Source organism: Misgurnus anguillicaudatus, chromosome 10 (assembly GCF_027580225.2).
Source record: "Misgurnus anguillicaudatus chromosome 10, ASM2758022v2, whole genome shotgun sequence".
NCBI lineage: Eukaryota > Metazoa > Chordata > Actinopteri > Cypriniformes > Cobitidae > Misgurnus > Misgurnus anguillicaudatus.
The window spans coordinates 1,579,000-2,048,062 of record NC_073346.2 but is presented as its reverse complement, the minus strand read 5'-3'; the positions used below and the strand labels follow the sequence as shown (position 1 = coordinate 2,048,062).

General features: G+C 38.5%; 6 protein-coding genes, 3 long non-coding RNA genes and 1 pseudogene across 17 annotated transcripts; 2 read left to right on the top strand and 8 right to left on the bottom strand.

Annotated features, from left to right (window-relative positions):
• Positions 1–833: 833 nt before the first annotated feature.
• Positions 834–11,530, bottom strand: cyth2 (cytohesin 2). Its single transcript, XM_055211842.2, has 12 exons — positions 11,326–11,530; positions 10,211–10,361; positions 8,475–8,541; positions 8,178–8,296; positions 7,795–7,875; positions 7,556–7,668; positions 7,304–7,452; positions 7,074–7,185; positions 5,249–5,325; positions 4,688–4,759; positions 4,456–4,610; positions 834–2,463 (listed from the first exon to the last, which is right to left on the bottom strand). The coding sequence occupies exons 1-12, from the start codon at positions 11,390–11,392 to the stop codon at positions 2,376–2,378; spliced, it is 1,251 nt and encodes a 416-aa protein (XP_055067817.1). The 5' UTR covers positions 11,393–11,530; the 3' UTR covers positions 834–2,375.
• Positions 11,531–11,639: 109 nt separating this feature from the next.
• On the top strand, positions 11,640–81,607 carry LOC129449082 (uncharacterized). 2 transcript variants are annotated; one of them, XR_012371389.1, is made up of 4 exons: positions 11,640–11,936; positions 13,126–13,301; positions 80,996–81,101; positions 81,254–81,607. It is a non-coding gene; the product is annotated as an uncharacterized lncRNA (long non-coding RNA). The 2 variants fall into 2 exon arrangements; XR_008645969.2 differs by lacking the exons at positions 80,996–81,101; positions 81,254–81,607 and adding an exon at positions 13,527–13,664.
• On the bottom strand, positions 12,383–14,742 carry slc52a3-2b (solute carrier family 52 member 3-2b). Its single transcript, XM_055211841.2, has 3 exons — positions 13,712–14,742; positions 13,509–13,632; positions 12,383–13,330 (listed from the first exon to the last, which is right to left on the bottom strand). The coding sequence occupies exons 1-3, from the start codon at positions 14,740–14,742 to the stop codon at positions 13,118–13,120; spliced, it is 1,368 nt and encodes a 455-aa protein (XP_055067816.2). The 3' UTR covers positions 12,383–13,117.
• Positions 50,083–109,652, bottom strand: macf1b (microtubule actin crosslinking factor 1b). Of its 4 annotated transcripts, XM_055211830.2 has the most exons (41): positions 109,504–109,652; positions 109,292–109,323; positions 100,304–100,415; positions 81,239–81,283; positions 80,981–81,151; positions 79,198–79,364; positions 78,756–78,915; positions 71,398–71,482; positions 71,034–71,275; positions 70,538–70,657; positions 70,337–70,447; positions 69,548–69,766; positions 65,476–65,679; positions 64,245–64,476; positions 63,864–64,090; positions 63,409–63,531; positions 63,222–63,323; positions 62,319–62,420; positions 62,047–62,211; positions 61,816–61,971; positions 61,427–61,624; positions 60,791–60,919; positions 60,167–60,337; positions 59,833–59,988; positions 58,792–58,998; positions 58,565–58,684; positions 58,137–58,306; positions 57,883–58,042; positions 57,576–57,770; positions 57,347–57,472; positions 57,122–57,265; positions 56,784–56,972; positions 55,847–55,961; positions 55,559–55,725; positions 54,927–55,089; positions 54,686–54,840; positions 54,517–54,591; positions 54,241–54,358; positions 52,924–53,090; positions 52,644–52,761; positions 50,083–52,141 (listed from the first exon to the last, which is right to left on the bottom strand). In XM_055211830.2, exons 1-41 carry the CDS (start codon positions 109,537–109,539, stop codon positions 52,116–52,118), a joined length of 5,880 nt encoding a protein of 1,959 aa, XP_055067805.2. In that variant the 5' UTR covers positions 109,540–109,652; the 3' UTR covers positions 50,083–52,115. The 4 variants fall into 4 exon arrangements, with proteins under 4 accessions (XP_055067805.2, XP_055067804.2, XP_055067802.2 ...); XM_055211829.2 differs by lacking the exons at positions 109,292–109,323; positions 109,504–109,652 and adding an exon at positions 81,434–82,077 and having other exon boundaries at positions 100,304–100,416; XM_055211827.2 differs by lacking the exons at positions 100,304–100,415; positions 109,292–109,323; positions 109,504–109,652 and adding exons at positions 81,434–82,077; positions 85,295–87,088.
• A 1,986-nt stretch (positions 109,653–111,638) lies between these two features.
• plecb (plectin b) lies at positions 111,639–260,303 on the bottom strand. The gene is given in 35 exon segments (XM_073871771.1): positions 111,639–112,408; positions 112,573–112,674; positions 112,868–119,854; positions 122,433–125,786; positions 128,123–128,221; positions 128,493–128,597; positions 128,705–128,788; positions 128,946–129,302; positions 133,820–133,958; positions 134,608–134,786; positions 134,872–135,029; positions 136,097–136,280; positions 136,553–136,679; positions 137,478–137,632; positions 137,715–137,867; positions 137,983–138,108; positions 138,210–138,305; positions 138,392–138,496; positions 138,842–139,003; positions 139,087–139,164; positions 139,280–139,550; positions 139,687–139,849; positions 140,016–140,101; positions 142,868–142,995; positions 143,125–143,220; positions 144,975–145,094; positions 146,405–146,511; positions 146,839–146,954; positions 148,844–149,010; positions 150,950–151,042; positions 151,117–151,194; positions 153,051–153,140; positions 156,467–156,528; positions 255,192–255,381; positions 260,106–260,303. Coding segments are annotated over 32 exon segments (13,557 nt in total). The 5' UTR covers positions 255,379–255,381; positions 260,106–260,303; the 3' UTR covers positions 111,639–112,408; positions 112,573–112,674; positions 112,868–113,722.
• A 13,923-nt stretch (positions 260,304–274,226) lies between these two features.
• On the bottom strand, positions 274,227–315,976 carry znf407 (zinc finger protein 407). 2 transcript variants are annotated; one of them, XM_073871769.1, is made up of 9 exons: positions 315,860–315,976; positions 296,532–299,404; positions 292,090–292,204; positions 287,963–288,037; positions 284,872–285,038; positions 277,241–277,324; positions 277,031–277,151; positions 276,707–276,880; positions 274,227–275,700 (listed from the first exon to the last, which is right to left on the bottom strand). In XM_073871769.1, the coding sequence occupies exons 2-9, from the start codon at positions 299,347–299,349 to the stop codon at positions 274,860–274,862; spliced, it is 4,395 nt and encodes a 1,464-aa protein (XP_073727870.1). In that variant the 5' UTR covers positions 299,350–299,404; positions 315,860–315,976; the 3' UTR covers positions 274,227–274,859. The 2 variants fall into 2 exon arrangements, with proteins under 2 accessions (XP_073727870.1, XP_073727871.1); XM_073871770.1 differs by lacking the exon at positions 315,860–315,976 and adding an exon at positions 303,570–304,042.
• Positions 315,977–319,816: 3,840 nt separating this feature from the next.
• Positions 319,817–323,267, bottom strand: LOC129451407 (uncharacterized). 4 transcript variants are annotated; one of them, XR_012371388.1, is made up of 6 exons: positions 322,210–323,267; positions 321,308–321,398; positions 321,030–321,190; positions 320,492–320,635; positions 320,254–320,342; positions 319,817–320,158 (listed from the first exon to the last, which is right to left on the bottom strand). It is a non-coding gene; the product is annotated as an uncharacterized lncRNA (long non-coding RNA). The 4 variants fall into 4 exon arrangements; XR_012371385.1 differs by having other exon boundaries at positions 321,308–323,267; XR_012371386.1 differs by having other exon boundaries at positions 321,005–321,152; positions 321,308–323,267.
• A 30,221-nt stretch (positions 323,268–353,488) lies between these two features.
• On the top strand, positions 353,489–356,360 carry LOC141367180 (uncharacterized). The gene is made up of 3 exons (XR_012371384.1): positions 353,489–353,532; positions 353,627–353,776; positions 356,286–356,360. It is a non-coding gene; the product is annotated as an uncharacterized lncRNA (long non-coding RNA).
• Positions 356,361–358,667: 2,307 nt separating this feature from the next.
• On the bottom strand, positions 358,668–362,628 carry LOC141367325 (uncharacterized protein C14orf93 homolog). The gene is made up of 6 exons (XM_073872678.1): positions 362,578–362,628; positions 362,136–362,404; positions 361,992–362,045; positions 359,459–359,553; positions 359,248–359,366; positions 358,668–359,164 (listed from the first exon to the last, which is right to left on the bottom strand). Exons 1-6 carry the CDS (start codon positions 362,626–362,628, stop codon positions 358,856–358,858), a joined length of 897 nt encoding a protein of 298 aa, XP_073728779.1. The 3' UTR covers positions 358,668–358,855.
• A 63,839-nt stretch (positions 362,629–426,467) lies between these two features.
• Positions 426,468–431,357, bottom strand: LOC129448166 (uncharacterized; annotated as a pseudogene).
• Positions 431,358–469,063: the final 37,706 nt, after the last annotated feature.

The window sequence follows — 469,063 nt, the reverse complement described above, 5'->3', positions numbered from 1 at the left end:
TATCTTTAGTTCAAACACTAGCAAAAACATTCATAAACAGGCCTGTGGGGACTTTTAAGGCTATTTAAGGACTCACATTTGGCAAACTATGCATTTGACAAACTTACTGCAACAGTTCACAGGAAGTGATGTCATCAGCTTTTCTTTTTTTAATACTGGGAAACATTATTTTGGTCCCGCCCCACGGCCAAACATAACAGTATTAGTCTAAAATGATATCTAACGTTTCATTGATATACCCCAGAAGTGAACTAACCACATGCTTCAAAAGGTAAAAAATGATGGGCCTAATTCACCCTCATCCAATTCTTAAAGGAATAGTCTACTCATTTTCAACATCAAACTATATCACTACCTTAACCAAGAAGACCTGATACATCCCTCCATCATCCGTGCGCGCGCACGCAAGCGCCGGAGCGCGCTACGACACCCCGACAGCACCCAGCACAGCCCCATTCATTCAACGGCACCACCCAGAGACAAAGTCAGAAGTGACCAAACACATCAACGTTTTTCCTATTTAAGACGAGTAGTTATACGAGCAAGTTTGGTGGTACAAAATAAAACGTAGCGCTTTCCTAAGCGGATTTAAAAGAGGAACTATATTTTATGGCGTAATAGCACTTTTGTGAGTACTTCGACTCGGCGCAGTAACACCCTCCCTCTCCCATTATGAGAGTGAGAAGGGGAGCGGACTTTTCAGGCGAGTCGAAGTACTCCCAAAAGTGCTATTACGCCATACAATATAGTTCCTCTTTTAAATCCGCTCAGGAAAGTTGCACGTTTCACTTTGCACCACCAAACTTGCTCGCACAACCACTCGTCCCAAACAGGAAAAACGTTGATGTGCTTGGCCACCTCCAACTTCATCTCCAAATGGCACCATTGAATGAATGGGGCCAAGCCAAACGCCATCGAAGTGTCGCAGCGCGCCCCAGCGCCCACGCCCACGCACACAGATGACAGAGAGATGCATCAACAATTCCCAGCCAAGGCAATAACATATTTCAACATTGAAAATGAGTAGACTATTCCTTTAATTTGATTTGTGTGTATAGCAATGGCCTTCATTAAATCTTCATTTATAACATAAACTCAAGTTAATAAGAGATAAATAGTTTCAGTTCAAACAGGCAGAATAGACTCAGTAAATAGCATTCAGACTAACCAAAGCCTTCAACGGGAGCAAAACTTCTTCTTTCAATATCAGTAACACAATCTACAAAACAAGAGAAGCTGAGCTGTGGTGAAGGCTATGTTAGATCTGTCCCTGATGATGATGGTGATGATGAAGAATACACCAGGCTGTTTGGTTGTCTACCCTGTAATGTGTAAGAACTTCACAGTACGATGCTGTCAATAGCAAGATCGCTGGTCAGAAGCCATCAAACGTGAGAGCGGCGGTAAGGAGAGAGGAAACTAAAACCAAACTGACCGCTCAAACTAATGATGAAGTGGAAGTGTGCAAGTAAAATGCAGAGAACTAAGTAATGTGCGATGAAGGCTAATGTCCTGCAGATGGGTTAAAGTAATAGTTCACCCGCAAAATGAAAATCTGATCACCCTGAATCTGTTCCAAAACCCATATGACTTGTATCCATCCCTGGTAAGGCTGAAAGTCAGTAACAGCGGGGAAGGGATTAAAGTCAAGCATCAAAAATGAGCTAAAATTAAAGTTAACATAACAGGTTTGGGGAAGAAAGCTGTTAACTCGACTGATACCAAATCATTGATAACGGTCCAATTCAAAAACAAGTGATTGGTAAATGCACTTAGGAGAGTTAGGGCGCATTTCAACATTTTGACACAAAAAAGAATATTTTTATTCCTCGGTTTAAGGGAATAAATTTAAATAGTGCTTTATCATCCTTTGTTTATTATCAAAGCCTCCAGTCCTTTCACTGTTACTGCATTGAAAACCTGATACCCAGACAGAAAGTTATACGGATTAAGGAACAATGATAGGGTGAGGAAATCATGACAGAATTGTCACTTTTATTTGAATGCGATCGGCGCAGTTGTCCAAATATTTCGAATGTCAGCATAAAAGAGTTTAAAGGCTTGTACAGGCTGGTGTGATGACTAGTAAATAACACTGTAGTGTAGAAGTGTAGTAGAAGTATGTAGAGAAGAGAAGTATGAATAAACGAGTATTGGACAGGTCACACCTGCACAATCCAACTAAAGATGGTTCAGTGTTCAGGTTTGACAAAAATATCAACGTGTCCATAAAACCAGCGTAATGGCAGGACAAGAGCTACCTCGATGTGTCAGGGAAGTATTGTTTGTTTCTCAGTGAATGGAAGAAGGTTTTCTGCTGCTGGAGTAAGATGACTGTAAGATTATGGAAGGATCATGGGAAGAAATTGAGGATTTTATGGTTGCTCTTCCTTTTTCTTTAGTGAAATGCGTTTCTTCCTGGCTGCAAGCATCTCGTAGAAAGGGTCCACGCTCACAGCAGATCTGAAGCGATAAAGGACATGAAATCATTTTATGTTCTGTACTCGTGAATTTGTTAGGAGTGGAGTTTCTTTTCATGTGTTTGTATATATTTTGTGTTAAAACAGGAAGTTGGGATAGTAAATATCAAGAAGCTTATGTCTATAACTGAAACATTTTCATTATACCCATAAATCTGTTACATGATATTGAGAATAAAAAGCTTATGTTAAAGGCGGAGTGCACAATGTTTGAAAAACGCTTTGGAAAAGGAGACGGGCCCACTACCAAAACACACTTATAGCCAATCAGCAGTAAGGAGCGTGTCTACTAACCGACATCCTTGCCGGGTTGAGTATGTGTGGGGCGAGTCTTTTAAAAGAAGGTCCAGATTCTATTGGGGTAGGGGCGTGTTTGTTTAGGTGATTTCAAATATCAACATTGGCTTTCAAACATTGTGCACTCCGCCTTTAATAGGGATTCATTAAAACATTTGATTAGACAAAAAGTAATCAACACTTTTAGCTGATTTTCCAGACAATGTCTAAATGCTAGAAGAAACTTTGTCAACACTTTAATGGAGTCTATTTACACTGGATATAAACACAGCGTGTTAAAGGGATTTTCACCAGAAAATGAAAATTCTGTCATCATTTCCTTGCTCTTGAACATGAATAAAGATATTTTGAAAAATGTTAATACAGGGTTCCCAAACCTTAGTTAACTTCAAATTCAATGACCTTTCAAGGACTTTCCAGGTCCAATACCCTCAAATTCAAGAACTAAATGTGGGGACACATTTCAAGTGAGAGCAACGTTACATCGTGTTACCTTTTAAGATACATTGTTACAGTTCCCTTTCGAGGGAATTCGTGCTGCATCACTGCGGTGACACTTTGGGGACGCCTACAGGGGTAAGTGTGTCTGAATATTTATATCAAATTCAACCAATGGTGAGACTTAACGACAAAGACAGGGTGACGCGGGAGTCAGGAAGTATATCGCTATCTGAAATATTGTCAAAGATGCATTACAGGGACACAGGCAATATGACAAGGAAGACGCAGCGTCTCGTTCCCTTCTCAGGGAACAAGTGTTACATATGTAACCCGAGACATTTTCATTTGTCAAACAAAACTATGCAAAAAAGCATTTTGGTATGAGTCAACATTCGCATACAAAAGATTAAATATTTAAAACTTTAAAAGTTTTAAAAAGAATTTTTATTATCCTACACTACACAGGGAATAATATGGATTTTTTTTCCAGAAAACTTCTTGCATAAAATAGATTCAAGCACTTTCAATGACCTGTATCTATGTATGTATATTTTCAAAAACTCCCCAGGGCCTTGAATTTTCCGCCAGATTCACAAAATTTCAAGGACCCGTAGAAACCCTGTTAATAACATAAATCAGCTTGGTTACAAACATATCTTCATTTGTAGTCGGCAGAACAAAGACATTTATACAAGTTTAAAACAAATTGAGAGTGTCAGTAAATTATAGAATTTTCATTTTTCAGTGAACAATCCCTTTAACCAATACCTAAAGTCGATGCTAAGCCGTAAATAGATGTCGGCCAATACAAGCGCGATTGCCGCAAACAGGCAATATTTGCCTCAGTCGCATCTTACAAATTTGAAAGTGCAAAATTCCCATAGGGAAGAACTCATTGACAAGTCCTGATTGTATCAGAAAATGATAGACAGCAATGATTACATTTGTGCGAGTGACCCAAAAACAAGTAATCCAACGAACAATATAGAGCGAGTAATGCGATGCACATTCACTTAGCCTTTGGTGTGCACACATCATGAGGTTTATGCTACCCAAACACTATTCCTTCACGGTCTGCCAAACATTGTTAGTTCCTTCAGAAAATGCAAATACAGTTTGATTATGCAAACACAGGCTGAGGAGAATTTGCACTTGATGTGAACAGCACTTTTTCAAGTCACTTTTTGTCTTCTAAGATCTCATCTACCTTCATAACTCACTTGCTCGGATCACTTACTTGATGCTGTGGATCCATTCGTCTTTTTCTTCTGGGGTGGGGGCAGAGATTCGGTACACCATGTGATTTCCCTCCACCACTCTGCCATCAGCTTCAGTCTTACACGCTTTAATCAGCTGACCGCGGTTATTGGGGATATACAGCTCGAAACAGTTCTTTAGGGAAAACATCATAATCTTACATCAGTTTCTGGTAAAAGTCTATTAATGAAATAAACATGTAACACACTTACTGGCTTCCTGGGATCTTCAACCTCACGTATACTCAGATTTTCTAAAGGAATGATGCCTCTGGGCTCTTTATCCTACACACAGAAATAAACAGGGAGTACCATCAATGAATAGGACAATTTGGTAATGATAACACATCTGTAAGGGATCATGTACAGTCACTTCGGTCATTATCAGAAATGATGACATGGCTCTTTATAATACTCAATTCTGACATGTCAATGACAAAACTATAATTGGCCATTGTCTTAAGAAATTTTCCATAAAGCTCTGCTAGTTCTAGGTTTTCATTTTCATTCATCTAACAAAGAGCAACTTTACACACCTCCACTGTCTCCATTTCATCTGAACCGTTGAGACTAATATATTGCAGTGGCTGACATTTCAGACAATATTATTAGACTATTTTGTCTGTATACCCACAAGCTGCTTTGCATAAATGCTTCTGATAAATGATAACATTTTAAAGTAATGTTTTCAATTTAAATGAATATTGCCTCTTCATGTTTTAAATGACTGATTTGACTGTACATTGTCTTGCTTGTGGTGTGAATGTGACTTACTGTTGTGTACTCAAAGTAATAAAGACAGTTATCTGTCAGAATGAACCACCGTCTCTTCCATGTTTTCACACGACCTCCTGAGAAAGAAGATTACGCTGGATTAGAGGTGTAAAACAGGACCTTAGTATCAACACTTTCCTTTGTGTCAGTCCGCTGGTAAACCACATAGACAGATACAAGATAAAAATCCATCAACTTGCCAACTGAATAAACAAGACTGTTGAGATTCTGAGGAAAATATAAGTAGTGCTTACCTGAGTAAACCTCACAGCCACAATGCTAAAGTCATGCTAAGTGTTTGTCAGTGCACTATTTGTTAGTTAATTCTTTCCTAAAGAACATTTTCTATGTCTTCAACCCTTTGGTCACACTTGTAAACATTGTTTTGTTATGCTTTGTTTGCTTATTGACAAAAATGCAAGTCTGTTATGTATATGGGGCCTTTTTACAAATAAGAAATTGAGATTCCTTCGATGCATGGTTTAATAGAATAGGACAATATTGCAAATATTCCAAGAGAAAACGAATTGTAAATCTGGAACAAAATATTTTTAAAAACGCATTTAAAGATCAAAGTCCAAACGCAGTCGGTATACAGCAATGCATATTACTAACAAAAATGGTTTGTTTTTGCTCTCTACTGGCTTACCAAAGTAATAACCTTGTTTTACCTAAAGGGGGAAATTGTAAGCTTTCACATAATCAAATCTGAATTTCCTTGGGAAATCCTCAAGGAAGGGTGGATGGTAAGGCGAAGTTTGAAGGCGAGTTTCACTTTTAATCGAGATTTAGCTGCACCCACTCACAAAAATAAAGTGTTGATATATTTACGGTAGGAAGTTTACTTAATATCTTCATGGAACATAATATTTACATAATATACTAATGATTTTTGATCAAATAAAACGATCATTTATAATGAGCTTTTTCTACAAATATACCTGTGCCTCTTCTGACTGGTTTTGTGGCGTATGCGTAAAAACGTAATTTGCTTGTTAAAGTATATTATAGGGATGCAACAAATGTCTGGCAACAGAAACTATTTAGCCAAAAAAGTAAAAAAATAAGCAAAATTTAAGCATTTTCTGGGATCTGCAGAAAACAAATCTATTTTACGAAACAAAGTTTTTAATGACGCAATAAAATAACCAGCGTAAAGTGAAAGGCGTGCATGGTTTATAAATGCAGCAAACACGTCAACACTGTGAAAGCATTTGAAAGTGTCTGAGACTTTTGCTATTTTCAGCCAAACAGTTTTGTTCGCTGAACATTCGGTGCATCCCGCTCTATGTGACTGTATGATGCATGAAAGCATGTAGTACCAATTTAAAACAATAATACCAGTTCTGATTTGCTATGCAAACACCACTAAGACCATTCAGTACTGGTCTCACACTGTGCTAAGACGACCCTTTCACTAAAGTGCTCTAGTTAGGGACGAGAGACTGTAAGTACCTCCTGCAGGGTGAACATCACCAGCAGCAGAAAAATCACAGGTCAAGCAGAGCAGGAGCCAGAAGAGGAGATCAGGAAGAAGGGAATGAGGGGAGTGGGGTCACGGGATAAAGAAAGAGAGAATAAGACACAAGGACGGGGGAGAAATAGATTTAAAAGCGTTTAGTGCTTGGGAGATCTTGCCATGCAAAAAAGAAGGTAAACCTTTCGACAACATTAGACGTTTGTTGGATTTTAAGGAAAAACAGTGCAAAGCGATCAGCAATGAAATAACAGGAAACCATGCAACGGCAAAAAGAGACCCTGCCAAACGTGTTACATTGATTCATAGAGAAGAAAGAAACCCTCTTGGTCTGCACAAGAGACTCACCCAGTTTGAGGAGCCAGCCCTCTCGATCAGGGTTGAAGAAAGTGTGTGTCAGATCATTCCCATCATCCTCTGGGATCTTAAACGGCTCATTCTTGATGCTGTCATACAGGTTCTAAAGAAAACATTTATTAGCAGATTGGTATCATCACTGTTTTTTAGGAACCAATGACCTTTAATACAACAAGTATTAAATTACGATTTGCTCATCACAGAAACACATCGTCTCTTACTCTGAGAAGTTCTTCTGGTAAGTCTCCACCATCATTGATGCCTCTGTTCATGCTGATGAAGCGCTCCACCGTTGGCTTGTCCCGAACATTCGGGTTATGCAGACTGGTGTTCAACATGATGATGGCAAACGACAGCACGTAACAGGTGTCTGTGGGCAGAGCGTGTTTGAGAGGACTGTGAGAGCTGTACAAGTATGATGATTTCTCTAAAACAGCCCAGATATGAGTTTGGATCAGTCGACAGTGTTTCACCTGTGCTCTGGAAGACTCCAGGATTGCAGTGACAGTATCTCTGAGCGAAGGCCTCCATCATCCTGTCGATCTTCTGAGCTTCACCTGGCAACCGGAAGCTCCACAGAAACTGCCTGCAGTAAACACAAGCACATCAGCTCTTCAAATACATGATGAAATAATGCATAATTACTGTGTATATATAGTAATAAAAAACAAGACTATTATAAGGTGCCAAAGATAAAAATGACATGGTTTACCTAAGGGCTTGTACCAAGTTGAGATCTGTGAATTCGTGAAGATCCACAAACGCCTGTAATACTTTAATATTGAAGTCATCTCTGATAAAAGAGAGAAAAAGACTTTGGGGAAGGGTTATTTTAAGTGTCTGCTTTAATATATTTGTTCTTTCTTTCCAAAAACATGAAGCGCTGTTTGAAATCAACTAATTCCTCAGGCAACCTACTAATAGTTGAAAATAGGTAGTTTTGCACATCGCTAATATACAAGCTGTCACACAAAAAATTCTTCTACTTCTCGCATAAATCAGACATCGTCATGTCCTCTCTTCAGAAAAATGAGTCACACACTCATCACTGAATCACTGATCATCAATTTAATACAGCAAAAGTGCACATAGCACCTTTCACCCAGATAGTCTCCTATTGCAGTTTTATTAAGTCCTTCTCCTTTATACAGAAACTGGGCAATGTCCTCTGGAGTGTGTCTGAGAAGCTCATTTTCCACTAGAAACACAATTCCCTGAGAGACAGAGAGAGAGAGAGAGAGAGAGAGAGAGAGAGAGAGAGAGAGAGAGAGAGAGAGAGAGAGAGAGAGAGAGAGAGACAAAAGTTTTAAACGTTAATATAAATTTAATAATTGTTTTAAATCTTATATTTAAGAAAAATAATTCAAGCAGCAAAAATGAATTTTTCTGTACCTTTTTCGGATCCATGTTGAATTTTTTCCTCCCCATAGCCACATGTCGACTCTTCTGTAAAGTTTTACTATAAAAAAGGTGGGAAGATTATTACAATTTGCGTTATGAAATGATGAAAGATATCTCACTTTGGCTACATCCACACAGTCAGTGTTTGTGATTGACAATAGTATTTACTAACAGGTAAACTCTTTCGAATTGTCCTATTAATACAATGGCTTACAGAAGCAGCTTGAATGTTGTCTGTATGAATGATGTAGGTCACACACAGACCACAAAACTAATAAGAGAACCTCAAACCAAATAAAAGACAACTGTATTTAAAACCTTCAGATAACACAAAGCTCATCTCTCTTTGCGAGTTGCCAAAGCCTTGTGATAAAAAACACAAGCATATGTGCAGTTTTCAGTACATATGACAACTGGCTATCCAGCATCCAATGCAATTCTGTTTACACAGCACATGTAAGCCTATATGAAAATAAGAGTATGACTATTGTTCATTTTTACCAAGCTGTGTGAATGTAGCTGTATTTACCACCTTGTGTACAACTACTGAACATTCATGTAAATGTCTCTAGTGTTTACACAAGTATTGTGTGTGTGTGTGTGTGTGTGTGTGTGTGTGTGTGTGTGTACCTGGTAATTATCACGTTGTGGGGAACAATTGTCTCCACAAAGATAGGAATACCAGTGTTTTTGTGACCTTGTGGGGACATTTTGATGTCCCCATGGGGAAACAAGCTTATAAATCAAACAAAATGATGTTTCTTAAAAATGTGAACTAGGAGAAAGGTTTCTGTGATGGTTGGGGTTTGGGAATTGGGCAGGTAAGGGGAATAGAATATACAGTTTGAATAGTATAAAACGCATTACGCCTATGAAATGTCCACACAAAACATGGAAACCAGAATGTGTGTGTGTGTGTGTGTGTTTGCTTTTCTGGCTCATTGGAGACCACCTGGAAAAAAGGCAAATACAAATACAGGAGGAATTCAATTAAACACACAGGCCAATATGCATGCCAGGATAGACAAACCTGTTCCCAGCAATATTATAAACATGTAGTGAAGTGATGTCAGTACAGTCATTTTGGTACTAAATTAATACTACAATTAACCCCGTAATGCATACATGCTTCCCCAATTATTATAACAAATTTGTGTCTTTAGCCAACCGGATTTAAAACTAGTTTAAATCTGTCCTAACACTTACAAAAACAAAATGATAAAATTAAGCATATGTTATGCTTTGATGATACTTTATTTTTCATTAAACAGATGCCAAAAAAAATTAAGATTATACACAAATGACATTCCGGGTATCTACTGACTCAAGATAGCATTAAAGGGTTAACAAACACAACACAAGCCTTTCTAATGTATCGACAGTACCAAGTACTAAATCTAGTCTGGTATACCCACACCTGCTAACTAATCACCAGATGGCTGATTTCTGTGTGATCTTCACATAGCATCACAGTAATGTGCATGTGCCAAAATCAAGATGAGGTATATAAACTTGATAAAAAAAACCTGCTTATCTTTTTGTCCTACTTTACAATTTATAATTTTGTAATCAGTTTTTTTGTTTTAATTTTATAACTGAGAGCTCACTTGTCTTGAACAGTTTTAACTGTTTTGTTTCCTCTGTGGTTTAAAAAAAAAGACAAAATTTTACATCGAGCATCAATGTTATGATAAGTTAGCTACATTTTAGCGTGTAAACAGACTAACCTGCCCTCTGTGCTGGTCTCCAGACCCTCCACCTCTATAATGGCTTCTCTCAGCTCATCTTTCAGTCTCTGGATCTCCAGAAGCAGAGCTCCCTTCCTGCGCCGGATCTCCTCGAGTTCGGAGCGTTCCTCTGGGCTCAGGTCCGCTGGGACTGCAGGGAAAGGGGGGCTGAATTAGGACACAGGGTCCAGTACAGCTTCATTTCTACATATTTTACAGCCCCTTTAATAGTCCTTGTTTTCCCTACACGCTCCTGACATTCCTTAACTGCAAACTTGCATCTTTTCTTATTTACTGTATGATGCGAGACATAAAAACACTGAACATAGACAGAAATTATGTTTACATAAATCCTCACTGGGTTGAGTAAAGTCTACATTAAGTTTATCTGATGGAGTCTCTCTTACAACACCAGCTGGTGTTTGTGTGTTTTGAGGGAGCAAGCCACGACAGAACAGAGCCAAACCCACAGCACATCAGAAAGCAATGCCTGCAGGTACCAACAAACACTTCGGAAATCCGTCATATCTCACAGCTCATTTCAAGATCGAAAGCAGATTAATACAGTTGGCATCTAACGTTATTATCTGAACAACAACATCAGTCATACAGGTAGTAAAATGCTTAACTGTGTAATCAGCCTGCACATCTTTGCCATGTGTCTACATTAAGTTTATATTTTTGTCAAAGTGAAGTGCGAGATAGGAAAAAGCTTTCATCTGCATAAATAAACCATTGTAAAGAATAAGTTAACAAATCCAATAATATCAACCAAATTAGGCTAATGAACAAGTTAGCACCACATAATTTTCTTATAAGATTAAGTAAACACACAGTATTGACGTTATTCAGTGTACGATTAAAAAAAATAAATGCAAGAGAGATGTAGAGGCCACACTTGAATGAATCCACTGCAATGACTGGTGACTGACAGCTGAATTACGCCCGAAGCCGCAAAAATGACAAATATGACAACGGTCCGATGAAATTACGTTTCAAAGCTTTAAAATATAATTAAATCATCCTGCACGATGCCTTTTAGATGCTCATATTTATATGGAAACCGACAGTGCGTGATGCAGTAACCAGCAAAACACAAAACTCGCTTTACTTACTGTAGTCCAGATCATCCATTTTGGGGGCTTTGCTTTTAGGCATATATGTGTCAGAATCAAATGTCATTCAATAACCGAGATATGTGGATATATATTAAAATATACCCCACGAATGAAAAGGAAATAAATAAATAACTAGGCGGAGGACCGAAAGAGGACCCAGACAAAGGAGGAGTTGAGACCGGAAGTTGCGCCTGTCAGTCCGTGCAAAAGGATCCTGGAGCGGCGGCCATCTTGGTAGGGTCCATAGACGCGAATGTGTCAGATGCAATATACCCCTATTATCAATAGGGGGTGTCAAGAGAATAATCACACACACAGACACAGGATAGCAAATTTGATAAAAGTGGAAATTCAGTAAAAAACAAAGTATATGGTTATATGGTTGCGCAGGATTTGGGAAATTACATACAGTTCCAGGGGAAATTGCATAATACGAAAATATGTTTAGCATGCGTGACAATTGGTAAATTAATTCAAACAAATGAAATGCGGTCTATATTAACGAAATTAATTTCACAAACGCGAGTGCGAATCGGCGCTGCCACGTGCATTATTGCAGGAACAGGGCCGTTTCCACAACAGATGGCTCGACTGTAAGACGAAACCAAGTAAGTTAATTAAGTTATTTAATAACTAATTAAGTTGCATTGGCTGTTGTTTATCAAAGTACTATATTTACCGCGGTAAAAAGACAAAACCGCAATTTCACACTCTCATTGGCCGTTTTAATTAAGGCATAAAATGTTTAAGTTAATGGCCTGTTTAGATAGTGTTCCGAATGTGTCGGTTTTTTCAGCTTGAGTAACTTATAAAAGTAAAATGTCAGTAACTTCAAAACAGACAGGAATTCATTCATACAAAACAATTTATAAAGTCAAACACAAAGAACTGAATGGAAGTACAGCAGAATTTGCAAAGCTTTATATATGAAGCATTCTAAAAATTGTTAACAATATTTTGTTAATAAAATGTTAACACATATTTATCAGAGCAACAGTTCAATATAAAAGCATTGCATTTCAAGTATAGGTTAAAAACTATAACAACATTGTCATAATTTATAGCAGTTACACTGTAACTGTAGGGGTCATTAATGCCAACTGTAACAGTTTACTGTAACTGTAATGTAAATAAACAAGCAACATGACAAAAGGCAAAATCATTTTCTTGTCTTTTATAACAATTCAGTAACTGTGATTGGAGCTGTATAAAATAAATAACAGCATGTTTAAAGCCAGAGTATGTAATTTCAACAGCAACACTAGCAGCACCAATTTTGAGAAATGTTGCTGAGAATTAAAATCTTTCAATTAATGTTATGAGTGGTTGTCAGTCAGTGGGCAGATATGATATTTGGGGTAGTATAAAATGTTTGATTCCTCTAATAGCACAGAAATGACCCACTTCACTTTTAATGGAAATGATCATCCATCTGTGTAACAGTCTAATGTGTTTTTTTATTATACTAACATATTTCTTGTGTATTACTGTTTTACCCTGAAACAATTGTGTCGTGGGAGCAGGCTTCACTCAATTTCTTATATATATATTATAAGAGTGCTTGACCAGACGTATAAGTAATTTCAAAGAAGAAGAAAAGGGATGCACTTTGCATATAAAACGTATATTTGTTGCACAGACGCGCTTTAGCCTTGCGCCTTCCTCCTCTTCCTCCAGAAGCACACTGAGGAACCGAAACGCGTATGTGCAACAAATATACGTTTTATATGCAAAGTGCGGCCCCCTTCCTCTTTGTTTTACCCTGAATCCATCAAAATAATGATTGCCTTTATTTAGGGCATTTGGTGTTACATGGATCTCCCGACTTAAAAAGCCCATAAACACTGACCAAAGGAAACATTGACAGAGCCCCTAACATAGAGCCAAGCTGCACTACAGCTCCACACCACACAAGGGCGCTGTGGCCTTCATCTCGCAGGATCACCCCAATAATGACCTTCACGTAGGACAAGGTAAGAACAAATGCCACCCAGGTTATGACCTAAAGATGAGGAGTGAAATAGAAAACAGATTATATGATTTGACTTAATATGGCATTGGGTTAATGTTACTATCACATGTTGTGTTGTTCTATGCCTCCATTGAATTTTTCACATTTTCTGAACATTTGAAGTTTTGTGTATTGCCAATAAATATGACAAAATTTGGGGAAAACTTACAATGAGTGCTGCTCCCAGGTCATGATGGATCAGTAGAGGGCAAGGGCTAAGTGCTGCCACAGCCATTATATATGCCCCAAATCCTGTGCCAGTCACTGTTAAAACCCCCATGAGCACCAGAGACCTTAAACATCAGAAGAAAGATCAGTCAAACTATATTTGGAACAGTTTTATTTGTCTAAAAAAAGACAATTTACTCTCACCTGACTGGTACAAACATGGCAATGAAGCAGGCCACTGGATTGGCTACTGCGGACAAGGTGGCCGCAAGGTGATAGGCCTGATTTCCATAGGGCAAACAAGAGTAAGACTGAACTGAGGGTAAGACAGCATTGGTCAGCGCATTGACCCAGGCCAAAACCACAAAAATGAAGACCAGCTCTATTCTGCTGTACGTCCTTTTCCCAACTTTGCTGTGCTGGTTTTTCACGTGGCTTTCAGAGGAATCCAGCATAGGCCTCTGTTCTGGAGTTTCGTCCTTCAAGGATTGGCTCATATCAATCTTCTCTGCCTTTTGAGAATCATCGATGTAATCTTTGCCCTTGTGTTCCCGTGGTACAGCTGGATGGTGGTTGAGTAAAAGGAAAGCACCCAGGGACACCATCATCATAGCACTGAGGAACAGGAAAAAAACCTGTGCAGAAAAGTTGGCAGGCTGATATTGTGCCTGTAATTGTCCATCAGCACCCCAGGATGAGTTCCCAATACTAGAAGTGGCATTAGTAGTAGCATTCTTACAGTGGACCACCCCCACACCTTGGGAAAGAGCCACTAGCGCTGGGACAAGACCACTGAGACCTTCTCCGATAAAGTAAGTGGTGAGGTATTTAGGTTGTAAACGCATCATGAATGGCAAAAAGGTGACTGATGAGGTGCAGTCCACGACAGACAACAGAAAGCTGAGACACAGTAAGGCAGCACTGTGCTCACCATTCCCAAAAGTAAGCGTGTGCTTCCAGAGGAAAGCCATTAGGAAGGTGGCCACCACACCGACCGACACAATGGTGTAGATAACGGGCCGCTCGTCTAGCACACCAGGCCTGAAGCCATGCATGAGTGTAATGAAGAGAGGGCCAATGTTGGCCATCTGGATAATTATAGTGAGGTAAGAGGGCAGGTTCCAGCGCTCAGGAATCTCATGCACTATTAAAGGAAGCTCTACCCACATCCCATTAATGGCCACCCAGGAGCCAATGCCAAACAGGCAGGACAACACGTGTGTGAGCCACGACATGATGAAGAGAATGATGTTGACTGTTGTCAAAAAGCCAGCTTGTTTCAAATGTTATCTGAAAGATAAAAACAGTCCTCAGTTTGTTAGTTGTACAGTGGATTTACCTAGTCCTAGATCTTTAAGCAGTATTGTCTATAATAAATCAAGAAAATACTTCAAATTAAGCAATTTAGATCACATAAATGTTGTACTGTGCACAATGGAAAAACAAAAGGTGAAGCTTTGAACCTCTAAGTCTGTCTCAGTTAGCATATACAGTACCTGTAGCAAACAATATATGTTTCTAGCAGTTTTTAAAGATAATGTAAGTTGTGTTGGCTAGTGCAGGTCTTCATTATTGTGCCACAAGGAGTCTACAGTCATTTCCACCACATAGTTGAAGTATGTGATGTGGTTGTATGGTGGTTACTTACTGACTAAGATCAAATGAGGTGCCACAAGAAATTCTGGGGCCTCATTTATCAACATTGCGTAGAAAATGTTCTATTTTTGTACCTACGAATGAAATTTAGAATGTGCCTAAGTACAAAAAAATCGGGATTTATCAAACGTGCGGACGGGGTTCGTACGCACATCAGTAAGTAATCCTTGATGATAAATCCCACTTGTTCTTAAGCACCATGCTCGTGCACGTTCATAGTCATTTGCATTCCGAAACGCCTCCAATGAGCCATATATGGTGACAACACCTTCCGTTATATGTCACGTGGTTTTGCTTTTTCCCCTCATCGCAATAATGACAAAGAGAGCGAAAAAGAGGAATTTTACAGACACAGAAATTGAGTTACTGGTGGATAAATCCTAATAACACACCCTGTTTGCTTTACTTAGTGCGGGAGGAATGACTAACAAAAGAAAACAAATCTGCATGGGAACATGTTACCAGTGAGTTTAATTCCGTTGAATATGAGGAGAGAACACTTCCAGAAATAAAAAAGTGGTTTGACATTAAATTATCAGCAAAAAAACGCGTCACAGCACACCGACATGAAACGAGTGCAACTGGAGGAGGACAGACAACTTTCCACCTTGGACAGCAGCATATAACCAGCATCATTGGCGCGATTTTTTAAAACGCGCTACCGGCGGAATGGATTATTTGCCAAGTCTTCCAATAACGCAAGATAAGCCATTGCACTGTGTCAAGCATTTGTCGGAGACTTCATTTATACAAGTCACATGTAGAGCTTTCACAGTTACAGATACATATCACAAATAAATCATTATAATTATTTGCTGTTACCATACTGACATTAATCATTTTTAACACCTGCTTGTGGATAAAAAATAGACACTTCTTTACTCACTGGAACAGGGTCCTATATGTAGTATCGCTATTCTACCACTAGATGCTCTGCGTACGCATACTCAGAGGTGTGCGTATATTTACACACATTTCTACGTATAAGTGCAATTTGATAAATTCCACACTTTGCGTAAAACTGTTCCTACGCACACTTTACGCACACTTCTGTGCGTACGCACGTTTGATAAATGAGGCCCCTGGTCTCTAGAAATCGTTACTTTAAACTTTAGTCTTTTTAAGATGTCACCCGTCACTCCGCTGCCATGTTTGCAACTCCTACCAAGACCTGACAGAACCCTTTTACACCTGGTTACTTCATGCGTTTTCTCAGCTTGCGCCAGCGCAAATCATGATTTTGGCATTAAATAATGACTGTTGAGATTTACTAAAGGCCGCAGTGGATAATAGCGCTGAAAAGATGTGGTCTAGTTATTTTTTATTGCATATGCATTTCTAGGAGTTTCCCATTCAGATGCAAAATTATTCTAGGAGATTATTTAAATGATTCCTGCAACCTGATTTACTAATGTGTTACTGGTATTTGCGTTATTATTTAACGCAGTCTTAAATAATTTTGCGCTTGAAATGGCTGCAATTGTTGCTAAAAGAAGAGGCATCACAGAGATAAGAGAACGCGTGATACAATGCAGAGGATTGTTTTAACATGTAACATTTTATTTGAGGAACATATTATTCAAAAATATTGTTTGCCAAGCCATGTTATTTATTTTTTGCTGAAGTAAATAAAAGAGGAGTCACTAGGAGAAGTCACACAATACCAGATGTTTCAAAACTTCTTGTAAACCTAAATTTATTGGTCCTCCAGTTCTTTTCAGTGTACTAACAAGTAATTTGCGCTGCTCTTGCTTTGGTCATTAAGGAAATCAGCTTTTGCACCTGTGTTATTTAATTTGCTCTTTTTTAGTAAATAACCTACATATATTAGTATTACCACTCCCATTTGCGCTTTTTTGGAATTGCCCTCTAACGCTAATTTGCTCTGTTTAGTAAATATGGCCCCAAGTGCAATCCCCCCCCCCACTCTCTCTGTGGTTTGTATGTTACAGTACGGTATGCATAGTGTGAGTTTGCCCCAAGAGAAAAGTTTGACAATGTAGAATAACACTAGCATAGCTCTTCTTACACAGCTACATGATTTTATATATCAATCATGTCTAAACATTGGGATAAGATGTATAGTTTTACTATAATACTTATTGTTAGAGTTTGTTCCTTGACACATAAACAATGTTAATAATGATGCTTGCCTTTGAAGACAGCAGAAATTTTATTGAACAAACAATCAAGTGTTTTAAATATTTAAGTTTTTTATTTATTTAGGTTTTTATCACATCATTTCCTCAAAGATGTCACGTTATACTTTTTCATTCAACTTTACCGAGCAGCAAAACAGGTTAATGTATTTACCACACATAATATTACAACAATTCCCATAAACACATACTAAATGACTTCCTCATTCTATTATCGTATGTATTTCCTTCTCATTGAATGATTGAATCACCATTCACCACAATCTTCCAGTGGCGAATGACAAATTCAATGTCCTTGAATCTCCCTTTGTCTTAAACAACTCCACTTTAAACATACTCATATAAACACACATACACATCCCACCTTATGTCGGAGCAGCCACCTGACCTCTGCTGATCCTCCACAATATTACTTCATTTTGAATGTGACTTCTGTGGTTTCATCAGCCTTTAGCAAGTGAGACTGAGCTCTCTCTTTATTTTCCAGCTCTTTACCGCTCTCCCTGTGATATTCATCTGATGGAAATAAGATCATGCAGACGCAAACATTCATTGTGTAAAATCCAGATCCTTTATCCTAGTGGGCTATCATCCAAAGCCATGTGCTCAACTGTCTACCGGGGGGTGAACAGGAAAACGTTTCAGCATGACGCAACTAAACCCTCCCCCTCATTCTCCTCCTACCAACCTTGACGTGAACCAAAACAGGAAGTGTAGCTATTACGTGATAGCTCCTCCCTCTGATATTCAAATAATCTTGTCTCTGCTTTCATGCAGGTATTTTAACACATTATTAATTGTTTTCAGTCACGTGATCCGTGTGGTGCCCTGGTGGGCAAAAGGGTGGGAAAAATGGCTAATTACATTGGAATCTCTATAGGAGCGCTGCACAAGCTGGTCATTTCTCTTAATATTGTAAATATCTGTGTTCATTTAGATCACATGCCAGCAGAAGAAAAACAAAGATAGTAACGTAAGCTGCAAGTTTTGGGTACTTAAGATTTTACACAGTACGCTATTATATATTTTATAGTCACTAAAAAACGTCAGATTAATGTCAGACCTCCACTTTGACTATGTTTACTTGTATTTCATGGAAAATTACCAGGATTATATTACTATTAGATTATCATACTGCATTGTATTAATGTCAATCGATTAAAAAAATGTATATGTATTAATTCCATGATTGTCTATTGTAGTCATTATCTGTAGTGTAAATAATCTATTAAAACTAATAAATTTAGCACACACAGAATCAAAAACAATATCAATATATGTTAACCTTTTTTCATTTATTGTTTGATTGACATTGAGACAGACAGCTTTAAGATCTACCGTAATGAAGATCTAATGTAATGTTACACATCAATGTTATGTTACTGTGACGAGACTGACAGGTTAGGTTCCATTTGCAACTCTTTATTGATGTTATCAAATAGCAAACAACAGTAAACAATGGGCACATCCAAGTAATCATAAACGTATAACAGACCAGGTTCGGGGCAGGCGGCAATCAATCATAAACGTAAATCAGTCCAAGATCGGGGCAGGCAGAAAGCAGTCGTAGTCGTAAGCCAGTCCAAGTTCAAGGCAGGCGGCAAGAATCAAATAACCAAGAGACAGTCCAAAATAACACCAGGAAATCAAACACGGGTACACACAGGGAAAACGCTCAGAAATGCTGCTAGGGCAAACAAGACTTCGCAAAGTTCAGGTGGCAGAGTCCCAGGTTAAATAGGCCCGCTGATAAGCTGCAGCTGGTGTGTAATCAGCGGGTCACAGTGCATGATGGGAAATGTAGTCAATATTCGGGTGAATGGGATGTACCGGGAGCGTTGGCGCTGACATCCGTCACAGTTACACTGTAAAAAATGGTGTGTTAAATTTTTACACATTGTGTGTGTCATGCCCTTTAACGTGTTATTTCATGTTAAAATAAAGGAAAGGGACAACACAGGATGTGTTAAAAACAGTGATTGGAGTAATGTGTTACAAAGTAATTCCATTACTGTAATTCCACTACTTGTAGGGGTAACGAGCATGTAACGCAGTTACAATTACTGAAATTTAAATGCGTTTGTTACTCGCGTTACACACCTTCTGTGTTATTATTCATTGTGCCACCCACCACGGTCCTGCGACATTAGATCAGAAATGTCTTGTCTGCAAGTGTTCATTTTTCACAAAATAGAGTAACGCGAGTAACGCGTTGTGTTAAAAAAACACATTTAGACAGCACCGGTTAGGGCTGGACGAAATGGCAAAAATGTGATCTCGGAAAAAAAAATCCTTATAGACCGATAACGATATTCGATTCCGATATAAGATGCTAATGCTTCCAGCTTTAAAAGAGTATGCCAACAATGACTTAAGCCACAAAAATTAGAGGGTTCATTCAACAAAATTTCAGTCTGAACCTCGTTTGTTTTTTTAGATAGCCAAACCACTTCCATATAACAAAATTTGTGCTACCTTTTTTGTCCACAATTTCATCATCTTTGGATAATTATGTATTACATATAGGCCGATGTATTTTGGCTGTCACTACAACAATGCTACTGACAAGCAACCAAATCTTAAATTTTTTCCACTTAATCATAAGACTATATATTCATCTTGTTTTACTTTTCAGGCATCTGTATTAAATGTAAATATATTAGTTATGAAATTGTCTGTCAACATGATTTAATAAATGTGCCGCTGCGAAATTTATTCAGTTAATACTAATAGTAGTGAGGAGTTTTATGTGTGTAATGGACATTTCTGACACAGAAAGCAGCAGGCTACTGTCACTTTAAGACCCAAGACAGCTTTAAGACTGCACTGTTTTAATATAGGCTATTGATAAACATACAGCTGTTTATATTCACTTAAACTAGAAAGAAAACATAGTTTAGTGATCACCCATGTGTTGACTGCTCTCGTGAGCCCTCGTATCAGAGGAGGAACATACAGTATATGAGCTATACACTTTGGTAAACGTGTCACAGTGTGGAAACGCATTGTCACACACAGACGGTAGGAGACAGGATTAACTTGTTTCAAAATTTTAAAAGGACCAACATACCTGGGACTCAACTTTTTGCAGGGGAGACGAAGTTTCAGGTCTCTGGACGAGAGCCAAACCAACTGACCAGGTTCGTAGTGGGGTTCTGGGGTTCTATGGCGATCTGCTTTTTCCTTGACCTTCCTGATGGCTCGGGACAGATGGACATGAGCTTCTTGCCAAGTTTCCTGACTTCGGGTGAACCAAGCGTCAATGGCCGGGATGTCTGCGAGTTCTTCATCCCAAGGAAAGATAGGCGGTTGGTATCCCAGGACGCATTGAAATGGAGTGAGACCCGTGGAAGTTTTCTTAAGGGAATTCTGTGCATATTCCGCCCAAGGTAGGAAGCGACACCAGTCATGCTGATTCTTGTGACAGTAAACTCTGAGAAACTTAGTTAATTCTTGATTAAGACGTTCAACTTGACCATTGGATTGTGGGTGATAACCGGATGTAAGACTGATGTTGATGTTTAGAGCTTTGAAGAATGCTTTCCATACCTTGGACGTGAATTGCGGTCCCCGGTCAGATACAATGTCCTCAGGAAGTCCGTAATACCGGAACACACAATGCAGCAGCTGTTCAGCGGTTTCCATGGCGGATGGCAGCTTGGGCAGAGGGATAAAACGACATGCTTTAGAGAAACGATCAATGACAGAAAGTACCACTGTGTTACCATCAGACCTGGGCAGATCCGTCACAAAATCCACTGCTATGTGAGACCATGGTCTCTGTGGGATCACAAGGGGTTGGAGGAGACCAGCTGGATTCTGATGTGGAGTTTTACTGGCTGCGCAAGCCGTACAAGCATTCACCACCGCGCTGACATCAGGTAACATGGACTGCCACCAGAACTTGTTCTTCAGCATCACCAAAGTAGAGTTAATGCCCGGGTGCCCAGAAGAGAGAGATGTGTGTACCCATTGGATGACCTGCTTCCTGTGAGATGGAGGAACGTAAGTACGGTCTGCAGGGCATTCCGCTGGTGGTGGGTTAGCATTGTTGAGTTGATTTATCTCTTGCATTACATTCCAATGAACAGGAGCTACAATGAGGGAGGGTGGGATGATGGGCTCGGAACAAACAGGCTGGGGTGAAGAATCAAAGATACGTGACAATGCATCTGCTTTGGTGTTTTTGGATCCAGGTCGGTATGTGATAGTAAATTGAAATCTAGTGAAGAACAGAGCCCACCTTGCCTGCCGGGTATTGAGACGTTTGGCAGATTGTAAATATTCCAGGTTGCGATGGTCTGTGAGAATCAGGAAAGGGAGTTTGGCGCCCTCTAGCCAATGCCGCCATTCTTCCAAGGCCGCCTTCATAGCCAAAAGCTCCCGGTTACCCACATCATAATTTCTCTCAGCAGGATTTAGTTTTCTAGAATAGAAAGCACAGGGGTAAACTTTTCCTGGGTTACCTTGTCTTTGTGATAACACAGCTCCCACTCCAGAATTCGAGGCATCCACCTCGACTATGAAAGGCTTCTCAGGATCTGGATGATGCAGAATGGGGGCTGAAGTAAAGCGGGTCTTGAGGTCACTGAAGGCAGCTTCGGCTTCCGGGTTCCATGAAAGCTTGTGATTGGACTTGTGCACCAGTGAAGTTAAAGGAGCAGCAACAATACTGAAATTCTTGATAAATCTTCTATAAAAGTTAGCGAATCCCAGAAATCTTTGAAGCTCCTTTACCGTAGTAGGTTTGGGCCACTGTAGAACTGACTCCACCTTCTTTTCATCCATAGCCACTCCGTCTGGACTTATGATATACCCCAGGAAGGACGTAGAGGACTGGTGAAACTCACATTTTTCTGCTTTAACGTAGAGCTGATGTTCAATGAGGCGTTGGAGGACAGTTCTGACATGTACCACATGTTGTTCTAGAGAATCAGAATAAATTAATATGTCATCTATGTAAACAATCACAAATCGGTTAAGCATGTCCCGGAGAACATCATTAATAAAGGACTGGAACACGGACGGACTGTTAGATAGACCGAAGGGCATCACCAAGTATTCATAGTGACCATCACTTGTGGAGAATGCTGTTTTCCATTCATCCCCTTCACGAATACGAATCAGGTTGTAAGCACTACGAAGGTCCAACTTACTGTAGATCTTGGCACTGCGTAGTTGTTCCAAAGCAGCTGGTACTAGGGGTAATGGATAGCGGAATTTCACTGTGATGTCATTCAGGCCCCGATAATCAATACATGGTCTAAGACTGCCATCTTTCTTGCCCATGAAGAAAAACCCTGCAGAGGCTGGTGACGTAGAATGACGTATGAAGCCCTTCTCAAGTTCTTCTGCGATGTATTTCTTCATGGCTTGTTGTTCTGGTTCTGATAGAGGAAAGATGCGTCCTCTAGGTGGCACAGCATCGGGTAACAGTTCAATAGCACAATCACTGGTTCGATGAGGTGGTAACTGTGTGGCTTTGATCTTGCTGAATGCAATGGCCAGATCTGAATACTCGTGGGGAACATTATCAGGTAAACTGGGTACTGGATTAATTTGTGACGTGCATACAGAAAGATCAGGTGACTCACTCAAACAGGATTTCATACACTTATCACTCCACTTCAGAATGCTCTTTTCCTTCCAGGAAACGAGTGGATTGTGTAAATGCAACCAGGGGAATCCCAGAATGACTGGATTGTGAGGAGATGATATGACGTAAAAGACAATCTCTTCTGTGTGGTCGTGTTCGGAAACAAGTGTGATGCTTTGAGTGATGTGCGTGACGTGACCGGTGCCCAATGGTCGTCCGTCTAACGCTGCGATAGAGAGAGGGGGTACACAAGGGGTTACTGAGATTCCATGGGACTTCACTAATCCCGCATCAATAAAGTTTCCCGCAGCCCCGGAATCAAGTAATGCTTTGGTATAAAATTTACTTTGTTGCCATGTCAACGAGACAGAAACTTCCATACATTCAAATGTAGTAGATGGAATAGATGCACTCACCCGACCTAAGCGTGTCTGAGCTGGTCGTGAGGGACAGACAGCCAGGACATGGCCAGCTTCACCACAATACAGGCATAAACGTTGACGAAAGCGGCGTTCTCTCTCATCCGCCGTGAGTCGTGCTCTGCCCACTTGCATGGGTTCACTCGTGTCAGGTGAAGGTACTGAGTGAGTTGTGTAAGTCTCAAATACACGGACTGGTCTGCGACTACGTACTAAATTATCCACTCGTATAGCCAACTTGACGAATTCATCAAAACTCCTCCCTTCGTCACGGCAGGCTAACTCAGACTGTAATTCTTGACTTAAACCTTGGCGAAACAATGTCTTCAATGTATCTTCAACCCAGTTGGTCTGTGCAGCGAGTGTGCGGAAGGTCAGAGCGAATTCGGCCGCTGAGCGGCGCCCCTGTCTAAGGGAAAGTAGTTGTTCGCCTGGGTCTCGCCCTCCTGCTGGGTGTTCAAACACGGCTCGCATGGTGCTCTTAAACTCATCAAAGGTACTTTGGTTAAAGTTGCCAGCTGCCCATAATGGCGTAGCCCACTCCAATGCTTTCCCAGTAAGCAAAGAACAAATCAACGAGATTTTACTAACCTCCGTGTTGTAAATATGGAGTTGTTGAGCGATGAAAAGCTCACACTGCATGATGAAGCCTTTACATCGATCTGGGGTGCCATCAAACTTTTCAGGGAATGCCAGACGGGGTGTAACTGAAGCCAGGGGCGTGGCTATGGGTTGAGGTGGAGGAGGCGTGGGAACTGGAGTAGCGGCGGTGTTAGCCGATGTAGCTAAGCTCTGCACAGAGCGAACTAATTCCTCCGTGAGAGATGTCAATCGAACTAACTGATGTTGATGAGCCGCCAGGATGTTTGCTTGTGTGGACAGCTCGCCTGTAAGCTGTGCCACGGTTGCTGGAGCCTGTGGTGGCGAAGTCTTCTGTGACGAGACTGACAGGTTAGGTTCCATTTGCAACTCTTTATTGATGTTATCAAATAGCAAACAACAGTAAACAATGGGCACATCCAAGTAATCATAAACGTATAACAGACCAGGTTCGGGGCAGGCGGCAATCAATCATAAACGTAAATCAGTCCAAGATCGGGGCAGGCAGAAAGCAGTCGTAGTCGTAAGCCAGTCCAAGTTCAAGGCAGGCGGCAAGAATCAAATAACCAAGAGACAGTCCAAAATAACACCAGGAAATCAAACACGGGTACACACAGGGAAAACGCTCAGAAATGCTGCTAGGGCAAACAAGACTTCGCAAAGTTCAGGTGGCAGAGTCCCAGGTTAAATAGGCCCGCTGATACGCTGCAGCTGGTGTGTAATCAGCGGGTCACAGTGCATGATGGGGAATGTAGTCAATATTCGGGTGAATGGGATGTACCGGGAGCGTTGGCGCTGACATCCGTCACAGTTACACTGTAAAAAATGGTGTGTTAAATTTTTACACATTGTGTGTGTCATGCCCTTTAACGTGTTATTTCATGTTAAAATAAAGGAAAGGGACAACACAGGATGTGTTAAAAACAGTGATTGGAGTAATGTGTTACAAAGTAATTCCATTACTGTAATTCCACTACTTGTAGGGGTAACGAGCATGTAACGCAGTTACAATTACTGAAATTTAAATGCGTTTGTTACTCGCGTTACACACCTTCTGTGTTATTATTCATTGTGCCACCCACCACGGTCCTGCGACATTAGATCAGAAATGTCTTGTCTGCAAGTGTTCATTTTTCACAAAATAGAGTAACGCGAGTAACGCGTTGTGTTAAAAAAACACATTTAGACAGCACCGGTTAGGGCTGGACGAAATGGCAAAAATGTGATCTCGGAAAAAAAAATCCTTATAGACCGATAACGATATTCGATTCCGATATAAGATGCTAATGCTTCCAGCTTTAAAAGAGTATGCCAACAATGACTTAAGCCACAAAAATTAGAGGGTTCATTCAACAAAATTTCAGTCTGAACCTCGTTTGTTTTTTTAGATAGCCAAACCACTTCCATATAACAAAATTTGTGCTACCTTTTTTGTCCACAATTTCATCATCTTTGGATAATTATGTATTACATATAGGCCGATGTATTTTGGCTGTCACTACAACAATGCTACTGACAAGCAACCAAATCTTAAATTTTTTCCACTTAATCATAAGACTATATATTCATCTTGTTTTACTTTTCAGGCATCTGTATTAAATGTAAATATATTAGTTATGAAATTGTCTGTCAACATGATTTAATAAATGTGCCGCTGCGAAATTTATTCAGTTAATACTAATAGTAGTGAGGAGTTTTATGTGTGTAATGGACATTTCTGACACAGAAAGCAGCAGGCTACTGTCACTTTAAGACCCAAGACAGCTTTAAGACTGCACTGTTTTAATATAGGCTATTGATAAACATACAGCTGTTTATATTCACTTAAACTAGAAAGAAAACATAGTTTAGTGATCACCCATGTGTTGACTGCTCTCGTGAGCCCTCGTATCAGAGGAGGAACATACAGTATATGAGCTATACACTTTGGTAAACGTGTCACAGTGTGGAAACGCATTGTCACACACTCGCGTGCACACCAAAGCTTTTACGCCCGTGGCCGGCACATGTTTTCAGCTAATTCCAATGGAAACTCTGTGTTTTTCAAATAAGCAAGCAGCTAGCGTTTTTTCCGCGCTGAAAACCGGCGCTCAGGTTCTTTCAGCGCTGAGCGCCAAGAGTTCAAAAATATTCAACTTTGAGTGAAAAACTCCGCTCGTCAATGTCAGTTCTCACACGGCCGTCCAAATACAGTGGAGAAGGGGCGGGATATTACCACAACAACCAGCCGGCTCACAGCTGAAGTATCAGCGCTACCAAAGTGCTTGGTTAAAAAACAGCTGACATTCGGCGTCCTCAAGGCGTTTCAGCCGCGGTTAAAAGTTTTGGTGTGTCCAGCCTCATAATGCAACCTGCTTGTGCTTTAATAAGGCGCTTGTCATTGTTTGCGATCCATGACAAGAAACGCATTACACAAAAGTACTGATCAATCCATATTGTGTAAAAATGTCCAGAGCTTATAATCGTTATCGTTTTAAATTTTATCGCGATACAATGTGATATCGTTTATCGGCATAGCCCTAGCACGGGTCACGTTTACTGTCTTAAGCTGCATTCAGACTACCAGAGACTTTCTTGCTGTGTGTCGCCCGTCTCTTTCAATGAGGTCATTAGGGGGTGTTTCCAAATGTAGTTGTCATAAACAAATGAGTAACGTCCACTCCAGTAACTAACGAGAGACAGATGACATGATCTTCACTGCTTCACTCTCATTGGTAGTCGCTCCAGAAAGTCACTCATCGTTTGCATAAAGATAAACTTTTCTTAACTTTGTTGCGCGACTGGACACGCCCCATCTGGTCGCCAAAGGTCGCTTGTGTCAGCTGATGTCGCCGAGCTTACATTTAAATAAATGAGATTGTGTCGCTCTGCTACTGCTAGTCGCTGTTAAAAATACAGTGATTAATATGCAGTGTTTACTTGAGGTAACCTTTGAATTTGATGAAGTGGTCACTGTAAATTCGAGTGTATATGGATAGCTGCCTGCCATTGTTTTCCCTCACTGGGGACAGAGGTATACGTTTATGACACAAAATTTACAAATTCCTCCTTAAGGGACGATCACACCAAATCCATTTTAAACGCCTGTAAACTGCCTTTTTTGGTCACTTTAAAAAAGAGCAGTGAGGCGTGGTTTTTATATAGCTAGGCAATCAATGAGGCAGCTGTCACTTCCATGGATATGTATAAAGGCTAGATGTCTCACCCGTGCTGCTGGCCAATTGAGTGGAACGTCTTCATTTGGCGGCCATCTTACCACAGGGCACTCGCTCACTTGTAGCATTGTGTTTTAATGGTGCATGTACTTTTAAATGACCATAACTGGCTTAATCATTAAAACTGCCAGGTGGCCGCCAGGTGATGACGTTAGAGACTCCGCCGTAACACATCCAGCCTTTATACATATCTATGGTCATATCAATCAAATATTGAAGCTTGAGCACTCTTTTGCAATTAACTGTCATATTAGCAGAAACTTTAAAAAGAGGACACTTGCTCTGAACTTGATCAAGGGTGAGAGGTGCACAAACACACAGGAGACATTGCAGTCTCTGGTTGTTCCAAGTAACTGTAACTGTCACCAAAAAGAAAGGCCCATCACTGCCCTCATTTGATTGGACAATGGAAAAACGCAAATGACGTTGTGCGCTGTTCTGCTCAGAGAGCTCCTGCAAAAACTCATGATCCTTCTTTCTGTATATTTAGTTTGTACTGTAACAGTGTATATTTAGTTTGTACTGTAACCAGTGGCGGCTGGTGACGACTTTTTCTGAGGGCGCACGATGCGAAGTTCGTCACAACATGTATGTAGCCCGTCATGTGTGTGGTACGTAATTTCAAAATATGTGTTCTGCGCTTTGAGAGATCGTGTGTGCATCACGTGTCATGCCAAAATAAGTGCCTGCTGCAGACGCGTCAAGGGGTTTATGATAAAAGAGACGATCATGTTTGCCAGATACTCGCATAATCTCATGCCTAATCAGAGTTTAATGTTAAGAGAGTGCCTTTTGGAACATGAGCGTCTCTTTTGTCATAAACGGTTTTGGCGCTGGTGCAGCGGGCACTTGTTTTGACAGAGCACATGATGCACACATGATCTCTCCACACCCATGACACATATTTTGGAAAAGGAACCACACACATGATACTCCGAACACTTATTTTGAATTCGCGCCCCTCGGATGAGAAGTCACGAGCCGCCACTGACTGTAACACACTTGAAGGAAATAACAAGCGTGTGGTTTGGTTGGGTACTTTTATGCAGCCAGCATCATTTGCTACAGCTCCGTATCACACAGTACAACACAACATAACACTGCTTGTCTCGTTAAAACTCTTACTCTTCGGGTTTTTCCCCCAGGGGTTTTCTCTGGCTTCCTGCCCCACACTGGACAACCATCACATTGCTGCATACTATAAAAATACATGTATGTGCTGAAGAATTAACTAACCAATTTTTTATCAAATAACTATAAAAGAGAAATGACAAAACTATTATGGGGGGGTCAAACTTTTAACTACCAATTATATTTTATAGTTTTCCCCACATTCTCCCCCACAAAACAGAATGTAGTCCCGACATTCTCAGAATACGTTACTGGTTTTCCAGCCTTAAATCATTTCTGTGGTAGGAGTCAGTGATACAATAGTGTCAGTACTCGTGCTATACAGTCACTCGACACACAACATATATCTCCTTTTCATGCAGTGTGTTTGTAGCGGACATCATTGTGCACCATGATTTTCTACCACGGTTAATCAACAGGAATCTGTACTGTCACTGAAGGAATTTAACCTTGCACCATAGAAGCAATTTACTTCGTATTTCCTACCAGAATGTTATGGTTACTTTCCTCTTTAAAAGAAAACATAAAAAATATAAACTTAATCTTATTCAGATCTCAATTTAACTTTGTTAGCAGTTGAACTAGAACTCCTAATTTAACTTTTTTAGTATTTTAACTAGAACTCATTACTGTGATTTAATTCAGCAATTTACCCTTCTACAATACTAGGCTGACATAGAGTATGGTAAGTAAACACTTTCTTTTGTTTTCTATTTCTCAAAGGATATACTCTCTTGTAGACAGGTTGTGAAGGAGTTTCCCCATCACTTTCTCCAGCATCATCTGTTTCTTCAGCTTTTCCTCCAGATGATGACACATCATCTTCTACCTGTTCTGCTCCTTGTTCATGTTCCACCTCTGGTTCTGCATCGTTCAGCATCATTGTGTCTTCTGAATGAGGTTCTGGACGTTTTGGCTGTAGACGATTTCGGACGCCCCGACTCGCCTTGTTGACTGGCACTCCAACCAGGCATTTCTAATCATTCTCAATCTCTGAACTGTCATAGAATGTTTGCTTTTTCTGTGTCAAAGTTTTTCCAGTTTTTTCTCTTGTGTTGTTTTCTTTTTCAGGTCTTCCAGGTAAGTATTCTTTCTCTACAGGTAAGAAGACACACGGTAACAATAGGTTCCTGTATAACATTCTTGTTTTTCCTTTTCCATGTACAGGTCGAACTTTATATACTGTGGACTATCCTGGTACTTCCTCTTGGTAACGACATGAACTTGTTCTTCCCAAAAGGACCGAAGCTTTCCAGGTCCACCTTTTTCCTTGAAATTACGAACAAGTACTCTGTTCCCAGGGATTAGTTCAGCTCTGTGTACTTTCTTATCATACAGAGCTTTACCTCTTTCCTTCTCTTTGTGTGACACTTCTGAGGCTAACTTGTAAGCTTCTGTCATTATCTTCCTTCAGTTCTCAGCATAATCATGGTAAGAGGAACCCTGGTCCTTTGCTGGTACACCGAACATGATATCAATAGGCAGTCTGGGAGTACGGCCGAACAGGAGATAATAGGGCGCAAACCCCATCGCCTCACTTTTCATACAGTATGCATTCACAACTTTTGCAAGTGACGTTTTCCAGTCGGCTTTGGCGGCTTCTGGTAAGGTTAGGTTAGCATTGCTAACAACGTTCGATTAAACCGCTCGACTTGACCATTCCCCTGTGGGTGATACGGTGTTGTGTGGGAGCCCTTCTCCGCTGCTGTCTTGGCACTCTTGTTTCTGCATGCATACGCCTGCGCGAAGTGCATAAAGTGGTCCATCACAACTAAGATGTATTCATAACCTCCCTTACACCTCTCTAAATTCAGGAAGTCAATAGAGACCACCTCAAAGGGGTAAGTGGTGGTGATGTTTATCAAAGGAGCTCAGGTCACTTTGTTTGGACGCTTGCTTCTCAAGCAACTACAGACGTGTGACAAAGTGTTCCACTTCCTTTTGCATCTGGGGCCAATAAAACCTATCTCTGATCAAGTTTAGCACCCTTTTGGTTCCCAGGTGCCCCATGTCTTGATGCAACCAGCTGATGATGAGTTGCTGTTTCCCAAAACAGGAGACCATGCTCATCCAGGTATAGTTTTTAGGCATGCTAAAGCTTCTCTGATTTCAGGGTCTTCTTCCTGGGCTTTTCTTAGTGCATCCTTGGGGATCTCTACAACTGAAGTGGACAGTTCCTCCTCCTGTTCTCCCGACAAAGCGGTTTCAATTGTAAGTGGACACAACCATGGCCCTCTCTCCTGACTCTGTACCACTGCTGACTGGGATATGCTGACGATGGTTCCAGGGTGCACTTCTTCTGAACAGGTGTCCATGTACTGTTCCATGTGCAGCGGCATACGCGACAAGCCATCCGTGTCCCTATTTGACTTTCTTGGACGGTATTTAATGGTGAATCAAAAATCAGCTAGTTCCGGCACCCATCTGTACATTTTGGCATTTAACTTAGCTGTTGACATCACATATGTGAGAGAGTTATTATCCGAATACACGGTGAATGATGGTGCATGGAAGACATAGTCCCTAAACCGCTCACATATAACCCACTTCATAGCCAGAAACTCCAACTTTCCTGAGTGAAGATGATAATTTTTCTCTGGAGGGGTCAGGGTTCTTGACGCGTACACTATTACCACTAACTTGCCTCTTTGCCTTTGATAGAGCACCGCACCAAGGCCTTCCTGTGAAGCATCGCAATGAAGTACAAAGGGTTCATCCAGTTCTGGATATCAAAGCACCGGTGGATTAGATAAGCAGTCAGCTATCTCAGAGTACGTTTTGATGTTCATCTGTCCATGTGACTGGATGTGACGACTGTCCTTTACTCTTTTTCCCCTTTCCTTTTCGAATCATCTGTCCTTTCTCTTTTGGTGTCTTCTTTTCAGCGAGCAGCAGATAAAGGGGTGCGGCCTTGCGGGAAAAGTTCTCGATGTATGACCGGTAGTAGGAGAGAAATCCTAATAACTTTCTCACATCACCAACTGTTTTTAGGGTCCTTTCCTTTAATGCTTGGACAGGTGCGATGTCAGCCGGATCCATCGTGTAGCCATCTTTTGTCACCAACCTCTCTAGGAATCGTACCTGATTTCGGAACACTTTACATTTAGCTTGACACCATGATTCTGATAACACTGCAGCACTTTTCTAATATCTTGAAGATGATCCTCAAATGTTTTTTAATGAACTAAGTTATCGTCTAAATATGGTTGACATACCTCATCACGCAGTTCCCTCAGGCACTCCTCCATGCTCCTTTAAAATTCGGCGTGTGCATTTGATAATCCGAAGGGGACCCTCACCTATTCATATAGCCCCCACGGTGTTATGAGCGCAGTGAGAGGCTGGCTGGATTCCTTTACAAACCCCTGGTGATAGGCTTTCCCTTGATTAAGAACTGAGAACCAGATGTTGCCTGCCAAGCTGTCGAGCATGTCCTGTATGTGGGGAATATGGTGTCTATCTGGAATGGATTTCTTATTCAACTCCCGATAGTCACAGCAGAGGCAGAGAGTTCCGTCTTTCTTACAGACCACCGGTGAAGAATGCGGTGATTTGGATTTAGTAATCCACCCCTTGTTCAACAGATCCTCCAGGAATTCTTTAACCTCTCGGAGCAGTGGCTTAGGGAAAGACATGTATGTGTGCTTCACAAATGTGGTGTCATTGAGTCGAATTTTTAGCTGGAGAGATGGAATAAATCCCACATCGCTATCATCACGAGAAAAAGCGCTACTCTCCTCTCTTAGAAGCTGCTTCTACGTGAACACGTCCCTCTCTGGAGGCGGACAATGTTTTCCTCCACCCTCAATCCATCTGGCCACTTCGCACACTCATCCGGTACAAAAAGAGCATCTTGATCAGATAACAAAGGGGCCGTTTTAATGCAACATTTGACTGCTCTGACCTGTTTGGCTGGAATTTTCGTTACTGACCATCCTACTTTCGCTATTCCATCGCTGAACCCTTCGTTTTGGCTTCTCACTAAGTTCAGCAAAACCTCTGCTTTCTTGCAATCATAGGACAGTGCAGTACTTATCGCTTTGGTCTTTTACATTAGTAGGTGGCTCCACACCACTGTTCAGCAAGTACTCAATGACATTGTATCCAATGATGGGCTCCTCAGCCACCTCATCATCACCACATGCCAATAACGGTACCTACAATTCCAATGGTGTGGCTTTATCTGTTCCCAGCTTGAACGTCTCTTCAACCCAGCTTTCGAACAGGATCACTGTTTGATTCACAGCTCGACCAGTAAGTGTTCCAGGACCTAGGATATCTTCGAGACTGCATAGTGTTGTGTGTGGGAGGTGTTCTTTTCTCCACTTCTCATTTGTTACACCATCAAAGAAACAGTTCACCATACATTTCTCTCCGATCAAATTCAATAACTGTGCATTGTGCTTGGTGATCAACAGATTTGTAGTTGTGGATCTGATATGCTGCAGGGGGCTCTCCTTTCGCTTTGCTGCTTCCTGAGCTTCCAGCTGCTTAATGCTGTCAAACAGGATTTCACGTTGATGTTCTGACCCTGGTAATGATGTTGTGTGAGTTGTTACTGCCAAACTGCTCGCTGAGTGTCCTCTTTCTGTTCTTCCTGGAGGTGGTCCCCTACACCCTCTGGAGAGATGTCGGCTTTGCCCACATTTGAAACAATGATCACATTGGTCACCTCTGCCCTGTTCTTGACACCCACGGCATCAACACTTTCTTTCTCAAGGCTGCACGGGACGGTAAGTACTCATCACTCTCCTCATTTCTCCGATCTCCTCCCTCAGTTGTTTGACGACCTCATAGAGCTCAGAGTCTTTCTTCTCCATGGTCTGTGGGGTTTTCAAAGCTTTTACTTGTGTGTGTGTTGATTGTTCTTTTCCCCCAACAGCATGACCTGTTCTTTCTTGACTTTGATGTAGTGCTGCTGGAACTTCAGTGACTTTTGTTTCTTTAATGTTGGCATTTTTCTTGATCTTTTGCTGTCGTTCCCACTCAAGACTTGCAGCTTCGTTCATAGCTGTGATGAGAACCTCATCTGTGGTTGTAGGATCATCAAGGCAGGTTTTAAGCTGATACTTAATGTGGTAATTTAATAATCCTGTTCCTAGTGCGCGCAGGAATCTTCTCTGTATGAGATAGGGGCTGTGCGGTTCTTCTCCATCCGGTTCTCGAACAGCGGCTAAAAGTCTTTCCTTCAACTCAATGGCATGAAATAGAAAGTTTTGTGGTGACTCGCGGCCCTCTTGAGTGATGTTTATCAGTCGATGATACAGATCTGTGGATCTTTCTTCTTTATAATGGCCTTTTAGAATTGTGCGTAGCTGAGAAAGGGTAAAATCCGTCTTGATCTCCAGCATATCACGCAGGCTCATACCTGGACTGATCGCTTTTATCACAGCATCAATTATCTCCGACTCTCTGTGTCCCTTGTTTACTCCAGCTTCAATTTGGTACATCAAGTTGTTGTATGACAGTTTATCCTTCTGACCTCTCTCTCCAATTTGGCCGTTAATCTTAAAATCACGCTGGATGGTGACTTCAGGAACTGCATGATAATGTTGGGAAAACACAGGGGGACTTGACACATCAGGAACTTTCAAACTCAGGCGTTGGATTTAGTTTTTTAGCACATTTGTTGACAATTCAATCTGATGCTGCAATTGTGTGTACTGTCTCTTTAAATGCGCAAGCTCAGCCGAATTTCCATCAGCGTCGCCATCTTGTGCTGCGCAGTCACTACGTTGTGCTATTCCGTTAGAAAACTCTAACAAATCCTCCAAATATTTACAAGCTACATCATCATCTTCTGTCTCTATAACACTTTCTACTGATTCACTTATTAATCTGATCAGCGAGTGCTGTTTGGCTTGTCCCTCCACAGATAGTTTTGCATACACACACACACCTCGTGCAGCTGATCGAGCCGCAACTGGAACAACGCGGCACCCAGCTGATCTTGCAGTTGCTCCGTGTCCATCCTCAGCGTCTTCGTAGACAACTTACTCAAAACTGCAACGCTGATCCCATCCTCGTCGCCAGTATTTTGCAACACACTTGAAGGAAATAACAAGCGTGTGATTTGGTTAGGTTCTTTTATTCAGCCAGCATCATTTGCTACAGCTCTGTTTCACACAGTACAACACATAGGGTTGTTGCGATGACAGAATTTTCCCACCGGTTAATCAGTGCGTGACAAACCCGATGATACCAGTTTCACCGGGTGGGAGGGGCTTATAAATGCACATACAGACATGCACATTTTACTTTCACATTTGAATTAGATGCAACTGTTGCGTACGCTGCGTTAAATCGCGTATGAATTTGTGTGCAAATGAGAGTGCAACAGCTGGTTTGAGTGCTTGAGTCAATGTGCGCAGGTACTTCTGACAGAAACCCGCCAGTCCCAAGCAGAGCAACTGGCTATTCCTCCATAAAGCGCTGCTTGAATGATGGGTTTATTATTATTCTTAATGAAAAACACAACAACAAAACGAATTCGCCTATATTAAACATCATATATGTATATTAGGCATAACATTTTTTTTGTCTGGTTCCGGTTTCCGACCGACCCTGCCAATTTATGTGCGACCCAAATGTATTTTATGAGCTTGAGGAAGAAATAATACACATTAAATAAATACACAAATAAAAAAATTTGAGGCGAACTATAATTTACCTTTTAGTACAGCACCGTTTTTGTAAAGCATGCGATGCAACGTCCTCCAGCGATGCTACAAACAAGGCAGCTATACGGTCGTTAACACAATCGTTCACACATCGTTGTCGTCACAAAGCACTGGTAACTTTTGGTGTGCATTCGAGATGCTGTTTCGTGCACAGCAACGTAATCTTTTGCCCCCGCCGAAAGTTGTAACTTACACACCAAAAAAGACGAGCTGAACAATGATATGCAAGTGGGCTTTTCTCTTCCAGAGAGCACAAACCAAGGCTCATTTTTGCGGTCAGAAAGTGAATTATAATATTTGAATTTATGGTATTATAACCAGGGCTTGACATGAACACCCGCCAAATGCGGGTAGATTTCTGCCGTGACGGGTAAGACAGCCAATCCCACTAGCCACTTTGCCAGGTTGAATATAATTTTTTTATTGTAGTTTTATTAAAAGTTATGCGAAATGATAAACAATACGCAATGCGACACTGGGAAACTACAACTCCCATGAGCACTCTGCACCCAGCGCAACGCACAGAGACCGTTTGTCAGCGGGGCGTTGCGGACCAAAGCGTCACCTTCCAGAGAGCGTGCGAGAGCTGATGGATTTGCGAATGCACAAGAGGACGCAGTCTGAGCGCATAAACACTTCGGGAAAGATAAAACAATTGCATGGAAGTGAATGAAGAGATATAAATTGCGTGCACACTCTCAGGGCAAGAGCAGAGAGAAATTCAGCGCATACCTGGATGCACACGAAATCAAAGGAAACCCGCCAGCTGAGAGGTTCGCACATCATTTTAATGTTACAATAATGCCCTCTCGACATTTGTCATTAAAAGTCTTAAATCACTTTTAACAGAAACCATGATCATGCTTATAAAATACATCTGCATAAACTAGCTGGCAGTAAAATTAATGTACATTTCTTGACAGTATTTACTGCTGTTGTTAATACATATTTAAAGTGGTTGTCGATGGGTTTTGTGTTTATCTTTTCAGTTTAGAATTAGTGTTTCTTCTACACCCCTGTTCTACTTTTAATATATTCATTCAAAGTTAATCTATTTATGCCTTACTTACTAGCCTGTTTTTCATGCACCTAAATATATGATATGATCTATACTGATATACCAGCTATATACCAGCTAATAAATGTTGTCTTAATTTGGGTAGTCAGACAGCATTTGAAATTCAGTCTGCATCTAATTTAGCAAGTAAATTTGCTCGAATTAAAGTCATTTTAGGATGCCAAAGTCAAGTTTAATTATATAAAATGTAATTTACCAGCAACAAAAATTTGGCCACTGAAAATGCTGAGTGGCTAGTAACTAGCAACTAGCCACTTTGGCTGGTGTGCAAAAAAGTTAATGTCAAGCCCTGATTATGACATTTGTTAAAGAGTTCCACCTTTATATTTTAGCCACAGGCTCACGTAAGATATTTTTCATATCATACAGTGTTTCCCACACAAAAGTTAGACTAATTCTAGTTAGACAGATTCAACACCGGCCTCCACATATTGCGTTTCGTTATTTATTTATTTTTTACTTTAAAACATGCAGTGTATTCGTTCAGCTGCATTTACTGTTCCTGCTCTCTCTCTCTCACTCTCTCTCTCTCTCACTCTCTCTCTCTCTCTCTCTCTCTCTCTCTCTCTAGACAAACACGCAATATAGCCAAAGTCACCTCAAATATATCTGCTATTCAATTTAAATATTTAACAATTTCCTACCTATCCCTTGCTGCCACTGGAAAAAATAAATAAAAAATAAAATAAAATAAAATCCCTACCGACCCATGACCTAAACTGACAACCAACCAGAACCAAACCAAGGTTATTATAGTTTTGCTTTTTAAATTAGTTTTTATTTTAGTATCGTTTTCAGTTTTGCTTTAAATTTAAGTTTAGTTTTAGTTAGTTTCATGAATGGTTTTGTTAGTTTTAGTTTAGTTTTTATTTTGCAAACACATTTCTATTTAGTTTTTATTTTATTTGTTTCAGTTATAGTTTTAGTAATTATAGATTAGCAGCTAACAGCAGCTAGACTGTCTGACATATTTATCAGTTAACTGAGGTTGCTGTCAGCCTCAGCTAACCTCACATGCATAAAGCACCATCTACAAGTAAAGACTCCTTAAAAGTTTGTAAACATTGCAACGTCTCTGGGTGGGCGGGGATTAGTTGGAGCCAAAAAGAGGCGCGGACGCAATGCTGAAAAGCGTAAGCTAGGACGTTTTAGGAGGGATTTATTAAACATAGATGCAGAAGAAGGTTCGGAACTGTCCGAATATGTAAAGTTACTGACTCTGTGTGACAGCTATTTTTGTAAATTAACTCTGTTACAGTTAGTTCTTGTATCTTGTTCTCATTGGAAACATTTTATCCAGGTGTTGGATATTTCCTACATATGAAGTATTTTCGGCTGGTTTGGGGAATTTTGTCAAGGCTTATTGTCTAATGTAACCTATCGCTGGGCTAACTATGATTAAGCAATGGGGATTATTTTAAGAGATCATTCAAAGGATGGCACACACATCTATTGCTGTATGTTTGTTTAACATTTTAGCTAGCTAGTGCACTGACGGTTGACTTATCATCACCTATAAAACAGAAACTTGCTGATTTGTACTAGATAAGACCAACACACCAATACATATGCATAGATTATTTTACCTGATATGAAGTGTGCACTGCAAACACGAGCATTATTTGCGATCGTCTCCATCCATTTGACCACAATTTTCTTATTTATTTCTCTGAAGGAATGTCTGCCGGGATCCGGTAAAACTTTAGTTTTTATTGAACCAAAAGTGCTGTTACTTATATTTTGGCAGCCAAAAACACAAGACGACGACATTTTAAAGTCAAAACCTCAAACTTTTAGTGAGCCTGCTGATTTGTTATGTTTTGCCTCCAGCTAGAGTGGTGACGTCACAGTGACATAGGCGATAAAGGGGTCTATTATAAAGCCTGTTCAGATTTTCCGCCACGGGATGAGAGCTTATTAATTATGAAAACGAATACTTATTTTTGATCATTATTATTTTATTTCAGTTAGTTTTACAATAACTGTTGGTCGTTTCATTTAGTTTTAGTTTTTCATTTATTATGAATTTTTAATTTTATTTCAGTTAACGAAAATGTTTTTTAGCTGATAGTTTTAGTCTTAGTTTCAGTTTTCGTTTACGAAAATTACCTTGAACCAAACTTATTTTTTTATGCCTTATAACAAAAACGAGTAAGCATGCGGCTTTTGCCATCGTCTGGTCAGTCAGCTCAACGCAGTCTGACAGGAATAAATGAAATCTGACACCTGCAGCTGCTGCTCTGTGATGTGACGCGCGTTCAGCTCCGCTGAATTCAGGCAGCAGACACATTTAGTTGTTAGTGTGTTTGCTCTCTCTAACGAAACTAAATTATTTAAAGCTCATGTAACACACGCTGTTTCTGCACTTCTGATGTTAATCTGGAGTACATAGAGTAGGATGACATCCTTTATATCTCCGAAGAGTCTTTAGTTTAATCAGATTTATAAAAGAAAGATTAGCTTTACCGGATCTTTCCGATAACGTACGAATAAATGAAGAAGGAGGAGTTACTACCGCGGGAGGAGCGAGTACGAGTCATGCAACACTATACAACACTTATAACTTATGATTCACTACATGTTCGTGTCATTTATATAATATACACGTGACTATTTCCAACATAAGACAGAAGTCTTACTTACCGCGCACAACTCGTCATGAGCCGGTTGGGAAAATCCACCGCATCAAACACACACGCAAAACTCCGCTGCTACCCCGGATAATAAGCTATATCCATTGTTTTCATAAGGATGTCTTCTCCTTACATCCAAAAACACACTTCTTCATTCGTGCCATTGTTGAGTTTTGAAATTAAACAAAGCTGAGTGGCGTGATAAGCTGTTTGCAAGCTCTAGCGTCTCCCTGAAACGTCAGTTATACCTGTAATCAAAAAAAACTTTCCGAAGCTTGTACGAACCCTGGCGAAGTGCATTCGGCACAGAAATACTCTGTAACACGTCCAACTGCTTTTTTTGACACTTCGCCTAAGTTTAGCATGAGGAAACAACTCTATAACTGTGTTAATAAGTCAGAATGCTTGAAATACCATTAAGCCCCCCCTTTAATTACAAGAAAATATCAAAACGACGGTGAAAGACGGTGTCGCGGTGGGCAAGTGATCTAACCGGTGAGAAGCTGAAGCACCGGTTATCACCGTTTCACCGACTATCGCAACAAGCTTACAACACAACATAACACTGCTAGTCTCGTTAAAACTCTAACTCTTCGGTTTTTCCCCTGGGGGTTTTCTATGGCTTACTGCCCCACACTGGACAACCATCGTATTGCTTCATACTACAAATATACATGTATGTGCTGAATAATTAACTAACCAATTTTTAATCAAATAACTATAAAAGAGAAATGACAAACTATTATGGGGGGGTCGAACTTTTAACTGCCAATTATATTTAAAGGTGCAGTGTGTAAATTTTTGCGCCATCTAGTGGTGAGGTTGCGCATTGCAACCAACGGCTTATTCCACTGCTCACCCCTCACTTTTGAAACGCATAGAGAAGCTACTGTAGCCGCCACGGGACCAATATGTCATCATCGGCGACAACTTAGTAAACAAAGTTTGTCCATTTAAGAGCTTTTGTAGAAACATGGCTGCACATAATGGCGACTTCCATGTAAGGGGACCCTTTGTGTATGTAGATAAAACGTCTCATTCTAAGGTAATAAAAACATAACGGTTCATTATAAAAGGTCTTTATACACCCCTGATAATATAGTTTTGTATATTATTTAGCATTTCTGTCAAGAGATCCTTCTAAAAATGACACACTGCACCTTTAATAGTTTTCCCCACATTATAGTCCATTCAAAATCTAAGAGGTTTGTTAGTTTCTTTGCAATAAATCTATTGTGATATCTCTCAGCAGCATTTGACACAATAGACCACAAAGTTTTGCTCTCCTGCTTTGAAAATTGTGTAGGGATCCGGGGAACTGCTTTGAAGTGGATTAAGTCCTACCTTCAAAATAGAACTTTCTCTGTGCAGATGGGAGAATGTATGTCCTCATCAGCGCCCTTACTCTGTGGTATTCCTCAAGGTTGCATTGTAGCTCTGGTTTTATTTTCATTGTATATGCTCCTGCTAGGTCAGATTATGAGGAAATATGGTATCTCTTTCCATTGCTATGCCGATGATACCCAGTTGTACCTACCGTTGAAGCCCACTGCTGGTCACGCTGTTGATAATTGAAAGCTTTGTGCAGATTAAGGCGTGGATGTCCGCTAATTTTCTATGTTTAAATAAATCTAAAACAGAATTGATTTTATTTGGCACTTCTGATGCGGTGGATAGATCAAAAATTGAGTTGGGTCTTCTATCTTCGTACCGCAAAAATCAAGTAAAGAACCTGGGTATAGTTTGGGACAATGTATTAAGTAAGGGATAATGTAGAGGCAGCCGGTAGTTATAGGGAAATAAGCCCCGACAGTGTGATCAGGACCCGACGCGAAGCGGAGGGTCTTGTATCACACTGAAGGGGCTTATTTCCCGATAACTACCGGCTGCCTCTACATTATCCCGCTTATTACACGGCTACTTGTCACATAAGAAAAAAAACGGACATGACTATGAATTTGAAACATTTTATTGGCATATTTGTTTTAAATTAACATTTTTATCCTTCCGCGAAACTTTGCACAGATGCATGAAATGATCGTAATACCTTATTAAGATCCTCTTCTTCATACTTGTCTGTCTCCATTTTTTTCTCTTTTAGCCAGTCTTTGAGAAGTTCTAATGACCATTCTATATTTTTTTGTGTGGTGGCTCCGTAGCTGTCATGCTCTGTTTTGTCAAGTTCAGTCTCAGTAAGCTGTCTGTGTCTTGTCGTGGTCTTCCAGTGTTTGTCACAAGATGGCGCCAAACAGTAATCTTTATTGATCTTTATTGGCGCGGAGCGATTTCACTCGTACAAGTAGTACCGGCTATGCGTTATTACTTTGGAGCGGTTATTATTTGAAAAGAACGAACCTGCAAATGTCTCAACTGACCAATCAGAATCAAGCATTCCAGAGAGCCGTGTAATAAAACCTGATAAACAGATAAATGAAGTCGTAAAAGCGAGTTTTTTTTTCAGTTGAGATGGATATCTAAAATTAAGCCTTTTATATCATGGAAGGATATGGAAAAGATGGTACATGAGTTTATTTCATCAAGGGTAGATTATGGAAATTCCCTTTATTATGGAATTAGACACAAAAACCTAGTGAGATTACAATTAGTTCAAAATGCGGCCGCTAGACTTCTAACAGGCACGCAGAAATATGATCATATTACACCAGTTCTAAGAGAATTACATTGGTTGCTGGTCTCTTTTAAAATTGAGTTTAAGATTTGATTATTTGTTTTTAAAGCACTACACGGTACTGCTCCAAATTACCTAGTGGACCTAATTCAGGTGCAAAAGTCATCAAATCTGCTAATAATTCCGCGGACCCACAGGAAGTTGCGGGGGGGACCGCTTGTTTGCCGTTGCCGCCCCTAGGTTGTGGAATAATCTTCCACAGTATGTTCGTGAGTGTTCCTCTTTTAATGAATTCAAGCGTTAATTGAAATCTTATTTATTTACTGTGGCATTTGATTGTGATTGGTGGTGGTAATGGATAGCTTTATCTATGGCCAGTGTAATTAGAGATATGGGTTTTATAACTATTCCTTCACATTGAAGGTTTTAGTGTTTTATTATGTATTTCTGATGTTGGGCCTGACGTACTTTATCATTGACCAAATGAGGGGTAGCAATTGTGTATTCTTATTGTCTTTTAAGCTTTCATTGTGTAACAACGTTTGTTTTTATAATTGTATTATTATAATTTTTTATGTACAGCACTTTGGTCAACTTTGGTTGTATTAATTATGTGCTTTATAAATAATTTGAACATTGAACATATATTTGGCAGTCTAAACGGCCTGTTACAAAACCACCCTGTTACTAAAGTCATGTGTCAGGCAAGGCTTTTTAAAGTCGTATTTTGTAAACTGATTAATGTCTTCTAAATACAGTGGAATTATTGTGTGAAGCTGGCTGTATGTCAAGGGCTATTATTAAGAATTTCTGAGAAATTCTGAACCTTGCATTTGAAAAAGGCATAAAAGTTATTTGTGCCCACAGATTTACTGCGAGAGCCAGTTTTACAGTAGCAGTGCTTGCCTCACTGACTCCGTGAACATAACTGTATACCGATTTAAATAGCAATAAACAGGCATGTAACACTTCTAAGGTGTACCAGGTAACTTACCTTTTTAAGTTGAACAAACAAACCTTTCTAGAAAGTGTATTTCGCACTACCCGATATGCGTTTATGCGTCGGTCACACACATTAAAGGCCTTCTGAAGTGCCTTGGAATGCCCAGCATTATTTGATGTTGTGACATCATTTTAGCTAAAACAGGAAATCTTTTTAAGACTGACATCATTCAATGCTTCCGGGTCCAACTGATCTCAAATGCCATAGAGAAATAACAATAAATTGAGCTAATGGACACTTAGTTGTATCATTATGAAAAACTACCAAAAACTACCACTAATTTTTATCTCCATAACAAAATCCAAGATGACCAGACCATGGATTCATGGACATGGATTTTTTGAGAATTATTAATATATTCCTGTCAGTAATTCCATGAGCCTGTAGACTGCAGTGTACACTGTGAGTTTATAAATGTTCCTCTTAAATGTGTAATATGAATAAATACTGCTCATAAATGGCTGTTTAAAAAATGTCCTTTATTGATATGAGTGGAGGCTTGGACCCAGAAACAGTATTCCTTACGTCACGAACAAGCGGATAGAGTTTTGTTTATGCCACAGTCCAGGAAAGCTGCATTTGACAGCTGGTGAGCACCACAGTTGTATTAAAATAAAGTTGAATAAAGTCCCAATTTAGATTTAATATGAAACTGTTATTACAGCATAAAAACAATGATAACCGTGACATGGATATTATTTTCGTGTATGGCAGTGGTGTTAGTCTCCTCTTCTACTTGTCAGTGGTGTTTATAATGTCTGTCATTCTGTGTATAATCATTCTGTGTAGAATCTAAATGGGTCTGATACATTTTGTTTTCACTGCAGATTCGTGCATATGATTCGCTCTGTGTTATCGTGCTGGAGCACACTGTATGTGCACTAAAGCAGCTCGTGTGACACTGATGCCTCAATGAAAAACATATTTATACAGCCTTAATTATTTCTTATCCACTGCATGGTGCACTATGTGCCATATAAGGACTAGTAAATGCATTAATACAAGTTTCATGGGTGAAGAATGCAAAGAACGTAACAGCAAGAACGTGACGATAGCGTATACAACTGTTGCAGAGGCATTGTAATATTTTAGTGTTATTCATCATGGCACCGAATAAAAAGGCCATAGCAACGTGTTTTGCATTTTAAGTAAATATAATAAAACCGCGGCCATTAACACACCAATACAATATGTGAGTTCATTATTTGTGCTGTGCATTGGAGTATGTGAATGATAATCACAATTCTTTGCGAATAATAAGAGTAACAACAAATGCACGCAAACAGGAGTTTTGCAAAAAGTTTGCTGGAGTCATGTAAACATCTTACTGCGATAAACTCCTTACTCTGATTATTGGAAGTAATCACATTATTGGTGCACATAAACAGTCATTAACCTTCATATTCAAGAATGAAAAGAAATTAAAGGAACAGTATGTAGGATTGTGGCCAAAACTGATATTGCAATTACAAAACTTGTGACTAAAACTGGTACTGCAATCACACAACTGGTGGCCAGTACACAACATGACAACATAAACATCAGTTCCACTCCACTTTTTAAATGACACTATCCTGGCCAGACCACTGTTGTCAGTGATATAAGTATTCGAAATGAAAATTATTTCTTAAAGGCAGGAATTATCTAAAAACCTTTTTTGCAAATTTGTTTAAACTGTCTTTATATACCAATACATATTTAAAATGTAAGTACTCTGAAAAAGAGTGTATAAAACTCAAGTGTCTGTAGACCTCTCACGGCTGTTTTAAACACAGCTAATTATTTCCATTCGGGACGAAACAAATGATTCTCTCTCGCGACCATGGCTACCACTTCTGTTGTGTCAGGATCTGCCCACACATGCGCGCACACCCGATTGATTTGAACGTGCACGAGGCACGAAATCTAGGAATACAGTACCTGCATATGCAGTCAGCGAAGGCAAACAATGCTTTCATCACGGAAACTCTTACATGCCAAACACCGTATATTTTATGAATCTTCCACGAAATTCACCTTCATCACGGTGTAACTGATGGTAATGAAAAAACGTGTATCAATGCAACCTGTTTTTAGCTTTGTCTTATAAATATAACTAGCCCGTTTGTTACCGAATCAAACAAAATATATTTTAAACTTTACCAGTATCCATATACTAGCTTAATAGTGAGTACTAAAAGCCATCCTATTTGTTTATATTCATAGTGATAAAGTTAGGTGTATTATTACATGTGATTGTGACATGATGTTACTACAATGTAAAACCTAACAGTCAACTAAACTCAAGCCATTTAAAGGTGCAGTGTGTAAATGTTAGCAGCATCTAGTGGTGAGGTTGCGAATTGCAACCAACGGCTCAATCCACTGCTCACCCCTCGCTTTTAAAAACGCATAGAGAAGCTACAGTAGCCGCCACCGGACAAATATGTCATCGTCAGAGACAACTTAGTAAACAAAGCTTGTCTGTTAAGGGCTTCTGTAGAAACATGGCGGCACAAAATGGCGACCTCCACGTAAGGGGACCCTCTTTGTATGTAGATAAAAACGTCTCATTCTAAGGTAATAAAAACATAACGATTCATTATAAAAAGGTCTTTATACACCGCTGATAATATAGTTTTGCATATTATTTTACATTTCTGTCAGGAGATCCTTTCTTAAAATTACACACTGCACCTTTAACCCTTAAACAGGCAATGTGCACCACGGGATACGCTCTCTTCAGTGTCTTGTTTGGGGCATAAAAAAGATTTTTCAACCAAATCCTTCTATCAGTTATCAAACCTTGGTCTGTCTTGAATATGTGGGTAACATTATTTGCTTCAAGTTTTTTTTTATTGATTGGTCAGCCCGACCCAAATCCAACATGGCCACCGGTTTTGCAGGAAAGTCAGATTTTGGGGTAAGAAAATTAATATTAATCTTACTTTTCTTCTTAAAAAAAAATATTAATACTGCTAATATTAATTGTGAGCATTGTCTTAAGGTGCTGAAGAAGAAAATTTGGTTATATGTTGTTTATATTGTTATTTAGCACATTTTGAAATATACGTATCCCCTGAGATACATTGCCTGATTAGGGTATAAAAAAGGGATTAACCACAATATGGCCTATCTTTGTATTTTGAGTTGAAAAAATGTAATAAATGATCAAATTTGCAGGTTAAACTGATATTCGTATATTTAGGTGACTGCATCTTAGCATTTTAACTGGATATTTTCTTTCGCGGCTTCACAACAGCTAATTTTATGGTATAAGGAATGATAGGGAATATTAGTTATAGAGCCATTACCAATGAATTCTTCAGATTTTGAGAAAAGTGATGAAGATGAAATTTTTTGTGACAGTGCAGTGGTGTATTAGAACCAAGAAATGTAGGTAATTTTCTTCATGCTAGGCATGCATTACTCTAAATTGCAGCCAATAAGAGGCCTCTGCATGAAACACATATAGACACATATAGTTTACATTGAGGGGTAGTTCAGGTAGTATGCAAAATTAATCAATTTTTAAATAATTTACCAAACTAGTATTATCTAAAAAATATATATATATTGCAGGTGGAGCAGAAAAAGCACCAACGTAGCCAATGAAGACATTTAAAAACTGTTCATTCTTAGTTAGGCCTACCTACATTTAGTTGTGTTATTTACATGCAATGTTACTAGTAAACCTGTTGTTTACACAGTTTAAAATGGATGAAAAAATATATATGGCATGTTTTAGAGCAAGAGAGGAAGTCAGAATCACACAATTTTTGCTGCAAATAAAAAATAAATTTTGATGACTTAATCCTTTTTTTATACCTTAATAGGGCAATGTATCCCGGGAGATACAACTCATAAAATCCTGAATATATCAAATATTTTAAAAATTCCAATGAATATCTATTACATAAGTCCAGATGATACAAAAAATGTCATGAAATTATTTTTTGCTCATCGTTTTCCACTCTTGCCTGTTTAAGGGTTAAGGAAACCGGTTGCCTTAAACCATTTAAGTTTTAAAACACATACATTTGAGTACTGTGAACTTGAGTCATGTGCAATTATGCACTTACATGTGTGTAACTGCACATGACTCAAATGTATGTGTTTTAAAACTTAAATGGTTTGAGTTGAGTTAAATTTTAGGTTTTACAGTGTACATGCAAATCTTCCTCTCCGCTTGTCTCAGGTAAATGCTTCTCTCAGCAGAGCCGGTCAGCGCCGCGCGTTCATGTGTTTTGGGGGCCTGGCTTTAAAGAAACCCAGAAGGGAGGGGTTGGAATGAATGGAAATAATTAGCTGTGTTTAAAACAGTCGTGAGAGGTCTACAGACACTCGAGTTTTATACTCTCTTTTTCAGAGTAGTTCTATTTTACTTATGAATTGGTATACAAAGACAGTTTTAACAAATTTGCAAAAAAGTTTTTTAGACTTTTTTAGACTTAAACCTGCCTATAGGGGTGTGACAATTATAGACATTAAAAGCCCATGGCACAAATCTGTTTCTCTGAAGATTATTAAGATAATGATAGATAGAGGATTCATTTATGCTGGGCAGAGAGTAATGACATATCAGGGCCATTTTATGATTAATTGATCGCAACATCTAAGCAATATTTGGAGACTCTGAAACTACATATCTTTATTTTATTAAAATATGCCTGTATCCTACAGTTTTTACAAACATAATTTGTCATATAAATATTTAAATCATTCTAAATTCTTTAATTTTACAAAAAAACAATTCAGTTAAACACTAACAACAGCCCAAATAAATTTCACATTTGTGAAAGGAATGTCAAAATTAAGTGCTATTATATTTAGACAATATTCAGTGTTCCTTTAAAAAGTTATTTTACAATTTCCATTTCCAAAACTTTACATTCTGCATGGCTTGGAAATGAGTGTCCCACCAGCTGCCCCAAAGTTATGGAACTCTTTGCCTTCTGAGATCAGAAACGCAGGAGGTTGCAAAAAGAATTGAATAAAAGGGTATGATTAATTGTGAGCAGTGTGTATTAGAGAAAAAATATTTCTCTCATAATGAGATTTTCCCCCATTTACAATTATTATTCTCCAATGAAAGGTTGGATTTTGTAGATTTTAAAATAAAAGATCAAAAGTGTTAACGATGCAGATTTATTTTCACAGCCTTCTTTGGTCATATTTACAAAAGAGTATGAATCATTTTGAGCACTGGCAGTATGGCAGAAGAGTAACATCATCACTCCTCCTCTAACTGAGTTTGAATGAGAGGGGGGAGTTCACAGGGGTGATGTTTATAAGGGGATATGGATTTTTTTTTTTTTAAAGTGTTTTATAATAAACATTGCAATATTAATAAAAAATAAGAATCATCAGTTTTAATTTCGTTGGGACTTGAAAATATGACTTAATCATTTTATTTTAAAGTGTTTATTATGCAGTATTTCATCAAGCAGGTTTCAGTAACTTATTTTTTACCACAAATGTTCCTTGACTTTGTCCTAGCTGTGAATTTTTTTGTGTTCACCTCTGCCAGAAGCTCAGCCTAATGGTCGCTTGTTAAAATGGGATTTTCCAAAGTCTCACAGCAAGTGTTGAATCAAACCAATAGGAATTTAGTTGTTCCCACAGTGTTTAGACTATATAAGCACACAAAGAATGTTGAGGCTAGAGAGTTTTTTTTTTTTAAGTTGCAGTCCTTACAGGTCAGTACACTCTACACTTTACAGTAAAAGTGCTACAAACGTTTTTTTAATGCAGCAATGCCATAGAAAAATGTATCTAGTTTAGTTATCAATGGATCAATACTCTTCCTTCTGTTTTTCTTATTAATTGAAACATGCAAAGCCATGTGGTTGTGCAATTTAAAATAAAACACACTATGCACTTTTTAAACCCCTTCATACACAACCTGATTTAAAAAAATATTTTTTACAAGAGATTTCTGATTTCAAAGAAACTGGAGAATTAGTCACATTCCTCTACTACACTGAAAGAAATGGAGGACTGAACAAAAATTGTAGGCAACCTTCCTTTACATTTTCAGTAACTTGCAGCAAAAAAGCAATAATGCTGCTGAAAATAATGTTGATCAGAGATTTACAGTACATATTTTTGAAAACATAAATCAACAGTTACAGCATGTGAACAACATAAGTGATCACAAACAGGTAAGGAAACAACTGCATACAGTATCTGCTCATCTGAAATAGATTGGAGTGTCAAATGGATTTTGCATAGATATTGACATTATTAGATCTTTGTACACAGCAATGACCCAATATCTTACAGTCCTACTGATTACAAACATTATACATTCTAAAAAAAACTCTAGACTTTTCTTTGCAACTACATATTTTGGCCATAAATGATTCTTATTTAGGTTTCGGTATTAATGAAATATATAACAAAAGTTCAAATTCTGTCATTATTAACATTATTAATATCATTTCATAGGCTGCTATTCTGTTTTCATTAATAACAAATAGAAACGTTTAAAAGAGAATTTTTATTGTAATGAAAGTGAGCATGCTCATCAACCTCAAAAAGAAGTAAGCGTAATAAAATCACATGAAATTGTGAATGATGATAAACAACCTAACAAAATTGCTACTTTTATTTGATATTATTTTTTATCAAAACATATTGACGTTTAGTCAGCACGCTATCCCTGTCACTTTTTTTAACGGACAGGGTACCCCTCTGGCTTAGCTTTTGACATGCAGAGCACTTCATTGGAGAAACCATTGGCCCCAATAGGCTACGTGATATGGGAATTTTACAATCATTATGAAATTATATCATCTATAAATTTATTGTTATCAATATGACACATGTTGGGGCATGGTTTTTTATTTACTTTTAGAACAGCCAGCATAACTGGCTTTCATTGTGAAATAGCATTGAGATGTGCCCTGTGCGTTAAAAAGTAATGGCAAGGGGCACTGACCAATCGTCAATAGGTGACTACCTGTTGTCAACAGTGCCACCTGCAGGCCAGAACAGATACTGTACTGTTTAACAATTCATCACATATGAAGAGCTTCACTACGCTTTTAACAGAATAAACCATGCATACAATAAGAGCTGATCTACCGCAAACTGACAGAGTTTGTGTACTAGCAAAACTAATTAGGCGTAATAATAAAATTGATTAAATTTTTGTACTAAAACGTTCTCAAAAAGATCAGGGGCTTTTGACAAAACATAAGGTGCTTAAGCGCCCCTTCATGGAGCTGCAACAGAAGAGAATTTCAGTAAATGACAACTTAATGTGAAGTTAGGATTCAGAAAACTTGGAATTCAAAGCACAAGTCTTTAATTTTATAATACTTGTATGTTTTTCCAATTCTGAGCTTGAGTTGTCAGTATGAACTGTCATCTTACAGCAGACAAGTGTGGAAATGACATGAAGGTGTGTAAATAATGACAGAATATACATTTTGGGTTGAAATATTCCTTTAATATACACATAAATCTCAGATAGGACAATACCTGAGGTGTACCTGCTGCTACTGATGGAAATGCTGTAACCTCAAACCCTCAAAATCCATTTCAACTCTCCAAAATTAAGAGAACCAAACTGCATATGCATAAAAGCAAACGACACACATATTTGATATGTAATCTTAATCAAATGCTACAGCCATAACACTTGAACAATGAGACATGTATTCAACCTATAAGACGAATAAAGTGGGGGGAAAATGAATACAGCAGACTCTGTCCTGAGGAGGACATGATAAAAAGGAAGATGATTTCAGTGTGAACACATTTGGTTTACTGGCAATGATAAAGTGGGGTATTACTTCGAGCTAATCTCATTGAGACCTACACTTTAATATCCTCAAAGGAACTGGTGATATGACTGTTCAAAATCAAATGAGTACTCAAGGAAAACGCATAAACAGAAAATAGCATTAACATGCATATGAACTGGAAATGACACTAATATACATGAATATAACTAGAACGGAGACAGGTAAACATACCCTGGTCTATCTTTTTGCCAACATTTTTAAACAGTCAGAGCTCACAATGGAGCTGCTATTGCTAGCCATAGTCAAGTGGTATTTGGGGTAGAGACATTATTATTATTAATTATTAGCCTGGGTGCCAGCCGATCTTAGCCCCGCCCACAAGAATGTGAAGACGGGAAGATCGGTCTGGCGTTTCTCCGTTGAGGAGCTACTATGCTCAGACAAATGCTGTTCGAACCAATCAAATTGTCAGGGCGGGCTTTATACGATGATGGACAGATAATCAACAGTAACGTAATGAACCACGTCACCAAAGAGCGCGTGTGTTGAATGGCTGCCGCTGTAGAGTTCAGATGTGTGGATTCTGACATTGAGTCTGTTCTAAAAGATATCGACAGAGCATTGATTTTAAAAGAGGAACAGAGAAACGCGAGCAGGGCATTTGTTGATGTTTTTGCCGTCCTTCCTATTCGGCAAAAGTTGGTCGCAACTGAAATGGCTAACGTTATCACGGCGATGCAACTCTGCGTGCACGACGAGATGGATATAATTAGCGGTCGTTGCCAGCTTCTTTTCGGAAGCCCGGAATCGTGGTTGCTGAATAATTGGAGGGACATGCTAGGCTCCAATATTTTCAAGCCAACGTAATGGGTATTGTCGTGGATGAAGTTCACCTAACGTACAAATGGTAAGAGATAGTCTTACTCTATGACTTAGTAAATACTTCATGTTGTGATAAACGAAATGTTGTAAACATAATAGGTGTTGATGTTCATTCGCTAACTCAGTATAATCACAATGTTAGTGTCATTGTAGCGAAGTAACTAGCAGTTCGGTCAGGCTGTAAAAGACGTAACGTACGTCACACACTCCGTTGATTGGTCGTAGGTCTATCCAATTGAGTGCAGAGGCATTTTTCGGTTGAGACACGCCTCATAATTATAGCTCAATGGAGCGGTATCAGACTCAAATTCTGACTAGAATTGAGTATGACAACGTCAGGCTAATTAATTATTAATCTTAGGAGCATTTTATTGCATGGAAATTTGGATGCACCCTGTTTTCCCAAAATAAGAAAGGGCTGCAGATCAACTTTTAGAAGTACACTAACATACATTTGGCTAACATACATTGACTACAAGCCAGAAAACTCCAAAACTGATTAATGAGGGCCTTTAGCTTTATACTCTGAAAAAGTCTTGCACATCAAACCTGAGCATATATCAGCCACATTTACAAAGAACAATAACATGGACCCAAAACCAGTGCTTATCATAAAGCCAAAACCTTGACGTTTATAAACACACATATTTGCAGGCTGACATGGAATTAGATATTCTTCATTTTATGTTATATCAATAAAAAGGCAGTGGCTTTACTCTGCATTGTGAGGATCAAAGAAAACATTCACCCTTACAACTGACAACTCAGGAGAATAAAGACTTCTGTGCATACATCTTGATTATAGCACTAGATGAACTAAAGTACATGGGAGACTACGGGCTTCGTGCTGTTTAACCCATGCAAAACATTCCAGTGGTTCTCTTCTTATATACAAAATACAATATCAAGTCCTTTTTGTTGAAACAAAGTCTGTGGAGCTTACAAAGCAGTGTAAAGTTGTGATAGTAAACAAAGCTCACATAAATTTCCTGCTTCAGACACTTCAGGGCACTGGGGAAGTGGCGCTCACTTGTAGAGTATAAAGTCCAACCACTTATCAGCATCAAAAGATCTGTCTTAATGAAAGTCCAACATGTGGCCACTGATCTGAGGTCTGCTGGATTGGCAGTCCTGTCGATCTTCTATTTCAGTCCAGTAAGGAACTCTAGTATGGTTGTGAAGGACAGGATGTGGTCATGTGGGCAGCCTCTCAGACTCTTCTGGAGTGATTCAAAAGAATGACAAATTCACTTCACTTTCATAATGTAAGATTCAGAAAGAACTTATCTACAATTAAAGGAATAGTCTACTCTTTTGCCATATTAAACCATGTTACCACCTCAACCCAGACAAATCAATACATATCTATCTTTCCTCCAATACGTGCACTGTACAGCGCACCGTGAAAGTGCCAGCATTCAGCCCTGCCCCATTCATTCCTATGGTACCAAAAAAAAGTTTTATTTTGTGGCACCATACTTACTGCTATAACTCCTCATGTAACAGTCTTTAAATAGGGAAAACACAGAAGTGTTTGGTGGCTTCCCTGTTTGGTACCATAGGAATGAATGGGTCTAGGCCAAATGCTAACACACTCACAATGCACTGTACAGTGCACACATTTAAAAAAGATAGATATGTATTAATTCGTCTAAGTTGAGGTAATAACATAGATTAATATGGCAAAAGGGTAGACTATTCCTTTAAGCCTGACTTACTAACCTGAAGGTGAAGGCGAATCGTCGTCCCCTACTGCACAGAAATGCTCTGTTCCCAATGCTGCAATAGAGCTCCTGGGACGTATACATCTCTCACCAGAGAAGCTTCTGCGCAGCAATGCCTGTGACGGTATGAAACAGAGTTACTTTATGAAAGTCACTAGCAGAAAAACACATAAAAAGTCAGTCATAGCAAAAGAAAAGGACTGCAAATGACAATCTTCAGATAAACTCTGCAATATTTTGGTATTGTTACAATGATTGCTGTTAGGTGGTATCTGTACCTTGCGCGTGAGTGGGCTGCTGGGAGCTGATGCACTGCTGTATAAACTCAAGCTGGAGTTGGATCTGCTGACTGTGAGCCCTTTAGCACTCCCTCTGCGACCCGATGCCGCAAAAACATCTGGAGAGAAATATTTCTCCTTTATCTTCAGGTTGGTGCGTCCTTTCACTGCAAATGAAGAGAAAGAAAATTACACATTTGCATTTCATTCTAAAGCTTAGAATTATAGGGTTGCATCGATATATCGGCCTGTAATCGGTATCAACAGATAAAAAAATCCCCACTATTGAACATTGGTTGATTGTTTAAAAACAACATGATCAGGGCAGAAATTATTACTTTTAACTAGGGATGCACCAATATATCGGCTTTTAATCGGTATCAGCAGATAGTTTTTTTTTTAACTGTAATTGGGATAAGCAGATCAATTTTCGGCCTGTAATCCGTATCAGCAGATAAAAACATTCCCCCCACTATCGGACATCGGTCGATTTGTTTAAAAACAACCGATGATCAGGGCAGATATTATCACTTTTAACTAGGGATACACAGATATATTGGCCTGTAATCGATATCAGCAGATAAAAGCATTTTTTCCAACTATCGGAAATCGGTCAATTGTTTAAAAACAGCAGATGATCAGGGCAGATCCTGGAATCAAAAGGGGCAGAAAAACGCATCAGAATTAATGATTTAAATTGGGTAACAAGGACAATGAAATTGCAGTTTGTACGCTCTTATAGGATTTCATGACATTATAATTTGAAACAAGGAGTAAGAGGCAAAACCAATAGATGTAATTCTGAATATAGTGGTATCGCCACAGAAATTTTGTATCAGTGCATCCCTACTTTTAAAGGGGTAGTTCACAAAAAAAGGAAAATTCTGTCGTCATTTACTTTAGAGTAACATGTGGGTGTGATTTTATTTTGATGAACACAAAAGAAGATATTTTGATAAATGATTGTAAGCAAACAGCTGATTGTATCCATTGACTTCCATAGTAGGAAAAACATTTAGAATGTATTGTGATTAATGATGATGAAGATATTTTGATAAATGATGGTAAGCACACAGTTGATGGTACCCATTGACTTCCATTGTATTTGTTTTTCCTACTATGTAAGTCAATGGTTACAATCAGCTGTGTGTTTACCACTATTTCTCAAAATATCTTCTTTTGTGTTCATCAGCAAAAAAGAAATTCATACAGATTTAAAACAACATGAGGATGAGTAAATGATGACAGAGTTTTCATTCCCTTTGCTGTAAATGAGCAATATATCTACAGATAAACATAAAGGTTTAGTTTCTTCACCTCTACAGGGATCATTCTTCACAAGAAACTCGTCTAACGCCGTCCAACCACCACCAACTCGTACCATCAAAGTGCTTCTGAGAATTCGAACCATTCGCAACTGCTGAGAGTCTCCGAACTTAAGAAAATGACACATTAAATTGCCAGTGAGTAATAAATCAAAAATTGAGAAAGCATGTAGGTGTGAACGTTAGACTTTATAAGGTATATATGTTACTATCAGGTGTTCATTCCTTGTAGGGATATTAATATTAAGCTTAATGCATTTTCACTTACCCTGTAGCGGTTTGCGCTAATCTGCTCTACTTGAAATCTTTTTGGACAGTTGCACTGAGATACCTGCCGACTCACCTGCAGGATGTTTGCTTTTGTTAGTCGTCTTACTGATATACTTAATGTTAAGTATAAATGCATTGCTACAGTGGTTAAAAGAAGCTACAAGTACCTCCTCATTGATTTGGTCTGCATCTATTGTCCTTCTGTAAGGGTCTCGGCTTGGATGGAGAGCACTTACAAATTCATAGTAGTCAATGAAGCCATCCCCATTAACGTCAAATATGTTAGCAACAGCAGTCATTTCTAATGAGTTGGTGGGAAATTCTAAAAAAACAACAAAGGAAAATTAGGTGACAAAAGCATCACGTTATATCACACAATTCAAACCAAAGTGTTGTAGCTGTGCTCACTAGAGGCCAGAACGTTGTCGATGAACTCTTTGTGGGTTATTCGGCCATCCTGATCTCGATCAATGCTACGAAAAACATCCAAAATCCGAGACTTGAGGTGACTTATCCACTGCATGTACCTTTTCCTCCAGATGTTGAAATCAAAGTTAGCAAATTCTTCCAGCTGCAAAAAACAATATAGATTCAAATGCATTTTCATATATTACAAAATTTTGTTTTTTTGTTACATCTAGTTAGCATTAACATTTGATACCATTGACATTTTTTTGGTGAAACACTGAATACAATGTTAATCCACATATTTAAAGCTCAGGTCCATTACATTCCACATATCTATACTGTAACGCCACATGGGACAGTACGTATAAGAAGCAATGCGGTTTAGCTAGATAACACCATTGTTGTTTATTATTTATGAATGCAGACGCAAAAATTAGAATATTGTGTATGCATCATATGGACTATCTGCATGATGATCTGCTCTTTTTAGGACAAGACAAAAGTGCTTATATGAATAAAATGAGTTGCAGGAACATCAAATTTTAACTTTTTTTATGAGGTTCAGTAAAAATGGAAATAATTGTCATTTTTAGACACCAAACTTCAATAAATTGATTTATAGTTCTGATCACCTCTTTGAGCCTCTGCAGATGTTCCTCTAGCTTGCTCTGTCTGCTGTGGGCCGCAAGCCAGAGTTTTTGCCAGTGACTGACCAGCTGACACATTAGAGGGGTTTGAGGGTCCAAGTTCTCCAGAGGGATAGGCACTGATGGTCGGGGCTTTGATGTACCTCTCCTTTCTGTGTATACAACACAATTCAAAATGGAGGTTAACAGTTGGCACTGGCATAACAGAACACACAAGCACCATAATCCGATCAGTGAACCGTACTGATTCAGACACAGTGATTCTTTACTCACTTGTTGGTGTCTTGCGACTGGGTGAAAGCAGTTGCTTAGGGACACGCTTGTGTTTACAGGATTTTGTGGCATTTTCAACTTCTGGAAGCTTCCCTTTCATCTCATCCATAAAGTCCTGAAAGGAAGAAGAGTGTTTTGCATTAGTGATTCATTAAAGTTCAATAAGAGTGCATGCAGTACCTTGAATTGAAGTCATTTCAAATGGACTAAACCAATTCATCTGGTAATGAAGTTTTAGAAAACCATAGACAGGTCTGTAAAAAGATACCGAATTTTTGCAAATTTGCCTTTAGTCAGCATTTATACATGTATAGCAACCATTCAATTCCAGTGTATGTCTGTTTAAGAAAAGCAATCATTAGGAGCGACAGCCACCCAAAAGCAGAAATGAAGACATGCCAAGCATGCCAAGATGCATGAAAGCTGTAAAAATCTGGGTTATCCCATCAACTATTTATCTTTGAACTCTTCTTAAATACATGTAAAAACATTAGTATTGTGGTGCTTTGAAATGATTATGAACTTGTTAAACGTTTTTGAATAAAAGCATCTGCCAAGTGTGGAAATGTGAATGTACCAACATTTTCCAAAACATCAGCTCAATTCAACAACCATATGCAAAATGGTAGTGAAAGTAGCAAACATGTAACGCATACTCGAAATGTAACCTCTGAATTTAATGCCATCCCGGTGAGTAGTGAACATACACAATGCAAGTCATGAACACATACCCAGAAAAGTGGGCAGCTATCCCAGCACCCACAGAGCCTTTCTCAAAGGCACCACATTTGTACCCCACCGGCCGTGACACTTGAACAAGCAACTCTCAGGTTTCAAGCCCAACTCTCTAACCACTAGGCTACAACTGCCCCTAAGAAGCAAGTTGTTTGCAGAAGTGTTTACAAGTATAAGTATAGGAATAATGTTGTGTATGTACCGTGTGTTGAGTAATGAGCTCTGCAGTCAACTCTAAGTCTTCAGGCAGTGGTTCCTGTTCTTTCACATTGAGAGACTCTGCAGCAGAGGAGATCCAGTCCAATAATCGCTGTACCTCATCTCTCTCTGTCTCTAAAGCAGACAGCATGCTCTGGATCCTCTCGGCCTGCTGCTTCGCCCAGGTCTGCACCTGAAGCACCAAATAACATACTGTATCACTGTATATACATGCGTATATGGATTCTGAGTTAATTTGTTTGCATTTTATTTATTTGTTTGCACTTGATTGCAACAAATTGAAAATAATGTCTTCATTATAGAAGTAAACATCCATCTCACCTCTTCGTAGCGAGTCTTGGTGATACTGATCCATGATTTGATGGTGATGACAGAGTCAGGGTGACAGGTGGACAAAATCTCTTCGCCCATTTTGCGAATGTTCTCCAGCGCCGTCTGCTGAGCGTTCAAGGAACTCATCGACTCCTATGCAAATCACAAATATGAAACTTGTGAATGCGGTTAAATGTAATAAAGGTATGATGGGAGAGCCCATATCCATCATACCTGATGATGTGTACGAAACGTCAGAAGAGCCTCCTCCTCCTCGGGTATTACTCCGTACTTCAGAACTCTCTCAACTTCTGCAAGATGATCCAGGAAAGAGTGAACCATTCCGTCAAATTCCTCCGCCTGAAGATGACAAAGGTAGGTAGTACATTTTTAGTTTCACTAAACAACTTTTCATTTTCTCTGGAGCAAAAATGTCATACAACATAGTGGAGAGCTGCAGTACCTGTTGAAGTGCTGCCTCTAGCCGAGCCTGTCTGGACACAGAGAGTTTACACACAGCCTCCCAGCGGCTTTCCAGCTCCTCCATCTGCTCTTGCAACCAGTGGGCATCAGCTGAGCTGCTCCGTGTCAGATCCCTGACCGACCGCTTCAGTGTACGGATACAGCTGGCACGCTTCCCGAGCTCACGCTGAAATACCTACAACCACAGAGAAGGTTTAACTACATCTAGCTGTATCCAAGCAGAACAAATAATTGAACGCTAAAACTACAGAAGAACCTAAAAATTAAGAAAATATCCTTGGAGGTACCTTGTGCTTGTCAATCAAATTGTTGACCAGGTCTTTTTCCCCACACACAGGAACATCTTCAGCTAGCTGTGGCTCTGCCCTGTACAGCCAATCATTAAGGGCCTGTAGGGCATCTGTGAATCTTCCTGAAAACAGCAGTGCTTCTTCCAGTTTGTGTTGCCTTGAACAAATAACAGCACAGATCAGAGATTTGATTTGACATCCTATTTAGATAACTAAGTAACAGAGTATGTCACAGCAAATACTGGACTTACCTCTCGCTGGATTTGCCATTGATGGTGTCCCACGAGTCTCTGAGTTCAGATACCATGTTCTCCAGGTGCTGTGTGTCTTCAGGGCTCGGAGCTTTCTCCAGGAGAGAGCGGCCACTCTTCAGGCAGGCCTCATACATTGGCCTTTTTGTGCGGAGAAGCTTTTGGAAATCCTGACAGAATACAAGTGTCAAGATATTATTATATTGCCACTAACTGCTTCTGTAAACTAAACATGTTACAAGACACTGAATATAAAATAATGTTATTACAAAATGCAACCTGCCCTTGAAAACCCAGTCATTTTGGGGTTTTAATGTTTGCATTTACATTTTGTGAAATTTACTCAAATTGTTATGCTGTGTGGTCTAAGACCTGTTGACCCCACTGCATGTTTATGTGTTGTCTGTACTGGGTCAGAAGTGATGTACCTTTAGTTCACCAAGCTGTTGTTTGATCTCTTCCTGTGTGGCAGCAATCTCTTTATGCGTATCCAATGTCTGTTCTACCTCTGTCATCCAGTCCATCAGTAGATGCCACGATTCATTGAACTGCTTGAAGGATTAATACACCAAGCTCACAAACTTGTGGTACTTCAAAATGCTTCAACAGTGATTGCCCCCAACATAAGACTTTGCTTCACATGAGACCTGAATACCTGCTTGGCATGTCGTTTGACGTCCTCTAGAGTTTTACCCTTCTCTGTTGTGTGTTGAAGGAGTTTCCTGTATCTGTCTCGAACAGTCATAATGAGGTTCTGCACTACATCACAATCTTCCTTCCTGCTGAGTTCTGACAGCCGTATAGCAGCATTTTCCACATTTGTTTTCCTTTCTCCATAAGATTGGACCTCACTCACCAGCATCTACATATAGAGAAAATACAAAAATGAAAATCAGAAATAGATTCCATAGATTGATAGGTCAAGATGACATTTGGGATTTTTCAGATGCTATATTGAAGGAACCTCTAGGTTCTCTGAAGAACTTCTGTGTACTGTTGTAAAAATGTAGATAAATAACTTTTTCAACTGTCTTTCCTGGAAAAACAAATGGGAGCACCATCTGTGGGAACTCAGAGCACCACTGAAAGGTTGCTGATGTTCTCCAGAGGATTCTTACTTTATTTATTCTTTACGCCAGCATCTATGGCTATATTCTTGGCAAGAACCGGTTATTCCATACACTTTGATCCACACAAGTTAATCCATGCACAGGTTGGGGGATGGGGCAATTTGGTATCTCCAATTTACCTAACTTGCATGTTTTTAGCATGTAGGAGGAAACTGGAGTATGACACAGGGAGAACATGCAAACCACCTGACCTAGCCGGGCCTCAAACCAGGTACCTTCTTGCTGTGAGGCAACAGTCATATTCACTGAGCCACTGTGCCATCCTCTCCAGAGGATTCCAAGTATATATCGCTGCAGCCCGGAGACTGCAGGTGGGAGGACCTTATGCCGCAAGTGGGAGGAGCTTATGCCGCAAGTAGGAGGGATTGCAGAAATGTGCAAGTAGGAGGAGTTAACGCTTCAAATGGGACGGTGGTGAATCCTCTGGAAGTTTGTACAGCCCACTTGCGGCTAAAGCGCCCCGTTCGATGATTCCACCAGTGTGGTATCTGAGTAACACCTAATGATCCCATTCTTGGAAAATCACATTCATACACAAATCCAAGTACAATCACATGTATGCCCACCTTGTGGTCCTGGATTTGTGAACAGATGGTGTCCAGGATGAAGCTGGGTGCAGGCAGAGTGTTTATGGTATCTTCACACTTGGACATTTTGGTCAGAAGGTCTTGGACATTACTGTTAAATTCCTTTGCAAGACCAAGTCCCTCTGTCAACTTTGCCTAAATAGAAAATTATATAAATGTCAATATAGTCTAAAACTTTTCCCTTTGCAATTAATCGTAATCTTTGCGATTGATAATATAACAGGCAATGTCAACAGATCATACAGGTAACCACAGTTTGAGTAAATCAATTTAATTTAATTAGGCTACAAAACAACGTATGTTCTGTTTTTACCTTTCGTTCTTGCATTTTAGCATAGACAGAGCTCCATTTCTGCTCCAGTATGCATAAACTGTGTTCAGTGTTTGATCCCCGAGCCACATCAGTACCCTCCAGCATCCTGTGGATGGCGTTGCGTACATTTGTGTAGGCGTGCATTTTTGAGTCCATCTCATTACATAAATCCTGCAGTGCAAAAAAATCCATGTTCATTATATCATTCTGTTTTATTCTTAAAGGGATAGTTCACGCAAAAATTAAAATCCTGTTATTATTTACTCATCATCATGTTGTTCTAAATCTGTATGAGTTTCTTTATGCTGTTGAACACAAAAGAAGATATGGTGATAAATGATGGTAAGCACACAGCTACCGTAACCATTGACTTCCATAGTAGGAATAACAAATATTATGGAAGTCAATGGGCACAGTATACTGTGTGCTGCTTACCATCATTTATCAAAATATCTTCTTTTGTGTTTTACAGAATAAAGAAACTCATACAGGTTTAGAAAAACATGATGATAAATCAAAATAAAGTAAATCAAATATTTTTTTTGGGGGGGAGGGTAAACTATCCCTTTAAATCTTTATGATCATCAGTGTTACTGCTGCAGAAACCATAAGCAGGTCTCTTACCAAATGAGTGTTGAGTCTCTCATTGGCAGAGTCTGGCATGCCCCATACAGTCTTACTGGATGACAGTCTCAGGTCTGTGTGTTCCAGCCACTGCATGAGATCTTGAATCTCCATGGTTACATCTTGAACCTAAAATGCAATTATAAATGCTCAATTTAAAACATTCACCCCTGAATTATCTAGAAGTATTGCACAAAGTTGTTATTTATATATATATATATATAAACTAACTATAAACTACTAGTCACTAGTTCGACACCTTTGGTTGAATTTATGTTTCTCATGATCTTACATGTTTTGATCTAAAGGCTTATGCTTCAACATGGGAGAGTGGGACACAAACAAACGTGGGGTTAATTGTAACATAGCTCTTTTACATAGTCACACAGAGCCAAGCAATATGTGCTGTTTGTCTTTTTCTCTCTCAATGTTAGAAGACGATCTCCTTTAAATTCGTTAAGATACATGACAAAGGTTGTGCTTTTTACTGTGTGTGTAAGTTCATGTAGAAACAGCCTATACTCCGGGCTTAAGTCACCTAATCCAACCTTTTACTTAAAAACATTTTTATAAACATTTTTATTTTTGGTAACCATTTCAGAAATTCAAATATTGGCTTAGGGTGTTTGTGGTCACCTGACTGAGATTATTTTCCAGCTCTAGCTGTCTGCGCTCTGTTTCGCAGCGCACAAATTCCCAGCGTTCATTCAGCTGTTCCAGACGAGTCTGCAGGACATGTGAGCTGTCTCCTGCACCAGACTCTAGGAGGCTCCGGCCGGCCTGGTTCAGCGAGTCCACCGTGTGCACGTGTGACATCACATCGTTCCTCAGAACCTGACAGCACAAATATTATGAACCAGATATTATAATGCCAAACAAATAAGTACCATTTGCATAGGGTATAAAGAGAGCACACTGCCTTTATTCCACACAAAACCAACAGATGCCACAAAAAAGTTGGCACCCAGTGTTTTTTTTAAACAACTGAATCTCACAGAGCTTTAAAGTTTGTGTTGAGTTCATACCTTGTGTTTGGCAAGCTCTATCTCACAGGTCTGCAGGTCAATGCTGATTGGCTGAGCGGCCTGTAGTAGTTCAGCCGTGTGAGAAATCCAGGCATGCAACTCATCCAGGGTGTTTTGGAACTGACCCAAACCCAGCAGCGCACACTCCAGTTGGTGCTGCTCAGAAACACATTGAAGTGTTATTGAATACACTTACATTAAAACACTTCATTTAATTAGGTAAGATCTTACCTGTCTGCTGACGGTCTCTGACTCCAGGCTGTCCCATCTCTGACGAAAGTCACACAGTGGAGAGACGGATCCAGGACGCTCAGTGCCCGGTGAAAGACGACACACAAAGCGATGATTTAGACTCTCGATTTCAATCTTCTTCTGGTAGAGCTCTCGCTTAAATTCCTGACAAGAGAGATGATGGCAATGTTTGGACAAAACTTCTAATGAACTTCCTGGATCTTGAAAATAGGTTTTAGTTTTCTTAAATCGTTTGTTCAGCAAAGTCTCACCTTCAGGTCACATAGCTGCTCTTTGACTGATCCCAGGTCAGAGCTAACTGAGAACTCCTTAGTAGATTTCATCTCTGCAGACTTCAGCCATTCAAAGAGACCCTTTAAGACAATGTTTTCAAACTTTTAACCTTACCGTAAAAAACATTATTTTCTCCTGACTCCTCTAGATTTATAAATGTCTGGTTTAAGGCACACAACACTGGAAACGCTTAAGATGTTTTAAAGAAAATATCTGTTTTAATTTGAAAGGATTTCTGAGAGACGTGTTTGTCACATTCATTAATAGTCCGTATGGAAACAAAGTTGAACTGTGACTGGTTACTTTACATGTCAGTCACACAGTCTCTTAGGCAGATCTTGGCCAATGAAAACCACCCTCTGTCTGAAGGTCAGGCTATCTGCTTGAACAGCAACCGTGTTCCCGTCAGCTTGGTCACCTCATACTGTATAGTATGACCCGCTGGTTTATTGCTGGTCCAGCATGATCTTTGGACTTGCTAATGACCAGCTTAGACCTCTAGAAATCCTGTTTTAAACCACAGCCAAATCTGAATTTTCTACACTGTATTCTCTAGTGGGGCTTCTTGTAATAGACCATTTTACTGCTTTTAGACATTCAACACAACATACAAGAATCAACACTTTAAAATACTATGACTCTAATCCAGATTCTCATAGGGTCATCCAAAGGTCCTGCAAATTGGCATGAAACTACCCATTCTGTCAGAGACTCATCGCTGTAACCACAGGGTGGCATGAATACTATGACTTTAAAGACTCAAGAATGATGCTTTTCGAATAATCCCAGCTGATAAACGTAACATTCATGTGATTCAATGTTCTACATACACTATTCATTATGAATGTCAAAATGTTAATACTTTATCATGGCTAATTTACCTGCATGTTGTCCTGATATTGGAGAGCCATTCGTAGACATTCCTCTAACTTAATGTTGCACTCTGTCCAGATCTTACTGAGATTGTTCCAAGTGCAGTAAAGCTGTGGAGAGAGATTGCTCGATAGTAAAGTGTGAACATGGTGTAATATCTGTATTTTTTAGGTGTTTAGTATTTCAAATACAAACCTCATCTAAAGTTTTGGTGACCTCTGGTTTGTCTGTCTCACCACAAGCTGACATAAGTTCCATTCCTAGAATTCCTAGAGTGTCCAGATCACCCTGTAGTAAATCAATGTCCTCCCTGAGTGTCTGAGGAGAAAGGACAAAAAGGTTTGGAAGATATAATACAGAGAGCTGATTTAAAAGGTCAGTAATTTTCAGTACTTCATGATTATTAAGGAATTGAGCACACATCCAAGCGTACGTATCTTCTTCCCTTCAATAGCCATGCTGAAAGGACCAACATACCACCATATAAGCATATGTTTTGTAAGGGATGCTGGAGTACTTTGGTGCCCTCAACCATTAGCTTAACCAGGACTGCTAACTTCAAACCAGCAAAGACAAGCCTGGACCATCATGATCAAATAATCATGTTTTCAGCAATGATACAACTGTTCTTTGTTATTATTGCACCTTACCTGCATGGTCTCCAGGCTCTGTCGGATGGTTTCCGAATCTGATCGACTTGAGTTGAGGTCCAGGACAGCCTGCTGTGCATCATTCAGTCCTGCTGTCATGTCACTGACATCATTCCAAAATCTGACTGCCAAATCTAGAACGTTGAGAAGCCACTTTTCTCTCTCCTGAGCTTTTCTTTGCGCCTCCTCCCAGTGGCCTGTTAGACTGCACATTCGCTCTTGAATGTCTGAAAATTGAAGATGTTATTACTATATTATCTTTCTGGTCACCAGCCCTGAACTTTACCCCATACCACATACGTTTCTCAAAAACTCTGCATGGGGCAGGGTACATCTCCATATGATACTGCCAGTATAAAATACATGAAATTTTGGAAGTACCTGTACCAATGGAACTGTCCCCAACAGCTTGCGTGTTAGTGAGTAGCTCATGAGCCTGTGTCCTCACACTGCTAAGGTCCAGATCCAGTTTGGAGAGCTCAGTCAGTGTGTGCTTGTTGTCCTGTAGCTGCTCCTGAATTCTTGGGGTCAAGCCCTGTAGAGCTACTGAGGCCTGCAGGTGACTGCACAGACGTTCCAGTCTCTCTCTGATCAGTGTCATTCTCTCATTCAGCTGATGAGGATGTACAGAGTGTAAACAGTGAGCTAAAGTTCATGATGCTAGACATGATGCTCTGACCAGCCTAACAAAGATCTACTAAGCTAAAACCATATCTTCTAGCAGCATCATATCTCCATCTGGGGTTCTCAACCTGTTGTGGTCTGTGAACTATTTTTATGAAAGCACTACTTTTTTATGAAATTACATAAGCAATAAGGTACGAGAGGCTGTGCTGTATCGTGAATAAGTAACGGCTGAAGTGGTTGTAGGTTATTGCTTTTATGAAACAGTTACCACACAATATTAAAGTAAAAAAAATTATTAGTGCAACTTTCATGAAGTTAAACCAATAAAAGCATTCCTTCCGCTAGAAAAAAATAGTCCCTGACCATGAACAATAACATTCCAATGTATAATATGCATGAAAGCTCAAATAAAAACAACAAACTGCTCTCAAACTGATACGTGAGGGTGTTGCTAAGGGTGCAGTGATGAACAGAATCGTTGGGAGAAGCAGTCATAGCCGTGTTTTATTGTGAATAAAGCACAGCTATTGACCAATCACAATCAAGGATTGGAACTAACTGTTTTATAATATTTATTATACCACGGAGCTGTTGAATGCTTTATTCTGATTGGTTGAGAAGTGTTCCATGGGTGTTGATTATTTTTCTGTAAAACGCTCACCTAACCTGTCAAAGTAATGTCTTAAAATAACCAGTGGTTAGCAATGAGTGTGGTAACTGTGGTATAAGCAGAATAATTCACTCCGGTCCTTTGAATTATTTGAAAATAATGCACACCCAAGGTGGTAATGCGGCACGACACAAAGCGGAGTTCCCTAGGTAAATTCCTTTGGTAAATTAGGTAAAATTCCAAATTCCTTAGGTAAATGTGATTATTATTGATCTCTGCATTAGTGGCGGCCCTTGTGGGATTTTAATTTCAAGGTTGAAAACCTTTGATCACCAACATTCCCCACATGCAGCCTCAGGTTGAAGTATGTGTTACCTGTGTGTAGCGGGGTAGAGACTCTTCCAGTACTCCCGCAGCCTCTCGGACCTTGTCTCTGATAGCCAGGTGCTGCTCTTCGAGATCCATGGCTTTCTGGCAGAACTCCTGTCCCTGAGCTGGATTTAGGTCTGATAGACGCTTGGCCAGCATGCTCAGGCGTGCTATCAGTGGCTTATGCTCTGCTATGGACTCCCTGATGCCCTGTCAAACATGACAAAAACCATTGAAATTAACAAACATACTTCATGGTGGGTACTAGCCTGTTGCTTTTTTAATTTGGGCAATCACTAAAAATCTAAACTGTTAATCCTTATGCCTGGCTCACACTACAGGATAATCGGGCCAAATTTACTCAGATTTTCCCCTCCCGAGAATCCTAGAGAAAATCGGGCCATGGATATCGATCGCCTCCAAAGTTCGGCCCAGATTATCCTGTAACGTGAGACGTTTAAAAATCTAAATTTATACCTTCCAATATGCTCTCAAGCGGCGGGGCCGCCCCCATCTTATCAAACATGTTTGATATTTTGGATTTTAAATCCAAATAATTACGTCAGTACTTTCACAATAATCAATGAAAGACGGAGATGATTGAAAGCTTTTATAAAGGGGACCGCGTAACAAGCTGCTGTACGGGTCTAGATAGCGCAGCTGGAGAAACAGTTTGTGGAAGTCAAGTGTTTCATTCTACTTTCATTCCGTCACAACTGTAGCTCGTTGGGGCAGACAGACTATTTAAAATAGCGAAAGAATTCCTTGCTTGATTCACGTTGTTCCCCCTTTTTATAAATACATTATCTAAAATATCTTAAAAACAACAGAACATGATGATGGTTACAATAATTTAACATCATCATGCGTGCATTGTATGTACTAACATTACGTTATCATACCATTAGTTGTATGATCCGCTGGACCTCACTCAAGTGCAGCGCTGATTGCTCATGTGAGAATCTGAGGCGCCTCATATCGACACTTACAATGTTTCACATTAAATTACATATTTGTCCAAAACCATTGGTAATGTAATTTGCAAAAAATAGCAACAAATTATTATATATATTATTAAATAAATGTATTTAAATTTAAATAAATCTTGCATGATGATTAGACTTGAGTTGGTGCTAGATTGTGCCACATCTACAGAATGCACTGCCCGCAAAACACATCCTTAAAACGTATCATGATCATTGCCTCATAAACAAGAGCTGAGGAGTAGAAATTGCCTAGGTTTTAAATACACCGGGTAAGTGTAGAAAGCTGCTACCAAATGTAAATATTTAAAAATAATCATAATAAATGTGTCATAATCTTAATTCTTTTATATCCTCTTCTCCTGAGGTGACGTGAAGTGCTTGCTGTGTGTGATGCACCAGGATTTTTAAATCCTGTAGTGTAAGCATGTTTAAGATTTGAGAGAAGAATATCTGACAAGATTCTCCATATGTGTGTGCTGCATCCAGATTTCATAATCTGCCAGGATTTTAAAAATCTTGTAGTGTAAGCCAGGCATTATAGTGTGTACTGTCTACTACTAGAGATGCAACAATACAGTTAGTACATAGTTCAGTACATAGATCTGTTTTTAAACCATGTTTTTTGTTCAGTTCTGATGACATAGCCCATTAAAGGGTTTTTACATTTTTCTATGCTTAGGTGACAGGAATAGTGAGTTTTGAAGAAAAAATGGCTTTAACTGCAATTTGCTTTACATAAATGCAAAATTTACTTTTGATACATTTAAAAAATAAATATACATTAAAACATAAATTGGCCATTTTAAATAAAAACCTATACTTAATTCAATTAAACTGAACAGTATACTGCAATACAGTAGTTTTCTTTTAGAATGTAAAGTGCATCATCACTTTATGCTATGTACACCATACACTCACCTAAAGGATTATTAGGAACACCATACTAATGCTGTGTTTGACCCCCTTTCGCCTTCCGAACTGCCTTAATTGTACGTGACATTGATTCAACAAGGTGCTGAAAGCATTCTTTAGAAATGTTGGCCCATATTGATAGGATGCAGTTGATGGAGATTTGTGGGATGCACATCCAGGGCATGAAGCTTCCGTTCCACCACATCCCAAAGATGCTCTATTGGGTTGAGATCTGGTGACTGTGGGGGCCATTTTAGTACAGTGAACTCATTGTCATGTTCAAGAAACCAATTTGAGCTTTGTGTGCATTATCCTGCTGGAAGTAGCCATCAGAGGATGGGTACATGGTGGTCATAAAGGGATGGACATGGTCAGAAACGATGCCCATTCAAACGATGCCCAGTTGGCACTAAGGGGCCTAAAGTGTGCCAAGAAAACATCCCCCACACCATTACACCACCACCAGCCTGCACAGTGGTAACAAGGCATGATGGATCCATGTTCACATTCTGTTTACGCCAAATTCTGACTCTACCATCTGAATGACTCAACAGAAATTGAGACTCATCAGACCAGGCAACATTTTTCCAGTATTCAACTGTCCAATTTTGGTGAGCTTGTGCAAATTGTAGCCTCTTTTTCCTATTTGTTGTGGAGATGAGTGGTACCCGGTGGGGTCTTCTGCTGTTTTAGCCCATCCGCCTCAAGGTTGTGCGTGTTGTGGCTTCACAAATGCTTTGCTGCATACCTAGGTTGTAACGAGTGTTTATTTCAGTCAAAGTTGCTCTTCTATCAACTTGAATCAGTCGGTTCATTCTCCTCTGACCTCTAGCATCAACAAGGCATTTTTGCCCACAAGACTGCCGCATACTGGATGTTTTTTTTTCTTTTCACACCATTCTTTGTAAACCCTAGAAATGGTTGTGCGTGAAAATCCCAGTAACTGAGCAGATTGTGAAATACTCAGACTGGCCCGTCTGGCACCAACAACCAAGCCACGCTCAAAATAGCTTAAATCACCTTTCTTTCCCATTCTGACATTCAGTTTGGAGTTCAGGAGATTGTCTTGACCAGGACCACACCCCTAAATGCATTGAAGCAACTGCCATGTGATTGGTTGATTAGATAATTGCATTAAGGAGAAATTTAACAGATTTTCCTAAAAATCCTTTAGGTAAGTGTATATTCATATTATGTTCCTTGTTTTAGATAACTAGCAAGATTAAACTTTGCGTCATGCGAATTCTACGCTTACACAGATGACATGTTTGTGGCAAATTGTGTGCGAATTCACATCTATTCCTGTTTTCATTGACTTTGTATGTAACCTACTTGTGTAAATAATTATTCCACACTACAGATTTGAAAGAGCCATGCTGCCTCGCATTGGTGTCTCGCTTTTCTGCCTGCCATGGTAGCATGTGTTTGAAATTTGACAGCAGCGTCACAAGCATAGTTAAACACCTATAGCTTTAGCCCATAGTGTTTTGAATATTTTCTTGCTGGCAGCCGCATGTCTTTGGAGACACAAACAGATGCGCAGGGAATAATAAAACTGATTTGGGCACATAAACCGAAAAAGCTTAATTCACATGTGTATTGGACTGTGGAGGTCCTACCGAATAGTTCAATATTATATTGAGAATTGTGGCATCTCCACTGCTTACAGTATAAGAAATAGATAGGGCGTAGAGCAAAAATGTCATTTGAGGGTAAAAACTATGCACCTTGAAATTTTAGGCCTAATTATACATATTTTAAAGATAATTACAGTCCCCTGTGCTTACATATGAATTTTGAAGCCAGAATTAGCAGCTATGTGTCTGAAACTGACAAATAAGCATCTATGTACATATATCTATGGTCCGAGCTGGTGCATTTAAGTGGAGGCGAGGACTAATTCGCATATTTTTATGATTCCGCACATACTAAATGAGGAAAGGGTGTACAGTTACAGTAAAACTATTTTAAAACTAAGAAGTTACTGTCACAGGAAATACTTAATATATTTGTCCTGTTTTTAATTTGAGTTTTATGTGATAAAATTATAGACTACAGGGGGATTTTAATTGGTTAAATTGAAAAATTTAAGATTAATAATGAAAAAAATATCCTTTTATAAAAGTAAACTTCTAACTCTAAAGGACACTGCACAATGAAAAGTATATTTTTACAAGTACCTGTAAGAGGTCCTGCTGTTCTCGAAAAGCCTCGTAGCTAATTGTGTTCAGGGTGAACTGGCCAATAAGAACTTTGGTTTCCTGTAACCATGGCAACACCTCAGTATAACCCTCTGAGAACTGAGACAAGAGTGACTGAGCATGCTCCAGTCGAAGCACCACATGGGAATTGGTGGCTGTAGTGACCTGACACTGGTCCTGTAAGGTGTCTAGACATGACTTTGGAGACATGACAAGAAAATAGGCATTAATAAGTTGATTTAGTATTTTGTTGGTACAAAAAGCTGTGAGTAAATATGATATGCAAGGGACAATGTACAGACTATTTGCCACATTGATAAAATAAACAGTAACACAAAGTAATAAATTGCCACTGAACATTATATTAGTTATTATTTAATTATATGAAACATTTTGTGAGCAGTAGTAGGAACCCAGAAAAGCGGTTTGATATCACTTTATCCCTGGTTTGAAATGTTAATTAAGGGAATATCAAAGCCTAATATATATTCAGAGTTCACTGTCAGAAAAATGGTCCAAAGCTATAATTGGGACAGTACCCTTTTTTAAAAGGTCCTAAAATGTACCATTTAGGTGCAGGTATGTATACATTTGGTACGGAAATGTACCTTTAAGGTACAAATATGAACTCTTTAGGTGTATTTTTTGAAAGGGTACTGCACTTTACTAAAAGGGTACTGTTTTAGCAGACAGTGAATACTAGACAACAATGCAAGACGTTTAAAATGAATTGCAGAAGTGCATATAAATATAAATGACTAAATGTACCTGCACTCTTGATGTCTCCTCCTCCTCCTCACTGTATGTCTGCAGGAGTTCTAAAATCTTCACCATTTTCTCGATGTTAAACTTGTGCTGCAGAATTTCAACAGCAAGTATCTGCAACAGACAATCAAAATGTTTATTAATCCATGTTATAATACGGATAATATGAAGAGAGGGAACACTTGTGAATATGAAACAACTCACTTTCTGCTCATTTAACTGGGCTGTGATGATCTCTGGGGTTAGATGAATGGCTCTAAACTCCTCCAGCACCTGTGAGGTTTCTTTAAACCAAGCCGATTCTTTTTCTACAGCCTGATCCAACTGAAAACAAACAAACAAATGCATCGATAAGATAACAGTTTAGCAGCTGCTTTTATTGAAAGTTTCCTTGTTACTGTACATTCATTGCATTTGTAACTCATTGACTGCTTCTTTTGGCATTTAGGATCTCTTAGGTTCCCCGGCCTTTAAACCACCACACTACACTGACATGAACTAAGAATCACAATCTGTAATCTGCTTCTGTATTCTCTTTTAACAATTTGCTTGTTTAACTGCCTAGTCTTTATCATTTATTTACAGTTTGGTTAAGCAGTATTCTTCTGGTCTAGTTGCACGGAAACAAAATGACACATTACGACATAAACATGTCCTCATATTGTAAAGCAAAGGACAAAGCAGTAGTTATTTATCTTACCCTCTGCCTCTCGGCATGACATAGTACAGCGTCCCCAGTCTGTGCTTGGGTACCAGTGGCCAGCAGTTCTCTCTCAATGCGACCCAGCCACAGGTGCAGGTCCTCCTGGCTGGAGGTGCATCGACTTGATGCTTCCATAGCTTGCTCCAGCCTCTGTAGAACATCAGCACTGCCCAAACTCAGCACAGAGTATCGGATACGCAGACTGTCTACACGCTCCTGCACCAGCTGGGTTTCCTCCTCTACAGAACCGAATAAAAAAATCGAAACAGAACCAGGTATTGAAATGTGGTTTTGTTAGTATTATTTAAAACAAGTTATTCATTTAAGCAAAGGTAAAATTATACACGGCCAGAAACATCACCTGAGATTGCTTCCATGAGCTCATGAGCATATTGCTGGAGTTTGCCCAAATCAACACTCTTAACTTTAATCTCTTCCATGACTGCCTGAAAGATAATGAAGTATAGGTGAGCGGGGCACAAATGAAAGGGCCGTTCACATTATAATGATAACTATAAAAAAATAGTTTTAAAAATCGTTTTATATTAAAGAGAATAGCTGAGTTCACACAACAACTGTAACGATAAAGATACAATGAACGATATCATTGGGATCACTTTCTGAGCCCCCACCCCCCACCTGATGAACGATAAAACCAAGCCAATCAAATCTATTTGAAGTACTGTTTAGAGTTACGCGAAAGCGCGTTGAAGACATCTGCTGGACACCCGCTGTGTAAATGCATTAAGAACAGCATATTTACACATTCAGTGACATGTAAACAATTGCAAAAGAAATATGCAATATTAGTTAATGCCGTACACGTGAGCGAATTGGCATACATTTATCGTTATCGTTAGTGTAACGTAGTGTTTTGGAGGCATGAAAGTAAATTTCTTCATCTTATGTTTTTTTTCCCCGATTTCTGAGTTGGGTGTGTAAATCACCAAATCTAACCTTTATATTATTTTAATCTCTGTCTTGTTACCTAAAACATAACACCATTTTGAAACATGTCAGCAACTCCTAGTAACTGATAGTTTGGATTAAAAACATTTTTACACAGTGGGGTTAGTTGTCTATACAATGATAATGAAATGAAAACAAATGTAAATACTATTCATCAAAATGATAACTGTTAATACAATATCAGGGGAAATAACTATGTTTTTTGTCTTCATTTTGCAGCCCCTTACAGCGCATTCCAAATTGTTATGCACATGCCATTTTTGTTTATTTTCATTATATGACAGTGTGGATGTTATTCTATTTAAAGGGGCAGTGAATCAAAAAATGAATTTTAACTTAAAGTGACACCATGTAATTTTTCAACCTTCATAATACATTTTCAAGACCCTTGTGATAGCACATCGACTTTAAATAGGTTGAATGACATGTCTACCATAGCCTGACGGGGTCTGTATCACTTTTACTCGTATTTTAAAACTTAGGGTTTGTGGTAGTAACCAGAGCACAAAAAAAACTACAAAATTCGACTGCTTTACGGCATACGTCACTTCCTCAACACAATTTGTTTTTAACGTGAATTCTGATGGAGGCTACTTAAGGAGTGTAGAGAGCAGCTTACCGTATGTGACTCCGTGGCACAGTTTTAGTGTCACGGACCTATAACACGGGCGACCCGGGTTCGATTCCCCTTAAAGGCAATTTTTTATATAAACTGTTGATTCATACATAAATGCGATGTTCTTTATAAATTACGGCGATTATATTGCATATAGTTCCCTGTATTCAGATGCTGTGTTCACGTATTTACCTTTCTTTTTACTGTGTCTATGATATTTACATTACAATCCAGGATGCTATAGCACTCAAACTTGCTCACAGTGTAAAACCAAACCCTATTCATTCACCAATCAGATCCGAGCGTTTCTCTCTTCTCTTTTCCTCATTTGCTGCGTTCCGCTGTCACTCGCGTGACGTATTACAAAGCGGCAGACCTAAACGCATCGGTTTACTTGGATTTGGAGCGATTTTCACACAAAAAAGAGGAATAACGAGCGCCATTGCGGAAAATCCTGGTGGCGAGGGAGAGAGAGAGGATGCAACAATATTTGTTTGGAAAAAGGCAAGGAAATACGTCTGGTTGTTTCTGAATTGGAAGGCTGCAGCCTCCGGAGGTCAAATATGCAGGCTGCACACGTCATCAAGCCTGGGTTATTAAGGTAAACTGAGCATTACATTCGCAAGTCATAAGCATACTGCAACAATTTACGATTAACCAAGTATAATAGTCAACTTTGTAATTGTTAATATTGTGAAATAAGACAGTCTTGATGACGTATTAGAAATACGACATCCGGAGGCTGCAACCTTCAGATTGAGAAATGGCTTCTGCCACGACGAGTTCCTCATCAGAAAGTTGTAACATGACTGCGTTTCTCCCTGTTGTCTCAAAATGTTGATCGTTTAGCATTTTAAATGTTTAGTTTTTAGTTTAGTTTTAAGGTTGGCCAGTTCCTTTCCTTTGCGACAGTGCTGCGGCGCTTGTGGGCTCTAGGGGCGCTAGAAGTGAAAAATACGTCTAGCACCCCCTAGTGGCCAAAAGTTTCATGGTGTCCCTTTAATATTTTGTTATATAAGAGGTCATCATACTTAAATAAACATCCTGCAAGCTTGAGAACTGAAAACGTCCTCTTTATTGAAATATAACAGTTTTTGGCACCAAGCCATTAAAACAGTCGATTCAGGAATGTGCTGAAATATGAAAAATATTTTTTTTGCCTTGTTTGCCTTCGCTGAATGCATATGCAGGTACTGTGAGTTCTGAATGCTCTTTCTCTGCCGTACGTTTGCTCTTCCTAGATTTCGTGCCTTGTGCACTCTCAAATCAATCGGGTGTGCACATGTGTGGGCAGATCCTGTAGCAACAGGGGTGGTAGCCATGGATACTCGAGTTTTATACCCTCTTTTTCAGAGTACTTACATTTTACTTATGTATTGGTATATAAAGACAGTTCAAACAAATTTGGAAAAATGTTTTTTAGACAATTCCTGCCTACACTTCAAAAAATTTCTTACTTAGTATTTGTGTCTTGTTTTCAGTCGAAATATCTAAAAATTCTTAAATCAAGATGTATTTTCTTGATGAGCAAAATGACCTAAGAAAATAATACTAGTTTTTAGACAAAAAATATACAATTTAAGTGAATTTGTGCTTAAAACAAGCAAAAATAACTGCCAATGGGGTGAGAAAATTTTACTTGAATTAAGTGTTTAAGAAAAAAGAAATCTTATTTCACAATTTTTTTTCTCACCCCATTGGCAGATAATTTTGCTTGTTTTAAGGACAATTTCACTTAAATTTTATATTATTTGTCTTAAAACTAGACTTATTTACTTAGTTCATTTTGCTTATCAAGAAAAAGCATCTACATTTAAGAATTTTTAGATATTTCTACTGAAAACAAGACAAAAAATACTAAGTGAGAAAGTTATTTTTTGCAGTGTATCCTGCTTTAAGGATCATGCATGGATGAATGTGTGGATATCTATCTATTATAGGCAGATATATAAACAATATCCACCTTTAGTATATAGACAGAATTTTATTGAATTGTTTGTGTTTAAACTAAATTTTCTAGCACGTGTTACAACAAACCCACTGTTTGTGACAATTAACCCCATCTATGGGGTAACTTGTAAAGTTTGCACTCCTGTCACTTTCAGTGTAATTGTTTGATAATTGTAGGTCCCACAAACAAACTTTAAGTGTTCATTTTTAGCAAAGATGTGTGTGTTGATTGTGTTAAAAAAGATTAACCTAATTAAAACATTTTTGCTGTCATGATGAAAAAGTTATTGCTTGAATACAGTGTAAAATTGCACTATATACACTCTATAAAATATCCGTAAAAAAACGGACAAAGTACTGTGTAAATATAAAGGAATTTTCCGTATTTATGGTTTACATGTGTTTTTCCTGTTTTTTTTTTAAATAACATGTTGCATTATGGGTGCAATAACCCCTGCTGCAATCTTTCACTTTTGCCTCTCTATCACCATCTCTGTTTGAAACCTAAAATTACAACTTGCTTGCATAGTTCTTTTCTAAACATGGATGATGTTTAACTTCTAAACAACTGCTGTCAGAACAAGATACAAGTGTTAAACTATTCCAGCATCGACACATGTGACTTAGTAGACAAATCTTCTTTCTTATGTGACGTGTAAGTCAAATGTATATTTACCACAAAATGTATCACATTAAATCTCCAGTTTGCATTTGTTTTAGATTCGTTTGAAGTCACCATTATTGTGATTAGTGTTTCCTGTGTAGTTAGGCTTTTGTCCCTTGACCTTCACTGAACTAACTCTGCTCTTTTAGCAAATACAACAGTGTTTTTTGCTTTTAGCAATTGCAACTTGTTCATTGCTTTAAGGATGAGAAAAATCTATCATGTCATCTAAGCTTGATTTTTTTAATGTTATGCTGCCTAACATTTAAATATGAATTGATGAAATAAGAATAAAGAACTTAAATGTATAAAAGTTACACTCAATGCTGATCTAAAAAGACACTGTATTGAATAAGATTGCATTAGTTGTGGTTTTATGCTTCAGAGAGACATCAACACTTTGGATACAAATCTCAAAAATGGTGAGAGTAAATGGTAAGAAAGAGTTTTCTACAATCCTGTTATCCAGCATGCATTGCAGCATTTTGTTGTTGATTGTCACCATTGTTGCATTTCATAGGCAGATTGAAGTGTACCTAAAGGCTACGGACAATGTTCTGTAAATCTACAAAATTTTCAGTTTTTGAATAAACAGAAATGTCTGTTAACATAACGGAGAAAGTACCTGTAATTTTCTGCCAGGACATTATCCGTTTTTTTACGGATACATTTTTTACAGTGTAGTGCATTAGTGATGTGCGGGTCGTCTCGTAACCCGTGGGTCGGGTCATTAAAACCACAATAAAAACATGTATGTTGCGTCTAATTCCCTATAGCCTTATATTTGGGAATATATATTTTCATGTTTTATTAGGTTCTTTAATAAGGTTAAATTACGTAGGCCTATGTAACAACGTAACTTGCACAACTTAACTTGATATCCCCAAACCTTTGGCGTCACATCAGGGAAGCATCAAGTATCTCTCGCTACCAGCCACAACAACAAAACAAACAGAGAAATAAAAAATGAAAGACGATCTGTGGGTAAATGTTGAAAATGTTTATCATTATCCTATCTCTACATTAATATAACCATGCTTTCTATGGTTTGCGTGTGTTGTTGCCAGTTTACACGGTGATGTAATCTAATAGCTGTTTCCAAGCACTTTTAGGCTAAAATAAAGCCTCTTTTCATTAACATTACAAATGCCTAGTTGTCATGATTCTTGTCCTTGTTCTACTCTAGTTTTCAGGCAGGATCATGACAGACCCATGTTTTGTGTGCTAGCACATGGCCTTTTGTTTAGGCCCCACCCCCTGACCCCGCCCCCCCTCGTCTCTTCGTTAATCACCTTGTTATTGTTTGATTCATGTCACCTGTTCCCCTCTTGATTTGCTCCCTTATTTAATGCCCTTGTGTTTGCTGTCTTGTGCCGGTTCGTTTTGTGAGTATTCATGTCAAAGTTTTGGTTAACCTGGAGTCAGTTAAAAGTTTGGTCTAGTTAGTCCTGTTCAGTCTCTTATTGTCTTTGTTTGCCTGTTTTACCCCCTCGTGGGTTTTTGTTTTCTTATTAAATAAAGTATTTTCTGTTTACCTGCTGCCTGCGACTGGGTTCTGTCCACAAATCACGACACCTAGTATGCCTATTTTAATGACACAATGGTGCGGGACGGGTGGTTGTGGGCCAGATTATTTCATAAAAGCAGGCCCAGCGGATTGAAAAAAGCGCTGACCTGCGCATCACTATAGTGCATTATATAGAAAGCAAAAGAGCTTTTGTAACTTTAGCATGATCGACACACAGTGTGTTTGCTGCTATGTCCTGTGTACCGGTATTGGTTTACCACTAGCGCATGATGGTGACGTTGCGCTAACGTGTGTCGCAGCCTCATCGTACAGTCTACAGCAGTGGTTACCAATCCTGGTCTCTGCAGAGTTTAGCTTGAACCCTAATCAAACACACCTGAAGCACCTTAATTAGCTGCTTCAGGCGTGTTTTATTAGGGCAAGAGCTAAACTCTGCAGAGACACCGGCCCTCCAGGACCAGGATTGGTGACCACTGGTCTACATGCTTGTCAAACCCAAGTTTCAATGATTCATGTCACACAGGGATTGCAGAAATCTTACAAGGTGGCTAATTTGTATGAATTTGTAGGACCACAATCATACATTTTCGTACGATTTGCTTTTGCACCGTGAAATTAGGGTCATGGGTGGGGTTTTGTGTTGTTGTTTTTGTTATAATGTGATGTTTTTGTTTCGAAACTTTGACATATTGTTAAGATCTCTTCTGAAACTGTAGAGAGAACACATGGGATTTTAAGAAGCTTTTGAGAAGTAGGAGACGTAAGCATTGCATTTCTATTTGTAGGGCCCTATAATTTCCGCGATCACGGTATCGCGGACAGAATCGCGGAATTTGCTAATTAACACGGAATCTAGTATTAACGCGGAATTTTGCGGAATTTTACATATTTTGAATAAAATTATGTTTTTGTGTGGGAGACGAACGTATGTCTGGGGGAAATGCAGACCGGAGGAAGTAAATCTGGGCGACACGCCCCCTCCCGTCGTTTCAGACCCCCTCCAACCCACTGAAACCATGGCGAAGCGGCTCTCCACGACTCTGCTTTCGACAACTAAAAAATTAAGAAATTCGACACTAAGCACTTAGTTCCGAGCAGGTCTCACATGACTTTTATGTGACCACTGAACTGTTATTTTGTAAGTTTTGTCAACACTCTGTTCACGGTGAGTGCAAAGATACATGCACTCTCTCATCCACGTCTGTCTCACTGTACCTCTCTCACGTGCACGCGCTAACGCATCTGTCCGAAGTGCGAACACAAATCCTCATGTATTTGTTCAGTTTTATGCATTTCAAGCGAGCTGAGGCAAACTAACTATCCCTCGCATTTAAAATATAATCATCTGCATCATGGCGCCGCTCTCTGTCTCTCTTTCGCTCGCACGTGCAAAGAGTTGCGTGCTCATGCTGTCCTAAGTCAGATCACTATCCTGTGTATGTTTGTAAAGTTATATGCATTTCAAGCGATTGTGTATAAAATATGGATCGCGTTCCGCTGGATTGATGTGTTTAAGGCACTTCTGAAGGCACCACTGCTTTGACACCTTGTTGTAGCCTCCTGCAACAACACTAAACAATGCATTGAATTGAGTTGTGTGCGCGCGCGCGTGTGCGTGTGTAAATGCATCTTTTATAGTCATTAAGTAATCCTGTTATCCAGTTTTTCCCCAAATCATTTACATTTTAATCATTAAACATTAAAGGCACACTCTTTTTATGACTAAAATAAAAGTAAAGGGTAAAAATATAATTGCCAAAAATTAAAACGGATAAAACGGAATTTGCAAAAATTAAAACGGAGAAAACGGAATTTGGGAAAAAATTAAACGGAATTTGGGAAAAAATAAAACGGATTTTATAGGGCCCTATATTTGCTCCAGTTGTTGTCTAGGTGAAACTATTGAGATATTAAAAAGTTAATTTATGATTATATCATGTGCATGATTCATGCAAACCAGCAAGTATAAAAAAACAATTTGTGTGTGCTAACCTTGGCTTGGTCTGTGGCTTCCTGTAGATGAAGCATTCCTCTTTCTGCAGAGCGAAGTTCAGCCAAGTCTTGATCCACAGATATGAGCCACTGTTGAAGACCGTCTATTCTCTCCTGGAATATTTGAGCTCTTGGCAGAATGACCTCCAAAATCTTGTATCTGTCAGAATAATCCACATTTTATCAACTGCTTTTTGTATATGACTTTATTAAACCATTCCGCATTACTTGGGGTGTTAATTTAAGACCCAGATAGCATATAAACGATTTAGAGCAAAGGTAGTATTAACATCAGATAACCTGCCCATTCAAAGGCATTCTGGTCCACAAAACAATTACTATACACAAAAAGGCAGGATTTTCTAATAAACAGCAACTTCCAATCTTGAGTCAATTCAGACAATTTACAGACTTTATGCAGTAGTCACAAGGTCTGTTTTACCTGCTGTTGGCAGCCTGAACGAGAGCCTCCCACTTGAGTTTGAGCTGTGCAAGCTGTAGTTTGGCCTTTTCACTGTCATCTCCTTGTAGCTCTGTAGCCAGGCGTGGACCCTCCTGCATCATTGTCTCCATACTGGGTCTCCTGTCCTCTAAGAGGCGCTGTAAGAGCTGCCACACAAGAATAATGTGAATGTGATAATAATACATGTTGGAGGGAATAAATGTTTTTCTCCCACATCTTGCAAGAATTATTCTTGGAACACTTGATTAGGACAAGACTGTACATTTTAAAACTGCAAGGTGTTTCATTTGTAGTGGTGAAACGGATCAAAAAACTCACAGTTCGGATCAGATTATGGTTTTTGAGGCACAGATCAGATAATTTTTTACATATCAGCAAAAAAAGGGGATGGAAAAATATAATATGAACAAGTAAAGAAATTATATAAATTATAGAAATGTTATATTGTTTGATTAACATAAACCTCATTCACACAAGCACTCAGAAAACACTAGTCCCAGAAAATACCCGTAAAATTGGAAAACAGGGTTCTGTGTGAACCCAAACACGTCCCATAAATGTTTTGGGATCGCTCCCGGAAAGAGGACCTTGTAACATTCCCATAACATTTCCAGAAAGCCCTCTGTGTGAACAAGACGCAGAAACAAAGCTGTAAGGGGCGTGCCGTAGTGAGGATGCGCATGTCATTGCAACGATGAAGTTATGGTTCAGCTCTTTAAAATGATTTACATGCAGATTAACATTCACAACGAGAAATGTCTGCAAACTGGAATAAAGCAGAGATTATGGAGCTTGTCACTATCCGCGCTCAAACGGGGATCATTCAGCAGTAAAAAAAGAATAACGCGTCAACTTCCTGGTTAGTGCCATAATTACTAAACTAGAACACACTAAACAAGTGTGAAGTGTGATATTACTCAGGAATATAACATGCCAGGAGTTTAAAAAGACAACCCAGGGTTAAGTGTTGTGTGAAAATGCTTTCTTTAACACTTCCCAGTAGAATGTCTATGCCAATGGTTTTGTCGTCAGTGTTTTGTATGAGGAAGCAAACACACATTTACAATGTGCCTTGTATTCTCTTTGTGGCACATACTTGTAAGCCAACCACTCGTATCAGGTGTTAGTGGAACATTGTGAACATTCAGGCATGTTTCACTTCACACTCCAACAACAAAAACTACACCCATTTTAAACTGAGAGGTGAATAACTATTTTTTTCCTTTTTTACTTTACTGTATGCAAAGGCAATTAGAGGTTCATTATTAGTGTGAACCTTTCCAATCTTTATACAGATTACATACTGTATAAGGAGCGTTCTAAAACACTTTTATGGTTTAACACGGACATATTTAAATGACATAACATGCTTTAAAATTCTGTGTTGAGGAAGTTTTTTTTAAGTCTCATCAAAGGTGATTTAAGTAAAGATATTATTTGTTAATCTATTGCAGCCCTATGAATAAACCTTATTACCATCAAAAAAAAAACTTTTCTCACAAAATTATTTTAAAAGTCAGAAGCAAGTTGCAAGATGCTAGCATATTCAATATAAGCAAGTACAACAGTGCTTACCATGGGAAACAATTATGTTAAAACAGTGATAAACAACATACTGTATTAAAACTAAACATTGTACTATTGTGTAAAGAAGCTGAGCTACTGTAATGCTACTGAATATTTGAATAAAAGTTATTCAGTTATTACAAGTTACGTCCAAACAATAATCTTTACATATTGCATATTCTTTTTTTATACATACTTTTTGTTCTTGCAGTTGGGCTTTCACCACTTTGAACTCTGATGACGGTGGTTTTTGATTGGCTGTCAGCTCTTCGATCTCACAAACCCATGTCATCAGTGCTTCCAGATTTTGCTGGAAGGTCAGTGGATCCCTAAATTCTTCTTCCAGAGCCAATGCACTTTTGGCACCCTTAACATAAGACCAGATAATGTATAACACAAATTACCATAATCATGCAAATAATACAATTGAATCCGAATTAGTTATAATGTTTACCTTCCATTGAACTAGGCTTGATTCCTGGTCTGAACTTGACTGCAGCTGTGAAGAAAAACAAGTAATTTAACAGGAAAATTTGCAGCTGGTAATACACTGACTCCAAAATAATACTCCAAACAGCTGTAAAAAAGTAATGGTTAGGTCACTGGTGACGTTGATGTTTTTTTTATACATTTTTATATATGTAATAACCTCAGCAAGTTCCTCAGCGGCTCCAGTAAGGACTCTAACAGTTCTGGTGATGATAGGATCACCTCCCTTACCCCCAGGAGGGTACTCCGTCACCTCCACAATCTCTGTTACAATAGTTTCAGTCACCTCTGTGACTTCGGTAACCTCTCGAGTGCTCAAAGGCTTCCAGGACCAGGGACTTCCAGAATCCCTTCTCTGTAGACTGGCTCTCCTATCCACCGACCCATACTGACTCAAGGGGGATCTTCGATACTCCGGAACATTAGATCTTCTGGGCAAAGACCCATTTCGTGGTGTTTTAACCGGAGATGGTGTGCTTCGCCAGGCATTGTCCAAAGTGCTCGTAGTGGTGACAGTAGGGGCTGGGGAACTCCTCTGCTTGTCTGGTGTCGGAGTTTGTCGAAGAACCTCCTCCACTTCTTCTTTCCTCACCTTTTCTTTAGGAGCTTCTGGGAGCTTCCATTCGGTGGGTTGCTGGTAGCGTTCTTTTAAGGTGTTCTCATCTGACTTAACGTGTTTGGACTTTTGACCCAAACAACTAGGTCTGCTAATGAGGTTACCCATGATTCTTCCACGAATGGGTTAATCGGGTATGAGGTTAAAGATGGTTCCTTTGCCATACATAGAGGAGTCACTTGAGCTGCCTACAACACAAGGAAGTTCAAAGTGAGAAGATTCTCTTCTAACACAGCAAAAATCTCTCCAACCCTTCAAGAGAACAGCATTAGTCTGACAAAGACCACAAATCTCAATTAGATTCATTGGTCCTCCACAAAGAAGCATCTTTAACTGCTTTCACACTAACCAAACAGAACCGTCTTCATCACTATACGGTAGAGAGGGTAACACTTGACTAAGACTCTCTTCTTAGCAAGAGGAGCCAGATTACTGCTGAAGAACTACATTGTGAACACAGAATTGCAAGTATGAGCCATACAAATGCAAGTGACAAGCCTGTTTATAAGGGCACTCTCCTCCAGGATACCCACGGTTCATCCTGGCAATCAGATATACTGATCTCCGCCAAGACTGCCCCCAGGATGGCCCTGGGAAACCATTTAGGTCCTGATCAAATATGACAGGCATAGAAATTCTGCTTCATTTCCTTGCCAAAAAGGAATGAGCTGTGTTTCTAGTGCACATGTTCATGGTTTAGTGGCAAACAGAGACCACATGCCTGAGAGCAGCAGCGGAACATTCACAACAACACATTCTAGTCTATATTGTACATCTCTGTTCAGAGATGTAAGGTTGAATATGCTGAAAACTCTTTTTTCAACTAAATACAAACCTAAGACAAGTAAATCTGAACAATGCCTAGTAGACCGTTCTTGTGTTTTCTCCCCATTCCTGCTTCCACTCATAGCTTGCCACTATGGGGCTATAGTAATAAGAACTGAGTTGTGCTACTACTGTATAGGGGTTTCATGACTTTTAAAGACTGCAATGACATTTTGACCCATTGAACAGGACAAGGGACAATATGTTTGGCAGTTGTGTTTGTGAAAAGGCTAGTGTAGATAAACAGGGCTCTGCTGAGAGGAGATTAGAGTGTATGTTAATTGGCACAGGTGATCTGGGGTCACTCCAGGTCATTCTGGATCACTGCATGTTAATGATGGGTGCTGAGGGATTTGGCTCCAGACTCCAGACATGGATTTCTAGATCACTGGAGCAGAAGACTTCATATCAGACCACATTCTAGCAGGGTGGATAAGACCACATGCTAAGTTGACATCAGCATGAGACAAGAAATATTGCCAATACTGTACTAAGTCTTGACCGAGTCTCGTCATAGAAACAAACAGATCAACCACAAAGTCATTAAGATCTTTTTAGAATTCATTTAAGAGACTCACAGAGCTTGGAATTTTTTTTCTAAAATGCTTTATGGACTGGTTTATAATTTACATTCTTGTGATACAGATGTATTGGGAAGTAAACTGTCTTTGAACAATAAGGCTTACATATTCAGGTCTTTAGTGACACGGATGTTTATCTAACACGATTGGATCTCTAAACTGCCCAAATAGTACAAAACTAATGATTCCTTGGGTACAGACTCAAAGTATGCATTTAAGAGTTAATCAAATAAGCTCAAAACTAAAATGGGTATATAAAGGTAATCAATATCAAACAATATCATCATTGACAAAAGCTCTTCAAATCAGTTTTAATTATATTAACCCACCCCATGCCTGCCCTACCGCTCTGATAAATTGTATGTTAGAGGAGCAAAAAAAGACTGTTGGGTGACCAAAATCAGAAAAGCCACATGAATCCATATGTTTACACATTTGAGGATGTGGCATCTAACTCAGGTGTGGTATAACCATCTGCTACAAATGGACTTCTAAACAAGCTAAGTCAACTACTGAATAGACCAGACTGATTTATGTTGGTTTCTGCTATGCTTGTCTAGCTAGTGGACCACAACAACCATGGTGTTCACTACCAAAACTTATGAACTTATGTTAAGCTGGTCGACCTGCATGCTGTTTGATTAATACAGTCTTGCTGGTTAAGTTAAACATGAAGCCTTGTTTGAGCACCACTACCGGCCTCCAAAACACAATATGGGTGCCTATGTGCGCAAGACCTGTTAGAGTATCTTATTTATTAGATACATATCAATCTATTTAATTAATTTACAAAAATAATTTGGCCCCTTTAAAACCCCAAGTGATTAGAGTGGTTAAGTGCTGTATAATTTATAAAGATAGAAAAAAATAAAAAATTAAGATAAAAGCAATATTTAATCCAAACCTGATGGTATTTACAAAGTAGCAAAGGCATTCTCAAACATATATGATGATATGGTCATATGATTAATTATACAGATAGATCCACCATTGGATTATCAGGTCTTATCTGATCCTGCCTTCCACTTTACTCTGATGTGGTCTCAGATTTAAGACCACCCTTGATATTGATTTATGAAGAATGTCACAGACGGGCCACTGAGCCCTGGTGAACTAGATAAACCACTTTGACAGACAGCTTTGTGCATCAACAATCCATATATCATGAATAATACATCACTTAAGCTTACAACAACTGAATCAAACTAAATTATTTTATCATATTCGAAATAAAGTTAAAATATGTTAAAAGTACAAAAAAAATCAGTGGCCAGATATGGGTAGTATCATAGATCACAATGATAATACCGTTCTCCAGTCTGACCTCAATATGGCAGACAGACGGTGTTTGATGGTGTCAAGCCACATTGTGCTGGTGGATTAACTGGTAAATAAAAGCAGTGAGAGTGGCAGGTCTCTTGAGACATGTGTCTTGTTATGGATTTCCTAATAATCATAAATCATCTGTCAGGTAATCATGATAGTGGTCTCTCTAATTAACAAAGAGAGCCATATTAAGGCATTGTTAACATTAATGTGTCCTACATCTAAATGATGTAAATATAAAAATGCATTATATGCATATATCACATAAAAATGTACTTTTCACATTTGTACTTAAATCAAAATTATGTTTTACTTTGGTATATGTTGATAATTTAAAAGTTAAATCAAAATGGTTTTTAATTTGGCAAAATTTAAAATATTTTAGATTTTGTTTGATGGTTTATGGTTATGCATAGCAGAAGGCAGCAAATGAATATAAGAATTAAAGAACTGATACTCACAGCACAGTAGAGGCAATCACAAACACCAGCAAATTAAGCAATTACAACCAAATCCTTGCAAGCTGTGTCAGTCAAAGCTGAGTGGTTTAGACAACACTAACTCGCTGCACACAATCCAGTTGGCGGTTTCACTGAGAAAGTTTGAATGAGCCCACCGTGTGCTAAATGAAGTGGCAGTTGTGGCGGTTGAGGTCTCGGCATTGCATACTTACCCCTGTGACGAACAGCTAACCGAACAATTCCACTAGTTCCTCTGTCATCATTCAAACAGGAGAACAAAAAAACTGTCTTGCCTCAGCATCCTTTAAGGGGCCTTCTTTTCCAGCGGGAAATACGTACACAAACATACACAAACCTTCACATTTACTTGCTCAACCAGGACCTCGCTTGCTCACAAATCCCGTTTTCAACACACACACACACACACACACTTTAGGCAAGATGACCCATGCTTTTCCGTCGCCCGCAGTCACAAGCAAACAATGTCCCGCTCTCCCTCCGGCTGCCCCCTCCCATAAGCGGTATTCTTTCTCTCTCTATTGCCTTTGTTGTCCACACTCGGATAGAGGAATTCCTCAGTGAGGCAACTGATGGGAGATGAAGCTGACACAGAAGTCCAACAGTTTCAGAAGTCCGCATTTCCAGGTCAGAGAGACTATATATTCCTATCCGGTGGTTTTGGTGGAGTTAAGGTAGGTCCATAAGTCGTCAGCCTGGTGTACCAACTCCTGTGTTTCTCTTGTATCAGACATTTAGACAGGGAAGCACCCCGTCCTAGTGTTAGCCCCTCCCCCAGCTCCTCTTTTGGCTCACAAACTCTGCTTCTAATGAAAAAGAGGAGGATAAAAAAGCTTTCTAAAGACCCCAGGCTGCTCCCGAACATTCACATGTTAAGTGACAGCTGCCTCCAGCCCCTTGTGCACCCTCTCGTTTTTCCCTCCCTTTCCGCAGCAAGTGCAGGGCAGACCGAGGCGTATCACAAAAGGAGGTTCAGGCATCCCCACATACACAACTCCCCCATCGCTATTCACAGCTCTTGCCACCGCCACAAAGAAGACTAATTACTGTAAGACATCTCTGATTACTTTTAAGTCACTTCTAAACCCAAACTTTCCAAACAAACAAAGAACAACAAAGAAATCAGCACGGAAGACAGACTCCAAGGTGTCTGTATAAGTTTCTTGGGAGTTTTCAATTATTTTCAGAATTATTGCTAGCTAAAAAAAAACGAAAGTCCTATCATTGCTATGTCTAAGTGTTGGATCTGATTGGTTCCCATGAGTAAAGAATGGGAGATTGTAGACAAGTAAAAAGCAGGTGCATTCAGGCCTGAGGAAAGGCTCAGGTGTGTAGCACACACCCCTCCCCCTATTCTTTTTCAAACAAAAAGGCTCCTCTTCCCAATGCCTGCACTGTTACTTGGGTTTGTCCTTTATCCCACACAAGAAAAGACTTCCAGTTCTTCAATAGAACAGGATATGGGGGGAAAGAACTGAAGTCCTTTAGGTGCCATTAAATCAGTTTACATACAGTGGTTAGAATTTTGACACTCTAGTATATGTGGCACACCTAGAAAAGTGTATGAATGTCAGCGCAAACTCAGTGCATGTTGTTTAAAGTTAATGCCGTGTTACCATGAGAACAATTGACTTTACCTATCCATTCAGTATCACCTTGGCACCAGTTGAATATTATTGTAAAAACATGTTTTAAAAGCATTTTCGAATGTGTCTTTTTATCGTCCTTTTAAGTATAGCGTAAAAGAATAGTTCACTAAACTAGACGTAGAATTTTTTCGCACTTTTTTATGCATTTTTTTGCCAAATCCATAGCAACACATAGATCTGCTTTGTAGGTCAAAATACGATGGCACAATGATAACATTAAAGATATACTTCACCACAAAATGATAATTTTATCATAAATCACCACTCTGTTGTTCAATAATAATGTTATGATCGACGAGAACACTTTTGTGCGCATATAAAACAAAACTGACAATTTTATTCAACATTTTGTTCTCATTCTTGGTTGTTCACTGAGCGTTTATGAGCGGACTACGGTGGATGTTGCTAGCGTCACCTGCTGACGTAGTTGCAGGCGTACAGACACACAATACGCTGGCAAGTAATTTGTGCATTTAAACAGGCTTTTTAAGTATTGATTACATTGTTTGCATAATGGCTTGAATAAAAATGTGGTAAAAAACAAAAACATTGGCAACTATGTCAGCGGGTGACGTCAGCAGCATGCACCCTACACTGTCAGAAGTAAAGGCACAAAACTGTACTTTTCTGTCACTGGGGCTGTAAGTTTCCGTTTGGTACCTTTACAGGAATACAAAACAGAATACAATTTTGGGTAGATTATCGTACCTTAAGGACCTACATTGTTAAAGTGGGGCAGCACCCTTTAGAAAGGTAATTGTATGGACCATTAGGTACAGATATGTAAACATTTAGTACCAATATGTACCTTTGAGATACTAATATGTATTTTTGAGGTACTAATAAGCTCTCTTTGGTCCCAGTATGTACATCTGAGGTACTAAAATGAAATCATTAGGTGCAAAGCTGTACTTTTTGAAAGGGTACAGCCCCAGTGACAGTTTTGTACCTTTATTTCTGAGAGTGTAGTCTGCTCGTGAACGAACAAATTGTTGAATAAAATTGTTTGTTTTGCGTTCGAAAAAAGTTCTTGTCGCTTCATGATATTAGTATTGAACTACTGATGGAACATGGACCTTTTTTGCGAAGTCTTTCATTCTTTTCTGGGGAAAAGAATTATGAAAATAACTGAAGTCAATGGGACAGACAGAAGCCTACCAGTTTTAATAAAAAATATTTACAAATGTGTTTTGAAGACAATCGGAGCACTTGATGGTTAAGAATGACATAGGAGTAAGTGATTTAAGATAAAATTATATTTTTGTGGTGAACTATAACTTTAAATCCCACTGGTTTTCAAGACTCGTTATTTTATGTGTATTTAATCATATGACATGCAAGAACCAAACCGATTCAACATTATAAACTCGCCACCATATTGAAAATTACTTTTTCTTGTTATGGATACTCTATGCATCACAAAGATATTAGCTGTGTCCCAATTTGAAGGCTGGGACATCCGAAGACGGCATTCCAAGACCAACTGGGTCACAGAAGCTCAACTGAAGGCTAGTAAGGCCGTCCCAATTCAAAGGATACCTAAAATGCAGCCTTAAAATGCGTCTTTATTTCCTCGAGCTGCGAAAGATACGCATGGTTCCTTCAGTCTAGGCTTTCCTTAGATGTATTGCACGTCTGTAACGCCTGAATATAATTTATATATATTTTAAAATACACATTTGAAACCTTTGTTAAATAAAAGTGTGCAGAAAAATGGTCCTTTTCACGGTTTTAGTATAAGTTATGTTTTGTGTTAACATTATTTCTGCAATACTGTTTATGTTGTGTTTTACTTTTGCATATTTCTAAGGTTGTTTAATTTGATATACTGTTGGTTAGTTTAATCTACATTTTCTTCAGGTTCCATGTTTACTCAAAAAGTCAGTTACATCTCTGCTGACCCAGTGACAGATGCGGTGAGAGGACACAGCAGCTAGACCGTCTCATTTCAGTTCTCTTTGTGGACTTCTGCATCCTTGAAAGACCGAGACCTTTAAAGGATCCAGCCTTCGAATTGGAACACAGCTATAGAATATAACAAGATTGAGCACTTTTTTTACTATGAGTATGTAACGCTCAATAAAGTCACCTTCCAGTTAAAAGAACCAATCATCAATCGATAAAGACTGACAATTCCCTGGGGGAGGGGCTCTATAAAGAGTCGCGATACTCTTGCCAACCTGTGCGTATACACAGTAGCTGAAACACCCATGAAATGTATCTATTTTTTTGAGTATGAGTTTAAGAAATAAAAGCTATTGTATATTTGATGGCAGTTTTTGTGTTAAGTTTTTAAATAAATTTAAATAGTGATTTTAGCACGGGATATCTGTCTTTTCCAATTCAAGTAGATAGGACTTTAGTCTTACATGACTGATATAACTGCACGGAGACATTGTAAAAATGGCCGCCTAGTGGTGTGATTTCCCTAAAGGGACTTCGGTATCGATCGCTAAATATGCTGAAACTATGTATCATTTTCTCTCACAAACGTATTGTATTGTTCCTTGCGGTGTAAACAATATAAACAGTATGATTCAGATAAAATACCCAGCATATTAAAAAAAATACCCATCAGTGTAAATGATCATAGAGCACAGAACGTGTGAGAATGTGAGAGAGGCATTGAAATCCTTGACCTTGAGCGTAATGAGCTGGAGCAGCATGAGGCATCAAAGTGGAAACCACCCACGATAACAGGAAGGCCACGCCCACCAGACCCGAAGGGTAGCGCTGTGAAAGGGAGGCTTCCCAAAAAAACAGGGATGGGGATGAGTAGGGCAAGCAAATGAAAGTGCACAGAAGAGAGTGCACACATCCATTTGTGTCCTTCTGATTCAAAAAAGGACCTACAGAAGAGGGGATGACAGGTCCACTACACTAACCACAGCACTTAAATTATTAACCCCAGCCCATCCCCCCATTGAAACAGGCAGGAAAATAAAACAGACAAAAGGAGGAGATGAAGTAAAAAAGAAACAACACAATGCCTGTCACCCTGACTGTCCTGGGAAAGTTGTGTGATCCCACGAGGTCAAGTTATTTAACCTGACCAGGCTCTTAAACAGAGATGGACCATCAATGTCTGCTTGAGTTATGCTTCTAATAGAGACTTGATATCCAATGTAGTGAAGCATCAGTATGAGACTGTCAATGTTTGATCTATTTACATACACATGATATATTTTATACGGTAGTTTGAAACCTTGCAAATGTGATTTTAAATCAGCTACATGTTTTTTTTCGTCTTGGATAATGATTTTATCTGCATATCAAGATGTTGATGATTAGTTTATTATCAACCGTATAGCTTTAATTTGTATCAAAGATAAAAATCAAATCTCTCTTATGTCCATGTTTTGTCCTGATGGTGCTCTTGTCATAAGATTCCCATTTTAACAGAGACACATGGTCCTCACATGTGCTCACCACATTAATGTCCATATATTTAACTGTGAGACATCTCTTATACCTCCTATCGTACATTGTAAAACAATTCTGTAGAAATGACAGTATTACCGGCAGCTGTTTGCCAATAACTTACTGTAGATTTAAATGTATGTTATTTTTTGTCAACATTTTAAGTTAAATGAACATTTAACATTAACAAGTCTTTACAGAATAAAACTAAAACGGACTCATGCAAAGCATTCTGGGAACCAAAAAACTGAAAAAGGTTGATGAGGATTTCTTCCAGAATGCTTTGCATGATGCTATTCTTTTATAGTTTTATTCTGTAAAGAAAAATACTTTTTAATGTTCATTTAATTTTGAACAAACTGTTGCCAGTAAAAACATATATTTAAATCTGCAGTAAATTTAATGGCAAACAGCTGCATAACTACAGCAAATTTTTTACAATGTAACATTTACACCTAAAACTGTACAATTTTTTTTCCCTGATAGGCTGCTTCATATGTTGGATGAATGTGGTTTGTATGTTCAGAGAGTACCAGATGAATCAGCGTAATGCCAAATGGGTTGCACATGTGGCCAAATTTGATCACTGCTCCCCTGTGTCTAAATACCCAGAGAGCACATAAGTGGATTAATCCTACAGGCTCGTTGTCCTCCCCCACCATCTCTGTCCTTTCAAATCAAATAACACTCCAATGGCTCCTGCAGTATATAATTAGCACCTCAGTGGACACTCTGTTGGTGAGGATCATCCGTGAGCTCTGCCTTATGATTTATGAACATTTACATCAAGAAATATCAAAGTGCCTTTCGCCAAACACATCCATGTGTCATCATAGCAGTCACTTCCCAGAAGAGACCCAGGTCACAGAAAGTGAAGGGCTTCCCTGCTGGCCTTTACTGGGATACTGGAAATTGGACCACCATCGCATGATAATTCATCATGATGAAATAAGAAACTTACCACATGGGTCTTGATCATTTTACTTTTTAAAAGCAGTTTATTTTATTTCACATAAACAATTTAATATCTACAGATAAAAGTTTCAATTTTATTTTCCATGGTTAAGATTTGTTTTGGAACATATACAAATATATTAATGATCAAAATTATATACACTTTCATGCCATTTTAGTGTATATGCATATAGCTATACTTATATGTGAGGTATTTATTGATCTGGTGAGATTGTTTTTCATGGCTGCATATGTATAAAATACCAATGTAAAGCTTTCAATTTACATCAGAAACGTTTGGCATTACTCAAAAAACAAGCATATCTTATTTTGGCATAGTTCACGGGAAGCCGTAATTGACCCAGGTGTAGAGGTTCTGCCCAAATTAATGGGTTGTCTCCATTAATTGCTTGATTCAGAAATCTGCCAGATGAGCTTCGAGCTTCACTCCAACCCTTTTATGTTCAAAGTCAGCCGTTGTGCTACTAAAAGTAGAAACTTTACTAACCTAAATACATGTTTAAAAACTACATCTTAGAAAATGTGTTTTTCATAGCTTTGGCAAGCAAGCTGCTGTTTTTGTATAGTGGTGCAGCACGACAACACACTACATCACTTATTGTACAAACATCTCAAATGTTGTTAAATCTATATTGTGTGAATTAGTTATATAGCATGTTTATGTATTTTATTGTAATTAATGTACGTTTACTGTTCTGTTCTGTCACGCTAATAGAGTTATATCAAAAACTCCCGACTGTAATTGACACAGGTGTGGAGGTTGTGTCCAAACAACATCTTGTCACCATTAATTTTCAGACATCTGTTTGCCAAATGAGCTCAGAGGCCTGTTTTAGCGGTGTTCATCACCATGGTAACTTAATCTTACACAGCTAACCTGCTCTGGAGGATTTGTGAGATTGCAAACTGATATTGGACTAATTTGATGTGAGCAAAATGACATGCCCCTAAGGCAACAAGTCACATGCCCTGCATCTCTCACTTTAAATGTGTGCTTAATTGAAATCCAAATAAAACTGTTTAATGTGTCACAGTGCATGTCCACTGTGAGAGACATAATCTAAAAAAAATCCAGAAATCACAATGTATGATTTTAACTATTTCTTTGTATGAAACAGCTGCAAATACGTATTTGAACACCTGAGAAAGTCAATTTGGTACAGTAGCCTTTGTTTGCAATTACAGAGGTCAAACGTTTCCTGTAGTTTTTCACCAGGTTTGCACACACTGCAGGAGGGATTTTGGCCCACTCCTCCACACAGATCTTCTCTAGATCAGTCACGTTTCTGGCCTGTCGCTGAGAAACACGGAGTTTGAGCTCCCTCCAAAGATTCTCTATTAAGTTTAGGTCTGGAGACTGGCTAGGCCACGCCAGAACCCTGATATGTTCTTACAGAGCCACTTCTTGGTTATCCTGGCTGTGTGCTTCGGGTCATTGTAGTGTTGGAAGACCCAGCCTCAACCCATCAATGCTCTAACTGAGGGAAGGAGGTTGTTCCCCAAAATCTCGCAATACATGGCCCCAGTCATCCTCTCGTTAATACAGTGCAGTCACCCTGTCCCATGTGCAGAAAAACACACCCAAAGCATGATGCTAGCACCCCCATGCTTCACAGTAGGGATGGTGTTCTTGGGATGGTACTCATCATTCTTCTTCCTCCAAACACTTTTAAAGGAATTATGACCAAAAGTTATATTTTGGTCTCATCTGACCACATGACTTTCTCCCATGACTCCTCTGGATCATCCAAATGGTCATTGGGAAACCTAAGACCGGCCTGGACATGTGCTGGTTTAAGCAGGGGAACCTTCGGTGCCATGCATGATTTCAAACCATGACGTCTTAGTGTATTATCAACAGTAAACTTAGAAACGGTGGCCCCAGCTCTTTTCAGGTCATTGACCAGCTCCTCCCGTGTAGTTCTGGCCTGATTTCTCACCTTTCTTAGGATCATTGAGACCCCACAAGGTGAGATCTTGCATGGAGCCCCAGTCCGAGGGAGATTGCCAATCATGTTTAGCTTCTTTCATTTTCTAATGATTGCTCCAACAATGGACCTTTTTTCACCAAGCTGCTTGGCAATTTCCCTGTAGCCCTTTCCAGCCTTGTGGAGGTGTACAATTTTGTCTCTAGTGTCTTTGGACAGCTCTTTGGTCTTGGCCATGTTAGAAGTTGGATTCTTACTGATTGTATGGGGTAGACAGGTGTCTTTATGCAGCTAACAACCTCAAACAGATGCATCTAATGTAGGATAATAAATAGAGCGGAGGTGGACATTTTAAAGGCAGACTAACAGGTCTTTGAGGGACCAAATACTTATTTGCAACTGTATCATACAAATAAAAAGTTAAAAAATCATACATTGTCATTTCTGGATTTTTTTTAGATTATGTCTCTCACAGTGAACATTCACCCACGATGACAATTTCAGACCCCTCCATGATTTCTAAGTGGGAGAACTTGCAAAATAGCAGGGTGTTCAAATACTTATTTTCCTCACTGTAACTTTTAAAAGGATCTCTTGACAGAAATGACAGAAATGTATAAAGACCTTTCATAATGAACTGTGTAGTTTTTATTACCTTAGAATGAGCTGTTTTTATCTACATACACGCGGGTCCACTTACATGGAAGTCGTCATTTCACGCCATGTTTCTACAGTACTAATCGGAAAAATTGTTCTACAGAGTGTGTTTTATTGTTATTATAGCTTCTCCAACACTGCTGCACATTTAGGGGTGGTTTCCTGGACAGGGTTTATCTTAAGCCAGGACTAGGCCTTAATTAGGAAATATAACTAGTTTTAACAAACATCCCTTTCTAAAAACAGCTCTTACATGTATTTTAGTCTAGGACTAGTCTGATCCCTGTCCGGGAAACCGCCCCTTAAAGTTTGGGAGTCTGTTTCTGTGAGCAGCACTGAACTAGTGGGGGGAAGCTGATGTTTGCCCCCGTCATAAAAGACTTTACACAGAAAAGTGGCGAGCACGCTGTGCTGTAACCCCTAACCCTTCTACATCATCGCTCTGTTTGCAGGTTGTGTGTGCAAGGCTCATTTGAGATGCAGACTCAGGATAAAGAAGCACAGTCACACAAAGACTTTCCCAACAGTTTACCGTTAGCAGGAAGTAATGGATGAGACACTATGGGAAACAGGCAGACTTAATCGCTGAAGTTAAGATGGACCCATAAACAATACAATAGATTATTTGTAGAAGGATTATTTTATAATTAATATTGATTATAATAATTGGAAAATTGTTGTATTACAGTATTCAGCTCTTTGGCATTGATACCACATTGCCAGCAGATAAGCATCGTTTACATTTCCTCTAAAAATGTAAAAATCTCATTGCTAATAATAATTTAGAGACAATAAGTCTAATCCTACACCATAAAGAACAGCAGTGGATGACTCAATTACTGTTGAATAGAGTTGGACGTGATGAGATAACACAGAAGAAGAGTCAAAACCTTTTTTATTGTGGATAGATAAGAACACCCACTGTAAGATCTTGGTCTTTTTCTTGCTATTCCCCTCCAATCTGAGTCTAATGTGCTTTCAGAAAGCTCTCTCATGTGTGTACAGGGCCCCAACACAAACCTGCACCCCGCTCTGCTCAACCACTCTTAACACAAAAGATCTCTGCTCGCTCTCATAGGCCAGGCCTCCAGGGCTTTGGGGTTTATGGCTTTAACTCCAGCATATTCTTTGAGCATATTTGATAGGGATGCTTACCAAGCACCATGGGGACAGTGTGCAACAGGCCTCAAATCTCTGGCTTTGATCTGCTTTTTCCTCTCATTACAGAGGTTTTCTTTCATCAAAACAGGCCTCTGCCCAACACTGAATAGCACTGAACAAAGAGATTTAGGAGATTCTGAATGTGTGGTGATGTTTTAACATCATTTAACCCTTTAATATATATACATTTTTAATTTAAAATTCCAAAGTTAGAAAAACTTCAGAAAAATCCAAGATAATTTACTCACCCCCATATAATTCAAGATGTTTATGTCTTTCTTTGTTTAGTGGAGAAGAAATTAAGAATTTTTTTGGAGAAAGAGGACCATTTCGACTTTGTTGTATGGGGAATGATACTAATTGATGTCATTATGTCAGATTATTGTTTAAATTAAAATGGTCCGCAAGTGTATGTTTCACATATGCAACACGTGACCTTATAACGTAACGCAATGGTGCTACGGCCATGCCCTTATGCCTCAGTTTGGATCGTTTAGAGCCCTTTTTAGCTGCATTGAAACTGTAAACTGTTGAGGTCCAATAAATTCCATTATATGGAGAAAATTCCTAGAATGTTTTCCTCTAAAAACTTATTTTTTTCTCGACTGAAGAAAGAAAGACAAACATCTTGGATGATATAGGGGTGAGTAAATTATAAGTTTTTTATGAAAGTGGAATATTCCTTTAAAGATCAATTTTTGTTTATCTCATATATTCACACTCACTTCAAATACTGTGTGTAAAGGACGTGGGCAATATTGCAAATCTTTACCAGTAAAGAGAGTGTATGTGTGAAAGCAGTTATAATCTGTTTACAGTATGATGTCATAAGACTTGAAATATCATACTTCATCCTCACGGGATTAATGCATGAAACTGGGTGGAGACACATTTAAAACAGGATGAATAATAGCACATCATTTCATATGTTATATGAAAAAGGTTGAACATATTCAGTGTTTTAAAAAAACTATTTTATAATTTGTAACAGAAGACAAAAAATAATAAATATGAAATGGAAGTCATATATAAAATAGGCACATTGAATACCTGGGAGGTATCCCTCATTTTAGGAAATAAACAGAAAATAAGCAGAAAGGGAAGTAATAATGTAGACTGATAAAAATAAGGGGCACATTACAGTATGCTGTATAAAAGGTCCCTTGGTTTATCCATGCCAGGGAGTGATAAACTGTAACAAGTATTATAAAAGAAACTTTCAACAAAAAGTTTCATTCAAATTGTTATGTTAATATATTTGTTTGTACAGAATTTCTTTTTGAAGCTGCAGTCTGTAGTTTTGACCTCTCTATCTCCCTCTCTGTTTAAACTATAAAATTGCAGTTATCTGCGGAGTACGATGTGTGTGTTGGGTTTGCCCCACTACTCTTTTGGATAAATCTGATTTATACATTGGAATAACAGTTAGAAGTACATCCTAAAACTCATATTTTTTCTTGCCACTGTATTACTTGTTCAGATGACAATTTTCAGATATATGAACCTTTTGGATATTCATGGTTTTTGAATAAATCTTTCATAAAATGTGATCAGATCTTCATATAAGTCAAGGGTATTTACAAACATTATGGGCCCTATTTTAACGATCTAAGCGCATTGTCTAAAGCGCACAGCGCAATGTCTAAATGGGCGTGTCCGAACCCACTTTTGCTAATTAAACGAGGGGAAAAATGGTTTGTGCGCCGAGCGCATGGTCAAAAAGGGTTGGTACAATTTTTTTTATGAGAAATGGGGGTATTTCGGGCGTAACGTGCAATAAGCCACTTTAAAAGCCTGTTGCGCTGGCGCTATGTCTAATCCCTATTTAGATGACAGACTTTGTAAACTGAAAAACTAAGCGGAGGAAGAAGACCCCCAGTTTAAGATTAATGTTAAATGATTGTGTTGTTTTCACTTGTATTGAAATTGTTATTTTTTTGGATTAAAACCTTTAAAACCCGTTTTCTTTTAGTCATGGAAGTAAAGAAGCAGGCTTAAAGTTGCTTTAAATGTATGGCTATCCAATATCATCAAAACATAATTTACAAGTATCTAAGAAAAGGTTTGTACTCTAAAAATACTTTATTTGTAACAAACAGGAGATAAAGAATTTACAAACGTCTCTCCGCACGTTTCAGCACTTGGACAGCATCACGAGATTTTTTAAGCATTAAAAATGTTTCTCATCTCACCATATCCGCAGGTACAGAGTCATCATATATAATAAATCTATGAGGTAGCATTTAAAAAACATTTAAAAACAGATGCATTTGTTTAAAGCAAAGCATTTATTTACTTACCAGGCTGCAGGTGAAGCAGCTCTTTGCGCCTTCTAACGTCTCATAATTAGTCCTCATTTATGTTCAAGAGACTCAATAATAATCTTTTACATTCAATCCTTTAATCTTTCATATTTAAAAGCGTTTTTGTAGTGCTGCGCATTCATGTATGTGTTAAGCAAACCCGCGTTGTCCTCCCGTTTAGGCACATATTACTAATGCGCTTTTTAAATAACAAAAAAATATATATATTGCGCCATTGAGTTTAGACTTTAGACCAGGTTTTTGTTGGTCAATGGCGTAGTCTATTTTAGTTGCCTCAAAATAGCAACTCGCCAACAATGCACCTGAACACACCTCGTTTTCAGACGAGAATGCCCATGGGCGCAAAAGGGGGGCGCAAATGCATTTGCTATTTAAACAATGCGGCGCTAAACATGAAAATTATAATTGCGCAGGGTGGAAAATAGCAAATGACACTTGCGTCGCGCATTGCGCTGCATTGAGCCGGGTGTAAGAAAGAGCCCAATGTGTCTAACAATAATTCAAAATAATTCTGATCTTTCATGTCTTTATTAAAGGGATAGTTCGGCCAAAAACGATATTAAACCCATGATTTACTCACCCCCAAGCTGTCCGAGTTGCATATGTCCATCGTTTTTCAGACAAACACATTTTCGGATATTTTAGAAAATATTTTAGATATTTCTGTTCATTAAATGTTATGTTACGGGGTCCAGCAATAGTCCACGACCTTCAAGTCCAAAAAAGTGCGTCCATCCTTCACAAATTAAATCCAAACGGCCCCAGGATGATAAACAAAGGTCTTCTGTGGGTAATCCGTGCGGTGTTTTTGTAGAAATATCCATATTTAAAATGTTATTAACTTTATAAACTAGCTTCCGGTAGCGCCGCCATCTTAGACTCAGGAGAGAGGATTAGCGTAGTGTACGCACTTTTCTTAGTGACGTATGACAAATTCGGAGGGCGGGGGCACCGAGCAGCAGCAGAGAAACTCTGTACGCTGCGTAAGCTCTCATCCTGAATGCGCATCACTCCAAAATGGCGGCGCTACCGGAAGCTAGTTTATAAAGTTAATAACATTTTAAATATGGATATTTCTACAAAAACACCGCACGGATTACCCACAGAAGACCTTTGTTTATCATCCTGGAGCCGTTTGGATTTAATTTGTGAAGGATGGACGCACTTTTTTGGACTTGAAGGTCGTGGACTATTGCTGGACCCCGTAACATAACATTTAATGAACAGAAATATCTAAAATATTTTCTAAAATATCCGAAAATGTGTTTGTCTGAAAAACGATGGACATATGCAACTCGGACAGCTTGGGGGTGAGTAAATCATGGGTTTAATATCGTTTTTGGCCGAACTATCCCTTTAAAAACACTCATTCAACATTCTGGTTGATCAACCTTGGCAGCAATAACCTCAACCAGGCGCTTCCTGTAGATGTGGATCAGATCTGCACATCTTGAGGAGGAAGTTTTGCCCATTCTTCCCTGCTGACCTGCTTTAGCTCTGTCATATTCATGTATCGCCCTCTTCAAGTCAATCCATAGCATCTTTATTGGGTTGAGGTCTGGGCTCTGATTTCTAAAAGGCGGATTTTGTTTTTCCCATTCTGTTGTTGTCTTGCTCCGGTGTTTTGGGTCGTTGTCCTGTTGCATCACTCACCTTCTACACAGTTTTAACTGACATACAGACATTTTCACATTATCCTGAAGAATTCAGATCATGATGTTTCCTCCACCATACCTTACAGTTGGGATGATGTTTTCATGATGATATGCCCTTTCTATGCCAGATGATATGCCCTTTCTTTTGTGGTTTCATCAGTCCACAAAACATTTAGCCAATAACACTGTGGAGTGTCAATGTGCTCTTTTGCAAACTTCAGGCATGCAGCAATCTTCTTTTCAGTAAGCAGTGGCTTCCTTCGTGTTGTCCTGCCGTGGATACCCTGCTAGTGTTTTATGTATTGTAGACTCATGAACAAAGATGTTTGCAAGTTCCAATGATGCCTTCAAATCTTTGGCTGTCATTCAGGGTTGTTTCTTTACCTCATTGATGAGTCTTTGTTGTCCTCCTGGTGTCATTTTGACACCAGGTCGCCCACGTCTTGGTACAGTAGCAACAGTCCCAAAGCGTCTCCATTTGTAGATTGTTTGTCTAAATTCTTTGAAATAACTTTGTATCCCTTTCCAGCTTCATATAAAGCAAAAATTCTCGATCATTGCTCCGCTGAAAGCTCTTTTTGGTGAGGCGTGGCTCACATAAGTGTGTTCTTCTTGTGCAGAGCAAACTCCAAAAGTTTGTGGGGTTTTTATCAGTCAAAGTAGCTTTAGTCCACACCTCCAAACGTATTATCTTAACCAGACTCCAGGTGTGCTAAAACCTGACTCTTAATAGGGTTCACATACTTTTTTCACATTGAGGTTGTTCTCAATAAAGACATCAAAGATCTGAATTTTCTTCTGTAATTATGTTTGTCAATCCCCTTGATTTAGATGAAGATCAGATCACATTTTATGACAAATGTATTCAGAAAACCATGAAATTCCAAAAGGTTCACATACTTTATCTTGCCACTATATATTTGTCAGGTTTGTTCTGACTAAATGACAGTGTAAATGTTTTAACAGATGTCTTAACTGTTCCGAGGAAATTGCTATCTCTGGTCCAGTATGTATTTCCTTTAGATGTTTAAAAGCCTTGCTTATATTAACTATTGTTTAGCACAAGCTCTGTCACATTCTCTATTTAACTGGAGGCTCTACGCACTTTTATTGTTTTAACAACAGATGATTCCCCAGATGTACACTGTAAGAACATTATAAATTGACATGACGTTCCCTAGATGATCATTGCTTAAACCCTTACAGCTCAAATGCAGACAGGTAGAATTTTAAATCTAAGACACTGTTAATGGACATGACGTTATCAAAAAAGATGAATGACCTAATCTAACTTTCTTCCGTGAAAACAGACACGGCCACTTATTTGGGATAAGGTACAGTAAGGAGATTTTTCCTACTTACCTAATAACTGAAAAAAAACTGAAGCAAACATTTTCTTAGACATTTGAATGGTACAGTATGTGAAGAACTCACATCAGGATCGAGTGGAGGAAGTCTCATCTCCATGGCCTTCAGCCAGTGTCGTAAAGCTCTGATCTGCCCTCTGAATTCACTTTGCCACTGACTCCACTCCTCTGCCTCCATTCTGAAGAGGGAAAAAGAGAACAACTTTTATTAGAGCAATGAGCTCTTTAACACGTGTTTGTGCATGGTCAGTGTGCATGAATGCCATGTTCATGCATTTATGGCCGTGTATAGTGTGGACGGAAATCTTTTCTAAAACAGGATCAGGATTGTTTTCCATATGTCTTAGACACTGGTTAGCTCATGAAAGATTTTCTAAACTAAAGACAAAAAGTTTCAAAACAGTTTAACGATGTTACATAAAAAATGCAGTTACAAAAATGTATATAACGTCACTTCATGCATAGCTTAATTATAATGCAAGTCAATATTTTGATCACAATATTTTAGTTTGGATGGTTTCATAGAATTTTCAGTATGAGTTAAAAAATGTTTACAGTTTACCTGTAAAAGAAAACCTGCATAAAAATAATGCACACCTGAATATATAATATATCACTTATAAATTATACTGTATACAAAATTAAAGGGAGTTACTAATATTGATGTGGTATGAAATCAGTGAATGTGCTTGAAAAAATGTGATCAAAATATTGATTTCCATAACAATTATACTCGCAGTGTATAAGAACAGTGGAGATGTAGCCTATATTTTAACTTTACAGCAGCTATTTACCTGTCTATCACTTCACAATTTCATGTTCACAGCATTTCTGTCTCAATGTCAAATTTGTTATTGGGACCTGGTTGAGTTATTAGTTATTTAGCTATTATAGTTATTGACAATTTCAGTAAGATTTTGTTAAAACCTTTTTCCTTGGTGCCCAAGGTACTCAAATTTTGCCAAACTGGTGCAACCTGAAAAGTGATTTAAACAAAATCTGAGATTAAGAAACAAAATTTTGTGACCCAAGCAATTTACACGTGTTTTATATTTGAAGATATGTTCTTGTATGACCAAAATAGCTGCCCATAAGCATTTACAAATACGGCCACAGAGTGAAGTTAAAGCACCTGCAATGAATGCAACATTCCATATATACTGTACACAAGTATAGACGGTTTCATCAATAACATCATAAACAAACAGCTTTGGTGGAACAAACATAATTTCCGGTAAACTCTGCAAAGAATCAATAACAACAACGTTCTTTTAGAGTAGTTTATTTCTGATAACAAGCATAAATAAAGCTGCAAGCGGCGATGTAAGGCCACCACCACCCAATAGCCTTAGAAAATGCAGTTAACGGTAGGGATATGCATTTAGGTGGGTAATTATAGGAGGAATATGGTAGGTATATTGATGGTATTCTTATATGATACAACTTTGACACATAATGCCTTCAGTACAGGGGCCTCATTTATAATGCGTGCATATGCACAGATTTGATCGTAAAGTGTGCGTACGCAAGAATCCACAGCAAAGTCCATATAACTTCAGGAATTACGAGACGTAGTGGCGCAGTTAAGAGTGGACAATTTACAGTTGCGACAAGAACAGGCCCTGGTAAGTTTACCAGCAATTAGTGATAATTCTTCCAGTATACCTGGGCCCTCGCAAGTTCCACCTCAACCTGTGGATGCCGGTGTTGGACTGGCCGAGCGACTTGTTTTTATTCCTAGGGATCGAAAATGTCCGAAATTTAATGGCAGGTCCGGTATTGGAATTAATGAGTGGGTTGAGGAAGTGCAGGATTGCATGCGGGCTCGACATCTCTCAGTGGCAGATCAAGCTTTTTTTGTGTTTGGTCACTTAGAGGGGGAGGCACGGGAAGAGATTAGGTATCGACCGGCTCAGTAGCGAGAAGATCCAAATAAGGTCTTCACCGCCTTGCAGGAATTGTATGGCTGTTCTCAGTCATACATTGCGTTGCAGGAGGCTTTCTTTTCCCGAAGGCAACAAGAGGGGGAGACTTTGTTAGAATTTTCTCTGGCCCTCATGAAACAGCAGTCACCGAGCGTAATACCTAATTGCGAAGTACTTTTGCGAGATCAATTTGTCGAATATGTGCTTGATGCCACCCTTCGTCGTGAATTAAAACAATTGGTGCGTCGTTAACCCAATATTACTTTATTGGACGTTCGTAGTGAGGCCATTAGGTGGGAGCGTGAAGGTGTGCCGGGGGGGCAAGAAGTCATAGCTATTCGGTCCCACTAGCGCAAGGTTTTCAGTATGGAGTGCAGGGTGGGGCGTCTTCACCAGGTATTCAGCAGTCGGAGATGGCTGAGCTTAGGGAGATGTTAAAATCACAGCAAGAGCAGTTAACTCAGCTTGCTAAGAATGTTGCATTGTTATGCGAACCATCGCGTAATGCTCGTCCTGTTCGAAATGATTCTATTGTGTGTAGGCGATGTCAGAAACGCAGCCATTTTGCCAGTGAGTGTGATGGAGAGTGCGTTCCTTCTCGTTCTCTTCTACCTGACCGAGCAGACACCAGGGTATCAGAACATAGGCAGTCACGTTCACATTCTATGTCAGAAAACTAGTTTCCACTGAGTTGTTGAGTCGCAGCTCACGTGGGGACAATATAGGCTCTGATATGTTGCAAAAGGATGGGCATGTGTTAAATTTGATGTCATCCTGTCCACATTTGGTAGTTGTTATGGGTGGTGTATCTGTACCGTCCTTGGTTGACACTGGCTCGATGGTGTCTACCATCACAGAAAGTTGTTTTCGTGAAAATTTTGAGCCATGGGACTAAGAGCGTCTTAAGACCTGTCAGTGGTTGCAGCTCAGGGCGGCCAATGGGTTGTCTATTCCTTATATAGGTTATATAGAGTTGGATGTAGAACTCTGTGATAAACTAATTCCAAGGTGTGGTGTATTGGTTGTCCGGGAGCCGCCTGGTGGCATCTGTGCCCAGGCCCCTGGTGTGTTGGGTATGAATGTTCTGGGCCGGTGCTACCAGGAGCTCTTTGGGGAGTACGGGACTTCCCTTTTCGAGACTCCCTCAGTGTCTGGTGCTTCAACGGTGGTGTTTCAGGCTTTGCAGCACTGCCATCAGGTAAGCTTGCAACCTCTTCCCGAGATGAGGGGTAATGTGAAGGTGCGTGGTCCTCAAGCAGGTCGTATACCTGGCGGGATGATTAAGTTGGTAGCCGCCACTTGTTCTGAAAAGATTTCTAGTGGTGTAGCACTTTTTGAGCCTTTGGATTCAGGACTTCCAGTGGGTTTATTGGCTTCTCCTGCACTTGTACGCGTGACCAGAGGTATAGTTTATATCCCAATTGTCAATGTAGGGACATTGATGTCATTGATGTCCTTCTATTTCCTCACCGAATGCTTGGCACACTAACTAGTGTGCAGGTTATTAGTCAGCCCCCAGGAGTCACAGAGATTGGGTCTTTATCTGGGACCATGTGTTCTATTGGCACTCAGGCAGGCGTTTCAACCATGCAAGAACTGATAAATGCTGTGAATTTGCCATTGTTATCAGAGGAAGACCATAATAAAGTCCGAGCCCTCCTCTTGAAGTACGAGGCAGTCTTTTCCACTGGTGAAGGGGATTTGGGTTGTACTGATGTTATTTCACACAATATTCCCCTTCTTGATGAGACCCCCGTTTGACAGCGGTATCGGCGCATACCTCCTTCCGATTATGAATTGGTGCGGGCGCACATTAACCAGCTACTGGATGCGCAGGTAATTCGTGAGAGCTGCAGCCCTTATGCTTCTCCAATAGTCCTGGTTAAAAAGAAGGATGGTAGTCTACATATGTGCGTGGACTACCGGCAGTTAAATGCTAAAACCAGGAAGGACGCATTTCCATTACCTCGTATAGAGGAGTCACTGGACATGTTAACTGGTGCCCGCTGGTTCTCCACTATGGATTTGGCCAGCGGGTACAATCAGGTTTCAGTTGATGAGGTGGATAAGCATAAGACTGCTTTTTGCACGCCCTTCTGACTATTTGAATGAATAGGATGCCGTTTGGGTTGTGCAATGCCCCCACTACGTTCCAGCGGTTAATGGAGCGCTTGTTTGGTGATCAGCAGTGTCATTCACTGCTTTTGTATTTGGATGATATTATTGTGTTCTCTTCTTCTGTAGAACAGCATCTAGAGCGGTTGGAGGTTGTGCTGGGACGGTTGGAACATGAGGGACTTAAGGTAAAGCTGGAAAAGTGTGCATTTTTACAACCAAAGGTAAGTTATCTGGGTCATGTGATCTCCTCAGAGGGGGTGGCAACTGACCCTGGCAAAATTGAGGCTGTGGCCCAGTGGCATCAGCCATCTAATGCCACAGAGTTGCGCTCATTTCTAGGCTTCGCGAGCTACTATCGCCGTTTTGTGGAGGGGTTTGCTAAAATCGCAACCCCTCTGCATAAGCTGGTAGCGGAGTTCTCTGTTGGTAAGGGGAAACTTAGGAAACATTCTGGCAAGGTGTTTGTTGATGTTTGGGGTGCACCGTGTGAGAAGAGTTTTGAGGAGTTAAAGGCACGACTCACCTCGGCCCCTGTACTCGCATATGCTGATTTCCCGAAGCCGTTTATTTTGGAGGTGGACGCTAGCCATGGGGGATTGGGGCAGTCCTCTCTCAAGAGCAAGCAGGTGCGCCCTATCGCGTATGCTAGTCGTAGCCTGAGGCCCACTGAGCGAAATATGACAAACTACAGCTCCATGAAGTTGGAGTTTGTAGCACTCAAGTGGGCCATGGCAGAGAAATTTAGAGAGTACTTATTGGGCAGTCGGTGCATGGTGTATACAGATAACAATCCTCTTAGTCACCTGTCCACTGCGAAATTGGGGGCTACTGAACAGCGGTGGGCAGCTCAGCTCGCTGCCTTTGATTTCGAGATACACTATCGATCAGCTAGAAGTAATCGGAATGCAGACGCCCTGTCCCGCCAGCATCCTCCTGATGGGGGGACTAATACTGGGGACTGCTATACCAACATCTTTGCAGCAGGCCCTGGAGATTGAACCTTCAGTGGAGGTACTTCAGTCTATGGTCACTACCGTGCCTGGTTATTCTGTGGTAGACCTAGGTTTATTGCTGGCTGCTGACCCAGTAATTTCTGAGGTTTTGCCATTTTGGAGGCGGAAAGCCCTGGAAAAGAGGACCGCCAGCAGATGTCTCAGTTGGCTTTGACTTTGCTCTGTCAATGGGAACGCTTCGTGGAGAAGGACGGAGTACTCTATCGGCGGGTTTACTCTCCAAATGGTGGAGAGGAAGTCTTGCAGTTATTACTCCCTACTGCCTTGCAGCTGGAGGTGTTTACCTTGTTACATCAGCAACATGGTCATCAGGGGATAGAGAGGACTGCAGAATTGATTTGAAGGTGGTGCTTCTGGCCAGGCCTTGACTCAGATGTTGCTCATTGGTGTCAGGAATGTGACCGGTGTCAGTCTGCCAAGGACACTCAGCCTTTAGCCCAGAGTTATATGGGTCATCTGTTGGCTTCACGGCCAAATTAAATTTTTGCCATCGATTTTACAGTGTTGGAGCCATCAAGTTCAGGTGTTGAAAATGTCCTTGTCATGACTGATGTGTTTAGTAAATATACCCAGGCTGTTCCTACCCGGGACCAATGGGCTGAGACTGTGGCACACGTCTTGGTTACAGAATGGTTTTACAAGTTTGGTATCCCAGGTGGTTTGCACTCAGACCAGGGCCGTAATTTTGAATCTTCGTTGATTCGCCAGCTGTGCGACACGTATGGGGTGAAGAAGTCTCGCACCATGCCATATCATCCAGCTGGAAATGGCCAGTGCGAACGCTTTAATCGGACGCTACACAATTTATTACGTACCCTGCCATCCTCTAGGAAAAGAGACTGGGTTGCGTGTTTTCCCCACGTTCTGTTCTGCTACAATACCACCCCGCACCAAGCCACGGGTGAGTCGCCACATTTTTTTATATTTGGGCAGGAACCACGGTTACCAGTGGCTTTCTTGCTTGGTAGGGTGCAGGAACCAATGGTAGGCAGTGTGCACGATTTGGTGCAGGAACATCAAACCAGGTTACAGGTGGCATTTGAGGGTGCTCAAGAACGGTTGCAGACTGCCGCGAATAAACGTAAGATGAAGTATGATCAGTGTGTTCGCGATGCACAGCTTCAGGAAGGGCAGTTGGTATATCTGCATCATTGTGGCCATAAAGGCCGACATAAGATCCAGGACATTTGGAGTCCGGTAGTGTATCAGGTAGTGCGAGCACCGACGGGGGGTGGCGCGGTGTATTCTATCACACCAGTGGAAGATCTGAGTAAGGTGACCACTGTACATCGATCATTGCCCAAGGGTAGAGTGCAGAAAGATCCTCCTGGCCGAATACCCGTGGAGGAGACTGCAGAATCTCGGGAAGTGTCGTGGTGTGAAGAGGATGAGATGGATTTGCGAGATCAGAATGGGCATAGGGAGATTGAGGATTTGGTTTTACCACAGCAAACTCTTCCCCCGTTGGTGCGTGAGTCTTCGGACTCCGTTGTATCAGAGGCGGATGCATCTGAGGTACGCCCTTTAGTTATGTCTGTTCCTTCACCTGTACAATCTGTAGTTGTACCACGACGAATTGGTCAGGTAACAGCAGGTCACCATTCCAACCTTCATCATCTTCCTCGTATGGTAGGAGCCTCTACATCCCCTCAAGTGGTGTCTAATGCTGTAACAGCCATTTTTAGACCTTGGGATTGAGGGGTTTTTTTTGTTCGCCGGGTCGGCGGCACAAAAATGGGGGATAGATTGTGGTGAGACGCAGTTGTGTGTGTAATGCCGAGGTTCACGCCCATTATTGATGAGCCCGTGAGTGAACGTGTATATAAAGGCGTTGCTAAGGACACGGGATGCTGCGTCATTTCTCAGCTGACTGAGGGTTCCGCTTTCCGGTGTGTCGCTGCTTTGTGGTAGAGGTATGTGTTTGGCGTTTGCGTCTGGTTGATGTAGTTTTGTTTTTAACTGTATTGTTTGTTCTGGAAGGCTGTCTGTCTGTTCGGTGCTCTCCTGGGTCGCATAGTGCTACTGTTTCCCGTTTTATGGGGTGGTATCTCAGCGTGTCTTTGTTTATGCATAACGCTGAGTGCGCGAGTGACTGTGCGAGTGACTGCTGTCCTACTGCTGGGTAAATAAATTATATTGATTTACTAACGCAAAATATCGAGACGTTCTCTAATTAGGTTTATTTGGGGAAATAGTGTTAGGCTGTGAGCTGCCGGATGGGAGATGTAGTTCCTGCATTCTGGTAGGAAAACCCACTTGTTCCTATAATCGGTTTACAGGTATGTTTATTTATTGTATGTGTTTGCTTTGGCTTTAGATGTAAACTAGGCAACTAATGCTCTTTCCAGTGCTGCTTCTTGCTGAGCTCTGTCGCTGCATGGCTTGATGCTTCAACGCTGCTGTTTTGCTTCGCTTGTTTTTTGTTTTATTTTCCTTTTGTTTTGTTTGTGCCAGCTGGTGGTCGGGGGGTGCTACTACATCTTATCTGTTACTAGCATTCGCTTGGCTACCTGCTATTTGCTTTGCTTTCTGGGACTGTGGCTTTAATAACAGCCTTGTTGTGCTATTAGTGCTGAATTTTGTTTCTGTAGCACACTCCAGCGTTCCTTCTTTTTGAGTCTAGGGGCTTATCGCCTGATTTGGGTTGGAATTGCTTCTCCCAAAGCTAAGTGTGTCCATTTTGTATTTCTTTATTTTTCTTGTTATATTTGTGTGTATTTGAACTTAAGTTTTCTTTTCATAATTTGACTTTGTGCTTTTGCTGTTGCCTATTATTCCTTTGTTTCATTTTGAATAATTGTATTGTCTTTTCTCCTCGGGAGCCGTGGGTTCCAGGGTGTGCAGGTTGTTATCGGGTGCTGTACCTCTCGTACTGATTGTGTAGTTTTCTTTCTTTTTGCTGTGACGTTCACTAGTGTGAGTGATTTTTGGTGCACATTTATATTATTTTGCTGTGGGTCTCTTGGAGGTCCAGCACCCGGCCTGGCCTATTGCTGGGGAGCCCCAGCTCCTTGAGTTTGTTGGTGTCCTTATTTTGTGGGCAAACTCAGTGCATGTTTTGCAATTTCTAACTGCCGTTTAATTGGCATTTTATTATTACTTGGCCAATTTTTAAGCTTATGAATGTTTAATAAAATATATATTTCTCAATAAAAATTGTGTATTGCCATATCCACGTCTCATTGTCCATTTTTCAGGTCAGGAGAACTGTGAACTTGTGTGTCCTGTATTAATAGGTCCCCAGATATTAATACTGGGGTGGCGTAGTCGTGTTTTTGTTAAGATTGGTGATAAGTCTTTTATTTAGTGTTATCACTAAATAAAAGACTTATCACCAATGCCTGCTCACATTGACAGCAGGTGGTGTTATGACTGTAATTGAATATTGCCATGTTGGTGTGTGCAGGTCAGGATCATTATCAAACCTGTGACATTTGGGGTTGGTCTTACCTGCTCTCTTGAATTTTTGTAGGTGGCACTATTGAGCCATTTCTACATTCTAATTCTAAAGCCTATACCACATCTAAATTTTCCCTACATCTCATGCATGTGCAACGTTTCATGGCTTTTCAAGCATGTTTAGGCCCTCAAAAATGTGATTCATTTGACCATATTTTGCCTTAACGAAAACTCAAAATCCTCACGAATTATTATCACAAAAAGTTTGTTAAAATCAGCAAAAGCATATCAAAAACTACACTGTACAATTTGTACTATATGATGTATACAATGTTAACTACAGATCGGCTGCCAAACGTCCCTTCACATAGCGGTGATCCATGATCACCATCTACCCTCGTCTTTAGGAAACTGAAACGTTTGTTATTTTCGACGAGATATTTGTTCCAGAGTTCAGTTTGACCAAACCATTAAACAAACAAAGACTGAAAGTTAAATTCCGTAACAGTGATGTGCGTCCGATGAAACCGTCTATACACAAGTACACAGGTATGAGGGGGTTTATTAGAAAATAAAAATATTTTTTTATGCTTAATTTACCCATATTGGCTTCCCTTCTGTACAGCTGCTTCCTGAAACAGAAGACCACCAAAGAGACACAAGATTTATCACACACTATTAGATTTATCAATAAATTTAAATATTCTTATGAAATAGTTTATGTTATTCTAGTATTAATTTACAGTAATAATTTCATCTAAGTTTTGCTTTTCCCCCAAAATACTATTCTATTACTCTGTTGATCTGAATACCTTAGAGCTGCCATAGTGTGAAGAAAGGTCCGACATTGGCACAGGGAGTCCAGAAAGATTGTCTGGATCATAATGGCAGCAAGGCTGTCCATCTATGAATGTGATCCCCTCTGGATTTTGTCTCTCAGCCTACATATAACACACATTAACGTAATGTCACATCTCCAACTCTTTACCTCTAAAAGGCACCATCCCTTAATATTGACTATGTACAATGGTTCATATAATATGCATAAAAGTTCATGTTTGTAAATGTCTAAATGGTCTGTGGCATGTTGCACAAAGCTGGTTTCAGTTGCTTCCCATTTAAGTTTGTTTGTTTGTAACCAAATTCAGTTTCTAATCTCAGAAAGGTGGATTGGTTAATTCCGTGTTTATTGCCATGGTAACTTATGCTACACATCTAACCTGCAGGTTTAATTTCATGTAAAAAATTGCAAATGCAAACTGGACCTATAAGCTGTGAGCAGAGTGACATAATGCATCCAGGACCTCGATCAGTTCCGATGTTTGGCTCAGATTATCATGTAACATGTGATGTTAACAGATCAAATCCTAGACCTCTCAATGTGCTCACAGGTTGGCAAACTGGGGCTGTCCTGATCATGTTTGATATTTAGGATTTTTATTCAGGATGATTAAATCAGTACTTTCACAATAGCCAATGAGAGATAGGGGTAAATAACAGACCTTCTGAAATAACAACCGTGAAACAAGTTGCTTTATGGGTCCGGTACACAGCAGAGAAGGAGAAAGGGCTTAGGGAAGTCTGAACACAACAAAAACTGCCTGAATAATGCGTCCATGAAAACATGTCATGATCGTTCTGTTTAAAACAAGAGCTGAGGTAAAAATGTCTTGGTTTTAAACAGACCTAGTGGGTATAGAAAACCGTTAGCGTACTAGTAAGCAAATGAGAACATTAAAAATAATAATAAATGTGTCACAATCTTTGTAAACATTTACATTGCTTTGCCATGAGGTAACGTGAAGCACTCCTTCTGGTAGGCGTGAAATTAAAACTTATCTGTGAGCTTTTTTATTTTAAACAAATGTATGTGCCCTCAAAATCTTTAATAAAAAACACTAATCTAATCCTATCCTCAAAACAAGCTCTCTTTTTACATCTGGTTATGACGAATGAAAAAAATAATCAAGTCCCACCCTACCTTTTGTCTCAATTCAGAATCCATTTCATTTGGATGTACATCACGAGGTGGAAAATAAGACAATTGCTATTTTCATATAATGCTGACTTTAATAATATATTGTAGTGTTTGATGCATCACGATTTTCAAATCCTGTAGTGTGAGCATGTTTAATCTGTCAAGATTCTCCTTGTGTGTGCAGATTTTATAATCGGCCCTGGATTTGAAAAATCCTTTAGTGCGAGGCCGGCACAAAGGGGAATAAACACCACATTAAAACTACTCATTTTAAATCATGAATTTATTTCATATGATACCATCTTTGACTTTTCATTATCCTTGACTCGTCATTGTTCCTGTACTGTATTGTTCTTGTATTATTTTAAAAATCTATAAAGGAAATATTTTGGAGTTATACGTTTTCAATCATTTTATCGTCATCGTGAGACTACAAAAATGGTACTGTAAAAGCATAATCATCTTAATATAAAGCAAATGTAATGCTTTTTATTTCCTTATATTAAAGCATAATATTTTCTTCAAATTTGCACACCTACTTTACCTCATATTAAATGCCATTGGCTGTTCAATTAAAATGTCAGCCTTTCACGTGAATGATTAATATTGAACGTTGCATTTTAACTTAAGGTTAGAAATACAGCCAGCATAATGAGACCAATTAACCCAAAATTACCAAGGTTAAATCTGTGTTCAACTCGCTTTGTGCAACAGGCCACTGGACATTGTGTCTTGTAGCGTCTATCCTATTTATTGTACTGTATATGCACATGTGTTTCTGTATGTTTGTGTACAGAACATTTAAGGCATATGTCTTTAGATCAAAAGGTTTTAATAATCATGATAAACACATTAGCAAATGATCAGCTTCTTACCAGTATATATTTTTATATACTGTATAATTTATTTAGTTGGATGTCATTGTTTTTGATTATGAAATGATCATCTTATATCAGAAAGGCAACAAACTGTTTCCAAAATAAATTTATTTACACTTGAATATAGTGTTATTCTTAAAAACTCATTTTCTATTACCAATATTAGGACTCTGTTGAAAAGATTTAAAACCGTTCATCCACCAGTTAGTATTTCATACATCTTTACTCATATAATCTTCCTTATATAACAGTAATATTTCCAAAATCTACTCTTCAACTTTTAAAACACTTTATAGCAAGTTGGTAAAACATGCAAACAAATATTTTACATATACATCAAAAAAGGAAAGAAAAAGTCAAGTACTTTCAAAAAACAGAAGAGTACACTAAATAAAAAACAAGCAAAGAAACACAGACAGGCCAACAAATGACAAAAACAAACAAAACAAAAAAACTTTTTGGCACTGGAAATTTATAAACGAAAAATGATTTTGCCGTACACCAAATAAACCTAAATAAGTTTAGTTAATGATGCAATTTTATTTATCAGTGTTAAGAAAAAATATGTATCTTTCTGAGCAACATAATACAAAGGGTATGCACATCTATTGCATAATATCTTATTTGAAATCTTATTCAAAAATAAACACCATGATTTCGGGGCTGCAAAACTATGGACATGTAAAGTCCCAAGTCAATCTCCCAGTTGATGTGAATGTCAAAATACTGTAGGAGCAGTTCACCAAAGTGGCCGTTCCTGGTATGTTATCCAGTGCAAACTTCAAGGTACAGTAGCCCTAGCTTCTAGTGTCTTCATGCAAATGGCGGATGCAATGGAAGGAAGTAAGTCTCAGTGAGGATCTATAAACAACATAAAAAATACTATGAAGCAACAAAATAACGAAAATAAAGCCAACAAAACAGTGAATGAAGAAAAAGAAAACCTTTTCTGTATCAAACATACATGCATACACTACTTAATTAAAATATCAAAGAGACATACATATTTCAGCAAACAATATTACCTGAATGTCTAAGGATGTGAGCTGCTGATGGGCATCATTAATCTCGTGATCCAAGACCAAATCTGCAGCATCATCAAGTTGACATCTATTAATTGATGACCTCTGTCAAAAACATGATACAACAGGCGAAACTATTTTATGGGTCAAGAATACATACTATTCAAATCACTACAAAATTGAATAAACTACTCTTAGATGTTCTAGAAGGCAAACGAGTTAAAACAGTTTAAGATAAATAAGCATCAGTGTTGTCAACAGAAAAAGCTGCAATTTATTTGAATGTTGTTCCACTTACAAGTACTAAAATTCATCCAGATCTGTCCAGATGTTATATATGGGGAATGGATCAGACACCTGAGACTTCTTAAATCTTCACTGGATAACACACCACTGGAGGACTGACAGTGAATCTGGGCCTTGCCAGGTCAGGAGCAATTGATGCTTGTTTTGCAGATGACTTGGGAGATGTATTGGATTCAGTAAATGGCATGGACTTTTCTTACAGACAATCCGTATGATAAAGATCTGTTCTCTTCTCCTTTAGTGTTTCATTTTAAATGTAGTGATATTTTCAGATTCTATGAAACCAGCAGCAACTTTAATACAGTATAAAAGTTGGCTGACAGTCTACAGTTTGTCAAGTCTTTACAAATATGTAAAACAAGTAATAATAAACATGTCTTTTCAAGATGGGTGTATTTTCTGGTACATTAACCTGAAAGAACCCCAACCCTTCTAAAATAATAATTATAATATGAAGAAATGTATGCTTTAAGAAATATTAATACAATCCCATCAGTGTTGGATAAAAAAAGATCGGCAAAATTTAGAATGTACTCAGCAGTGCTCCTGAAATCTAATGTTGTACTTAAGTATAAAAAAAATACAAAATCACTTTCAAAAATGATCTATATGTACTGAAATAAATCTCAATTAGAAACTATGGTTAAAGCTAAGCAAGTAATTTAAAGTTAAGCATCCCAACTACATAAAAATAGGAACCTAACAGTCCCCAGATAAAGATACTGGTAGTTTTTGGAATGCATTATCAAACATGCAAGGCAAAGTAAAGGCATTCTCTTTATGTCAAATTAATGTGTTTGCATTTTGTAACTGTAGTGTGTAGAATCAAGGCTGATATTAGAGCCCCTTATTTAAATGTTGCAGGACCACGTGTGACGGGTCCATTGTAGGGTCCAGCTTAAAATCTGCGGTTGTAACTAGTGGAAGTGTATGAGGATGATGAAAAGTTCATGGTTAATCCAGATCCGGTGGCATCAAAGCTTCCTCTTCTTGAGCCTGTTCTGGACCCAGATCGAGAGCCAGATGCAGATGCAGCACCACTGACATTGTAGGGACTGTAGAGACCTTTACTGGATGTTGATGATGCTTCTAGAAGCCTAAGGCCAGATCCCTCCTCAACCATGCTTCTGTCCATTGCATCTTTGTAGGAAATCTTTAGTTTGGTTTTAGGACACGTAATGTATTTGCTGTAAGAACTCACATCTCTTAGTTTTTGGGCTGTACGGACATCAATAGAACCTTTCCTGATTGCCTCCTCTAGAGACATTCGTCCTGTGCCATCTGGCTCAATAAGGCCACCGGTAAGATACTGCACCTCGAGAAAACGCTGCCCTGCCTCATAATAAAGCCAACCTTTCTTCAGGGCCTGCGCTGCAGACATTTTGACCTTGGTTCGAGGATCCTCAAATCCATTAAAGGCTTTCTGGGCTAGGTTGAGTCTATCAACCATTATCTTATCCACAAGCCCTTTCTCAGTTGCTTCGGTAACTGTAAATTTCTCTCCAGTAGATGGGTCAATTAAGCCACCAGTGCAGGCCTGTGCCTCTAACAGTCTCTGGCCAGTTATGGAATCCACTAAATTCCTATGCATGGCTTCGGTGATTGAAACTTTTTCTAAGCTGTCTGTATCAAGGATTCCAGCGACAGGACCAGTCTCCTCAGTTGGATCATTCCATATAGCTGTTGGAGTTTTGATTGAAGGTACAGGACTCATTGGATAAGAGGAGGTGGACCCAAATGAGGAGGATCGGGAGCGCAAACCGCCAATGTTTCCAGATAACATATCAGCAAATTCTGTGATTGATAGAGTGCCAGAGCGATATTGGTCAATTGCAGTATGATCAATAAGACCCCTTGCAATAGCATCCTCAATGTCATACTGTCGACCTGATCTTCTGTCAATCAATATGGATTTCTCTACCCCATCTGATGACGTCATTGTGATTTCTTCCCATTCACACTCTTGTTCTGAAAGTTCCAGATATGTCTGATGGTCAATTAGCCCTTTGCGATAGGCTTCATACACTGACATCTCTTTGCCTGAATCAGGATCTACAATGACAACTCTACGTTTGCGAACTGAGGATTTGGAAGAAGTCTTTCCCTCACGTTTCTTTTCCTTTAGTAGCAGAAGCACAAGACCTGTATCTGGTTCAACAATACACCTCTCCATCAGTTGCAGGTAAGTGAGATTTTCCTCTGTGTTTGGATCAAAGAAGCCCTTTGTGTCATCTGAAGGGTCACTGAGGATGTCATTCATCTCCTCATCGAAGAAACCTCGGTTATAGGCCACTTCAACTGGCAAGCGGTGACTCTGCTCAGGGTCAATGATTCCTCCAGTGGCAATCTGAGCCTCAAGAAGACGAATGCCATGGTCTCTCAAAATAAGGCCCTTTTTCATAGCTTGGAACAGTGAGATTGTTTTGCCTGTATAAGGATCCCTATAGCCAGTCACAGCCCTCTCAGCTGACAGGAGCTTGTCTTTGAACTCTGGGCCCACAATTCCCATCTTAATGGATTCGTTTACAGTTAACTTAAGGTTCTTAATAGGGTCAATGATATAACCGGTTGCAGCTTGAGCTTCTAACAGTTCAAAAGCCGTACCTGGCCTGATCATATTCTTTTTCATGGCTTGGTAGACGGATAGACGGTCTTTAGTAGACTCAACAAACACACCAGCAATAGAGCTTGAACCCTCAAGATAATTCCGCAATTTACTGCTCAACTCCTCCACTGTTAATAATCCCTCATTAAGTTGAGTGACTGTTTCTTCAGTAATGACTCTTGAGAGGAGCAACTCCTCTATTGTAATGTCTTTTCTGATTCCTTTGAACAACAACCTTCTCTCTGATAGTGACAATAGATACAGCCCAATCTTGTCAACCTTGCATCTTTTAATCAGCTGAGCATATGAGATCTTCTCTTCAGTTAGTGGGTCAACATATCCTTTAAACTCCTCCGATAACTTTTCAGTGGTCTCTTTGTTGATGTATCCACGTTGTGTGGCAATATCTGTTGGCAGATGGAAGTTCAATTCTGGGTCAATAATACCTCCTGTGGCTGCTTGAGCTTCGAGTAGCCTTAGGGCATAGTCCTCTGGGACAAGTCCCTTTTTCATTGCCTGGAAAAGGGAGATAACCTTTCCACTATACGGATCCTTATAGCCAGTGACTGCTCTCTCTGCAGATAGAAGCTTGTCATGAATTTCTGGGCCAACCAAACCCTTGCGCACTGCTTCATCAACTGTAAGCATATCATTCCTGATGGGATCAATGATGAATCCAGTGGATGCTTGTGCCTCTAAGAGACTGAGTGCAATGTCTGGCTTAATTAATCCTCTCTTCATTGCTTCATAAATGCTGATCTTGGTATTTAGGTCTATCACCACCCCAGCAACACTGCCAGTTCCATACAAATATTTTTTAACGCTTTGTATCTCCATAACATCACGCATAGTCTTTCTCTCTATCTTCAACAAGTTGTAGGTCTCAAGGTCAATGATCCGGGCATTATAGAGATCTTCAATGGTGATTTGACGTCTTCTTGTGCTGTATGTCTGGATGCCTCCACCTTTTACAATTTCCGTCTGCTCTAGAATTTCAATTATAATGATTATCATCCGTTCTTTTGTTATATTGCCAGAACGATAATCCTCTAGAAGCTGATTCCTCTGCTCCTCAGGCAGCAGATTTGAATTCATGACATCCCAAAGCGACATAGACCCCTGGCCTTCAACGGGTATATCAATTTGAGTAGTGGAAAGATCACTCTGTGTTTGTTCTTCACTGTAAAGGTACGTTTTCTCCACAACTGTTGGGGCTTGTGGTTTGGAGAGTTTTATCAGATTTAATCCTGTGTCAGGGTCTGTCATACACTTGTCTTTCAGCACTTTATATGATATGTTCTCATCAGTTGCAGGATCAGAGAAATACCTGCTTTCTGTAATGCTGCTGGCAAGCTGTTTGCTGAAGTATCCCTTTTGGATTGCAACATCAACTGGAACACGATGACTGTTTACTGGATCGATAATTCCACCCGTTGACAGCTGTGCCTCCAAGAGTGGCATGGCATGCTCTTTCAGGATAAGGTCTTTCTCCATGGCTTGGTGTAGGGAGATCTTATTACCTGTGAATGGGTCTTTATATCCAGTGACAGCTTTCTCAGCAGAGAGAAGTTTCTCATGAAGCTCAGGACCAACAAGGCCTGCTTTAACAGCATCATCAACTGTGAGAAACTCATTTCTTGAGGGATCCACCATGAAACCTGTGGCAGCTTGAGCTTCAAGCAAGGCAATACCCGTGTTCTGTCTGAGGAATTTCTTTCTCATTGCTTGGTAGATGCTAACTTTTTCCTTTGTAGGTTCAAGGTAAACTCCAGCAATGCTTTCAGAGCCTTGGAGGTATTTGTTGACCGAATTGTTTTTACTGACCTCATTTGGAGTTGTTTTACCTTGTTCCAGCAAATCATATGTGGATTTGTCAATAATTTTGGAGTCAAACAATGACTTTGATGGAACTGGAGCCCTGAGCCCTTTAAAGCACTCGTTTTCTTGGTTCTTGTTCTCCTTCACATTGATAATTTCAATAAAAATCCTTGTAATCTTCTCAATTGTTATTTTCCCAGATCTGTATTGCCTCATTAGGTCAAGCCTCTGCTCCTCAGTAAGATAGTTAGAGTTGATGAGCTCCCATATGGTGACCCTTCTCCCTTTGAAAGGTCCACTCTGAACTTCAACAGTTGACTGAGTCATTGCATCTTTGGTCTGAGCCTCAGTGTACTTCAGCTCCTCCTTGGCATTGATGGCTTGCTCAGACAAAGGCAAAAGTTGAAGGCCAGTCTTTTTATCAGTAACACATCTTTTATAAAGCTGCAGATAAGTCACATATTCCTGTGTGTTTGGATCAAAGTAACCTTTAACATCATCAGTTAGACTTGTCAAAGACTTGTGGGTTTCATCATCAAAACACCCCCTTATGCAGGCAATGTCTTGTGGAATACGGTGACTTTGAACTGGATCAATAATGCCTCCTGTTGCCAGCTGGGCATCAAGAAGTCGGATTCCCCGGTCTTTCATGATCAGATATTTCTTCATTGCTTCAAACAGAGAAATTGTTTTTCCAGTATACGGATCTTTGTAGCCTGTTACAGCTCTTTCCGCAGATAACAGTTTCTCATGAAGCTCTGGACCAACAACACCTGCTTTAACAGCTTCATCTACTGTAAGGTTTTGGTTTTTAATAGGATTTACAATATATCCTGTGGCAGCTTGTGCTTCTAAAAGATTAAGAGCGGGCTCAGGTCTCATCATGTCCATTTTCATGGCATCATAAAAAGACATTACTTGTTTGGTGGAATCAATAATCACTCCCGCAATGCAGTTGGTGCCCTTCAAGGCTTTGTGCACATTCTCCATCTCAGACACTTCCTTAACAGACAGTTGTCCTCTTTGCAATTTGTTATATATGTCTTTGTCAATAATCTTGGATTCAAGTAGTTTTGTGGCAGGAACAGGTGCTCTCAGGCCATCAAAGGTAAGTTCATTCTTTTTCTCTTTTTCTTCTGCCACAGTTAGCACAATTTTGATTATTTTTTCAACTGTAATCTTTCCAGTTTTGTACTGACGGATAAGATCTTTTTTCTGGTCCTCTGTAAAGTACTCAGAATTAATTATCTCCCAGATGGTCACAGTCTTTCCTTTAAACCTGCCAAACGGTATGGACACAGTTGTCTTGTCAAATACATCTTTTGTTTCCTCATCAGTGAATGTTCTGGCATTTAGAGCCGCCTCCTCTGAGATTGGCAGAAGAAGAAGTCCTGTTTCTGGATCTGTGACACATCTTTCCATTAGCTTTTGGTATGTAGTATTTTCTTGGGTATTTGGATCATAGAATCCCTTTAAATCATCTGAAGGGTTCTGTAGGATGTTATTGGTAGCTGCATCTAACTGGCCCTGCTTATAGGCTATTTCAATTGGCACACGATGACTGTTGACTGGATCGATAATGCCACCTGATGCTATCTGAGCCTCAAGCAATCTAATAGCATGTTCTTCCCCGATGAGACCTTTCTTCATGGCTTCAAAAAGGGAGATTTTTGCTTCTGTGTATGGATCCTTGTAACCAGTTACAGCTCTCTCAGCTGACAACATTTTGTTATGAAGTTCAGGCCCAATGAGACCCTCTTTAACTGCTTCATTAACAGACAGTTTCTTGTTTCTAAGTGGGTCAATTATGTATCCAGAGGCTGCCTGTGCCTCCAGTAGCACTAGGCCTGTGCCAGGAGCAATCTTCTTTTCCTTGATGGCTTGATATATAGACATCTTTTGATTTGGATGAACAAGTAGGCCACTAATGCAGTCCTTCCCTTTTAGAATTGTTTTAAGTTTGTCTGTCTTGCTGAGTTCTTGGACTGTGGTTTCACCTTTCTGGAGCTTATCATAATCTGTTTTGCTAATAAGTCCTATTTCGAAAAGTCGGCTTGCAGGCACCTTTTCACGAATGCCATCAAAAGATAACGCAGGGAAACTGTCAACTTCCTCACAAATACTTTGACCATTAGGTACTGTTCTTTCTGTCTCCTGAGTGACCTTCTGGACAACCTCGAGCTGCAGAAGTTTCTCACGCAGTTGCTGGTTTTCCTCAGCAAGCATCCTCTCTTGTTGAAGCTTTATCCTCTCAAGTTCCTGCATTTCTTTTTGCTTTCTAAGCATCTCTTGTTCAGCCTCTTTTTGTTTCTTCAAAGCAGCATCCATAGTGGCCTTAAGTTTCATTTTTTCATCCTCCATCTGTTTTCTTTGACGTTCCTGCTCGTCTTTTAAGGCTTTAGATTTTTTGACCTCCTCTTCAAATTGGTTCTCTAACTTCTTCTTCTCATCCTCAATTTGTTTTTCCTTTTTCAACAGCATCTCCTTCTCTGACATGAATGTCTGCTGTAGAATTGTTTTCTCCTGTTTAATTTGCTCTTGCTGAGCATTTGCCATCTATAAAAGAGAAAGAAACAATAAACAGTTAAAACAACAGTAAAATAAATTGAGTAAACATCCATTTTAGTAGTTATGTAGTTAGATATTATAGATTCATTAAGAGACATGGTTAAAAGTTAAATGTTTGAAACTAAAAAAGAAACTTATAAAGGAATAGTTGACGTCATTAAGAAAATTCACTCATTATTTCGCCTTTATGCCATCCTAGATTTCCTGACCAGATTATGGACAAAGTTTGAAAAAGTTATTTGTCTTTCCATGATTGCACCAGAAAGAAGAGGACCCTGCTAATTTATTACAGTACATGTATGTGCTCCGGATGGTGATTGGGAATAAGTTTGTAGCTTGTTTATGCAACAGATTCTTAGAGTTTAACTTGTTATATAGATGGTGTCGTTTGATCTGTAAAGTTTTAAACTATGATTATCTTGCATTGTCATGTCAATATGTAAATTTATTATGTTCTTACATCTATGTAATCATCTGTTATTAAAGCAATAAATAATAATACATTTTTGAACAGTTAAGGCATCTATGATGAAAAATGTATGTTGAAACATTTACATTTCATTTATTCAGTCAGAACAAGACGGTACCAATCCCATTTCTTTCCCTTAACTCTACACTTTCCCCTACCCCTCCGTTTAGTGCGTTCACGTGAAGGGCTAGGGATGTCTCAATTCTCTTTTAGTTAGAAGGATAGGGGAAGGACCAAAAAGCCCTTTAAACTAAAATTCTTTGGGACCTCACTTCAAACAAAGGGGTAAGAAATTGGCTGCTCATCGGATTATTATTTATTATAATAAATCGTTACATTTATACATTCAAATAGCATTCAAAGCGCTTTACATATGAATGGGGGATTCTCCTCAACCAACACCAATGTGCAGCATCAACCTGGATGATGCGACGGCAGCCATATTGCACGAGAACGCCCACCACACACCAGCTTATTAGTGGAGAGGAGTGATATAGCCAATGATTTGTATATATGTGGATGATTAGTAGGCCAATGGACAAGTTTGGCCAGGATGCCAGGGCACACCCCTACTCTTTATCGAATGACATCCTGGGATTTTTAATGACCACAGAGTGTCAGGACCTCGGTTTAACGTCTCATCTGAAAGAAGCTGCTTTTTGACAGTATAGTGTCCCCATCACTATACTGGGGTGTTAGGACCCAGACAGACCACAGGGTGAGCACCCCCTGCTGGTCTCACTAACACCTTTGCCAGAGCAACCTGGTTTTCCCCGGAGGTCTCCCATCCAATTACTGACCAGGCTCAACCCTACTTAGCTTTAGTGGGCAAGCTGTCTTGGGCTACAGGGTGATATGGCTGCTGGTACAGTTTTTTCGTTTTAAAGTATTATTTTTTGCATTAAAAAGTTTTAATTACAAATAATCATTTGTTTTGTGTTACATTAAATGTTGTATTCATATTTGTGGTCATGTAATTTAAATAAACGTTTGCAAAAAAATGCTAGTTTGCTAACATACTGCGTTAAATGTAGCTGTAAGTGAACTGACCATTTGAAGCACTGAGAGTTTTTCTAAGTGTGCCACTTCCGGAATGCAACCCATCTTTCCACGCTGTTTTAACTCTTTCCCCGCCATTGACGAGATATCTCGTCAATCAAGAGAAAACGCTTCCCCGCCAATGACGAGTATTTCCGTCTTTCCGCAATACCGCTATTATCCACTAGTAAACTTTTCCGCAACGGAAGTATTGCCCTATGGCAAGCTGCTGCATGTCCGTGTCTGTTTTAAAGATCGCTCTGAATGGGATTTCTATGAAAAGTCTGTCACAAAAATGGAATTATCTCTGCTTTTTGCTCAAAATGTGGTGTTTTTGCAGAAACCTACCCATATTCAAAAGCTGATTACAAACGAACTACTAAAGGTAGGATGAAACAGTTTTTATTGTTTGAAAGCAGAGGGTCGTTCTTTCATTTGGTATATTGTATGTTTATATATTTGAAGAAGAACATTTTCTGGAAGGCTGGCGCTGGCTGACAACTTTTTTAAAAAACGCTGGCGGTGAAAGAGTTAATTGGCAAGGGTAAGGGCTGAGTGGTAGGCATAGCGTTATAAAATAGAATTGAGATTGGGCCCAAATGCGGCAGATATACTACTTGTTCAGAGGACTTTTTTCGGATTTACGACTTTTTAGATGTACTTCTTACTATCATGTTGATGTATAATGGCAGATCCTCTCCAATGAAGTGATCACAGACATCATATTCATCCACACAGAGAAGCGGGACAAAGCACAATGCATTTACAGAAAATTACTCCGCAAAAACCTGCAGTTTTATAGTTCAAACTGAAATGGCAATAGAGAGGCTGACTTTGACTGTGTTCGGCTGAATAAAGGAAATCATGTATAGCTGAGATGGCATGATAGCAAGTAAATTATGAGCATATTTTCATTATGGGGGTAAACTATTCCTTTAAATGAAAACTATATTTCAGGTCATCTTTAAGCGACAAGTATGATTTGATAATTATTGTTAGTTTTCAGAAGAGGGTTAAAATGACATAATCAACAAATTTGAGACATCTTTAACACAATACCTCTTTTGACCTTTTCTGTAACTCCTCAGCCTCTTTTTTCAATTTTTCTCTTTCATTCTCAAGATCAGCAATGGCTTTGCGTAAATCATCTGCTTCTCTGTCACTGCTCAACCTCGCTACTTCCAATTGTCCGACAACTGTCATTTTCTCTCTGGTGGCAAGCTCTGTCTCATGAAGCCGGGCACTAATCTCATTTGCCTGCTTCTTGAATTTCCTGGCTTCATCCTCAGCTCTGGACTGGGCATCACTGAGTTGGGACACCTGAAGTTTAAGTTTCTCTGCCTCAGCCAAAATCTCCAACTGTCTCTTGCGCTCAGCCTCTAAGGATTTTTGGAAGCCCTCGGTTTCCTCTTCAAGTTTTTGCTGCATCAGTTGTTTGTCTTCAAGCAGCTTTTGAGCTTGCTCTTGAGCAAGATCCTTTTGTCTCTGTAGCATTTCTGCCTCTGCTCTAAGCTTAGAAGCCTCCTGAATAGCTTGCATCTTTTCTTTTAGCATCTTTTCAGCAAGTGCTCTTTGTTCAGCAAGATCAGTTTCTGCAATATGTCTCATTCGAGCAGCTTCCTGAGACTCAACGCTGAGTCTGGCAGCTTCTTCAGCAAGCTTTTTCATGTTTTCAGCCTCCTCGGCCAAGAATTTTTGAGTATTATCTTTGTCTTTCTGAATGAGACGTTGGTTCTCTTCTTCAATTCTGAGCTTGAGTTTAATGAGCTCCTCCATTTGAATTTTGACTTTGAACAGTTCGTCCTCTACCTGTGCCTTCTGTTTAACAGCATCACTGACCTCGTCCTTAAGGCGATGAAGCTCATCATCTAGGAGAGTCTTCTGTTTATCTGTCTCATCCAACCTGAGTTTCACTTTAGCCAGTTCTTGTTCTACCTGAGATTTCTGCTTGAGTGTCTGCTCCGCAAGTTTCTTGTGCCTAGCCATCTCTTCATCTGCCAGTTGTTTTTGCCTTAGTGCTGCTGCCTCAGCCTGGGCTCTCTTTTCTGCCTCTAGCTCTGCCTCTTTTCTGAGCCTCTCAGTTTCCTCCTGAGCATTGGCTTGATGCGCTGCCTCAACCTCTGCAGCCTGCCGCTGAAGCTCTGCATCTTCTGCTTTTTGACGGAGTAAAGCAGCCTCTCTCTCTGCCTTTTCTTTGGCCTTTTCGGCTTCTTGGGCAAGCTTTTTGGCTTTCTCAAACTCCTCCTTGAGCTTTTTCTGCACAAGACTATCTTCTTTCTGTTGATAAAGTACACTTTGGACTTGCTGCTCAGCTGAAATTGCTTTCTCAGCAGCCTCTTTAGCAGCAAATATTTGCCTCTCAGCCTCTTTATCAGCGTCTTCTTTCTGCTTTCGGGCCTCTTCTGCTTTCTTTTTAAGACGCTCCACTTCTTCTTGAGCAGCCTGACGTTGTCGAGCTGCTTCTTGTTCTGCAGCAGTAATTTTCTTAAGTTTTTCTTCTGCCTCCCTTCTCCTGTTCTCTTCCACAAGGGCAAGCTTGCGGAGCTTCTCAGCTTCTTCCTCAGCTCGAAGTTTGCTTACTTGTGTTTCTTCTGCGATATTCTTTAGCTTATTCAGCTCCAGCTCCAAATCAAGCTTTCCAGATGAAGCCTTCTCAAAGTTAAGTTTCAAGATACGAATCTCCTCTTCAACTATTCTTTTTTGTTTTAGAGTTTCATCCACAATGGTTTTCTGTCTGTCTAATTCAGCTTCAGAAGACTTTTTGAGCTGGTCTATCTTCTGCTCAATGTCTTGCTTGTGCTGGCCTGCCTGATCTTCAAGAGCCTTTCTCTGGTAAGCCTCTTCTTCTGCATTCCTTCGAAGGCGTTCGTTTTCTGCCTCTTTTTCCTTAAGTGCTATCTCTGCTTCAGTTTTTAAGCGAGTGGCCTCATTAATAGTTGCAAGTTTCTCTTTGAGAATTCTCTCTGCTTCTGCTCTCTGTCTGTTGGCTTCTTCCTCAGCCACCTGCCTCTGCCTCTTTGCCTCTTCAGCAATGGCACGGAGCTTGGATGCTTCATCTGCAAGATCTCTCAGTTTGGCAGCTTCTGCTTCCAAGAGTTGTTTACTCTTTTCCGTAGTTGACATGCTCTCCTTTTCAGCCTTCGCTTTCAACTCCAAAAGAATCTCCATTTCACTTTTAGTTTTGGAAAGCTCATCCACAAGCTGCTTTCGTTGTTGCTCTGCAGCAACAACCTCATTCTTGAGACGGTATAATTCATCATCAAGCAGGGTTCTCTGCTTCTCTGCATGTTCAAAATCAGCCCTCAAGCGGATCAGTTCGTGTTCTGCTGAAAGCTTTTGTTGTGCTGTGCTCTCTGCCAGCTTCCTCTGCCGCTCTAGCTCTTGTTCAGCCATCTCTTTCTGTTTCAAGGCAGACTCCTCAGCTTTGGCCCGCTTCTTGGCTTCACGCTCAGCGTCTTCTTTCTGTTTTTCAGCATCTTCTTGTGCCAGAGACTTTTTGTGGGCCTCTTCTTCTGCTTGGAGCCTAAGGCGAAGGGCTTCATTGGCCTTTTGCCTCCATTTTTCAAGTTCTTTCTCAGCTTCCTCCCTTGCCTTGTCTGCCTCTTCCTGTTGTTTTCTGAGACGTTCTGCCTCCTCTTGCAGTTGAACAACAGTCCCGTGCTTCTCTCGGAGTGACTCCTCAAGTTTTGATGTCTTCTCAACAAAGGACATGCGTTTGCTATCCAGCTCAGCGGCAGCAGTTTTCTGAGCTGCTTCTTGAGCAATTTTCATTTGCCTGTCTTTTTCAATCTCTGCCTGCTTCATGTTTCTCATCGCCTCCTCTGCTTGCATCTTAAGCTTCTCAAGGTCATCCAGGGCTTTCTGCTTCTGCCTAGCAGCCTCCTTCTCCGCGTCAAGCTTCTGTTTTAATTCTTCCTCCGCCAGGCGCTTCTTTTGGGTCTCTTCAGTAACTTGCTTGCGAAGTTTTTCAGCCTCCTCCTGAGCTGCTTTACGAAGTCTCTCTGCCTCTGCAGCCTTCTCTCTAAGCTGTTTCAGCTCATCTTCTGCTGTGGACTTCTGTTTTACTGTGGTTTCCAACTGAAGTCTTATAATGCGGATTTCTTCCTCTATTTTGGTCCGGCTTGACAGAGCGTCTTCCACTTGCTGACTTTTTGATTTGATCTGCTGTTCAGAGAGGTTTTTGAGCTCATGAAGTTCCTGTTGAATGTTGTGCTTTTGCCTTTCGGCATCCACTGCAACGATTTCTCGTCTGCTAACCTCTTGTTGCATCATAAGCTTGAGCTCATTTGCCTCTTGCTCCGCTTTGGCAATGGCCTTGGCATGAGCCTCAGCTAGCTGTTTCTGTTTCTCTAACTCTGCCTGCATCTCAGCCATTTTTTTTCTCTCTTCCTCTTTAAGTTTCTCAGCAGCTTTCTGTATTAGTGGAATCAAATGGTAAAGAAAAGTATGATTAGGGTAAAGCAAGAAGGTTGTTAAAGGGATAGTTTGGCCGGAAATTATATTAAACCCATGATTTACTCACCCCGAAGCCGTCCGAGATGCATATGTCCATTATTTTTCAGACTAACACATTTTCAGTTATTTTAGAAAATGTTTTAGATATTTCAGTTTATCAAATGTTAAGTTACGGGGTCCACGTCCCTCAAGTCCAAAAAATGCCCATCCACCCCTCACAAAATAAATTCAAACGGCTCCACGATGACAAACAAAGGCCCTCCAAGGGCAATCCGTGCGGCGGTGCTGTAGAAATATCCATACTCAAAACTATAAATGAAAACAACCAGCTTCCCATAACACCGCCATCCTAGTCGCGTCCGCGTTCAAGATGAGAGCGTACGCAGTTTACGGAGAGGTCTCTGCTTCTGCTCTTTGCCCCCGCCCTCCGAATTTGTCATACGCCACTAAGAAAAGTGCGTACACTACGCTGATACTCTCTCCTGAATACAGAGGAGGCCAAGATGGCGGCGCCACCGGAAGCCAGTTATCTTCGTCCATGAAGCTTCAAATATGGATATTTCTAAAACAACACCACCACGATCACCCTCAGAATGCCCCTGTCCATCATCGCGGAGCCCCCTGGATTTCTTCAGGGAAGGATAAATTCACACCCACTGGACTTGAAGGACGTGGACCCCGCAACCCTACACCTGACCAACCGAAAGATCCAAAACACTTTCCAAAATAAATGAAAATGCGTTCGTCTGAAAAACAATGGACACATGCATCTCGGACAGCTTGGGGGTGAGTAAATCATGGGGGCAATATAACCTTTGGCCGAACTATCCCTTTAAGTGTTAAGGTTATTGTTTAGCTCAAAGAAAAACAGGTTTAGATGCAAACATGAAATGTGATGTTAAAGTAAATTAATAGTCAAAACTGAAGCAAATAATTAGATAAAAATAAGCAATTATGTGGGTTATGACCTCATGATATAATTAATGTATGGGGATACAAGACATTCCTTTAAAACACTCCACTCCACAGTCTAATTACATGCATGGAAGCAGTTCCTAAAAAAGTAGCTTCCAGTAAATAGTTTGCTGCATTTCGGTTGGATAAAGCAACATATGGTGCTCTGATAGGAAGATATAAATATTGTTAAAGCCTAAAAGCTTTCATCCTTAAATTCAGTCTGATGAAAGTCTAGCAAAGTCTAATTAAAAACACTGCTTTGCAAGGATATTCCAGGATGAGAAGAGAGAAACTAAACAGCGAGTCTATGGAAAGTAAGCTGTAGATCTTATAAACAATGATTCAGTCAGACTGGGCTTTAGAGACCCAGGTCCACAGTTAAAGAGATGCAGCAAAGGTGGGGAAAATGTAGGAGTCTGATTCTCAGCCATAATGAATTTGTCTTTTAAATATAGCTTAATATTGATTTATTGTGGACATGATGTTATCCTAATCTTACATGATAGTATATGGGGAAATAATCAACAATTTTTTATAATGGTAGTACTCTTATACAATAGTAAAACTGCTTTTCATGTTCTTTAATATGGAGGCATTTTAGGTTTAGCAGTCAAAAAAGTAAATAAATTAAATCTGTGTTCATGAGCTATGAGAATCAGAAAACTACTGAACAATAGAAAAGTAAAGTACAATCACATTTAGGAAGAAATAGCAAAACATAAGTACGATGAAAAGAAACAGAATATACATGGAAAGGGATACTCTGATGTGGAATTTCTAGAGCATAGTGAAAAGTTTTACCTCATTAGAGCCCAAAAAAGATCAAGCAATCATCAAGACAAAGCACTGGCAAGCAGTTAAGAGAAGCACAGAATTCAAGGGTTAGGGTTTGAAAGACAGTGAAAGAAAGGTAGGAATATAAGAAAAGTGGTCTTTCTCCAACATCAGACACTGCCTGATGTACAATATATAACATGTTCTTCTGCTCTGTTAAATTATTTTAAAATACTTTATAATGCGATGTGGTTTAATATGCATGCTAACATATTAAAACCGGCAAAATTTTACAATTGTAAAAAAGTCATTTTAGAATTAGAAAATAATGTTGGTAAATTTTGATTTTAAATATCAATTAGCAGCCATTACAGGACACAAACTCCTTCAACCAGCTTTTTCTACTTTGCTTGAAACCATTTCTTTCAAAACGATATAAAAAGGTCTAGTCACCCATACATTAAGTATATTTAAGTTAATGTTTCTCTGATGGGTTGGGTTGGTTGATGTTAGTGTGTAGGGTTAGTCTGATAAGATTAGTGTCGTCTGATGTTGTCACGCACCTCATCATCTTCTAGGCGACGCTGCGAGTCTGTGATGAACTTGATGTATTGACTGGTCAACGTCATTAGTTCACTATAGCGAGTCCTTAGAGTTACATACTAAAATAAAAAAAGACAAACATTTTAATTGAAAGATGACATCTGTTGGTACAGTGTGAGGCAGGATTTACTAGTTTACATTAAAGTACATTTAAAATAAATAAAAAAATTAGACAACCCTTATGAAAACGAACCATGTTTTTTTGTGGTGAAAGTATAGTAACCATGTTTTTTAATTACTATTAGCAAAACCATGGTTCATTTTCATAAGGGGACAGATGAATAGAGGAGATCAAAAACATGTATAAATGATAATTAACTGTTAACCAACCTCTTGAATGATGTTATCTGAGGCTGATTCCATCTTAGTTTTCTTCACAGGAGACAGTATGGGTTCAACTTGAGCTTTATAGGCAACCAACTGTAGTTCGTAATCCTGGTAAGAAAATAAATAAAGACTTGAGTTTCAGTACTCAACCACGTAGAAAGTAAAAACACTAAAAACAAACACAACATACAGTATCTCTGTTTTGCTCTTCTTACCTTAATGGTGTCAATGTAAGCTTTGGCATATTTCTGACACTCGTCCACCTTCTCTTTATTTTTCTCGATCTCCTCTAGAAGTTTCTGTGGATAAAGTCACGTTACAATTATTCTTCTGCTAAAAATCCAAAACATTTCATCTATCTAACATGCTTTGCTGCCATTTTGGCATAGCCTTATTTGCTAGGAATATCAGGCTGTAAACTAAACAAAGTATATTTTGTTTCCAGTCAGTTCGTACCTTCTCATTTGCCAGTTGTTCTTTCAGTGTTTTGCTGTCAAAGATAGGCACCGCTTGGATCTTCTCCTGTCGCTGTTTGGCGTCTGCGATCCAGCGGATTAGCCAGTCATAGCTTTCCCTGTAGTAGCCCTGCTGACGACCCAACAGTTCCAGCTCACGCTGACGCAGGTCGATCTGAGCGAAGATGGCCCGCCAGCGTTCCTGCAGGCTGCCCTGGAGCTGCCTGTAGTGGTCTAACTCAGTATCTCGTTCGCTGTGAACCTGTACCATACGATGACTGACCGCTTTGGCTTTGGACAGCTCGCCCTCCATACCATCAAGCACTGGCTGCTGAGCTTCTGCATCCATGCGCATTTTCTGTTATAAAGAAGTTAAAGAAAACGTTTACTCTCTATTTCTAAAATAAATCGCATAAATGTTACCTTTAAAAATGTTTATCAATTGTATGCAATCACTATTTCTGAAATGCTCTTGCTTTACAGTCCAAATTTTACAATATACGGCAACATTGATGATGTATTTTTGGTTTGACTGGTTCCTTCGTCAAAAAGCCCTTTTATTTTTCCCATAGACTTTTGGATTATCGCATAAAATTTGCACTGTGTTTAACAAACATTTATGACACTTACACGATTTTTCCAGCAAGATCATCTTCACAGATGAACACAACTTTTAGGCATTTTGAAGTCTTAATGTGTTTACTAGACATAAAAAGCTAACATTAGGCTACAAGCGAACTACAGCATGGTCTCTCAACGTCATCATCATCAAGCTTCTGATAGCTTTTTATTATTAAACGCATAAAACATGTTCCAGGATAAGGAAATTCTCTGTGGATGAATCTTTTTTGGGAATTGTGCCCATGTCGCACTGTTTTGACATCTTCATGCGTGGTGACGTTTAAAGTCTCTGACCATGTTTATAGTCCCATGTACTTGTTACCATCCGCCCTTTTTAAGGGTGTATTCACACCTGCCTTGTTTGGTTCGATTGAATCGAACTCAAGTTCGTTTCCCCTCTTGGTGCGGACCTTTTGGGCAGGTGTGAATACAGCAATCGAACTCTGGTGCGGACCAAACAACCGCACCGAGACCCAGCTGAAGAGGTGGTCTCGGTCCGGTTCCAAACGAACTCTAGTACGGTTCGTTTAAGGTGTGAACATGTACCGACCTCGATTCGCACCAAATGTATTATATTATTGTTATTCTGCTAGTGTGAGACGCGCTATCAAGCAGTTTATGTCGTGCATGCTGTACGGCAATGATTTTGAATACCTTTATTGTAATAATAAACTTTTTATTTCTTTGCTAAAATTAGGTGAGTTTGTCCATGTTTATATTGTTGTTGTTTTATATTCATTAAGAATGCAAGCCAATAATTTGTTTAAAAAAAATCTAAGGATCTTAAGATTTTTTTATGTTATAAGGCGGGTACAATGTTTTCTGTCTATTCGTTTTGTTAAATAAGCGAGTAATTTTACTAATTAATTGTGGTTCTGTTTTAATAAAAATAAGAATAAACGAATGGGTTGAAATAAACACATATAAAGCATTCATAGTAATGGAAAATTATGAGACGCGCTATCAAGCAGTTTATGTCGTGCATACTGTGCGGCAATGATTGTAAATACCTTTGTTGTAATAGCAGAATATTATGCATACAAACAGCGCATCTAAATCCGCGTAATTTAACTTTTCCGCGATTGCGGAACAAAACGCAAAATCAAAAGAAATGTCTTGCCAACCTGCATTATTTATTTCATGGCAAAATAATAGCAGTAATTTAAAATGTCTTATTATATTTTTTATCAAATTATCTAATATTCTTTGATACAGAGTTAGACAACTTGGTAAACATTTATGGCTTTATTTTACTTCAATGTTTCTCCAGCACCCTGCACCCCATCACCAGCAACACCGCGCCCCACAAACAACAGTCAATCAAAATCTCCTGTGCACATATTACTACATTTTTATTTTATTTTAAAGTTTTTAATTGTTATCTAGTATAATGAATTATTTTCATACATACGTGAAAGGTCGTGTGCACCTGCTGTCTCACATAAATGACAAAAACTGGGTGAAGCAATAATGCATTTCAATTTACTGTTTTTTAGTCCTTATATTAAGTTGTTGGAAACTTGGGACACAAAAGAAAGGCATCTGTCCACTACCATCTCATCTCAGCGTTAGCAAACTTGTGCATGCTGTCAGCGCGTGAGGACCGATCTTTTTCCTTTTAGGCTTTGAACTTGAACGGTCCGGTCACAACTTTTTAAAAAGCAACCGTAAAAAACCAAGATTACGCAACGCACCTCTCTCAGTGTTGACGATAAGGATTGATTCATATGTTCTCATTAATATCAAACATTTATCAAATATTTATGCGGCTGAAGTGGTTAATTATTTTAATATCATTTTCCTTAAATCATCTTGGCAAACCACTGTATGACAGCTGTCTAGTTTAATCAAAAAACAAACGGTGTATCTGAGGTTTTATTTATTTTTCATATTTTCATTTTGTTTCTCTGTTCTTATTATATCACTGACTGTTTACTTAATTATTTAATTACTTGAGAACTTCTAATTTAATATTATACAAGCATTGGTATCCTAATTAGAGAGAAAAAAAATATATTTTTGCGCAAATTTCTGGAAATTATTGCTACAAAATTACCTTCATTTTGATTGCAAAAATCACAAAAATAAATCGCGAAATAATGGAGGGACTGTTTGAATAATCTGAATAGCTAGATTTGTATAAATAGCCTAATGAAAGCCCTATACTGCGCATCTCTCTATCCGTGCGGCTCAAAAGCCTGATAACTTTTTACCTGATACATCTTCTGCACAGCGCAACTGTCAGAACATGCTGTCTATGATGTCTTTGCAAAATATATATAATATATAATAACGTTTAGATGACATTAAATTGTGTGCTTCTCAATATAGTGTCGGCATTTTGGTTTACCTGCTGATAATGCCAAATCAGTAACAGAACAAATATTGCATTATGAATTATCTCCATTATTTTGCTCTTCCTGCTTTCCCCCACCTGATAATTTCTGTCCAATGAATGAATGACCTTAATGCACATGTGGTTATGTTTACAAATTTTGGTTCACTTGCAAAAAGGGCAGTGTGAATGCGAACCGCACCAAAAAATAAAAAAATAAAAAACATTTGGTCCGGACCAAAGCAAGTGAACTAGCGGACTTTCCTGGTATGAATACAGACACTTTAAAAATCATTAGTGGGGGTATTACTGGTGTGTTTTAGGTCATAGAATAAAACAAGTAATATCTTGGACTTATGTTAACCCAAGATCTTATTTAAAGAATTTAACCAAAAGCCATTTAAAACTTCGGGACCATGGAACCGAAAGTGCTAAACTTGCTTCCGGGTTTTACCTAAAATAAATATCCCTGCTGTATTCTATAGGCATCAGTGTCAAAAATATTTTGCAGCACCAAAGTAAACATTGTTTTGAAATAAATTACTATACATACATTTGTTCTGTACAAACCATGCCTTGACTAGTTGCATGTGCTTTTTATGTAATCTGGGTCATCATGTTTACAGAAAACTACTAGTAAATTATTTTCAAGTGAATTATTTTTAATGCCGAATCTATATTCTTACATGAAATAATGATTTTAAAAAAAATAAAGTTTAGTTGAAGCACGGTAGAGCATTCCCAGGTGAAAAAGTAGTACACTTCCATAGTGTATTTAAAGTGCTTTATTTTCGCACAGTAATTTTGTACTTAATATACTAAAAATTAATCTTTAGTACTTCTTAAGATGTTCTTAAGATCATCTAAGTGAACTTCACTGTGCTATTTTGAGACACCATGAATATGAACTAAAATGCATTTTTAACATACTATCTTTGTATTAAAAAAATGTATTTAGTTAACACTTGTATTAAACTTGAACTCAACTTTCATACAAAGATGGGTTCAAGTTTACTACAAGTGGTATCTAAATACATTTTTTAAATACATTTTTAACACATTTTAGTTTATATTTATGGTGTCTCAAAATAGCACAGTGAAGTACACTTAGATGATCTTAAGAACATCTTAAGAAGTACTAAAGATTAATTTTTAGTATATTAAGTAGAAAATTAGTGTGCGAAAATAAAGCACTTTAAGGCTGCAGTCACACCAAAAGCGTTTATGGCAGTTGCAGGCGCCTTTTTTGTAATGATATTCTATGGGCAGGGCGCGTTTGCGCGCTGTTTATGCGCGCCGAGCGCCTTGCGGTTTTTTGTCGCCTGCCGCGCACGCGTTTTTGAAGGAGCGCTGAGAGCGGAGAAGCGCCTGACGTCATTCGCGTCTTCCATTGTCCAATCGAATCAGGGGAGAGGCGGGCCTTACGTTGTGGTGAGGGAAGTTTACAGTTGCTTTGAAGAACCGGACTCCACTCGCTCACCCTCTCCTTCGTGTTTGTGCACCTCTCATCCTCAAACAAGGTCAGAGCAAGCGCTCTCTTTTTAAAGTTTCTGCTAATATGACAGTTAACAGCAAAAGAGCGTTCACGCGTCAATATTTGATTGACAAGACAGCTGACTCGGTGGTTGCTTAGCAATATGAAAAGCCACGTCGCACTGCTCTTTTTTTTATAAAGGCAGTGCGTCGCGCCTTGCGTTTGCAAGCGTTTAAAGCGCTTTTGGTGTGACTGGCCCCTAAGTACACTATGGAAGTGTACTACTTTTTCACCTGGGTTGTGTTAGCTGTGCAAAGGCTTATAAAGTTGATTTCTGCAAAACACACATAATAAATGTAAACCTTGAATGCACTGTAAGTTGCTTTGGTTAAAATGTACAGTAACAGTGCTGTAAATGTAAGGTTTACACAGTTGTACAGGTTACCTTTAGCTCAGTACAGTAGTTATCCACTTCCTGGATGTTTGTAGGGACAGTGTGAACATCACGTAGGCGATTCTCATATTTCTTCACAACATCTTCGGCCCCTTGTGTGTTCTGGATCACAAGCTCAATTGTCTTAAGCCTACAGAGGAGGGAATTATCTTGATCTTATCTTATGCTTAAATAACGTTGAAGAGTATGACAAAACAACATACCGTATTTTTCGGTCTATAAGCCGTGTTTTTTTCATAACTCGGCTAGTGCTGTGTCTTATAGTCAGTATGAATTAATTTTGACATTTATGAGGCAAGAGACATCATTACCGTCTACAGCCGCGAGAGTCTGCTACATGCTGCTCGCATGTAATTCAATGGATTCTGTAACATGGAATGACGAGTCTGCGAACTTCACGCTAGTTGGCTTGTCGTGTTAGACTATTCAACCTTCCAGGTAAGTTGTGTATGCTATGGTTTATCGTTTAAATAACTGATAATATTACTTTAACGTACAGACATCTATTCAGCCTGCTGTTCTGTCTGCTATTGTTTAGTTGAATAACGTGCCTTTCCAGATTAAATGTCTGTTCTTCATCTTGGATTTTGTAAAATAGTTTTCAAAATAAATGTGACACAAGTCACTCTAGACTATACATGTTATGACGCATTTTTGAATGATGCGGGTTATACTCCAGTGCGGCTTATAGTCCGGAAAGTACGGTATTTGATATTTGCATAGTAACCAGCAAATGCTACAGTACAGTCACAAAGTCAGCATGAGATCAATGTTCTTACTTCTCCAGGTACACAGAGGACAGGCTGTAGGTTTGGTCCATCTTCTGCAGTGTAATGTCCAGCTCTGAGCGCAGCACTGGAGTACTGGACTGCTCTGGAGATATCAGGACCTCCTCAGCTTTCTTAGCCACATTATTTAGGTTCTTCTTAATACCCTCCAGCTCTGCATGTACTTTCGTCTGTTCAGGTCAGAAACAGACAATGTTATGTGTTTGGATAAAACAAGACAATAGAGTAGGTTGAGAGAGGGATTTTTAGTCATACCGTCTGTTCAGCAGTCTTCTGGATGCAGTCTCTGAGCGGATCTTTATCCAAAGGCTGTCGTATACGAGCCACGGTGCGAGAATCGCAATCCTCAATCTGCATCCGCAGGCTTCTGATCTGGTTGATGTAAGTCTTACATACAGACTCATCCTGTTCACCTGTGAGATAAAGAGACTTAAATTAAAATAACATCAATTGTTTTTCATCTGTTCATGGCACCAACATTCTTGGAATTCGGCTTGGTCACACACACATTTCATCATCGGGTTAGCAGGTAAATCTCATAAAACCATGTACGGGTCACACAACTAATTATGTCTTTTCATTTTGGACAGAAGTATGAGATGAAAATTAAACTTTAAAAGGTTAAAAGTAACACAAAATGTGTTGTTTCAATAACATTTAGTGTGTTGTCCCGGAATCAACACTAATGTGTTGTTTTTAACACATCCATTATTAAACACATAAAACATGTTCCAGGATAAGGAAATACTCTGTGGATGAATCTTTGTTGGGAATTATATAGAAGTATGAGATGTACATGAAACTTTAAAAGGTTTTCGTGAGATTCAACCTAGTATAAAATGACATCTAACAAACACAAATATGTATTCGGTCAAAAATGCACAGGATATGTTTTTCTGCAGCTACATAATAGACTCTCAGATACAAATGTACAAAAGTTGTCACTGGGGTGGTACCTTTTTAAAAAGTACAATTAGTACCTTAGAGGTACAAACTGATAACTCAAAGGTATATATCTGTACTCACATAGTACATATTAGGATTTTTAAAAGGTACCATCCCAGTGACAAAAGGTACAACTTTTGTACCTTTATTTCTGAGAGTGTACTAGAAATGAAAATAAAACCATAATAACAATAACATACACTATATACACATCAATAAAATAAAGAAAAACATGCACATTCTGTAAAGATGCATAGTTAGTTGAAGCGCAGGAAACATCGACAACAACAGACTATACAGTAAAAGCTGACACAACTTTTTTTTTTCAGTTTTAAGCTCATACATGGCAATCAGACTTTACTGTCTGAAAGAGCTTCACGGTTTATTAACTCACCACGTGATCTGATACCAGCTCCTGAAACGTGAATTTAAAAGTCACCCAAAATCCATATGAAAAGCTAGCCCTTTAAACTACTATATCAGTACTGAACATTGGGATTTGTCATGTTGTAGTAGTGCGTTTCAGGGTCTGTACCTTTCTCCAGGGTGCGAAGCAGGTGGTCAAAATGTTGTGCAGAGTCCTTGTAGTCCCTTTCGATTTGCATTTGCTCGCTTGAATCGAATATATTTGAGTCTTTGCTTTCCTTTAGGAAGTCCTGATAGTGAAGCTGAAGGTTCCTCAAGATTAACTGATACTCGTCCGGCTTCATCGTCTTGAACTGAAACATAATTGTATTTAATGCAATTCATTAGTGACTTGTAAAAAGAAATCAGCCCTCATGTCTGCATTTTTCTTAGAATCAACAATTGCTCCTGGCCAATCATTGCATGGCCATGAATTGTTCATTTTAGGTCAATTAAATTATAAATGTAAAATGACCATGTTGATAGTGAAGAAACTTGCAAAAACAAGTTCTCTCTGAATTTATTTACAACTAAATCATCATTTATTGATTATATCACAAATCTATATGAAATAGAGAGAACAAACCATTGTGATGTTCCAGGAGCGAATGAGCTGAATGTCTTTGATCAGGTATTGCCAGGACAGTAGAGTTCTCATGTCAACGTGTAGTTTTTGCCACATAATCAGTATCTGCTGGTGACCAGTCTCCAAACTGACACAAATATGAACACAAGAGTAAGTCACTGTGCTTTATATCATATTGCCAAAAATGTACTTTAAAGTGTGTGCACCTTAACTAAAGCAAACGCTGTTCCAAAAACTATGAACTTACAGAATTTATACACTCTTCAATTATCTAAGGTAGCATTGCATGTACAGTATCATTCATTTTACAATCCCAGAATGGATTGCAAGAAGGTTAGTGAGATAGATGATGAAATAATAATGTCATTTATGGAGTCAAGTGAGGTATCATTTTTAAAGTCAAATTTCTTTTGTAGATTTCGAAAGTTTAATTAGTTCAGCTTGTTTAAATCCATAAGTGCTTATCTATGAGCATCAGTAATAACTTTAGCACAAATGAGCATTAATAGAGTCACTGCCCATGTTGAGCAATGTTGAGGAAGGCTGTAAGACAGCTCACTAGGGTTTGAACCAAAGCTCTTATCGGTGTTTAAAGTCACAATGAAATTGAAATAAAAAACTTTTATTTTATTGGAATAATGTTGTAAATGACTTATCTGTGAGCTTCATTATTTTTAATTCATGTGCCCTTATAATCTTTAATCAAAAACGCAAATCTCCTCCCATCCTCAAAATGATCTCTCATTACTTCCGGTCACAAGCTATGGAACGAAGGTGTGGAACGATCCAATCAGTTCTCCATGGACGAATTCAAGTCCCGATCTACCTTTTTGTGTCATTTCACAAGCCGTTTCCACACTTTCGTTTCATTGTGACTTTAAAGCGCTGTAGTCTTTAGAGTGAAATTCCTATCTCTGTCATTTACCGGGACACACTCTCCACCGCCTCCTTATTGACGGGTGGCACCAAGAAGCAAACAGATGGTACGATGGCCTCATCACCCGAACGGTTCAGAACCTTCCACTTGGAGGGCTGTGAGTTATTGATGAGAGCGCACTCGTCCCCCTTGTGTATCGTGATCTATTACAGGATAAAAAGAATATCAGCATGAAGCACAGGACGGCGGTGTATGAAAAAAAACAGTGAGCGTGACTACATTTACCTCCATCTGTTTGAAGTCACACACTGACTGGATGGGAAGTTTGCCTTTGAATGGGGTCGTGGGGTCTCGTGGCTTAAGCTGGACGATGGTTTTGGCTCTCTTGTTGAGGTTAGCAATGTTGTTCTTGAATTCGTTCAGCTGTTCTCTTTCCTCCTGTGATAACATCTGGTTAGTTTAAAGCTACTCATCACTTTACAATTTGATGGCGTTACTGTGTAAACCAAAGAAAATTATTTTTGCTGTACAAAAAATCTGCGGTGTCACTCACGACAGCATCCTGGAGTAAGTCCTCCAGACGAGTGGCAGTTGTGATGCGGTCACACAGGTACTTCTTCTTCATGGTCTCTTGCATCTTCTTCATCTTCTCTTCTGACTCTTTCACATCAGCAAAGAACTGGAACAGTGCAAAGAAAGAAATGAATACAAGTTATATTTTAATGAGTGATGAATAGTTGTAGTTGGTTACATCACTGCAGAGGGACGCTGCTGCTGTACCTGGAAGTATGCAGTGTTTTCTCTGAGATGAGTTTCAATACAACAGCACAGCTGAAGGATCCAGCTCCACTGGGTCTGCAGAGCTGCTGTGAACGCCTGAGGAACAACAACACAACAAAACATACGTCATGTCAATGAAATCTGAAAAGAGTAATGCAAGGAGTGTAGTTCACGCTATATACCTCAATTGTCTTCTTGCCTGGATGGCCATCCCTTATAAATCTCTCTCCAGTGGCCTGGATGTCACTGATTTTCTTCTCTCTAAGCTCAAGTTCTCGCATGAGGCCCTGAAATTGGACATACAGTATCATGAAGAACATTACAAGCTCTTTAAAACTGTAAAATATTCTACATTAAGACATGAATTGAACTCAGATCGCCGGAAGCACACTGGCGCTATATGTTGGTGCACTAACCACTATCGGCGCCAATGGCTATTAAATGTATTATCTGTTTAAACATTCTAACCAGCCCAGAATAGCAATATTTCCTCAACCAGTGGTGCAAATTTGGGCTGGGGCAATCTTTCTTTATCACTAGTGGCAAATAGGTGTGGTTAAGGAGGAAAACCTTTCAAAACTACAAAATGCTTTATGTCTTATGAGAATGAACAATAATGATGCTAGACTTACGGAGTAGTTCTCTTTCTTTGCAGTCATGTTAGTGTTGCGGTCACTCCAGTCGTAATTGACCTCCTCTTCCTCTTTGTCATTAAGCCACATCAGTTCCTTTGTGGCAGCACTGACAAAGGTGTACAGCTGATCCAGATTTCTCAAACGGAACTTGGAGGAGTTCTGAAGGGAGATGAAATATCAGCTGACCCTGTACAGTGCCACAAACTCTATGATTGTTCAATGTTAAAGGCACAATAACTCACCAGCAGCTTGTTGTACTGCAGATCCAGTTTGCCCAGATATTCTCTGTATGTGTCTTTACTAGCAGGTGACAGCTGGTTCTGTAAGATAAACAGACGTAGTTGCATCACAAAATGTCTTCAAGTATCAGTGAATGAAAAAATATCTTTGGACAAGAGGGTGCATGCCATAATAAATGAGCATGGTTGTTTATACCTCATCTGTTCGCGCACGCTCAATCTTAGCCCTGAAGTCCTCAACAGTTTGGTGAAGACCACGATGGCTGCCCAGCTGAGACTCCACAGAAGGCAGATCAATGCCCCATTCAGCCGTTTCGATCCTGCGCTGGTTCTCCTCGACCCAGGCCAACAGGTCCTGTGCGTAGCGTAGGGTGACCTCATCCACCTCAGGTCGCACACGTTGCGTCTTGAACCTCAGATTGTAATCACTACGCATGTTCACCAAGCGCTCGTGCAAACGGTAGACCCTGAAAAACGAAAATCAGGAGGCGTTCTGTTGGCTTTGATGAAACATAATATCTTTGGTTCTAGTAAGCATTACAGATTCTGACAAAATCTGATAACTTCAAAATGGATAAACCCCTGAATCAGAGGGGATTTTACCTGCGATACACCTGCTCCGCCTGCAGGTGGCGCCCATCTTTGAGAAGCTGAACGTCATTGAAGAGGAGGCGGATCATTCCGTCGGCTTTGTCCAGATCCCTCTCCATCTCGGCTGTGCTCTTGGCTGGTTTTCCTGCGTTAAGGAGCCGGATATCTGTCTGCAACAAATATTTATGTTTTTGTTATGCATTATGCAGTGCCAGTCACCCCTAGGAGAACCAACTTTATACAGTAACTTTAAAGTTTGTGGTCACGTGATCTACAGTAATATTAACTGTATATATGAGTTCATGAGAATTATGCAGCTGTGGGCAGTCTTACTGTCTGCATTAGAGACTCCATCTGGTTAAGTTGTTCTTCACACACGCCCGACTCCATCTGCACTTTAGTAACAATCTGTTGAAGACGTTCTAACCTGAAAGACAGACCCACACCAAAACATTAAAACATCATTGGTAACACTTCAGTATGGGGAACACTTATTAATTATTAATTATGACTTTTGCCTCAGTAAACTCCCAAGTTACTGCTAACTAATAGCTAATAAGGTAGTTGTTGTAGCCGTTAGGTTTAGGTATTGGATTGGGTTAAGGGATGTACAATATGGTCATGCAGAACAAGGCGTTAATATGTCCTTTATATGCACTAATAAACAACCAATATGCTATTCCATCGATGTTGAGTGAGAGTTAATAAAAAGCTGTGTAAAAATTAAACTGAAGAATTTTTACTTTAAACTGATATTGCTTCTTTGTTAATAAATGTAATGTAAATGTAATAGAAATATAAACAAAAACATACTCATTTTAGCATTTACCTTTCTCTAAAATAACTGTGTTATTACATTAGCAAGGTGCGAAGTGTGACCAATGTGAGAAATATAAAACCCAGATCACAAAAATGTGTAAAAAAAAATACCACAAGCAAATATTTAGCATGGCACTCACAGTTTTCCAGAACGAAGCAAATACTCTAAACCACATGGGCTTGTTACAAAAGCCATTCTTTAGAGTCCAACAGCAGTCATTACAAAAAATGCATAAAAAACCACTTCGTCCTGTAATATTCCTGTCACACAACCCCAACTTTGGACAGACCAAACCACAGCCAGGAAAAAGTTGTTGTGCAGCTTACTCGGCTATTCCACAGACCAATCCATGGGAATTGTGTGATGCATTAGTCCTATCCAGAATGAAGTAACATTGTCGTGTGATAGGGGATGTGCCCTGTCCTTACCAATACACCATCTTCATCTACATAAACTGTTTCCTCTAGAACATATTCCATCATTCCCTTACATCTTTATGTTGAAATATATGATATAGCTTGAGTTTACTGATACTGGGGGAACTGTCCGAACAGTGAATTTAGTTTTCAGAAAAGGTTTCCAGATGCAACTTTGATAGTTATTTTTTATTTATTTCAGTAATACAGATTTAAATGTACAAATACTATTGCAGCCCTTCTGTACTAATTCTATGGCCATTGGGTCCCACAATATCTTATATGTGCCACCCTCTCTCCTGCAGATTTTGTTCCCATGCCTTTCCATTCAGATAAAAATTGCCTGCCTGTTCCAGATGAGCACAGATTTGTTATTCTCTTAAATTGTATTAGTGCAGAATGTACTTGTACGAAGTCTTCATTGTGTGTTATGAGACTAAGCGTTGAATGTCCGGTGTGCTCTCTTCCAGTCAGTCTCTGTTATTACATTACATCTGTATACTATCCTTAACATCACACTGGCCAAAATCCAGACAAGACACAATAATACAACGGCAACTGATGGTCTTCTGATAAAAGCTCCCCTCTCTGTGTTTGGGTTTTATTTAGTCCAATGAAATTCATATACCAGTAGAACATTATGTTGATGCAGGAATAATATTCACTAATGTCACTCTTAGGCAATCGGTTTAAATGTTCAATCTGAATGAAAATGCTCCATGTAAACACCTCAATCGGAATAAAAAGGCAAACTGATTAAAAATCTAATCGGTTTAAGATGGGTGGTTTGTACCTTTTGTAATCCACTCAAAAGGACATGTAAAGACTTCATAACTGAAACTGGGACACTCTGGGCATGTGCAATCTCCTTTTCTTTTTTAATGGTGGTTGGCAAACCCACTTAAAGGTGCATTTCCACCACCTTCACTGTCAAAAATAAAGGTGCAAAGCTGTCACTGGCACAGTACAAAGGTCCTAATATGTACCATTTAGGTACAAATGTGTATCTTTGAACTGCCAATGTGTACCTATGAAGTACTAATATGCGCCCTTTGGGTACAAAGGTGTACCTTTTTGAAAGGGCACTGTCCCAGTGACAAGTTTGTAGCTTTATTTCTGAGAGTGTACTAGACTGGAGTGTGGAGCATATGCGCATGTGGAATGACGTAGAATTGGCGTAATGATGCAAAAAACGTGAGCTTGTGTTGTTGTTGTCTTGTCATTCTTTAATTTTCCTAACCTCCTTTCAATTCCCTGTAAAGTGATACGAGACAGCATTGTCTGGTTAGTCCATAATTTGAAGAATTTCGTTGCAAAACGAGATAACCACCGTTTTTTTAATTGTTCAGAAATCTCGTTTTTTGGTTGTGCATTCCAATTAATTTCTATGCAACTGCAGTTGGTTTGTTTGTTTAAACCTTCATAACTTAAAAAATACAGCTAAGTAGCACCATAAAACAAAATAATAACATGATAACATAATAATAAACATGTTTTGACAAAAATGTTAAAAAATTGAATTTATCTCGTTTTGCAACGAAACTCTTCATTTATACTCTGATTCACAAACGAGTGTGCAGCACCGCATGAAGTCAAACACCAGTGTCGGCCGGTGACTTCTTTTCTCAAGGGCGCTCGATGCAAAGTTCGTCACAACATGTATGTAGCCCGTCATGTGTGTGGTTCCTTTTTTCAAAATATGTGTTCTCTGCGCTTTGAGAGATACTGTGTGCATCACGTCAAATTATCAAATCTGATTTGAAGCTTGTGCAATATGAACATCAATCCCGTATATAAGTGTTCATGTAAACCCCATGATAGGATTTATCAATCAGAAAGATTTCATTCCAATTGAGGCAAAAGGTGTCCATGTAAACGTAGCTAGTGTCACTTACCAAAAATCACTGTTTTATAAACAATTTGATCTTATATTTTGTAATATATTGTAATATCGCACCTCTCAAACTCAATTCTGAGAAGTCTCTCTCTTTCTAGAATGGCGACGTGGAGTCGCCCCCATTCCTTTTCAACATCGATGGGGTGGTAACCTGGAGGCACTTTAATCTGACCAGCGTGAACCGCACTCTGTGGAGAAATGAAGTGCTAGAAATTTAATCAAGGTGTATTAAGATACAAATGTAATTTAATAGAGTAAAATAATGATCAGATTTAAGCACTGTAAATTTGACATTATAGTACATGTGAAGTACAAACCTCAAAGGACTGGTAGAGTAGTTTGGAGCGGATCTTATCTGACTCTTTGCCAGGCAACTCGGTTTCTTTGAACTTCAGAAATTGACGCCACAGAATCTCAATATAAAAATGATTCAATGAAGATAGTAATAAACACGCACATAGACATATAACACGGTGAGTGAGATAAAGTCAACAAGAGCTGAAGAGAAACACAGGTCGATTTTACATTTAGTAAAAACATTTTACAAGTCATTCAATTCTGTATTGTGTTGAGGGCAACCTTCCAATCTTTCTTCTGAAGCCAATATGGAAGTTATTTAAACTGCAATTCATCAGCTGGCCGCTAGAGACTGACTCCAAAATGCAATCAATTCTCATAGACCCCCCATGTTAAAATCCCCAACTTTACAGCAGAAAATAATATGTTTACAGCCTGGTATAAAAAAGTGTTTTTGGGTCTATTTTTGCCCTTCATGACAACTGTGAGGGGGTGAATTTTTTGTACCTCATCCGTTTAAATTATATTAAGCCTTAAAGTTTAGCATAATTAAAGGCGTGGCAACTTGAATGACAGGTGAACAGCCACTGCTGTCACTACAGTCGTCGCGCTAGACAGGCGTGGTTTCAGCAACGAGCCACCTCAACTTCACACACGGCCCGCCTCTTTACCCATTTTCAGTTATCCTTGAGTGATGCGCGGTGATGAGCTGCCAAGATGTCAACGGCAGGCGCCGCCTACTATTATACTAGCTCTTTACAAACCTATGGGTGATGTCATATTTTTTTACAGTCTATGGTCAGAATACAACTCATATCATTGTATTTCATTCTCATCACAGCCACAAGGGGCACTATAATTAACATTGCATCAACTGTCTACTTCTTCATCTAAGTTTACTCTTCCAGGTTATTTACGATCATGTTAGTGCAACAGTTTGAGGATAATCTTGCTTAGATATGGTACAGTAGTTTGCTGAAGTTAGTTAAACAGCCTCTAAACAAATTTGAGGTTCAACTCAAAGAGTTTATTACTTTCTTTTCTTTTTTGTTCAACCCTATCCATAAATGCACAATCCTATAAACTTTCTCTTTTCCTCCAAAAACAGGAACTTCAACTGTTTGGATATCTTCGTTTTGAAAGCGCACCTTTATTAGTCATCTATCCTGGAGTTATAAAACTGAGGATTCTTTGAAGTTAAGATAAATAGCATGCCCTCAGACCAAGATAATATACCTGTGACATATCTGCCCCACCCTAACTGGACGGATCCATTCAAATTCAAACAAAGATGTTCCTGCTTGTATTGTGTGGTGTCTTATGACATGAGTCATGCGCTTTTTAAAAAAATATTTACAGGTAAGAATCAAATGACAAAGATATAAATCTGATTTCTTTGAGTCACTAGGGTTTACAGACGACCTTGAACAGATACATCCAAACTGCCAGTTAATTACAAACAGGAGCACCCTAATTTATATAACCAAGTTAGAGACTAAGCCATTAGCAGCATCATTGTCAGGCTAAAGGCTATTTAGTTATAGCAATGTTGCTACTCAACACTGAAGAGCAGCTGTGATGTTCATCCAATGCAAAAACCTACTGTAGCTGGTAAAGTTGGTCAATCAGCATTGTCATTTTGGTGAAACTGGTTCGCCAGAGAAATCCTACTGATTAAATGAGTTAAGATGTCTTATGTTGACATCAGTATTTGAAATCCAACATATGACAATGACCAGCAGACACTAACAGATAACAGATTGTGTGGATCTCACAATCAGCACACAATGAAGACTGTATTGCTGCCTAATATACGTTAAGGTTTCTAGTAGCAACCCACAACACAACAGCAGACTTTAGCGTTCCTCACCTCAATCTCTTCATAGCTGGCGGGGAACTTCCTCTCCTCAAAGATGACAACATGATGTCTGATCCACTGGAGTATAATGGTGACCAGCTCATAGTATTCCTGCCAGCGCAGTTCCAGTTCCTGCGGCCAAAAGAGGAACAAACATCTCAGAGAGGAACGGGAGAGCTCTTTACCTCCTGTGCTAACTCGCCACTAAGTCACTTATCACACTACTTCAATTAAGTTTTGACAAAGCCAACCACAGATCCAAGTGCAAAAATAGTGAATACAGGGATGGACATTTTGATAGATAATGACTTCGTTTTTATCGAATAGAAAAGATACAGCTGACAGCAATTGGTTCAAGTATTATGGTTATGTAAGGTTTGCCGAGATCACGCAAAATTTATTACTTAATAAAGATAAAAAGATTTATTTCTATTCACATGCTTTTATGACTTTCTGTCTTCAGCCAAACCCAAACAAAGATATTTTATTAAAAGTAGCATTTGTTTAAATTTAATCCATAATCAAGAGTGGGTTCACTGATAAGGTTGATCCATTAAGCTAGATTTTTTGTAGCTTCAATATTTGTTAATAAAGGCACTTCTTGGAGAGTGTATTAGGAAGCGATCTAGCAGTACTGCCAGTTTGGTGAACCCCTCTCAGAAGGGCTTCTCACACTTGAAATAGTTAACCCTTGGTTATTCTAAATCCCAGGTTAACTGAATCCTGGGTTATCAGTTTCACACTGTTCATATTTACCTTTCACACTGTGCATTCCTAAACCCTAGGTTAATGTTTTCTTTTGCACATTTGTTGTGTCAACAGTCATGATTGGATGAAAAGTGATGTCAAACTGACTGAATTAAAATAGCGTGCTGTCGCGTTAAATAACTGCTTGTCTCGCGGTTTCACATCAGTGACGAACAGGTGGCAACATAAATCTCTCTTGGCTGTTTTAAGCCTTCTGGGATGTAATTTTTACTCCAATTCAGGTGTTTTCAGTATACAGCTCATGATATGAGGTGCACTTCAGTTGCTGATTGGCTGTCCGTTGCTTTGCATTGAGTCACTTCATTCTAACCTCACTTTGTTTCACACTGCATGCGTTTGCAGCAGGGTTTCATAACCCTAGGTTAATTTCAGTGATAACCCGTTTCTAAATTACAAGTGTTTAACCTAGGGTTTAGAACGAAGATAACCCAAGGCACAGTGTGAAAAGCCCTAAGAAAATAATGTACAACCCCTTTAAATACCATATAATGATAAAGATGAATATTGCGGAATATCTGTCAGTTTTCTTATTAGGGGATTGTCAGAGTGACAGATGCTCATTATTATTTATCCATGAAGTGGGATTGGCAAAAATCAAGTAGAACATTTTTAAGAATCCATGAAAATATAATAATTACTAGATTCGTTTTAAAATGATAAGAGGAAATACTCACATTGGTCTTGCCACCATCACGGACATCAGGAACACGTGGCATAGCATCATAAAGGGAGGACACATATGTGATGATTGACTTCTCATCAGGATGGGGCACATCCACATCTAAAATCAATCAAACATGAGCGTTTATTAATAACTGTTTTTATGTATTTCATAACTCTTTAGAGCTTTACATTTTAACATTTTCCATCTTATGTTTTTCAGTGGCATATTGCTATCTCTGTGGATAAAGTTAATAAAATTGTTATTTGGTAATTTTTATATATTTCACTGTTATGCTTTACCTAAACCTGTTGGATCTGGATCAATACAGCTGTTAATTGAACAGTTAAATAAGACCTTTCTCTTTAACAAAACATTTAGGGTTTCTATTTTAACTAGTATCTAGTGAACAAAATCAGTGTACAGAGCTATTGTATTTGATCTCACCCTCTGGGTCAAGAAGTCGGGTGACCCCAAGTTTTTGCTCGGCCACAGAAAAGGCCTGCTCCAGGTTCTCCAGGTTGGTCTGGCGATAAACCTTCGTCATGTCGATAAGCCTGGGCCTGAGGAATCGAAATTAAACATTTAAAAATATGCTTAAAGCAACTTTTGCATCGTGTCCAAAGTTCATGTGTCTGAGACTTAACCCCATGATGTTTTGTTGCTAACACCATGCTGTACCAGTTAAGCTATAGACTGCACTGAGCTAAAAATGCTAATGCTAAAAATTCATAGAAAACATACAATAAAGCAGATATATGGTTTATATAGTCAAATGCTACAATGGGATTCAAAACGAGTTCAGAGAACCAGGTTATCTGTCCACCTGTCCCATAAATTCACATTATCATCTGTATCCTAAGGGATGGAGCCATACCTGACAAGCTATAAGATGGGCGGGGCTGAAAGCAATACAAAGCAAACAAAATCTAAATCTACATTTGATTTCTACACATTCATACAGTATTGGTCATTATAATATCAAAACTACACATCTATAGAAGGTTAGAAATAGAGCACACCCAGATTGCTCGTGGAAATGTACTGTGGAAGGCACAGAAAAGAAATGTCTAGTTTGACACGAAGAGTCTTCCACCATGGCCAGATCTTCCCGTCCGTGCCCTCCATAGGAATGTTGCAGGTCCCTCTCTCGTATATTGTGAGCCGAATCCCATCCGTGTCCATCTCCCGTCTGAGAGTCCCCACTGGAATGAGCCCCTGAACTTTGGGAGCCCCGGCCAGAATCCAGTGAACATTCGGAGGGAATCTCCTCACACAGCATGATCACACGGTCCTCCATATCGTTCATAGAAGCCACGGTACTGTTCGAGTTGGTACGTCGCCGCTTCTGGGACAAACGCCTCTTTATGTTTCGCATCATTGTGTCTTCTTGATTTCAAGGATTTAGGGTCCAGAATTGCTTTCCAGAAATGCGCGGTATGAGTATCACTTCTCCGTGAAAGGGTGAACCCTCCAAGTACGAGTGATTCTTCTGCTTCTTGAATTCATTTTGTCGTGCAGAGCTCCAAAAACTTCGTTGCAAACTAACGTATTCTGTGCAGTACTGCAACTCATATGGGTGTTCCTGACTGACAAAAGCATCAAACTCTCTCTCTTTCTCTCTCTCTCTCTCCGCTCAACAGTGTCTGTAGGGCGTATCCAAGCTTTGCAGGTACATGCCTACTCTATGTTTCAGGAAAGGTTCCCTACGGCGAGGCCTGTCTCCCAACTAATAATGACTCTCCAGCATGCACCACACCTTACAGTATTTATCTTTTATACTTTCAATGTTAAATCACATTCAGTGTACACTTCTTTATAAAACTTCTTTCTTATCCAATGTTTTCCTGCAGTCTATTGTGTTTGCCGGACATGGGACACACCCTTCTTACCATCAAACTGCTTTCATTTAGTATAGATATTCTATTATCAAACACATATGTCATTTGTTTATTGGGATGTATTAATGATCGATATTCATATAGGAAATAGTTCACACAAAGGTTACACTTTTCGCTCCATAAAGTGTTTTGTAACTTCAAAGCCTGATTAACTTAAGAAAACTGTGAATGGCACCATAAACTGTCTGTTTGCACAACGCTGATTTGATATGAGTGCTTAGGGCTATTATCACTACAAAAATATGAATTCCTGAATTCAGTTAAGAACATGTTTGTATTTGATAAAGAGTGAAACTTAAAGTTGAGCCAAATTAGTTACTTAATAATACTATTCTATAGCCTAATACATTTGACATAAAGCTGTCATTTCGAAGGAATGCAAGATTGTAAGAGTGATGATATATATTTTAGGAAAATACCAGGTAAAAAATAATGAATGATGTGACATTGCTATTCATCTCCCACTTAAGCACTTAAGAGCAATTTACTAACCATATAATCCAACCAAATGTGAGAATGACAGTATTAGACATGGCTAAAGAGAAACTTACTCGTGTTTGTGTATAACAGCGTTGAAAAGTTTTCCGTCCCTCCAGCTGGTGGTAAAATTTTGGCAGTGAATGCCCTGATATCCATCAGACATACGCTGAGACCACAGCAGCAGTTTCTCCTTGGCTGACATATCATCTGATTGACCATTCACCTGGATATCTGAAATCTACCAGCCCAAAAATATGAGTTTTATGGGTTTAGTTACGTGTAACAAATTTAGGCATGCCATGAATTTGTCACGACCCACTGAATACCATTGACCTCCTGGTTCTGAGACCCTTTAAAATACTCAGGATGCTGTGTAAGGGTTCTAACCCAACTTTTACTTTTATATGTAAATATATAAACAAACTAACTAACTACATTACAGCTTTTTGTGCTTTTTTACATGCGATTTGATGTAATCTAATTTATAAAATCAGAATTTTACCATTTTTGTTGTATTCAATCTGTATATTTATTCATTAAATCCAACATGACAAAAACGGCAGTGTAAGATTTGTAAAGCTAAACTTCTACAAGTATATTTAAAACATCTGCCTGTAGTTACTGTTGTAGAGGAATAGTTCACCCAAATATGAAATTCTCAGTTCATATACCCTCAAGCCATCACAGATGTATAGGACTTTTTTTTCAGTTAAACACAAACCCGCAGGGATTTGGATTACTTTAATGATGGATGGATGTGCATTTTTCTCACTGGAATTACATACCTCTGCCAACATTTCTGCTTAATCTGAAATACGTTTCTTCTGGTATATATCGTTGCATCTTTTGGTTGTTGTGTCCACTAGAGGCGCTTGTTTTTGATGCAGGTTCATTCAAGTTTCACAAAGCACACAATACTGAACATTATTGGCGTATATTCTTCAGTACAGGCTTGCATTACTGTCAGGATTGATCGTGTTGGACTGAGATATGTCAAGAACTTTTTGTTCACAGAAAGCATAGTGGCGAAGGGGACGGTAACGCTCAAAAAACATCTGTACAGTATGTGTTAGTTAGCTGTGTTTTCTTCAAATTAAACCGCAAGGACAGCTTAAGTTGCTTAGGCATGCCACGCGTTTGTGCTAATATGACTATAAATAAATATCAAATGGCACAAATCTATTTAACATAGACGAAAAAGGTTTTAATTGTATAAGTCTGTTTCGAAACTTCTCCTGCATCAAAACAGAGAAAAACACCTCTAGTGGACATTCAATCGAGTGATTTTTACCTGTAGAAATTATTTTGGTTATTTGTCTTTTTTGGAGAATGACAGCATTTTAATATAACATTGTTTGTGTTCAACTGATGTAAGGAAGTCATATACTATACATCTGTGAGACATGAGGGTGACTAAATTATGAGATAATTTTTTCCCTTTAAGTTTGCTATTTTAAATAACCAAACAAAAATGTTTAAAGATGGATGTTGAAGAAATATAATACACTGAATCCAGACAGCAGACTCTGACACAAGTCTTCTTGACTCACCAGGTGCTCTGGCATGTTAATTCATCCAAAGAAACTGGATTTAAGACTTAGAAAAGAGTACAGAGAATAATTGGGTGGATTTCATGAGTCAAGACTGTGGCAGCTGTACAACTGCATTGTGCACAAAGCATCTAAGCTTTTATTTGTATTTATTGTCATGCTGTAAGCTTAGGTGGACTAAATGTGGGTGTGGTTTAACTTGAACTTTGAACTTCAAATACGTCTAGTCTGTAATGTATATTAGATTATGAAATCAGATTTAATCAGAGATTTCCTTATGGCGCCCGAATCAAATTTTAGAATCAAACGAGTTGTTTGCCTCATTTTCACATAATAAGACCATTGTGGTGGTTAGAATCATAATGGATCTTCATGACAGAAGCAGACTGTAAAACTAATAGAGAAATGTATCTGATTGCATGAGGCAGACACTGGTTTGAAGAAAGTAAAGCAAATTCATTAACCTCATTAATGTTTGATATAACCAATTATTATGTCCCAAGAAACCCAAAGTATGGAGTGAACCAGTAATTGACCCAGACTGAAGTGATTCACCAAACCGATTCTGAGCCCAGGAGACAGAGGAGGTAAATGGTATTGAAACTTAATACTGACAGAATGGGACACCTGGAAGTGGAGAATGATGGTCCATATAAGACCCAGCGTCAGCTTTGGGTTTCCATCTGCGATATCGTCATTCCTGATATTCACCAGCTTGACCTGTGCAAAGAGGAGTTCAGTTTACCTTTCAACTAAAGAACCCATCATTGAAAAGAACTTAAAATATCTCTCACCTGTCTGTGTTTGAGGAAATCCAGTGCTATCTGTACATTCTGAAGTTTGTGGAATCGCATACGTCCTCTCTCGCGAGGCTGTGGGGAAATAATAAAACATTTAGACTTATAATGTGTTAGGTACAGAGAGGTGGAGGTGTGTCCTGGACTTCTCAGAGAAGATCGTAATGAAGAATAAAAAAACATTCAAAATAACAGTGTAATGGACCTACAATTCAAGATCACAAACAAACCAAACAAGAGACAGAACGACAGAAGTGATGGTGTTGTGGTCTCAGCTGGTGGTATGTGGTGTAATTGTGGAGGAATACTATAATAAATCATTGATTTTCAACTGGTTCTAGTTCAGATGTTTAACCCAACTCACCAAAATTAGGTCAATTAAAACATTTTAAAGTATTAACTTTACATTGAACTGTTCTGCATCCTCCATATAATATGCAAAATAATTAAAGCATTTGGAATAGATTTACTGTACATAAAAAAATTATGTAATGGGTCTATTTTGGGTCACAGTTTGCCAGTTGAAAACCACTTTGGTAAAAAATTCTGACTGTCTGTATTATGGATGATAAACTTTATAACTCCATACTGCTTCAAAGTAACATTGGACAGTGAGTAATCATTTTTATAATAAAATATTGGTCTCACATCCAAAATATGAGGTTCAGATAAATGATGTCATAAAGAGCACCAGCATACATCATGCGCAAGCTGAACTGATTATTCCTAAAAATGCTAAATTAAAAGTCCCCCAATTTAGCAAAAAGCATGCACATATTACTTCAACTCAAAGCAGACAGCCATATAGAAATAATATTACTAAATAATAAAAGTAAATAATAAATCTAACCCAAATCGCATAAATAAATAATAAATCCTAAAAAATCAGTTTAAAGTCACAATGAAACAAAATTGTCATGACGTATATGTGAAACGACTTTTGAAATGAGATAGGGCGTTACTTGAATTCGTCCATCAAGAATTTATTAGATTATTGGAAGTTGGGACATGTTCGTATTTGCTAATCGCTGGATCCCTGGGACCCGCCCTCCCGCCATTCCTTGTGACCGGAAGTAAATAGAGGTCGTTTCGAGGAGGGGGGAGATTAGCGTTTTTGATTAAAGATTATGAGGGCACATGCTTTTTAAAATTAATAAAGCTTACAGATAAGTCACTTCTAAAAAAAACCACAATATTCCACAAAATGTAAGTGAAATGATTTTCATTGTGACTTTAAAAACATTTAGCCCCAATTTTACTAGCCTACAGAGTTCATGAGATCATCAGTGTGACTTAAGAAATCTGCAAGAGTAAAAAACGAGAGCAATATTGTGATGAAACTGGAGTGACATCATGCACAGCGAGTGCCACATGCCATCGAAGCATGTACAGTACATGACAAGCCCACTCACCAAGCGTACGCTCCGCACAACGTCTCTCTCCCTCGGCTTCCCCAACAAGAGAAGTGCACAAAGACCAGACAGAAGTCAAAGGGGTTTAGGTCAGCAAAGAGATGGGGGTCAATGTCAAAGGAAGGTGAAAGTATAGGCAGAGAGAGAGAGAAAGAAAAGCCAAACAGTGATGTTAATGTCTTAGCTAAAGCTGAGAAGTGAAGCAGTATAATGGGATGATTTCTGGATAGAGTTTGCCTTGAATATCTGAACCCGTGTTTTGGTTGTGATTCAACTTTACTGTATATGACTTTGGGAGTACTTCAAGGCATTAGCCCTGTGTTTGGCTTGTGTACGGTGTGTTACGGATCAAGATTATGGATCTGAGGGAGCGAGGTGTGGATCTGTAGGCCTGAGGGAAGGGTGAAGTTGAAAAGCTTGGGATCTGAGCGCTTTTATTAATGGGTCTTCTGTTGGTTAGTTTAGCTGGTGGAGACAGATCTGCAGAGATTTTAATGTCAGAGGATCGCTGATACTCACCAGTGTCTCTCCAGAGAGGACCTCAAGCAGGGAGATCAGGTTATGTCCATCTCTGAGATCTTCATAAAGATCATTCACATGGCGCTGGGTCTGAGAAATCAATAGAGAACATGGATCAATTTATGATAATGATTATCAACATAGACCACCTAAGATGGTGATCAATATAAATATATAGGAGTTTTATGCTATAGTTTCAGAGTAGCTGGTTGGCAACTTTTTTGGTCAAGTCGGTCTACCTGCGACAATAAACATCTTAATCAACTTAAGGCAATGCACTTTTAAAGTGATTTGAGATGGGATACTACTTTTACACAACATTTATGTCTTCTTTATGTAGGAAAAACAACACTTCAAAACACTTAAAATTTTCTGCACTGATCAGCAAGAACAGGACGAGGCAATGCTTCGCTCCAGGCAGAAGAACGGCTCAGCTGCCACACGTCAATAACTTCACTGATTTACAGGGTTTACACCGAGTTGAAATATAATTCTGAAGCTTTGTACCTCTGAAATCTCAGTGTCTTTATCTTTTACTATCTTGATCGCTTACTGTCAAATACTGTATAAAGTGCATTGGATCATACTGTATATATGCTTGGAAAATGAAAGGTTACTGTGGATTAAGTTTGCGTCCTAGAGTGTCAATACTAGAGGATTGTATCAATACAATAATTCATTCATAACTATTATTACATATGATCTCATATTATTGTGCTTTCAGAAATCATCATTCATATTGCAGGACTATTAAAAAAATAACAAGATGAATGCAAAAAGTGAATAAAATGGTGAAACACGTGAATGAAATGGTGACTTGTTCAACATGCACTTTACAAATTTATGAAAATCTATCTTTCGATTGCTTAACATTCTGAAGGTATTTGTTCTATGTTACCCAACTATTACTTTATTTTACAAATGAGCAATAGCAAGTAATTAAGTGCATACAGAAGTGACACAATCACAAGATCAGACAGTGAGCGCTCTGAATTTCTTTTGCTGTATTGAATGACTTAATCTATTGGTAACAATCTACCATTTTCATAGCTGAAATTGTGAGTCATTTTACATTCCTCATGTGACAGCAGAAGAAACTATCAGGGTCAAATGCCTTGAGGATAACATATTTACATGCATGTGAAAGACCTGCAGAAACACGCTGGCAGATGGCACCTACCTCAGACTTCCAGTGCTGGAATGAATGAATGAATGAATGAATGAAGGATGACAGGAAAGGTAAGAGAGATTACAAAGATGGAAGGAAAAGAGGAAAAATTAATGGAGTTAGATATGTAGAAATAAGGATAGAGATGTGAGAAATTAAGGTTTACCAAAGTAGGACAACATTTAGATAAATGTTAAGATCAAATCTGGTTTGTGTTACTCTGAAAACATGAATGTACATTATTCCTTATACCAAGACATTATGTGGCTTTAGACAACTTTTTCATGCCTCTTTATTTCCTATTTACTGTTGTATGGAAAAAGCTGAATAAAACCATTAGGTATAGGATAGGCCTTGATTATCTCATGCTATAACAGTAAATTAAAATGTTGTTTCTTTTTTGGGATCACCAGTTATATAAAGTGAACAAGAACAAAGTAATTGTTATGAAATAACTGCTGTTTAAAAGACCAATAAAACTTAAAAATGACAAAAGCTAAAAAGCTTTACTCTCAAAGTTCAGCACAATGAAATGAAACAATTGTTATGAAACAAATGAAACCTCCAGCATCCTTTCTTTGATCCTGTCTATAAGCTCCTTTAAATTCAATTAGAATTTAGATGACAGAGAGAGAGAGAGAGAGAGAGAGAGAGAGAGAGAGAGAGATAAAGGTGATAAAGGTAGTGATAAAATTTAGCCACTAGAGGTCCTTGATGCATTACACATTTACCTAGCTACCTTAAAAATGCCCTATTAGCAACAATTTACAAAAACATTTGTTTAGTTTAGTAATTTTAATGAACTTAATCACCATCAATGAATATTACACAGTAGATTATATCAGTCCTGTATATTAACACCAATTACCTTTTCAGGGAAGATTTTTTTGTCTGTCAGTCCTTTCTTATTCTCACATAATCATCTCTATCAGCACAAAGCAATAGCATTATTCTGATTACAACTGATGACAGATAAAAAACACAAACAGCGCTCGCAGTTTGTGTTTATGTTATCGTCTGCTTGTCTGCTGTGTGAGTGCTGGTCAAGGTTAAAGTCGGGTTCAGCAAATTATGTTTATAATACAGAGTAGAAAATGGTCAGGATTTAATAGACCAAAGGTGTAAAAACCAAAATGATCTCACGGAAAGTCGTGTTATAGTCACAAAAAAAAATTATTAATTTAATCATGTCTATAAAAACAAAATTCTGCTTTTTTCATGCCTTGAGCATGAATGTATTTTTCGTGTCACTCGCACGAATTTCTATAAATAGTTTTTCGTGTACGTGGCACGACTTTCTTTTTCGTGTCATTTTATGTATTGTTTTCGCATTTTGTTTTCTTATTTTTAAATCATTGTCGCAAGAGACTTCACATTTGTTTTACATTTAAATATTTGCAGCTTTGTAAACTAATAAAATTAGGGAAGTCGAGCTGGTTTGCCAAGTGTCTGTGGCATGCCATGGGTTTATAACCCAGACTAAAGTACCCTGTTTCAGAGCTGTGTTCATCACATACATACAGGTTTGTCTTTTATCAGGTCTATTGTTTCGGAGCAGTCTTGATTGATTTGTAAGTGTGCAGAAGCTACAACATCCAGTCTGTTTAACTGTGTTTTCATTTTCGTAATGAGAATGTCTTCAGTGAATTGTTCGCCTTTCAACGCCCCCCTTTTACCCAAATAACCTTTTTTAGGTTAGGTAATGATATATTGTTGATGTCACTGCTAATGTATATGAGAAGAGATGGGTTTTAAACTACTTGTTGACAATACTACAATAGCGTATGTTTAGGGGAACATATAGTCTGTTTGCAACTCAATAACTCAAGTCATTGGTAGCTCTGCAACATTATAACACTGCACTGGGGTTTTATCCTTGTTGTTATTTACACTTTCAGAAAAACAAAATTGTCCAAAAATGTTCCTTAGTGGTCACTGTGGCGGTACCCTTTCAAAAAGTATGCATTCGCATTTTGGTACCAATACGAGTACATATTAGTACATCAATGCTACATATTGGTATCAAATGTACACATTTTAGTACATATTAGGAGAGTTTAGGTATAAGTTTAATAACACAAACATGAATGTATTAGGAAATGGGTTCAGATAGTTTGATGGGTAGAGAATGATGCTACTGTACAAACACTAGGGTTAACTCACCACCGAACTGATACAATGTTTTCTGCTGGTTAAAAGCATACAAATAATTGAAGTAAATATAAAGAGAAATAAAAAATAAATGTACCTTTATCAGATGTTTGTTCACCCATTTTGTAAAAGTCTTTTTCTGCACTCTGTCCCGTTCATCTGCAAAACGGCAAGAAAAGAGAAAGTGAGTACATGTCAGAAATGATCAGGATTATTGTTTGGATTTTTTCTGGTGTAATATGCAGAGACTACTGTGAGAAAAACACCCGTAGGTTTATTCTCATATAAAGTGTAAACACTGTGGTGTTATCAGTACATTGCTTTCTTTGTTCGAGCATCCAGACCCGCTTGGCATACAGTAGCAACATTGGCTTAACCAATAGTGTGTTTTTATGCCAGCCAATTGCAATTGCTCAAGTGTAGGTGCCTTGCTTCAACAAGAATTACCATTTAGACATGTGTAAGTTAAGAGATGTTAAGCGTTCCTACAAACAGACCCACCCTGAGACACTCCCATCTCTCTGTAAAGCTGGAGAATCATGACTGCAGGAGGTGTTTAGGCAACTCCATTGTCAAGTACAGACAAAGCACAAGTTTGGAGAGAAGACAACGCTATGCATTGTAAGCCCTCAGGCAGGTAAAAACAAACCATGATGCCAGAGTATTGTACTTTCATCTTGTGCATACTGTTTCAAGAAAGCACGCCGGCTTGATTACCCCAAACACAAGAGAGAAAACGAGACACACCCACAGTCTGCAAAGTCCATTCACCAAACTCAACACAGGAAACAACTCATACTGCTGTCTCATACAGTACAGTACATACATACATACAGTGTGACTGTGATCATATCACATAAAGTTGAATCACAAGGTTAGGTGTAATCTTTAAAGCACTCTATGAAGTCAAGGATAAATATGTATCTTTATGAAGACAGTTACTGTGTAATAAATCTGCCCAATATTACATCGTATGGGTCTGGAACAACATGAGGGCAAATAAATGAGTGCTGATTTTCATTTTTAATGTACTATTTTTTATATGCAAAATCAACTGTAAATATAAAGTGTAAATATTGTAGCTCTGTGGTGGTTTCAAAAACATTGCTTGGTTTGATTTAGTATCTCGACCAGGCACAGAAACACTGCTTAAACCAGCAGCATGGTTTCTGTTTGTTGTGTCAATGACAGACGGTTTGAGTGTCCTCTGTTTGATGCTTAAAATTTAAAGCCAAAACAGGTGGAGCAATATCCATTGAAAACTAAGAAAAGTCGCATTACTAAGCATTTTATCATCAAACAGGAAGATGACTCAAAACATACAACTAAAGTTATATGAGATAATGTCCAGGTGTGGCCGGGCAATGACCAACACCCCAATCTAATTTCCTGTGTATAAATGACGTGTTTTCTAATGGCTCCCATTCAAATTCATTGTACATCAGTTAAGTACAAAGTGCACAATACTGCACACAAATTTGTTTTTGCTGGGAGGATTAAAGTGAGAATTTTGAGGAATAATGTTACCACGGTAACTGTTCATGGGTGGGGACCCTAAACCTTGACCTCCATCTACCAACGTAATGCATGGCTTCCTTTAACAGTAAGTGGTTACAGAGTGTTACTGTGACGAATGATGCAGCGTATAGTGTCGGCTCCTATATAAACCCTGGTGGTTATTTTATCACCTAGGTTAACTATAAACCTGATATAGTCAAGCTATGAGTTGGTTACATGTCATTTTTGATGTATACTGAGATGTATAATCAAGTAAGCAAAGTCAACAATGATTAAAAGATGCTTCTTTTATTTATATATTTATATTTGCGGTATATTTAGACGTCTATTAAATGTTCACTGACAGCCCAAATTTTGCATTGTTTTAGCCTAGACCTCTGGGCTGTGTTTGGATGGCTATTAGACCTGCTTTAAATGTGAAATTGCTTGCTGGGTATCAGATTCCTCTCACAGGTTTGATGTTACCAAAAATGTTAAACCCTCCTTGAACAACTTTGTTAGATCCGCCTCTCCACATTCGACTGGTTACTTTCCTAACCAGAAACCCAGGGGGAGTGCTCTGGGTTCGGGCCAAATACAGAGCTCGAAGCCCTCTCTCCTCGGACAGTGCACCAAATACGCATACCGTTCATTCTATCTGACTTATTTGTAAATGTAAATTTGTTAAGTAAACATTAAAAAGCAAGCGATAAACCTGACAACATTGTCTTTTTGTTTACTAAAAATGCAAATCCATGAAGGATCATTATATTCAATATTACACCAAGCTCTAACCAGACCCTGCACATTGTTGACCAATAGTATTTTACTGTGGGCGGTGCTAAGACATCAGAACTGTAAACCTGCTGCCCCACAAATTGTCCTTTCACTTTTTGGTCACAGCTGGCTAAGAGGAAAACTTCTTGCTTCACAAGAGATAGCTTTTAAAGTCAGTTTAAGACATTAAGATATTGAGTTGTTTTGCACAATGGTTTCTTTCAAAACCGGTCAAACATTCATTTGCGGCATTGCTTTCAAACACAATGACAGTAGAAGGGACAAAAACCCTCATGTTGGATGTCAGCAATGCAAGAATAATGAAATGAAGACATTGAGCTTACAAAGGACTATGACTTTTATTTCTAAAACCCGGATGCTGTGAAGATCTCAAACAACAAATAAGAAGAGAAAGTAGAAGGTAATTAGAGAGCTGTCTTAAGTACCTTTCCTATCATCCATGGCTTTCAGCATTCCATGATAGTTAAAGTCATCTGACAGGATCCTGTCTCTTCCACTGCCATCAGTGGAGAATTCCCTCCGTCTCTGTCTCTCTTGCGTAGTCATTTCCTTTTAGTCGTGCACGGTTGCAACAAAATACTAAATTCAGTTCTGTCTCAATTCTTTTTGTCTCCAACCAATGGCAACTGACGCGTTCCTTTATTCACGTTTGTACTCCTCAGTTTTCCAAGAAGAAAAGTTGCAGCAGTGTGACCTAGCACCTACAGTTATATTCCTCTTTTGCCTTCTCCTGCTTATTCTTTTCCTTTATACTCAACCTCTCTCCTCTTAATGTAAATGATGCCTGCAGGTACTTGGTCTGCTCTGGTGCTGATCTGACGGCTCTGAGACATTGAGGTCGGAGGACATCGCAGGTTACGCTTGGCCACGCCTCCCCGAGATGTCACGTTAGTAGAGCGGGGACGGGTACAAAAGGGTGGAATTAGGGAAAGTGAGTGGGAAGGTGTGTCCGCCAGCATGCCTCATCTAGAATCCCACACCCTCGCTCAGCGCTCATGCACAACATGATCATCTCAAAAGAAGAAGGAAACGGAGAGTGACAGAGTTGCACAACTTTACGAGAACACTGGACATTATGGTAACGTTGTACAATCACACTGTAAAAGTGCCAACAAACACTCAAAACTCTTTAATGATTAACCACTCGTAACATACCTGAGTATTTGAACAGTACAGTATGACTAAACGAATGACTGTGCTGCCAATAAGACCGGGTGGGGTTTAAGGATGGGCTGCTCATGTCTACACAAGCTAACATGACTGAATCTATACCAACCCCAGTAAAATCCGTGACCGGAGGCTGCAAAAATTACAAAGCCAATAAATTCCCTTTTTTAAAGAACCATTTGTTTGCATTTGCTTATGTGTTTTGTATGAGCATTTACATAATGCCCAGTATGATGATATATTTGGTTTTTAGAAATATTGTGCAATGACAGTTCTGCCCATGCAGGAGATCTCATATTGTACAGTGTGTGTGTGTTGATGGGGATGGGATGAAGACGATGGGTTGATCCTCAAGTGTTGTGTCTCATCATCTGACCAGCCCAGTACCACACACTTCAGCAATCTGCTCATTTGACAACCTGTTCAGGCTCGCCAGTGAGTGAAATATCCTGATTGAGCTTGAGAGTGCCTCTGTGTGTGCATGCTTCAGTGTTTATGACCTATCATTTTCCTTTGCAGATATGGATGGTTACGCCCAATTACTTTTTGATATAAGGACATACACTGTATGTGTGTTTATACAGGTAAAGTATGAGGGTGTGCCATACAACTGAACAATCTTCTACAGTGGCCTCCAAAGTCTGAGGAAACATGAAAACCTGAAAGTTTGAAGACGATCCTGCACTATTTCTAGGTCACTAGTCAAATGTAAGCAAATGTGACACTGGTCCTGTTCACTTTTTTTGCACAAAATTCAGATTTTCTTACTTTCGTTAAAGTGGACAAGATACTATAGGACTTTCTCAGAACAGGCAGGAATGACATGGATCATCATGAGGCCTGCTTGAGGACATTATTCAGTTAAGTTAGAAAGAGGCAAAAAGTAATCCCCCACAGAAATATTTTTTCAACATTGCCATTTTTATCATAATGTTAGATAATAAAGAAAAGTTACACCACTTCATATTAGCTTTGGGTGATGTTTAGTTCACCTGTTTAGTTATTAACTTATCTTTTAATATTTGTTTATTAGGGGTTCGGTTCGTATCACGGTTTTATGGTCACGGTTCTCGGTTCAGTACGGTTCTTGATGTTATTTTTTCTTTTAATTTTTAACATTTCAGAAATGTATTATCTTATTAATGTATTCATTATCCATAATTTAGGATACAGTATTAAAAAAGTCATATCATGTAATCATGCACAATCCGAATTTGACTTTAAGCACATTATTGGGACCATCTCTGAGGAAAGCCAGGTGAGATTTTGATACAGCAAGAGGGAAGACATTGATGATTTCAACATGCTTTTCATTTATTTGGCAAAAAAGAGAATGTGTATTGCCATCTACATGAACTTTATGTGCATTTTTAGCACACAAAGATAACTTGCATTTATCAAAATGCCAACTTCAGTGAAGCTCTAAGATTTATCACTGAGATGCTGCTTAGATACTGCAGAGAGTATATGTGGAGGAGAGAGAAACATAACGTTTACACCTGTAATATTTAAATCCGTCTCTTTTGTCCACTTTTGACTATTTCTGTCCTGATTAATTTGAGGGGCAATTTATGAAATAAGATCGCGCAACTTTCACACGCTAGCAAAATGAAACGTTTTATCAATGAAAGGCTAAAAATAGCGCTGAATACGAAAAGACGTAAAATGTGTTCAGTACCTCAGATTAGATAAATGGGCGGAGAGACGGCGGTCTCCTGTGGCTGTTTTGAACACATTCAACCCATAGACTGCAGTTCTATCTGTCGTTTAATTTCTGCTGTCATCATAGTTAACACCAAATAAAAAATGTTTCCACACACCAAACTTATACGACGCTGGTGCATCCTCCAACTCCGGGCAGACTTTCTTTTCTCTCGCACTTGCCATTTCTACACGTAACATGACCTGCAGTACTCACTCTTCACACCAGTCACCTCTTTTTTCGCGCAAAAGGGAAACATGCTATCTGAGGTCACATACATGGCATGAGGCTACATTGCGCATGTCATGAACCGTGCGACGCACACGCGCTCCGAACCGAGACAAGCGAACCGAACGGTTCAGATTTTTTTCATGAACCGTGCCACCCCTAATATTTATTGATTCTTTGTGCACTCTTAAAAATAAAGGTGTTTCATGATGCCATCAAAGAACCTTTTCTGTCTAAATGGTTCTATAAAGCACCTTTAACATCTGAAGAGGTTCTTTGAGGTGAAAAAAGGTTCTTCAGATTATAAAAATGTATCGTATAAAGAAATGGTTCTTTAAAGAACCTGTCACTAAATGGTTCTTTGAGGAACCAAATAAAGGTTCTTCTATGGCTTTGCTGTGAAGAACCTTTTAAGCATTTCTATATTTCAAAATGTGTGTCAGGGGCACTAACATTCAAAGCATCTACCTTATGTCTCAAAATACAGTAGAGTAACATTGCTGATGGTATAGCAAGTTTACCAAACTGGCATAAGCAACAAGCTTTCTGGGACACCAAGACCCTACAGTATTAAAGAGTTTCCAGATGGTACAACATCAGCCACAGCTGTTGGATAGAAATCTACTAGTGTCATCTTAAAGACGACATGCCCACCGCCCATTCATAGCCTGTATGATACACACCATAACTGGCAAAGCAGACTGACATTGATACTTTCTGATTGGCTGGCTGTTAGACCTAAATATTCTCATTCATATCAGATTTAAACATCATTCCCTCCATTGAGATTTCCTTCCTGAATGGCACACAAAACCACATTCAGCTTTTGGCTAAAACTGAAATGTGGAACAGACAGTTTTTCTTAAACTCCACACAAGACTAAATCATCACAAATCTTTCAGAGTAGCGGAGCAAAACATAACACACTGATTGAATCATTATCAATCATTCAGCTTTACAAGTCCACAGCAGAAAACATTTTCTGGTGCCATGACCCGGATCATGGATCTCAACCGTTATCGGATCGCTAATCTTTGTAAATGTTTTCCTTTGCTCTGCTCAGAATATGTGGTGTAAAGGTCAGATCTTTAATGAGACAGATAGCAGGTCATCTGTTAAGTGAGATATGAGGCATCCAGTTAGTGCATAACCTCATACTGGGGCTGAGCAGTAAGATTTACATTAGTATTGGTATTAACCAATAGGAAGTAACAAGATTGTTACCGGCTGTTTTAAAACTGATGCTAGTCTTAAATTTGATAGGTAATAAAGGGTTTAAATGATCGGATAATTAAAAAAAAATACACTTTTACAACCAAATCATCTCATGTCATAAAACCACCTAAGGTAAGATGAATAACATGAATTCAAACATCTCACAATGAAGTACACTAACAATTTGACCAACATTAACAAATACAAAATTGCTTAAATAACACAAACAATTAGAGATCAAAACAGCCAGAGATAAAACTAAAGGCTGTTTTATTTTTATTAATTAAAGGCTGTTTTATTAATTTTCAACAAAAATTAGATGAGCATGGTATTCCTCACATTCCTGGGCAGGGCGTGGAAAACCACAAACCACATTAAAAGTGAAAGTGTCTTCTAAAATCATCTACAACTCTTTATCCTTCTCTCTCTCTCTCTCTCTCTCGATCTGTCTTTCTCCCTTTTGCATGTGAAAGCATGTAGAGAGATGTCTGTCACACCCTAAGAGAGAGGAATGCAAAATCTTTAATTCTGCTTTGATCACACTTGAATTTTGGACACACCCTGTCCTTCCCAACATTAATAACACAGACACCTTATTCTGTGTATTCTAGTACTTTCTTTATGTTTTCTTTCCTTCTCAATTAATCCCCATTCATTATTTTGTATAATTTGCATAGGCCATAATTACGAGTCTTTCCATTCTCTCATGACTCTGAGAGTCAGGAAACGCCCCACCATCAGGACGTCCATCATTCATGTTTGTTTAAATCCTTGAATCAATTTGTAATGTGATGGTCAAATCTCACTTGAGCTCCCGATTCACAACAGCACACTAACAGCAGCTGAGATCTAAAATAACCTACAATATAAGACTTTCACTAACAGCCAACATGGAAAACACATCATTCTGCCAACTCCAACGTCCTTCTGGAAAATAAAGACGTGAAGGAAAATTGTAATATAAGACTAATGCTGATCTAGCTTCTTTCATTTGTGAAACTAAAGTATTTGTTAAACTGATGTCAAAGTGTCGGAGCCGATGGTGTGGTGGGCGGTGCTCCGACGCATGTTGCGGACGTGCTTCTGGCAACCCGGGTTCAGGTCCCGGCTCAGGGTCATTTGCAAGTCCCGTGCCCCTCTCTTCACCCTTTACTATCCTGTCATCTCCTTAATTACTGTCTATCTAATAAAGGCAAAAATACCCCCAAAAAAGAACTTAAAAAAAACTGATGTCAAAGTGTCACTTTGAAGCAATGCTACAAGCTACTAACAAAAAGGATCTGGGGCACCACTGACTTCCATACTAGGAAAACATTATATGGAAGTCAATGGTACCCCAGATCTGCTACAAATATATATATTTTAAATATTTTCATTTGTGTAAAACAGATCAAAAAAATGTGAAACTTGAAGGTGAGTAAATGATGACATCTTTTTAACTACTTAAAAGGGGTGACATATTTTGAGTATGTAATCTGATTTGTCTCATAATTTTCTGCCTGAATATGATTTTACTTCATAAAGATGACAACATAAATTAATTAAATAGTGTGGCAAAACATATAACTTGAAAACTGCAGAAAGGACTTATGCATGGTGTTTGCTAAATGTATTTATTTTGTTTTTTTGCATTTCCATTTTAAGATAAGCCAGTCACAGTGAACTGAGGGCAGGATAGGAGAGGATTGAATTTTGGCTCAACTTTAAAATTGTGTCAACTGCAAAACAGCCAATCTACTGTCACACTACCAAAGAAATGTAGTTTAATTTAAGGTTAATCACTCCACAACAAACAAACAAACAAACACATAAATAAATTAATAAATAAATGTCTCCCTCTTCTGGACAATAACTAAGAAAGATGAAGGCAAAACACTTGGCAGCTTCTTGAAAGAGTTAGTGCTTTGAAATATGATCAGGCTAAAGAAGTTATTTACATGACAAACATAAAGCACACAGTTAGTTCACTAGGAATGACAGATTATCTGTGGTATGATCTTTATGAGGTCAGCAGAAACTATATGACACCATTTCATCTTTTGACCACATTGCCTAGGTGACATAACAACATGATCACATGAAACGCTGGTGGTGCTGAGGCCTTTAAAACGTTGTAAATCTGAGATCTGTTGTCTAAACACAAAGTGATCATGGCAACTGAAGAACACACACTTACTCTGTCTATATTTATACCTCAAACGTAACATCCCCATCCACAGGGAGGAAGCTACTTCACAAAAACCTAAATATATCTATACCACAGATGGTGAGATTAGCACATACTGCAAGGTTAACATAACCAGGGGCTTTGGTTATGAGCAAATCAAGAAAACTGCAACCAGTATTTCACTTTATGTATTCATCAATTGTGGTAAGCGTATCAATAAGTTGATTCTCTAAATACTCAATTTTGGGTAATTATTGTCAAGGTAAGACCCCGTCATTTTTACACTAGATGGCAGCAAAACACAATATTTGCATAACTTGGAAGGTAAGGTGTTTGAGCATCCTTACCACAGACATGTCGGCTCAACCAATGGCATGAGTTCAGGGTTGCCATACCTGTTTAAACAATCAGCAGCTAATGAAGGGTGAGATCAGTAAACATGTTTTCGAAAGTCATTAGCTTTGCTATTTATGCGGATTTGGTGAGAAGAATAATCAAATTTAGTGGCAATTTTTTTGTTAAATTAGCAGGTACTAATTAATTAAAAAAATACTAGACCCTGCCTGTGAAACCCAGCTAAAGTCGTTTTTGTCATTCACTCTTTCTTCATCATGTAAAGAAAATTCTGTGAAAATTTAATCTTGATATATTTAATATTGGCTGATGTCAAAGATTAAAATGAAAGTGAAATCAATGAGTGAAATCAAACTTTGATGATCCTATGATGTGACTATGAGGCTACATAGCCATAAACTTTGTCGTAAAAGCACAAAAGCATAACAATGTGTAGACCCTAGAGCAATAAACTCTTTATGCAAAATATTTTTAATATTGAATTTTTGCAGTTTACTTAGTATATTCTGTATGATTAAAACTTGTATCTTTAAAATATACCGTGTATAATTGATATAATCTCACAAAAACACAATTATGCTAGACACTAAGGTAGAAGAAGTAAAAGGACTTGTCTACTGTTCTGTGTATATTAAGATGCTGTGGGCACTGAAAGCACATTCATGTTACATAATTAAGAAACTGGCGCCATACTGTGATTTATCTCTCTGCCAGGACTGAAGGTAATGAAACCGGCCAGCAATTTTGCAACAATTAATTATGTGAATAAAAACATAAAACACTGATCTGAACACTGATCTAGTCAATGCACTGAACAGAGTACATGTACATGTTCACGCCTGCCGGCAAACAAACTCCTCCCTGTCACCAAATACAACAAACTTCACTTACCAACACAGCACATTTTGCTGTACAAGAACCGAAGTCTTTCTCCATAGCATCTTTGGTCAATAGTTTTGTCAGTACAATGGCCAGATAGCTCAAAACAACCCAAGGAACTGCTGGGGACTTCTGATGTCATTTTAAAGAGCAAGTAAATGGCTTCTAACCCTCACCTTGACCTTAGCCACAGCTTATAAAGAAACTATAAGGAAGTCACCTTTATCCAATAGCAAACCTGCCTGAATCATTAATCTGCCACTGATGAATGACCATTCAAATAACAATAGCAAAATACCAGAGCGCTTTGCTGAACAATATCACAAACAGAGCTATTCAGTTTTCTACAATTCAAATTTTTTAAGTTTCAATAGGTTTTTGTTACACTTTATACTGTAGCTGTCATCGATAACATATATCATTTGAATTTAGTAATATAATGTCATGAAATGTTAAGTTATACATTTTCCAATGCAATCTCATGGAAATTTGTATGTATTTTACGAAGTTGTACTGTATTAATTAAACTTTTGTATGATTTGCCTTCGCCCATGGGGTTAGGGTGGTGTCTCACAATTGTTTTATCTAATAATCATATGTTGTTATACAATTCATTTTATATACAAATCGGGTGTGCCCATTTAAGTCTTGAAAAGTGAAGCCGCTGGCTCTTTGATCGGCCCCTGGTGGCTGGCTGCGGTAGAAGTCATAAACCCCGCCTTCTTCATTCAAACGAATGGGACAATAAAAAAAATATTTACACTTCCAATAAAAGTTTCCGAAAGATAGATTTGGTCCTTTCAGGTAGTTGTTATCGCGCTGATATATGTTCAATTGTTCTTTTTGTGATACGTTTTATTTTAGCTAGTAATTTGATGCTATAGTAACGGGGCATGTCTTTATGATTGGCGTGCTCGATTTGGGCATGCGAGCGTTTGGGTGGAAGTTTGATACCGCGGCTCTGGCTCCTCGGAAGATACCTTCTGCACATGCCTTGGTTCCAAACTGACGTTTTTACGTAACTTGGCGGCGACCATGGTTGGACATTTTTGGCTTCAATTCATTACAATGGAGGGAGGCAATGTAGCGTCGTCCATCTTTTTTTACATTCTATGATACAAATAAAATATGTAGAAATTCCTATGAGATTACACTCTAAAATGCTGTTTTTTTAATCCAGCGTTAGCTCAAAAAGGGACGAGCCCAGCTTGTTAAATTGTAATTTAACTTATGCTGGGTTGTTTCATTCCAAAATGCTGGGTTGTTTTAACCCATTGTAGGGTAAAATATAAACAATTTCTGGGTTAATTTAACCTAACAGCTGGGCTCGTCCCAAAAAAAGTTAAAAGTCACCCAACAGTACAGGCTGGATTTTACAATATATTCAATTGTATTACAAACTGTTGATTGAGGCAATAAGAAACAAGGCCAATAGTTTAAGGAACATGATGTAGGATTGTGGCTAAAACTGGTACTGCAGTAACACAACTGATGGCCAATACACAACATGACAACATAAACATCAGTTGAGGGCTGCAACTAAGTATTTGAAATGAAAATGATTTCTTAATGTCTAGTGACATATCAGGGCCATTTTTTGATTATATGAATGTCTTACATACTGTTCCTTTAACAGTGACTTTATCATATACTGTAGTTACGGAGAAAGCAAATGCATCCCTTTGGTCCTGTGACAAAACTGCTTTGACTAGTCTTACAAGTTAGTCATCTAAGCTGTTCTGAGATCATAAATCAAGTGCCCTTTATAAGTCCTTCACAGTATGAGTTGCTCTTCATCCAACAGTATCAAACACCACACATCTCATTTTCAGCCCTGCAGAGAGCCCTCCAGCATATTTGTTTACATCACAAGCCTAAAGCTGTACAGAGTGATGAGTGAAAATATACATTCAGAAGAGACTGTTTACATTGGAAGGTAACACGAGATTACAGACAATATGGTGGGATTGAAAATATCATTAGGAAATGTAAAGAACTCTTTTTTTTCAATGTGCAAGCGGAAAAACTGAGACTGGACTTTCATTTGTTATTCAAAGTTTGATTTCATTTGCAATTCAAAGTTGTTAAATACAGCACACTGCGGCAGTCATTTAAAGCCCACACCCATCTCTTACCTCTTTAAATGATTTTGACCTATTAGATCAAAGGATTTAAGGTGCACCCACCACAATTATATAACAGGGCGGTGTTTGGTTCTGACCTCTCATTGTGTGCATTAAAACACAACATCTGTGAGTCGTGTAGTTGTTATTCACCCTCCCCATACAGTAGAAAACTCATCATTATTAAGGTTAAATACTTTCTCTCCTTTCTATTTACAAAATAGCATTAAAGAAACACTGGGTAATATGATCGCTTGTATCTTGTGTATATGAGCTTTATAATCAAACAAACAAGTGCTTGAAGGAGAAGGCGACAAGTCATCACGGACCAGCGAGGTGTCGGTGAAAGAGACCATCTGCCAACCGCTCACAGAGGTCGATGTCACAAGATCACAACAGATCATTCCAGAAAACCGCTCCTTGTTTACAGCCACTGTGAGACGAAACTGAAACACGCCACTCGTCTGGAAGGAAGGGTTTCTCGCTTCGGAAACCCCTTTAAAATGCCCCCCGACTCCGTTTTGCCACGTACTGTATGCAAATAAGTTGTGTCTTTAAAGAAGTGTACAGCATCTTAAGTGTAGCCAAAGATATTTAATATAACAAGAGCACTTATATTACTATGAATAAGAGACAATGCAGAGTTCAATGCAGGGCCTCTCTGGCAATGAAAGTCCCGCCTTCCAGGTAAAAGAACCAATCATCAGTCGATACAAAACTTACAACGCACTATGGGAGGAGTCACATGACAAGCAGTGGCAATATGCAGTAGCTGAAACGACCTTAAAAAAGGTGTTTTTAGCGCACTTTGAGCAAAAATAAACACATTTATGGTATAATTCATGTGAAGTTTAATTGTTGGTCAGAAATAAGTTATTTAATTGTGATTTTAGCACATGATTTTAGAGATATCTGTCTTTCACCATTTAAGACAGGACTATTAAATACTGTAACTACCGTAGCCCTGATCACATGTTTTGTAGGCAAGTGCTGTACTGTATTTAGGTGCGAATTAAATTTTGCTTGCATGTGACCTTACTGAATCCTTCACAAGTCAGAGACATTAACATATGAGAGGTTGCAGACCACCACACTGAGCAACAACATCACATCTGATTGCCACACATATGCAGGATATCATGAGATTCAAGACGGTTAAAACTGTTTACACGTCAGTGACTATAAACCTGCTCTCTGACACCTACAGAGGAAATGTACTGAGATGTTAGAAAAGATATTTCAATATTAGCAATCACTGCTGCATAAAGACCTGATCTTGAATTTCACAAAATGAAGTGTTGTGCAGTGTATTTGGTAAAATCAATTGTTATTCTTGTTCAAACCCAAGTAAAAACAAAATGACTGTCCATCTTATCAGATTTTTGCTACTTGACAACAAAAATATAAATCCAATCTACACAGACGTTTCTCATGATGACAAGATCAAATGTTATTCTGATTCAGAAATAAAAATGTAATGAATGCATTTTCCAATCATAAACTGTGAACAACCTGTCCAACAATGAATCTGATAACCACTCCCCCTTGCTCATTATCAGACATAATCTAAAATGATCCAGTAGAAGCTTCTACAGACCAGAAGAGAGGATGATCTAAGTCAGGGGCGGTTCTAGACCCTTTTAAAGGGGGGCTTTAGCTATCCTGTTGCTATTCCATTTATATTTCAAAATTGCTTGCGCACACTTGGCAAACTAAAGCTATGAGGATTTTAGTTGCCCATCAAAAACGACACCTTTTTTAATACAATGTCTAAATATTTGTCTTTATTTAGCAAAACTGGCTAACAAGAACATGAATGTTTTCATTTGTGCCATTTTAAAAATGTAAAATTTGGCAGTTTCATTCATAATACCCAAGTTTAACCCACATTTTAAATGAAATGTCTGTCCACAGCTCACTGCTCAGCCTCACAAACACAAATTAGATAGACTCCACATGACATATTTGCTTCTTAATAGATGGATATACAACCCTTTTAAATGCTAGCAAACAGCTGGAAACAGAGGCTAATAATATATAATAATAATGATAATAACATATTTAATATATAAAAATTAATACTGGCCTAGATTTTGCTTCACATCCTCACTAAGGACTATGCCAAAGCCACCCACCCCCCAAAAATCTTAGGACCACCTCTGACTTGTGGCAGAGACTTCAAGCCGAGACCTTTTGAAATGCCCCTGACAGTAAATCTCTTAACTTCACCACTTGTTGCCTCAAATGCCAGTCTGCAATTAGGGTAGCAATGTGCCCCAAAACCAGCAGGGTGGGGAGAGCCGAATCTGATGGGCTCAGTGGCATTAGGGCTGAATTAAGCCGGGATGAGTCAGACAGGAGCAGGTGGGAGGGAATTTAGAGACATGTGGAAATCGGGTTTGTCCCAGTGAGTTGGGTGATAGGACATTAAAAAACAAATAAAGATGCAGGAGGCAGCATCTGTCAACTGGACATTGGGAAGGAAAATAAGCTCATCACTTTTTGATCTGGAAAGAAGGAAGTTTCTTATACTGCTTTATCTTTTTAAAATTCACTGTCACAGCCCTGCTTCGGCAGTATATTTAACCTCAATTAGATTTCCTTCATACTTCACCATTTCAAATTAATTGTCTTTAATACCCCACCAGCCCAAAAAAGTCCAAAAAGGTTGCCTTTATTAGCATTAGTTAACTACTTCAGTTATGATGACCTAACAATGAACAATACCTCTTAACCTCGTTCCTAAAATACATTAAAATATAAAGTATTTGTAAAGTTAAAAAGATTGATAGATGCTGTATTGCTCATTGTTAAACCCTATCGTAAAGTGATACCAAAGTTTCAATACAAAATGGAATTAAATGAGTTCATGAACTGTAAAAAATATAAAAATATACTTCAATTGGTAACACATAAAACATAAATAAAATGTTCACTTAAAGTGACAAATTCTAAGTTAATAAAAACTAATTTTTTGAAGTAGATCCAACTTTTAATTTAACACTGGTTTACCTGAGAACCTAATCAAACGCCTGATACCTTATCGTTCATTATAAATGAAAAGACACACCTAGTTTCACAAGAACAACTAACTGACATATGGACATAATTAGCACTTTACCACAAATCTCATTTTGCTGTGTGTACCTGTACGATGTGCTGAACTGAATATTCCAGGTTCTTAATGTGCTTACGTTAATGATTCACTGCATTATTACAAAGAAAAAAAATGCTCTCCTTTTTGGGTGATGTCAAATTTTCCATCAATTTCCCTCAAGTCGCTTGACTATATTGTGGTATCTACTATAAAACAGATACAGTAGTAATGTTGACTCATATTGTAATGTTTGAAATTTTGCTTTAAATGTAAAATTATTACAGAACATGTAATTTATTAATTTAATTTTAACAAATCAAAATAACTTATACAAATCAAGTAGCCTACATGTTTTATATAACTGGCTGCTCATAATAAACCCAAAGAAATGAAGAAATAATGATTAATAACAATTTATTATCTTTAATTACACTGTTAAAATTTGCTGTAATTATGCAGCTGGTTGCCAGTAACTTACTGTAGAAGATAAGGACTGAAAATGTTTCATGTTCATTTAACTTTGAACAAACAGTTGCCAGAAAATAACATAAATGTAAAATCTATAATAAGTTACTGGCAGCTAGTTGCCAGTAATACCCATCAATACTGTAATTTCTACAGAATTTTTTTACAGTGTAATTAACATTACCATTCCGGAGTTGAACAAAATAAGGTTGAGTCTACCGTATACTGATATTACAGTGGCCAGTCTTAACAGTGTTTGATATTCAGCTCGTCTTGATTTAATTCTTTTATTTCACCGCATGTAAAAACATCCATATCTGAATGAATGGGACTCAGGAAGTACAATATACGTGTGTTAGTAAGACCTAATGACAGATCACGTTGGCCAAAACACGACAAGAACCGCGTTTTCGAAAGATGTTGCGAGAAAACACAGACATTTGCATCCGGACGGAATTAAATTTCTCAGAGGACCTCTGAGTTTGGCAAAAAACAGTAGATAAATTGCTCTGGAATTTTTTGGGAGGTCGTCAGAGAAAAACACAGACACGGCCGATTCGTACGGGATTGTACATGAGTTATTTAATTGACAGAAAGCTGTTTTGAAACCAAACCCACTCCGAGTTACAGGCCATTTCTTGCTATGTACCTGCAACCGTTTAACTGGCAGATGCTTTCTATTATTACAGCGCAGAAGAGGTCTTCTTCAAACCCCAAACAGGTGGTTGCATTTTTACAGCTCTCACACATAGCTCAGATACGGGATAAAGAATTTATTTTGGAAACTCTCACCCTATTTTCCTTCCCGCCTACTGACCTCTGTCACAATATAACCAGACCCCCTGAACAAATACAGTATCAGCTCCAGAAAGCTGTGGGTTGAGATCCTATGAGATGTCAGACAGCAAATAAAGTAATAATCTACTATAACCAACACGTACAGTATCAAATGTAATTCAAGTGTGAACGGGTTCAAATATGGAACAGAATTCGAGTTGAAGCATCTGTGTTATGTCAACACGAAGCATTTCCCCTCCTACTTCGACCACAACAACATTTCACATGACAAACAAACTCATAGATAAAGTCAAAATGTAGCCTAGCTGACCTACCAGGTATGATCTTCATGAAGTTTGGATGTCTGAAACAGAAGGGATGACCAACAAGAGCAAGAATAAAGATAAAGAATGAGCCTCCGTTTGTTTGGTCAGCGCTGTGCCCTTCTTATTTTTGACGACCCATGCCTGCTGTTGGGATATGTCAGCTCTGCTTCCCCTGGTGGCTTTGCTATTAGGTGGGTGGAGGCAGAGGGGGGCACTGGAGGGTTGGGGTGAGGGGCGTGAGCCACAGTATGAGAGGGGATATAAGACCTTGTGCCGATATAAATATATCAAGCAGGGTGAGCTGCTCATATAGGCACACTTAGAAAATGATGAAACCGTTGTGGCCTTTCTTTGGCTTGAGAGGACCTGATAGAGATCAGTTTGTTATGGGTTGATGGTGGAGTTATTCTATGACACCGCATCATAAAGCTCTTGGTTGCTCTTGGCACCAGAATGCCATTTTCATTGACGTTTATATGGAATAATTGGCATGAATAAGGCTTATAATATACTGCATAGTTTCTGTTTAACAATTCCAAACCACATGAGTGCCAGTGTATTTTTTATTGCATTTAAATGTGGAATGAAGTAATGGGATGCTTGGCATGGCTTGAATTTTTTTGCCTCTTTTGAGCTATATCATGAGCCTTTTGAGACCTCCCATGGTGCCAGACATATGCTAAATATACTATAGTTTACAGCAGTGCACTTAAATTTGCATATGTGATTATTAATCCTCGTGTTGACAGTATGTTTACTTTATGTATGGCTGGACTTAAATTTGGTATTTAATGGAATCAACACTTGGCACTTGTGCATTTCTTTTTCAAGTAGCAGCTTTTACACTGAAACCAATCACCTAAAAACATGCGATGAAGACTTAACTGATATCAACGGTCTAATTAAAGTGGTTTAATTTTAGATAGGGGTCAGACTCCATTACAGTGGCTGCCACTTTATGATCCCAAGAAAAGATTACTCGCTTTATCAAACACATTTGACACAGTTGCAAAATCAACGGCTGACCAAAACCCATGTGAATAAAGTTTCTACTATGGTAAACAAAAACATTATTTTGCATGATGATGCATCCACACCAGTGCAAGAACAGTCAGTCTGTGAGACAACAAAAATTACTATGAGCCTAAACTGTCACACTGTTTGTGAGAAATGCCGGCGGGGAAATCAAGTAGGAGTTCGTGCTTGTCTTTAAAGATGCTCGCCTGGGGAATTTTAATTATGCTGAGAGATTCAAAAGGAGTTGATGACATTTTTGTCACGAACACCACAGAACATATAAACTCTGTCCTTGTAATATTACGTCACAGTCTCACGGCAAGTCGTGTTATAGTAACGAAAATTGTGAATAATTTATTCGTGTTTGATGACACGAATTTCCGATGTTTTTCGTGTCTCTGTCTTTTTCGTCCTTCCCAGCACGAATTTCTATCAACGGCTGTTCTTTTCTGTGGCACGACTTTCTTTATCGTGTCATTTCATCGTTCTTTCCTATTTTTTTATTATTTTTTAATCATTGACGCTTGGGGTTAGGGTTAGATTCGGGGTTTGCATTAGGATGTAACTTTTTGCATTGGTTTCTACATGTTTTTTTGTCCACTTTTCAATAGTTTGCCTGTGCATTCAGATCTTAATGATTAATGGTAAACAAACTTGACCTGCTGTCCTCGAAGAAAGAGAGCAGTGAAGGAGGAGATGGGGAGGAGGAGGGATGTCGGAAAAACTGCAGCTGGACCCGGAGGCCGGAACGCTGCCTTATAAACGCCCACAATGATGATTGACAGACCTGAATGTTTAGGCTCCTCTTGAACCTACGTTAAGAACTACAATTAAAACTATTCTCGCCTGGAGTTGGGGTTAGAGTTGGGGTTTGGGTTAATAAATCGCAGAAAGTGATTCTAACCCAAACCCCAAGTGACAATGGTCAAAAAATAGAAAAGAACGATGAGAAAACAAAACATAAAATGACACAATAAAGAAAGTCGTGCCACAGACACGAACAACAGCGGAACAGAAATTTGTGTTGGGAAGGACGAAAAAGACATTTGTGTCCAGAGACACGAAACACGACTTGCCGTGAGACTGTGTTGAATATTATTTCAGTGAAACATATAATAAATCATTTACATTTTACTGTCAGTAGAAGCACAGATGTTTTTTGAAGTGGCATTAAGATTCCTGAGACAAAAACACCCTAAAGGTGTTCAGGCCTGGGCTTTATGCTGTTCAGTCAAGTTCTTTCACATCAGACTCTATCAACCACCTTTATATTATTTATATATTTAATTATTAAAGAGATAGTTCAGCCAAAAAATACAAATTTAAACCTGTATGAGTTTCGCTATTCTGTTAAACGCAAAAAAATTAAGTTTGATCATAGATAAGGCTTATAATATATTGCAAATATTACACAGTTGACTTCCATGGTATTTCTTTTTTTAAATATCTTCCTTTGTGTTTAACATAACAAACAAAAACCTCATACAGGATTTAAACAACATTAGGGAGATTAAATGGGTAAACTATTCCTTTAATGTCATGCTAGCATCTAAGGTATGTTTGTACTTATGGCAAGAACTGGTTATCTACACAAGTTTATCAATACACATGACAGGGAAAGGGCAATTTGACCTAACCTGCATGTTTTTGGACTGTGGGGGGACCGAAGTATCCGAAGCAAACCAACGCTGACACAGGGAGAACATTAAAACTCCACTCATGAAAACATCCTGACCAGGCAGAAGCTCGAACCAAGGACCTTCTTCCTTCAGTTATACACAATTATATACACAAAATCTACACAAGTCTCAAGACTGGAAACTGAACAGCATGATACTGAGTGTAGAAAGGAAACTTTTCTGGACAAATGCCTGCAACACACTGCAACAATGGCTTAAGTGCCATTCATCCGAATCAATGCCATTTCTGTCCCCAGAACAATGTACTGTATAAAAATGCAAGAAAACTATATAATTTAAAACTTGAATAAAAACTACATAGAACACTGAATCTCTATACTTTACCTTTAAATACAAAGCACGCAAATGGCACCGATTCAACTATCATATTAAAATCATATTCATAAACTACTGTTCACATTTATGTATTTGTTCTAATGCTTTCATTTGAATTAAACAAACATTTCCTGGAACTTCTGTTCATCCAGTTGCTGCAGGAACTACTTGCTAATTGGTTTACTCATTTTTATAAAGTCACACCATCAGCCATTGATAGAATAAGATACATGTTGACATCTTAAAGGCCAGATAGATTTTGCTTCTCTGAATTTAACTTTAGATGACTCATATACTGTATCACAATCACATGCCATTGAGAACATCAGAGGGTCTGTCACAACATCACAAACATGCAGGAATGTGTGCTGGAGGTGGACAAAGAATCACAAACAGCACACTGACACAATACAGTGTTACTTACAGTGGACAATGCTACTAAAGATCAAACTTCTGCTTATAGACAACAGACTAAAGACCATGTCCATATACAGACATTTTTCCCAGTTGAAAGGAAATTTCATGTAGTTAATTTATCAATGTATGACTGAGCACCTGTTGAAATGCTTCATCTGAAGGCGATAGAAATAGAACGGCTATGAGCTCTGGACATACAGTAGGGGGCAGCAGAAAATTACTTAAGATGCGTATAATGTCAAACACATCTGACTTGAGTTTGACTTGTTTTCATATTGGCTGACATCTGAGCATAATATAGTAAAACTTATGGGTCCACTTCGAATCTAATAGCATTCAGCTGGAGTTCTGGAATTCTTATGAGAATGTGACTTATCCAAAGTTATGATAAACAGACTAGCAAACACATTAAAACAAAAGACTGATCATCTGTGTATCTTTCCTAAGTGAGACACCTACTAAACACACCCTTTAGATTGTGCCAAATCTAAATACTTACTGTCAAAGCTTCACACAACCCATGATCCGGCAACTCCCACGAGCTTTGCTGCAATATATTTCAAACTATACCACTCCAATATACAAAATACAATGCTAAATGCTAACAGTTTTTATTAACATTCTTGCATTTAGACACGTGTGCAACCACACAACTGGAATCCACATGAAAACAAGAACAAAAGCTGCACACATTCCAAAGATTTATTTTGCACAAGCTGGTAGAGATGGAGTTGAGTAAGACATGGAAGAATTTGGGATGAATAACCTTATCTGCAGTATGCCCCATTACATAATACTGAAAGCAGCCACAAGACCCCAGTTAATAGCTGATCCCTGAAAACCAAAGACAAGGGAGAACAAACCACAGGAAATAACCAAACACACATGCTTCCTGCAACAATGGCATACTCCATTCTACAGGTTTTGTTGTTTCATGAGTCTCAAATGGTATAAAATAGTTGTTGTTTCCCTCGGAGAACAAATTACTACAGCACTACATTGTGCCTGGCAACAGGGTGGGAAGAACTGACATCAAACATTGTTGTCCAGTCAGAAACAAAGTGCTGGTTAACTGCTTATTATAACCGGTCTGGTTTTCCCCTTCCAGACCAATAAAACCTCACTAGAAAATCACAATCTAGTCACAAGCAAAAGGGAATAGAAAAAAAGTGATTGCGAAACTTTTGATGCATAATTTGATGTTTTGGGTGTGGGTGTCAATCACTAACAGAGGTTAATGTCTTCAAGTCAAGTGGAAATATGCCCAGATTTTTGACTGCAGAAAGAAACAGTAGCAAACATGAAAGGTTGAATAAAAATGCCTCCAAAGAACATTGTGACATTTTATGACTTTTGAAACATTATATGCTGCAGCACATGCATGCTTCACTGTTAACAACATAACCTGCTGTTTTTTAATCCTCGAGAAATTAGCCACAATTCGCTCTCCACAATTCCACCTATATACAATGTTACACGCCTTTCCAGCACAGCATGCCCGGCAGCCTAATAACAGCACAACTATTCCAACACCACAGCAGTCACCTTGAACCTCCCACACAGCAAATACAGATGTAACTGACATGAAAAGAACATGAGAGAAAGAGGACAGACAGAACAGTAAAGTTTTTTTTACCTTCTATGAAGTTGGGGAAGGTCTTTTGCTCTGGCTCTTGCAGTGAATGATCCCAAAAAGTCTCTTTGTCAGGACTCTTCAGGATTCCCCGCTCTATGGCCAGTTCCTCCAAGACATCATAGTCCAAATCATCTCCTGGAATTTCTTGCAAAGGAGGTGCAACAGGTTGATCTGAACCAGGACTGGCAATCTGTTGCACCTCAACCACTTCTTCTACCACAACGATCTTCTTCCGCATGGCTTCGTCTACGGGCTGCTTTTGCGCGTCACAGGTGAGCTCTACAGAGAAAGGATGGCCAACGTTGACAGGCTGTGGAGGGGCCTTGCTATCCGACAGCCTGTTCTGCCTTTCTTTGCTCTGCTGTGTTTCAGGAGCAGCAGAGTGTTGTGCAACACTGGGAGGTTCCCTGTGGTCAGGGAGGGGGTTGGACTGAGCTGAAACTGCTGCTGCTGACGCTGAGGCTGCCGGTGCTTCCCTCTGTCTCTTGGTGGAGGACGTTTTTTCTTTTGGAGCCTCCTGTTTCTCAGCCGAGGGCTGAGCAAGCTCCACCTCCCTTTTGTGAACTGGGGCCTCACTCTGTACAGCTTTTGACTGCATACACTCCACAGTGTGCATTCCTTCCGATGATGTCTTTGCAGAATCATTTGTTACAACTTGCTCCGGATCTTCGACCTTTGCAGGGTCGACTTTACCGGAATCCTGGGCTGTTGTCGCTTTTGCCTCGACCTCAGGGGGAGTTTTATCAGCCGATTTCTGTTTCTTCTTCTTTCCTTTTGAAGGTTTTGATTTAGCCTCTTCAGCAGCAACCGGTTCCCCAGTCGATGATTTTTGTTGACTTGAATCCCTTACTCTGGGTGTCGCTGTTGTAGATTCCAATTTCATTGCAGTTTGCTGAGTTACCTCTGAAGTCTTACTTGTGTCAGTTAAACTGAAGTTTAACTCTGCATCAGAAGCTGTAGATGGTGATTGAGATACAGGGCTGGAATCAGCCTTATGACTTTTAACTGGTGACATGACCTCAGTAGTAGAGATAGCTTTAGCCTCAATCTCCACCTTTTCTGTTTTCTGTGACAAATTAATTTCTGATTTCGCTTCAGCAGTGTCCATTGTAAAATCAGCTCTATTTTTAAACACAGATTGCATTTCTGATTCTGCAGGCTTGTCAGGTATTTGTGTGGTAACAGAGTTATTTGTCTTCACCTCAGGTACACACACGGCAGGCCCATGATTCGGTGCAACAGAGGTATCGATTGTAATGGCTGCATTTGCATTAGTGAGAGGTTGTTCCTCCACAGCTTTTTGTTTTTTCTCCACCTTTGGTTTTGAGGAAATAGGTTGAGGAGCATCAATATTAGTTATGTTATCACCTGTTACTTTGGATGTTGTTTTCTGAGAGACTTTGATATCCTTGGTGTTTTCTTTATCTGCTTTAATAGGGACAGAAGACATGGATGATTCAACTGTTATTGTTTCAGATGATGAGAAAACAGCCACATCCTTAACAATTTCAGTCACAACTTTTTTCTGTGTTTTCTCCACCTTCACCACTTCTTCACTGGGTTTTTCTGCTTTAGTGTTGACAGAAGATTTGGACGATTTTACTGTAACTGACTCTGGTACTGAAGAAACATTTGAGACATCCTTCACAATATCAGTCACATCTGTTTTCTCCGCCTTTAGCACTTCGTCCTTGGGTTTCTTGTTGTCTGCCTCAGTAAGTTCAGAAGACACGGATGATTTAACTGTAACTGGCTCAGCTTCTGAAGAAACATTTGAGACATCCTTTATCATTTCAGTCACAACTGTTTTCTGTGTTTTCTTCATCTTTGGTTTTAAGGGAGCATCTGTAGCGTTTTTGCTATCACCTGTAGATGTTGTTTCCTGAGAGACCTTGATAGCCACATCTTCTTTGTTTTTTTCTTTTTCTGCTTCGGTGGAGACAGAAGACTTGGAGGATTCTATTGTAGTTGACTCAGATGTTGAAGATACAAGCACATCCTTAATAATTTCAGTCACAACAGTTTTCTGTGTTTTCTTCACCTTTGATTTTGATGAAATAGGTTGAGGAGCATCCATATCTATTTTGCTATCACCTGTGGTGGTTGTTTTTTGAGAGACTTTGATAGCCATCTCTTCCTTGGGGTTTTCTTTCTCTGCTTCAGTGGGAACAGAAGACATTGAGGATTCAACTGTAATTGACTTAGATGATGAGGACACAGGCATATCCTTAATCATTTCAGTCACAACAGTTTTCTGTGTTTTCACCACCTTTTCAACCACTTCTTCCTTGGGTTTCTCTTTGTCTGCTTCAGTAAGTTCAGAAAACACAGATGATTTAACGGTAACTGGCTCAGCTTCTGAAGAAACATTTGAGACATCTCTAATAATTTCAGTCACAACTGTTTTCCTTGTTTTCTTCTCCTTTTGTTTTAAGGGAGCAGGATGAGGAGCATCCATGGATTTTTTGCTGTCATCTTTAGATGATGTTTCCTGAGAGACCTTGATAGCCACATCTTTGCTTTTTTCTTTCTCTGCTTCAGTTGAGACAGAAGACATTGATGATTCAATGGTAATTGACGTAGATGATGAGGACACAGACACATCCTTAATAATTTCAGTCACAACTGTTTTCTGTGTTTTCTTCACCTTTGATTTTGATGAAATAGGAGCATCCATATCTATTTTGCTATCACCTGTGCTTGTTGTTTTTTGAGAGACTTTGATAGCCATCTCTTCATTGGGTTTTTCTTTCTCTGCTTTAGTGGGGACAGAAGACATTGAGGATTCAACTGTAATTGACTTAAATGATGAGGACACAGGCATATCCTTAATCATTTCAGTCACAATTGTTTTCTGTGTTTTCACCACATTCTCAACCACTTCTTCCTTGGGTTTCTCTTTGTCTGCTTCAGTGCGGTCAGAAAACATGGAGGATTTCATTGTAACTGGCCTAGCTTCTGAAGAAACATTTGAGACATCCTTCATAATTTCAGTCACAACAGTTTTCTGTGTTTTCTTCGCCTTTGATTTTGATGAAATAGGTTGAGGAGCATCCACATCTATTTTGCTATCACCTGTGGTTGTTGTTTTTTGAGAGACTTTGATAGCCATCTCTTCCTTGGGTTTTTCTTTCTCTGCTTTAGTGGAGACAGAAGACATTGAGGATTCAACTGTAATTGACTTAGTTGATGAGGACACAGCCACATCCTTCACAATCTCAGTCACAACTGTTTTCTGTTTTTTCTCCACCTTTGGTTTTGAAGAAGCAGAAAGAGAAGCAGTTGTTTTGCTATCACATGTTTCTGTGGATGTGGTTTTCTGGGAGACCTTGAATGCCACCTCCTCCTTGGGTTTCTCTTTGTCTACTTCAGTGAGTTCAGAAAACATGGAGGATTTCACTGTAACTGACGCAGCTGTTGATAAAACATTTGACACTTCTTTGGGTTTTTCTTCAGATTTTACTGTAATTGACTCAGCTGACGAGGAAACATTTGACTTCATATTTTTGTTCACAGCCATTTTCTGTGTTTTCTCCACCTTCAGTTTTGAAGCTGCAGAATGAGGTGCATCCTTAGTTGTTTTGCTGTCACTTGTTACTGTGGATGTAGTTTTCTGAGAAACATTGATATACACATCCTCCTTGGATTTGTCTTTGACTGCTTCAGTGGGGATATGAGACATGGAAGATTGTGCTGCAATTGATCCAGATGATGAGGAAATAGTTTCAGTCAAAACCGTTTTCTGTGTTTTCTCCATCTTTGGTTTTGAAGGAGTAGGATGTGGAGCATCACCTGTGAATGTGGTTTGCTGAGGGATCTTGACAGCCACCTCTTCTTTGGCTTTTTCTTTAACGGCTTCAGTGGGGACAAAAGACATTGAAGATTCCATTGTAATTGCTTCAGCTTTTGTTGACACTGTTGGCACACCCTGAACATTTTTGGTCACAACTGTTTTCTGTATTTTTTCTACCTTTTGTTTTAAGGAACCAGGACGAGCAGCTTCCTTAGCTGTTTGGCTTGTGGATGTAAACATTTCTTCTATGTTTTTCTCTTTAATTACTTCCACTGTTGATGAAACAGTTGGCACATCCGACCTTAAATCAACCTTTTGTGTCTTCTGGATTAGTGCTGTCTTGGTACATTCCCTGAGTTCCATGTCCATCATCCTTTCCTGTTTGACAGGCTTGACATGATGAGATTCAAAAGGCGGCATATTGGAGATTGTATGCATAGCAGCCTTTTTTCTAACACTTGGTTCCATCTCTTTGGTGTGACTTTGAGAAAGCATGGGCTGGTCCCTGGGTTCCCATGATTCTTTGGGTTTAATCTGACTGCTTCCTATTGGACGGCCTCTAAATCTTGGTGTTTTCTCATTGGATTCCATCATTTCCGCCTCGTCACTACTCATCATTTTGCGGCGGTATTCCTGTCGATCAAGCACAGCCTCTTGCGTTTCTGTGCCCATCCTACCTGGTTTGGGAACATAAGAGGTTGGACCCTGAACGGTTTGTACCCGTGCCCCCTTTGGGGCGATGGGCAGAGTTGCAGCTGGCCGTCGTACTCTCTGTAGTGGAGTGGGCACGATCTCTGAAGGCAAATGCAGGTAATCACGCAAGTAAATAATTCCTGGGTTAGTAAGATACCAGTAGAAATGCCTCCATGCAAAGGTCTCCCTCACATATGCCCTGGACTTCAGTGAACCCATAGCTCTGATCACGTGCAGGTTGTCCACACCAGGAATCTCAGGATGCTTGATCTGCGGCCGCTTGTCTTTCTTGGCCACCATGACGCCATCCCGAAAGAGACGCTCATAGATAGCTCTCAGGTTATCAAGGGGCATTACCATTCCAGCCACCATCGTGCTTCCTTTGTCTCACAGCGTATGAGTAAACAGGAACAGCAATGCCAATAAAGAACGAATCAGTGAATGACCTCACTCCTCTAGGTCCTGCAGCAGAGCCGGCTGCCACGTGCTAATAATTCAATCAAGAAAGCTAAAAATAAATACAACCTGAAAGTCCTTGTTTGTCTGTTGTTGTTCAGCTAACTTCCCTCCTCAGAAAAAGTTTCTTCTTTCTTCCTAAACTTTCTCAGAGGCCAAGGAAAAACTTAGAGAAGGAAAACTGTTCCCTTCTGTAACCAGCCTTCCTTGCAAGTGAGCATAGTCCGAACTGGCAAAGCTGCAATGAGAAGGGGTGTGTGTAATAAGAGAGAAAGAGAGAGAGTACTGTGAGCCAGCCAGCCCCTCCCACCTCAGTCAAGCAAGAAAGAAACTGTTAGAATAAAACAGCCGGGTCGACACACGCTTAACAGTTGTGACATATGGCTCGAAGTAAATACTTTCATAGATAATCACTAAAAGTTTACCAAAAAAAGACAACTCTAAAAATAGTCAAAAGAAGTGCCGGTTCAGCACACCTACGTCTCACTGAAGCATGTGTACAGCAGTGTCCATGAGGAACCACCCACTGCACTTTTACAGCACATGTAACACAGCCCGGGGTGTGTTAGACAGTCTTACAAACCAACAGAGTAGATTGGTCATTGAGAACTTAGGTGAGGTAAAATGAGACGCCCTTTACATATGTCACACACCCCTCTAGGCAAGTTTACACACTTTATATCATGTGACAAAACACACCTTTTCCTTTAAGACACCTTACAAATCTTTAGATGCCATGAGTGCTGTTTTACGTTTGGTTATTTGACCACGTGCTATATGCAAATAGGAGCGGCAGGTACTCATTTTGATAAGAGAAAAATAGGTTGGCTTAGAGGATATGAGGATGAAAATACTATACAACTGATGAATAAACCTGATACTATACAGGAAGAAAAACAATACAGATTTCAATGAAAAGCAGTATGAAACATCTTAATACACCCAGCAGATCCAATAAAAATCCAGCACAAATTTTTTTGGTTTAGCTCAGATCCTTGTTGTGCAATCACATGTAGAAAAACAATAGGCTAGAACAGAAAAGCAGATGTTAATATTTAAGCTCGTACTGAGGCTAAGGCAAATTTAAAATGCAGATATTTGGTTGCTGGTTTGTGTTTTACATAAATGACGCAGCATTAATATAGTTTTTTTCTCTTACAGTAACATCCATATTTAGTTATGGAAAATTTGCTAAAGAAAAAAAAATAGTTTTATATGAGCACTGTTGGCACTAAAGTGACATGATGCAACAGTGTGAAACACACAATTTGTTAAGATCTCTATATATCTCTCAATATAGCTTATGTATTTTAGCTTCCACAGTATGAGAGCGTACACTAAATAAAGATCTGTGCGATGCTAACCTTTCAGAGGAACCAAGAATACGTTGCCAGATTTGTGAGGGAGAGAAAGGCAGGACAGACACAGACAGATGCAGAAACGGAGCGCAGAAAGTGAGAAGGCTTGCGTTTCACCAATTGTCTATTATGGCTTCTGGAAAAACTCAATCGATACTTTATAATGCAGCCTCTTCATCACTGCAATTACCATTTTTTCTGGTAGGAAAAAGTGGTCGCACACGCAGCACTGCAAACCTCAGACGGACCGCTCACAAATGTTGTGATTTTAATCACCATGGAAACAGACATACAGTGTGTCATTTCCGGGAAAGTCAAAGATCCTCTTTCGCCCCTCTCCAGCGTCATGAAAATAACCTCGTGGGCAGCTGTGTGGGACATCACAGCACACGTACTAAAGAACAACCTGATCGGTCAGATATAATTGAGTGAGATGATGTGCACAAGTTAAATTGCATGATGCAAAGATATGGAAATAGTGTAACAACAGTGACAATAACTTGTTCAATTAAATTCATTTGAATAATGTTTTGAAAAAATGTATTCAGAAATGATTTACTTGATTTTTTATCAGTATAATTTTACTTAGCATTTGTTTTTAATTAACTATTATTTTACCTTACCTTTATATTTATAATATAGCCGAAATACATATAATCTAATACAAGTTTCAAGGACTTGAATTTGTACTATACAAAAAAATCTTTGTGGTATTCAGTTTCGTAAGAAGGGGCAGTAACATATCTTTGATTCTTTCATTTTTCTTTACGCTTGTAAAAACACCTTGGGGCATGAGTTTTCGGCCTGACTGGTTTTGGCTGAAAGCTCAGTTTAAAAGTCTCATAAATAATTCAGATTGAAAGACAAGAGGACAAAAGTGTGCATTTATCAACGAGATTGATATGTTCTTTACACTAAATATTATTATACATAAAATAGTTCATACTGCATATAATGCTTTATACTACATATTATGTATGTATATAGGATTTATTGTTTTCCTTACCTTTATACGTTGTTTTGGATAAACTCTTCTGCTATTTTAATACCTAACTCTAATAGGCCTAAATGTATATGTATATGCATGTATTAAACATGAACGCACTAGTGCACTTATGCCATGGGACAGCTTTACAAAAATAACATTTCTAAAAGCAGGTGAGATTTTTTGATCCTGTGTTTTGTTCCTGTATTTTTTGAATGTATATTCTTAAAGGAGCTCACTCTGCACAATGTTTCTCCATGCAGAAAATAAGGTATTGTTTATGAAATAAAGATAAAAAGACAACAGAAAATGAATTAGAGGTCATCTAATCTAATCTACAACTGACTACATGCCCAGTTTCCTAGAATAGATATGGATAGCTGGATACGTGCCCAAAAGTGTTCGCTAAAGCTCAAAAACACGTGCCTTCCCCCTTCAATCTGCTGACAAAGGTCGACATGCCCAAGAGGTCAGTTTTGCATGTGTCCCTGGAAACAGAGGGACTCAACCAGGTGAAATATAATTAATGACCATGTGACCTTTTTTAACATACGTAAAATATCAGAATTCTCATGAATAGGCCACCATCAGGCATAAAAAATCTAATTTGGGATGCTAATTTTGGGAAGATCAAAAGAGCGAATTGGGCATTACTGGCAGTTGCATCACAGTGTCACAGGCAAGTTCGTGGTTTCAGATGTCTTTGGATCTAAACTAGAACAATGCATGAACAGTGGAGCATGATTTGCAAAAACGACTCTACAATGCAAATCGATCCGAGTACACAGAATGCAGCTCTGTTAATAAGGTCATAGCCTTTCTAAAGTACACAATACACTCTATAGCTTTCCAACCCAATATTTGCTAACACACTGAAGTCATCTTTTGGTATTGTGCTGTTGTGTACCTCTAGCCTTACTGGAAAATTATGTATTTCATTTTTATTGTGTAAGCATATGCAAATTAGGAAGCAGCAAATATCATAACAGTCAGATCTACAAACGTTCAAGTGTTAGGTGGACGTGCTGTACCTGACGGTGTGTACAGAGCTTTAGTGTCAACACGGCTATGGGCTGTAGTGTCTCCCATCAAAACCACCAATATCACCTCTGACCTCCAGCACCTGTTCACACCCAAGATGAAACTGAATCGTACTATGCTCTCATGACTCTCACTATGCCAAATATGGATGGAAGGCGGATCACCGTTGCAACTTTGATCACAAATATGATCTGCAACATAGATCGCATCTTACTTATCATTCAGTTTTCTGTGGTGCCTTTACTCACAGTGTACAATACCTAAACTAGCCAATCACACAGTCACTTAGTGCTAAATGAGGCACAGTGTAGTACTAGTATGTGTATTTAAAGGGTCTCGGGGACGTGCTCTGATAAGTGACCACAAAAGGCTGAATATAAATCCTAAAATAGGCAACAGTACTCACCTGTTTCTTAAACAGTCTTTAAAATAGAAGTGCAAATGAGTGAATCCCATGAAGAAACGTACAGGTCATATTTCAGCCCAAAAATTACATTAAAATTTATTTACACCTATTTCAAGACGGCCATTACAATAATGACTATAAGATTAATTCACATTGTGGAAGGGGAGAGATGGCTTTAACTGTCATGAAAATAGGATTTTATACCAAATATAATTTTCTTTATTTTAATTAAATAATTCAGACATTTCTTGTGGTTTCCATGTGATTCACACAGAAAGTCCTAATACGCCTCTGTGTTCCTCAGAATGTCCCACACAGAACAAATAAATACTCAAGAAGTACATTTGAAATGTAATTCATTTCTGAACACAAGGAAACTAGCACGGAGGCAACAGCAGTTCCCTTGTAGCTCATAAAAGAAAAATTTCTGCACATTCCAATCATTTCTCCTACAACAAACAACAGAAACTGACATGAAAAAGCAAGCCAGAAGACTTTTGGAGATGTGCACATGGCTCTGGTGATAAAGATGACATGTGCCCACAGGACTATTGCCGTAGCAGAGAGAAATAAGCGATAATTGGTGCTCATGGGAAAGATTTTACTGCTGAAGCTAAACCAAGCCAGTAAAGCGCTGTTTCCAAGGTGTACCTATAACATTTCTGAGATGGAGGAAATTCTCATGCGGACAGAAATTTTCGTAAACCACTGCTTGTTCTGTTAAACCACTTCTAATGAGAAAACAACACCCTTTCTTTCCCAAGTGAATGAAAATATCGTCTTAGCGACAAGTACTGCACCTTTACAAGTGTAATTAGGAACACAAATGAAAGCAATGATCTTTGCACTTTTTTAAAGACAAATTAGGTAGTGTTAGGCAGCTTTATGTTTGCACATAAACTATGATGGAAATACATTAAGGGATGGATTCACAAACATACATTTAAAAAAAACATTACTGGTGTACATCTTGAGGATAAACAATGGCACTGGTATATTTTAAGATGTCAATGCAAGCTGTTTTCAGTTAAGACTTGAGCCTGGGACTAGACTTGAGCTTTTTCTGGGAAACAGACCCTCACTAAATAAATTAGCACATCAAGAAATAATGTCTATTCAACATTTGAAGTGGATCAAAACCATAAAATGCCAAATGCATAAATAAATAAAATGTTTGAGAATCAGACACAGTCAATCAATTTATGTCTAAACTACATACAACAAGCTTTCACATAAATATATTTATGCCAATAATATTTAGCTTGTCTGGAACTGAGCACACATTCATCCATTATGAATAACACTAATAAGACTTTAATAAGACATTCATTCTACACTAATACGATTTTGCTTTTCTTTCCATGTCTTGTCCTCAAACTCGAGGAAACTGAGACTAACAGATCCAGTTCTTGCTGCCTTAAAGCTCATCACACCACTGATCTACTGGCCTTCCTTTAACGTGATGCCTAGTCGATGTCTGACCAGTGACCACCGACCGCTTCATTTCAAAATGTTTAATTCTTAATAAATCTTATAGTACAGTATATTTCTAATTACACTTTTTCCTATAGACCCTTTAATCTCCAACGCCACTGTGACGCCATCGCTCTAGCTGGAGGCAAAAAATAAGTAGGAACTCATAGCAGGGCGCTAAAAGTTTGAGGTTTGGACTTTAAAATGTCACCTTGTTGTGTTTTTGGCTGCCAGAATAGAAGGAACAGGAATTTTGTTTCAAATATAAAGTTTTGCTGGATCCCGGCAGCCATTCCTTCGCAGAAATCAAGAATAAAATTGTGGTTGATGCAATACGGAGTACAGACTGGACGGAGAAGATCATAAATAATGCTTATGTTTGCAGTGCACTTTTCATATCAGGTAAAATAATCTATGCATATTTACTGGTGTGTTGGTTTTATCTAGTACAAATCAGCAAGTTTCTGTTTTATAGGTGAAAAGTTGCCAACCTTCAATATTGTTTAGCTTAAATATTAAACAACGCGAACATACAGCGAATGATGTGTGTGCCATCCTTTGAATGGTCTCTTAATATAATCCACACTGCTAATCATAGTTAGCCCAGCGATAGGTTACATTAGACAATAAGCCTGGACAAAATTCCCCAAAACACCCGAAATTAACTCATAAGTTGTCTAGGAAATATCCAAAACCTGGTTAAAATTGCGAGAGTTAATTTACAAAAATACCTGTCACGGTCCCGCAGAATCAGTGACTGTAAATATTTGTTCACACAAGAATACCTTCTTCTGCATCCATGTTTAATAAATCTCTCCTAAACCGTGCTAGCTTAAGCTTGTCAAAGTTGCTCTGCGGCTCTTTCTGCCTCCAGCTAAGCCCCGTCCACACAAATATGTCACAATGTTTACCAACTTTAAAAGGGTCTATTGGGTCGCCTCACTGTGCATTCATACTGCCACCGGCGAGCAGCAGCGTGGTACGTCATGTACAGCGTGACCGTAGAGAAGAGTTGAAATCAGCTCAACTTTATGGTAATGAGATATGACGCGGTTTGGCGGCAACCAATCGGAAAGCAGAAACGTTCGGCGGCAACAAATTGAAAGGCGGAAACCTCCGCTTGAGAGGATTCCAGAGAATGCATTCGAGCATTCACTACACCTTTCCAATAGTGTCATTAATAGGGCAGGCAGAGCTTTTATTGATGCTCTCACCGGTGGTGGTGTGAAAGCACAGTCAGTCCGCACCAATTGCGTCCTGCAACTTTTAATTTAAAGAAAAAAATTTATTCCCATCAAATTTTATAATATATTATTTAATATAGAGTATATTTCTATAGTATCAGCTAAGTCTGTCTCTCTCTCAAGTGTTTTTTTTCTCCCAAGTACTTTTTCCCCTAAAAGGGTTTTTCTAATAGGAGTTTTTTTAACCCCTTGTCAGCATACATTGTCAGCTTACTTTTTAAAAGTTGCATTATTACTCTGCTCACTAGTATGGTTTAATCTAAGTCACTGTACTTTGTCACTTAAAATTTTTACTAACTTAAATATATAATATTTTAATAAATTAATCAAACTAAATAAAATAAAATGCCAGACCCAAACCCTGTCAGGATTGGCTTACTGGCTATAACCTCTCACTCCTAACTCTTGGACATGCTCTTACTTTCTTAAAATATCATTTGTTGCATTAAACAAAAAGGCTAAGGACCACAAATTCAATTTCACTGATCATTTGTGCCATTTTACCAGGAAGTGACGGTTTTATCCTCTGACGTCAGAGGTATATGGCGTGGGAGCAGAGGAAATAATCCTAACTTGGTTTGGAGTCTTCAGTGGCTATGGAAAAGTTGTAAAAGTATGTAGCATGGCAAAAAATACAAGTCTCCTTTGTGTTCTCCACAACATGAGTCATGGATCTCAGTGATTTGTCCATTTCCTCAGTGGAAAGAAATACAGAGTCTCAGATTATCCGTCACCCGTCTGGCCACCGCTCAAGAAATGTTCGGCACACACTTCTCAAAGGTGCAGCGGGAGAGGGAACAGATCTCCCCAGAACATTGGATAGCTCTGTGGTTACCCTTTTAAAGCTTAGCTGAGGTAATGAAGGTTGTGGAGGTCTTAGATGTTTCTTCTAAAATGACTCTGGATAAAGGTGACACAAAGGAGATAACTGTTGTAATAAGATAAATGCATATCGCACAGCTTGATCTCTGAATTTGATGGGAAATTTGTGAGCACATGTCTCTTTTAAATCTAGAGAAGACAAACAGGTAAGATTTTTGTAATGATGTTTTCTAAGGAGAAATGTCTAAGAAGTATCCGACTCCATTTTAGCTCCAGGAATAATTGAGTTTTTTCCCTGTGGTACCAATCATTGTGAAAACCAATGCAAAGTCAGCAACTTTTTACACTGTTCTCATGTTCTTGCATGCTTCCCAATCTAATTGTCTGTTACATGTCTACTAATAAAAGACAGGTTTGGAGTTGGAGCGTGATAGCATGGAAGTAAAACACAAGAATGCTTTGTGAGCAGTAAACAACTCCAGAGGAAAGACTCTCGGCTGAGGTTGTTAGGAATTTTAAACAGCTCTGATTTCCAAACTCTCCTTTCTATGAGCACAGGAGGAGAGGCAGTACTGTTAATGAATCTCACATCAGTGTGGGATTAAGGCCATTTTACAGCTTCACTGCATCTTATAAGAATAAAAGGGAACATTTTGCTCTCAGCTGCTGGAAGAATCATTGTGATCAGCTTGATCCGTTTGCTCAATGGTCATTAACGTTAGGTCCAGACAGTCATAACGAAACCTGGGAACCAACATCCCTTCCTTCTTGGTTAAATTTCAGGGTGGTTGATCACCAGCATGCATCGTGATCTGTATAATTGAGTCAAACAGCTTTACCAGCTGTGTTTTGGCTGTTCCGGGTGGATGCAAGAGCCGATCCCAAGTGTCTTTGATTATTCATTCTCTAAATACAGCCTCTGGTTTCACCTGTTTTATCAACAAAGCAATAGCACACCATCTCATGTGTCATCAAAGATATTAGACATATCAAGAATGGCCACTTCTATTATTATAAATAACAAACAATGCAATGCTTAATATGGCTGCTCTGGTGACGGAAGTCCCACCTTTAAGTTAAAAGAACCAATCATCAATTGATAAAGACCATTGTCTGGGGGAGGGTCTCTCTCATGAGCCGCTTGGCAACCTGTGCCCATGCACAGTAGCTGAAATGACTTAAAAAAAAGATGTTTAAAGCAATTTGAGATTAAAAAAGATATAGTACAGTTGTTGTCAGGTTTAATTGTTGGTTGATAATAAGTTCTGATTTTAGAATGCCATTTTAGAAATTTCTGTTTTTCCCAATTCAAGTAGACAAAACATTGGATTTGCATGCCTGAAGGCGTTGCAAACATGGCCACCTAGTGCTGTGACTTCCCTAAAGGGATTTAGGTGTCATAAGCGTAGGATACACCAAACCAAGGGCAACAAAGTATCGCAAACTGTGAGGTCGGCTAACATCACATTATATTATGATAGTGCAGGATGAGTATGGTTGTTTGTTTGTTTATTTATCAACAACATTTCAGCATCCATTGCTACATTTATGGCAAGAACTGGTGAATTCACAAACAAGTTGGGAAAGGACAATTTGGCATCTCCATTACACATTACCTGTATGTTTTTGGACTGTGGGGAGGAATCTGGAATACCTGAAGCAAACCCACACTGACATAGGGTCAACATGCAAACTCCACACAGGAAAACCTCCTGAACAAGCCAAAGCTGGAACCAGGGACCGGGAACAGTGCTACCTGATACACTAATCACTAATAAACTGATATCATATCAACATATAATGTGTTTACCCCAACTACAGTATAAAAATTAAATATGTAAAGTTTATGCATAGTTTTTCTTGTTTAAAAATAAGTCTGAAATAAAATGGTAAATATCGGCTAAGCACGAGAGATGCAGCTTGCGTCAGCCCGTCAGGATACAATAACCTCTTAATTCATCAATGCAAACCCCGCAGTTGCCCTCGTAAACTGAACTGCCCTTTCTGGATGATGACGTCACTGCTCACACACTACTCCACAGACACCACCTACCTTTCTTCTTGCTGCGCCAGAAACGATCGCCCAGAATATCACCCATATCCCGGTTCACCTGATACTGCATATTTCATTTGCCCCGGGTGAGCGGACATACTGCACCACCGCATCTTCCCCATGTGGACGGTAAAACACCATATGAAACTCATTCTCCCTGTAACGTGCAGGACGGGGGCAGGAGGACCGGAGGGGGCACATGTGGAAGAATGACAGGGGAAAGAAACAAGAGCTTCTTTTCATGTTCTGCCCACAAACAGACAAAGTCACAAAGTCTATAAATCTGTCTCGGCCGCCCCTTCTTATTCTTCCCGTGTCACATATATCTGATTCTGGTCCAACGTTGTTCCAGCTACACACAAACACTGCTTGTTCTGTCACACAGGCACAACATATTTATCCTGCACTCAAGTTCATTGTGCTGTTGTGAAAGAGAAAGTTTGGGTTTCTGCTTAGTGATCTCAGAAGTTTAGCAAAACAACCAGAAATTGGGTTTAAGAGGAGGGACCAGATTGCACTAATTATTAAAACCAAATTCCGGCCCATTTGGGCAATTTATACCAATAAACATTCATTGGTTGAATTATGGTTAAACCTTGGCTAAAGGATTTGGAGCGTCGATATACAGTACATTAAAGACACAGGGTCTTATGGGCACAAATGTCTTCACCATAGCAACCACACATCCAGACAGCCGATTTAGCACCACATCAAGCCTTTGTGTCAATTTAAGAGGTTTACTTGCTCTTCACAGAAAGGGTATTTTTGTTAAAAGTTCATAAATGTAATTCTTGAGAGGTTTTATGCGTTACTCTTTATGAACATTATTTTACACATTTTCTCACATTTTTATATCTGTGGTGTTCTGGAGCTAAAACCTTCCTTTTTTGATAACCCTAAGAGGCAATACTTTCAAGTGTATACATTTTCATATACAGTTATGTATCTCTGATTTTAAAAATTGGTCACTAGCTGTCGCTGGGGCGGTACACCTTCAAAAAGTACACCTTTGTACGTAAAGAGTTCGTAATAGTACCATTGCTACCAAATAGTGCATATAAGTACCTCAAAGGTACATATTTGTACCTAAATGATACATATTAGGACCTTTTTAAAGGGTACTGCCCCAATGACAGCTAAGGACCAGTTTTGACAATATTTTTATAACAGTCTACCTTATAATACACAGTTAACCTCCATAAAAGCAGTTACCTGCATACATCAATCAAATTGCTTTTCCACGGACCTTTTACAATACTTACACAGACAATATTTATAGGCACAGTGTTGTATACACAAATACAAAACACCATCAGACAAACATTTAATATTTATACAAAATAAAATTTGTGTAAAATCAAACAGGGAATTATGGGAATTTCCTTGAACTGTTGTAGCAGTTGCAACAATAAAATACTGTAATTAATTATATTGTAACAATATTTCACAACACTATTTTAAAAGTCCATATTACTGTAGATTTTATTTGACTGTTTTACAGATTTTTAACGTACTTTCATAAAGTAAACTTTGTCATTTCACAAATTAAAACAAATGTTTTGTTAAATTTATTAGATGTAAATTTTCACTGTACTGTATGTGTGTATGTTTTTTACAGTTAACAAGCTTTTACTGTAGCATTTTCACATTACTTTTACAAACCCTTTATAGACAACCTTTGAAAAACAGTCACTGCAAGAGTGATCAAAGATCATAGTGAAACTAAACTTTTGTCTTTACACACATGGCTATGTTAATAATGTCTTACTACACTTTATATTGTTTTAAAAAGGGCACTATGGTTAAACACCCCTGGGGCATTTAGTAACTCTTTTCTCTCAGGATTGTCTGAAATGCTTTACATTCCTGCCTGCACATGTTACTCATTGTTCAAAGAGATTTATTGTGAAATAGAAAATCAAGTTTTTGCAAGCCTTTCGCAAATGATGACTTTGATAACATTGATGACATTTTGAGCTTTCTCTACAGTGTAAAAAGTTGGATCGATAAAAATAAAAAAACTTCAAAAATTACGGTTATTCAACTTGAAGTTTCATTTATAATTTCTTTCTTATAATTACTTTTACTTGTAATTAAAATTTTGGTTGAATGTTTTTTCTTTTTTTAGGTGTTACCAATTAAAGTAATTTTTTAAGTTGAAAACTGAAAACTGTCAATTTTTTTACTCATCATCCTACAATTTTACTAACAAATATAAAGGGTTGTTTGGTATAACCTGTAATTACATTGACCTAATTAAAGTAATGAGAAGTCATCTGTGGTTTTACGCATAGTAAGAAATACCACACTTCATATGCAACCAAAGTATACAAGATCATTTAGAGTTTGGTATTTTTGTTTGTAGATAAACAAGCTCCAGTATAATCCGAGGTAAATATCAATAAACAAACACTCCCAACTGATTTGTGAAAAAGTACACAAAACTGAGAAAAAAGCAAACATGCCGAACAGTTGCTGCTGACTCACACGACAAACATCACATCAGGGTGTGGCCAGCCCAAGCCTGCGGTTGCTATGGGAACATGAGTCACATAGGGGCAGTCTGTTGGGTAAATACCGCCTGGACCGCCTGGACTTCAGCTTTAGCTTTGTTATTACCCCGGTAACAGAAAAGCAAAACTGAAACAGGAGCGCCATGCTTAACAGACACCATTTGCATCCAAATCCGTCCTTTACCAACAACCAATTCAATTCCCACCGGCTACCAACGTTTAAAACGGCTAGATACATAATAAAATAAAGTATGTACATCTGTCAGTGATAATGTATAAAAATATCCCTCGACCATAAAACACTATTTGCACAAAAACTAGTAATGTTTTGTATTGTAAAGAGTTTTGAATCTCTTTTCTTCATAATGTTGGAATATCTGTCAGTCATTATAAGCAAATCTACTGGGATCATTCAGTTGTTCATTGAATTTCATTAGGCTGGCTGAACCACAAGAGGGCCCTTGTCTCAGTCATGTCTATAAACGATAAAGGCTTTGGGAAACATTACTTATTTGTAGTCAGACTAAACAAAAGGCCCAGCAGTCCAAATGACTTTCTGATCCTCCTTAAGCTTTGTTTGGTGTGAGTTAATAGTTTACAGCCTTTTCTTCGGTCAATCAAAAAGTGAAGAATCAGTTTTTCCCTCAATTCACATTTCACAGAAATAGTTTATACAGTAAAGATCTAACATTAACAACAATGCACGCAGTCAACTTTCTTTACTTTCTTCATGCATATTCTTAGTGTTTATGCACATTATTTTCAAGATACTTGAAATGACTTTGACTTTACATCATCCAATAAATTATCAATGGAAAAAATTATTCTCATTGAAATTTCTGTGTCTCTTAGTAATATTCCATTCCATATTAAACAAGTGAAATAGATTGTGAACAATGTTTCATCTTGACATGAAGAAACCAGTCAAAAAAAGAAGGCACATCTGTTTTAGGCACTAAAGAAAATATTGCATTGTACTTGATGTATGAAGTTCAGATGTTTTCTGGTGTTCGTGTAAAGTAGCTCTATAGGGAGATTTTGTCGCTGAAAATGCAAGGTTGTTATGAAAGGTTGTTATATTACAATCAGACAAATAAGTCATTTTGGATTAAAGTATCTGTTAAATGCATAAAGAAGAATCATATTTGATAGTTCCAGATCTTTTCATTATTTTCCCTATAAGAATGTAATCTTTCTCCCTTATAAAACGAAATTTCCTTCACAAAGGAATTTCTATCGAGTGAATCCATCCAAAACCTTGACATTTTCAAGGAACGTTGAGCATTTCTACAATCTCACAAAACACTGTAACCCAGCCAGAGATTTCAGAAGAAGTCCATTGTTTTGCTTTCATTAAAGTCACTCCATCAATTAGTCACTCCATCCAAAGTATTTCCTCAAAAACCCCAAACAGTGCTGAGAAGTCAAGCTCTCCATCCCACATCACTGAACAATTTAAATGTCAGATGTCTGGTGCTCTGCAGTATGGCGGGTGTGGTGGTTTCGCAGAAAAAGATCAGAATCAAAGCCTCTGATTTAGGCAGAACAGACCTGATCCAATTACAAACAAATAAACACTTTGTGATGGTTTACTCATGCTGTGAGAAGCTGTGCTTGTGTGCTTCCATAAACCTCAGTGTCATTTGAGAAAATGCTATTTGTAATTCTGTATTCTGTGATTTGATATTATAGCATTTTTGATCGCAGCGCGTCATAACCTGAAAACCACGCCCACCGGGGGGAAAACAATCCATCCTTCTCCATTGACTTTGTATTGCGAGAGGCTGCCTCCTTGTCATTTCTGGCTTATAAAAAAAAAAAACAGAATAATGCCTAAAATCTGCTGTGTGACAATATGTACAGCTAACAAGCCAAAAATCCAGAAATAAGTTTTTATAAGCTGCCGACCCCAAAAAATGAGCGTTTAAAGACACAAAAGTGGAAACAGGCAGCTTTTCATAGTACTACTATTAATAGAACTGCGCCTACTAGAGGCAAACGTAGTCGGCGATCCACTTTTTTCTCCTTAAAGGCTGATTTTTACGCCTCGACAGCTTATAAAAACTTATTTCTGGGTTCTTTGGCTTGTTAGCTGTGCATATTGTCACACAGCAGCTTTTAGGCATTCTGTTTTTGTTATAAGCCAGAAATGACAAGGAGACGGCCTCTCGCAATACAAAGTCAATGAAGACGGTTGTTTTGTCCCCCCCCCCTCCCCGGTGGGCGTGGTTTTCAGATTTTGCTGTCTCTATACAGCAAAATTAAAGGCGGAGTCCACGATCTTTGAAAAACGTGTTGAAAAAGGAGACGGGCCGACTACCAAAACACACTTATAGCCAATCAAATCAAATTCCGGGTTGCGTATGTGTGAGGCGGGTCTTTCAACAGAAGGTCCACATTCTATTGGGGTAGGGGCGTGTTTGTTTAGGTGATTTCAAATATCAACATTGGCTTTCAAACATCATGGTCTCCGCCTTTAAGGGGACAGTCATCTTATTATTGCATACTGTATATGATATATTGCATATATTTGCATAGTTTTATATTCCTGGCCCCTCTATGGTTCATCTTTCAATGCAAGTCTATAAAATCCCTCATTTTATTATCTGTATCTTATTATGCAAGCAATTCCATGCAAATGCCAATCAACCTTACCATAAACAAATATAAAAGTTTTTACCAAAAGTTCTTTTTACCCATAATGATATTTCAGTTGTCAATATTTGGTGACCTAAATTCAAGTGCGAGGTCTCTTTTCAAACATGTATCAAATGATTTTATCAGAGGTCTTCAACCTTTTTTAGGCCAAGGACTGATTGTGCCAAATACACAGTTTTGCTCAGACAAGAAACCAGAACATTTTTCATGTCCTGCAGGTAAATTTCAAAGCATTATCCAAGTAGTACGTTATACAGTCAACAGAACGTGAATGTGTGTCGGCTTCTCTAGTTACATGTAGTATAAAGAGTGTGAAGAAGGTTCGATTTCTTTGGAGAACAATGAAGGTAAACTCCACCCTAACCAGCACAATGATCTTCACACACTATTGGGCAGCACTACACCCAAGGATGCGACTTTTTTAAGCAGGATTTGAAAAACAGCTGCGAGACCAAAGGCCTCACAAGCTTTAGTTCTGGAAAAACAACATCCATTGCTACAAAAAGGAGTCTCACCACACCCATATTCAATCTTATCTACACTCACTTCCACTCCATTTCAATAGCTGTCCATAAAACTTAAGAACAGATTTGTTGGGAAAAGAGTTGCCACTTAAGTCCACTCGTGTGACCAGATAATATCACTGAGAATAAGAAATGGCAAGTAGATAGTAAATGTCTTCTAAACACATAAACCTGTATTATGATAGTGGAACGATAGTGTTAAATAAAGCATTGTTGCACCTTTAAGAGTATTCAATACTTGCGTAACAGAGACATCTGCAGGCGTGCAGCGCTTTGTAACAGTTCCTCAGCTTAGTGTAGGAAAAAGCAGCAAAAACTCACCTGCAAAAGACAAACACACAAACAAACAGAGAATTACTTCATGGCCAGAAGATATACAGCATCAGAATATGTTTGATTTTGCATGAATAGTGCAAAAATTGTATACAGAGATGCATTGTGTAGAATGATTCTGCAAAGCCAGGCTTGTTGCAAAATACTTATGACACACAAAAGACTTTTAAAGAGATGATAAATGTTCATGCAAGCGCTAGACACAATGAGATTTCCCAGGGAGCAATATTTCACAGTAACACAAAACAGAAAGCTTAATACAAAACAGAAGTTTTCAAACACTGCCACCTGCTGTACGTTTACTGCTACTGAGTGCAGTGATTCAGGTGAACCAGATTAGGGTCTATTGTGGGCATACAGTAATGCGATCAGAAACTCCAATAGAAAAACATCTTGTGAAGGGTTTTTTGGACACCTCGACCATATTTAAAAATGTTTGTGCACTAGATATACCAAAGCAAACATTGACAAACAAATAATGCTTTTAGCAAGAATTAGAAAGTTTTTTAAAAAAAAGTTTTTGCTTAGTTGATGAAATGAAAGATCTGAATGCTAGCAAACATTTTGTGCAAAAAAATGTAACCTTCATTGATTTACATGAACACATTCTAGCAACAGTTCTATCCAAAGCAACTTACAGTGCATTATAAGGTATACACTTTTTTTAACAGTATGTGTGTTCACTGGGTTTGAACCCATGACTTTGCACTGCTATTGCAATTCTTTACCAAAGAGCTATACAGGAGGAGCTTTTTATGAAACTTTTTGGTATTTGATAAAGGCATCCAGTCGTCTTTAGCCACTAAAACAAATAAAGCATCTTTCCTCAGACAGATACATTGTACCCTGAGTACAGAGACGGGCGGTAACGCACAGGGGGTCATGAAGAGACGCATTCATCAATAGGGGTTTGAATGGTGAGACCTTTCCTCTGAATATTTCCATGAGCTCAAAGAGCTTTACATGACATCCAGTAAATAGTAGTGTAAATACAGAACGAGACAACCAGTTATTCATCACAACAGAGAACATTGAGAACAGAGGACTTCACAGATATACTGAACTCTCAATGCTGCGCCTCATCAAATCTATTTAGTGTATTTATTCAAATGTCAAAAACCCACACATCTTTGAGCTATCGTAATGACCGTGGCCACTGAGTTATGAAGGACATCTATTTTAAACTCTGTGAAAATGCGTGTTGCACACACACGTCTTTATTATTATCTTTCTGTATGAAGTGATCAGCTAAGATTAACTTTATGACGTTCTTTCACACTGTGCATATGTCTTGGATATTAAACAAGCAGCCTTTAGGGTTCACATCTTGTTATTGTTTTGAGATAGAAGGTTGCTAAATAGAAGGTTCAGCACTTTGAGATTTCGCTGAAATGTAAAGTGCATTATAAATAAAATGTATTATTATTAATATTATTATTATTAATAAATAACTTATCTAAGCTGTGCTTTTAACCTTCATAAGCCCCCTATTTTCCTGTATACGTTAGAGGTCATTGGGGGTAAAAATGACCCCAGAAGTTAAAAGAGTGATTACAAAAATATATACATTTTTAATGATACAAATAATATTTTTTTTTTGTTAACTTCCTATCTATATATAAATGCTGTGTTTTGGGAGATATGAAGTATTTTTTGTCTTTAGAACGACCGAATTAAGCCCAATTTTTTATATGAATCTTGACAAATAATCTGGAAAAGTCACAAAATCTTATTCCGCCGAGATGAAAGACACCATGTTTTTAACTAAAGAAAAGTGGCTTGTGGGTCAGATTGACCCCAAGAGACTTAATAGGGTTAATGCAAACCATAAGTTTATTTCATAAACAAAACAACATAATTACATGATGTGCAAAGCTTAACCTGCTACAAAATATGATTGAAATGTAAATTACTTAATTTAAAAACAATACATTTAAGTGTAAGTTTATATAAAATATGTATAGATTTTTCTATATGCTTTTCACTTCCATAGTCCCAATAATGTTCTTGTTGCATTACTATACAAAAACAGCTATTTTTATTTATGTACGGTACACAATTGTATTGTATACACATACAGTATAACCATATGGTTAAAGTAACTGCCCAGTAGCTTTTGATAAGCAATTTGTTAGTAACCAAGTCACTCCACTAAGTTAACCTTGGTACTATGACTGACACAAACACACACACACACACACTGGAACAGTTGGTGTGTAATCTGTACTTGAATGTTTTACACCTGCTGTCTAAGGTTCCTATCTGTCCTGTGACCGCTGCGCTCCAAACACAATAATCTCCTACCTTTACTTGAGGAGTACAAATCCATCATGTTTTCGACGAGGAGTAGCCGCCTAAAACAACAGTCGTAAGAGTTTTACTTTACTGTTTTTTCATTGATCGTAGCTGAACGCTCGGTTTTCCTCTCGCTTTTTTCTCTCCCACACATACGTCTCATTTTTCAGAGCTTCAGGTTGACAACGTGCCCCCTCCCACTTAGGTGAGAGCAGCTATTCCCACATTCCCACACAGTTTTTGTGCCAGGAAATCTTTCACTTCTAATTCCAAACAAATCCAGTTGGTTTAAGTGGGTGTGAGCATCCTATCTCACAAACACACGCACTTTTAAAAGTTATAGCTGGGAGCTACGTAGACACACAGCGCAGGTGACGTAAAGAAGAGAACTAAACCATTAAGTGGATGATTAACCCTATGAGTTTTACTACAGTATTGTATTCAAATGAATAGAAAGAGGTACAGTTTGAAGACATGAGGCATGAAGGTGAGTAAAGAACAAAATACATTTTTGAGTAAACTGTCCCTTTAAAACCTCTCTCTACAGTATATCTCTAAATATGTTGAACAATATATTGAAAAAAACAGCTTAATCAGCAACAGTGAGACTAATCGTATAACATCAGACAACAGTGCTTATCTCCACTAATAAAACACTGAGATTATAACCATGAGTCATCCTTCAGACCAAATCTGATGTCACAATTTACATTTCTGCTGTTAATAAACTGTGAGCAAAATGTGAGCAAAACTCATTCAGAACAGCTGGCTTAATACATTTAAAATGGCAAAAAGTTATGTTTTTGGATAAATAAGCCTAAAGGAGAAGCACCACTATGTTTCCCATCTAGCTGATCTTTTAAAGTAGATCTTCTTGAATAGGCAGCTTATGTATTGTCTTGCTTAACACTAAACACAGTTGGCTTGCGTAATAATTACAGATTTAGAGAGGTATAATCTAAGGATTACATTACACAGAAATGTGAATTTACTTGCAGTTTAAGTTTTTAAATACACTTCATTCACTTTAGTGCCTTTACCCCACTTTGGCTCCAAACCTTTGAGAAACTGAAGGTATCACCTGTGAGGAAGAGTTCACCCCAATTGTGATGATTTACTCACCCTTGCCTTGAGCTTTAAATTAAATAAATATCTAGTATACAGAACAGTGTAATACCCATTTTGTTTGTTATAAATATAATGCATATGTAATTTAATTCATTTACTATTTATAGTTAAACCCTGTGATTCCAGACTCTAAAATGCTCAAATGATTGTACATTACCTTTAAAAATGCAAACTAAACAGTTGTCCTTTTATCTTAAAAGAACAGATTCAATGTAAACATGTCTATAAATCTTCAGATATAAACTATCGAGTGTCTTCCTGGCTTTGTTCTCAAGCTTTTTGAGATGAGACAACACACGCAAACTCATTTGAATGCAACCCGGTGCTCGTACCCATACACACGTGTGAAATCAGATCCGAAGATCTATACACTTCTGTACTCTACTGTACGTGTATGCACACAAGTTTAAACCATTTAAATAGTCTGCTCTATTTTTAGCATCGCTGTCTATGGTCTGCTGCTGGGAATCTGGCTGAAAGTTCAAGATGTTTGCACAAGAGGGCGTGTTTTTCCCATACAGTTTATAACTTACAGTTGACAGTGAACAGACAAGCATTTTCAGCACTCACATATTAACAGATCTCATACAAAACTCAGACTGGTGGAACTGACATCAAATGATCCCAGTCAATTATGTATGGGAGCGTGTACTTTCTCTGTGTGTGTTAGCATCTAAACAATAACAAGTACTTCTGTCTGACAAAGACAAAAAAATAAACTATTGTAAAGTGAATAATTTATGAGAGTTTATTAAAAGTTTTGTACACAGTAAAGTGTACAGTTTTGAGATGAGGGTGTACAAATTTATTACAAAACTTTCACAAATGATTGTGAATTGATCCACAGAAATCAAATTAAATTAAAATAAATTGGTTAAATGGTTATAAAGAACAAAACATTACAAATGCAGATAAATATGGCTTGCAATGTGCAATGCTGCAAAAATGAAAATCTGAAAATGTTACGTTTCACATTTTGATTTGTACACACACACACACACACTCCATTTAAGCTGGCACGACCCTACCGGCACCACATCTGGGACTGTATATTAACCCTTATTCACTGAACCCTATAGCACAGGTACACCGTCTGGCCAAAAGTCATCACCTGTTTCATTGCCAAGATACAGTTTTTTACGATTGGTTACACACAAAATCTTTTCATGTCACACGATTTTTGAAACCTCTCACTCAAAGTGCAAAACTACAAGCCAAATCTTTAAAACCATAAGCTATTTCTCAGCCTTTGACTCACTTTTTTCAAAACACTACACACAATTCTCTACCTAAACCACAAAGATCTATGAGGACGTGACTTGCTTTCCTTTTCCAAACACAATCAATCAAAATGCTACACTTATTCACCAGGTCACACAGACACACTCCTCACATGTGCAAACACTAAATGCTTAACTGATCACTAACCAATCACTGCTTTACTTTACAGTAGTATAGATAGGCCTATAAATAGGTCAAAGGTCAGATTACCTGTTTTGGCAATCTACCCCCGCCAATTCCTGGACCTGGACCCACACACAATTTACTGTAAAGAATATACTTTTGGTTTACATGTTATAGATTTGTTGTATGCTAATCTATAATTACAGTAATGTTTGGCCTAATAAATATTTTCTGTTTCTACATTGCATTGGCGTTTCCAGTGTACTTGTTACCCCTCTCAGCAGATTACTTTCACTGTACAACATTGTATTGAAATGTAGATATAAGCCTATGAAAGACCAAAGAGCTTTAGATTTTGAACAGCAGTGTTTAGATGGTACATCCAAAAATGTATTATGAAAGAAGTGTTTGCCATTTGATGCAAATGTTTGATTCTGACATGTGTTTATGGCATTTTGAATGCAGTGTTGCAGTTTTGAGAATTGTGTGTAGAGTTTTGAAAAAAGGAGACTTAGTTTTGAAAACGTGTGTAAGCAATTTGGTAAAAACTGTAAGATCTAAAAAGTTATATACAGGAAGTTATTCATAAGGTTTCACAATGACACAGTAATTAGGCGGATGGAAAAATTATACAAGCTGCTCACAGAATTGTTTGAATCTTTTAAAAATACACCCATGCATCACACACATCACTGTAATTTCCTTGTAGGGCTTCATCAGAGAGCATGACAGCTGCGGAAATGCAGCCGGTCGCAGACTATGAGCTGTGTAGCTCAGGGGAGAAGCCAACAGGAAGTAAAGGAATGTAGACTTCATTGTGCATACATGGAGGAAAAACTCTGGGATTCCCTCCTAGGGTAAAATCCCTGCTGTGTCTGGAACTGTGCGTCAGTGCTGTACAATAACTGTGTCTGTGTATCTGTGTGTGTGTGCTTCAAGAAATAACAACACCCTATGAAATCATTGTAGACATCAGTGTACATTCAATAACTTCAATCATAAACTATGGAAACAAAACAAAGGGCAAGAGGAGATTAGAGAAGTTATTCTAAAAATATCTAAAATATCTAAGTAAATGTTCATAAGAACCTGCTTTTTTTCGGACTTCACACTTCTAAGCTCTTTAGAATATGAACTGTAATGAGCCAATACATCAAACAAGAAAGTGCTTCAGTCTTTCAAAATATATGTAATTTTACCTGTCACAGTCATGTATTCATGCTTTAAAACGTGCAACTCTACACTCTTCACTCATTTAGTATAAGCAGATCTATAAATATGCGAATTAGCCCCCACCTCCACTCACTATCTCACCACCCTGGACCAGAGATATATATGAATATATGTAAATAGATGCTACATTTGCCAGATACATAATACATAATTGCTAAGTTCGGTTTTACACAATGCATATGGGAAGCACTAATCTTAAAGCGCTGATGTTAACAAGTTACAGCACTCGTTCAACTGTGTTGATGTGATCGGTTTCCAACATCACAAACATGTAACCAAGGCAATTTTAAAGTGTGGGAATGAGACTGTCTACAATTTTATGGAGAAAAGACTCAGCAAATGATGAATTTGCACATGGCTTGTCTTAAAGCAAATGAAAACACCATAAACATACAAACAACAATAAAAAACATGATGTACACCAGAGTGGGACCTAATATACTGTGGGGAACTTATATTTAATAATATTATAATAACTGTAAATACTTAAAATAAGGTGGATGCAATAAATGTTAAATACAATATAGAAGGTAAATCACGTCCTGATCACATTACCCCAACATAAAAAATATATTTTTCAGAAACAGTGGCGGTCGTTGACTTCTTTTTCGAGGACGCACGATGCGAAGCTCGTCACAACATTAATTTACCCCTTCATGTGTGTGGCTCGTCATGCCAAAATATCTGTTCGGTCACTCATTTCAAAATACGAGCTTGCTGCACACACGTCTAAAGGGTTTAAGATAAAAGAGGCGCTCATGTTTGCTAGACACTCGCTTAATTGTTAAGTTAGTGTCTTGTGAGTATTTTGTGAACGTGAGCGCCTCTTTTATCAAAAACCATTTTGACGCGTGTGCAGCAGGCACTTATTTTGAATTTGTGGCAGAAATATTAGTGTGAGTTTTTATCTAAAGACAAAATAATGACACAAATTACCACAGCTGAAAAAGTTGATGGCTACAAAAGTGGAATGTTTAGTCATTTTAAACTTAGCTCTGGGACATGACTTAATATGCAAGAATACACTCACAATGAGGTCTGAATGTTCACAGACCATCTATAATGAATGTGAAAGTTTCACTATGACATGCTGGTTTGACACCGAGACAGTCTCACATAGAAGCTAGAAGAGCTGAAAGAGGTAAAGAAGTCAAACGCATGATAAATCTTGTTCACGTAAGCTTGTGGGATCAGGCGATCAGCGTGAAAATCCTCAGACACGCTAAAGTGAAATTTCAAAGGTTGCAATGAGAATAGCGTCAGGGCTTCTAGTGCACGTGTTTTTTCTAATTTTAAAAGAACCCTTACTGTATCTTTATTTAAATATCAGTATAAGCAAGCAGCCATGCCATTATTATTATTGTCCTGTGACGGATGTCTGTGAGCAAACACTAAAATCCAGTAGCAATAAACAGGATGCAATGAAGCAGGACTGTTGACTGACTCATATTATTAATAGCACAAAATGAACCAATCAGAAAAAAAGCATTCAACAACCTTGTGGTATAACTAAAAACATGACATTATATGCTTTAATTAATCTATAGGCTAGACTGTGTAGATATTAGTCCATAATTATTTGAACTCCCAATACTCAAGGGTTATGGTTGAATACTTTAGTATTTAACAGTAGTGGTCAAAAGTGATGTCTTGGGGGGGGTTGTACATGGTTTAAATGCCCTTTAAAACATGAGATGTATGGTACAAAATTGACTTTTACAATAAACTTTTTAAATTGTTGAGCTTCAGTTTATAGTCCAAACACAAAATACTACATTTTACATACATTTAAATATAGTTTCAATAAAGAAGAAGATCAGTTTTTAAAGTTGGACATCAATTTTGGTAACTACTATACTGTACATATAGATAACATTGTGAAGAGAACGAACAGGAAGGATGAATCACACATATGGTGTTTGTAATATTTTTGCTGTTTCAACAAAGTCAGATTCCATACACACATGCAAATTTATACACACCCATCATCCATCTGCAAATTTACACACTATTTACAATTAAAACCTGCTGTAAAGTGTGACTTGTACGGTTTATTCTTAGCCGCTGTATTCTGCTTCTTATATTATCTATCGATTATTCTGTGTTTTCCCGTACATCTATTCATGTAAGGCTGCTTTGAAACAATTAACAATTGTGAAAAGCGCTATATAAATAAAATTGAATTGAATTGAACTCACAATCTGTCTGTCAACACAGATGAACTGCAGACAAACCTCCAAGCATACAAACTTGCATCATAAACGCTCATCCATCAATACATCCATCTATACTTCTTTCTTACTGTAGTTATCTAAATAGGAACATAGCATTTTTTATTGTTTCAACCAGTTGCCTACCCTTAAAAAATGCACAATTATTTGATCTACTGTATTTGTGATACATTTATGCAGTTCAAAATGTCATCGCTGTCCTCTCAATATTTACATTTTTTGTCATAAATCATTGTTGGTCACATTTTATGTTTGTCAATGGGTTTTGCAAATATTTAACCCCCTTAAAGAATTGTCTGTCAACTTGGACAACAGTGTGTAATCATTTAAAATAGTATTTGCCTAGAAAAAAGGCAATTTAGACATGCAACAAGCTTTCGGAAGGACAGCAATGATATCTTAAATGGCATTAAAAATGGAGATCAGATTATGCTAACTGAGAAAAAAGTTTTTTTAACAAAACCAAAAGCAAAAACTAGAACGAGACCTCAAACATATAGAGGGACAGTTTGCCGGATCTTCCGGCCTTTCTGAGCACAGTGCATCAACAGGACGCCACACCCCTGACCAGCTAAAACAATGAAAACATTTCCCCCTGTGTCACTTTATCTGGCATAACTTTAAAATTAACATGGGAAATTTCAGCAATGCACCTGACCTGAAATCAAGGGTTTAGATATACGAACATCTTTTATCACCCAACCAACAATATAGTAACTTCATTAAAAAGTCCAGACCAAACCCTTTTGAAAGACTGAAAAATGTAGAGTAACTTTGAACAGAACAAAACTCATCTGATCAAAGTGAAACGGTTGTACCTTTCAGAGCTGTGATCTCATGTTGTATTGATCTGGAGGTCATTACTAGATGATGAAGATTATCCTGAGATCAGGTATGTGTCTGTCCTCCAGCACCTGCTGTCTATCTGTGTGTATAGTCTTCACTCTTTTGGCTTCTGCGGTCTGTGGTCTTGTTCCTCCTCTTCCTCACACCCATCTGCTTTCATACCCACCTCTCTCACTACACTGGAATCTGTTCATGTGACGCCTGAACTCACCCCTGAACTAAGAGCATCCTGTCTGAGCCAATCCCAGCATTCATATTCATGATGCCCCAGCCAATCCCTAAACTGCTACATGCAAACATTACTGATCAAACAGACTCTGAAACTGAATCTTTACACTGCTTTGAGATAAAGCAAATTAATTAACTTGATCAGTTTTATGAGTTTATGAAATTGCTTCATTTTTAAATTTATTCAATCAAAAACATGATTTTTTTGTACTCTCCTTATTTAAGTCTAATGGTAAGAAAATACATTTTTACAAATATATATTTTTTAAATTTACTGTTTAGTAATAAACTAATATTGTAAATACATACATTATGTTTTATTTAACTATTTAACTCATAGATAACTAAAATAAAAGCCGTAACCACACACTGTACATTGGGAGAACCAAAACATTCAGGGCAATATGCGTGTATATTAAAATATTAAATATTGAGGGGAGAGGGCATTCTGTTTACATCTCTGCAGACTTGGCATTGTAAAAATAACATCCCAATGATAGAGCTGACAAACAGATACTCAACATAGTTCACATCAAACTCAATATTAAACATGATAACGGACCAATAGCAAAAAATATTCAATATATATTGGAATGTGTATAACTGACCACAAGTCTTTATCATACAGGCAAAGTTTTGTTTTGTTTTCAGACGATAAGTCACTTTTTCGTCTCTGAATTAACTGTATTGAGCATGAAAAAGCAGAAGAAGGTTCTGTATCCTCCTAACTCATGATGTCTCTATAAAGAACAAAGACAGGAACTTGTAGACAGGCTGTTGGCAGACTTTGTAAAACTCTCTCTCCTGTTCAAGATAAATGAATAGGGAACGTGTCAACACTTACTGACAATGGGCTTTTCCAGCTCTGATTTTCTGTGTTCAGTGAACAAAATATTGACACTGTGTGTACTATTACACAATGCGTATAACACATACAGTGAATATATGCAAAAACAAGAACTTGCATTTGCATCATCATATCCTTTAAAAGTAAGCAGTGGTGGCCGGTGACTTCTTTTTCGAGGGCGCACGATGCGAAGCTCGTCACAACATGTATGTAGCCCATCATGTGTGTGGTTCGTCATTTCAAAATTAGTGCTCGGCGCGTTAAGTGAACCGTCTAAAGGGTTTATGATAAAAGAGATGCTCGTGTTTGCTAGATACATGCTATCTCCTGTGTAATCAAAAGCTGTTTACGTTTGAATTGATGTCGCTCGACATACGTCATCTGGTATAATTGAAGCGATTGACTATGAGCTACTTACAGACACATTTGATAGACATTCGTAGTGCCCAACGGCTCTGGGCATTCGTAAACCACGCCTCAAATACGAGAAAATGAGCATATTGTTCCCAGACCACGGTTCATTCTCTATGAGACTGGTCTGGTGTTAGCCAGGCTAGTATATAACTCAAAAAGGCGCTAATGTGAGCAGCTTTCTGTAAGCACAGAGGCACATGCGGTTGAGTGTGTCCGGTCCATACGTGATCATTACAGTATGCCCTTCAAAGATCAGAACTCTTGATGTGTAAACTTTAGAGAGAGTCGCGCTGTGTCTCATACTGTAGTAAATTAACATACATTTGGCGAATAAAGCAATGAAAAAAAACGTAACTGTTAAATGTGGAGCGACTGTTGCGCTGTTTAGAATTCGCCCTTGGTCTCTGTGTGCGCGCACGTTTAAAGGTGCAATGTGTAATTTTTAGAAGAGTCTCTTGACAGAAATGCAAAATAATATACAAAACTATATTATCAGGGATGTACAAAGACCTTTCATAATGAACCATTATGTGTTTATTACCTTAGAAGGAGACCTTTTTATCTACATGCAAAGAGGGTCCCCTTACATGGAAGTCGCCATTTTGTGCCCTTAACGGACAATTTTTTTTACTAAGTTGTCTCCGACGATGACATGTTTGTCCGGTGGCAGCTACTGTAACTTCTCTATGTGTTTCAAAAGCAAGGGGTGAGCAGTGGACTACACCGTTGGTTACAATTCGCAACCTCACCACTAGACGCCGCTAAAATTTACACAGTGCACCTTTAAGTGCCCTCAATAGTGCACACACACGAGAGACGCGTTTTAAAAAACAAGCAAAGATAAAATCTTTCTGTTATTGACAGGGCACATATAAACAAAATGATCTCCACAATATTCTTTAATAAAAACATTTGTTTATGCCTTAAGTGTATGTGAAGAGTTTCGTCGCTAAACGAGATAAATCCATTTTTTTACATTTTTGTCAAAACATGTTTATTATTATGTTATGATGTTATAATTTATTTTTTTTTGGTGCTACTTAGCTGTATTTTTTAAGTTATGAAGGTTTAAATCAAAACAAACCAGCTGCAGTTGCATTGATATTAATTGGAATGCACAACCTAAAAACGAGATTTCTGAACAATTAAAAAAATGGTGGTTATCTCGTTTTGCAACGAAACTCTTCATGTGTAGATTAAGAAACCAGTCTGTGCTTATTTGGTCTTAAAGAGACAGTAACCTCAATTAACAAACTTAAGTCTGTGTCATTAATGTTAATCAAACAACCAAAGACAAAGAGAAAATCACTTTTGTAGCTTTAAAAAATAATAATATATTTAATTTATACAATAAAGACAGTGTTGTGATTCATTTAATTTGATTTATGTACCTAATGCTAATTTTAGACCTTACTAATGTACAACTTTGTTCTTTTTTATAAATGTTTGCAATTTCTTTATTTGTTATTAGATTTTTCACACCCCCTTTTTGGTGATCCGAATAATAATCCATCCGTGCCTCAAAAACTGTAATGTGATCTGAACCGTGAGTTTTAAGATCCATCACACCCATAGTAAAGTGTTTCGGTTTTCGGCCTTGGTTTCCTCTTTTTCGGTTTTCGGTTTCGACCAAGAATTTTCATTTCGGTGCATCCCTAATATCCATTGTGTGTCTCTCTCTGTTGTCACTGACCAGTGCCTCCCAATAGCCACATTTTACCCCTTAACATTAACATAACATTACCGGTATATACTTTTGAGGTCATCCAATATAGCAAATACATGCACAAAAAACACCATAAGGTAGCGTGCACACCAAAGTGTTTACGCTGGTGGCCGGCTTATGTTTTCAATGGAAGCTCTGCGCTTTTCAAAAACACCAGTAGTTGGTGCCAATGTCACTTCTCACTCGCCCATCCAATCACAGTGGATGAGGGCCAGGACAAATATCACAACAACCAACCAGCGCATCATTCAATGACTGATAAACAAAGCAGAAATGTCATAGCAACCAAAGCGCTTAGCTGAAAAAAAGCTGGCAAGCTCCTACAGTCGGCCTCCCCCTGGCATTTTCAGCCGCGTTTAATTGTTTTGGTGTGAACGCCCCCTTACAAAGCTGAGGCTAGAACGCAAAAGTCTTAGATAACCTGTAGACCAATACCTTGCATATGGGGGGTTTTTGCTGACAATTTTAAAAAGGAATTTCAAATTGTTTTTGCAATTGGCATTCCTACTTGTGGATGTAAAATCTGTGACTTAATTTAAACGCAAATGCAAACTGTTTGCATTTCCTTTTACACAAATGTACAATATGCCAAATTTTAAAGCTGACATAACACAAGATGTTTTTGCCCATCTAATGTTTATCTTGCTTGTATATAGAGTAGTATTCCATCATTCATATGTCCAAAGAGTCTTTCGTTTGGTCAGATTTATAAAAAGAAAAAACAGTCTTGCCAATTTTTGGCCTAAAAGGTCGAACACTTGAAGGCGTGCGGTGGGCGGAGCTGAAGAGTTACGAGTACGCACAGCTTTGGATACTACTTTTGGATTTACATCCGACATAGATGGAAATCAAACTTTAAAAAAAACGTTTTTTTTTTAAATAACCAGCCTTACATTATAAATATGATCCAGAATCGGATATTGAGTCAGTAATGGACGAACAGGAACAATACCAGCAACGATTACAGCAGGACTTCTCTATCAGGTAATTAATCCTTGCTTGTTTATCCGCTATTTTAATAAAAAAGCAACATAATCCAGTTTTTAACTGCATTTGCCCATTTTAAAAGGTGTAAATGTTGTAAATGCAGTAAACACGTGAGATTTTGAATTACTTACGCCTGTGGTTGTGACTTCTAAACAGTGTCTTTTAAAGTTTTGACCGCTCCAATAGTTGTAAAAAAGTGAAAAATCCAGCATCAAACTGAGCAACGTAAAGCAGTCCTCTCCGAAATACAGCCAGGGAACAAACAAACTCATTCGCAATTACGTTGCTGTCCGAGAAAAATGAACTGCATCCACTGTTATCTTACGACATGGAAAGCTAAATAAGGTTTTCTTCTCCTTACATCCAAAAACACACTTCTGCTGTCGAACTATCTTGCTAAAACAAAGTTGTCGCGTGCTGTGCAATGATACCGGTGACTTCTACTCGACGGAGCAATGCTAATGTGCGTTCTCGCTCTCACTTGACGTGCAGGGCAGACGTGCTTTTCTGGGGGTAAAGGCCCATAAAAGGAATATGGGGTCAATCCGTCGTAACGGATACCCCCATTTGAAAAAACTTTCAGAAACTTGTAGGAAAAAGGAGGCATGAGTTTGGCTCAGAAATACTCTGTTACAAGCTTAACTGCTTTTTGACACTGCTTATGTTAAGCATGAGGACTACAACTCTTCAACTGTGTTAATAAGTCAGAATGCATGAAATAGCGTTAAACCCCCCCCTTTAAAAGGAAAAGCAAAGTCCATTTGCAATTGAATTTCCTATGTCTTTGGACTTACAACCCAGTCATATTTTAATCTCAATTGCAATTCACCATTTGCTGTTTCACTTCCTCTTGCGTCACATACAGATTCTACCACAACTCAAATGAAATAGCAATCCCCTTTCCATTTGCATTTAGGAAACCCACAAGTAGGAAACGCAAGTGCAAATACAATTTGATATTCCTTTTTAATATTGTATGCAAAAACGTCCCATACTTGCACATATAGCACTAGAGAATCTTGCGCATGTGTGTTTAAAGGGCTGGGATCTCTGGCACAGGATCTCCTCTAATCACGTTTCACTGTTTTTGGGCCATTGTTACTGTTCCAAATTTAGGTGCTGGGCTCCACTTCACAAACGCCTGACAGGATATCCATGTGTTTTCTCTTCCAATGATCATTTATGGTTTAGTATTTTTATTTAAAACATTTACTATACAATCATTAACTATAGCTTAATTTTGTTTCCTTCAAATGATATACTGTATTTCTTACAGTATTTCACTTGTGACTGTGTTAAAATACATATTGGAACCCTCAAACAAATATTCCACATGTGATAAAAGCCACACTTTCTCACAGGATGTGGGTTCATTCTAAAATGCATATTTGTATTTTAAATTGTTTCTTTACATTATTCAGTAGGGAAAGAGCAGGAATAGTTGGGTGTTCTCACAATATAGCAATTGTGCAATTTCCAAACACACAGTATGGTAGTTTTTGTGATGGGTTTCATTGGTTTTATTATTGATTACACACTGGTATTAAAATTACACTAAATTATTGTCTTATAAAGCATTGAAAAGCACTGAATATATTTCATGTAGTAACTTTCATGTCATAGTAACTTTCAACTTTCAGTTCTTCTTAGCTAACTTTCATTTAACAGTTAATCAATTTAATTAAAAACACGATTAGAGTGGAAAATACCGGAATAATAACTAAAGGTGGCAGGCCGAAGCCAAGAGAAAATAATGAGCAGAGTGTATGTCATCTCAGATAAATGAACTTCTGAAATCAAGTGTGTAAAGAATGGTGTCAGATGTTGGAAGGGCGGATAATCTTTGAGCGCCTCTTTGAGGGGTTTTTGATTGTCTCACTTTGTTGGCTCGAGCAAATAAAGTCATTTTGTTTGACACCTGGAACCTGAGATTTTCTTATGAAGGATTAAGCTAAGAAGACTTTTTGCCACAACAACAGCAGTAATAGGGAAACCCAGGGTCTGACAGTACATACTGTACATTCCTGTTAGGGAATGCTGGGAATGAAGGAAAGTGGAAATTGTTAGACACTCACAGGTTTCCTTTGTTTTGCATCACACAGCACGCACGCACGCACGCACGCACACACACACACACACACAAACACACATATAACCAAAGAGCTTCATTAGCTCAAACAATGAGACACAGACATCTGGAAAATCTGTAGTGCGTATTTTGAGAAGAGTTCTCATCTCAGGAAGATATCATGTACTGTACATGAAGAGTTTGGTTCCAAAACACAATAAATCCATTCTGACAAATTTCGGTAAAAACGTGTTTTCTATACCAAGAAAGTGACAAGATGAAAGAAAACCACTATTTTCCGTTACAAACTTTCACATAGCATCTTTAGGTTATAAAGCCATAAAAAATTCAAATCCATAACTTGATTTTCAAAGATTTATTATAAAAACTGATTAAGTTTTTTTTCCAAAATGCTATAAATCTATCCAATCAATGTACAGATGTGGCCCTTAAAAATGCGCGTCTCTGAGAGCAGAATGCCGCGAGTACTTCCGAAATTCTGCAAGATCCCGCAGAAGGGGGGTTCGGTGGGGGATGCAGGAAATACAAAAACCTGTAGATGGCAGTCGTGTTTCATGTAGGCCATACTGACGACAATTTGTGTGCTTGACTTCATGCTGAGCGTATACTCTATGATATTGAAGTAACATGACACGGATTTTCTGTGTTTAGGAGATACTCTTTGATGTCATACAAATGCACGCTTTTTGGCAAACATTTCGTTGGCGAAGTTTTCTTTGCCAGTTACATAAACAGTGACATATTCTTCATAAAATACCGACTCAAACGCGCATCATTTGTCTTATTTTTTTCCGTGTACTTACAGTAGAAGAGACGTGATATATGATAACTGTCTTATAACAAAATAACTCGCGAAGACCTTTGAAGAGACCGAGCGCATTTACGCAATATCATAATTTATCTAATTTTACATTTAGTTCATTTTTGCATCTGAACGTTTAATAGCTTTAACATGGTTGTGTTGCGCTTTTCTGCATTACTGAACAGTAGGAATATAAGTAGAAATATAAGAAAATATAAGTTAAGCGTGTTGTGTGTATTTCCTAATTATAAGCCTTTGGGAAATTGCACCAAATCTAAACGTGCATAAAAACATAAAAATGTCATTTAAATAAGCGAAAAATCTTTTTATGAGCTCAAAATTTTGAATATAATGTGCTATTGCAAAAAATTGCCCATCTCTAAAGGAGAATATTCATCTTTAAAGTTGAAGAAACCAAAAAGTAATGTACTGATGAGCATTCGTCAAACATAAATAAATAAATATATATATTAGGGATGTGGCCGAAGCCGAATACGTTATTCGCAAGGGCACGGATAATGGCTTTAAAACGAATAACGAATTCATCTGAATAACAGAAAAAATATTCGGCCAGACATCATAACGTGTTTACTGGAACAGCTAAATTATAAAGCCCTTAAAGCACGTATAATATGTGTGTGAAGTGAATGAGTGTAATCTATAAAATTACATGAATGACATTTTCTGCGCGTCCCTTATTTAGAAACGCGAGATGTTTTGGAATTAGTTTTAAAACGCTGCTAATATCAAACGTCTTTTAATTCAACTTTAAAAAATTACCCTTTTAGTTTATTTTATTTTATTTAATTACACAAGACCAGAAACCCTTGATAAAATGCTGCACTCTGATAATAAAATATTCGTTAATAACTCCGTGTCTCTATGACTTCGGTCATCTTTTAATTACTTCAAGTTAAAGCCAGCTTCATTGTCAAGGTGAATATTTTGAATCTGTATCAGAAAGCTAAACGAGTGAAAAAAATACAGCAGAGAAGAATGTCTATTTTAGCGTGAGATTTCTTTTTTGAGCGTGAGATTGAGGCTGAATGCGTGAGTCTCATGCCAGATGCGTGAGAGTTGGCAACCCTGCCCCCTACTTGGTTTTAGAAACGGCCATTGTTTACAGAAGCCGGAGCGCGAGCTACAAACTACAGAGCGAGTGCGCGGGTGCACAATGGTGAAAGAGCAACACTCTGCACTCTGCTGTAAAGAGTCAAAGGCCGTTTCTATGTGGCGCTGCGCAGACAGTTCGGCACCGAAGACATCAAAGTACCGCGAGAGCAAGTCGAAATGTTACAAATGGTCCGACTTTACCTTTGCTCTCGCAGTACTCTGATGTCATAAGCCGACCAGTCAGCGCCGCCCCATTTAAAGTCGAACACACCAAGGTCTGGGCCCGGTTTCCCAAAAGCATCGTAAGGCTAAGTAGATCGTAAAAACGATTGTACGAATCATCTTAGAATTATGGACCTTTTCGCAAAAGCTTCACAACTTAGCACTTGAAAATCATCGTAGATCTACGAGTGCTCCGGAGTAGTCGTTAATAGAGTTACAAGGTCACCTGCAGGACAACCAACAAATTGCACTCCAGCAATGACGATAATGTAATGTTTTAAATGTATATTTATTTATTTATTTATTGGGTTCTTCATTGTTTATTTGTTTAAATTACTTTAATATAATATATTTAAAATTAAAATGAGAAATCAAATTTAAATGACTAAACATAAATTAATAAAGAAGTAAAACATATTTGGTAAATTTTGGTAAAAGTTGGTACTAGCAAATTGATAAATGGTTCCTACCAATTTGCTTCTATAATTAATCTACAGTAAAAATAAATAAAAAAGATATCATATGATATACCGAATAAGCATGTAAACATGTGTTTTCTTGTTCGCTCCACGGGTTTAAACGCCGTTTTTTTCTAAAGAATAATGTTAAAACTTTATTGGTGTAGGTTGAGAATAATTTATATAATTTTATATAAGAATTTATATAATTTTTAATAATAATTAATAATTTTTCGTTAAGTAGCTCGTAGAAACCGCTCTTAAGTGCTAAGTTCAATCGTTATCGGGAAACCCAGCTCTGGAGGAAAAGCATATGCCCGGATCCCACGCACGCAGATACCCTCAGAAAACGACAGATTCATTAACCCTCACCCACGTGTGCATGTTTGTAAGTAGTAGAAGCCAGCGTGATGTTTGCTGTGACAGTTTTTAATAAAAATATATAAAAATCAATTGATATATGACGTCTATTAACAATAATATATTTATATACAAAATAAAGTTATATGGTCATGACTTGCACATTGTGTGTTGCTTTAGTTTACTATAAAGTGCTCATTTGGTTTGGTGTATTGGCAGTCATTCTATTAGCCCCAATCAAATACAAATCATCGCTTCTCCTATTTCTTAGGTGAACTGAATCTAATCTGCTGTCATCTGCAGTTATATTTACAGTATTCATTAGATTTTAAGAAGTTTTTTGCCACTTTTAAAACTGTAAAACGAAATAAAAAAGATATCATATGATATACCGAATAAGCATGTAAACATGTGTTTTCTTGTTCGCTCCACGGGTTTAAACGCCGTTTTTTTCTAAAGAATAATGTTAAAACTTTATTGGTGTAGGTTGAAAATAATTTATATTGCAGAATAATTTATATTGCATTTTAGCGCAATATAATCATATTGTTATTCTTAATATAAGAGAATACTAATTTTTTTTACAACACTTTTAACTTTAAAACATACATATAAAGATGCTTAGTACAATAGCTTTGCTTCTGACAACAAGTTTCTGTAATAAATCAGTAAATCAATCACAAAATGTGTTGACAGTGCCGAATAAAATGCTTGTCAATTCAAACAAAGCTGAAAGGTGTATAAAACCGCTTGAATTAACAATATCTGAACTGTGCTCTTTTGCATACATCTACTTTTCTCATGTCTTTCTTTATACCACCTTTATCTCTTTAAAATATTGCTACTTTTAGAAATAATTTGTTTGCATTTTTCTGTATACTGCACACTTTATTTGCATCAACTATACCCATAATAACATTTTCTACGTTTTTCTTTCAATAAAGAAAAAACATATTTATTATTGTCTTAACTTAAAACTTTGTTTTTTTTAATTTATAAATTAGATTATATATAAATAAGTTTTGAAAACGCGCGGCGTGTTTGTCTATATAGCCACATGTTATTAAATTTATTATTTTACTCACACATTTCACAAAGTACAAATTGTAGGTGTAAATATTCATAAACTCAACACTTCGGGGGTGTTTTTTTACGTAAAAGGCGCAGTTTCTCTGTTCGCTAATGTATTAGCTGTAGTATAGGCTACATATAAAGTAAATTTTAAATAAAAATGTATGTTCTATTTTAGTCATTTATATTTGACCAACTAAAAAATACATTAGTGACATTAAGAGATTTTATAAAGTTACTATAAAGCCCCTGGATATTTTTACAGATATGAATTACGGCTGAAAGGATTTTAAAAAAATCACAACACTGCCTAAATGCGCAAAAAAGGTATTATTAAAGGTATTATAAATATAAATATGTAAAACTAAATAAAGATATCATATGCCAACTGTACAGTATGCATAGGCCTATGTTTTCTTGTTTGCTCTGCGTGGGTTTAAACACTGTTTTTCTAAAGAATAATTTTTAAACTTTATTGGTGGTGGTTGAGAAGAATTCCTCTTTCCATATGTAAAGCATTTTAGCGCAATATACATGTGTCATATTATTGTTCTTAATATATAAGAATACTAATATATTTTTACAACATTTTGTAACTTTAAAACATGTATTTTTTTATACCACATTAATCTCTTTAAAATATTGATACTTTTAGAAAAACTGACATAATTATAAATATTATGAACAAACAATGAAACTGTGTCAAAATTCGACAACACAAATAATTAAGATATTCATTGTAAATAGAGTTTAGTGTATTAGGCTAAATTCTCTGTTGCACTTAGTATAAATGCATTGCACACACAGTCATCTTATTAGTTGTATGCGCTGTTATGCTGGCAAGAAGGGGTTGACGTCACTTTGCTGTTTTAATAGCGATGTTAAATATTCGGCAATGCCCTTATTAACTTCTGGAAAAAACCGCAATGACAACGCATATACAAATTGAGTTTTTTTATGCGCCACCTGGTGGATTTTCTGTGAAGCGAAACACATTAAGGGAAAAGGGAAAGTAGCCCCCCCGAAAACACTTGCAGAATTCTGCGGGACTCCGCGAGACGATTTGGCGAATGCCGCGGGAGAAAACGCGCATTTTTAAAGGCCACATCTGTAGAAATATGCATTCATCTTTGCCATGTTATATTCATTTAGTTGACTAGAGGTATAGGGCTTATTCGCAAACACCGGAAGTCGCTAACCGCAGCCATCTTGTTGACATGACATCTGTCCTGCCCCTAGCCGCACGTAGATTTGAGTCAAGGGGAGCAGTAGCCTAATGGCTTCATCGCGTCTGTATTAAGAGAAGATGAGCTTGATTATTGTGGAACCATATCAAATAGACCCAATAGCCTTAAGTAAAGATCCGTCCTTATTGCCAGCCGTAACTTATCCGGATATTTATAACTATATCGTTCATACAGTATCCGCATTCATCATACAAGCACTGAAGGGCCGTTCACATTATAACTATAATGATAACTATATCATCGTCCACATCACCAAACAATACTTTTATGCTAATTCGCTCACGGCACTCGCGCAAATCACTTGCCTTTAATATTGCTTGTAATAAAAACTTTTGCAGATGTCCTCAACACGCTGCGTTTCGCGTAACTCTAAACAGTGAATCTAATAGTTTGTGTAATCTCTTACCTTTTGGCATAACAGTTAGTTAATGTAAAAGATTAAAAAGCATTACGTAGTCAATTTTCACAGCAACTGGAGGTAATCTAATGTTATAGACTTCAGCAATGAGCTTCACTGTCATTTTAAGTGCTCATGCACTTGAAGTTCAAATAGATTTTAATGCTATCAATGGTTTATCCTTAATCAGGTGGGAAAAATCGCTCAGAAAGTGATCCCAATGATGTCGTTCATTGTATCTGTATCGTTACAGTTTTGGTGTGAGCTCCGCTATTCTGTTTAATATAAAACGATTTTCAAAACTATGTGAACGGCCCTTAATTCCCTACCTAGTATTAATGCCAGACCTATTATGTTCATATAGTTATTAATACTAATTTAATAAATGTCTCAATTTATGGCAGCTTATTTGAAAGAGCAGTTTCAGCCACTGCTTACAGCTAACCATATGTGATCAAATTATGGGGACAGACTTTGCTGTGAGCATATATCCCTAACGTTACCTGTGGTAAAATGATGGGGACAGACTTTGCTGTGTTGGGAGTCTCTCCTTCGCTGGTTCAACTCCTCTGTCTCCTTCCTTTCATGTTTTCTGACAGTCGGTATCGCATAAAAAGTAATTCCGGGGTTCTTTTTGCTGTTGTTAGAACATCCGTGTATTACACCACACACACCATCGCGCGGTTTTAAAAAAATTACACCGATAATACCATGCATAATACCCACGCTGCCTCGCTTGTCAATTGACAGACTGACAGTTTTATGTCAACAATATGGCCGCCGCGAACATTGATGACGTAGATCGAATAACCCCTATACACTGATTAAAAAATAACCATTAATGGCATTAATCAAAACACTACATTGTTATATTAAGAACACTGTCATTGCTGCGGTTATACTTGACGTCGTCGCTTAGCATTTTTCACAGTGATCAGCTGTAAAATGTTTTGGTCCTGCTTGGTTATCATTGACTTTAAGTAAAATAATGTCAAGTATTTCATAAGATTCCCTGGGGTCAATGTGTTAGCATGAGAAGCTTGATGCTGTCGGGAGAACAAGCGGTTGTCTCCCGAGTGCCTCTCGCGTAAATTATTAGATATTGATGGCTTACATTTCTTTCCCGTCACAGAAAACCATCACAGGTTTAGCAATGCCATTAAAGTATTATTTTGTTTTGTTTGTTGATCACGAAGTACAAAGTAGATGAGGAAAACTAGGACTCCATGTACTCAACGCGCCCCCATTGTTTGTTTACATTGTGTGAATGGTGCGCTGTAATTTGTGGAGCGGATTTATTGCATTCTGTAGAAAAAGAGGAGTGGCGTTTATCGCGTTTTGGGAAAAAAGGGAGAAAAGATGACGGAATAACACTGCGGATATTGGATTTTGCGTAAAATTAAGAATTTCCTTTTAAATACTGACCTGATATAATACTGATTTTGGCAGTAACTCATTTTTTTCAAAAATGGCATTTATCGCGTTTTGGAACCAAACTCTTTATATATTCACTGAGCTCCTAAATCAGATTAATTCCTGCTGTTACAGAGACAACAGTCCACCAGGGGATGTGCTTACACAGATAAATGTCCCTTCATGTCCCTATGAATCTGAATGAATCATCCAAAGAATCTTTGTAACAAAAATGATTTACAAAGAAACAGCAGAAAATGTAAAGCACACCACCAAAAAGTCTTGGGTGTAGTCAGCTAAAAACAGTTTTGAGGTCAAGTTCAGAAGGTGCAAGTTCATGTCCTGCTGAGCACAATGTAACAGAAACAGCAGCTTATCTCACTTCTTTAACAATTCTTCTGGCATTGGTCCCGTCCATATAGACTTTACTTAATAATTCAATTAAAAAATCCACAAAAAACTTCTAAACCTACACTCATATTTCTCCTGTATTTGAGCATGAATGAAGTCTTTGAAATACTACATGGGACTTGCTCCTAATGTGTCTCTTAACAAATTTAAGACACTGTGCAGATAATTTTTGGGGAAAGGCAATCAGATGAATCAGATGTATCAACATAACAGGAGCTAACTTTAACCCTAAGTATACTTCAAATGATATTGCATTTCATTTGTTCATTGCAGTGTTATGTAGATATACAGACCTCATACACAATAAGTGATTGCTTTATCAATCATGCAAATTATACAGACATAAACATTTAGAGAAAGTTAACTGTGTTTTGTGCTTCACTGGCAGAGACTCAGCATGTCAAATATTCAGGAGGTGTAAACAAGTCAAAGTACATGGTTAAAATACCATTACATCATTTAAAGGTGCATTGAATAGGGGAGAGCACGGGCGAAAGTACCATTTTTCAGAAAAACTTAATTTTAAAAGATAATGCTTTAGACAGAGATATATTTTTGCTGTGTTCAATAACTCACAAGTGTGGTCTATTACAAGGTGTAATTTTGAACAAATGTGTTGCGACTTCAGTATAATTTCACTTTGAACATAGGTAGCGCATTGTTACTTTTGACCCTGTCAGTAGGGACGAAAGTAACACACAGGTGGGTCAGAAGTAACACAACAGAGCAAGATCGATTTTTGTGTTACACCATGTTTCCCTCCCTCATGTCCCCCTGAGAGGAAAGATATCTGTATTTTGGTTCTGGAAAAAAGTCCTCCGATGACACAAAATGACGATTTTTGCGTCATCAGAGGACTTTTTGGCCAGAGGCATGACTGCAGCCAGTAGTAGGAGCTATTTCTGCATGTTTTCAACTCGTGGTTGGACTGCCGAGTCCATTTGGAAAAGTATGAATCAAAACGAGAGTCAGCCATCTTGAATCTTCGCTAAGGCTCTCTCTTTTCAGCAGTAAACAATTATAACAACAGGCAATAAACAGTGTCAGCTCTCTTAGTTTTGAGGGCAATATGGCAGAAGAGGATTTTAAAGATATGATGATTGTGGCTACACGTACGAGCCGCAATACAGTGAGAAACAAGAGGGTGCCGGAGCGGCTGCTTTAGCCGAGGAGTGAGCCTTGCCTGGTGGTCAGGAAGAATGGCCAGAGCCCAGGTAGACTCGAGCCGGGGCGTACTGATTATTTTATACTAAATTCGATGGAATATAAATATTTCTCATATGTAATAAGTTGAATAATACACAAATGGATGTTATATTGTGAACACTTAGCATGGACATTTCAGCAACGCAAACTCGCCTTTGGTTACGACTGACGCACTGTTTCATAATACAGGTATGTCTTTTTAAGAACTAGTGCAGTGCTCTCGGACACGCTTCACACCGCGAGCGTGCATGCGCACCACACAGCCGAAATGAGATAAAGACGTGGTCCGTCATGTCTGGAGGATAGCCAGTTGATTAAAACGCATGTCCGTGAGAACTGTAAGTGGACATACCTGTAAGTGGAAGTGTTTTGGGTTTATTTAAGCCTGTTATTGTATTAGTCTATAATTCTGGGAATTTAAAGTAAGTTAGCTGGTGATTTTGTTTTTTTGAGCACCCTGCTAGGGTTTCACGTGCCTGTTCGATTCGATATAATTGTTGAGCGCTCTTGCTCATGTTATTTATGTGCATTATTTACATGCTACAGTAGTTACACTCCTTTGAGATAATGTAATTAACAGTGAGAAATAATCAGTTTTTACAATCTTCACGCTATTTGTTATTGTTAGCCAGACGTTCTACAACATCTGCTTTAGTTTGTGTTTATTAACCCTTTAGTTTCACTTCACCACGCAGCTATTCCCGTTAGAGGTAAAAACATTTAATTCATTAATAGTCTAGTGTGTGTTCATTTTTGTCATAGTTTCTTCAAAATTAAGTTTTATTTGAGTGTTTTAAATAAAAATATTTTAATTTTCATCATGACGCATACACCCCGCCCCTTTGATTGCCATACCCTCGGCCGTGCTCACCCGCCCAACCCTACAGCCTTAACTAACACATTTTCTGTGGGAAACCCTGTGCTGTTATAATTTGAAATGTAAATGTAATCAGGGCTCGGAGAAAATCACTTTGTTACTTCTGTCCCACGTTATTTTCACCCTGGTTCTCCCCTTACTTTTAGAAGGATCTCTTGACAGGAATGCAATATAATAAAACTGTATTATCAGTGGTTTTTAGTGATGCACTGATGTATCGGCCACTGATATTTATCGGCCGACTTTTGATGAATTTGAAACCATCGGCATATCGGCAAAAGCATGAGAAAGGCCAGATACAGATTGTTTATTAATTAACTGCATAAAGGGCAATGAGTTGCATGTCTGTTGTTCAATTAAAATAATTTAATGTTCTGGTGTGCAATATACTTAAGCACAGACAGAAAACCTTTATTGAGCTGGCTCAAATGTCTTGGACAATAAAAGAAACAGACTGCACTTTAGTGGGGGAAAAGAAGTCCAACTTTTTTTGAAGTAGCAATATTTATACTGTTTAAAAGGCGCTCTAAGCGAATTGACGCGTTTTAGACCATAAAACATTTTTTGTTACATACAGCAAACATCTCCTTACTATATGCTTGCTGCCTGTCCGCTGATCAAACTGTAAAAAAACGCGATCTCTGTAAACAGCTCAGGCTCCACAAACGGCAAAATCAACATAGTGGCCAAACCTACACCAAAAACCATAACAAAGTGTTCCAGCCAATAAACGACAAGAAGGATTTGGGGGTGGGGGTTGGGCGCGTTCATGAAAGCACGGACGGGAGAGGGAGGGGGAGGCATTAGCTACGCTCCGTTTGTTTGAAAACAGTTCAAACATCAACAGGAAGTGACGTCGCACATTATTCGCTTAGAGAACCTTTAAAGCAATAGCACTGGCACTATTTATGTTTATTAAAGAAATCCATTATATGTAAAAAAAAAATGAGTTAATGTTGTTTATAAAAGAAATGCTGAATCGCAAAAACCACCTTTGAAGGTTGTTATGTTGTCTTATTATATTTGTTTTAGCTTAATTTATGCCTCTGTTATTATGTTGGTACTAGAGAGGGAGACGCGCACATCCAAACACTAGCAGGTGCCGGAATCCAAAAATACAACTAAATAAGACAAAAAAGGAATCCGCACACTGAACTCACAAAAAATATATTAATTTATTAAATCACGAAGTAACTTTTCGGGCTACCGCCCTTCTTCAGACTCTATGAGAAAGGTCTATTTGGGCAGGACCAATGTCTTAGACGATGAGATGTTTGTCCTGTGGCGGCTACCGTAGCTTCACTATGCATTTCGAAAGGAAGGGGTTGAGCTGTAGACTGAACCATGGTTGCAATTCACAATCTCACCACTAGATTCCACTAAAACCACTAGGATCTTTTATTAAATACAGTATAAATGTATTGTGACATTATGACCATTATTTATTATAAACATTTATTACTATGCAAATTTTAACACTAAACTTTTTTATGTAATTATGAATACATTTTACATACTTTCATTTCCAAACATATTATTTAATATTAATATTAGTTTGTAGTTACAGTAATGAACTCTTTTTTCAGCTCTGGAGTTGTGCATACACATTTCTATGATAAGAAACACGATATATGATATACTGTATGAGCTGAGATCCAAAATACATGTTATATAAACACAAGCACAGCGCAACAAAGCAATTACATTTTCCAAAGAGTTTGTTGACTGTTGCTGGCATATAAATGAACCTTCGGCTCTGGAAGCAACCAGAAATAATAAATGTCACTATAATCAGACTCACTAATTACAGAGATCTCCTGTTGACCTCGCCCATAATGAACTGCCTCTGAAGATCTGCCAAACCAGGCCCCAAATAAACTACTACAGGAAACCCTTGTAACGTCATGTAAAAGCAACAAATATTACTGAACTATCAGCAACACTAAGAAAAAACAGAGGAGTTATGCCACCACGAGAAAGGGGAAACCCATTTCAAGCCAGGGATCATGCGACGAAAAGCATTTGGCATTCAGATCTGAGACGGAGAGCATTTACACCTCTTAACAGCACAGAATTCATGATGCATGGGACTTTTATTGATACCCCATGCCAATGACTCGCTATAGTTAGGAATCGAAAGTTTGGGATTTATTTACTTATCACTTATGATTTATATAAATAAGTGATTAAACTGCAGATGTATGACTTAGATTTAATTTTTTTATATAATAAAATATGCCAATATTGATATTTGACTATGCCATCTACCGACTCAGATGATATAGATATTGATAGTTTGTGTATTGTGTTTATTACATCATGATATCCTAGAAGTGCAGAATATACAAACTGCAATTCTGATGCAATTTTCCGTACCTTTAGATATAATCTGCCCTGATCATCGTCTGCTTAAGAAACGGCTTAAATAAGTGGGAAAATGCTTTTATCTGCAAATTCCGATTATAAGGCTCAATTTAGTGTGGTATTGTTCAGTATGGTTAGGAGTAAGCCAGTGGAACCTGAATTAAAATGACCCAAAGTCACAGTGAGATGGTAATGGCAAGACTTCAAATGTTGTTAAGTATTTCACTCATATATGAATAAGTACACGAGTGGTCACAGGTGGGCGTGAGCAGCTGTTTCGGGTGACCTGCCATGACATTCCCGTACCTCACGTTGATCCTTCGCTTCACATACCACTGTGCTGCAGTAAGCTTCCCAATTCTCTCTTTGTAAATGTTGCAAATGTGTCATCCAGTTCAATTTTGTAAAATGACTGACAGATCATCATAGCTAAACAGGAGGAATGAGGGTACAGTCTTCATTCATCTGAAAGAGTTCACACACTCAAGATTATCACCAGCGTTTCTTTTTTGGAAACATGTTCTCCTCCCCTAAATCTGATTGGATACTTCTCAGAGTGCTTAAAAATAAAAATGTCACCTATTGGTTCTCACTCTGCCATGATGGGCTTCTACTGTAAGTTTACAGAGAAAGTTCTGGATTGTATGTCTGGTATGTTAGCTGGTTTGCATTTGAGCAGCCCACACAGATTCATGCTTTAGATGTCAGGTGATTTTACACCATATAAAGCAGGTGGGGAAATCAATGTGTGCGCACAAGTGTGAAAGGACACAAATGCTGTGTTCAACTTGCCCTTGATGAAATGCATGCCAACATTTCTTACTCTCTCTGACTCATGAACGATATACAGTGACGTCCAAAAGAGATCACATTAAAATCTCTTGCCTAAAAGGATGTTATTGAATATTTTAAAACAAATTAACATTTGGGATTCCATGTTAATATGTCAGCAAGATACCATTTTATCTTCAAAACATTTTGAGAAAACTTAATCAAGTTCAATGCACATTTGTCCATGTCATCTTAAGTGCTTGCCATGCAGGTGACTACATAAAAAGGGGGTATTCATCCAACATCCCACAAAATATACTTTATTGTAAAAAGTAAGTTGTAGTATATTTCAGTTTTTAATACAAAGTAAATAGTATTTACTGCTAACTTTGTTAAGGTATACTCTACTACTGCACTTCATAAACCATACACTATAAAAAATACATGCTCTCCTGGCCTACAGTGCTCCGTAAAGAGCAGTTATGCAGTCTTTGACTTCCCCAGGGCATGTTTGCCACTATAAACATTAAGGTGCACCTATTTCATTGTTAAAAACAATGTTATTTTGTGTATTTGGTATAATACAATGTGTTTGCGTGGTTTATGGTTCAAAAACACATTATTTTCCACATAACGTACATTATTGAAAGTCCAGATTTTACTTTATTTTTGAAACAAACAGATTTGAAAAGCTCTGTGTCCTTAATTGGCCAGCTAATCTGTACACTGTGATTGGTGTGAATACCTCTGACGTCAGCCGAAAACGTTACGCTCCTTATCATATTTGAAAGATTCGGTTGCTTACAGGAGTTAACGTACAGGCTGTGAGTCTGAAGCGGGAGGAATTGTGATGGTGTCGGTCTTGTCTGCATCACCGGTCCCAGGAGGTGAGCTGTTGCCTGCAATCTGTGTGTTTGTTGTAGTCCAAGAAAAGAAATTTACGTCGTAGACGATAACTCGCATCATTGTTTACTTTAGGGTTTGTTCCTTTTGCATATCGTTAACATGTACTAATACACACTTACACACCAAAGGAAATGCAAAACCGTGAATCGGACAATAGGTGCTCTTTAAATACATAGATCGCTCATTGGCTACTTTGGTCAGCTGCTGAGATATGTCAACAGGTCCACCATCTTAGCACAGGCAAGAATAGCTTGTAAATGAATGCAAGTGAATGGAGACATGGCACATTTTTTGGATATGTTATACAGTAGATATTCAAGTTAAGTAACAGCATTAGAAAAAAAACACATGTTGAAGCATTATTTGATAATACACCGTGTGCAGAATTATTAGGCAAGTTGTATTTTTGAGGATTACTTTTGTTATTGTACAACTACAGTTCTCTTGCTCAATTCAAAATGTTAACAAACCCTCAAACCTGAAAGTGTCTTCTAAAAATTGTCAGTAAGTATGAGAGTTGTTTTTTATTTCCATTTTCAACCAAAAAAGGTCCAACTAGCTCATCTTTAATAATACTTGTCTGTGCCTGCCTGCCTGTAATGTAGAAGACACTTTCTTTAAGCAGTGGTATAGGAAAAAGTTTGCATCTTTCATGAAGACTGATTAATTTGTAAGACAACGCTCCATCACATGCACCAAATGCATCAAAGTACTCAACTGCATGGCTGGCATGTAAAGGCTAGGGCTGCAGCTATCGATTCTTTTTGTAATCGATTAATCTAGCACTGAATCGATCGATTAATCGAGTAATCGGATAAAAATTTTGTGTGTGTTTTTAAACAACCAAAACAAATAATGCATAACGAAAATGACTTGGCTTGTTCAATGTTCAAGCATTTGGCTTTTATTTCTGAAAAAAACAGCGGTATTTGGCTCCAAAAAATAAGCCTATTTATTTCAATTTTTACCCATTTAGTGTTTATAAGTGCCAGTGCCAACAATTAAACACTTTAATTTATTAATATGCACAACAGGTTTCATGCTGTAATCTAGCCCTGACATCAAAGTAAATATCTGGTTTATGTTCATTTCTACACCTGCAGCATTTACCATTAGGCTACTAATATATCATTTCTGGGGTGAGCCTATTTGCTATGGTAACAACCTGTGTGTGCACACGTGCTGTGCGTGAGGAAGAGTGACACCCCAGTCAGACGTTCAGTTGCTTCATTGCATTTTGGTACGACAGAAATACATTCCGAATCCGTTCGAAAAATCACAATATCACGTCCCGCTGTATACAGTGAATGCATGCTGAAATTATTGTTGCGTGGCTACATAAAAGTTTAAGCATATGTGATGCATTGCGCGATCGATCTGACTTGCGTGAGAGAGAATAACTTCCTTATGCTAAACTCCAATAAGACAGAGATTATTATGATTGAACAAAATATGTCCGATTGTTACCCATATATTTTTGCCAATAATCATATATTGTTGCCCATATATGATTGCACTGTGGTGCCGTTTTTTGGTACACACACCTGTAAAGTGCATGCGTGTGTGTGAAGGGGTTCTTTTTTAAGCTATACTGTACTCTCCTGCAATTGACCGTGAATACGTTTACTACTTAAAAACATCAAAGCTAAACATCATATCTAGTCAAACCGCATAACAACATCGCTACAAATACAGTATGGGATTAAAATCAGCGGAAGCTACGTTACCTTGTTTCATCGACGCTTGGTGAAACAGCAGTTGATGTTTTCGGTTCAGATTCTGAATGTAATGATGATGTAATGATCCCAAACTTTAGACATTCTCTCTCTGCCGTTTATGGACATATTTGCTCCGCCATCGCGCAAACTTAATTCAAAATGTACCACGCGCTATGATGTGCTTCCTAAACGTTGAACAACGGTCCGTGTGAATCAGATCTCGGCGCGTGTAGTGCGCGTCATAGGAATTTAACGAGGCTTTGAGGCAGAATTTTTGCCTCAAGGAATTTTTTGAATCGAGTAAATCGAGTAACTCGATGAATCGTTTCAGCCCTAGTAAAGGCCTTAGAGATGAAAAACTAATGACATGGCCCCCTTCTTCACCTGACTTAAACCCTATTGAGAACTTTTGATCCCTTCTTAAGCTGGACATTTACAGTGAAGGTAAAAAGTACACCTCTCTGAACAGTGTCTGGGGGGCTGTGGTTGCGTCTGCACAAAATGTTGGTTCAGATCAGATCAAGAAACTGACTGAATCTGTGAATGGAAGGCTTGTGACTGTTATCGAAAAGAGGCTATATTGGTCACTGAGTTTATATTTTCTTATTTTCTTTTTTTTATTTAATGTTTATTTGTAAATGTAAAGTTTGTTTATTATTCTCACTTTAACAGGTGAAAAAAACAAGTGAGATGGTAAAATCATTGTTTTTCATTTAGTTGCCTAATAATTCTGCACACTAATAGTTGCCTAATAATGATGTACTTAGAAATATTCTCTTAAGAAAGCCAAAATGTCACTTTTACTATTTAAATGTTCAGGTTTGAGTGTTTGTTAACATTTTGAATTGAGCAAGAGCACTGTAGTTGTACAATAACAAAAGTAATCCTCAAAAATACAACTTGCCTAATAATTCTGCACACGGTGTAAATAATACTTATATGTATCTGCAACAAAATATGCAAATAAAAAAAATAGTGGTGCCCTGAATGACAAAATTTGCACCAGGTGAGTTGTAAATTATGTTTGGTTATATTTCACACTGTATAACTCACCCTAATTTTGTCAAAGCATCACAATCTTTTGCAAAAGTATACACATCCAATCTCTGGCAATAACCAATTCAATGTGCAGCGTCCCAGAGTCAAACTTAAGATGTATAAATACATCAATTACTATCAAATAATCTATCAAAAACGGGCTTGGTTGACAAAGCTGGTAATTTCACAGATAAAACGGGTAACACATATAAAAACACAACTAGGTCAATGGCGAACCTCCCAGCTTTAGGAAGCCAGGAAAAAGGGAACGAGTAAGCAAAACCGCACACAGAAACACTTGTGTAGTCAGATATTACCTAAAAGTACCACAGACACTTACCCACACATTTATAAACTGATCCCGGAAAAGCTCTATGGAAACCACTACTGTGATTTCCATTTGCAACAAAGGGAGTAGTGTGGCCATAGCCAAAAAAAGCACTGACATCAAGGGAAATCCCACTCAATGTCAGACTTACAGTATGCCTCAGAATCGCCTTACGTAACACTGAAAATTAAGTATTAATATCAGTGTGGAAAAATGAAGAAAATACTGAAACAAATATACTGCCAACAATTTATATTGTCTCTATATAACATATATTATGAAAAAACGTCAATATTACTTCAATTGGTAACGCATAAAATATTTAAACATTTTCAACTAACATTTTTCACTAAAAGTGGGAACATTTTGGTTACAAAAACATAGGCATTACCAATTAAAGAATACTAATTAGCCGATTCATGATTTTACGTTTCCTTTGGTGTGTAAGTGTGTATTAGTACGTTAAAGATATAAACCCCAAAGTAAACGATGACGCGAGTCTCCCAAGTAAATCACTTTTCTTGGACTACAACAAACACACGGATTGTAGGCAACAGTTATACTTCTTGGGATTTATGATGTAGTAAAGACTGACATTATCATAATTCCTCCCGCTTTGACTCACAGCCTGTAAATTAACTCCTATTAGCATTGGATTGTGACCAAATCTTTCAAACCTGATAAGGAGCGTCACATTTCCGGTTGACGTCAGAGGTATCAAATCGATAGCCTGACTATGTCAGACTTTGTACTTCCGCTAAATTTCATTACGCTTCTGTACTAAGATATCTCCCATTATAACCGTTGTCCTCCGGCCTCAAAACGGCCATCCAATCAACGAACAGAGGGCGAGCTGAGAGCCGAGACGTAGACGCTGAGCGGTGTAAGATTGTAGCTTACAGCGGACATCGAGGCACAGAATGCCATTCGCTCTGCTGTGGAGAATATTCCTGGCATTTGCCAACTGAAGCCCGAACAAGAAGAGTGTTTGTTAAACATTTTGAATGAACATGATGTTGTTGTACTACTCCCGATAGGGTTTTGGGAAAAGTTAAATTTATCAACTATTACAGATCGTCAGGAAAAATTATACTGAGGGAGGCCAAAGGCCGGCAAGGCGATAGTTGTGATTGTGTCCCCCTTGATTGCTCTCATGGAGGATCAGGTTAAAGAGGCAGCAAAACTGTGGTGTGCTGCACAGCATGGCGTGCAGAATGATAAAGAAATCATGGGGGGAAATTTCATTGTTCACAGTTAATGGTGGAGGACGCGTAGGCAATCATTCTTTGCTGACGTTCCTTTAACCAGAAAATAAGGTAAGAAAATTTAATTTAATTTACATTATGGTTAGGGCTGTCTGGTGGAAGAGTTTTTAAGTTTGGGAAGTCTGGCCCGATTAACTTTACATAATCTGCAAAAGTCGTTCACAGCCATGTTAACTCCGGTATTTTGCCCGATGGCTTTGTTTTCACATCATACATGTGTTTACAGTGAAAGTCCAATGCGGCTGAGCCGGCGCATAACGCACATCATAACCAAACATTATGTGATTGGCTTGCGTTTACACCAATGATTTTAAACTTCAGACAAGCCCCTCCCACGAGAAGGAAAATGATTGTCAATTATGTCCAGCCAGACTCTGTCTATGAAGCGAAGCGAATTAGCAGATGATGGTATTACCAGGCTATCAAATCAATGAGTTTTGTACAAAATCCATGCGTTTCAGGAAGTTACAAAAATATACAAAATAATGAGTTTTTTAACTATAAACCATGCGAAGACGTTGTTTTATTCCAAATACACAAAAGTTTTTTTAGCAATGAAATAGGTGCACTTTAAAGTAATTTTATAAGTTGATCCAACTTTTACTTTTTATAGTGTACAAGTCAGCAATGTTGTGTTCTGATTTCCTATCATTAAACTGTATCACAGGTCATTAACATGGTATTTTGCAAATATTACCAACATCCGACATAAAAATATTTTTATGTAAAAAACAAGTGCTGCATCTGAAAGTTCTAAAATGCTGCCTTCGGAGGCACATCTGATTACAATGTTTGGTTGTCTCCTGAGATACCTTCATTGTCTTATCCCACAGAATGTGATTGGTTGAGCCTGGTCGAGTTTCGAAAAAATAAAATGGCGGCCAAGAAAGCATCTGGAGCACAAATTTAGTGCAAATAAGGTTATATTTTAACTTTTTACTCCTTTTGATTGCATTCATAGTGAGAAATTAGTATTACATCAAATATTAGATATCACAAAAAAACTGAATTCCATTATGCTGCCTATGAAGGCTGTCCGCATGCATTTCCCGGAGCTGCCTTCAAGCCGCCAAAGTCATTGACTCATGAGGCAGCGAGGCAACAAGTCGACTACCTTATATTTTCAGACGCAACCTTGGTATAATTGGTTAACCTCTGCGAAATTCTGTTATAAATACTTAAGTCACTAAATACAGATAATATATCTGCTCCTGGTTGTGATGTCAATACCACAACACTTTTAGCTTATTTTCAATAATGGTCTGGGTGGACTAGGAAAAGAGTTTTCCATTACAAACACGGTCTACATTCAAAGTAGAAGAATTATTTTTAAATAGTGGGTAGACCACGCAGTCAGTTACATCATCTAATATTTAAAGAGGTTTCTTAAGTAGGGCCTATGAACATCTGAAGCCTTGCAACAAAAAAAAAAAAACATTTTAAAAATGAAAACTTTCAAACCAATATTTTTCATAATAATAGTGGTAAAGGGAACATGTTGTCAAGGCAACCAGCAGGCTTTTGGTAGTCCACAAATCTATCAATGACTGTAAGATTTATTGTTTGGGAGCTTCTGCTCAACTAGAAACGCTCAGGAATGAATGTGGTTATGAATGTGGTTATTCCTGAAATGTATACTACAATCAGATAGGTTTCACCATAAGAGAGCAACTTGAGATGTTTAACTTTAAAACGTTTTGCCTTTAGCAAACTGATACTGATCACATATTTCTTACAACAAGTTTGAACAGTGGAGAACAAAAAAAGCACAACCCATAAATACAAATAGTCAACATTAAATCAAAAAAGTTGGATCAAAGTGGATCAAAAAAGTTCATCAAAGTTGTCCTCTCTCTCTCTCTCTCTCTCTCTCTCTCTCTGCGCATGTGTTGGCGTTTGTGGAGCGTGTGTGAGGGGTTCGTGAGTGTGAGCGCGTGTATTTGCTCTTTTTTGGGGTTTATTCTTTTTTTTTCATTTCTCTTTATTTTTTATTTGTTTAGTTCTCATATTTTGTGTGCGTTTGTTTGGTGCTGCCTGCTTTCTTTGAAAGCATTGGATCTCAGAATGGGACAACCAAAATTGTATGTGGTGAGTGTAAAGCAGTGGTCTCCAACCTTTTTATGAGCAAGGGCTACAACAATGGATAAAACAATCTAGAGGGCTACTTTTTGATATAGTCTACTTAAAACTTTTTGTTTTACTTGTTTATTTCATTTTATTTGACTTGTTTATATGTTTTAGTATTGTTTAAAATTTTAACATACGTAAACCAAGCCAAGCTAATATAAAAAAATATGTAATGAATAAATATTACAGTTGAAACTATTATTAGAATGTGCTTTGGCGGGGCACCTCACAGACTCTGTGCGGGCTACCTGGTGCCCGTGGGCACCACGTTGGTGACCCCTGGTGTAGAGGCTTGCTGTCTGGGTGTAGGGGAAGTTGTTGGTCAACAAAACATTCTCTCTGCATCTAGAATGAATAACGCGACCGTGATTTTTTTGAACACGGTGGAAAGAGCAAACGAGATGGTTGCGAGAGGAATAATCATTGATGAAATGCTTACACCTGTGTTACCTCTGATGCTACCATCTAAAAAAGTCACAATATCAAATATCCATCCTTTCCTTAGTGAAGATGTTTTGATACAAGCTCTTTCACGCTATGGTAAATTAGTTTCACCGATCAAAAAGATCGCGATCGGATGTGAGTCTCCTTTGTTGAAACATATTGTTTCATTTAGGAGATTTGCATTTATAATAATCAAAGACGACGCTGAACTGGACTTGGCACTAAAGTTTCGTGTGGATGATTTTGAAAAGTTTGTATTTGTAACTACGGACAAAATGAAATGCTTCGGATGCGGTAAATCGGCCATTTAATCCGACAAAATGAACGCAGCTGGAGGTAGTAATGACAGTACTGCAAATAAAGAAAACATGCCCGCTGTTAGACCGTTTGCGATCGGTCCGGCCGAAGCAGCACCGACCGCGGATAAAATTGCTGGGGAAGGAATGACTGTCGCGGAGCCTGTGGAAGCCGGATCGACCTCAACGGATGCAGGTAGGAATATTTCAGTAACATCTTTAAATGTTGAAATGGGAGTGTCTAACAGTAATGTTGAAAACGCGAGGGAAGAGGATGTGTCTGAAATAGAGGCTGAGAATAGGATGTTCAAAGTACCGAAAAAAAAGAAAAATGTGGAAAAGATCAGTAGTTTAAAGCATTTCAAAAAAGGAGAAGGGTGTGAGGAACAGAACGAGACAGAAAGTGAAAGTGAAATGTCTGATGCAAGCACAGGGTTGTCGCAGACTGAGGGTGTAAGTAGAAGCTATGATGTTGATGACACAAGACGTTTTTCTTAGTGCCACAAAAAATAAGAGAGGCGTGATTGTGAAGGAGTATTTTCCTGATTTACAGCAGTTTTATGACAAAGCCAAAAGCTTACTAACAGAAGGGTGTCTTTCAAACAAAGAAGTTTATCGTTTGAAAAAGATTGTGAGGAAAGTTGGCATTGGTTTAAATGAAAATGATGATTAAGAATACTAAGATTCTGGATTTATTTCTGTTTTTTTGGTCTTTTATTTATTTCAGCATGGCTGAAGTGCAGATTGCCTCACTGAATATTAATGGTGCTAGAGATTATAGAAAAAGAGCTGATCTGTTTGAAATTATCAAGCAGAAAAAAATTGATGTTACTCTATTCACATCACTGTGTGTTTCTTGAATCAATGTAAATGATTGGATGAAAGAGTGGGAAGGGTTATCTTTTCACAACACCAATTTAAGTGGAGGAGTAGCAATCTTGTTCGCAAAAACCTTTAATCAGGTCTTGTATCAAGTTGGTGAGTTTTTGAAGGGCAGACTTTTAAAAGTGAGAGCACAAGTTGAAAATTATAATTGTTTTTATTTGTGTATATGTCCCCAACTAAACTGTTGAAAGAATGTTGTTTTTAGATACATTATGTTCTGTTTTACAAGATGTTTCTAATGATGACACTTTATTTTTGGGAGGTGATTTTAATTGTACAGTGAGTAATTGTGAATCGTGAACCCCATATGCCTTAAAGAAAGCATCTTATTCAGATAATTAATAAACATGAGCTAATTGATGTATGGAAGTTTATTCATGAAGATAAAAGACAGTATACGTGGTCTCATGCACGTGATAATGTTTTATCACTAGCAAGATTGGACAGATTTTATGTGTTTAAGCATCACGTTGGTATTTTTAAAAATTGTTGTATTTTTCCTGTTGCTTTTTCAGACCATTGTATGGTACAATGTTCCTTCTTTTTGAACTCTGTCAAACCTAGTAGTGCATATTGGCATTTTAATTTAACATTATTAGATAACAAGGATTTTATATGTACTTTTAAACTGTTTTGGGCTGATTACAGAACAAAAAAGCATATTTTCAATCACTACAAAAATGGTGGGACTTTGGCAAAGTGCAGATTAAACAGTATTGTCAGCAGTATGCTCACAACAGCACCAAAGCTTTAAACCAGTCAATGAAGGACTTAGAGACTGACATAATGAAGATTCAGGAATTGGTAGAGTCAACAAAACAACAAAGTTATTTGAAAATTCTGTCAAAAAAAAAAAAGAATCAATTAGCAAATTTATTAGGGGTTAAAACACAGGGGGCTTTGATCCGGTCAAGATTTTGAAGTCTTGATCAGATGGATGCACCGTCAAAGTATTTTTTGAATCTCGAAAAGAAAAATGGACAACAAAGAATCATTCATGCTTTACGATCTGAAGAAGGGTTTCTGTTGTCCAATCCTGTAGCAATTAGAAGGAGGGCAATTGGTTTTTATGAAAAACTATACAGAAGTGAACTAGGATCAGTCAATATGAATGAGAGTGTCTTCTTCCAGGAATTGCCACAGGTGTTTGATGAAGCTAATGCGGAGATTTCAGGTGTGTGTAGCCTGGGAGAGCTGCATAAGGCTGTTCAGAGCATGGAATCTGGAAGAGTGCCTGGAATTGATGGCATACCAATTGATTTCTATAAATGTTTTTGGGATGTTTTAGGGGAGGATCTCTTAGAAGTACTCAATGGTAGCTTAGACGAAGGTCTTCTGCCTTTGAGTTGCCGTAGAGCAATCCTTACCCTCCTTCCCAAAAAAGGAGATCTCATGGAGATTAAAAACTGGAGACCCGTTTCACTTCTGTGTAGTGACTATAAAATTCTCTCAAAGGTTTTGCAGAACAGGTTATCAAAAATTATGAATGAGGTGATCCATCCGGACTAAACCTATTGTGTATCCAAAAGGTCAATTTTCGATAATATTTCCCTTATTAGGGATATTTATGATGTCTCTAAGTCTTTAAATATTGACGGTGGATTGATTTCATTAGATCAAGAAAAAGCGTTCGACAGAGTGGAACATGTATACTTATGGGAAACACTAAAAGCTTTCGGTTTTAGTAAAAAATTTATAGATAAAATTAAAGTGTTGTATAGCGACGTTGACAGCATACTCAAAATCAATTTTGGCTTATGCACTCCTTTTAAAGTTTTTAGAGGTGTGAGACAGGGCTGCCCACTCTCGCGAATGTTATATTCATTGGCAATTGAACCTTTTTTGGAGCAAGTACGGAAAATGTACAAGGGTTTAGTGTGCCAATGTTTGGAAAAAGTCTCTCTGCTTATGCGGATGATGTCTTAGTTTTTGTTAATCAACCAAATGATGTAAAAGTCTTAATGAGAGTACTTGATGATTTTAGAAAATTGTCTTCTGCTAAAGTTAATTTAGAAAAAAGTGAGGCAATACAAATAGGAGATTGGAAAAGAGGGTGTTTTCCCCTTCCTCCTGGGTTAGTATGGAAAAAAGGAGGCTTTAAATATTTGGGGGTTTTTCTAGGAGATGAAGTAACTGTACAAAAAAACTGGGAGGGAATTATTGAAAAGGTTAAGGGTCGACTTGAGAAGTGGAAGTGGCTAATCCCAAACATGTCATATAGAGGTCGAACATTAGTGATAAATAATTTAATAGCTTTTTCCTTATGGCATAAATTAACTTGTTTGGATCCTCCTTTGTGTTTGTTAGCAGAGATTCAAGGTATTTTAGTCAACTTTTTCTGGGATAAGCTACATTGGGTTCCTCAGAGTATATTGTTTTTACCTAAAGAAGAAGGAGGACAAGAATTGACACATCTTCAAAATAGGACAGCAGCTTTCCGTTTACAATTCTTGCAAAGACTTTTTAGTGGTTCAATAACCTCAAGTTGGAAAGTAGTAGCGTGTAAAATTCTACAAAATTTTGGAAATCTGAAGTTGGACAGAAATCTTTTTTTTCTTGGACTTGTCAAAATTTTTTATCGGAATGTTTTTAAAGTATGGAGCATGTTCAAAGTGCAAAGAGAAGGACATTTTAAAATCTCTTTACTGGCTCCTTGAAGAACCATTGGTTCATGGAGCACGTTTTGACTTGAATGATGACTGTGCAATTCCTGGGTATACTGAAATGCTTGTGACCTCCAAATTATGTACATTGGGGAGCCTAGTTAATTTGATAGGCACGGACTTTGTAAATACAGAAAAAGTTGCTATGAGTCTAAACATTAAATCAAGACGTTTTGTTTCACATTTATTAGACAAATGGAAGAAAAGACTCATGTTCGATGAATTAAATCTCTTATCGGCTTACTGTGAAAGGAAGATTGTGCCTAATGAAGATTATGTTTTACCTGTTTTTTGTCTTTTACCTGTTTTAAATGATGTTTCATGAATGTTTTTAAGTTCTGGGGAATCCCTATGTCTCGATTTTTTACAAGTGTTGGAAAGTCTTTTTATTAAGCTTGTGTTATTGTGTTTAACAAGAAAATGCTTAACAAAAGAGTTGACACACCATGGCGTAGTGTTTTAAAATTGAGTGACTATGAAAAACCAGAGTGGAGATCGTTGTATAAGCCACCATTGGGTAAAAGTGTTGGGGACATACAATGGAGACTGTTACATGGTGCTCTCACAGTCAATGCTTTTATATGTGTCTTAAATTCTGATGTTACTGCAGGATGCCCTTTCTGTTTAAAGAGAGAACTATTTTTCATGCTTTTATGGATTGTCTCGGGCTGGAAAGGTTGTTTAATTTATTACATAGTTTGTTTGAGAGTTTTAATGAATCTTTTTCTGTAAAAGTATTTATTGTTGGTTTTAAATATGCTGGAAAAAAGAGGTTTATCTGTCAGTGTTTGAATTTTATTCTAGGCCAAGCAAAACTATATATGAGTAAAAAGAATAAGATATACTTGGGTGTAGATCAAGATATCATTACTTTGTCTACAATTAAATCCAGAATACTTGTTGATTTTCATTTTTGTTCATCCAGAAATGATGTTTTAACTTTTGAGACAAAATGGTGTCCGAATGGGTCTTTGTGCTACATTATTGATGGTAATATACATTTTTCTTTACTGTTAATGTAAGAATTAGTTTTTGTGTTTTGTAATGGTGAATGTGATTTTGTGTTTTGTTGGTGTTTTATGTGAAATATTGTAATAAAGTTTTTTTTCAAATTCAATTCTCTCTCTCTCTCTCTCTGTGTGTGTGTGTGTGTGTGTGTGTGTGTGTGTGTGTGTGTGTGTGTGTGTGTGTGTGTGTGTGTGTGTGTGTGTGTGTGTGTGTGTGTGTGTGTGTGTGTGTGTGTGTGTGTGTGTGTGTGTGTGGCTTTTCAGTAGCCGTTTATCTCCACAGTATTGTTTTTTATCTGATAAGTGAAATACAAAACATTGTAGGCGTCGTTGGGTAGAAACTCCTAATAAGGCAGATGCAGTCAGTCAGAGCAAGACTGAGCTTTAACCTGCCTTATGTCACTGCAGCTGAACCTCGACACGCACACACACGCATTCTGGTTTCCATGTTTTTTGGGGACATTCCTTAGACGTAATGCATTTTATACTGTTCAAACTGTATATTCTATTTCCTTCCCCTAACTCCAACCATCACAGAAATCTTTCTGCTACCTTAGATGTTCAATATACATTATTCTGTTTGATTTATAAGCTTGTTTTCTCATGGGGACCACAAAATGTCCCCACAAGGAATTCCCATCACCTTACAACGTGATAATTACCAGGTACAAACACACACACACACACACACACACACACACACACACACACACACACACACACACACACACACATGCACGACACACACACACACGCACGACACACACACGACACACACACCCATAAACCATTTACACACTTAACATAGATGAAAGAGGACAATCATGTGCTTGCATCATTTAGTTATTGTAGAATGAAGCTCCTCTCCTTTTTGAACATGACGCACACAACATGGCCAATACCACCATCTTCAGATATACAGATGGGTTGATAGCATGACAGAAACCATGAAAATAAAGAAACCAGAAGTACAAAAGTAATTGATAACTCTTTTATCAACCTTTTGGATCTTGTGTCTCCAAGCTTAACCTAAACTGTATGAATGATATGACACATCATATAACAGTTATTTCTGTTGAATATTAAAATTGATAGTAAAATTAGTTTTTCATCCATTACAAACATAGTGATCATTATTGTGGGCTTCATGCCAAAATTTATAACCTGAGAATTTAAACAGAAATGAAATACTGACCTGTGTCACAGTCTGTATACCTTAAATAATATACAACATTTCATGCTATTGAAACTAACTACTGCATGATAAAAACACGAATCATGTACCAATGATTAAAAGAAATTACAGTGCACCAAATCTATTTCACCTATCGTCTGCATTATGCATAGATGGTTTATAATTTAGTTTTGCTCAAAAGCATTTAATAGTATATTTTAAATTTAAAATGAACAACTTTTCATGGAAAATGTGCATGTTTGATGAGGGCTGACTGATATATAATGATACATGATACATTTTTCAAGAAATGGTTTCCTGAATCAAAATATTTTGATTATTAACATTATTTCTGCCATAAAAAACACACTAATCAGAGAGGAAGAATATGTTTAAGGGTTAATGAACTGGCTTATCTTTATTATGTTGTACTGTCCTCTGTGGTTCACTAATAGCGCTTGAAAGGTATTCACCTAAATATACAGTCACCTAAAGGATTATTAGGAACACCTGTTCAATTTCTCATTAATGCAATTATCTAATCAGTAACATGGCAGTTGCTTCAATGCATTTAGGGGTGTGGTCCTGGTCAAGACAATCTCCTGAACTCCAAAATGAATGTCAGAATGGAAAAGAAAGGTGATTTAAGCAATTTTGAGCGTGGCATGGTTGTTGTTGCCAGACGGGCCGGTCTGAGTATTTCACAGTCTGCTCAGTTACTGGGATTTTCACACACAACCATTTCTAGGGTTTACAAAGAATGGTGTGAAAAGGGAAAAACATCCAGTATGCGGCAGTCCTGTGGGTGAAAATGCCTTGTTGATGCTAGAGGTTAGAGGAGAATGGGACGACTGATTCAAGCTGATAGAAAAGTAACTTTGACTGAAATAACCACTCGTTACAACCGAGGTATGCAGCAAAGCATTTGTGAAGCCACAACACACACAACGTTGAGGCGGATGGGCTACAACAGCAGAAGACCCCACCGGGTACCACTCATCTCCACTACAAATAGGAAAAAGAGGCTACAATTTGCACGATCTCACCAAATTGGACAGTTGAAGACTGGAAAAATGTTGCCTGGTCTGATGAGTCTCGATTTCTGTTGAGACATTCAGATGGTAGAGTCAGAATTTGGCGTAAACAGAATGAGAACATGGATCCATCATGCCTTGTTACCACTGTGCAGGCTGGTGGTGATGGTGTAATGGTGTGGGAGATGTTTTCTTGGCACATTTTAGTGCCAATTGGGCATCGTTTAAATGCCACGGCCTACCTGAGCATTGTTTCTGACCATGTCCATCCCTTTATGACCACCATGTACTCATCCTCTGATGGCTACTTCCAGCAGGATAATGCACAATGTCACAAAGCTTGAATCATTTTAAATTGGTTTCTTGAACATGACAATGAGTTCAGTACTTAAATGGCCCCCACAGTCACCAGATCTCAACCCAATAGAGCATCTTTGGGATGTGGGAGAACGGGAGCTTTGTGCCCTGGATGTGCATCCCACAAATCTCCATCAACTGCAAGATGCTATCCTATCAATATGGGCCAACATTTCTAAAGAATGCTTTCAACACCTTGTTGAATCAATGCCACGTAGAATTAAGGCAGTTCTAAAGGAGAAAGGGGGTCAAACACAGTATTAGTATGGTGTTCCTAATAATCCTTTAGGTGAGTGTACGCCATAATAAATAAGTAGTAGTCCTTACTCAACCCTATTTTTGAGCCTCCATTTTAAAACTCTCTGTTTTTGTGGGTGTGCCTCATGGAAGGCTTGGAAGTAACCCCCCGCTGCTATTATCGGGTAACAGTGTTGAAACAGTTTTAAATAACATGGAAGTGTTGAATTTTTTTAATTACAGGATATTTTATAGTATAACCACCTTTTAACTGTCAAAAGATCAAGAAGAAATTTAATTATCCATTCACAGACCATTTAATATCAATAAATATAAAGTCAGCTCCTAAACCTTATCCTGCAATCTAATTAAATTACAGAAATTATGCTGACTTGATGAAATCATGAAATTATATCATCTGATATGATACTGCTACTAAGGCACTATTAAATGAACAATATGATCATGTTTTATGACAGTTTTTACCTTTCAATCAAGATACAATGACTTATGCATGCAGATTAAGGGTTTTGAATCAAGCAGCCATATAAGGCAATGTGTTTTGAGTTTGTAAATATCTCTGGCGCTCATTTCCTGACAGATAAATATCTCTTTGCACTTGACAGCAACAAACTGAAAAAATCTCATACACAATACTGATTTGACACACACAAGCTGTCCATCAGGACTATGAATTAATGTCTGTCATCATTTTACACCATATCTACAAAATTCTGAGTACTGTACACTTTCAAAAGCCTGCATATGCTGAGCCACTGTATTGACAGACAGTCTAAAAACGCATACAGATGCTGTGATATCACACTTATAATTCACTGATAAACTACAAAATCATTTAATGTGACACTTTATGTAACTCAAAGTACAAATTAACAACAAGAAAACAAAGCACTAATGTATTTATCAAGTGCCCAAAATACAGTGGTATTAAAATTGCCCTTGCTAAACAATTGGGGCTGGCAAAGACTCCAAAATAGTTTCTTAATTGGAGGACAGGCAAGGCAGGGCAATGTGAAAGGTTATTTTAAGTCCTTCGGTCTGCATGGGGCAAAGGGCTGTGGATGATGGTCTAGGGTAATAATAATAATAATCCCCCCAGATAGAAGTGACGTCCCGCCACCTGCTGCTGTAAATTGCATTAGAAGATGCAGCTCTCAAGTCTCGCAGCTAAAGATAAGTGGCCACCTCAGCCTGACATTACAGACTCATCAGAATTGAAGAGAACTGCAATATTATACATGAAAAGGCAGAATGAATTTAACTTTATACTAAATAAATCACAAAATCAGTGGTTTTCACTGATTTTCTTAATATCCACTTGTCAGGCTTTATGGTTCCTTTTGAAGTAATTTAAGTAATTATTAAAAAAAAACATTTAGATTTGTTGTTTTCTACATAGAATCATATTAAATAATGTAAACATAAAGTGAAAATATAACCTTGATATCTTTAATATTGTCTGAGTAAGGTTATGTCAGAGATTGAAATCATGAAATAAATGATTAAGTGAAATAAAGTGAAATAAATGGTTAAAATCAAACTTTAATGCTCCTAATCTTGTAATTAGATTTGGAGACTTCAGCCTGGATTTCACAGACAGTCATATTTCATTAGTAAACTAAAATTATATTTACAATTTAAGATGCTCAAGAAGCTTTTGGTGACTGAAAACATGTTTGCACGGCGGGCTAAATTGTCACACATTGCTACAATAAAGCATCAGGTATACAATGGTAATATAATGAAATGAAACAATGTAAATGATAATGAAATTAAACAAATGGGCGTTTCCACAGTTTCGGGGTGTAATGAACAATAAAGTTTGTATAATACCCAGTAGTTGTCATTTTGATTTTAGTTCACTGTTTTGTTTAATTAAATATTCAATTTTATTTTATTTTATTTTATTTTATTTATATAGCGCTTCTCACAATTGTTAATTGTTCCAACGCAGCTTTACATGAATAGATGTAGGGGAAAACACAGAAAAGTTTAAGATACATGTAAGAAATAATAAAGTTAATTTTATCCCACTAAACCTTGGCATTATCGTGTAATGTGACTTTTTTATTTACATCCCCAGAAATTGGGGGTGTCAGGTTAAGACATTCAGTGCATCTGAAAAACATTTTATTCTGATGGTAAATGTCCATCTCCTAATGTCTCAGCGGTTCTCAAGTCAGATATAAGATTGTCTAGGTCACCCATGCTCTGCGTGGGAGAAAGAGGATTTCACGGATTTCGACAAATGTTGAAATGTTGATAAGTTTGTGGTTTCTGTCCAAATGTTTACAAATTTGAAAATGACTGAAAAGTAATTTCAGAATTATCCAGCAACCGATCGTGGCATCATGATCAAAATAAACTCTTTTACTGCAGTAATAATATTTAACCGGTACACTTTTAATGTAGGTTTAAAAGGAACCTAAACATTTAGGGGCGGTTTCCCGGACAGGGATTAGACTATTCCTAAACTAAAACATTTTTAAGAGCTGTACAAACTGAAAACAACCTGCACTTATATATCTTAAAATACATCAGTGCCCTTTGTTTCGCCTCAAAATGCACACAGGTTTTAAGTAAGGCATGTTTGTTAAAACTAGTTATATTTCCTAATTAAACTAAGGCCTAGTCCTGGATTAAGCTAATCCCTGTCCGGGAAACCGCTCCTTAATCATCATTAAAATCATATCGTAAACGGAAGTCTCTGTGCCTCCGTGCCCATTGACATACATCAACTCACCCTTGATCAAAGTTTACTAGTTTACCATTGCCAGATTTATCTTGCCTTTCACACAGCTGTATCCCAGGTTTTCTTAGGATGTTAACCTGAGAACAATGGCTTTTTCCGTGAAGATTGATTTTTGCAGTCTAATGCAGTGGTTCTCAAACTTTTTCAGCGTGCGCCCCCCTTATGTATGCGCATTCCTTCGCGGCCCCCCCAAAGAAAATTTATGACAAAGAAAAAGTTTCTAAAACTCAACTTTTAATTAAACAAAACATATTTAATGATACAAAGTAGTGCTGTTGGTTAGTAGCCTTATTTTTTTTAGGTTTAATTCCACAGAATTCATGATAAATTAATTTATTTTATAAAATGTCATAAAACTGGGGCCCCCCAGGCACCATCTCGCGGCCCCCAGTTTGAGAACCACTGGTCTAATGTCTCACATAGTGAGCCCTACTGTGGAATCGCCCAAATACTATTCATCAAAATGATAACTGTTAATAAAATGTCAGGAGAAATAACTCTCAATTTTTTTGTTTTAATTGTGCAGCCCTTTCAAAAAAAATCTATTTATATACACTAGGTATATTAACATGCAACCAAATAATCCGTTTGTAATCGTATTGATGGCTCAATCTTATTAAAAAGCCTTCATGTAAACACCTTAATAATGCAAATGTCGTACTTTTCTTCTGGAGAAAAGTACGCATGTAAACTCGGGAATCATAGTATTTTCTCAATCGGATGCAAAAATACTTTGTGCACATGCGCAGAACATTTGTGCTCAAGTTCACGTATTACATTTACCTCTTATATCACATGATTCTTTTCACAGAAACACGCAATAGCAAAGCAATAACATCACACATTATTAAGGTAAAGTTAATGGGGTCACGCGCTGTACGCACGATGTACTACATTCTGCAGCATTCATGTGTACTTTTAAAACATTAGGCTACTTAAAGCATTAAAATAGCTTTGTGCTTTTTGAAAACTGTGTTTTCATTACCTATATCTGAAAACTTCTAAGAACAACATTCTCCATCTCAGTTTTGACTTTTATCCAGAGATAAAGCGTGAACTAGACGAGAGATGCTGTCCGCAGCGTAGCGTTGCCAAGTCCTCTGCTTTTTTCGAAGTTAGATTTGGGCTACTGTTTAAACTGTTTCCACCAGTTGTTTTTTTCTGCGGGTTAAAGATGAAATGATTTGTTGCTTAGTTATTGGTATTTTGTGCATGTAAACATAGCCACTGATGCATAATACAAGGATGGTTAGATGAAGGATCATGGATGGATGAATGTGTGAATATCTATCTATTATAGGCAGATATATAAACATGTCCATAAAATATCCACCTTTAATATAGACAGAATTTTATTGAATTATTTGTTTTTAAACTAAATTTTCTAGCAGGTATTTCAACAAACCCTCTGTTTGTTACAATTAAACCCACCAATGGGGTAAGTAACTTTTGCACTCCTGTCACTATCGTTGTAATTGTACGACAACGGTAGGCCCCACAAACAAACTTTATGGGGCGGTTTCCCGGACAAGGATTAGACTAGTCCTAAATTCAAATAAATGTAAGAGCTGTCCAAAATGAAAACAACTTGCACTGACATATCTTAAAATACACCAGTGTCCTTTGTTTTGCCTCAAAGTGCACACAAGCAAAGCTTTTAGTAAGGCATGCCTGTTAAAACAAGTTATATTTCCCAATTAAACCAAGGCCTAGACCTGCTTTAAGTGTTCATTTGATTGTGTAAAAATGATTAAATCAAATATTTTTTGAATAGAGCCAAAGCCAAAAGTGTTACTTGGTGCCCACCTTTCCCTGGCCCTACAGTACATTTGAGGTACCAATACCCACTTTTTATGTACAAAGTTTTTTAAAGGATGAGGCAGCAGTGTCAACTTTTAAAATATACATATTTGTGTTATTCCAGAGTTTTAATGGCTTCACTATTATTTTAAAATATGGAAAAATGTAAATGAAGAATAAGTAAAAGTTTCCACACTTCTGAACAGTTCTCCGTATGCTTCAGTCAAAAGTGAACACTCTATTGCATTATTTTTAGTAAATGATAGACAACGCAGAACTCTTTCCAGCTGTATAAGAAACTCATTCATCTCATGATGGTACGGTGCCATGGCAACCACTCTTTTCAACAGCAGGAAGTGCTTACACAATGAACAAGCCATAATGAAGATCTGACGTTACCATCAGACTAGAATGAACCCACGAGAGCAGCCGTTGAGGTTTACAGAGCAAATTCTTTCCACTCTCAGACATCAGCAGTGCAGAACAGTGGCACACAGTGCAATGTCAACACATATGCAGTGCAAATGCAATCACTTTAATCTAACTGCACTCATTACTGAACTTGAACATCAACAGCAGAAAGAAAACAAAAACTATTTACAAACACTGTAACAATTCAAGAACCCACATGGATGAAACAGTGGTGCTTTTGTGGAAAGTCAGGGCTAAGTCAGGTCAAACTCATCAGCTAATGCTCTTTCTGACACCACACTGTAAATAAGGGGGCACAGGATGGACTCAAATACTGCACCAGCGTGCACTAAAATGACAGCAACAATCAAACGTGAAAACACAAATGTGTGACATAACTTTTTTTTAGAATCTTCCTTTTTATTTTGTAGCTTTAAAGGTCCTTTCCTAATTTAAAGGGACTAAAAGCGCTTAAACGGAAAAAAATGGAAATAATCTTAAACAAATGTCTTAAAACGTGTAGGACGTGTTGTCCTTAACTTAACTTATCTTTGTTTTCTTTTTGAAACAACACACTTTGTGTTGTCTTAACACATCTTGTGTTGTCCCTTTTATTTATTTGAACGAAAAATCAACACGACATTACACAAAATGTGTAAAATAAAATAAATCATAATGTGTTTAATAGGATAACACAAAACAATGTGTAAAAAATTAACATCCTTTTTTAGAGTGCAGGATCGTTTTCAAAAAACATTTCATACACACTAAAAGGTATAATATTGACGCTTTGACAGTTAATTATTTACATATTACCAGCTTAACATACATACAGATTTGTATGTATTCCTATACATAATTATTAAAATAGCAGGCATTGGCATTTCATTCTCATATAATGACTTTTTTATTTAAGAAAGTTTATCCATTGAAATGAAATGACTTTTTAGAGAATTACACAATATTAAACAATACTTGAAACTTTAAAATAAATAACATTTCTGTAATCATTTAACAATTTTGCAATATAGAAAAATGGAAAAGTTAGTTTCCCATGACGCACAAAAGGTGTTTTCTCATATGGGTCACTATAATCACTAGGGCAGTGGTCACCAATCCTGGTCCTGGAGGGCCGGTGTCTCTGCAGAGTTTAGCTCCAACCCTGAATCACTTTAATTAGCTGCTTCAGGTGTGTTTGATTAGGGTTGGAGCTAAACTCTGCAGAGACACCAGCCCTCCAGGACCAGGATTGGTGACCACTGCACTAGGGTATTATTAGCAAAAAAAGTCCCTTTAGGGAAGTTGAGGCCACTCGGCGGCCAGCTTGCAACCCCATCAGGCAATTATTTCAGTCATGCAAGACTAAAATCCTATCTACTTGAATGGGTACAGACTTCAAAATCTTAATCTTCAAAATTAAATGCTAAAATCGCAATTAAACAACGTATTATTGACCAACAATTAAATTTGACATCAACTGTACCATAACTTTTGTTTTAGAAGCTTAAATTGTGCTAAAAACATTCAAGGTCAAGAATGACATGATGATGACAACTTTTTCGCTCAGAGAGCCCTGATACTTTAAGATGGAAAGGAGCAATCAGGGAAGAAAGACTGGCCAGTGGATATAGACAAAGACATAATGGAAAATGAAAGGATTGAATCAGTATGAGTGAGAGAGCAGAAGAGAGAGATGGCATGTGTGTAACATCCTGCCTGATGTGCCTTAATAAGGAGATCAAATAGAGGATCTGGCTGAGGGAGAAGGGACAGCAGGAACGCTTCTTTTGTAAACTCTTATTTAACCTGACGCAAACACTCACACACACACACACACACACACTCACACACACACACACACACGCACACACACACACACACGCGTGAGCCAACAGCGCGTGGAGGCTGAGAGAGTGATTCAGCACAGACCCCTTTACGTCTTAGTCTCAACACAGAAACAAAAGTGGAGCGATATTTATATCAACAATAAATCATACCCCCACATTTAGTTGCCCTTGTGACAGCGAAGGAATAAACACCAGATTAACAAAAGACAGAATGGGGTTCTGTGTCTTAGCGATTAAATATTTGGGTTGGCAACTGAAAAGCTGTTGGTTCAAATCCCCTAATGGTTTGATGTATAAACTGTCACGGCTGTATTAACTCTGGGTCACTTCAGCAGGACTAGAGAGCTAATAAAGCTACTGCACAGTAAGTTAAATAAGATAAAAGCATGATGAGTAAAGGACAGAGACTTCACCTGTCAAACTGATGTACATCCATGGGGTTGGGGGTCCTAATGGTTGCTAAGATTGTGCTAAGTAGTAAGGTGTTTATGGTAGAAACTGGTTGGTTGGTTGGTTACTGACTTACCAAAAGTAAAACAGTCTATCCTATGACATTTTAATCAAGGTGTAGCTTGGCAAGCCAAAATATTAAAGGTCCACTGTCAGAAAAACTGTACATTTTCTGTTGATGGGGTGGTACCCTCTGTTTGTAGTAAAACAAAGGTAAAACATAATACAATGTTTAACCTTTTTAGTATATTACTGTATGTTAATGGCCTATTGTGTACCTTTATAGGTACAGTTAAATGTTTTGTACCCCTTACATTAAACTAGTACAAAATTGGTCCCTAACCTCCTAAAACCACATACGTGGACATCACATTTTTGGATGTTTGCACTATAATACTACATTTTGTGTAACTGGAACCTGATGTACATAAACGTGGACAATTACACTGCTTATTGGTTCTTCCTAACCCCAAAATAGCTGGAAGAACTCTGAAAAAAGACAAACCAAAGCTCAGGTCTTAGGAGGTTAAAGGCACACTATATGTCTTAAGGGTATATTGTGCCCCATAAAGTACAACAGGTCAATGCTTTATACCAATAAGTACTGTTTTATACCAGTAAGGTACAAAAAATAACCTTTGAGGGTACAACCAGAAAAGTTTGACAGAAAAGGTAGATGCTAAAGAAGTTCTGTACTGAAATAAAATATTTGTTTAAATCCCTAACCATAAGTATGAGTGTTATCAATAGTCATGCAAGCGAGATCTACTCTGTCCACAATGAAGGAATAAATATACATCAAAATATAGTACTTTGATTTTAGATCCAACCCAAACTAACACACACACACAAAACAAGTTTTCCAGTAGCTTAATTGGTAGAGCATTGTACAAGCAATGTAAAGTTCATAGGTTTGATCCCAGGAAAACTGATAAAAAAGATATATAGCTTGATAGTACAGAAGGTCGCTTGTGATAAAACCGTCTGCCAAATGCATAAATGCAAGCTGCTGGTGGCTGTCGCATATGTTTTAAATTCAGCATACATTTAGCATGAAAACCTTATCTGTACATACACAAGCAATGACATTTGTACAGAAACAAAAGAATAACCACACAACCTTCACAAGATAAAGCATGTGGTCAACTCAAGTGACCCCCAGTGAACTGCACAGAGACTTTATGAATTAAATATGAGCATTTAAATTAAGCCAAGATAAGGCAATTAAAGTGCACAGACAACTACAATTTCTCAAGGAGAAACTGTCACAGTGATATTATTAAGGTCAGTACAAAGAGCATTCAAAAATCTCCTCTGAAGTTCCCAACCTCATGAGACTCACTGACAGACAGCATGTGTGCCGATCAATAAACACCCAGAAGCCAACAGCTGAAACAAGCAGCACGTGGCCCCAGCAAGCTCACACACGCATGTCATCGCTACCAGTCCGCCCTTTTCTATTGTGTGGTACCTTTGTATTTCTCTCTGACGTTCTCATAGGCTTGAACAAAGTCCTGTTCGTCTGCGTTGGGTGGAAGGCAGATGGATTCATACATGGCCATTGGCAGGTCAGTCGTATGCGCCGGTAAATGATGTCCACCTCTATACGAGTGTGGCTAAGATTGTGTGGAGCAATGCTGTGGTCCTGCTCTAAACTTCATTCCTAAAGTTAAGCGTTGGCCACGCCCCCCTCCCCCCTTCCCGGCTGGGAAATACCAGTAGACAGAGGAGGGCCGCCTCTTAAAGACACACAAAACACAGATGGAAATAATGACAGCTCACACCTTGACACACCTCTTTACAACAAAAACTTGCATGGAAGGAGGTGAATCTAAAAAAAGTGTGTCAGGTCATACTTTACATTTAAAAAAAAGTAATTCATTTGTGTTTGAAATAAAGAAAGTCTGTTTTTAGTACCTGTTATTAAAATGTTTTGCTTATTATTATTATTTTTATGACAACCAAAATACCCTCCGGTTATGATTATTGTAATATAAAAAATATGAATGAAAACCATGCCACACAGTGCGGACAGGTGACAATGCCAAAATACCACTGCATATGATTTTTATCATTGCATACTTTCGGTCTGACGTGATTTCATTCACGCAACAATGAAACATCTGTGCACTGAGCACTGTATAGTGACAGAACGAGTCTTTCAGGCTGCATTTACTCCTGCACTCGTGTGACTAAAAGCTTTTCAAAAAGCAATCAGAGTAAATCAAACTGAACTGGTGTGTAACCTCACGGCGTGTGAGACGGGTTCACTCAGATGTCAATGACATCTTTGACATACTCCAAACAACATCCTGCTCGTTTCAATTGAATTCCAACAAAAACAAAAACTACATCTGCAAAAATACTTAGTAAATATAGTTTCCTTTTTTCGGTATAGTAAAAGTAAGTTACTGGCAGCACAGAAACAAGCCATCTACTTTAATTTTGCACAATTATACTATGAAATTACTTTACACTTTATTACTGTATATACATAAAATAGTGTATATTCTCGTATTCATCAATATACAGTAAAATAATGGCAGCACAGTCGCCAGCCATGTTCTGTAATTTTCCACAATTTATACTGTAAAATTACTTTATAGCATTTTACTTTAAACATAAAATACAGTATATTTCCATATTTATCAATATACAGTAAAATAATGGCAGCACAGACGCCAGCCATGTTCTGTAATTTTGCTAAATTTATACTGTGAAATTACTTTACAGCATTTTACTGTAAACATAAAATATTTTATATTTCCGTGTTTATCCATTTACTATATAGTAAAATACTGGTAAAACAGACACCAGCCATCTTCAGTAATTTTTACAGTATTCCTAAACTAAATGTGTATGAAAACTCCTAGGTAGTTAAATCATGGTCAAAACAAACAAATTTCTCTACAGAACTGTTCAAGTCACACCCATGATTATACAAAACCCCCATATACATGACTGTAACAGTGTTTTAAGGTTTTCCTATAAATAAACATAACACTTCCCCAAATGGTGCAATCTAGAAGCCCAACACCTACTCACTGTAGAGATTGCTGTGTTTCCGAGAATACTTCTCATGTAAGACTCTTGCTCAGGCAGCTATTAGCTTTCAGAGTAAAAGACAAAACTGGGCTACGAAGCAACAAACCAAAAACACATCGTGTTGACTTCAGCAGGACTAGTCATCTTTATAGTAAACATGTGACAATAAAACAATAAAAACGAAAAAAAAAATGTATGACACACTTACTGTCAAATACTGTGCCACACATACACAAATATCATACACACATACTGCATTTGGGAATACGTGTGGTTGGCATAAAGGGTCTGAATACATTTGAGTATGTGTGTTTAAGGGCCATACAGTATGCACGTCTCCAACAACCTGAGACATTTCTACAAGGACTACAGCCCTGAACCCAAAAACAGGTGTTAGATCTGATGTGAGGCCATTACTGTGGGCTTGAATTACACTGCTCCCTACAGCATTCGTAAATGTGTGTGTGTGTGTGTGTGTGTGGTCTGTTCAGTGTGTGAGAGCATGCAGGCAACATGCGAATATTTAACATCCCTGTGTTATCAAAGAGAAACCTGACATGAGTGTGAAATTAAATATGCCTGACACGCTCAAAGAACGATTCGACTCTGTTTGACCACATTAACACCCCTCGCACCTACCTATTATAGCACACAGCTGCCATGACCGTTGACCCCTCGCTTATGACCTCAGGTAGTAATCATACAAACTGTAAGTAACTTTGGAAAGTTTTAGTATAGATGCACGAAATTAAACAATGAAACTCAATACAGTTAAATAAACTTTTTCAAGTATTTCGAAGGAAAATGGTAGCTCATTATTTAGTAAATCCAGTAAAATGTATGCTAACTGCTATACAGTGGCTGGATCGCTGATTCATGAAAATTAAACTATTTGTGAATGAATCATTTACAATGTGAAAATGATTATTGAAAATAATCTGTTATTAATTTTGACATTTGACATTGCATTTATTGGATGGTGAAAACCTCTTTCCAGTGACATTAATAACTTTAACCCACTGACATCTGGTGGATAACAACGGTACTACAGTTATAACTGCCTGTGATTTACTGTTTTCGATATAAAATCATCTTATATAATGTAAAGAACATTCTGTGAAAATACCACCTTGATATCTTTAATATTGACTGAGTATGATCATGTCAAAGACTGAAGTGATTGAAATCAAACTTTGATGCTCCAAATCTTATCATTAGATTATGAGACTTTAGCCTGGAGTTTACAGACAGGGTCACATTCGGCCAGGTTTGTCATTGCTTAAGGACCATAAAATAAAGGTAACACATCTATATCCCTTATGTCTCAATGTACATACATAGCCTACAGCAGATAAACGTTGTGAAACAGGAGGAGAGCATTGCTGTCCTCAGAGATCAATGTTCACTTATGCAGGACTCGTGAAACAGTGTGGACATCAACAAAAACACTCACACTGACTCAGCGTTTTTCAGGGCTGTTACAGCAGCCGCCTACTTGCAATCCATCTTTGTCAAGAAACGATGCTGCAAAAGCACATTTAAGGCAGTTTATATACAAAAACGTACAATTTTATCCCGACTGGGTTCAAATATTTGCTGTAGCTGATCAGGCCTGGTATATGTAATAAATAAAACTGTTGTATTCTTTGGAGAAATGTTGTTTACATACAGGTTACCATTTACCCAAATATTCTGCCTATGTTCTGTTGGTCAGCTAACTAGGTAGCCCCATTCGATATGCTATTGGTTAAGTCAGAAGTTGACATGCAGACCAGTCAAACAAACAGAGCAATGCTTGGTTAGCAGCACACAGACTCTTTCATGAAATCAGCCTGTGAGTGTACAGAGTTGTATCTGCACGTTATATACTGATATTATACAAATAATACTGATTTTAAGTTAATAATGGTAATAAAGCAGCTCAAAAGCTATATCAATAATGCAGCACAACTACTCACATTAAACATGACTGACTGCAATTAAACAGGATTTACATTTTTGGCTATAAGCATGTGACACATCTCCCATCGTAGCTCACAAAATAAAAGAAAGATCTCTCAAATCATATTGTCTACTACAGAAATACATAATAACAAAAAGGCAGAGCTATTCAATAGTCTGTCTTCATGAGCTCTTAGTGTGTACATCCATCAGTGTGCATGCATTTGCTGACTCAGGCTCTGACAGAGATGAAAGCTGGTACTGCAAGTCCTGTTAGATGCTGAATCTACACTTGCACCAGAGGACACCCCTGTCACAGATCAAACTGGTCATTGTGCTGTTTTTAACATGTCTTATTTCTTAATGCCATTCCAACACCTATGACTATATTCATGGCAAGAACTGGCTAATCCTGGCACACAGGGAGAACATACAAACTCAACACAAAAAAGGCCCCCGGCCCAGCCGATGCTCTAACCGGGGAGAATCTTGCTAAAAGGTAACCCACTGAGCAAGACCATATGGGTGCACAATTGTTGCAGAAAATAAGAAAATAAGTGTTTGGCATAGCATTGTTATGCAGTAGCTGGACTCTATAGATAAACTGGAGCCCAGGACCCTCTTTCAAATCGAGAAGGTAATAACTACAGGTTGAAGTTGCTCACATTCACCAGTATCAGAGTGGAATAGTAACATTAACACACCTGCGATGCGAATGACGGCTCTCTCAGCCGGGTCCAGCACCTCTGCAGAGGCAGACTTGGATCGTTTGACCCGCTGATGTTTAGGGAGGTTCCAGGGAAGCGTGTCTCCTACAGAGCTGCTCCTGTCACTGGAGCTCTGCTGCACCGGAGGAAGTTCTCTTAGTTTCTCCCTGCGGCCAGCAGCCATCACCTACAGGTATACAACATTTACAGGAAATTACATGCAGTCCATATACACTACCAGATATACACTACCAACCAAACGTTTCGGGTAACTTACCCATTCTTTATTAACATTTTTCCACACTTTAAAATAATAGTAAACTATGTTAAACACAAATTTAACTTTAAGACGAATATTGTGACAAAGAAAAGACAAAAATGTCAAATAAGTTAAAGGAACAGTATGTAGGATTGTGGCCAAAACTGGTATTGCAATCACAAACCTTGTGGCTAAAACTGGTACTGCAATCACACAACTGGTGGCCAATATGCAAAATGACAACATAAACATCAGTTGAGGGCTACAACTCCACTTTTTAAATGACAATATCCTTGAAAGGTCACTGATGTCAGTGATATAAATATTTGAAATGGAAATTAATTCTTAATGTATAGTGGCCATTTTATGATTAATTGATATAAATTTCTTACATACTGTTCCTTTAAAACTATGTTATATTTAATCATCTTTAGTGTGGTCACACGTTTAGAATTTGTACAAAATGTACTCTTGGCATTTTATCGGCCAGCATCATCTTACTGCAAAAAGCTCTTTGAACAGTATTGAAAGTGATCTCGTCTATTATAGGCCCTTACTGGCTGCTTTTAATTTATTTAGTTTTCTTCATTATACATCATTCATTTAAAAAACACAATTTTAAAGAGCCTCTATTATATTGCTAAAAATATGTTTTCTGTGTGTGTATTTGGTGTAATGCAATGCGTTTGAGTGGTTTATGGTTTTAAAAAAACACATTTTCCACAGACCGTACATTATTGTTGCTCTTCTATGCCCTGCCTTTCTGAAACGAATTTGTACAAAGCTCATCGTTCTCAATTGCACGGTGTGCTCTGATTGGCCAGCTATCCAGTGCGTCCTGATTGGCCAAATATCATCTGGCGAAAATGTGATGCTTCTTACCATATATGGAAAATCAGCTCCCAACAGGAGATTATATCATCTTTACTACCTTATGAATATGAGCACGAATCTGATCAAACAAATGCAGATGACCAAACTAAACGATCAAGTTTGCCAGTGCAGCTTAAGCAGAATGTAACAGATTGGTAAGGTAAGGATACTTAAATGCAAAACCATGTCTGCAATGCATTTGTGATCGTAGACTCACGCCATCATAGTGTCAAAGCCCTTTACATAATTATGAGCAATATTTTAGTATAGATCACTCGCTGAAAGCCCAGTACAGTATATATAGATTAACATCCACCTGTTTAGTGACAGACATTACTTATCTGAAGTCAAGCTACTGACACATGTGTTAAAGCCAGGATCAAAGCCAGAGTAATTGATTAAGCCCGACCTGAGTGCAAATAATTTACATATCACCTGCTTTATGTAAGTATATATGTACTGTATATCACTTTATTCCTGTCATGTAGATAGTGGTATTAATTCAGAGAGGCACAGTGTTAACCACAATTAATGCAATGTTTATGGGAAATAAAAAAAAAATAGATGTAAACACAAACCTATTGTGACTATGCAAACTATATGGGGCTTATTTTGTGCTTCAGTCACGAACACTACACAACTACACAAACAAATACAAGAACACAAAGTGACAAAGCATGGTTCTGTTTGACTGTGGGCATGAATATGTGTCATAAGTTGATGGACAAAACAGGGTGAGGAAATGAGATGTAAATAACCTCTAGCGATTTATTAACCTGATAAAACTATAGCTCCAAACACCTACAATAAAACATTAACTTGAAGGGGACAAAATATCCGAAGTGATTTTTGGGGTAATGTGAAGGTATTTTATTATAAAACAATCCTTAAAATGTTGCCATAACGACAAACAACAATTGTTGTAGTGGTTGAGATCAGATTAGAGCAGTATTTAAAAATCAATATTGTAAAAAGTCAACATTACTTGTGTTATGAGTTCATGTGAGAACATGTGGACATACATAAAAGTCTATAAAGTCATTATTGAATATACTTATTCAATACCCATAATAAAGTATCTTAATTGTTTGTACAGAGGGTCTGGTGGTAACTTTGACTTTGTACTTTACATTCAGACATTTTGGGTATGTCTCAATCAGCTCCCTTGTTCAGTAAGTAGGGCACTGATCAGGGAGTCGGCCATTTTAAAGGCTGTCTCAATCGCAAAATCCTTCCAGTGCACTGGAACGTTCTGTCTCTAAAAATTCCCACAATGCAACGCAAAAATCAGTGAGCATTGATGGTCCCTATGTTTCCTTATCAGAAATCACGTGACCTTTTTAAAGTTCGCCAACCGAAAATCACGTGATCCAACTCAATAAACTTTATGAAATGTGACAGAACTTTTAAAAAGACAAACGTTTGTTTTAGTTTGAATAAAAACACACATCGCTACACAGTAAGGGACCACAATCTACTCAATATTTAAAATAATAATATTTATTTAAAATTGTAAAAGATATATATTTAAAATTAAGTAATTATATGCCCCCATTTTATGCATGGATATGTAAGAGAATAATGATAGCTTTTTTAACAATGTACTGTTTAAAATTAAGTCAGAGAGATCTGAGCTGTGAGTGATCACAACGCGCTTAAGCAGCCACGTGAAAGAAAAATAATTGAACAGTGTCCCAATGTCAGGGTCCTTACCAGTGCACACAATATACTGATTCACGACCTTGGGAGCTAGGGAACGAATTGAGACACAAGGTTTCTCTTTTTATATATAAAAGTTTTGAATTGTAAACTATCTCTACAATGTTTGAACATTTATGGTAGGGGTGCGCAGGGCATGTGTTCAGAGATGCTCTTCTGCATACTCTCAGTTGTAACGGGTGGTTATTTGAGTTACTGTTGCCTTTCTATCAGCTTGAGGCAGTCTGGCCATTCTCCTCTGACCTCTGGTATCAACAAGGCATTTGCGCCCACAGAACTGCCACTCACTTGATATTTTCTCTTTTTCAGACCATTCTCTGTGAACCCTAAGAGATGGTTGTGCGTGAAAATCCCACTAGTTCAGCAGTTTCTGAAATACTCAGACCACCCCATCTGGCACCAACAACCATGCCACATTCAAAGTCACTTAAATCACCTTTCTTCCCCATTCTGACACTCGGTTTGAACTGCAGCAGATCGTCGTGACCACGTCTACATGGAGTTACTGCCATGTGATTGGCTGATTAGAAATTTGCGTTAAACGTGCAGTTGAAATGGTGTACCTAATAAAGTGGCCGGTGAGTGTATATATGAAATTGGAATTTATATTTATATGAAATTGCAATCAGCAGTGTTTGAAAGCACAAGGCTGAAATCAATTGTGTTTTGAATGTGTGGTTCACAGTTTGGACAACAGTGTGTTAGCATTTGAACAAAGTGCCGTAAATCCACAGTGTTGTGCAGGTTGTGTTTAAAGTCATGAGATAAGTGTGTAGAGTTTTGAAAACTGTGTTCAAGCATTGAAAAATGAACTAGAGTTTGGTCCACATGAACTGCTGCTGTGCAGACTGTAGTTAGAGTTTTGCACATGTGATTCCAGTTGTGCCCACTGTCGTTTAGCAATCGAAAAAAACTGTAATATTGATTGAATAAGGTCACGTCAATGATTGAAATCATAATGAAATTAATGGCTAAGATCAGACTTTGATGCTCATTTTCTCAGAATTTGATTTTGAAACTGTAGTATGGTTATTACAGTGAGTCACATATAAAAAATTTTTTTGCCATAATTGTGCTGCTTTTTCTCACATATCCATTTATGATTTAACTATTTTTAGAAAAGGGCTGGATGATAAATACAGTGTGGATACCTGTCTATTATAAACAATATCCACTTCAAGTATATAGACAAAATAGTATTGAAATATTTGCCTACAAAATTAATTTTTAGCAAATGTTACAACTAACCCCCTGCCTTTTACAATTAACCCCACCTATGGGGTAAGTTGTAACCTTTGCACTTCTGTCACGTTTGCTGTAATTGTCCAAGAATGGTAAAAATGTGTATAAAAAAAATAATAAAACAAACTTAAATATTTTCTGAATGATTGAGCCAAAACTAAAAAGTGTTAGGTTGTGCCCAGCTCTCCCCTACACTGTAAAAGTGCAATGGTTACATGCCTTTTTGTTACCTGATCTAAACCTTTAAATAATTTGCAGCTCATGTTAAAGCTCATCATTTTTACACTAATGGGCTTCAGTATGACAGTCATGGACCAATGAAATGCAGCTTGCTTTTCAATGAACAAGTACCAATTTTGTTATGAACGAGTGAAACGTTGCAATAGGCCTACAACAGTTTGACAACAAACACTGGTTAATGCGTCTTAAACTGAAAAAAATACCATACATACAGTCTCAGAGAAAATATTTATCAGTTTTTTAAAAAGAGTAATGCATAAGATTCAGAAAGAGCCACAGTCAATAACACATGTACCTCGTGACATTATTATTAGACAACTGTGGTTATATTAATGGTCGATGGCAGTAGTAATTCAAGTAAGAGAGCCCATATAAACTTTACGAATGTCTGCGAGTAGGCTGCGGTACATCATTGCAGAACATACTCATCATCCTACTAACCCATTGCAAAACAGACGACAGACACCCTCAAAAGTAAAGTATATCTGTATAAACCTTCACACGCTCCATGTACCATTGTTCATCCACAAAATCTAATATTAAATACAGATCAATAGGAAAACATACATGTGTCTTACCGTATGCGCTGCTGGCAGCTGTCCGCGGTCCAGTCAAAGCCGCATACAGTACAGTAACGCTCGATTCACTTTACTGTGGGTTATAAACACCTCACACATCAACGCGTGTATAATATAATCCCATTAAGTGTTGTGATCAGACGATGAAGAGAGCCGAAATGCAGAATCTGCAGTGCTGTGCGGTCCACAAACACGCAGCAGTCCCACAGCACCGGCAATAACGTCATCGATCAATGATTAACTCGTGTACATGTCTCGGTATACAGCGGTCCAGCGCGTGCATACCAGTGAATACACAATGCAGTAAAACCTTACTGTGTTCATCCGCAACTCGTACATTGGGGGACATAATGGTCACAGGGGTTTTGGTTAAATCAAATAGACAAACTAAAAAGGACCCTGATGATGTAAGTTGGGTTTACCAACAAATAATGTAGCCTATAATACAAATATTTTTATATATTGACCAATACTTGGCTCTAAAGCCAGCTTTACCAGGCTGGAAAGACCAGCTAAAACCAGCTACTTCTTAAACCAGTGAAGACCAGGGCCCGTACAGCCAACATTAATATGTGGGCACCATGTGGGTCCCATCTGGGCAGCATGTGTTACATGTGGGCATGATTTGCTCAGTGTAAAACATAAATAAATAAAATGGCATCATTTTTGACATTTAATTGTTATATTTATAGTGTTCACCTGCCTATGAATTTATCCATTATTAATTTTATTTTAATTTGCACAGCTGCGAGAATGAGGAAAAATAAGAAATGTCAGAAAGTGCATCAGTTTGTTAGTGTGTTAATTAAAGAAATGTTTTAAACATTCTGGAAGAAGCCTGATTAGTGGAGTCAGGTGTTTCATATAAGGAGACCTCATTATGACCTGCTCACTGCTACAACACATTACGCTTGACAAAGTAGTCCTGCTTCCAATGTTTTTTTCACATAATATAATATCATATGTTATATAATCTTTGCTAAAATAGGCAGACTTTTAAAATTACAACTATAAAGATGATAAACATTTAAACTACAAGAATTCACACTCAGGCACAAGGATACAATTTCTACCGGAGCAGCAGGAGTCTCTCACAACTTTTACACTTTACAATTTATTCTGAGTTGTATTTTTAGAAAATATTATATTACAGTGCAAGTTCATGGACTGCACAGCGATTAATCAAAGGACATTTACTGAGTTTGGCTGTGGATGCTTTGGAAGTTCTTCATAAAACTGTTAAGCAAAGATTAAATGATGATCAGAAGACCATCTCCAGAAGAGTGAGCAATGTTTGTGTTGTTTTTGAGTCCCAAGTATTTTAAGAGTTTTACTTCTTCCATTGCTTGTTTTACGTGTTATGTTAAATTGTTAGTCATTACCTGCATTAGCAGTTTTTAAATGTTGATTATTTTAGCATTGAAAGTGTTATAATTAAGCAATAAGGTACGAGAGGCTGTGCTGTATCGTGAATAAGTAACGGCTGAAGGGCGTTGTTAGGCACGACGCGAAGCTTTTATATTTTTTATTATTGCTTTTATAAAACGGTTACCACACAATATTAAAGTTTAAAAAAATTAGTGCAACTTTCATGAAGTTAAATCAATAAAAGCATTCCTTCCGCTAGAAAAAATAGTCCCTGAATGCAAACAACAACATGGAAGCTCAAATAAAAACAACAAACTGTTCTCAGACTTTGTCTCATTATATGTTTATGTGTTGCTAAGGGTGTTGCTAAGGGCGCAGTGATATTAAATAGAACTGTTGGGTGAAGCGGTCATAGCAGTGTTTTATTGTGAATAAAGCACACCTATTGACCAATCAGAATCAAGGATTGGAACTAACCGTTTTATAAAATGACAATAAAGTATTTTGATATATTGAACCTTTATAGTTTTTTATTTGATTTCTCATATTGCACCTCCTTCATGTTTTGTGATGTTATAGATAAATGAACTGTTGAATATTAATGCTGAAAACTGATATTTTAAGAACTGAAATTATGTTGCTTTTATCGGTTATCAATTTTAAACAAATACATTATTTAAGTCAATTACAATTAAGCATTAATAGTATAATTATTACATAATAATGGGCCCCACCTTGCAATGTTGGCTGGGGTATTCATAAAGAATCTTAATGCAAAGAGTAGCTCTTAGTGATGCAATTCTAAACAAATTCTTAGAAATGTGGGCATTTACTCTTAAAATTAAAGAAACAATCCTAGTAAAGAAAAAAGTAATTCAAAAAAGCATCTTTACCCTTAAAAGAGGTCTTAAGGTCAAAATTGTTAGGAGCACGGACGAGGACTTTTAAGAGGCTTAACAGTTTTTTTTAGCAACCAGGAAAGTGGACAAAACAGGAAGAGGGAGACAAAATTTTTTGCACACAATGCATGACATATATTGCACACAATGCATATATATATAGTCAGATGAAGCAAAAAATAGCTTTTTTAGTAGCAAACACTCAACATTATTTTGGTGCACACCTGGTACAATGAAATATACTGCTGCATCTTTAATGTTGTGGGCCTATTTTTCTGCTGGAGGTCCTGGACATCTTGATCAGATACATGGCATCATGGATTCTATGAAATACCAACAGATAAATAATCAAAACCTGACTGTCCCTGTGTCATGAATGGACTCTTGCTCTGCTTTCAAATCGCCACCAGAGGGAGCCATTCCCCGAACACTAACTTTGTCCTGTACTGCATTTCCCACAAACCCATGCTATAGACTCATTACTATCATACCTGCTTTTCATCATTCATTATTCCCTCACCTGTTTCTCATTATTATCTGCATTAGTTAATTCCTGTTCACTGTCTCTCTCATTGCGAGGTCTTGTTAGCTGTTTACTGCAATTACAAGCATTTATATTTCACTCTGATTACTTTGGTCCTTCTGGTTTCGATCTCTGCCTGTTCATTGGATTATCCTGTTCTTGTTTTGCCCTTGTCTGTTTTGTTTGCTTATCATTGGACTGCCTACATGTGTATGACCTTTTGCCTGTCTCGTGGATTTATGTTTGTCCCATCATCCCAGGGGCAGCCAACACCATTTGTTCGGGAGGGTGAGGGTCAAGCCAACCTCACCACCATAAGATCAGACTCTGGTCAGCTAGGCAGAGCACGGGACTGGAAGCTGTTGGCAGACTTGAACAAGAAACTCTGCTTCCCAGCTGAAATTGCAGCCACCAACCTGCGACCAGACCTTGTTCTGTGGTCAGCCTCGCTCAAGCTTGTCTACATCATCGAGCTCACCTTGCCGTGGGAGGGTGCAGTGGAGGAGGCCTATGAACAGAAAAAGCTGAGGTATCTGAACTTGCAACCGATGCGCAACAACAAGGCTGGAATGTGAAGGTACGCCCAGTGGAAGTAGGTTGCAGAGGGTTCGTAGCCACCTCAACATCCAGGCTACTCTGGCAGATGGGAGTGCGAGGAAAGGTCCACCGGCAGGCAATCAAAAATCTTTCCGCGGCTGCGGAAAAGGGAAGCCAGTGGCTGTGGGTGAAGAGAAAAGACTCCGCCTGGGTCTTCAAGTGAGTTGATGGCACCTAGGGAGTGAACCTGGGATGCTGGGATTCACTGCTGAACCCACTGGAGGTGTCGTGGGCCTATCAGCGAAACACCCAGGAAGGAGGGCGCCCACTTGACAACCCAAAGGGTGCCATCACTCAATTGACCATCCCACGGAGTCTCAATGATGCCTCAGGTAAGTATTAAGGGATATCAACATCAAGTTCTATACAATAGATCAGTGTTGTTGGGTAATTGCGGTAGATAGTTTGCCACCCCGTTTGCCACTGAACCTGCATTAACAATGACAGTGGGGCCTCTGGCCTTAGTCAAACGGGTTGGCGTGTATGCTCGGGTTGTGGTGAGATTGTGGCATTAGAGATCGAGGTTAGGTCATGTCAAGGGTTTATGCACTGAGTTATGAGAAAGGAGCAACCTCAAGAGATGGAAGAGCTGAGGAGTAGTGTGGCAAAGGGTCACTCAATTAACCATCCCACAGAGTCTCATCCGTGCCTCAAGTATACATTAAGGGATATCAACATCAAGTCCTATACAACAGATCTGTGGATTTACCCCTTAATAAAACCTCCACTTGGATCCTCAACCCTTTAAGTCTCGAAGCAGTCTGTTGCACCCTGTTAGAAATCATATAATGGGCCATGGTTGGATCTTCCTTCAGGGCAATGATCCAAAACAGACATCAAAACTAACACAAAAATGAGTCACTGAGCACAAAATGAAGGTTCTGCCATGACCATCCCAGTGCCCTGACCTGAACCCTAAAGAAAATGAGTGTGATGAACTGAAGAGAAGCACCAACATGGAGCTGGAATCTGAAGGATCTGGAGAGATTGTGCATGAAGGAATGATCTCTGATCTCTTGTCAGGTGTTCTCCAAACTCATCAGGCATTATAGGTGAAGACTCAGAGCTGTTCTCTTGGGAAAAGGAGGTTGCAAAAAGAATTGAATAAAAGTGAGCAGTGATTAATTGTGAGCAGTGTGTATTAGAGAAAAATATTTCTCTCATAATGAGATTTTCCCCCATTGTAAAATTATTATTTTCCAATGAAAGGTTGGATTTTTGTAGATTTTTTAAATAAAAGATCGAAGGTATTAACGATGCAAATTTATTTTCACATATATATATACAGTATACCTGTAAGCGGTATACTGCTTACACTCGTAGCCTTGTGTTTAATGGAGCATGTACTTTTAAATGACCATAACTTGCTCAATTTTCTACTGATTTTCAAACAGTTTGGTTTGTTATAAACGTCAGAGATGTACCTATGACACTGCATACTTAATGAATCATTTTCATGAATCATGTTAAAGCATCCAGAATTATAGCCACGTTAATAATGTTTGTAAGAAACCAAACCTTTTGAAAATCGGTAGAAAATTGAGCAAGTTATGGTCATTTAACAGTATCTGCACCCTTAAACACAATGTTACGAGTGAACGAGCTGTCTGAGGTAAGATGGATGCCAGGTGATGATGACCTTAGACTCCGCTGTAACACATCTAGCCTTTATTATAAATATCTATGAATAATACATCCTATACTTGCACTGATAATTTTAAGTTTATTTCACTTGAATGTTTTAGTTAAATGAATTTTATACGCTTAAAAGTTAAATTAACTAAGTATATATTTTTTAAGCATATGTCCAAATCTTAAAAATATTAGGTGATGTTTACTTCATTGTAAAAGTAAAGACAATATCTGGTTAACAGTGCAGGTGGTCTCCCAGCCTGACCAGCTAAGACTGTCTAAAACCCCTCTAAAACTATGCTACACTTTACACTGCACTTACACTAATTTTTTTGTGCATACAGGTATGTTTACTCTTATTATAATTTGTGTTTTATATATGTTTGGTTTGTGTGCCCTTACCAATCTTTCTTGAGATGTATGAACAATAACAATTTCATGTAGGCCCATCTAAGTACAGATAACAAAAATATTGAATAACTAAGTATTATTTAACATAATAATGTCAGTAGGGTGATTATATGCCAGTATGTAATGCCAGTTTCATCATTATTTCCATGATTTGATTAACATTTCAAGTGAAATTACACCTCACTCTTGTCACACTGTATGAATTAGACAACACAAGTTTTATAGCATTTGTGCAAAGACTGAATAACATACACACAATGTAAAAAATTTAATTCATAGTACAGTAGGAATATGAGCAGAAAACAGATTCATCTTTTTTTACATCTTTACCTGCATTCCCAGAATGTTAGAATAGAAGATCCACTGTGAGCTCTTTAATGAGCAAGATTGTCCTCAAACACCACCCACTGAGCAATGTGCTGTCGAAACAACGTCTTTTGCATGTCTTTTTTGCACGTCCAATTTTGGTCCCCTGAAGGTGCAGACTGTGATGCCGTCACTGTGAAGTCGTCTGACGGAGTGGCGGAGTGTCCATAGGGAGAGTCGGGACATTTACATGTGTGCCGGTAGTGTTTTGAGGCTGCAAGGGTCGGTCTGATAATAGTTATACATTGCGAGTTATAGCAACCCCGTCTGGCGGCTTGATGTGCGGCCGCATCCCGCTGGTCAAACTGTGCAGCCTCTTTGCGCAACATAAAAGTGCTTAACCTGTTCGACAGGTCCAACCACGTTTAGGATTTTTAAAAATATAGGGGTATCATTGAACGGCGCTCCCCAAATGTCATAGCCTGTCGGCCTTTGATGTAAAAAGCCGCGCCACCGAATGCCTATTTATTGGAGTACATATGCGGTCGGATTGATCCATCAAGCAGATAGACTATTTGATAGTAAGTGTTGATTAAGGATGTTTAAAATCTCTAGCTTGGTGGTCAGTACATGAATGGATCAAATCAGCAGATTTTCAAATGTTTGTCTACATATGGCTATATAATAAATAAAAATAAGAAGGGTAACTTTGCAGTATCACAGTATATATTTCCTATGTGATTTTCATATTACATATAACAGCATAATGAAATGAATAAAAAGACAAGGAAGTAGGATTGGCATGTAAATTGTATTATTATTACCGGAAAAACAGCAAAATAACTGAAATAAACTCTGAGGTAATGCGCCAAACACGTTAAAATAAATGAGCAATAGCAGTGGAAAAAAACATTATTATCTCTCAAAACTTTATATGACAAAAATGATATTTAAAGGAAAAATTCTTACAGTTTTTCAAAGATGTAAAGAAAGTATTCCATATTACTCCCATTTATGAGCACGTACATCTCTGGTCTCACTCGTAATGTAATAGGTGATTGACAGGTGCGCATCTCCGTCTTTCAAACAGGTATCATTTTGTATAGTTATGAAAATTATTCATGATTTGATGATTTTATTATTATTATGAAACTGTTTTTTTTTTTTTTTGCAGATTGATTACGATTTGTATTACCGTAGTTTTACTACCAATACAAGACCTTTTTTTTTTTACCACGGAGGGCCAGTGGTATACGAAATTTCCCGGTAGATTTTTTGGTCCCACTCCGCCGTTCATTGGATCTCTGTAGGGGCTAATTGTAGTCCAAATGTTGTTGTGGATGTCTTTTCTACATCAAATTTAACCTCCAACTGCACAGTGACATTGAAACAACATCTTATGCGCATATTTTGCACATCTAATTTTGATCCTCTGAAGGTCTTTTTCCAACGTATACTATAGGACCTCTGTACAAGCGCTAATTGTAGACCAAACATTGTCGTTGTGGATGTCTTTTCTACCTCAAATTTAAACGAATTTTAGACATTTAGACGTTTTTATACTGCTTCATACTTTTTATTTTTCTGAAGGTGGCGTACTGTTCAACTTCATTTTCCTATAGCTTGCTTTGTCACAGCAGCAGATGAAATGCTTCATTTTCTAACCCACATTGTTCTATTTGCCTTAATGGCATGTACCACATTAAACACAATCAGAGATGATGTAGACACAAACTGTGGCTCAGAGACTTAAAAATGAAGCAGTAAATTAGAGGAAAACAGGAAAATGTAAAAAATACATAAATAATTAAATAACAAATAGCGTTTAATCACAAATAACCTATATTCATACAAAGAAGAGAGCGCATCAGGGAAAGAATATAAGTCAATGTGCTCTATGGTCTAGGGCAGGGGCCCGTTCTTCGTACGTCGCTAACTCAGTTAGCTGGATTTGATTGTTGACGATTTGGCATGATCTTGGATCGTTTGGTTCTTCGAAGCTCATCCTACACTTGCTGTCATAGCAACCGGTCCCTAAGCTCAAACCTGCTCAGGAGCAGGCTTATTTCATGTAAACAAGATTAGATTGTACCTTTTTAAGCGGAGGTGATACGGGAGGTCTGACACAGTTGTGTATTCTCCAGTATACGAGCGTAATCTGCGTAAGATGCACGATGAAAAGCTTTTAAAATTCAACACGTAATAAAAAGTATAGATTAAATCTTTTAGCGATGTTATTTAAAAAATATATAATATAACAAACATATTTTTTCTGTACTTGTGCAACTTGTTTTTGTTTAACAGATTTACATCTGATTATACATCTTGCCGCTGATTGGGCCGACATTTCTGACACACCCACCAAACAATAGAAAACGCTTCTAAAAACCTGTTGCATTCCGTTGCTAGTGATGGCTCCCGCGAAACTGACGTTTCGACACTGTGTCGAGATCCCGAAGCGTAAATGTTTCGAAACACTGCTCCGAAATGTGATTCGAAACACCCATGTCACGTGATGAAGTGATTCGAAACACCAAGCGGTGCATTTCACAAGTATTTCGAAAGGTGGCGTACCTGTCGAATCTGCGTCGAATCTTAAACTGACAGGGTAGGAAACAAATCTGACAATACCTCATAGATGCGTTTTTGGCAAGATCAAATACTATAAATTACTGAGAAGTAATTTTTCCTCATAGGTATGTAACACTTAGGCTACTTACAAAAAAATGCATGCCAGCAAAGTGTCCCTTGTGTGAGAATGTTTTCAAATGCTGGAGAAATAATATGTAAAAAAGAAACTGGTTGAGTTTATAAACACAGAACAATTTATATATTTGAATCAAGATCTTTATATGTAAACAATGTGGCATATTATGGCTTGATATATTTTATAAATCTCTTATTATTTATTTGGTATATCTATATTCCATTTTTTTTTTATTAAATAGACCCGAATAGCCTATAGTTATCGACAATTGTGAGCCTAAAAGCTCAGTTGCCAAACAGATGTTAAAACAACAACAAAAAGCATTTTATCATGATGACGTAGCGCATGCATTTCCCGGGTTCGATCCTAAGATCTACGCATGAGAGTCGAGAACACTATCCACTCTCCCATTCTATAACTTGTGTGTCAATCAAACAACATGTGGGATACAATTTGTCAGCGCTCGTCTAAAATCTTGTCAGGACTGCTTCATGTAAAGACATGCAAATGACCACTAGGTGTCACCGTGGAGGCAGTTTCAGATTGATGTCTCGAAGCCTCGAAACAATACGGCACAATTAATTTAACTGTTTCAGTGTTTCACGAAGCCTCGCTCGGCCCATCACTATCCGTTGCACACCGTTTCCAGGAAACATGTCGTTCAACCCGGAAACCGTAGCAAAACGTTGTGCACCGGTGTGAGATTGAACGTGCCCCTGATGTGTGTGGGGAATCCCGAGGACAAACGCGAGCACGCTATTGAGATTATCACGTGAAACGAAACCATATCCAATCAGAAAGCGAGATGAGGGAAGACGGAAGCAGTCATGGTGCAGCACAAAGGCCGCTTCTCAATCCGTAGGTCGCATTTCCAGGCTGTATATACGTCATCAAGACTGTCTTATTTCAGAATATATAAAATTGGCTATTATTCGTTGTTCATCGTATATTGTTTTAATAAACTTATGACTTGTGAATGTAATGCTCAGTTAACTTGAATAAACCAGGTTTTATGACGTATGCAGCCTGTGTCACGGCCGGGGGCGGACCCAACTAGACTAAAGGTCACGCCCCTCTCAATTCTTCCACCTCGAGGAGGTTCCCAAGACCACCCCAATGACCAGACAGACGAGTATACTATAATTAAAATAAACTTGATTAAATATTTAAAAGGGAAGGGGGAAAGGGGAAAGGGCAATTTAAAACTAATGTTCTCCTGCTCGCCTCCAGGGCCACTTGGGACAGGGACTGGGGACCTTCGCTTCACACGGAGCCTCACTTGCACATGTGGGTAATTGCTATAAGCACAGAACAGGTTTACTTCACAGGTTACGTTACTCACAGCACTGGGGATCTTCACACACACAGAGCTTCTCTTGTACAGATAGGTAATTGTTGCAAACAGTGGATTTTCGCTACAGTGTTGGTGCACCGTATTCCTTCGCCCATCCACTCCGGCTGTCCGGGCGTCGTAGGGACTAGTGGGTCCGATGACACGGAGCCGAACGCTTCCCAAACTCCCCCTCCTTCTTCCACGACCGGGGTCACGAGTTGGGGCGAACTTTCGTCGGGGCTCCGCTCACCACGAGCTTCTATTGGAGAGGTCAGTACACACACCGTTACAACCCACAGTCCGCACGGTACACTCTCGATAATACTCACTGGGTTTCACCACTGTCTGCTCTATGGACAAACGAAGCTCTTGTCGACACACCCCGGGCACAGGGTTCAATTTTTCTCGCTCTCCTTAGGACCCAGGCCACAACGGATGTCGTCGTCTCGTGACTCGTCGGAGGCTAGGCAGTTCGAACGCTACAAGCACAGCATATACACAGCAAGTAAAGCGTAAACACCATCAATCAGTGAAACTCACCCACAGCACTCTTATACAACTTCACGTGATATTTAGATCGCCCTTGCCACCTGACCACGACGACCTCGAGAGGATGGTTGGGCGATAACTGGACCGTAAATGGGAGTGAGATGTGTGTTATTCGCAGGCCCGGCGTGTTGTTTATCACTCCTCTGGCTCACCTGCGCTTCCTTTTCCCCACAGGGCCACTGTTTTACTGGTGAACGGTGCTTCCTCCGTGTTTCCGGTCAACCCACGGCTCGCCCACGCTTTCCTTTCCAGTGAGGGCAGGGACCTCAAAAACACAAAGGCACACAACAAAACCACTATTCGTACAAGTATTGCACAGATAAGTACCACAGCTGTTACTCACGCTTTGTTGTCAACAACTGCTATTAACTGCACTCTTGATGGCTCTGTGTCCACTCTTCCTCAAATGAAACTCCACAATATTCCTTCGTCAGCTGACTGTCTCTTCCTCTCTTCCCCAGGAGAGCGATCCGACCAGTGTGATCCGTCTGCAAAGCAGCAACACAGCGTATACAAAGTATACCACAAGCACCGGTGTAGTGTCCCTTTAATTAGTTCCACAGCCCCGTCCTTCTCGCCTCTTCTGGCAGCCGCACTCTTTCCTTACACCATAAGTGTTTTTAGCGGATCAACGGCGCCCTTCGGCTCCTCCAGGGACGGGGCGTGTGTTTGCATTTGCCCAAGGCATAAAGGGACTCCACCCGAAAACCAACTCCTCTCTTTGTGCTTCCTTGGCCCTTTTTATATGGCTTGCCTTCACCCTCACCTCCAATCACAGGTTGCTCCATTTAATTTGCCACACCTGCTGCTCATTACCTCGTCATCAGCGTTGGCAGGGAAACCAGGAAGTAAAATTGATTAAAAATCGGGCCCGGGCGGAAACCATCTCCAGGCGGAACCTTTCTCCACCACTGTTGGTTCCGCCCGATTATAGTCACCCGGTGACATCTGCATATGCGACCTCAGCAGGCTACAGCCTTCGCATTGAGAAACGGCCAAAGTGAAGTTGATGTGGACAGTAGAGATGGAGGATCAGCTTGTTGATTTGTGGCAACAGCACGAATGTTTATACAACGTGTCTTGTAAAAAATATTCCAAGCACTATCATATATGTCTTCCTGCATATCGTCCGCCATGCTTGTTTTGAAGTCTTGCGAGATTTTGTGGGATTTCCTGTGTTCACAGTCGAGACTCTGATTAAAAATCTGTTTGTGTGTGGTGTGCTGTCTTTAACACATAATGCACACCACACACTATAGGAGCAAAACGGATAAATCTAGGATTTTTTATCCTCAAGTTTGTGGTCCATCACATTTTTAAAATCTTATAAGATGTAAAAAATCTTGGGGCCGGTTGCACCAGCTGTGCGTAAGTTACAACGTAGCCTAGTTACAACGTAAATGGGCACTAAGTTACAACTTACGTACTACTAAATGTTTAAACTTAGTTTAAACGTAACAATACGTTGTAATTAAATATTTACGGAAGCCTCTGTCCATGAATAACGCTTGGAATAAGATGTCAGACAGATTACATTACATCGATGAGCTCGTATTAATTATGAAGAGCCGCAGGCTCGTCAACGAGTTTTCAAGAGCTGTTTAATTTTCTGTGTATCCATCAATTAAAATAAGATTTAACATTTCTTCCTGTTTATTTTCTCCTCCATGTGTGGGATAGATATTTTCAATTAAAAGTGTAATGTTTTGAGTTAGATAAAGTTTGCTTTTAACTTTCAGTTTAGGCGAGACAAGAATGAGTTTGAATATACGTACTGTTCAGACTATTTCCTGTTTACCCATTATAAGGCTTGTGATTGGATAAAAAAAATAGACGTCATTCTATGCGACAACGCAATACTTTACGGAGAGCTTACGACCTACTAGCTACGTTCTGCCTTAAGAACAAATGGTGCAACCGAATTAAGTAAAGAGTTAGTTATAAACTAGCTAGTAGTTACTAAGCCTCTAGTTTGGACTTTACGTCCCAGTTTTAGTAAGAACTTACGAACGACTGGTGCAACCCTACCCTGGTGTGTACCCAGCATAAGCTGCAATGCTACTCCACGGCAATTCATTACTGATTATATGCAATAAAATAAGTAAATAATACAAAATGAAAAAATGAATGAAATAAAATAAAATGAAATAAAATAAAAAATACATTTAAAAAAAATAAATGAATAAAACCCAGCACTCCTCCGCCGTGCTGCTGTGGGCAGCGAGCAAAAAGCCAAAAATGAAGCCTCTGACCGCCCCCTGGTGGGGGAAGGGAAAATGACGAGACTGAACAGGTGTTGTGTCGAAGTCTGTTCCCCCTATGTTCCCCCTATTTTTCCCTTCAGTGTAGTGTTTTTATTGGCGTTTTTATCACGTTAAAGGTTTTATTATTTATATATTTAAAGTTTTAATGGCTACTGAGATGTATGTGTGTGCATTTCTGTAATGTATCTGTATTGTTCTTAATGGTAAGTCAATTATTTTTACAGTATGAATCATATTAAATGTATAATATTTATTTAATTATGTATGCAAACATCACATTTTTAAAACAACCAGTAAAGGAAAAAAAAAGAAAAAGACAGGCTATATTTTAAAAGAAATACTCTAATAGGAAACTGTCAAATGTATGAAATATTTAATAAATTGTATTATAAAATACATGATATTATGCCTTTTTAGTATAACCAATTCAAATCTTTAATCTTTCTAAATGTAACGTGATAAAAACGCTATAAAAGCACTACACTAAAGGGAAACAAAGGGGGAACTGAGTTCGACACAACACCGGCACATGCCTACTTTTCCACCCTCCTCTCTTCCTGTTTGCACTGACAATTAACACACATAATGATATTTTTATGTAAAAGATTGAGGATTCACATTTTATAAATGTCTATTAATGTATTTCTGAGGTGAAATCATTGCTTTCATTGCATATGGACAAAACATAAGCTGCCTAACTTTAACTATATCCTTTCTCACCTTCTTACTTCTGACGTCTTTAAAAAAGTTTTCATTAAAAAGTTTTAATTCATCGTGATTAAATGTACTTCGAATATAATGTTATCAATGACAGTGTGCAGCAGGCCAGCAGCAGAACATAGGCATATAGATCAGAGAGCTAACAGCCATGCAGATAACATATTAGTTGACGTTATTTAACAGTATTTACATTACATAACTATTAATATACAATTTTACAGTAATAACGAAGGCACTGTAATAATAAACACTTTAAAATGCGTTTACTGTGGGGTGATTCATCTTATTAATTTGCCTTCAACAACTTCAATCTCTCATTCGTTGCCTGGAATGGGGGACCGGAGAGTTTAAAGCTGAATGCCGCCACCTAGCGTACTGGATGAATTCATTTTTTTCAAGCCATTAATTTAGCTTAAAAATGTTATTAGGAACAGTCTAAAGGTGTATAGTGACAATACAGTATTATTGTCTGTCAGGCTGAGAGTTAGTGATATGAATTCTCAACATTATGAAAAACAGGAGAGTATAACAGAGTGTGAATTAACATTTAAATCAATAAAGCTCCTACTCAAAATCAATAGCAGTTGTAGCACCAGTATCATCAGAAATACACCTTTTCATTCTTTAAGACCTGATATGTAATTCTCAATTTCGCAGTTTGTCATATAAATGGCATAGGATTTTCTGCCCTCTTTTTTTTTAAAGCAAGATTTTTTTATTAAAAGCACATTTGATGTGTCTAGCAATGTGTTTGAAACTAAGACATTTTCTGAAAAACTTTATATATTTATTCAGAAAAGTGGACAAACAGGTTTATCAAATGCTTCAGTTTAATGGTGTATACCAGACTGTAAACAATGAACAAAGCAATCCCAATTCTCAAACAGCAACTGTTAAATAACAAACTTAATGGAAAATATTTACAGACAAAGGTTCAATTAGCTTTTAAAAATTCTCTACATTTACAACTCTTTCCTTAATCTGTACTTAAAGATCTCTCATATAGGTCTACCGACTGTGACTAGCTGTATGGCAAGAAAAAAGGTAAGCAATTAATCAAACAAACATATCTCTGTTTCCATTTATTTTATGTGAAACAAGACTTTTGTTAGTAATTTTAACATCCGCACAGTCAAAATGCAACATATCTTGAAAAAAGGCATTTTTTTGCAATTTAATTAAATAGCGATGCCAATGCGACCCTCTCTAGTGGATGTGAAAAGAATATATTCCGCATTTTTTCACAGAAAATGAAAACATCAGCATTCGATAGAGGTTTATGCCACAAGAGTTTATAAAAACATTAAAGCAATTCATCCAAAAGCAACCTTACTTAGAAGTGTCAAAAAATGACCCTGAGTTAACAGTCATACATGGAAAGAGACACTAACCACTAGTTGAGTATAATTTCAGTAAAATGATCTACAATCTGCATTGACTTCCCTTCACTCTGGATTGATTTCTGAGTAAACTACAGTCTCATCTCCACATGGGTCTTCTATAGTGCCCTCTACCTGTAGAGTAGAGCCATCAAGCTGAGTGACTATGTAATGTGTCCCCTCGTCATTGACGATAACCTGAGTAAGACCCTCCTTTAACATTAGCTGACTAGCTGCAAACTGTAGCACCTCTTGCATTTGCTTAGAGGTGTGCTCATGGGCATGTACCTCAGCCACAACATCCACAGATTCCATAACCTTTTCATACACATGCCCTTCACTTTGACTCTCTGTCTGGGAGATCTGATCAGTCTCCTCTGGGGTCTGTTCTGACACTTCTGTTCCGGTGGTAACCTCTTCCTCTCTAGCACTGTCCTGTTGCCCCAACTCTGTAACAGCACAAATCAAAGCATCTAAAGCAGATTCAGACATACTTTTCGCACCTTCCTGTCCTTCCTGTCTAATTTTTCCTACAGTCTCTCCGGATGACTCTACGAGCACATACTGGGTGGTAGTACCCGGAATCTGGATCTGCCCTCCCGTGAGCTGGGCCTCCACCGATGATACCTCTTGTCCAGACGAGATGAGCTGTCCATCCTCAGTTATGTGCAGCACCTCACCCATTTGACTTGACATAGCTAGGGTCTGTAGAGTGGCGGCAGCTGATTCTTCTAGGGCCTGATTGATGGCCACATCTCCTTCACTGTAGCCTTGAATGATGATGACCTGCTGAACTGTCTCTGAGCCCAGTTTGGCATCCTCAGGGGCAAACGAAGTTTCTGCTTGCACAAAGGTTGCCCCCTGTCCTTTTAAACGACACTCAAAAGACTTGGAAACAATTCCTGCAACAGACACGAGAGGAGAGAGCAACAACAGAAAAAAGACAGATATTAATCTAATTAATAGGACTCATATTGAATTTTAATTTACTAAATGCAAATGAACTTCATAATGTTCAGAGCAGCTTGTTTACAACTGTAATATTGGAGGTTTGTAAAAACACAAAAGGATCTTTACTTAAAGGTATAGTTTGCCCAAAAATCAAAATTATACCATGATTTACTCAACCTCAAGCCATTCCAGATACATATGCTCAGTTATCTCAGAAAATGTCCTAGCTTTATATCACTTAGAAATGGTGTCCACTTTCTTCAAGTAGTGAAAGCTGTAGTTGGGATATAGTGGAGTAGTGACGCACACAGGGGGTGAGGCACAGAGTAGAGAGCAAAACAACAACGCCAGTCACAAATTAAAACAAGGATTTTAAAGCAAATGGCGGCGGATTTCGATATAAGACAAGAGTATACTTAGTTAACTTTATCTGTAGCTAAAACAGCTCAGAACGCACGATTCTCACAAGAGTCTATTCTCACCGGATCTCATGGGTACGCATAATGCACATTTGCCTCTCAACAGAATCTAGCTATTTTCGTTTGCAAAGTTTTAAATATAGATATTTCTTTTACAAAATCACATAGATTACCTTCAGGCCTGTATTTATCCCACTGGAGCCGTTTGGATTTCTTTTGTGTGTTTTTTTCTTTGGGCTTGAAAGAACTGGACCCCTTTCTACAGTAAGTGGTAAAAAGCTTGGTAGAGCTAGGACATTTTCTAAAATAACTGAAATTGTGATCATCTGAAAGATGATGGACATACTGTATGTATCTCGGATGGCTTGAGGGTGAGTACATCATGGGGTGATTTTCATTATTTGGACGACCTATCACTTTAAGAGAAACACATTTATTTTATTATGTCACATTGAAGATGACTTTTTCACCTTCTTAAAAATAATAAATGAATAACTGAATGTATGAAATGTCAGAGAAAACAGAAAAAGATGAATTCCTGCATGAAGATAAGCCAAGTCTGGATTTTCAATGTCAGGGTGAATCTCTTTGAGATGGTTTCTAAAGTCCACTGGGGCATTGGTGGCATAGCTGCACATTGGGCAGTTATACATCATCACCCCCTCATGTTTGCCTGTATGAAGAATGTGCTTACGGATGTTTTCTGCACAGTTGGATCTGCCAAAAACATAAGAAAGGGTCAGAAGAGAGAAAATACATTTTGGACTACCCATTTTAACGGTGAACATTTAAAACATTTAAAACAGTGTAAACAGTTAAAAACATGTGATTATTTAAAAAAGTTCAGCTGAAATGACCTTTTCATACCTGTAATCACACCAGGGACAACGGTAGGGCTTCTCACCCGTGTGTACACGCTTATGGCGTGTCAAGTGGGACTGTGTGGTTGATGCAAAGTTGCACAGCTGACATTTAAATGGTCGTTCACCTGCAATTAATAAAGCAAATGCATTACAACCAGACAAACACTTAAGAGAAATGAGATATTGTTGCATCTGTAGATGTTTATGCATGTACCTGTGTGTTGGCGACGGTGTTTTGTCAGGGCATGACGGGTGCCACCAGCAAACCCACACAGATCACACAGGAAAGACTTCTCACCTGCGAAAAAGAAGAAAAAACGATTGACAGCAAGAAGAGACATAAAAGCAGAAGTTTTGGTTTTAAAATTTACTATATACATGGAATAATACATGGTTCTTAGGAGCATGCAGAGTGAATCGTCACTCAGTGGTGTGGTGGTATCTCCAATTTACTGAGATGGCTTAACAGCATCAATCTGTAATAGGGGTACGCTGGGCCAAAACTAACGCAAGGTTAGTTGTAATACGAACCGTTTACATTGTTGCACAGAATTGGGCGATTCGTTTTTTTCCGTATTGTTGAAAGAGTGTTTTGGTGGCATGTAAGTAAATTTTCCCATCATATGTTTTTATTTTGGTTTCTGAGTTGGGTGTGTAAGATACCAAAACCAATGTTATGTCATCTTAATCAGTGTCTTGTTGACTAAAACATAGCATCATTTTGAAATATGTCTGCAGCTCTTAGCAACTTTTTTGGTAGGCTTGAAAATATTTTCACCCAGCGGGATTAGTTGTTAACGAACCCCTCAGCACTAACGATTTTCTTTATATCTTTAATATTGATTGAATAAGGTCATGTCAAAAATGAAAATTATAATAAAATAAATGGCTAAAATCAGACTTTGATTTTCATTATCTCAGAATTTGATTTTGAGACTTTAGCATGGTTTTTACAGACTGGGTCACATATATTTTTTTTTGTCATAATTGTGCTGCTTTTTCTTACATATTTAGACATTTGTATCCATTTTTAATTGAACTATGTTTAGATGAGGGATAAGAATATCTTTAATAAGAATATTACATTTGATTTTGAATGTTGATCTCTCCCAACATTCCCATGGGAAGGTTGTGGACAGCTTAAAAAGTAAGATGAAGGGGAGGGGGGTTAACAGTATTTCATGCATTCTGACTTATTCACACAGTTTAAGAGATGGTTTCCTCATGCTAAACAAATGCAAAGTGTCAAAAAAGCAGTTGGACGTGTTATAGAGTATTTCTGTGCCAAATGCACTTTGCTGGGGTTCGTACAAGTTTTGGAAAGTTTTTTTCGAATACGGGTCCAGCTGATGTTTCAGGGGTAAGCTATACGTATCACTTCTTTTTATGGGCACTTCCCCCAAAAAACACGCCCACACGTCAATCAGCGGGAGAGCAAGAACTCTTTCTTCAGCGGGAGAAGAAAGCCTGCATTACGGAAACAATGGATATAGTTTGTTTATTCGGGGTAGCAGCAGAGTTTTGCGTGTGTGTTTATTTAATGCTGGATTTCATTGAAAAGTCCCAACCAGGTCAGGAGTTGTATGGGGCAAGTAAGACTTCTGTGTTATGATGGAAAAAGGCACAGAAGTGCATATTATTAAATGACACGAACATGTAGTGATCATAAGTTATCCAGTCAGTGTTGTATTAAGTGTTGAATCCAATGGGTGAGCCTCTGCTTGAAAACAGCCTTCCTCTTCTGCTGACCTCCAAAGCAAACAAATAGCTGATCAGAAGATCTGCGTGTGGTCAAAGTAATTGCGGAGTGCGCATACTGGACACAAAAAAATGACAAGGCTAAATCACTACCAAGACCTGGAGGTTCACTACCTGGTCTCGAAAGGGAGTGATAGAAACTTGGGTAAATAACTGGGCCCGGGTCTCAAGATAACGCGAGAGAAGGTCAGGCCAAACTCAAGGCATCCACTGGCGACAGAGAAAGCTTGCAGGTCTCCACTCTCTTGGTAGAAGTGAACACGATCAGGAGGGCCAACTTCTGAAAGAGGGCACTAAGCTCGACTGATACCAAAGGCTCAAAGGGAGGCTTCTGAAGTCCAGAAAGGACAACAGAAAAGTCCCAATAGGGAACGAGGCTAGACCTAGGAGAGTTAGCGCCTCTGAGGAACCTGACAACCAGGTTGTGCTTCCCTACAGATTTCCCATCCATTAATATGTGGTTTCCTAAAATAGCTGCCACATAAACCTTCAGAGTTGAGGGGGACAATAATCTATCCAAACTTACCTGGAGAAAAGTAAGCACAGATGGACATATCTGCGGGTCCCCACTATGGGAGGAGCACCAGTCTACAAAAAGAAGCCATTGAGATGGTCCTGTCCAGGAAACTGCAGCCGCATGCCTGTTGCACAAAGCGCCACAGATACTGATGATGTGTCTGGATACTCGTCTTAGGGACACACCAGCCCACAGGAAATGGAGGTCTGACCATGGGCTGAAGAGATGACAACACACAAGGGAAATGGAAATCTGCTGCGTGCCATGCTCACCATGGGACTCTGTCATGCAGCCACTACTGAAGTGGTCTCATATGCAGTAACCCAAATGGTGTAACTGCCGATGCCATATGTCCCAGGAGCCTTTAAAAGTTCTCAAGCGTGGCCGTCAGTCTGCCTCAGAGAACACTGAGGTAGTTGAGAACAGACTGAGCATGTTGCTCTGTAAGACGTGCTTTCATGGCAACCAAGTTCAGTTCCATGCCTAGGAAAGAGATGCTCTGCACATGGGAGAGCCTGCTCTTTTCCCAATTGACCCGAATCCTCAATCAGTAAATGTGCTTGCATACTAGGTCCCTGTGGGCACACAACTGTTCCAGAAAGTGCACTATGAAGTATGGGCTGTAAAACCCTTTCTCCATATCATACGCAGGCACAGGCTCTATCGCGCCCTTAGAAAGAAGGACAACAATCTTCGCTTGAGGAACTGCAGCATTCTCTCCACTCATGGAGGAGAAAAAATGTTGTTGAACCTGGGCACGTGCCTGGCGAACTGGATTAGACATGAAAGTATGCGTACTTCAGGTTTATGGCCGCAAACCAATCCTGGTGCAGAATACTTGTGAGGATGTACTTCTCAAGCATGACCCAGGATGCGCATTGTGTTTTACATTGCTGAAGGGCGAGGTCGGACACTGTGCACCAAGATTGGTAAGTGTGTGGCGCATGCGGTGACCCACACATCTTAAGCAGTGATCATGCCCATGTGAGGTAGAGAGGTACCATCCGCACCCAGTGGAACATACACAAAACAATTTTGTATGTAGGAAATGTACACTTTCAGCTTGTGGGGAATACAGAGGAGAATCTTCCACACTTATCTGTGCACTGAAACCAAGGCAGAGACCGCTGAACACGTCATCCACACCAATGACTGCAGAGCAAGGTAAGTAATCAAAGCGTTTGTATGACAAAACCCACTAAACAAATCTGAATGAATGAGCATACTGGCCTCCCTTTATACCGGGCAGAGTCATGGCATGCAAATTTCTTTGATCAACATTCATTGATCATTCATTGGCCATTTTCAGATAGTATCAGAGTGACTGGTCTCCCTGGGTCAAACCCCTATAGTGTCACATCATCGACACAACGTCAAGTGAGTGACAGAAGGGGAACCGATGTAATTGATATAAAACAAAATTATAAGTGTAATTATATATGCAGCTCAATTCTGAACCAACTGAAGTTTATGAAGAAGTTTTGAGGTAAACCAAATTAAAATAGAGTTACAGTAATCAATGCGTAAAGTAACCAGAGCATGAACGAGAATAGCTATGTTATTGGGTGTAAGAAATGGACGAAGACAACAAATGTTTCATAGGTGGAAGTGTGCAGAACGAGTGACATTATTGACATGCATCTCAAACAGTGATTCGCGGGTTGATCCATAATGAGCGGTTGCCTGCGGTCGCCCGCGGTTACGAGTCATCCAAAATATTTTTAATGATATTTGGGTCGCGGTCGGTCGAGTCGTTTGAAATAAAGATGGCAATTAACCAGTGCTTAATTTGTAAAACAAAAGATGCCGGAATGCAAAAGGCCTATTAGAGCAGAGGAATTAGGTCCTGGAATGTGCAAAAAACTGTGCTGAAAACAGCATACTACCTGTACTACACTAATCTTTGGCCATGTTTATATTTATGCATTTTCCTTTACGCATTACGTTTGCGCCTTTCAGTTTGATTATTCCACCATTTCGACCCTCATAAACGGAGTCATTAGTAAACAATGCAGACCCTGTTTTAGTTTGAGAACTCTGGGGTTGTGCTGCAGTGTAAATGAACATAGACAGAGTTTTAATTAGCCTGGTTCTACCAGACTCTCGTACATTTCATTTGTACAGAGAGTTTGGCCTCTCTCCATTGAGAAACGTTTACTTCCTTGTAGGCGGGTTCTCTGTTGAAGTTCAACACTATTGGATCTGCCCAGAGTCACTCAGGGTCTGCCATAACCAATCGCTAACGTGTGGTCGTGACGTATATCATGCGCCGAAACCGGCCGGAACAACAAGTCCGAATGATCAGAGGATTGTCTAGAAAAAGATGTCTGTCAATGAGGGATGCAGGTTTTGTTCATCGAATTTACACTCAGGACAATGATGTATTCAGTCAACTGTCGAAGCTGGGTCTAATCATTAACACAACACCGCTCCGCTCGTTGACACACAACATCCACGTCATCGGTCTCAGCCACTCCCTCTGTTCGCTGATTGGTTCTACAAAAATTAGATTTCTCGAAACGCTACAATAGACCGAAATCCCAGACGTAGTACTGAAGGAAAATGAAATTGAGCGGAAGTGTGTAGGAGGGCGCAGCCAGGCTAGGATTTATTGTGACAGCGCGTCAATTTCAAAGTAAAAAGATTTATTCTGGAAAATGGAGGTTTACAACGGAGGTTTTGCCCGTATGAGGTAAACATCTACCAACAAACTGCAGATTATTTTAACATGTATCCTAATAGCTATGTCTGTTTTATTTTAATGTTTAAGTATTGTTGGGTTTGAATATTGTTGTAATGTTGTTTATGTTTTTTTTTTTCAATTTAATTAGCTTATTATGAGTTTAATTTAAGTTTTATTTGCTACTTTAAAACAAATTTTGCTTCAAATATTTTGTCTCTTAATTATAATTGTTAGATTTTCTTGAATTTGTCTCAGTCTTTCATGTCTCGCCAACGTATTAGAATGTATCTAATACGTAAAATAATAAGCAGGACCAAGTGCATGTGGGGAAAAGAGATTTCATGAAGGTTCTTATGTAGCATAGTTCTTCAGGAGCGATGTTGTCGTGTCAACATTCTTAACCCAAAGTTCTGTCTGTGGGACAGAACTTTATACATGATAACAAAAGGCCTAAACAATAAAAACCTGTTAGGACCTTCTACAGGAGATTGGTATATCGAGCAGTCTACACTGAGGAATGGTGATTCTTTGTTATTCACACTGATCAGTTTCTATAGGCCATTTGGTTCACACCTTCACTGCAGACATATGTGTCATGATTTCGGTCTTACCGGTTTGCTGTATGCCCTGTTTCCCTGTGTTGTTTTGTGTTTGTTGACAGATTCACACGCGCGCCTCACACAGGTGTTCCTGGTTCTCTGTGATTTCCTCACCGCGTCATCTCACCTGAAGCTTGTTTATTCCCAATCGGCAGTAGTATAAAGCTCGCTTTATTCCCCTCAGTATTTGCGAGTCCGTCATTAAATGTACTTGATGTGCTTTTGATGTATGTCACCGTATCTTGTCTTGTCAAATCAAGTTATTTTTAATATATCAGTCTGTGTTATCTGCTGTTCGCTATTTCAGAGATACAGCTGCTGTTTGATCTGTGGATGTTTATTTCTCCGCTGTGGATTTACGACCTGCTATTGGATTTATTAAGACTATATTCCCTCAGAGACTTTTGCCATCCGTTTCGGAGCTCTCAGCAAGCAGGAGAGTTTTCGCCCTTAAGGATATGCCCGGTTGCGGGTTCTAATGACTGTTTCTCTGTATATCCATAGATTGCCGTGGAAAGCCCGTCTGGCTCAGCCCATCAACCCTCCTGTTTCTCCACCTGTGGTTTCCCGCTGCGGAGGCATGGTAATTTGGGTGGTCTCTCCCCGGTGGTAGGGTAGAGAGTGCCCGATCGTCTAGGCTTCTGTGCTGCGGCACGCTCAGGAGCGGCCTACGTGCCTCACCCAAATAGGGGTCCAGACGCTTGTGTAGCTCCCAGTGCCGAGGACGGCAGGGGCATCTCCTATCTCTCTGTTCGGTGTGACATCGGGGTTCAGATACCTGAGTAATTCCCCGGGTCGAGGAAGGCCGTGGACGGTCGAGGCATCTTCTGTTCTTCGTTAACCATCAGCAGTTTATTCTGTTATCTTCTATTGTCAAATAAAAGTAACTTTTGCATTGGGATCCTGACTCTGTCGTTCCTTACAATATGTTGATTACATCAGGGCACAGTTGCAATGTTATGCATCAGACATTGATTACACATGAAAGAAATCTACACAAAATCCTTCATAATCGATGTTTTGTTGTTAGGTTTTGTGAATATCAATTAATAAGAACAATAAAAGCAACACTATGCATCTCATTGATGCATATGCTACCGGATGCCGAAAGATGCCGTGAGTATATCACTTACTTTTCAAAGTGTGCATACGACTTTTAAAAATCAACGTCATATACATTTTTAAAAGGCTACTTTAGCCGACCACGTGTTTTTGACGGAGGACGCGTGTGAGGGAACATACGAGCACAGAGAACAGCGACGGCAGGTAAAGGAAAAATAAGTTAAATGGTGTTTTTCTGACGAATACAGTCAGTTTGTAAGAAAATTTTTAAATGGACTATAAGATCATCAATATGAACTCTGAACAATGAACTATTATAAACATAACAGCATGAAATTGCTGAAGAGGAACTTGCAACATTAAAGCAATAAGCATTTATGTAGGCTAAAGCTATACATCACCTCTTATGTTTTAGCTAAGTTAATTTTTAACGGTTAGACTAAGGCGCGTACATCATGCAGCGCTTTTCACATCCGAATCCCACTTAAGATAAATATAAACTAATAAATTACATAAAATGTCCTTAAAAATGTGCATAATATATTTTTATTTTTTAATATATATAGTATATTATGTTTTGTATACCACGTGAGGTGGGGGATCCGCATAAATAGGAACACAGACAGTCAAAACCCGAGAAGTCCCGAATCCTGTTCTGGGAGGATCCGGCTCACATTAAGCCCTGCAATTAACTATTTTAAACAATTACTACTATATATATATATAATTTTTTTTGTGGTCCGAGTTGCGGGTGGGTTAGTTGAAAACGTCGGTTGGGTGCGGGTTGTTTATACATTGACCTGCGCATCACAGATCTCAAATGACAACCAAAATCAAATAAAAAATGACACCCAGGCACTTAACCTGTGGAGATAGAGAAATTTTGGAGTTACTAAAAAAAGGATATTTTGATAAATGATGATAAGCACACAGTTGACGGCACCCATTGAATTCCATCGGATTTGTTTTTCTACCATGGTAGTCAATGGTTACCATCAGGTGTGCGCCTACCATCATTTATCAAAATATCATCTTCTGTGTTCAACAGAATAAAGAAATTCATACAGATTTAGATCAAAATTAGGAGGAGTAAAATAAATGATGACAGAATTTAATTTTTGGTTGAACTATAGCTTTGTGCACAACCTGTTACGTTACTGTAATGATTAGGACTTGACCATTAATGTATTATCAATGTATTATTATTGTTTTAGGTGTTCTTGTACCTGTATGTGTTCTGTGATGATCCTTCATTGCGGAGAGAGTCAGGAATGCATAATGACATGAAGGCCAACCGCACTTAAATGGCTTGTTTCCTGTGTGCAGCTTCATGTGGTTATTCAGAGCCCATTTCTCACTAAAGCTTCGCTCACACAGGTCACACTCAAACTTCCTAGAAGAAAGAGATAACATTTACAGAATCTCCGCAAGCACAGTGGTCTGTATAAACAAACACTGATAATTTAAAGTGTGCAAGCATCATTTCTTTGGAATCACTTCATTTGAGCTTTTCATCTCATTTAATTAAATTTGACTGGTATAGGGCTTTCCACTTTCATTGTTATAAAATAGATTTACAGATGGTACTTAACCAAAATAATACTTTTGTTACCCCTTTTCAAGCTGCAGCAGTTGTGTCAATATGTGTTTGCTTTAAAATATTATTTACCTTTACTTTAAAAAAAAAAAGAAACAGAACATATGATACATAGCACATATATACATATATAGAATAATATTAAAACTAAAAAGTATTAAAAGACTGTATTAATAAAACCTGAATTAAAACATTTAATTGCTTTTCAGTGTTCATTATGTATGTCTTAACATAATATTTATAGGTACACTGTTAAAACAAAAACAACTGAGCTCAGTTCCCTAGCCAAAGAAGGCATTAAATTATGGTTAGGAAAACGTTTTAACTTGTATTAAAAAATACAAAATAAATAAAAAAAACAAATCAAGCGGTTCAAGAGTTTGAATTTCATTTTGTACGTAAGAGCAGGAACGACAGTGGCTATTTTCATTAATATAACAGTTTGTTGCAATGGCCGAGCAGCTGCATTCAAGCCTCACATCTCCAAGTCCAATGTCATGCCCCAGAAGGCATCTTGTTAAAGTTTTTGTCAAGCATCAGCACTGATGACACATCTGCTAAACAATTCCAACTGTGCCAGCGTGTAAGAAAGAGAGAATGACAGAGGATTGTCTGTCATTATTACACGGCTCTCTAAAATGCTAGACTCTGACTGGTCAGTCACGACATTTCAAGGTTTGTTCTTTTCAGATAACTACCACTCAAAACTAATAACACACGGTAACCCGGATGCTGCAAATCATTTTGATGGGTAGAGCTTAATGTTACACACAATTGTATATAAATTTGTCTTTTAATAACATATCCGGCATTATATTTATAAATGATTAAACCAAATAGTGTGTTCATGACCTTTATAAAATAAACGTGTTTTCCTCACGGAAGGTCTGTATTCGGTAAAAATAAGCAAATAAAATATTTAAATTCAATATTTAATGGTCCTTACCCAGAGCTGTATATTAACTTTTTTTGCACATAACACTGGTGCTACAGAGGTTGAAAGTTTGCAGGATCTCTTAAACCTAAATGAAATGAAATCCTAATTTCTAATTCATATTAGAATGACTTCAGTCTCCCCAAAAAAGCTCAGGATGTGTTTCGTGCCAAGAGAGGTCACACTAAATACTGACTGATGCCTGAAGATTGTTTAGTGAAGAAGACATTTAGTTTTTGAAAATTGTTTTGTTTTTTATTCTGTTTGTATCTTAAAAAAGAGTGAAAAATAAATATGGATGGACATTAAAACTTTGCTAAAACAACAAAGCTGGAGGTGGTGGCCTAAAGCCGAAGGTATACTAGGGACGTCTGCATATGCGCGGAGAGAGATTTCTTACAATGTGTGCGCTCTCAACACCGGGGGCTTTCTTTTGTTCCTGATTTTCGTTCTTACTGTAGCATGCAAATAATGTAAAAGACCATTCTCTGCCCAAGTTTACACAAGCACTTCCTCTAGCTTTTTAACTCTTTCACCGCCATTGACGAGATATCTCGTCAATTAAGAGAAAATGCTTCCCCGCCAATGACGAGATTTTCCGTCTTTCCGCAATACCGCTATTATCCACCAGGTGGCACCCTTCCGCAACTTTTTAAACCCGGAAGTAATGCCTTATGGCAAGCAGCTGCATGTCCGTGTTGAAGTTTGCATTTGCTGAAATTTTTGCTTCAAGTTCGTTTAGTACTGTTCACTTGAATGCTTTCTGTTTAAATCATATAGACCTTTCTGTTTAGTTATAAAATTAAAATTAACCTATTAATCATATTAATATGTTGTAGGGCGGGCTAGAACAGTATAAGACTTTCCCAAACACATTTTTATAGGTTCAAAAATAGTGTCTGTTATAGTTGCCATCAAAGGACCCAGGTATGAATTTTTGTCAATATAGCACACCCCTAGGCTGCATAAATGCACAAAGGTAAGCTATTATTAGAGTAATAAGTTATTTTACACTTTTATGCGCATGCCCAGTTACGTGATTGTTCATGTTTCATGCGTTTATGGTGGTGTATAGTGTGGATGAAGATTATTTTTAAAATGCCAGTATAAACAAGGATCGTTTTCATTGTAAAACGCAAATGCTCTAATGCAGTGGTTTTCAACCTGTGGGCCGCGGACCCTAGTGGGCCGCAAAGGTATTGCAGGGGGGCGCCAATTATTATTATTAAATTAAATAAGAATATTGTTTATACATGTAAAATGTCTACTCATATTAAAATATGTTAATTTGAGCGATATAATTAAATAACTAAAAATAAATATTAAACGATAACTATGTGTTTGCTATTTGAGCTCGCTGATTGGTTTTAATTACAACCCGCCAATTTATCTAATATTTTTTGCTGCATACATGCTACAACTTTAAACATGGATAAATGTCTGCACTCTTAAAACAAATGTGTTAAATTAACACATCTTGTGTCTAGTTAAGGACAACACACCTAGTGTGTTGTCCTTAAATTAACACATCTCTGTGTTATTTTTAGAACAACACACTTTGTGTTGTTTTAACACATCTTGTGTTGTCCCTTTTATTTATATGAACTCTAAATCAGCACGAAATGACACATAATGTGTTAAAAACGACACATAATGTGTTAAATAGTTTAACACAAAGCAATGTGTCCAAATTATGTTACATTTCGACTACAAAGATAATCCACTTTTAATAAAGATTAATGTTTCCACGGGTGAAATGCTCCTTTAATCAGTAAGAATGGCCCACCTCTCTTTGGGTTGACCCAGTCCATGCTTTCCCAGAAGATGAGTGTTAAGATGTTTTTTCATCACAAATGCCCACCTGTAACACAAATAAATACATGAACAATACTTTTTAAAGCATCACATTATAAAGAAACTCTCTATCATTGAGGAAACTTCAATGATAACAAGATCTTTGTTTCATATTTTATTCAATGAATCATGACTTTAATGATATGTGTGAACCTGTCTGTAAAAACTATGAAAGTCATTATTTTGGGGTATTACTGTACAGTACATTCTATAGACCTTTTGCGTGTTTGCAAACAGAGATGACGTTTATTGTGGGCGGAGCCCAACTGGTGGCAGAAAGTGAATGCTTCTCAATAGCTGTGTGAAGTGTTTTAGCATTAAACTGTGATTTTTAAGGATCCGGTGTTCTGTAGAAGTCTGTTTCCCCTATATTTCTCTTAAGTGTAATGTTTCTTATAACGTTTTCACCAAGTTACGTTTATTTTTTAAATAAATTAAAAGTGTAAATGGCTTGGCTACTGATATGTGTACCTGTATGTAATGTATATGTATTGTTCTTTATTGGTAAATCAATTATTTTTACAGTATGAATCGCTGAAGTACTTATAAGAGCAGTACTATCATGTATTTTGTATAATATCTTTTATTAAATATTTCCTGTTTTCAATTTCTAACTTATATATTTTTAGCCTACGTGTTTGATCTAAAACTATTATGTTAACATACAAATTAATTTGTATAGGCCTGTTTATATATACTTAACACTTTACATCGTGTGTGTGTGTTATGTTTATATATTTATTAGTAAACATCATAATTTAGAACAAACAGGAAGAAGACATAGGCTAAGATATAAGATAAAAAGAAATAATAGAAAACGAAAAAAATACAAAAACTTTAATAAATGGTAATATTATTGATATTATGAACTAATTCAAATCTGTATAATCTTTCTAAATAAATTATAAACGTAACGTGATGAAAACGCTATAAGAAACACATAGAGGGATCAGACTTCGACAGACTTTTTCTCTATTTATTTTCTATTCAAATTATTAAAAGATTTTCAGATGATTTCATCACTCCAGTCTGTCCGGTTGAGGGCTTAATGCAACCATAAACACCTACGTTTATCTTCAAATGGTGTCTTCGACTACGGTATACTATAAAAATGAAGGTCATCTATTTTGGCATTCCTATTGGCAATCCCTCAACAGCACAACAAAACATTTTCTAGTGAGTTATATTGTTCGTTTCACTCGTGTCTCATTCATTTCCACTGTTTTCTGCCACCATACACTCTAAAAACAAACGGTGCTACACAGCACCAAAAGTGGCTCCCCGCTCGCAATCATAGAAGAATCGCCCTCAGTGTCATATACCACCGGTGAAGCACCGGTGAAGCACCTGTGTAGAACCGCATAGTGCCATGTAGAACCATATGTGGTGCTATATGGCCCCTATTTGGTTCTACACAGGTGCTTCACTGGTGCTTCACCGGTGCTATATGGCACCAAAACGGTTATTCCATGACCACGAGCAAAGAACCACTTTTGGTGCTTAATAGCGCTGTTTGTTTTTAGAGTGTATGTGCGCGTGACGTAACTGTGACTTCGACTCGCAAAAGGTCTATACAATGTTAAGAACATTCTGTGAAAATGTAACCTTAATAATTTGAATACTGATCATTTTAATACAAGTATTAAAATTAAAGTAAAATCAATGATTGAAATCAATCTTTGATGCCTCTTATCTCATAATTGCATGATGAGACTTTAGCCTGGATTTCACAGACACAAATTAAAACTGTGTAAATATTTACTTATTTATTGTTATTGAAAAGTATTTACAAAGACCCACCAAAGACTAATAATTCTTACAATGAGGTAATTGCAAAAAACATACTTGTCAATAAACAATTTCACCCATAATACAACAGGAATGTATAACACAACAGGCCATGTTACTTATTACCGTCAACATCTCTCCACAGCCAGTGGAACCCACAGAATAAGAGGACGGCCGTACCAGCAGGCAAAACCTGCCCCATCCGCACCAGCTGACGCATGGTCACACCCCAGAGACCACAGCAGAAACCCCACTCTGCACCACTGGCCCCCAAAAGTGCCAATGACTGAGATCGAGAGGGACAGACACCAACTTTTTTTTAGATGAAACCAAGTTGAAAAATAAAATGCAATTGATAATTTTAAATGTCATAACTGTACTATTTTAGTAAGCTGTCTGGATACATTGTCTGCTCATAAAGCATTGAATTAGGGGCGGCAGTGGTTCAGTGGTTCATGTAGGTTGTCTACAAATCGGGAAGATTGTTTTGGAGATTGATCTCCCGTTCTTCCATTACACTGTAGTGTTTAACTTAAGCAGGGCTGCGCATACCTAATCGCGAATGACATAAAAGTATTGCAAGAGAGTTTAGAGACAGTTGCATTAGAGCAACACACTGCCACCAACTGGACATAAATATGAATTACATTTAGACAACTTAAAAGTGCAATCTGTCAAAAGGGCATTCAGATTTTTCTTTTCCCTTCCAAAATTTTCAATCAAAGACTTTTCGGTTAACGCGACCAAACACACACAACAAAATTGCAAAATCAAAAAAGGTATGTTTCTTTTAGCTAAAATATTGTGGCACAAGCACATGTTCCCTCACAACAGACAACATGCGGTCCAACAGTTCATTCTGCATGGTTCTTGAAGTTTCCTTAAACACAGTGGCATTCTCGTAAGTGCTCCTTTAAACTCCATAAACAACAATGTCAATCAAGCCACGGGATATAGACTGGATTATCTGAGCTCTCATTCCCATTATGTCCACGCAAAGTCAGCTCAAACGCAGCACAAAATTTTGTGCAGTCTACCACGTCGTCAACAATAAGTCATAGTCAACATTAAAACATAGTCATGACAGCTAGCCAACTCCGTTTGACATTGGAAGTGGTGGAGCACACATACTGCAATCTTTTGACTTTGTTGATCGATCTGGTCTAAACATCTTAATCCATTATTTATTCTTCCTTGTAAAGGGTGATTTCGTAAGGATAAAATCATATTTCCCTTCAAGATAATCCCTCTTAAGATACTTCACTTGCTTCCACTGATCAGTACTGTAGCTATCAGTTAAATGACAACCTGCAACGTGGTTATAAGACTCTGAAAATGATACAATCACATGAGGTAAAAAACAAACAAAAAAAATATTTATTTGTTTACAACATAAGTGAGAGGGTTTGGGGCACACAGTGCTGCGCCCCAAGGCGGATCTGAAACCAGCCAATTAAAGCTCAGCCTCAAGTCACATGCTTTTGCCACATTTACTGACATATATAGACACTCGTCTGTGGTGCGCCCCAGACACACACACATGACACACACAACAAACTCAGTTGGCGGCACCCCAGCGCTCCCTATTGAGCAGCCTGATTATGACTGTGATGACATATAGCAAGTTTCATTTGAGAATGATTTTGTCAACTGATACAAATTCCCTAATGTTTTGTCGTGAGGGCCTTGTCGTTAGTTTTTTAACTTTTTACCCGCCATTGACAAGTTATCTCGTCAATTTAAAAAAAAAAATGCTTGACATGATTTTACGGAAATCCATATTTCTGCTATTATCCACTAGGTGGCACTCCTACACACGTTATAAAACACTACACCATCTATGGATCCAAAAATTCAACTATCTCAGCTTTTTATTAAAAATGTAGTATTTTTGAAGAAACACAGCCATATTTAAGAAGTGATAAAAAAAGAACAAAAAGATAGTATAAGAGTTTTTTGTTGTTGTTGGCAGAGTGTCTGTTCTTTCATTTGATATATTGTATGTTTATATATTTGAAGAAGACAATTTTCTTGAAGGCATTGAACTTTTGTGAAAATCATAAAAAAGGCTGGCACTGGCTGGCAACTTTTATAAAATAGCTGGCAGGGAAAGAATTACGGATTGAGAAAGCTTGACCAATAATGTAAACACTCATGAAAACAGTAAGGGGCAAAACAAAAACAAATAGGGTTTCAGCACTCTGTGCATGAACCACTAACAATCTCTGTGCAGAATATAAATCACTGTACATCTGTCTTTCGTGAACTTACCCACAAATGTGACATTTGTACTCTCTCATGCCCAGGTGTCTCTTGACATGGTTGCGGGCATCACCTAGCTGAGCAGTGGCAAAGTTACAGATCTTGCACATGAATGGTTTGGATCCTGTAAAGTACAAACAATAAACATTTAATTTGTTTCATCATAATGAAAAGCATGTAAAAATAACATTTCTGTAACTTTCTAAACTCTTGTGGGAATAAGGGATTCAATTTTCATTTCTATACTGCTTCTTACAGTTATGAAAAATAACAAAGCAGCTTTAAAGCAAATACATTGTATATTATATGAAAAGCATGGCAGGTACACGCAGGCAAATATAAAATAAGGCTGATGAAATATATACAGTACATGGTATTTTTCTGTAAATTAGCAATACCAACTGCAATATCAATTGGATAGGTTTATTTGTAGGGTAAGGTGGTGCCAAACCCTGACAAAAGATATTTGAAAGACCCGCACCAAATGCCTGAATCCACAGGGAATAGCGTCCTCTCGGGTATTGGCTTGCAGCGCCTCGCTGACGGACATTTGTAGAGCTGCAGGCTGGGCAACACCTTACACGTTTACTAGGTTCTATAGTGTTTGTGTCATTCCGGTTTTCTCTCGTGTTCACACCTCAAACTGGTAGAGAGACTGAGAGCCCCAGCTTGTGGGTCATTATTGCGCTACATTAGTGCCAACAATCCTTTATTGTAAAATTTGGTAATTCAGTGTCTGGAGTAAAAACTAAGTTACCCTCAGCAGAGCTATTTCTGCGGTCTCTGTACTGGTGTAGTCTTGTTAGAAAGACACCTCTAGAGACCTCGATATGCAGTAAAACCCTTTGCGGCTATTTCATATCGTCACGTTTCATCACCATGGCTTGCTGTACCATTGCTGAGTCGGCCAGGTCTCAGTGACTGGGCTTTCTCGGCAAAAAATCGGATTATGCAGTGCACTTGCTGCTCATTTTATACTCGTACTGCGCCAACAGATGAAAATACTGCATTTCAACATTCATTGGCTCTTTTGTATAAACTCGAAGCAAACTGGTCCTTCGAAGCAAGTTCCCAATATGTCGGTCATCTACGTTACGTCTCTGTTCCCTTCCTTCAGGGAACAAGGGTTACATACGTAACCGAAACGTTACGTATGTATTTAAAAGTAAGTGTTTACTCAAGGAAGTGAAAGTTTATTAGATTAAATGAAAGTATTGGATTTTTTAATCCTTAAGCATAAAATTAAAAAAAAAAAATTGTATTTATGAAATGTAGTAAAGTTGTACCTGAGTTGAGTAAAAATACTGTCAACCTCTGAATTATCATTATTTATAATTATAAGCTCTCATGGCTTTGTTCTTCTGACCCAATGTTGAAATTATTTAATGACCCCTTCTTCTGAATGCAGCATTTAATCTTACGAAGGAGGATTAGAGCCAAGCCAAAATAAAAATAAAAAAATCTCGAGCTTATTCTTTACGTTGTTTACTGCATTAAGACAGTGATATAAATACGTACGACGAGGGACATTCCTGAAATTCAAGCTCCGCCTTTCGCGCTTTCAGAGTCACTCACGCTGGCCGCTAGCTGAAGCCTCCGGAGGTTGCATGTGTAGGCGGTATACGTCATCAAGACAGTCTTATTTCGGAATATTAACAATTATAAAGCTGACAATTATTCTTAATTAATTGTAAATTGATGTAATATGCTTATGACTTGCGAATGTAATGCTAAGTTCATTTAAATAAACCAGGCTTGATGACGTATGCAGCCTGCGAGCTGCGTAGACTGAATCTTTCGGATTTTACAACAGCCGCACGCCGAGATAAACCTGTGATCTAATGCTTTGATTGGAAAGCCTGTTGAAGACATATTTTCGAGGACATTAAAACAACTCGCCAAGAAAGCGAAACGGGGATTTTAAATGACAACGCGACAGGAAAAACATCAAGACCAAAGTCAATATTGGAGTTAGTTTTTAAAGATGGGGCTCATGAAGTTGCTACTTTCTATCTTCTCCACAGGTAATTTAGCATATTCGTTTACATCTATATACAGTCTATGTTGTAAACTTGAAGTTTTATAGTTCCTTGGCTAACTATAGTATGGTTATGCAGTTAGTGTAAACACGCATGTGGTTTAATGTGTTCGAACAGCCACACGCCGTCTCTCCGCCCATTTATGTAATCTGAGGTACTGAGATAAATGTTTTCATCTTTTCTGACCTATAGCACAAACACACGGTGACAGCCCTATTTTTAGCCTTTCATTGATAAAACGCCGCTGATCTGCGCGTCTATCGTTTCATTTTACAAGTGTGTGAAAGTTGAGCGATCTTATTTCACCAATATCAGAGATTAAAGCTCTTACATATACACGGACATGTAACGTTTACTTAAAACATAAGCATTGGACTCTGACATAATATTAGTTTGCATCCATTTAAACCCGTCATGATTAAATGACAGGAAAGGGACTCGTCCACAGACCATCTCCTCAGTAATCTGGAGAGAAGCGGTCGAAAATGGACAAAAAGAGACGGATTTAAACACCAAGTGTAAACGTAATGTGTCTCTCTCGTCCACTTGTGATCTGATCGATGAAAACACATCTAAATACCAAAACCCCATTCACACAGACCTCTGGTCCCAGAAAATACCCGTAAAATTGCCAGACAAGCGTCTATGTGAACAAAAACTCGTTCCGTTAATCTTCTGGGATCGTTGCCGGAAAGAGGACCTAGTAAGATACGCGGGTACCCTCTGTGTAAACAAGAATGCCGTAAAGGGCGTGTCGAAGTGAGGATCACAACACAAGTTATGGTTCAGCTCCTTACAACGAGAGATAACATGCATATAAACATTCATCACGAGAAATGTTGCAAACTAGATTGACGCAGTAATCAGGAAATGATAAATGAGACGCACAAACAATGACGCACGTGCCGTAGTGAGGACTTGCGTGTCATGGCAACATGAAGTTGGTTCAACTCTTTAAAATGAGGGATTTTCAACATTCACGACGAGAAATGTCAGCATACTAGACTGAAGCAGATATCAGGTAAGTTAGCTCGTTACTTACTGTGTTGAAACGGAGATCATTCAGCAGCATAAAAGAATATCGCGTCACGTGCTCATTTGAGCTATAATAATCGAAAATACCCGCATGTCATCCCAACAAGATAATATCGTTCAGCTCCTCAAAATGCGGGTTTTAAATGCATATAAACAATCACGATGAGAAATTTCTGAAAACTGTATCAAAGCAGAAATCAGGGAGCTCGTCAAATATCCACTCTGAAGCTGAGATCATTCACCAGCATAGAACTGTGCATTCACGCGCTCCTTTGTAGTCTTATCATAAACAAAAATGCACGCGAGTTGTTTCTGGAGAGAGAAATGATATATAATATGCAAACTTCAGACGCTGCGTGGAAGAGAGGGCGGGACTTTCAACATGTCAAGTGTCTTTCCGGGACCATCAGATGCCGTGTAATCTTGGCAGTGTGAACGAAAAAAAACCCTAACTATTCCGGAAAAATCCAGGATGCATTTAACGGGTATTTAACGGAATTTCTGTGTGAAAAGGGCTCAAGTGTAACAGCCCCTGGGATATTTTTCCTCGCGTGGATGAAAAAGGAGTGTCTTAGCTACGTATATGGTTGCTTTTTTTATGTGATTTTAAGCGGACATATCATGACAATCAGACTTTTTCCATGTTAAACATAAATCTGTGTGTTTTACGGATCACAGGCAAAGTACATTGCAAATTGTTCATTTTTTTCATTGCTTTTGCTTTGTAGCTACTGGAAGCCATGTTAACCTTGGCATGAAAGGGGGCCCCCGTACTAGTTAAAACGCGTTCCGAATGGGGGGGGGGGGTTTAGAAAGTAATATTCAGTTGGTTGTCATATACAATTTTACCGCTAGATGGGAGTAGATCCTACACAGTGGAGCTTTAACCAAACCCATTATTCATCAGGATATTCTGTTCATTGCATACCTGTTTTATTAACTCTTTCGCCGCCACTGACGAGATATCTCGTCAATCAAGAGAAAACGCTTCCCTGCCAATGCCCTTTCGCAACTTTTTAAACACGGAAGTATTGCCCTATGGCAAGCGGCTGCATGTCCGTGTTTGATTTAAATATAATCCTCTGTTGTATAATCTTGATTAAACCGTGGTAATCAGATTTCTTTTAAATGCATACTCAAGTGTCAAAATCTGTCCACAGGGGGATTCTCCACTAAATTACTGCTATAATACCTCAACCATAAGACTGAGGAAGGACACTTTGGCTTTTTCTACAAATACACCTGTGTGACTTTAGACTGGTGTGTGTGGTCCAGGGTCACATACGATGTGTTCTGTACTATTGGGTTTGATTTACATTAAAAAGAGAAAGCCACATACACACACCAAAGATTTGGAAGTGACAGAGATAGTTGTACCTGTGTGTGTGCGAATGTGAGCAAGGAAAGCCATGGAGTTGCTGCTCTTGCACACTTTGCCACAGTACTTGCACACATTGCCCTGGTTCTCTTGACGCTCTCGATTAATTTGCTCGGTGTCCTCCAGTACATATTTGTTTACTTCTTTTAGCATTTCCTCATGCTTCTCTTTAATGTGCACGAACAGATCCTGCTCTGTTGGGCATGGCTCGTTGCATCGAACACATTTGAAGCTAGCGCCACCTTCCGGAAGGTCCTCAATGCTTCCCTGCTCATTGCGCACATGTGCTGCACTGCTCAAGTGCTGATGCAGATTACTTTCAGTGTAAAAAGACTTCCCACAGAGCAGGCAATGGAAATTCTTCTCCTTGGATGGATGTTTCATTGAAATATGGACATTCAGGCCACTTAGTCCATCCGCCAAAAATCCACAGTCTTCGCAGCGGATACATGGGTTTGGCATTGTGGTCTTTGTCTCAAGTGTTTTAGACTTCCTGACAACCTGCTGTTGTGATTGGTCTGTAATCTGATCTCTGTCAAGTGACACCTGTTCATGCACTTCTATGGCTTTTAAGGAAAAGATGCACACATCGAATGGAAGCTCTCTGCGGATTCGTTTTTCTTTGGAGGGACTACCACCTCCCAAGTCAGTAATTTCGTCTTCTTCAAACATGCTTTCTTCCTCCACCTCCCCTGGCACACCATCTTTCTCTGTTGTCATTAACTGGACTGTATGAGACACAGCTGACTCGGTAGGGTTAGTTGCTGACTCTTTGTTCTCGTTGGATGCAATATCTAAAGTCTGCTGTTTTGCTGGTTCATTTGAATTATTCTCATCATCTGCTATTAAACACTTTGTAGTTATGGCACTTGCAGCTGTTGGATCAGAATTGTCAGAGTACGGTTCTGATCCTAAGTGTGTCTCATCGCAAGTCTGCTCTATTTTGGCTGAGATCTGATCAGGCAAACTTTCACTGGAGTTTCGCTTCTGTCTCTCCAGATAGCTCTTACGTTTCTGCTTGTGTTTTTCTGTCGCTGCGTGCCGAAACATCTCTCTGCGAGTCACAGTGTAGTAGCTGCATGCTACACAGACAAACTCAAAATCTTTTGTGTGCCTACGTCGCACATGAAGGGCAAGAGACAGTGCTGAGTGAGCAACAAAGTCACACTGAGAACAAGAGTTCGCCAAGTGATCCTTGTTTTTGTTACAAGGTAGACTGGAATGGTTTTCTTCCATGTCACCAATAGTCGTCTCAATTTCTGCAAATTTGTCTGTCAGTACTGCCTCATCTTCCTTCGTCTGACCTGGCGGTTCATCATTTAGCAGAACCACCCCAGTGCCTTCACTTCCAGCTGCTTGCATTTTATTGATGTGCTTTTTGGTTTCACAGTGACGGTCCATGTCACCTTTGGTCACACAGTAGTAGCTGCATAGCTTACAAACAAAGCTGTACATCCGACTGTGCCTACGCCGTATATGCACACTAAGGTTGGTGGCATTGGAAGCTACAAGCCCACAATGGCTACAAACAGTCAGGTTAACAGTCTTTGGTCTACCTCGCTTCCGTTTGTTAAAGGAGCCTTGTCTTATATTCTCAGGTGGCTCTGTTAATACACTCGATTCTTCCACCACTTTGTCAGAGCTCTGTTCATGGATTATTTCTGCATTCTTTCCTTGTTCATCTGAGAGAATTACAGGGATTTTTTCAACACAGTCTTTAAATAAAGGACTTTTATTTTGCTGTTTGGCCAGCTGTTGGTGGGCTTCTTCTGACAGGTGAATTTCCATAGTTTCTTTGGTGGCTGTGTAGTAATGGCATGCCTTACAGTGAAAACGGTGCTCTGCAGGATGTTGAATTTTGATGTGTTGCGCCAACATCACTGAGCTGTCAGCTGTGAAGGTGCATGTCCCACACTGATGCTGTGACCAGCTTCCTGCAGAATTTGTCCTCATTTGTATCGCAGGTGGAGACGAAACTGATTCTGGAGGCATTGTCTTCTTTGCTTGTAATGAGTCTTGTTGCACTAACATCTTTCTTTTGTGCTTACTGCTCAGGCAGTGCTTTTCATAATCACACTCCGCAACACAAGAATAGCTGCAGAAACTACAGAAGTAGTTTATTTCTTTAGTGTGATGCCTGTTAATATGCATATCCAAACTAGGTTTGTCTTTGACATTTTCATTTATTTCACTGTGTTCTTTATTTTCAACGTGAAAACTGCAACCTGCATTATCACTACATGCAGTGGGCTCCACCATTTCCAGCAGCATCTGGGTGGGACTGGTTCTTCCATCCTCACGTTTGCTGTCTGTTAAAACTATGCACTCATTTGATTGTTTGTTAGAGGTCACTTCCTCTGATATTGACACTGAAGTATTTTTCAGTTGTGGCTCTGAAAGCAGTGTTTTTTGCAATTTCGTCTTTTGCATAAAATTTATATCAGATGCAATCAATGCATCAGAACTGCTTTTAATATGCAAATCTCTTTTATGGGAATGTTTCCTTTTTGAGTGAATTTTTAGTGCAGTTTGAGTTTTTGCTACAAAACCGCAGTGCAAACAAAGCAAAGCATCAGTTACTTCTGCAGAACCATGTTCATTAGACTTTGTCAAAACGGACTTGTTCTCTGATATAGCAGCCACAGCACATTCGCTCGTTTCTTCAAAAGATCCTTTTTCTGGGTCATTTGAAGATTTAGTCCGTTTAGGTGGAGATGTGACATCTTCTGTCTCGTTATTGCTGGCTTTGTTCTTAGATTGCCCATTGTCTTTTGAAATTTCCTTTCCAGATCTTAATTTTCGCTTTAGACTGTCCATTTTGCTGTCTGCTCTTTATGAAAAACCAGATATTTTTTGAGGATCCATGAAATTCCTATAAAAAAAAAAAGAAATCCTCATAAATTCTTTAAATACATTTGAACATTCTAAATATTATTATATATCATTTGAGAATAATAAATAAAAATTAAAAGTAAAGTAAAAGAGGATATCAATTTACACTCAAGCTAGAAGTTTCACACTCAGAATATAGATCATCTTCTTTAACATATAATTGATAAGGGGTTTACTAGGGTTGTGCCGATGGACGATATCATTGTCCATTGTGATGGTTGACAGACATCACGATGGAGAGACACCATCGTGATGCCACACCCCAACCCACTCCACTGCGAGTCGACATACACTAACTATCTTCTATAGACTATAGTTAAAGGGGACATTCCATGAAAATCAGACTTTTTCCATGTTTAAGTGCTATAATCGGGTCCCCAGTGCTTCTACCAACCCAGAAAACATGAAAAATACCAACCCTGTAACTTTGTTTTGGTAAGGCTCTTTCTGCAAGGATGTGAATATATAGGTCATTCGGATTTCGCTCCCCCCATGACGTATTAAGGGGATCTTATTATAATGATACTGCGCTATCCAACCATGAAGCGAGAGACGGAGAGAAAGAATGCCTACAATCTTAAAACTTGTAGTTTTAAAGGTCTTTCTAAAGGTTGAAGATGAGGATTAACGTTACCTTAGTGCAAGAGAGAGAGAGAGAGAGAGAGAGTGTGTGAGAGAGCTTGAGTGAGCAAACGAACGAGAGAGAGAGAGAGAGAGAGAGAGAGAGAGAGAGAGAGAGTGTGTGAGAGAGCTTGAGTGAGCAAACGAACGAGAGAGAGAGAGAGAGAGAGAGAGAGAGAGAGAGTGTGTGAGAGAGCTTGAGTGAGCAAACGAACGAGAGAGAGAGAGAGAGAGAGAGAGAGAGAGAGAGAGAGAGAGAGTGTGAGAGAGCTTGAGTGAGCAAACGAACGAGAGAGAGAGAGAGAGAGAGAGAGAGAGAGAGAGAGAGAGAGAGAGAGAGAGAGAGAGAGAGAGAGCAACGCGACAGTTCACTTTCATCAATACAAGTATGTTGTTTAATATGTTTCTCTGAAGTTTATATAAATGAACACGAGGATTAATGCACTGCACGAGACAGAGTGAGAGAACAACGCGTATTCACTATCATACACAATAAGCATAAATATGTTGTTTAATGTTTCTCTCAAGTTTCAAATGAATACGAGGAGTTACAAGATAGAGAGTGAGAGACTGACAGAACCGCGAATGTGTTCAATATGTGTACACAATAAACTTAAACATGTCATTTGATCTGTTTCTCTAAAGTTTAAGTGTTAAACGTGTTGTTTTATTACAGATCATTTAAATGTGCTTGTGTGGTTTGGTCAAAAACTTCTGAGTGTTTGTGGAAGTGTATTTTATTGTAACATGCTGAAAATCATTGTGCCTGTTTAAAACACTGGCAGCATGAGACATAAAAGTCTTTATTTTTTATTCCACAATGTTCCCCATCTGTTGCTAAACATGTATTAAAGGAATAGTCTACTCATTTCCAATATTAAAATATGTTATTACTAGGGCTGTCAAAATTAACGCATTAATAACGCGTTAACGCAAATTCATTTTAACGCCACTAATTTTTTTAACGGAGATTAACGCAACGCGCAATTTCTGTTTGACCCTTGGTCCAGCCCATAGTTGAATGAACAGAGACGCAGACAAATGTGACTCTCTCTAAATGAGTAAAAGGTTTTCATAGAAATAAGAACATTAAGCAAATCGTCTACCAAATCCAATGCTCTAAATGCTCGTTGGACATCTGATATGATCTTTATTTATACGTCTGAGAGGTGTAACCGTCCCGTCCTCCTAATGCTTAATCTAATACAAAAATGCGTCTCAATTCATTTTGGTTTCGCTTTTATGCATGACTTAAAAAATAGACTGCAGGACTTGCTTGATGTTAAAAGAGTCATTAAGAGAGATAAAGTTCGGTACCTGATTAATGTTAAAGAGTTATTAAGAGCGACAAGACTCAAAAGCGATCCCCTCACGCTGACTGACTGATATCTGAAGCGCGTGCACACAGACGCGCGAGTGCGCGACCCGGATATATAGACATCTACACAAAATTACAGTTTTAAATATCTGTTTTGATAAGAATTCACGCAGGTAGGCTCTATAATCTGTTATGTTTTAAGTAAATGTTTGGTTAACTGTTGGGTAAAACTATCTGATGTGTAACATTATATTATATCACTTAGATTTTAAGCAGTCTGTCTCAATGTCAATCAAACAAAAGGAAAAAAAGTTGAACATACATTGATGATGTTTTTGCTTTGTGTGTGCTAAATCTATTAGTTTTACCAGTGATTTTAAGGTATTGATGTGGTAATATAATGTATGGATGTGGAAATTTTTGTGGTAATTTGACTCTTTCAACTTCAAACAGGTGTAGTTCTGTCATATTTTGTTATATTTCAACAAATCATGCATTGTTCTATGTTTTAATAGAGAATGTCAAAATATGAACTATTTTTTTTAAATTTGCTAATTTCGACTAAATTTGACAGCACATGTCACAAATGATGCAGCAGCAAACAAAAATGGAGAAAGAAAAATCTTCTGAAAGGAAAATTCATATACAAAACAATGGCTGGTGATTCTGTTAAAATGTAAACAGGCTGTTGTTAACATACATTTGCATAAAGCATCTATATTTGTATATATGATTAGAATATTAAAAACCTGAAAAGTGTTAAATTAGGGTAAATTTAGAATGGATAAAAAGTGCGATTAATTTGCGATTAATCGCAGTTAACTCAAGAAATCATGCGATTAATCTAGATTAATTTTTTTAATCTATTGACAGCCCTAGTTATTACCTTAACTAAGAATTGTTGATACATCCCTCTATCATCTGTGTGCGTGCACGTAAGCGCTGGAGCGCGCTGCGACGCTACGATAGCATTTAGCTTAGCCCCATTCATTCAATTTTACCATTTAGAGATAAAGTTAGAAGTGACCAAACACATCAACGTTTTTCCTATTTAAGACGAGTAGTTACACGAGCAAGTTTGGTGGTACAAAATAAAACGTAACGCTTTTCTAAGCGGATTTAAAAGAGGAACTACATTTTATACCGCCATTTTATGGCACTTTTGGGAGTACTTCGACTCTGCGCAGTAACACCCTCCCTCCCCTTATGAGAGGGAGAAGGGGAGCGAACTTTTCAGGCGAGTCGAAGTACTCCCAAAAGTGCTATTACGCCATTAAATATAGTTCCTCTTTTAAATCCACTTAGAAAAGCGCTACGTTTTATTTTGTACCACCAAACTTGCTCGTATAACTACTCGTCTTAAATAGGAAAAACGTTGATGTGTTTGGTCACTTCTAACTTTATCTCTAAATGGTACCATTGAATGAATGAGGCTAAGCTAAATGCTATCGAAGCGTCGCAGCGCGCTCCAGTGCTTACGTGCACGCACACAGATGATAGAGGGATGTATCAACAATTCTTAGTTAAGGTAATAACATATTTTAATATTGAAAATGAGTAGACTATTCCTTTAAGTATGCATAAAACAGATGATTGACTTTTTAAACTTGTTCAAATATATAATGCTTAGCATCGCTTACATAACTTCTTTCGTGAGGAAATCTCCCTGATGCTCTGTCTTGATTTAAAGGGATACACACAAAAACGGTGCACTTTTGCTCAGACCCATAAAGTTCCTATTTTGAGCTAAAACTTCACATAATGTACTCTGGGGACATCAAATATTTATTTAATATCTTGAAAACGTCTTGTGGAATGTCCCCTTTAACCTAAAATCTTTGCGGGAATTGCTCTATAAATTAAATTAGAATATATGCATTAGTTATATTTATATTTTAAATACTGTAGTCTATGTCTGAGACATGACGTGTCTTAGTCTGTGAAAACTAAGGCATTTGATCTTGACATTGCCAGAATCTTGGCTTTTTACATGTTGTACATTTAACTTAAAATATTTAATTTTTTACAAGAAAACAGCCCATATTAATAATATTAGTACCCTATTGTAGTGTCTCAGGAGATTAAGATATAAACCCAGAAGTCAGCGAAAACCAAGAACAAGAAAACGGGAACAACACTCCGATCGAAACACAGGATTTACATACACAGACCATGTTTAAATTTCGATGTTTCTGGCCAGACATACCAACTTGTTCACTTTGTCTATTTTTATTAAGCTGCGGATTGAAGTGCTGGCTGCTCCCCACGGTGCTAAAGACCTGGTGGCACATATGCACAGATATTTACATGCAACCTATTGGAAAGCACGGAGGAGTCATTGGGTTAGTAAAATAACGAAATTATTGCTTTCAAATAGAAAAAAAAAATGTATGTAAAGAGATTTATTTTTAAAAAGTGCTTAAAAGTGCACAACTCTTCTTAAGTGGAATAAAGCTACTTTTCCCCTTATGTGCAACCTATAGGAAAGAGTAATTAGTTGGGTTAAGGCCGGGGTATACCTTTTTTCCGCATCTGCGTCCGCACAGCTTTCCAAGTATACTCCCGCGGGTACACGCGGATGGCCGCGTTCGACACTTTACGCAATAAAAATTATTTCTTTTTCAAATTATTGGTCTAACAGGCCGTCAGGGCAGCACTGATTTAACATTTAGGATAGGTGAATAAAAGTAACCGATCCACCATTGCAAACACAGTTTAGACGACAAGACGACAACAAAGAACAGGAATCAAACATTATGGTAACAAACATGCTCCACAGCTTTCTGTTCTTGGAAGAAGTAAAAGTTTACTTTTAACACTCTCATGTTGTTACAAACCTGTATACATGTCTGTGTTCTTTTGAACATGAAGGAAGATATTTTGAGGAATGTTTGTAATCAAACCATTCGTGGACCCCGTTTACTTCTATAGTATTCTTTCTCCTACTATGGAAGTAAATGGGGTCCACGAATGGTTTGGTTACAAACATTCCTCAAAATATCTTCCTTCCTGTTCAACAAAACAAAGATATTTATACAGGTTATACAACACAAGGGTGAGTAAATTATGACAGAATTTTCATTTTTGGGTGAACTACCCCTTTAATCTTATAAAATTGTCAAGCGCATCTCATCGGTAAAGCCGGTTCTGTGATTAGTAGCAAATTGCCATCACCTGTTTTCAGATGACGCACCATTTCGTACACGCAGCCGTAGTTCATTGACAAGCTAGGCCATATAGCATTCATTATCGCATGAATTAACATTGAAGTATTATTGAAAATTATACAACAGTTCTTTCTGGTTCTCGAATCTGATTGGCTAAGAGCTATGCGATATTGTGCTGATATCGGCACTGTAACCGCTTCACCTTTCGAATCATTCCGCCACCTAGTGAATGGAGGTCCTAAGCAGGCTCATCTCTGAATGGAAAAACACAGACGCGCTGTGTGAATCACTCTCCGTGTGTCTCATTAGTTTACTAGCTCATAAATCAGTCTGTGAATCCCCAATCGGAAGTTATTATTCCGTCAAAGATCAGCGCTCTTGGGTGTTACGTTAAAGTTAATGGGAGTAATGTCTTGTCACATCGTGTGGACGATTAACACTTGGAAAGAGGAATATAAACACTCGTTTTTTTTCTGGAGCTATATTTCTTATCAGAACGCGAAAACACCGTGGAACTCCAGGTGTGCACCGCAGCTTTTAAATGTGGACATTGATCATTTACTTTATCGTGACGTGACTATTAAAACATGTTATGAGATATCGCCACTGGTATAACGTTATTTATAAGCAGCATGCAAAAACATCTCTCTGACACTTATAAAAAAACGTTTTATATAGTACTGACAAGAACAAAGTTTAATAATAATAATCGAGTGCTCGTATCACGTTAAGAATAAATGAGAAAGCAATAGTAACGTTATACAAATAGTTTTATTAACTTTTACCTCGCGCCAAAACAATAACAACACAAAAGACACTAAATATGAATTAAAAAACAAGTAATAGTTTGATCATGACACCAAATACTGCTGATTTAATCTCATTTTGACGATCATAAACAAACAAGGCCAACATGAGAGCCAGGGAATCCCTTTCAGAGATGTAGCCCAGAGAGGGTGGTGGTCAGCGGGGCGAGTGAACACTGACGTCCGCTCATGCTTTGGTTCTCATTCGTACCGAATCTCACTAAGCAAACATTCAAACAGGCGCTATCTTTACTAATCGACTGCAGATTTAAATATAATACATATACATTCTCGACTGACCTAATCTTAAAACTACACTTTGTGACCAAGAAACGGTAATATAAAGTAATGGCTTTTCCGTCCATTGAGTTGTTATGAGCTTCAAAGCAGCCGAAAGTTTTACCTGTCATTCTGGCCGCCCTCAAATCCGTGGCGGAAGAAGTAGTTCTCAAACAAAGAGGCTTTTAAAATAACTCTGTTGTTGTTTTCTAGTTTTCGTTTTTCAAACGTGTGCCGTCGACCTGTTGTATAAAAGCAATATCGCTCTCGGAGTCGTGTGATATAGCTCTATATCATCACGGCTGTGATTAGGCCAGAGGCACGAGGCCGTAGTTTATAATGTTAATAACATTTTAAATATGGATATTTCTACAACAACACCGCACAGATTACCCACAGAAGGCCTTTGTTTATCATCCTGGAGCCGTGTGGATTTAATTTGTGAAGGATGGACCCCCTTTTTTTGGCGTGTAGGTAGTGGACTATTTCTGGAACCCCCAACAATACAATTAATTAACACAAAGAAATAAAAAATTTTATAAAATATCCGAAAATGTTTTTGTCTGAAAAACGATGGACATATGCAACTCGGACAGCTTGGGGGTGAGTAAATCATGGGTTTAATATCGTTTTTGGCCGAACTATCCCTTTAATAACAGATGCCTTTATTATACTTCTTTAAATATGAATTTTGTACCTAGTAAATTTGATGAAGACATGTATTGATGTTAATGCATATGGTGATTTGTGATTGTATGTACATACATGTGAGAAGCAATATGTCCATTTATCACTATGTAGTGTGTCTAGTTAGTACGTTGAGTAATATTTTGTATGTTTTACACGGGCGTGGTGCAATATTCTAGATGTAGATTTATATATGTGTATTTTTAATGGTATTGTATGTGTCTATGGATATGTACATTTGAATGTTGTACATTTTAAATGATGAATATTGTGCGTATTGAATGAATTGTGTTATATGTATGTGGTGTAATCACGTGACACATTGATTATAAAAGGCAACTGTGTGTATATCCGGTTAGTCTGAGGAAGGGTCGTAGAGACCCGAAACGTCACTCTAATAAATTATGTGAAAGGGAGCTTGTTTGGTGTGCGGATCTTTCTCTTTTGTTGCTTATATATTTATTTGATCCTGCACCCGTATTTAATTTGGATGTGCGTGATTCTATCGTTTTGCTTTTTTCTGTGATAACCTGCTGCCAATACATTATCCCTTACTTGCTCAACTTGCTTTACTTGATCTAATTGTAATGTTAATATGGGCATTTGTCATTTAAGATTAAGATATGAAATATACTAATATAATTTTTATCAGAAATTTGATTGTTTGTGTAGGGCTATGTACTCTTGTATTGTTCATGGGCAATAAATATGCTTTTTCAATTAAATCTATGCTTTGTTGTTTATCGACACCACAATGAAAGATATTAAACTAATTCAAACCACCAAAATTTCACAAAAATAAGAGAAGATACTTTTAAACATTTTGTACAACTTTAAAAACACATTAACCAAACATTGGGTTGTTTCAACCTAACAAAAAGTTAGTTTTACCCAACAGATGGGTTAAAAAATTGGTCCATATCTAACCCAATGTTTGGTTACAAAACAATCCAAGTTGGGTTCATTTTAACCCAACGTTTTTAGAGTGTGCGCAACGTTATGCAGAGTGCGTAAACATTATCAATCACTTATCAACATCTTATCACGCACCTGACCACACCACACGCTACAAATATATAACTAATAATAAAACTGCCAAATAATGAAAAATCCTACCAAAAGCTCTCGTTTATACAGGCTGTATATTCTTCTTTACTTTCGAAGCTATGGGTTAACTTTTGTCCAGCCGATCTAGGCGTTTTAAAACAAACACACACACACACACACACACACACACACACACACACACACACACACACACACACACACACACACACACACACACACAAAATAGCCTAAAAACAATCCTAATAATAAAAGGCTGTATAGTAGGAAGGCCTATAGATTTATTTTCGTTTTGTTACATTATTTAGGCTATTTTCAAACGCGTCAACTGTATAAATAAAACAAAAACATAAGTCCCGCAACGCGGAATAGGAGGACAAATGGCTCCTTAGTTTCGAAATGGTTTGGGTACAAGGTGATCGCATTGAAAATAAAGGCGTTTCTTTAGCGTAAGAAGCTCATTTGAAACAGTGCCACAGCTCATTTAAGAAAATGTGAGCTCCGAAGAGACGCCCCTTTAGTTTGAGGTAGTGCTAACAATAATGATCATCATCACCTTATCTGTTTCCACTGAAATGTAGATGTAATGTATTTCCAAATCTAAGCCCATCTTATGCGGAATGTTGTCTAATAGACTGCAACACGGTAAAACTAATGGAAAAACAGGCACCTTAAGAATGCGTAAAAGACGCACTGGCCAAGGCAGGTCTAACTCGCTGTGTGCAAGAAAGCCCTTGTATGTTCTAGAACGAATGCAGCAAAGATATTTAATGCTAATGTATGAGGCATATAGGCCTACGCTGAGGTTTATTCTTTCATGATTAGGTGCGTTCTAGTTAACAATGCAATGCAAGTGAACACGCTGTGCCGGCGCCTCCATGCGTGGTTATTATATTGTCTGCTATATTTGCTTTTTATTTATTAAATACATGCAAATGGTTGATGAAACATTTAATAAAATTAAGAAACAATTTATCCAAACCAAATTCACTTTAAAGAAATGCTTTCTATAAAGCAAAACTTAATTAAGTGGTAAAAATCATGTCTAAGGAGGATTTACAAAAACAAAACTTAATCTGCACTTCACTGCGTTAAACTGTGTTGCTGTTACAAAATACCCTAAATTAAACCATTTAAAGTTGTGGATAAAACATAGGCTAATTATATTTAGAATACAGTAATATATAACTGCTTATAAAAGGAATAAATATCAAAAAGTAAATCAATGAAAATTTCTTTACTGGTGAAAATAAATTAATTATGCAACTGGTCAACCAATAAGAATGTCAGTCGACAAAGACGGCAATGACCGATTAGTCGACTAAATGACTAAAGTTGACAGCCTTAACTTTTACACGTCCGCACACAAATTCAGGAAAGCTGAGGAAAAACAGCAGCGTGTATAGCTTGTATATGTATAATACATGCGTGATCAGTGAACTACGTTTTCTTTCTTGTTTAAGTTAGGGTGACCAGACGTCCCTGTTTTCCGGGGACAGTCCCGTTTTTTGGTGTTCTGTCTCCGACTGAAACTGTCCCCGGAAATGTCCCCGTTTTACAGCATGTCCAAAACAACCAGCAAATACACTGAAAAACCCAATCAACATATAGCGTTTGAAGTACCAGACCGGAGCAATCATGTAATGATTATTTTCACCAGCAGAAGGGGCCGCGAGCTGCACACGCCACTGATTTAGCGATGAAGATTTTACGACGAGACACATGAGAAAGCATCATTATCATCAATCAAGTTATCATAAGATATGAAAACAGTTAAAGTTATGGGGGCTTAAGGTACTACACTCTAAAAATGGCTGGGTTATTTTTTAACCCAAAATGCTGGGTTGAGTCTGTTGGGTTGTTTTGCTGGGTTATTTTTTAACATTTTAAACACTTTTTGGGTAGTTTCAGTTTTCTGGTTGTTGGGTTAAAACTGCTGGGTTATTATGCTGGGTTGTTTGAAGAGGCTCAGGTGCTTCGCACCCTTGATGTTGAATGTGCTGCAGCAACGGTCCACGTGAAAGAGTCACTGGAAGCAGTTGTTTCAAGGTAAGTTTATATGTTTTTCATGAATATAAACAAGATTATAACATTTTGCGAGACAGCAAAGTGTTAATTTATACAGACTAAGACGACGGGTGTAATTTAGAGGAATGACGACTGTTACCTCAGATCGCCATTTACACAAATTGACTTGAATAATCGTTCTAAGATGTTTAATATGGCATATTAATAAAATTATTAAAATCGATGCTACAAAATCCCCATCACACGGTTGATTTATTAACTCATGACAATTTCTGTAAGCCTTTAACAAAGCAAGTCAAAACCGGAACCGAGTCGACCTCCGCAACCCCACTTTGGCTTTTTGTGTCACACACGCACATAGTTTACCCAGCTTAGCCATAGCGACACCGACACTATTAACTTAAATTTAGTGACAAACGAGTTGTTTTCTCGTCATTCGATATGGAAAGACAGACCGCGAGCACAAGTAAACTTTACAGGCGGCGGAGAATCGCGGAGCCGGCGTCAACACTGTCAGTGAGAGGCAGGGACAAGCAGCACTCAATTCACCGTCGATACGTCAGGTAACTCGTCGATAAATGAAAACGAAACAGCGCGTTACCAAGAACCGGTGTCTTATATGTATATTGCTTTGTCCTCTCTTTTAAAATTAAATAATAATTTAAGTGTTTGGATATGAACTTGAAAACATAAACGTATTTGTCACCAAGACGGAGGCTGCGTGGAAGTGACTATCGGTTAACAAACATGTATATTTGTTATATGAATTTAGATGTGTTATTGAGTGTGTTATGTGTTATGAATGTTATTTCATAATATTTTTGGGTTTCTCCTGTGATTTCAAATTTATATTGACCAACCCTCTGATCTGTGGCTGATACTGTAACAGAGATGTTATGTTTTTAGCAGAGATCAGATGTGATGTTGTTTTCCAATTCTTTTTCTAGAGTGTGCAGAGTTTTTACGTCCATCCATTGATGAGGCTAGCAAGGCCTTCATACAACTTCATCCAGTAAGTATATCATTTAATAATTCCTATTTAAAATGTATTGGGAATGTCTTAATTATCTGCTAAATTTAGTACTGCAGCACTTTGTTCTTTATAGTCAGATCATCCTATTTGTCAGTCTGTGTGGTTTGCAGCCTTTGTTGTTGGCACAACAGTTAAAGGAGTGTAACACCAAAGTCTTATGCAAACCGACAACAGGTCATTGCATTTTTGAAAAAAAATCTCACACGTGGTGGTAATGCGACCAGGGATGCAAAAGGAAGCATTATAATTTTTATAAAATGGATAATTCACTTGGCCCACATGGTTTTCTGAATACGTAAATCTGATCATTCAGTTCAGACCACAATTTTTTTTTCTGTTTTGTAGATTGCAACAAATGTGGTGGAATTTCTTCCCTGGACAAAATCCTTGAAACCCTTTCCTTTCGTCCTGGCCATGGGAACCATGTAGCAGATCTCTCAATCTTTTTTCTCAACCAGTCTCTCTGATGGAGCCAATACGGAAGTGACTTAAACTCCAAGATGGCGACGGCACGCACCGCCTACTTTAAGCTTAAAAAATGCTCTTCACAAACCAGTGGGTGACGTCACAGACACTACTTTCATATTTTTTTACAGTCTATGGTTTAAAGGTATTTTACCTGCTTGAAAATAAAACCCCAGGCAATTTTCCAAATGGATGAATCCTCTGCTGTTCGATTCCTTTGTACATCTTTGTTCGCAAAGAGTAACTTTAATAAATTAAGTATTTTTAGTCAAATACATTCCATACTGTGAAACTTAAAACATTTGTTCTGTTAAAAACTTTACACATCTATGAATAATTTTACTTTTAATTTAACAATTACATTGTTTCTTTTCTTACACTGCTGTAGTTTTGTTTATGTACATTTCAGTATTTCATTTATATACTGTAAAATTACAAATTCTGTCTTAAATTCAAACAAATTGATTCAACCTGCTACATTGTTACTTCAATGTGCATGATTTCTGATATTTAATAAATATATTTATACTTGGGTCAGTAAGCAGTCCTTTAAATGATTTTGCAACTGCCAACTGTAAAAATGTAATATTAGAATTTGTAGTGATTTTGCAGTCAAATAAACCTTTATTTGTTGTTCACAATGGTTTTGATTTACAATAATGCACATGATAAAAAATAACCCAGCAAAAATAACCCAAACCCAGAATATTAATCCCATAAATGGTTAAAATGACTACACGTTGGGTTTTTTCAACAACCCAACCTGCTGGGTTAAAATGTATTACCCAACGGGCTGGGTTACTTTAACCCAGCATGTGTTCTGTCCAATATTTACCCAGCGCTGGGTTGCCAATTGGGTTGTTTTTAACCCAACCATTTTTAGAGTGTAACTACTCTTGTTAAATTAAAATAATAAACCAATGAAGTGAACTGATCACAGTATGTTACGGAGCATTTGTTTTGTGTAGGCTGTTTACATTTTGCATTACTCCTTCTGTTCTTCACGTTTACAATGTTATGAAATCAGCTGAAGTAGTACCTTAGAAGTCATTTTTGATGAGGTACGTCTTGTGTAAAAAACGGGAGAAAATTGATTTTTAGGCTACAGAAAATGTTCAATTAATTGAATTAGACTAAATGACTTTCTTATTAGTATTTTTCTCTTGTTTTCAGTACAAATAAAACATTTTTTTAAGTCAAGATGCATTTTCTTGCATTTCTACCTAAGAATATAAGTCTAATTTTTAGACCAAAAAAATCAAATTTGTGCTTAAAACAAGCAAAAAAATCTACCACTACTTAATTCAAGAAAAATATTTTTTGCATGTTTTAAGCACAAATTCACTTAATTTTTTTTGTCTTAAAGCTAGATTCTTCTCATGGGATTTTGCTTATCAAGAAAATGCATCTTGTTTTAAGATTTTTTAGATATTTGTACTGAAAATAAGACAAAAATACTATTAAGAAGAAAGTCATTTTTTGCAGTGAACCCACAACAATAAAAAAAGAAAACTTAAAAAAAACATGTCCCCATTTTTTAATTCATAGATAACAACAAATCAGATTTTTATGATATTTTCACCATTTAACTAGGAAATGTCCCCGGTTTTCATTTAAAAAATCTGGTCACCTTAGTTTAAGTGAACATAAACAGCTGGATGTTAATCAGTATTAAAACTTAAACTGACTTGGGTCTTAACGTAACAGTAGCCTCATACTTGCTGTGTCAGAAAAGGTTCATATCATAACAAATATGTTTACATTTAATACAGATGCCTGATAAGTAAATCAAGATTTTAGTATTTGTACTTGTCATTTTCTGAATAAAAAGTAGTTCAAAAGCAAAATTAACTCCCTGTTTTTTCAACTTTCATTCAGGAACAAAAATCATTCTTTAAATTTGACAGGAATAAAGATTTGTCATTCATCATGATAATTATCGATATCGATCGACTGATATGGAAAACATTTTCTTGATCATTTTCTTGGGCATATCGCCAAGCCCTACCATAACTTGGTAATTAAGTAAATTTTTACTGCACTGGACTTATCAATTGTTTTTATGATCTAAATTAAATATTTATAGCTGTACTCAAATGACATGTTTTTACTTTGAATTGGCATTCTCTTATTCACCAAACACGAAGCATTGCGTTCCACGCTCTAGATCAGGGATGGGCAACTTTGGTCCTGGAGGGTCGGTGTCCTGCCGAGTTTAGCTCCAACTTGCCTCAGCACACCTGCCTAAAAGTTTCTAGTATGCCTAGTAAGATTATAATTGGCTGCTTCAGGTGTGTTTATGGTTGAAGCTAAACAGCTAAAATTAGTTAGTTCAATCGACTCTGAGTAGGTTGACTCCGAGTTAAGCGCGTCCACAGCCACTATGTAAAGCCATCATCAGCTCCGAAATAACGATTCACCATGGCAACAGCACGTGACAAAGAGGTATTAATCCTTTTTACTACTAAAACTGAAAGTGTTACTGCAAGTGTACCGCAACTACGAGCATATTTAAAGAAAAAAGTTGTTGTTGTAAATTCCTACTCTAGTAAATGCGTACATTAAATTTTTCATCATGGTAAAATATCAGAAGTAAATATACTGAGAACTGTATGTTATTATATTAATTTTCATGCAGATGTAATCCCATGGATGGAGCAGTTCAGCTAAAAATGAAATTAGGCATAATACTTGGGCATAAAAGGCTACGAACTTTACAAATATTTGTCATGAATAAAACAGAAATACGACCAGGCAGTATTCGAACTCATGTCGCCGACAGTACGTCTGCCCAAACCACTGCGCACAGCACTACCCACTAGTCTAGACCAGCGGCTCTGACTAGTGCATTCATAAGAAACGTAAAGGCAACTGTTCAGATGTAAGAGCACGGCCACAAAGACTGATATTAGTCATATAAGGATATTTATATATCTAAAATGACTGCAACAAATAATAATAATTCTGCTCACATAAATGCAAGTGGATGACGACAAAAAAACATTCCGGGGCTTAAAATCCTCTCACGACATAAATGTAAATTTCTACAAATGAATGCAACAACATCATCTACAGCAGTGGTTCTCAAACTTTTTCAGTGTGCGGCCCCCCAAAGAAAATTTATGACAAAAAAAACTCTTTTAAAACGTAACATTTTAATTAAACAAAAAATTAAATAATACAAAGTAGTGCTGCTGGTTTGTAGCCTTATTTTTTTAGGCCCCGGTCCCCAGTTTGAGAACCACTGATCTACAGGATCCTACATAAAAGCATAACATTTTAGTCACTTAGACGGTCTATGCACCTAAGTATATCATATTAGATTTACAAGTCATTTCAATTTAATTTTTTAGTTGAAAGTTTAGTGTAATATATAAAAAATATAAAGTAGTAAGTTAAAATGGTTTGCACAAATTTATTTTACAGTCTATGTAATAAAAAATGTGAGCAATACTAAAGCAACTAACAATATTAAACGGACTCCTTTAAAAATGGGGAGGAGACCACAAAAACCTCTGAGTTTACAGGATAAAACCTGCTCCTCCCGACCAGGTTAGGTTCACAAAGTAGTTACTCAGGAAACAGACTCTGAGTATAAGTTACCTCTCCTTCTGAAACAGGCTTGACTTACCCCGCTGTCTTAGTTTAACCTACCTCTCATTTTGCAACGGAAAACTAAGAGTTTCCCTCAGTTCAAGTTTTCACTTAACCACCTTTCTGAAACTAACACTAACAACACCAACATTTAAGTTAATAACATTGCCATATTCCTCTTATGTTAACCCACTTAAACGCATATTTCCCACTGTTCACTGCTTTCCTAAGGCCATCGGCTGGCTATGGCCATGGATACGAGGACCCTTTCATCACTGCTTGCAGCTTTAATATTCACCTTTTAATGTTTAGACATTTCTAGACCCCACAGCAAACAAACAAATTTTGCCTTTATTGCCCCAACTGCATATATTTGGACTTTGGCTCATTTTACTGCATACTGACATGGTTTCAAATCTATAGTTATCTGATTCTTTGGTCTTCTGATGTCTTAACATACATATATGTAGGGCAGGAAAATCTTTTTTTTAAGGATGCATGCCCTACCAAAATAAATATATTGAACTCGTGTTTATGAAATTCTGTGTAACGTTACGGCCCTGATAACAGGAGGATCGGAGCATCCCTATTTTTAATGTTCAAATAAACATACAGTGTTTATTTTTTAGATTTACTTTGTTAAACGTTAACAGAATAGATTATATAATTGATAATAATTAAATACAAGAAAACCTCTACACATTGAATGATTTATTACCAATATCCCACCATTTCCTCAATGTTTGTGGGTTAGCTTATAAAACTATATTTAGTCTGTATATATACGTCTTCCACAAACGTGGAAATAGTTAAAATTACATTCACATTAAGACAGAGTGTAAAAAAAATACAAAATACAAAAAATAACACTTATGTGAAAATATTCTCGATGAAATCGCAAGTTAGCATATTAGCTTATACAGACGAACTATATAATAACGTCCGAGCGTTAAATTTAGTTAGTCTAAAACTGTTTATACGTAAAAAATTATGGAAACGACGACGTTCAATGTAAACTCTAATCCGGTGATTCGGCGAGTCTTATCTTTATTCCATAACAAGTACGTTCCTACAACTTGTCCTATTTTCATCAAATTATCATGAGTCTGTGTTTGAGTGGCGTGAATTTCGTCCAATGAACAGCCAATTTTCTGCATCTGTCCAATAGAAACACAGGAAGGGTGGTGTTTATTTCTACAGCTCTAGAAACGACGGCAGCGCAGAGGCCCAAAAAGTGTATCATGAGCGACTTACAATTGTTTTATTTTAGGCGTCACTGAACAACCGTAACATAGACAAAATACATGCCATAATACTAAACATCAAATCGCTTTTAATATTGTCAATAAAATGTATGTTTAAATGGCATTACCTTGGACGTTGTTCCTACTGTAGCACTCCGCGCTTTATGCGCTTGGTCACAAATGGCGCGCCGTAGTCTTCTAGCTGTGACGTCATATAATGCTGCAGCGTTTTCCCAAAGCCACTTAAAAGTCTTTTTAACTTTTCTTTAACTGAACTGAGGTTCTTCTATGTTTGCAACTTATTTATAAACAAAAATCATACTTTATAATTTTATTTAATGATCATAACATTTAGATAAACATAATATGTCTCCCCACAGACATATAATTTGGAATAAGAAGTATTAAATATAAGAACAAGTTAAACGTAAGAATAAATTCATATTTAATGACAAATGGGTTCAAATGATATTTTATTGATTATTGATCAAGTTTATTAGTTTATAAATTCAGAAATAAAATGTAATCTCCCAATATCCCTAGGAGAATATTGTATCTGTTCTAGGAGGCTTCCTACCTGTATCACAAAGTAAATCAGACTCTGGAAAAAGTCAACTTTTAAAAAATAAATCCTCTTAAATGGCATCCATATGAAATATATCACATACAATTATAGATTTTTAAGAAGTTTGATTCATCATTCTGTAGTACTAAGAAGCAAACAGTATTTGGGTAATGTTTTTGAGAAAATGTATATTAAATAAAAATAATAACAAAGTAAGGGAAATTTATTTTTAATACTTAATTTATTCAATTTACCAGTTACTGCAAAAAACACTCTAGTGTGAAACTAGTGTGCAAACTAGATAAATCATATTATTTTATGTGTTTATTTTGTGTACACACGACTTGATAAAAACAAACACACACACACACATAAAAGTCCCACTAGAGCACCTTCTGCTTCTTCTTTTGTTTGATACTTTACATCGAGTGTGTATATCGCCACCTACAGTGCTGTTCTGTAAACCTGGATTTATAAAGAAATCTTCTCTTTCTTGACAATTGAATAGTATACACATAATTTCCCTACTCTAGATCCCTGGGGGCTACACGGCGCTGGTCGTTCAGCTCCTCCAGACTCAATATATAATTAATCATCAAAATCCAGACCAGGGCAGAGCATCTGTAAAAAAATATAATTCCTAAATAATACATTAAATACTTTCACTCGGTCTGGTTTATATATAAAATAATCCAGTATCTCCAGAAATCTTTATTTTTAGCAAATAACATGCAGCATTTTTTCAATGATCCACACATAGTAAATCTTCTAATCTATACACCATTTCCACCTTTTTAATGGTTGTCTGTCTACATACTTAAAACACAGTATTTTGACCCCTCTTCCATTTAGTAACATCATCAGAGTATTTGCACATCCTATAAGTCAGTGAACAAAAAGATCTTTAATTATCATGTTTTAGACTAATAACACTTTCTTAAGGAGTAGCCTAACATTTCATTTCATGCATTAAAATGATCAGACTTACAGGACTCCACTTGAACTACAAACTTTGATCAGAGAAATTCTACAAATGAAAAACAATTATACAATCTACCATCTTCTATCCTTGTGGCTTTTATCAAAAGACATCCATATAGTCATGCTTTTTCTTAATCAATGTATACCACTGCAATTTCTTTCATATTAATGTCTTTGTTTAATGATGTATGTGTCAGGGACAATGCACAAAATACATCAGTCCAACAGTAAGAAAAAATGCATTGAACAAGATTAACCAGGCTACTTCTACCTGCAGTCACTGGGCAGGTGACATACATAAAATATACACATTTACACATATACACTATAAACCTAGAGAACACAGCTAAAATACAAACAGCACCCACTTAATGTTAATAACATTGGTTTTCTAAAAAAAACTAACTTTAACAGTATATTAAAACTTATACAAAATATGTGCATGTTTTAAGGTAATCAGGAGCTTTTTCATTCCTTAATTTCCTTGTTTGAGAAGGTGGATGCTTAGTTAATATCCCACAATGATAATACTGAAATGACCTTCACTTAAAGACTTACAGCTTTTGATTACAGAGTGCTTGTCTCATTTGCTTGGGACCAGCACGAAATACAAGAATTAATATAAGAAAATAAAATTGCTTTCAAATATATCCATCACACACTATATGTAAGTTTTCTAGTAATAAAATGTCTAATATGTTTAAAATTACTATATTATATTTCAAAGTATACTTTTTTTATGGTGTTCGTGGTGTCTAGTACATTTCTGATGTGTCATATACCTTTTCAGCCACTAGAGGGCTGTAAGGTTTAATAAATGAAAATAAGCAATGTATATTACTAATAACTGTGCTGTACGTGCAGGTCCGGATTGGCCATAGGGAGAAGCAGAAGAATTCCTGGTGGGCCGGTCTATTTTTTGTTTTTTGTTTGGCCACGAGGGCTGGTGTTGTCATGCCACCTGGTTGATGGTTGTTGTCCTAGGCTGCCAGCAATTATCCAATCCTACTCGCGTAATTTGCAGGGTTTAAAGATGTTAACCCTGGATGCATGGTTTTCTTCTTTTAAAGTGCTCGCCTGTGAACACGAGTTTTGTTTCAGATGCGTCTATATTTGTGTCTAGATGTGCGACTTGATACATAGGGCCTCTAAAAGGAAAAGGGTCTACAAATTGTATTTAAAAAAATCTAAGTCATAGATGTTACAAAGTATTGTCTATGAATAGCCATTTTCGTCGTCTATGTATCGTCTCTTCTAAAAATGTATACGTTTTTTAAAAATGTATATGAATTTGATGTTTTCTCAAGTAGGGTAGACTGGGTACAGTAGACCCATGTGTACAGTTGAGACACCTTGAATAAGTTGTGATTTTTGCTGTGTACATGCGTATTGGTGTCTTCTTTGATCGTGGGAAATTTGAACAACGGACGCATCTCCGATCCAAAGATATCGGCAAAAGTTTTTTTTAAAGCCTAACTAAACCCTAAACCAACTTATTTTAGTTAATGATCTGTAAGAATGGTGTTTTATTAGTGCTGTTCATTGATTTTAGTAAGTTTTTTGACATGTGGATATAAAGTGTTTCAATACTACAATATATGGTGTAAAAACGTCTGACTGCTGCACTCTTCAGGTTGAACGATGGCTACTGCAGTTGAATTTTGTGGGTCCAAAAAATGACTCGTGACGTAAGCAGGTTCAAGATCACCACGCCCTTGTTACGATCTCACCACTCACTTAGTTAGTTCGTCCCCTCTATCTCCTTGGGATCTACCCACTTTTCTTTCATTTTTCAAATATTGCCAGTGGGTGGAGTCAGGCTCTGACCAGGGGTTTAGTTACGCTTTAAGGTAAGACGTTCACTTCCCCATGCACTCTCCACACTCTTAAAACAAATGTGTTAAAAACAACACAACATGTGTTATTTTTTTACACATGTTCTGAGTGTGCGCAGGGACAACACATGTTGAGTTAAATTTAACACAGAATATGTGTTATAAAATGCAACACAAAAATGTGTTGCTTCAGTAAACACATTAATGTGTAACTTTTTATTAATCTAACACAACTGTGTGTTACCGAGTAATTGTTTAGTTTTAATATTAAAGAGAAAAAAAAACATATGATTTGTAAACTTTAAATTATGAAATCAAGCAGACAACTATTGAATATTGTTCACAAACTATTTATTTGTAAAATAACAAATATTTGACAATTAATGCTTGCATGAAAATATGCTAGTAGCCTACTTTATGTTGATCGATGTATGCTAATTTAAATAAATGTAAGTGCAAGTATAATTACTTCAAACATACATTACATTGATACGTTTTAACACACTATTTATAAAATAATTCATTGAATTTAAAAGCAACTGTGTTAAACATGTTGAATAGAACAATGTCTGAAATCGTTTCCAACATGCAAGTTATCAAAAATCTTTAACTTGTCCTGAAACATTAACATGTTATCTTACATTTAGAAAAATACTTAAAATGAACTTGACAAGTGTATTCAAAGAAATTTCTGTCACAAAACATTTAGGGGCGGTTTCCCGGACAGGGTATTAGCTTAATCCAGGACTAGGCCTTAGTTTTATTAGGAAATATAACTGGTTTCAACAAAAAAAAATTACTGGTGTGCATTTTGAGGCAAAACAAAGGGCACTGATATGTTTTAAGATATATTTCAGTGCAAGTTGTTTTCAGTACCGCACAGGTCAGATTGTCAACATCAGGTGGAAAGGCAAAATAATCGTTCATTGCAACAGTTACGTAGTGGCCTCCATGTCCTGAAGAACCGTTGGAAACCAACTGTGGCTGAGCTGATTTCAGACACCCTTTGATCATTTAGTAAGCACAGACGTCACACTGGTACCAGCCTACACAAATGAAACAATGAACATCATTAGAAAATGTTGTTGCATGAAAATTACTTATTTTATATATATATAAAGTTTAGAGTCACAAAGCCTACCGGCATCAAGTCCCACAGGAATGACACAGCAGAATTCACACAGCAGAAGATGAACGAGTATCCTTAACATTGTATAACACAGCTCTCATCTGGGTGTAGTAAACATGCAGGTCACATGCAAAATATAAATTGAGAAAAAATTCTTAAAAAAGGATTACTTTTATATCGTACTTTGAATGTTACATTTTAAACGTCATTTTCCAAATTAAACATTTGGAACAGAGATAGGAAATCATACCATTATGTTCACTGTCAGCTTTCTTCAATAAATGTCTGATGTCCATTTTCTTCTCTAAAGATGCTTTTTCCCTGAGTTTCTCAATAATTGTCACATTCCCATTTCTTCTTTCCCATCAGTAAGTCTGGAAAACTTGATGTCCCCCTTCAGTGAATTTAAAAAGAAATATGAATATTGGAATTATGAAACACTTTGTGTAAAGTTATCTCCAGTTAAAGGCGGAGTGCACAATGTTTGAAAAACGCTTTGGAAAAGGAGACGGGCCGACTACCAAAACACATTTATAGCCAATCAGCAGTAAGGAGTGTGTCTACTAACCGACATCCTTGCCGGGTTGCGTATGTGTGGGGCAGGTCTTTTAAAAGAAGGTCCAGATTCTATTGGGGTAGGGGCGTGTTTGTTTAGGTGATTTCAAATATCAACATTGGCTTTCAAACATTGTGCACCCCGCCTTTAAGTATATTACAAACACTGGCATGTCCAGAAATTGGGGATATTCCTTAAAGATTTCACCAATAATTGGTGATTTTGTCATTACCTGTATCCATCTTCTTTGATGACTGAAGGTTTGGTCAATGGCATTCTTTATTGATGATGTCCTCCCACTTCAACTCTGTTGAAGCTACCGTCTGATGTTCTGTAATCTCATTTTATAAATCCACTGTGTGATGGCCCATCAAAAAAAAAAAAAAAATGCTCCTATCATGATCAATGCAAAAATAGCACTTACTTAGAGTCAAGTACAGTTTTTATACACATTGTCAAGTAAGTAATTTCATACACATAAATGAAGTATGTACATAAAAGCATCCTTACGGTACATGTCCCTCTTTTTGACCAAATGAGACCATAAACCAACAACACAATCTCCTTTGAGAGTGCCAGCTTTTCTTTTTCAGATGGATAGCTGAAAAAGATTACAAACAAACATTGACACAAGAATTGTGATTTACATCTAGTTAAGTATTACTGGGCAGTATTTATAACTCAATAGTGCAAAAACACTTTACAGCTAGTAGCACAAAACTACACCCATCTTATTCACGTAGCACTTTAGCCTTACTGCAAGGCAGTGAAAGGTTCGTGAAGTTCGACTCTTACCATTAGACCACTAACAGTTACTCTCCCAGTAATTAATTGCGTCTTGTCTAACTTTATATTGAACGCGAGCGGCGCGACACGAAAATAAAAAACAGTATTATAAAATGTGGCTGTGCATCATCCAGAATGTACAGCATCACCGATTAATAATGAGTTTTACCGTCTTTTGTCTCGTCATGCCGCTCACAGGTGTACAGTACGTTAGGTACAGTGATGTGCATACTGTTCCACCATGTGCTTAACCAAACGCGTCGAGGCGTTGCGATAATCGAAAGGCATAATTTATAATGACCCGTCCTATAACGTAAAGACATAAACTGAAAAGAAACCCGGTACCGCGTGTCACGTCTATTTAGGACACGGTGTTAACGATTTACGTTACAGTGCTGCAAGCAAGTGTCACACATATTACTAACCCGTAGTCCAATGTGCCTTTCATTAAACAATGACTGTTAACATGAATCTCCAAACGTAACTTTGCAAAACGATCGAGTTTTGAACGTTACCATAATAAAGTTTAAATTAACAGTCTCCTGCACAATTAATACGAAAGTTTCTTACACTATATGAAAAATAGATATCATATTATAACTGTAATTTTTAATTTAATTTCTTACCTGATGCAGACAGGAACATTCTTGACCTCTTGACTGGAAAGGCGGTTGGAAAAGAACGTCACTGCGCAGGCGCAACACAATATGCGTTGTGTGTTTGTTTTTTCAATAAAACAAATTCAAAACAGACTGCCAGCCAAGGCTCAATAATAATGATAATGATTTTCATAATAATGAAATACAAATAATACACGCAAAAAATACAATTAAAAATACAATAATGCGTAGTTGTCTGTCCATGTGAAACGTCATCAGCAGATTCGTGTGAACTTATGACAGCCACCAATGGAAGTGAACGCCTGCATAATGTTTGAAATATTACTCTTATTTTGTCACAAAGTGTATGTTCAAAAGCTTTTTAGGCGAGAATGTATGTATAAAAAGTTCAAATTTGCGGTCGGTTTATAAAGAGAGCGTTTATTAAAAAATCTGCCCCGACTTTTTCGGAGTTCTGATCCAGACAACCAACGGGTACTTAGCGCTCATGTACCCCGCCCAACGCAGCTTGATCTCGGCAAGTCCTTCTGAAAATCACCGCTGGCCGCTGGGTGTTATGTGGTTAACAGTGTTATATATATTTTATTGGTACTGTCTTATGGACAATCTATATCTGGACTTTATATTTTTTATTTACTTTGTGGTGAAGTGCAGGCTTATTGTGCTTTTGACCGAACTTGCTTGTATATTTCCTGTTGCACAAACATCTTATACTTGATAAAGGAATGTGTTATATATGATATTTGGTTTTTATAACAAACAAAAGTACAGGATAATCAGTGTCAGTGCACGCTGCCTAAATCACTTTTTTTATGAAAACGACAGGATATAGTGTTTTATATCACATTTTTTTCATGTTACTTTGTTTAAATATAAATCGTCATTAAACTACAATAATTATGCATTTCGTTTTATTGTGTATTGGTTAACGTGTTTTACACATTCATTGTGTAAGCAGTTAAGCATAATATTTACACATTATGTGTCAGTTCCAACACAAAAATGTGTTAGAATCCTTTTACACATATTTTGTGTAAATTTTTAACACATCAATTTTAAGAGTGCACAAAGAATAGCTTATTATCCTTATGTGACTGTTAAACGTAATTGGTATCATCACAAACGTTATTCTGTGACCTAAAAACTGGCATTGTTGAAGCCATTTCTATGAAAGTAATAATATTTTAAGTTTATTTGGTAAAATCTGTGTTGCAAATGAAAAGTAGAAATTGTACACTCTTAAAATGAATGTGTTAAATTAACACATCTTGTGTCTAGCCAAGGACAACACATCCAGCGCGCTGTCCCCAATTTAACACATCTCTGTGTCACCTTTGTGTTGTTTTAACACATCCTGTGCTGTCCCTTTCATTTTTTATGAACTTAAATGACACTTAATGTGTTAAAAACAACACATAATGTGTTAAATAGTTTAACACAAAGCAATGTGTTAAAATTAACACATCCAGGGTGTGTTAATTTTAACACATTGCTTTGTGTTAAACTATTTAACACATTTTGTGTTAATTTTAACACATTATGTGTCATTTCGTGCTGATTTAGAGTTCATATAAATAAAAGGGACAACACAAGATGTGCCAAAACAACACAAAGTGTGTTGTTCAAAAAATAACACAGAGATGTGTTAAATTAAGGAAAACACACTAGGTGTGTTGTCCTTAACTAGACACAAGATGTGTTAATTTAACACATTCGTTTTAAGAGTGTAATGTAACAGTTAGCTAGTGACGTAGCATAATGTAATTTAATTGGCTGTTAGATTTAGTATGAAAGAAATAGACTGCGAAACAATCAGAAGCCACTGGACTTTGGAGCAACATTCTTTTGACCTATATAAAACTGCAGTTAATTTGTTAATTAAACAGTTAAACGAAGAACTTTGGATTAAAGACATATTGTGTTGACTACAAAAGAACTTTGAAGTCCTACGCCAGTGAGTCGTTGCACTCACATCCAAAATCAAAAGACTGCTCGACATAAACAATATATCTAGTAAATTCAGAAGATCACTCGAATCTGAAAGACAATCCGCTTGAGAAAATCGCTAAAGAAAAAGACACTCGTGATGATGGCGAGCTAATCGACTGGACAGATCTAAGGTAAACCTGTTAGCGGCTGCTTACATAGACAATAGACCAGGATGGAAACTACATCGCAGCAAAAGAATACAGAAAGAAAGTCAGAGTTAGCCTGGCGGCTGAATGAAACATTCCCAGGAACAGGTCTGATATTTTCTTCATGACTCTATTAGTCATCGTCTAAAAGTGACAGTAGGGGGTGGTTTCCTGGACAGGGATTAGACTAGTCCTAGACTAAAATAAATGTAAGAGCTGTCCAAACTAAAAACAACATTCACTGACATATCTTAAAATACATCACTGCCCTCTGTTTTGCCTCAAAATGCACACAAGTAATGTTTTTAGTAGGGCATGTTTTTTTAAAACTAGTTATATTTCCTAATTAAACTAAAGCCTAGTCCTGGTTGAAGCTAATCCCCGTCCAGGAAACTACCCCTAAGTGTTCACTGGATATTTAATCCTGAAAGGCATAGAGCTTAATAAATCCTGCACATCAGTAGCTACGTTTACATGGACACATTTTTCCTCCACCGGAATAAAATCCTTTCAATTGATAAATCCTATCATAGGGTTTACATGAACACCTAATAATGTGATCAGATTGGTGTGCGTGGTTATATGACACAAGCTTTAAATCAGATTTGATAATTTGACATGCGCACATTGCACAAATATAGTTTCGCAATGTTTCAAGGTATGCATACAAATCATCCTCCTAAAATTAAAAACCTCCTATTTCTGGTAATAATTAATAAACGATGAGCCCACAAAGCTTTGTGCCTCGTTGATTATCAAGCAGCAGCAAAAACAACCATTCACGTGTGCACAAAAAGCGTATTTTTACTTCACGCAGTGCTGCTGAGACCAGCCGTGAGAGGGAGTACAAACACACACATTTGTGGATCAGATATAAATAATGGACTGACAGGACAGGTCAGTATCACTTTACGGGAGATTGAAAGGAAGGAGAACAGGAACATTTAAATATTGACACAACAATTTATTTCATGTGACTTCCTTAAAAAAAACTTGAGTTATTTGCGTCACAGTCATTACGCCAATTCTATTTCATTGCACGTGTGCATATGCTCAACACTCCTGTCCTGTAGGTGGCGTAAATGCATCATTCAGTGGGTTTGCCGATCGCCATTAAAAAGGAAAAGAAGAAGAAGATTGCACATGCGCAGACGTCCCAGCTTCAGTTATCCATCCGATCAAGTGTTTACATGTCCTTTTGAGCAGATTACAAAAGGTATAAACCACCTCTATCAAGCGGATTACATTTTTAATCAGTTTGGCTCTTTTTAGTCCGACTGAGATGTTTACATGGAGCATTTTTATTCAGATTGAACATTTAAACCGATTACAAATGTCCATGTAAACACAGCTAGTGACTCTTTTAAACAAGTGTTTATAAGAAGATTAGAAGCTGTGGACAATATTAAGAATTGTGACAGTTTTGTGTGAAGATTTAAAGTGACATGATATGGCAGATGGAAGCGCAGCTGCGTGTGTTGACCAAAAGAGGGTGCCAAAGCCCACAGAAAAGGCTGTAGAGGAGAAAATACACAGGCTGAATAGAACAACGCAAGAGAAAGTTGTCACAAATAACCAAACAGAAGAATGATTTAGCCAAATTGAAGGAAAATGAACGCAATGTTAACTTTATTAAAGACAAAGAATTGATACAGAATTGTTACTTCAAAGATGCTTAAGACAGTATGAACGGATTAATGAAGAGCTGTGTGAGTTGATAGATGAAGATGATTAGAAAGCGGATCAAGATGCTTATGAGAACAGATTTTCGGAATTTCAGCGGTTTATAGAAGACACTTACAAATGGATTGCAGATGTCCTAAAAGATAAGGATGATGATATTAAGCCACTTCATAGTGTATCCAAAGCTAACTCTGTGGTAAGCCAGACTTCCAGTACTACTTCTGCAATGCTGGAATTAAAGCTGAATGTGAAGCACTGTGGCAAGAGCTGCCGCAATAACAAAGAGAGAAGCAAGAGCAATTGAAGATTGAAACTAAGCTTGCTGCTTCAGACGCCAAACTGAAGATGCCCTTGAATTTAAATGTGATTTTTCAGAGCTAACTTCAGGATCCAGATTTGAATCCCTGATGTGTAAACAAGAAAAACACAATGTAGTTGATTACAGGTATGTACGTATAAATACAGCAAAGTCTCTGTCTGTACTGCCTGAAGGACCATCCACTGAATGCATTTAACAAATTTGAGAACAGCCTCTGAAAGAAAGATTTCAGTTCTTGAAAACGAATGGCCTTTGTTTTGGGTGTCTGACAACAGGTCATAATCTAAGGACTGTAAAAAAGAGCCTCTTGTCCAGATTTTTCATTCAAGCCCCCAGCTATCTTGCATGTTGTGCAGACGACAGGTCACAAAGCACCAGTGAAGTCACAAGTGCTCTTGTGTCTGCAGGGTGCAAAAAATTTACCATACTGGGTCAGTGAGTGTATTCTTTCAATCGTACCTGTGCAGATAAAACACAAGAAAGACACAAAGATAATCAAGACCTGTGCTTTCCTGGATCAAGGAAACACAGTGACTTTCTGCACTGGAAAATTGGTGAAGAAGTTGAATATGCAGGGCAGAAAGACAGAGTTCCTGCTTCGTACTATAGCACAATAACAGAAAGTGAATAGCTATGAACTTACCAATCTGGAGGTGTACGGCTTAGAGGAGCAAGATTACATTCAGCTTCCCAATTTGTATACTCAGCCAGATATACCTGCGAAAAAGGCCAACATCAAACAGAAGAAAGATTTGAAGAAGTGGTCTTACCTGAATTGAGTCCATCTCTCAAAACTTGAAGCAGAAGTTGGTCTTCTCATTGGTGTCATTTGTACAAAGCTATGGAGCCGTGGGAGATTATTAATAGCCAGAATGACGGACCATACGCTGTGAAGACAGCTCTTGGCTGGATTGTCAATGGATCAGCAGATGCCAAGAAAAGGAATCAGATGATGACAAAAGACAAAGTTTCCTTTGTCAATCATATTTCTGTGATGAGCACCGAAGACATGCTGATGAAGCACTAAAATGCAGATTTTCCAGAAAGAATATGTGACGACAGACAAGAACAGTCGCAACAAGACAACAAGTTCATGCATACGGTGAAAACATCAGCTCAGCTGCCGCATCAAGTTGCCTTTGAAGGATGACAAGGTGAAGATACCATGCAACCATGTCATTGCTGAACAGAGGCTTAAATCTTTGAAGAAGTTCAGTAGGAATACAGATTTCTTTCAAGAGTACAAGGCTTTAATGGACAACATACTGGAAAAAAGCTATGCAGTAAGGATTCCAGAAGAACAGTTGATTTGAAGTGATGGAAGGGAATGGTTCATTTCACACCATGGTGTTTACCATCCAAAAAAGAGGAAACTCAGAGTCGTCTTTGACTGTGCGGCGACTTACCAAGGTGTGTCGATAAATGACCAGTTGTTGCTAGGGCCTGACTTAACAAACACCCTCACCCAGAGTTTTATTGAGATTCAGACAGGAACCTGTAGCCATGATGGCAGATATAGAGGCCATGTTTTACCAGGTGCAGATTCCAGACATGGTAAAGATATGCTATGTTTTCTCTGGTGGCCAGGTGATAATCTGAATGTGGAAGCAGAAGAGTACAGAATGTGTGTGCATTTGTTTGGTGCGACATCATCTCTTAATTCTGGGTCATATGCATTAAGAAAAACAGCGGAAGATGCAGAATCAAAGAGTACCCCAGAAGCCACACAGATAATCCTCAAGAACTTCTATGTGGATGACTGTTTGAAGTCAGTAGCACCAGAAGATAAAGTCGTTGCTCTTGTGAGGGAGCTGATGAAGTTGTGTGCCAGTGGTGGTTTCCATTTGACCAAGTGGGTCAGCAACAGCAGATGCTGGGTTCTATTCCTGACCATGAACGAGCGGCTGAAGTTACCAGTGGAATGGGCATGGGTTACATGCAGTGGTGCGCAAGTTCTGACAACTTCAGGTTCAAAATACATCTGCCAGACAAGCCATGCACAAATGGGGCATTTTATCTTTAGTCAGTTTGGTGTATGACCCAATGGTTTTTTTGGCACCACTCCTACTACCCATCAAGCTCATTTTAAAAGATCTCTGCCAAGAGAAGAATGGTTGGGACGAAGAGATCCATGAAAAGGAATGCCGGACATGGATGAAGTGGGTGACAAAATTAGACAAGCTTTCAGTACTCCATCTGAGCAAACCCCCTGCATTTGGGCCCACAAAAGCTGCTCAAATTTAAACTTTCTCAGATGCTAAGATGGATATGGCGTTGTGTCGTATCTCTTGCTGACAAATGACTGGGGTGGGAAACGTATCATTCTTGATGGGAAAGTCCAGAGTCGCTCCACTCAAACATATCACGATCTCGAGAATGGAGTTAACAGCAGCAATGGTTGCAGACAAGATTGATCGGATATATATAATTTTTTTTATATATTTATATACTGATAGCATACAAAAGATTTAGCTTCAAATTGAATGTACAATTAAAAGGTATATGTCAAGTATAAAAATTAATATGTACACAGAAACATTGTATTGTTCTTTTGTACATATTGAATTGTGTATATATATATATATATATATATATATATATATATATATATATATATATATATATATATATATATATATATATATATATATATATATATATATAATGAAGAGTTTGGTTCCAAAACGCAATAAATCCATTTTGACAAATTTCGGTAAAAGGGTGATTCTTAGACTACGGGCACTTTTATGTACTTGGGTCATATTTTTAAAAATACATATAATTTTTGACAAATTCCTCTTTCTTTGTCAAACGTACAATAAAACCACCTTTAAAAATATTCAGGTCCTTTCTATTATGATTTTTTCATACTTTTTAAATTCCTAATAGGTGTCAAATTCACTGTTTTCTCCTTGTCGCACACCCAGACTTTTTGATTTCAACAATGAAAATACAGTTTAAAAATATGACTTATCTGGTAACTATTAATGTACCTGAATTAAGCACTAGTAAAATAATTAAAATTCATTATAATATTTAATGTGAGATCACTATTAATTTAACTTTTTATACAAAATATAGCTGTCGCACGGTATAGGTGTCATTTCCACCACAACACTGTAATGTGCCTTTAAAAAGTTTGTGTGAAAGATTGTTTAGAGGGTTTCCATGGAAATGTTCAGTGACATTAGAGAACATGCTGGACATGGAGGAAATTAAAGTTTTCATCAACAACAAATAAAAAAAAGTCAGGGTAAATATTGCTTGATCAGTAAAAACATTTATTATACGTCATTTCCAAACATGCTGTAACTTTAAGGGTGTTTTTACAAAGCTAAAAATTTAAAATGAAATCAGATTATTTTGCATACATGAAATGCTAAGTATTATTTCAAAGCTAATCAGTGAAGCTATCTTAAATTTTTTCACAAAAAACGACAGAAATGTTATTACCACCACCGTCATTTCCACCACACTGCCCTTTGTGGTGGAAAAGACAGCATGTGGTGGAAATGATATTGAATGCGTTTACATGCACAAAATAAGCGGATAACTATCAAAACCGGCTTTTCATAGAAAACTGTTTTCATGCGTTTACATGCAAATCAATAAACTGGCTACGCAGAACATATTGCTGAACATAATTTTCTGGATGGGGTGTAGGAATGTAGGAAAGTATGTTGGTGCAGTAAAAGTTCTGTAAGTAAGCAGTAGTGACTAGTCACTCGGACTCAATATTAATGACATCGAAATATCACCCCAGAGCGATGCCGTTTCAGACCATTGCCTTGTGTCATACAAGATACTTCTAGATAGGACCGCTCAGTCTACAACATGCTACAGATTAGCCAGAACAATAATTTCCACCACTAAAGATAGCTTTATTAGCACTCTTCCAGACCTATCTCAAATGAAACATGTAGCAGATAACCGTGAAGATCTGGATATTATAATAGTAAACCTGAACAACGTTTATAGAAGCACAAAGTTAGAGGTATGGCGTGCAGCATGGAAAGAGAGTGTTAAACACTACAAACAGGCTATTAAAACCGCCAGATCTACCTATCTCAGTAAGCTTATTAAAGAAAATCATAACAACCCTCGTTTCCTCTTTAGCACAGTTGCAAAACTGACTAGAAAGAAAGAACAAACAGAAACCAATAGTAAACTCCAACACAATAGTAAAGACTTCATGAACATCTTTACTAACAAAATTATGTTTATTAGGGAAAACATAGAAACTACGCAAGCAGCCACCAATATACCCATCGTCCTGTATACTAGACCCCGTTCCCACAAAATTACTAAAAGAGGTATTTCATGTAGTGTCAGACACGGTCCTAAATATCTTTAACTCATCTCTAGAATTAGGATACGTTCCAACAGCTTTCAAACTAGCAGTTATTAGACTGCTCATTAAAAAAACAAACCTTGACCAGGGAGATCTTAATAACGTTAGACCAATCACAAATCTACCGTTTCTTTCTAAAATATTAGAAAAAGTAGTGGCAAGCCAGCTACACACGTTCATAGCGAATAATTATATATATGAAAAGTTCCAATCAGGATTCAGGCCCCACCATAGCACAGAGACAGCGCTGCTTAGAGTTACAAATGACCTCCTATTAACATCCGATCGCGGTGAAATCTCAATCCTTATATTACTAGACCTTAGTGCAGCCTTTGACACAATAGATCACAGAATCTGACTCAATAGACTAGAAAACTATGTTGGTATCAGTGGTCAGGCATTAGCCTGGTTTAGACTATCTAACCAATCGATATCACTTTGTTTATGTAAATGAGGAAGAGTCATATCACTCCCCCGTGAAATATGGCGTACCTCAGGGATCAGTTCTAGGCCCTATCCTATTCTCGTTATATATGTTACCTCTAGGAGACATTATCAGGAAACATAACATAAGTTTTCACTGCTATGCGGATGATACCCAGCTTTATATCTCGTCACATCCTAGCGAAACCCACCAGTTTGCTAAGCTATCAGACTGCATTAGTGATATTAGGGACTGGATGGCACATAACCTTCTTATGCTAAACTCCAATAAGACTGAGATACTTATTATTGAACCAAATCGCTCCAAACATAATATGTCAGATTACAAGTTGCCCATAGATGGCTGCACGGTGGTGCCATCTTCCACGGTTAAGAATTTAAGCGTAATGTTTGACAACAATCTATCTTTCGACAGTCATATCTCCAACGTCTGCCACACAGCATTCTTTCATCTTAGAAATATCTCAAAAATACGCCATATGCTGTCTGCATCAGATGCAGAAAAGCTTATCCATGCTTTTATGACCTCTAGAATAGACTATTGTAACTCGTTATTCGAGGGATGCCACTCAAATCAGGTAAACAAGCTACAGCTGGTTCAAAACGCCGCCGCAAGAGTGCTTACTCGATCTAAAAAGTATGACCACATTAGTCCAATTCTGGCATCTTTACATTGGCTACCAGTTAAATATCGCATGCAATTTAAAATATTACTAATCACTTACAAAGCCTTAAATGGCCTAGCGCTCTCATATATTAAAGAACTACTATCAGAATACAATCCACCACGTAAACTGTGCTCACAAAATTTGGGTCACTTTATTATCCCTAGAATATCAAAAGTGTCTAAACGTGGTAGATCCTTTTCCTACTTGGCCCCTAAGCTCTGGAATGATTTACCAAATAATGTTCGAGTATCAGACACAGTCGATCAATGTAAATCTAAACTTAAGACATTCTTCTTTAACAAAGCATTCACATAAAATGTCCAGTAAATGTACTTTTCCCGCAGTAGTTATTTTGTCTAGAACAAAGCACTCACATACCTCATATGGGTAATATACTATTGCCACAATAGTTAGCCTGTCTGGAACCGAGCTGACTTAAACCACTATAATGTATGACACTTGCATAACATACGAACAGCCCCTACGCTAATAGAACTTTGTTTTTGTCTCCCTGTCTCGTCTTCGACCCCGAGGACAATGAGACAAACAGACCCAGTTCCTGTTGCTGTGAAGGTCATTGCACCACTGATCTACCGGCTGTCCTTCAACGTGATGCCCAGCCGATGCGCGATCACCGGCTGAACCAGTTTAATCCGCTTACCCGCTTCCTATCCCTACTGTATCCATATATATATATATATATATATATAAATTTCTTCCAAGGAGTTTTCCCATTGGGTTTTCTCCTAGGGGGTTTTTGCGTCCCAGGGAGAGTCAGCCAACTTTGGCTTGACTTAAGAACTTCACTGTATACGTGACATTATTAATAGGCTTGCTTGTATGGTTTAACCTTAGCCGCTATATTCTACTTCTTATATTATCTATTGATTTTCTGTGTTCTCCTCTACATCTATTCATGTAAAGCTGGTTTGCAACAATTAACAGTTGTGAAAAGCACTATATAAATAAAATTGAATTGAATTGACTTGAAGAGCGGCGTTACATGAGCCCTTTTGGGCTTCTGGAAAATAAGCTGAGCTGCTGCATTCTGAATTAACTGGAGTGGTATGATTGACCGTCCAGGAAGGCCAGCAAAAAAAGCATTGCAGTAGTCCTGCCTAGAGATTACCAGGGTCTGGATCAGAAGTTGTGCTGCATGTGTCTTCCTAAAATTTGTATAACGCAAATCGGCACAACTGCGCTTGTCTTTGCAATGTAATCAGTGAAGGACAGTTTGTCATCAAAGACGACACTGAGGTTTCTGGCAGTTTTGGAAGGATTAATGGTTTTGTTGCCAAGATGAATGGATAGGTTGTGCTATATCTTAAGTTGTGCAGAAAATAGAAGCAGCTCAGTCTTAGCTAGGTTCAGCTGGAGGTGGTGTTTCTTTATCCAAGCCAATATGTGTTCTAAGCAGGCTGTAATGCGTGCTGCTATGATGGGATCATCTGGGTAAAATGAAAAGAAGATCTGGGTCTCATCATAGCAGTGGTAGGAGAAGCCATGTGCCTGTATGATAGGTCCTAAGGATGTTCTGTAGACGGAGAAAAGGAGTGGACCAAGCACTGATCCCTGAGGGACCTCAATGACCATTTGGTGAGCTGTGGACAGCATGTCCCTCCATGGGACCCTGAAGGATCTTTCAGAGAGACACGATTTGAAACATTGGAGAGGAGTACCTGTGATCCCTAGCGACAATAGGGTGGCTAGTAGTATCTGATGATTGAATGTGTCAAAAGCTGCCGACAGGTCTAGCAGAATCAGAACCAAGGATTTAGATTCTGCCTTAGCTAGCCGTAATGCTTCTGTGACCAATAGCAGTTCTGTTTCGTGGAGTGGTTGCATTTGAAGCCCGACTGCTTGTTATTTAGTAGGTTGTTCAGTGACTGAAAGGAAGGTACTTGGTTCTAAACAGCTCTTTCAAGTGTTTTCGCAATGAACAGAATGAGTGAGACAGGTCTATAACTGTCCGTGAGTGAGGGGTTCAGTGTGGCTTTTTTAAGCAATAAAATGACCAATGCCTGCTTAAACGTGGATGGAAATGTGCCGTGAGCAGTGAGGTGTTGATGATATGTGTGAGTCAAATGAACCAGGCTTTGAGGGTCAAACGCACATCAGGTGCAGCCTTAGTAACTTTAGTGTCAGTCAGTGGAGAAAAAGAGAAAAAATGGATGTGGTATGTGAGTGTAGTGTGTCCTGAGGTTTGTGGTGTAGAAAATTGGTTGCTGATGGATTATGTTTTGTTGATGAAAAAGTTAGCAAATGTCATCAGCTGACAATTAGGAAGTGGGTGAAGCGGGAGGGGGATAGAGGAGACTCAAACTCTAAACTAAAAAGCAGGTGTGGTAATGTTTAATGCCTTTACAATTGAGTTTAATGAGTGTGATGAGTTTAATAATTTTTCTAAGGAATTTCTATACTGTTTCTCTATGTTCACATTAATTCATTGTCATTTCCACAACACCTTGTCATTTCCACCACCACTCTGTCATTTCCATCACCACACACGTTTTTTTTTTTTAAATATTTCAAAAGTTCTCATCACAAATTAAATCTTTACCCACAATTTATGAGACCATGCTCTACTTAATATAACAATTCAAGTTATTTATTTTCTAATAAGTTCTTACCCAAACCAATATTAAGTTTAAGAGTGTGACAGGTGAACGGTTCAGCATTTGGTCCTCATGGCAGTTCATTTATCTCGTTGACAAATGTATAATTATTGTACATTGTGGAAAAATGGTAAAACTACTCACAAAAATAATCTTAGACAATTCTGGAGTGGCATAAGTAATTCTATTATTAAATAACAACAGTATATTGAGATGTGGTGGAAATGACATTTGTTTATAGCAGGTCTAAAAAAATGTAAAATATTAACAATTTCTTTGGAAATCTAAGTTTGCCCTCTTACAGACCTTAAAACTAGACAAATTGTTTAAACTTATCAGACTGTTACACGTGACTTTTGAGCAAGTTTTTTTTATTTTTAAATTCACAAGGCTAAAAGTGCCCCTAGTTGAAGAATCACCCAAAAACATGTTTTCTATACCAAGAAAGTGACAAGATGAAAACCACTATTTTCTGTTACAAACTTTCACATAGCATCTTTAGGTTATAAAAACAAAAAATTCAAATCCATAACTTGATTTTCAAAGATTTATTATAAAAACTCATTCTTTTTTCCACAAAATACAAAAAAAAAAGTTTTTTTTCAAAATGCTATAAATCTATTCAATCGATGTATAAATGTGCATTCATCTCTGCCATTTTATATTCATTTATTTGAACAGTTGTACACACTGATTAAAAAAATAAACATAAATGGCATTAATCAAAACACTTACTTTGTCATATCAGAACACTGTCATTGCTGCGGTTATACTTAACGTCGTCACTTAACATTTTCACAGCGATCAGCTGTAAAATGTTTTGGTCCTGCTCGATTTTCGTTGACTTTGAGTAAAATAATGTAAAGTTTTTCATAAGATCCCCTGGGGTCAATGTGTTAGCATGAGAGAAACTCGATGCTGTCGGGAGAACAAGCACCCGTCTCCCGAGTGCCTCTCGTGTAAATTATTAGAGGTTGATGGCTTACGTTTCTTCCCCGCCACAGGTTTATCAATGCCATTAAAGTAATATTTTGTTTTTGTTTGTTTGTTGATCACGAAGTACAAAGTAGATGAGGAAAACTAGGATTCCGTGTACTCAACGCGCCGCCATTGTTTGTTTACATTGCGTGGAATGGTGCCCTGTAATTTGTGGAGTGGATTTATTGCATTCTGTAGAAAAGGAGGAGTGGCGTTTATTGCGTTTTGGGAAAAAAGGGAGTAAAGATGACAGAATAACACGGCGAATATTGGATTTATATATAAATTTCATAAAACACTGCTAAAAACGAATAAACATTGCATTATGTGTTGTTCATCTCATGGTAAATACAAAAAACATAAGGCGCTTTTTTATTTATTGTTCTAAATTAGGTTTTTAAAGTGTATAACTCAGGTCCTGTGTGTACCAGCAGCCTGCAGAAAGTTCTGTTTGATTTTAGAAGGTGTCAGAAAATACTGCAAACAAGAATTTTTACTCTATCATGTTGCATTCAAGAGTTATTCTAATGCACCTCAAGGGACCCTTTTTTACATCCAAATCTCCAAGGTGCGCAAAAGTGCAAACACAAGCTATTATAAAGGCACATCACCACCAAAATAATAATTATATTTTAGGATAGACATAGTAACAGACCAGAAAAGACCCAATCATATGTTTTGTCATTTATTTATATAATAAAGTGCAAATTTTCAAAATATACAAAAAATATTATAATGTAAGAATACTATGTAACAAATAAGTATTAAAAAACAAGTAGTGCAAATGTAATTGCTTTTTCACACAAAATGTAGATAATGATAATAAAATGTAAACAAATAAGTAAAAGTAAAAAACAGTGCAAACATCACTTGTAAAACTGTAAAAACAAAATAAAAAAGAGTGCAACATTTGGCAACAGTCCCAATTAGTTATTTGAATGTCCCTCAAGGTGCCACTACGTGAAGCAATTGCGAGTGGACACCATGCAAAGTGGCACACTGCAATAAACATGAGTCTTTACTTTGATGTGTTTTTTGTTTGCACAATGCACAGACTCTTCTTGCGACATCATCTCCAAAGTATGCCGGCAGGCATTTCAAATCTTGGTTCGGTGTGGTTGACGAAGTGACAGATGTTGATGGCTGTTAAGGATCTGACGGCTCTGTGGCTACATTTACCAATTAAGATATAAGTTGCTCTCGGAATTGTTTCTGGGTGAGGGGGTTATGTTTACCACAGCAATGTCAATGAAATGAAAAAAGTGTTTTGTACCATTTTCTGGTCTTGTGCAAAACATTATAATATCCAATTAGCGCATCAAAAAGATCAACACCACCCATGTGCTTGTTATAGTCCTTTACTGATGCAGGAATAGGGACCTGCTCCCTTCTCCAAACACCCTCAGCATTCTTAACACGCCTGCTGACTGTGTCACCACTATAAGCTTTGTGTATGGTGGAACAAACAGTTACCTCTCTAGAGTCCATCCATTTTACAAAGAGCACTTTCCCTTTTCGCAACCAACGAATGCTTTTGGTTTTTGGAAAGCCCTGCCGGTTCGGGTGAGTGGTGTCACACACATGGGTTGAATTATCCAGCAAATCTGAAAAGAGGGTGAGGCTGGTATAAAAATTGTCCATGAAGACATGGTATCCAGTTCCAAGCAAAGAAAAATCCAAAAGTCTCATTACCGAATCATAACTAAGGCCTTTACCCACGTCCACGACACGTTTTCCTTCATAAACAAAGAAGTTAAAGGTGAGAGAGTCTGCAAGGACAAACAACTTATAACCCCATATAGTTGGTTTGTCTTTCATATATTCCTTCAATCCAATTCGTGCTTTTAAAGCCACCATTCTATCATCAATCGCTACCTCTCTATGTGGTTGGAAGTATGCCATGCATGCAGAAATGATCTCTGTGTAGAGTTTTTTTTTTCATTTTTTCTGTAATTATCTTCATCCCCTTTTAGGTCACAGAGATGAATGTTCCATAAAATGGCATAAAACCGAGACCTAGACATTACAGCTTGTGGGAATGGAAAATTGTAAATGTCCTTTCTTGCCCAGTTGTCAACAATTGTGTTTGCATTCACCAGTCCCATGTAAATTATGAGTGCAATGTAAGAAAAAAAATCCTTCACAGTGAGGGTACCCAGGTGAATTTCTTTCCAGCCTCATCCATTTTTGAAGCATAAGAATTTGTGTTACTTATAATTGTCTACATTACAGAACTTTGTAAAAAACAGCTGAAATAGCTGTAGTGGTGTATATGCAGTGTTTAGCAAGAGCTGAGGTCCTGGTGGTCTTTTTGGCACAAACCTCATCAAAACAGGTTCCTCATCTTCATCTCCCAAATCATGCCATCTATCATCTTCAATGAAAGATGGCTGAGTGTTTCTGCCTTGTGCTGGAGCCCTTGCTGTTCTTCCTTTTCTGCGAGGAGTGGGGGTGCTGGTTGAAGGTGAGAGGGTGGTCGGAGCCAGCTGCAAATAGGTGGGTTAGCTGCAAGTGGGTGGAGCTTTAGCCGCAAGTGGGCTGTACAAACTTCCAGAGGATTCACCACCGTCCCATTTGAAGCGTAACTCCTCCTACTTGCACATTTCTGAAATCCCTCCTACTTGCGGCATAAGCTCCTCCCACTTGTAGCATAAGGTCCTCCCACCTGCAGTCTCCGGGCTGCAGCGATATATACTTGAAAACTTTTCTCCGGTAGGCTGGGCCGGCCCTACCGTAACAATACGCGTCTGAGAGGAGGAGGGCGTAAAAAACAGGTTGAAGAAAAAATCCATTGAAGGATGATGCTGCCAAATGTGCCAAACTTACAGATTTATTTTCAAGAGGACAACAACAGGTAACTTAAAGAGAAATAAGCCTAGTAATGATTAGCATTAGCAACGTAATTATTCGGCTAATACCGTTGTCAAACTACTTACAAGCCAACCATTTTTTTTTGTTAAAATATTAGCCTTTTGTGTATACATGGCGATTCATAGACTTTGCAAATATTATGCAAGCAGCTTCTGAGCAGCAGATAAGCCAGATCCCTGCTGAAAATGAGGAGGCAATGAGAAAACAATATGAATTAAAGTTATTTAACCCTCAGGTTGTGTTCAGAACCATATAACACCTTTTGTGTTCCCAGTCAAAAATGACCAGCCGAAAAAAAAGCTTATAAATCACTTTTTATGCTATATATTTACCCAATATTGGATTCAATATTTTTGTCAAATTGTTTTCTTTTTTTAATTAGGACTGGGTTTTATATTTCTATTTGCATCTGATTAATCATAGCCATCATAGCATTAGCAATGCTAATACTTTATCAACCTTTTCTTGTGGAATAGACTCCAAAAAGGGCTGGATTATTTTTTACCCATAATGGGTAAATATTGGACAGAACACGCTGCTGGGTTAAAATTGACCCAATGCTGGGTTGTTTTAACCCAACTGTTGGGTTATTATAATCCATGGTTGCATAACAACAATCCAACATTGGGTTATTTTTAACCCAGCATGTGTTCTGTCCAATATTTACCCATTATGGGTCAAAAATAACACAGCCTTTTTTAGAGTGTAGAGGAATATTTTTGTTAACTTCTCATCTTAAGTGAAATATTATTTAACTTTTACCTTATTTGTTTAATCATGATATTAATAGAAACTATAGTAAGAGCTGAACTGTTGCTTTATTTATCCAATTTGAAAAAAGTGCTAATTTGGAATAACACTATGGAAAAAGTGGGCCGGTCTTGGGCCTGAAACTCCCAGGCTGAAAAGTGGCCCCACTCCGGCCCTGAATATGCATATTCAATTTTTACCCTGTATTCTACTAATGATTTAAAAAGAGACAACAAGTCGACATCTTGACCTGAGTTTTTACATTGATGTGTTTTTAGAATGGCTAATTTTGCTTGACCTACTAAAAAGTTGGCAAGCACACACTGTTCACGCCATGACTGTTTATACTTACACCCAAACATAAAAAGGGTTTTTGTAAAAGAGAACCCCAATTTTGAAAATATTTGTTCTAGAAGTACAAAAAGTGGAACCAACCTATAACATTCACAAAATGAAATATTGTTTCAGGAGCTTTACAAAAAGAACACTCATGTAAAACCATTTCATTAAATTTAGAAACAAACATATTTGTAGCCAGTGCACTATGAATATTCTCCACTGAAAATCACCACATTTCTAAGGAATAGGATGCTTATACAAAACTCGCCATGAGGGATTAACATCTTAAGGGGCAGAAAAATAACACCTCCATTTAGTATCTATACTTTCCTTTAACTGGCAAGCGTGCTCAGATTTAACACAAATATGATAAGCAGTTTTCTTCTCTATAGTTTGGAAGTCCAAAAACTCAAAAACCTTTAGCTGAAAACCCTTAGTGTTCTCTTCCACACCTAAATTTTTTGGGACAACTTATAATGCAGGAAATGTCTTCAAAATTAGACCATCAGTTAGGACAGAATCAATAAATAACAAATTCTGAGGGGAAACCAGCTTTGAAGAGAGAGAGAGAGAGAGAGAGAGAGAGAGAGAGAGAGAGAACTCTTTATTAACAAAAGTACAACAACTCTTACATCAATAACACACATTAATCATATCATAAAAAATTCAGCAAGTTAAAACACAGAGTTTAAAACTAATTCATCACCAACAACAGAACACAGAGCCCCCTTACCGGGGCACTTCAAATCAAAAGAAAGCGACAAGTATTATGGACTTTACAAGAGATGAAAAAAGAACAGTGACTTTATACCCAGGTTTTTGCTCAATAAAGTTCTTTCTATTTATGTAAATGGCTAATTTTGCTTGACCCAAAATAAAATTAAGCAACTGGCAGTCAATACTTCTTTTCTGGGAATATTTGATGCCCAAAATTAAAGTTTCCACAGAGAAGACTTTAGAAAAACCACTAAAAAGACTACATAAATAACAAATAAAGCTTCTAACCTAAAATATTAAAAAAAGCATAAAAAACAGTTTCTCGTTTAAAACAAAACAGACAATCAGAGCCAACCTCAGGATATAAAACAGAAATAAAAGAATTCACAGCAAATAGCTACATGCAAAATCCTCCATTGAATATCACCAACTCTTTTAGTTAAAAGGAATTCTTCAGCCAATTTAAATTTGAATATATTATTAAATTGGGTCACCTATGTAGTAGAAGTGTGAAGTTATTTTAGAAATTGGTGCCTTCTAGGCCGAGAAAAGCCAGAAACTGTGTTTTTTGCCTCATGTGGATGAAAAACACCAAATCCCAGAATGCATTGCTTCGCTGCTCTACGAGGCCACTCGGTATCAAACGCCTTTGTCTAGAGGTAAGACTCTTGCTAATACTCGTTTCTGATCACACAGTAGCCTTTACATAGTGATATTGTTGTTAGCAGTAAAGTTACCAAAATAACGTTAGTTAGACAATGACATATAAGTTGGCTGTTCTCAAAATAAAACAACTGTTAGCTACCGAGCTACTTCTAGAATTACGTTACCACGCAAGCCTGTTGCTGTAAAGTTATTCGATGATTGAGACAACTGCAGATACATTTGCGAGATGTACATTATTAATTAAATAATATTTATGCTTGCTACGCGTAAATACCATTGCATTTTATCTGTAAAACTGTCAAATATAGTAATATGCAATTCATCATTGCAAGAAACATTTACATTGGTTTGCAAGGTTCAAAGTTACTAATTGTATTATCTTTCATAGGTTTGTCATAAACCATATGTGGTTTTCCTGTGCAACCAGTAAGGGGGTGTAGAGGTAAAACATTTGATTCTAATTAGATTTTTCTAGACTTATTGATAATATTTTCATGCAGGTACTGAAATGGCGGTGGAAGTCCATTCTACACGTGTGTAATGAGCATGAATGGACAGATGATGACGTAGAACAGCATCGGTGTGACCATGCTCCTCTAACAGCACAGGAGCAAAAGATGCGCATTTGGATTGTGGGATTTTAATGTCATATGTTTTATTAATATTGTATTTAGAAGTGTTTTCAATAATCATTATAGTATGCTGAAGTAAAAGATTGTTTGTATTTGTCTGAGAGAGTGGAAAGTTACTGAGAGGAAGCAGCCTCTGTGTTTGCAAAAGTTACAAAGTCGTGGTTGGATTAGTGAGGAATGTGCAGCTGGCAATGGTCGAGATAAAGAGCGAGGCTTAAAGAAGAAAAGCAGACAAATAACCATGTTATTAACCAATGTTTTAATATTCACAGGATAAAATATGCAATGTATTTCCTACTTAATCAGTATTAATCATTGAATAATTGATGTAATAAATATAAAATGTTGTCTTTGATAAATGTGTATTAACCAATGAAATGAAGGTTGTATACAGAATAACCTAATGGAGACATGGCAGCTTAACCTTGAAGAACAGAACCTCCTGTGTTTGTTCTTTGTGTGTGTATCATTTCTTCCCTAACAGATTGGGTGGGGTAATGGAGTCAGATAAACAGAAAGACCAGTTGGAGAGGAGATTTTCTGAAGAAAGATCGACGTCATATATTTTATAAATATGCATGTTACCTTTTGAGCTGGCTGTTCATTGCTTGAGATGACCCAGCGCGCTGTAAAACTTTTTCATATCTGATCAATAAATAACTTAATTTTAATACCGTGTCTTTCCTCTAATTATGAACATGCAATGGACCCTTAAAGTCCAACAATTGGTGACCCCGACGTTCTTTGGAGGGAAGGAGAGAGTGAGAGGAAGGAGGGTTTCACATTGAAGAAACCAGAGTAAGCGAGGACTCCCTTTCAACACAAAAAGAGCGCTCTATTAAAATAAGGTAAGCAGAAGCCTGTTTTATCGAATTCTGCTATTTGGATATACCAAATTACTTGTGTTGATAAGGAGATCCGAACTGAATTACAAATTTACATTTTTGTAAATTGATCAGAGTGAAAAACTTTTTGAAATCTTTGAATTTTGTTATTAAATAAAAGGTTGAGGAGTCCTTTAACGCATTAGGCGTTATAAAATACCAACTTGGTTGTAGCCAAAAGGAGTGAAAGGCTCTTGGATGAAAGGTCCATAAATACTGTTAATGGCGGTGTAAGTTAACAGAATTAATTAAAAAGGTTGAGGATTCCTTTAATACATTAGGTATTATAAAATACCGACTCAGGTTGTAGCCTGTAGGGGGTGTACAGCAGCCCGTGGATGAAGGGTCCACGAATACTGGAAAGAAGAAGTGACGTCTTAATGTGATTTGCATTGTTGATATATTGTTGTTATTTTTTGTGACATTTCTGTGAAAGTTGTATTGTGTTTGTATTGCGGGTGAAACTCCTGAAAACTACTGGTGTATATAACCTTTTGCTAGAAAAGAGTGATGTGTTGTGCTTTTTGAAGTTCTGAACGCTTGTAAATTGTGTTAAAATGGCAGAGTTTCAAAAGGAATGTGATGAGTACGATTGTCCACCAGTGTACATACAATGGCAAAAAATGGTAAAACTGCTCATGGCTCAAACGGAGCCGAAAGATCTAAAAAAGAGACAAAAAGAGGTTGAACTGGGATGGAAAATGTTAAGAGAAGAAAATTGTTGGGATGCGGAGGAAAAAAAAGAGAGTTCCTCTTGCACCCATTGTTTTTGCTATGGAAAACCGACTAGTACATAAAATTGAGACGGTTCAGAATGAAGGCAAAAAATGGTTTGGGAAAGGAAAAAATGTGGTAAGTCTAGAGAAAGAGTTGCGTTTTTGGACTAGAATGGCTGTGGTGGCTGCCGCTGTGCAGGCCATCAAAGCAAAGAAAAGAGGTGATGTTGACAGTGGTGCAGCTGCAAAGCAAAAGGAAGTTGAACACGGAAACAGTCAGCCAGATTCAAGTGTGACGCATACGGCTCCTCCTTCAGCCCCACCCCTAGTGAAATCGATCTACCCCTCTTTGCACACACCTCCTCTGTATGAGGCAGCCAAGGCCCCGATGCAACAGCCTGTGTTTCAAATTAATAGCGGTCAGGTAGATGTAGAGGACAGTGATGAACTAAAAGAAATAAAACATGAGCTGTACAAATTAAGACAAACTGTCATTAAACAGGGAGAGTTTATGTCTTCTCCCAGGAGGTCTAGGGTTGTTGAAAAACCCATTGATTTCTTGCAGCCATATACACCAAAGACACCAGTGATACACCCACCCAGCGGTAGTGGTGTACATGTTACACATGGAGCATGTGGGGGCTTTGAGGGTGATCCTATAGTTAGTCCCAACATAGACAATGAGGAAGAGGAAGGCGTTGATGACCGCTCTGAAGCCAGTGAACAGAAGGAACGCGGTGCACACTCCAAAGCACCAAGTGGTCGTAGTAATGGTTCAGAACCATCAGTACCCTTAAGAGATAGCAAAGAACAAAGAAGGGTGACAGGTATGCAGAGGGAATTGAAACAGTTAAGAAGTATGGTATTAGAGCAAGATCGTGAAAAGCATCACCTAATACATTCAAAGGAACCCTTAAAGGTTACCATGCAAGGTGAGATGTTTCTTGAAAGGTCAGGCACCAGGTCTGGTTTAAACTACCACCCAACCAGTGAACACCCACCACAGACTCAAGTGAATGCAGAGAGATCAGACATAGCCACGGAACAAGAACATCAATTTAATCAGTGGATAACATCCCACCAAATACCAAATAAGCCACCACAAGTACAGCCGAACGTAGTCCCCACACCCACCGCACAGCTTTTTGGAGATAGGGAACAGAAGGAGGTAGATGGTACACAATATCCTATAGTGGTACACAAAGGAACTAAAAAATATCAACCATGGACACATAGTGATCTCAATGCTATAATGAGTAAACTCCCACCGATAACCAGTGGAGGGGGGAGATGGTTAAATAAATTAACTACAATGTGTCATGGTGTAGCTCTAGCCGTGGGTGATATCAGATGTCTGTTAGGACAAATTTTAAGTAAAGCTCAAGTACAAGATTTTGAAGAAAATGCCAATTTGACATTGACAGATAACGACGCATTGTATAGTACGGTGAGTACAGACATCGGTAAGGCGCTTAGGGCCCAGTTTCCCACTCCACCAACAGTGTACCAAAACATTAAATTCAAAATTAAACCAGATGAGACAGGAGCAGCTTATTATTTCAGATGTAATGCTGAATGGGAACAATTAACAGAAGAAAATGGGTTAAATAACCCAGTCACCAGGGACATATTCAGGTCAGCTGTAATGGCAGATGCACCAGTGGGAGTCAAACAAACCATGGAAAATAATCCAGACATCCCATCAGCTTCTAATGAACTATGGGAGAGACATTTGGTATTCTACATAGAAAAGGCCTTAGATAAATCTAACAAAGACTTGGCTGAGGTTGATAAACTAAAAAATGAACTACTTAAATTACAATTGGAGCAAGCAAAACAGGCCACTAGCAAAAAGAAACAAATGCCACAACAAGCCCAACCACCCACCACTTCAGGTTGCCCCAAATGAGCATAGACCCAGCCAGTATCCAAACCAGTATGGCCCACCAGATCCATATACAGGCCCACCATATTCAGGGAATCACTGGGGAGGTTATCAACAGTATCGAGGGGCTCCCAGAGGGAGGGGTAGCGTAAACAGGGGAGGATACGGCGGCCCTGGAAGTAGTGCATGTTATGTGTGCGGACAAGAAGGTCATTGGGCCCGTAGATGCCCTCAAGCTGGGCCACAGCCCCAATATTCCGGTGTAAGGTATCCACTTAACGCACCAAATGCAAGGGGATGGGATCCCAATAGAGGAGGTGGCGGGCGTGGAAATGGTGGTTTTGGCAGGGGACCACCAGCGCCACACAACTCATCATCACCTGATTTAATGGCGCCTGTGTACCCATCATGGGGTCATGGTGATGATGCAGAGGAATGACGGGGCACACAGGGAACCACCATGAGGGGAATGGCTGAGCCCCTCATGGACATAGTGGTAAACGATAGACCACTAAAAGCTCTAGTGATACTGGAGCTACATACTCCACTGTAAAAAGAGGCACCATAAAGTCAAAAGATCTGAGTAATAAAACAGTGAGTGTGATGGGTTTCTCTGGTGAAATTGAAAAGTGCCCATAACTAAACATTTACCAACAACAATTGCTAATCAATCTGTCTCGCATTCATTTCTGTACTCTTCCAATGCACCAATTCCTTTACTGGGCAGAGACTTGCTAATTAAATTAGGGGCCAGAATAATATGCTCACCTGATGGTGTCATAGTTGGATTTCCAGATGGAAATAATATAAATTGTTCATTGGGGTCAACAGAGACAGGAAATCAATGGATGTTGGTGGGGGGAAAGTATAAAGAGTCAGTTGACATTTATTGGGCAGAACTAGAGACAGATTGGGAAGATGAGATGTCCAGTAATAGTGTAGTGACCCTTTACAACACATATAAGCCATGGATAAAAGACATAGCCCTATTTCTACCACCCATAGATCCATTACATTGTACTATGTTTTATGACAGGTTTGATAACAAACCTATGAGGAACTTTTTCAGACCATTGAGGGAACCAAGTGGAGGTTGGTGGGTGATGGCATATTTGTGGGCCAACAGGGTGTGGCTGCCCCAATAATCTTATCAGAAAAACAAAAAGAATGGTATAAAATGTCTGACACAGCTGCACCTCACATTTCACTGGCATTGCATCTTAATCATGAGGCTAGAGAGTTAAGCAGCATGGTTAAGAAACTTCTGACAATTACTGATTGGCAGAAAACACACATCACAGGGGTATGGCATTCACATAGCCATGATGTGTATTGGATCAAACAACAGACTGAGGATGTAGCCATCCTAAAACATGAGCAACTAGCCAGAAATCATGGTAGGGAAAATACAGACGGTGAGGGAACGGAAAAAATGATTGAAAGCATGCCACATGACCTATGGTCACAAGGCCCCACAGATGTGGGTTTTTGTAACATTACCCCAGTCTCATTCAAACTATCCACCTCGGAGCCAGTATGGGTTTCTCAATATAGACATAAGCCAGATGCAGAGACAGGGGTGAGGGCTACAGTGGAAGGTTTATTGAGTAAACAAGTTTTAACTCCGACCAATTCTGAATGGAATACACCCATTTTTCCAGTACCTAAACCTGGTTCAAACAAATACAGGTTAGTACATGATTTGAGAGCTATTAATAGCTTGGTGGAGACGGGAACACTGAATGTACCAAACCCATATGTAGCATTGTCCAACTTGTCGCCTGCACACCAATGGTTTACGTGCATTGATCTGGCGAATGCCTTTTTCTGCATACCCATTGCTGATGAATGTAAACCATGTCTTGCTTTCACCTACAGGGGGCGCCAATACACCTATAATCGTTTGCCCCAGGGGTTTGTTCTGTCCCCAGGAATTTTTAATCAGGTTTTACAACAAGAACTGACCAAATGTGAGCTACCTGAAGGATGTGTATTGATTATGTATGTTGATGACCTGCTATTAGCAGCCACGTCCATGGAAACGTGCATGGACGTTACCAAATTGGTTCTGCAACAACTACACATATCAGGTTTCAAGGTGAGCAGGGAAAAGCTGCAAGTTTGCAGACCATGTGTGACCTTTATGGGCAGAATGGTAACAGCGCAGGGTTCAACATTAACCCCACAACAGAGACAGAGCATCATTTCTCACCCAAGGCCAGAAACTGTTAAAGATATGTTATCATTTCTAGGCCTCACGGGTTTCAGCAGACAGTATATACCAATGTATGTGTCTGCTACTGCACCTTTAAGGGAGTTAGTGAGAGAGCAGGGCATGAAAAACCTGAAAGCAGAGTTACTGTGGACCCCAGAGGCAGAGCTGGCCTTCATTTCACTAAAAGCACAACTATCACAGGCAGCCCATTTGAATTGTGCAGACTATGCTAAGCCGTTCATCCTAGATGTCTCTGAAACACAAAACAGTGCACACGGGGTGTTATACCAGAAGTCGCCAGGTGGTAGGAAGGTTTTGATGTACAGACAGCCAGCATGTGCACGCTACGCAGCAGGACTTGCAAAATTGATAACAAAAACATCACACATTGTCATGGGCCATGCACTTACAGTACTAACCACACACTTTGTGATGTCATTTGTAAATTCAACTGATTTCACTTTCTCTCCCCTCAGGCAGCGGAAGTTAGCAAAGATTTTGGCAAGCCCCAACATTACGTATGCGCATGAGGGAGTTAACATGGCGGATCTAATCAATGAGGGTGAGCCATATGACTGCATACCATTGACTGAAAAAGCAAACAAATTGAGAGATGGTTTGTTCGCGGTACCACTGACAACTCCCCCACCGGTAATCACGTTATTTATAGATGGTTGTTGTTTCAGAGCTGCAGATGGCACATTGAAGGCAGGGTTTGCAGTTGTTGAACAGGTTGAAAATGATTTTGTGACAAGAGTAAGTGGCAAATTGGAGGGTAAACAATCAGCACAGAGAGCAGAAATGATAGCTTTGATTAAAGCCTTGCACTACGCTGGTGAACAAAGGGTGACAATTTTTAGTGATTCTGCATATGTGATTGGTGCTGTACACGTTGAGCTGCCAGTTTGGCTGAGATGTGGGTTTTTGACAACAACAGGCCGGCCTATAACTCACGCTAGCGAGGCCAGAGACCTATTGCAGGCTCTGTTGCTGCCAGAAGAAGTGGCTGTGGTAAAATGCCAAGGTCATGCAAAAGCAAATTCAGTTATTGCTCGTGGTAACGATGCTGCTGACTGCGCTGCCAAAAATGCTACCGGGTACACAGCCACACAATTTCTTGTGACATCGGACAGAACAAAATCAGACATTTTACCGCGTTTCACTCGCGAATACCTCATAAAAGAGCAAGCTGCTTCTGCACCTAATGAGAAAAATACGTGGAGGGACCATGGTGCTGTCAGATGTGCTGACGGCCTATGGCAGGCCCCAGACGGTAGACCTGCCATGCCAATGTCACTTTGTGAGTCATTACTGAAACAAGTACACACAACTAGCCATGTGTCTGACAAGCAGATGCTTCGTGATCTGCAACATTGGTGGCATCCTTTTTTAACATCCATGGTAACAAACTACACCAGATCATGTGAGGTTTGCTGTGAACATAACATTAAGCCAACCGTCAGGCCGCAGAGAGGGTCATTTCCAATAACTAACGGGCCTGGTGATGAAATTGTGATTGACTTTACTGACATGGGATCGAAGGTGAGAGGCAAACAATATGTCTTAGTCATTGTTGACTCTTTCACTTCCTGGCCGGAGGCTTATCCGGTGGGGAGAGAGGATAGCACAGCTGTGATTAAATGTCTCATCAATCATTACATTCCTAACCATGGTTTCCCCAGACGTGTCAGATCTGACAATGGCAGTCATTTCAAAAATGAACATCTCAGACAGGTGGAGCAGGCCCTAGGTTTAACACACAGCTTTGGTGCGGTTTACCACCCACAAAGTCAGGGCAAAGTGGAAAGAATGAACCTGACATTAAAACTGAAATTGGCCAAGGTTTGCGCGCAAACGAAACTAACCTGGTTGGATGTATTACCAATTGCATTAATGTCTATCCGCTCTTCTGTTAACAGGATCACTGGTTTCACCCCATTTGAATTACTTACAGGTCGTCAGTTTCTAGGTCCAAGGAATGCCCTGGTGCAGGATCCCATCCTGCCTCTAACACATGCCGCTTATTTTGACAAACTAACTGCTCTGATTAAACATTTTTCCTGCCAGGCTACCAATACACGTGACGGTGACAGTGACCAAACCCCCAGTACAGCTGATTGGGTGAGAGTAAAGGTGTTCAGGAGGAAGTGGAACGAGCCTAGATGGTCCAAACCGCTCAGAGTGACTGCCAGGACGTCGCATTGTGTGCAGCTCCAAGGAAAAGGAGACACCTGGTTCCATCTTTCTTCTTGTGTTCCATGTGATTATCCTTCCAGGTCACTGACAGACACAGGTGTGGACCTGAGGACTCAGGTCCAAGAGAGGGAAGGTGTTGGCAGAGAAAGTGAAAGTGAACCTGCTGGAGAGCAGACAGAACAGACAGGAAGTGAAACACCATTGGTAACACCCACACAACACCAACAACAAATTCAACTACAATCTGTAAAATTGTGCATAAAAAAGGTGACATTTTTTCCAGCCCAGCAACAGAACCTTTAGCACACTGTGTCAGTGCAGACTGTGCCTATGGAGCAGGTATAGCCGTACAATTCAAAGCGAAGTACGGTACACAAAAGGTTGTAAGACAGAACAAACACACAGGTGAATGTGCAGTTACCTATGAGGACGACGGCAGACTGATCTTTCATTTAATAACCAAACAAAACTGTACTGATTTACCAACATATGAGGATTTTACCAACAGCCTCAGATGCATGAGAGATTGGTGTGAGGAAAAAGGAATAACAAGTGTATCTACTCCCCGGCTGGGGTGTGGGTTAGATAAATTGGTTTTCCATAAGGTGGTGGAAATCCTGACAGAAGTGTTATGTAACTGTAATGTTTCCTTGGCTGATGGCAATTTGGGCAAGGGGATGAAATGAGCCGCCTTCGAGAACCGGTCCACTACGGTTAAAATCACCGTATTACCCTTGGAGGGTGGGAGGGCGGTAATAAAATCTAGCGAGATGTGGGACCAGGGTCTCGAAGGGACAGACAGCGGTAAGAGTAACCCATCTGGAGGTCGATTGGAAGTCTTACCAACAGCACAAACCGAGCAAGCCAAGACGAAGTCGTGGACATCACGAGCCATACCAGGCCACCAAAATCGTTGCTTGACTAGAAATCTAGTTCTACTAACCCCTGGGTGACAAGCAACACTGGAACAATGACCCCACTGGAGAACGTCTGACCGTAACCCCTCCGGCACAAATAAACGGTTCGGTGGGCAACGAGCCGGGGGCGTTACCCCTTCTAAGGCAGTCAACACCTTCGATTCGACCTCCCATCTGAGCGCGGAGATAATGATGGTCTCCGGTAAAATGGGCTCGGGAGTAGCAGTACGATCGGAACGCTCAAAAAGACGGGATAAAGCATCGGGTTTGATGTTTTTGGAACCCGGCCGGTAAGAAAGTGTAAAATCGAAACGACCGAAAAACAATGCCCACAGGGACCTGAACATCACAATTACTGTTTATTCATTATAACCTGGGTAGCTACATATCATATTGACCTTTGAATTTATTAAGTTTCTTATATAATCTTACATTTCAATTTTTTTTTGAATTTATGATTGTTTTTTGAGTATTTGCCAATAGGCATAAGTGTATTTGTTTTCCACAGAGATGAAGCTAAATGGAGATTGGAAGGTTCTGTGGGTCCTAGGGGTTATAACTGCTATTATAATCACCATAATATTTGGCATAAATAATGGAGGTAATCTGAGAATTGGGAAAAGATCCAATGCTACACCACAAGATTGGTGCCTGAGAAGATACGGGGGTATTGAACTTAACTACACAAGGGGCTCAACAACATCCTATACATTTGATCTGTGTAAGGTGATTAATTGTCAAGGGAAAGAGACTGCCTGGAGAACGTATGATGTTTATGTGGGATGGGACCCTGTAGTTCACGGGGGATGCAAAGGCAATAGCGCAGGCTCTAGTACGTGGGTAGGTCATTGGGATTGGGTGATAGCATATACTGGATTGTGGAAGCCATCATTAACGCAGAAAAATAAGAATATGTTCGGAGGAGTGATAATACAGAGAGATTATAGCCAAACAAAAAATCCAATAACAATATCAATACAGGACCAAAATAGTAGACTATGGCCACGAGAGGTTAAAGGGTTCAAGGGGGAAAAGGTGCTATACTTCGTAGTGGGTGTAGACGTGGGAGGAGCGGACCCAATGGGGCTCGTAAAAGTAAACATCCAGGAACCAAAGAAATCTGTAAAGGTAACGCCTCCCGTAAAACTCCCAGAAAGAAAACAGGCCAATGAAATAATAGAAATGGACTACACCAAACTGAAACCAGAAAACATAATAGAAATGGTAACAGGGTATGGAGATAATAATTTGTGGTTAGAATGGATTATCTCCACCGCAAGGGAACAGAAATTAGAGGGATGTGTGGGCTGTGCTAAAGCCAGACCACTGCTATACACTGAGCCCGCCCCTCTACACCCAGAGGACGCTTGGGGTTATGCATGCATGATAGCAATGACCAGGGAAGCGTCTCCAAAAAACTGTACCACCCTATCTTCAATTTTTCCACCAATTGGCAATAGTTCGAGAGCTGGACCTTTTAGGGCACACAGAGATAAGTATGAATGTTTTAACTTCACCAGAACCAACCCAAAAATTTATCTGGGAACCATTGACCCTGAGTGGTGCAATATCACCTATCAGGATAATGGGTCCATAATCGGGGAGTGGGCTAGAGCGGGAATATATTATTATTGCGGAGGACAAAGATTGGTAACCAGAGTAACACAAGCATCAATTGGCATGTGTGTAATGGTCAGGCTGGGGGCACCTATAATGCTGATAGGGGAAAGGGCAGTAAAAATGCCGACTAAAGGAACAACCATGTTTGCAGGTAGACGACGTAGACACGTTCTGGCTAAGAGGGCGAAGGGAAATAACATGGATTTGTCATTAAATAGTCCCACATACATAGATGCAATCGGTGTACCCGGAGGCGTGCCAAATGAATACAAATTAGCTGACCAAATTGCCGCTGGATTTGAAAATATCCCAATAATATCGGCCCTCTTTCCGGTGACCCCGAATAAAAATGTAGATAGAATTAATTATGTACATTACAATGTAATGAGATTGGCCAACATGACTAGGGATGCAGTTGATGGCCTTGCAGAGCAATTAGCTCCTACTTCCCTTATGGCAGTACAAAACAGAATGGCTCTAGACATGTTGTTAGCAGAAAGGGGTGGGGCATGTCACCTTTTTGGGGATTTATGTTGTACCTTTGTCCCGAATAACACCGCACCGGACGGGTCAGTGACCAGGGCATTAGAGGGATTAAAAACTCTGTCCATAGAAATGCAGGAAGCCTCAGGGGTTGACAATCCCATATCTGACTGGCTAGACAAAACCTTAGGTAAGTGGAAGGCAATAGTAATGTCTATAGTGGTGTCCATTGGAGTATTTGTGGCCATACTGGTCACTTGTGGATGTTGTTGTATCCCCTGTCTCAGATCCCTGTGTAACAGGCTGATAGTATCTGCAATAGAGAAAAAAGAGAACAATCCACCCCCATACAGCATGCCCCTATTAGGCCTACAGAACCTAGAGAATGATGAAGAAGAAAATGTGTGACCTCTTTCAGAGGTCAAGAGAGGGAATTGTGGGATTTTAATGTCATATGTTTTATTAATATTGTATTTAGAAGTGTTTTCAATAATCATTATAGTATGCTGAAGTAAAAGATTGTTTGTATTTGTCTGAGAGAGTGGAAAGTTACTGAGAGGAAGCAGTCTCTGTGTTTGCAAAAGTTACAAAGTCGTGGTTGGATTAGTGAGGAATGTGCAGCTGGCAATGGTCGAGATAAAGAGCGAGGCTTAAAGAAGAAAAGCAGACAAATAACCATGTTATTAACCAATGTTTTAATATTCACAGGATAAAATATGCAATGTATTTCCTACTTAATCAGTATTAATCATTGAATAATTGATGTAATAAATATAAAATGTTGTCTTTGATAAATGTGTATTAACCAATGAAATGAAGGTTGTATACAGAATAACCTAATGGAGACATGGCAGCTTAACCTTGAAGAACAGAACCTCCTGTGTTTGTTCTTTGTGTGTGTATCATTTCTTCCCTAACAGATTGGGTGGGGTAATGGAGTCAGATAAACAGAAAGACCAGTTGGAGAGGAGATTTTCTGAAGAAAGATCGACGTCATATATTTTATAAATATGCATGTTACCTTTTGAGCTGGCTGTTCATTGCTTGAGATGACCCAGCGCGCTGTAAAACTTTTTCATATCTGATCAATAAATAACTTAATTTTAATACCGTGTCTTTCCTCTAATTATGAACATGCAATGGACACCTTAAAGTCCAACAGGATGAAGAAGGATTTTGTGACATTTCAAGACCTGTCATCGCTTCTGAGAGACATGGAAAAGATGGCCCTGTTCAAACATACTGGTGAGAAGTTGTGCTTGTACACTTGATTGTTTTTCGAAATCCTAATGATCATGTTTTAATTGTTATATCCCTTCTTTCTTCCTCTTGCACACAGGGCTGCTGGAAGTCTTTCACAGCGCACTTTTGAAATACCTCCCCAAACGCCAGGCATTCTTATTCCAGGGAATGGGGGAGAGATGTCACCTTGCAATCCTGGAGCTCAATGAGAACATTGTCAAGAGGCGGCAGTCCACAACCAAGACAGGTGTGTTACCATGTGTTGTCAGAGTAGTATAACATCCAAAATTAGAATACAGGACATTGAGAAGTGAGGTGTTGTTGTTTCGTATTGGCGGGAGGCGTTTCGTGCACTGCTTATGGGCACATAGTGTCTAGCAAAGTCGAATCTTAGTTCAGATTTTGTGTGTAATTATATTAAACATAATATTATATTACTACTCTTATAATGTTAGTTCCTGCACTACAATGGTACCACACTGCCCAGCTGGACATATCTTATCTATATGGTTTTTGCTGAATATGAATATTTATTGTGTTTTTCTTATAATATATTCTGTTTATACACTGCATAAGTCTATATTATTTATACTACTCAGTGTTTCCTCTAGAATTTTTTTCAGCTGTGGCGGCAGGGGGCGCCCATGATGATTATAAATGTACATTATTTTTTTACAGTAGAATATAGGCTACAGTAAACTAACATGTATTTTTTTATCATTTTCATGCTGTCATTTACTTTTCCTTATATTTATAGCATATTGCTTTTCTATGTTTGATCTAAAATGTATTTTCTTAAAAAACTTTACATAGCTACGTACGTAGTTCGGATATTTCATTGTAGTTTAGTGTGCATTGCAAGTTGTGCTCGTGTTTAGCGTTACAGAGCTGTTGCAAACTCACGCACAGTCCTGTTTGATAATCCGCACCGCTGTGATCGACCGAACATCCATCAGCAGCTATTTTATTTCACACCCGGACCATTTGACATAAAGACCCCGAGCCGGTAACACCGCAAATCGCGCAGTTGAATAGAAACCTTTAACGGTCTTCAGACAGATCTTAAACTCAAAGCACGGGGCCATTTAAAAACGAGTCGAATTTTGGTCTTGGATGTTAGACCCGCATTTTACTCTTGTCTATTGAGTCCCGACCTGCATCTACAACGCAAATGACGCGCGAAAAGCCTATTATTACACCCGTTTCATCAAATATTATGCGGTTCACCCGCGGGTACCTCGACCGTGCTGTTTGGTCTGAAAACAGATAAAACAGTCTCACCGTCTGCCTCAAGTTTCTATTACCAACGTTCTTCTCTTCCACGGGAATAATGTAAGTTTCCTTACTAACAGATTCGACTATTAATGTCTTGCAGTCGCATATAAGTAGTATTCAGTATTTAGCATTTTGTTTTTGGACAAATATCATATCATTTAATGTGAAACTTTGTGAGTGTCGATCTAAAGCACAGAAGATTGACTGACAGCTGAGCGGTCAGCAGCGCGCTGCGCTTATAGTCTATATTCTGAATAACTAATGACCAGATAAGTTGATAATATGAGTACAGTGATTCCAAATGAATGTCCAAAAAACTCGTAATATGTTAAATCGAAAGTTTAATAATGTCTTTTCTCGCAGCCCTGCGCTGCGTCCGTGTATGCGCCGGTGAACATCAAATGCGTGATGACCTTGCACCTTAAATTACCCTAAATTTATAGTCATAAAGATAAAAGTAAAACAATATTCGAAACTTCAAATTATGTATTATTATTTGTGTAAACTCACAATAAGGAGAAAACTTTGTGCTTATTTAAAATCATTAAAAACATGACGTGCTTTCTGCTGCTTTGGTCAGCGCGTCACAAAAAAAAACAGAAACTCAAATACTTTTTTATTCGTTTTGTCAATTTAATTATTATTTAAGTGTAACATATTTCGTATAGGCTTATTTATTTTATTATTATTTCTCAAAACAGAGACGTATCATCCTCTGTTGATTTAAATCTATTTGTTCATTAAACTAAACCCATGGAAGAAATTATGATACTTTAGGAGATTTATTTATAAATGAGTTAACAACGTGAATCCAGAAAGGAATTTATTTCTAAGAAAGCCAGTCTGACAGGGCGGACATTTCGGTAGCTTTTTTGCGAGCTGCCGCCGTCTAGAAGGGATACAGCAAATGCCGAAAAGTTAAGGATTAAATTTGGAGGTAGGATTATTAGGATGAAAACAGCGGCTCTGGCTAAATGAGATACAAATACATCCTACAATCGTGTGAAATTGTGTGTTTAGAGTTGGGTTTGGTTGAAGGATTAGGATAAAACAGTGGTCATCCAGCGAGATTTCGTTTGCTGTATCCCTTCTATCCACAACCGCAGGCGTGGCGGGGATGTTTTAGGCATGGCGGGCCGCCACGGTAGAATGTATATAGCGGAAACACTGCTACTATTAGGTTACTGCTACTACATCGTACATATCTTTACATGTTGTTCATACATGCTTCATATTACAAATCCATATATATTCTGCTCTTACAAGGTAACATTTAATAAACTGCACACATTTATATTTTGTTTATATTACCTTAAACCACCTTTTGTATACAAACAGCACTACTGTCTAAACTGCACTATATTTTTTGCAGTTCTGGTTGTACACAAATTACATTTAGTTTTTTTGTACTTTTGTACTTAATAAACCCTCTGCATAATGACAGTAAAGTTGAATCTAATCTAATTTCCTACCCTTTACAGGAGAAGCACGGTTCAATCAAATGTTCTGCAAGAGGTCCAAGCAGTGGGTCTTGAAGAAAATCTTCATACCACACACACACACACCACACAGTTTGTAGACGAAATCATCCATAAGGTCATTGAAAAAACACTCAATCCAAACATTGTGTTCAACGTGCCAACCTCCTCACTTGCCCTGCCACAGCCTGCACTGCCACCCAACATTGCTCCAGTGCCTTCTTTCAAAAGTCACTTCTGAGACTGACACTTTCTAATAATAATAATAATAATAATAATAATAATAATAATAATCACCTCTTCCCTGAGTCCTATTGCTGTGTCTAATTAGATTCTGCCACCACTCTGTCTTTATATTTATATTATTATATACTGTGTGTATATATATATACACACAATTTTTTAAATATGTTTTTATATTGTGCAGATTTTTAGATGTAGATTATGTCCTTGTTTATTTTAATGTGCTTTTCACTGGTGGCACAATATTTTTCCTTTGTGAATAATAAAAACTAAATTTCTTCATCTAACCCTGTCTTTTGTACACCAAAGTTATACATTATAGACTTGTGGAGGCGTAATGATTACTGTCACTGTGATTTAGCTGCCATTACAAAATCTACCTGGATTATTTCCCTTGTTGGAATTCATTTGGGTTAAAAATAAAGCCAAATATGATGTGTGTTACACAATTTAGACTTAAACTTTAAAAAGAAAATGCAAGAATGCTTTCCTCAAATTGCAGTCACTGTTTCTCTAGGCATATACTCTAATGTAGCAACAATAAGGACTTTAACACGAACCACAACCAATGTGAAAAAAATCCAGATCCAGAAAATGTTCAGCCTTAAAAAAAAAACAGAACAGTCATCTAGTTGGGAAAACATAAGTAACGGCGGAAAGGGGTCGCCAATATTGGGAATCATTTTCCCTGTGCAATAATCTGAAATAAAAGCCTTTCACTGGCTGTTAAAGCAAACTGCCATTTAACCAACAGTTGAGAAACTAGTCGAGTTGAGAGACCCTGAGATGTGAGGCTGTCTGATCAACATCAGAAAAAGTGGGTCTAGCCACATTAGACAAGCGTCCCAAGGTGGTGATATTAGAACTACACAAAATGGAATTTAAATCAGGAAACGTAAAACCAGCAACAGATAAGTCCAAACCAGCTCCATATACTAAAGGCTCTTTTAGCAGCCAATGAAGCGAGCCCATCTCTTATGCTCTTTGAAAACTAAAGAGGCTCCATACTGGATCTACAAAGATTCTGATAAAAAACTGGCAACCTTCGAGTTTCTAGCTTAAGGGGATCTACCAGGAAAAGGGATTTATCCATCCGTAGGCTTCTTAAACGCCATGAAATAGCACAAGCGACGGCTCTCCAGCAAAAATTAGTTGAACCCAAAAGAAGTCTCTGTATAAACTGCAGACGAAAAGCTGCAGTTGAAAGTTCATCAGTCCTTGTCCACCCTCCTCTTTAGGCTAAAAAAATATAAATTGAGGAATCCAGTGTAATTTGTCCCAAAAAATTTTTACCAAAACAGCTTGAATTTCTGAAAGCAACTTTGGAGGTGGATCTACACAGGCGAGTCTAACCGACCACTTATCTTTTCAACAACCCCATCCCAGTTCTTTTTTATGGTGTTCTCATCACCTAGAAAAAAAAAGTATTTAAAACATCCCTTACTCAAGGATAATCCAACAGGAAAAGTTAAATTCAAATTGTTCACATTCCCACACAAAAGCCTTGCACTTATTCCAATTTACTTTGGCAGGGGATAAGGACTTATAAACTTCAAGCAACTTTAATAAACACTATACACTGCATGAAAAGTGGGATTTTCGTCCCCGTAAGCGCCTGTAGGCTCCCGAAAATCTCCCTAATTTTCGGCAGCTTTCCTCAATTTACAGGCAGCGAGCGTCGCGTTCGTCTGTGTCACAAATTGTCGTAAACGAACCATGACGCAGGTGGAGAGCCCCGCGGGGGTACGATGTCTCTAATTAGCATATGAATAGCAGCGCAACCTCTGCCGGCCAGGTAGAGCGTCTCTAGTCTAATTAGCATGTGAATAGCAGCGAAACTAGAGTAACTGCCCACTTGAATGTACTCACTCAGTATTGGCTGAAGCCACTACTTTTAAACAAGTAAAATCTCCCGTGAATGGTTGGCAGATCACTTCAAACCAATCACAAGGGATTTTTCTTGTTTAAAAGAAGTGGCTTCAGCCAATACAGAGTGAGTAAATTCAAGTCGGGCCGTTACTCTAAAGAGGGGGGTTATTGGGCACCCTGGCTCATTATAAATGTAAACCCCAATAATAATAATAATAATAAATATATAATTTATGTGATATTAATTTTTTATATAATAATGTCAATGTGCTATGTACTTCATTATTCACACCATCAAGAAATATAAGAGAAAACAAAGAGGTTTATTTATAAACACACAGCTGTTTATTCAAAGAAAGAGCTTTAATTAGAAACACACAACTATGTACAAAGCAGCATAATGTCTCTTATGTTGTCCTCCAAACACGTCAAAAAGTGCCCAAGACATTCGGGAAAGATCCCTAAAAATCTTTTTCAAAGTTATCAAGTGTTGAAAAAAGAAAAAAAAAAAACTCAAAAACGTTGTAAAAAAGTCGCTTTTGCAGGCATATATGGTGAGTTCCTCTGTACTTTGGTATCGCCTCTAATCTGAATTGCAGCGTGGCACAGAGCTCGGAAAGTTCCAGGCTGCGAGAGGGCGGTGGCCGCACAATCCATCCAGACACCCCGCCAACAATGCCGTCTTCCTCATCAGATATGAGATCTATGGTGGCGCACTTCCAAATGTCCATCTCATCCTCAGCCAGCGCACTTCGTCTCGCTTCCAGCAACTGTAATACAATCAATAAAGACAATAAGTGACCTGAAAAATACTCACATTGACAAAATACTGATCTAATATATTACATCTTACCCTTTTTCTTCTGGATCGACTCCGAGCTAAACTTTTCGCATTTTCCGCCCGCGATGCGAGTTCAGGTTGTTTGTATCTGAAGCTCCGGCGAACCGACTCATAATACGTCTTGCAGGCAGCTGGAAAACAATTAAATGAGACTGGTATTAATAAACAGAGTCACGGTACAATTAAACAAGAAATGAGGAAAAACATTAGAAGTTATACTTACAAACAATGTCGTCATTCTCAGCAGTTAAATGTGGACTTGCTAAAATAGCCCCAACCAAATAGGAGGTCACGGCTTCGTTATGAGGCGACGTTAGTCTGTGAAAACAAAATGTGCGGGTTTAAGCTCGGATCTATTAACGCAGTGGTTCCCAAACTTTTTGCAGCATGCACCCCTTTCTAGTGTTTGACACCTGTCAAGCACCCCCCAACACCTTACTCTTGTTAAACTTCACAAATTTTAATAGCAGTAACTAAATACAAATATTCACTGTAGATTAGAAAACATAAAAAAATCTGTTATAAAAACAAAAGATTACCACCTTTTTTAGTGAGACGTCCTGCATGTTTGTACACAGATCATCAAAATTCAGGGTAATGGATGACAATTTTTTTAAACTTCACATTTTTAGTTGCAATAACTAAATACAAATACTCTGGTTAAACTTCACATTTCAGTTGCAATGTAACTGTCACTGTATTTGTGTTTCTTACTTGACATTTTCTCACTCTGGCATGTAGGCCTAATTCTCTTGACCAGTACATCTCTGTTAGGTTTTTCTGTTCCCGCCTCTTCACTCCGTTCATTATCATCCGAGTGTCTTTGATCGGGGTTTTCTATATATTCAGTAATGTGGTCGGATGAGGCTGATGTAGATGGCTCATTCCCGTCCCTTGATTTCTTTAAACTGCCCGTTTTTAACCAGGTGTCCATTTTGATGAATGTAGTAAGTGGAAAAAATAAATGGATTAATTATCAGTTAGCGCCTAATATGAAGAGGGCGGGGCTATTGTGACACAGATGTGCTTGTAAAATGAAATTAAATCAGGAGTAATTTATAGCTTGTAATGTGAAATTTTATTTCTTAATAAAACTTTCCCATGTGAAGTTTACCACAGTTAAATAAGTAAAAATAATAAAGAGCCAATCTTTCCCCCCGCCATTACAAACATTCGCTCGCGCACCCCTGGTGGTCAGTCTGCGCACCACTAGGGGTGCACGCTAGGGATGTCCCGATCAGGTTTTTTTGCCCTCGAGTCCGAGTCCGAGTCATTTGATTTTGAGTATCTGCCGATACCGAGTCCCGATCCGATACTTCTATAATACATAAAAAAGAATAAAGAAGAGCGAAAAACAGAACCAGGATGTTCCTTATGTCATGCCGCACGCGGTGCTGTTTCTGTGTGGAGTCAAAAGAGTCTAACTCTGTGCCAGCGCATAATTATAGATGTGTTCAAAAATAATTAGAATATTTATGGTATATATACAGGGGTTAAATTGGGATTTGTTTTGTGGGGATGCTCTGTTGGGAGGGAGGGTTCGAGGGGTAGCATGTTTAATCCTGATGACAGCAAAGCCACTGGTGTGTTTCAATGACATTTTGTACCTCTGATAGGATTTTATAAGTTTCAGTTTTAAAGCTGTGCCACATGTTGACCCAAATTTTAAAACCTGAACTTTAAATTATGCAAATCTATGAGTCTGACACCCTATATGCATTTGTTGCACATGTCATTATGCACAATTGATCAAACTTAGAAGGAAGTTATAAGACTCAACCTCCTTGACTACTTCTAGGCATAAGATAGGCTACCCAAAAAGACTCAATTACCAGGAAAAACAACATACTGATTCAGCAATATGTCTTATAACATAGCCATAGAGATTCCCTAAGCTGGTCAGCAGTTAGTTAAAAAATACCTATAGTTAGGTCGTAATTAATTTGTATAATCAAAATACATTATTTTATTAAACTATACAATCAGTTGAATCCAGTTATCTAGTTAACATATTGTAATGAGATGAGTGACATGGCTATACATACTTTAATACTTTGTTTCTAGACTTCTATTAAGTTTTTTCGACATGGGCACCATTCTTACCTCTCTCTCTATCTCTCATCTCTACAGTATCCTGCGTGAATGCGCGTTCTTGAGGTTCTGAGTGAGACGCGGAGTTGCGTCTGAGCACATGGTGACAAAACGATCAACGCGTCGTTTAAATGAGCGATAAAAACACGGTTTTGTCGTGGGTTCCTTGCACGCACGAGTGTGAAGCCTATGAATGAAAACACGTCAAGGCTTGTTCGACTTCATGCGGGGCCGCAACAATCGACAGCCGGGTGACGTCAAACTACCGCGCGAGTGATCCGCGAAATCATACGGAGGAGTTTGCTTTTAAATCGCTCTCGCGGAACTTTGACGTCATCCGGCTGCCCGTTCTTGTGACGCCGCATGAAGTCGAACAAGCCTATTTTCTTCTTGTCAGTTCACACGAACCAGCGCAGCGCGTACACTGGCGCGGAGCAGAGCGAGACCTTGATGGATTTTAAACCCTGCATATGTATCCGAGTCTTGATCGGAAGGTGACGTCCGATTCCGATCGAGTCCGAAATCACGTGATCGGGGCCGATTTCCGATCATGTGATCGGATCGGGACATCCCTAGTGCACGCACCCCAGTTTGGGAACCACTGTATTAACGTATCTATTTCCTTATACAAGAATAAAAGCATATTCTTTAAATCGTAACGTTACCTTTGCTCTGGTTCAAAGCGCCTGCAGTGTGCCTCAGAGACGCCGTACAGCCTCCTAAAAATTACAAGACAAAAACACCTCTAAGCAATAAAACATACAGCTTGGGCTACTTAAAAATATGCTTTTACATAAAATTATTCTTACCGCAATCTTGCAATTGTGCACCCGTCTTCTCTTCTTGGAGAGTTACAAACACCAAACCAAACATCTCTTAATGCTCCTCTTGTACTGCTGTGTGAGCCGTGGCCATGACCTCGCACGCGATTGGACGAAGGCGAGAAGCCTGTCGGGCTCCTCCAATCACACGCGAGGTTATTGATATAAGGAAAATCTTGTGAGACGTGCGCGCATGCGTATGATATAAACAACAAACGCGATGTGCGGGGAGCTCTGTGTGATATCAACACAGTGTGCTGTCAGTTGAAAGATGGAAGTCCCAAGACTGAAGAAACGACCTTGGCGCTTCTGTGAACATTGCAACACTGAACTGTGTCATACACAGTATTTTGACCACAGAAAGCGCTATTTCAAAAATGGAGTTTGGGAGAAAAAATCCAAAAGGACTACGTCAGGTCAGATAACGTACAGAGCCTGCTGCTTTCCAGTCATGAACCCGCTGTGAGTGATGTCCTGTCATGTGTAAAGACCCGGAGGATAACTTTACTGGAGTTAGAGAGATTGGTGAAAGTGAAATGCAATCCGAGGACCCAGAAAAAAAAGTAATTGAAGAATTTGAAGAAATGCACCCAGCGAATTGCAGTTCAGACAACGGTGAGCATAATTACATATTATTATATAAGCTTGGCTTGCTTTATGTATGTTAACATTTTAAACAATACTACAACATATCAACAAGTAAATTAAAATAAAATAAAATCAACAAGTTAAACAAAAACGTTTTGAGTATGCTATATCAAAAAGTAGCCATCCAGCATGTTTTATCCATTGTGGCAGCCCTTGCTCACAAAAAGGTTGGAGACCCCTGGTCTAGTTAAATGTGGTTGATTATCACTGTTGTTGTTATTTTAATAGTATAAATTAATTTATAATTAAATAGGAATATCGCGTTATAATGCATAACGGTATCTTCTGTTTGTTGTTTTTCAGACGAAACAGCAGATGACCAAAGCATTCATCTTTTCCTGGACATCTCCTGTTGTGTGGTAAGCATGAAATTACATTTGGATATACCAGTATAAAGTTCAGTACATGCTAATCCAGAGCTAAAATGGGAAAACCTAACATGTTTCACCCACATTATTGTTTTCCACTCTCAAATTTCTGTTAGTTAACTAATGAAAGCAACTAAAGTATAAACACACTTTATAAAGTATAAAAAAAACTAAAATGAAGTTGAAGTGGATGAAATTCCCACAAAGTACTTAACTGGTTCATTGCACTAAGATAAAGCTAGCTGTTTGAGATGCACATGATCTTTTCCAACTACAGTTTTCAAATCTTTTCATACTCAAATGGCCATATTGATGAGAAATGACCATATTAATTATGTTCTTTTTAAATCTCAAATGACCATATTAACGATGGGGTTTTCAATCTCAAATGGCCATATTCATGAGGGACTTTTCAATCTCTAATGGTCTAATGGTGGTGCTGAGTATGTGCATTGCATGTGTTTTAAATATGTCCTTTAAATTTCCATAGGATGACTATGTGGATGAAGAGGGGGAAATCCTTGCTGAGGAGCAGAGTGAAGGCTATCCTCACATACAAGATAGGGAGGAGCATGGAAGTGATCAGGCCAGAAGTGAAAAACCAGAACACTTGTTGATGATGAACCTTTTGGCCATGATGAAATTGACTGGTATCCTCCGTGACGACTTCTTACAGTATGTGGTTTGTCCAAAATGTATGACAGTGTACATGCTTACTGAAACCTATGAGCTCAGACGGGATGGTACAAAGGTTTGCAGGACTTGTGGTCACATCCCATTCTACAATCACCCACAGCAGAGGTCTGCATTAAGGAAGAAATGTGGCTCTGCCTTGCTATGCAAGGCTACATATTTGAGCAGTGAAGAGAATGTCCATCCAATACGTTCTTACTGATACAAGAGTGTTGTGCAGTCTCTGGGAGGACTTGTTAAAAGACTTGGATTTGAAGAGAAATTAGATGAATGGCGAAAGCGGGAACTGCCAAAGGGTGTGTTAGGAGATGTAAATGATGGACAAGTATGGCAGGATTACCAGTATGTGAATTCAATAAACTGTAGTCATGCCACTATGCACAGTATTTGAGCTGTGATGTAATTGCACAAGTTACCTTGCTTCATTCCCATCCGGACAGACATTTTGTTGTTTGACATGTTGTTTGATGGTGTTTGCATAGAATGCACAAATTGAGCCTGATTAAAACTCTGTTAAAACAATTAAAATTGTTGAAATAAATAGTTTGGTGTAACTTTTTTACCTAACATTGGTTATTGCTAATTACATACAGAGTAATTAATATACACTGTTAGCCTGGAGAAATTGAATCTACTTAAAGGGATAGTTTAAAAATTATTAGGAAAAAATATTTTGAAAGTATTGTGATAAATGGTGAAGAAAAGTTTGATAAATGATTGTCATTAAACTTAAAGTTGATTTTGAATTACTCTGTCCAACATCTCCACTTAGTTAACTGAGTTGAAAAAAATTATATTTTTAATTAATGTATAATTATAATTCTCTTATTGTTATAAATGGTATTATAACACAAAACTCATGACTTAGTAAGTCATTAAATAAACTTGATTCTCCACTGAAACACAATACAATTCAATGTGTTGTTTATGTCAATAAACACTGATCACCTGAACGGGGACTTTCATTTAGAAAAATGGTAATTTATCATTTTAAACTAAACAACATGAATAATATTAGAGCATAAACCTCTATGACATTTTAACAAATATTTAAGTAGTTAAAGTTCTTATTAGTTCTTAATTCTGTAAAAAAGCTTAAATAATCGTAATATTCTGAGACAAAGGATTATGGGTGTTCCTTACAACATGTACTGCTAAAGTTCATTCACTTGAATGTTTTAGTTTAATTAATTTTATACACTTAAAAGTTAAATGAACTAAGATTTTTTAAGTAAATGTCCATAACTCAAAATATTAAGTGATGTTTACATCATGAAGACAATGTGTTAACAGTGTAGCATACTTTAAAAATAAATAAATTCAAACTAAAATTTAAGAGTCTGTAATTTGGCTTTACTGATACCAAAGATTTTCTTAAAATCAAAGTTTAAAACCTCTCAGAATGTCACCTGAGTAAAACTCCCCCAGCTGCTACCCTGATTTGCATTTGTATAGCTCACAGCATGTTCATTTACATGTTAAAGCCTCCCCTAGAATTAGGGGAAGGGGGGACAACTTCCAAGCAAGACCCACGTCAACTTCTGACAACTTACGGCAGTTTTCGGTGTTGGCTGCAAATTGTCGTGCGCTGTCGTAAACTTGGAGTTTCACAGCAATCTACAGTGCCACATTCTGACGAAAATTCCACTTTTCATGCAGTGATACATCACTTTGATTGTTAATCCCTATACCCACATCATCAGCATACGTTGATAAATTAACCTTGTAGATAATACCAGGTATATGTAAACCACTTAACTTGGATCTTAGTTGTTGCAAAAAGGGTTCTATTGCAATTGAATAGAGCATACCTGATAAAGAACACTCTTGTCTAACACCCCTGCCGACTTAAAATGGAGTGCATAAACCACCTTTCACTTTCAGCATACTCTCAACGTCACTGTAAGGAACCTTGATCTTATCAATAAATTTCTGACAAAAGCCAGAGGCTGTCATAGTTTTCCAGAGATTATGGTATGTTCGACTCTGTCAAAGGCTTTCTCTTGGTCTAAAGAAAATAAAGCAAAGTCCAAATTAAACAATTTAGAGACTTCCAAAATATTTTGTATTAAAGAAACATTATCAAAGATCTTTCTGCCAGGTAAACAGTAACTTTGGTCCGGATGGATAATTTGCTGCATTACTTTTGCTAACCTATTTACTAAAACTTTAGAAAGCAGTTTGTAATCTGTGCAGAGCAGTGAGACGGGGCGCCAGTTCTTAATATCAGTTAAATCCCTCTTTTTAGGGAGGAGGGTAAGAACTGGCAGCCGTCCTACCAAGCTTTGAATTGGCATCCTTCGAAACCGGAGACTCTGCTACCCACCCACACTTATACAGCTCTTTGTAAAAAAAAACTGTTTTTTTTTCGAATTTCTGCTGGGTCAGACTACAACAGACCCAAATTGGATCGTAATGCATGAATGAATCTTTTCTGCCTATTCTTTTTTCCAAACTAAAAAATAATAATAATTTGGAGCATCCATCTGATCAACATTTTGAAAACGAGAACGAACCAAAGCATCTTGCACCTTTAACTCTAATAAATTCAGGGCAGTTAATTCCTGAAGTTTGACTAATAAAGTCTTCAAAATGTTCATAGACCTGGATAACTCTACAGTAACGTTTTGAGTATACTGTTGACAAAATTGCTTTATTTGCACTTAACCAAAGTCCCACCATTTGGTCTTAAAGAATTAAAAGAGTTTTTTCGTCCCTAAATGTTTCCCAGTTATACTTAAAGGCATCTTTAAAACTTAACAAAGAGGTATTAAAATGCCAATAAGCACTCCTAGGTTTAACATAACTTAACATAAAAGAACAACAAACCATACTGTGATCAGATAACACAACAGGAAAAATAAAACATTTACTAAAAAACAAGTTGATGTTTAAAATAATAAAACCTGTCCAACCTATCTAAAGATAATACATTGTCTCTGAGTACTATTAAAATGTCTACATATATCACTTAACTCAGTGTTCTTCAACTCTGGTCCTGGAGGACCCCCTTCCAGAAAGTTTTAGATGTCTCCTTATTTAAAAGCGTAACTAAACCCCTGGTCAGAGCCTGACTCCACCCACTGGCAATATTTGAAAAATGCAAGAAAAGTGGGCAGATCCCAGAGGGGGACAAACTAAGCTCGTACCAAGTGTGTGGTGAGATCGTAACAAGGGTGTGGTGAGCTTGAAACTGCTTACGTCACGAGTTATTTTTTGGACCCAACATCCAATAGGAAAATTCAACTGCAGTAGCCACCGTTCAACCTGAAGAGGGCAGTACTCAGACGTTTTTACACCATATATTCGAGTAATGAACACTTTATATCCAAATGTCAAAAAACTTACTAAAATCAATGAACAGCACTAATAAAGCATCATTCTTACAGATCATTAACTAAAAAAAGTTGGTTTAGGGTTAAGTTACTCTTTAAAACACCTGAACAAACTCATCAGCTTCCTTCCAGAATGTCTCCCTAACAAGCTGATAAGTTAAAACAGGTGTGTTCATTAAGGAGACATCTAAAACATTCTGGAAGGGGGTCCTCCAGGACCACACTGACTCATGACAATTAATAAGCTGAAAAGGTTTCCTACGGGTGGGCTCATGAGGCTCAATATGATTACTATCAAGATATTTTATAAATCAATTAAAATCACCACCCAAAAATAAAAATTCTTCACTAGGACAATTTTGCAAAGTTGAATTGAGGGTTTCTAAAAACACCACTCTTTCAACACCTGAGTTTGGAACATACAACACACAAATAAAAACAAAAACATAATTTTCAAAAGAAGCTCTGACTTTTCAAAGCCTTCCCTTCACAATTTTTTCAACATCATATGAAACTGGGCTAAAACTTTTAGAAAAACTTAGTAAAAAAGATAACAATAAACACAACCCATAAAGCTTCACTAAATTACTCTTCACCACCTTCATCATTACTCAGTTCAATGTTGAGTTTTCTCACCAGTTTCTTTAACCTGTAAATTTCTTTGTTGGTACATAGACCCTCAGACATCAAATATTCTCTACAAATTGTTTGAGATCAGGAAAATATTCCCATTTTATTTTTAGTTGCACTGAGAATTTTTTTTATATCATTCACCTCATACCTTCGACTGTTACATTCCAACTGAGAGAGAGAAACACTGGAATCAGACTCACTGTCGATCGTGTTCCCGTTCAACAGTAGCTAAGCATATACGATTTTGATATATAGTTTTATCTTCTTCTCTGAAGATTATGTAAGTGACAGTGCAGTCTTCTGGCAAACTTTGTTGTTAAATGTGTCATTGCTTTCTTTTAAATTTCTCAAAGTCATGATGTTTAAATACACTTGGCGTCACATGCATGATTTAAGGTAAAGAGACACTTTTTCGGGTCAATTCACAATCATTTAACCCTCTGGGGTCTAAGGGGTTTTTAGGGCCCTGGGGAAGTTTTGACCTGCACTGACATTTGTGCTTTTTTCAGTTGCTTAAAAACATATTAATGTCAAAAGTCTCATAACACTGTGTTTAGCACAAACTGGGCTTCAATATTATATAATCAACATACATGTTTGTATTTTTTAGAGAAAAATGTTTATGCGTGGGTTTTGAAAAAGCAAAAAAGTCACTGATATAAGTCTACAAAACTAATTCTAAACATGTTTTCCCAAGACTTTTCAAAACAGGATCTAGTACTCTACAGTTTTTTCTTCAAAATGATTTGAAAAATCATTCGGCCTACTCATTCACATAAAACAATATATTGATTTAAAATTTCTAAGACACTTTTTCTTGGGAAAGGCTGTATGCGTGGAGGCGGGAAAGCTCCTGAATAATCAGTGATTGACAGCTCATTAAACAAAAGAGTTGCGTAATGAGCCACATAATGAGCCTTGTAGGAATGTTCAACAGGAATGTAACTTTCTCTGTAGTAAAACCATGATAAGGTTTACTTGGGAAGTTATAACAAAAATTTTCAATATATTGTAAACACACACACACACACACACACACACACACACACACACACACACACACACACACACACACACACACACACTATTTATATATATGCAGTAAAAAGCTCAAAAGAACTGCATATCGTTGTCTGGACTCTTATTTGTGTTTTTGTAATAATTATAGTAGAAAACACAACAAAAGACAAGCGTGATAAACTTATCAATGTTTGTTTACAGCCGCCGCCATTACTCCCTCATGTGTTGACCATGAAAGCAGTATGTGTGCACATGCGAGTGATCCTGTGTTTAATAAACGTGCTGTGCAGAGATATAAGCTTAGACGCAAGTAAATAAGGATTGTACTGCTCGCAATCGCGTATTTTATAAGAACACCAAAAAGCGCGTCAAATTTCCTGACTCGGGTGTTTGTGTATGTGCGTTCCCGTCGCGTGAACTGTTTGACAGAAGAACAAGAAAACACTTGCGTCTGGAGATAGTGACACACATACGCAAGTAAATGTTTGGTGCACTCGGATGAAACAACAAGGAATTGAGAGACTGGATTGTAGATTGTGAATCTATTGACTGCAGCAGGCACGAGTTATGTATATGGATGTCTTCGCTCATTCACTTCAATGGCGCGGGGGTGTGGCGATCTCATCTCATTACAGATAAACAGGTAACAGGAGAGAGACGGTCCCTCAACTCCTTCTCATACAGTTTACACCGAATGACAATATATGTTTTCGATCTCACTTACATCATTTAAAAGCAGACATTCCAAGCATTATGTTGACATATATCTTTTGTTTCTATGAGAAGTATTCGTTAAGTTACAGTTAATTTTTCTGACGCGTTTCTGAAAGGACTTCACTGAGGGAGAGAGAACAAAACCCACATCATGTTTATTTTCTTAATTTTGCGAAAAGCACAACATTCTGCTTTTATTGGGAGTGGACAGAAAAAAACTAGACACTTTAAAATTTTAAATGATGTATAAATCATATCTGTATGTCCAAAATCAGCAGAGTAAGCTAATTCTATTTGCGGTGATTGATTGATTTAAAAATAAAGAGTTTGCGGCGCCTGCGACGCGAGCGAGGACGCGATACTCACGCGTGCGGATCCTACACATCTTTACAAACGAATACGTTTACAATGTATTACATTGATGAAAAAGGGAATTAAACTTGTCATGCCATATATCATTGAAAAAAGAAAGAGTGAAAGGGTTTAACGTTAGATGTCTGAATCATATCATTCCTACCTGTATTGTAAAACAAAAGCTCGCGTTGCTTCAAGCGTTCAGAATATTACATCCATTTGCAGTTTTGTGCACAAACGTATATGAGAAATATTAATATTCCATCGGATTTAGTATCAAATAATACTCAATATATACAGAGGTGGGTAGTAACAAATTACATTTACTTCGTTACATTTACTTGAGTAAATGTTTTGGGTAACTAGTACTTTTAGAGTGAATTTAAGGATTAGTACTTTTTACTCTTACTCTTAAGTAAATTTCTAGTAAAAAACTGTACCTTTCCTTCGCTAAATTTGGCGGCGTTACTGCGCTACTGTCAAATGGTAACAATTAATGAATATATTTAAAAAAAAAAAAGTTTATAGGGCGTGTTCGAAAGTTTCGCGAGACAGGCTGCGTCACCCTTTAGTGCGCAACTGCGCGTATATGATAGGAGAAGCAGACAACAGTGCGTTGTGCGAGATATCGGAGGCAGATCATACGTGGCTTCAAGTTCGGTCTATGGTTTCACTCCAAGAGGTCAAAAAGAATAGTTTCATAATACGATGGATGCTTTGTTCAATAAATGGGCTGACATCTCAGCGTATAGGCATTCAAGATCCAACCTGAAGTGTTAAGGGCGATTTATAGTCGTGCATAGGTCCTACGGCGTAGCGGTCCGCGTAGATCTGATGCGCTGTTAGAAATTATGTGAGGTGCGCGTCAGGCAGGGGAACTAGAATTTTTTTAATGGGGTGGCCAAAGGTACTTTAGGGGGTCCATAGTCCATAAAAGAAAATGACGTGTAATCATGTATCAAGAAAGCATAAATGAATCTTTTGATCGCATTATGTAAACATAATAAGGGTGAATTTTAAATCTTTCTACTGTATTTCTTACATTTGATTTACTGTCTGTTAAAGGGATTCACCCAAAAATTAAAATTCTGTCATCATTCACCCACCCTTATGTTGTTCTAAACCTGTATTTTATTTTAATAAACACAAAAGAAGATATTTTGATAAGTGATGGTAAGCACACAATCCATTGAATTCCATCATGTTGTTTTTATTCCTACTATGGAAGTCAATGGTTAACAGCTGTGTGCATACCATCAAAATATCTTCTTTTGTGTTTATCAGAAAAAAAGAAATTCGTACAGGTTTAGAACAACATAAGGATGTAAAAATGATGACAGAATTTTCATTTTGTGAAGTATCCCTTTAATGAAGCAAAAGATCAGGAAATCTAAACTCCATGATAAACCTTAAACTTACTTCAAATAGCAGAGCTCAACACAAAGGATGTTTGGATTAATCTTTATTTACGAAGATACAGAAGATGCAAAAGTTTTCTTTTTTCTTTTGATATTTAATTAACATTAATGACAGACTTCAACAGGTTAGGCTAAGACTGAATGCAATAAAATGTTTATTCGTTTAAGACGTACAGTAACCAAATGTTTAGTATGAAAATCACCAAAACAGCCATTTTGACATATGAGCATTTGTCCGTTTAAGCCAAAAAGACGCGAACATGAAGTCGTTTAAGCTCTGGCTGTGCACACGCACTATCGGATATGCGCGTCGCGTTTCAAGTTCAATGTGGCAATCCAGTCGAATTAACAATCATACAGTAGCCTATAAAGATCACGTCAAGAATGAAAACATAGTGCTGGGTTTTGTTGTAAAAGAATTGGCAATCTTAGACTTTATTCAGTCCACAAGAAAATTACCACACTTCCAGCATATACGGTGAAATCATGTAGTATTAGCAATGTACGACTTCACTTAAATCATTTTAAAGAGATTCCAAGCATTATGTAGACATGACATTTATCTTCTGATAGTATGAAAAGTATTCGTTACAGTAATTCTTCTGACGCGTTTTTGAAAAGACGTCACTGATGGAGAGATAACAGAATGTGCATTATGTATATTTTCTTAATTTTGTGAAAAGCACAACATTCAGTTTTTATAGACACACAAAAAATGACACTTTAACGTTTTAAATGATGTATAAATCATATCTGCATGTCCAAAATCAGCAGAGTAATCCAAGTCTCTTTGCGCAGTGATTGAAAAAATAAAGAGTTTGCGCCGCGACCGCAGGGAATGTTTGTTTTTAACAATGTGCTGCGCTGCCGCACGTCGAAAATAAACATAGCGATTAAGTGAAAGTAGCGCATTAAATTTGGGGTGGCACACGGGGTGGCCAGTGACATGTCAAGGGTGTCCAGTGCCACCCTGGACACCCCTCTGGCTCCGCCACTGGCGTCAGGCTACGCAGAGCTACGCACAGGCTACGGCGTAGGACCTACGCACGACTATAAATCGCCCTTTAGTGTCTCAGTAATGTCTATTTGAACACTATTAATGGTCATTTCACACACTGTCCGCGTTTTTTTGCCATATGCACTCTTGTGCAAGCGATGACAAAACCTAGTGAAAGTTAAACCATACCAACAGCACGTTCACATCTAGACATTTCCATATTATTTCCCCACAACTAAACAAACTGAACAGCATAATGTAACGATGTCTTGCATTTATACACAAATCCGGACACCTCACTAATGTGTAGAAAATACATTCAAATAAAAACGGGATTGTATTTTATTTAAATCCTAAAGAATGAATAAATAAAAATAAGGATTTGACAGAATAAAGTTTGATTTTAAAAGAAACATGTATTATATATTATAATAAATGTAGAGTTGATTTGCAGATAAGTTCCATATGAAATTCTAAAATTCAACTATTTTTATTAAGCTCCTGTTTATGTTCAGTAATTGCACTTTAATGGAAATGAAAATAACTATTCATATAAAAGCATGATAATGTCACAAGGTGACGATCTTTTTTTAAGGGCGGAACCAAAGTTAGGGAAGTTTTGGTTCCGCCCGGAAGGTTTCCCCACCGGGCCACATACGAGGACGGACCTTCTCACTTCCTGGTTTCCAGGACAACGGAATCAGGGCTCGACGAGCCGCAGGTGAGAGGAATTAAGCCAGCGAAATATGATTGGAGGCCGTATGAAATAAATAGCTCTGCTAAAACACAAAGAGGGGGCTCGGGCACGAGAAGGGAGCGAAGCAGGGAAAGCTCCTCTGCCTAGGACAGAAAAGCAGATACGCACCTTTTGAAGAGCCCGCAGGCTCTGTTGATCCGGGCTGCGCTTGGAGCGCGCGGAGAGAAGACAGGAGCTGCCTGGGGCGAAAGAAAGGCGATACGTGGATAGAGAAAAAGGAGCACCCCGAAGAGAGCAGTGTGTTGTCAAGTTTAGTGTGTGCTGAGGAACGGAGCTGTGCTCGTGATAGACATTGGTGGCTGTCTACATTTTCTCTCTCACTCGTTTGCAGTCTGCGGTGAAGACGCTGGAGTTAAAGGAAAATCCTACGGATAAAAGAAACATCGGCATATGTGACACATTTAGAGAAACCAAGGAAGAAGGAAACGCAACAGTTTTGCAAAACATTAACCAAGAGGACCGCTGTGAGTATTAACTTCTGGATTAAAACGAAGTACAACCACTAACCTGTGCATTTATCGAATACCTCCAGGAAGAGGAGGGCGGCCCTACCACTGATCGAGCGTGGTGGGAGAGCCGCGGGAATATTTGGGACTCAGCACAGCAGCAGAATTAAACACCTCGGCCGTATTATCATCGCCCCCATTCTGACCTCAGCGAAGTGGAGGACGTCGGGCGTCTTTGTGTACACCTGTGGAGTGGTGGGTAAGTCCATGTAATTTGAAAACCTTTCACGTTGAAGTGGTGCTGTGTATTTTGCTGTGGGTTGCTGTGCAAGTGCTGTGTGTCTTGTCAGACGTACCCCGCATCATCCATTTGTATTGAGGAAGAGACGGAGAGGCTGACGGTCGCAAGTATATCATCTATTATACGCTGTGTGCGGTTTTGAGTGAGAGGAGACGGTGTGGGCTTCTAGAAGCTGCCCCCGTCTGTATGTCGACAGGTTTTGGGGTGTGGCGGTGAAGACTTGGAGGCTGGCGGTGTGTGTGTGAGTACAACAACGGGCCTTTGCATTGCTATTTTACATGTGTGTTTTCCCTTGTGGCAGAGCGAGAGGCGAAGGAGTGCCGCCGCCCCGTGGTCTCTACAAAAAGGGCGCCCCGGTCTGGTATTTGATCGCCCTACGGGCATTTAGGACAGGGAAGCGCTCGGCCCGGTGAGACGGTGTGACATCCGCCCCCTGCTGACCACCGAACTCGCCGAGAGGGTCTTGCCCCCGGCGCCTCCTGGGAAAATCGTCGCCCGTTTGCCCTTCTGTGTAGGCCCGCCATCGTAAGCCCGCCCCCCGTGCAGTGACGATCAGAACACCGTATAGTGGAGAGGTGAGGAACATCCAAGTTGAATTAACCGTGTTGTTGTGTCCAAGCGGCCTGTGGAGAAAGAGAGAACGAAAGTGAACGTCAGGAGAACGAACTGTGGACAGTCATACGTACCCAGAGCTGTAAACAGCAGAGTTGGTGAGAGGTATTCAAAGTCCGAACTAACAGTGTCTTTGTGTCCAGCGGCTGCCTGTGGAGAAAAAGGAGAACAGTAATGAACGCTAAGAGAATGAACTATGTGAAGACCCAGTTGGTGGTGAAGGAGGAGAGCCTAAAGTGGCCGTTATTTTAAGTCCCCCTTTTTCCCTTCCCTATTTATTTCTTTTAAGTAAATTAAATAAAGTACATTTTAAATTATGCTTACCTTGTGTGTCTGGTCATTGGGGTGGCTTTGGGAATCTCCTCGAGCTGGAGAAAGGTGCGTGACCTTATTTACATCTGGGTCCACCCCTACCTGGGACAATAACACACAGACACACACATTCTTTTTTGTTTACTGTTTGCATGTTTAAAGGCAGATGCTGACAAGTTTGTGTTGTGAACATGAAAATAAATACAGAGTTAATCGTCAGAAAAACATCTGTGTGTGTTTGAGATTTTTTCTCAAATGACACATTATGTGATGTACCCATTGCAGGACTGAGATAGGCTGCTTTACTTGTATATAAGCAGAACAATGAGACTTTTAAGGAGAGGTTTGTGAAAACCCTCCAAGTAGTCTGAAATTCAGTGCTTTTGCGCTACTTCTCTATCAGATTGGAAGTAACGAGTAACTAACTACTTGAGTATTTTTTTCATCTAATACTTTTTTACTCTTACTCAAGTAAATAATTAGATTTGATACTTTTACTTGAGTACATTTTTGTATAAGTACTTGTACTCTTACTTGAGTACAGATTGGGTACTCTACCCACCTCTGAATATATATGGTTTTTCAATACCGTATTCACGCAGTCAGGTTAGTTTCTGTCTAGTCACGTGTGAAGGTACGCTTGGACGTAAAGGCTGCCATCTAGTGGTAAAAGCGAATTGCAATTTTTACATAGGGTTCAATTAGATATTTTAAAGTGAAAATAACATAATACAGACATGTTGCTGCAATGTTTTTTTTTATCTTGGGCATCTTCACATTGGAGTCCCGAGTTCATATAAAAAAAATTGGTTTAGATATGTGAAATAGTTCCTGAGATATGAACTACTTCCTGTTTGGCGACTACGCCACGGGTATCCTTTTGGCTGTGATGGGCAAACCCTTCCCAAAATCAAAAATCATTTTAGTAACTTTTGTGAGGCTTGGTCCAAGGATCGTGTACATCGAGTTTGGTGAAGTTCTGACAAAATTTGTGACCTGTGAATCTTTAAGGTTTTCTGTTCAATCCAATATGGCAGAAGAACGACATGGATTTGTGACATCAGGTTTTCAAGCAACTTAGACCACCACTGCCCGAACATTTTAAGGTTTGAACGGTGTCTCTGTGTCAAACGGCCTAGTCACAGGAGCTGGCCAAAATTAGGTTGGAATAATAATAATAAAAAACTTATGAAGAACAAGCACACTTAATGAATAATGTTAGACTCTGAGGTTAAACAAAATGACAAATAAATAAACAAGATCAAGATAACAGATCTTACCACTGCATTTTAGTTGCCTATTCGTTATTACAACAATCAAAAGCTTCTAACATTACCTCATATATAGATATGTCAAATCAATCGAAAATCACTCAGATATATATTCCTTCTCGTAAGTTACTAAATGAAGAAAGTGAAAAATGACATGCTAAAACAATCTTAGTCTCGGAAAACGAAACAACTGTTATTTTTTTAAATGACTTAAGTTTGCGCTTTTTGCTGAGCACAAGAGCAAGCGGGTAGCCTACTCGTGAAGAGCGGAGCCGAGGAGCGCGCATGTGAGATGTGAACACGAAAGGAATAATGGGCTTAATTATGCTTTCACTTCATTTCCTGACAGTTTCACTTGTAATGACTGACAAGACGACCCTGAATTACATACAATATAATTACCTAACTAAATCTGAGAGAATGCAAAACACCTTACAATATTTTCCCTCCGCCTGACGGGCAGGGCGCAGATACATTTTGGTAGCCCAACAGGAATTCGCAATAGCCCGGGACGTCGGGCTAGCGATTTTGCGAGCCCTGCATAGGTTTGTTTTGTAGAAAGACTTTCTTTAAAGTGAATTTCATTTTGTATAAATGTATATTATTTTTAATCAATGTTTAATCAAACAATTGCCTTTTTTATAAATAATAAGCAAACCAAGAACGTCGGGTGTGGTGTGGATTGAAGTGAACCCACTATATATTTCCGTGGCCTAGGTCTTTCTGCTTTTAATGCATTTCTTGAATTAATGTCTCAATTACACAGTAGGCTTATAGAAAGTTAAGATAGGCTATTTGATGCTTAAAAGCAATAGGCTATATTGTATAAAGTGTATCAGTAGCAATAAACGTGGCGTGGCTTATAGTGCTGAATTACAGAGCTGGTTTATCAAACAACATCACTTTGATCAGATGCTTTCTTTCTATTTTTTTTACCCCCCTGTCATATTTGTTGTGTGTTTATGTTATTGAGAGGAAAGCGTGCAGCACATATTTATAACGTGGTGTTATTCAAAATACGTTTTCCACTTGCTTGCAAGAAAAGTTCTCAAAGTTATCAGGGCTGAAAGCTGCTTGGGAATATTTTTCTCATTAGAACCATACTGTAACGCAACATTCAACTGCTTTATAATAGTTTTTAAATAGATTTTACTGTTTTTAACATAACATGCTATAGATAAAATGCACTACATAAAGTAGTACCATGTTTAACTATACAGAGTAGTATTTTTTAAATTTCTGATTGGGCGGGCCAGCTGTCAATAGCTCCGCACCTGTCTCACACATCATCCTTGTATCTGGCAGTACAGAACTCCCATAGCCATTTACAAAGTTAATGTCATTTTCAATCCCATCGCTACTAACATTTTCATTCCCAAAGTTAATGTCATTTCCAGAGTTAATGTCAGTTTCAACCTCATAAATGTTATTCCCGTTTACAAGGTTATTATTGTTTTCATCATTCAAGTGAGCTACATTTTCATTCTGAAGAGTAACGTTACCTGCCGAAACTCTTGTGTCCAAGTTCAAGGTTGCGAACGCTTCGGTACCGACCGCCACCGAGGTTTCTCGACCCCTTCAGCCTCGTTGTGGTTATCAGCGGGCCTTTCTGCAACAGAATGTTTCGTTTACATTAATTGTAGCCTCCTTTTTTGTCTGGACAATCGCGGACCAAATGCCCCGTTTTACCGCAGTCGAAGCACTTCATCTTACCAGTCGTAGCAAAAAAGTATAGTCAAAATACTCAATGCGAAATTTGAACGATAATCCAACTCCGCATCATCCTTTATGATCATGTAGACAAAACGCCGAAAAGAAACAACATGTTTCAATAAAGGGGATTCACATCCAATAAGTATCATTTTAATCATTGAGAAGAAAGGACTTGAGATAACATCTCATTTGATACAAAAGGAGGAACATTGGAAAGCGTCACTTTTTTAGATGGCCGTGATAAAGGAAGAACCGGTGTGAATAATCCATCAATAACGATCCCGAGCTCGACCAGCTCATTCGCCTTCTCCACAGTATTAAAAAAACGACAGTAGCATTGTTCATTTTAGAAGCAGAAACAATATTTTAGTGGCCTACGACTTCACCCACAGCCAGGCAACAGTCTTCCACACTCACCGCTGATGCTACATAAACCGCATTGCGGCGGGTGAGGGAACTCAAAGTCTGTGAGGTCGAGGCCGTCATGCTTACCTAAGCCCAGGTAGCACATGGCCCAGAAAAAAATACAAATAATAAACAAAACAATTAACACAACTCGATTTACTTAAAAAAATATGAAAAAATAAATTATATATATATATATATATATATATATATATATATATATATATATATATATGAAGAGTTTGGTTCCAAAACGCAATAAATCCATTTTGACAAATTTCGGTAAAAACGTGTTTTCTATACCAAGAAAGTGACAAGATGAAAACCACTATTTTCTGTTACAAACTTTCACATAGCATCTTTAGGTTATAAAAACATAAAAAATTCAAATCCATAACTTGATTTTCAAAGATTTATTATAAAAACGGATTATTTTTTTCCACAAAATGCAATAAATCCATGACAAGTTTTTATTAAAAATGCTATAAATCTATTGAATCAATCGCCTATATAAATGTGCATTCATCTTTGCCATGTTATATTCATTTAGTTGACTAGTTGTACACACTAATTAAAAATATAAACATTAATGTAATTAATCAAAACACTTACTTTGTGATATTAAGAAGTCATCGGTTAAACTTGACATCGTCGCTTAACGTTTTTCAAAGCAATCAGCTGTAAAATGTTTTGGTCCTGCTCGATTTTCGTTGACTTTGAGTAAAATTATGGAAAGTTTTTCATAAGATCCCCTGGGGTCAATGTGTTATCATGACAGTAACTTGATGCTGTCTGCCCGGCCAAACAAGCACCGGTCTCCCGAGTTCCTCTGCGTAAATTATTAGATGTTGATGGCTTACGTTTCTTTCCCGTCACAGAAAACTATCACAGGTTTATCAATGCTATCAAAGTAAGAAAAAGATAAGAAGATTTGATCTCTGTCCCCTCAACACTTAATTTGCAACTTTATGGCCTCCTGGCACATTTTCAAAATATCAGTCCAAATTATTGTATAAAGAGTATGAAGTGTTCTATCTTCATGCAACATATATCATTCTAGGGGGCGGTATCGCAGACAGGGATTAAATAAAGTCAGAACTAGCTTAATTTTTCTTAAATTAATTCAGAATTAAAAAAAGGCTTTTTGAGACACTACTTAAGTTAAGATTAATTAGTTGTAGACTAGAGAGTCACAGACTAAGCTAAATTAGGACTAATAAGCTACTCTTTGTGAAGCCTGATTATATTAATGACGATTGCATAGTGATGTCCTGAGGACTCTTCAAAAACCAGGGATGGAATCTTAACACACATTACCACTGTGTGGAACTGGAGTAAATCATCCACACAAACAATGGACAAAGGTGAAAGGAAACGTTCAAAGAAATTCTGTGAATTTGAAAAACATTTCTTGAAGCAAATTGTGTCAAACCACCCAATTATTGAGAAGAAACAGCATGATTCATCAACAGAAAACAAGAAAAAGAATGCCTGGAGTCAAATTTGCACTGAATTTAACTCAAACGAAAAAGTAAGCCAAAGGACAGTCCAGCAACTTCAGGTAAGAGTGTATTTATTAGGTTTGCCCACTTTTACAAATCAGTTCCTTAAGTTTGTGTAGCACACACAGTGGGACGTAAACATATCTGTAATTCCGAAATTAAAGAAACCATATAATAATTACTAACATAATTTCTAAATTATCATGTTTCTAAAATCCTCTGGAAAAACATAAAAATTCAATTAAAGAAGACAAATGCTGCTGCTCGTAGGGAGCGTTTCAAGACTGGTGGTGGACCCTCGGAAAGACCACAGACAGATGACATGGGAGACTTGTTGAGTTCCCTCATTGATAGCCAGCAACCCCTGGAAGGTATCCCCGATGATGACCATTTGGACAGTTCAGATGGGGCACCTGTCCAGTCCTCATTTGTTAGGCAACATGTGCCATCCTTAGGCTTCAGTGATTATGTAATGCTGTCTGTCATCTCTTATATTTCCAAAACAAAAATAAGCAAGGAACTCAACTGAAGTATTGTTCTTTGGTGCATCATCAATCCAATGTTTTTCAGATGACCACATAAGCTTGGAGGGCCCAAGAGAGGGTACATGTCAGCCCACTACATCTGAGGCATCCAGGGGGGAAGATGGTGTTACTAATGTGTGCCGAAAGATTAAGAGACAGACCATACATGAGAAACTGGCCATGGACTTTCATGAGCACAAATTAAAGTATTTAAAAGAAGAACATGAAATAAAGATGAAAATCCTTAATATTGAGTTGGCTATGAAGGAGGAGGAAAGAAAAATGAAGCAGCAACAAATGCTGTCCAGTTCTAGGTCCTGAAATTTCCTTTATTTAAATAAAAAATCTTGAAACCAATACCGGGCAATTGTTGCCTTCATTCATTGTCTTTGTGAAAAATGCTGCACAGCAAAAACATCTCTGCAGGCTAGTCCATATCTGTCATTGTTGGCTTCAACATTGGGAATATTTAGGTCACTGTCATCTTCTATTTCAGGATCTGGCCAGCCATGTTGTTTTAGGTAATTGTGAAGCACTGCTGCAGCAATTATCACCATACAGCATCTTCTTGGTTCAAAGCGCAGTGTGCTTCTGAGACACTGGAAACGACTCTTCCACACACCAAACATGCGCTCCACTATACCTCTAGTGCGAATGTGAGCTTGGTTGTACCTCTGTTGCTCTGGTGTGACTGCATGAAGATAGGGGGTGAACAAGAAGTTGTTCTGTGCATATCCACTGTCACCAAGTATGATTCCACTATGTTGTCCTCCTTCCATCTGAGCATACAAAGAGGAGTTTTGGGAAATCCTTGAGTCATGAGTTGCACCTTTCCAACGTGCAATAATGTTGGAGAACTGCATAGTGGGAGTGCACACACCTTGCACATTTACTGAGAACCAGTTTTTACGATTCCTGTACTCTTCAGCATCTGGTGTAGAGGGACGCTTTATGGGAATATGACACCCATCAATGCAGCCAATGACTCCAGGGAAATTGCCATATTCATAGAACTGCACCTTGTAGGTGGCTTGGGTAGCAGCATCAGGGAACTTGATGTAGTCATCTTTTAGTTTACATATAGCATTGCAGACTTTGTGGACTATTTTGCACACTGTTGGTTCACTCACACCACACAAATCTCCTGTTTCACGATGGAATGTTCCACATGCCAAAAACCTCAAGGTAATCAGTATTTGTAGGGAAGGAGGGATAGGCCTTCCCCTTAAAGAGTGAGATGAAAGCCTTGGTTCCAGCAAAATAATTATGTCAGCTACATTTTGTTTGTACATACGAAAACGGTCACGAAAGTTAATTTCATCAAACTTGTTTAATGGGTTGCTCCTGTCTATAATTGCCCGCCTATCTGGTCTTGGTGGAACCCTTTCATCATCATTAAAATAGTCCAAGTAATCCATTTTCTTCCTTTGCTGATGTCAACCTGGAGGCCAACATCAGTTAATCTGAAGTTAAACCTGCCTCTGGCCAGGTTTAAGTTATGCCTTCATATAAACCTAGACTATCTCTGATCATCCTTTAGGAAATCTGACTTTATAATTTACGACTAAGGAAAGTCTGAGACTATTTTAAACCATGTTTGAGAAATGCTTTTTCAGTTAATCCAGTTTAAATGTGCATTTAATTCTAAGATTAGTGTTAATCCCTGTCCGCGAAACTGCCCCTAGAAGTTAGAAGACAAACAGTTTGGTAGCAAATATGACAGGATGAGGTTAGTATTACCTGAGGTAATTTCTCCAGACCTTTTTAAAGAAGATAAAAGTCACCGTAATCTTAACTGACATTGTCCATAATGATTACTGAGAGAGAGCATTCAGACGGGACTAAAATCACTGAGACACCTCTTACATTTATTTTAGTCTAGGACTAGTCTAATCCCTGTCCGGAAACAGCCCCACAAAGTATCACAAAACAAACCCGCACAGGACAGCAAACACAAGGGCAATAAACAAATAAGGGAACAAATCAAGAGGGCAACAGGTGATGATCATGAAACAGTAATGCGATAATCAACGAGGAGAACGAGGGGGCGGGGTCAGGAGACGAGATGTGACAGAAGCTGTTTCTCAATGTTAAGGATACTTTCTTGGCAGGACTGGTCCTTACAAATCACTTCCTTTAGAGGCTTGGCAAGGCTGCTCTTTAGCATTCGGAGAACACGTAAATGGAACAGGCTAGCAAGTGCAGGTCATTGCGTCAATGAAAGGTGTGCTGCACGCATAGGATTGTGGGTGATTTCAGCACACACATTCGCATCCTTTCCTGTTTATGGGATATTTCTCGAACGAAGGACTCAGTCCTTGGTTGAAATTCCGAGAATCCTCGACATTAGAACGGTCCTTCGACAGATGTCGATGACGTAACATCCTCGAAATTCTGGCTTCCGAGGATCCTTCCTTGACATTAACAAACACCTAGGGAAAGCACATGGCCTGGTTAAAAACAAACCAAGGCCACATGCTTTCACACCTGGCCCTGTCATGACTGTGACATGAAGACAGAATCATGACAACTTTATACTGTTTTTAGGTAAACAAATCAACAAAATACAGTGAAAATCAAATAAAGCCTCAAATAAATTCCATTACTTATATAGTTATATACTAAATAAGTTTTTATTTAATCTTAAATGTGTAATGTGTAAGATTTAGGAGGCTCTATTAACAGAAAATGAATATAATATACATATCTATGTTTTCAGTGGTGTATAAAGACCTTACATAAAAATCAGATAAGTTTATATTACCTTAGAATGAACTGTTTTTAATTACATACACCGCGGGAAGTCACCCTTACATGGAAGTCACCATTATGTTTCTACAGAAGCTGTGAACAGACAAAATGCTCTTTTAAGCCCGTTTCGTCACTATGTTGTTGTTGTTGTTCTTCATTTGTGTTTTTGGAGGCAGCCAGACAGCTCCTATTGTCGCGTTAAAAACACTTACTAGCTGTAGTGGTGGTTGTTGTATGGTTTATTAGAAGCAAGAAGTAACTTATTAGAAGAAGAGAAGCGAAATCGGATGAAATGGAGTACCCCGCATATTGTGTTATGCAAGACAGATCGCCCCTCTTTGTCAGAAGAGAAAAGATGATTATGTTCAGACAACGCCATAAATCCAGAATAAATATTGTGTCGCTTTTCCTAGATGGATGACCGTAATGCCGGAGAAATGTTTTAAAAGCGACACTGATGTTGCCTGCTTTCTCCTGGACAGATAAGTTAGCAAGTTAGGAACTCTATCAATGTACGTGAAAACCGTTGGGATATAGCTATAAGATGAGCATAATCACCAACAAGAGTAAAGTTTTCTCCATGTCATTGGTAATTATATTTAAGTGGATTTTAATTTCACGTAACATAACAGTGTACATATCAAGTGACCAATAATGATTACTTTCAGAATACATAAGTGAAACTCAGGTTGATATTCCTTTAAGGTAAATGTATTTGTTGCATAGTTTTACCACAATCTTAAATGATGGCTATCAGTACTATAATGACAAGTACAATGCCAATTTGTCCGGGGAGGGTCCTCGAGGGGGCTTTGCCGCATTTGTGGAGTGGGTGCTGGAAACCTGCGGACGGTCTTACACCCTTGAGGATGTCACCAGCCCCACTCCATTGATTACCGAGGATTAAATGATTTCACGATCAAGTTTCGATACCCACTGCCTTTTGTCCTTGCTGCCGTAGAACAACTATGCAACACCAAGATCTACAGTAAGCTGAACCTCCACAGCGCCTATAATCTGATAGTATCCGGGAATGAGATGAGTGGAAGACGGCTTTCTCTACAGCAGTGGTTTTCAATCTTGTCCTAGGGGACCCACAGCTCTGCATATTTTGTATGCCTACCTTAACTGACATACCCAGTTCTGTTCATGGAGCTCTCCCTTAATGAGATGATGATCTGAATCAGGTGTGTTAGATTAGGGAGCCATGCAAAATGTGCAGAGCAGTGGGTCCCCTAGGACAAGATTGAAAACCACTGCTCTACAGCAAATGAACACTACGAATACTTGGTGATACCCTTCAGATTATCGAACAGTCCGTCCATCTTTCAATTGTTCATCAATGATGTTTTCTGAGACATGTTAAATCACTTCGTCATTGTCTACATTGATAACATTTTGATCTATTCAGACTCCTTAGCACACCACATCCAACATGTCCGAGCTGTGCTAAAACATCTCATCGGACATCAACTCTACGCAAAAGCTGAGAAGTGTGAATTTCACCAGACAGCCACCTCATTCTTGGGTTATGCTGTTAGTCCTGAAGGGGTTGCCATGGACGAAAACAAGGGTGCGCAGTGTTAAATTGGCCCAAGCCTCACTCTGTAAAAGAACTTCAATGTTCAATCAGCGAAACGTCTCAACACCCGTTAGGCTAGGTGGGCATTAGTGATGTGCAATTTATGGGGAATATCTAATTGCGACTTTTTTGACAGACATTGTGATTTGTGATTTTAATTTTGCAAAGTTAACATAATTATTTTTTTTCAGTTAAAATAACATAATAAACTATTAGCTTTAAAAAAAATATCATGTGTTTGGGGCATTATTCCAGTAGGATTTACTGGTGTTCTGTTGGTTCCCATCTGCCAGATTATATCCCACCAATATACATTACATATTAGAAGACGACCGTAGACACCATTACCTCCACTACCTTGAAGACAAGCAGATGCAGTATTCATTTCTTTCAAATGGATGGTTAGTTTTTTGCTGTTTAAATGCAGTCAGTGCTGCCACAGTGTGAATTCTTATTCAAGAAAAGAAAATATATTAACTGGTTTCAGCATTTAATACTGAATATGTAAACATCAAATAATTAAATAACATACTCCCTTTTCTTTAGTAAGAACAAATAAAGTTGTTACATTTTGTAAACATCCTCCTTTTGTAAACATATCAAAAACGCTTAGTGCACAAAAATTCACAATCAACTAACTGTTAAGACTGATAACCAGCATTTAAAATATTGCACAGCACACATTTAAGTACAAATATTAAGTGTACTTTGAACATAACATTTTCTTTATGGAAAAATGCCAGTAAGTTGCATTACAAAATAAAGTGCAGAACTGAACATATCTTGACTCCAACCGAAGTCTTACAAACACTGGTCAAGTAGTACTACAGTCTTTACAAATTTTTGGCCAAGTGACGCATCTTCCTGTCTTCAGGCATAACCTGAGACAAAGCTTTGCTCTGCTCCAAGACCCTCTCGATCATCATCTGTCTAGAGCCCCATCTTGTTAGACACTCTGTGACTAAATGCTCCGGCAGATTCAATTGTTTTTTGCACTTCACTCAGTGCATTTTTCTTTTTCCAGCTGTGTGAGAAATGGGCAACCAGCTGCTTACAAAGTCCTGTTTACCCTGGCATTATCATTCAAAGCATTTTCTGAAAAAAGAAAGATAATTATAAGATTATCTTACAAAACCTATTTAATAAAATATATATGCAGGTGTTAAAAGTAAACATAGGAAATGGTGTTTAAACTGTGTGAGTAAGTATTTGTTTGTGTGTGTGTGTGTGTGTGTGTGTGTGTGTGTGTGTGTGTGTGTGTGTGTGTACGTGCGCAAAGTACTAATAATAATTTTTAAATAATAATTAAAAACCTGTATATTTTTTATAATAAAACATCATATTGTGTTGCTTGTCAGTAAACTACAGCTCTGTGTAGTAAATGCCGCTCCATTTGAAAGCAGGTGATGGCGATTTACTAGAGAGGGAGACGCGCACATCCAAACACTAGCAGGTGCCGGAATCCAAAAATACAACTGAATAAGACAAAAAAGGAATCCGCACACTGAACTCACAAAAAAAAATTATTAAATCACCGAAGTAACGTTTCGGGCTACCGCCCTTCTTCAGACTTTAGAGTTTGTGGTGATGGCGATTTACTAATTACGAAACCGGCTTTACTGGCGAAATGCCCAAATATAATTCATAAATAATACGACATAAATGCTTAGTTACCAATGGCAAGATGCAGCCTGTGACCAAAACACTGAAGTTTGGTCCACTCGTTTAACTCCGTAGCTTTAATAACATTTGCTGCATTATCAGTGGTTATGCACGTTTGTCCCTCTTCGTTTAGATGCCAACTGGATAAATATAACTTTAATCCTTGGGCAATATTCTGTCTCGTGTGGTCTGCAGGAAAGTATGCCATTTGCAGACAGCGAGTCTTTAGCTCAGAGTCATCATTGATAAAGTGCACAGTGAGACTAAGATTCGGCTCGGTCGTCCAGCTTGACCACAAGTCTGTTGTGGCATAATATTCCATGTGCGTTAATTCCGCCTCAGTTTTGTTCCTACATTCAATCTACAGCTGATGGCAACTTGGTTTCTCTCCACTATAATGAAGATACACGTGAACAGTGCAGTATGTTGTGTTCTTCTGTGGAGAATTAAGTTGATTCATTGATTGACATAGAGTCAGTCCTGAATACCTTTCATCACACCTTGTTATATGAAGTTAAATGATGATTTACAGGGCTCCAGACTGCCACCAAAATTTCAGAGTGTGCCACTGAATTTTACATCCAGTCGCACATGTGAGACCAGTAAATTTGACCTTTTTTGTGATGTGACAATGAATTTGAAACAGCACATTGTACTTTTTGCATCTGTCATTAAAGTATTTATTAGTAATACAGTGGAAATTAGTAGAAATGTGAATATTTGGTTAGCATGTTGATTTACAGTGTGTGCCCCTAAATCTTCTGGTTGCACACCTAAAATTTTCAGTTGGGGGCCACTGTGCTCCAAGTGAAAAAAGCTAGTCTGGAGCCCTGATTTAAGTTCAGTCTCTATGAACACCAAAGCCCTTTTTACACAGACATTCCGTAAAATACACGTGAAATGCATCCTGGATTTTTCCGGAATAGTTAGAGTTTTTGTTCATTCACACTGCCAAGATTACACGGCATCTGATGGTCCCGGAAAGACACGTGACCTGTTGAAAGTCCCCACGTCTCTTCTACCAGCGTCTGAAGTTTGCAAAGTATTTATTATTCCTCTCTCCAGAAACATCTCGCGTGCATTTTTGTAAAAAATCGGATAATGTCCTGGCAGAAAATTACCGGTGGTACTTTTTCAGTTATGTTTACAGACATTTCCGTTTATTCAAAAACCGAACATTCTGTAGATTTATAGAACATTGTCCGTAGATTTACAGAACATTGTCCGTAGCCTTTAGGGACACTTCAATCTGCCTATGAAACGCAACAATGGTGACAATCAACAACAAAGCTTCATGCCGCAATGCATGCTGGGTACCAGGAGTGTAGAAAACTCTTTCTTAACATTTACTCTCACCATTGTTGAGATTTGTATCCAAAGTGTTGATGTCTCTGAAGCAAAAACCACAGCTGACACATTTGCAGCATTCTTATTCAATACAGTGTGTTTTTAGAAGTGTCAACCTTATATATCTCAGTTCTTTATTCGTATTTTATCACTTCATACTTAAATGTTAGGCAGCATAACATAAAAACAACCAAGCTTAGATGACAACATAGACAATTCTCCTTCCTCAAGCAACAAACGTGTTGCAATTGCTACAAGCAAAAACCCTGTTGCAATGCTAAAAGAGCAGAGTCCGTTCTGGAAGGTCAAGGGACAAAAGCCTAACTAAAGGGAACACTAATCACCATAGTGGTGACTTCAAAGGAATCTAAAAGAAACACAAACTGTAGATTTAATGTGATATTTGTTGTGGTAAATATCCATTTGACTTTCATGTCACGTCAGAAAGAAGATTTGTCTACTAAATCACATGTGTCGATGCTGGAATAGTTTAACACTTGTATCTTGTTCTGACAGCAAGTTAAACATCATCCATGTTAAGATAACTCTGCAAGCAAGTTGTAATTTTAGGTTTCAAACAGAGATGGTGATAGAGAGGCAAACGTGAAAGATTGCAGCAGGGGTTATTGCACCCATAATGCAACATGTTATTAAAAAAACAGGTAAAACTCCTGTAAAACATAAATACGGAAAATTCCTTCATATTTACACAGTACTTTGTCCGTTTTTTTACGGATTTTTTGTAGAGTGTAAGACTACAAAGGAGCGCGTGAACGCACAGTTCTATGCTGGTGAAAGATTTCAGCTTCAGAGTGGATATTTGACGACCTCCCTGATCTCTGCTTTAATACAGTTTTCAGACATTTCTCATCGTGATTGTTTATATGCATATAAAACCCGCATTTTGAAGAACTGAACGATATATCTTGTTTGGATGACGCGCGGGTATTTTCCTTTATTATAATGTAATATATGCTCAAATGAGCACGTGACGCGATATTCTTTTATGCTGCTGAATGATCTCCGTTTCAACACAGTAAATGACAAGCTAACTTACCTGATTCTGCTTCAGTCCAGTTTGATGACATTTCTCGCCGTGAATGTTGTTAATTCCTTATTTTAAAGAGTTGAACCAACTTCATGTTGCCATGACACGCGTGTCCTCACTACGGCACGTGCGTCATTGTTTATGCGTCTCATTTATCATTTCCTGATAACTGCTTCAATCTAGTTTAATCCGGCAACGATCCTAGAAGATTAATGGGATGAGTTTGTGTTTAATCTCTGGATTAAAGTCAAAACTGAGTTGGAAAAAGTTGTTCTGAAGAAGTTTTCAAATATAGGTAATGAAAACACACTTTTCAAAAGTCACAACACTATTTTATTGCTTTAAGTAGCCTAATATTTTAAAAGTACACATAAACGCAGCAGAATGTACATCGCGTGACCCCAGTAACCTTACAACAATAGATCGTTCATGCCAACGTCCACAGACCAGAGGTGGGATGACACTATCAAGTTGCTAGGGACACTATCAAACAAAGGTTTTACTTTCTACTTAAAAGTATTTTTCAAGTATTTATATTTTATTTTTCTTTGGAAAACATACATTCCAAATCATATTATTATGATTTTTACTCTATTACATTTCATAAATACAAGTTTTTGTTTTACATTTAATTTAATATTTAAGTACTTTTACTCAAGTAAAAGTATAAAATTTATCTGCTATCTGATATCAAGTCCAACTAAATTTAATTTAAAGGCATTCCATGCAGTTTGACGTTTTTGTCAAAGAGCGACCCCTAGAGTCACTGGGGAAAACTTGCAACTGTCGTAATTTCGCACGCCCACTCTGTACGTACCTGTTAGGATAGTGTTGGGCGTGAATATGCAGAGATGGACTCCGAAGATAATGACCAGGTAATGTTTCACAATTTCATACAAATATTAGGCTACTGCATGTCTACTAAACTACAGATGATGGTAATAGGATAATAAGAAGTTTATGCCAGGTGTAGAGTAGGCATATAATAAAAAGTAGCCTACCGCGTTTTCTGGCTTATTACGTTTTTACAAGATTGCAGCTTAATCACAAGTAAACAGTCTATAGTCTAACGTTATGTCTTTACTGTATAATTTAATTTGTTTTTTAATTGTAATGTAAACATTACAAAATGCATTGACAAAGTTAATTGTATACGTTGCATTATTTCATAACATTGGCCATTATTCGTTGGCCATAAGAAATCGAAATTAGACAAATGACTACGTACACATCACAACACAACACTTGAGTTTAGATGGCAAAAAAAAACATGTAAGAGAAACAAGTGTTTGTTAGCAAGTCTGCTAAATGCTCTTATGATCGTAAGCTAGCTAGACCCATGTTGAAGTTATTTTACTGGTCTAATTATCAACACTGGATGAATGAACAGCTTAGTAAAAAAATACACACTACAAGCAAGCGCAACCACATACAACATAGACCGCAAACAAATTTACAAATAAGAGATTTACTTACTTGTCCATCAACAAGATCGCCAGATTAGCATCCCTTTTGCATCCAGTGCTGTCTATTAGCTCACGCCAACGAGGTAAAAACCTGACCGAGTGGGACTCTTGTCCGGTTCCTAACTCGGTCAGATTCTCTTTTTCGCTTTCTACTCTCTTCCGAACGGGTTTTCTTAGCTGTTTCCCTCATCGAGCATCACGTCTCAAATGCGTGCGTGCAGTTGTTGTTACAGGCTTGTTTGACTTCATGCAGCGCTGCAGGAACCGACAGCCGGATGACGTCAAAGTGCCGTCTCGGATCATTTTCGCGGTACTTTTACGTCATCTGACTGCCGGTTCTTGCAGCGCTGCATGAAGTCGAACAAGCCTAACTTGTTTGACGTCGTTGCCGTTAAGCAAGTCTTGATTCTCGTGAGATTTGTCAGGGGCGGTTCTCTCAAGCTTGCATTGGTGGTTTTGCTAGCGGCGTCCTCCCCGAGCTTCAACAGGAGGATGATTTGTCATACTATGACTTCGTTTACCATCGAAATGACTTTGAAGCGGGTAAAATAACTGCATAGTGTGTCTTTAAACTGATAGAAGTCAGTTTTACTGGCATTTTCGCCGCAGCCGATATGAAAGCCAGCCGTTTTGTTGAATGTTTGCCACTCATCAGGGCGAGTTCCGGCGTGGTCACATGGAAAAGTCATGTCAGGAAAAACGGAATGCATATTGGGAGACGACGGTAAATACCGCCAACCTCAAGCAGCACCTGAAGGCTCATGACGCTGATATTTTTTAAAGTTAACTAACGCTGTTAACATATCATATACATTCAATTTTACTCGACAATCGCCGTGTGACACATTTCATGGTAAGCTTAAGGTTTTACATGTATCTACTTGTCAAACCTAAGCCCATTTCCAATACTTTTTAACCTAAATTAATTTGTTAAAGACTAAATTTTTTTTACTAAAATGAACTTAAACTTGACTAAAACCTTTTTGCGTTTTCATCAACTAAGACTTGACTAAAACTATCAAGTTTATAAGTGACTAAAATGTGACTAAAATTAAAAAGCATTTTCGTCCAAAAGACTAAGACTAAAACTAAAAGGGCTGCCAAAAACAACACTGTTGGTGAGTTGGCGGGTGTTAGGTTCAAACCCTATTCTAAATGATACATGGACTGTTTATACAGGTATAAAGTGAAACCATAATGGGGATATTTTCCTTTACAAGCCCCACTAATACTACTACTACTACTACTACTAATACTATTAATAATTATAATAATAATAATATGAAATAGGGATGCCTTTTGCAAGCAACACTAATCATTAGTGTCAGCCAATAAATCATTCTGTTTCTTAAATTTGTTGTTTGGAATGAAAATACACTCTGATGTAAAGCCACTCTGATGTAAAGCCAAAGTCTGACAGATAGTAAAGCAACCAATCATTATTTACCTTTGTGAAGTTGCGTTGTGTTACACACAACAACACTTTGGGTTGGAGCAAAATCATATTTAAACACCGTGAGGTGTCATATCCACAGTACATATTCTTGTAGATATTTTTCAAGTCTTTAAAAAGGGCTTTGCGAACACCACTAATAACTGAACAATAGTGATATTTTGCTTCATAAGCACCATTATAAATAAAACTAACAGAAACAATACAGAGTTTTCACCTCTTTGGGGCTTGACCCCTAAGTATATATAATACACATTATTATAAAATATTGGTAAATAGTTTTATAGGAACACAAGCTATTGCGCTTTTATCTATCCAAAATCTATAAATGTGATTGTGTTGACAAAATAATGTTTTGACGTGATTGTGTTTAAGGAGCTAAATTTCTTAAATGGAACCAAACTTTTAAGCTTAAATATTTCAAAAACATCTTCACAGATGTTTTGTACATTTAGCTAAACAGTGATGACTGTGAAAAGAAGCTGACATCAGATGAGGATCCTGTTGTGGAAGATTATGGTGTGGAACACATTGGGTTTGGCTGACATTTAGTGCACATCAGAATCGTCAGCAAGAGCTTAATTCTAGTTATTATTCTGCTTCAACTGGTACATGATGGGAACAGGATGGACGGAGTGTGGCAAAAGAAACACAAACTGCACATTATGCCACTGCTGCCTGGACAGATGTCTCACCCTCTTTAACACAGAAAAAATCATCTTAAATTTAACTAAACTCAATCATTTGTGCACCATTTGCTGATTTATGTAAAAAGTCAATTATCTCTAATCATTTATTTTTTATTGAGGCATATTTATTCTACTTTCTATGACAGCAAACAAATGTGGCACAGGGCAATTGTAAACAGCTAAATTTAGTGAATCACTAAAATGCTAAAATCACTACATTCTTTTGTAATTCAAAAACATTACCTGGAAAATCTTTGAGAGGCAGTCCATAGAGGTGGTTAATACAGGTACAGTTTAGGGCAGGGGTCTCAAACTCAAACTGGCTTGGGGCTATTTCTGAGATTGACATTTCATCGGAGGGCTGCAGCGCTATTTTAACACTCAAAAAAGTACAATATTTCTGTAAAATGTACTGTTTAAATTCTATTATTTAATGTATAATAATACTTAAAAATATATAAGCAGTGGTTTTAACATAAATTATTTTATAAAAGTAAATACTTTCTTAATCTTCTTATCTTAAATGAATAAGGCCTATTAAAACCTTGCACTAAACTAACAAATTACATTTCTCAATACATTTATGAACAATTATACTTTTTTACCACCAGTAAGTGTTTCTGTTTTGATTTATTTTGGATTGTTTTCAGTTACAGTATTGACTTTATTATGTTCAATCTTTGTTATTCCACACTTTTAATGAATTTACTATTAAATGTAGAAAAACATTAATAATAAGTGAAAGTGATAAAAACTTTTGATTGGGTAATGTCAGGGGCAGACTTGGACTAAAAAGTGGTTCTGGACTTACACCCTGCTCGCAGCACACCACCGCACACTGGCCCAACATACTTATATACTTTTAAGGAAATAAAATGTATTATAAAATAATGCATTTTAACTATCTGCCAATGACATCTTACTAACCATGACAAAACACAGGCTACACCTGAGGCTTTGACTGTGTTTTTGTGTCAGACCTGAGAGTGATGATCTCTTAAAGGAATTCTTCAGACAATTTAAATTTGAATATATTATTAAATTGGGTCACCTATGTAGTAGGTGTGTGAAGTTATTTAAGAAATTGGTGCCTTCTAGGCAGAGAAAAGCCAGAAAATGTGGTTTATGGCTCATGTGGATGAAAAACACCAAATCCCAGAATGCATTGCTTCGCTGCTCTACCAGGCCACTCCCTAGTCGCTGCTCTACCAGGCCACTCCCTAGTCACGCCTACCGGTTCGAGACGGCAGGAGGGAGGGAGATTCAACTCGACTAAATACAACTTTTACAGACATCAGTAAACGTCTCTGCGAAGATTCAGTTGATATATTATTATAAATACTACCTTTTCCACATCGAAATGGTGATAAGTTGCATTGTACCGGGATGTTCAACCGGGAAAGGACAAGATCATCAAGTTTTCATCATTTGCCACGGTGTAAACAATGGCTGCGGGCTATCAACCACGCGAAGTTCAGAGAAGACAACGATGCGGTAAAATAGAAAAAAACTGAGGGTTTGCAATCTCCATTTCAAGCATGAAGACATCGAACCCAATGTATTTGGAATGAAGCGAAACACGCGAAAGGACACTGCGATTCCGTTCATGTTTACCTAGATAGACAATGACATAAAATTATTTTATAAAACGGTTAGTTCCAATCCTTGATTCTGATTGGTCAATAGGTGTGCTTTATTCGCAATAAAACACTGCTATGACCGCTTCACCCAACGGTTCTATTTAATATCACTGCGCCCTTAGCAACACCCTTAGCAACACATAAACATATAATGAGACAAAGTCTGAGAACAGTTTGTTGTTTTTATTTGAACTTTCCTGTTGTTTTTCGCAGTCAGGGACTATTTTTTCTAGCGGAAGGAATGCTTTTATTAATTTAACTTCATGAAAGTTGCACTAATATTTTTTTTTACTTTAATATTGTGTGGTAACCGTTTTATAAAAGCAGTGGGGTACTCGAGGCAAGTGCTGTATCGTGAATAAGTAACGGCTGAAGGGGTTGCAGGCACTCCGCTTCGCGTCGTGCCTAACAACGCCCTTCAGCCGTTACTTATTCACGATACAGCACAGCCTCTCGTACCTTATTGCTTACATATACTGTGTGTATATATACACATAATGTTTTTGTATATATTTTTTGCTTTGGTTTTATTTTGTGCAGGACATTTTTAGATGTAAATTATGTCATTGTTTATTTTAATGTGTGCTTTTCACTGGTGGCACAATATTTGTCCTTTGTGAATAATAAAAAATACATTTCTTTAACAAAAGTTGAGCCTGTACACCCTCATGTTGAGTTTGTTTGTTATGCAGTAGACCTCACTTAAAGTTGAAAAACGCGCGCCTTGCCTCTTTAAGAACACGACAGGTCACATCAGTTTAAACCATTTAACCACTTGATAACCTGCGCGAGGACGTGGATGTACTGAAGAGCTATTTATTTATATAATTTAAATTACTGTTAGTTTAAATGTACTTACATTAAACAACTATACATCATTAAAAAGTGTTTTGACTTAAGATTTAGTTTTTGACCTTTATTTTAATCTGAAAATCCTAGTGACAGTTATTTCTTCATTTTTGTCAGGAGTTATCAAAATGAAAAACGGTACATACCTTTAATTTGAAATATAACCCTCAGCCGCACTCATTGATAAAAACACTCCTCCGTGATCGTCATGAAAGCACTCGATAAAACAACATCCATCTGGGCTTTTAATTCAAAGTATGCATATTTGGAGAAATATTACTTCAATTTTATATGTTTACTTCAAATTTCTGCAGGGGGGGTAATATTTCACCCATTTTTATTTCAAACATGGCGATATGAGGAAGTTTGAGTGTGCAGTCATTCACACTCATTCATACGTGAAGCCGGAGGGCGCTAAAGTCAGAAAGTATCAATATGAAACTTTCTGAGAAAGAATTGACGTCAAAGCTCAGCAGCAGCAGCTGTCAGTCAGACGTGAACTTGAACAGTGACCTACAACGAGCGATCGCTGTTTTTATAATAACATGCAAATAAAGATGTTTTGATGTTTTAAAACCATGGAGACAATAAACACGATTAAGATTATATATGGTTTGTCTGTATTTTTAACGCTATGTCTGGTATTTTCATAACAGTAATGCTATGCTAAAGCTAACAGCATAAATAGCATAAAATTGTTTATTTTCGGTCTAATTTTATGATTCAAAGCCACATCAGATCACGCATGATTGTTTAAGCACTCGACTTTTGGTGTTATAATGTGAGTTTTATTATAAATGCTTTTATTTGTAGTGTTTTGATGGTATGCTAACCTAACGTACTAACTTAGCTGTTCTGTAAACATCTGCTGTCTGGAGATATGAGATATATGTTTCTAGGAATAATTTCGACTTGTAAAGCTTCTTTAAGGTAAGTTTCTTTTTGTAAGAAAGGACTTTAATAAAAAGAAAGTGAATTGAGACAAAAGGAGGAAATAAAACACTAAATAAAATGTATGAGTAATTATTAATAATAATAATAAAATAAACATTTAGACAGCCATATCCCGGATTAAAAGTTGTTAATGACTCATCCGGATGCTTATTTAATGAGTCTGTTTAAAACACGGAGCAATAGGACAATAAACTGAAAGGATGTTGTGAGATATAAATAAACAAACATTAGCTTAGCATTTTTGCTGTTTTCTCTAAATAAATTTACATGACATGGGTCTAAAAAACATTTCATAAAATACAGAGTTTTAGAGGTATCATCTTCAGATTTAAAACAGAACATGGTCAGACCTGTGGCTTTATCTGCAGAGCATTTCTAGATTGCTCCAAGGCCAGTTTCATTTAGATTTTCATAACAATATTTCATACATGTTTGGTGGAGTTTATAAAAAATTATAATTTAAGCTCTCTATAACAACTTTTTTCATTATGACAGTAACTAATGTTCACCTCTTAATAAACTTCCAAGTGTCTGCTTTCAAATGAGACCAAACTTATGCTTTTAGTGCAAAGACTTCATAAACTGTATCTATTTTAGTTTGGCTATGACAGTTTTTGTGGGGGGGTTCAGAAAATGGAAAGAGGGTTAACAGGTTAAGAACACGACAGGTCACATCAGTTTAAACCATTTAAACGGATTGTGCTTTGTTTGCGACGCAGGCACCCAGAGCATGCGCATGGGTAGGCTACAGCGGATGTCTGGACACTGGTTTGAAGATGTAATGTGACTGCTAGCTTTTAAATCACAGCACGTAATTAGCCTTTCGCCGAGCCCCGCCCCCCTTAGTGACTGTTGCTACTTCCGACAAGCAAATGACCAGCGCGACAGATTGCCATGATGGAAAGCGATATACCCGTGCGTGTCAGTGACATTTTTTGGAGCAATACCTCCGCGATTTCCTCCAGATCGAGGCAAAAGGGGTTACAGTATGCAGTGGAGTGATATATTCAAAATATAAAAATATTCAATGAAGGAGACACGACTACTATCGAGGCTAATGCTTACCGGTCTCACGCAAAAAATGAGAAACCACATGACCTGTAACTCAAATGCAATCAGCACAGCCTTGTGGACCAGTCATGCTCTTGCACTGCCGAGTAAGTTATCTTTCATATGGTATCTATTAATGTCTATAGCGAGTAGCTATTTTGTTAAAATACAAGGCTATGTTGGCTAGCTAAACCTACGTGTGTTTCAAAGCCATTCAAAGCTAACTAACATTTCTCTGTCTGTTGTTTTGAGGATAGCTGTTTTGAGAATCATAATGTTTTATTTATGGTGATACTCAGATTTCACAAATAGGAAATAGTTTTGTCTTAAAAGTTGTAGGACAGATAATATAAGAAATAAAATGTATAATATAATAAAATTGCACAGCATTTACGGGTTTGGGAAACTCAGGGGTGGGTTTTCCGTTCATAAAATGCTACATGAAAGATAAAAACAAATTATTTAAAGTTGATTGTTAAGGGGGCTATGTTCGACTTTGTCGTAAACTGACGAAAAATAAAGTTGGGGAGCTGAAAGTCCCAACACAACAGCAGCTAATGTAGCTAGCGTTAGCTAACATGTTAACTAATGTTGGCAAAATAACTCATTAAATTTAGCATAGAGGGTAGGTTAACATTCTGGCAATTATATTCATGGTAATCATAACTTTGGTCCAATTTGTGTTTTTGCCTCTAGTTAGTAGATCTAGACCACACTGTAACTAGTTAGCTGTAAGCCTTACCTTTGTGCAGACGTATTTATGCTTCGTAAATGTTCGACACATTTAACTGAATGGGACAGTCCACAATGTTTTATCCATTGTATTGGGCAGTCCACACTGTTTTATACATTGTATGCACCGCTCAAAAACGCTGCGGGCATAAATGTTTGTCGGAGGTGCTCGCATAGTAACGGTTGCTGTGATGTGTTATTGGACAATGGCCGTTTTGGGGGAGGAGCCGGCGAAAGGTCAATTCCAATTTAAAGTGCTGTTGAACGTTGGCAACGTATGTTTCGCCCGAAATGGTGGTGCCACCAGCTATAACCACAGAATACAAACACAATTCCTTCTTGTTTTAACATGGAACTCAATGGAAATAATGTCTAAATATTTATTCGAGTGGTGTTATGTTCGAATATAGTGGTGTTCGATTATCTTATGTGTTTCAACTATTTAATTCTAATCATCATATGCTGTTTTAATGAATTCCAACATGACTGGAGAATTGGAATGCATCTGAAATAACTTGTTTCTAATTTAATTCTATGTTCTGTTTAAAGCCTGGAATACACCACAGGATTTTTGCACTCCGACAAGATTGTAGCAGCAAACGCATTGTGCGGTGATCATGCTGAATTTCTGACACTGTCAGAAAACTATTGTAGGCTATCTTGGACGCAAGACCAGGAAAACGTCCGTCTTCGAACTTCTCCCACCGTACCACACTGTACCACCGACGAAGAGCCACGATCATAGAAATCGTGATGATTGTTTCACGATGGGAATCTTTCGTCTGGGAAAGCCAAAAATCATGCAGTTATGATTCTAAATGATAACTTTACAAGGAACTTTGTCTGGAATGCGTACAATCCACTTACTCTGCATCCTCAAGACAATAGCGAAACATGCATCAACTTTCCATATAACCACATTACACCGGCTGCTAGGATTTAAACCATTATAACAGCGCGGCTGCATACATGAGGCAAGCTATTTTAAAACTATATACATGTTTTTACACAGACAACGGACATGCAGTTCTATAAATGCTTTATTTTCAGTGCCTGCATTACCATCAGGGCTCTTTATCGACTTCCAGGAACTCTAATTGCAAACGGCTGCAAGGATTTGAACATGCATAATTGCTACATGTACGTGAAATAAGCTTTCGTTAGTATTGGGCGTGCGCACTTGCCGCGTGCATGCAGATTGTCACGTCCGCTGTCGTGTATGGTGCGGACTTCGATCGTTTCTGGAATGCCAGTGTGGCGGAGGATCTTCAATAAACAAATAATTCAGAATTTCTTAAGTGCATATCATGTAAGACTGTTAGCACAAAACTGTCACGTTTAATCATGCTATTATGGTTTGTCAAAGTTTAAGCTGTAAACTTTCATCTAGAAGGCTGTTACTTTCGGAGTACGTCCATCTATCAACTGCACAACCCTCCTCAGTTTTTGGGGGGTCTTAATTTACATCCTAAACGGAGAATTTTATAATCATCTGTGTGTCATGGCGAAGCAGGCAAGACAAGGCAACAGATCCAAATGCAATGGTTTATTTCTTAAAAACCCTAAAGTGCACAAAGCAGAACCAGAATGAAGACCAGAATACAGGACTAAAAAGTGATGACAGCAAACTATACTCGACAAAGGACAACTGAAACACAAGGACTGTATATATTCATGTGGGTAAACAAGATATCAAGACACACCTGGGAAACAATCTAGAACAAGGACCAATGAACTACAAGAACTACAGACATGGATGACATTACAGAACTTCAAATAAAGAGTACAAGACTGGGGAAACACAAGACACTACAGTGACACAGTGCAATCTTTAGCATCAGTCAGATTTGTTTGTAACCATCTAATCTTCTCCCTACTTTTTTAATGACAATATAAAAGCAAGCATACATCAATTGTCTCTCTTCATCAGAAGCCGCGCTCCTAATTTTACCGTGTGCAGGAAAACACTATGACATTCAATTCAATAATGGCAAGCAATAATAAAGGTATGTTTTAAGCAAATTACTGGCGGTGGTGGCGTATATTCAACCATGCTATATCATGGCCTTTGCACCATTTATATCATTTCTCACTCTGGCATAACGTTGCCTTCTGCGGCCTATGCGGCCTCTCTGCTATCAAGCCTAACAAGGCTTTATTTTCCGGCCTACACTGCCTCTCTGCTGTCAAGCCTAACAAGGCTTTATTTTCCGGCCTACGCGGCATCTCTGCTCTCAAGCCTAACGTGCCAGCCTTCTACGGATATCCTCTACTGCTGATGTTACGGTCAACATTTACGGACAAGTTAATGGTATGTATCTTTTGTCAATACTGGTGGTGGTGAATCTTATTGCAAGCTAACCTGTTGGCTTTTCCTACTGTGCATATCGTTGCCTTCTACAGCCTACGCAGCCTATCTAACCCTGGCATATATTTGCCCTTCATGGCCTACACAGCCTCTCTCAACACGGCATATCGTTGTCTTCTATGGCCTATGCGGCCTTTCCTACTCGGCATATTGTTGCCTTCTATGGCCTATGTGGCCTATCTCTATCTGGCATATCATTGCCTTCTATGGCCTACGCGGCCTATCTCTATCTGGCATATCGTTGCCTTGTATGGCCTACACGGCATATCTCCATCTGGCATATCGTTGCCTTGTATGGCCTACGCGGCCTATTTCTCTGGCATATCGTTGCCTTCCAAAGGCCTACACGGCCTTTTCCCACTAGGCATATCATTGCCTTCTGTGGCCTACGCGGCCTATCTCTATTTGGCATATCGTTGCCTTCTAAAACCTACGCGGCCCTTTCCCACTAGGCATATCGTTGCCTTCTACGGTCTACACGGCCTAACTTTCAGCCTATCTCTCCAGCCTATCTCTCTCTGGCATATTGCTGCCTTCTACGGCCTAAGCGGCAATCCCATGGGCTCTTATGGCATCCATCAATGTCAGTAGATGATAATTTCTCTTATCTCTGTTTCAGGAACCTCTAAGAAACACTGGTGGGTACCGACCATCGTTACCAATTTTTGGGGATTAGATTCTGGCCTGTCTTCATCTTCAGACAGGAACCGCAAGAATCCGTGACCCCCAGATTTGAACTATGGTCGGGGCCTACGCCAAAGAACTATACTGTGTTACATTCCAGCCTTGGTTGCTAACTACTGTTAAATAAACTCATATCAATTCTTAACCTATCTTCGAGTCTTTCTGGTAGAACTACAACAAATGGCTGAGAAGGATTATAACTTGCATTTACTGGGTGTTATGATTTCATGATGCCCCTAATTTTAATAATCTCCTTTTTCCAGGGCATGCACACATGGGAGTAAGGACTGACCAAGCTGCTTTAGAAAAGACAACGAAGAGCAGTTGCTTTAACAGTGTGATATCATCACATTGAAGAGACACTGTTTATTTCACCATGCTTTTAACTCTGTTAAAAGTCTTAAAACTTCCAAAAAATTAATTATAGACATTTTTTACTGTGCTATCTGCTTAAAAAAGGAACTTAAATGTAATACACAGTAAAACCACCAGATGGAAATATAGGCCTGTTTTTAGCAGGGTTAAAGTGATAGTTTACCCAAAATTGAAAATTCTATCATCATTTACTCACCCTTATGTTGTTCTAAACCTCTATGAGTGTATTTATTCTCTTCAACCCAAAAGAAGATATTCAGAAAAATGTTTGGCAAGCACACAATTAAAGGTATCCACTGATTTCCATAATATTTGTCATGTACAAATTCTACATTTCCAATGTCACATTTTTGGAGGGTATGTCACAAGGGACACAGAAAGTGGAAACGTCCAGGAACATGCACGAAAGTGACTGTTGGTGATCAGATGGGGCGTGTCCAGCGACACGACAATTTAAGAAAAGTTTAACTTTATGCAAATTATGGGCAAATTTCCGGAGCAACTACCAATGAGAACGAAGCAGTGGAGTTCACTTCATCCGTCTCTCTTCAGTTACTGGAGTGGATGGTACTCATTTGTTTATGACAATCAGATTTAGAAACACCCCCCAATGACCTCATTAAAAGAGACAGGCGTCACAAAGCGAGAAGGTTGCTGGTGGTCTGAAAGAGGGGTGAGGCAATAGGAGCGATAATGTTAGTTACATCTGCCGCAGGTGCTTGTGCCTGCTGCTACAGCAGACTGCCTCTTAGAACCGCAGGTGCTGGTTGGCTTACGGACAGTGTTTACTTCCTTTTTGTTATCATCTGGTATTCCAGTTAAAAAAAAACTTCCAATAGCCGAATTTAATTAATTTACATGATTTGTCGCAATGATGGATAAATCAGATAATTCATTTAGTGCCCCCTCAATGCAGTGTAAAGTCATTACTATGTATCACCCATTCACTGATGCTTTGACACAGTACCGGCATAATCTTAGAAGTGTCAAAATCTGGAAAGCAAAAAAAAAAATGAAGGTACACTAACGAATAAAATAAAGAAGTTCCGGTACTATCAAGCCCTGAGATAGTGATGACATTTAATCTGCAGAGGCTCAGTTAGATTCCCTGCCTATGGAAAAAGCATGATCGTTTTACGTTTTTACAAAATACTGATTTTGAGATATAAAGTTAATTTTTTGATAATTTTAAGTATTTTTCTTCTGCAGTCTAAAACTTAAAAGACTGCAATTTTATGACTACATAATACACATATCCCAATAAAAGCACATTGTTTTATCTTTGTTGACATACTTTTCTGGTAGAAAATGAACATATTTGCAACATTTAAATTACATTAAATTTTTAAAACTAAATTTAAATGGCTGCTTTTAAGTCTTTTTAAAATACAATGAATATGAAATCCAAATAATCCCATTGAATTATTCTGTTTATATATCTTCTTGTACTATTTCATTTTAATATTAATATTCACTTTAATATTCAGTCTATCATTGATTTTAAATATACATATTTTTAAATGAAATTTTAGTTTTAACTAAATTAATAAATTAATCTGTTTGGCACAGGTATATTTTTGTCTACGAGAGTAATTTCAAGCATTTAACCATACACCATAGATTAAACATTGTTAAAAAATGTTAAGATCATTGTTATCATTTTAATCAAGTGTTTCAAAACGTTTGACTGGTAGTGTATATAATAGTCACCACGAGAATAGTTGATTAGTCCTCTACAAAAATAGGCATAGACTTTTGCTTTTTTGTATAAATAATTTGAACTATAGGCTATACAAAAAATCGTATACACTACAGAAGTTAAGTTATTTCTTTGAAGACAGCTTTTACTTAATATACCGTGGGTTAATTAAAATGTTATGAAATTTGTTACAATTGCCCCAAACACTGTTACAATTGCCTCATCAATGTGACACTCTGAATTCTTGCATCTGATTTAATATTATAATCTTCTCTTTATTAAATATCAATTGTATTAACTCAATCCCCGCCAGCTTTTTTTGAAAAGTTGCCTGCCGGCATTATTTTTGTGATTTTCACAAAAGTTTCACAAAATGCCTTCCAGGAAAATTTTCTTCTAAACATGTATAAACATACAAATATATAAAATAAAAAAGAACAGAGCCTCTGTTTTCAAACAAACAATAAACAAACAAACAAAACAGGAAAAAACTTTTAGTTTCATCGTATCTATATTTTTTTCTCTGCTTATAAACTGTTGGCTGCCTCTGGAGGTCACATATGCATTCTTCATACGTAACAAGCCTGGTTTATTTAAGTTAACTGAGCATTACATCCGCAAGTCATAAGCATATTACAACAATTTACAAATTACTAAGAATAATAAAGTTTAGACTTGTTAATATCTTGAAATAAGATAGTCTTGATGACGTATGCAGCCTACAAATTCCACATTTGGAGGCTGCAGCCTTCGGATAAAAATAAACGGCCACAAACTGAACAAACTCATTTGAAATCGACCAATACAAGTCCTGTCAAGGACAACAAAACACATAAGTTACCTCATGCCTATACACGATGTAACGAGTCTTCAGTTCCGCCAACAACGCAATAACAACAATACATTCCGGGTAGCAATAAAACAAACGTGATCTGTATCATATAAGTGTACTCACCTTAAAATAATTGCAGAGGGTCACAGGAGTAAAATCTCATAAGAACTCAATCTTTCCTTTTATGTTGATTTTTGGGCGTGAGTTTTTCTCAAGCATGAGCTGTTGATGGCACAATACCCAGCTGCCCCTTACGAAAAAAATTAACCATGGTAAATTTGAAAACGCCAAAGGAATAACGAGACCTTCAATACTGTATGCTTGTAACCATCTCATATCATTTATATCTACTATGTACCATACTACAACCAAACTCTTAATTTAATAAACAGAACGTCTGAAACAAAATATAAACGTATTAAAGGTATGCTCTTGGAGACTTGGCATTGGCTGTTGAATTTGAATAAATAATTAGGTGAGTCTAAGAAAAAAGTACAGGGCTATTTTGGTGATGTTTTATTCTAAATATTATTTTGTTTCATATAATTATGTTTAATATTATTACGTTTAATGTAACAATGCATTAAATTATCTGATTTAAATTTTAAAGATCGTTTTTTAAGTTACCGTTTGTAAAAATCAGTAGTACGTTTTCTGTGGTTAAATACTACTGAAGAGGGCACCTATTCACCAAGAGAGAGAGCGGGAGTGTTCATATATAATGAAAGTTAGCAAGTTCATGTAAGTTTTTTACATTCAATAATAAGTTTTTCCATAAGATTAAGGGGGCACGTTGTCTCATCTGGGGGGGGGGGCATAGCCCCCTAATGCCCCCCCTTGACGACGGGCCTGGATTTATTTGGTTGATGTCAAATTTACATTATTGTGCCAACATTGTTTTGCTCACGAAATGATGCACTTCTTAAAATAACCTCTAGTCTGGCATCTCCCCACCCAATTCCATCCGAATAAAACACAGATACAAATACTGACTATGTTGCACACTCCAAACTGCTCAGTGCCCTCTGGTGTTAACTGTAAAGGCTCTCTAGTAGTATGGAGCACAGTGAAGCCAGACTAGTCAAAACGTCTACATGCCCTACGAATATGGGAATATGTCGGGTTTCTGTATCAAGGCCCGAAGTTAGGTGTGGTCTGTTGCTACATGACATGAACAACAAACGCATCTCTTTCAGGTTCAGGTTTGGTTATGGAAGGCCTTTGTGAAGCAGCCATCACCAGTCATGTCACATAAACTTGCTGGAGATATTAGCAGTGTTCAGAGCATTGAAGCACTTTCTACCAGCCCTGTAGGGCTCCCATGTACAGTGGTCTCTTACATAAATCATCAGGGTCAGATCCCGCCCTCTATGCAACCTAGCAAAGGTGAAGCAAATTTGGCTAAGGTTTGGCTAACCGAAAGCCGACCTATTTGCAACTCAGGAGAACTCACATTGTCCTCTTTGGTTTTCTCTCACTCATCTGGCGCCGATCGGGCTAGATGCCATGGTGTAGGATTGGCCTGAGGGCCTCCTGTATGCTTTTCCCTCAATCGCTCTGCTCCCGGGGGTTCTGCAGCGGTTGCTTGTAGACTCACATTGTCCTCTTTGGTTTTCTCTCACTCATCTGGCGCCGATCGGGCTGGATGCCATGGTGCAGGATTGGCCTGAGGGCCTCCTGTATGCTTTTCCCTCAATCGCTCTGCTCCCGGGGGTTCTGCAGCGGTTGCTTGTAGACTCACATTGTCCTCTTTGGTTTTCTCTCACTCATCTGGCGCCGATCGGGCTGGATGCCATGGTGCAGGATTGGCCTGAGGGCCTCCTGTATGCTTTTCCCTCAATCGCTCTGCTCCCGGGGGTTCTGCAGCGGTTGCTTGTAGCCCCTTGTTGGCTGGCCCAAGTATGGTTTTCAAACCTAGTCTCCCTTCTAGACGGTTCCCCATTTTTGTTTCCAGTCAGCAGGGATCTGCAGTGTCAAGCGAGAGGGAATGGTGTTTCACCCCTGCCCAGAGCAAATGAGTTTGTGAGTCTGGCCTCTGAGGGGCAGGGGGTCTCTCAACCGAGGTTGTGCAGACTATTTTACATTCCATTGCTTTCTCCACCAGGAAGTTATACGCATTGAAATGGAAACATTTAGTTAAATGGTGTTGAAGGCACTTATATGACCCAGTTAACTGCCTGCTAGGTTCAGTTCTGGAGTTTTTAAAGGAACGGTTCGCAGCATGGCTGTCTCCTTCTACCATTAAGGTTTATGTGCTATATCTGCTCTCCACACCTTAGTAGATTGTCAAAGACCAACTTGTTATGCGTTTTCTGCATGGCTGAGGCCTGCGAGTCATTCCAGGATCCCTGTGTGGGATCTGTCCGTGGTGCTGGAGGGCTATTCAAGGGCACAATTTGAGCCATTGGATACAGTGTCGGAAAAGTTTCTCACACTGAAACTATATTTTGTCATGATTTCCAAGGAAACGGGACCCAAGTGCAAGGTGAGATGAACACTAAAGGGTTTATTAACAAAAACGCCCACATGGGGGCAATATACATAACATTAACTGACAACTGCAAAAGACTAGATTGAGACAAGCACACACTATGACAAAACTAGACTCAACTTGACTCTTGAGTAACAGATAGCAAGCACAATGGTTCAAGACATACAAACAATACAAAACGATTCAGCACAGGACAGAGAACACTGGGGCCTTAAATAGGAAAACTAAACAAGATAACGAGGGAAGGTCAGTTGAGGGGAGTTAACCAATGATGAATAATTAACAAGGAGACAAGGGGGTGGGGACATAAATGAGACAGCAGCACACAGACCAAACATAGGCCATGTGCTACAACACAAAACATGGATACCGCCACAATCCTGCCACATGACTATGAACAAGTATGAGTAACTATGACAAACTGTCAGGATCATGACAGTACCCCCCCCCCCCCCTTAAAGGGACACCTCCGGGCATTTCTCAACAGGGTACACAAGACAATGGACAAGACAAGACTATGACACAGACTAAGACAAAAAAAAAACAATGAAACAAAGCAGAAAAACAAAGTCCAACGGTGACATACTTAACAACTAAACACAGCAAATTAAAATTCATAAAGGTGGTGTCCAAGGAGGCTTGGGCAATGGTCACTGGGGTAGTGACTGTAGTGGCTGCGGCTGCGCAGGCGGCTGCGGTTGCTCAGACTGCAGGAACTGTGGCAGCACGGATAGCTGTGGTTGCTCAGACTGCAGGAGCTGTGGCTGTGACAGCACGGATGGATGCGGTGGTTGTTGTTTGCAAGGAAGAGGTGCGCTGTTGTGTTGGGAAGGAACGCTGCGAGCGAAGGGCTGCAATACGATTGTGGGAAAACGCAGACTGAAACCGTTGGGGATTCGCTATGCGAATGAACGGAGAGGAGAACAAAGATCCTAAACAGGGGTGAGAGAAAGCAACATTGGATAAAGTTGATACTTACCAAGTGTGTGCTTCATTGAAGGTCTGGGCAAAGCAAACATTGCTGCTGGGCATCCTGTGGGTCACCTAAGGAGAGAGGAACGGAAGGTAAGAACGGTTAATGACACGGAGATCGTGAGTACAAAGTACAAGACATCTTTGTGACGGATATAAGTAACAGTATTGGAGAGTAATCTGCTGTTTAGCGGCCCCACCGTGTGTGTTGGGACGGGTGGGCGAGCCAAATTCTTGGAGGCCGAGCTGGTGTTGTGTGCGGAGTTACCACGACTGGGTAGGACATCGCTCGGTGCAGTGAACTCAAGTCTCCCTCAGGGTGGATCCCGGCCAGGTGAAGAGTACGGACCTTATTAACCCTCTGGGGTCTAAGGGGTTTTTAGGGCCCTGGGGAAGTTTTGACATGCACTGACATTTGTGCTTTTTTCAGTTGCTTAAAAACATATTAATGGCAAAAGTCTCATAACACTGCATTCATCACAAACTGGGCTACAATATCATATAATCAACATGTATGTACATGTTTGTATTTTTGAGAGAAAAATGTTTATGTGTCACTGATATAAGTCCACAAAACTAATTCTAAACATGTTTTCCAAGACTTTTCAAAACCGGATCTAGTAGTCTAGAGTTTTTTCTTCAAAATGAAAATCATTCGGCCTACTCATTCACATAATTTGTAAAATTCACAATTTCTAAGACACTTTTGCTTGGGAAAGGCTGTATGCGTGGAGGCGGGAAAGCTCCTGAATAATCAGTGATTGACAGCTGAGAGACAAAAGAGTTGAATAATGAGCCACATAATGAGCCTTGTGGGGATGTTCAACAGGAATGTAACTTTCTCTGTAGTAAAACCATGATAAGGTTTACTTTTCAATATAATGTAAATACACACACATTATATATATATATATATATATATATATTAGGGCCGGGACTCGATTAAAAAAATTAATCTAATTAATTAGAGGCTTTGTAATTAATTAATCTAAATTAATCGCATTTTAATCTCATATAAATATTTGACCTGAGAACTTTAAGAAGTATTTTTACATGGATTTTTATGAATAATGACTGAATACATAAGCTTAACAAAATATTGTTTATTTTTGTTCAACCAAGTCGTTGTACCCGGAGTCGGGCTAATGTCCACGCTAGCTGCTGTATGTTTTGAGATTATACTTGAGGCTCGATGTGCTGCGGTGATATGTGAATTCCTTGTTGCATATCTTACACACAACCATGCTCTTATCGACGCTTACCAGTGATGCGCGGGTCAATGTATAAACAACCCACCCGCAACTCGGACCGCACAGAAAAAATATATAAATATTATACCCGACCCGCATTTCTTAAAGTAGTTTGTTTAATATTGCAGGGTTCGGGACTTCTCAGGTTTTGACTGTCTGTGTTCTGGTACCTATGTGCGCGGATGCCCCACCTCGCGTATAAAAACAACAAAACATAATATACTATATAGCCTATATTAAAATTAAAATATATAAAAATGTTTAAGTTGCGTTTATAGGTTTCTTAAGTGGGATTCGGATGTGAAAAGCGCTGCATAATGTACGCGCCTTTAGTGTTACCATTGAAACTTAACTAAATTAAAAAAAAATTAGAGGTGATATATAGCTTTAGCCTACATAAATGCTTATTGCTTTAATGTTGCGAGTTCCTCTTCAGCTTTTCTTGCTGTTATGTTTATAATAGTTCATTGTTCAGAGTTCATATTGATGATCTTATAGTCAATTTAAAAATGTTCTTACAAACTGACTCTATTCGTTTAACTTTTTTCCTTTACCTGCCGTCGCTGTTCTCTATGCGTGTCCTCCGTCAAAGTAGCCTATTAAAATTAATATGAAGTTGATTTTTAAAGGCTTAAGCACACCGCGAATCAAACGTGCTGCTACAGTATGCTCTAAATGCGCGTGTAAATTTAACTTCTGGGCACTGCCAGGCTGATTTTTTGAAAAGTAAGTGATATAGGCTACTCACTGCATGTTTTGGCATTCGGTAGCATATGCATCAATGAGATGCACGGTGTTGCTTTTAATGTTCTTTTTAATTTATATTCACAAAACCTAACAACAAAACATTGTTTATAATTACGAGACAAATTATTTGAAACGAAATTCGTTTTAAAGTAGCAAACAAAACTTAAATTAAACTCGTAATAAACTAATTAAATTAAAACAAAACAACATTACAACAATATTTAAACCCAACAATACTCAAACATTAACATATAACAGACATTAGGATACATGTTAAAATAATCTGTAGTTTGTTGGTAGATGTTTATTGGGCAAAACCTCCGTTGCAAACCTCCATTTACCAGAATAAATCATTTTTACTTTGAAATTGATGCGTTGTCACGTTAAAATCAGCTGTTCGTTTAGGTTCCGTCTACTTTTACACTGCATCACAACCCCGGAGTTCTCGAACTAAAACAGGGTCTGCAGCATTTACGAATGACTCTATTAATAAGTGCGATTAAAATGCGTTAAAATGTTTAACGCGTTATTTTTTGTGTAATTAATTAATCTTAATTAACGCGTTAAAGTCCCGGCCCTAATATATATATATATATATATATATATATATATATATATATATATATATATATATATATATAATTGATATTGATATTGATTTCACAAGTATTCACAAGTTACCTTTTAAAAACCATAGTAGCCTAGTCATGGTAAAGGTACTGTTTGGCCATCGTAAAGTAAAAACAGGGTTTGTGTTTGGTTGGCCAGCGAGAGGTTTACTTTTGTGCAGTAAAAAGCTCAAAAGAACAACTGCCTATCGTTGTTTGGACTCTTATTTGTGTTTTTGTAATCATTATAGTAAAAACACAACAAGGGCGTGATAAACTTATCAATGTTTGTTTACAGCCGCCGCCATTACCTCACGTGTTTATCATGAAAGCAGTAAATGTGTGCACATGCGAGTGATCCTGTGTTTAATAAACGTGCTGTGCGGAGATATACGCTTTAGACGCAACTAAATAAGAATTGTACTGTTTGCAGTCGCGTATTTTATAAGAATACGAAAAACCGCGTCGATTTCCTGACTCGTGTGTTTGTGTATGTGCGTTTCCCATCGCGTGAACTGTTTGACAGAAGACAAAGAAAACACTTGCGTCTGGAGATAGTGACACACATACGCAAGTAAATAAGGATTGTACTGTTTGCAATCGCGTATTTTATAAGAATACCAAAAAGCGCGTCGAGTTTCCTGAATCGTGGGTTTGTGTATGTGCGTTTCCCCTCGCGTGAAATGTGTGACGGAAGAACAAAGAAACACTCGCGTCTGGAGATACTGACACACATACGCAAGTAAATAAGGATTTAGATGTCATGTTTTGGTGCAATCGGATGAAACAACAAGGAATGAAGAGACTGGGTTGTGGATTGCGTATCCATTGACTGCAGGAGGCACGAGTTATGCATATGGATGTTTCTGCTCGTTCACTTCAATGGCGCGGGGGTGTGGCGATCTCTTCTCATTACAGATAATCAGGTAACATTAGAGAGACGGTCCCTCTCCTACTTCTCATACAGTTTACACCGAATGACAATATTATGTTTTCGATCTCACTTACATCATTTAATAGCTGACATTCCAAGCATTATGTAGACATTTATATTTTGTTTCTATGTCATGTTTTCGTGAAGTTACAGTTAATTTTCTGACGCGTTTCTGAAATGACTTCACTGAGGGAGAGAGAACAAAATGCGCATCATGCATAAGTCGAGCTAAAGCCATACCCACCCTGTGAAACTCGTAAGCCCAGAGAAAGAGCCTGTGAATGTATTGATACCTACCTTACGTCGAGCTAAAGCTATACCCACCCTGTGAAACTCGTAAGCCCAGAGAAGGACCCTGCGAATGTGTGATACTTACCTTACATTGAGCTAAAGCTATACCCACCCTGTGAAACTCGTAAGCCCAGAGAAGGACCCTGTGAATGTGTGATACTTACCTTACATTGAGCTAAAGCTATGCCCAACCTGTGGAACTCGTAAGCCCAGAAAAGGACCCTGTGAATGTGTGATACTTACCTTACATCGAGCTAAAGCTATACCCATCCTGTGAAACTCGTAAGCCCAGAGAAAGAGCCTGTGAATGTGTTGATACGTACCTGCCCATCAAGTCTAGGTTAAACCTACCTTGTGTGCCTTGTAAACCCAGGGCGAAGAGTCTGTAAGGTCAGTCACGATCCACCTACCAAGCTGAGTCCCAGTTAACTCACTTCTGCCCCTTACTTGCACTCACAGGAACTGTGGGAGTGAAGGAGCCGGGCCCGAGAAGAACCGTTGTCGTCAGGTCCAGGTAGTTGGTCTCTGCCTTCCCTCATACTCATTGTGTGTTTTAATCTGCCTTCAGGAGAAGAGAAGGGCGCCACGGGAACAACAGCAACGCAGGAGGTGGACCTAGAGGCGAAGGAGCTCCGTCCTGTCCTTTCCCTCTAGACCCTTGCCTATGTCGGCTGGAAACCCCCTCTCCATTCCCTGGACCCCCATATTCTCCTGGTAGAGAGAGAGAAATATTTTAGATTCCCTTTCCCCATTCCCAAACTCATTTTAAAAAATTTAATAAAGATTGTCTTAAATTTTACTTATCACTCTTGTGTGTCTGGTCATTGGGGTCCTCTTGGGACCTCCTCAAGGTGGAACCTAGGAAGGGGCGTGAGTCACAAAGTCTGTGGTCCGCTCCGACCTGTGACAGATTTTGGCGTAGTCAGCAGGGTTTTCCACCTCGAGTGGAGCGACCAAGGTTCCCCAATGGCCAACCATGGTTTTAGCTAAAACCTTACGTCGAGCTAAAGCTATACCCACCCTGTGAAACTCGTAAGCGCAGAGAAGGACCCTGCGAATGTGTGATACTTACCTTACATTGAGCTAAAGCTATACCCACCCTGTGAAACTCGTAAGCCCAGGGAAAGACCCTGTGAATGTGTGATACTTACCTTACATTGAGCTCCTCGAGGTGGAACCTAGGAAGGGGCGTGACTCACAAAGTCTGTGGTCCGCTCCGACCTGTGACATACACATTAAAATAAATATATAAATGATTATGCAAATATAACAAATCATTACTCAAATGAGATATGGATGTTAAAAAAAACAATAATTGTAAATAGACATCAAATAAATTAAGTGGTTAAAAACATGGCATATGCCACATGATATCTAGTCTGTGTATTTATATGCCTGTTTTTTGTCTCTTCACTGCCGGATCATTGTTATAGGGTTGCTGTTCCATGTCTCTGTTACCTGCCATAGTGTTAGTGTTCCTGTTTATGCCTGCCTGTTATGTTAAAGGAACAGTATGTATGAAATTTATATCAATTAATCATGTCAATTAATCAATTAATCATAAAATGGCCCTGATATGTCATTCATTTCAAATACTTATATCACTGACAACAGTGGTCCGGCCAGGATATTGTCATTAAAAAAGTGTAGAGTTGCAGCCCTCAACTGATGTTTATGTTGTCATTTTGGGTATTGGCCACCAGTTATGTGATTGCAGTACCAGTTTTAACCACAAATTTTGTGATTGCAATACCAGTTTTGCCACAATCCTACATACTGTTTCTTTAAGTGCTGTTTTTGGTCTTATGTGTTATATGCAAAATAAACATCTTTATAACTTGCGCCTGCATCTGCTTACCTGTTTCCCGAGTCCTGACAGATTGATCTGGTCACTGATGGATGCAGCAAGTTATGCAACGTTGGTGACAGAGTCGGTTCCCGTGATGGTCGAATCTTCTGAGTCGGTTTCCATAATGGTCGAATCTTCTGAGTCGGTTCCTGTGATGGTTGAAACTTCTGAGTCGGTTCCTGTGATGGTTGAATCCTCTGAGTCGGTTTCCGTGGTGGTTGAGCCTTCTGAATTGATTCCTGAGGTGGACGAGTTATCTGAGTCTGTTCTTGATGACCGAGTTGTCTAAATCTGTTCCAGAGATGGTCGATCTCAAACTCTCTGAACTCTTTGCCTGACCCAATTTGCTAAATTGTGAACGCTCTGCCTGGTCCAAAATGGCCGGTCTTGCTCTGTCGGATCCGCCCTGTCCGTCCGTTCTTCCAGCTCTGCCTTGGCTTCTAAGCCCTCCATCCCTCCCCCAGATCCACCCAGCTAGACTTTTGTTTATTCATGAGGTGGAGTGTCTGGTAGCCACTCCTTAGGGGGGAGGTTATGTCATGTTTTGCTACCGTGATTGGTCTTTGTGTGTGTACGTCTACATTGATTGTTGTCACCTGGACATTCCGTTAATCACTAATCATCATCATCACCTGTGTATCATTAAATCTGTTATTTGTCTCTTCACAGAAAATGAATACAGTCACGTTGTGACTAAGTTGCACTAAGTTAATCATCTACCTTTAACCTTTAGAAAAACAATTAAAACTATAAGTTGTATGATTGTACTGCATGTGTTTAAGGGAATACAGACGCATTGTGCTTTCAGTCATTCTTTCTATCTTCCTCTCTAAATCTCACGGCAGTGTCGTGGTTGGATAGTGAAGATGAACGGGCGGTATCAGTATAATATGATCCCCATACTACGTCATGGGGGGAGCGAAATCTGAATTACCTATTTTTTCACATGCTTGCAGAGAGAGGCTTACCAAAAAAAGTTACAGGGTTTCTGTTTTTCATGTTTTCTGAGTTGGTAGAAGCACTAGGGACCCAATTATAGCACTTAAACATGGAAAAAGTCAGATTTTCATGGAATGTCCCCTTTAAAGTGATCAACTGTGTCTGATTTTAGAACATTTTTAGGTAAATCATTCCAGAGCTTATGAAACTTAACCATGCTTTTATTGTGGTAAAACTATGTTTTCTTGGTGCATTGATTACTATCAGCAAAACCATGGTTCCCTTTCTGTCGTTTACTCAACATTGTGTTGATGACGACAGTATAGGGTGTGCTCTTGAAAACCAATCTGGTCTGACTTGTGTGTAAAACGCCAATGAAATTGCGCCAATTTCATACCAGTATTTGCATACCAGTGTCCGCCCACACTTGCATGTATAAAAGGAGACGCCATGCACCTTTCAGATGCTCTTGTTCTTCGGAGCTCGCTGGTGTGATTTCTCTTCCAGTAAATACGAAGAAGTTTACTGTTGGCGTGACAGCAGATTCGTCTTGCAAACATCCCCATGACCCTTCAACAGATTGTGTCAAATACTTGCATGGCTACGGGTAAGCTGCCTATGCCCTGCATGCCAAGGTCATCCTGCATTAGACCAAGGCATTTAAAAGATCTGCACGAGGGTAGGTCAGACTCTGAGTCGAAAGATATCCACTTTAGTGGTCCAAGAGAGACATCTCTGGCTTTACTCTGCAGATAGAAGATGCAGAGAAGGTTTACGTTCTTGTCAAACCCATCTCGCGAATAAAGCTGTTTGGTATACTGCGCATGACTCTGCTCTTGTTCTACGTAGTAAAGAAGCGGGTGGAGGCTGTTAAACATTGTTTCACCTTGGCTTGACCCGACAGTTTTCACTGTCGCAGTCCTGTCTGTAGTCTGCTCCCAGGCAGCCTCTGCTTTCTGCAGTGCTGGCCTCACCTTCAATCATCAAAAATGGCTGGCCCCAGAGAAGATCTACCCACAGGAAGACATGTCGTTAGGTGACTGTGAGGGACTCTTTTGGTTCCTGAGCAGCCCTGATGGTCCCGTCCCAGGGAAGAAATCTTGACCAATGGGCCAGGCCCTATGAGCCATTTTTATTGTTCTCAGGCCTTTTGTGACAGATCCCTTCCCGTCTGATTTTTAGTTGGGTCCCCACGGGGGCCCAATGCCCACATGGTCGATTAAACCGTAATTTCCATTTTCCTCCCTGGGCTATGTTTTCATCTCTTTCAGGCATGACTCTCGTCTGATGGTCAGCGGTTATGCCTCTCTCTTCCTGATGTCCTCTCAGGTAAGTCGAGTGTGGGGGCAATGCTTGCCTTCACTTCCTCACTCCGACCACGACCCCCATGGCACTATGAAGCAGATTGTGCCTCTCACACAGGGTCTGGTGGCATAGATTTGCTGCTCAACCTGTTGCTTTGATATTATCTACGATCCATTTCAGTGTTGCGATATATTTGCCAGATACCCTCCCCGAGCTCACACGGTTTTCATTCTCTATAGGAGAGAATGTGTGGAGCCACCCTCTGATACACGTGTAGCCTGTCCCCTGAGCCAAGATGTGCTCGGGCTTTTGTAGCTCATACTTCATAGTGCCAAAGTAGGGAGGTGGGTTATATTTTACATTGGCGTGGTCATTTACCTAGGGCATGTACATTCTCCTTGACTTAAACCCCTTCTCGGGTTTGATTCGAGGGAGATGTGTAGGTCTGTCCTTTCGGTCTGTCCCACTTTATTCCTCGACGACTGGCTTATTTTAGCACACTCATCGGTTTTGGATGCATCCATAGGGATTTAACCTTTAGACGTTTTTTTTAATCTATGGGGAAAGAACAAGCTCTCCCTAACGTAAAGCTTCTTTTTTTCATGATAAGATTGGACTTTGGGTCGCTTGACATGTCTCTCTGAGAAACATGCTCAGTCAATGTTGGTGGGTGGTCTGAAACCTCTCAGATGTAGCTCAACAGGGGACAGGCCCTCACCTGCATTTGCATATCAATGCCTAGAGCTGTGGACTGTCTTGCTAGAATATATGTTTTTCCATTTGCAGATCTAATGTTGGTCTGCTCGGACAGCATGTATAATGCTGCTGTGAAGTCAGTGGAGACTCAGGTCTCTGCGGGCCACTCATATGCTGGGCAGCTTCAATCGTGCAGCCGACATGCTCTCACGACAGGTCTTGCCCCACCGGAGAGTGATATGACTTTTCCTCATTTACATATACAAAGTGATAGCGGTTTGTTAGATACAAATTAAACCAGGCTAACGCCTTAACACTGATGCCAACATAGTTTTCTACTCTATTGAGTAAGATTGTGTGATCTATTGTGTCAAATGCTGCACTAAGGTCTAGTAATATAAAAATTGAGATTTCACCACGAACGGATGTTAAAAGGAGGTCATTTGAAACTCCAATCAGTGCTATCTCTGTGCTATGGTAGGGCCTGAATACTGATTGGAACTTTTCATACGCACTATTATTCACTAAGAGTGTGCATAGTTGGGTTGCTACTAATTTCTCATATCAAGCGCTCATCCTCACTGTGTAAAATACATTCACTCTCACAATAAGCAACATTTAACACATGTTGCATCTCATTTATTAGTTTATCAACCTGTACAATATACATGTATAGTCAGTGCTTTAAGTGGGCCGGAACGACTTCTAAATATAGCTCTTGAGCATACCACCACCTCTCCCTGAGCCCAGAACGTGCTTTTAGCGTACCGGAACCCTCATTTGCACATCTGTTTAAATCAGAGGTTTAAATCCTTTGGCTGCGCTGCCGCTTTTCAGAGCGCTCTTCACAATGTACACTTCCTAATTCATCCCACCGAGAGCAGAGACTACATTACCCATACACCCTTGAGTTTACAAGTTAAAAGCGCATACATCGCCTTTGCTGTCAGTCAGCCTCAACGTGGTGTGGAGAGGTGTGTGTTTGTGTGTGAAACGCGCAACCATAGCTGCTCGGTTAAAATGAAAATACAATGAACACTTAATATGCCCTCCTTGTTTTAGACTCTGAGAAGTAAAAGAACAAGGTCAGAATCAGAGGACTCGCTGGCTGACATCCCACCAAGCCAGAATGATAGATGCAGGTCAGACGCAAGCTTTTTTCAATACCCTTTTGTAGGTAATGTACGTGATAATCTCCACTCTCGCGGCTGTCAGTTTGGTTCCCCTCGACGCAACTTTCGGATTTCCTCAGGCGATGTGCAAAGTAAAAACATTCTTGAAATTGTAATAGACATTTAGTTTAATTGCTAAACTACAAGTTAACGAAATTTCAATGAATTTGAACGACGCGCACAGTAGTCTTACTACCCGCAAAATGGAAAACAATGGGACAAAATAAATGATTTTCGAGTTTCAAATGGCCAGTATTTTGTTATTCTTGAACCCATAGACATGGTCTTGGTGTCATTTTAAAGTTTTTGTTTTTAAGCTCTTTCTATCTGAACAACTAGTTTTAGCATTTGACCATGCTGAAAATTTTGCACATTTTATGTATATTCAATAGCTCTTTCTAGCTCAAGCAAATCCACAAACTTATATAAGGATTTATTATTTTTTACAAGGTCGTCTGTTGACTGCTGAATATAAAACCCCTTCAATATAGAAGTCCAGTCAGCAAAAAAATAAAATAAAATAAAATAGAGTACCGGCACTTCTTTTGGGCCACTTAAAGCACTGTGTATAGTCCCATAAATATATAATTTAAAACAGTATAGGCTTACCTATTATAAAGTGAATGAAGCTTGCAGTATAAAGCTTCCATAAAAGAAATAAAGTGCCATAAGAACACACAAAATTTCAATTTTTAAAATGTTATTAACAGTAAATGATGACTATTTGTTTTTTTTAAATGAACTGACTAAAATTTAAAGGAACAGTATGTAAGAAATGTATATCAATTAATCATAAAATGGCCCTGATATGTCACTAGACATTATTCAATTCAATTCAATTTTATTTATATAGCGCTTTTCACAATACTTAATTGTTTCAAAGCAGCTTTACATTAATAGAAGCAGTAAAAGCACAGAAAAACGACAGATAGCACAACATAATACACAATAGCATAAGCAGTCAAATTTGCTGCGGCCATGACTCGACATTATAAGCAAGCGTATTACTAAAGTAACGTCTAGAAGAGGAAGCTAAGTTAAGCACAAGAAGGCTGCCTCCCCGGGGTAAAAAACCCTAGGAGAAAAAAAACCCTGGGCTGTTTAGCCGAGGAAATAAAAAAAGTCCTAGGAACGAAAAACCCTTGGGAGATATATATGTATATACACACATGTAAACGGATAAGGAGATTAAGCGGAGATTAAGCGGGTTCTGCCGTTGATCGTTGGTCAGGCATCAGCTGGGCATCACGTTGAAGGACGACCAGTAGATCAGAGGTGTGCCGACTTTCACATCTACCGGAACTGGGTCTGTTTGTCCCATTGTCCTTGGGGTCGAGGACGAGACAGGGAGAGAAAAACAAAATCATATTAGCGTAGGGGCCGTTCACATGTAATGCAAGTGTCACACAGTGATGTGGTTTAATCAGCTTAGTTTCAGACATACTAACTATTGCGGCATAATTATATTATCCACAGTTGAGGATTTTGCAAATTGGGGTCCCACTGCGACGGTATATATGGTAACTAAGGGTCACCTTCCGGTCTTTAAGAGAAAATGAAACCTGTCGACCCGTTTGACTAAGGCCTGTAACCCCACTGTCGTCGTTAATGCAGGTTCAGTGGCAAACGGGTCTATATTGCATACTATTCACAAGACACATGAAAGCGCCAAATCGCAACCCGACCATACGTGCCAACCCGTTTGACTAAGGCCGGAAGCCACACTGTCGTCATTAATGCAGGTTCAGTGGCAAACGGGTCTGTATGGCATACTATTCGCAAGACAAAGAAAGCGCCAAAATCACAACCCAACCATTCGTGCCAACCCGTTTGACTAAGGCTGGAGGCCCCACTGTCGTCGTTAATGCAGGTTCAGTGGCAAACAGGTTTGTATGGCATACTATTCACAAGACACACGAAACGCCAAAATCCCAACCTGGCCATACGTGCCAACCCGTTTGACTAAGGCCAGGAGCCCCACTGTCATTGTTAATGCCGGTTCAGTGGCAAACGGGTCTGTATGGAAAGTTATGTGCCATCAAGTAACTAACATCGCTAATGCAGTCTGTTAGCTTAGAAAACGTGTGTGTTTCGCTGGGATGTGAGGAGATGTAAAGCTGGGTATCATCCGCATAGCAGTGAAAACTTATGTTATGTTTCCTGATAATGTCTCCTAGGGGTAACATATATAACGAGAACAGGATAGGACCTAAAACCGATCCCTGCGGTACACCGTATTAAACCAGGGAGTGATATGACTCTTCCTCGTTTACATAAACAAAGTGATAGCGATTGGTTAGATACGACCTAAACCAGGCTAGCGCCTGACCACTGATACCAACATAGGTTTCTAGTCTATTGAGTAAGATTCTGTGATCTATTGTGTCAAAGGCTGCACTAAGGTCTAGTAATATAAGAATTGAGATTTCACCACGATTGGATGTTAATAGGAGGTCATTTGTAACTCTAAGCAACGCTGTCTCTGTGCTATGGTGGGGCCTGAATCCTGATTGGAACTTTTCATATGTACTATTATTTGTCAAGAATGTGCGTAACTGACTTGCCACTACCTTTTCTAATATTTTCGAAAGAAAAGGGAGATTTGAGATTGGTCTAAAGTTATTAAGCTCTCCCTGATCAAGCTGTGGTTTTATAATCAGCGGTTTAATAACTGCTAGTTTGAAAGCTGTTGGAACGTATCCTATTTCTAGCGATGAGTTAAAGATATTTAGAACCGGGGTTGACACTACAGGGAATACCTCTTTAAGTAGTTTTGTGGGAACGGGGTCTAATATACAGGACGATGATTTGGATGATGTAACTAGCCTAGAGAGCTCATCTATTGTAGTAGGTCTAGTGTTAAGTAAACTAATGGGTAGAGTGGTGGCTGCCTGGGTAGCTACGATGTTTTCCCTAATAGCCGTAATTTTGTTAGAAAAGAAGTTCATGAAGTCGTTACTATTGTGTTGAAGTTTACTATTGGTTTCTGTTTGTTCTTTGTTTCTAGTCAGTTTTGCAACTGTGCTAAAGAGGAAATGAGGGTTATTATGATTCTTATTTATAAGCTTGCTAAGATAGGTAGATCTAGCGGTTTTAATAGCCTGTCTGTAGTGTTTAACACTCTCTTTCCATTCTGCACGCCATACCTCTAACTTTGTGCTTCTATAATTTCTTTCCATTTTCCTAGTTGCCTTTTTGAGGGCTGCGGTGTGATGGTCATACCATGGAGCTGGCAGTTTTTCTTTGATTCTCTTTTTTCGAATGGGAGCAACGGCATCCAATGTGTTAGCACAGACATTGTTTAGGTTTTCTATTACAATATCTAGATCGTCACAGTTATCTGCTACATGTTTAATTTGGGACAGGTCTGGAAGAGTGCTAATAAAGCTATCTTTAGTGGTGGAAATTATTTTTCTGGCTAATCTGTAGCATGTTGTGGATTGAGTGATCCTATCTAGAAGTACAGTGTATGACACAAGGTTATGGTCAGAAACTGCATCACTCTGAGGCGATATTTTGATGTCATTAATATTGAGTCCAAGTGACAGAATTAAGTCTATGTGTGCTTACGAGTATGCGTTGGCCCTGTCACGTTTTGTCTAATATTGAGAGAATTTAGAACATCCATAAACGCACGTCCTAATCCATCTTTTGGGTTATCCACATGAATATTAAAATCACCAACGATAAGAGCTTTATCTACAGTGACTACAAGCTCAGACAGGAAATCTGCTATTTCTTTAAGGAAATCTGCATGGTGGCCCAGAGGTCTATAGATTGTAGCTAAGGCAAAAGAGAGCTGTTTGTGGTTACGATCAGTTATTTACATATTTAACAACATTAGTTCAAATGATTTAATTTTTATTTCAGATTTTTGGTTTTACTTTACCTGGATAGTCAGACTGTATTAGAAGTAAGACTATTGGTCAGATTTATAGAGAGAATCGCCCTTCCTTCCTGAGACGGATGGAGGCCATCTCTCTTTAGCAGGTCAGGTCTCCCCCGGAAATGCTTCCAATCGTCTATAAACCCTACGTTATGCAGAGGGCACCATTTTGACATCCAGTCGTGAAGAGACAATAATCTACTGTAAGTTTCATCCCCCCGGTAGGCGCGGAGGGGTCCAGCGCATATTACATTGTCTGACATTGTTTTAGCAATTTCACATATCTCTTTGGTGATCTCCGACTGACGGAGTCTGGTGTCATTCGTGCTGGCGTGAATAACAATTTTAGAAAACTTACGCTTAGCATTAGCCAGCACTTTAAGTTTTGATCTAATGTCTGAAGACCTGGCTCCCGGTATACAATCGACTATGGTGGCTGGTGCCTCAATGTTCGCGTTCCTAAGTATCGAATCTCCAATGACCAAGGCATTTTTAACAGACGTCTCAGTCGGTGTATTGCTTAGAATATCGAATCTGTTAGAAATTACCAGGGGGGTCTTGGGTGGGCACCGGATACGACTGTGCCGCCTGACAGTCACCCAGTTAGTTGGCCGCCTTGACTCAGATGCCGGAACCGAGCTATGTGTATTACGTTTAACACTAGGCGCACCCGAAACGGTGTTTGTAACATTAGCGGTATTAGCGTTTGTAGCATTAGCGGTATTAGCGTTTGTAGCATTAACGGTATTAGCGTTTGTAGCATTAGCGGTATTACTGTCATCAACTAGCGTTTGGATGCGCGCTTCTAGTTCTGCAATCTTCTCTGTCAGCCTTACTACTACAATACACTTAGCACATGTAAACCCATCTATGCTGATGAAAGAAGCTAAACTGTACATGTGGCAAGTAATGCAGGTTACAATAACAAGCGGAGTCTTACCGCTTCCATGTTGGGTGATGGCGTCTTCGGTCACCTGGACGCGGTCCGTGAAGCTACATCGCGAGGGAAGCTCGCTCGCAGCACGCCCCGATCGCCTGCGGACGTCTGTAGCCAGGGTGATGTGAGGCATGTTGAATCTGCGAATGCCGGGCAGCAGCTCCTCCACGGCTTCCCGATCGCTTTCATTCTGGGCGATGGCGTCTCCGTTCCCTCGAGCGCGGTCCGTGAAGCTGCACCGCGTAGGGTGTTCGCTTTTTGCATGCCTCGGTCGCTTGTGGACATCTGGAGCCTGGGTGAACTGGGCGCTGTACGTCGCGTAGGATCTGCGATAACCGGGTATCAACTGCTCCACAGCTTCCCGCTCAGGTGAGGACAGGTCTGAATAGCATACATCGGATGAGCCATTAGATCGGCAAATGGTAGCTAAAGCCGGCACCGTTTGTTGATGCTAGCGGGCTATATGTTAACACTGGGTGTTTATTAGTGATAAATCGTTTCACTTGGTAGTACTGCTCAATAGTCGTCACGGTTAAGTATTCTTGAGATAAACTAATATGTTATATTATATAAATAGGAACAAGATAGTCAGAAAATAGGATTTGGATGATGAACTCGACGGAGCTCTGATGCACGATGCTCAAGGTGTGTTCGACTCCAACCGGATGTCATCATCTTCATTTTCATTTCAAGTACTTATATCACTCACAACAGTGGTCTGGCCAGGATATTGTCATTTAAAAAGTGGAGTTGCAGCCCTCAACTGATATTTATGTTGTCATGTTGTGCATTGGCCACCAGTTGGGTGATTGCAGTACCAGTTTTAGCCACAAGTTTTGTGATTGCAATACCAGTTTTGGCCACAATCCTACATACTGTTCCTTTAAACAGAAGGGGGGGGGGTTAAAGAACAATTTGTCAAGAAAAGTGACAGTTGAAGAACTATATTTTCCAGAGTGTAGTTAAAAGACTTATAGCCAATCAGCAGTAAGGAACGTGTCTACTAACCGACATCCTTGCCGGGTTGCGAATGTGTGGGGCGGGTCTATCAACAGAAGGTCCAGATTTTATTGGGGTAGAGGCGTGTTTGTTTAGGTGATTTCAAATATCAACATTGGCTTTCAAACATCATGGACTCCGCCTTTAAATCTAAATGAAATGAAACCCACATTTTTTAACTTATGGCTTCAGGACTTCAGTCTCCACAAAAAGATCAAGATTCTTCTTAAGAACCGGTGCCCATTGAATCGATTCCTTTGAACCGTTAGCATGCCTGCTTAACGATTCCACTTATCGGTTCCGCTCGTTGAAAATGTGTCATGACATCACACACACGCTGTATTGTTTTGGTTTAGAACGCAGGAAACATTGCTTTGAGCCAGAGCGATCCAAAGTTTGGTTATAATTAGTGGTGGGCAGAGCGAGGCTTCGTGAAACACTGAAACAGTTGAATCAATAACTTATATTTCATGCGAACATACGACAATACGGTCGCGTTGCAGGAGGTTGCAGGACTGTCACGTGTTTGATATACTATAACACAACACCAGCGAGTCAAACACCAGCGGAGCTAACGGGCCGCCATCTGTTATTAATGCAGAAGGTAATGTGTTAATGTTAATGTGAGCACCATTTCATTATGTATACTTTTACTATACAGATCTCTGTTGTCATTGTCCATCAAATTGATGACGGCCAGAGTCTGACTGGCTCTCACACTGGCTCAGAGGCTGCAGAAAGTATCTCTTGTGCACCCCTAGCTACTCCGTTTACAGAGGCAGGGAGGAAAAAAATGACTGAGGCGTGGATAAACAAATTTCACTGAACAGTAGAGGCGGACAATACTAAGTATTTCTACTTAAAAGTATATTTTCAGGTATTTATATTTTATCAGTGTTTTTATGTTTTTGAAAACATACATTCCAAAGCATATTATCATCATTTTAACTCCACTAGATTTCATAATTTCAAGTTTTTGGTTTATATTTAATATTAAATACATTAAAAATCTAGTAATGTTTTTTTACTTTTACTTAAGTAAAAAGTACTTTTGTACTTTTACTCAAGAAAAGTAAAAGTACACAATTTTAATGTAATTAGGTATTAAATCAATTTTAATATGAAGAGTTTCGTTGCAAAACAGAAATCTCGTTTTTTGGTTGTGCATTCCAATTAATTTCAATTCAACTGCAGTTGGTTTGTTTTGATTTAAACCTTCATAACTTAAAAAATACAGCTAAGTAGCACCATAAAAAAAATAATAACATGATAAAATAATAATAAACATGTTTTGACAAAAATGTAGTTTTGCAACGAAACTCTTCATATGTAATATAAAAGGAATACACAGTATGATTCTATGCTTTAGAATGTAGTGAACATTTTTTAGTAGAGTAATTTTTTTCCCAAGACAACACTCTGATAAAGCACAGATGCTTGAAAAATGAAACTAAAATGCTCAAGTAGTGTCCACCTCTGCCGAGCAGTGACTAAGTTTGTGGTAAAGGGTTTACATCTGTTTGCCACAGTAGATGGCTCTGCATTTCGGTAGGTTAATTTGCTGTATTTTGTCCAGCATCATGTCTTTTCAAAAGAAAATAAATGCATGCATGACCAAAAGTTGCATGTTTTATGTCAGTCTAGTTCTGTTTTATTAATTCCTAGTCCTATCACATATTTACTGGTTGAGAAATACTGCCCTAGGCTATAGGTCCCTGGACTTTACTTTAAGAAGTAGCTCACCTACTTTTAAGTTTGTTCTGAGGTTGCTACACCTAATTTGTGTATACTCTGTTCTGTGTCTTCTGAACATATATTAAAGCGAGTTAATACAAACATACAAATTTGTACTTATTCCCTCACTAAATGAGAATCGATAAGGAATCGGATCGATAAGCAACATCGATAATGGAATCGGAATCGTTAAATTCTTATCAATTCCCATCCCTAGATGCGACTCCACATTCTTACTTAAAATGTGTTCTATAGATGAAGTAAGTTTTTGAACCCCATTAACACAAAGGTCTACTGTGCAGAAAGGGTTAATGTATTTGCCATATTTTCACAATATCGATGTAGATTTATTAAAATAAATAAAATGTTTTATATAAAATGCGACAGAATGGTTAGTGTTCAGTGTATAGTGATTTAATAATGATTTAAATACATTTTTCATTTTCTTTTAGGACAGTGGGGAATAAACAAATTAGTAACAATTGCCACAATTGATACAATTCAGTTCATAGGAATTCAGTTGGGCCAGCTGAAAGATGTAGATGTTAGAAGAGACTGAAATGTTGCGCTAGGGGGGTCTGAATTGTTTTACAGTGAAAATTATAGTTATGAAATCATTCAGAAAACACAGCTGGAAGTGGACTTAAGACACATACATTTATTCATCTTATAGGAAACAACAGGGAAATTCTTCAAAATTCTTTTATCAATAATGTTTATTAACACAGCTTTCAGTGGTGTGATATAAGACAATTTGAAACATGTACAGTAAAGTAAATGTCATTTTATTAGACTGCTCTTTCAACACACATTAAATCAACTGAGACATTGAAGTAGGTGTTAGACAGGCAGAGGGAAAAGGAGGACACGAATAATACAGAAAGAGTGTGATTAAACTCTAAAGCAGCAATTAGCACCCATCAGAAAACTAAAGGCAGTTGACACTCTACAATAAAGCAAATAATTTCCAGTTGAAAAAACAGAAAATGTTAATATGAGGCTTGGAGATAGAGGTGAAGATCTCTGCAAGAGGAAGTGGCTAATAAGGTTTAATGATCCATGTCAGGAAGCCACAGTATGCGGGAAAACACAGCTGCTTTCATTTTGTAAACTACATGATATACACCTTCATCCAGAGTGAAGAAATCTGTGGCTCGGGCCCACTGTGATGGACTAGGATTTGAACAAGCCAGATAACTAGAAAATGCATGAATATAATATCTGTAATTTTTCTGTTTATATGTTTTCATGACTCTAGAATAAAGGAACCATATGAAAATTAAAGATCAAATTAACCAGCTCACCCACAAGTTAAATGTCTTATTCCTTATTAAAGGGAGCCGTCTGAGATACATCTGAGTTTGAAGCCCAAAAAGTGCATCCACCCTTCACAGACCACAGGGGGTTAATAAAGGGTCTGAGGGTAATCAATGCGAAAATAATTTGTAAGAAAAATATCTCTATATGTACTATATAAACTTTAATAACTAGCTTCCGGTAAAATCCAACATGCATTCAACTGATAGTAAGGTAAAATATGTTGCGCAAGATCCGATGAGAAAAGAAACATGAGAACTGTGCGTTGTTTAAGCTACAGATAAAGATAACTCAATATCCTCTTGTCTTATATTGAAATCCTTCACAATTTTCTTTAAAATCCTTGTTTTAACTTGTGACTGGCGTGGTTGTTTTCCTCCTACTGTACCACCGCCCACAAATTCTTATATACGGTAAGACAGTGGTTTTCAATCTTGTCCTAGGGGACCCCCTGCTCTACACATTTTGCATGTCTCCCTTATCTAACACACCTGATTCAGATAATCAGCTCATTAGGGAGAGATCCATGAACTGGGTGTGTCAGTTAAGGGAGACATACAAAATATGCAGAGCCTTGGGTCCCCTAGGACAAGATTGAAAACCACTGCAGTAAGGGACAATTCTGTAGAAATAAAATTTGAAAATAGTTTAGAGTAGTAAATTTACTACTTGTATAGCAATATAGATTTACTGTCCTTTAAAAGTAATTTAACATACAGACGTTATTGTCAAAATACCTGGCAACAAAAGTGAATACACCCTAAGTGATGATATATTTATATTGTTTAACCAGTAAAAGCCACATGTCCTATGCATCGTGTTCAAATCGCCTCGTTGCATTGTGTGCGGCGTATGGTCTGAGGACTGACAATCTGACCTTCCCCTTTTGCAACCTCTAAAGCAATGTTGGCAGCACTCATGCATGTGTTTTTTAAAGCCAGCTTCTGTACCTGACACACAGCACAGAGACCTAACAGCTGTGCAATAGCTCATGAGAAGGTGTGCGCTAATGTTTTTTTCCCTTTTTGAGATGGCATCACAAGCCGTCGCTCGGTGACAGAGCACAGGGATGGAGAGGGTACATAAGGCTGAATAAGCAAGTGAAGGTAAGGGGGTGCTAACCCAGTGGTGGTTTTAAAGGCCAGAAGCAGAGCTTTAAATTTGATGCGAGCTGCTATAGACCCCTTCACAGTTCACGTCACAGGCGGGTCCCACTGGGCATATCGGGGTCAGAAAAGTCATTACAGCAGGTTTTGAGGTTTGAGTTGCGCATTATTCGGTATCATCAAAAATGCCTACTTTTCACGTCGTGGGCTGTGAAAATCGCATCAGGTCTGCCGTTAAGTTTTTCTGGATTCCTGCAGAATCTCAAAAACAAAATCATAATTTTTCATCCCTGTTAGATTAAACTATAAAGCCTGGATGGTATGAACAGTTTGACCCCATGCTGCGCGCGCACCCGATAGTCATTCAATGTTTACAAACCTTGAAGGGGTCTATAGGAAGCCAGTGTAACTTGACAAAGAGAGGAGTGACGTGCACCCTCTTTGGCTCATTGAAAACCAATCTTGCTGCTGCGTTCTGAATCATCTGTAGGGGTTTGGTTGTGTAGGCTGGAAGTCCAGCCAGTAGCGCATTGCAGTAGTCCAGCCTGGACTGGACAAGAGCTTGGACTAGGACCTGCCGGCGACCTAGCTGAATGGAAAGGTTGTGCTGAATCTTTGGTTCAGATGATATGACAAGCAGTTCTGTCTTCGGCAAGGTTAAGCTGGAGATGGTGATCCTTCATCCAGAGTGAGATGTCCCTCAGGCATGCTGAGATGCGGTCAGAGACAGTGGAATCATCAGGGTGTATTGACAAGTGGAGGTGAGTGTCGTCCGCATAGCAGTGGTGGGAAAAGCCATGTTTTCGAGTGACAGATCCCAGGGATGTCATGTATATCTAAAAGAACGGTGGTCCAAGCACAGAGCCTTGTGGCACCACGGAATCGAGACGTTGGGGTTCAGATATGTCACCTCTCCAGGATACCTGAAATTAACTACCTGAGAGGTGTGACTTGAACCATAAAAGCGCTGTGTCAGAGACACCCGTAGCCATGAGGGTCCACAGGAGGATGTGGCGATTGACTGTGTCAAATGCGGCAGATAGATCCAGTTAGATCAGCACAGAAAATTTGGAGGCTGCTCTTGTCTGCCTTAGAGCTTCAATGACAGAGAGCAGCGCAGTGGAGTGACCGCTTTTGAAACCAGACTGATTGCTATCCAGGAGGTTATTTTGTGTGAAGAAAGAGGAGAGCTGGTTGAACACAATGCGTTCAAGAGTCTTGGCAATAAAGGAAAGAAGAGAAAGGGGTCTGTAATTCTCTAGCATAGCAGGATTGAGTGTGGATTTATTCAGCAGCTGGGTTATCCGGGCCTCTTTAACCCTCTGGGTTCCGACCATTTTGGGACACTGTTAAAGGTTCTAACATGCTCTTACATTTGGTCTTTTTTCAGTTGCTTTAAAACAGAATAATGGCAAGTGTCTCATAACACTGCATTCAGCACAAACAGGACTACAATATTATATGAGCTACATGTATGTACATGTTTGTATTTTTGAGAGAAAAATGTTTATGCATGGTTTAAGAAAAAGATAAATTTTTACTGAAGTCCACAAAACCCATACTAAACATGTTTTCACAAGACTTTTCTAAACAGAATCTAGTAGCAATCTAGTAGCAAGCTCGCGTCTACGCGTAAACAATGCAGCGCTCATAAAAAACGGTGTCGTGTGTAAAGCGCATTGCATGGAATTGCGTTGCATGTAAACAATGTATGGAATCATATTACAGCACACACTTAAAAGATCCTGCATTGCAGCCTTACTGAAAGTTGCCATGAAGGATACGGAAGTGAATAACTGTGTTTAACACTGTAGGGCATGTAACAGTTATCCGCCATTACGAGACTTCATGCATCCTCGTTTGTAAACAATGCGAAAGTTTTTCCATACAAAGCGTGCAGTCTGCTGAGGTCGCTAATGTAGGCTGAACTGCACAAGCTATAAGCATATTACATGATAGCAAATATAAACAGTGTTGGGAACGTTACTTTAAAAAAGTAATTAGTTATAGTTACTAATTACTTCTCACAAATAGTAACTGAGTTAGTAACTGCGTTACATCATTAAAAAAGTAACCAATTATCAGGGAAAGTAATTATTGTGTTACTTTAAAAAAATCTGAGAACGACGCGTGTTTTCATGTCAGTCTACAAAAGTCGTTTTTTACACTGCTCGGAGTCGGACTGTTTGTGTGTGTGTGTGTGTGTGTGTGTGAACTTTGCCTCTGGTTGGCTAGCGATGGACATTAAGCCAATCATTATCACCTATGTGGTTGTCCCAACCCCTTTAACTCACACACACACACACACCAATCATCATCAGTTATGTTCCTCCCAACACACACACACACAAGAAAAAAAGAGTGTCTGGCTGAGAGAGCGAGCATACACGGGTGGAAATCACTTCAGTGCGATCAATTTTAGTAACGCGCAGCATTTTAGGGTCAGTAACGATAACGGCGTTATAACGGGGAAACAGTAATTTATTTGACTACTCGTTACTGAAAAAAAATAACGCCGTTAGTAACGCCAATTACTTATAATGCCGTTATTCCCATCACTGAATATAAATTAGGATAAATGACTTACAATTACTTCAGGAATATCCTCCTCTATTGCATCTTCCATTGTTCTTCTTCTTAGGTAAAGATAAACGCTATGTCCAGACATAAATGAAGATCTTCCTCACGTGTGTGTATAAAGTTTATCATCCAAACATGCGGTAAAGTCTTTAAATCTGATAGAACTCTACGCTTTGTTTGTCAATTTTTGAACTGTTTGTCTGTCATTACCAAGTGAACAGCGGGTACCCCCTGTGGGCGTGACCGTATTAGAGATAATGAAATTATATATTTATTAATAATTATATATAAATTATATAAACAGGCAATATTTGTTTTAGATTATAGTTCGCTTGTTTAAAAGTAGACATTTCAGGCTTTCTTTAGATATGTGTATCATGTTTGTGTGACGCGTATTTACGGAGTTTCAATTGATTTTTTGTTTTGAGAGACAGCTGGCAGAGACAGAAATGTCTGAATGCGCACCCTGTTTATTTTCTTTATTTGACAAAAACACAACGATCTGTTGTTGGGTGATTCTCACGAAAACTAGGTTTTAAAAATGTCAAGCATGAAAATGTAAAAATTGCTTAAATTTACTTTTTTCCCACCAGACATTGAAAAACAAAGTCTGGAGTAAATGGGAACATTAATTTAAAAACGTTCACTTATCATTTAACACTTTTTGTAACAATTTAAAAAACAAGTCCTAAAAAATCTCATTACCGCAACAGTCAGAAAACATCAACACTGACATATTTTCAAAATGACATGACAAACCTGAAAGAACATAATTTGGAGATTCTGCACATGCATTTAAAATCAAAGTATTATGCTTCTATTAATTAAATTAACATTTCATAAGCATCTGTTGTGGTAATGATAATCAAAATGTCGTGTAAGCATTCTGACAAGACAATATTTCAAATTAACTGTAAAAAAATGATCTTACCTGGTAGCCATCTTGAAGTAACTGGTCCATGTGCTTGGTCACTCAAAATCAAACTTTATTAAAATTCTGTATGTGTGCTTAAACTGTTCTCAAAAAGTGTTGCGGAGGATGAGAACATCAGGCATGGACACATAATTTTCCTAATTTTTCTTCATTATTATTATACATGAATATTCAGTAAATATTTTTTCTGTCATCTAAAGTAGTCTAGCAAAACATCCATTTATTTTTTTTCTTAATATTTTTGTGTTAATTTGATTAAATTACAACATAACGCATGTTCAAACACAGCCGGACATATTGCGGTAATGAGAATTTCAGCAGAAAATGAGATAAAATTTCCAATTATAAATTATTATGTTGAAATCACACATTGTGCAAGGTAGAACACAGTATTGTGTTAATTCTGATGCTTTTTAATGTTACTATATTACACATTTTAAAGCTAAAATCATTCGTGCCATGGTATTTCAATGGTTTTGTGAGAATCACCCTGTTATTGTAAATGTACACAAATTAAAGATGGAATGATGGAGTATTTTAAGTTGATTCTGCCATGACCCCAGGGGGTTAAATGCTGCGGGGAAGGTACCAGTGGAAAGAGATGAATTGATAATGTGGGTGAGAGCAGGGATAACCAACAAAGAGATGAGTTGAAGGAGATGGGTGGGTATGGGATCTACCGGGCAGGTAGTCAGATGGTTAGAATCAAAGACCTTGGAAACCTCCACTTCAGATAGGAGTGAGAAGGTGGGAAGCAAGCATTCCTCAGAGGTTTGAGCATGGGCAAGACTGCTGACAGTATTTGTTTTCTTCACAAAGAAGGAAGCATAATCATCAGCCGTTAAGTCAGATGAAAATGGAGGGGGGGGGCAGGTGGACAAAGAAAAGAAGGTTTTGAAGATGTGTGAGAGTCAGGTTAGCTGTTGATTTTAGAGTGATAGTATTGGGTCTTAGCAGAAGAGACATCCATGTAGAAGGAGGCAAGAAGAGACTGATAGAGACAGAGCTCAGCAGGATCTTTCGATTTGAGCCACTTCCTCTCTGTAGCCCTAAGTCTGGAGCAATGCTCACAGAGAACCTCAGATAGCCAAGGGGTAGATGGTGTGTGAGGGCGTCTTTTTCAGTGTGAACAGGCACAGGACAAGGCTGAGAGACGAACCACACTGTCAAAATCCTTATCCTCCCATTTGTCTCCTATCTTTAGATGACCCTTCTCTGCCCAATGCAGCTTCTGAAGGTCTCCAGCCCCAGTTGCCCATCCTGTCTCAACCCCGCTGCTGGCTGCAGCGCCCCCTTGTCCTGGGTCCGCTGCTTTCTTCAAGTGCCCATATTATGAAAAACTCACTTTTTCAGGGTTTTGGGGTGTTTTGTGTCTCTTGTGCTTCCACATACAAACTTGGAAAAAAATCCATCCATGCTGTTTTTAGTGAGATACAGGTTTCTGAATGTCCTCTGCCTTGAGTCTCAGATTGCATGGTTTCAAAATCAGCTTCGTTGTGATGTCACTAGCCTTTTCGTCACATTCCATTTTAATATTTCCGCCCACTACCCAGGTCTCCACCCACCAGGTAGCTACAGCAGTCACTTTGCTGATATCCTATATGTTATCATGTCTCATGGAAACTGTTATGTTGTTGGCTGTAAAGTGTTGTCCCCATCACTCCATTGTGTCCCAGCCGCAGAGGACAGAAGAGCGGCATGGGAAGAATGATGGCATGATGGCAACGTCCCTGCTAAAAAAATTTTTGCAGTGTGCTAGCCACTTTGAGCCTGACTGTTTCTCCAACCTCAGTCAGTACAATGCAGGATTAAAAGAAATTACACCTAAAAGAGGACGCAATTCCAACCTTGCATGCAATACCTGCAGACGAGGGACATGTAAGTAGTTATATAAAATTTATTTTGTATATTAGGGTGAACTTGTGAGTGTGTTTTAGCAGTCATTTGCCATTGAGAACGAGGTGGCTAACCGCTACGCTAGTTAGTTTGCAGTGTGGTTTCTCCAGCAAAGCCAGTGACCAGCTACCGTACTTTTCGAAAGTTATAAGACATTTTTATTTGCTTTATTTCACAATTCTACATGAACTACATGAATTCTACATGAACTAACTACATGTAGCTTTACTACACTAACCATGGTTTAACTATGGTTTTTGAAAACCATGGTTGTCAAAACCATGCTTATTTTGTGGTTACTGTGGTTTAACAGTAACCATGTTTTTTTGTTTTAACTGTAGTAAAACCATGGTTAATTTTCATAAGGGCCAACTGCTACATCACATCACAATTTACACTTGAAGCCAATCATTATGTGTAATGAATTTCTTCTTCTGGAGTATACTTATTAGTGATACTTTTTTGCTTGATGTGTTTGTTGGCATAATAATACATGTAAAATTAAGTTGATGGCATTTCTCTTTTTTATATAGACCAGTACATCATTACCAACTAACGTTACAAGAGAAATGTTGAATGATTTTTACATGTGAGTTATGCACTTTTGAAGGTGGTCAGCAGCTAGTAAATACAATCACTACAGTAAGGTTGTAATTGATGTATTGCTGGTAACACATTATTTTATTAAACTATATTTAGTTTAAATGAGCATATAATGAGATGAGTGCCATGTCATACTTTTGACACGTTTATTGTCTTCTAACTTCCCTGACCTGGGTACCTGATGTCAGACCTTTATTCTTCTCTCTCTCTCTCTCTCTCTCTCTCTCTCTCTCCTACGTCTAATGACCTGTGCATTCTCTAGGACGTTCTGAAGTTGTGTTTGACTTGACGCAAAGCTGGTAGATTATCGGAAGATAATGCGCATGGTGTTAAAAACGCGCCGTGCAAATGAGCGGTAAAAACTCGGTCAGCAATTTCGTACTCAAGAGAGCGTGAATCCTACCTTTCATAGGAATGAAACACTTGCTTCGCGTCAGTGGAAAGTGGTCGCTTAAATATGACCAGGGGTTTCTTTCATGAGATTTGAACTGAGGCGGTCTGCATTAGTGGGCGCCTGTCTCGCCCGTCTCCATGGTTCTTTTTGCCCGTTCCCCTGCCCATCAATCATCCGTTGCGCGTCTTTATCACCTGCTTTTTAAAATATTTTTTTACTCAGTAACGGATATGATTTAAAAAGTAGCGAAGTAAAATACTTTAAACAAAACATACTTAAGTAAAAGTAAAAGTACAGATTTTAAAACTACTCAAAAAAGTAAAAATACACAAAAAACCTACTCAATTACAGTAACGTGAGTAAATGTAATTCGTTACTTTCCACCTCTGGCTAAGACTAGGATATGTTTGATTGTAAAGGAATAGACCATTATGAAGAAATTTTATTTTTATACTATGGCTCCCATGGCTCATTTTTCACAACCCAACCATTTCCTGGTCATCTGGTAAGATACTCTGATAGGCCTCTGAGTGCTTTGATAGATGTTTTCCTCCTCCAAGTCTTACAGCTCCAACTTTTATACCAATACTTCCAGTCAACTCTACCTCCACTGAGAGCCCCAATGAGAACCAATCAGTCGACATGCTATCCATCTATTACGCATACAGTGTCTTCTGCCCGAAACGACCCTCCTCACTACCACCTCACAGACCATGGGACTGTGGCATTGACCTCTCTACAAATGAACCAGTGCCCAAACGTAAAATGTATAATTTTTTCCCGGAACAGAAGGCAATGGATGAGTATATCAAGGAGGCTCTTAAGCAAGGCTTCATTCATCCATCTACTGTCATGTTTTACAAGGAACTGGACCAAAATGCAAGGTAACTGTGAAAAAAGGACTAGACTACACTAGACTAAGACCCTCATTGTGACTATTACTATTGCAACAATCAAACACGCAAACCAACCAAAATGATCCAGCATAGGACAGAATACACTGGGGCCTTAAATAGGGAAAACTAAACAAGATAACGATGGAAGGTCAGGTGAGGAAAGTTAACCAATAATGAATAATTAACAAGGAGACAAAGGGGTGGGGGCATATATGAGACACAGCAACACACAGCCCAAACAAAAGGTACCACACAAAACATGGGTACTGCCACAATCTTGCCGCATGACCATGAATAACTATGACAGACTGGCAGGATCATGACATCTAACTCCATTGCTGCTTGAGTTTTTTCCTTATGGCCAAAAACGCTTCTGGTGCCCTAACATGGCTGAAGAGGTTAAAAGGTATATGAGGGAATGTCAGGAATGCACCATGGCAAAAACACCATGCCACCTGCCTTCAGGATCTTCCAATGTTCCAACACTCCAATGTTCCATCCACCACTAAAGGGCTAAAGGGCTTACCCACTGCAATAGAGACAGCAGAGATATTGTTCCATGTATTGTGTAATGAACCTATGAACCTACAGCCCAGGTTCATTGGCCCCTTTCCCATCATCCGCCAGGTCAACCCTGCCACGTTTGAACTCTGGCGACCACCACAATACAGAATTCACCCATTCTTTCATGTGTAACTCCTAAAACCATATCACTCACTTGTCCTTCACAGAGCCTGTTCTGGTAGCTGAACCCCCATACCACATGTGCTAGATGATGGAACTTTATACACAAATAAGACAAACTACTCGAATACATCACTGACTTGGAGAACTAGGCTCCTGAGGAATGATCCTGGGTACCTCAAAATGATATCCTAGACCCTAATCTACTCACTCAGTTCCATGGCTCCCACCCATAGTGCACATAGAATTGGCCATGTCTATCTTTCTCTCAAGGGTTTTTCTCTAAAGGACTTTTCCTCCCTTATAAAATTATTAGTAAGCATCCTTGCATGGCTGTCGTGGATTCAAGAAATTATAGACTTTATATACGTTAATCCCCAATGTCCACCCAACCATGAGTTGAAAGTAATGAACCAAACAAAACATGGTTCAATTATTGAGGATACACCCTACGATTCAAGCCTCTGCAGTAAATTGGCTGACTTGGGACTGAACGATCTCGATGTCGAGTCTTGTGAAGTGTCGCAACACTGGAAGGTGCAGCTTATAAAGCTAGTATGCAAATACAAGGATGTGTTCTCAAGTAATAAACTAGACTGTGGCAAAGCAAAGGATTTCGTCCACAAGATACATCTTGCAGATATTCCCCCTTCAGATGCTTACCCACCAATGCACAAGCTCAGACAGGTCCTTTCAGAAATGGAAGAGCGTGAGATCATCGGCACATCCTCTAGTGAGTGGGCCTCACCGTTGGTGCTCGTCTGGAAGAAAAACGGGGATCTACGCATATGTGTCAACTTTTGTGGCTAAATGCCTGCACCAGTAAGACTGTTTGGCCATGCTTGGAGGCAATGGCATATTTAGTACAATGGATCTCACCTCAGGATTCTATAACATAGCAATGGCCGAGGAAGATAAGAAACTTAGTGCATTTATAATGCACATGGGGCTATATCAGTTTAACAGTCTCCCTCAAGGATTGTGTAACAGTCCCACAAGTATTATGTGTCTCATGATGAGTATATTTGGGGACCAGAACTTTAAAGTCAAAGTACCTTTATTGCCCCACAAGGGGAAATTGGATTTGCAGCAATGCTCCACATAAAATACATAAACATACAAACAACATTCACCAACAGAGACCAACCAGCAGAGATAGAATTCATATTAATGCCCCAAATTACATAATGTGCAAATAACAGATAAAATACAAAACACAATCAAGTGCAAAATGCAACTTGTGCAAGTTATTACAAAGTGCTAAGTGCCATTTAGGAGCCTTACAGCTAATGGAATAAAAGATATTTGTATTCCTCTTTGTTCTGCATCTAGGAACTTGATAGCTCAGAGGGCAAAAGCTCAAACACTGTTCTAAGGGGGATGATCCTGTGATTGAACTCTAGCTTTTCTTTGGCTCTTTTTAATGTATAGTTGAGCCTGACCTCTCCTGGAAATCTTGCTTGCCACTTTAACCAGACTACCAAGTCTATTTTTGTTTGTCAGGGAGAGGCTTCCAAACCAAGCAGCAAAACAAAAAAATAAAACCGATTAAATAAAAGCACAATAAAACAGAATCATCAATTCTGAAGAGACAATAAAAGAGTTCATTTTCATAATGAAGTACAGTCTTTGTTGGATTTTCTTTGAGACTGCATCAACCAAGGGTTCAAAACACAGTTTGCTATCTAAAATGACTCCAAGATATTTGTATGTCTTCACAAGCTCAATGTCAATGCCTTTAATAACGTTAACTGTAGGGGAAGGAGGTGACCTGCAAAAGTAAATGATCATGTCCTTAGTTTTGGATACATTCAGCTGTAAAAAGAAGCTATCACACCAATTTACAAAGTCACTGAGGACTGGCCCATGGTCCCGCTCATCTCCTTTCAGCAGACTGACAATGACAGAATCATCAGCGAACATAAGTATTTATCTTTTCTGGTAAACACTGGCACACTGGTTTGTGTACAGAATGTACAGGAGAGGAGAAAGACAGCAGCCTTTGGGGGAACCACTAGATGTAAAAATGACTTCCGACAGGGTGTTATTGGCCCTCACACTCTGGGATCTATCGGTTAAAAAAACAATAACCAGGCCACCAAATTTAAATCATGGTTAAAATCAGTAATCAATCTTTCAGCGAGCAGGACGGGCTGAATGGTGTTAAAAGCAGAAGTGATGCCTGAAGAAGATCGAAACGTTGCAATAAATTATTCTATTTTTGCAAGTGGATAGTGTGCGGGATCTCTCTATTTTTCTATTTGTCTATATTTGGACTTTCGAGTCCTTTTTTCCTACGCACCTATCGCACACAGGTGTGCGACATTTATGTGATTGGTTAAAAGCAGAAGTAAAATCAACAAATAGTTGAAAGCCTGCTCCCTTGGAGTCCGTAGTGCTTGCGCACCCAAATTTCACCCGCTCATTTGTTCTGTCGACTGATGCTTTCGCAAGTAAGGCCCTCTCACAATCTCAAAGAAACTACCCTTAGAATTTCTGGCATTGAAGTGGTCCGTCTGTGACAAGTTCAGCCATTGGATGAAGGGGCATCCATTTACTGTCTGGACAGATAACAAACCCCTGACTTATATCTTAAAGCCAAAGCTTGATGATTGTGAGCAGAGGTGGGTCGCCAAGCTTGCACCATACAACTTTAATATCCAATACATCCCTGAGAACAAGAACATAGTAGCAGACGCAGTGAGCAGACAGCCCTTTGTCCAGGGACATGCAAGTCAGAGGTTAGTGACTGAACAAGACTCTGCTGAAAGAGGCCATCTATTTACAAGAAGACGCAGTACAGCATGCTAAGACTAAGTTCTAAGTGTCAGAATGTTTAGTCACCATCCCTTGGGCAAGAGCAGAGTGGGTTTTCCCTTTCATCAGACAATGTATCAGCTATTTTGATGAATCAGTGGAATGCAGGGCAAAAGGAGGAAGTGTGTTGGCCTGCTCAGGATGTGCATAACCTGGTCACGGCTGGTCAAAGTGCACTGCCAATATTTACACTGGGAGAGCTTCAGGATAAACAGTCAGAAGACCCTGTCTTGGCTCGAGTTCTTTCGTATGTTGCTCGTGGCTGAAGCAATCAAGACGAGAGAGGACAAAAGAGTCACCGAAGACCTTGAAGACTCTTAAACAGTGGGAAAAGTTAAAAATGCTAGATGGGATTCTGTATTGTGCATCTAAAGATCAGCTAACAGAAAATAAATGTTGGCAGTATGTTGTACCTGCATCGTACATGACGACGCCGGTCATCAGGGCTAAGCCATGACACTCCACTTGGCAAAGGAAAGAACGGCAGTGCAAGTCAGCAACATCAGGCAGAGTTCTACAACAGGAGAGTTAAAGGACGTGACATTGATGAAGGAGACAGAGTCCTGCTTGCTAACAAAGGCGAACGAGGCCGAAGGAAATTAGCGGATAGTTGGGAATCTGTGCCCTACGAGGTAATCTCTTAAGATCCTAGATGCCACACTTACCAAATCAAGAATACCATTACTGGCCAAGAAAACGTGGTACACCGTAACCTTATGTTGCAAGCTAATTTTCTGCCCCTCGAGGGAAAAGAAAGCAAGTCTCTTCATGATGGATCCTTAACTAGCCATGGACAGTCAGAGGGAACTGAGGACAATCTTCTTGAACCAGAATGCACTGCAGAGTGGGTAGCATCCTTACCTGACACTGATGATCTGTTGGAAGAGAGACCTAATACAGAAAGAGAGGAGAGCCATAAAGAACTCTGAGGAACCTAACAGTATTCTGAACAATACAAGCCTAGGGACAGATAGTGATAACCCTCAGGCTGAATCTAGTGTTGTTTCCTCTAGCCCAGCAGATACTCAATACAAAAGGCATGCAGATACTGTGTTCAGTGCTAGAGAGCGGTCAAGGTCAACTAGTATGTTGTCAATCTCCAGTATGTTCCTAGAGTGCCTGAACTAGTGACCCAGGTGTGAACTCGCATTGGCAGGCTAATCAAACCAGTGAATAGACTGATTCACAATATGACGCAGAAAACTGCCCATGAAACAGTCAGAGATATCACGATTACCCTTCCACTTTAGAAAGTTTAAAGTTTGAAGACATATGGTTCAATTATAGAATTTTGAGGTAATGGGTAAATAGTAGGGGTATAGCGATATTACAAACCGAACTGACCGATCACGATACACCACCGACGATACGAATCGCGAAACTCCCGTGTCGTGCCGCGGTACTCTCACGCCTCCTGCTGCCCATTGTTGAGGTTAATGTCACTTATCTCTGACTAACTTATCTATTAATTAAAAAAATATATATTTGCATACATTTGATTAAATTGTATTAGTAACGACTAATAAGAGTTTTTTAAATGCTTTTCTAAATAGGATATTCCCAAGTTACTGTTTTCCAAGTGCATGTCATGACATTTGACTTGGGAGTGAACGCAGGTCGCAGGGTGGCTGCTCCGCCTGAGATTGTAGATCCTCCGGACACATTTAAGTCTCTTGTTTTGGTTTTCCAGTGGAGTACAGGAATGGAATTTGTGTCGTAGACAAATCACACACAATCCGTCGTTACTGTGTGTGTGTGTGTGTGAGTGTGTGTGTGTGTGTGCTTGCATTCGCGTGCTTGCCTTGTGTAAAATAGTAAAGGTAAAATAGTATGAGTATTTAGGGGTTGACTCTCTCCACCTGCGTACCTGTGTTGCACTCTGCAGAGGCTTCACTGCTCGGGCTCATACAATTCTTTATGTTCAGCTCACTCTTCTTCCTTCCTCTTTCCACAGGCGGCAGCTGGGACGCAAAGAGACAGTTATCTGGACAGTTATTCTCACCTCTCCGCTGCTCACAGCTCTCGGTAAGTATAATTTTCTCACGGCTCGTTTTCCCGATGCTCACTCTCGTTCTCTTTTTCTCCACAGACAGCAGCTGGGACACAAATCCACGGTTAATTTGGACTTAGATGGTTCTCACCTCTCCGCTGCTTACAGCTCTTGGTAAGTGTACTTTCCACAGTTCGTTCTCCTGACGTTCACTCTTGTTCTCTTTTTCTCCACAGGCAGCAGCTGGGACACAAAGACACGGTTAATTTGGACTTAGATGGTTGTCACCTCTCCGCTGCTTACAGCTCTTGGTAAGTGTAATTTTCCACAGTTCGTTCTCCTGACGTGCACTCTTGTTCTCTTCTCTCCACAGGCAGCGGCTGGGAGACACAGACACGGTTATTTCTGACTTGGTTATTTCTCACCTCTCCGCTGTTTACAGCTCCTGGTAAGTGCAGCTTTTCCACAGCTCACTATACTGCGTTCTAATGACAGGGATGGATCGACAATGTAACGGGGGCGGACTTACGATGGCTGGCATACACAGGAAGTCAAACGGGCGATGATTTCCCAGAAGACGCCGGGGGCAAGACCCTCTCGGCGAGTTTGCTGGTCGGCAGAGTGGCGGAATGTCACACCGTCTCACCGGGTCGAGCGCTGCCCTATCCTCGCTACCCGTAGGGCGATCGAACACCGGACAGGGGCGCCCTTTTGTAGAGACCACGGGGCGGCGGAGCTCCTTCGCCTCTTACTCTGCAACAAGGGAATATACACAGGTAAGGTATCAATGCAAATGGCCCGTATTTGTACTCACACACACTGCCAGCTTCCGAATCTTCACCGCCGTTCTCCAAAATCTGCCGATATACAGACGGGGGCGACTTCCAAAGGCCCACGCCGTCACTTTACACTCAAAACCGCACACAGCGTATGATAGATGGTTCCTCCTAGGACCGTTAGCCCCTCCGTCTCTTCCTCGACGAAATGGATGATGCGGGGTTACGTCTGACAAGACACACAGCACTTGCACAGCAACCCACAGCAAATACACAGCACCACTTCAACGTGAAAGGTTTTCAAAATACATGGACTCACCCACCACACTACAGGTGTACACAAAGAGACGCCCGTCGTCCTCCACTTCGCTTGGGTTGGATGGGGGCGATGATAATACGGCCTGGATATTTATTCTGCTGCTGTGGCTGCTTAAATGGAAAGTTCCTGCGGCTCACCTACCACGCTGGTCCAGGGGTAGGGCCGCCCTCCTCCTTTTGGAGGTATTCAGTAAGTTCACAGATTAGTCTTCCACTTCGTTTTAATACAGGAGTTGATACTCACAGCGGTCCGCCTTTGTTTACGTTGCAAAACACGATACGTTTCCTTCCTCCTTTGTTCCTCTAAATGTGTCACTTAGACCGATCTTTCTTCCACCCGTAGGGTTTCCTATCACTCCAGCATTTCCACTGCAGACTACGAAAGAGAGGGAGAGAAAGTATAAACAGCCACCAATGTGTACCGGACGAGCACAGCTCCGCACCTCAACTCACACTAAGCACACCAAACTGTGATTTAAACTGCTCTTAAATACTCCTCTGTGTGCTCCTGTCTTCCAATCACCCGGCGCTCCTCTTAACAACGCACAGCTGTGCTTGATTTGCTGATTACAGCCCTCGCGATGCTACCGCATGTCCGGTGTTTCCTCTTCCCGGTCTGGGCGGAAACATCCGGGCGGAACCAAACTTTCCCAACTTTTTGGTTCCGCCCAAAAAGATCGTCACCTTGTGACATGTGTGTGTGTGTGCTTGCGTGCTAGGGATGCTCATATCAGTTAATTTTCCCGACCGACAACCGTAGCTTCTAAACCTAACATTAACCGTTAACTTATAAGATTTAAATATGAAATTGTCATTGAGTAAAAATACAGTTGATGGTTGTCTGTGAACTAGTAAAAACAAAAGATTTAATTTGAACGTGCAAACAGCAGCGACAGATCAACAATAGAACCAGGATTCATACATTATCAGATATTCACGCAACATTACCTTATTAAAAAGCATGCGATTAGTCCAGAGGATTAATATCCAAAGACGGCAGATTGTCTCTGTTTCATCTACCACAGTGGTCATTTCTAAAGCGGGAGGCTTTTCAGAAAGTTTTGCTTTTGCGTTGTCTTTCTCCGTTTGTGCAAAAAGAGAGATGTTTATGGACAGGGTCAGAGGCCACCAGCGAACGTCTGTCCAGATGTGCGCGAGACGGACCGCATCATCTTGCGCAGACACGCGCGCGTCTCCGTTCAGCTTCCAAACACGCATACAAATGATTTCTTATACAAATTATTACTTTAATCGACCGTCAGGGCAGCAATAATTTGTGTCATTTACAGGACATTCACAAATTAAAGATAGAAAAGTGGCGAAATGTCTGTCGGCTCATGACGACACGCCCCATGTATTAACAAATATTTTTTATTTTAACTGATAATGTTATTCAGTCATAAATTCTTACCTTCGGTTAACGGTTAAACGGTCAATGTGAGCATCCCAATAGACCCCTTCAAAGTTTGTAAACATTGAATGACTATCGGGTGCGCGCGCAGCATGGGGTCAAACTGTTCATACCATCCAGGCTTTAAAATGTAATCTAACAGGGCTGAAAAATTATGACTTACCTCAAATGAAGTGAACACAACAAACACAAGCCTCTTTGATATTTGCATTGTTCCAGTCTGCACGTTAATTGCTTGCAGCTGCAGATGAATCGCGAAAACTTAACAAAAGACCTGGTGCGATTTTCACAACCCACGACGTAAGTAGGCATTTTTGACGATACCGAATAATACGCAACTCTATCTGCTGTAATGGCTTTTCTGACCCTGACATGCGCAGTGGAAACTGCCTGTGACGTGAACCGTGAAGGGGTCTATTGCATGCGTGTGTGTGATGATTACCTTGATTAGTTCATTAGTGATGTGCGATACCACTTAATTCCTATTCAATCCGATACCAAGTAATACCCAGGCTGGTATTGCCAATACCGATACCGATACCAATACTTTTTACGCATTTTATTTGTATGATGTGACAACTAGTTTAAAGTAAAGTAAAAAAGTAGACTGTAGGCCTACCAATTCCAAATTGTAGCTGCATAATGACAAGACAATAAACTACTCTCATATTATTTAATTTTAAAGAACATTTCAGAGACTTGTACAGTAAAACAGGTTGAAAATTACACAAAAAATACAACCAATTTAACTCTTTGCCTTGTCACAAAATATTCCATAACCAATTTTTGCTGTTTTTTTTACAACACATGTAAATCATGCACCCTTGAAAACCGTTAACTCAAATTGTTTTCACAAACATTCATGTTTAAAAAAATAAAATAAAAATATAGGCTCCCCTGAACATGTTAAACCCGAGCCTGTTTTTATTCACAGGTTTTTGTTTAGGAATAAAAGCATGTTTACAGTTTTCCCCTTGAGTCTGTTCCGTTTTTTGCTCACTACCTCCCCTGCCTTTGAAAACATGCGCTCTGAAGGTACAGAAGTAGCAACAATTCCCAAGTACTTTACAGCAAGTTTGCTTAAGCCTGGGAAGATTTGATGATGCTCTTGCCACCAAACAAGTGGATAATTTTCTCTGGGAATCAGTTTTTCCTCTGAGTAACGACGCATTTCTATTATTATGTCTGTGGTAGCTGACCGGTGATCTTGGGAAGATGCAACTTGCATGTCAAAATCTGCCCATAACCCTACTTTTGTTGTAGCTGAGTCTGGGGCAAGTGCTGGACTTTGGGAGCTAGGCACTGAAGTAGAGCTAGAATTAGGTGCCAATGCAGAGCTTGCAGTTGGAGTGGACTCTACTGTCTGGTAGACTTCCTTCAACTCAGAGGAAAGTCGTTTTTTCATTCCCTCAGCATTGTTTTTGTCTTGAAATCCAAGGTGTTTAAACCTAGCATCCAGAAATGTACTCACAGCTAGAGAGTAATTGGTCTCAATGCCTGCAAATCTGCGCTGGCATTGCTGTGCCAGCTGTGTGGCAACGGAGCTGCCCTGATGCTTGCAGGCTCTTTGAAGAAGAGACACGAAAGGAATCACTTTGGAGACTGAAACATATTTTTCTGATGATACCTCCCTTGTCACTTCCTCAAAGGGCCTCAGTGCATCAACAGTTTGAGTAATGAGTGATAATTCTCCCACATTAATGCACAATTCACTCCTGCCTAGAAGACAGAGGACTGTGGTCACAGCTTCATGTTGTTCTTGCAGCCTGTCCAGCATGTAGAATACTGAATTCCAGCGGGTTTCTACAGACTGGATCAACTTGTGTTCTGCTATTTTCATCTGCTTTTGAACAGCCCTAAGCTTCTCTGTGGCCTTAGTGCTATGGTGAAAAAATGACACAATTGTGCTGCATTTTCCCAGGATCTGCACCACTTCAGGGACAGCTTTTAGACTGTCCTTTACAACTAAATTCAGAGTGTGGGCAAAACAAGGATAATGCCTCCAGCCAGCCTTGGGTACTGCAGCCACCATATTTGCCCCGTTGTCTGTCACAACTGCCATCACCTTATCAGTTATGCCCCATTCATCTGTTATTCGTTTAAGTTCTGAGCTGATATTATCAGAAGTATGCTGTCCATGGAAAATTGCTGTTTCCAAAACAAAATCTTTAGTTTGCCAATTCTCAATTACATGACATGTGACAGTCAGGTACGTCTCTGTGGACGCTGAAGTCCACATATCAGTGGTAAGTACAACATTTGGAGCATTTTGCAAAGTTGCTCTTACTTTGTTTTTGCACTCATCAAACATATTAACAAGATATGTTTCAGTCATTTTCTTTCTGCTAGGGAGTTTGTATCTTGGGTCACGAGTTTTTACAAATGCCTGGAATCCCTCATCTTCTACTACAGAAATAGGCTGGAGGTCCCTCACAATCATCTCTCCCAGGCTCCTTGTGAGTTCTTCTGCTCTTGGAGAATTATCTACAAACAACACAGATACACAGGGCAAACTGACTGATGGAGCCACACTGCACTGTATGCGATAGATAGATAGATAGATAGATAGATAGATAGATAGATAGATAGATAGATAGATAGATAGATAGATAGATAGATAGATAGATAGATATAAACTGCTGATATCAGGCCAAAAGTTTGGACACACTCACTCGTTCTTTATTTATAATTTTTTCCATATAACATAATAATAATAAACTCATCCAAACTATGGCATAACACTAATGCTACTTTGGAAATAATGTTGGTTACTAAAAGCATCCAAAATAAACCAAAACTTATATTTTATTATTTGAAGTGCAGTCACCCTTTCTATTTCAAAAATAATATTTTAAAATAAAATGTACATTTTCTAATAAAAAAAATCTGTTTGGCACAGGTATATTTTTGTCTAAAGTAATTTTAAGGATTTAACCCTTCAGCTTAAATGATTTTTAAGATCATAGTAAACATTAGTCCACTGTCCAAATTTTTGGCCTGTACTGTAGATATACAGTATACACTTAATTTGTCTAGAGGGAAATTCAGGTTTATTAACAAGTTAAGTTTATTTATTTTATTAGGACAGCTTGCTTCATGTTTTACTAGTATTTTCTATTTGAACAAACTGCTTTATGTTAGCTGCTTGTAAGAATGCTGGGATTCCGGGGAACTCTTGAACATAAAAAAACTGCCTGAACAGACGTGAATAACTTTCCCACAGTCAGTGATCTCCCTGTACCTGGATAACTTCTGCCGCTGGCAAATGACTCGCTGAGTAATGTCTGTCTTGCCCTAGCACCTTGCGTCTTCTCAACCTGGACCTCCTCCTCCAACCGCCGCTTCATTATATCATCATATTCACTCTTATGATTCAACCTCAGATGTTTAGCGAGGTTTGTAGTGTTACCGCTGTATTTCACCGTCTTTCTACACACATCACACACAGCATCACTGCTGTCTTTACAGCTAAAATACAGCCATACATGACTTCTTTTGCGCTCAGGCATAGTCACTCTGCACTCTGCAGTCTGCAGTCTACGCAGCGAGAAATGAAAGAAGCAGCCGGGCTGCAGCGGTCGGCTCCATCACAGAGCCTCAGTGCACACACAACTGACTGGCAGAAGGAGAAGTAGTTCCTTCCCTTAACCGGATATAATAAGACTTTTCTGATGACAAAAAGTTACTTATGATCACATAAACACTCACTCCAAATTACTGAGTTTAAAATATCGATCTTTTATATGGGAATCGATACTAGAGCAGGAGACGTTGGGATCGGAAATATCGATACTTTAGTATCGATCCGCACATCACTATAGTTCATTACTGATAATAAACCCACATTATCAGGGACGTGCACAGACATTTTGAGGGGCAGGGGCTCAAGTGAAATAAAGGGCACTTCTCATAATTATGTATTTTTTTTCTTTTTTTTTAAGCAAAAAAGTATATATAATAACGCAATTCTGACTTCCTTAAAATTTATTTAAAAAGTTAATACATTTTATCTTCCTCAAACTCACGCAATTGATTCATTTTCAAAAGATGTCTACAAAATAATCAGTTCACACAGAAACCATGGTCTCCTTAGTATTCTAGGTTAATAGAGCAGCAAAGGAAAGCATTACACAATGTGCATGTTTTGAAAACATTAAATTACACATTAATTACAAATTTGTTAAAATGCTAAAAACAAAATTGTGACTGCTGAGTAGTGCTACATGCCAATAAATGCTATATGCTAGCATTTAGCTGAAGTTCTATTAGTTTGCAATTAGTTGTTAATCAAAATCTGTATTTTTGTCTGATAAGGGCTCAAAATATAAGGTCTGTTTACTAATGTGAGCTTCTGGCATGAGCCTCAGAGCAGAGCTCAACATTATTATTCATGACCCTTTCAAATAGGACAAACATAGACCATTTCATTCAAATGACAAATTCTAGCCTTGTAAATGGACATGTAAAAACGTTTCTGGATAATTTTTGCACTTAATAAAGTGCCTTCTTTGTCAAAGAACAATTTAACATATTATGGCAACACATCCTATGGCACCTTTAATCTTAGGTTCCATATTTATTAGGGTTACACATGTCAGAAACAACAAATATAGATTAGGCCTATTTTATATTTACTTTTTGGTGATATCAGTAAAAATTCAGACTGGGCAAGTAAAATACTGAACCATCAGATTTCTCCCCAATTTACTACATCACTCCAGTATAACACATTATAGGCTACTTATTTAAAAGCCATTACAAAAAAATGCAAACAAAAAGCGCTTACTACTGTAGTTAGCAATTATTTTATTGTTTGTGCTTTCTTGCAGTCTGTTTAAACTACATACATACACTATACTGTTGCAAGTTTGCAACTCTTCAGGTTTATATGGGATTGTCGTGGAAAACAATGTCCCTGAATCGTTATGTGTAACAACGTGTCCCATATTTTGTGCATAAAACTGTTAATATAGGAATGCTTTCTTCCTCACACACTTACCGGTAGCTGCCTGCATAATCATGCACATCGCGTCTCGTTCAGGCTGAGATTTGGCGCTTCTTACAAGCGCGAATGCAGCATACACGAGTAAAGAGCAGACCAATCATAAAGCGAAGTAGGTTAGAGAGGCGGCACTTAGGAGAGGCAAAGCCAATCATATTAGCGATGTGAGTTTTGGAGGCGGGACTCATCGTTAACTGTTTATGTCCCACAAATAGCGCTATTTTTCTTTTTATAAGAGTTTAAATCTCATTTAAATGATTCCTGAATAAATTCATGTTAAATTAAATAACTAACAAGTAAAAAACACAAGAAACAAACAGACATCAGTTGTTATATGAATAAAGATCATATTATTTAAAAAAAATAAAAAAGCACCCAAGAAAAAAAGGGCACTTTTTCTCCAGGAATAAAAAGGGCAGGTGCTCAAGCCCCCTTTGATGTCTATGTGTGCACGTGCCTGCACATTATACTCAGATTTACAGATTCATAGTACATTTATTTCATGCATTAGTTGACTTCAACAGTAACATTTTCAGCATTTTAGCTAAGTAATGATATTCATTGCCTGATAAACAGCTATTTACAGTCCTGCATTACTACAGTTAAAGTTTGATTTTAAGTTTGTTTGCCAAAGTTAATAAAGAAAAAGTCAAGTTATTTTTGTTGTTATTATTAAGTTAAGTTAATCTATTGTTCCTTAGCATTGCTGTTAAAATAACAGGAACCTTACTCCTGAATCGGGGCTCCAAAACCGTAAACCGATCTGAACCGTGCCATTGGTGTATCGTTACACCCCTAGTAAATAGGCATTTGAATCAAATTAAGAGGTGTATAAGGCACCCTTTATGGAAGAGAACATCCGAGAGCCTGATCAACTCTCCTTTGTTCTTTTTACCTTGATGTGTTGGTAACATGAATGTTGTGTGATCTATTGATGTGGTTATGACAAGTGACTTGCCTTAATTACTCCGTTAATTGTGCCAAAGGTGTATGAGCACATGTTTTGTGAAGTTAACCCTCTGGGGTCTGACCATTTTGGGACACTGGCAGAGGTTCTGACATGCTCTTACATTTGGTCTTTTTTCAGTTGCTTTAAAACAGGAGTTGGGAACCCCGGGTCCTGGAGGGCCACTGCCCTGCAGAGCCCAGCCCCAACCCCAATCAAACACACCTGAATTTCATTTCCAAGTAATCCTGAAGACTTTAATTTGTTTTTTTCAGGTGTGTTTCATTAGGATTGGAACTAAACTGTGCAGGACAGTGGGTCTCCAGGACCCAGGGTTCCCCACCCCTGCTTTAAAACATAATAATGGCAAAAGTCTCATAACACTGCGTTCAGCAAAAACTAGGCTAGAATATTATATGAGCTACATGTATGAACATGTTTGTATTTTTGAGAGAAAACTGTTTATGCATGGTTTTTGAAAAAGCAAAATTTTTAAGTCACTGATATAAGTCCACAAAACCCATACTAAACATGTTTTAACAAGACTTTTCTAAACAGGATTTCGTAGTCTAGAGTTTTTTCTTTAAAATGATGTGAAAATCATTCTGCCTACTCATTCACATAAAACAATATATTGATTTAGAAGACACTTTTTTGTTTAGAGGGGCCGTATGCAAGAAGGAGTAATAAGACAGTTATTATCGCTTTAATAACTGTTCACCATATTAAAGCAGCTTCACATGACATAGAAACAAAGAAAACAAAAAAGAGCAAAGAACAACTAAGCATGGCAGTTTTTAAATATAGTTTAGGATAGAGTATTCATTTTTTTTAGTAGTAGATCAATGTAGCATCAAATACTTCAATTCCAAACTATATACCAGCATTAGCATATTTACTAAAGAAGTCCTTCGGTTAAGATACCATCCCAGAAAAATCAGAAAGTAAAAAACCCCCCGCTATGGTTAAGAATTAAACTATACTATTGAGAGCAGTGTTGGCATAATATATAAACAAAGGTTTTAAGTTTAATATCTTGGCAACATCTCATAACCATCTTATAAACCCAAACAGTGCTTAGCAACTAGATGAAACGGCTTAATAACCAGCTACAACACTGTAACACCACTCTAACCAGCTTACTTATCTATTATTCTATAGAGCTTAACATTTTTGACATTAAAGGTTATGTCCCCTAGTTGTAATGTAGAAATGCAAGTGTACAACGCAAAAACATTAGATCCTATTAAACTGTTCAAACCGGGTTCATTCTAATCGATTTCCTCATGACCAGTCTGTTCATTTTTGTCATCACCCTGCTATAAAATGTACTGACCGGTTAGTTTGCTTATGCTTTGTTTCTTGTCAATACGATATTATAAAAAAATCTATGATACTTATGATTTTCTTCAATAAGTTTGCTATGTAGATTTGTGTTTTTTAAAGCCTGTCTGTAATTTAAGTAATATATTAATATAATATATTAATTAATCATATATTAATGAAAATGATATTAAGTGTTATTAAAGAATAGAACATAACATTTCTTTAGATGATGTACTGTTGTGTCCTTTTCTATGGTTAAGAACCTGTGTGTGATGTTAGACAGCAATCTATAGTAACTAGTAATGTTTGTCTTTCTGTGTCATTCTACCATTTATTTCAAAATTATGGCTCCTGCTTTCTGTTTCAAATGCTGAGAAGCTTATTCACACATTTATGACCTCACACATAAATTACTGTAATTAATTGCTGGGTGGGTGTCCTGCAGTGCTTTTGAATAAGCTTGAGCTAGTTTAAAATGGAGCAGCTGGAGTGCTTACTAGATGCAAGTAAATTCAAGTCAAGTCAGCTTTCATGTCAGCATATGTACAGACATAATAAGGAACAAAATGTTTTGTCTCACTTACACATTTTACATATTTACTATTACATATACCTGGCTAGTTGTAAGAAGTAATCTGAATTTATTTTATATAAGAAAAACTTTACATATACCAAGAAAGCTAGGTCTTTGCATACTTTAACATAGTGGGTTTGTAAGCATGTGATACATGTAATAATTATTGTACAACAGAGACAGTGTGAACGGCAGGCTACACAATTTGTAATCTGTGAGAACAACACTGTAAACAGTTTTCACTGTGTTTGTTATCGCAGCAGTAAGATTAAAGTTATGGTGACCATACATGCCATTCTTCCTGGATGCGTCCTGGCCAGGATTTTGGGTGCATCTTCTGGAAGTCATATTTATTGACCACATATGTCATTGAGGTTTATTATTTCAGGTTCTATTTCAGAAAAGCAACCATTACATTTTAAGGTAAGAATGAAACTAAGATTGTGTGTCTTATAGTTATAAATATGAGAACCTTGATGACGTGTGCAGTCGACAAATACAACTTGCGGAAGACACCATCCCCAAACCCCAAATCCTGGCTAGTATGCGTCTGGATGATTGCACATAAATACGGTTCTGTATAGTAAAGTAAATGTGACTGCGCCATTACGCACACTCTTCAAATATGTTGGATGATTTTCCCTGCGATGCTGCCAGGGCTAGACTCACATCAACTGAATTTGCTTGATAAAGCTACAGGAGGCAGGTGGACTTTGATCTGTTCTGAGGTACTATGTCCTGAGGACTTTTCATTAACTTCAAACACGCTATTATTTCAACAATAACAGTTTTACTTGACATTTGTTTAAAATAAATATTATATTCAGTTTAATTATTTCTATAATACTGCTATTCTTAGTAAATCTTAATATTTATTACACTAGCTTATATCAGTTTCCCCACCCACTCCCTGCCGTTCTTCTCACAGCGTCCATGCCCATTTAAGTTGCATTTTTCAAAATTATAGTGATAAATGTGTGTTGGCAGTGTGTGAACACAACAACTCTACAATGAAACAAATCCAACCACTCCTTAAAGCTCGTCAGCTACACTATTGAGCGTGTCCGTGATGTCAATAGCACAAAGCGACCTCAGATGCTTCTGACTCAACAAAAGGTGATAGGGGACGAATTGTGACAAGCGACAGGAGTGTATTGGGTGGGGGATGGTTGTCTTGGTTGGGTGAGGGTGTGTGATGCGGCAGTCACCTGGCTCCGCAGATGGACAGATGGATCATAAAGATACATGGTTGAGTTCTCAGGTACTCTGTAGACCAGGGGCCTCATTTATCAAGCGTGCGTACGCACAGAAGTGTGCGTAAAGTGTGCGTAGGAACAGTTTTACGCAAAGTGTGGAATTTATCAAATTGCACTTATACTTAGAAATGTGTGTAAATATACGCACACCTCGGAGTATGCGTACGCAGAGCATCTAGTGGTAGAATAGCGATACTACACAGGACCCTGTTCCAGTGAGTATAAAGAAGTGTCTATTTATTATCCACAAGCAGGTGTTAAAAATGATTAATGTCAGTATAGTAACAGCAAATACGTATTATGATTTATTTGTGATATGTATCTGTATCTGTGAAAGCACATGTGATTTGTATTAATGAAGTCTCCGTCAAATGCTTGACACAGTGCAATGGCTTATGTTGCGTTATTGGAAGACTTGGCAAATAATCCATTCCGCCGGTAGCGCGTTTTCAAAGATCGCGCAAATGATGCTCTTTATATATGCTGCTGTCCAAGATGGAAAGTTGTCTGTCCTCCTCCAGTTGCACTCGTTTCACGTCGGTGTGCTGTGATGCGTTTTTTTTTTTGCTGATAATTTAATGTCAAACCACTTTTTATTTTTGGAAGTGTTCTCTCCTTATATTCAACGAAATTAAACTCACTGGTAACATATTCCCATGTAGATTTGTTTTCTTTTGTTAGTCATTCCTCCCGCACTAAGTAAACCAAATAGGATGTGTTATTAGGATTTAACCTCATCCACCAGTAACTCAATTTCTGTGTCTGTAAAATTCCTCTTTTACGTTCTCTTTGTCATTATTGCGATGAGGGAAAAAGCACAACCACGTGACATATAACGGGAGGTGTTGTCACCATATATGGTTCATTGGAGGCGTTTCGGAATGCAAATGACTATGAACGTGAACGAGCATGGTGCTTAAGAACAAGTGGGATTTATCATCAAGGATTACTTACTGATGTGCGTACGAACCACGTGCGCACGTTTGATAAATCCCGATTTTTTTGTACTTAGGCACATTCTAAATTTCATTCGTAGGTACAAATATAGAACATTTTCTACGCAATGTTGATAAATGAGGCCCCTGGAGAACTCAAGGGAAAACTGCTCTTTTGGTGAAAATTTGGGGATCGTTGGCTGAAAAGGTGGAACAGAAAGACAAAGAAAGCAAGGATTCTCCACCCGGCCCTCCTCTGGGGGAGGTAGTGGTACGGTCACCATCTCCTGAAAAGCAGTCTCTGCCATCTCTAGGGTGGGGCATCCTTCCTGCACCCAGCTTCACGATGCTGCTTGGGTGGAGACAATTGCTGTGGTTGCATGGGAACTGGGTGCAGCCACAGGGACAAGCTGAACAAGGGGCTACAGCCAGCAGACTGGTGGAGGCTGAATACCTCAGTCTGCTTCTGGCCAACCGAGAACTGCTGGGAGAAGCACTTGACCGCGTTGCCGAAGAGGCCGGCCTGTCACACAGGGAAAACTGTTTTTTTCTATATCCCGTATGTCAGCAAGGCACAGTCAGAGATGACATTCCTGGACCACAAGCATGGACATTGCACGACCCAAGCACTGTGCAGTAACTTTGGTCACTCAGAGCGCAAAGTCCATAAACTCTAAAAAATGTTGGGTTGTTTTTAACCCAGGGCTGGGTAACTATTGGACAGAACACATTTCTGGGTTAAAATGACCTAAATAATGGATTGTTTTTACCCAACTGCTTGTACATAAAGTTATATGGACTATAACAGCATACTGTGTGTGTGTGTGTGTGTGTGTACCTGGTAATAATCACGTTGTGGGGACCAATTGTCCCCACAAATATAGGAATACCAGTATTTTTGTGACCTTGTGGGGACATTTTGATGTCCCCATGAGGAAACAAGCTTATAAATCAAACAAAATTATGTTTCTTGAAAATTTGATGTAGCAGAACTATGAGGGTAAAATAACGTCAAAAAGATTTGCATGCGCAGGATCATATCTGCGAGAGTGTACGTGACATTGCAAGCACAAAACAAATGTGCGTGCGCAAAACCGATTTTGTGAAGGTGTAAATCAAGTTGCAAGCGCAAGAAAACAAGCCCCGCATCATTGTACTGTTAATCGTAAGTGTAATTAATGTCTTGTAAAACTGAAACTTCATATTTAAACCAAATAAGTATGAACTGTATCCGTGCTTACACTTTTGGCACGGTTTTTGCGCTGAAATAGTGCCAAAAGCTTTGCAAGTCTGCAAACAGTGGTGTGCAATGAAAAACACACGTCCATGAACGGTAAATATGAATTAAAAGCGCAGAATCGGTCTCTGTGTGTAAAATAAACCAGTTGTAAATGTTGCATACGGAGGAAAACTATTTCCTGAAATAACCCGACATCTGGTCCCTCTGCGTTTGCAGTTTTGTCATGATTCTCTCACTTGATTTGAGTTTGCAAGCGCGGGTGGGAAGGCGGGGCTATGGGGTGAGGCACCCGATGACTCATTGTTTTCTCTATTCTGATTGGTTCAATATAACGCCAGTTTTCTTCTCAACCCTTGCTTAGTCTTGCTTACTAGGCGACTGCTGCTAGTTTTTACTTAGAACTTTCGTTTATACATTACAGTAAAACTGCTCACATTAATATGGCTTCATTCATAACCGTAGCGATTTTGTTACTTCTGTAGGCCTATCTTACAGTAACTTGTTTAGGAAATACGTTAACTAGAATATAGTTTGAATTTGGAATTATATGCTACACTGTTCTACTAAAAATAATGAATACATCCACGTACTCCATCCTAGACCATAATAATATGGCAAGGAATGGAGTAGTCTACTATTTATAACATTAGTTAATAAGAAATGACTCAATGTAGCACCAAATACTCCATCCTAGTCATAATACATAAATGTGTTGATTCAGAAATAAGCAGGTGTTTTGTAATATATAATAATGTAATATATATAAATATAAGAATATATATAAATATATAAAAGTGAATTTTAGTTATTCGCCCGCCCGCACCCGCTGAATTTATGACCAGTCCCACCCGCTCCCGCAACCTGCGTGTTCCACTCCCGCCTGCGCCCGCAATATTTGTGTCCACTCCCGCCCGCTCCCGCAGATTTTCTCATAGCTTGTGAAAACTGTACACAAATGCATGCTCATACAAAACATTGGTTCAGATTAACATCCAGAATAACAGACTTTCAACACTATTGTGTTTAAAAATAGGGATGTGCACGAATGGTCGAATATTTGATCTGCAAAAATAATTCTAATGGAAAAGATGCTATTGGAATGTTAGTTTGTTTTTTAATGTGCCACCCTACTGACCGCAGGGTAAATGCTACTATTCATTTAATGTTTTCACTTCATGTATTGTCTTTTACAGTCTTTAATGTAAATATACATCAAATATAAATTAAAATGACATAATTTTTTAAGCAGTGTTTTGTAACATTAACCGTTAAAACAAAACCTCAGTGTTCAAATGTATACTGCATGATAAACACGCACCAAATGGTTAATTAAACAAACAAACAAACAGTTTAACTGTTAACAACCTGATTTGTCACTAGTGCTCACCAGTTCTTCCAGACGCGAAGCACATAGTGTATTGCTGCCATGCGTTGACCAAGGTTATTTTCGTAAACGAACACTGAAACTAAGACTAAAACTATCAGCTAAAACACATTTTCGTTAACTGAAATAAAATTAAAAATTCATAAGAAATGAAAAACTAAAACTAAACGAAACGAGCAAATGTTATTGAAAAACTAACTGAAATAAAATAATAATTATCAAAAATAAATATTCGTGTTCGTAATTAATAAGCTCTCATCCCGTGGCGGAAAATCTGAACAGGCTTTATAATAGACCCCTTAATCGCCGACGTCACTGTGACGTCACCGCTCTAGCTGGAGGCAAAACATAAGGAAGAACTCATAACAGGAGCGCTAAAAGTTGAGGTTTTGACTTTAAAATGTCGTCTTGTTGTGTTTTTGGCAACCAAAATAGAAGGACCAGCACTTTTGGTTCACAGCAAAAGTTTAACCGGGTCCCGGCAGACATTCCTTCACAGAAATAAAAAGGACAATTGTGGTTGAATGGACGGAGACCATCGCAAATAATGCTCGTGTTTGCAGTGCACACTTCATATCAGGTAAATTAATCTATGCATCTGTGTTGGTCTTATCTAGTATAAATTATTTAAAGAAAGTTTCTGTTTTATAGGTGATGATAAGTCAACCGTCAGTGCACTAGTTAGCTTAAATGTTAAAACAAACATACCATCCTTTGAATGATCTCTTAAAATAATCCCCATCGCTAATCATAGCTAGCCCAGCGATAGGTTACATTAGACAATAAGCCTTGACAAAATTCCCCAAACCAGCCGAAAATACTTCATATGTAGGAAATATCCAAAACCTGGTTAAAAGGTTTCCAATGAGAACAAGATACAAGAACTAATTGTTACAGAGTCTGTTACGCAGAGTCAGTAACTTTACATATTCGGACAGTTCCGAACCTTCTTCTGCATCTTTGTTTAATAAATCCCTCCTAAAACGTCCTAGCTTACGCTTGTAAGCATTTCGTCCGCGCCTCTTTTTGGCTCCAACTAATCCCGGCCCACCCAGAGATGTTGCAATGTTTACAAACTTTTAAGGAGTCTTTACTTGTAGATGGTGCTTTATGCATGTGAGATTAGCTGAGGCTGACAGCAACCTCAGTTAACTGATAAATATGTCAGACAGTCTAGCTGCTGTTAGCTGCTAAACTATAATTACTAAAACTATAACTGAAACTAAATAAAATAAAAACTAAATAGAAATGTGTTTGCAAAATAAAAACTAAACTAAAACTAACAAAACCATTCATGAAACTAACTAAAACTAAACTTAAATTTAAAGCAAAATTGAAAACGATACTAAAATAAAAACTAATTTAAAAAAGCAAAACTATAATAACCTTGGCGTTGACCCCATTTCTATTACATGCAAAATCTCACCGGGACCCGCGGGTCTCCCGCAAAAAAATTCTGACCGCCCACTCCCGCCCGCAGCAAAGGTGAACCCGCCCGCCTCCCACGAGATTTGCGTTGGGTCCCGCGGGAGTCCCGTCCCAATGCAGCCCTCTAGATTGCACCATTTGAAAATCAGCTCCGTAGTGACGTAACTAGCCTTTTCGTCACATTCCGTTTGTATTTCCCCGTCCACCACCCCACTCGCAGGTCTCCACCCACCAGGAAGCTAGAGAGCACAGAGCAGTCACTTCGCTGATATCCTCTATACTGTTATCATGTCTCACGAAAATAGCAGCGCTATTTGGATATTATGTATTATACTCCCGCCTACTTTTAAAAACAAAGTTTTAATGTGTGTTAATGTGTTTACAGGAACCTAAAGTATAATCATATTCAGTGTGTTACCACGCAAATAGTCCTCAGATTGTAGGCGATATTATACTATTACAAGACACTCATGCGAAATCTGATGTAAACAACAGACTATGTATCTATATTTCACGGATTATACGCATTTGTGGAAAAATGGTCATTGGATGTATTTTATTGGACTTTCATGGATTATTTACACATCTGAAACAGACTGGATTCGATTCACGATCGTTATATCAACATAAAGGTAGTGATGCACCGATGTGAACATTTTGGACGATACCGATAACCGATATGACTCTTGTCTGTTATGGCCGATACCGATATTTGCCGATATCTCTGTATAGAAAACACATTTTTATGATAATCAAATCAAATGGCCTGCATGAAGGCAAGAATGCGATGCAATTGCATCCTGGTAAATTTTGGAAGTTTACATGACTGAGCTGCAGCAGGTAGCAATAAGATTTATAAAATCACATTTGAGAATAAAGGCACAGCAACTCAAAAAGACTTACGTGTTTCACAATTACTTTAAGACCATGCCAATTTCGCGCTCGGTTTTTCAAAGCTCGCGGAGGCATGGAGCAGCATGAGGATACACAGTTAACTTATGTGCGATCTACCGGCATTGAGTCGATCGCAATCGACGTATTGGACACCCCAGACATACAGCATAGCGAGGATCTTCTTCAGACACTTTGAAGAACGACCAGGCAGACTACAGAACCTGCTTCAGCACACACGTGTAACTTGTGCGCTCGTGCAAAAACAAACATGCTCGCCCCCACACTCACATCTCCTACACACACGTCAAATATACAGGAATGATTATCGGCCTGTTCACATCAGCACTATTTTGACATTGGAACGATGCCGATGTGTAAAAAATGATCATATCGCGGGCGATATATCGTGCACCACTACATAAAGGTAGGAAGTTAAGTTTATATTTTGCATGTTGTCATCTGGACTTGTCACAAAATACAACATTTATATGGAGCTAGAAGAGTCTCAATAAAGATAAATGCACACACTACATTCACATATGCACACACAGGATTCATAAATACACACGCAGGATACACAAATGCACACAAAATTCACAAATGCACACACAAAATTTAAGAAGCACAGAAGATTCACAAATGCACACAAAATTCAGAAATGCACACAAAATTCATAAATACACAACCAATTCAGAAATGCAAACAACATTTACAAATGCACTCAAGATTGACAAATGCACAGGACAAGATTCAGAAATGTATTTCTGATGCACACACAAATATATCTTGATTTACAAACTGTTTTTGGTCTGTGAACTTTACTGCATTTGATCTCAACCAACCAACTGACAGGCAGAACTCCACCGCGCTAACGTTAGCTCGCGCCTGCACCACGTGCATATCACGCTGTGTAAACTACTTCTTCTACTTCAGTTTTATTGGCGGTTGGCAAACCAGCTTAAAGGTCATGTGATTGGCTTATAAGTAAACAATCCCCCATGTGGGGTGCGTTCTTGTGATTGGCTAAAACAAGGGAGATATCTGATTGGTTGCAGATCATTCCCTGTTTAAAAAAAGGCATTTGTGTGTCGAGCCAAGTCAGGGGAGTCTCAAAATTCACAAACAAATGCAGTAAAGTTCACAGACCAAAAACAGTTTGTAAATCAAGATATATTTGTGTGTGCATCAGAAATACATTTCTGAAACTTGTCCTGTGCATTTGTCAATCTTGAGTGCATTTGTAAATGTTGTTTGCATTTCTGAATTGGTTGTGTATTTATGAATTTTGTGTGCATTTCTGAATTTTGTGTGCATTTGTGAATCTTCTGTGCTTCTTAAATTTTGTGTGTGCATTTGTGAATTTTGTGTGCATTTGTGTATCCTGCGTGTGTATTTATAATTCCTGTGTGTGCATATGTGAATGTAGTGTGTGCATTTATCTTTATTGAGACTCTTCTAGCTCCATACATTTATGATGCTAGAGCATTTGTATCTCAAAACAGAGACCATACACTGATGCTAAACCCGTAAGTTATACCTTTTAAACAATGTATAGTAATGTTAATATTATTCATGTTTGTAGACAGTCGGCTATATAGATATTGTAAGCAGAAAAACACTGACATCATTCCGCCCACGAATTGGTGAACGTCAAATTTGCCATTGAGAATGACGAGGTGGTTAACCGCTATGCTAGTTAGTTTGCAGCTTGGTTTCTCCTGCAAAGCCAGTGACCAGCTACCGTACTTTTCGAAAGTTAAAAGAAATATTTAACTGCTTTGTTTTACAATTCTACACGAACTTACTAAGTAATAGTGTTTTGCCAAACTAACACCCCCAAGTCACACTTTCCCAAGATACGGTGCGGACCTCCTGCTAGCTTCTAGCAATTAGCATGCTGTCCACAAGCAGTATACATCCCCCGCTGGGTCTTCATTTCTGTAATTTGCGAAAATAATGCATTTGAAAATGTTTTATAACAGGAATATGTTAGCATTGTCCAGGGAAAACGAGTGTATTGTTGAGAGTTTCTTCTCCTGGAATGTACTTAGTGATACTTTTGTGCTTGAGTTGTCTGTTGACAATACATAAACCGTTAATAACAATATAATATATATAAAATAATAATACAGTCTGCACTGCTTGCGATAACATTGCGCATGCGCACATGACGTTAGTAGTGGGACGTGATCAAAGGAGCAGCAGCTCATAAATGGTAACACTTTAGATTACAGCCCGGAAAGTACTGCGTAAGTACAGCAAATTTACAGCGTATGTTTGGCAAACTGTGGGTCGTCATTCAATCATACACCACATATATTTTTGGAATAATATAGGTGAGCTATTAAAATATATTTAGGCATAGGCTAAGTATTTTTTTAACCACGGGGGGTACATATTTTATCATTTCATGATGCATGATGATGGAGATTACTAAACAACAAATCTTGAAATTCACAATTTCAATTGTGTTTATGCTATTTATTAATATGATACAATTTATTTAGAATTTTCAATAAAGGTTACCTACCTTAAGAAAGAAAAAGAGTACAGGAATTTGTTGGGTCATCAAGCAAAATAAAAATAGGCAAGGGCAACTATGGTGAAAACAAAGCAAGCAAAACTAGAACTATTTTTTGTAGTTACTGTGTAAATATACCATTGTTTTTGTGTTGTTACAGTCAAATTTTTTACCCCCTTGTCTCACGTAGTTACAGAGTAAGTATAGCATCTGCGGGCTGTAAATTAAAGTGGCACTTGTTACCCCCTTGTTTTACGTAGTTACAGAGTAAATACAACATCTGCGGGTTGTAAATTAAAGTGGCACTTGTTACCCCCTTGTTTCACGTAGTTAAAGAGTAAATACAACATCTGCTGGCTGTAAATTAAAGTGGCACTTGTTACCCCTTCGTTCCCAAAATATTATAAATTGTTTTCTTAAAATTACACGTATTTATACACTATAATTACAGAAATGTATGCTGTAAATTTGCTGTACTTACGCAGTACTTTACTGCATATATTATTTGTATTTTTCCTGACTGTTACCCCTTTATTCCCCAAATATTATAAATTGTTCCTTTATAAGTACACGTTCATACTTCATAAGTAAACTATAATTACAGAAACATACGTTGTAAATTCGCTGTACTTACGCAGTACTTTCCGGGCTGTAATCTAAAGCGTTACCCAATCTTTTCCTACAAGCTATTTCGAGCAAACATCTTTTGAAACATGTTTTATGGAACTCATACACGTATTTAACTTGTGGAAAAGCAGTCATAAGATGGGCACTTTAATAATAAAAACCTTCATTTAAAAACTGCATTGTGTTATCTTTGACTAATATTTAAATTTGTTTGGTGATCTGAAACATTAAAGTTTGACAAATCAAAAACTAAAGAAATCTGAAAGGTGGACTCACACCACTGTGCCTTCTATGTAGGTATCAGTGAGCAATGCAACATATTGTATAAATGCATTCTTTGGCCATTTTAAAAACTGCAATGCTTTGTTGTTCTTTGCTTTTGTTTGTTTCTACTTCCCAATGCAGCAATCAACATTCGTTCATTATCAGGGGAGCCAAAGTATAGGAGCGGTAAACTTGGTCTGCTACAGGGGAGGCTCTCACTGTTACTTTCCTGCTGGAAAAAACAGCATACCAGCAAGACCAGCATATGTTGTGTGTTGGTGCTGGTATGCTGGTGACCAATAGCTAAACCAGCACCAAACCAGCATGGGAATCAGGCTAGTCTATGCTGTTTTTTCAGCAGGGTTAAGGTCACTCAATTTACTGCCCAAAGCCATATGTGCCACGGGCAGAACAGTCTGAGGCAGTGGGATTGCTCTTCTCAGTGTACTGGAGTTGTGACTGCAAATCCACGATGGTCATCATCTCACACTGCGAACAGGACACATCTACAAAAGCCGCCTCAGCATGCGCATCTGAAGGACCTAAGAGTTTAAAGGTAGATGGTAACTGCACACACAGTAAAAGAGAGAAATGTCAATAAAAAAGAAAAAAAAAACTTTTTTTTAAAAGCACTTCTGGAAAGCAGGCAATAAGGAAAAGGTGATGATGCTGTGCACCTGCTGTCTATTTATAATCGGCCAGCGTAGCCTCACCAGAACATTCAAATACCACATGCCAATGTGATTGGCTCTTTCTAGATACACTCGAAGCAGATTGGTCTCTCTGAGTGAAGTGACATCGAAAAGGCAGACTAAAAGGGATCTTGTTTTTTAGTAATGACTTTGTAACCAATTACTGGGCCTTTTGACAACACTAGTGCACTAGTACAGTTACACACAGACCTAACCTCTCACCATGCAGGCTGAGCAGGGGTACAAATAATTAATGACATTCTCTTTGGGACAGAGTGTCCAGTATCATATCACCTGATCATCTGTTACCACATGCAATTTACTGCAGTATTACACAACACAAATAATGCATCTCATTGTCACACTTTACATATGTATTAGTCCTTAAATGAAACATCTTCATAATTTCTTAACAAATGGAAATATCTAACAAACTTAAGAAATAAATGTATTATAAAAGTGTTATTCAGTTTAACAGATAATTCTGTAAGTTGTAATTTGAAATACACATACAACAGCAATCTGTGCTGCTGTTAACATTCCCATGAGCACAGGCAGGGGGTTTGGGTTGAAATTGATTGTAAGTGTTCAATTATTTAGGTCAGTCCTCACCGTTTAAATGAGTTTCTTTGGTTACATTCAGAAATGCTTCTCTTGCAAAACTAAAGAAGATTATCACTCACATGCCCCTGTGGACAACTTCATATCTGTTAACTGTCACACAGAGAAAGAGACTAATATATGACAACATATAAACACAACAGAAAGATTTCAAGTAGAGTAAGTTACAGTGTGAGGCCAAGTGATCACTATATTATAAATGTTCTTACGGAACTTTACCCTAAAATGTACCCAGTGAGGGACATGACTGTTCTGATTTTCAGTTTAGTTTCTGTAATTTAAATATAGTATATTAAAATATGGTCTGATATTTACATTTACACGATTACAATTTTCAATTATTGGACACAATTATTGGTTAGTTTGGCAAAACACTATTACTTAGTAAGTTCGTGTAGAATTGTAAAACAAAGCAGTTAAATATTTCTTTTAACTTTCGAAAAGTACGGTAGCTGGTCACTGGCTTTGCAGGAGAAACCATGCTGGCTTTGCAGGAGAAACCACGCTGCAATCACATTTTAAAGTATTGGAAATTAAAATATGAAAGTATTTTCAATTAACCTTTTATCATCATTACTACAGCCTCTGTGTATATATATATATATTTAGCATGTGTAGAGGGTGGAGGCACTAGATTTGAGTGCATTGTTAGAGAAACCCAAACCCTGTCTTTCATGTCCAGAGTCCTGAGGCCCAGGCTATCACTGAATCACTTGTTGAAATTTTAATTCTCTGATTATATTAAGTGCTTTGCCAAGATTATCTGTTCAGATTTTGTCTTCTCAGTGTCAACGTTTTCAAATGAGCGAGATGTGCCATGTAAGAGCAATGTTCATGCAATGTCTTATATTAGTCCTGCAGGTTAGGATGATGAAAGACTAACAGATACTTTTACCATCTGCCTTTACAAATAAACCCAGTGAAAATCAAAGCTTTACTTACAATTGCTACACAAAGCAGATTACACTGGGGTTGTCTTGATGTTTAGGTAAATCATGTATGCTAACATTGTGAAGTCCTATACAAAACAAACGCTACTGGTGCTTACTTTTCTCACCTGCTCCTCAGATTTCTCTGACGTGACACACATGATGCGAATGGTCGGTTTAATTGTTTTAATCAGAAATGCTTGGCTTCTAGGTATGGGCGATAATTTGCACGTGATTGTCATTGCGCATCTCGTCAGTGAAGCCAGTTCTCTGATTAGAAGTAAATCGCCATCAGCTGCTTTCAGATGGAGCAACATTTACTACACAAAGCCGTAGTTCACTGATAATCGAGGCAATTTTGCACAATTGGTGCGTCCGCAATATGTTTGTGTAGTAAATGCCGCTCCATCTGAAAGCAGCTGATGGCGATTTGCTTCTTATCGCATGCAAATTATCGCCCATCCCTATTGGCATCTTTGCACCTCATTGCTCGTCTTAAACCTAAACACATTGGCCCTCGGTTATCATTCTTGCGTAAAAACGCAAGATTAAGCTTATGTAAGATTATGCTTACAGTCCTCTCACCGCCTGATTTATGAAGCTGTGCGTACCTTTGAAATTTAGGTGTTCGCAATACCTGCCCCTCATAAATGCCGAGGCTGAAAACGATCATCATTAGGACAACATGCCCATATAAAGTCTCCGCTTCCCCCACGCCCTCATTTTACGCAATGGACACACGGAAGACGGCAAAGAAGAGAAACCAGGGAAGTGGAAAGAAACAAAATTGTTTTATTTGGGAGTTTAAAGAGTGGGATTAATAATTGCATGACAATTTGTAATATTCTTCTTCTTCTTATTATTATTATTATTATTATTAATTACGTTTATTGTTATTTAGAAGAATAATTATTTATTGTTATTATTATTATCATTATTATTATTATTATTTACTGTTGCCTCTAAATTCTATGCCTGCTAAACAGTTCGGTTAAGTTTTTTAATTAATATTTTAAAATGGTACTACAGTTATAGTACTACTTTTGTGTACGCACCTTTGATAAATGAGGGCCATTATTTTTAAACCTCAGCCATGGATGAATTATTTAACTAGGCTCCTCAGAAAGGTTTGCAGAAGAGGGACCGCTGTCTTGACTCCACAGCTGGCTGCAGCACTTGTATTTTTATCATCATCATCAGTTTTGTCAGTGACCTCCATATGCAAACACACGCGCGGGCACACACACATATTATGGTTTCAATGTTTTGTGGGGCCATTCCATAGACGTAATTCATTTTATACTTTACAAACTGGATAATCTATTCCTTTCCCCTAACACAAACCCCAACCATCACAGAAAACTCTCCGATACTTCATATTTTCAATAAACATCATCCTGATTGATTTATAAGCTTGTTTCCTCATGGGGACCTCAATATGTCCCCACTGGTACTCCTATCTTTGTGGGGTCAATTGGTCCCCATAACATGATAATTACCAGGTACACACACAGACACATATGCTGCGTCTGAAACTCAACAGTAGGTGAAAAGCAGTACTTCGCCTATTATATACTGTAGTAGGGAAGTAGATATGTATGTATACATACAGTATTTGACAGAGCAGCTCATCTGCACATTTTGTTTCTTTTATCTAGTTCCAGTTTTCGTAGTGTTATTTTGTCATCTGTGCACTCTGCTGTGTCGCTTCTGTGCTGCTGGATGTGCTGTGTGTGATTTCTCTGCCCTCAGGATTATTTCACCACGGGTGCTCACTGCTTCGGACATTCTCTCCGCCTCTTCAGTACTGTTCGTGTCCAGCGGTGTATGCTGACCATCCGCGGCGTGTTACTGATACGCTAGTCTCAGCCTCAGACGTCACGCCCACAAACTGTTGGCTGAACGTCTGATGTTTTTCGTACACTTTTCTGGAAACCCTGTGAAAATGTTAAAGTCGTCTTTGATTGGTTGGAAAAAAACGGATTTCCAGGAGACGCGAGTGTCGCGATTAGTTTCGGTCCCTGGAAAACAAAGCTGTGACGTTCCATTGAGAAAGAGAATCAGTCGTGTTCACGTGGATAATAATGAGCAGTTATCATGATCAGCTAAACATTGGATTCTCAAAAATATGCAAAGTTCACGGCATCGACTCTCTAAAAGACGTCCAAGAGTTTTCTTTAAGGCAGTTAGTGGAGTTTAAAAGTTTGGTTCTCCTGAATTGCTTGTATGTGTTTAAAAGTGGAGAGATATGCTTCAAACAGACGTTTAACAGGATCGTCTCATTGGTGTGGCTGTTGATGAAGTGCACAACATTGTCCTATGGTGAGTAATGTTGTTTATTTAGATACTATTTGGTTGCGGCTGGTTATTTCAATAACTGACTTGTTGCCAGCCGGCTCGTTATTGTGGGGAGTCCGAAACGTGACGCTAGACGAAACAAACTGTGATTGGTTGTTTGACATGTCGGTCAAATAGCTCGTGGGCGGGCTTTGTCCAGAAAAAGCAGCGAAAAACACCAGACCTTCAGAATTGAAGGTCTGGCTACGCGAGACTACTGATACGCTACAGACTGCTTTGCTGTCGTCATCGCACCCTGTCTCCATACAGCGGTATCATCAACCTTTCATTGTACAGTGGAATCATCACGCTGTCTTCGTACAAGCGGAATCATCACCCTGTCTACATACAGTGGAACCTATATAAGTCTACAATCAGCAGAGGTCACATCTTGTCATCGCATCATGGAAATCGCATCACTCTGTCTTTGTGCAGCAGAAACTTCACCCTGTCTACGTACAGCGGACATCTTATCTAGACTCTAAGCAGCAGGTTTTGCCCAATAGGACTTTCACTCTGTCTCCAAGCAGCGGAACATACATCCTGCTATATAGCAGTGGAACTCTCACCCTGTCACCAAGCAGTGGATCTCTTTCTACATTCTCCTTTCTCTCTACTTATTGTGCATTAATAAAAGTCATATCTGCATTTGGATCTGTGTTTGTGTTTTTTACCATGACAATTATATTTGTTATACCCAATCTCTAGTGCTTTAAGTGGGCCGGTACGCGCTGGTACTCAGTATCGCCACTTCCAAATATAGCTCTTGAGCATACCACCACCTCTCCGTGTGCCCAGAACGTGCTTTTAGTGTACCGGAATGCTCATTTGCACATCTGTTTAAATCAAAGGTTTAATTTAATCCTTTGGCTGCACTGCCGCTTTTCAGAGCGCCCTTCACAATTCACGCTTCCTAATTCATCTCACAGAGAGCAAAGACCACATTACCCATACACCCTTGAGTTTTACAAGTTAAAAGCGCTTGCGTCGCTTTTGCTGCTGTCAGTGTCAACAACTTAATGTGGTCTGGAGAGGTGTGTGTTTGTGTGTGAAATGCATAACCTAGCTGCTCTGTAAAAATGAAAATACAATGAACACTTAATATGCCCTCCTGGCTTTAGACTCTGAGTAGTAAAAGAACAAGGTCAGAATCAGAGGACTCGCTGGCTGACATCCCACCAAGCCAGAATGATATCGCTGCAGGTCAGACACAACCTTTTTCAAATACCCTTTTGTAGGTACGTAACAATCTCCACTATTGCGGCTGTCAGTTTGGTTTCCCTCGACACAACTTTGGATTTCCTCAGGCGATGTGCGAAGTAAAAACATTCTTGAAATTGTAATATACATTTAGTTTAATTGCTAAACTACAAGTGAACTAAATTTCAATGAATTTAAACAACGTGCACAGTAGTTTAACCACCTGCAAAATAAAGTGATGACTTTCGAGTTTCAAATGGCCAGTATTTTGTTATTCTTGAACCCATAGACATGTTCATGGAGTCCTTTTAAAGTTTTTTCATGCTAGTTTTAGAATTTAAACATGTTGCAAATTTTACTTGCATACCTTTTGCACATTTTATTTATGTTCAATAGATCTTTCTACAGTAGCTTTTTCTAAGGGTATTTTTTCAAAATCCTTTTGCACATTTTATTTATGTTCAGCAGCTATTTCTAGCTCAAGCAAATACACAAACTAATTAAGGGATTTATTATTTTTTAAAAGGTCGTCTGTTGACTGTTATATATCAAACCCCTTCAATATAGTTGTAGGTACCTCAGGGGAGGAGTCGAGTCAGCAAAAAAAAATTATAATAATAGAGTTGGGGGCCACTTAAAGCACTGCCAATCTCTCTTTTTAGAGAAATTTAAATCTGAGATTCTGGAAACGAGATTTAAATTTAATTGGATTCGCCGGGCCATAAATATTTTTAGCAGATAGAGCAGACCTCTAGCGCAGCAGGCAAACGTAGCAAAAACACGAAATAGAGTTTTTAAATTTATATGGACTCTAAATGGGTTCTTCACATCCAACCCTGGAGAGCCGGTGCCCTGCGGAGGTTGGCTCCAACCTTAATCAAACACACCTGAGCAAGCTAATCAATGTCTTCATGATCACTAGAAAATCACAGGTAGGTGTGTTTGATTACGGTTGGAGCTAAACTCTGCAGGGAACCAGCTCTCCAGGGTTGGATGTGAAGAGCACTGCACTAGTGGAATGGATTTAACTGACGGCGCTCTGACAAGTGAACAGATATCGCTAAATTAAAGAAAAAGGGGGTCCAATATCATTGGTCTTGGTGGGTGGGTCTTGTTCCACCCACATATAGACGGTTTCATCGGACGCACATGCATTGTTCCGTTTACTTATGGGCGGAACTTGACTTCCGGCCTCTGTTTGTTTAATTGTCTGGCTAGTGGCTAAACTGAAAATCTATAATGGTTTCGACACCCATGCACACACGCACGCACGCACGCACGCACCTGGTCTTATGACAAGCATAAGGATATCTCTTTGATGTGTACAAGCATGTGTAACAGGGGAATGAAACAAATCTTTTTTAACAATCTATTATCCATCATAGCTATTCACAGGGGACATCTCAGGGTGCTCTTTACCCTGTGTCAATGTCTGTCCCAATCCATCAGTTTCATTGAGAATAATTCCCTGGATCGATGGGATCACAAGCATGTGTTGGGCTGATAGGAATGCATGCATGTGTGTTAAAATCTTACATGCTTATGGCAGCTGTTTTACATCTAATTACACATGCAACCTATTACCGCCTGTAATTATCAAATTATAGTACATTTACATTACACCAGCCTAAAAGGCAAGCACTCTTTTGAGGCAACCATTTAATTTACTTAGCAAAATATATTAAGTAGGCATTAAGTAATTATACCTATCTTCTCTCTTAAAATTGTTTCACATGAATATTTTAGCAGGGTGACCATTAGCTACAAACTAATGCCAGAGACACCCCAGCAAAACTGAATTATTCAATCTGTTAGTGAATATCATATTACTTGCTACTTATGAATACTTGATTTTATTTTGTACATTTGACCAGGCTTGTTTTGCTGTCAGTGTTTGATAGCAGACGTGACATCTGTCTGTCATCTGTCTGTCTGTATGCCTGTCTATCTGTCTGTCACCAAATTCTGAATGAACTCAATTCATTAGTGTTGGAATTTGTGCGTGGGTTCCATTCATGATGACATCAGGGGATTTACAGTTAATAACAAAACACCTCTACCACATTAAAGCAGGCCATATTTTTACATGACTTTTGACTGTAACAAGAGATATCATATATGATATTATGTCATTGCACATAGTAGTTTTACCTCAGTTTAAATTTTCTTTGACTAAAATTTAAACTGGTTAACCTTAGCCAGCCTCCCCTAATAAAAAGGGTACAGACAACCTATTCTTTGGAACCTGACACAAAGTCTCTCAAGACAATATTCAAAATGACTTTGAAAAAATAGAATAGGTGCAAAACACCATCTTCACATGAATTAATATAGGTTCCTTAAGGATTACATATAAAGTTTCATTAAAAAGTATATTTTGCTAAATGTTTATATTGTTAATCTATTGCTATGTTTTCATGCTAATTCTTTCTGACCCACTGGCATGAGCACTCTTTTGTTTGTCTCACTTAGGACTTAGCAATATCAACACAATGGCCCTCATTTATCAAAAGTGCGTACACCAAATTTCCAGCGTACACCCAAAACCACGGTGACTTTGAGATTTATCATATCGACGTTGGCGTACGGCACGCTCAAATCCTACGCCAGCTCAGGAGGTGGTGTACGCACATTTTGAGTTAGTGCGGAAATGCGCAAACAATTCCACACACAGGGATGGGCAGTATTTCAAATACATGTATTTAAAATACGTATTTGAAATACAAAATAGTATTTTGTATTTTAAAGCCTTTGAAAAAATGAAATGTAATTTGTATTTAAATACATTTAAGATAAGTATTTTTGTATTTTTAAAATACTCAAAATACTTTGAGCCAGTCAACCAGTCAGGGTGCTGTTTTCATGCATCAACTACACTCTAAAAACGGGCGGTGCTATATAGCACCAAAGGTGGTTCTTTGCTCGTGGTCATGGGGGAACCGTTTTTGGTGCCATATAGCACCGGTGAAGCACCAGTGTAGAACCATATAGTGCTATTTAGAAC

Excerpts from the sequence above, each read along its gene's own strand:
- cyth2 (XM_055211842.2), bottom strand. The coding sequence starts at position 11,392 with ATGACATTTGATTCTGACACATATATGCCTAAAAGCAAAGCCCCCAAA. Across the intron at positions 10,362-11,325 it reads AATGGATGATCTGGACTACA|TCCCAGCGGACCTGAGCCCA; the intron begins GTAAGTAAAGCG and ends CTTTCCCTGCAG. Across the intron at positions 7,669-7,794 it reads AACTTGGTACAAGCCCTTAG|GCAGTTTCTGTGGAGCTTCC; the intron begins GTAAACCATGTC and ends TGTTTACTGCAG.
- slc52a3-2b (XM_055211841.2), bottom strand. The coding sequence starts at position 14,742 with ATGTCGTGGCTCACACACGTGTTGTCCTGCCTGTTTGGCATTGGCTCC. Across the intron at positions 13,633-13,711 it reads GCCATGTTTGTACCAGTCAG|GTCTCTGGTGCTCATGGGGG; the intron begins GTGAGAGTAAAT and ends CTGATGTTTAAG. Across the intron at positions 13,331-13,508 it reads ACCTGGGAGCAGCACTCATT|GTCATAACCTGGGTGGCATT; the intron begins GTAAGTTTTCCC and ends CCTCATCTTTAG.
- macf1b (XM_055211829.2), bottom strand. The coding sequence starts at position 81,997 with ATGGGTAACCTCATTAGCAGACCTAGTTGTTTGGGTCAAAAGTCCAAA. Across the intron at positions 58,685-58,791 it reads TCAAACGACATGCCAAGCAG|TTCAATGAATCGTGGCATCT; the intron begins GTATTCAGGTCT and ends TCCTTCAAGCAG. Across the intron at positions 57,473-57,575 it reads TAGAGGCAGCACTTCAACAG|GCGGAGGAATTTGACGGAAT; the intron begins GTACTGCAGCTC and ends TGTCATCTTCAG.
- znf407 (XM_073871769.1), bottom strand. The coding sequence starts at position 299,349 with ATGGACAGTCTAAAGCGAAAATTAAGATCTGGAAAGGAAATTTCAAAA. Across the intron at positions 292,205-296,531 it reads TCACATTCGCACACACACAG|GATCCAAACCATTCATGTGC; the intron begins GTACAACTATCT and ends TGTACTTTACAG. Across the intron at positions 288,038-292,089 it reads TACAAATGTCACATTTGTGG|GTGGGCATTTGTGATGAAAA; the intron begins GTAAGTTCACGA and ends TTTGTGTTACAG.
- LOC141367325 (XM_073872678.1), bottom strand. The coding sequence starts at position 362,628 with ATGACAGGACATCACTCACAGCGGGTTCATGACTGGAAAGCAGCAGGC. Across the intron at positions 359,367-359,458 it reads TGAGAATGACGACATTGTTT|CTGCCTGCAAGACGTATTAT; the intron begins GTAAGTATAACT and ends ATTGTTTTCCAG. Across the intron at positions 359,165-359,247 it reads GTCGATCCAGAAGAAAAAGG|TTGCTGGAAGCGAGACGAAG; the intron begins GTAAGATGTAAT and ends ATTGTATTACAG.